Below are 576,716 nucleotides of genomic sequence, written 5' to 3' on the forward strand. Positions count from 1 at the left end.
TTATCATATTTCAGTTGAAAGTTGTTTCTTTCTCAAATATGAATTTTTTACTGTACAATAAGAAGAATAAAATGAACACCAAGACACTTCAGGGGCAAACTATGTTATTATTCCTCTGGATATCACATTAAAAACAAGGATGAGAGTGAGAACTTAGTGTCATATGGGCTCTGAGGGAGTCTGGGTAACCACTGATCAGTTTCTAGATACTGCTGTATTGTCAGTACAATATAAGGGCAATATAAGTTTAGATTGGACCAGTGCACCTCTAGATTTTTTTCATACTTTCTTACATATTATATGATGAAAAACACGAAGTAGCGAACTAACATGTGTGCCCTAAACAGCATAAGGAAGCTATGGATCATGAATCATCCATGTCAAAGGGGAAAGAAGTTACCTTTATTGAAATTAGTATGTTTCTGGCAATTGTTGTTAATATATGAGAACACTGGTCTCTCGAACATGCTGTGCGATTTTCATCCAGACATTATGAGCCCTAACACCTTTCTATGTATTGTAAGAAAGTTTCATATAAACATAAATGATGATTCATTAGCCAGAAAAAGTCAAACTGGCTATCATCCACAGCACAAGGTGCCAATATGTGATCTCAGAACATCACTATAGATGAAGGCACGTGAAAATTTCATGGCCACATGTTTTTTAAGCAATACTTTCCACAAAAGCCATTAAAAAAAGCATAAAGCTGTATATGTTTTCAGAGTCAGACACAGTGATTTTTGTAAATCCATTGCTCATGAGGGTATCTGAAAAGGGCTAAACTGTGTGTTCAGATGGATTTCACACAAATCTCCTGTCCTAGCTTCAGAACTGGAAGCTGCCAAAATTGGTTTTTTGGAGACTACAATAAAATCCAGGATAGGATTACCTCCGCACAATACAAAATCTCAAATTTCAGCAATATGAACAGTGAATGTCTTAACAGGGTGCTGGGAGGACAAACAAAATATACTCCTGATAACAGTGTGTTATACACTTGAGAGGATCACCTTTATTGATAAGAGTCATGAGAAGTCAACACCAGTCTATGTTGCAGACTCCAAAGAAAAGTCTTATGGTGTGTTTGAACATCAGACTATGAAGTGATGAGCTAAATTGGCTTTCTAGTTAATTCTGATAGAGATGGTAAACTCCACACCATACAACAAAGTAACAGGAAAACGCCTAACTACTTGCCAGTAGATTTCTCAAACTACATCTTTTCAGACTATTGACGGGAAACAATATTCTAGAATGCAGGAACAGTGTATAGTGTGCTTTGAAAGAGGCAAGTAAATGACTGGAAAAATAGGTATAATAATACAAGCTACTAGAGTTGTGAGTGCAAAGTCACATTTTGGGAATTACAGTTCTTCAACACATAACACAAAAATTTTCATAAAAGTTACCCAAATATGATTACTGTACATAAGACAAGCTGCATAGTTCAATTCTAAAATATTTTTGTGTAATAAAATTGTGTTCGTTTGTGGAAAATTCTCATGTGCCCCCCTAATCATTTTTTTTTCCCCCAAAATAATGTTATAGAAAGTTCCTTATGAGAATACATATTAATTCAAGTGCAAAGTATTACACACCAGTTAAAATGAAAAAGTATAATCTTTCAATAATGTATATATATGCTACTATTATGCCAAAAACTGCCCCAAGAATCACTACAGCTTAAAATATGGTAAAACCAGTCAGGTTTCTCATCATAGGCTTATGAGTTACAGCTTGGGACTGAAATGGTTATATAGCGTAAATGTAGTATATGAATACTCCTATCTCTGACAGTGCATGCCAAAAGCTTAGACCAAATGATGATTGGGTGGGAAGAGACATGTAGAGTGCATTGGAAGTATTCAGCAGTGGGTGCAAGTGCCACACTGGAGGTATAGTTTCCAAGCCTCACAGAGCCACAATCAATACGTTTATGATCATAAAAATCATTGGACACATCATACCAGTTCAATTCTGAAAAATAGGTGCAAATGAACCACCCATGACTGTGCAAAGGAAAACGAAAGAAAATCTATATAAAGGTACTCGTGCTGGGATTAGGAAAAATGTCCATTTGCTACAATAAATATTTGTGCACCACAGATGCAGCTAAATTAAATCCAGTAACTACATGCAGAAGCTTAAGTATGATGGTGTTCAGTTCCAACATCAATGGTAAGAGTGCTGGTGCTGGTCTTAACAAAATGTTTATCATCATCCTTAATAAGCAATAGGAATTGCATCAAATTCAGAAGTCTGCTCTAAAGAAAGTAATTTGTTTGGTTAGGTTCATTGGAAGAATTCAGTATTGATGTATCCTGTCTAAGACAGAAGTAACATGCTCATCTGTCATTTGACTAATATTTAAATATTAATTAAGATTGTGGGGTACCCAAATGTGTTATGTGAAAGGAGAAGTTCTTTATTTCCCATTTATCATGAAAGGCTGCTGGCAGAATTTCACTAGCCAGTATTTGAAACAAAAATTATTCTGCTTCTTGTATGACATCACTACTCACCAAATAGAAAAGACAATGAGCAGAAGATAACTATACAGTAAATATTCACTTTTATAGAAATAAGACCAATGAAAACTTGAAAATAACTGGGGAAATAATCAGTCTTGAGATTTGTAGTACTATCCCCATGACCTCTTTTCTAGTGTTTAACCCATTGTAGGGGGTCCACTGTTTTCATTATTTGTGCATATTTCATTTTTTGGCTGGATGCCCTTCCTGTCACCACAGTCATCAGTCAACTTAAAAAAGGGTTGGGGGATCGTGTGCACCATCTGCCTGTGAATCACGTTGAAACTTTTGTTCTTTGTGTTATTGAATTTTTAATAGTTTCTCTGAGGTACATGGAAAACTACCTTAAAAAAACACTCACAAGGAAACATCATCAACTTGACATATTTTTGGGAGGGGGGGGGGGGGGAGCACACTTGCAAGATATCAGTCCCAGTCTTGTGCAAAAATTTGGGCTGTAATTCTGTTAGTAAACAGTTATGACCCTTTTAAACAAGCACATGCACCGGTTGGTACTCACTTTACCCCACTGCAGTTGCTAAATGCCAGAGCATGAAGCACTATACAGTATAGTGAGTAACATGCTTTGTTCACTGCGCATAGTTTCTAAACTGTAGCTGGTTTCAGAGCTCTTTGCTTTTATGTTGCAATTCATAAGTGCAGTGTAAAGAATGAAATGAACGAGTATGTCCTTAAGAAGTAGTGCAGGCCATTTAATTATAAGCATCACTGTTGTGCATTTTTTTTAAATTATTATTTTAAGGCTGACACTGTTAAAGTGAAGTACATTTGCAGGGGATGTGCTATTCTTCAACATGATTGGCTGGATTAAATTGTATATCAAAAATCATTAATTTCATTTCATAATAATCTGTTCACTTTGATTTTGAAATGTGTGTATAGTTGTAGAATATTATTATGACACTACTGTTAGAATAATATTAAATGCATATTTGCGTGAGGTTGGCATTACATACTCATATTAGTTAAGTATTTTTCTCATCTAATAACATGTTTTTGAATGAGATATCAAATTCATTGGGCAGATAAGTCCACCTCTCTCACATCCAATGTAACTGCGAATAGGAAGGCTCTGGTTGTCATTCTGCTGCGTTGTACAGCACTTTGTGCTCAGGGAATACATCTGCAGTGGAGCCAGGCAAGTGATATACAACAAATGGACTTTAAGTTTGAAAGCTGTACATTCAGAAGATTATAACTGCATACTATCAGAATTGTGGCCCAGATTTCACAGATTATTGTTTTCTGGGGCTGATATCTTGTAAGTGTACTTGTTTTCTCCTTAAAAAATGAGGCCGAACTAGTGACATTTCCTTGTCTGGCTGGCTAGTGTATCAGACCAATGGTTATTAATACGCCATATGGATTCAGTCTGAGTTTGGCTCATTTTGTTGTCTCACAAGCTAACACACTGTTTGTTATGCTGTACAAACAGGTCATTACTGTGCATGGGAATAATTTGACTTAATGCACAATGTTGAAATAAAGGTGGACTGAAAAACTGTATGTTCCTAATTGATAGAGCCTCTTCAGATTACATATTTGCAACAATACTCAGTACCATGATATTTGGTTGTTGTGGCAATAAAACATGAAGAATAGGCAGTGCCTCAGGCAGCAAGTGAAAATAGCTTCTGTACTGCACAGCATAACTTTGCTGTACCATTACACACACAGTGAGAGAAATCAAGATCCATAAAGCCATTTTTGACTCATGGCCTATTCTTGTATTCATAACTGAGGACAATAAGTGAGGGACTAGAGCACACACAGTGACGTTCAGCCTATCATTCTTCCATGCTGTGAATTATATTGGTCCAGGTACTGCTGCCCATCGCACACGTAGCAGTAGCCTACATAATTTGATATAGAAGCATCTTTGCTCTACTGGAGACTAAGAAATCGAATTGTTTTAATAATGTTCATGGAAGGTAAAAACTGAAACCTCTGAAGAGCTGTAGAGAGCCCACATTGCTGTCCTGGTGAATAAAAGTTACCATTCTCACGCAAAAAAATTGTAACTGTAAAATACTGACAACAGCGATGTTTATGTATTAATATATTTTAATGTCTTTATTGATACATGTAGTACCAAAAAAAAATATTACTGATGCTGGCATGAAATTTCTGTTGTACATCAGTGCACGAAACTATCCATTGAGAACCCCCAACTGCTATTGAGTTCATTATATAATCAGTCTGAACAATCTGGTAATGATGATGCAGAGATTTTAAGAACCTGTTTTCTCTGTAGCAGAAGTTTATCATTTCTACGTTTCTGGATCAATAAAGCATTCCAAGCAATTGAAAAAGGGTGAAAGTCATTCCAAGTGTCACAAAGGATTATAATGTAGATGTGAATACCTGCAGACCCGTATTCCCGATGGCAGTCTGTTGTATAATTAAGAAACATGTTTTATGCCAGTGTATTATGACCTTTTGGAGACTGAAAATCTCCTCTATAGAAATCCATATGGGTTCTGCAAATGATTACCTTGTGAAACTCAGCTCATTCTATTTGTCCACGAGATCCACGAGTCAGTAGATAGCGACACTCAGGTTTATTGTCATCCAGAAGGCATTTGATGCAGTTCCCCAGAGTCACTTGATGAACAAAATACCAGCTTACATAATATTCACTTTGTGAGTGGACTGAGAGCTTCTGAGCAGATAGTATTCACCATATCATTCATAACGGAAAGAAATCATCCATTGCACAAATAGTTTTGTGTGTTGTCCAAAAGAGTTTTAAAGCACTTTTACTATGCACATTGTATCTAACTGACCAGCTGGATACTGTTGGAAGCTCCACAAGATTGTTCACTGATTATACTGTTCTACAAAGAGAAGTCACACAAACAGAAAATCGGAGCAAAATGCAGGATCACTTGCAGAGGATCAACGCTTTGTGCAGTGACTGGCAGTTGACCCTGAACATAAACAAATGTAAAATATGTAGAAGTATGGGCCTAGAGCAATTTCAGTTGGAATTAACATATAAAACTAGCTTAGGAAAAGCAACTTGGCTGATTGTTGGACATTTCTCATCATTATGGGAGCCTTCCAGATAAGATTAATAGTGAAGATAGAGAACATCCATAGATTTGCAGTGAATTTCATCACAAGTTTGTTTGTTCAGTGTGATAGTGTCACAGACACTTGTCGAACTCCGGAGGTAGACCCTACGCAGTGTTTTGTGCTTTGTAGAGAGGTTTATTTTTAAAATTCTGAAAGTGTACATTCCAAGAAGTCAGGCAGTGTATCACTTCCTTCCACACACCTTTCACAAAATAACCATGATGGTAAAATCAGAGAAATATGAGCTTATGTGGAAGCCACCGACAGACATTCTTCCTGTACAGTATTTGCAAATTGAAAGCAAAAGGGGACTTTATAGTGGCACATTATATATATTTTAAATTCTAAGCCATTTCCAGAGGCAGATGTGGACTCTGACCACAATTTATTGGTTATGAACTGCAGATTAAAAGTGAAGAAATTGCAAAGAGGTAGGAAATTAAGGATATGGGACCTGGATAAATTGAAAGAACCACAGGTATTTAAAGTTTTAGAGTGAGCATAGGCAATGGTTGACCAGAACAGGGGAGAGGAATAGAGTAGAAGATTAATGGGTACCTTTAAGAGGGAAAATAGTGAAAGCAGCAGAGGATGAAATAGGTAAAAGGACAAGACCTAGTAGAAATCCTTGCATAGCAGAGGAGATACTGAATTTAATTGATGAAAGGTGAAAATATAAAAATGCAGCAAATGAAGCTGGCAAAAGGGAACACAAATGTCTAAAAAATGAGACTGTAGAGGGATACCAACAGTTGAATACAGAAAGAGATTCAGAAGGATGTAGATTGCAGTAGTTATTCAAAGATGATGTGGTTGACACAGGATAATGAAGCATCAAACCAGTCTTCAGACTAAAGATGCCACTGTCGATAACAACAACAACAACAACAACAACAACAACACCATATGTGCCCTAATGTGGCATGCAAAAGAGATGCAGATGCATTTAGCAACAATATATCACCACTTCTACATTACTACAAATACAGATGATGAAAATTCTTATGATAAACTTATTAAGGTCAGCTATCTTAGGTTAGGGATCACTGCAGTTCTGTGGTGGAAAATGAATTGGATGCTCTTCATAAGTACCTCTGGACTGATGTTAGTCATCCATTTCATTGTTAATGTCCTACTATGATCCTCTACCACCACATCAAATGTAGTGTAAATTAAATAACAACAGTTTTTAAATCTCCCTAGAGAGTGCAGTAAGCAATCAATTTTTATTCCACAAATATCTACAAGAAAGTACTCTTACCAGCATTTTAATGATATGAATGTATGATAAATTATATTTTCATCATTGGTGCTGTGTCATCAGATCTGTGGTCTCAGATGCATTAATAAATGAAGAAACACTGCCTGGATCACAATTTGTTTTAGTGACATGTGTGGATAAAAATCCTAAGTCAAGATCGCAAAAAATCCCTTATTAATAACTGCTTTTAGCTCATTGCCAAGCCATCTACAGATCTAAAATACAGAAAATTGCATGTAAGAGTTAAACAATAGCAAAATACATTTAATATTTAAACTTCCATTATATGACACATACCAATAAAAAGTATTACTTAATTCAGTGTGTATCAGCCACCAAGCATTACACATCATGACAGTCTGTTGAGCTGAATCACTCCTGTTGTCATGTACCTACTGAAAAGTAATAGATCGTGACAAAAATAAAAGATATACAAAAGTATATTTGGCAGATGGTATAAAGTTATGATCTTACCAGAAGTAGACAGTCATCACGATTATGTAATTTACAATTTCAGCCGTGTGTGTGTGTGTGTGTGTGTGTACTGATGGTATTGGCACACTTGTGATTTACTACAAGATGACTGACAGGAGAAACAGTTTATATGTGAACGTAAATAAGGCATGTCACTCGCAACATCAGCTAATCAGCTACAGGAACAAGGAAGTACCTGTATTACGGCTGTCAGAGAAGCAGCCACTATACAGCATCATAGCTACACGAAAACAGTGCCAAATGGCGCTACTAACCAATGAATCTGTATAAAGGCATGACACTATAAAAAAATAAATAATTTTAACGTAACAAACTTTCTACTAGATCTAAAAACAAAGATGATGTGACTTACCATACGAAAGCGCTGGCAGGTCGATAGAACTACAAACAGACACATACATACACACAAAATTCCCTCTCCTTCCCTCTTTCCTGACGAGGCAACAGTTTGTTGCGAAAACATGAATTTTGTGTGTATGTATGTGTCTGTTTGTGTTTCTATCGACCTGCCAGCGCTTTCGTATGGTAAGTCACATCATCTTTGTTTTTAAATATATTTTTCCCACGTGGAATGTTTCCCTCTATTATATTGACTTCTACTAGATCTGTTATATATCAGACACACATAATTGTACATAATTCCTAGCATCTGGTATAATACAAATCTAGTACAAAATTCTTTACATTACATATCCTTATTTTATTACACTTAGAGTGTGCATGTCAGGATTAAGTGATAACTAGTCCTAATCACTAGAATGATTGTTAAAGAAACAATCTCTGGAAACATAAGGCTAAAACTGAAATGAAGGCATTTCACCCAGGAAAAGAAACCACTGTAATGGATTATTGAATAATGTTTTTAATCATGAGTTCATGGCACTGTAAATGTAAATGATATGTCCACCTTATTTTTAGATATTCTAGTACTCCATCTGGAAGTACCCTTCCCTTTATGTACAGGAAATATTGTGGGGAGAACTGTAAGTAGATGGATCACTAAAAGAATTAGTCTCATACCATAAAAATCGAACACTACCTGAAATATATAAGCAAAAGCAACCTCTGATGGATGAGCAAACATATTAGCAAACTTAATTACGCAAGCTAAAATTATGCCATTCCTTATACGATTTAGGGGAGTAGTTGTACACTCATCAAAAAAAGTTTTGCATCGCCTCGGTTCCGAGAGTTCTGGAACCTGTACACAAAACTGGAAGAGAGACCAACATAAACATCATTTCACTCTTTTTATTGCTCATGAAAACCACACATTGCATGTTGTACTACCATACAGCGAGAACTTCACAGGTAGTGGTCCATATTGCTGTACACAACGATACCTCTACTACCCAGTAGCACGTCCTCTCGCATTGATGCATGCCTGTATTCGTCGTGGCATACTATCCACAAGTTCATCAAGCCACTGTTGGTCCCGACTGTCCCACTCCTCAACGGCGATTCAGTGTAGATCCCTCAGTGTGTTTGGTAGGTCACGTCATCCATAAACAGCCCTTCTCAATGTATCCCAGGCATGTTCAATAAGGTTCATGTCTGGAGAATATGCTGACCACTGTAGTCGAGCGATGTCGTTATCCTGAAGGAAGTTATTCACAAGATGTTCACAATGGGGGAGTGAATTGTCATCCATGAAGACGAATGCCTCGCCAGTATGCTGCCAATATGATTGCACTATTGGTCGGAGGATGCCATTCACGTCATACAACTGTTACTGCGCCTTCCATGACCACCAGCGGCGTACGTTGGCTCCACATAATGCCACCCCAAAACAGCAGGGAACCTCAATCTTGCTGCACTCGCTGGACAATGTGTCTAAGGCCTCCAAACACGTCTCCAACTATTGTCTGGTTGAAGGCATATGTGACACTCATCAGTGAAGAGAATGTAATGCCAATCCTAAGCGGTCCATTCGGCATGTCGTTGGGCCCATCGGTACTGCCCTGCATGGTGTCATGGTTGCAAAGATGGACCTCACCATGGACGTTGGGAGTGAAGTTGCACATCCTGCAGCCTATTGTGCAGTCTGAGTCATAACACGACGTCCTGTGGCTGCACAAAAAGCATTATTCAACATGGTGGCGTTGCTGTCAGGGTTCTTCTGAGCCACAATCCATAGGTAGTGGTCATCCACTGTAGTAGTAGCCCATGGGCGGCCTGAGCGAGGCACGTCATCGACAGTTCCTATCTCTCTGTAACTCCTCCATGTCCGAACAACATCGCTTTGGTTCACTCTGAGATGCCTGAACCCTTTCCTTGTTGAGAGCCCTTCCTGGCACAAAGTAACAATGCGGACACAATCGAACCGCGGTATTGTCTGTCTAGGTATGGTTGAACTACAGACAATACGAGCCTTATACCCCCTTCCTGGTGGAATGACTGGAACTGATCGGCTGTCGGACCCCCTCTCTCTAATAGGTGCTGCTCATGCATGATTGTTTACATCTTTGGGTGGGTTTAGCGATATCTCTGAACAGTCAAAGGGACTGTGTCTGTGATACAATATCCACAGTCAACATCTATCTTCAGGAGTTCTGGGAACCAGGATGATGCAAAACTTTTTTTGATGTGTGTACAATACCTAAATCTGGATGGCCAAACATGGATTACAACTGTTGTCTTCCTGAATATGAGTCGAATGTCTTAACGCTCCACCATCTCACTTGGTTTAGTCCAACGGAAACAACAAACTTTTTCAGTAGTAACTTTACCAGAACTGTTGATGATATGAAACAATATATAAAAAAAGTAACAAATTAGAAACAAAACCCAAACTTTTACACATGCAGTGTGTATTATTGTCAATCTAACCCAAGAGGAAAGAGTTATACACTCAGCAGGAAATGATGGTATGTTTAGAACAATCACGAAATGTTTCCAAAAATTATTTGTACCACTATACACATGTGCGTACTCACTCCAATCCAATATTTTTTTCCACTTCAAAAGTGATGAAAACATCTAAAATCATACATATTCACAAAGCAGGAGGTAATCAGAATGAGATTTTCACTCTGCAGTGAAGTGTGCGGTGATATGAAAGTTCCTGACAGATTAAAACTGTGTGCCGGACCGAGACTCCAACTTGGGACCTTTGCCTTTCGCGGACAAGTGCTCTACCAACTGAGCTACCCAAGCACGGCTCACGACCTGTCCTCACAGCTTCAATTCTGCCAGTACCTCACGAACTTTGGAAGGTAGGAGGACGAGGTACTGGCAGAATTGATGCTGTGAGGACGGGTCGTGAGTCCTGGTTTCCTTCTCTAATCCGATGGGACTGATGCCCTCACTGTTTGGTTCTCTCCCCAGACCAACGAACCAGGATATAAAACTCGAGGTCAAAATCATTGCACATGACAAGTTATCAAAATGTATTAGCAAAAATAATATACTCACTAACAGCATGGTTCAAGAAGCCTTAAATCAAAGAGAGGCTACTATACAGTCTGAAACTCAAAGCAAATACTAAGTATATTCCTAGATTTTTTTTAAAAAAAGAAGCTTGTTTGATCACCCCATTCTCCTTGAGAAATTTTAAAACAACTTCATATGGTTTTATCAATGGAAGGGGTTCAGTCATTTCTAAGCAACTGAAAGACAAAGAACTATCAAGCAGCAAAACTAAATCTTTGACTGTTTATAAAATAGACACCAGTCACCTGTGGCATTCCACAAGGGTCTATACCAAACACCTTTAACTTTGTGGTGCACAATACAGTACTATTTGTCAATGAGACGACAGTTATTTTAATAAAATGAAAAATTAAACTGTTAAGAAATAATCAACACTCCCCACAATCAGTCTTTCTTTTTCATAGTCTCCTTCGGCTTAGGGTTCTTTGCGACTTTTCTGTAGTCCTGTTTCCTAAACCTCCCAAATCCTTTTTCTTCATCCCTGTTCCTTCCCTTTCAACCCTTCTGCCGAGAGGTGGAGCCCCTGGCTCTGAAAGCATGCACACATCCTAAACTTTCATAGTGAGTAGATTTTTTATCTATCCAGTTACATTATATTTTTAAAAATGATTATTTTTGTTAATATGTTAGCTGATGTAGTATCACTGTTCATTACGAAACACATATTTAGCACTGGTAACACCAAAAACTGTTCCAGCATCCACAGTCGCTGTACAAAATGCCCAGATAACTCATGTTATTCTTACAAACACTGACAGATGTAGAAATTGAGTGTTTCCCGTGGAGATAAAGATATGCGATAAAATACCAATACAAAATCTATGACAGATGTAAAAACTTAACACATAGAAGTGTGGATATAACCAAAGCACCACTCCTATTCGACAAGTGAAAAGGACGATAAGCAATATTTTGTTTTAATTCATGAATTAGAGTAAGCAATTGATGAGTACTGTGTAGAAGTACATGTACATGTCTTACTTCGTAATCAGTAACTTAGGACGTTCAGTAGTAAAAAAATACAATACTATCACGGGTATCACATGTATGATACAGAGTATGCCTATTGTGGTTTTTTTGTTGTAGCTGGTCCACAGGTATGTGGGGAATGATAGGTGACTGGGGAGGCAAGGAGTGGGAGATCTATTTCTGGACAGTGTGGGGAGGATAATTTCAGTCTGCAGGGGCCTCAGCTAGACCCTACGGATATTTGGAGAGGGACTGCCTGTCACAGCAGAGATAATGATCATGGATGGCTAGGTTGTATTGAAGGGACTTCTCAGTGTGCAATGAGTGTCAGCTATCAAAATGAGAGCTATTGTTGCTGGTTGGTTGGTTTGATGTTAATGGAAGTACTAAATGAGCCATCTGTGAGGTGGAGGTCAAGACTGAGGAAGGTAGCTTCTTGGGCTGAGGACCAGATGACACTAATAGGGAATGAAAGATTGTGGATAGGGGCAAGATTTTGTTGCTTAGACAATCATTGCAGACACTACAACAGTGGGTAAGCTCTCAGGAATTGTATTCACTAAACTGTCAGATGATAATGTAAATTCAATGAAACACACAGTATAATAGATAATCACCTTCCTCCATCATGTATTTTAACTTTGATTAGTTATGGCATCTAGCAAGTGTGCTAAAGTACCTTTATATGAATGTTTATTCATTCTGTGAATATTAAAGTATTTAGTACTGAATTGCCAACTGTGGTTCAGCATATCAAATTACTCATTCACAAAGCAACTTAAAAAAATTTGACAGATCCAAAACATTGTACTAACTTGTTTCGGTGTATTAAGTCCACAACTGAATTTTTCTAATAAAGGCATGAATGTGCACACAACTTTGTTACATTATATCTGCAGATTAGTTTAGTGTTCTACTACTCACTGCTCATGGGATACAGTTTTAAGGAAATGATTTGAGTACGTCACTGAGGATACCAGGATGCATTCCCTGCAGCACTATGGAACCAAAATTTCTGTATGATTACTGCAAGATATAATAATATTATAATGATTACGATAACATTTGACCATCTCCAAGCTGAATGGTTAGCATCACTGCCTTCAGTGCAGTAGGTCCTGGGTTCGATACCCAGTGCCTCCTCGTTCCGAGGTAATGTGGCTTGGTACTGGGTCCATTAACCCACTGTGAGGCTAAATGAGGAGCAGCTTGATAAAAGCAGCATCAACATCAGGATTCATCTGCTGGCAATAATGGCTGGAGGAATTGACAGCATGCTGATCACGTCTCACCATCATACATCGCTCCTTGTATTGCCTTGTAGGCCAGCTAGAACAGGCCTGTGGTTGGTATGTTTATATTATGATAATACTTGCAGCAACAAAAGTATCCTATGACAAATGTCAGAATTAATCAGAATATGATGCATTTTTACAAAGAAAACAAAGTCTCAATCATATTTTTAAAGTTTACTTCAAATGTATGAAGGAACAAAATGTGTGTACATTAAGCAGAAAATACGAAACTTTCATAACATGAAGGTATGTAATAACAGTATTTCTTTTATTCACTTTCACTCCTACATCACAGACAAGAAAATGTTACCAGATGCTTAACCACCACACCAGCACCTATGGCATACCTCAACAGAGGGCTTTATAATTTTTGTTCTGACTGTGAAAAATTTAAATAAACAATGAGCACTGTGCAAATTATTACTACAGTTATTCCTCTGTTATGTGCCACAGGTGTTTCTCTACTTACAAATCAGTCTGCACTGTACTGGTAACATGATCAGCCACCATTTTTCCAATACCTACAAAAATTAAAATGCATATACACTCTTAATTTTAAGTCTGATATTTACAACTTTCTTCCATTAAAAATTTTTGACAGGTACAGTACTCCAACAGTGTCAACTGCAAAAACACACAAACACACACACACACACACACACACACACACACACACACACACACAGAGAGAGAGAGAGAGAGAGAGAGAGAGAGAGAGAGAGAGAGAGAGAGAGGGGGGGGGGGGGTTACAACTAAGTTTACTGCAAAGTGAACTCTGATCTGCAGTAGAAAGAAAAGAAAATTGTATTACACAATATCCTTAACAACAGGTAATTAGTAATAATTTAAAATATAGTCAATAGAATTCAAACAACATTATATACATATGGCAGGAGCACAGTTTCTTTAAAAAAATGTAAATACATTTTGAATTAAAATTATTGAAATGCAACAACAAAATTACAAAGTTTTGTTTTCTTTTTCATATTTATAAATTTTACTTCATCAGTGTAACATAAAGTACTGGTAATGCCCCTCCTACCTTAATTTACTAGGTACTGTCAACATACATGCCAACAATTCAAAATACTCTGATGTAATTAAATTTCTGGTAATCTAATGCTCATGACTCATTGTGTAACATATATGTTGGGGGGAGAAGGAGTCAGTTTACATAACTGTCAAAAATAATTACCATTCATATTAAAACCACAGCAATTTTCATGTAAACATAAAAAACACTGCAGTCCACATTTGTATAAAATTGAGATTCCAATAAAATTTTAAGGCTAACATGAACAGTATACGAATAAAAAATCTTCTGAATAAATGGTAATGTCAAACATGAGATAAGATGGCAACTATCTTGTCTGTCTCAGACACACAGTTGCAAACTATTTGTAATTATGGTATTGTGATTTAAATAGTGTTTGCAACAAAGCACAAAATCAAAGAGGAAAAATAAAATGAAAATTATAAAAAGGACGTTTTATAATATAAAATTCCACTGAGAATAAGGTTATTGGAGAATGATCTGAAGTTCAGAATGGATAGGAACTGGGACGGAAATGAAAATCCTGTACCTTAAGTACTTTGCTACTTAAATCACAGGAGGATCATAATACCATAAAACAGAAAACTGTAAGCTCAACAGTGGCACAGAAGGTTTTCTGAGCCACTATTGCCAATGAAACATTTCCAGTGATGTGTCGATAATGGTTAGTGTGTGACAGTGTCCTCCTTGAAGTCTTCATTGTGATGACAGCCTTATCACAAGGTCTAGGATAAGTTGGAAGGTGACAAAATGATTGAATGTTGGCAAAGTCAATGAATGTGAATAAGAAATGATAGTTGTGATACCAGTTTGTCCTGTAGTGTTGCATAAAGCCTAAGTTCACTTCATATTTAACACATTTTTCGTTATAAATAACAAAAATTGCAAGGCACATACAGAAAAGCTGTATTCTATAACACACACATCTCTGATGACTCAGTTGGTGGGTTGTTATGTGCATATCTCACATGCCAACTATGAAAAATGCCACAGAACAATTATTCAACAGTTATTCAAATTGGAATGTATGTCCAAAGTTCAATAAGACATATAAATTCTTGCTTCTAAGCTTGAAATATCACACTGCTATAGTACAAGTTTCTTGTGCATAAAATCGTTGGATGTAAGTATGTATGTAGCAGTTGCCGCATATCCACGCATTTCATAATGATTGTAAAGGTCAAATTTAATATATCTTTTTAATGTGCAGGTCCCTGTCACGGGAAAGATGACAAAGCGTGTTTTAAAACATCTTTTTCTTTACTGCTGTGTAACGTTCCATATATACATCATATCCTTCTAGTTCCATAAAGTTTTTCATATCAAACAGATTTCCTTCTACAGCAATCATTGATATATTGGACTCGGTCAGAATTGCTTTAGGTATACTATTTAATTGTAGGCAGTTCTCCTGGAGTCTCAAAGTTTTAAGACGTGGGCACTTTGCGATGGATTCTGACACTTCTGAAATCTGATTTTGATTCAGATTAAGTTCAAGCACTTGTAGGTCTTGCACTTCGTCTGGTATTCGCATGATTCTGTTCTTGGATAAATCAAGCATAACCAACTGTTTCAATTTGCAAAATACCACTGGGAAGTCCCTAATCCGATTTTCACTGAGATAAACTTCTTTTAAATGAGAAAGCTGCGCTATTGACGCCGGTATACGAGTTAGTTTGTTTGTACTCAAAGACAAACATTCAAGCTTCGAAAGGTCTCCAATTTCATCAGGTATAGACTTCAGCACATTCTGGTTAAAATTTAAACGCTTTAAAGCTTTAAAAGCGCTAATTTCGGATGGTATACTTGTAAACACATTTCCAGCCAGATCTAGTACTCGAAGGTGAGGCTCCAACTGCTTAAATCCTGCTGGAAAATCACCCAATCCATCAGAAATCTTCAATACACCAGTCTTTTTTGCAGTTTCGTAATGCTGTTTCAACCCAGAATTTCCCATATTGACGTGCTACAGCAAATACTAAAAAACTCGGAAAACTAAACACACTGAGGCTATTTTTGACACTTTGTAGGTGTTTAAAATTCACGATTTACATCACATATCTGTCGCCTCGTTACGCCTCCCTACGTCAGTTGCGCCTAGAAATACGTGCCTGTTATTTCATAATATCGACATTTGGCATCGCAAATCTATCGATATGTTGCTGCTGGGCCTGGCTTCATTCATTTGTTTTTTTGTTTTTATTTTGTTTTTGCAAGAAGTTGCCACTTCGTGGCGCCACATTTGTTAGGATGCAAAATGGCGGTGGACGGAGTAGTTAATTGTTGTAATGTGTTGACGTTTGAATAAATATGCGAAAAGGGATGATCTTGGAATGTATCAACAACACCGAAACATCTTAAGAATTCGGGAAGAGCAGCTGCAATGTCCGCTACACCAAAATCAGAAAAAAATATGTCAGGTATGTGTCATGTATATATGTCCGTAAATTTGATGTCGTATACGTCTTTTTTTTATTTTTTGAAAATATACAGATCCACGAATTAGCTTTTTCAAATTCGCGTAATTATCTTCCGTGCGAGACGAGTATGTGTTCCCCGTAGCCCTTCTCAATGTCTGTGAGTACATTGCCAGAACGTCAAATTAGCTTTAGTGTTGCATTCACCGAAGTACGAGTGAAGTGGGGAAATGGACTTCGAAGGGGATACAACCCGTCGGCTTTGGACAATGACGTCACAAGTCGCCAGATAGCAGTTTACCATTTTCGCGTTTGCTGTTATGTTTCAGTTTCGTTTTTTTACTGATTGCTTAATAAAGTGGATCTGTTTATTCTATCTCGTGAGATTTTTTTTTTAAAAAAGCCAAAAAACACTTATCAGCCACTGAAGGGAGCTACAACACTAAGAAGAATCGCTTCTCGATTGGCGACTTGCGACGTCAATGTCCAAAGCCGACGGGTTGTATCCCCTGCTACACTAGTCCCCTTCGAAGAAAATGAGTTCTCACAATTCGACTACATGACCTGCTGCTAGTTGTATAACTTCTGGTTTCTCTGAAGTCATTGTGAAAGTAAGAACCTATTCTGTCAGATCTTTTGATGTTTTTTTGTTTTATGCCTAGCCATTTGCTGAACCACATTTATACCCCATACGTATTACGTTAGTTATCCGTCTATAGCAAGTTGATGTATCTGTTAATTTGTTCGTCAGAAAATGTTCTCATTTATGCAGATATGCAGGGTGTCACAGGAGGGATGTTGACTATTCTGGAATATGACAGGAACGACCATTCGAAGCAAACAAGTCTAATAAACATTTACTCTGGAATGCATACCTTAAGAGATATTAGTACTTGTTCATCATACTACTGTGAAACACGCATCTTCTACTGAACATAGCTCTTAAGGTATGCATTCTAGAGCCCTTGTTTACTAGACTCATTTTTGTTTTGAATGATTGTTCCTGTCATGTCCCTGAATATTGACCATTACTCCTGGGACACACACTATTAAATGTCGTACAGGGGAAATAGCATTAATAATTTATGACAGTTCGTTACCGGAAATCTTAGCCCTAATATTTATTTAACCATCGAACTTTTGTAAATTATGCAGACAAGTCACTTTCTAAATCTACTCAATTTCTACAGTTTTCTGAATCAATATGGGCTTCGCAAAACATTCTGAAGGTAATAGTTCGTGTATTTCTTTTTCATGCATCAGTTTCTTAAAGCAGTATTCAACTGTTAAAGTTAATGTTGAAGGTGTTCCCATTTAACACCCATTATCACCAGTACCACAGCATTTTCCTCATTATATTTGAATAGATGGTGCCCTGTAATGATACAGTATTTTCATTTCTACTTTCAGTGAATTATTTATAATGCCTAACTTGTTTTGTGTCTTGTGGATCAGTTTTCTAGAAAAGAACGGTTGTCCAACTTTCACGGGCTATTTCTCTGTATTCCACATCTCTAAAAATTTATGAATAACATTTATTTCTCATCCTCAATAGGCTTATATGAATCAAATAGGAATATAGCGATTGGTTTTTGCACCAATTTCATTCTTACTGTGTAATTGTCAGTATAGTACTATATGAATTTGGATTGTATAGGAAAAGTGCATAGCAACATATAAACATGTTATTTTTATGCCCTGTCATATTAGTTCATGTCTGGAGTTTATGTAGGAGTACTGGGTTCCAAAGTCTGTTCTGACTGTTCAGATTTACGTATTCTCCGTTATCCTAAATAACTAAATGCAAGTAGTAGGGCTACTTCTCTCCAAGCCTCAGCTAATTTCCTTTATCATCCTTTTCATGTTTACCTGGGACCCTTGACCATTGGTCCCAACATCGTGTTAAACCAATTTTCCATCTTTTGTTCCTTAGTAATCATCATGTAGCTTAATTAAAAATGTGACATTCAATCATTTGAACCTAAGAATTTAAGAGTATTCAGCATATAGTTGTCTTTTGCAGAGCATCTGTTGCCTTTATCCAGTAAGCTGATGTGAATGCTATACACTGCCAATGTACATAGAGATCAGGTGTGATTAAAGCTCATGGTGATGCCCCATTTTATCTTGCTGTTGCAACTTAATGATCGTGATTGATAATTGCAACTGATAGGTTCAGTGTTTAAAGTTTCTTACCTCATCGTTTGTATGGTATGGTGTTCTCATGATTGATTGGCACAGTCATTGTACTAGTTCTTTTAATTTCTATTATGAAAACTAATGCAGTTTTGCTGTATGAGATCCCAAAGCTTTCGCTTTTCCATTATTCATTTAACTTTTAAATTGCTAAAATAGTTTAGTCTATGATCAGACAATTTTATGACTTTTATTATATTCCATTGGTATCACACTAAAATCTTGGGGGCGGTACATAAAGAATGGAAAGAGTAAAATAACCACTCTCTGTTTAATGGAGATGATGAGCTGTAGATGGGTGCATAAACAAGAACTGAAACATGAGAACTCATCTTCTTGACTTGTGCTGTTCTTGAGAGCACATATGCACACACAGCTACATTGCCATGATGCTAAGGTGTATCTGCAGTAAACCTGGCCACATTATATGGATATTGTTGGTGTGTGCGCGTGTGCGCATGCCCTCAAGAAGACTGGAAATTTGTAACCTGAGCTACTACCTCGTGGTTAATATTTATGTGCCTGAATATATCTCAACACCTCGATTATACAGTGCATGATAATGTTAACCCATTTGAAAATCAGTTGTTCAGTTAACTGAAGTTAGCAATGCAGTTTTTTTTCCTTCTAGACCATCTTTTTTTTACATAAGATCTGCCAGAATGGCTCTGTAATGCTGCTGTATAGGAAACAACATGAAGGCACTTATTGCACTACATAAGTGTGAGAAACATGTTTTACAGCCAGATGAATCTGTACTCTTCTTGTTGTGATTGTCAAATTTTGGTGTGATGTAGACTATGAGAGAGAGGCTTCTGTTCCTGAAAGATCTGCCCAGGCTGATTGTGGGTCTTCACATATGTGAAATGTTTTGATGTGGCATGCATTGTGTATGCTGATTATAGTACACAAGTCACTTGCTTTCACTGACTTCAGGCTGTTGGGCTAAAGTGCACTTATGTCATCCACAGCTCTTGCATTGTATGCTAATGTCGGCAATTCATTGACATTTTTCATAGCCAGCAAGACTCACTGAATGTAATGATTTCTTTTGGCAGAAAATACAAATTGATTACATTTGTTTTTGATATGGAGAGCACCAGAATAACATTTACTGATCGGGTTATTAATAATTTTGATGTTAATTACTAATTTTTGTATTTCTTAGATGACTGGAAAGCAGCTTACTTATGTTGGCAAATTGACCTGCAGTAAAGCTTGAGGCCTTGGTTAGGTTGAATTGACAATTTAGTTGAAAATTGGTGAAGCCAATAAATGTGAATGGAACAAAACTAGGTGTGCTGACTGACTAACCTCTACCATAGCCCAAGACATAGGAGAGGGTGGAATGTGATAATTTGCCTTGTGAATTGATGAAGCCAACAAGTCTCAACATTAAAATATGATTGCCATAATTGGTTTGTGTGTAGAGTAGCCTGAGATATCCATTCGTCATTGCAATAACCTACTGGTATGATTTTTTTTTTTCTAATTTTGCAAAATATTTTGGCAGAATGGGTGAATTCTAACATAATACAACAGTATACCAGCTAACTTCTTTTATGGACCATGTTGTTGTTGTTGTTGTTGTTGTTGTTGTGGTTGTGGTCTTCAGTCCTGAGACTGGTTTGATGCAGCTCTCCATGCTACTCTATCCTGTGCAAGCTTCATCATCTCCCAGTACCTACTGCAGCCTACATCCTTCTGAATCTGCTTAGTGTATTCATCTCTTGGTCTCCCTCTATGATTTTTACCCTCCACGCTGCCCTCCAATGCTAAATTTGTGATCCCTTGATGCCTCAAAACATGTCCTTCCAACCGATCCCTTCTTCTAGTCAAGTTGTGCCACAAACTTCTCTTCTCCCCAATCCTATTCAATACCTCCTCATTAGTTACATGATCTACCCACCTTATCTTCAGCATTCTTCTGTAGCACCACATTTCGAAAGCTTCTATTCTCTTCTTGTCCAAACTGGTTATCGTCCATGTTTCACTTCCATACTTGGCTACACTCCATACAAATACTTTCAGAAACGACTTTCTGACACTTAAATCTATACTCGATGTTAACAAATTTCTCTTCTTCAGAAACGATTTCCTTGCCATTGCCGGTCTACATTTTATATCCTCTCTACTTCGGCCATCATCAGTTATTTTACTCCCTAAATAGCAAAACTCCTTTACTGCTTTAAGTGTTTCATTTCCTAATCTAATCCCCTCAACATCACCCGATTTAATTTGACTACATTCCATTATCCTCATTTTGCTTTTGTTGATGTTCATCTTATATCCTCCTTTCAAGACACTGTCCATTCTGTTCAACTGCTTTTCCAAGTCCTTTGCTGTCTCTGACAGAATTACAATGTCATCGGCGAACCTCAAAGTTTTTACTTCTTCTCCATGAATTTTAATACCTACTCCGAATTTTTCTTTTGTTTCCTTTACTGCTTGCTCAATATACAGATTGAATAACATCGGGGAGAGGCTACAACCCTGTCTCACTCCTTTCCCAACCACTGCTTCTTTTTCATGCCCCTCGACTCTTATAAGTGCCATCTGGTTTCTGTACAAATTGTAAATAGCCTTTGGCTCCCTGTATTTTACTCCTGCCACCTTCAGAATTTGGAAGGGAGTATTCCAATCAACATCGTCAAAAGCTTTCTCTAAGTCTACAAATGCTAGAAATGTAGGTTTGCCTTTCCTTAATCTTTCTTCTAAGATAAGTCGTAGGGTCAGTATTCCCTCATGTGTTCCAACATTTCTACGGAATCCAAATTGATCTTCCCCGAGGTTGGCTTCTATCAGTTTTTCCATCCATCTGTAAAGAATTTGCGTTAGTATTTTGCAGCTGTGACTTATTAAACTGATAGTTCGGTAATTTTCACATCTGTCAACACCTGCTTTCTTTGGGATTGGAATTATTATATTCTTCTTGAAGTCTGAGGGTATTTCGCCTGTCTCATACATCTTGCTCACCAGATGGTAGAGTTTTGTCAGGACTGGCTCTCCCAAGGCTGTCAGTAGTTCTAATGGAATGTTGTCTACTCCGGGGGCCTTGTTTCAACTCAGGTCTTTCAGTGCTCTGTCAAACTCTTCACGCAGTATCATATCTCCCATTTCATCTTCAACTACATCCTCTTCCATTTCCATCATATTGTCCTCAAGTACATCGCCCTTGTATAGACCCTCTATGTACTCCTTCCACCCTTCTGCTTTCCCTTCTTTGCTTAGAACTGAGTTTCCATCTGAGCTCTTGATATTCATGCAAGTGGTTCTCCTTTCTCCAAAGGTCTCTTTCATTTTCCTGTAGGCAGTATCTATCTTACCCCTAGTGAGATAAGCCTCTACCTCCTTACATTTGTCCTCTAGCCATCCCTGCGTAGCCATTTTGCACTTCCTGTCGATCTCATTTTTGAGATGTTTGTATTCCTTTTTGCCTGCTTCATTTACTGCATTTTTGTATTTTCTCCTTTCATCAATTACATTCAGTATCTCTTCTGTTACCCAATGGTTCCTACCAGCCCTCATCTTTTTACCTATTTGATCCTCTGCTGCCTTCACTATTTCATCCCTCAAAGCTACCGATTCTTCTTCTACTGTATTTCTTTCCTCCATTCCTGTCAATTGTTCCCTTATGCTCTCCCCGAAACTCTGTACAATCTCTGGTTCTTTCAGTTTATCCATAGGAAATTATAAATTAGCGTTCTAATTGACTGCCAACAACAGACTCATGATTCATCATATTCTATTTCTGTCATTCAGCATGTGAGTTATTACCAATTTCGGCATGTGACGTAATAGCCAAGGACATCATAAGTGCATTTTTAACATTTTACATGTTGAGTATTAGGAACTCCTTATGTATTTTTTAATCACTTTGTAGGCATCAGGTGCCTAAACTTTGTTTAGTGAGATTTTTGAAAACATTCTGCTATGGTGACTATGAACGCCTAATAGAAATTCAAGTTAGTATGAAGTGTTCTTTAGGAATGTGTTCATATCAGTGTAGCCTTTTAGAAATATTAGTAAACTGAGCTTGTGCCTGCACTTTCTAAGCACTCACTGTTGATGAAATGGTGAGCTCTAAACTTACTTCTTTCTATAATTTTCATATCGTGCATTGGCATAATGTACTTTGCTCCATGTGGGATACACTTGAATTATTGAATTAGCTATATCTATCTAGTGGCACATAAAATCTCCTTTTGCACTAATGATAGTGGTGATAATTGTGGCATTGAGATACTGAAAGTGTTTGGGAACCATTCTGATCCATGACTCTGCAGCCACCACCCACAACTCATAAAGATCGGTTGAAGCTGGATCCAAGGTCCATCTCAATCATAGGATGGTCAAGTGTTCTGGGATGGGATTGGTATACATGTGTGGGGAGGGGGTGGGGGAGTGTTTATAGGCAGCTGGTGTGGTGCAGGTGAATGACCGAACAGTGGCTTTCCCCTGTTGACCGAACAGTGGCTTTCCTCTGTCATTCATAAATAGCAGGCATGTAGGGCCCTGTTTCATGTATACATCCCCACACTAGAGTTCCTCCACCATCTATTTCACTCTGTTCGCCCATTGGTTGCATTTCTTGTGTGATTTTCCACATGCTAATACACAGCCATTTGGATATAACAACATGTTCTGTGACTAATCAGTCTAGGCAACCGTTTTTCATACTTAAAGTGTCCAGTGGCTGTTTTCATGCTCCAGTGCTAATCACTGTGCTCTGTGTCATATGGTGAGCAGAGTTACACGTAGGACAGTCTCATGCTTCGGGGACCCATGATTTTACCACTATAGCATATGCTGATACCTTGCGTCTTTTCTGTCCTGCACTTGACACTTATATTGGCAGCCAGTAATAGGTTTGATGACTTCCCAGTCATGTGACATGCCAAATCTTCCAAACTTTAGTGTTATCACACTACAGTATTATATACTATTGTGCCCACAACAAACTGTGTAACGAAACTAAGAACATTATTTTGTAAATCATCTGTAGAAGCAATTAAATATTAATGGTGCTGTTACTCACTCCTGAAAGGGTCGATCCAAATGAAGTGGTCCAATAAAAATTAAGTTGATTGCATAACCATTTTTAAATATTTTAATTTTTTATATGTGATTACCCTATAATTGAGAAGTTCAAAACAGTTTTTTAAAAAATTTTACCTTTCACCTTTACTGAATGGCAGCCATTTTCGTTTATAAGCACATGACGAGGTTTCAGTTTAGAGGTATTAACAAAAAATATGAATATCTCTGCACTGGGTTAAGTTATAACATTTCAGTTGGAATGATTGTTTTTAGAAAAGTGTCCTCTACAACATTGTCTATTACACAAAATACCCTAAATTCAAAAATAATCAGTCAAAATGCCCTCCAAAGCTTGGTATCCAAATTTTCAAAAATTTTTAGGCCCTAAAATAACAAACAAGGAGTGATTTATGAGAGTCTATTTTTTTCCTAAAGTTCGATATCATACACTACAAGCCTCATATAGAGCAAGAACACTTACAAATGTTTCCTTAATTTTTTATGGATTTTTGAAATTTGAAAATTTTCATTTTTTGTAAAGTTTGGGCTTAGTTATCTCAGGTGGGACAGAATATAAAAATATGATTTTAGCATAGTTTGTACACTTATATGATAGCAACATATTGTAAAATTTTCAACATTGATATCTGTCTGTTAACAAAGATATGAATTTCACATTACTCTGCAACTGATCTTATGGCTGTTGCGTATTCATGTGTGATATTGGTGGGATGCAATCAATTATTATTGAAGTAAGATACTGAATTATATACAAAAAGTGGAAAGATCACTGAAATTAACATTTATATTATTTTGACATACTTAACTTTCTGCCATGCCAAGGAATTTGTGGAAATGCCTTGTTCCTCTTATTGCTATACAGTTTTCAAATCTGGTTTGAAGTGTTGTTTTCGTATGTAGAACCACTTCTTCTTTCTTAATCAGAAAATAGGTAATGCCTTTAATATTATCCTTGCAAAAGACATACATGTCCTGTACTGTGAGAATTTGGTCTGTGGTTGGTCTTTGTAGGCTGGCTTCACTTACTTCACGTTTTGTTGTACCTCCTACTCCATCACATGCATTTTTACCACGGCTAGATGCAAAAAAGTGCCATTTATTTATTTATTTATTATCTTTTTTGCGTATAGTCACCAACTGCTGGCTTTTGCAAACATCACAGCATTTTTATACAATTTTTGTACAAACAGTAGGAATTTGCAATTCACATGTACAAGAAGCCATTTACAGGTGATGCGCGTGGCAATATATGGTACAGTACTTCATAATGCAACATACAGTCACATAGTATAGGTATTTGAATTTACAGCATGTTGTTACAAAAATAATATATATTACAGTCACCTCAGAATAGTACATTATATAGATAGAAGAGTTAGGCCTACATTTAAGAATAGCTACATTTTAATATCAGTATTCAGTCAGTGAGTACAAACATTTGAGAGTTAAGAATGACTTTAATTCCGTTTTGAATACTTTACCTTTGTGGTATCTTATAGCACTGGACAGTTTGTTAAACCATATCTGGCCATTAATCCAAGGACTATGATCTTAGAGAAAGCTTTTGACAACGTTAACTGGAATACTCTCTTTCAAATTCTGAAGGTGGCAGGGGTAAAATACAGGGAGCGAAAGGCTATTTACAATTTGTACAGAAACCAGATGGCAGTTATAAGAGTCGAGGGGCATGAAAGGGAAGCAGTGGTTGGGAAAGGAGTGAGACAGGGTTGTAGCCTTTCCCCGATGTTATTCAATCTGTATATTGAGCAAGCAGTAAAGGAAACAAAACAAAAATTCGGAGTAGGTATTAAAATTCATGGAGAAGAAGTAAAAACTTTGAGGTTCGCCGATGACATTGTAATTCTGTCAGAGACAGCAAAGGACTTGGAAGAGCAGTTGAACGGAATGGACAGTGTCTTGAAAGGAGGATATAAGATGAACATCAACAAAAGCAAAACGAGGATAATGGAATGTAGTCAAATTAAATCGGGTGATGCTGAGGGGATTAGATTAGGAAATGAAACACTTAAAGCAGTAAATTAAAGCAGTAAAGGAGTTTTGCTATTTAGGGAGTAAAATAACTGATGATGGTCGAAGTAGAGAGGATATAAAATGTAGACTGGCAATGGCAAGGAAATCGTTTCTGAAGAAGAGAAATTTGTTAACATCGAGTATAGATTTAAGTGTCAGGAAGTCATTTCTGAAAGTATTTGTGTGAAGTGTAGCCATGTATGGAAGTGAAACATGGACGATAAATAGTTTGGACAAGAAGAGAATAGAAGCTTTCGAAATGTGGTGTTACAGAAGAATGCTGAAGATAAGGTGGGTAGATCATGTAACTAATGAGGAGGTATTGAATAGGATTGGGGAGAAGAGAAGTTTGTGGCACAACTTGACTAGAAGAAGGGATCGGTTGGTAGGACATGTTTTGAGGCATCAAGGGATCACAAATTTAGCATTGGAGGGCAGCGTGGAGGGTAAAAATCGTAGAGGGAGACCAAGAGATGAATACACTAAGCAGATTCAGAAAGATGTAGGTTGCAGTAGGTACTGGGAGATGATGAAGCTTGCACAGGATAGAGTAGCATGGAGAGCTGCATCAAACCAGTCTCAGGACTGAAGACCACAACAACAACAACATGATCTGTTGTCTTTAGTTTAGCTCTGTTTCTGAAGAAGCAATCACTTTGTATTGTCTTATGGGTATGCACAGCAGAGCACTTAGTTTCATTATTTTTATGGTCCACAAAGAATGCCATTAATTTGTACAGATGCAAGAAATATACTGTTAGATATTTATGTTGTACAAAGGTTTCCCTACATGAATCTCTGTGTACTAGTCGATGCATAGTCCTGATTGCTCTTTTCTGCAGTGTTAGGATTCTGTTCATGTGTGTATCAGCAGCACATCCCCATACCTATATTCCAAAATTAATGTATGCAAATATTGTCCCATTATAAGCTGTTTTTAATGTTTGTTCAGAGGCTAATTTTGATAGTTTGCTAATTAAGTGCAGTGAAATGCTGATTTTATTGCATACAAAATTGATATGGTCTACCCATCTAAGATTTTCGTCTAGGTATGTCCCCAAAAATTTACATTTGTCAGTGTCTACTTTTTTTACGCCACTTATGTTATCAATACAGGTTTAGTATGAATTACCCAGTTTAAATAGTAATAGCTGGGATTTGATAATATTGACTTTTAGAACTTGATCATGGAAGCAAGTAGTTATTTGACTTAAGCCATCAGTTGCAGGCAATGTCAAGTCATTAGTTTGTTTGCAAAAGAACAAAAGTGAGGTATCATCTGCATAACTTACTAATGGGGAGTACTTTGTTTGCAAAAGAACAAAAGTGAGGTATCATCTGCATAACTTACTAATTGGGAGTACAGAGGTGCCTCTAAATCATTAATGTAGACCAGTAAAAGGAAAGGGCCCAAGACAGAGCCCTGAGGTACACCTTGTTTTACTGTTTCATAGCTGGATTGGAAATGTTTGATCTGATCATTAATTTCATAACTCAGCTTTGTACACTGCTTACGATTGGTTAGATAAGTGATCAATAGTTGTATAGATGTGGCATGTATATTGTAAGTTTCCATTTAGTAAGTAGTAGCTCATGGTTCACTGGGTCAAATGCTTTAGTAAGGTCTAGAAGTATCCCTGCTGTCTGCATTCCCTCATCCAGGGCATCATACACCTTGTGGAGAAATTCAGTAATTGCCGTAATGGTACTGTGATGCTTTCTGAAGCCATGCTGTGTTTCTGCTGGTAAATTATTCTTTGTGAAATAATCAATAAGTTGTGTCAACAAAACAATTTGAAATATTTTACAAAAAATTGGTATTGGGGGTATGGGCCTGAAGTTTGTTAGCTCTTCTTTCGATTCTTTTTATGCACAGGTTTAACTATACTTTTCTTCAATAAATTTGGAAATGTGTTCTCCCTGATACTACTGTTGATCATATGGATAATTATTCCAACTAATTCCTTATTGCATTTTTTTAATTATAATACTACTCAGTCCATCCCAGCAAGATGAGGTCTTATTCTTTAAGTTATTCATCCTTTTTCCTATTCCCTCCACACTCCCTTCCTTAAATTCAAAAGTAGTTTCCTGCCTAGGGTAAGGCTTAACCATCCGAGTCAGAAGTGCGTTATTAACCGGATATTCATTAAATATATTGCAGATTTTATCAGGATCATTAATATGGTTTCCTTCATGTTGGATTCTGTCAATTTGAGCATCTAACTTAAGGGTGGCTTTGCGATATCTATTTATTATATTTCATGAAGTCTTCCCTATATTTGTTGACTGAGCCAGCTATTTCCTTATCTAGGTCTGTTTTCTTAAATTTGAGAGCTGTTCCTGAAATTGTGTTTTAGCTTGATTCTACTTTAAATATTTGCAATTTAGTTGACTTATGTAGCACACTTAGATCCTTGATATTTAGCCTGAGTTTAATCATGTAAGCTGGAAGAGTCAGCCTGGTGTTTTTTACATTTTGGCCTTGAGTTACTACTTAATTAATTTCTTTCACTGGGAAGCAAAAATTATGATATTGTAAAACAATATTGTAAAATTTGGCCCATTTCTATTCGGACCAATTTTGCTGAAGAACTAGTTGCCATTCCTCAGATGATAGTTTACTTTTGAAAGCATTACTGTTTTTCTCTTTAAGCATTCTTTTATGTTTTACGACCTGAGTCTTTTCTTGGACGCTTGTGTATTCAGCCTCCAACCCAAAGTCTACTTTGTGGTTGCACAGATTTGAAAAATTCTATATGTTTTATACTGATGACTACTTCCATCTGCAAAGTATATCAGCTTCTCAACTATGGGAAAATTTTCTTTTATGTAATTTATTACATACTTTTGAAACATATGTACAGCCAAAGTGTTGTGCTCCAAGTATTCACTTAGAAAAATTGAAGAACTGCAAACTTCATCTTTCTCATTTTTAAAGTAGAGAATAAATGGATTACTGTTGCCTGGTCATTGACCCAGTGGTACCCTTGTATTGCATCCCGAATCACAAATGTAAAATTTTCTGCAAAATCAGCTAGCACTATGCATTCAGTTTCATGAAGTTGTGCTTTTTTGTCCTTTAAAAACTTACTTTGGATTTCAGAAACATAGTGCTGACTTTTGAGTTTTTGTAAGTTATCAATTAAAGATTCCAAGTACTCTTCTTGAGATTTAATCACTGTTATCATTTCTGCCCTATCAGTTGTGACCCACTGTTTGTAGGTAGTACTGTCTGACATTTCCTCACCATATTCGTGAAACAATTCAATAACAGTTTCCTTACCAGGTCATTTATTACACAAACTCATCATGCAGTCATAACTGTTAGTGTCACAGACCATTAAATCTAGTAACTCTTTGTAGTTAAGATCACTGAGTTTTGCACCCGCAATCATCAATTTGACGTTTTGATGATATAAACAAACACATACAGAGTGTGTCCCTGAGGATCCAACCAAAATACACCACTTGGGGCGGACGTCACAAAATTTTGACCTTCCAATTTTGCATTCAGAATGATAATTTTTGAAAACTACATAAAGTTCATTTTAATTTGACAGCTCTAGTCGTTTCTGCTTTGCTACTTTAACTCCATTTATAACAACTCTTTTGCTATCTTTGCAACCTGAGCACAGTCTACTGCTTTCATCATCTTCAAAAAACTGCTGGATCTTTTTAATTGTTTCTTCACTTATACCTACACCTTTTTTCTTTCTAAAACTGGAAGAATGCCTTGCTCTTTCACTAATTTTCGAGTTAGTTTAACCAAATGATGAGAAACAATGAATTGATGAATTATTTTTTCTCTTGACCATGAGTCAGGGAGCAAACTTAAACTTTTAACTTTTTCCTCTTTAGATGTCACTGAACATTTAATTTCTAATTTCTCTATTAATCTCAAATATTCAGTGTCAGATGATGCTGGTGGTAGGTTTTCTTCTTCTTTAGAAATAATGTTGGTATCTGTATTATTAAAGCATGATTCATGATTCCAAGTCTTTTCTAATTTTGTCTGAAATTTGTTGTACTTTATTCTCAATAGCTGCTTTTCTTTTTCTGCTACTTAAATTTATTATTTTCGAATCAGGAGATATGTCTAACTTAGCACAAGCAAAATCCAATATGCTAACAGGTTCCTCATTAGGAATATAAAGGTCATTAACAAGGTTACATGGTTCTGCTTCTGGATTCACAACAATTATTTTTGAGTAACAATTTGGGCACAGGAAATTTCCAGGAATCACATTACTTATCACTTGGGAAGCTGTTTCACTCTCATAAACAAGAACAAATGTTCAAGTTTTATTTCCCTCAAATCTTTAGTAATAGGACTTTTATGAACTTTAAGTGGATCACAGCACTTTCTTCCAAAAATTTGGTTTTACTTCATAATATATTTCTTATCATGATATTCACACAGCGATGTTACAGAACAACTTACTCGAAATTTAGACAAAGTTTGTCTAACTTAATCAAAGTCATTGACATTTTTCAAGTTTTTTTAAACTGAACCTTAAACTGTTTTGTAACACACTTCACTTGCTATCTGTCCAACAGAGCACTGTTCATCAATGTTATTGCATTCCAGTTTTACAAATTACACACAGAACAAAGCACATAACACATTCTACACTCTTGATGAAGTATGTACATCCATTCTAACAGAATTTCAGAACAGACTGACTACAACAATGCCACGCCCAGCAATAATACACTTCTACAATACCACACCCAGCAATAATGTACTTCTTTATTGACAATAAACCTTAACGTAAATGAGCATTTTTATTACCATAGAACAAAAGCGAAAGCCCCTATTGTTTAATATTGCATTATTAAAAACAAATAAACTAAATGAATATTGGGCAATAGTGTTAACTAAATATATGTCACAATTAACTTTTATCACAATGAAACAATAACCCATTTAAATAGGCAACAGCCATAAGATCAGTTGTAGAGTAATGTGAATTATTTCCTCATTTTCAAAAATTCATATCTTTGTTCAGTCAGATATCAATGTTGAGTTTTACAGTACATTGCTATCATATTGGTGTACAAACTGTGCAAAAATCATATTTTTATATTCTGTCCCACCTGAGATAACTAAACCCAAACTTTACAAAAAATGAAAATTTTTCAAATTTCAAAAATTCATAAAAAATTAAGGAAACATTTGTAAGTGTTCTTTCTCTACATGAGGCTAGTAGTGTATGATATCTAACTATAGGAAAAAGATAGACTCTCATAAATCACTCCTTGTTTGTTATTTTAGGGCCTAAAAAGTGGATTTTTGAAAATTTGGATACCAAACTGGAGGGCATTTTGACTGATTATTTTTGAATTTTGGGTAATTTGTGTAATAGACAATGTTGTTGAGGACACTTTTCTAAAAACGATCATGTCAATTGCAATGCTGTAACTTAACCCAGTGCAGAGATATTCAAATTTTTGCTAATGTCTCCAGGCTGAAAAATCATCATTTGCGTACAAATAAAAATGGCCACCATCCAGTAAAGGTTTCAGATAAATTATTTTAAAATACTGTTTTGAACTTCTCAGATGTAGGGCAATCACATATAAAAAAATTAAAATATTTAAAAATGGTCAAGCAACCTTCCTGGACCACTTCATATGGATTGACCCGAAAACAAATTTCACAATTAGCCAGGGCCTGAACAGCTAAATTTCCTGTAATCAGAGTCATGTCCTACTGATGAGTTATTTGATTTCCACTACAGTTGTGTTAGACTAGTAATAAATGTAGTCCACAAGTATGCTACAAGTTGCATGATAAATAAAAACACCATATATGATCAGGAAATGTATCCAACATTCTCTCTTTCCGCAACTGGCAATTTTCTGAAGGTGAACATGTCTTCCAGCACCAGGCCTTTAGTCACTACCAAAGGATGAGTCCATCACACTAGATTGCGTTACTGACCTCTACTAAGGAGAAGGGTGAAAATTTGTGACCTTAATCATACAGATGAAAACCACTACTGTAATATCTGCTGTGTTACCTTTACATGTAGTGTTATTTAATTCTATGTTCAACAACATTGATATTTGTAGTAAGTATTCAGTCTCAAATATTAGTTAGGCCTATGCTGATTTGAGAAATCAACTGATCAGGTAACCTATATAAATTGTGATGGGAATGTTGTGTCTAAACAACCTGTGGCTTTGAACTTCAAAATCATTCTCGCCACAGCTGCATTTGTCAGCGGACCTTTACCCGTTCGAATCCCCTTCCTATGGTGATAGGATCGTAATGCTGAACTAGCACATTCCCCATTCTGATAATACAGCTTCACTAAAAGCGCCTTTTCAGGTAACGTCAACATGTTGTGACTGCTGGCGCATCTGATTCTCTCTCTCATTACAGCTCCTTTTATACACAATTGTCATGTGCAGTCACTGACGTTTTGCTGTCCAGCGCCATCTGTTAGACATTTTGTGAACTTAGTAATTTTATTTTTTATTTTTTGTTTGTTTGTTTGTTCTAATAAAACCCCATGTCATTCCAAGCATGTGTGTCAATTTTTACCCCTCTATCTACATTATTCCGTGGTTTATTAAGTTTTAAAATTTATACTGACTTTTTGATGACCCAGTACATGTTATGCAGGCATTTGTTCAGCTTTCTTGAATTTTCAGCTTTCACCCCTTTACAGTGCGATCTGTCAAGGGACACTAGACAGAAAAATCATTCGAACTTGAATAACACTTCCTTAACTATTGTAGTTAAAGATGTCCACACTTCTGCAGATGCCAGTCTTTACCAGCCTCCAACAGAAATGAAAAAATTGAGGGATAAAAATTGTGATAATTATTTGCATATACTACTCCTATCATTATCTCATTTTTATTTTTAATTGTCTAATTTATTTACCCTACATTCTGTCAACTGTGTAGTGACACATTCTGTGACTGAGAAGCTTTGACTCCCATTGTCCCACTGAATCTGGATGAGGGGGGTGGTGGAGGTGTGATCTGAATGTGTGTATCTCCAAGTGTTCAGCTGCCATGGTACATTTATTTAGAATAACTGTGTAATTGTTAATAAAAGACTGAAGTAGATAATTAAAAGACATAATGAATTATATATTTAATTTCCTAGTCATATGTGAACTGTTAAATATGATTATGATGTCTTACTTTGTATATTCAACGACTACAGACCAGATCTGTTAGTAGCTGCTGGTACCAATAGTTTTTCAGGACTTTTGCTGTAAAGTGGACACCACTTGCTGTTACCAACTACAAGTACCATACTTTTTCTCACATGGCTATGTTGTTTTTCTAAAGTAATATTTACACTAGCAACAATGCAGTCAGATTCAGTTTACCAGTTGATTATGCTGAAGGCATTACTGTGTTGAATGTACATACATCACTGGTATATATTGTTATGTAGGAAAAGAGGAGATGAGATATCCAATAATAATTTAAAAATACATTTATTGAACAGTGAAAAGTTTGGTTCTTATCGATTCATATCCAGTACAAGTTGGAATTCAGTATGAAAAGTTCAGATGTTTATTTATAAATAATAAAAGTGGAATTCAGTATGAAAAGTTCAGATGTTTATTTATAAATAATAAAAGAAATGTTTCATGTTTTCTGAACTGAATATGTAGAACGATTAAGCAATGAATGTAGAAAGATCAGGGAGAGCCAGTAATATAGGTCGTGCCTGCACTGTAATTAATTTCTTAAAATATAAAAACTAATGTACATTGTCACAAAAGAGCTACTTATGTTGCTGTTTTATTTGTGTTTACAGGTTTTTTCTCAACTTAGTTTGTCAGGAGATTGGTGGTGCCTCTTTTTATTATTTTTTAAAATATTTAGGAAGGAATTTTGCACTTTGTATGATTAATGATGATAAATAGAGAAAGGTTATGATGTGAAGATGAGAAGTATTGAATTTACATAATAGTAAGTAAAATTACCTGTGAATTTATGTGAAGTTCAAATAACTGATTAACCAGCACAGTGGTTTGTTTTAAAGGAAAACTCATTAACATTTTAAGGAGTGTGCTATACAGTGAAATTTTCAAGTCGTTGCACAGGCAGATTAATCTGTGTGTTATTAAAACATCAGCTTAACAGATGGCTGATGAAAGCAGTGCTCTAACTAACTGCATTCTAATATAGTCTAAGGACTAATGCCACACCCCATATCTGTTCTAAGTTAGGGACTTATACACGTTATAAACGTATTATTAACGGTGTTGATGACAAGGTTATATGCATAACCATTAAAATTCTAGGGTAATATATGTGCTGTATTGAGACAGTGCTAGTGGTGTAATATGCTATTTTTTGATGATTGTGGGGGGGGGGGGGGGGAGAATGAAGAGTTGCATTGAAGTAAGAGGCAATAGACATGCAGAGGAAACAGAGGGGAGAAAGATACAGATTCTGTAGGTGCAGTGGGAGCTGATATACTTCTCCAGCCTCCACAATTAAAGTAATGAGTATGGGCGAGGTAAGATGTTACCCGGAGGGGGGGGGGGGGGGGGCGGGCAGCAAGGGAATAGGGTGTTAATAAGGACAGTGATCTGGAGTGGCTAAAGGCAGATGGTGACAAGAAAACGGTGTGAGAATAGATTTAGCAGCTGTCAATGTAGGCAGACTTGGACTGTGCGATTAATGAAAGGAAGACTGTTAAGGCAGCATGAGAATTACGAAGCTCCCTCCCTCCCTCCTTCCCTCCACCCACCCACACACACACACACACACACACACACACACACACACACACACACACACACACACACACACACACCGAGAGAGATTGTAAGTGTGTAGTGGTGTATGTCACGAGACATTCTGTGTGCTATCAGTTTGATGAATCTATATTTGGTTGTTGATAAAATATGAAAATTAGACCCCAATTCCCAGTAATCCATAAGTGTAAACACTGTTTAAAAGGGAGAGTACATTGCTGATACCATTAAGTGTTTTTAAACCAAATAGACAGTGAAATGGAAAGAAATTTATCGAATTTTCTGAATGCAAATGTGTGTTTATTATGTGAATTATGTTTTCGAACAAACCCTCATTGCTTCCGTTCGTATTACTCTCATGAGAATTTGAATAACAGGCACATACCATACCCTACCATGGCATCACGTCTCCTCTCAATAATCGTAACATGCTGTGGCGCGTACTCTCCAAAATACCAATAGCATAGTGAATCATTTTGATCTGTGAACCTCTCATTTGTGGCTCACAAATCGTGTAAATTGGTTGCAGCTGGCTTTGTGGCATAGGTAGGATTCCTCATATCCAATGTGTTTGTCTAACCATTCTGACACAATTAGGGTGCGATGAGTCATGTTGAAGATACAGGTCGCCATTGGGGTGCTATAGGTGATGAAACTGATGTACGTAATCAAACAGTAAGATCTTTTTGTATAGTTAACACGCGATATACGATTTTAGAGATATCAGCGTCCCCAGTTCATCGCGTGTAAACATCGCCCGCAGTATACCTCAAGTACCTGCCTGTCAGTGAGTGTGATGTGTTGCTCATCGTGGTTTTCAATGCTCTCGTCAATGTAGCATTGCTCATCAGTCTGAGTAACCATTCCGCCTGTGTCCATTGGCAGTGTCCCTGTGATGTGTAGTTAGGTGACAAGTGAACCACCGCCACCTTTGATACCGGTTTGCCAGAAACCCATATATTTTCTGAAAACTTATGTCACAAGTAGAAAACCCATGAAATCTTAGGTGTAGACAGAGAATCATGTAGGAGGTATAGGACCCACAAAGTATCAGTAAACTGTTGGAAACATGACACCAAAAGTCATTAAAATGCTCGGTTCTTGTGTGTATATGGACTAATAATATGATAAGAAGTTGGAAATCTCAATATAAATGAAGAAACAAATCATTAAATAAACAGTGATATGGGCAGAAAGTTCACAATGGGCACATTTTACAAAAGCGATAGCCTCTCGTTTTGCACACCCATCATTTATCAATAAATCGAAGCACTGGTCCATTGGCGCAATCCACATTCCGGGTTCACCTCTCAAGTATCTGTTCTTACAAAAAGCTTATTTAATCAAATTCTTGAAACGAGGAGTGCTGAACTGATATAGGGGAAAATGACTGCGGGGCCAGAAAACTATTGCAATTGCAAATGTGCTTCTGTGTCCGTTATGTCTCGAACAAAAGATTTGTAGTGTCTGAAAAAATAAATGATAGAAGCTGGATCTTTCCCGTACATCCTTCAATTACCAGTTCTTTTTGTAGTACTTTACCACCAGGTGCATCGGAAGCAGACAATGCATGATATTTGTTATAACACTATGCATCCACTAAAAGCAGAATTTTCTTCCTGTCATCAGGCATTCTTGGCCAAAATACGTCACGATAGAACCGTTTGAGATCTGCTTTCAACATGTTCACTGTTTTTCCAGCATATGATCCTATATGTGGAGGATCTGCCGACTTTGACTGCGGGCTCGGATACAAGCACATACGTTTGCCGCAGTATCTCACCTTTCATTGAAATCATGGCCATAATCCTTAAACTGTACTGTGCTGCAGAGATTGATCCAGCGACAGTGCGCAACTACAGTGTGAACAACTGTTGTTATTCTGGTTCACAGAGTTCGATGGCCATGTAAGTTTTTGTCAAATCTGCTCTTGTCAGCATTGAAGACATGTATTGGAGTTAAGTTTTCTGTAACGATGTGGTTGTGAATCTTCACAACAAAATCGTCACACACCTGTGACAAATTTGCATCCTTATCCTGCCAATTCCTTTCGACTGTGAGAGTATTGCTCTGTCAACAGTGCTGTTCCGCTTCTTGAAGCGATGTACCCTGGAAACAGAAGTGTTGAAATCAATTGTATTTTGCGGACCCATTGCTACCTTTCATTTCGTGGCTCACAGTCTCAATGTCCAGTCGTGAATAATTACTCCTCCTGTTCCCTTCTCTTTTAATTTCTGCAGGACAGCCTGATTGATTGTTGGATCATTGGAGTATTCATTTTTACTCAAAGTGTACAGAATGTTCTTAATTTTGTGGAACTGATTCATTACTGACACTGAGACAGATGTTTTGTCCGGATGGGTGTGAGCCCTTACCTACCTTGGCTTCGTGCAGTGGCCCGTGTTCACCTTGGCCTTCATTCGCTTCCTAAGGGCACTACTCCAGCCTCTCTCTGTTGCCTTCAGGTTCACAACCTTTGCATGGAACTTCGTGATAGTACCTTTGTGTACACTGACGGCTCTCGGACTGACCGTGATGTCGGGTGTGCCTTCGTCATTGACGCCTACATTCTTCGGTATCAGCTTCCGGCACACTGCTCACAACAGTCATTACAGGAGAGCTCTTCACCCTGTATCGGGCCACGCAGTACACCCGGCAACACAGGCTTATCAATTGTGTCATCAGCTCAGACTCTCTCAGCGCCCTTCAAAGCCTCTGTGTGCTGTACACTGTCCATCCCTTAGTGCAGAAGGTCCAGGAAAGCTGTCACTTGCTCACTCTTGATGGAGCCACTGTGATGTTTCTGTGGGTTCCTGGTCACATCAGCCTGACAGGAAACAAGGCTGCTGCCAAGACTGCAGTCCTCGTACCTCAGCCCGTTAGTTCTTACATTCCCTCTGACAATCCCTGTGTTGCCATTTGTCAACAGGTGGTGTCAGTTTGACATCACCACTGGTCATCCCTTCATGGTAACAAGCTCCGGCTTATTAAATCTCTCCCAGCAGCTTGGACGACCTCCTCTCAGCGCTCTCACTGCAATGAGGTCATTTTAACTAAGTTGCGTATTGGGCACTGCCTTTTTAGCCATCACCATTTTTTAAGTGGTGCTCCCCAATCACTTTGTGCACATTGCACCCAAATTTTAACTGTCCGCCATTTACTGATGAAATGCCCCTTTTTTTTTTAAAACCGTTTACATTCCGGTGTGTGTTTGCCGTCTTATTTATCGGCCGTTTTAGCGAACGACACGTGGGCTGCTGACCGCGTTTTACTTTTTTATCTGTTGTTGCAATATGACGAAGGCCATTTAATTTTTAGTTCTGGACCTCCTTTTCTCTATGGTGTATTTTATAGACCTTTCTCCACCTCCCTGTTTTTTAGCTGTCTTATCTTCCTTTGATTGGGATTGACATGTACTCATTTTTATCTCCTCTCTTTGTCTTCGTGTTTTACAGTTTTGAAATAGGTGCGTATGATCCTAGTTATTTTTCTGGTTGGGGGGGAACAGATGTTTCATTCGAGGTCTGCCTGTCGTAGGATCTGTGGCGGGTGGGTGATGATAAGTTCCTATGGGACCAAACTGCTGAAGTCATCGGTCCCTAGGCTTACACACTACTTAATGTACTTAATGTAACTTTAACTTACGCTAAGGACAACACACGCACACCCATCCGTGTCCGTGGGAGGACTCGAACCTCTGATGTGGGGAGCCATGGCAAGGGGCCTCCGACTGGGCAGCTGCCCCATGCAGCAGTATCTGTGGCCCAGTACATTAAAGTGTGCTGAATGTAAGCAGTCCAAGCCTCTTTTGCCATATCTGCTGGACCATCACACTTTTGCCGTTTGGCTGAAACCACATACTCTGATGCCGATGAGCTCGACATAGAGGGAGGCAACTGTTGCGACAAGCGTTGCTGTTCCGTATAGACATCATCATCTCCCAAGTCATTTCCTTGTTCCATACTTCTCCATTGCCTCCAGCAAATCCTATGTCTGGTTATCTTCCACAATCTCCATATCATTTTTCAGAGAGTAGTTGTTTGTTTTATCATCTCCGATTCCTGGATATTCAGAGACCAATTACTTGTTCCAAATCGGGAGACTGAGGCAGCCGTGACGACTTTCGGATCCATCTGCAATGTAAGATGGAGACCTACCATACGTTAGTACTTAACAACTACTTATGAGGACTGCCCAGAAAGTAATGCACAGAATTTTTTTTCTCAACCACAAACAATGCTACGAATGGGAAACATTACGTATGTATTATTTGAAGCCTCCTGAGTGAGCGTGCCAAGTTTCCGTCATGTCCGACACAGCATAGCTGGAGGACAGTTTCAGAATGGCGTCTGTAGATGATGGACGTTATGAGCTACGTGCCGTCATTGAATTTCTCATTGCAGAGAAAGAAACAGTCGGGGTGTCGATAGAATTACAGTCAGTCACTGGTCACAGAGGGTGAGGTCATCAGAAGGCAGTTCGGCAGAGCTCCACGATTTGCAGCGGCTGGGGAGACCGTCCATGGCTGTCAGCATGTGGCATGTTGCAGCAAGCTGAAATAGTCATTCGCCATTAAAAGATGCCATAAGCACTGGCTCCGCCACCAGGACAGGGATTGGCACTGTCAGTGCTTACACGCCCTCATTTCGTGCTGGAGGAAGGCCATAGAACAGGATGGAGAACACGTGGAAAAATAGGGTGTTTAGATAAAACACCATTCTTGCGTGTGTGTAATTCTTGTTATGTTCAATAGAGAATTGTTGAAGAAAAAAATGTGGTTCATTACTTTCTGGGCAACCCTCGTACAGGAACGTACAAGAAACAAAGACATCGTGATGGAAGTATGTCAAGATGTACAAACTTCACTGATACTTTGTGGGTCCTATAGTTCCTAAACGCTTGACCCTAAGATTTCATAGTTTTTTTTCTGCTGTCATAAGCTTTCATAAAATATATGGGTTTCTACGAAGTGATATCACAGGAGAGAAGGTCTACTTGTGAGGTACATGTGTAGAGCTGTGGCCTCACTCCACATCGAGGACGTGGTTCTGGTTGGTGTGGTTGTCCAACTGTCCAATGTTACAACTCCCCATAATAGACATTGAGGTCTGTCATCAACACATTGTTCCCCACGCACTTGGCTCTGGGAGTGATGGTTTTCAGCAAACTGAGATACTCATGTGTACACCCTGAACGTGGTGCCATGTGGACAACCTTGGAGATGGAATGCCCCGTGCATCACATATCCACGATTTGGCTGCGATGAAGTGCATTGATTTCATGCTGTGCATCTTGTACATCCTGCACTTATCTGTCTGCATGCAGTCTGACCAGGTACCAGTCACGTGAAATGGCCAAATATTCTATTCGTTGTGACGACAGGACCATGGCATCTGTAATATAATAATTGTTACTGAGTTTGTATGCGGCTGATGGGGAGGACAGTACGCAGAATGACTGATCGGACTCGACAAGCAACTGCTCCTAAAGCATGTATGGCACGATTTATGGTTATACCTAGTGCGTTACTGTACTCCGTTATTGATTTCCATGCCCAGAAACAACAGGAATGGCACGCAGAGAGAAAGTGATCAAAACAAAAGTTACGAGACTGCTGGTTGCTATTTTGGTGATGCCAAGACTTGACAGTGTCAATAGAAGTATGATGGCTGCCCAACTTCAGATTCGTATATAGTGAAAATTCCAATTTTTTTACTTTTTATAATATACATTGCATTCCCCTCTCTTGTCAGACTATACGACAGTTTGAGAAATGCAAGGTTATAAATCATTGCAAAGTCTTTAGTATTTTCTTTTAAATACACTGATATACGTTCTTCACCTTTTTACTATTTCGTTATGATGTTCCAATATCCACAGTTAATGACAATTCTTTTGTCTGCCCTGTGGGCTTAAATTTTACTGCAGAGCTGTGTTAGGGGTTCGTTTTAAAATACTGTTGCTTGAACACCTGTCGTACGTTTCGTGGATTGATATATTAAACTGCTTTATAGCCATCGTGTTGCTGCTGTGATTAGCTATATAAAACATTGTTTCGACACAGTATGTAACTATTGTTACATTTTTATACTCATGTTTTGAATGTTCAGAAAATTGAATTGTTTTTGGTATATTCTTTTCCCACAGACTTGTTTTTGAAAATTACATTAGTCTCCTTTCAGAATTTGTCCCTGCCAGATTTCCATTTGTCGTTTCGACATAAAACGTACAAATATCAGAACTTGCTAAAACCTTTCAAATGAATAGACTGATGGGCGAAAACATTATGACCAACTGCTTAATAGCTTGTTTGTCCACCTTTGGAACGAAATACATCACTGATACTGCAGTATCCGACAGTTTGTTGGTATGTTTGTGAAGGTATGTGTCATTATATGTTTATGCACAGGTCATATAATGCACGTTAATAATGGACCACTGATTTGCGTACATGATAATAGCGCCCGATAGTGACCCAGATTGTTTCCATAGTATTTACATCAGGCGAATTTGGTTGCCCAGGCATTAACTTGAGTTCACTACAGGGCTCCTCAAATAACTGTAGCACAGTTCTGGCTCCGAGACATGGACAATTATGTGATTCCCATTGGGGAAGACATCGAGCATGAAGGATGCACGTGTTTCACAGCTGTCAGAATGTTTTCGATTACCACCACAGGTCCTATGCAAGCACAGGAGAATGTCTCTAGTGTAGCAAAAATACGATTCACCTGAAGAGCCGACGTGTTCCCATTGATTGGCGGTTGAATCCGAAACACTTGTGCGTGCACCAGCATTGTGCTATTTTGGCAGAGAACCCTGAGGCTCACAGTTCTTTCGTGGGTTCGTGCGTGGTGCCCATTAGGCCCCACACTAATGCAGCCCATTCTTCCTTCACAGGCTGCATTTCCTTCCCTATGTCTCTCTCTCTCCCATCCTCACTCCTTCCCCACTGCCCCCTCCTTCCCATCTCTCTGTGTTATTACTTCTGTCGGCATGACTATCCACCTGATTTCCTGCATTCCTTGCAGTTTCGTTCCCCTTAACTTTTCTTTCTCATCCTTTGTTTTTGGTCTCACTTTGTTGTTTTACCTCAGTTTCTAAATATTCTCTCCATAGTGCAAATCATTTGGGGAAGAACTTCCACCCTATTGTCTACAGTGTGGATTCCTCTCCCCTCTTCCTTCCTCGCTGTAGCCCCCATATTCCCCACTAGGTCACCAGCGTGTGTAGCCAGTCCACGTGGTGGGACTATTATGTACCCATCAGTCTGATCCCCCTGACAACACAGGGATCACACTTCTGATACCTGAGCTGTTGCCTCCCATGTATGCCTAGGAGGAGTTGTTTGTCATTCTGGAGCATTGGAACTCCTGGCAATGGCTGCGTAGGCAAGTGGACCTTGCTGTGGTTGGGTGGTGTCCATGGTGAGAGCCACTGATTGGAGTGGATGGTATCAGGATAGATTCTTTGCATATGAAATGTACCAACCTCCAAAAGCCTGGCTGCTGTTCTACAGCTGTCTCTTCAGTTGTTACAGATTTCATTGGATGCTGCTGCTTATGGCCTCTGGCCTTCCCTTCCCTGGCTATACCGTTGTAGGATGGCCAGGCTTGCTGGGTTGGGGGTGAAACACTTTCCCTTGTACTATGAATGACAGGGACACATTCACCACCAAAAAGCCATTATTTTGTGTGGAAAATATAGGAGACAAATGTGGCGAAGTGGAATCTTGTAGTAAGGTGTGGTCAGGTTCCCTGCTGATCAAAACTACTTTTGCCACCCAGTCTGCAGCCCTTCGTGTTTGTGATCATCTTGGCAACCTCCTGGTATCCATTACACCTGACCAGTCTTTGAATATGGTTCACAGAGTAATATTTTATCAGGACCTCATCCTTCAAACTGATGAGGAACTCAGGGCCAGTCTGGAACAACAGGGCATTAATTTTGTTCAGTGTGTGCAGAAGGATCGTAAGGACAATTGCACGGTCACTGGAGCCATTGTTCTGGCATTTGAGGGAGATATCCTCTCAGAGAAGGTCAAGGCTGTATGTTATCATTGTGACATGAAGCTTTACATTGCGACACACATGAGGTGCTTCCAGTGCTTGCCTCTGTGTGGTGAATGTGGACACCCACTCCACGATGGTAGCAGCCAGTATTCTGCCAACAGTGTGTGTTAAATTATCGTGACCGTAACTTTCCACACTCACCAGATTGCTGGCTTATAAGAAAGAAACGAAGGTACAGGAGTATAAGTCTCTTGACCATTTATCTTACACTGAGGCTCATCAGAAATATGACCAACTTCACCTTATTACTTTTACTTTTGACTCTGTTACATCTTTTCCTCCTCCTCCCCCTCCTCCCCCTCCCTCTTCCTTACCACAGTTCCATCCCCCTTTCCTCTACCCCTACCCTGTGTTTCCCAAGCCCTCCGCTCCAGGTGCCATCCCCTCCCCGGCCGAAGTGTCCCCCTTCTTTGGTGCCTGCTGGTGAAGGGGCTCCCTCCTGGGAACACCGCCCCCCCTCCCCCCTCTCTCCGGGGTCTATCATGCCAGAGGCCTAGAGGCCTGCTACCACAACTCGGCCATGAGATACACAGCCTGTGCACTCCAGGATTGCCTGCTCTCTTCCGGTTCTGGATCTTACAAAAGCATGCTCTCTCTCTCTCTCTCTCTCTCTCTCTCTCTCTCTCTCTCTCTCTCTCTCTCTCTCTCTCTCTCTGTGCCCTGCACTCCTCACCCTAGAAAAGAGAAGAAGAAGAAGAGATGTAAGTCCCAGTGCAAGGGAGCCCCCCCCCCTCCCCCAGTGTCCCTGGATTTGCCATCTTCCCCATTGCGACCTTAGTCTGACCTCTTATTTACGGATGTCACCCCATCATTTGTGATGGATGATAACCTGGTGGCATGATTGGTTCCAGCCTGGTCGCCTTCCATTTGGATGCCTAATCCATGCTTATTCAATGGAACTGTAATGGATATTACTGTCCCCTCACAGAGTTGCAATCCCTTCTTGCCTTTTACTCAGCAGCTTGTGTCATTCTCCAAGAATATCATTTTACTGATGCTTACTCACCGACCCTTCATGGGTTCTGTGCTTTCTGTCGGAACCAGGTCGGCCCTTTGGTGTTTGCACATTGGTCCACACAGATATTGTTAGTACATGGACCCCACTTTGTATCATATTGGAAGCAGTTGCCGTCCATGTCCACTTGCACGCTGCAGTCACAATTTGCAATCTCTATCTCCCTCCTGACAGGCCATCTACATTTACTGACCTAACTGCCCTCCTCCAACAACTCTCCCCTCCCTCCCTTCCTCCTCCTACTCCTCCTCCGGGATTTTAATGCCCATCCCTTTTTGGGTCAGTGCTTTCTCATCTAGTCGGGAGCTTCTCATCTACCAATTTCTTGCAGACCACGACCTGTGCCTTCTTAATGATCGTTCTCCTACTCATCTTAGTGCCACATGTGGCACTTTCTCTGCCATTGATCTTTCACTCTCTCCCCCTCCTTGTCTTCCTTCCTTACACTGGTCGCCACACAATGTCCTCTGTGATAGTGACCGGTTTCCGTTGATTCTCTTGTTCTCTTCTGACCTCCTGATGACCCGGTTGCCCCGTAGGACTTGCCATCATGCTGATTGGCCTCTATATACCTCCCAGGTCATGTTTAAATCTTCTTTGTCACCTTATATTGATGAAGTCGTTTGTGATCTGTCAAATAGGGTAATCCACACTGATGACATTTCTGTTCCCCACTTGACAAGCCCTATTTGCTATCGGTCAGTACTGTGCTGGAGCACGGCCATTGGAACCGCTATCAGTGATCGTTGTCGTGCCTTGGAACATCTTAAGCAGCACCCATCCTCTGCCAGCCTTATTAACTTTAAACATCTTCGCACCAAAGCATGTTACTTAATCAACAGAGCAAGTTGGCATCTTTTGGTCTCCTCTCTAGGTTCTTCTGTCCGTTTGTCATGAGTGTGGGCTTTGCTTTGTACCCTCCAAGGTTGGCAACGGCAGTCTTCCATTCTGGGCCTTGCACTTCCAGGTGACCTTTGTACAGATCCATCAATTCTTGTGAACACCTCACAATCCATTTTGCAATGGCATCAGCATCACCTCCTATCCAGCTGCCTTCCTCCTTGGGAAACAGAGGGCTGAAGCTTCTCGCTTACGTGTTAACCCTTGTTAGATGGAGTTCTACAATAAACCTTTCACTGTATGGGAGCATTTTCTGGCCCTCTCTTCTTCCCATGATGCATCTCCTGGCTCTGATTCCATCCATAAGCAATTGCGTCAACACCTCAGTCCTCCATGATGACAATATCTCCTCCAGGTGTTTAACCGTATTTGGCTCCGAGGCATTTCCCCCCTCAGTGGAGAGACTGTCTTGTGGATCCTGTCCTTAAGCCTGGCCAGGATCCACCGCCTTGATAGTAACCAGCAAATCAACCTGACCAGTGTCCCCTGCAAGTTGGTAGAATGGTGGCTTATCAGCTCAACTGGCTCCTTGAATCTTGGGACCTGTTATCTCCTTACCAGTGCGGCATTTGGGAGGTATGATCTCCAATCAATCATGTGCTTCAATTGGAAACCACGGAAACCACAGTTTGGCAGGCCTTTTCTCAGTACCATCGTCTTGTCGCTGTTTTCCTTGATCTTTGTAATGCCTACAACACATCTTGGCGCCATTACATCCTCCTTATGCTCCATGAGTGGGAGGGGGGGGGGGGTTGTCTTTGGGGCTGCCTCCTGATTTTTATTCGCCAGTTTCTGTACCAATGGTTCTTCAGGGTCCATGGCGGCACTGTTCTCAGCTCTCTGTGGACCCACAAGCTTGACATTCCACGGGGCTCCATATTAACTGTCTTTCTCATCTCTGTTAATGGACTTGGGCCTCTGCCGGACCTGAGGTCACCCCTGCTCTATATGTGGATGATTTCTGGTCACTGTACTACAGTCCATCCTGGTCCAGATCTCTACCTGGAAGTCCAGTACCTGACTGTGGTCCCCTAGTTCCGTTTCTGGGGTCATCTTTTTGACAACAGGCTTACTTGGCTGCCCCCATATCTGTCACTGAAGGTTGAAGGTTGGCTGTTTCGATAAGCTCAGTGTCCTTTGCTTCCTTGCCCACACCTTATGGGGTACAGATCGTTCAACCCTTCCCTACTTGTAGCTGACATTAGTTCTGTCTCCTGTAGACTATGGTTGTCAAGTTTATGTATCAGCTGCCCCTTCGACGCTGCTGCTCTTGTACCCGGTTCACTGTCGTGGTATCTGCCTAGCCACCAGTGCATTTCGAACTAGCCCTGTCGATAGTCTTCTGGTTGATACTGGGATCCCTCCCCTATAGATTCTGGGGTCCCAGCTCCTGGTTTCGTATGCCATCACTACCTGCACTTTCCCTGCTCACCCCTCCTATTCTGTTCTCTTTGCATCTTCGGGCCATCGCATGTCTGCTGCCATCCTTGGGTGGCTCGCTTCTCTCCACTGTGACTTCCATCTGCCCTCCTTGCCCTCTTCCCCACATTCTCTCCAGATCATGCCCCTGCCCCCCCCCCCCCCCACACACACACACACACACCGGTTAGTTCCTCGGCCCTGGATTCAGATGGATATCTTCTTGGGCCTGAAAGCCTCCATTGCTCCAGTGGTGCTCTGTTGTTTGTTCCGAACACTCTTACAGGAGTTTGAGGATACCAGTCCTTTTACACTAATGACTCTAAATCTGCTGAACATGTGGGACATGACTTCACATTTTCTGTTACCACGGAACACCATCTGTTGCGTGCCACATGGGAGGGGGGGGGGGGGGTGAGGGAGGGGGGCGGCCACCTACTCCCATTTCTTCATGTCCCCTCAAGGGGCAGATTTGCAGCTTTACATCAAATCCCTTTTTGCACACCTCAGTGAGCCCCCCCTCCCTTTTGTAGATGTGTAGCTGGAATTTGAGTCTCTCGGTTAATGTAGGCATTGATTATGGAGGCATTGACGTCGCCACCACACCGGCTGGGTTCACCCTATCTGGTGACCTTTGGTCTGGTGTGTAGTGCAGTTTTATTTCCCCTTTTCTTGTGTCTTCTTCCCCTGGTGTTATCCCCATTGTATCGTGATAATGGTACTGTGTAGGTGTCAGGACATGTTCGTGACACTGCTGGTACCGCAGGCGCATAGTGTTTTTGGGGCATCCTAGCTCTCCTGGTTTCCACCCACCCTCTCCTGATTTTCCCTCTTTGTTTACCCATTGCCCCTTCCCCTTCACGTGGCTGTGCTGTTTGTGTTGTTCCTCCCTTGATTTGTACCATCGAGATCACAGGAACAATGACTTCACTGTTTGGTCCCCCTCCACCCTTCCACCCTCCAATCAACCGACCGTCCACTTTTTGGCAGCGATGCCACAGATTACCATCTATCCTACTTTACAGAGCAAACAAGACTCCGAATACCACATCTGTCTATCCTACTTTATAGAGCAAACGAGCCTCCGAATACCACGTTATGTGAAGAGTCGTGGACGTCCAACCGTTTAGCGCCTAGTGATAGTTTCACTGGCCATCTACCTCTTTCCGTAGATGATAACGACAGTAGCATGTGAACATTCAACTAGCTTCGCCGTTTTCGAGAGACTCTTTCACAGGCTGTGCGTTATAATAATCTATGCTTTGTCAGAGTCTCTTATCTCAATGCATTTTCCCATTTGCAGCCCATATCTTAACTAGGGTGATATCCTGTCCGCGTGTGGTCCGATTAAATAATTTCGTTACTGCGTCACGTGCCTGGAACGCCACCAGGCAGCATCTAGCGTCGCGATGGGCTGTGGTATAATGTTTTGGCATATCGGTGTAGCAAGATTCTTCTTATAGGGACATCACGGCTAATGTTTTCCTCATTTTAATCGATACCAAAACTGTGTTGGCACTCCTGTAATAAAATTATCAACGGGACATAATATCAACAATACTAGATTGTTTGAAGCAGAAGCACGAGAGAGTCACTGTCCAAAGCGTTTGTGCTTTTATTATATTAAATGTATTTTTAATTTATGTTTTGACTTCATACAATGATAAGGGCGCATCATAGAATAGCATTACAGAAATATCACTGCGGGTGTCTCTAGGGACAATTTATTGCACCAATATGAACAAAGTATGTTTTAAGTTTTGATACTTTTATGGTGAATTTACAGTCAAAAATAAAATACACGTAAATCACCGTGTTTTACGTGTATTTTATTTTTGACTGTAAATTCACCATAAAAGTGTTAAAACCTATTATCTTTATATACATCCTTTAAATAATTTTTTATGTTACTGTATTCATCTTTTATTTGATCACAATTTGTTTCCATAAAAGTTATCAATATTTAAAAATCTGCTACATATATTTTACCTACAGTATTTTCATCATATTTTGGTTCTTACGTAAATGAAGGATACATCTAAGTCCACACTAGCGACATATGTCAACTGTACAGGCAAACATATTTGTGATAGCTACTGCACTTCAGTATGTTTTGTACAGTAATGCGAGTTGCAAAATGACTGTGTGGACGATGTGGCCTATTTTACACCATATTTTAGTTCATGACAATGCTTTGCTGAGTGTATTTATATGTTTTGACAGTGCCATTACGGCTTTATCACATTAGGACATGGTTTAGAACAGGTACGCTTTATCTTATTTTATCTGTACATTCCCAGTTTGTATCGGAGTATATTGCGATAGGAAATACTGTATTGTTTTGAAAGACAGACTGCCCACTAGCTGTATATTTTTTATATTGTAGATCTGAAGATGGTCTTTACTGACTGAAACCGGTTATCGTCGAAAGACTTAATATTGTGATCAAAGACTGGAATAAAAAACATTTGGCTGGTACAAAATGTACATGATCAAAAGAACATTGTGCATGAGGGAGTGCAGTTCTTAAGACATTGACTTATTCAGGAGGATGAGAGGTTGCTCTTACTGGCCATCCTTATTTAGGTTTTCTGTTGTTTTCCTAAATCATTTCATGCAAATGCCTCGATGGTTCCTTTAGCAAAGCCACAGCTGACCACCTGTCCTATCTTCATAAAAATACTCATAATATGCGTATATGTATACTGGAGCTATTTTCACTGTGTTATAATGAGAGATCCTGTATAATTTCGAGACAATCCATTAATGAATGAATAAATAAATAAATAAATAAATAAATGACCATAAGTGTGCATGCTTGTATTGTTATGTTTGAATTGTTGATGGCGATGAGATAGATGGGAGAGGGTTACACCCATTGCCAGCAGTCAGCCTGAACCTATTGAATAGCACCACCGAGGTGGTGTCCAAGCATAACATTCTCATCTGACGGCTCACCATCAACAGTGTCACATGCCACCACTGTGTGAGACATTATGGGGAGCTTCGCCCTTCGCAGGTAATGGGAATTGTATGCTGCCACCTCTCCTCCACTTGTCAGCCAAACGCTGTAATGAATATTTATTCCACCTCAACAATTTGAACTGGCTACTTCCAAGACAAGACACACTGCACAAATGTGCATAAGGGAAATTCTCTACAGACACGGGCATCAGCATTTGAGGATCAGTCTCAAAATAGCCCTATAGGATTACCATCTACCGTTTCCAGTAACACATCTAACGCTATTGATGTTGACGCTCCATTCCATGAAACAAATTGGTATTGTTTATCAGGGAATTGATAGAGGACACACAGGGGAACCTCCGTCCCCTCCCCTTGGCCCCCTCCCTTCCCTTCCCGTCCTATCCTCCCACGACCAATCAGATTGAAACACCCCCTCGCTTCTTCATCTTTTATAACTGGGACACTTGACTGGATTAGGTTCACTCTGGAGCTGTGCAGCATAGGTAGAGGACCGAGCTATCTCTCTGTGTTAGTAACAAGTTAATGTTACGTGATTTTCTTCATATCTATGATGTCGTAGCAAATTCTATGAACACTACCGATTTACAGCCAAAGGTACTGTACATATAAGAAATACCACACCACAATAGGTAAACCCCCTACTAAGTCACCACCACATTACTAGGTTGTGTGACATCATGATAACATTCCAATGGTTCCAACAAAAGATACTGTGTATGTTGCATAACACTACAAAATATGCATCGAGAGAGTAGGGTATTGATTCTAAATTTGATATTTGTGAGTTAATAGATGTTTGCAAAATGTTAACATGTCCATACATCTACACGAATTGTGTGTCCATCACCTGGCTGCGGTTAGCCTGGTAGGAACACCTAGCAGAAATACCACAGCTTGATATATAAACTATTGCAAAGACATCCCTACAGTAATAGGGTGTGTTAAAACGAGTTCATTATCATATTGATGGAAATAATGATGTCACAGAAAAATTCTGATGCTTCGAACCCACGATACCGCATGTGTGTTGCACTGCAAAAAAAATACACAGCTAGAGAGAGAGAGACAGCTGACCAGTATCTGCAACCACCCCATTCACTGACACCTACACAATCAACAGCGGAAATCTGTGGACTCCTAAGCAGTTAAGTGTGACAAACATTTGAAGTACCAAGCACTCCCCTCCCCCCCTTTCCTCTAGACCAGTCAGAATGAAGCTTTCAGAAGTACCGATTATGCGTGGACGGTGTTAGACTAGGTCAGCCAGAGCTCTCAAGTGGAACGAAGACACACAACACTTTATAAACGACTGCTCACTTATGGGAGAATGTGTGACTTGCTAGAACACACGTAAAAAACTCGAGGAGGAGCGTCACCAATGCTACCGTGACTATCCTTTTGGTAAGTTCGACGTGGGCAGAACTTACACACTTCACCACCCATACACAGGAACCGTACTGGGCATATGGGGAAAAATGTAGTCACAGAGTACAATCCTGCAAGAACACTGACTGTGGCCAAGATCTTCCAGGGCTCCGAGGCAGAATAAAAAGACGCGTAACTCGTGCAACATTAGTGTGCGACGTCACTGTAAGACTCGTAAATAGATACAGAGTATATATACCTAACGTTGCCACTCAAATGAGAATGAGCAGTGGTCTCAGTGCAGCAGAAAAAGTGAAATATTTCTACTTACCCAGTTGTCAGCTCATTGAGGTTACGACACCTCTGCCGCTGCACGATAAAATGCAGTCATAGAGAGCAATAGCGTTCGAGAGCTGTCTGTCGAGAACCGTCTGAAAAAAATTACGACGAGATGTCGCGCACCTCTGTCGATGCTGCCCGTGCTACCGTCCGCAGCAGTCGCGGGTACTGCCATCGGCATAGTGAGCCTGCAGCCAGCCCTGGGAATACTGACCAGACTGTGACCGTCCCACACCTCTCCGTATATGCGGCCGCTAGTCCCAGGGAAGAGCCGCCGCAGATACGGGCCGACGGCAACTGCGGGAAAACTGAATCGTCGACGTGTGTGGCCGTGTAGTTAACGGCCCAAAATTCCTTTCAGTGACTCACAGTACGAGCAACTATTTTCGTCAATTACTTGCACAGCCATTTAAGACATCCGCCAGGTAGTGGAGTCCACACATTTAGAGTCGCTTGCAATACGAAGATGACCTTAAGAAACGTTCTAAAATTATTTTTACTTCACGGTGCACGTACGTCATCGAACGCGACTGTGAACTGCTGGAATTACCCGCACAGTCTTATTAACAGAAATGCATTATTTACTAACAAAAATGCCCCTAAATGTACTCGATACAAAAATACCGGGCGTGAAGTGTCGGGCGATAAGATTTTACCACAAATACACCTCTCTCCTGGGTCTTACGTCATTATAACTCCGACAGTGCCCCATCTACGACATTGACATTAATCGTGAAGCGTAACTCGGCTAATTACTGAGTCAAGTTTAGAGCCCGATGGGGCCGTATTACAAAATATTCTGTTTTTCTTCGTTCTCCTCCCAAGGTGGTAAATGTGGCAACACATTTAGAAAATGTCCGTAATTCCTGCGTGTGGTGTTTTCCTTTTATAAAAGTCTGCTGGGTATTATGCTTAAGGTCATACATTTAAGATAGAATGTGCAATAATTATATTCCACATCTCATAATACAACCTGGTATACTTCTCAGACTGATAAATCCCATAACGTAGTTTTACAATGTTGCTGACCACAAAAATGGCTCTGAGCACTATGGGACTCAACTGCTGAGGTCATAAGTCCCCTAGAACTTAGAACTACTTAAACCTAACTAACCTAAGGACATCACACAAATCCATGCCTGAGGCAGGATTCGAACCTGCGACCGTAGCGGTCGCGCAGTTCCAGACTGTAGAGCCTAGAATCGCTCGGCCACTCTGGCCGGCTTGCTGACCACACTTCGTGGCAGTGAACCTTTTGTTGCCTGCTGATATGCTGGAACACACTCCTCTTATTAAGTAAAAGTGTTCTCTCCAAACCAATAAAGTAATGATCTTCACTGTCAGGTTCGATCAACACTCGCGAAAACACTATTGGGAACTGAAATTCGTAGCTAATGTAAGATAAGAGAAATTAGGGCTCGTACAGAATGAAGCTTTTCTCTGTCTCTAGCTCTGTTTTTGTGAGTGGCGCAAGCTACTATACGGGATGTGTGTGTGTTTTCTAAAAATGTTTAGAAAGAGACGTGATCACGTGGTGCTCTGTTTCTGCCAGCCGTAACTGTGAGTGCACAATAAAGCAAATTCCCACTCTTTTTCTGTAGGAAGTGACAGGATAGGGAAAATCACCCGGCAGCATAACACCCACTAGATGATCTATGAAACTGCTGTGATTATTGCTGTTTTGTTTAATCAGTTTCCACACTAAAACTGTAGGCATACAGTGCACAGTTTTCGAAACTATTATATGTTCGTCTGGAACTGCGCGACCGCTACGGCCGCAGGTTCGAATCCTGCCTCGGGCATGCAAGTGTGTGATATCCTTAGGTTAGTTAGGTTTAAGTAGTTCTAAGTTCTAGGGGACTGTTGACCTCAGAAGTTAAGTCCCATAGTGCTAAGAGCCATTTGAACCATTTTTCAGAATACATTATTTTATACGAGGACGAGTTTGTTAATCGATGTTCAGGTTAAATAATTAAAATTATGGACATACAGGGAATAGTTTTATAACCAGTTATCGGTCCTGATTAACCGAAATGTACACACGTCCTCACGAGTCAACAATATTTACTTAAATTCTCTAGACGATGCTGGTTTAGATCCCACGTCAGCCTGCCTTAGTATTTGTGTAGGACAAACACTGAAAGGCGTGTTAACATGGAAATACGACTACCAGCGGCAATCTTTTTTTTAAATTAATAATGATTATCCACTCTAGTGACAGAACTACCAGTCCCATGATATTCTAGTCATACATTCTAAATGTTATTGGACTTGCAATCCAATTACATTATTTTGTGTGTGTGTGTGTGTGTGTGTGTGTGTGTGTGTGTGTGTGTGTGTGTGTGTGTGTGTGTTGTTCTTTTTTGTTCTTAGCATAAGTTCGTTTAAGTTAAAGTAATGTGTAAGTCGAGGGACCGATGACCTCCGCAGTTTGGTCCCTTAGAAATTCACATACACTAGACAGACAAACAGTGATTACAATTTCAGAAAAATTGGATGATTTCTTCAAGAACAAGAGCTTCACAAATTGAGCAAGCCAGTAACGCGTTGGTCCACCTCTGGCGCTAATGCAAGCAGTTATTCGGCTTGGCGTTCATTGATAGACTTGTTGGATGTCCATCTGAGGTATATCGTGCCAAATTCTGTCACATTTTCGCGTTAGATCGTCAAAATCCCGAGATGGTAGAGGGCCCTAACCATAATGCTCCAAACATTCTCAATAGAGGAGAGATCCGGCGACCGTGGTGACCAAAGCAGGGTTTGCCAAGCACGAAGACAAGCAGTAGAAACTCTCGCCGTTTGCGGGCGGTCATTATCACACTGAAATGTAATCCCAGATTGGCTTGCCGTGAAAGGCAACAAAACGGTCGTAGAATATCGTCGACGTACCGGTGTGCTGTAACGGTGCCGTGGGGGTCCTGCTGTGAAAAGAAGTAGCACCCCTGACCACCAGTCTGGTTGTCTGGCCGTATTGCGGCGGCAGTCATTTGGTATCCCACCTTATCGGGGCATCTCTAGGTATGTCTTCACTAGTCATCGGGACTCAGTTCGAAGTGGGACTCATCAGTGAAGACAAGTCTACTCCAGTCAACGAGATTCCAGGCCCAAGACGTGTTTGGAGACGCATCTGACAGCAGTGGAATACCAACCCGACTGTAGTCCGCCATACTGCCCAACCACCAGGAGTGATGGTCCGGGGTGCCATTTCTTTTCATAGCAGGACCCCTTTGGTTGTCATCCGCGGCACCTTTACAGCATAGCGGTACGTCGACGATATTTTAGTCCCCTCCATGGTCAGCCATCCTGGGCTTACGTTTTAGTAAGATAATGCCCGCTAGCATATGGCATAAAGCCAGAAAGGTCACCGGATTTCACCCCAATTGAGAATGCTTGGTGCATTACGAGCAAGGCAATCCAACCATCTTTGGATTTTGACGATCTAACGCGCGTATTGGACATAACTTGGCACTGTATCTCTTAGGACATCCAACAACCCTATCAGTCAATGCCAAGCTAAGTAACTGATTGTATAAGGGCTAGAGGTGGACCAGCACAGTACTGACTTGCTGGAATTTCAGCCATTTGTTTTTCTGTACATGTACATCACATCTACCGATTCTCTTGCCATTCAGATAATTCTGTGGTGGTGTGTCTGTTGTTGTTGTTGTTTTCGTTTTTAGAGTGTGTTACGGAGATGTTTCGCGAACTCAAATGGGAATACATGGAGAGAAGGTGACAGTAAATATGGGCAAGCAAATAAGAACTATACGTCTTTCGAGGGCCTGACTGTCTTGCTGTCAGAGATATAGAACAAAGTGTACCTTCCTGATACGTAAAGGAGGCAATGTGTGTTGAGAAGACTTAGATTATTACCTATTAAAGTTTTCGTAAATTTAGTCCTAATGTCGTTGTGCAGTTTCGTCTACTGGGGTGTAAGACTAACTTATATGTTGTTGCTCAAGTGATCATGATGTCTTTCCTGGTTATATCTCCAAAAATTAGAATACATAGGTGTTATTTTTTAGCTGGATGTGTACATGTTGCGGCGTTCTATGGTTTCAATAGATTATTCGGTAATGGTAGGATGCAATACCATACTTCGGTATTCTACTTTTAAAAAAAATCAGTGATGGCATATAACGGTTTATAACACTGTGTACTGTATGCCTATAGTTTTAACATGGAAGTCGGTAACACAAAACAGCGTAGACGATCTAACGATGGGTTACTGTGCTGAGTAACTGAAATGATTTTGCTTTCCTTGTTACTTCCTACAAAACCAAGACCGACAAACATGCTTTATTATGCGCTCACTGTTATGGGTGGCCAAAACAGAGCCTTCCCAGATGTGTTGCGCTTGGGTTTTTTAATTAATATCTTTCCGAAATCTAGGTCCTTATAAGAGGATTTCGTGATCATGACGTCTTTATTCTAATTTTTTTAGAACACACACACATTCACACATTACTTGTGGTACTATGTGCTGCTCACAAACACGGAGCTAGAAACAGAAAAAGCTTCCACCTGTACGAGCCCAAATTTTCTCTTATCTTACATTGGCTGCAAACGTCGGTTCTCAAAAGTGTTTACGAGAGTGGTGATTGAACCTACCTATGAAAAGACCAGCATTGCATTATTAGTTGTGAGAGAACTCTTCTACTTAGTAACGGTTGATGTCCTAAAGCAACAATAGGTCCAGTGCTACCAAGTGGGGCCAGCAGCCTTATAAAACCACATTACGTGATTTTCTCGTCAGTCTGAGACTCATACCAGATTGTATTAATAGATGTGCGATATAATTATCGCGGACCCTGATCCCTAAACAAATTAGTCTGCAGAATACTATAAAAGGAAAACATCACATGCAAGGATTATGGGCATTTTCCAAATGAGTTGTCGCATTTACCACCTTCCAAGAGAACGAAAAAAAGTGTTATGCTATTTACAGCCTTCTCCTCTCGCCTGCATCAGACTCGAAACTTGAGTCCGATATTAGCTGATTTATGCTTCGTGATCAATGACAGTGTCGTAGAAGGGGTGTTTTACTGATAACGTATTTTTGTTAACCATACTGTATGTGTGAATCCAGCAGCTCGCAGACTTGTTCAACAACATACATGCGCCGTGTAACAGAAGTAATTTTACAACATTTCCTAAGGTTGTATACATGCGTTCAGAGAACCAGCTAGCTACTCTAAATGCAGGGGCAACGCTATCTGTCGGCTGTCTTAAAGGACTGCGCGAGTTATCTGACCAAAGCAGTTGCTTGTGTTACGAGCCGTTGAAAGGACTTCTAGATCATTAACTAGACCGACACACAGGTCGATAATTGCCACCATTTATCAGTTTGCGTAGGACGTTTTCCCGCGGTTGCCGTCAGCCAGTGTCTGTACTGGGCTAGCGGCCCCACATTCGGAGAGATGTTGGATGCTCGCGTTCTGGCCTGTATTCGCTGCTGGCTGCAGGCTCACAGTGCACTGTGGAGTGTGGCGTCACTTGCGTTAACAGAGACGCGCACCATCGAGTTTTCGACACACAGGTCGTGATTGCTGCGGCTCTCTACGACTCCATTTTATCGCATAGCGGCAGAGGTGTCAGGACTTGGTAAGTAGAAATAGGTGTTTTTAATACTGTTGCCATCGCTCGGCCTCATTTGGGTAGCGGGGACGTGTGTATATAATCCGTATCAGTTTACGAATCTTGTAGTAACATTACACACTAATACTGCGAGAGTTGCATGTTTCGTTATTTTTGGTGAAGATCTTATTGCTGTACTAAATTTCTGAAATTTATTCACAATGCGGAATCTTTCCGACATTAACCGCGTTAGATACGAAGATACTACCTACTGGTGACACATTAAAATTTGTGCCAGGTCGGGACTCGATCTCGGATTTCCCGCTTACCGCGAGTGGGTCTTGGAGCATGATTCCAGGAGTAACCCAAACTTCCACATGTCATATTTTTTATTCTGCATTGCAGCTCTGTCGGATCTCGGCCAGTCAGTGTTCTTGCAGGATTGTATTTTGATGCTAAATTTTTCCCGATATGCCCAGTATGATTCACTTGTAGGGATGGTGAATACAGAAGTTGCAAGAGTCCTGCCCACGTTTGAAGGAAACTCCAAATTAACTTTATCAGTGGGATGGTCACAGAAAGACTGGTGCCTCTCCTACTCGAATTTTTTACGTGCATTCTAGCAGTGTCACACACTCTGATAATTTTTCAATCATTTATATCGTATTACATGCCTTCATTCCACCTGGAAGCTCTCAATAATCGAAACTGACACCACCCATGCATAATAGCAAGTGATGAAAGCTTCATTCTGATTGGTCCCGGGAGAAAGGGGGAGGGGAGGGAATAGGGTAGGGTAGAGTAGAGTAGAGTAGAGTAGAGTAGAGTAGAGTAGAGTAGAGTAGAGTAGAGTAGAGTAGAGTAGAGTAGAGTAGAGTAGAGTAGAGTAGAGTAGAGTAGAGTAGAGTAGAGTAGAGTAGAGTAGAGTAGAGTAGAGTGGAATGGAGCGGAGCGCTTGGCGCTTAAAGTGTTAGGCCGTGTCCTACGTGAGCGGATTTACTTAAGAAAACGAAGCGAAAAGGAATGCTCTGCATGAAATTTACAAATGGAGGAATCTCTCTGGAGAATTTCATAAGTATCGTCAACTACGAAGATCGCCAGACAAGTTCTTAGAGTACACGTGAATGAGCAGAGGAGCATTCGACTATTTCATCAATAAATTAAATACCAATGTTTTTTTACATGATCAAGAACTTTTAACAGCCAATAAATGCGGATGAATGACTATTACATGACTGACTACGCTAAATACAAACACAAGCACAAAGAATGCTATGCCTGGACAATAGGTAGCTGTGGTGTAGGGGTAACATAGTTCGTAATTGCGTGCGAGGGTAGGGTCCGGGGTTCGATTCCCGGCAATTCTTATATTTTTACTGACTCAATTAAGATTCTGTATGCTAAGTTTTATGTATACTGTTTACGCTGCATCGCTAAGTATATTTTTAAGGTCTTGCCAAAGAACTTGATCTTCACACCTATCTCAATATATCACACACATTTAATTCGTAATAAATTACAATGAACCATGAAATTTTACAGATATTTCATGTTGCGAACGTAATTCATCAGCAGTCACTGTTAAGGCCAAGCGTTTCAATTACTCTAAATAGTCTGTCGTAAAGTAAATGGCTCGGCTCTGAGCACTATGGGACTCAACTGCTGTGGTCATCAGTCCCCTAGAACTTAGAACTACTTAAACCTAACTAACCTAAGGACATCACACACACCCATGCCCGAGGCAGGATTCGAACCTGCGACCGTAGCAGCAGCGCGGCTCCGGACTGGAGCGCGTAGAACCGCACAGCCACCGCGGCCGGCCTGTAAAAGTAAAGCTTATAAAATTTTTGAAAAGAAAGTCAAACGTTTTGTGTAATGATTTGTCTAACAGTATGAAATAAAAAATATTAGGGAAACGTTGGGTGCACCTCATTTTCTGTTCATGATTTCGAGAATCATTCAGAGGCACGTAGGACGTTTGTCTGATCTATTTATTTCTTTTACACAAGTAATTTCATCAAATATATGAGTGATTTCTTCCATTTTTTAAATTTCAAGTTCCATTCCGAAAGCATGATCTTACTGACTCCTCGTTTGCCTTCCTGACGTACTTGATTAGAAGGCCTTCCTTACGTTCTTGATTCGAAGAGAGCCTTTTTGACATTTAAATACCGCACCAATGTATCTTTTTATGTGCAAAATAGCTAGGTCTTGAACAGATGACATTTTTGACACTTCATTTAAAGGAGCTTTTCGTGAAATATTTCAATTTTTCCTCGGCTTATTAATTAAGTTTTCGTTCATTACCCTGATTACTTTCAAGCAGTTAAATATTTTCATGCCAAACTAGACCTCATGCTGGTCACTTTGATACCCCGTTTACCTGTTTCTCTCCCTTTTTTTGCCTATGAAAATTTGGACAAAACCTCATGTGTAAGTTATAGGAAGTCTTGTTTTCGCTCTGCTCACGCGTTTACTAAAACGTATCGAGTGTTAATCATGATAAAATAGTTCTTTCTGCGTGCTGTCATTTCCAAAAATCGTCGTTTCGATATCTTGAATCTGTTATGAGATAAGACGATTTTTACGACCACTTGATTCCCGAAGAGCAGGAAAGGTTCGGACGCGACGCGAGCGACCCGTCCGCGGATACAACAACCAATATCTGAAGAATGAAAAGAGATATCATTTCGGTCTCAACTTTAAATACAATTTAGATATATTGGTTACATTTCATACGCAATAATGTATGGCCTTAAATGAACTGTACGGAATGTCTACACAGTGTGATTTTACCTCTGCAAATACTTAAAAATTTCGTGCACCCGTGTACTTAATTTCGTGCAGCACAGTAACTATGACGAAAATAAATTCTGACCTTTATCATTTAAGGATATCAAGCTATAGGTTGCGAAGAATCAAATTTTTTCACCGAATAGTTTAATAAAATCGGATGTTGAGTAATTCATAGCTGCCGTCGTCCCCTCCACTGCTTTGTCAAGAAGACACGTGGCTGTCGCTCTGTGTCGCACGTGCTGCAGCGACAAGATTCAAACACGTTTGAATTCAAACGTCGCCAGCTGCAGCGGGAGACAGGCAGTGACACAGATGTCGCTCACGTAGGACACGGCCTTAGCAGTGCTTACCTGCAAAGACGTCCACAGATTTCCGTTGTGACCGTGCAGGTGTTAGCGAGTTTACGACTGGTTTACTGTGGCAGGATGTCAGATTTTGTGACAGTGCATTTTGCGCCAAACATCAGGCAGTCGCGTCAGAGATGAATAAACATACATATTGTTTAAATAACGCAAATTTCTCTACCATCCATGGGAGGATCGTGTGCTGTAATGTTGGACAGCAGCTGCTCGAGGAGTTCCGTACCCTACCGGCACTTCACTTGACTCGTTCCAACTACGTTATATGGCGAATGCAGAGTCGGAGTTCCTCGTAATGTAGATGTGTATTTGTTGCAGTCTTTGGCTGACCTTCGGCCGGTACTGATACAGCTGCCGTGTCTTTTGTGCAAGCAGCCAGGTCGGAAACGATTACACTGATTACAGTGCAACGTTCTAGGATAGGGTGTCCATTTCATTTTCATTGAAAAAGGGGACATTTAAAATAAATTAGAGAAAAACCTGGGACAATGAAGAAAAAAAACGGGACATAAATATTGTATTGACTAAATTTAATACACATACAAGTTTACCTTTACAACGTGCACTCAGATGATCCCGAATCACTTTTTACAATTATTCTGCCACACTATCACTGTACTTTTCACTTTTATGTACTTTATCAAGAAGTGCATTTTCGTTTGAAATTGTATCATAAAAATCAGTACACGATACACCATTAAAGTGTGTTTTGACAATGAGCTAGGTCCTCACTGTTTCAACTTTCATTCTGTTTTTTCATCTGACCACAAAGAGTTCACTAACGAAAACACACGTTCCACAGCAACATTTGACCCAGGAATTGCCAGACAAATCTCCACCAAATGAATCATGTTTTTACTTTAGAAATAAGCAAATATTTTACACCAAGTTACACTAACACTTTCTTTGTCTCCTTCACTTTTTATGAAGTTCTCTGCACAAGAAAATTCATCGAACAGTTCGTCTTCATCAGCAGGAAAATTTGATACAATACTTTTAACAAAAACACAAAAGTCCTGAATATCCTTCCACTGTAGCTGCTCCTTTTCAGTATTAACCCAGTCAAATGCTTTAAAAGGTGTGAGAAATGGTAAACACCATTCTTAATATACTCAATGCAAGAGTTATTGAAGATGTCAGGATAAGTATGAAATTGTTCTACAGTAATTTTACCCTCTTCTTCCAGCTTTCTTAGAGTCTCATGTACAACAGATGTGAAAAATCTTTCAGATTTTCAACATTGTAATATGCCCATTAATTTGTTTATTTCTTGATAAATTTCCACTATTGTGATTTCTTGTTTCTCAATATATTTAATTGCTGTGGAGAAAGGTTTTAGTTGGCTAACAAGAAAATGTAGAAGAACAATAGACACTGGGTTATCAAACAATTGTTTCAGGATAACAGGTCACTTATCAAGGGAAATGAAATATGATTTAAAAGCAGGAAATATCTCTACAATTCTTTTCAATGCTGGTAGCAGAGATAGCCACATTGTCTTGCTGTGACCAAGTACAGTTTTGTATTCAGTTTCAGTAAACTTACAGAATGACTTCAGAGATTCAACCCATACTGTGTATATATGTGGAAATGCTGGTAGATTTTGTTTACAATTAATTGGCAGTCGATGGCTAGGCAATCTGAGCCAGTTTGTAAGGAATTGTGCACCACATGTGCTGGACAGCCAACACCTACTATATTATTCATTGTGTTCTGTTGCAGTTTATAGAACAAATGGTTTTTTCCTTTCCTCTGCTTACCACCAAAATTGGTGTTAGTGTTGTCTGCAGAAACTGCAATCACCTTTCCCTCAAGATCATATTTCTTTAAAACCTCCAGCACATAATTCAGAAGAAAATCTGAAGTTTCTCCAGCTAAATTAACCCAAATCGAGCACTTTCACCGTGATGCCATTTTCAGGGTGAAAATACCTGATAAGGAGAGGAACCAACTTCAGATCCAAATGATTCGATGTATCAATCATTACAAAAATGAATCGAGCACTTTTCAGTTCATTTAAAACCTGCTGAGCTGCATACGGTGCAATAACATTTGAAATGATTGAATTACATTTTGTGTGTCCACATGTGAATTTAGGATTGAAAAGTTTTTTAACAACTGCTGTAGTACTGTCCATTGATTTAAAGCTATGGTTATGCATTGCGCTGTGGTATGCAAACGCAGCTTCTTGTGCAGCCAACTGCCTATCCATTTCTGTTACTGATTGTAAGTTTACATAGTAGTCACGCATTTATTTGCTCTTTTCGTTTGATCACTCATGCAATGTTTCTTCGTCTTAATGTGATTCACGATGTCAGACCGTCCACCATGACCAATAGCAAATTTTGGTCTGCACAACGTACATTCTATAGTTTGCCCACTACCAGTGATAAAAGGAAACTCGCTTTTTATATTGCTGTTAAAATTACACTTTCGTTCAGGGTGACCTTGAATATAAGTCGGCCAAATGTGTAACTTGACACCCTTGACATCATGTGTGTAACCTGATACCCTTATCATCTTATCGGTGACCTTGAGATAAGATCGTTATTTCGCACCATACGCCTGTTTCTATCCTACTTAACTGGAAACTGGTATAAGCATGCGTATGCAAATACAGAGAAATATGTAAACAGGCAGAATACTGCGCTGTGAGGTCGGCAACGCCTATATTAGACAACAGGTGTCTGGCGCAGTTGTTAGATAGGTTACTGCTGCTACAATGGCAGGTTGTAAAGATTTAAGTGAGTTTGAACGTGGTGTTATAGTCGGCGCACGAGCGACGGGACACAGCGTCTCCGATGTAGAGATGAAGTGGGGATTTTCCCCGTACGACTATTTCTCGAATGTGCCGTGAATATCAAGAATCCGGTAAAATATCAAATCTCCGATATCGCTGCGGCCGGAAAAAGATTCTGCAAGAACGGGATCAACAACGACTGAAGAGAATCGTTCAACGTGACGGAAGTGTAACCCTTCCTCAAATTGTTGTAGATTTCAATGCTGGGCCATCAACGAGTGTCAGCGTGCGAACCATTCAACGAAACATCATCGATGTGGGCTTGACTCAAAGACGTCTATAACCTCTCTCTGAAATCGTACAAAAGCGTGGCGCTCTGCGACGTCACTCGACGACGCTTCAAACAGCAAGGTGTCTACATATGCGAGAAAAGGCAAGAGCTCAGAAGTTGATGTACTGTGTAAGGTGGGTCAATGATGTCACATTGGCACCAGATGTCACCACAGTTCTGCCCAGCGCCGCCGTCGACGTGCCACACCATGAGCAGGTCGTCACACCCCCTCTTACCCACACTTCATCCTCTCTTTTGATGCCTCTGCGATGGAGGTCAGCACCGCGACGCTCAGCGTTGAAACCTCGCAGCTTTCTTGTATTTCAGACACACCGCCGCTCAGGATCGACACGAAAAGGCCTCCGCAGCTACATAGTGGTTAGTGCTGTTATCTCTGGATGACAGGGTCCCGGTTTCGATTTCCGGCCGGGTTCGGGATTTTCTTTGCCCGGGTACTGGATGTTTGTGTCGTCCTCATCATTCGTGAAAGTGGATCGATTGGACTGTGTACAGGTTGAGAATTTGTACGGGCGCTGATGACCGCGCATTTGAGTGCCGCACAAACCAGTCATCATCATCGAGGGTGATATACAATTCGCGGTCGAAAACGACAGTTCGCGCAGTACGGTGAGCAACAGGAAGACGTCCTTCACAACCTTTGACACATTAGTGGCGCACTCAGCGTTACAACATTGTAGTTGTAGTGTCGGAAGTCCCATGCGGCTTTTCGCGGATGATGCTGTAGTATACAGAGAAGTTGCAGCATTAGAAAATTGTAGCGAAATGCAGGACGATCTGCAGCGGATAGGCACTTGGTGCAGGGAGTGGCAACTGACCCTTAACGTAGAGAAATGTAATGTATTGCGAATACATAGAGAGAAGGATCCTTTATTGTATGATTATATGATAGCGGAACAAACACTGATAGCAGTTACTTCTGTAAAATATCTGGGAGTATGCGTGCGGAACAATTTGAAGTGGAACGATCATATAAAATTAATTGTTGGTAAGGCGGGTACCAGGTTGAGATTCATTGGGAGAGTCCTTAGAAAATGTAGTCCATCAACAAAGGAGGTGTCTTACAAAACACTCGTTCGACCTATACTTGAGTATTGCTCATCAGTGTGGGATCCCTACCAGATCGGGTTGACGGAGGAGATAGAGAAGATCCAAAGAAGAGCGGCGCGTTTCGTCACAGGGTTATTTGGTAACCGTGATAGCGTTACGGAGATGTTTAACAAACTCAAGTGGCAGACTCTGCAAGAGAGGCGCTCTGCATCGCGGTGTAGCTTGCTCGCCAGGTTTCGAGAGGGTGCGTTTCTGGATGAGGTATCGAATATATTGCTTCCCCCTACTTATACCTCCCGAGGAGATCACGAATGTAAAATTAGAGAGATTAGAGCGCGCACGGAGGCTTTCAGACAGTCGTTCTTCCCGCGAACCATACGCGACTGGAACAGGAAAGGGAGGTAATGACAGTGGCACGTAAAGTGCCCTCCGCCACACACCGTTGGGTGGCTTGCGGAGTATAAATGTAGATGTAAACGTAGGGCTGCATCCCCATCTGTTCAAAACGACATTTGAACGTGATCCGAAGCAGCCGAGGGTACTTACGCTTTTTCAGCGCTCCAATTTGTGCTCTCCTGTGGAGTGATCTCGGGGAGGTGCGACATTGACACATGCGTGAATTAAAAGTCAAAGGATACCTCTAGGACCTTACAGCTCAGTAGAGCTGTCGGTGGCACCGGCCCACATTATTGAAAATTGTAAAGATGTGCCTTTACAGACAAAACCCGCTACGTAGTGATAGACGCTTGGTGACCGGCCACACATATGACACTTACCGACTCCGGATGGCCTACTATCATAGACAAAAGCAGTAGTGTAGCGGCGAAAATGCGACAGTGTAGCTTGTCAGCCTGCAGGCGCCTGGAACTCTCGCCAAGGGTTCCGTTTGTACAGATACTTTTTTAAGGAGCTCAGCAAAGGCGAGTGGTTGGCACCGAGTGGTTTTCCGAAATCGGCGGGCCTTAAAGCAACCTTGCCGTTTCGTTCACGCATGTGTCAGTGTCACAGGCACGGGTGAGACGGCAGAGCAATACTGTAAGTGTAAAAAAAGAATTCTAATTTTTTGTTTGTTTGTTTGTGCCTGTAGTATATAAGGTTTTTCTTCTTCTATGACAAATCTGCAATAGACCTTTTTGTAGTAGTAGACGAGATGTATTGGAGGCACCATATCGATTCTGACGAGGATGAGATACCTGAATGGGTCAGGGAAATGGCTCTAGATGAAGAGTAGCGAAGGCAGCGTGACCTGGCCCATTGGATTATCACGCCACAGGAAGACTCAAAATGGCAGCGCTGAAAAAGCTTAAGCACGTTTTGCTGCATCGACTCACGTTCTAACTTCGTCGAGTGGTTTTGAACGGTCCCAAGTGGTTCCGACCTGTACACGAGAGGTTGCGCAGCGCTCCTATCGGGTGCGATCTCGTTCGATGGGGATGTCCTCAGAGGAGGCCTGAAATGTCCGAGGGTGTCAGCAGTGTCAAGGATTGTCCAGAACGTTATCCTGTTACTGCACTGCGAACTGTCGTTTTCGACTTTGAAATGTGTGGGAATCGACGCCCTGGGTAAAGGGGTGGTTTCATGGACGCCGTTTATGCCATCCCCTGAGGCCTATTTGTGCCGATTGTGAGCGGGGGTGCGCCTGGAATGTTTTCCTCGCTCACTGATAAGAAAACCGCGCGATTTCAAGCTGTGCTTCGCAGTTCTGAGCTCCATCGCTGACGCGTCAAAAGAAGTGGTGAAATGTGTCTAAGAGGGGGTGTAGTGTGACACGGTAGTGTGTCACGTCCCCAATGGCATTGGGCAGAACTAAGGTGAAATTTGGTACCAATGTGACATCATTAATCCGCCTTGCACGTTAGCTGTGGCCACCTTTCCCGTGTGTCGATCTTGTTTGAAGATCGATGATCCCGAAGGTGACGTCGCAGGGCACCACACTTTTACTCCATCAGAGGAAGGTTGTAGACGCTTTGGAGCCAAATTTGAATCTTAAGCATCGCAATGGTGAGAATTACAGTGTTTAGAAAAAGTGATCCTTTAATTCTGTTGCGCAGTGTATTTCCACTAGAACCCTCCAAATCATCTGTGCTGGGAATATAGATCTAAAATAGGCATTGTTCCCTTTCAAAAATGTACACTGGTACTAAGAGACACATTTTGCGTCACTGTTGCAATAACAAAATTGTTTTAATTTGTGAACCTCTGTATGTACCGTCATGCACATACGTAATATAATAAAGGCACAGAAGCAAAGTATAAAGACCCAGAGTTGTTACATATTGGGAAGTCCGTCGAACGTGCCGCATCCTTTGTGAGCGAGAGAATATTGAACAGAAACCGCGCGCAGAAAATGTGTTTACGCTTTGGGATAGGAAGGAATGTGTTATTCATGTGACGCCCCGAGCAGACAACCAATCGGCACAATGAGAGGCCACATCAACTTACTGTGTATTATGAATTACCTAGAAGAAAGCCCGCATCTCTTGGTCGTGCGGTAGCGTTCTCGCTTCCCACGCCCGGGTTCCCGGGTTCGATTCCCGGCGGGGTCAGGGATTTTCTCTGCCTCGTGATGGCTGGGTGTTGTGTGCTGTCCTTAGGTTAGTTAGGTTTAAGTAGTTCTAAGTTCTAGGGGACTGATGACCATAGATGTTAAGTCCCATAGTGCTCAGAGCCAGCCACCTAGAAGAAAACGCTCTATTAACACAGTCAACATGGGTTTAGAAAACATCGTTCCTAGATACACAACTAGCTCTTTATTCACATAAAGTGTTGAGTGCTATTGACAAGGGATTTCAGATCGATTCCGTATTTCTGGATTTCCGGAGGGCTTTTGATTCTGTACCACAAGCGCTCGTAGTGAAATTGCGTGCTTATGGAAGATCGTCTCAGTTATGTGACTGGATTTGTCATTTACTGTCAGAGCGCTCACAGTTCGTAGTAATTGATGGAAAGTCATCGAGCAAAACAGAAGTGATTTCTGACGTTCCCCAAGGTAGTGTTATAGGCCCTTTGCTGTTCCTTATCTATATAAACGATTTGGGAGACAATCTGAGCAGCCGTCTTCGGTTGTTTGCAGATGACGCTGTCGTTTATCGACTAATAAAGTCATCAGAAGATAAAAACAAACTGAAAAACAATTTAGAAAAGATATCTGAATGGTGCGAAAAGTGGCAGTTGACCCTAAATAACGAAAAGTGTGAGTCATCCACATGAGTGCTAAAAGCAATCCGTTAAACTTCGGTTACACAATAAATCAGTCCAATCTGAAGGCCGTAAATCTAAATACCTAGGAATTACAATAACGAACATTTTAAATTGGAAAGAACGCATGGAAAATGTTGTGGCAAACCAAAGACTGCGTTTTATGGGCAGAATACTTAATAGATGTAACAGATCTACTAAAGAGACTACGTGCACTGCGCTTGTCCGTCTTCTTTTGGAGTACTGCTGCACGGTGTGGGGTCCTTACCAGATAGGATTAACGGAGTACCTCGAGAAAGTTCAAGGAAGAGCAGCACGTTTTATATTGTCGCGAAATAGGGGAGAGAGTGTCACGGACGTGATACAGGATTGGGATGGACACCGTTAAAACATAGGCGTTTTTCGTTGCGGCGGAACCTGCTCACGAAATTTGTCATCAACTTCCTCCGAATGCGAAAATATTTTGTTGACGCCGACCTACATAGGGAGGAACGATCATCGTAATAAAATAAGGGTATCAGAGCTCGTACGGAAAGATATAGGTGTTCATTGTTTTCGCGCGTTATACGATATTGGAATGATAGAGAATTGTGAAGGTGGTTCGATGAACACTCTGCCAACCACTTAAATGTGATTTACAGAGTATCGATGTAGATGTAGACTGTCGCAGATACTAACGCCAAGTTGGAGACCTTCCCTAAGAGTGATTTTGGAAGAATTGTGGAGCATCAAGGATACTGTTAGCGTAATCGTTCACAGATATTTAACTAAGCATAATATTTGTTCGCACTTTGAATTACGGTTCTCTAATTGAATAATGAACAGAAAGCAACAGGAATAAAACTTTGCGCATATTTCATTGGCACATGTGACAGAAATCCGTCAGGCTGTCGTAGGGATGGGAAAAACCGACCGGTTAAAACCGATACCGGTGTTTTATTTTTGAATAACCGGTATTTTTCGGTATTTGGTCACGGTTACAAATGGTTCAAATGGCTCTGAGCACTATGCGACTTAACTTCTGAGGTCATCAGTCGTCTAGAACTTAGAACTAATTAAACCTAAGGACATCACACACATCCATGCCCGAGGCAGGATTCGAACCTGCGACCGTAGCGGTCACGCGGTTCCAGACTGAAGCGCCTTTAACCGCACGGCCACACCGGCCGGCGGTCACGGTTACAACAGGTGTTTTTTTTGTTGTTAATAACAATAAAAAACTGAATATCAATTGGCCATAACAGCGGTGTTAAAGTTTTTCGTTCTTAAAGATACCTTTTTAAAAAAGCAATAATTTTTATTCGTAAAATTTGCATTGGTTTGAAATATTGCGTTATTATAGAAAACGGAAAAAACAGTGCCGTCAGAAACGTGCACAAAACATAAGAATTGGTACAGCATTGATGAGATAATAATGTTCCTGTTACCGTGTGTGGCGCGGCTGTAGGTACGCGTACGCGTGCGCGTGTACATGCAGTGTGCAAGAATTGGCACCCACCTGGTCCATACGGTAGTCTGTCGCTGTCGTCGCCAGACATCCGTTGTATTTCAGAATGGCAAGAAACAAAGTGACGTACAAATGAAGTAGAATGCTTCATTTAGTTTAAAAGGTGAAACATTTGTGTGCCATTTCTATGAACTAGTAAGAGGATGGAAACTATGGTAACAGTGATAAATTAAAAATTTAACAACAGTTATTTCATACCTACAATAGCAATAGAAAGTGGCTGATCTGCTGCCTGTGTCTACGTAATATGCTTTTATCTGCTCTTCAAAACAGACAAATTAGTACGAAAATTACAGTTCTTCACTCTCAGTTTTCACCCTTTAGCACTGACTCTTCGTAATGCCCAAATGATGCTATCATGCCCGATGATGATGATGATTGGTTTGTGGGGCGCTCAACTGCGCAGTCATCAGCGCCCGTACAAAGTCCCAATTTTTACACAGTCCAATCTAGGAACTGTCACGGATGATGATGATGATGATGATAGCACAAACACCCAGTCTCAGGCAGAGATAATCTACAACCCGGGACCCTGTAATCCAGAGGCACTAGACCACGAGCTGCGGACGTATCATTCCCGATTACAACCTGATTTTTGAGTAGAATTTCAAAAAAATTGCTATCAGTAGAAGAATACAAGTAATTTTTTATAGTAGTCAATCACTTACGCCTTTCCAGATAAGCAGCGAATGGCGGACGGACTAAGTTTTCCTTTATTTGCCTACTAAATTTAATATTTCGATTGTGCAAATCTTGAAACTGAGTCAACATTTTTCAGTATTTGTTCGATTTCTACTTTTATTACAAGAAATAAAAAGAATGAAAAACCGAAAATCGGTAATTCCAGAAACCGGTTATTTTCAGCGGTTTTAACAGTGAGGTTATACTGTCATGACGAAAAAAAAAAATAGAAGCGAAAACCGGTTGTTTCAGCGATAACCGTCAACCCTACATTGTCGCCCTTGTGGATGAGACTTTGTGCTAACATTTGAACAAGAAGTGGACTAGGTAACCATCTCGGTCGTAGTGCACAGCTTTCTGCGGTGTACAGGAGCTTTCAAATAGACTCAACTGATTTCACAAGACTATCATCTATTGTACATGAATGCAGATAGAATCTTGGGGTAAACTTTAACGTGGGCATTGGGCTACAAAGTTTGTATCTTTGAAAGAAACATCCAGTTTCACAATCATACACAGGTGGAATCTTCCACAGCCACATCCCCCCCCCCCCCCCTCCCAAGAAAAAAAATAACATGCCCGCCCAGTGATTAGGCGACCTTGGAGGCCAGTCATGCAACGAAAGATTTGTGACCCCCTTACGGCCGATGCATCGTTGAGTCAGCTCATTGTTGAGAAATGCTATTGAATGCACCAATGCGGTGTCGCCCCGACCTTTTGAAAATTGAAGTTTTTGGCAAGTTCTCGTTAATTGTGGGAAAAGCTGTATGTCTAACATATTTGGAACGGGATTCCTGCAACCATTTTCTCCGCAAAACGGATCAGACAATAAATATTTTCTCGGAAAACAACATCTGAGGTCAGAAGTGGTCAAGGAAGTCTGTCTCTCGTGCTCAGCTCTGTTGTATGGTTGCTGTGTTTTTCATGTTCTTAAGTTGTGCCGGTTCACTTTTCCGCTTGAATTAAGTGTAGCCTCATCGCAGGACACGAACGAAAATTGGTAACTTGCATACAAACGCCCAGAATGAATTCACAAAACTCTATACATTGTTGTATATTGTCGCACAAGAAGCTGAATAGCACAGTCACCGTGGTGTAGTGGTTATGATACTAGACTGTTACATTGGGGGTCGTGAGTTCGAAACTCACCTGAACTGTAAAATTTTAATTTCTATATTCAGTTCTAGCACGTTCTAGAAGTATCCACAAATGTCAAGAATCACTGTACTGGAATGTTCTGTAATTCTACATATACCGCACGTGCTCTGGCCAGAGACAGTTCGCTCCGCGCTCTTGTATGTGGAAGTGCTGAATAAACCTTCGATAAGTGAAGTTAGTGTTCGTCATTCGTCTAATTACACCTTCTTCTACGTGACATTATTCTGGTGGAGACGCTGGGTATTGGAACTTGTGACAGCGCACCGACACAGTGGCTCCCGTCAGGCCACGACAGAGCCGCCGTTTACGGGCGAGAAACCCGAGTTCGAGCCATATTCAACAGATCGCAATCTATCGGAGACAGAAGAAGAAGAAGAAGAAGAAGAAGAAGACGTTACCACGACAGCAACTGTGTGCCACCACATGAGACATCCATCTGGGTTCTCTGGTGACGATGGCCAAGATCCAACCAAGTGGCTGAAGGTATATTAGCGTATAGCCAATTTTAACAAATGGGATGACACCGTGTATTTGGCTAACGTATATTTAATACTTGGAGCGCACTGCTAAGCAATGGTAAGAGAACAACGAGGAGAAGTTCACAAGCTGGCGGAACTGCGCAAGTATTTCCGCGACACACAACGACAGAAGTGCATGGCTGAAGATAAATTAAAGTGCAGGGCACAGCGTCCAGGAGAAACTACAGCATCCTACATTCAAGACGTCTTGGAGCTGTGTAAAATAGTAGATCCTAGAACGACGGAGGAAGATAAGGTTGCACATCTCATGAAGGGTGTTCCTGAGGACATGTATCAATCTCTACTCCTGAAGGTTTCGACAGCAAACGACTACATAAAATGGTGCCAGTATATCGAGACAATGCATCAAAAAAGAATTACACGCAAGAAGTTTGAACGGCTTCTGAACGTCGTATCGATGTGTGTGATGGAGGAAGGAACTGATTTCACAAGTGTTCTTCGTCAGATATTGAGAGAGGACGTTCAGAAGGCACTTGGATTGCACGACGAGCAAAAACCCGAGACGCTTCAAGAGGTCATAAGGAAGGAAGTGGAACAGACAAGGAACCCAGTCTCTCGTCCTTCATTTCCTTTAAAACGGTGAAGAAGTCGAGACCCAGGCGAAGTTACATTCCTACAATGCCGCATGAGGAACCTGTTTGAGCACCAAGGGAGACTGACGTCTGGAGGACCCAGGATAACCGACCTGTATGTTTCCACTGCGGACGACTGGAACATGTGCGGTATTGTCGAGAAAGGCGGTGGATATTTGATGACACCCGCGCCAGAAGACAGCAGACCGATATTAGCCGACGCAAACTCCGGGACGACGCTCGGCAGTTTGCTCGACTCCGCACGCTGCAGGCTCAAGGAAACGATCGTCGAAGGTGTGACGCGAGCCACCGCCCTGTTGTCTACCAGCCTGGTGACCTCGTCTGGATCTTCACTCCTGTTCGGAAGGTTGGTTATTTTAGAAGCTCCTCAGGCGCTTCTTTGGACCTTATAAGGTTCAGTTGTCTGATGTTACTTATGACGTTGAAGATTTCGACCCTGACAGAAGACTACCAAAGATCAAAGATACGGTCCACGTCCTTCGAATGAAACCCTATAAGTATCCTGAAACGCAGGATAAATTGGAAGCTCCAACGACAGGCAACAAGCGGAAAGGTGACGAAGAGCGTAGCGGCAAAGGAAGTTCTAAGAAGATCACCGCCGGGGCGAACATCAGTCATCGGTGTATGCAGAACCGATGACTCGTTCCCGGACTAGGAGGATATAACACTGAGACGCTGTCCTCTTAAAGAGGGAGCAATGTCGCAGAAGAAGCTGAGTAGCACAGTCACCGTGGTGTAACGGTTATTTGTAGACTGTTGCATGGAGGGTCATGACTTCAAAACTCACCCGAGCTGTAAAATTTTAATTTCTGTATTCGGTTCGAGTACATTCTAGAAGTATCCACGAATGTCAAGAATCATTGTACTGGAATGTTCTGTAACTATATATACCGTATGTGTTCTGGCCGGGCCGGCGGGTGTGGCCGTGCGGTTCTAGGCGCTTCAGTCTGGAACCGCGTGACCGCTACGGTCGCAGGTTCGAATCCTGCCTCGGGCATGGATGTGTGTGATGTCGTTAGGTTAGTTAGGTTTAAGTAGTTCTAAGTCCTAGGGGACTGATGACCACAGCTGTTAAGTCCCATAGTGCTCAGAGCATTTGAATTTTGTTCTGGCCGGAGGCAGTTCGCTCCGCGCTCTTGTATGTGGAAATGCTGAATAAACCTTCGATAAGTGAAGTTAGGGTTTGTCATTCATCTAATTACACCTTCTTCTATGTGACATTGTTAACATTATGATGTGCTTGTAACAACTGTGGTTTGAAGCACAAGTGTCGCTGCGCAGACGCTAGATATCACACAGGATGAGTGGCTACGTTTTAGTTTGTTTGTTGCGGTTATTATCTGCTTTTCTACATTGGTGTTTTTTCACAACAGAGGAGCATGCAGGTGAGGATAGATGTTGTTGTTGTTGTGGTCTTCAGTCCTGAGACTGGTTTGATGCAGCTCTCCATGCTACTCTATCCTGTGCAAGCTTCTTCATCTCCCAGTACCTACTGCAACCTACATCCTTCTGAATCTGCTTAGTGTATTCATCTCTTGGTCTCCCTCTACGATTTTTACCCTCCACGCTGCCCTCCAATACTAAATTGGTGATCCCTTGATGCCTCAGAACATGTCCTACCAACCGATCCCTTCTTCTGGTCAAGTTGTGCCACAAACTTCTCTTCTCCCCAATCCTATTCAATACTTCCTCATTAGTTATGTGATCTACCCATCTAATCTTCAGCATTCTTCTGTAGCACCACATTTCGAAAGCTTCTATTCTCTTCTTGTCCAAACTATTTATCGTCCATGTTTCACTTCCATACATGGCTACACTCCATACGAATACTTTCAGAAATGACTTCCTGATACTTAAATCTATACTGGATGTTAACAAATTTCTCTTCTTCAGAAACGCTTTCCTTGCCATTGCCAGTCTACATTTTATATCCTCTCTACTTCGACCATCATCAGTTATTTTGCTCCCCAAATAGCAAAACTCCTTTACTACTTTAAGTGCCTCATTTCCTAATCTAATTCCCTCAGCATCACCCGACTTAATTAGACTACATTCCATTATCCTTGTTTTGCTTTTGTTGATGTTCATCTTATATCCTCCTTTCAAGACACTGTCCATTCCATTCAACTGCTCTTCCAAGTCCTTTGCTGTCTCTGACAGAATTACAATGTCATCGGCGAACCTCAAAGTTTTTATTTCTTCTCCATGAATTTTAATACCCGCTCTTTGCTTCTATTTGGAAGGATGTCATATTGCCGTTGTCTCCTCTTCTGAGACAAGCTGTTGTGAACGGTCCACGTTATCGTGGATACTGGTACTGGGACGAAGCTGACACGCGAGCTGGCCCCACACATTTTCTAGGACAGGTCTGGGACATCGCCGGCCACAGGAGTAACTCAGCATCACGCAGACGGTTCATAGACGTACGTGCCGTGTGTGAACGAGCATTATTCTGTTCAAAAATGGCACCACCATATTGTCGCACGTGAGGACGCACGTTGTCCATTACCTACCGATGTGCCTTCATAGTTCACTCAATCACTACGAGCCTTCACCTGAAGTCATACGTGATGCATTCCCTCGTCTCGATGCGAGGAGTAACACCGCGCTGCCTTTCCAAAACACTGGCAGGATGGGCCGTACCGCAGGTCATCTAGTATAGTGCAGAACCGCTGAACGCAATGCGACGTCATTCATCAGTAGGCCACGCTTTTCGACCACTCCATACGAATCGTTAGCGTTGCGGTGCTAACGGCAGCCAACGCACGGGGCTAAGGTAATTCCCTAATCTGACTTGCGCTAAGGTAATTCCCTAATCTGACTTGCGCTAGTCTCCGACTAATGGTATGGGATGACACAGAATTCTGCAGGGAGCCCATTACTCGCTCTCGGATAGCAGACGCAGATGCGAGGGGGTTTGTGGTCGGTGCAGAATACGACGATGCTCCCTTGTGGGGGAAAGCTCGCCTGCCCTCGCGTCTTTATGCAGTTCAACATGAGGCCACTGACATTTCAGAATGCCCCAAAAGTCTACATATTGCACTATTCGATCAGCCGGCTAAATGGAGACCCAAATTGAGATCCCGCACGAGCACGCGGCAGTCGCGTGTCGTTCAGTGATCACTCAACGTCTGCCTCTGTTCACGCTCTTTATGTACCCTACCAGACCTGCTAACAACTCTTAACAGTAAGGCACTCTGGTTGCCTTTCTAGCTGTCACAGAGAATTGCAACTCTTCTCATTTAAATACCCGCGGATGTTGTGTACGAAGTTACATTGAGATCCAAACGTGTCTTGTGGCTGCTTAACTTTTTTTGTCAGGCATCGTTTTTTCTCCTATCAAATCGTGGGCTGTCTGGAAAGTACAGATCAACAGGTGGACGGAACTCGTGCAATAAAGTGATACGCAACAGCTCGAGGCAGTGAGGCTGGCAGCCGTCCGCGGTGCCAAAAATCCCCGAAATAAACATGCGCGCATCGGCTTCGCGGGCCGTGGCCAGTCGGCAGTCCGGCACCGACTGCCACCTTGCGCTGCCGCAGACGTCCGGTCGTCACTCCGACCGAACGTTTCCAGTTCTGTGCCCGCGATTCGTTTGCTCGCTCTCGCCAAACACCTCTTCCGTATTTGCACTGGCGTGACTCTCTCGCAGTAGCCGCTGTGGGTGGTCTCAGTGTCGGTTGGCTAAACGTGGGTGTGTCGTAGTTCGGCGTTGCAAAAGATAGTACTGCCGGGTACGCTGAGAGATGCCGCAGTACGACGAAAGTTTCCTCCTCGTGTCTGAGCGGCCGTCGGGCACCAGGAGCTACCGCGTCTGCCGGAAACACGAACCCACAGGTACAGGTGCCGCTTGCCTGGAAACTGTTTCCTTTTTGTCTTTATTATAGCTTGCATTCGTATCTGAGGAGATTTGTGTCGAGCCAAAATCGTCTGTGGAAAAATTAACACTGCCTTCGCTGAAGTGCCTCATTTAGCCTTTGGTCTGAAGGCGGAAGAAAAATAGAGATAGATCTGCATACTACTGCTGTGTTTGAAAAGTGTTGAAGCCTTTCTTTGATCAGGAGACTTGGCTTTTACGTTACTTTGGACACTCATCCTCGTGATTGATAAATATGACTCAGCACATCTCGAAAGACTACATCGTTACTAGGGGACGGATTCTGTTTGATTGGATGCGCCTTATTACCTGTACGTTTACGCACGCTGTCAGTACTTTATCCTTTAATGGTGAACGAGGTAAATGAGTAACGTGTTCATGCCAAAACGCCAGACACTGGCTTCCATTCTGTGCGCGAAGAATGTGTCAGCAGTAAGTTGGTTAAACCGGCGTTCCACGTGTTGCCGGAAGCAATGTTGAAGACGTTTCGTAATATCGTATTACTTTTGACATCCGTGTGTTTCCTGCCGAGGTGGGTTACCAGTGGTAAAAAATTGAACGCGAATTCGGTAGGACGACGGTTCAAATTCACGTCCGCCCATCGATCTTTAGGTTTTCCGTGGTTTCCCTAAATTTCATAAAATGTATGGCTCCTTCGAAATGTATACGGCCGATTTCCTTCCCCATCCTTTTCTAACCCGAGACTGTGCTGTGTATGAAATGACCACGACGTCCAGCAGACGTTCAACAATAAACATCTTTTTAACGTGTTTGTTCTGCCTCCTACAGATTTTACCGGTAATGAGAAATCCTGCCATTTAAGCCTCAATCCGTACTTCTTTGTTACTGAACTTCATGTTTGACAGTTTTTGTGAGAGCAATATGTATATATTCATTTAGCTGAGTAAAATAATAGCCTTTCTCAAACATGTTCCTTATTAAAATAACGTCAGGAATCCACACTATTTATGATTCAGTCACGTCGTCTATTTTGTACGACACGCTTAATATCTATTGCTTAAAATAGTACACAACGTAAAAAATCACTATATAAATGCGTCGCCCATTCAGTAGTCGAAATTCAAAGTCAATTCCATAATTAGTTCAGAGCCTCAGCTTAAAGCTTGCTGGGGAATGCCCATTTCGATACAGTGTACTTGCGTATTTCTTAAGTATTGCGTGTATATCTGTTTCGTGATGATGGCTGTGACGAATTTTTCGTGCAATTCACTGTTTGTGTTACTGTGGATAAGTATGAAATGAAAGGAAGCGGTAGTGTGAAACCCCGTGTTGACGCCCAATGATACAGGAACCATCGCTATAACAGTAGCTGTGTGGGGAAAGTACCAGAGCTCCAAGCGCCAATAAAAAGTATTGATGCTCAAATCGTTATAGAGACTGAAAGGAGGCTAAAGCCAGAGATAAGTTCAGTCGACATTTTTGCGAAGAACCTAACGGTGTTCCGAAAGGATAGGCTAAACACAATTGGCGGTGCGTGTTTATTGCAGTTAGAAGTAGTTTATCTTCTCGCGAAATTGAAGTAGATAGTTCATGTGGGTTAGTATGGGCAGAGGTCATTCATGGCAACCGGAATAAAATAATAATGTAATAATGGGATCCTCTCACCGACCTCCTAATTCAGATGATACAAGTGCTCAAAAGGTTCAAAGAAAACTTGAGTTTAATTTCAAACATGTACCCTACTCATACAATTATAGTTGGTGGTGACTTTAATTTACCCCCGATATGTTGGAGAAAATATATCTTTAATTCCGGAGGTACGCATGAAACATCATCCCAAATTGTGATAAACGCATTCTCTGAAAATTGTTTCGAGCAGTTACTCCATGAACCAGCACGAATAGTAAACGGTTGTGAAAACAGACTTGACCTCTTAGCAACAAGTAATCCTGAGCTAATAACGAGCATCAAAACGGATACAAGGATTAGTGAACACAGTAGTGTCTTAGCGAGACTGAATATTGTAACCCCCAAATCCTCCAAAAATAAACGAAAAACATACCTATTCAGAAGAGAGAAAAATTCGCTTGACGCCTTCCTGAGAGGCAATCTTCACTCCTTCCAAATTAACAATGTAAGTGTAGACCAGATGTGGCTTGAACTCAAAGAAATAGTATTGACAGCAGTTTAGAGATTTATACCAAATAAATTAACAGGCGACAGAGCTGATCCCCCTTGGTACACACTGTTGCAGAAATTTAAACGAACTCAAAAATTCCAAAGATTGACGATCTTTTACAGAAGCTTGAAATTCAGTCCAGACATCAATGCGAGATGCTTATAATAGTTTCCGCAACGAAACTTTATCTCGAAACCTGGCAGAAAATCCAGAGAGATTCTGGTCGTATGTAAAGTATGCTACGGGCAAGAGACAGTTAATGCCTTCTCTGCGCGATAGCAATGAAAGTACTATCGTTGTCAGTGCTCCGAAAGTAGAGTTACTAAACACAGCCTTTCGAAATTCCTTCACCAAAGAACACGAAGTAAATATTACAGAATTCGAATCCATAACAGCTACCGACATGAGTAACTTAGAAGCAGATATCTTCGGAGTAGTGAAGCATCTTAAATCACTTTATAAAAACAAGTCTTCTGGTCCAGTCTGTATACCAGTAGGTTCCTTTCAGAGTATGCTGATGCAATAGCTCCATACTTAACAATCATATACAATCGCTCGCTCGAGAAAAGATCAATACCCAAGGACTGGAAAGTTACGTAGATCACACCCGTATTTAAGAAAGGTAATAGGAGTAATCCATTACATTACAGGCCCATATCATTAACGTCGACATGCAACGCGATTTTGGAACATACATTGTGTTTGAACATCATGAATTACCTCGGCGAGAACCGTCTATTGACACAGTCAACACCGATTTAGAAAATATTCTTGGGAAACACAACTAGGTCTTTACACACACGAAGTCTTGAGTGCTGTTGAAAAGGGGTGTCAAATTGATTCTGTATTTCTAGATTTCCAAAAGGCTTTTGACACTGTGCCACACAAACGGATTGTAGTGAAAATGTGTGCTTATGGAATATCGTCTCAGTTATGTGACTGGATTTGTCATTTACTGTCAGAGCGCTCACAGTTCGTAGTAATTGATGGAAAGTCATCCAGTAAAACAGAAGTGATTTCTGGCGTTCCCCAAGGTAGTGTTATAGGCCCTTTGCTGTTCCTTATCTATATAAACGATTTCGGAGACAATCTGAGCAGCCGTCTTCGGTTGTTTGCAGATGACGCTGTCGTTTATCGACTAATAAAGTCATCAGAAGATAAAAACAAACTGAAAAACGATTTAGAAAAGATATCTGAATGGTGCGAAAAGTGGCAGTTGACCCTAAATAACGAAAAGTGTGAGTCATCCACATGAGTGCTAAAAGCAATCCGTTAAACTTCGGTTACACAATAAATCGGTCCAATCTGAAGGCCGTAAATCTAAATACCTAGGAATTACAATAACGAACATTTTAAATTGGAAAGAACGCATGGAAAATGTTGTGGCAAACCAAAGACTGCGTTTTATGGGCAGAATACTTAATAGATGTAACAGATCTACTAAAGAGACTACGTGCACTGCGCTTGTCCGTCTTCTTTTGGAGTACTGCTGCACGGTGTGGGGTCCTTACCAGATAGGATTAACGGAGTACCTCGAGAAAGTTCAAGGAAGAGCAGCACGTTTTATATTGTCGCGAAATAGGGGAGAGAGTGTCACGGACGTGATACAGGATTGGGATGGACACCGTTAAAACATAGGCGTTTTTCGTTGCGGCGGAACCTGCTCACGAAATTTGTCACGAACTTCCTCCGAATGCGAAAATATTTTGTTGACGCCGACCTACATAGGGAGGAACGATCATCGTAATAAAATAAACCAGAGCTCACACGAAAGATATATACGTGATCGTTTTCTCCGCGCGCTGTTCGAGAGTGGAATAATAGCGAATTATTATGAAGGTACTTTGATGAATCCTCTGCCAGGCACTTAAGTGTGATTTGTAGAGTATCCGTGTAGATGTAGATGAATCTATTGATCTCGAATAACAACAGGAGGACTGTCAGGCTTAACAGCAGAGAGACCACCCAACAGTGTCACATGCGTACACCCTGCGAGAATGTGGACAAGTTTAAGAGTTAACAGTGAACCCTTGTCAACGTTAGGCGATCAACAAATTCTTTACTTCTCAAAGGCCAAATACTGTTGCCGTACATTTCTTCCACGATACGGATTCGAATCGGATGTCTGCGGGTATATCACCAAGGTGCTAGAGAACTCTTTTAGAGTGGCCTCCTTATAATATTTCTGTATATGTAAAGCCGTAAAGCCCTTTTTTTTTCGAAGAATGTTTGTGCTTTCCTAGTTCTCTCTCCCCTCTCCCCTCTCTCGACGTAACTTAATTGATGCTAAAAACTGAGACAGTGGTTGTGAAGTAGTTTTCTGTAGGCAAAATTCGATTTTTAGTGTCATCTTTTCAGAAGCTTTACTCATGAAAATATTCACGACAGTCATTGGTAAGTTTATCATTGGTTTCGTAGTGGCGATGACAATAGGCCAAATATGAGTTAGCTATCCGAAAGTGCAACGTGATGGCAGTGCTCTCAACCTTACAAGCGAAATATTTACATCTCTACTGTTCGTGTGAACAGTGTGCTTGAGAGAGATTAAAGGGAAAAGTCAGTTTATATGCTGTCGAGGCGGAATTCCCGATTTGCAGATTACAGAGACCTTAACTGTGTTCGTGTAAACCTGTTTGTTTTCTGAGACGCCAGCAAGTCACTCTATATCAAGAGATGTGGCCTGACATCAAAGAGAGTACTCCTTGACTCAAGATTTTTCGTTGATAGGCGAAGACTTTTATCGCACGGTTTGATTTCATTATGTGAATAGCTCAGTCAAGCTTTACATATGAGGGATGGGGAGATTGTGTGTAAGACATATTACTTGGCCCTGTCGTACTTGGAAGTAGTAAAGATCGTAAAGATTGACACAACAATAAATCAAGTAGAAATTCCTAACTGAAACGTTTTAGATGTTACTGACTGTAATGTGGAAAAGGGCGACACTGGAGTGTGACTGTGGTGCTCAAAACATTATCGCCTGAGTACACGACATTTGGTCTTATAACTTCGCGACTGCAGCATAACATTAAGCAACTATTAACTTTTCAGAAGCGGAGTATAACTAAAGAAACTAAATACTCTTGCAGAAATAACGTCTACAGAGTTTCGGATAACTTCGACAGATGACGACAGTGTAGTGTTACTGAGTCTTGTTTGGGCAAACATTGTGCGAATAGCAACTTCCGTTTGTTGACTTAAAATTCCATTCGCGCAAATCCACTGACCGAAAAACAAAATCACAACATCAAGGAGAAGTTGTGCGACATGGCGTGTTTCTATATCCGAAAGATTACGTCTACTCAACTTTCGCGCCAGTCGCATAAGAGTGGCGGTAGTAGCGCCACTATGAGTATGCAAATCAGGTTTGATTTTAGTACACTCTGTAACGGTAGTGAGCGTTAGTTAACTTTGGGATTCGACGTGATGTGTTGATGTTAGTCATGCCTTTAAGGCGACAAAGACGCCATTATCAACACCTCACTGCGTTTGAACGGGGTCGTGTAAAAGGGCTACGAGAAGTTGGATGTTCCATCTGCGATACTACCGAAAGACTTGGCAGGAATGTAACCACTGTACATAATTGCTGGCAGCGGTGGTCACGAGAATGTACAGTAGCAAGAAGGCCAGCCTGCGCACGGCCGCGTGGCACTACCTTGAGGGAAGAGCATCGTGTTCGGCGTACGGCTCTGGCGCAGCGTACTGGCAATTTGAGCAGCAGATGGCACAACGAACTGTTACACATCAGTTTATTTAAGGACAGCTCCGAGCCAGAAGACTTGTAACGTGCATTCTACTGTCCCCAAACTACCGCCATTTGCGACTTCAGTGGTTTCAAGTGAGATCTCATTGGAGTGCAGAGTGGAGGTATGTTGTGTTTCCTGATAAAAGTCGGTTTTGCCTCTGTGACAGTGATGGCCACGTGTTGGTTAGGAGGAGTCTAGTTGAGAGCGTTCAACCAACCTGTCTGCGTGCTACACGCACTGGATCTACACCTGGAGTATAGTCTGAGGTTGCGATTTCGTATGACAGCAGGAGCACTCTCTAAGTTATCCCTCGCACCTGCCTGCAAATTTGTACAAAAATCTGGTGATTCGACCTGTTGTGCTGCCATTCATGAACAGCATTCCGAGTGGTGGTTTCCAACAGGATAACGCTTGCTCACATACCGCTGTTGTTACCCAACTTGTTGTGCAGTGTGTCTACATGTTTCGTTTGCCTGCTCGATCTGTCTCCAATCGAGCACAGATGGGATGTCATCGGACGACAACATCCTGGTCATCCACAAACTACATTAACTTTCCCTTAACTGACCGACCAATTGCAACATCTATGGAACCCCATCCCACAAACTGACATCCGGCATCTGTAGAACACAATACATGCTCGACTGCATGCTTACATTCAACATTCTGGCGGTTACACCGGTTATTAATGTACAAGCATTTGAAATTTGCAATGGCTTATCTCGCACCTACATTAACCTGTGATCTTGCAATATTAATCACTTAAATGTGTTACTTAGACTGATGTATCCCCAAAATGTCATTACTCTACATTAATCATTTTTTTGTGTTGTAATTTTTTTCCGTCGGTGTATATGACCAGTGCTTGAGGCGTGCTCTCGGGGCTCACGAGGAGGGGAGTCGAAGGGAAGCCAGCCGTGATTGGACCACCAGTTGGCGATTTGGGTTGCGGGGGTACTTACCTATACTCAGTGACAAGGGAAAAGAAGGGACGTGCGAATAGACATGAGAAGCGCACGAATTTAGAAATACAAACTGGAAATTATAGAAAAGTGAAATCTAGGTGCCATTCAAATTTGTGTTATAAATATGCTCCATTTTCTTTGTAAGTAACTCTCACAACATTGTGTTCCAAAATGTAAATTGTTGTATGTTATTGTGATCCGTGTGGGGTGTGTAGACTGTAGATGTGTACCGACTAAAATCAGTGGTTGCAGAGCTTGGTGACTTGCCCAGTTCCTTGTTGTTAGAGCGATAACCCGTAGTGAAGGACCCTAAGTGAACACAGTAAGGAATTCTGAGAGCACTACATCTCGTTCTTGGGAATGTATACCTCTCTATTCCATGTGTGGACTACCCTTCATAGTCTACTGGGCCACCAATGATCCTTCGTGATGTTACACCTGCTGATTCATCGATTCTTACCAAACACCTTACGACCCTCTCTGCGACTACATAGTCGTTCTCACCTTACCCAGCTACCTTTCGAAGAAACACAAGTTTATGACATCGCCTCTCCTTTCCCACCTGTCACGCTGAATCATATAATGAACCTTTCACTGACTGGAAACTATTCAGGATCGTAACTATTCACACGATATGGTCCCAGGCCCTGATCTGATACATAATTAGATGATCCAACAAAAGAATGATACTCGGAGACTCATCTACTAAGGGTTTTCGACCGCATTTGGGTAGAGGTTTTCCTTTGCAATGGTATGAAGATACCAGGTGCGAGGGATAACTACGAGAATGCTCCTGCTGTCATACGAAATCGCACTCCCAGACCATACTCCAGGTGTAGATCCAGTGTGTCTAACACGCAGACAGGTTGGTTGCAGGCTGTCAGCTGGCCTCCTCCTAACCAACACATGGCCAATTTGAAAACCCAACGTCCATTGACAGCTACGACAGATAAGGCTCACGAAAGTGCTCAACAAACTAGTGGAAAGGGTTTCCAGGAGGAATGATCGACAACCAAGCATCTGGTAAGGTTGGGAACAGCAATCCGGTAGGCTTCTCCTATATGGAAACACCTCTTAGCAGTCTTTTTTTTACCGATGTTAGGCATATGACACTGCTTGACGCCACCAGATCTTATTTATCCTCCATGACGTTGGCTTTCAGGGCTCCCTTACAATTTTTATTCGTTATTTTTTATCCCACTAGTTGTTTTGGGTTAGAGTTGGCACATCACTCAGCCCAGCACAGGTCCAAGATAGTGGTGTCCTGCATGGCGCTATACTGAGTGTCACAGTCTTCCTTATCACCATCAATGGGCTATCACTGGTCTACCCTACGCTGTTCCAAGGCGCCATCTGAAGGACGTCCGCTTGGACGCTTTCCCATGGCTTCCAATTTTCTCCCTCGAAAACACGATTAATACATTTCTGTCGCCGTACCGCGGCCCTTGCTGCCCCAGACTCTACTTAGGTACCCAGCACTTGGGCGTTGTTGCACAGTCTCGACTTTTGGGACTTCTCTTTGATAAAAAGCTGACATGGCTGCTCCCATATTCGTCAGCTAAAGATTAGCTGCATGTATAAGCTTAACGTCAACTCTCTGTCTCCTTGCCACACCTCTTGGGCTGCGGATCGCGCCACTCTCCATATTTACCAGACCCTGGTCTTGTCCTGATTGGACTATGGTTGCCAGGTTTGTGGCTCAGCGGCACTCTCAGGTTTGAAATTGTTGAAGCCAGTCCATCATAGTGGAGTAAGACTGGCTACTGGTACCTACCGGATTATTCCTGTGGACAGTCTCTGTACCGCAGGGGTGACCTTCCCTCGGCAGTCCTGACGGTACCAACTCTTGCTCACTGATGCGTTACCCACTGCTTGCTCTACTTTACCTCCTTTGCCAGCTGCCTTATTCGTCCCGTTTTTACCCAGTTGTAATTGCTTTTAGATGCAATTAATGCCTTTTTCCGCCACTCGATATTTTCCGATGAATAGTAGGTGCTGTTCTCCTGTTTCACTTTTTGACTATCACGGATAGCTGATGGGTCGGTTGTCGAAGGAACGGAACCCGTTGCACGAAGAGCCCTAAGGGACACTCGCTTGTCTCTACTCACCAAAGCACCCACCCTCCCACCCACCTACTGACCTGATTATTTCTGTCGCCCTGTATTGTCGGTCCAACTGATATCCATTACGTTTCTAGCCTTCTCAGTTTTACTATTACGAATCTCCCGGCTAGAAGGCATTATTTACTCTTACCCTTAATCGAATTGCCGGAGGTCATATGCATGGGGTTTGTGTCGCCCTGAGAGACCCCTCGTCTTGTATGACTTACGTACTGCCCCGATTCATATACGAGGGCATGCTGAACAGTAATGCCTCCGAATTTCTTACGCGAAAACTCTCAAAGCTTTTTAAATAAAACAAACGTTATTAACATTCTACATTTTTATTCTTCATGTCTAAGTATTTGCTACCTTCTGCCGCAAGAGGGCACGGAATGGCGGTGTGTAACATAATTATGTCGGTGCGTGAGGAACAGCCGTGCTGTAATCGAGTTTCGAATTCAAAGAATTCTTCCACGCATGGAGCACCCTCTTTTTGAGCATGACAATGCCAGACCACACACGAGCGCTGCGACATCTGCAACAATCCCACTCCTCAATGAGATTTTCACTCTGCAGCGGAGTGTGCGCTGATATGAAACTTTCTGGCAGATTAAAACTGTGTGCCGGACCGAGTTCGAATCTCACAGTTTTAATCTGCCAGGAAGTTTCTATCCCACTCCTGTCATTCACTGTCATCGATCATCCGCCATACTCTTCCGACTTGGCCTCATCCAATTTTCATTTATTTCCAAAAATTAAAGAACATGTGCAAGCAGAGATGTGGTCTTGGCTCTTCAACAAAGTCAAACAATCTATAGTGGCGGTATCAACAATCTGGTCTCTCGTTGGGAGACGTGTGTTCGTCGCCATGCTGAGAAATAAGTATGTAGACACGAAGAATAAAGGTACAGAAAGGTAATAACGTTTGTTTGATTTAAAAAGCTTTCAGAGCTTTCAAGTACAAACTTCGGAGGCATTACTTTTCAGCACGCCCTCGTACTTCTCTTTAAATTATTTCTTTCCTGTCGCAACAATATTGCTTTCAAGACATCGATTTCATCACTCCTGTATACTTTTGTAATTTGGCCAAATATCTAGCTGACGTTACTAACTCCAGATGAACTCTCCCTCTTGACCGAAGGTCTGATGACCTGCTGTTAAGTCCCTTAAATCTATGATCTGCTCATAATTCCCTTAACCAATCGCCGGCCGCGGTGGTCTAGTGGTTCTAGGCGCGCAGTCCGGAACCGCGGGACTGCTACGGTCGCAGGTTCGAATCCTGCCTCGGGCATGGATGTGTGTGATGTCCTGAGGTTAGTTAGGTTTAAGTAGTTCTAAGTTCTAGGGGACTGATGACCACAGAAGTTAAGTCACATAGCGCTCAAGAGCCATTTGAACCTTAACCAATCAACCAAACCCACAACTTCGGTATAGCGTAAGCTGATTTGCTTGCTGTGGCTGCTTCTGACTAGAAATGTTAAACAGTAAGGAGAAAAAAGAGGGAGAAAAACAGGAAGGGTTTCTGTTGTTTGTTGAATGGAGATATCAGGCGTGATGTCGCGGAGACTTCGCTCGGAAGACTGTCCAAAATATTGTTGTGGCGTTCAAGCTTAGGTTCTTTTCAGGTCAATGTTCAATCGCGTTAATTTTTGGTCCGGAACAAAGGTTACTACAACACTTTCATTTCCTTCTTCTTGTGCACTATTGCCATGGATATCCAGGCTAATCGAACTTTTCCCCAGCTTCTTTAGTTGAAATTGGTGCTTCCTTAAGTCCTTCCTTAGAAAGTTGTGATTGATGACCCGTGATTCTTATCTATGTTTTTTTAAACGACGAAATTGTATAAATGAACTTTGACGTAAAGTTTGGCAGTGGGTATGTGAAATAAAAGCGAAAATGAATTACATTAAATGACGCTGGAAACTAGTTATATGAGTATCTCCGTCGTGAAAATTAGGACGAAGGAACATTGGCTCACAGCGCATATGATAGTAGGGTACGCGTATCGTCGATAGATAACAGCGTAAGATACGTCAACAACCAGCTAGATACTTGTAATGTGCTAGCTGCTGAATTGGCCGTGAGCAAAACAAAAAATTTTACGACTGTACCTAGTTTCGTAAGGTTTGATTGAGTTTTTGTAGAAATATCACAATTATAATCTTGTAAGAGAGAGATTTTGCGTTGTTTTACTGTCATAGCTACGTGCAGCAACGAAAACACTGATTGTAGTTGTAGCAGATGTGACATTACGTGAAAAACAGTCTGACGTGGTGGAAATGTGCCTAGATGGAACGCAACGTGGTGCGTGGTTTCTTGGATTTTCCTAGTTCTCACTGTATTCATTTTCTGCTGTGTACAAGTGAAACCTGTGAAGTGTGTTTACTGTATGTCGTCGAAAATGAGAAAAGCTGTTTAATCTAAGACTGGGTAGAGAAATAGAAATCTCGTACAGCAAAAAACTGTGTCGTGTAGATGTAATGATTTCGGAAAACAAATGCTATCATATAGGAATTTTCCTGAACTAAATTGTTACTCGATATTTGGTAATATATTCTCCTCCGTTGGCGCAGCTCTTATAACTCGTACTTTTAGAGTCATTTTTATTGTACAAAACAATTAATCGAATGTATTTATTTATGGAAGAAATAAGTTAACAGTACTTCTTTTAATAATGGTGAATGGTTTTAATGCAAATGGTACTAAATAGTCAACCATGTTGCAACTTTCAGAACCGAATGTGCCCTTTCCTTTTCCAGAACCTTTGCTGGCAGCCGGGGCGCACCTCAAGCTTTCCGGTGCTGGATAATTTTGTAATGTCGCTGTGTACTCACTATGCTGTTCCTTGTTTACTTTTGCACATAGGTAGTTTGGACGCAAATTCAGTGGCGGTTCATGCGGCTGCACTAATAGGGCACTCCCTATTGTTAGCAGATTCGCTTGATGGACGGCACGCTTCGCACCAAGACACGTCTTCAAGGTCTCCTGTAGCGCCGCACCTGTTCGATAATTATGCTTCAGCACGTAGCATATACTGTTCGGAGTCTAACATGCGCACGGATTTTTTTTAATACTTACAGTATTTCTAAAGATTTACGTTTGAAAATTATACTGAGGTGGCAAGAGTCATGGGACGTACGTACACAAATGGTGGTAGTATCGCATATACAAGGCATAAAAGGGCAGTACACTGGCGGGACAGTCATTTGTACTCTGGTGATTCATGTGAAAAGATTTCTGACGTGATTATGGACGCGTGACTGGAATTAACAGATTTTGAACGCGGAATGGCAGTTGGAGCTAGACGCATGGGACATTCCATTTCGGAAATCGGGAATTTAGTACATCGAGATCCACAGTGTCAAGAGTGTGCCGTCGGTACCAAATTTCAGGCTCACCACGGACAACGCAGTGACCGACGGCCGTCACTTAACGACCGAGAGCAGTGGCGTTTGCGTAGTTGCCAGCGCTAACAGACAAGCAGCAATGCGTGAAATAACCACAGAAATCAGTGTGGGACGGACGATGATCGTATTAGTTGGAGAGCGCGGCGACCGACGCGAGTGCCTTTGCTAACAGAACGTTCCGCGTGCAGCGCCCCTCCTGGGCTCGTGACCATGGGCCCTAGGCGACTGGAAAACCGTGCCATCATCAGCTAAGTCTCCATTTCGGTTGGTAAGAGCTCATAGTAGGGTTCGAGTGTGGCGCAGACATGTACCCAAGTTGTCAACAAGGCACTGTGCAAGCTGATGGTGGCTCCATGATGATGTGTATTGTTTTTAAATGGAATGGCCTGGGTCCGCTGGCCCAACTGAACCGATCATTGACTGAAAATAGTTACGTTCCGCTTCTTGGAGACCATTTGCAACTGTTCATGGATTTCATGTTCCCATGACAATTTGCCATGTCACCAGGCCACAATCGGAGCGTGTGAACGAATAATGCTGTATGGCACTTTTCGCAGTTTTTAGGAAATTGACAAAACCTGTTAATTCCAGAGAATTATTGCAAAATAATAATGTAATAACAGATATGTATTGTTTGTTCCTACAGACCGTTAAAAATGCTTGCTTGTTCTTTTTAATATTGCTCTAAGCATAGTTTTTTTGAAAATTAGTATTAAAAAGGAGAAACGCGTATAACAACAGATATACGCCACTCCGTATTCTGCAGTAATGATAATGTTGCCTAGAATCAAAAAGTTACAATTAAGATAATTGTAACAAAGTACTAATTAATATTTATTATAAACTGGTTATTTTGGTCTTAAAAAGGTAATAGAACCTGAGTTTGCTATTAGATGAGACACAAATCTGGTACATTAAACTCAGTTGTAACACTGCAAGTTTTCGTAAAAATGCCTTTGCTTTGGTTCATATATTTCGTCATGTACAATAGATCGCTATTCTTCTCCTTATAAAGTATCACTGCCCTGTTGTAGAGCAATCGAAAACCGGAAGGCAACGGGAAATTTTTACTTCCATGTTCACAACCATGTTTCACAATACAATGTTGTTTCCATGGACGAAGCACGTTGTCATTACGACACACGCTGATGCCTTGAGGATTGTCACTACATAGCTTCAACCAGAGCACACCAGTAATTTTCAAAACACGTGGCATTTTGGAATCATCTCCTGAATGGTCAGTTTTGAAGGATTGACAAAGCCCTCAGCAATGACATGCTTCCAAGACACTTTATTTCTTTTCTCGGTCATTGCGAAGTTCCTGTCACAAGGTAGGAAACTATGACTCGAACATAAAAACTTGTATGTATTTCTGTGAAGTATTTGCTGCTGACGAGATAGAAATAAATCTCTAAAACTCTCTAGTTATTGTTCTGCCCGACACAACGGTCTGACCATACAGTTTGCGTTCCATACAGTGATGAATACAGCCACTTTCCTCCGGGGGGGGGGGGGGGATATATAGCTTGACGGGGCGGGGGTGGGGGCAAGGGGGAGAGGACAAAGTTATAGGCTTAAAATTTAAGTGATGCGTTCTAAAGACGTAGCAGCGCTATTAATATTTAAAAAATTTCATGAATAGCTAATATACACTCCTGGAAATGGAAAAAAGAACACATTGACAACGGTGTGTCAGACCCACCATACTTGCTCCGGACACTGCGAGAGGGCTGTACAAGCAATGATCACACGCACGGCACAGCGGACACACCAGGGACCGCGGTGTTGGCCGTCGAATGGCGCTAGCTGCGCAGCATTTGTGCACCGCCGCCGTCAGTGTCAGCCAGTTTGCCGTGGCATACGGAGCTCCATCGCAGTCTTTAACGCTGGTAGCATGCCGCGACAGCGTGGACGTGAACCGTATGTGCAGTTGACGGACTTTGAGCGAGGGCGTATAGTGGGCATGCGGGAGGCCGGGTGGACGTACCGCCGAATTGCTCAACACGTGGGGCGTGAGGTCTCCACAGTACATCGATGTTGTCGCCAGTGGTCGGCGGAAGGTGCACGTGCCCGTCGACCTGGGACCGGACCGCAGCGACGCACGGATGCACGCCAAGACCGTAGGATCCTACGCAGTGCCGTAGGGGACCGCACCGCCACTTCCCAGCAAATTAAGGACAGTGTTGCTCCTGGGGTATCGGCGAGGACCATTCGCAACCGTCTCCATGAAGCTGGGCTATGGTCCCGCACACCGTTAGGCCGTCTTCCGCTCACACCCCAACATCGTGTAGCCCGCCTCCAGTGGTGTCGCGACAGGCGTGAATGGAGGGACGAATGGAGACGTGTCGTCTTCAGCGATGAGAGTCGCTTCTGCCTTGGTGCCAATGATGGTCGTATGCGTGTTTGGCGCCGTGCAGGTGAGCGCCACAATCAGGACTGCATACGACCGAGGCACACAGGGCCAACACCCGGCATTATGGTGTGGGGAGCGATCTCCTACACTGGCCGTACACCACTGGTGATCGTCGAGGGGGCACTGAATAGTGCACGGTACATCCAAACCGTCATCGAACCCATCGTTCTACCATTCCTAGACCGGCAAGGGAACTTGCTGTTCCAACAGGACAATGCACGTCCGCATGTATCCCGTGCCACCCAACGTGCTCTAGAAGGTGTAAGTCAACTACCCTGGCCAGCAAGATCTCCGGATCCGTCTCCCATTGAGCATGTTTGGGACTGGATGAAGCGTCGTCTCACGCGGTCTGCACGTCCAGCACGAACGCTGGTCCAACTGAGGCGCCAGGTGGAAATGGCATGGCAAGCCATTCCACAGGACTACATCCAGCATCTCTACGATCGTCTCCATGGGAGAATAGCAGCCTGCATTGCTGCGAAAGGTGGATATACACTGTACTAGTGCCGACATTGTGCATGCTCTGTTGCCTGTGTCTATGTGCCTGTGGGTCTGTCAGTGTGATCATGTGATGTATCCGACCCCAGGAATGCGTCAATAAAGTTTCCCCTTCCTGGGACAATGAATTCACGGTGTTCTTATTTCAATTTCCAGGAGTGTATAATTAAATAATACGTAGGTTAAGCACTAAGCTGTTAGGCTAAGCCTAAGTTAATTATATTAAATAATAAAATAATTTTATTGCATGCAAAAAAACTCACATTTACATCAAACTAATACGTCGAGGCTTTTTTACAGCATATCTCTTGAAGACGTCATCAATAAAACTTTGTTGACTCGTCGTCCCCTTCAGTTGAAATCTTCACACAAGCTTGGAGCGTTTCCTGACCCATCCTATTCCTTACTCTTGTCATCACCATGTTCATTGCACTAAATGACCTTTCCACACTGCAAGTCGAAACGGGATTGCACAGTACACATTCAGCGAGTGTCTGTAGTGCTTCATAGCCGATGTCGGCTCTCAGAATGAAAGAAGCAACATCAGAAGTAGTACCGTCTGATTTATTACTAACAACGTACCTAAAACAATGCACGTCTGCAATAACAGCGTCGACGTTTGTAAGTCCCAAAATCAAGCACAGTTCTTTAAAATCATTATCACTAAACTCTAGAAATTTTTTAAAACTTTCAAAATATGCACTTAGTTCAATCACTTTTATTGCCTTCTCATCAAACCGTTGCTCAATTTCATCAATCATATTTTTAACAAATTTCCTTGCGCTTTCCAAAGCTTGAATCTGCTCCTCTACGTTCGTTAATAGCACACCTTTAACTTCTGTTGCGTCCACCTGCAGTTTTTTAATGTTATTAAGAGTTTCATTTTCTGCACTGTGTCCATCGCAGTCACAAAGACAGTCGATGTGTCTTAAATGTTCGAGTTCCAGAAACAAGTAGAGGGATTTGCGAAATTTCAAGTGATTGTCTCTGCAAAACTTTACATAAGTTTGCGACTGCATTTAACGTATCGTCTAAAATCACTAAACCTACAATGAAATTGGAATTCATCATTTCTAACAAGATTCCTCCAACTAAACTTGTTAAATCCGCGCCGCCCTTGTGTATATGTTCACATGCCATTATAATGGACTTGTAGGTTAGGAAAATAGCATGAACTGTGCGATAGGTTCTTAACCATCGGATGTCAACAGCTTCGGGTATTTTTAAAAAAGGTTGCTCCAAAGCACACTGAATTTCATGCAAAACATTTTCTCGTTTGGAAGAACCATGAAAAAGTTTGTAAATGTCTTTAACAACATGTAATGTGCGTTTTATAATGGGATGTTTATTCCTAGAGTTGGTGCCAGCAATTGACAAAACATGTGCTCTACAGTGAATGTATGGCTCTGACAACCGAGCGCGGACTCCTGATATAGAACCACTAAAATTAGCAGCACCGTCGAAAGAACAAGATGATAATCTGTCGTAAGAAAGTTTTATATTCTTCAGGCCTAGTTCAGTATCAGTTACTGTAAATATGGATTCAGCTGAAGGGCTTTTCAACTCAACGAGACATAAAAACCTTTCCTTCACTTCAAACGATGGAGACGGTGCAAGATATCGAACTACTAAAGACAGTTCACTTTGGTAGGAAACATTTGTAGATTCGTCTGCCATTAATGAAAAATATTTGTCATGGAGAAGTGTTTCATCTTGAAAGTCTAAAGACTCTCCCAAACAAGTCAACAATTCTGACGCAATACATTTACTAAGATATGTGGACCTTTCGCTCTGAAATTTTAACCACTTTTCAAGATTAATGTCGCTTTTCAGTACTACCTTACGAATTAGAGGTTCATATTTTGTTGTGTGGGGTATTTCTTCCCTAGTAAGGAAATACAGACTTCGAATTAACGATGACAATGCTTGGCGGTTTAAAGCTTTTTCGTTTACATTTTGTTTAAATATCTGTGTATGAATTGGAGCGTTTAATCCCTGTAATCTAGAATTTTTTCAAGTGCAACGGCACTTGCCTGTTTTTCTGCGTTGGCGTGCTTTTCTAGTTTTCCCATGCTTCTGGTAGCTTTTCTAAATTTAGTGAAAGGTACAGAAATGAACACTCCTCCTGTTTTCTGTAGAGCTTCGATATCGTTTTTTAAATGCATTTCACACAGTTTGCAGAAAGCCCCACCCTGCTCGTGATCAAAGTACAACCAATTGTACTTACACTCCCATTTTTGCTGATACTTAATCTCTCGTTCAATACTTTGTTTAGAATTGCAATTTGCGGATGGGCCAGAAATAGCACATTTATCGTTTGAAAACTGTGGAAGGGAAACTGAAGATTTGTTACACCTACACAATGCATCGTCACAATCACTAGCACTTCTTTCAGTAGACTCACACTCGTCTCTGTCTTTTGCAGTACACTGTCTTTTGTTAGAAAAGAAAGAAATTAAAGTTTGTTGTTTCGACATTGAATTTCGACACTAACATTTCTTTTTATGTTTTAAACTGACGAAGACTGCACGTAGTACACTACACAATCACATCACACTTCCATAGTAACCTGTCGGCTGACTGTTTCAACAATGCACTGAGTTTTTATACAACAATGAAAGCTTAGATTATACTCGTAGAGCAGCGTTGCCAAACGTTCCATTCATGGTGGAATGTACCGCTTCTTTAGGCAAAAATTGTGTATCCCCATTGACACTGCGAAAATCATTTTCAAGTGTACACAAACATTTGGTTTGAGCTTTGGACTCATCGATTAGGAAAAATCTATATGGTTATTAAATCTTGGAAATATTCCCAGTAATGCAATAAAAAAATTAAAACGATCATTTATAATGTCATATGCTACTTCCAATTCCGTAGCAATACCCGGGGACGTGTTTTGCGACATCAGGTTTATTCTAAGGGCAAATAAAGTATAGATACGAGTGGCGGATAAGAATAAAGTTCGCAGCGAGGGTGGGCTGCGTAGCTAAGGGATTAGCTTACACGTTAGACCGATTGGAGGTGCTGTGCGGGAAGACATGAGAGAGGAAAGACTGACTTATTCCAAAATCGGCGTTGCCAACACACCTTGCAAGCTTAGCTTTACCGCACACTTATGCTAAAGCAACTGGTAATTTGTTGGTGTTGGCAATAATAATAATATAATAATAACAATAATATAATAATAATAATAATAATAATAATAATAATAATAAAAACAGAACAATCGACGCTAAGTGTTCCAAACCGAACCGACAAGTAACGAAACCAAACTATAGGGACCCAGCCGCCACCTATTGTGTTACACATTCATTTTGCTTGTAAAAACTGCATGTCATCACGACTTCTCTATAGCTGACTCCAAACTTCGTTAGGAACAGCAGCTGACGTAGTTTAATTTTGTCACAAGGGTACAAGTTAACAGACCAGGTGATAATTTTTATGTTCCACCACAACTATAGATACGAATTTCTCGGGGGGGGGGGGGGGGGGGGGAACGACTTTCCCCCCCAGGCCACCCCCAGAATTCATCACTGGTTCCATACCGTCTTAAAGCGTCACAAATTTAAGCAGACAGGAAACTATTTTGGCTGAACCTCTCCTTGCGACGTATTCATCCCACAAATTTTCTGTGTTGTTTCCAGTACCAACAACATGAACCGTGAAATTATGCGACATCCGCTGTCTGGCAGAATACCGCGGAATGCGTCAACGTAGGACATAGTAAAATCTGTTGTAGGTCAACACACATATGTACATTGTTGCTCCTTTTAGCCATTTTCGTATCGTATTTTAGCACTTTGTTTGCTTGGTCTGCTTCTGCAATACGCAACTGAGTCTCAAGTTCGATGTTGTGCATTTCTATTCCGTCTGAAGCTGCGGTCATAAACAATCGATACATTCTGCAGGGGCTGAGATCGGGGTACAGACTTCCTTTTGAGGATTTATTCCTGCTGTGATGGTTCAAATGTCTCTAAGCACAATGGGACCTAACATTTGAGGTCCTCCGTCCCCTAGACTTAGAACTACTTACCTAACTAACCTAAAGACACCACAGACATCCATGCCCGAGGCAGGATTCGAACCTGCGACCGTAGCAGCGGCGCGGTTCCAGACGGAAGTGCCTAGAACCGCTCTGTCATAGCGGCCGGCCTGCTGTAATGGCTCATCTGCTCCGGGAAACTCGAAATGTGTTCCATAATCAGAGCCCTGTCGTCATTTGATACGACATGTGGCCTATTAAAATGTTTTCCTCGACCCTCTTTAGGAGTGGTCATTCCACCTTTCAGTTAACTTTGAAGAGTCTGTATTCGTTGCTGAGTAATGCAGAATATCTCGAGCAATGTTTTTTGACACACGCCGTTTGAGTGGACTTCGTATTTGGAAGTAGCTTGTTTCCGTGATGTGTCGTCCGTCTTACCTTCCTTTTGTCTGGCTGGCATGCCTGTTTCCATGGAGTATATCAAGTAAAGGGACTGCTCATAGTGCACCAAGGCATGATATTCTTCGTACAGCTTCTAACTTAATTTTCATGTTGATGTTCTTGCATTTCTGCATTGCATACATGGTCCAGAATCATGCAGTCAATATTACTGCCTAATATTCAACTAAATTTTTCATATTTCACATTCTCTTTTAATAGTATAGCATAGCTCAGAGTGTGTATTATATTTTTTCGTTGATGATAACAACGGAACTGTAGTTAATTCGATTGATGTTACATGTTTTTACTGTAATGTTTCCAGAAGATGCACATAACGTATGTCGTTAGAGCCATTTACTCCCACAGGGCAAATACGTCGCTATACAGATCACATATGCTGCTGTATAGACATTACAACCTTTTGCAAAACCGGTACAGCGCCGTTCCACTCACCTACATTGAAGCCACAGAAACTACCTTTCCTTTTCGTGACGTACTTCCCAATCCAGCAGCTCGAAATATTTTCCTCTTAATATTCTGCCAAATACCGAAGTTAATTTTCCTTTTCCAAGAATTATTTGCACGTTTGAAAGCACTTGCGGTAAGCGTCAACTTGCTACACTCCGCCATTCTGATAACATACAGCATTGTTCGGGCAGAGGCGCGGAAACTGCCTCTCCCCCCCTCACCGTGTAGTGCTGCACTCGGACGGTAAACAGGTCAACTACACTCCTGGAAATTGAAATAAGAACACCGTGAATTCATTGTCCCAGGAAGGGGAAACTTTATTGACACATTCCTGGGGTCAGATACATCACATGATCACACTGACAGAACCACAGGCACATAGACACAGGCAACAGAGCATGCACAATGTCGGCACTAGTACAGTGTATATCCACCTTTCGCAGCAATGCAGGCTGCTATTCTCCCATGGAGACGATCGTAGAGATGCTGGATGTAGTCCTGTGGAACGGCTTGCCATGCCATTTCCACCTGGCGCCTCAGTTGGACCAGCGTTCGTGCTGGACGTGCAGACCGCGTGAGACGACGCTTCATCCAGTCCCAAACATGCTCAATGGGGGACAGATCCGGAGATCTTGCTGGCCAGGGTATTGACTTACACCTTCTAGAGCACGTTGGGTGGCACGGGATACATGCGGACGTGCATTGTCCTGTTGGAACAGCAAGTTCCCTTGCCGGTCTAGGAATGGTAGAACGATGGGTTCGATGACGGTTTGGATGTACCGTGCACTATTCAGTGTCCCCTCGACGATCACCAGTGGTGTACGACCAGTGTAGGAGATCGCTCCCCACACCATGATGCCGGGTGTTGGCCCTGTGTGCCTCGGTCGTATGCAGTCCTGATTGTGGCGCTCACCTGCACGGCGCCAAACACGCATACGACCATCATTGGCACCAAGGCAGAAGCGACTCTCATCGCTGAAGACGACACGTCTCCATTCGTCCCTCCATTCACGCCTGTCGCGACACCACTGGAGGCGGGCTGCACGATGTTGGGGCGTGAGCGGAAGACGGCCTAACGGTGTGCGGGACCGTAGCCCAGCTTCATGGAGACGGTTGCGAATGGTCCTCGCCGATACCCCAGGAGCAACACTGTCCTTAATTTGCTGGGAAGTGGCGGTGCGGTCCCCTACGGCACTGCGTAGGATCCTACGGTCTTGGCGTGCATCCGTGCGTCGCTGCGGTCCGGTCCCAGGTCGACGGGCACGTGCACCTTCCGCCGACCACTGGCGACAACATCGATGTACTGTGGAGACCTCACGCCCCACGTGTTGAGCAATTCGGCGGTACGTCCACCCGGCCTCCCGCATGCCCACTATACGCCCTCGCTCAAAGTCCGTCAACTGCACATACGGTTCACGTCCACGCTGTCGCGGCATGCTACCAGCGTTAAAGACTGCGATGGAGCTCCGTATGCCACGGCAAACTGGCTGACACTGACGGCGGCGGTGCACAAGTGCTGCGCAGCTAGCGCCATTCGACGGCCAACACCGCGGTTCCTGGTGTGTCCGCTGTGCCGTGCGTGTGATCATTGCTTGTACAGCCCTCTCGCAGTGTCCGGAGCAAGTATGGCGGGTCTGACACACCGGTGTCAATGTGTTCTTTTTTCCATTTCCAGGAGTGTATTACAGCGGGCGATGCATACTGCAGTATACAATGTTGTTATTCCACGCGATTCTACAAAATGTGCCATACTGCGTTATTCGCGCGCACGGTTCAGTTGTTCGCGATTGGTTTGAAGAACATTCTGGAGAGTTCGAGTCCACCCAGACAGCGGATAATATGCAGTTGAGGAGTGAATTAACATCTAGAAGTGAGCAGGAAACCACATCGGATTAGTTGTTGTTGCCTAGGATGCCGCAGCAGGAGATTGATCCAGCTGCCATGAGTTTGATTATTCCGTTTTCTGGCAAGACACCTGAGGATGTGCGTTTGTTTGTGGAGGTCATGGATACTTCAGCTGTGATGAATGGTTGGTCTGATGAACAGTTGTTATATGTAGCCAAGATTAGATTAACGGGTTAAACGAAGACATATGTAAGGTATTCTGAGGCCTTAAGGAAGGCAGGACAGTTTAAGCAGTTGAAGGAGGGGCTTTTACAAAGGTACAAGAAACAGAATAGCGCTCGGTACTTTAGGGAGAGATTGAGTACAATGATGAAGAGACATGGGGAGACGGTAGAGAAATTTGCGGACAGAATAAGAGAAATTAACGAGTATACTTAAGAGTTGGGTCAGAGCGATGAGGCGAATGGTATTCTGTTGCAGGAGGCCGAGCAAAGGGCACTCGATAGATTTTTGAGTGGGTTACCGCCGCATATGTCGCGGAAAGTGCGTGAAGGGACTCTGAAAGATTTGTATTCGGCCATTCAGCTGGCAGTCCAATGTGAGGAGATAGACATGGCTACGGGGGTACGTGACAGACAAACAGTTTTTACACCGGGTATAAAATGTTATTAATGTGGTCGTACGGGACATGTGCAGAGGCAGTGTACCTATCACCGAGGAATAGATGAAGAGGTGGAAATCAGAAGCGTGGAGGATGGAGAAGTGGAGTTAGTAGGGGTGGACAATCATTAAACGGCACTGGGCTTCAGACCCACCTAAGTGAGCTCCCGTTTAATTTCAGTGCTACGAATACGTATGAAGAGGTGGAATGTTCAATGGTAGGATCCATAGGAACTAAAAAGTTTAAAATTTTGTCGGACACAGGGGCGCAAGTGTCAGTAGCTACTAAGAGTTTAATGGGACGAAGGAAGTTAGACCCACCACATTATAGGTTGCGTGGAGTGTGGGATAAGGTCACACCTTGGGGGTCAGTGACAATTGGCTTTCGCATAGGGAAAGTCCGATTTGATGCATGCATGGAGGTAGAACCATGGGTAAGCGAGGGCTACGACACGATCCTAGGAGTAGATTTCTTTCCTCAACATCGTGCCAAAATTGACCTTGGACAACAAACTGTGGAACTTGGTGGAATGTTATTTCAGACAGGGGAAACTGTTGTCGATGCAGAGCAGTCGCGAGGGGCGTTCAACGTAATGAACAAACAAATTAAACTGTGTACATTAGCATTAAGGTTTAATTCGTATGAGTGTGTGTGTGGTGGCACCGGGAAGTCGCTTAGGGTAAGTGTGGAGTCAAATCTACCTGTGGGTACAGTATGTGTCGTTGAACCATTGGAGGATAATGAAGTTTTGGGTCCATTGGGTTATTTTGTGAAACGTAATATTGTACGCGTAGAGGAGGGGACCGACGGGCGTGTAGATCCCGTGAACGTGGATAATTTTAGCGCTGTAGACGTGAATTTGAGGAAAGGAGTTTTAGTAGCAAATTTGGATGTGCCAGGTGACGAAGACTGGTGTTCGAGAGGTAGGCGAAGCAATCAACCACTAACTGCTGATAGAACTGCATTGCGTGACAAAATTAAGCACTTGAAAGGAGGAGAAAGAGAGCATATGGAAGAATTATTGTGAGAATTTAAGGATTTGTTTCTTCCGCAAGGGCCGTTGCCAGCAACTCCATTAGTTCAACATAGGATACCAACAGGGACTGAAGAACCTGTTTACCGTAAACCATACAGAATACCGAGGTATTTCCAGCCGATTGTGGAGGATTTCATTGATCAGTGGCTTGCGTACGGTATTAGAGAGCATAGTAATAGTTGCTGGAGAGTGGGCATTGTCGTTGTGCCTAAAAAATCTATGGATGGAACTAAGAAATATAGCTTCTGTTGTGACTACCAATACCTCAATCAGTAACGGACGCATACCACATTCCAAACATATCGGAGACTTTGGATCACTTAGGACAGTGCCAGTACTTTTCTACGATGGATTTGACAAGTGGTTATCATCAGTTTGCGGTAGCTCCAGAGGGTCGTCCAAAAACTTCCTTCTCTACTCCTGGAGGTCATTACCAGTACATCAGAATGCCATTCACTTTAAAAAACGCTCCAGCAACGTTTCAGAGGTTGCTAGACAGTGTCTTGAGGGATTTGAAACCATGGCAGTGTCTGGTCTATTCGGATGACATTATAGTGTTTTCAGGTAGTTTGGAGCAACATAGACAGCGGTTAAGGGAAGTCTTTGAGGTTAAGAGCAGCTCGTTTGACGTTGAGCCTGGAGAAGTGTCATTTTGCATTAGAGTAAGTAAAATATTTGGGTCATATTATTGTGAGCCTGCTAGGGACAGCAGTTATTTTGTAGACGGAAGGTCTACGGTATGTCCATTCAGGATGATAAGCACCAATCCGTACATCTGCACGGTGCAGTTATTTTTAGCCAGGAGGGAAGAAATAGACTGTCCAAGGGACATCGTGGAGTCAAAATTGAACTTGCAGCGGGTCGGGATGCATTGGATCTTCTCCACTTCCGAGAATTTTGTAGTAGTAGCAAGTTGTTTTGAGCGGGGAGTATTTGCAGAAGCGAAACGTATAGAGCTCGAGGAGAGCGGAATTTTAATCAATGGAACTGCGTGTATTATAATAAGATCAACCTTCCACCTGCAAGCGTGAATTTCAGGAATCACGCAATTGAATGTTACACAGCTGTACTGGCCAGAAGCAACTTTAGAGTTTTTTACAAGGCAGAATCTGACCTTGTTAAATCAAACTCTTGAGTCAGGTCTGTTGAGATCCGTAAAACAGTTCGTTTTAAAGCAAGAGGGCCACATATCAGCCGAACAGCTTGTGCAACATGTCGCTCAGAGTAGGGAAAGGCAACGGCAAATAACGATCATTTTGAGCACCTCTGTGCCGAGAGTCTTCACAGCCTTAGCTTTGTTATGTGTTGTTTTCGTGTTTTAAGGGGCAGTAGACCACGTTTAAGTTTTCTAGAAGTAAGGAAATATTTCATAGGTGCCGACCCAAACATGTTAAGAGTTAATTAAAGGTCGTCCCTAGGACAGGGTCTTTTTGAAGGGAGAATAATGTAGCAGCACCACAGTTTAAGATAGGGAAGTTAGATTCGGTGCAACATTTCTGAGCGCACAAGTTACAGCCACGTGCGGGTATGTTGACAGTAAGTTGTGCTGGCCAGTGGTTGCGAAGTAGAATGGAGGCCACAGGGCCGTCGAACCACTGAAAAGAGTAAATGCAGTGGTTTGCATGGCACAAGTTACAGGCAGTAGGGGCCCACTGCCGCAACGTAGGTGTTGTGAGTATGTGACTCGGGGTGGCACATTAGCAAAACAGAGGCACACAGCCGCGTATAAATAGGTGCCGGTTTTCTAACAAGGCATTCAAGTGTGGCGGCTCTCCTGGACTGCGGGGTGTGTCACACCAGCAGCTACACACAGCAGCAGATGGGGCGCCAGCATTCCAGTCCCCAGCGGTGGCTCGTTCGACCCACTGAGGCCGACGCGGGGCCCATAGCCAGCCAGCGACGGGCCACTCCACCGCTTGCTATCGCAGGCAGTCGTCTTGGCTCCCAACACGCACCAGAGACATCCAGGGCAAGGGTAGCAGATTCAGCTGTCGGATCTCAGGCACATGTTGCCCGCAATCTGAACCACTACGGCGAAGAAGCGTGCAGCGGGCCGCCTGTCGCTCCCGGCGAGCAATGCTGAGGCGGCAGGGCCGAAGACAGCCGAGTCGACTTTCAGCGCATCCTGACGTCACGGCTGTACAAGGCCGACATACAGCAGTGCGTGCATTGGTCGCTGAGGCAGCCATTCCGCGCCAAGCCGTTTTGCAGACAGGGAAGTGGTGTCCTCAGCATTGCGGGACCCGGTGACGCAGACCGAGAGGAGCGCAGCACTGTAGTTGGAAACGATAAATCATTTGGAAAGGTCAGACGAGTTTTAATATGGTGCCTTCTACCGCTTCCCACTACATTTGGTGTTGCTGTTACATTCGGTGTCAGAAGTTGCCTCTACAATAGCCACCCTGGTGACTAACACATTTCTCCCAACGAGAGACTAGTTGACAGGCCACAACCTCGCCTCTGATTGCTCCGCTTCACTGCAATCGAAGTGTTCTTTATGTTTTGGGAATTGGATGAAAAATGGATTGGGCTAAGTCGGCAGCGTACGGAGGATGATAGGTGACTGTGAATCTAGATGTTGCAGCGCTCGTGTGTGGTCTGTCATTTTGATGCGGAAGGAGAGGGTGCTCCATGTGTGGACGAATTCTTCTAATCAAAACTCGATGTACAGCAGGCTGTTTCTCACGCACCGACATAGTTAATGTCACACGCCGCCATGTTACACGCTACAATTTGGAGCCCTCTAGCAGCAGCAGAGGCCGCAAATATATAGATGTGATGAATAAAGATGTAGACTGTTAAGAACGTTTGTTTTATTTAAAAATCTTTAAGAATTTTCAGAAAAAAATTCGGACGTTTGTCTTATTTAAAAATCTTGAAGAATTTAAAAAAAAAATTCGGAGGAAATACTTTTGAGCACGTCATCATATATTTTGAGTGGCATGAGAGTGAAATTGGCACGATATCCTGGGTTTCTGGTTGTTGGTTATTTCAGTTGCCCTTTGTATTTCGATAATCATTGTCGCTACAATTGTTTCACGCTCACTGATAACAGTTTCTGTGTGGTCATCCTGAAAGAGGTCAGGTCTGTTGCTGTTAGATCCAATATTCATTTCCATCACGAGTAGGCTTCTGAACAATCTGTTCTAGGTATGCATGTACTAACATTTCACATGTCATCTTGTTCGCTCACCACGTGCAAGACCTAATTTTCCCCAACTGATTTTTGGATGATTAAAGTCTCTACTGATGACTGTATGGTTGGGAAACTTAGCTATGGTCAACTTAGGTTTTCCTCTAAAGTTTTCTGTTACTTCTGGGAGTGAGTCTATTGGTTAGTAGATGTACCCGATCTTAAGCTTATGCCTACATTTGATACTGAGTGTTGCCCGGACAGTCTCATAGTTTCAGGTTCTGTCTCTATGGATCTGAATTTCTTGTCATTAGCAACACACTACCTCCACTTACTGTTTGCGTGTCCTTTCGACTTACACTTAAATTTATCGCAAAAATCTCACTGTTACCAATTTCGGGATTTAACCATCTTTCTGTACATATTATGTGAGCTCCACTGCATTTTAGGAACGCTTTAACATCTAAATGCAGTATGATGAGTGGTTTCTGTACAACCGTATATAATGTGATATTGACTACGAGATGTCAAGAGAGGCGAACCCGCCAGTATAAAAGGAGACAGGCAGTATTGTGTTGTCAGAAGAGAAGCAATAACAGCAGATTGGGTCAGTCAGGACAGTTTAGTGACTTAGAACGTGGACTAGCCATTGGCTCTCACGTAACAAGTGCTTCAGGGACATTTCAACCCTTCTAAAGCTGCCCAAGACGACTGTTGGTGATTCGATTGTGAAATGGAAACACGAAGAAACAACCACAGGTAAACCAAGCCCAGGCAGTCCTCATGTACTGGTTGTAAAAAAAAAAAAAAATCTTGAAATGTACGTAAGGGATCACTCGTGAGCTCTAAAGTACAGGGTGATCAAAAAGTCAGTATAAATTTGAAAACTGAATAAATCACGGAATAATGTAGATAGAGAGGTACAAATTGACACACATGCTTGGAATGACATGGTGTTTTATTAGAACCAAAAAAATACAAAGGTTCAAAAAATGTCAGATGGCGCTTCATCTCATCAGAATAGCAATAATTTCCATAACAAAGTAAGACAAAGAAAAGATGATGTTCTTTACAGGAAATGCTCAATATGACCACCGTCATTCCTCAACAATAGCTGTAGTCGAGGAATAATGTTGTGAACAGCACTGTAAAGCATGTCCGCAGTTATGGCGAGGCATTGGCGTCGGATGTTGTCTTTTAGCATCCCTAGAGATGTCGGTCAATCACGATACACTTGCGACTTCAGGTAACCCCAAAGCCAATAATCGCACGGACTGAGGCCTGGGGACCTGGGAGGCCAAGCATGACGAAAGTGACGGCTGAGCACACGATCATCACCAAACGACGCACGCAAGAGATCTTTCACACGTCTAGCAATATGGGGTGGTTCTAATAAAATCCCATGTCATTCCAAGCATGTGTGTCAATTTTTACCTCTCTATCTACATTATTCCGTGGTTTATTAAGTTTTAAAATTTATACTGACTTTTTGATCACCCGGTATTATCAGCAGTACAGGCCTCTCAAATTTTTGATATCGGTCTTACATTGGTTTAAAAAATTTAAAGTTGTGGTAGCTAGTGCTTCCCCTTTGTGACTTTCTACAGGAATTCATGTAAGCAAACGTTCTGCTACTACTCCATATGACGTAATATATCTCAGTACTACAGTCAGCTGATCAAAATCATATATGTCTGGTGTCGAATCGACGCTTATTGGCTGCAATAATTTCATTAACAATGAATTTTAAAACCTTATTTCCCTATATATATATATCGCAAATCGTCGAAGACAAATATGATTGTTTTCCCGTGCCTACATTACCATATTTGGCTAAATATGAACTAAGGTAGGGGTCGTACTCCATAATTAACTCTAAAGTATCCAAATAGTTGCCATTATGTTGAGAACCAAGAATTTCATTATTACGGCGTGATGATAAAAAAACGTAATCACTGGGACCGCTCTTAGTAAAACTTTCGTCCAGTTTTCTCTTTCTTGGTTGACTGTAATCACCAATGCGGTGTTGATCCATCCGTGAATACGTCGTTTGCTAATCAGGGTCTGCACACACTCTTGTTGCGTTGCATTATTGTCGGGCAACTGTATTCGGTGCGACGCATATTCCAATCAGAAAATCCAGTTGAAATTGTGATTGACTTTGAGCTCCACCAAGAACAACACAAGGGAAACAGTACACTTTTCCACGAAACGGAGAATACATGTGCCACTCTCTTTTAATTTTACGACCACCTACATGTTTCCGAAAAAACATAGGTTGAGGAAGAAACCTCTTGCTATCCTCGTATTTTCAGCTTGAAGCAGAAAAACGGCACCCATTGTTCACATTCCTTAGGATCTCTAGTACACAAAAAACCTTGTCTTTCGTTCGTAGTATTACTGTAATTCTGGTTCTGTTCTCCTAGGTGTGGTAACTGGACTTAGGTCTCGCCCTGCACTAGAGATGGGCAAAACTGTTCTTTTCAGAGATCGGATCAGAACTGTTCACTCCCTGAAATGAACTAGGTCTTTTTCATGACTCACCACTCATTCACAATAGAAAATAAATGGAAGGCACATTGCCCTTTAAACTTGGTGTATTCCAGTACTATACCTGTATTTTGATCTTATTTGATCCTATTTTGAAGTAACACAGATAATGAGTAAGAATTTTGTATTGTTTATTGAAATTTCCACGATATGACAAAGTTTTTGACTATCGATTTATTTTGCACTATCATGGTTTTTTGGGTGATCGGAAAATGTTGTAACTTGAGATTTACATTAACAATGTATTTGGCTATAATGTATTAAAATTTCATTAACCTCTTACAAATACATCCCAAGCCATACATTTTTAAAGTGAACGTTTCCTTCTGAAGATGCCCAAAATCGCAAAATCCGTACTACAATTAGAAAAAAAATATAAATTTGACTGTAAGACCAAAGTGCTGCATATAGCCTTACGCAGAATAAAACAAGGAAAATATTGGTTTATCACATTTTGCGATACGTTTATTGGTTCGCTCGTAATTAAAGTGTAAATTCGAGTGTCCATAATAAAAAATCCTATAGTAAGAGGAGTCGTCAGGAACCTCATCTGATCAGTTTAAACAAATAAAAATAAAATAAAAACAAATGATGTATACATAACATAATTATGTAATATACATATCGGTATTAGTACGAAGAACAATATCCAGTATAGACGAACTCCGATGCAGAGGCGCTGAGTAAAGCTGGTCGAGCCGCGAGCTGTACTGCTGCGTGAGCTAAGACCGCAGAGACCAGAGTGACACCTGAGTTGCTTTGCTCAACGCTCTGGCTAGAGTCGAGAACGGTGGGGTGAGCGTTGAGCGGGCGAGTCCCGTTGGCGGGGGGAGCGAGGGCGGGGGGAGCGGTGAACGGCCACCAGTCACCCGCTCCGAGACAAATCGTCCGTTCTCTTGCGAGCAGGTTGTTGCAAGTAGTTCTTATGTTCTCCGCTAGGGGGCTCTGTCCTGTTGCTCGCATCAACTGCCCAGAGGGCAGGACGTGCGACTGAAACGATCGCCGACGGAGTGCGATGCTAAGGTAAGGTACGCCAGACACTGCACGCGGCAGAGGAAGCACAGAGGCGGCACGGCATATGTGAAACACAAAATCCAATGGGGCACTGCATAATGCAGGCAGCCAAGGCAGAAGCAGGGCAGAGGCCGGCTCCGGCTGTGTTGTGTGGCGTGCAGTGTGCTCTGACCAGCAGAGGCCCCGCTGACCTGCTCCGACTCTCTCTCTCTCTCTCTCTCTCTCTCTCTCTCTCTCTCTCTCTCTGCTGTGTGAAACTTTGGAGCTACCGTTCTTTTTTTCTGAATCACTGATTGTTCACTCCTTTGAAAGATTCAACTCTATGAATCAGTTCAGGAGCGGATCCCCCATCTCTACCCTGCACCCACTAAAGTAGGTGTTTATTGATCATGGCCGGTATGCTCAGAACACTCTCCAGTGGGTCCACTGGGTTGAAAAGGGTTTCGTGTCCTCCTTGATAATTATTGCTCATCATGCTTATTTTGTTTCCCTGCGAACCACTCTGGAGTTTTTTCTTTACGAGTACTTCTGACATTTCTTACTGAGAGAAAAGTAAATAAACGTGTGAGAATGCGGACCTGTAATTTGGCAATAACATTTGACAAGTAAGCACTTATTTATTTAACTAAAATTAACTGAACCTAAATACGTGTCTGTCCTCTATATTTTTATCAGTACAACATTTATAATTTTTCTGCGTTGCTATTAGGCGAACGGAGAGAAAATGAAGAACGGTGCGGTGCGAGATGATATAATAACAATTTCTGTAATATCTACAAAAGAAAAACTTCGGCACTTCACACTCGTCAAATTTTGTAATATTAGATGAAATAAGTGTGTAAAATAAAGTCTCGTAATCAAACTTACGTGGTATCGTAGATGTAACTTCAGTTTACTACACTCGTCGTCTCGCCGATTTTCTCGAAGCTCTTGCAGTCTTTATAAAAAATCTAGCTCTCTTATTCAAATTGGTAAGTTTTGAAACACAGACCATAATCAAACTTTTTAAATTTAATTCACGGTCACAAAACTCGCGAATTGCAATTACAGAACAAAATGGAAATTAAACAGTTGAAAATGTTTCGAAACTTTTGCGTATAATACAACGTACATATTTAACGAAACTTGGACTCCCCCAATGCTCTTTGTCATGCGAACGAGTACTGCCAATTTTATGAAAGCGAAGTGTCCATAGAATAAATTAATACATGTACCAATAAACGTGCATTGACATGCAGAACTTTTGAAGCGCGTGATTGACATTAAAGTCGCCGCGATAAAATATATTATTCTGTAATAATATGAAATGCGTTTCGAAATGTACTGAAATATAAAAAATGTACTGTAATATAAAAAATAATGCAATGATATTGTCATTGCGGGTTTGTTACATATAAATTTACAGATTTAATTTTTATTCGAAGAAACATTTTAAAATTTTCTTTTGCTCTGGGCACGGGGCCCATAGGCGATTCGGGCCCCTAGACAGTTGCCTACGCTGCCTAATGGAGAATCTGGCCCTGCTCAAGCGACGTCGTTGAAGATAATTTGCTTTATTTTTAAACAAGTGGGAAATTGTAACTGGTTATTCACTGTAAGTGATATTCAGTCACGTGTCAGAAGAAGTAAAGACTTTCATGAAAATCGTCGTCATAGTATGTACTGATAACCCCAGGTTCACAAAGGAAAAGTGATTCGCACTGACAGATGTTAATGAAAGTATTTGAAGATGACCACAACGCATTTAGTCGACAGTACATTATGATATTGAGGAACGACGTAATAGTTTGCCTCTACACATTTCTCTGCTGGTTTGTTTACAAAATAGCTAATTTAATCCGAAACTAAAGTAAAAAAAATTGTCATATACAACTGAAGTGACTAAAACATGCTATTTTTCAGCCGTAAACATAGTCGTTACTCTTTATTTTTAAGCATACCTATATCAGCTTCGCCGGATATAGAAAATTTAGAAACTCGATTTTGGTGTCTGGAACGTACCGAGCAATTTCAAATATCACAATGCAAGGTCGCTACGATGGACAGCTGTAGATATTCCTGGACACGAATGTCTAAAGCCGATGTGCAATACTCTTGTGCGGTACCTATTTCTAAATTGCATTGTATTTGTCTTGAAATGGCGGAACGGGTGGCCTAGATTCAGTGGGCAGCTTGCACAAGGACAGGGACAGCTGTTCGCCCCGCAGTGGGTTAACATAATCTGTTGCCAGCCCTGGTTGGCGTAGTTCCAAGTGAATCGCGCCAGCGGCGCCCCGCTCACGTCATTCTGGACTCGCGTGACAGCAGCGCCCAACTCATTCCGTCTCGCCGTGGACCTCATCTACTTCTGTAACTTTTTCTTAGTTGTTGGTAAGTCGCACATAGGATATCTTTTTTTCAGGCCAACTCAAGATTCTGATTACACGCAGCATGCTGTAGTTTTGAGCCTTCACGTTTACCGGGCGAAGTAACTTTGCGATATTGGTAGTACCGATTGCCGATTCGGATTGAAGCTGCATTCGACACTGATCGTCTACCTGGTATAGCGGCCTTATCTCCTGGAAGTTGCCGAACGATTCCACCCTCACTCAGCGTGAACATACGTTCGTGCAAAGGCGGATTGTCGTGGTGTGCACTAACAGACAAACATGTCACTCCGTCTGCAGGCAGGCTTCTTGTCATCCTCGGTTTGTATACTCCCGCCAGAAGGGCATTCATGCTTTCTGCTGAACGTTTTTCCGAAAGAAAAGTTAAATTTGTGAGACGAAAATTTCATTTTTTTAATGAACTTCTCACGAGTTTAAGAACAAAGGCAGCATTTCGTGAGATGAAATAGCCGGTTATGCTCTCCTAGGTGTTCACTATGTTTCCTGTTACGATCAGTACCAATTTTTTCCCAGTCTCTGTTCAGCTTGGTAATTGTCACGCAGTGAGAGTACTTTTTGCTTCTCATACCTCGCTCTGGGCTACATGTTTGGATGTAACTGACGAATTGCGTTGTACGCCTGAGGTTCCTTGGACTTGTTTAGAATATTTATCTTCTTGATATGATATTCTTTTCCATTCGAAGTTTTTCACGTTTAGCTAGTATCTTCATACGATTGTAGTGTCTAATTCTTCAACGCTAGCCTCGAACAGTTTCTGAATGTGTACAACATTTTACTTGCATTGGTATATTTGATCACAAGGACTGATATCATCTGCAAACACTGTAGCTCCAGACATACTGTTAATTCTGGACCAAAACTATCATTTTTATATAACTTTCTAACATAACAGTACGAAACTACTCTCTCTCTCTCTCTCTCTCTCTCTCTCTCTCTCTCTCTCTCTCTCTCTCTCTTTTTTTTTTTTTTTACAGTAGTTCACTTTTATGCTGTTATCGATTCCTACCTCAGACTAAGATTACCCTCAGCACTATTGTAGAGAAAACAGTTGAGGATAACCCTAGCATGGGGTCGAAACCGGACGAAAAAATTTATGAAAATTCGTGAATTGTTATAAAAAGTAGTAAGTGCAGAACATGTTAATCCTAATGTACATCATACTTCTCTTTATAAAGGAAGTTTTTTTATTAACCTGTTACAAATTCAAGCCGAAGCTCTCACAAGAAGAGGATCACGGTGGGACAAAGATTCCAAATGATAAACGAGTGAAAGGAAGTAAAAAAAGAGAGAAAATAAGAAGTTAAGTGTGATTAAAAAGACTCGGGAAAGGCTTAGAAATGAAACAGATTATATTTAAACCAAGTAAATGATTTAAAGTAGCGATCGTAGTCGTTTCGACAAAGTAGATGCACCCGAAGGTATTCGAACAGACAACCTTCAGCATACCAGTCAAATAACTTAACCGCTACGCTGCGGCGCCGCTATGAACTTATTGACAATATCAAGACTCTAGTCAGTCAAAAAATACTTTACAATTTAGTTTTGCCGATTACTTGAACACGAGGGTCCACCTAGATGAATGGTTGAAGGGTGTGATACCTGGAAACCTAACCTACACCTCGGTATATATGGTTTCAAAAAGACAATCCCACCACTAGGGACCTCTCCTTGTCAGTTTTTCTCGCTAATAAAGTGTTCGATTATTGGTTTTCTAATATTATATCCAGCCTCGTGCTGTTTATTCCTGACATTATGCAGCGTAAAATAACGGTGTTCTGTAGCGGACTTTAGTTACACGCTGTCCAGTCACGTTTATGTGATCTGTCAAAAGCCTGAATAACCATCTCTTGCAGCGCGGGCCGCTGCGAGACGTGCAAGAAGGTACCGACAGGAATTTGGAATCTTGCCGACTCCAGGGCCGTGGCGAGCTGCGCTAGGTTTCTCGGTTCATGTTCTATGCCGCTAACAGCCCGATGCCCAATCGAGGTGCCGCGCGGAATAGCCGTGCGGTCTAGGCGCCTTGTCACGGTTCGCGCGGCTGCCCCATCGGAGATTCGAGTCCTCCCCCGTGCATGGGTGTGTCTGTTGTCCTTAGTGTACGTTATTTTAAGTTAGATTAAGTAGTATGTAAGCTTAGGGAAAAGTGACCTCAGCAGTTTGGCCTCATAGGACCTTACCACAAATTTCCAAATTCACAATCGAGGTGGTCCCACAGATTCTCGATTGGGTTTGAATCCGGGGAGTTTGGTTAGCAGGGGCTCATACTGGTGTACCTCGAGCCACGCAAGTACACTGCGAGCTGTATCACACGTTGCATTGTCTTGCTGGTAGAGGCCATCGTGCTGAGGAAAAACAAACTGCATGTAGGGGTGGACGTGGTCCCCAAGGATAAATGCACACTTATGTTAATCCACTGGGCCTTCCAGAATGGTGAGGTCACCCAGTGAATGCCACGAAAACATTTCCCCAGCCATAACACTCCCACCTCCGTCCTGTCCTCCTGCGGGTCTGGGGGTTAGAATAGGCCCGAGGTATTCCTGCCTGTTGTAAGAGGTGATTAAAATGAGTCTCTCACTTTTCGGCCCTATGAGTTCAGATCCCATTCTATGGTTTGACGTGCCACTTTCAAAATTCTACAGAAGTGTGGGCCATATGGGGAAGGACACCTTACGTGGTGCACAAGTTATCCATAGTGCCCTTAGATTCAATCTCCTAAATCTCTTGTCACAGCTTTGCATCTCCATCTGACATTCAACTATTTGGGCGTGGACACTTTCCGGGATATGTCATCTTCTTCCATTGTCTCCTGTCCTCTTTCACCCCCGTGACAATATTGGATTTCTCTGCACCCAATATCCAGCACGGTAGCCAGTTTGTTGTGGTGGTGCCATCATGTACCCATTTGGTGGTAGCCCCCTGACAACACAGGGATCGCACTGCTGATGCCTGAGCTGAGCTGTGAACTCCCCACGTATGCCAAGGACTAGATGCCTGTCTTCCTGGGGCATCAGGTCTCCAGGCAACGGCCATCGTGCCAGTTGGCCTTTGCTGTGAATGGGTGGCGCCCGTGGGCAGAGCTCCTGATTGGAGTGGGTGGCATCAGGGCGGATGATCTGCAATGAAGCGGACTAAGCCATCTCTTGCTGGTGACCGTATAGCACCATCAGTCTCTAAGAAGAGCCGGATCGAATACAATTCCGACAGGTATGACCCTAAATCGTTTCCCTCCCTCACTACACCAGGAACATAAGGCTACAGGATGGAGAGCGTCATATTCGCCTCGGTTTTTAGTCTGTAGCATAACTGATAGGGACTCCTTTCTATCTACGACGCCTCAGTTTTTCGTTGAATACTTTGAGGATAAGTTTGGAGAATTGACACCGTTGTCCAAGATGCGAAACGGCGCAGTCTTGATTTAGACAGCACCTAATCCAGAGCGTTACGCGTCTGTGACAAGCTGGGTGGTATTCCTGATTCCGTCACTCCCCATAAAAGCATCAACATGGTCCAGGGCATCATTTCCCATCGCGATCTCCACTTGCAGTCTGAAGACGAACTCCGCGCCAATTTAGAATGGCAGGGTGCTCATTTCACCCGGTGCTTCTACAGGGGACCCGAAGACAACAGGGTTGCTACTGGTGCCTTCATCTTGGCCTTTGAGTGTGATTCATTGCCTGACAAGGTCAAGGTGATGGTTCACCGCTGTGACTTTAAACCATACGTCCCATCCCCTATGTAGTGCTTTAAGTGCTGGAAGTTCGGGCACATGTTCCCATTGCACTTCAAGCGCCACATGTCAAGACTGCGGACGTCCTCTGCGCCACCTCCCATTTGCATCAACTGTGGAGATCACCAGTCCCCCTGCTCGCCAGCCTGCCCAGTACTCCAAAAGGAGCGGAAAGACCCTGGACCAGTTGACTTATACAGAAGCTGAATGTAAATTTGCAAGATTGCACCTCATTCAATTGACGTTGACATATGCCGCAACTACGTCACTGTCTCCGTCCCAAGTGCCACTGGTTCCTCACTCTGTGCCACGAACAGTGGGTCCTTTGGTCCACCAGAATACATCCATCCCCTTGGTGTTTGGGGGCAAATCTTCCTCCATTGCTCCCAAAGCACCTACTTTGAGAGCAAGGCCCTCCCAAACGCAGGAAGGAACCAAAAGCTGCTGGACAAAGAGCTTCACGGTCTTCCTCCGTGCCTGAAGCTTCTTCAGAGAAATCTTCCCAGCAAGCCCCTAAGGAGAAGTGAGAGAGCAAGCAAACTTAGAAGTAGTCTGCTAGGAAACAGAACCCCCTGGTGGCCCCAACACCACCACTCCCTATCAATTCTGCAGCTGAGGATGTGCTGAAGATCTCAGTGTCCCCTGGAGACCTAGATCTCCCTGATGCGCATCCACCATAGAAATGGCTACAAATACTCAATTGGTGACAGCAGATAACCCTGAGGCATAACCCACCGCCTTGCGCTCTTCATGTCTTACCAGCCTCACGATAACGTCATCCTCCAGTGGAATTGCAGCGAATTTTTCCACCAGCTGGCTGAGCTATGGCAACTCTTGAGATTTACTCCAGCTTTCCACATTGCCATTCAGGAAACTTGGTTCCCGGAAATGTGGACGCCTGCCCTCCACGGCTATAGAGAATATTACAAGAACCATAGTGACTATGATAGAATCTCAAGGTGGAGTTTGTGTCAATGTCCTGAATTCGGTATGCAGTGAACCTGTGCCCCTTCAAACCCCCTTGAAGCTGTGGCTGTCAGGATAAGGACGACACCAGAAATAACTGTCTGCAACGTATAATATCTTCCTCCAGATGGTGCAGTACCTCTGAACGCATTGACTGCACTGATTGATCAACTCCCTAAACCTTTCCTACTTTTGGGTGATATTAACGCTCGTAACCACTTGTGTCGTGGCACCGTGCTTACTGGCTGAGGTAGAGATGCCGAAAATTTACTGTCACAACTTGCCCTCTGCATCTTGAATACAGGTGCCCCCACACATTTCAGTGTGGCGCATGATCTCTCGGTCTGCAGTCCTGACCTTCTCCCACCTGTCCACTGGAGAGCATATGACGACCTTTGTGGTAGTGACCACTTCCCCGTTTTCCCGTCACTGCCCCGGCGTCAGGCCCACGGATGCCTGCCCAGATGGGCTTTAATCAAGGCAGACTGGGAAGACTACGCCTCTGCTGTCGCCGCTGAATCTCCCCCACATGGTAACATCGATGTGGTGGTTGAGCAGGTAACTACAACGATCGTTTCTGCGGCGGAAACCGCGATCCTTCGTTCTCTATGGTACCCCTGGCGAAAGACAGTCCTTTGGCGGTCGCCGGAAGTCACTGAGGCAATTCTTTGGCGGTCGCCGGAAGTCGCTGAGGCAATTAAGGAGCGTCGGCGAGCTCTACAGCGGCATAAGTGACACCCTTTCCTGGAGCACCTCATAGCCTTTAAACGGCTCCGTGCCCCCGTTCGCCAGCTTATCAAACGACGGAAACAAAGAGTGTTGGGAGAGATACATCTCGACCATTGAGTGCCACACGTCACCTTCCCAAGTCTGGGCAAAGATCAAACGAGTTTTTGGGTACCAAACCCCAACAGGTGTTCCTGGTGTTAACATAAGTGGCGTATTATCTACCGACGCAAACGCAATTGCCGAGCACTTTGATCGGATGCACAGTCAGATGATTAACCATCTCTCGTCTGACTACAAGCGACATCTCCTCGTGATCTTCAGCCAGATCTGGTGCGATGGCTTCTTTCCATCGCACTGGCGGGAGAGCACCATCATACCAGTGTTCAAACTCGGCAAAAACCCTCTTGATGTGGATAACTATCGACCCATCAGCCTCACCAAAGTTCTTTGCAAGCTGCTGGAATATACGGTGTGTCGGCAGTTGGGTTGGGTCCTGGAGATATGTGGCCTACTGGAGCCATGCGAGGGCGGTTTCCGCGTGGGTTGCTCTACCACTGATAATCTTGTGTCCCTCGAGTCTGCCATCCGAATATCCTTTACCAGACGCCAACACCTTGTTGCCGCCTTTTTTGATTTACGAAACCCCTAAGATACCACCTGACCACATCATATTCTTGCCACATTATATAAGTGGAGTGTCAGTGGCCTGCTCCCGATTTCTATCCAGAATTTCCTGTCGCTCCGTATTTCCGTTTGTGCCTCCCATAGTTCCCCCCATATCCAGGAGAATGGGGTGCCACAGGGCTCTGTATTGAGTATATCTATTTTTAGTGGCCATTAACGATCTAGCAGCACCTGTAGGGCCGTCTGTGTCACCCTGTCTGTATGCAGACGACTTCTGAATTTCGTACTGCTCCACCAGTACTGGTGTTGCTGAGCGGCGCCTACAGGGAGCCATCCACAAGGCGCAGTCATGGGCTCTAGCCCACGGCTTCCAATTTTCGGCCGCAAAGTCGTGTGTTATGCACTTCTGTCGGCCTCGTACCGTACATCCTGAACCGGAACTTTACCTTCATGACTATCTGCTCACTGTAGTGGAGACATATCGATTCTTAGGACTTGGTTTCGATGCCCGATTGACTTCGCTTCCTCACCTTCGTCAGCTTAAGCGGAAGCGCTGGCAGCACCTCAGTGCCCTCCGCTGCCTGAACAACACCAACTGGGGCGCAGATCGCTCTACGCTGCTGCAGCTCTACTGAGCACTTGTTCAATCCTGCCTTGACTATGGGAGTCTGGCTTATGGTTCGGCGGCGCCCTCAGCGTTGCATTTACTCGACCCAATGCAGCACTGTGGCGTTTGACTAGCGACGGGAGCCTTTAGGACGAGTCCAGTTACCAGCGTCCTGGCGGAGGCTGGAGTCCCTCCATTGCTGGTCAGGCGTGCACAACTGCTCGCCAGTTATGTTGCCCACGTTCGTAGTTCTCCTTCGCATCCGAATTATCGTCTCGTTTTCCCACCCACGGCGGTTCATGTCCCGCATCAGCGGCCCAGGTCAGGGCTTACAATTGCAGTTCGCGTCCGATCCCTTCTACCTGAACTGGAGTCCTTGTCTTTGCAACCTATACTCGAGGTCCATTCGCTTATACCTTCCTGGTGTACACCTAGGTCGCAGCTTCGCCTGGACCTTACACATGGTCACAGGAATCAGTTCACCCGTGGCGCTCTGCTGTCATTTCCTCTCGATTCTGGACATGTACCGAGACCATGAAGTGGTTTACACCGACAGCTCGAAGGCTGATGGTCACGTCGGCTTCGCGAATGTCCATGGAGGACATATTGAACAGCATTCCTGGCCCGATAACTGCACTGTTTTCACTGCAGAACTGGTGGCTATATCTCGTGCTCTTGAGCACATCCCCTTTATGCCCTGGGGAGTCGTTTCTTGTGTGTACTGACTCCTTGAGCAGCCTACATGTTATCGAACAGTGTTAAGGGTAGCGACCATCCAGGAGTCCATCTATGCCCTGGAACGGTCCGGTCGTTTAGTGGTGTTTGTGTGGACACCAGGACACGTCGAAATCCCAGGCAACGAACTTGCTGACAGGCTGGCCAAACAGGCTACACGGAAACCGCTTATGGAGATCGGCATTCCAATAACTGACCTGCGTTCGTTTTTATGCCACCAGGTTTTTCGGCTTTGGGAGACGGAATGGCATAGTGTCAGCACCCACAACAAACTGCGTGCCATTAAGGAGACTGCGAATGTGTGGCAGTCCTCCATTCGAGCCTGTCGCAGGGATTCTGTAGTTCTCTTGCCGGCTCCGCGTGGGCGATCCGCGGCTACCTCCTTCGCCGTGAAGACCCGCCTCTGTGTCGCTGCGGCTCCCGGTTGACAGTGGCCCATATTCTGGTGCACTGTCGCACTTTGACTGCCCTGCGACGAAATCTTCGGTTACCGGACTCGTTGCCGCCAGTTTTATATGGCAACTCCTCATTGGCTGATTTACGTTTTATTCGTGAGGTTGGGTTTTATCGTTTGATCTAAGTTTTAGCGTATGTCCTTTGTCCCTGTGTGTCCTCCACCCTAGTGCTCTTACGGTAGAGGTTTTAATGCGTTGCAGAGTGGCTGGCTTTTCCGTTTTATTGATTGGCGACTCCATAGATTGCTGTGTGCACAACGACCATATACGTGAAATTAGAAGGAACATCAGCGTTGGCCGTAATTTTGGTGGTTTATTGACAGCAAAATCGATTTTCCATCGCATAATGAGCATCTTCAATGCTGTAATATACAAATTAAAACTTATAGGCACTGGTGTCCAGCTATTATCAGTAACCAAAGCTATGAAACGATCACAATAACTCCGATTTATTCTCATGGTCAGCCAGCCATGGTAATCTGTTTTGTCGTTTTAATCTCCTCTACCTGTTTTTTGCGTTTCTGTGATTATATTCTCCCCTTTTGTCCATTTAAGTGTTTGTTGCCATTCCGTCGTTCTTGTGGTTTTTCGTTTCCGTTTTGTGTTGTCAGTCTTGCTTGTTTTTTTTTCTCACCCTTGTGGCATTGTTTTATTCGGATTCGGAACGAGGGACCGATGACCTAGCAGTTTGGTGCCTTCTCCCCCCACCCTTTTAAACCTACCAACCAACCTCCGTCCTTCTCGACCCTTCCGATGAGTGTCCCAGGGTTTTGCTTTCAGGGGTCCACCTGTCCGAGGGAGCATAAAACGAGATTCAACTGAAAATGCCTCTTGTCACCAGTCAGTGGACTTCCGGGTGCGGTATTGGTGTACAATTCCCAGTCGTCTTGGCAGAAGGCCAGCAGTCAGCATTGGTGCGTGAACCAGGTGCCTGCTGCGGAGATCCATAGCAGCAACGTTTGCTGAACGGTCGTTGAGGAGACACTGTTGGTAGCCCCTTGGTTCACCTGGGCGGTCAGTTGCTCGTCTGTTTGTCCGTGCACATCCCCGCAGCCATCGTTCACCCCTGCCATCTATGTGGCCCGTGCTGCACCAGTTACTTCAGCGCCGGTTTTGCCATTCACGGTATGCTTTAACCACGGTTACATACGAACAGTTTAAAGACTTAGCCTTATCGGGAATGCTTCCAACCTTTTGCAGAAAGCCAATGATCATGCCCTTTAGGACGTCAGACAGTTATCTCCGTTTCCGCATTACGATAACGACTGTACTGTTTTCCGCGTCCGCCAACACGTTTTATATGCCCTCCACTGCTAGTGCTGCCACCTGCCGTGTCTGAGTGGTTATCGCATATTGGCGTCGAACACAGGCAGTGGTCACATTAATGTGACTAGTCCGTGTAATTTGTTGTGGACCTGATGGCTTTTTCCTTATCACAAGAGGTTCGTGTTTTGCACTTGGTTCGTCGTCCTCCGAGATGTTCTTATGTGTCTTTATATTACTGTGACATGAAATCGTGCTACCTTACCTGACGTCCAATCTCCCCGTGAGAACGATCATTCTGCAGTAAATAACTTACTTCATGTGGAAAATACGCTACTTTACAAATATTACCTAAACAACGTGATTTAAACCCCAGTTGCTGCGATGCTTGGGGACATAAGGCAGATTTATTAACCTTGAATGAACGTATTTCTTGAAGCAGTGTTTTATTAAGAAAAAGTAATATACAGAAACAACAAATCACGTGTATTTTATTGATGTGTTGAAGTTTCTTTTAAACAAGTGTTCAAAGCAGACATACCGGTTGAGGACAAACGGATTATGTCCATGTTCTTCACCAATTTTCTCTCCTGACTTCAATCCCTGCGATTTCTTCTTGTGGGGATATATCAAATGTAATTTTTATGTTCCACCACGGCTTATCAACTTGTGTGAATAATCGCAACGTTTGTGAGAGACTGCGACGTATCTGGAAGAGATTCTCATATCGCTTGGAAGTGGGTCGTGCTGCAGCTACTGGCCAAACTTGACAGGTGCGGGCATCGGTAAAATACGTTTGACAGTGTAGCATTAGGTCTTACTGTCTGTAGTAAAACGTAGCTTGACAGTGCAGTTCATGTGGTCAGGAAACTACAAACCGACGACAGGACGTGTTTCATGCGAAAGATTAGCACGTACCGACATGAACGTCACAGGCGCTACCGGTCTTAGTAACACGCGTCAGTGACATCCGTTCTGTGTCATAGTACCGAAGTCTCCAATGACCCTCTGTGATTCAGAAGAAAGTGGAGGAACCTGCAACCGCAGATTAGGTTGTGACAGCGTCATGACACACACACACACACACACACACACACACACACACACACACACACACACACACACACACACACACAACTTTTCTATCATCGGCAGCCTCTTTTGTTACCCACCGAATGCCGATGCAGTACTGTGAGAAAGTGTGACCCTGTTCCTTAATCTCGACTTGTACCGCGTTCAACACCTTTGTGAAAAGTTGCAGTTTCCCCGCCATATTACGCAATTCTTTCGTTGTCAAGTTCGGAAGAAACAATTTGTCAGTGAATCAGTTACGTGCAGAACACTGTTTACAAAATAAAATTTGACGAGTACAATATTCTGACAGTTTTTTAAATAGTTGTCCAAAAATTGCTTCTTGTTCACTCAAAACTTTCTACTGTCGAAGAGGAATAATTTTCTGATTTCGTCATAATGCTTCGAAAACTTGTGTATCTCGTTCTAGGCACCTCTGTTACAGTTTTTTCTGCTGCTGCAGATGATTGCGAATTCATGAACTTATTGAATGCTGAACAGAGACTTCTGTTGATCGATATATACCCGAAATGCTGTTTAAAAACTCATTATTAACACACGTCAGCACGTAACAAAATTCCAATTACAGAATATAACAAACACGGTATTCCAACGCCGTCAAATCCATCTGAACAGGTGCGCACCCGAAACCAAAACAACGGTTTTTTGCCAACGGCCCCCCTTCTACCGTGTGCTGACAACTTCCGGACGTTCCCCGTTATCTATCGGCTCTGCAATACCTTGGAAGGGTGTGATGTCGTATAAAGGGTATTGAAAAAAAATATTCTACATTTTGAGAGGCGGTAATATGGAACAAAAAAGGCAAAAATGTCCAGTAGACATAGACTCTAAAAAAGCATTTCTTAAGAGCTATTTGCAACTGATCATCTTCTGTACTGTGAAACACTTCTCTTCTACACCAAACTCTCCGCTTTCCATCTTTTGAGAAGAGTCAGTCAGGATAAAAAAAGTTAAATATGTTCGTAAACATGAGCTCTAAAAATGCATACCATAAGAGGTATGAACACTTGTTCATCTTCCCTGCTGTGAAACTCTCTTCTGCAGAACAAGTGCCCAAAGCTCTAAGGTATGCATTTCAGAGCCCCTGTTTTCTTGAAACTTTTTTCTTGTTTTGGCCCATACAACCCCGTTTCAAAATATCGAACGCAAAGAGTTTGCGCTCGAAAAGATGTTTTTCACAGTGATGAAGATGAACAGTTACTCATAGCTCTTAAGGTATGCATTTTAAAGCCCATGTCTACTGGACACTTTTTCTGGTTTTTGGGTCCGTACTACACCTCTCAAAAACGTGAATACTTTTTTTAACACGCCGTATAGGCGCAGATCCGGCGGCCGTAATGCATGTCGGGAAGCTGTCTACGGCAGGCTATGAACAGTTCCATCCACAGTTTTATCGGCCAAGCTGTGAAATTAATACATTGCTCTGAGCTGTATTAGTAATCATAAAAGTTCCTTTTTTAAATTACATTTTGTAGTCTCGTGTCATAGCAACTTAATCTCTTCTGTACCGGATCAGCAATTGTTTCCTCCCTGTAATCAGAATCCATCCTTTTTGCAAACACAAGCGATAAAGGAGATTGCGATATTCCTACGAGGCTTTTTTAAGCAAGCGTTGTGTGAACCGATAGCAGAGTATCAAATTGTATGCCTACCTGGACTGCTCCGCACAGTCCGGAAAGTTACTGCAGTACCCTGGATGAGAGAAGAAAAGCCAGAGCACATGAATCTTAGCTGGGGGCAGCGACTATCCAATTATTGAATTCCTAACGTGATGGCAAATGTCATGATTCTGGAAATCAAATCAAGAGCCATCTACTGCATCAGATATTTATTTACTTTTTACAAAATAAACGACGGTTTTGTTCTCAAAGAGTGATTGAGGTATTCACCTAATGAAATGAAATGTGTGTGAATCTGGAATGGAGAGACCACAAGGGGTTTTGAACTCCACTCCCCTGTCCACTGTCTTGTTTGCACATCTAACTTGGACAAATCGACAGCATCCAGCATTGAGTGCGGCAGATCACATACAGATCTGAAGCCACATCCACACAAAACGCGCGGCACGGAACAGCGCAAAACGACGCAGACCAAGACAGGACTGCGCGCAATGGAGCACAGTGTTGGCAGGTTCACAACTATGTTCCAGCGTGCACGCGTCAGTAAAGATGGAAAACAAGAAACGCCGTCCAAACAGAGGTCGCACGAATGCACCGGCACGGTACGATGTGGCGTTCTCTGTAATGACGCAGCTGCGATATCCCTGTGTTTCAGCTGTCAGTTCTGCGTTATTTATATGTAAGCACATCGAGATTTTTTTTCGGTAGTTGCCGAACTACTGCAGATATTTTATATTAGAATAGTTATCTCGAAACGAAATAAAACCTCTCATTTTACTGCGTTTCTGTAGTTGGCAGGTAGCACTACTGTGTTAAAATGGTTGTGTGGGCTACCGCCGTCGGTTGTTGAATCCTAAAAGAGCACATTCCATAAAACAATGCCAGGGTGTGGAATAATGATTCGAAACAACGAGAACGCTGATTCGTCGTCTTGGGGTCGGTAAGCGAAGACTATAGAGAATGTGAGACCTCGTCTGGAACTAACACTTTCGAACCGTTGCGACGCCTTGACCCAAATGCTTAAGAGAAACCTCTTCGCGATTAAATGCCCAGGGGTTTGTCTGGACAGGATGCCTACCTGGAAATTATAGAAGCATGACACGATCATGAAGTTAGGAGACAGATTTTAGGCAAGTGAGACAACTTGTTACACGTCCGCACGCAGCGTGGTGAAGGCGGGATGGCTTCTCTGGGCTGTGACCTTCTTGCTCCCCAGATCTGTCCCTCCATTTTTTCCTTCTTGTGTGGGGTGCCGACAGATAGAGTATACATGTAACGGAGCCTCACACAGTTGGAAAAAATGAAGCAGACTTCGAGCGGGAGATCGCCGCGAAAGCTGTTCAGATGCAGATCAATACTTCTCGTAACGTGGATCGCCTTGTGCCTGTGGATAGGTGCCACCAGTTTCAGCATCAATGCGATGCATTACGTACAGACGTTCAATTTTTTATATTTTTTTCGCTCCAAAATCTCAATTTTTTGCGCGTTTTTTCTCGATTGAGTCCTTTCCCGAAAGCGCCATCCCGTGTCATAAAACCCGTGTAGTATGAATTTTCGTGCATAATAAACTGCTATATTTTTTTCACATTCTAATGTCACGTGGTAACTGTATATATTTACTGTTGTTAAGCATAGAAACAGTCCACAAACCACGTGTGTTTCGGGGTGGCCGAGCGGTTCTAGGCGCTACAGTCTGGAACCGGGCGACCGCTACGGTCGCAGGTTCGAATCCTGCCTCGGGCATGGATGTGTGTGATGTCCTTAGGTTAGTTAGGTTTAAGTAGTTCTAAGTTCTAAGGGACTGATGACCTCAGATATTAAGTCCCATAGTGCTCAGAGCCATTTGAACCACGTGTTTCCAATTTTTAAGTGAATTCACTTAAACAAATTAAGATCACTTTGTTTTCTGAATTCACTCGACTACTAATGACAAATTTCTCAAATAAATTGCAGTAATAAACACACCGATACAAGTGTGTTCTAGTACATTTTCCGATAAATATATTCCATTCGTAATGAAACCTTTCGTTTATTCTTTTCTATTTTCAGATATCCTTCCGTTCCAATGCTAACTGGGCAATACTGCTATTAATAACTAAGGGGGACTGTGGAATCTTAGTCTAAACTGTCCTACAGTTAACTAATACCAGGTTCATACTGCCTCCCTTGGTCGTGCGTTCTTGAGGAATACTACACAGAAGTGCTTATCACTCTTGCAGCGTTTTTTCTCTAATGAAAGAGTAATGCACCACAGGTAGTCTACTACTCTAATAGCCTTTTATTTCGCGCGAAACGGACCTGAGTTGGCTGTTTACTATGACTGATCCTGGGAATGACGCTACGAATTTAGAGCTGTATGTTCACTCTGTGAGCGAGGCTCTTTGTTTTCATTCCTTCAACGATGTGTTACACCGTTTGAACTGTTCAGTGTTTCAGTTTCATTGCAGGCTTTAAATGACTATGCAGTTAGCAACTGAATCCCTCATCAGCTCTTTATAAAAATGTAGTGACTGTCAACGTGAAGCTTTGCTTGAACATCGGTGAGATGTACGGCACTTTATCCTATTTGAAATGCTATGCCCTTGTCTTTATTGGCCTGTCATCTTGTTAAGTCTCCAGCCAACAGGTTATGAGTGGGGGGAGGGTGGTAGTTTTAGGATTGGGGGGGATGGACGGGAGAGAGTGAATGGCCTGTGCAGGCAATGTTAAAAAAAGATTGTTTCTAACCCATTATTTCTGACAGTGTTAAGGTAGATGGTTGAAACCCCTCCGTAGTACACAGCCAAGATACTGACCCGCCTGCGGTAATATGTAGGATGTAAAAATTATATTAATTTTTAAAACTATATTTGTTTTCCTCGTTTTTTGGTAAGTTGTAGTTTGTTACAATGGAGCTACGACAAATATATTCATTATTATATATCCACATCGTCATAATAACGTTATGGGCATATCTTGAAGAAGTGAAACGTTTAGCTGATACTGTGTTCTAGAAAACTAGTCTTTTATCACAAAACATGAAGTATTCCAAAATATGCAATTTTAAAAAATGAACAAAAATATAGTTACAACTGCCAGAAACAGCTAAAATATGCCAACACCATAGTAGTAATTACTGTCGTCTGTGACGTCCAGATTTATTTTTCTTCTGCTATTTAAGGATCTTACGTCCAGGGTGTTAGTCTCGGTTGTAGCTCTACTCGGGCTGTTCGCTGATTGTGCCTATTCTGAAGTGATATTGCTATATTCCAGCCAACCTTCAGAAATTTTATTCTTAATTTATTTACATCAGTAAGCGTGAGGACTGCTTCATTTACTTCAATTTTGAGTGTCTGATATCCAGAAATTACTTTTTTGGAAGTCGTGACCAAATAAGATTGTTGAAGGGGTCATTGAATATCGAGTTTTCCTTGTCAGACATTTTTCAACAACGCTAGCTTTGTCAAATCTGAAACTGTTTTTGCTATCTCCAAAACTGCATCTGACTGTTTTTGTGAGTGAGTGAACTGTGTGTTCCTTCTTTCTGCTTTCTTGTGCTTATACTCATCTGCGGAATATAAGCTTGTGAGGATGATGCTCATCGGCAGAGCATTGCAAAATTTAGGTGCCCATATAACTCTTCTCATTGAATCCAGGTTATTTCTTATGTTTAAGATAACTTGGTCATATTTTTGATACAGTGAAGATGGAATTAGTTTCCATTATCGAAAAATAAATGTTAGGGAATATACAACGCCGTAGTAAATAACAGGACGTTGAAATACCACTCTCTTTCACTCATAGTCTGCAAACACACTCGTGAAAAAAAAGGTGAAATGTTGCCAACAAATTTTACATAAAGGCTCCGCTAATCCTCAGCCTTCTAACCTAAAACATATAATACATCAGATAAAATTTTTAAGTGAACAAATGTCGTTCCATCAAAAAATAAAACTGTGCAGCTTATTTTTAAAAAAAGGTTAAACTTACTTGCAATCTACCAAAGCAAGTTAGATATAAGTCAAATTAAAAAACTAATTCCAAATTTTAATTTACCTAAAAAATGGAATTTTTATCCATAATATCATTTAAACACCCGTTAATTTATAAATCGAACCGCGATGGAGCTAGGTTTTCATGCTTGCAGCACTTTTAAGCGGAGGCGAAAGATACGGTAAAATGCGTGGGAAAAGAAACTAGAGTAGGCCTGGTACCGAATCACGACCGTTTGTAGTCGGGCATTTGTACACTGTATCTCAAACCGCACCAGTTACGCATATGAAGTGGACGGTTGAAACGATGTTTGGCAGGATAACAGCATTCTGCAGTTCCTTCTCTAATGATGTCATTTCAACGTAAAATTTCCTTTCATTATGTATAATCGGACAGATTGTAAGTATTATCCAGGGCAAGTAAATCTTGGGCGTCCCTTCATTTGATGTATGAGAAATCTATGAACCCTCTTGTCTTGTGAGCAGAAAGACAGCGGGGTTTTAGAAAAAGGACGTTTTAATGAACGGTACCCGTGACAGAAACGGGAGTACGTTCCGTATAAAAACTCGTTTCAAATTTTCTTGCGTTGTAAGGAGGTAAAGTATACTTTGCTTCAGTAGCCTGCTCTGCATGAGCTGCTTGTTTCCGTCAAATTGTGGTTATGACAGTTTAGCTGTTATTTAGTTTATAATCTGAAAAGCTTTTTATCATCCACAAAATTCATGTGCACGTTATTACCGAAAATGAAACTGTAATACTTAATTCACCATAAATTAGTTTTGTTAATTGAGCGCATCAGTTATTTTGCTGCTGTATATGTGTTCCCTCTGGGACTCCATATTCGTGCTAGATTCTCATCTGTGAAACATCAAGCATTCATTATTTTCAGATCTCACGTCCGCCGTTAATGGTCTGTCGACTTCCTGCTCGACGGATTTTCTAGTATTGGAGGACACGATTATTGCAACACGAAATCCTGACTTAGTTGATGGGAGCTGTCACAGAGGTTCATTATTTGGCGGAAACTAGAATCAGACTTTCCATCCGATCAACTGCAGTCGCTGCATGATACCGTGCGATTCATTAAAGAACTCTTATCGGTTTTCACCCTAGAGCTTTCTTTGGTAGAAAGATAAATAAACGGCTACGTCGATACTACCCCATCCCACTGATGCAGTTGCACGCAGGCACCAGCCTGCTTGCAGTGATACATCGCACCTTAAATTCTAAAAGGACGAAAGTTGTATTGGCACGGCTCGTGTTAGAATGATATCAGTAAGCAGTTCCCAACATGTTCTGTTTGCTGGCGTTCCAAAAGCTGCAGCTGCATTTGCCATCTTGGGTACGCCAAAAGATTCCGGTACTGCAGTAGCAGGCGACGTTTGACACGTTTGCCTCCCCCCGCCCCTCCCCCTTTCCCAACACCAAACTTCCTACCCATTTTTTTCTTGGTTGAAATACAGGGTAATTCCCCTACTAAACGGAATATTTTTACTAATTCTCGGTAAATACTGAAGGAAGTACCTTTTTTCCATTGAAATTAAACATTCGTTGGGTGAGGTTGTAATCCATTGTGCAGGAGACAACTGCACTCGTCATTTGGTATGAAACTTAGGAAAGTCGGGTTTACGGTGATGAAAGGGGAGAGGTGAGGATGCTGTTACCTTCACTGAGGTGAAAAAAATCGTGGGATACCTCCTAATATTGGTCGGATCTCCTTTTGCCTGGCTTAGTGCGGCAACTCGACGTGCCATGGAATCAACAAAGTCGTTGGACGTACCCTTCAGAAATATTGAGCCATGCTACCTCTACAGCCGTCCATAATTGCGAAAGTGTTGCCGATGCATGATGTTGTGTACGAACTGATCTGTCGATTATGTCCCATAAATGTTCTCGATTATGTCCCATAAAAGTTCGACGCGATTCAGATCTGGGTGGCCAAATTATTCGCTCGAACTGTCCAGAATGTTCTTCAAACAATAGCAAACAATTGTGGTGTGGTGACATGGCGCCTTGTCATAGAAACATGAAGTTCGTTCATGTCTGCGAATGGTCTCCAAATAACCGAAAATAACCATTTCCAGTCAGTAATCAGTTCAGTTGGACCAGAGGACCCAGTCCATTCCATGAAAACACAGCCCACACCATTATGGAGCGACCACTAGCTTGCATAGTGCCTTGTAGACAACTTTGGTCAATTGCTTCGTGGGGCTTGCGCCACACTTGAATCTCACCGTCAGCTCTCGCCAACTGAAATCGGGACTCATCTGACCAGGCCATGGTTTTCCAGTCGTTTAGGGTCCAACCGATATGGTTAACGAGCCTAGGAGAAGTGGTGCAGGTGAACGTCGAGCTGTTAGCAAAGGCACTAGCATCGGCCGTCTGCCATCGTGGCCCATTAACACCAAATTTCACCACATTGTCCTAACGGATACATTCGTTGTATGACCCACACTGATTTCTGTGGTTATTTCACACACTGTTGCTTGGCCGTTGGCAATGACAACTCAACGTAATTGCCAGTGAACTTGGTCTTAAGTGGAGGCCATCGACCATTGCGTTCAGATAGTGCATGAAATTCGGTATTCTCGGCACACTCTTGACACTTCGGGTCTCCTAATATGGAATTCCCTAACGATTTCCGAAGCTGAGCGTCCAATGCGTCTAGCTCCAATTACCATTCCACGTTCAGAGTCTGTTAATTCCCGTCGTGCGGCCATAATCACGTCGGAAACCTTTTCACACGAATCACTTGAGTACAACTGACAGCTCCCGCAATGCACAGCCGTTCATACTTGTATACGCGATACTACCGCCATCTCTATATCTGCATATCGCTATCCCATGACTTTTGTCACCTCAGTGTAAATGAATACTGTAACATTTTGTATTCGAATAAATAACATGTGGCATGTATGAGTGGTACCAAGCCTGAAGAAGTTAATTTACAGTCAGCAATCGAAATGTTGCATGAAAATCCTAATGGTAATATATAACCATATAAGAAGGGAGGTAGAAGATGTGCTTAATGAGTAGTTATATCTAGTTAATAAAAGACAAATAATGTCAGTACAGCCTTTGAATGTGTTAATAACACATTTAGGTATTTCGGAAGATGTAAACGCGGATGACTGCTACGGTTTTCGTAATATCTGCCCACAGCCACCTCTCTCTCTCTCTCTCTCTCTCTCTCTCTTTCTTTCTTTCTGTAACATCAATTACATGGTATAGACGCTGAAGTAGGCACTTTATTTCTTTCCTGTATTCTAACACTTTTGCCATTTCAGTAGGTATTAATGTCGCTTACGACTTATTCGACATATTGTGTGTAGTCTCTAAAGATTATGTGTGAAAATCTGTGTATCGGCTTATATAATTTGTGTGATATGTACTTTTGTTTACTGTTATTATTGTTAATGACCTGCGGTCTAATTGTAGTAGTGGAGAAAGTTAATTCATAATAATGATACATGGCATACGTGTTGACATTTATAAAATTATGCGAGTGTGCAAAACTGATGATGTGAAAGCAAAAGTTACTTGTGAAGCAAGAGAAATTACAGTAATTTGACGCGAGCTAGGTGTTTTGCTATATTGTGGATTACATTGAAGTCACAACGTATTGACAAATTATTATAATTAATTGTAACAATATTATTACTTAGTAAAACGAAAGTAATTGTGCTGATATTTTTTTCAAGAGGTTAAAACTTTATTAAGATAACTTGAAGTATGATCGTTTTCATTAACTTCTACACGACCTTTCGAATGTACCAAACATTTGGCAACATTTTATCACTGAAAGCTAAGATATCGATGATACTGACATCCAAGCATTGAAAACGGCATACAAATGCTGCATCACACAATTGAAAGTATAGAGACATACATTTTAAAACTAAACCTGCTGTTGATGCGATCCAGTGTCCTTCATATCACTCAGAATAACTTTAGACCATAAGTTAAACAACAAAATTGCCAGTGCCAGACGTTGCTCGCTTTAGGTAATAAAAGAAGGAAATAAGGCCAGACTTCAAAGTCCCGTAGGATAATTGAAAGCGTAACTTTATCAGTTGTACACGGGTGGGAAAAAAAATCTCTAGTGGCTCAACCAAAAATATATTTTCCAAATTTATTCAAGGAAATTGCGGAAACCAAAATAGTACTGCCAGATAGGATATGAATTCAGTTGTTTCCGAGTAAACATCCATTGTCCTAACTACCACACCACCATCCCGCTCGTTGGGATAGTAGGAGTTGCCTGAGAAAATGATTAAAAACCGAAAATCTTTATGGATCACGAACAGCCAACACCCAAGAATTTTCTCTGGATCATCTCCTAACTATGTTAGATATAACTGGTTCTGACATTATTTCACTCGAACACGAATATAAAACTGAAAGAGTAAGAAGGCACACAGTTGGTGTTGTGGCGTAACAAGCTTGCTACGCCACACTGGGAAGGGAGCCGAAAGAAAGGCACGCGTACACACACGCCGACTGGCGTCAATTCTGGAACAGGATACGTTATCACTGCTATAAAGAAAATACGTAGCTTTGGAATATACTTAACTTTATTCTTTGTGGGTTTACAAAGTTCTTCTTGAGACATTTATCCGATAACTCTCAAACTAGGTAAGGCTAATGGCGCCTTGCTAGGTCGTAGCCATGGACTCAGCAGAAGGCTATTCTAACTGTCTCTCGGCAAATGAGAGGAAGGCTTCGTCCGTATTGTCGCTAGCAATGTCGTCCGTACAACTGGGGCGAGTGCTATCTCGTATCTCGAGACCTGCCTTGTGGTGGCGCTAGGTCTGCGATCACACAGTGGCGACACGCGGGTCTGACATGTACTAAATGGACCGCGGCCGATTTAAGCTACCACCTAGCAAGTGTGGTGTCTGGCGGTAACACCACAGTTAGATCACAAAAATACTGTATATTCCTAGGCTCCATAGAAAGTAAGTAAACCAATTTCTTCACATTAACACCAGCACAAAGAACATTGGGGAGGAGGAAGTTTAGCTTTTACCTCACGGACAAAATCGTAAATGAAGTGTTAAATGAAAAATGAGGTGAACACAGTTGTCGGACAGCAGTATAAATAATCCTTTACCAAGAAATAGAGTATTATCACCTAAAAATACATAATGTTCAACTCGCAAGTAGTAGGTAAACGAACCGGAATCATCGGTCTCAAAAAAATAAAAATAGGGAGCCATTTTGTCTTATATTTACTACAGTGCATTCTGTTGTCAGCTTCTGAATCCAATCTTTGCACCGTCGTCTTCCTGTCGGCCTCGAATCTGCAGAGATTTCCAGGCGTCTCAAAATGAAATTGCATCAAAGTCTAGCTAAAACAACTGGGGCAATACAAGCATATATGGACTACACTGTACAACTTCATTTTGTTCCATGTTTTCCGGTGTTTATTTGTAGGTAACAAAGAAACTTCAGTGCCGTGTATATTATGTTGATAATGAGAAACCATAATTTTCGTATAAATGTACATGGAAAACTGAAATAAAAGACAACTGCCACACCACGTAATTGCTCTAGAATTGAATATAATTGTATTGTGGAAACCAACGAGCAGTTTTTTTTTCACATTTACGCTGCATCAAACGTTAAATTTGGTAGTTAAATAACGGTTACTCGTTCGAGTGGAAAGTTACTAATCACTATAGGCACTATTAAATGGTAATACACGTATCTTGGAGAGATACGATACTGAACTCTAGAAACTTACCTTTAAGGCGTTGTTGGTAGCTGTTCCATTGCCGCCAGCCGGTGTGGCCGAGCGGTTCTAGGCGCTTCAGTCTGGAACCGCGCGACCGCTACGGTCGCAGGTTCGAATCCTGCCTCGGGCATGGATGTGTGTGATGTCCTTAGGTTAGTTAGGTTTAAGCAGTTCTGAGTTCTAGGGGGACTGATGACCTCACATGTTAAGTCCCATAGTGCTCAGAGCCATTTTGTTCTATTGCTACACTTTTAATCCCCTCAAATGACTGTTATATTGGCCAAGTGAGATGGTGTGACGGATGTGGTGTATCCATTGCCGCAAACTATCTATTAATTTACAGCTGTTCTTGCCACACAACAGAGTTCATACTCTCGTGAAACATTCGCAGAGAGCAATAATTCTGAAACAGGATCGTGTTATTGCCTGTCAATCACAATTATTCTCCTGAACTCAAAGAGTAGTTTCGGTGCTGTGTGGTCACGACTACCGGATAATATCAGCTTCTGGTCTGTCGTCGTTTCCTTAGTCGTTAACAGAACTGTTCTGTCCTGAGAGAGGAGGAAAAGGCGATGCGTAATGTATTATTCACCGGTGGCACAGGGAAGCTCACTATTCATAGTCTTTGCAAGAAACTGTGAAATAATGTGTATACTTCGTGCTAGTGCTCTGTACCTTACACATTGGCTAGGCGTACACTACACTAATGCTCACGCCTCGCTGTCGATAACTATTCCTGCACGTCTATGGCGTTTGCTTTTTTCCACCGTCCCAATGTTGCTCCTTTATTTGCCCCTTCAGGTTCTGGTGTAAGGAAAATGTTTGTGTACTTTACTCGTGACTGATTTATTCGTGTACACTCGACACGTTGGCATTCGACTGTTTCCTTGTTCATGTACAGCTTTGATCTCAATCCGTACACAGAACTGTAGGATAACCTATAGGAATGCCCCACAAATACGATCCCGAATTCACGTACGCATTCCAAATTTCTTACAGTAAGCGTCGTTTGTCCTCGTAACAGTTGAAACGTAGAGGGCCTGTCTCGTATCTGCAACGCAGATGATTGTCAGGGCACGAATAGGCGGCGTCACCCACATTTGTCACCGCCTCTAGTTAACGAACGAGGACTATCACTACGTACTGAACGCTATATTACTGTCGCTGGTCTTTAGCAGCGAGCAGTTAAAACGCAAAAAAATGGTTCAAATGGCTCTGAGCACTATGGGACTCAACTGCTGAGGTCATTAGTCCCCTAGAACTTAGAACTAGTTAAACCTAACTAACCTAAGGACATCACACACATCCATGCCCGAGGCAGGATTCGAACCTGCGACCGTAGCGGTCTCGCGGTTCCAGACTGCAGCGCCAGAACCGCGCGGCCACTTCGGCCGGCAGTTAAAACGCAAAATTCCTTGTAACATTTGATTGTAATTTTCACTTCAGAAAAATAACAACGGAAATTGGTGTTAAATATAAATAAAAGATAAAAATGTAAGCAAAGAGCTGCCAGTTACTGTTTAGTTAGCTAGTTGCTGTTTTCTTACGTTGTTTGTATGATGCAGACCCTGGCCTTTTTTTAATTAAAAAAAGTTCGGGAAGTTATTTATGTGAAAAGAGACTGATACTAACACATTTTTACGTTTGAATATTATATTTCTAAGTTATGCCTGACTGTTTCCTTAAAAGAAAAGAACACAACTAAGGCCTTACAGCGGAAGAGCCCACATTTAGAGACCCTGCCTGACCTCAACGAGGTAGTTGTGCCATGGTTTATCAGAATCATAAATACGAACTCGATTTCCAACTTACAATGTTCGTCGAATTATGCTCTGAATTTGTAATTGTACTGTTCTTTGTGGAATATGAAAGATGCCCTTCAGGAGGCAGATAACTCGACTTTCATTTAGTGGGCGTGCTGTCCCTCATGTATTGATGAATTTTTCTGACTTCATTTACTAATATTTTGCGAAAACCTACAGATTATGGAGGGCGTTTTTGATTCTTATAAAAGCTATTGTTATATTGGCTGAAATACCTGTGATATGTTTCATTAATTATTTTACCTCTATGGCTTTACACCATTGTCTTTATGTACTCAGAATAAATGATCAAGCGTCCTTCTAAGTATTGTAATACCCTCAGAAGAAAATACATTGAAACTGATTAAGCATTATAGAACGCCCTGTGTTTTTGTTTTCTTCTTCTTCTTCTTCTTCTTCTTATTTTTTTAAATTCAAATATGCTTTCAGCGAGCAAATAATGCGGAAAATTCTCTGTGACAGTTCTAATGTTGAATTCAGAAAAATAACCAGGCAAAATTTAATATTAAATGTAAATGAAAGGTTAAACTGTAAGCAAAGAGTTAGCAGTCACCAGCAACGAATTAGCATTGTAAATGTTCAGCTATTTGTTGACGACAGTTGTTCAGTAGACCACTGCCGGATTTATGTTTCATAATGGCCAGTTCATCGTTGCAACTATTTTCCGTTTAGAACAGAAGGCAGAAGACACTCGCGTATCGTGCTCATTATTGCAATGCTATGTTGCAGAGAATCGCAATGGTCTAACTGTATCTGATTCATTCGCCCAGCAAGCAGGTGTATTTATCGTAGACTACCTGTCGAAAGCGAGATCAATGTATGATTACGGCATTATCGCGTTGTGAATTTTGTCGTGTTATCACAGTATTTAAAATACACATTTCTTGTTATGGGCGAACGGACATCTCTCTCTCTCTCTCTCTCTCTCTCTCTCTCTCTCTCTCTCTCTCGCAGTTCTCCATACACAAACTGTGTACAGTATAATAGAAATGTGAACCATGAAGATTGTTTGTCATCAGGGATGTATATAGCATTTAAGTTTCCCGAAACGCTTCAGTTCCTTATACATGGCTCTGTCTGTATGTACAGAAAGATGAGCGCAACTACCAACACCCACCCTGTGTGTCAGGAGAAAGTGTGTAACCAGAAATACCGGTAGTAGTGCTATAACTTGATATTGCTGTTATTCGAAGACAACTGGCTTTGTTTTGCACCGTCCTATTACGACTAAAGGTAAAGCAGTCTTCAACCTTCCTCCGACTTTAGAATTTACTTAACCAGCCAGCTGTAGGAGCACCTGCAGTTTAACGTAGACGCCCAATCTTAAAACTTGATATTTTGTATCTCTGCAAGAGGTGAAAGAAGCTGTAAGCCACAGAAAAAAATCTAGGACCGACTCAGAATCGAACGGCGTACCTTTCGGATTTGTCGATTGACACTTACCTACTGCCTTATTTATTATTGCTGACAGATTACTTTAGGTTGTATAACACATTGTAATTGATGAAAGACGTTGTTATTTGTATATATAATGACAAGGCTGTGTACTTTTATATTTTTTAATTTACTGGACCGGTATCGAGCACAGGCTCACCACTTTACTTTAAAGCCTTCATAGAAAATTTTCAGATGCTGTGTTAATTTTACGAGGGGCGTTCGATAAGTAAAATAAATAAATGTCATGTGGCTAGGGCCTCCTGTTGGGTAGACCGTTTGCCTGGTGCAGGTCTTTCGAGTTGACGCCACTTCGGCGACCTGCGCGTCGATGGGGATGAAATGATGATGATTAGGACAACACAACACCCAGTCCCTGAGTGGTGAAAATCTCCGACCCAGCCGGTAATCGAACCCGGGCCCTTAGGATTGACATTCTGTCACGCTGACCACTCAGCTACCGGGGGCGGACACTTCGATAAGTAATGCAATACAATCTCTCGCCCAATTTCGTCTGAACAAATGCGAAATTTGCTGTGGGACATTATGGAATATTCCCACTTTAGCCCCTATAGTTTCATGAACTTCCGATCGGTGGCAGCATTATACATAACCTTCAAAATGACATTTGTAACAGAGGTGCGTTCCAGGCAGCGAGCTATCATTGAGTTTATTTTGGCAGGAAACCAGAGAATCGCAGATATTCATAAGTATTGGGACGAAGTTCGTTCTGGCCCACTCTGCATTGTTGCCAAATGTATCCAAGATGGCGGCGATTATGCCATCCAAGATGCCTGTGTGTAGACTTGGCAACAGTGCATGACATCGTCCAAGACGGCGGATTTTGGCGGAAATTTTGAATTTTGGTGGGAAGATAGATCAATTGGGCTACCTCCAGTAACCTAACCCTCTCCCCTCCCCCAGAAAATGGCGGGAAGTTCAAATTCCATCAGGACATTGCAACACACCTCTACTAACCTAACAAAATGGCAGGAAAGGTCACCTCCACTAACCTAAGTCATCCGAACGCCACCACCACCTCCTCCTAGGGATTCGTGAGAAAAGGGCTCGACCAGTGCTGGAGATAAGTCTTTATTATTTTGCATGCACCAGTCTTTATTTAAACAATTAGATGCAGTACAGCCATCCAAAGTGTTCACCACGAGTTACTGACTCAAACTGACCTAGTATGCAGTACCACCACCAGAGGGCACTGTCGTCTGTTCCGTGACGTAATCCAAGATGGCGGCCATGACGTCAGCTGATGAATCGAGTACCGTTACCCATGATGGTGGGAAACTGTGTGTTCACCAAGAGGTCTGGACCTAGTACACAGTACAGTCACCAGAGGGCACTGCCGTCCATTTCATGACATAATCCAAGATGATGTTGTGAGGTGGGGGAAATGGTGGGAACCAATAGGAACCCTAATCCAGTCACATGCTCTACTTCAGCCAGTAGGATGGTAGTATCTGGTGACATCATTGTAGGAGATATAGGCGTGGCTCAGCAGCTCTGCGACCTCAGTCTTGTCCAGTCAGCAGCAGCAGAAGAAGAAGAATAATGAAGTGTCAACAGCTGTCACACTCCAGCATAGTCATGCAGAACAGGATTAAATGGAAAAGTAGGCATCCCATATCACATCTTTCTCTCTGGTTAGCCATAGTATTATTATCATCATCATTCAATGTTTTAGAATCTTTGTCCATTTGTAATGCTTCCTCGTCTTTGTTCAACAGGGTCGAGTGCCAACATGCCAAGCTCTGCTGTCATGTCTGGACCTGTAGCAATCTTGGCTGCCATCTAGTCGAGACCTGCAGGAACAGCATCCAGCACGTCTGAACCAGTAGCAGCCACGTGGGATCCGGTAGTGCACATAGACCACTTGATGGAGCAGGTCAAGAAGTTGCTGTTCTCTGACCCACTTATCGATTTGTTTGATGACACACAATCTGCCCCCGACAGATCGAATGCTCTCGCTGGCGGTGTTAAACAACAAGATGGAGGTCAGTACTGGTCACCAACATGTGACCCATCCCAGCAGAACATCCCTGTGGTAGTGCAACCACGGAGTACAGATACTGTGGATAAGAAGGCATCGAGTGCACCTATGCTTTTCACCTCCACATACAATTTAACTCCCAGTGGATCAAACGTGTTAACATTGCTACAGAAGCGCATCATGTCTGGGGCTTGCATGCGAGAATGGAGATTGAAAATGTATCCAAATGTTTTAAAGTGCCGATTTCCGAGTTCAACTGGGATGAAATATGTTGTGCAGAGTGCTACATCAGTCAACAGGTGACTACATTTACGACAGTGTATGATGACTGTGCATTATGTGTGAAATCGGTTGACAACTGTGTTTATCTGAGACATGCCTCAGTTATGAAAATATATGATCTGGATACTGCCATACGTCTTGCACTGGAGAGACTGAACCATTGGTTACCTAGCGAAGACTCTGCATACATTAATGTTGTAACCTACCTACGTGTACACAATGTACATGTTGATGATCTGAAGCAGCACCTTTGTTTGCATATGAACGCTGAACCTAAAGAGGAAGAGGTTAAATGTGTGTGTGAAAAACCTGAGTACTGTGAGTCACCTATTGGCTTCAGTGAGATAAGCGCCGAATTTTTTGCATGTCAAAAAGCTTTATTTGGTAAATACTGTACAAGTGCAAAGAATAAGATACGTACAGATTGTAATCATATTCCTGAAATACTAAACCCTATATATGATATTTGAATAAATAAATAATTTATGTATATATAATCTCAGGCTGTGTTTGTTTTATTTCATACCTCTCTCATTATAGTCAAAGTATTACAATTATTAATTTTTTTCAATGCTAAATGAGTTATTGAGATGATGATTGATCAAGTTACTCTTCATGGGTAAAATATATAGCTGTTTTCTCCATGTAGTCAATACAGCTCACTCAGTTAAGTGATGGAACTATAGTGGCTACACATACTATTGTTATCCTTTACAATGTATTTTCTCTATATGTCAACTACTTGTCTGTACCTGGTGTAGTTAGTATCACGACAGGGTTGGTGCAACATCCTCATCGCAAGGAATTTGTTTTGGTGACCGGTCCTGTGAAGATGCAAAAGAAGACCTGAAGAAGGACAAGAAGAATGGAATTCTCCTTCCTGACAATATACGAGCAATTATTGTAGGTCAATCCAATTGTGGGAAGACTAATGTCCTCATGATTCTGCTAACACATGGAGTCCGATTTGAACATGTTTGTGTATTCTCAAAAACACTGTTTCAACCCAAGTACCAGCTATTGCAGGAGACACGTTACCAGACTCTTTTGAGAATGGTAAATGTGTTAAATGAGTCAGTTAATGAAGTCGGTAAGAAAGTATGCGACTCAACTGAAAAGATCAAGGCTGTTCAGGGGAAAATAGATGTAGAGTTCCTTGCTGTTGAGAAGGGGAGCAGGTACCTAGTAAGAGGAAGAAGAAAATGACCATGTATATAAAGCCTCACACTGTGAAGATGTGTGATTAGTATACACCGAGATGATGACGGAGCAGAAAGTGATTCAAGCACGGAAAGCAGTTCATGGGAAACTAAGGTTGCTGAGGTTAGGGCATATGGATCATGTTGGGTACGCATCGTATAACTGTAACTGATGACACAATACAGATTGGTGATTGACGGTTTGAGAGAACACCTGGCTTAATGAATGTTATTTTCCTAAGACCTACCAAAAAACCTATAAATTATTCAGTTAATGATAGGGAAACGTACCGTGAAATACTGCACATGACTGGTGAACACAAGATCACGAAAAGCCTGAGCAACAATAAATATAAAACCAACACCTGAAGGCGAAAACAACAACAACAACATCAGCAGCAGCAGCGGTGATGGTATTGACATTGAGCGTAAAGCAGTAAAGAATCGAATCCCGCTATATATGTTATTATGACCCCAACGAGCTAATAGTTCGACTATGGCTGCTCATGGCATCAGCTGCTGCAGGTAATACAGCTCATTCGAATGAGATTTTTTCATTAATCTCGGAGCTTAGAGAGATAGGTATCATCGAATAAGTATGGAGACAGTAGTTCGAGAACTGCATAAACCAGCATGCAAAACATACCCTCGTAGGCATGTTATGATTAAAGGATTGGATGACTTGTGGCAAGTTGGTATTATAGATATGTGCGAATATTCACATGAGAATAATGAATTCAAATATATTTTAATGGTTATTGATACATACTCAAAATTTGCCTGGGCATTACTTGTCAAAACAAAAACAGGTAGAAGTGTCACCAATGTTTTTGAGCATTTGCTAAAGACAGGGACAAATCGATGCCCAGACAATCTCCAAATCGATCACGGTGGGGAGTTCTACAATAGGTATTTCAAGACCGTGATGCAACGGTTCAGAATACATCACTACTCAATAGTCACTCACCTGAAGGCAAGTATCATGGAGAGTCTGAACAGAACAATAAAAGGTCGAATGTGAATGCGTTTTAACCTTTGCAACTTATACAGTTGGACAGATATCCTTCCAGAAATAACTGCTCAGTATAATCGAACCAAACATTCCAAAATAAAAATGAGACCAATCAATGTTTGTGATAATGTACTCACAGATACGGTGTACTATCGCATTAAGATGCTCGATCTGCGCAAGTAGAAATTTAATGTAGGTCATTCGGTGCGTATCTCAAAACACAAGACAGCATTTGAGAAATCATACCTACCAAACTGGTCAACTGAGATAGTTACAGTTTCAAAGGTGCAACGAACGAATCCTAGAACTTATATTTTGAAGGATAGTAAAGGTGAAGAAATTGCAGACTGCTTCTACACCAAGGAGTTGCAGAAAAGCTCAGAACTGGATATTTTTCTCGTGGAGAGTGTCTTAAGATGTCGGGGAAATAAAGTACTAGTCAAATGGCTTGGTTTTCCTGCTACACAAAACAGCTGGATTGATGCCGACAATTTGCTATATAGTGGGCATGCATAGTCCACAACCACCGCAGTAGCATAACATGCGTGCTGGGAGATGCATTAGAGGAAGTGGTGGTATTCTAGGCAAACTGCCAGTGGAATTCCATATCCCTGGGTACTACTACTGTGGACCTGGGACAAAGCTTCAGAAACGCTTGGCATGATGTGATAAGGGGGTTCATCTGCTCAACGGAGCGTGTATGAAACACGACATTGTATACGCTGCAAATAAAGATATATCAAGTCGTCACATTGCAAATAGGATTTTCGCTGAAAAGGCTGAGGCGATACGGAGAAGAAAGGATATTGGTGTAAATCAATGCACTGCAGCATTTGCAGTTGAGAAAACCATGCGTGGAAAAATTAAGTTGGGTTTAGGAGTGAGGAATTTCAAGTGAGTTATGGACGCTGCACGTTGTGCACTAAACAAGAAGAGGAAGGACAAGTGCGGGACGCAGAGCTGTTTGAAGAACTGTATCCTGACAGTGATGTATGCAGCTAAGAACGCACTGAAGCAGAAAGATGCAGGAAGAAGAAGAAGATGATGATTGGTTAAAGCACCTTGAGTTCTACCAATACCGAAGAATTTAGTGGGTTTTTTTTTCCATTTCTCATCCCAGCCCTCTCGGCAGTAGGTTCCCTCGCTGGTGGTGCTGCAGCTATTGCTCGAATGGTCAAGAATGCGCAAAACTCCCATGGACAGTTAGAAGAGACAAGAAGACATAACCGCATGATGGAAGTCGCAGCCATTGGAAAAGGCCTATACTTGAAACTGTACAGGAAAGGGCTTGGTCTATTCATGCATAAAAAAGCCCATTAGCGGTTCTACCAGAACGACCCCTCACAAATACAGATCTTCTTAAGATTGTTAGAGACTAATTAAAGATACCAAGATTTCATGGTGTGTTTATATGGGATACATTACCGAAGACTGTGGAAAAGTGGTCGATGTGGTATTGTGAATTTACATGTTGCTGTAAATTTTACTAGTCAGGTCTGACTGTGGACATACTCCCCGTCAGCACAATCTGTGTTGAGTGTAACATTGCAACAAACTCCTATCTCAACGATGGTCTGATTTGCACTATTTACGGATTCTTCCCCTCAGCTGCAATGGGGTATAAGATTGTTGAGACCCCTGCCAATGCAATATACCTTCCAGTGACAGCTCAAACATTGGACTATTTGGAGCTGCATATTGTGGACCAGAATAATCAACTCATTGAATTTAGTGGTGAGGAAATCACTGTACGATTACATCTAATGCAGGATGGGCGTATGGTATAAAACAAGTACACACAATCCACAGCATGCCACTTCGCTACTGAACAGCAAAGTGATAAGACATGTGAACTACAAGTTTCATAAATCAGTTGGCCTGAAGCCACGCAATGACGTCCTCACTCAATATAACATCTCCAGTAGAGTATGATGAGAGAATTATACATCAGGAAGACTTCTCTCATAAACCCTATGTTTCAACCACATTTAACAAGAACGATGAAATCAGAATTGTCATCCAGCACCAAGAGGTACTCACGCTTCAATGTTAGAGTTTAATTTATCTAGAGGGGTCATTCAAGAAAACCGATGGCAGTGATACAGTGAGATCCAAATTTTCCATATTTTAGAAAATGCAGGATGGTTCATAGACGATCCAGAGGATAAAACAGTTGCAGAGTACAAGCGATTTACTGCCTGTATGCCTCTAGAAATGCTTATGGGGTACTTTTGAGGATATGAGACAAATTATCATGAACGCTAAAAAGGAACTCATTCTGGTACGGAGAGGCGACAGACAATAACTCGTACATTCAAGGAGCTCAAGAGGAGAATACGATCACAATCAGCAAGATAATATGGAAAATGCCTCACATCCATGTATCAGACAAGGAGCGTTTGAAACTTTTAAAAGTCCTGAATTCAGGTACATTTCTGTCACTGACATTTCGCTCGTGGGAGGTTTTCGAGTACCCAGTGTATTCGACTGCGAGCAGACAGACATGGGCTATTAAAACCTCCTCCCATCTAGAGACACCTAGATTCATCATACTTGCGTTTCAGACTGATAGAAGAGGTAATATAGCAAATGATTCCACCATGTCCGACAACTGCAAGTTAACTAATGCCAAAGTCTACCTTAATTCAGAATTCTGCCCATATGACAATCTACAACTGCAGTGGAATCAAAATGTATACAGTCTAGCGTATGGCATGTATGCAAGGTTTCGCGCCTCTTACTATGAAATTGCCAAAGGAGAGGGAGGATGGTGTTTACTTAGTCCATGTACGTTGAAGAAGCTTTCACCGATCATCGAAAGAGACTGCTCGAAACAGAATGAGATAATTAAGTCAGGACCTATAGATGTGCAAATTGAATTTGAATCATCGACAAATTTCCCAGAACACACTGCTGCGTATGCTCTAGTTCTACATGACCATGTGATCAACTACTGCCCACTCAGTGGTGTTGTGCAGTGGGCTGTATAAATGAATAGGTACTGCACCATACCTAGAGCATTACATGATCAATTCTCAAGATGTGAACATCATTGCGGAAGCTCAGGATTTCTATGACAGAGAGCGTAGACAGTTCATGTTTAAAGATTTTGCGTTTGTTGTGTACACACAAGATGCTGGAATAATAGAGACATTCTCAGCAAACATTGTGTCACCAAGGTCTTTCAAGTATGTGAGGTGTTCTAAGACATGGAAGAGTGCAAAGTGGTTAACACATTTCTGCCATGGAATTCACTGTGATCATCCTGGCATATCCTATAAAGATATGGTGTCTGTGCTTAAACTATTCGATCATACGGATAGCATCATCTACGTGAAGGGGAAGGAGAGGATCTCATGAATGCGTTGAATCTTTAAATTTTTCATCTATTCAAGACCTGGAATTCAACAGGTGTCCTCTCCATTGACTCAGTAACAAGTATAAAAAAGTGTTGCTGTATCTGCTTATGAAAATGTAAAATTACTTTTAAGTTGGATGAGAAATAAATGAATTTTTTTTCCTAACAATGCTTGTATACTTTTTTTTTTTTAGACCTATGTCCTTAGCATGTAAGTTTAATCGTGATACTATACCTGCTTCCATCTGTACCTGCATATCACTGGAACTGTCTGACCCACTAATCACAGCCTTACATGCTGTCAACTGGGGAGTAGCACTACCTGTGCTATTAATAGGTATGCTTTCACATTCCTCTCCCATCGCCTCCAGTGAATTCTCTGTAAATGTGTGTGTGTGTGTGTGTGTTAAAGGCGCTACGTCTTCTAGGCATGCATGTGGTATGCAGATGTGACTGCCGAGTGTTCACAGATATATTTCAGCAAAAAAAGTGATTATTTTTTTAAATAACAACAGTGACGTAGGGTAACGAATTTTTTTCCTTTATGCAGTTCAATTCTCGAGATTGCAATTTAGTTCATGATATATATATATATATATATATATATATATATGGTTCTTGAGATACAGTTCAGTTCAATGTAGATACTTTTGACTTACTACTACAATCCAGTACATGTTGGAGATTCCCTGAAGGGAATGTTTTTTTCTGTTATAGAGCCATACATGAAACTAAAGCAGAGGTATAGACTAACTTCTGTGCTAAATACTATTGCTAATGAAATTCCATCCAAACAGACTATATTGAACTGAGCTCCTCTGTGAATTAAAGTTCTCCTACTTAACTAGATGGCTCTACATTTTTTTAAGTAGACATTTTCCGTGAAATAATTGAGTGGCTCCAACTTAATGAGACAAGTTACACTATATATATATATATATATATATATATATATTGTGTGTGTGTGTGTGTGTGTGTGTGTGTGTGTGTGTGTGTGTGTGTGTGTGTGTGTGTTTGAAATATACATTTATCATTGAAATACTTTAATAACAACATTTAATTGGATGGCCCCAAATTGACTGAGCAGCTCAAAAAAAATTTTTTAATTGGGTGGCTGTAGACATTTTCCACCACAGACAGCTGAAATACTTTAATAATAACAATTGGGTGGCACTAAACATCCAAACAGCTGTACTAAAAAAAGATATGATATGGATGGAATTCAAACTACTACATTGTGCGTTATATAAAGTCGCAATAATCTTTTTTGTTTTGCAGCACGTGGTGGTTATATATATACACTCCTGGAAATGGAAAAAAGAACACATTGACACCGGTGTGTCAGACCCACCATACTTGCTCCGGACACTGCGAGAGGGCTGTACAAGCAATGATCACACGCACGGCACAGCGGACACACCAGGAACCGCGGTGTTGGCCGTCGAATGGCGCTAGCTGCGCAGCATTTGTGCACCGCCGCCGTCAGTGTCAGCCAGTTTCCCGTGGCATACGGAGCTCCATCGCAGTCTTTAACACTGGTAGCATGCCGCGACAGCGTGGACGTGAACCGTATGTGCAGTTGACGGACTTTGAGCGAGGGCGTATAGTGGGCATGCGGGAGGCCGGGTGGACGTACCGCCGAATTGCTCAACACGTGGGGCGTGAGGTCTCCACAGTACATCGATGTTGTCGCCAGTGGTCGGCGGAAGGTGCACGTGCCCGTCGACCTGGGACCGGACCGCAGCGACGCACGGATGCACGCCAAGACCGTAGGTCCTACGCAGTGCCGTAGGGGACCGCACCGCCACTTCCCAGCAAATTAGGGACACTGTTGCTCCTGGGGTATCGGCGAGGACCATTCGCAACCGTCTCCATGAAGCTGGGCTACGGTCCCGCACACCGTTAGGCCGTCTTCCGCTCACGCCCCAACATCGTGCAGCCCGCCTCCAGTGGTGTCGCGACAGGCGTGAATGGAGGGACGAATGGAGACGTGTCGTCTTCAGCGATGAGAGTCGCTTCTGCCTTGGTGCCAATGATGTTCGTATGCGTGTTTGGCGCCGTGCAGGTGAGCGCCACAATCAGGACTGCATACGACCGAGGCACACAGGGCCAACACCCGGCATCATGGTGTGGGGAGCGATCTCCTACACTGGCCGTACACCACTGGTGATCGTCGAGGGGACACTGAATAGTGCACGGTACATCCAAACCGTCATCGAACCCATCGTTCTACCATTCCTAGACCGGCAAGGGAACTTGCTGTTCCAACAGGACAATGCACGTCCGCATGTATTCCGTGCCACCCAACGTGCTCTAGAAGGTGTAAGTCAACTACCCTGGCCAGCAAGATCTCCGGATCTGTCCCCCATTGAGCATGTTTGGGACTGGATGAAGCGTCGTCCCACGCGGTCTGCACGTCCAGCACGAACGCTGGTCCAACTGAGGCGCCAGGTGGAAATGGCATGGCAAGCCGTTCCACAGGACTACATCCAGCATCTCTACGATCGTCTCCATGGGAGAATAGCAGCCTGCATTGCTGCGAAAGGTGGATATACACTGTACTAGTGCCGACATTGTGCATGCTCTGTTGCCTGTGTCTATGTGCCTGTGGTTCTGTCAGTGTGATCATGTGATGTATCTGACCCCAGGAATGTGTCAATAAAGTTTCCCCTTCCTGGGACAATGAATTCACGGTGTTCTTATTTCAATTTCCAGGAGTGTATATGGAAATAATTTTTGTGTTTATGTATTTCATGATATTAGAAGTAGATGTATTTACACATTCATACATATTTTACACACACACACACACATAACCACACACATTCATACATATTTTTACACTGCCACATACGCACACACACTCACTCCACACATAACACATGCAACACTATGATAAAAGAGCCATACTATTTGATACATAAACCCACACCACCCCATTCAAACAATCATTCTCTTTCTACCTCTCAATCAAGAGTCCCCCACCCCCTACCTTCGCTTCAAGTAAATATTGTGAGTATGGGAGGGTTTCCATCCCATCCTCACAAATGACTCTTTTATTTTAATGACAAGACAGTCCAAATTTAGATTGCAGAACAGTGTGCACTTTGTGACCTCGCGATCAAATACTAGTTTGCCGACCATACAGGCACTGCAAATAGTCTTCCACTGTAAGAGCGCGAGATGCCGCACGTCTGACACCCTTTGCCCGCCCCGGGGTGGCCCTGTCTATTGTACAATATGCATACATTTTGGACGTCAATCTCACAAACTCTACAACGGCAAACCATTCACCTCGTCTTTCATGAAACCGATAACCTTCTTGTTCTTAGGAACAATACCGTAAGGATTATCAGCCTCATAACTCTTTACCTTGCACCTAATTACTTCATATGGATCGCAGTTCTTGATCCAGTAGATAAGGCTGTCTGTATCCATATAAAGCAACTTTGGTTCTACAAAATGATGTATCGCAAACTCGTAGTGGAAGCGGTACATGTAGAATTCGGAGGTATCCAGTATGCACATACCCAAATAAATAGGCTTCATAAACTCTACTGCAGTCTTCGACATCTCCACAGCAACAAAGTTTTCATTGAAGATGGTGGCACGCTTAAACTTTGGCCTGGCGATACAGGATAACACCCTTCCCATGTGGTTCTAATCAAAATATCGCGTTCATTTCTTACATTCTGCATAGTTTTCCCGAAAATGGAATTGTTCATTAATTTATAAAAATCTGTTTCAAAATCATTACTAGCGATTGCACTTTCTTCGGTATTTAGTTCAATATACTCCTTCAACCAGGGGGATTGTTTGAACGAGATAGCTGTGGTGATTCTATCAAGCTTCATCGCTAAGCTCAGGCACTACTGGAGATTACGATAATGAATAATATACCTCTGATTATCTCCAACAGTAGCCAACAGTTTAGGGATGGTACTGCCTCGCAGAATTTGTTGCTTTGGACATAACGGCAAGTCGCTTGTCTCTCCATGCAAATTATTAGGATATGTGATGTATGCCTCAAGCACATACCCTACATCAGAATTGGCTGCAAGACGCATAATTTTTCCTCCTAATTTCTTGAATTCGTCTTCGGGCACCCATCGAAACCCACCAACTGACAGTGGCTGCATCATGGTGTGTCCATATAAGTTGTTCACATCTAAGTACATAATGTAACTCGAATCAAGGGATGTCTTAAACCTGACATCCATCCGTGGGTTATTTGCCTTGGCATGCCTGTGAACACGTTGACAAAGTCCCCCATGGATCCCACACTCAAAAAATAGAAGCATTGCAACATCGCTCAAAATTTCGAGGCTGCACCCCGTTTTTTTGAGCATGGCATCCCAGGACAACCCAGGTGCTATGTAATAAAAGGTGCAGTCTAGAGAGTACGTGGCCATACATACCCACCGGAACTTTTTGAAAACATCTGCAAGCAAATGCACGTCTGTGTCCATGTTTAGTCTTCCATATTCTCCCAAATTGGGGATGTTCAGTTCCTGCCAGACATTCACGGCATGCTCATAATCTGCTGTAGTTACAGCATCGCCTGTGAGAGTACTGGTAAATGCAGATATGTCGGGAATCCTGATTTCGTCGAGTTTTACCATGCAATCAACATACTCATATGAGAAAACTCCTTTCCTAGTCGCAAGTTGGAACTTTTCCTCATCAGGAAGTGCAGATTGAGTGATATGCATATCATTCTGAGGTAGAGTTTCATTGAGTTTCTGGAATGAAATCTGCATGAAGCATAAAGAATGGGGGAAGGGAAGTGTAATTTTTGGCGTCATTCGTTTTCAGGCAGAACACTGATCTTATCATTCTTCATACCGAAATTAGCCAAGTGCTCAACGAGAAAATGAGCGTCATACCCACTCAAATTATGAAACAAGACAGGTATGTTCTGTGGTAACTTATACTTCAAATTTCATGTGTTATGAGCTGCACCGCAGGACTTTCCCATAAGATGGCAATGATCTCTATGGGGAGTTTCCGCTTTTCTATCTTAACAGCAGCCCACAAATATGACAACTGCCTTTTCATACAATTCATCATCTTCCTTTGGTTTGCTCATTGGAATGTTGGCGCTGTAGAGCTTATCAACTTCCCATGAAAGTTTTTGAAGCTCAGTGAGGAGCCAAACCGCAGGATTATCCCCAACATATGACTCGTAGCAGTTAAGTTTAGAATCATCTCCACATACAACTTGGAATGCTGCCACATAAGGTAGTTCTTTTTGTGTGAAGGTTGTATGTGAGGCTAAGGGGTTCCTTCCCAGCGAGTAATAGGAGCTAGCAGGCATTCAAAGTTGGCGTACACTTGAAAAGGACATCGCTGCTGGTGGTGAGCATTCTTAAACTTATGAATTTGTTGTCAGCAGTAGGCATAATAACACGTGCAGGGTCCTCGGAATCACAGTCTAATAGATGCTTGGCTAATAACTTGTCTGATGAAAAATAATTCAGAAACCTTAAACAAATATGTCTTACACGATCATTAGTTGATAGTTAGGAGGAAAGTAGTCGAGACATGTCTTTGATCCAAACATAGTGATAGTTATTACCTTCAGAGAAGAGCAGCAAGTTTACATGCTGATTACTCTCACCAGCAAATTTTGAGAAATGGAGGGATGCGACAGCAGTTCTGGCACCATCAGCTCTGCCAACCCCAGTCACCTATCAGAGCCAGAAGACTACACCTGCTCCCCTTGATTGTGGGCACCATCAGCTCCACCAAACCCAGTCACCTCTCAGAGCCAGAAGACTGCACCTGCCCCCTTGCTGGTGGGGGGCACTGGCCTCCCTGATGCTTCCGCACCACCTACTTCGGGGGCAACACCCCCCTAACCATCGGGGATGCCCGTCCCACTTCTAAGCCAGAAAAGCTTAAGTCTTCTTTGGCTTCTCTCGCTGGAAAGGGGTCCCTTGGGTCACTCCCTTCCCAGGTTTCTGCTAGTGGGGAAGAAGACACCTGCCAGTGACTGAAGAGCTCAAAAGCAGCTGGTCATAGGGCTTCACGCTCATCCTCAGTCCTGGAGACTGAGCCAGTGTAGTCCTTCCAACCTGGGAACCCGAGAAGCAGGAAGAGAAATCCGAAAAGAAGACCCCTAAAACCAAGGAAATTGCGGTGACACCCACACCACTGCTACCTACAATCTCTGCATCTGAGGATGGGGTGGATATTCTGGCGTCCGCTGAGGACCTAGACCTCGCCAGATCCTCAGACACGTTAGATACAGACTGCTCAGGCAATAAGTCGGTGGCAGGAGGTCCCTGTGAGGTGTAAACTGCCTCATTGAATGTTCCATGCCTTCCCAGTCTCACAACGACGTCATCCTCCAGAGGAGTTGCGGCGGTTTTTCCCACCGCCTGGCTGAGCTAAAGGCAACTCTTGAGCTTTACAACTGCAATCTGTATTGCCATCCAGAAAACCTGGTTCCCAGCAATGCGGACCCCTGTCCTCTGCAGCTGTAAGGGATATTACAGGAACCATAGCGAGTATAATCGAGTGTCAGGTGGAATTTGCGTTTAGGTCCTAATCTCACTCCATAGTGGACCTGTGCCCCTCAAATCCCTCTTGAAGCTGTGGCTGTCAGAATAAGGACGATGCAGGAAATAACTGTCAGCAATGTATATTTTCCTCCAGATGGAGCAGTATGCCTGAATGTATTAGCTGCGCTGATTGATCAACTCCCTAAACCTTTCCACCTTACGGGAGATTTTAATGCCCATAACCCCTTGTGGGGTGATACCATGCTTACTGGCCGAGATGGAGATGTCGATACTTCACTGTCTCAGTTCGACCTCTGCACTTAAACGCTGGGGCTGCCACACATTTGAGTGTGACTCATGGTAGTTACTCGGCCATTGATTTATCAATTTGCAGCTCAGGACTTCTCCCATCTAAGCCACTGGAGAGCACATGACGATCTTTATGGTAGTGACCACTTCCTCGTCTTCCTGTCACAGCCCCAGCATCAGGCCCACGGGCGCCTGCCCAGATGGGCTTTAAACAAGGCAGACTGGGATGCTTTCATCTCTGCTGTCACTGCTGAATCTCTCCCACACGGTAACATCGATGTGATGGTTGAGCAGGTGACTACAACAATTGTTTCTGCGCAGAAAACACGATCCCAAGCTGTTTAGGGAGCCCGTGACGTAAGGCAGTCCCTTGGTGGTCGCCGGAAGTTGATGAAGGAATTAAGGAGCGTCGGCGAGCTCTACAGTGGCATAAGCGGCACCCTCCCCTGGAGTACCTAATAGCCTTTAAACGGCTCCGTGCCCATGTTCACTACCTTATCAAACGACGGAAGCAGGAGTGTTGGGAGAGATACATCTCGACCATTGGGTGCCATACGTCACTTTCCCAAGTCTGGGCAAAGATCAAACGTTTTTTCAGGTACCAGGCCCAACAGGTGTGTCCAGTGCTACCATAAATAACGTGCTATCTACCGAAGCAAACGCGATTGCTGAGCACTTTGCTCGAGCCTCTGCGTCGGAGAATTACCCCCCAGCCTATCGCACTCTCAAACAGCGGCTGGAAGGGAACGTCCTCTGATTCACTACACGCCGCAGTGAATCCCATAACCTCCCAATTACAGAGTGGGTGCTGCTCAGTGCCCTTGCACATTGCCCCAACACAGCTGATCGGATCCACAGCCAGATGATTAAACATCTCTCATCTGACTACAAGCGACATCTTCTCGTCATCTTCAACCGATGGCGTCTTTCCATCGGAATGGCGGGAGAGCACCATCATTCCGGTGCTCAAATCCGGTAAAAACCCTCTTGATGTGGATAGCTATCAGCCCATGAGCCTCACCAACGTTCTTTGTAAGCTGCTGGAACGTATGGTATGTCAGCAGTTGGGTTGGGTCCTGGAGTCTCGTAGCCTGCTGGATTCACGTCAGAGCGGCTTCCGCCAGGTTCGCTCTACCATTGATAATCTTGTGTCCATCGAGTCTGCCAATCGAACAGCCACTTCCAGACGCCAACACCTGGTTGCCGTTATTTTTGACTTATGTAATGCATAGAACACGAACTGGCGACATCATATCCTTGCCACATTGTATGAGTGGGGTCTCCGGGGCCGCTCCCGATTTGTATCCAAAACTTCCTGTCGCTCCATACTTTCCGTGTCCTAGTTGGTGCCTCCCATAGTTCCATCCATATTCAGGAGAACTGAGCCCCGCAGGGCAATGTATTGAGTGTCTCTCTATTTTTAGTGGCCATTAACGGTCTAGCAGCAGCTGTCAGGGCCTCCGTCTCACCTTCTCTGTATGCAGACGACTTCTGCCTTTCGTACTGCTGCTCCAGTACTGATGTTGCTGAGCGGCGCCTACAGGGAGCCATCCACCAGGCGCAGTCATGGGCTCTAGCGCATGGCTTCCAGTTTTCGGCCGTAAAGTCGTGTGTCGTGCACTTCTGTCGGCTCGTTCCGTTCATCCGCAACCAGCACTTTACCTTAATGACGACCCACTCCCTGTAGTGGAGACATATCGTTCCTAGGACTGGTTTTCGGCGCTCGATTGACCTGGCTTCCTCATCTTCGTCAGCTTGAGCAGAAGTGCTGGCAGCACCTCAATGCCCTCTGTTGCCTGAGCAACACCAATTTGGGTGCAGATCGCTCTGCACTGCTGCAGCTCTACAGAGCCCTTGTCCAATCCCAAATTGTCTATTGGAGTGTGGTTTATGGTTCGGCAGCGTGTTCAGCGTGCTTTTACTCGACCCTGTGTACCACTACAGGGTTCGACTAGCGACAGGAGCGAGTCCGGTGACCAGCGTACTGGTGGAGGTTGGGGTCGCTCCATTGCAGATCAGACGTGCACAACTGCTCGCCAGTTACGCAGCACACATTCGTAGTTTGCCTGAGCATCCGAATTACCGTCTCCTTTTCCCGCCCGCGGCAGTCCATTTCCCGCATCGACGGCCCAGGTCGGGGCTAACGATTGCGGTTCGCGTGCAGTCCCTTCTCTCCGAACTGGAGCCCTTCCCTTACCACCCTTACTTTCGGTCCGTTCACGTACGCCTCCAAGGTGTACGCCTCTGCCGCAGCTTCGTCTGGACCTAAGGACTCCATTAACCCTGCAGCTCTCCGCTGTCACTTCCTCTCGGTTCTTGACGTGTTCTGGGGCTCTGAAGTGGTTTACACCGACGGCTCGATGGCTGGTGGTCGCGGTGGCTTTGCCTACGTTCACGGCGGCCATATTGAACAGCATTCCTCACCCGATGGCTGCATTGTGTTCACTGCAGAGCCGGTGGCCATTTCTCGTGCACTTCGGTGTCTCTGTTCATGCCCTGAGGAGTCTTTTCTTTTATTTACTGACTCCTTGAGCAACTTGAAAACGATCGACCAGTGCTATCCTCGTTATCCTTTGGTTGCTTTCATCCAGGAGTCCATCTATGACCTAGGACGGTCCACTCGTTCAGTGGTGTTCTTCTGGACCGCTGGTCACGTCGGAATCCCAGGAAATGAACTTGCTGACAGGCTGGCCAAACAGGCTACACGGAAACCACTTCTGGAGATGGGCATCCCAGCAATTGATCTACGTTCGTTATTACGCCGCAAGGTTTCTCAGCTTTGGGAGACGGAATGGCAAAATCTCAGTACGCACAACAAACTGCGAGCCATTAAGGGGACCACGAATGTGTGGAAGTCCTCGATGAAGGCGTCTCGCAGGGAATCTGTGGTTCTCTGCAGGCTCCGCATTGGCCATGCATGAGCGGCACACGGCTACCTCCTGCGTCGTGAAGACCCCCCTCATTGTCGGTGCGGCGCCCGGTTGACAGTGGCACGTATTCTTCTGCTCTGTCCTTCTTTGGCTCCCCTGCGACTTCATCTTCGGTTGCCAGACTCGTTATCATTGATTTTAGCAGACAACGCCTCATCGGCTGATCTGATTTTACGTTTTATCCGTGAGGGTGGGTTTTATCATTCTATCTGAGTTTTAGCGCATGTCGTTTGTCCCTCTGTGTCCCCCACCCTAGTGCTTTTAGGGTGGAGGTTTTAATGTGTTGCAGGGTGGCTAGCTTTTCCATTTTATTTTCGTGGTCGGCCAGCCACTGTTATCTGCTTCCTTGTTTTACTCTCTTCTAACTGTTTCTTGGATCTCTGTTGTTTTCTTGTCCTTTTGTTCCTTTTAGTGTTCGTTGCTTTTCCTCCGTTCTTGTGGTCTTTCCTTCCTTTCTGTTTTGTGTTATATGTCTCGTGTATTTTATTCTCACAGTTGTGGCATTGTTTAATTATGAAGAAGGGACCGATGACGTCGTAGTTGTCCCTTTCACCTTGTTTTAAACCGACCAACTAACTAAAGTCATGACGACAGTTTTCTGCGACCCTGAAGGGGTTATTCTGTTTGATGTCCTCCCTGAAGATGCAACTGTCAACGAGGATGGGTATTGTGTTATACTGACGAAAGTGAAGAAAGTATTTCAGCGGGTTCGTCGCCACAAAAATGCAAACGAATTTCTCCTCCTCTGTGGTAACACAAGGTCTCTCATAAGTCTGCACATCCGAAAGGAGCTTATAAAACTTGATTGGAATGTTTTTCCTCATCCACCCTACTCCCGGATCTCGCACCTTTTTTGCTCAATGTAGGATGCACTCCGCGGGAAGTAGTAGGTGCATGATGGGAAGGTTATTGACGTAGCAAGACGTTGGCTCCGACGTCGACCAGTACAGTGGTGTCATACAGGCCGTCCCAGTGAATAGAGATTATACTGCAAAGAACGGTTTTCTAGCCGAGAGAGTGGGGAATACTATGGTGTATTGGAATCCTGAATAAAACCAACCTGCTTTCAGAAAAAAGATATGTTGCATTACTTATCAACGGCCCACGTATATACTTTCTAGCACACTGTTATATGATTATTAATGAGGCCAATCGTGTTTTCAAATATCAGTGACATAAATATGGATATATCATTCGCTATAGTCTCAAGCAGCTGTCGTATCACTTATGTCTACTCCCTGTCTAAATTCAGTACATTGATCACATTCTAGCAATGATTTCAGGTGCGGCTATCAGTCCATAGTTCCACCCCTGTATCGTAATCTTGCTAGTTCTACATAAACACACAGTGTTTGACCCATGCCCTCTCAACAAATGTATCATCTATTTGGATGGTTTTACATAATACGGTTGAAGTCTTTCGCGGATTACTGCGGAAAGTCCATGTAACCGCTGTGCTGTCCTCCTCGCGGCTCAGGCACGTTGCCATTCGGTAAGCCTCCATTAATTGTTTCTTGTCAGTGATGTTCTGACATGTAAAGTCTTGTACTTTCTAGATATCGTGCCTTCGTGTCTATGGGAAAAATTCCTGACGAGACCAGTGGTGCTTCGGCAGGCGTTGTACCTTCTACTCGAATTACGCAACTGATATTCTACCTGTTCCCTAATCCATCGATTGATGGCAACATAATTTCTGTGGGGTATCAAATCGGGTATACACTGCTGGAACAAGTGTCGAAAATCTAATAACTTTGAAAGCAGACCTCTTTGGAATAGGCCTACCGTGACTGTGTAGAGTATGGGAAACAAATTCAAATTAGTAATCGAGCACAAAATTTATCAACTACTAAACGTTACGGGATATTAACTCTCGACAGCTAGTTCATATTTGCGTCTGTTCTACTGCTTTTATATGTTTTATCTCTAAGCGCGTAATAGTAAATTATTTTGACTTGTTAGCGATTTAAATTGTACCATTTTCGGTCATAGCAGCTGTGGCATAAGAATTTTAAGTTGTTTGCCAAGAACGTCCTCAGTTCGTAACTTGCGTAGAGTTTGCAATTTTATTCTTTTTAAATTTTGATTAATTCGTAATGAGAATTGTATTAACTAAATTCACACACATCCATGCCCGAGGCATGATTCGAACCTGCGACCGTAGCGGTCGCGCGGTCCCAAACTGTAGCGCCTAGAACCGCTCGGCCACCCTGACCGGCTGTAACATGTGAATATTACATAACAACGTACGTGTTATAGGGCAAACGACTGATTCACTAGAAAGAATTGAATTCACTTCGATGCCTATGTTCAAAATTGATACTATAATGGCGCTTATATGGTACTGACTGTTGTGATAATTTTTCAGATGTTGCTTATAAATAAAATATGTGTTTCCTAAAATCTAATTTCTAAGTAATTGTTAAACGTGAACAGCTTGACATCTGGAAGTGTGTGAGTGAGCCTACTATTTCAATTGACTACTCGTAACAGTAATGACGAATTTCTATTCGTTTCAGCAGTATTTTATACCATCCCAGTGTGCGTGGTTCAGTCGTCTAATTACAAACTTCCGTCGAATAGGCAGACCATGCCGCCAAAATCTGCGTCATTCCGACGACCGTGAAAGTTCATCATCGTGCCATTGCGAGCTTCCGGCCTAGTAAGACTACCGCTAATGAGGCCAGTGTGTTGTTATCGGGCCTCTTAACACGTTGTCCGCGGGACGAAACCTCTACTGCATGTGGCGCTTCTGGTGCTTTGTCCACCGTATTTTGCCATGTAGTGAGGCGGTTACTGCATTTTCCACCATTAGTGGAAGTTGGCTTTGTTTATAGGTCAAAACCCGAATGAATCCTACCCCAGCAGTGTCTTGCCATCTAGCCGGTATGATTTATTTTTCCATAAACCTTGCGCTCCCCAATAATACCACAAATGTTTTCTTTCCGTGTTAAAATTAAGATTTATTCTGGAGTGATTATGATATTGCTGTCTAGACAATGATATAGCAAAAATTTAGGTTGGAGGAGGAAAATGAGTTTTGACTTCGAAGCAGTAGCTTGTTACTCAGATTACGTGTGCATGGGTATTCGCACTTTGAGGCATAGGTTTTGCGGCGAGTAATTCTTGTTCCGAACTCTAAATGCATTTTGTATCGTTGTTCCCATTGGTGGACCTGCAGACGAATACCATAACACTGAAACGGTTTTATGACTTTGAGAATGTTGTTAAATACTGAAGCACAAGCTTTTAGTCATAACCATTGCTTTATTGCGGCTGTAACTAAGCAGCTTATGTCATTTCAAATGTTGCAAATGTTTGTTTTAAGTTCGATAAACATATTTTATGCAGTCACACGGTTGATAATAAATGTCCATATCTTGACGTGATTAAACGTTTTGCAGTCTACAATACGTATGCAGTATTACGCAGTGGAACGGATCGACACTTTGAAAATGGTTCGGATTAGTTCGCTAGAGCTGGTGTAATGAGCGACACCACTGGACACTGAATGACTGGAAAAGAGTGTTTTGGAGTGATGGATCACGCTGTACCCTGTGCCAATCCGATGGAAAGGTCTGACTTTGGCGAATGCCTGAGGAACGTTACCTGCCACCATGTGTAGTATGCAGGAGATGGTGTTACGGTGTGCGGATGTTTTTCGTGGTTAGGGTTTGGTTCCCTTATTGCTCTTAGGAAAACGCAAAATGCAAACAGATATGAACAGTTTGTACACTGCATTGAGCAGACGAACAGTTTGGAGACCATGCTTGTTTTTATCAGCATGACAATCCACCCCCCTCATAAAGAAGCATAATGAGACAATGATTTCTGGACAGTAACATTCCTGAAGTTGACTGGCCTGCCCAGAGTTGCGACCTTAACCCAATGGAGCTCCCTTGGGAGGGGTCAGAACGTCGATTTCGCTTCAGATCTCAGCGTCCAACATCACTACTTTATCTGGTTCTGCTCTTGAGGAAGAATGGTCTACCATTCCTCCACACACATTCAGAGACAACATTGAAAGCGTCCCAAGAAAACTTCAAGCCGTCATAAAGGTGTAGGGTAGACTTACCCCATTATTAATGTACATTGGTAGGTGTCCAGATACTTTTGTCATATAGTGTACATGAGGACTTCACGAGTTTGGGAGAAACCGTAAAAAATAGTAATTTGGCAAAACAAAAGCCACTGTGTTTTACTGCTGTATTTCAGTCGTCCCCAGACTCTCGCCACAAGGACAGGAATCAATACAATAAGATTCACTTGCGAAGGAGCTGATGGATACCATCATCAACAGCGTCAAACAGCTAGGAAAAATGCAAAGCTATCACCAACCTGAAGATTGGATTGAACAGCACAATACTTTGCTAGGCATGATCGTATTCATGGTAGTAAGCCGTTGCCTTCCTCCAACATTTGAACTGGCGTAACCATTTGCGATGAAGAGCCAAAGAAACTGGTACGCCTTACTGGTATCGTGTAAGACCCCGCGAGCACGCATAAGTACCGCAACGCGACGAGGCATGGACTCGACTAAAGTCTGAAGCAGAGCTGGAGCGAACTGACACCATAAATCTTGCAGGGCTGTCCATAAATCTGTTAGAGTACGACGGGGTAGAGATCTCTTCTGAACAGCACGCTGCAAGGCATCCCAGATATGCTCCATAATGTTCATGTCAGGGGAGTTTGGTGGCCAGCGGATGTGTTTAAACTCAGACGAATGCTCATGGAGCCACATTGTGGCAATTCTGGACGTGTGGGGGTGTCGCATTATCCTGCTGGGATTGTCCACGTCCGTCGGAATGCACAATGGACATGAATGGATGGAGGTAATCAGGCAGGATGCTTACGTACATGTCACCTGTCAGAGTCGTATCTAGACGTATCAGCGGTCCCGTATCACTCCAACTGCACACGTCCCACACCATTACAGAGCCTCCACGTGCTCGAACAATCCCCTTCTGACATGTAGGGTCCATGGATTCATGAGGTTGTCTCCATACACGTCCATCCACTCGATACAGTTTGAAACGAGACTCGTCACCAGGCAAGATGTTTCTAATGTCGGTGTTGACGGTCACAGGCGAGGATTTGTGTTGTGCAGTCATCAAGGGTACACGAGTGGGCCTTCGGCTTCGAAAGCCCATAGCGATGATGTTTCGTTGAATGGTTCGCACGCTGACACTTGGTTGAGGGCCCAGCATTTAAATCTGCAGCAGTTTACGGAAGGGTTGCACTTCCGTCACGTTGAACGATTCTCTTCAGTCGTCGTTGGTCTCATTCTTGCAGGATCTTTTTCCGGCCGCAGCGATGTCAGAGACTTGATGTTTTACCGGATTCCTGATATTCACGGTACACTAGTGAAAATGACCACGTCATTGCTACCTCGGAGATGCCGTGTCCCATAGCTCGTGCGCCGACTGTAACAGCACGTTCAAACTCATTTAAATCTTGATAACCTGCCATTTTAGCAGCAGTAACAGGTCTAACAACTGCGCCAGACCCTTGTCGTCTTATATAGGCGTTGCCGACCGAGACGCCGTATTCTGCCCCTCTTTATTTGAATACGCATGCCTATACGAGTTTCTTTGCGCTTCATTGTAGTTTTATTTGGACTCTGAACCACGTTCCAACTTGGCACTTTTTTACATTAGCAGAAATATTCAAAGGTGAAAATAGTAATAAATGATGGAAAAACGTTAGGACTGACGCATATAATGTTCTGCATCTCGGGGGTGTTGGTTACGTGTGCTGAACCAGACAGACGTATCTATCCTGTACATTTCTACTCATGATCTGATGGCCCGCGTATTATTAAAGCAAAAGCATGTATTCCATATAGCCAGCTGTGTTTGAAAGTAGTCAGTGCGGATTCTATCTTGCCTGCAGCATAATTTGAATGACTTGGAATTGAGTCTCTCATTTATTGAGTACAGTTGAGTACAATTGTCGCGGTTTTTCGTTCGCCTTGGGTCATGAATTTCGAACATTACAACGGCTTCAAGCTTTAAAATTTCACAACATTGGAATTTCACGGTTTACGGCCTTTCACGGCATCTGCTGTTGCGTATTTTGCTTTTAATCGAGAGTGTCAGTAGCAAAATAGTTCGTGGAAACCAAATAATTTTGGTATTTTGCTGTATTATAACGAGTATTAATTGCGATTCTATTAGATGTAGACTATCCACGTTTGCGTAAAACACTACCGTCGAATACTGAGTTTTGGCTTTGCAATTTTGTTCGCTTTCCAAGTGCATCTCGCTGTGGAGGAGGCACTGAAGTAGCAAAATAAGCAGAACGACAGCCAGCTCTGAGCAGAGCTTACCACTTCGCGATGTTCCCCGTGACGCCATGAGTATAGAATGCATCACCATGATGGGGAAGGAATCGACGATGGCTTTGTTTAAGAACGCTTCTCGCTCTGCACTTTGAGCGATTTAGGGAAGTGGAGGAAAACATAACAAGCAATCCCATCTTGTTTGCAAGACCGTGTGATGAACCTGCTTCTTTTAATTTGGAAAATAACAGTACACATGACCAATATGATATTTAAATGTACCGGATATTGTAATTGACAGAAATGCTCCAGCGTTGACGTGGGAAGTATATGTATAAATATTAATGTACAGTGAAATGAGGTTATTTTACAATCTCTCGCGACTTGTTAGGCGTGTGGAAATCAAGTTCCCGTGACATCGGCATGAAACGCAAAAACCAAAGCAGAGAGGGCACTATGTAGCTGGAATCTTGTGTTGCTTAACTACAACGTCGTGAAAACATTTATTTTTATTTATTTATTTGCTGTCATGTCTGTGGCTTGCTACCTAGAAGCAAAAGCAAACCGTACAACTGCTGGTACAGTCATGTGAAAGAGGAACAGGAAAGAAAACTCACATTAATTACATAGAGAAATACTAAACGTAATAAATGATTATCAAACAAAATCTGGCACGTTGTATGGACTATCACGTTTCGGTATAAGGCAGCACATGGTGTCCACCAAGAGGCTGTGTTACCCAGAGCTCTTGTAAACTGCTTCCAAAACCTGACGTCGCTCTCAAATCTCCGAAACGAGTAGGGAGCGGCTACCTCTCTCCGTATTAATATATGCGGTGAATATTATTCGCTTATGTTATAAACTACCCTGTTAGACAGTCCCAATGTTGGGGAGACCACAGTGAAATCATCCGGATGAACTGTGGCTCAGGAACGTCGGAGGATACACAGGCAATTGAGTCTCATCGGTCATTGGTATGCGCGTTCCATGGCCAAGCACTGACAAGCAGTTGAGCAGAACTGGCTCTTTACACACTCGTAATACTCATTTCTTCACAAACATCTCACCGCCCCTATCACAGGAAACCATCGCACAATGGTAGAATGAGGTTACTTTGCTGCTCAAATGGCAAAACTCATAACTAGTTTAAGTATCTCATTTCGTAATCTGATTCCCTCAGCATCACTTGATTAATTCGCCTACATTCCATTATCCTCGTTTTGCTTTTGTTGATGTTCATCTTCTTCTTTCAATACACTGCCCATTCCTTTCAACTGTTCTTTCAAGTCTTTTGTTGTCTCTGACATAATTACAATGTCATCGGCAAACCTCAAAGTTTTTGTTTCTTGTCCCTGAACTTTAATTCGTATTCCAAATTTTTCTTTTGTTTCCTTTGCTGCTTGCTCAATATACAGAGTGAATAACGTCGCGGGTTCGCTACAATCCTGACTCACTCCCTTCTCAGCCGCTGCTTCCCTCTCATGCCCCTCGACTCTTGTAACTGCCATCTTCTTTTCTGTACAAATTGTAAATAGCCTTTCGTTGTCTGTATTGTATCCCTATCACCTTTAGAATTTGTAAAAGGGTATTCCAATCAACACTGCCAAAAGCTATAAAGTCTAGCAATACGTAGGTTTGCCTTACCTTAAGCTATCATCTGTGTGAAGTCGTTGTGTCAGTGCTGCCTTACATTTCTCCGGAATCCAAACTGATCTTCCTCGAGGTCGGCTTGTACCAGTTTATCCATTCTTGTGTAAAGAATTCGAGTTAGTATTTGCAACCGTAACTTATTAAACTGATAGTTCGGTAATTTACACTCCTGTCAGCACATGCTTTCTTTGTAATTTGGTACGAGGTACGAAATTAACTAATTAACGCAAAGAAACGAAGCTGTTTCAAGTGAACGTGAATGATTAATGAACTTTGGCAAATATAAAACTAGATTCATCCAGATTCCGCGAAAACAGAAGCCAAAGAACACAGTTATTAAATTATTTACGTTGACAGACGAAAAAGTCTCCTACAGTCAAATGCAGAAGCAGTAAGGAAAGAAACGCTTTCGGTTAGTTTTTTTAGTTGTTGCTTGTTGTACGTATGTGAAAGCTGTACAACTGGTGGCAAAAACTGAGTCCACACAAATAGCAACAATAGTAATTTTGGGAACCTAGTGACAACTTAAAAGCCTTCTTCTTTTTCCTGGCCATTATCTCGATTCTTCATGGGGTCGATATGCTAATCTGGATTTGGCGATGTTTGTGATATAAGGTGGCCGAATGCCCTTCATGAAGGCACCCCTCCCCCTTCGGGACCGAATTTGTGTTCCCTATCTGTCGGCGTCCAGCGTTATCCGATGTGAAAGTGTGCGAATCTTTGCGAACCATGTATCTGAGGCGGGACTTTGGTGCGAGAAGGAGACGTAAACTCTACACAGCTTCTTCCCAACGTAGCGACACTAATGGGCCCGGCAAAGTGTCGAATCCATTTAGAATTAGAATTTCGTTTCAGCTGTCGATTTTAAGTGTTACCACAGTGATTGAGTATGATCATGTATATCTAAAATTAACGTGACATTCGAATATTGAATGTTATTGAAGGCTGTTGTTTTAGCTGTGGAACTGTAAATTTGTTTGAAATAATAGCAGATGAAATAATGCTCGCATTCTGTCTGCATCTAGAATCACACTTCCATTGAGGCATATTTTGTGCAGAACAAATTAAAAAGATCTATGTTGAGGAACATGACCACAGACTAATTTTCAACTTTGTTTGTAATTATCAAAAAATAACTTCAATCCAGCTGCAACGTAGGCTTTTCGTGAGTAAATCGAACAAATGAGCGAATAGGATTCGTTACAGTTGATAATATGAACTGCAGTGGAACAGCGTTTCATTCGCATTAGTAAATTCAGCACACATCATCAGTGAGGTTCTTTTAAAAAAAGGGCCTCACATTACCGAAAATTAGTTTTCGAATTTGCCTTCTACCATATTTAAACAAATGCGGCGCCCATCGCAGACAAAACGTTCTCGTTGTTAATTCTTCTTGTAAAATACACCACACACTTTCTCTAGGTACTCTTAGTGCGTCAACTATGTCATACATCAGTCGCCAAATACATACTTTTGTTATTTTAGTTTTTATTTGGTTTCACCTATAGTTGCAATTTATGACCGCCTTCACGTGAATTATTCTCAGAAGAAAAGTGACGCACGTTTAAACTCAGCCTCCCACTTCTCAAATGTCGGAAATGACAGAGGAGTATTATAACCTCAGAGTGTGAAAGTGTTGCTGTTGCGATGAACTATCGCAAACAAAACAAAAAATTCGCAGCTCAATATCTATTTGAGAAAATACGCGCAACACGACTACTTCGAGAAGCCGTCAAAACAAGACTATGCCGCAGACCAAGATCAGACATGAATGACGTAATAGCGTAACATTTGCCAACATCATAAAAACAGAATAACGCTATCTCTGTGTAAGACGGAGAACGTTTTCGCTTTGCACCACGCGCAGTAGGTGTAAAGACAGTACATCTGCCATAAGTGTAAAGACTGTATATCTGCTACGAAAGCCGCTCATTTAGTGTGTTGGCGACTTTGATTAGATTAAGTCAGATCATATATGTTGTTCGTTCCATAGATCTATAGAGAAGAAATCCTAATGGATGCGGATCGTATTAGAAACCACAATATGCGAGTCATACGTCACTAAAGAATTAATCTTCTGTGATCTAGTATTCATTCCATAGATCCTTAGTGAAGTTGACCTACAGGAGATGGAACGAGTAAAAACATTATTTTTTCAGTTGTAGATATGGCACTTCGTCCAGCGAGAAGAGGTTTGTGTGAAGTTTTACATGTCTATTTAAAGGAAAGAGTGGGTCGTCTCCAACAGACGCCACACAATCGCTTAAAAATGATGTCGCACAAATCATTATTAAGGGCGACCTTCGCATTCATAAGTTAATTGGCGGTCGTTGCATCTAGTGTGTGTGTGTGTGTGTGTGTGTGTGTGTGTGTGTGTCGGCGGCGGGCGGAGGAGGGGAGGGGGAGGGGGGCAGTCGGCTTCTGCTGTACAGGCTTTGTAAGCCGACAGTGAAAGGCGGTATTATTTGACAGAAAGCAGGCAACGCGGTTAGCGTTAAGAGGAGGATAAGAGAAAACACTTCATGAATGGAACTGGGAGATTGAGAAAACAGCTTCCACAATTTTTATTCATGCCTTTAATCGATGATTTAAACTTATTAATAAGTTACCATTTAGTGTAATGAGCATTCATTGTCTCGAACATGGCTTTTTTCAGTATGACCCAGACATTAACGGAAAAGATAAGTAGGAAAGTGCACGCTCAACGTCGCTTACACACAAAATGGTGCTTGCTTACCACACTGCTGTTGCTGCCGCTGCCCCTTTGTATTCCAAGATGCTGGGAATAATTGTGGCCGATGAATGTAACATTCGAATATTTACGAAACTTGGATGTAATTCTCTGTAATTTTCCCGTTAATAAAACGTTTTGGCGTGATTATGTTAGGGATTAAAAGTTCGCCGGTATGTTCATCTGAAATAACGTACTTAAAGTATGAGAAAAGATAACGGTACGCACTGCATATTTCTTAAAAGAACCATTCCAGCATTCGAGTGGAGACACTACAAGGAACCACGACAAACGTAGATCACTGAACCGGACGAATCTTGATATATTTTCTGATATTATTTGGCGTGATAGAGCTCACGACGATAAAATAATCATGCAAGATGACATATTTACAGCATTTTACCATCTCTATCTAGCTTTTCTTACGGGGGATGATAGTGTAACAGAAACACATGAACTTCAGTGCCCCAGGAATATACGTAATAATTAGTGCTATACGTCCTGCTGCTTGTAATAATATACCTACCTTGAACGAGGCGCTACTTCTGCGAAGTCACTCAACAAATGATGCGTTGCAACTTTAAACTGGTGTGCACTAATTCCACTGTATTTCCGTTAAGTATTTCATCATCTCCTATTCCATTTCGTAAGGTTCCTAATTCCGTTCCAATAAACTAAACAGTTCCGCAGTTTTTCGCTATTTAAATTCTTTGTGTATGATCTGCTGAAATTCTCCGTGTAGTTGCGAAAACCGAGTTGTATTTCAGATACTCATAAGCCTGTGTCGACGCGCAATTCAGACCGCGAAAGAAAATGTACGACATACAAGCACTTTTGGCTACTTTTCAGTCATTCACATCAAATCAAAAAGTTTTATGTTGGCGTAGTCTCTAAATTGTGAATAAAGTGTCTTTATATGTTACAGCATCATTTTATTTAAAGCTTCACGAAAATTGATATGCCAGTCCCGAAAGAAGACGGATTGCATATAGTTTCTGAATGAAATTTTTCTTTCGTGAAGTCAATTATAAATTCCATACCATGGGGCGTTCGATCTCTCATCTCTTAATTGCTTATCTAGTACTTGTTACAATTCAGAAATGCACGAACGAAAAATTTCACTGTTGTTAGGAAATTTAACTTCAAAGCGGAAGAAAGCAAGATGGCGACCAAGTAAAGACACTGGACTACTGTTAGGTAGAATCGGGACCCAAACAACAGTCAAATGATCCAGATATGTTTTCCGTAGTTTCCGAAAATCACTTGAGCCTTTTGTTGGGTTGGTTCCGTAAAGAGTACCACGGGCGATTTCCCTCCAGTTTCTAGTACAATCCGAAACTGTGCTCCGTCTCCTATGGCTCAGGAGACAACGGGACACACTCTTAACATTTATTTCTTATAACGCGAAAGTGGCAAGTCCTAAATCCGTCAGGGGGTCGTACTCATGGTTTCTCATGCCTCTGTCCCCCCTTTATTTATTTATTTTTTTATTTTAAATATCACTTCTAGAGACTGCTGATATGGTCTCCTCAGCAAGGCGATTGATACTTATTTCCTCAGCCTTTGTCCTACTGGGATAATGCTCCCCGCCTGATGTCCACCGAACACTTAATGTCTAACAGAGGCAGAAATTCTCCATTTGAACATGGAAGGACGAGTAGTTCTTGAAGAGACATTACGGTGAGAATTACTCGACCGGAGCCCAATTTTAGTTACTGAGCGATCTCCTTAGCAACTAATGATACGTTAAGTTGAACCTCCACCTGCAATCCAAAATAATGTGCTAACTCCTGAACTGAAACAAGATATAATCCCTTAAGTCACTGAACTAGTAAAGCTCGCTTCGATGGCCTCTCCCACTGCGTAAAACGACTTTTGCCATGTTTTTACTCGTTGGAGTGCTTGATCTGCATTGTTTGAAATACATCTCTTCGGCTCTGATTTTCCTCTTTTGTATGTGGAGATGTCGCCAGTTAGTAACATGATCCATGGATCATTTTGCACGATAGATCGTAATGATGTGTAACGAGTCATTTTACATTCACATCGCAAATTAATTTGTATATATGGCTACCTTCTGGACACTTCTAAGTTTTTATCTTTACAAAAAGAAAAAAGACACACACATGTGAGATAGTAGCTCCTACTGTTGTGGGTTGGCAGGAGAGCCAACACCGGTATACTAGAGGAAACCGAAAGGCACGCGTTTAGCTCACGCAGGCTGGCGTGAGGTCTGGAACAGGACAAGGAAATTAGACGTTAGAAAAACGGACGTAGCTGGTGGAATACTTAACTTTAATCCATAAATGATGAGCGTCGCTCTTGACTGTACATGACTCAGTATCAATAGTAACTGGTAATGGCGCCTTGCTAGGTCGTAGCAAATGACGTAGCTGAAGGCTATGCTAACTATCGTCTCGGCAAATGAGAGCGTATTTCGTCAGTGAACCATCGCTAGCAAAGTCGGCTGTACAACGGGGCCGAGTGCTAGGAAGTCTCTCTAGACCTGCCGTGTGGCGGCGCTCGGTCTGCAATCACTGATAGTGGCGACACGCGGGTCCGACGTATACTAACGGACCGCGGCCGATTTAGACTACCACCTAGCAAGTGTGGTGTCTGGCGGTGACACCACACCTACTCACCACCTTTACACATTACAGTAGCAGAAATTATTCCACTGAAAAGGAGAAGCTGTCAAGGAGAAACTTTCTCGGTTTTTTCTATATTATACTTTGCTGTCCGTTGGATATTTTATATCATTGGTTGAGTGACCAAAAATTTTTCGTGCAGCATTGTGCACCCCTTTTTGTGCCGAAGACAGCCTTAGTGTGGAGCAATGAATGTCATTTTTCCCTCTGCTATTGTAATTATGTACATCATTGATCCTTTTGAACCATAGTAGATTATTTACAGCAAACTTCGTGAGGGAGTAAATATACTATGAAGCAGTAGTCAGAATGCTCAACTCCTTAAACAGATGTCTAAAAGATGGTCGTGGGCGAGCACCGTATTTGATTCTTAAAGCGTCTTTTTGCGCAATAAAGACTTTCTTTCTGAAGGACGAGCTAACCCAGAACATTATTCCTTATGGCATTATTGAATGAAAATATGCCAACTTAATGATGTGACTCTCCGCACGAATTACAATGCTTCTATGCGAAAATGTTGCTGAAATAAGTTGTTTTAGTAGTTCCAAAATGTGCTTTCTCCAATGTCAATTCTCATCAGTATGGACACCTAAGAATTTTGGAGTTTTCACCATGTTTATTATTTCCTCACCATGTGTTACACTTATCATAGCCCTATATGTACAAAACTGAATATTTTATTTCTTTCTAAAATTGAAGGTGAGACCATTCGCAGAAAACCAATCACTGATACTTTCAAGAACTTTGTTTACCATTTCTTCTGTTCCTGTATGTCATACATACAGTATGTCATACATACAGTACTACTGTCATGTGCAAAAAGAACTAATTCTGCATGTTGTATATTAGCCGGAAAGTCGTTTACATATATGAGGAACAATATTGGACCTTAGGGGAAACCCATATCTGATTTCTCCTCAGTCAGCATTATGGCCCTGAACTATATTGGTGTATGTGTGGGCCGAGCGGTTCTAAGCGCTACAGTCTGGAACTGCGCGACCGCTACGGTCGCAGGTTCGAGTCCTGCCTCGGGCACGGATGTGTGTCATATCCTTAGGTTGGTTAGGTTTAAGTAGTTCTAAGTTCTAGGGCACTGATGACCTCAGAAGTTAAGTTCCATAGTGCTCAGAGCCATTTGAACCAAACTTTTGTGTATGGGAGGGGAGGGTAAAAATTATAGACGGAGACCAAGAGATGAATGCAGTAAGTAGATTCAGAAGAATATAAGTTGCTGTAGTTATTCGGAGATGAAGAGGCTTGCACAGGATAGAGTAGCATTGATAGCTACATCAAACCAGTCTTCGGACAGCAAATCACAATAACAACGAACTAAGTACAACTTTTTGCATTCTTTCGGCTAAGTATGTCATTATCTGTTGGTTGTCTATACCATCTGCCCCATAAAATTTCAACTTATGTTGGAGAATCTTGTGATTCACACAGTCAAATGTCTTAGATAGGTCGGAAAAATATCAACCGGCGCTATTTTATTATTTAATGCTTATAAAAGCTGGCGAGTGAACATGTAAATGGAAACGATTCCACATGAAATTGCGTGCGCTTACATATTAGTTAGAAGCTCTAATATGCTACAAAAAGATAGTTATTATTTAAAAGTTGCACGACGATACCTAAAGTAGGACACATTCTTGAAGTAGTCTCTTAGTAGTCATTGTGGGGCTAGCTGGAGCCACGAAGGCGTGATGGACTTTTCTTGGACCGTTTTCAGCGTTCGGCAGCGGCTTGATGAGGCTGCAGAGCACGTGCGGCAGCGGAAGGAGTTGACTCGTGTTCAGCAGGGACACTGCTCTGAGCCACAAACACGCTGGAGTCCGTACATATGCTACGGCTTTTTCAATGACACAGTCTATACAGTGAAATAAGCTTATTTTCCGTTTGCCGTACGCGTTTGTAGCTTTCGTTTGGTACAACACTTTTATTCACCCTTCCAGCCTGTTACTAACCCGAAGACTTTAGAGACACGATCCATCGTAGACCTGTGACTAAATAATCTACCAGTTGGTTAAAATTAAAGTGTAGCTACTCGCGGAGATCTAGTGTGGGCTGTAATTAGCGTATGTTAGCGAAACTTAGTACATATACTAATGCGGAACCGATTTATGCTGAAAAAAGATATAGTTACAGTTTTGGCCGCCAGGTGCAAATCTGGCGCTGTGAACAGTTTGCGTGACAGTGTAACATCCACGATGTCATTTGACAAGCCGTAACGTGAGTGTGCACTATGGCTATGGAGAACAGAGCCCGTGTGCTGTTAGTGAAACTAGTTTGTATGAACGGCAGCAGTGAGAGAGTATCGCCGACTGAGGAGAGGTCCGTTGTCATTGACTGGTTTAAAGGAGATGATAATGACATGGGTGAGCCTGGAAGAGGAAGGCGTCCCATCTCGGTGGAAGCTTAACTGACCATGCAGCAGGTGCTGCGGCTAGTGCTAGTGCAAAGTCACGGAAATTGTCCATACCACGGCCAACATTACGGAAGCTTTTGCGGTCTATTTTACACTGGTATCCGTACAAGATGCAGACAGTGCAGCAGTTGAAACCACATGATCCGTAGCAACGTTCTGAATTTGCTCTTGGTTTTTGGCACGTACGAAGTTGAAGTCATGTGATCGCGAAATATTCTGTGGATTGACGAGGCATATTTTACACTGCAGGGTGTGGTGAATACACAGAAGTGCCGAATTTTGGGTACTGTAAAAGCGCGTGTTGTGCACCCAGAGCCACTGCACTTGCCGTATTTGCCTGTGTGGTTTTGATTCACAAGCACATTGATTCTCGGTCCGTTCTTCTTTGAAGAAAATATCCCCAGAGGGCCTGTCAGGTATACCGTGACGTCTGGACCTTGTCGACACTGCTTTGGAAGCGCGCAACTGTGTGGAAACTACTGTTTTCGTGCATGATGGGGAAACACCTTATGTCGCTTGCCGATTCAAAATTCTTCTTAATGCAATGTTTCACGAACGTGCTATCTCCAGAGGTTTTCCAGATGTGTGGCCTGCAAGATCACCTGATCTGAATCCGTGTGACTTTTGGTTCTGGGGGTATCTAACAGAACGCGTTTAGTGGGATATGTTTGGGCTCTACCCGATCTGAGGCCAGTATACTGGAACACGTTGTTCACATTCAACCGGAGTTGCTGCGAGCAACTCTCGATCACGTCGTTTTACGGATGCAGCATCTCGTTGACGTCTCCGGTGCTCAAATTGAACAAATTGGGTAAGCGCCGATTAATAATAAAATCGACATCACGCCTTTCTAACTTGTTTGACCTTTTCTGCCCACGTTTCGTTCGTAACCCATTGCATGTGGAAACATTTCTATAAGTCTTTTTTTGCATTCACAGCGCCAGGTTTGCACCTGGTGGCTGAAATTGAAACTAATATTTTCCGACGTAAATCGGCCCCGTATTAACGCATTAGAATATCTGCCAAGTTTCTCTGCCACACTTGACCTCTGCAAGAAACTGCACTTTAATTACAAGCACCAAGTGCATCAGAGGGTTCAGAGAACCAATTTCAGACTATTTCTCTCGAATAGCACGTGGCAAAAATGAACACCATAATCTTTCCGTGCGAGATATCGTTTCTCCTATTTTATCTCAGCAGTCATTTCTTCGTATGTAGATGGGAATCGACAAAATATTTTCGTATTCAATGGAAAAAGCACGTGATTAAAATTTAGTTAACAGTTATCACCGCAACGGAAAACGCCTTTGCTTTAATGATAGCCGCCCCAACTAGCTTATCATATCAGTGACACTGTCTCCCGTATTTCGCAACAGTACAAGACGAGGTCCCTCTTTGAATTTTTTCAGTGTCGTCCGTCAATTCGATCTGATAAGGATCACATACCGTGCAACAACACTCCAGAGAAGGACGGACAAGTGTCATGTAGGCAGTCTCTTTAGTAGATTTGTTGCGTCTTGTAACTTTTTTGCCAATAAAACGCAGCTTGCTCGATTGTTCAGTTGATTAATGCCAGTCTATAAATCCAGACTAAATTATGGGAATTAAGAGCCGCCTATTATGCAAACACTTGTCCCTTTTAATGCGCAAACATGATTCAGCACCTTTGTACCATCATCTGTTGGGACTTGTATTCAGTTCTATGGAATACTAATATGCAGTAGTCATTAGAACGAAAATAGGACTAAAGGCAGTGTCAACTCTTGTGATTGTTACCTTATTTTGTATAATGTTATGTTGTGTGCGACCTTCATTAATTACTTTATTGTTAAGATTGCCATCTGTGACGAACTGATGTTATTGTGAGTTTGACTGACGACTTAACAGATCTCGTTATCTATAAACGTAATTTTGTCGTGTGATAGATAAATTTAGATCGCAGGCAATGTATAAAGACAAATAACAGCACATACCCAGACTGTCTTTAAAAACCATTCGGAAAAATGTATTTTCTGTATGGGAGTGCAGGCTTTTACAGTGAATTTCATTGATGAGCTCTCGGGTAAATATATATAATATATTTACTTCTAATTGACAGGAGTGGGATTGAAATTTTCGTGTGCTATCATGATGAATGGTTCCTTGAAAGAGGTCGCTGCTTGTTTGCCCTCACGTTGTTATTAAAAGGAGGTAATGTTGTTCCTTCAATATTGTTAGAGTCGGGGCCTTAAATACCAGGGGAAGAAATTTCTTGTTTCGGGAGAAAACGGACATACTCAACCTATGGTAGTATGAGTCATTCTAAAGCGCATACATCATATACTCTCAGCTGCTTCCCAGAAACTCATGGCATTTGCCACGTTGGCCATTCGAAAAGTCTAGTGCTTGGAGACTGTTCCTTTAAAAGAATGTCGAAAACTCACTTGTTAAAAGAGAGACCTTGTGAACATTCCTCTCCACAAATGATACAGGTTCAGCTGTGGAACTTACGGTGTACACATAGTGGTCTCGTTACATGGCCATCAAACTCATTTCTCAATTCTCCAGTTCCCCACTAGATTGTTAGTGCGGTTGATTGATGACCGAAGCCTACAGGCATAGAGCGCAAAGAAGGAAAGAATTACTAGCTAGGTTTTAAAATGCTTGTAAATTAATGTACACCATCAGTATGAACGAACTGCAAAATTCCTGGATGCTCGACATTTCTGAATATGAGATGTTGACGGAAATTGAAGATAAAACACATTATGTTAATCTGTTAGCACCTGCAGCGTTCTCCTGGGAATGGAGACCATCTGTTAACGGAAATCAGTATAAAGGCATCGGTATTTGTAGGAAAATTAACATTGTCGGCTGGAATAACTGTGCACAGTATATATGCAATAGTATGTGAGCCAATATACTAACAAATGCAGTCAGATGGTATCTCATTTGATGTCAGTAATACAGTATAACAAGACATCAACGATTCAGCTGGTAGAAGGTGGAACTCAATATAAATGCACGCGAGGAACGGATGAGGTGGAAAAGCAAACATCTGATCGTGCATAGAAATGGGGCTTTCTAACAGTCAAATCGCCAAGAAGTTGAGCTGTTCAAGTACAGTGATTGGTAATTTCGTTACAGAACGTAAAATGTGGCGTAAGTAGAAAATTATTTGAGGCAACGAATCTTACTTTTGTGCAAAGCAAGGGCCACAAAACCGTTTTTCTTCTCAAGAAGTTGCTGATATGCAGTTGACAGTAACTGCCAGATGTGTAGGACAAATTTTGTCAAATGACAAACAGGTTGCATTCAAGGAACGACTGCAGAAATTTGCTCTAACATCCAAACATAAACAGGCTATGTTGCAGTTTGCTGAAAAACGTATGTCATGGACTTCAGAATGGGATAAAGTGATCTTCAGTGATGAGAAGTAGTTTAATTTAGATGTGCCGGGTGGATATAAATATTATTGGCATGACCTGAGAACAGAGTAGCAGGTAAGAATGAACAGGAATTTTGGTGGTGGAAGCGTTATGATTTGGGAAACCTTATGCGTTAAAGGTAAATCACTACAATGAACTTTAAAGTGTACACAGAAATGCTAGAGTCACAGTTGATTAGAATGCACGAGGACCTCGGGAACGAAAGTCTAATGTTTCAACAAGATAATGCAACTGTGCCTGTTTCTGCTACAACCAAAAAGCGATTCGAAGGTAAAGATATCGATGTCTTAGCATGGCTTCCACGTAGCCCGGATATGAACCCCGTGGGGAAACTTCGGCGAATACTTGCAAGGCACGTTTATCGCAGTGGAAGGCAATTTGAGGCCGTACGCGAGCTGGAAAGTGCGATACGAGAAGAGTGGGCGATAATTTCTCTGCAAGAGCTACGAACCCTAAAAAAAATCAATGCCGAAGAGAATTTTTGAGGTAATTAGGAGGAACTTAGGTTGGACAAGTAACAGTGCAGTATCGCCCAGGAAATGCTTCCGCCTTATTTTGTTACTCGTGTTATAAGAGAAACTGTAATTCCGTCATGAATGTTTATGTCTAATATGTATCCACTATTTTCATAAAAAATTGGATGCATTATGCCGCAGACATTGTACTATTACTGTCGTAGGAACGCCGTCTTTATACTGATTTCCACTACTGCATATGTATTGTTATGCTTTCCCTTGGAGAAAAAATAGTAATATAACCACTTTTACTACATGCCTGTTTCGTCCTAGAGCACTCAATATATTTAGGAAACCCTTGAAAAATTGTAATACGTATTCTTTTTTTTTTATTGTATGTTGCATAAACCACGTTACGGTCTTGAGTAAAAAATGTATTTTTGGAGATAAGTAATCGTCACTATAGAGGTTTATAATTTGATATTTGAGCATTTGACTAAGGAGCTAGAAGTGGATACCGCACCTCGGTGCGCCCATTTCTGACGAGTGTTCACACACAACACGGGCGTGTATTTTGTCAACATTTGTCAGGAGACTTGAAGAAATTTGTCTGGTGGTCCCGTTTTACACGAAGAACATCATTTGTCTTTAACTGATGTGTATATTATCTTCCAGTACCGCATTTGTTAGGAATTATTGATAGAATAATGACGAATCTAGAGAAACAAGAAGAAAGGCTAATGTAATAGAATCACACACATTGAACTAGACATTAGAGGCTGCAGTGACACGGAACGTGTCAAAGGGGCCCGAAGTTTTTGCGCAATGTTGATGTCTTCCTGCGTAGCGAACTTTTTTCCTGTCCAGTAGCGTAGCATTGCGTCACCGTGAGGATTCCGTTCGCCCACACGGACGGCATTTAGCCGGTCGAGTGCGTAAGGGTGGGCAGCATGCTGCTATCGTCAAGTCGCCTGACGTGCTCCCACCGAGTGTCGCGAAGGCGCGGAGGTGGATGTAGGGAAGGGGGGGGGGGGGGATGTCCGGAAGAAGCGCTCGCCCACGCCGCCGCGCCGGAGTCAGTGGCGTCGCAGCGCGCGGATACCGCGTCGAACTTCACGGCTCGCTCCTTCTCTCGCGCGGGTACGGATTCTTCTTGTCTCTGCATGTTTCACTCTATCTGTGCGTCCATCTTCCTAATATATATCTACATTTCGAAAACGATTTTGTTCTCGAATATTCGTAAACGTTACGCGTGGGATGTGTGTGAAGTGTGTACAAGGCGTTGTGTTTCGATACTGCATCATTTTTATTCACGTGTGTTTCGTTACAAGAGTTTCAACTTGTGGCTAGTTATCGTCTGTGGTATATCTGATAAAGCACGTGTGATTTGTCGTTTTTCGTTCCTTTCTGCTTTGATACAATTGTTAAAAATTTGTGGCCTTGTGCGTGTGAACGTGTAAGACTCTTGATCAGTCCCATAAAATCTTTTCTGCAGTCTTCATAAGTCAGAGAGTATAAAAATGCTTTATTTAATTAATTTGCGTAGTTTCCGAAGTAGTTCATTTCCTTTCCAGTAGTCCTAACTCAAAAGGATTAAGAGATTTCTATAATTTTCGCAGAACGTAGGACCACAATAGCTAGAAGATTTTAAAATAATTCAGTAACCGCCTACAAACACGTGGATTTATATACGAGACACTGCAACAGGCCAATATGGTAATGGATGACTTCGCAGTCATAATTTGTATCTAGTGCGCATGAAAGTGGCTTAAAGCCGAAATTTGACTATTGTACTGAGAATAAACCAAGAATTTGACAGCTGCAGCCAGTTACGGTGTCATTTGAAAAAGTTTCAATTCTTTCACAAACGTCAGAAAAAAAGCTCATGTCACTGACTGTTCCTACATTATATTTGAATTGACCGTAAGTAAACTAATACCTATCCTTACAAGGGCAATGGCTCTCTCGCAGTCTTGTCGGTACAGTTCTGTTGTACCACAGACCCTGTAACAGCTAGCGCATATGATAATGGTGTTGGTGCTGCTAAACAGATGACGTCACAGATCCGCACTAACCGAACGATAGCACGTCCTTTAACTAGTTTATCCGTATGTTGATTTGGATATTGAAGGCTCCTCCTGGGATAGGCTCTCACGGCTGAAGCCAGTTGTATAATAGTCTCTTTAAATTTAACTAAACACTGATACATTTAAATGAACTTGACTGACAGAATTAAAATTTCATTGAGCTGTGTGTGATCCCTTTGTACAGAGAATTTCTTATTGTCAAGAGTATGAGGAATCCCGATATAATTCTAATGCATCAGATGTCAGAGATGAGCTGCTGCACCAAAGCAAATATGTTGTAAGCCACCATTGTACTAAACCAAAACATTTTAAGAGCTATTTCTACTTACCGAATATTTCAGCTTCAGCTTACTCGTGTACAGAAATCATGACTTGCCTTACAGTCGGTTGGGAACAACAATTCAAGAGTGCGTAAGTTACGTCCCGTAGACAGATAGTGATCGCCTTTTGCTTCTCGCAAGAGAAACGGAGAAAGCATGTATTACTTTCAGCCCCCCCCCCCCTCCCTCTCCCTCTCTCTCTCTCTCTCTCTCTCTCTCTCTCTCTCTCTCTCTCTCACACACGTTCTTCGAGTAATGTAGCAATAGTAAACTGATGACAACAACAAAAACCCGTATTTGTTTACGGAAGAAAATCCTTCATTGTGTTTAGGAAGACGCGTTGTCTTCCGCTGTCACAGAACATGAGTGGAGACGAGGATGTCAAATGCGTCATTCGTTTCCAGGGACTGAACGAGGTGACACACTGTTAGACACATTGGACTCGTATTCGGAAGGTCGATGTTAAAAGTCTCCGTCCGCCCACCCAGATTTAGGTTTACTGTAGTTTCCCTGAATCCCATAAATAAGGCAAATGTCGGAATGGTTCCAGAGGCAACGGCAGGTTTCCTTCACCTCTGTGTGACTGTTTTCCGTCTCTTATGATCTCGTCGACGAGACCTTAAAAAGTAATCTCTTATGCGGTTTTGAGACGATGCTTTCCGTGAACTAGTGCACTGTATGTTCCTCGTAGTTACATATCACTCTGCATTAAGCAAATAGTTGAGCAGTGGTAGTGCTTCGTGTTTCAGCAAGAATTAGCACGCACTAGAGATTATACAGTTCGTAATATTATATTGACTGACGACAAACGCAGTACGATGTTAAGCAGTTGACTAAAAGCTATTACTCAACGCTTTGCCTTGTGAGAATGTGGGACGTGTCAAATAGATGATGTTTACATGTGTGCCTCTGAACTCTGGATGACGCATAAATATCGCTTGGGTAACTGCAGTGTGTGGTTTTGTTTTCTGCTGTATCTAAAGCTACATCTGTACTCTGCAAGCCATCCTATAGAGTGTGATGGCCGTGCGGTTTGAGGCGCCATGCACGGATTGCACGGCCCCTCCCGCCGGAGGTTCGAGTCCTCCCGCCGGTATGGGTGTGTGTGTGTCGTTCTTACCATAAGTTAGTTTAAGTAGTGTGTAAGTCTACGGGCCGATGATCTCAGCAGTTTGGTCCCTTAGGAATTTACACACATTCCTTTCCATCGTTAATGTGCATACAATTTAGAAGAGAACCATATATCTTCACCAAATGTCTTTCGAATGTCAATTTAATTACTTATCCATGAATAGCAAAGATTTATTTTGGGTAACACGCAGAATGTGTTCGAAAACGTCAGTGTCGCTTTCTAAACCGTGAAGAGGGTGATGAATGCGGATAGGGCCCTGTGTCCACTGCGCAGTTGCCCAGGGGGAGAAATTGTACATCCGAATGTGCTGCTGAGGCGGCGCAAATGTCATGTCTCTGGAGCTCTTTCCCCTTTGTACCGACTAATATGTTCATATCAGAAAGCGATATTATGCTGATGCACAACTGTAGTTAATCTGCACGCCACCAAGTGGGAATGTTTCCGTATCACCTTGGGTGAATTATAGTCTGTTTCGCCGCTATCGCATAATATTAACGATAGACATACGACGAAAGGAAAACGGAAGTGTTTTATTTCGTAGACAAATGGCGTAAACCAGTTTCTTTCGCTTAGATCATCGTGGCGGGACAGTCAATAGAAATAAGTACGTCATTGTCGATGATAAATCGCCAATCACGTTCAATTCACTTTTATATAAAAAAAATCGTGGCACTGGCGCTGGGTTGAACCCCAGAACTTCTAGTTTTAAGGCCTGCCATTCACGAAGTTGTTATAGGACTCTCATACACGCAAACTAATGCACTTTTACGACGGAAACAAACTGGTTTTGAGCCTTGTTGTGAAAGTGCTTTTCATTTCACCGGTAAATGGCTTTCCCAGTCGATCGTCCATTGTGTCTCGATTTCTTTAAAATCGAAATAAACTGATGTTAACTCTATCCCCTTTTATTTCCCAAAAGTAGCAAAATATGTGCAGCTATTTCCCATCGAGAAGCAATGCGACGCAGGTGTGCCTTCGTTGCTAGGGAAACTCTTGGCTTGGTCATCATTTGGTTACAAACCACGTAGTGGTTAATTAAGCCGACGTCATATTGCAGCTGATCCGAGTATTGGACGAAAACAGTACATGGAACAATTATGTCTTTCCTGAAGATAGTCTCACTGAAAAACAATATTCGAGGGGAAAAATTGAACACGGCTGTAACTGCATCATTTACACATTGCAGTGAATAAAGAGGAATAATGTGTAAATATGCGCCGAGAACAGGGATATAATTCAATTACGCCCCCTACGTAATTTTTTCCAATGTGTTGGAAGCGAAACTTCGAGGCAAGAGTGTATTGTAAGATTTTATTTGTTAATCGTAGAAAAATAAAAACTACCTTTTTGTGAAAATTCTTAAATTAATAAGCAATTGCGTGTATATCGAATTTATTGCTCCAGTATCTGATCTAATAGTAAACATTCTCTCATTAAGTGTCAAAACCGATTTGCATTTCTTACTAATTTGTTTTGCAAAAATTATCCAGGTTTGAACAAACCACTTATCTCTCTGGCTATAAACATTCGGTTTGTTATTAATTACTCTAGTTGCCTCGTTTTCTTGTTCATTGAAAGATTTTCCTTGCAACTAACTTTTCTGTGTAAATTTTCCCGGAATTTAAACGTCTATTATCACAAATCATACGTGTATAGTACCAGTCAGTGGTTGTTGATTTTCGCGGGAAAGCAAGCAGAATGTTGGTTTACTAGAAATAAATATTATGAGGGTATTCTGTAGACGGTCTTTATTTTCTGATTGTATCATTTTTTCGGGAGAATTAACTGTCACGCAGCATTACTACTGCACCGATGTAGGGTCTGCCTCTCTGCGTTTGTCCCGAACCAGAGAATTGGAAGGAATGCAAACTTTCTTAGAACCACAACTATTTGACGATTCTATATTAACCTACTGCGCCGTACTAATTGTGGCTGAAGACGGTCGCCCGGAAAAACTTTTCGGACTATTTTCAGTGGTGAATTGCTGTTCCGGGAGTTCGAGCGGTGATCTATCTTCGTGCAAGGCGCATACCTGCAGCATGAGTCGCGTAACACATCGAGACTGGGGTTTGTATTGCTCCCATCCTCTTTCCCACACGCATTTGAGTCTAGCATTTAAATTCCGTAAGCCAAACATCTGCACTTCACTTACATCAGATTGCCGCAGTTTCTACCATAACAGTTCCAGTAATAAACGTAGACATCGAATAAAGACTGATAAATTCGAAGAATCCCTCAGACTTTTGCGGTAGTACCAAAATGATTAAGATCAAAAACATCAAATAAAACAGGTAAATAGAAGAAAGCTTAGTCCGTATACTGTTCGATGCTTTTGTCGAAGGGTAATGAGGGGTTGAATGCTACGAAAGATTACCAGTATTCTTTTTTTTTTTTTTTTAACTGCTCAAAAATCATGTTGTATTCGACGATCATGTAACTATTTGGGCATTACGAATACGTGGCGCTAAAGGGTGAAAGCTAAGGTTGGAGAAATCTATTTCTCGTGTTACGTTGTGCGTTTTCAAGGTCTACAAACAGGTAAAGACCCGAAAAGCAGATCAGCTACTTTCTATTTTCATTATAAAATTTAATTGTTGATTTTTGTTTCATTATTGTTGCCTTAATTTCATTTCTCTAATGTTGCTTCATAGAAACGGTAGACATATAATAAGCTTTTGTGTGAAATTTTTTGCCTTCTTTTTCTTTAATTGTTTCGAGTGAAAACTCAGTTTTGTAGTCCAGTTTGTTTGTTTACTATTTAACATGTATTTGAATACAAATGCTACATTGATGACAAAACTGAAAATTCTCTTTCGAAAAATTCAAATGAACAATTTAGATAGCGGACAAAATCGAACATTTACCTGGAACAATTACTTAAATAGTTAAAATTTCAGTAATGAATTAAGCAACTGAACAATATTTATCATCCAATCTGTTCATAAATATTCATACTTTACTGTGTTGATCTGTAAGCCGGCTCTTGTCATCAGAAGCAATATAAATCAAAGACGGTACTAATCCTTCAGAAACCACAGAACTTCCTTCCGACGATAAATATTTTTGGGCTACAAATGACAAGCCTGGCACATATCTTCTACTCTGCTTCCAGAAAACGAAAAGATCCCTGCGTCTGGGTAGAAAAGGACCGCAGGTACATCATTGTGTGACCAGTGCTCTATTCATTCTTACGTCATATACAAATCACTTGGTATGAGGGACAACGACAGCTGTGACGATATATTTGAATTGATGAAAACCGCAACAGTTACGTCAGAATGATTTATGAAAGACGACTAGTTTCGTGACATTATAGCCACATTTTCAGTTAACGAACAGTTGACCTTTCAATACGGAACGTCCTTAAAACTCCGTAATGCCAGGTAACAAAAGTCCTCGTATCGTTCAGGACGAAATTGTCATCACAAAGTACGCAGCTGTCAAGAATAAAATCAGCAAAGAAAGACGAAGCCCGGACATACGCGAGACGTCTTCTGTGGAAGTGACCAGCTCCACTAGTGCCACATCACTGATGTACTAATGATCACTGATGTACTAATGATGTGGCCGCTGGCTGAGAAGACGCCATATGTGTCTGGGCTACGTTTTTCTCTGCTTGTTTTAATCACGACGGTTGCGTAGTTTGTGATGCCAAATTCGTCCTGAAAGATACAAGAACTTCTGTTTGTATTTTCCCTTACGGAGTTTTAAGGACGTTCCGTATTGGAAGGTCAGCTGTTTGTTAACTGAAAATATGACTATGATTTCGCCGGCCGCGGTGGTCTAGCGGTTCTAGGCGCTCAGTCCGGAACCGCGCGACTGCTACGGTCGCAGGTTCGAATCCTGCATCGGGCATGGATGTTTGTGATTTAGTTAGGTTTAAGTAGTTCTAAGTTCTAGGGACTGATGACCACAGATGTTAAGTCCCATAGTGCTCAGAGCCATTTGAAGAGCACCACAGATATGTTTGCTCTATAATGTGCATGTCTGGGCAGTTTTGTGGCCAGCTGAAGTGTTCAAACTCGGAAGAGTTCCTGGAGCCACACTGTAGCAATTCTGGACGTGTGGGGTGTCGCATTGTCCTGCTGGAATTGCCCAAGTCCGCCGGAATGTGCAATGTACACGAATGGATGTAGAGGCGTTTGCAGATTATAGAAATGTTGTGAAAGTATTCTAGAGAGTTACGAAGAAAACATCGTAATCCTCGTGAAAACTGAGGCATCTAAGGTGGTAGTAAATGGAGCTATATAAAAAACCAAGAAATTTGAAAAAAGAACTTAATTTGTGGATTAAAACACAATTTCGAAATAATTTACTCATTTGATATGAGAGCCAAACTATTAAATGTGTGACAGACATTATGTGCGTAAATGAGTTATGATACGAGAGATTTATAGAGAGAGATTTCTAGCCCTTGCCATGGCTGCAGGTCGTGTTGAGAGACGCTTTCCTCTGCTACAGACGTCACACTTCGTAGTCCAGGGGCGGATGCATAGTGTATTTCGTTCGTAACTGGCACTTCAGTTTTTCTCTTATAGCTTATCTATGTTGTACGGCCACGACCGCAGCTTCTACTACTACTCCGTCCGAACAGTGCACGGAAGGCCCAACTGCCGTGTCATCCACAGCCGATAGGCATCACTGGACCGGCCGCAACTTGCTTACTGTATTATGTTCAATTAGCCATCGATTTTGTATGTTCGTTGAAAGTGCTAGATACGCTCCCCTGTAATACTTCAGCTCCATTGCTTTGTTATCTATCGTAAAGTCGTAGGCGATCTCTCTCTCTGACTCTAGCAAACTACTTGTAATGAAATTTAGTTTCCTACTTTCAGTCTATTAACAATCCTGAATGCAGCTAACTGGTTCTGAGTGATATAAGTGGAACATATTTTTCTCTGTAGACAATAAAATAAGCCAAAGAGTGGTTTGAAAACAACGATGCGTCACTGGGTCTTTGCTGAGCTAGTTTTAGAAGGCTTGCAATTTAGCCTGGAATTAGAATAACGATGCACCTTACCAGATCCTACGCATACAAAGCATTGTCAAAAGGCCAATTCATAATAAAATTCAGGCTCTGTATTTGTGGTTTGAAATCTACCACTGCGCCACTTGCGGCTCACAGACTGATCTCGTCTTGAAAAATGCTATCTCATACCGACCCGTAAGAACTTGCCAGCACATTAGCTTATCAGATCGGCCAGTGCTCTGCGCCTCTATCTCTCAGTTCCTCTTCGCGAAGGCTCCATCCAGCTGTTGTGCCATCTGGATATATCTTATTACATTCGAAATCACGAAGTACAACTCTGTGTAACTTGTCGCTGACCGTATACTGTATAACTCCCTTTGACTGCGTCTAATAAGGACTGTAAAAATATACTGCATTGAAAAGAATTTTATGATTATTCTCCTAAGAAAATGATCGGAAGATGGAAGAAAGGAGACCATCTCTCGTAGTATCGAAGTTGTTTGTAGATTTATGGTCATGGGAAATGTTCCTAATTTATATCAATAATTGCTTCATTGGAGAGACTGTGCCCATGGCTTATACAGTAGGAGATAAGTGTGACATACTTTAGACATCCGTGGTCGTCCTGCAGCTGTTGAGAAATAAGTAGAGTTGGCTGAAAAATAGGTGGAGTTGGCAGACATGGATCATAAGCCACAGTTAACTAGTAGTGGATAAATGTTGTTGTGGTCTTCATTCCGAAGATTGTTTTGATGCTACTCTAATAGATAAAAGCTGGGGCGGTCAAAAATATGGAAAAACTACGAACACAGCACATTACCGTGCCTAATACTGCGCAGGAAATCCGTTGGCATTCGAGACATCTCCTGCATGGTTTTTATGGAATTTATACCATACTTCCTGCAGAATAGCATCACGTTCAGATAACGATGATGCACGTGGATAGGGATCACACACCCTTCTCTTCGAAGCAGACCTCAGAGTCTATGTAATATTGAGCTCTGGTGACTGTGGTGGACAGGGAGATGCGACAATTCATCCTCGTGCTCACAAAACCAGTCCTGGAGGATGCGAGCTGTGTGAACAGGGCCCCGGTCGTCTTGGAACGCAGCATCGTCGGAGGGAAACAAACATAGTATCATGGGACGTACCTGATCAGCCAAAATGGCTACATAATCCCTGGAAGCAATTCTACCTTGTAGAGTAACCCTGTGGCTCGTGGATTACAACAATATGGCAGCCCCAATAATCACCGAACCTCCGCTATGTTTCACTCTTGGGACGAAAACAGTTGGCCGGAAGTTGGAAACAGTGTGGAACAAGATTCATTCAACCAAATGACATTCTTTCATTGCTCCACAGTCCAGGTTTAATGGCGTCGGCACCATGTTTCCATGCTACGCGCATTTGCGTCAGTGATGAGTGGTTTTGGAATTTCAGCTCGCCCTGCATATGGAGGTCCATTCGTGTTGTTTCGGTGCTGACAGAGTTCGCATGGGTGACATCCAGTTATGCTGTGAGTTTTGTAAGCTGTCGTCGTGTTATTTTTCGTAACAATCTTCGTCAATGACAGTCTGTCACGATTACTCAACACACTTTCGTCCGCATTGTGATTTAGCGGATGATTTTTTGCCTTCACTGTGTGCGGTATAAATCTTTGATACGGCGCCTCTTGAAATACCAAACACTTCGGCTACCTCGTTTACGGAAGCTCCCACCATACGGGCACCAACAATTTGCCCACGCTCCAATTCACACGGTTACGACGTAATGCACTTACAACTACACAGAACACTGTTCTGACAACGGCTAACATTTGCAACATATTGAAGACTCGCACAAGTGCCGTTTGTGCACAGATACAACAACGCAACCTGCAGGCTTGGCTAGCATCTGCATTTCTGGCGGTGTTTCCATACTTTTGCCTAACCCTTGTATGTTTTCAGTTTCAAACCTAAAGCCCGTGACACGTCATGTGCGAATGACCGAACATTGGTATAGACCACATAAGGATATTGTATCTGCGATGGGAATTGGTGAGTAGATATGCAAAATTTTAGGAGGATCAGCACGACTTACAGCTAGTTTGCTCGCCAAGTATACGAGGTGTGTGAGATAAGTAATCTCTGCGAGCTATCTGTCGACTCTGTGTTTTTCTACTTTTGTAGGCCGTTGGGTTCATCCCTTTCAGATGCTCAGTTCGACTTTCAGTTCCGTATAGCCATCATGTGGTTTTTGAAAGCGCCATCAGTGAAATTGTGTTTTTGTTTTGTGTTACGAAGATGGAATAGCGGCATTTAGAGCATCTTTATGCACTCAAGTTTTGTGTTAAATTTGGGGCGAGTGTGACCCTTGAAGTTTGGAACAGGCCTATGGGGAACATTCCTCATCAAGAGGACAAGGTTTCCGTTGGCGCAAATCATTTTTAGAAGGCCGAGAACACGTTGGAGATGCCCCTCGTTCAGTGACCCTCAACTACAAAAACCGGCGAGAACGTGGGATGCTCTTTTTGAGATCGGACCGAAGTTTAACAGTGAGGATAATGTGTGACCTGTTAAACACTTTCACCGTACATCAGCATATTACCGAAGATTTTCACGTGCGAAACATTTGTGCGAAATTGGTACCGGAAAACGTCACAGCTGTTTGGAAAGATAATCGAAGAAACGCAGAGGATTGCCAATGACCACGAATGATTCGGTCGTGTGATCACAGATGTTGAACCCTGGATTTTTGAGTAAGATCCTGAGACAAAGTGGCGAAGTGAAGAATGGCACGCTAATACATTTCCTTGACCGAAAAAAACTCGAATGAGCAAATCAAAGATCAAAACATTTCTGATTTGCTTTTTCAACGGCAGGGGTATCGTGCATAAAGACTTTGTCCCACCAGGACAAAGTGTTAACCAAGTGTTTTACAAAGATGTCCTTGAAGGGCTCACGAAAGGGGTGACTGGAGTGAGACTGGACATAGCAGACAAATGGATGCTGCATCATGGCAACGCCTCATGTCACACGGCCACCTCCATCACGGAGTTTCTTAATCTCAAAACATATTCCTGTTGTTCCACAGCCCCACTGATCACCTGATCTGAGTCATTATGACTGTATTTTCCAGAAATTGAAAATTTTCTTAAAAGGCCGTCATTGTGGGACTCTGGAGAGCAGTCGAAAAGATGTGACCGACATGCTAAAGGCCCTACCAGTTGAAGAATTTCAGCGCTCCTACAGGGACTGGAAACGACGAATCCGCCGGTGTATAGCTGACGAAGGGAAATATTTTGAGGGGGCAGTATTACTGTTTGAAAAAAAATAAAAACTTTGGTAGATAAAATGTCTTACATTTCTCTCACACCTCGTATTCACTCATGTGTAACTGAATTAAGAGATAGGCGCTGTGCTGAAGGTAGAGCGCCCCTGTTGCCACGGTTTATATAATAGTTCGTCGTGTCACATGACATGGAAGTTTATAAGATATCTTACTGGCCGTTGACGCGACATTCCAGCATAAAATGAGGTAAAGCGCGCCCGCGCGCCGTCAGCGCTAGATATTCCTTATCTCCGAGGTCTTGCAGGCACTGGGTTCATCGTGGACATCTGTGTCAAGACTCAACCACGGTAGGCAACAATGATTCGATGAAAGAGTTCACCATAGCTTATGACAGATTCCAATAGCGAATAGATAGGTAGCAGTGCAGCAAATCAGCAGCCAGTTCAATAATGGGCAACAATAACCCTTCAGTTTCCACACCATCCAGGAAGTATATCATAGAACTTGATACTTACCGTAGCAACTAGCCGATGATAAATTTCATGCGCGTCTAATGTTGAGCTTCTAAGTTGTGCTTACCAGATTATACAAGTAAGGGTATTTATGCTCTAAATATCCCACTATATTTCGAGAAAAATAGGGTTAATAAACGTGATTTTTAGGTTAAGTCCCAAATGCAACTTCGGACTGTGACCTTAAGCTTTTAAATGAAGATTCATCTTAATAGAACTTTCGATCTATTAGTTTCTTTTGCAATTTTATGCCGAGCTCGATGCTCTGTGACATGTTTTATCTTCTCATAGATTTCTCGGTCACTTGTAATCGCGACCGGTTGACGCAGTGACTTGAACGTATCAGCTGCAAGACTCACCCCAGAAAGGATTGCCACAGTTCGCGTGGTAATTGTGAGAGCGAAACTCCTCCAGGCGGTAGTTCTCCAGTATCACTCAGAGCTGTCGCCACCTCAGTTAATTCTAGATTTTGTCGGCAACATTTAATATCAAGAAAATAAAATCTACAGCTCGTCTTTCTGGCTTTCCGTTCTTATGAAGCCTGTCGTCTTGTTGTTTTCAGTTAACGAAGAATGTTCGTTATAAAGAACGAGAGTTACAAGAAAGAGAAAAAGTGCAAATAAAACTTTGCACGCGCGATTTATTTCCTAGAAGAAATGGACCACAAGGAAAAAATATAAATAAAAAACACAATTTCAACATTAACTGATGAGAAGATTTCTATTTTACATATGCGACAGAAGCAATAACAGTGGAACCAGTATCGTATCATCTTAGCTTGGAGTACCATTTGGACAGAAATATAAGAACTGTAAGTCACATGTGAGCAGCAGATCGTAAGTATAGTCTCCAAAAGTCGCCGTTGAATTGTGTATCCAGTGTGTGAACAACAGAAAAAATAAATGTCACCATTGAACGAAAAAGTGTATGTGGGCATTTGCCCTCGGCTCTGATTTATTCAGGGCAATGTGAAAAATCCACTCTGCGACATTGAACATGATGCCGCAGTTAACACGACGTGGGGGTCGTATTTGAGAGGAAGAAGGAAGGAAGGAAGGAAGGAAGGAGGGAATGAAGGTCAGAGTTTAATGTCAGTAGTTATTCAGTACCAGTTCGGCCCGAGGTAACAATCTTAACACATCCAGTGTCAGGTTACCTACTTGGGCTCCCTCCCCAGGGGACCACGAGGGATTGATCGAAGTCACCCAGGGGAATCCCTACCCTCTCCACACCTTCCCCTCCCCCTCTTCTCCCATCCCATCCCCCATGGACCAGTGAAATTGAAGCACACCATTCTCATTTTCATTTTTTATTACTGGGTCACGTGAGTGGGTGAAATTTGCTCTGGAGCTGGGCAGCGTAGGAAGAGGTTTTAGGTTGTGTCTATTTATTAATAGCAATTTAAGTTACATCACTTGAGGTGTGTTTGTTAATAACAATTTAATACCACATCATTTGAGACACCAGCAGAGACCACACCATGTCAGATACGTAAGTACTCTCAGTCTACCACACTTTTAGGTATTTAGCCATACATTCCAAATTTTTCGTATTTTCCAAGTTTTACACACTTCTCACCCATTTTCGTATTTTTTACTGTATTTCCCACAAATTAACGTATTTTTGGTATTTTTTCGTATTTTATCCAATTACACAAGAATCACTCCACTGTCCCCATCATTGCATGCTTCAAATGACGTAATCTTAAATTGTTATTAACAATTAGACACATCTTACAACCTCTCTGTAAGGACTCGAGTGTCCCAGTTATAAAAGATGCAAAATGGGGATGGGCTACTTCAGTCTCATTGCTCCAGGAGGGATGGGTGGTGAAGGGGAGCAGGGGAGGGGGTGGTGGTTCCCCTGAGGGACCTTGATCAATTCCAAGTGGTTCCCTGGTAGGAGGAGAGTGGAGGCTGGCCTTGCATATAAGGATCTGAAGTACCGGATGTAATAAGATCTTTATCTCGGCCTGAGCTGGTATTGAATAACTACTAACGTTCCGTGGACAGCGCAATCATTAGAGACGGAGCAGCAGCTCGGATTGCGAAAGGATGGCGAAGGAAACTGGCCGTGCCCTTTTCAAAGAAACAGTGGCAGCATTTGCCTGATGCGATTTAGGGAAATAACGTATTTGGGGAGTGGGGTTCAAATCCTCGTCCAGCAACCCTTATTCCTAAGTTTTTCATACTTTCTGTAACCAATTGAGTGAAATCCCAGCATTATTCCTTGAATGAGAGAATAAAAAGAAAACTATCGCCGATTCCCTTGTTGATCGACTGGGCCAGTGTTCCATCTCAGGTGATCCATATCGACCGCATTACCTGCAACCTTCCTTCACATAATCCTGAAAAGTAATTAGGGATCTGTTACATGAACTGGACGCAGAACACTATAAATAGTGACTGTACATGACATTTATTGTTCACTGTAGGCTTAATTTTTTCCACCATCATACCTCGCACTGGTGTACTTCGATCGATCGCCACCGCGCTTTTGCGACGTTGACCGGGAAGGAGGGTCGTGAGCGATGCAAATAAATATCGAAGAATATGTAAGCAGATCATGTGTGTTCAACAAATAGTCTCTTATATGCATGTCAAAAAAAAAGAGAGAGACTGACTATCCACAACTGTATGAAATACCTTGACTTTTTATTCACTGTCTGTGAATTCCCAGACGTCAGCTGTGTTAGGGATAAATGTACTACCCAGAGTCCCTATTGTCCCGGTCCGTCACAAATTTTCACGTGTCACTGTCGGCTTGTAGATCTATGCCTAATAACTAGGGAGCGGATTTTCATGCAAATGCATATTTTTTTCTAATACTCGAGTAACGTGCTCTTATAATATGTTCGGATTACTTCTTTTCTTACGTTCTAGGCAGGATTTTATAGTGCATATAAATGTCTATTTTGTCTGTTTTGTAAGAATAATATTTTCCAAAATAGCTAATTGTGCTGTATATTTTGTGTTGTGGAGGCCTACTTTTATGTATTTATTTATAATTTTCCTTTCTTCTCGATGCGCTGCTAGGAATTAACCTTCTGCGCTTGTTCACGTAGTACGTAGCGTTGGTTTGTGGGATTTCGCTGGTCTGCAGGCAGACTTGCACCAACATGGGTGTTAAGGGATTAGTCGGAACTGTGTTCTTCGGAGCTACGTACAATGTAACACGCAGCAACAGTTCTAACATTATTATTTAATTTGAATACGATTATTTTTAAATGTTTCATTTCATAATATTCCATAACAGTTATATTAATACAACACTAAAGTGACGAATGACTCGTTTTTCGAAGCCTTTCTCAGTTACCTATCTTCAGCTGACTATGTTTTGTCTACAGAAAATTAGTTCATATTTGTAGTTAGTGGTGTCTACTGGCTAACTGCTCGGTGGTGTGTGTTAAGTTCTTCACAATTAAGTACGATGCCAAAGGTGAACACAAGTAATCAGTCTAGATTGCACCAGTATGAGCGGGAGTTCGAAGGAGAGATGATAACGACAGATTGCAAAATATTTTGCCGTGCATGTGAAAAAACATTCGGTAGCAAAAAAACATTTACCAATCGTTCGGCATGTGGACACCAATAAAGACAAAGAGAACGTAAGACGTAAATCCAAGAAAAGTGCTCGCTTCGAGACGTTGTTAGGTGAATGTTCCAACAGTACTTTTTCGCGCTTTTCTTTTGATTTGTGCGAAGCTTTTTTGTCGTCAGATATTCCACTGTGGAAATTAAGTAATCCTGTTCCAAGAAATTTCATTGAGACGTATATAGAGCGTAAAGTGCCAGACAAATCCACTATACGTAAAAATTACGCATAACAAAGCTGCTACCAAACCATTAAAAAAATAAGGATCAGATTCAACATAATTTTGTATGGGTGTCAATCGACGAAACACAAGACTCTGACGGAGCTAGGTGGCTCAGTGATTAGCACACTAGACTCGCATTCGGGAGGACGACGGTTCAATCCCGCGTCCGACCATCCTGATTTAGGTTTTCCGTGATCTCCCTAAATCGCTTCGGGCAAATGTCGGGATGGTTCCTTTGAAAGGACACCGCAGATTCCTTTCCCCATCCTTCCCTAATCCGATGGGACCGATGACCTCGCTGATTGGTCCCGTCCCTCAAATCAATCAACCAACAAGACTCTGAGGGATAGTTTATTACAAATATTGTAACTGGGTCTTTTAACAAAAATTTACGGTTTACGCCTGATCTACTTGCAATAGCGCTGTTCCAAAGGACAAATAGCTCCGCAGTTTCCTCATTTTCTACCGATTTCATGAGTTTACTGTGGTCAAATGCATTCAGTACGAGCGTGAATTGCTGTTTTAACTGATGTAGCAAGTTACGTGATAAAAACTGACTCTGGTCTCAAAGTTACATTTCCCAATATGATACATTTGGATTGTCTTGCTCATTGGTTACATCACGTTGCTGAAATTATTCGTACAAATTTTCATCGTGTTGACAATTTGGTGTTTGTTAAGGCACCTTGTAGAAAACAAGCCTTCAGAGCAGCAGCACCTGACATTTCACTGCCACCAGAACCAATCATAACTCGCTGGGGCACATGGTTGTTTGCAGTGACTTTTACTACACCGAACATTTAGAAGCTGTTAAGAGCATCGTTTCTACATTTGATCCTAAAAGTACAACCTCAATTCAAACTGTCCAAGACGTTCTGAACGCCCCAGAAATAGAAGTTAACGTTGCGTGTACAGGGTGTTTCCGTAAGAGCGTGCAAAAATGTAACGGGACATAGAAAATGCTCCACTGAACAACTTGAAGTAGAGAGAATCTGGGGTCGGAGCAGCTAGCCAAAGAAGATATAGAAGTAAACTTATCTACCGCTTTGTGTAGCATTATGTTTCCCAGCTTATGACCTGGCAACACGAGGACCACTCGCACACCCGATTTTGAAGAGGAGGTGCAGAAACGTGTTGCAGCGGGACCCCTTACAAGTACTCGTATTGCATGCACATACTAGCGTGTGTCGAGTACTCCACGAACGACAATTATACCCATATCACCCACAACGAGTCCTTGCAATGCTTGTGACTGACTGCACCAAGGCTCGCATAGTTTCAGTGGTTGCTCCAACAATGTATTGATCGACCAGATTTCCTCCAAATCGTGCTGTTTACTGACGATGCCTCATTTGATCGTGATGGTATTTCGAACAGCGGGAATAGCAATGCGTGGGATGATGAAAACTCTCACGCTGTAGTAGAGCCATACCATCAAGTACGTTTTTGCTGTGAATATTTGGGCCGGCATTGTAGGCCACAATCTCATTATGCCATATCTTCTACCTGGCCGTCTGAATGGCCACCTGAACTTGAGGTTCGTGCAAAGAGTTCTGCCTGAGTTGTTGGAGAACGTACCCCTGGCTGTTCGCGAGAGGATGTGGATACAACATGACGGTGCACCGCCTCACTTCAGTGTGGATATCCGCAACCATCTCAATGCTGTATTTTCTGGTCGCTGGATTGGGAGGAGAGGTCCTATTCCATGGCCTGCGAGGTCACGTGACCTGAATCCCTTTAATTATTTCTTATGGGAGTATCTAAAGTCACGTTTCTATGGGACCCCAATGGATACGGAGATGGAATTAATTGCCAGAATTGTAGCTGCCTGTGATGTGATTCCGAAACACGCCAGGGATATTTGTCATGGTGCATCAGAATCTTGTTCGTCGGTTTCATGCTTGCATTGAGGTTGATGGCCGTCACTTTCAGCACATTTTGTAAGATACAGTACAAATGGTTCGTTCATTGCGTCAGTGATAGTATTTGTAGTTAACGGTAGATAATGTAAATAAAGTGCACAGTAATGTAATTTTATTCCTATTATCTCCTTAAGCTGACTTCTTCGTCCTCAGGTTCCCTAACTCAAATTGTTCAATGGAGCTTCCTTATGTCCTGTTAAATTTTTACACGCTCTTACGGAAACACCCGGTATGTCTGCTCATTTTTATCAACTCCCGGCGGTAGTTGTTTCTATGCAGACAGGCAGTTCTACTCTTTGTGATTTATTAAGTGTGTTCAAATCTACAGTCTCTAAACTTCATTCTGTCCGTGGAAGAGTTAGTGAAGTAGGGAAGGAGAAAGTTCAGAGCATACTTTTAAAAAATCCCGGATACGGCCAAATTTGTGAAATTGAAGAAATTTTAACCGGTAAGCGCGCTGGATTTCCGAGCAAGACGTCGTTTACAGTGGGGCAAGAATCCACTTTTGTCTACGCACCCTTAAGTTCCCGCAAGGAAGAGAAGTTTCTCCCGATACAAGCACATTAACAGGAGACTGCTTATTGTCCACACCTAAAGCATGTAGTGATTTTGAACTGTAACAGAAGTGGAAATTGTGAATACAGTAGCTTTCCATAAATTAATATAAAATATTAGTTTTGTTGCATGTTTTGCTAACGTAGAGGTAAAGACAACTGCTTGCATAAGGGCCAGAGGTGGACCAACGCGTTATTGACTTGCTGAATTTGTGGAGCTCTTTCTCTTGGCCGGCCGTTGTGGCCGAGCAATTCTAGGCGCTTCAGTCCTGAACCGCGCTGCTGCTACGGTCACAGGTTCGAGTCCTGCCTCGGGCATGGATGTGTGTGATGTCCTTAGGTTAGGTAGGTTTAAGTCTAGGGGAGTGATGACCTCAGATCTTAAGTCCCATAGTGCTTAGAGCCATTTGAACCATCTTTCTCTTGAATAAACCATCCAGTTTTTCTGAAAGTGTAATCAGTATTGTCTGTCTGTACATGTACATCTCATCTACCGGTTTCCGTCCCATTCGGATAATTCCTTCGTGGTGCGTCCTTTTTTTTTTTTTCGTAGAGTGTATTTCGCTTACGACATTGTGCCCGTGTATCTTATCAACTTCAACAGCACACTGAAGGTTTCATTAAGAGCACAGTGACGTAACAAGGGTGGTGAGAAAAACTCAGGCGACGGAGAATAAGAAGCTGGTGAGGTACAGTAGTTATGACGCATACTTTAGGTCAGTGCACGTGTTGTACACGTGATACAGTACAATTTATGTCATATTTTGTGCTGTTTTCTTAAACATTTTGGGCAAATACTTCGCTGGTAGTTGTGTGATGTGATAACCTAGATATTTCGCCTTTGAGTTGTAGAGGCCGTTTAAAAGTGAAATACTGTAATCTACATTTGCTGTTAATCCCTCTCAACGATGTGGTTAAACTCAATGAGGAAAAACTCTTTCTTTCAGGAAGTATTACGATTATAGGGTATTTTCTTCGCTATTATCAAACCAGTCGACCACGTGCTCAAGAGACGGGAGTTGACCATAAGCGACAGATGAATAATTAAGAAGAAAAAACAGAGAACTTTCTGTGCACGACCCTAAAGCGATTAAATATAGATAAGTGTTAGTGCAAATTATTTTCTCTTCTCAGAGCGTACACAGCGCTACCCACTGTCAAAAGAAACTCATCAAATGAATTGCGAATCAAGGTCAAACAGAAAGTCGAAATCAGATTGCACACACAACAAACTAGCTGACAGTCGATAGTAGTTGGTGCAAGAAAGGAACACGTTGCCCACACCGACGACGTCGCGAAGACGAGGTAAAAAAAGGAGAGAGAAATTCTGCCTTCCCATCATGTGCGCTGTCAGTGCAGACTTAGTCGTCCTGCTACAAGTCTGTATACCGAGCACAGGAGAACTTCAAATGAATCGTCAGAAGCTAAAGTAAAAATACGTCTCTTTGAGCCGACTATTACTGTTGGACACATTTTATACCTACGTACTGTTTACTGTTTACATAAAATTTTCTGTCAATGAGTGCTATTACGGTGAACAACAGGTACTTCTATATGTATCAGCATTTATCGAGCACAAACTGAGTTGTTTTCAGTATTCGGAGCACAAATATGTTCTGTTAGAATATATAATGTAACGCAACATCCTCGTCTCACGATAATTATTTCACAATTCTTGGAAGCTAGAAAACTGTACAGCTTTCATATGAAAGAATTTGGGCAAATATTTCACTGGTAGTACAGGAGTTCTTTGTGAAATGTGATAAGCTAGCTACTTCTTCCAGTTAAAAGGGGCAGATGTTATGTATGGACATAACGAGTTTAATTTTGTTTCTCTATCTCTGTTTCACATGCCATATCAAGTTATAGCCTGAATGAAAAATACCTAGATTAAAAAAGTTAAAAAGCGTAAAAGATACAAACATTGTTTTGGAAAGTATCAGCTACCTTCTCTATCAGATGAGAATGCCTTTCACCGGTATCATAAGATGTACATTTGTGGGACGTATTCCAGCATCTAGTACACGAGAACGCAGACTAGAGCTGCCATATATCGAGATAGCGGAATCTGATAAGTAGTACAGGCGGTGTAGAACAATGATTACGTAACGTGTTTGTTGTTGCGCGATAATAAAAAAAATCAGAAATTTAATGGACAGTTTCGTTAAATTACTCTAACACAAATAATAAATGACGGAATGGATTGGAGATACAGCAAAGGGTTGCCGAGTCTAGTAATATGAGTAGTGATGCAGTGTCAAGTATTTTCGAGGAAAGCGTTTTCTTCGGTTTCTTCGATGGAGCCGGCGACTCTTAAGGGGATTCCTCGACAGGGGTTACAATGAACAGAAGCAATAAGTAAACTATCTCACCATTTGGTGCCAGTTACTAACAGAATCAGTATCGACCGAAAACGAAAAATACGAGGAAGAAAATGATAAATTATTAATGAAGATGAAATAGGGAGGAAGATTTGTGCTGAATGTCTCGTTTACGACGAGATCATTACAGGCGGAGAACCATCTCGGACTGGGGAAGAGAATCAGCTGTGCCATTTCAAAGCAACCATTCCGACAGTTGGCTCGAACGATTTACGGAAATCACGGAATCGAAATCCAGTGGCCAGATGAGTCCAGTGCCTTATGAAGATGAACAGATGTACACATATTAAAAAAAAAATTTGCATCACCTCGGTTCCTAGAGTTCCGGAATCTCTATAGAAAATTGGAATAGAGATCAACATAAACGTAATTTCTGCCCTTTTTATTGTCCATGAAAACCACACATTAAATGTTGTACCACCATACAGTGAGACCTTCAGAGTTGGTGGTCCAGATTGCTGTACACACCTGTACCTCTCATACCCAGTAGCACGTCCTCTTGCATTTATGTATACCTGTGTTCGTCGCGGCATACTTTCCACAAGTTCATCAAGGCACTGTTGGTCCAGATTGTCCCATTCCTCAACGGCGATTCGGCTTAGATTCCTCAGAGTGGCTGGCGGGTAACGTCGTCCATAAACAGCCCTTTTCAATCCATCCCAGGCATGTCCTGTAGGGTTCATGTCTGGAGAACTTGCTGGCCACTCTAGTCGAGCGATGTCGTTATCCTGGTCATTCACAAGATGTGCACGATGGGGGCGCGAATTGCCGTGCATGAAGACGAATGCCTCGCCATTATGCTGCCGATATGGTTGCACTATTGGTCAGAGGATGGCATTCACGTATGGTACAGCCGTTACGGTGCCTTCCGTGACCACCAGCGGCGTACGTCGGCCCCCACATAATGCCACCCCGAAACAGCAGGGAACCTCCACTTTGATGCAGTCGCTGGACAATGTGCTTAAGGCGTTCAACGCGACCGGGTTGTCTCCAAACATGTCTCCGACTATTGTCAGGTTGAAGGCATATGCGACACTCATCGGTGAGGAGAACGTGATACCAATCCTGAGCGGTCCATTCGGCATTTTGTTGGGCCCATCTTTACCGCGCTGCATGGTGTCGTGGTTGCAAAGATGGACCGCGCCATGGACGTCGGGAATGAAGTTGCGCATGATGCAGCCTATTACGCATAGCTTGAGTCGTAACACGACGTCCTGTGGCTGCACGAAAAGCATTATTCAACATGGTGTTGTTGCTGTCAGGGTTCCTCCGAGCCACAATCCGTAGGTAGCGGTCATCCATTGCAGTGGTAGCCCGTGGGCAGCCTGAGCGAGGCCCGTCATCGACAGTTCCTGTCTCTCTGTAACTCCTCCATGTTCGAACAACATCGCTTTGGTTTACTCCGAGACGCCTGGACACTTCCCTTATTGAGATCCCTTCCTGGCACAAAGTAACAATGCGGACGCGATCGAACCACAGTATTGACCGTCTAAGCGTGGTTGAACTACAGACAACACGAGCCGTGTACCTCCTTCCTGGTGCAATGACTGGAACTCATCGGCTGTCGGACCCCCTCCTTCTAATAGGTGCTGCTCATGCATGGTTGTTTACATCTTTGGGCGGATTTAGTGACATCTCTGAACAGTCAAAGGGACTGTGTCTGTGATCAGTATCCACAGTCAACGTCTGTCTTCAGGAGTTCTGGGAACAGGGGTGATGCGAAACTTTTTTTTGATGCGTGTATAAGAAAATATTGTGATAATTGTGGATTTCAAATCAAAGTAATTTTTGGTAAATGGAGTAACTTAGTTCTTACGTGGATAATATTTGTACTGTGTTATTTGTAAGCAAAAGAAGGCTCTTGTATGGGTGGGCTCAAGTAAGAAGAAGTAATACACGTGACAAAATGTTTAATTCGACCACGCGAAAAGCTTTGGTCTTAGAGAAACGAGCATCACCTGTCTGAAGGGTCGCATCTTCCCCTAGAAAGACAACCATCATGTATGTGTAAACGTAATTTCCGGAGATGGATTCGTAACCGTTCGGGTCAAGAACTCTTTCTCCGCGGAATAATGGTACTACAGAATGCCCGGAAAACATCCTGCAAATCAAAAACGCTGCATCTATGGCTTTGTGTTCTTACAGCAACGACGTAGAGAGAGTAGTGAGTGTTCTCTGGTATTTCTCTCCAGACGCTTCAATGGCAGTCCGTCCTACGAGCAGAGAACGTGGTTTGTAGAGGACAACTCGTTGTCGATCAGCATCTGCCCAGTTCTAAGGGAATGGAGCAAATTCAAGTCTCTTATCCAGTGGCTGTACACACTGCTTCTCTGCTCCGGAATACCACACGCAACAGGAAGTAATGCAAAGCTGCAGTAGCCGAGAGTCAGTCTGTTGCCCCGTTTGAACGGTGAGCGTCAGTGCACCGTGTTCGATATCGTGCATAGTCGATTGTCACTTCAGACTAGCAATGCCAGTGTAACTCTGCAGTTTATACAACAGAGCTGTCGCTAACCGTACGCTTGACCAGAGTAATAATGGAACAGTCGATTCGTAATATATATATATATATATATATATATATATATATATATATATATATAAAATGTGTGTGTGTTTGTGTGTTTCTTATATCGTACAACCTACCCCCATGAACCATGGACCTTGCCGTTGGTGGGGAGGCTTTCGTGCCTCAGCGATACAGATAGCCGTACCGTAGGTGCAACCACAACGGAGGGGTATCTGTTGAGAGGCCGGACAAACGTGTGGTTCCTGAAGAGGGGCAGCAGCCTTTTCAGTAGTTGCAGCGGCAACAGTCTGGATGATTGACTGATCTGGCCTTGTAACACCAACCAAAACGGCCTTGCTGTGCTGGTACTGCCAACGGCTGAAAGCAACGGGAAACTACAGCCGTAATTTTTCCCGAGGGCATGCAGCTTTACTGTATGGTTAAATGATGATGGCGTCCTCTTGGGTAAAATATTCCGGAGGTAAAACAGTCCCCCATTCGGATCTCCGGGCGGGGACTACTCAAGGGGGCGTAGTTATCAGGAGAAAGAAAACTGGCGTTCTACGGATCGGAGCGTCGAATGTCAGATCCCTTAATCGGGCAGGTAGGTTAGAAAATTTAAAAAGGGAAATGGATTAGTTGAAGTCAGATATAGTGGGAATTAGTGAAGTTCGGTGGCAGGAGGAACAAGACTTTTGGTCAGGTGAATGCAGGGTTATAAATACAAAATCAAATAGGGCTAATGCAGGAGTAGGTTTAATAATGAATAAAAAAATGGGAGTACGGGTAAGCTACTACAAACAGCATAGTGAACGCATTATTGTGGCCAAGATAGACACGAAGCCCACGCCTACTACAGTAGTACAAGTTTATATGCCAACTAGATCTGCAAATGATGAAGAAATTGATGAAATGTATGATGAGATAAAAGAAATTATTCAGGTAGTGAAGGGAGACGAAAATTTAATAGTCATGGGTGACTGGAATTCGAGAGTAGGAAAAGGGAGAGAAGGAAACATAGTGGGTGAATATGTTTTGGGGGAGAGAAATGAAAGAGGAAGCCGTCTGGTAGAATTTTGCACAGAGCATAACTTAATCATAGCTAACACTTGGTTCAAGAATCATAAAAGAAGGTTGTATACATGGAAGAGTCCTGGAGGTACTAGAAGGTATGAGATAGATTATATAACGGTAAGACAGAGATTTAGGAACCAGGTTTTAAATTGTAAGACATTTCCAGGGGCAGATGTGGACTCTGACCACAATCTATTGGTTATCAACTGTAGATTAAAACTGAAGAAACTGCAAAAAGGCGGGAATTTAAGGAGATGGGCTCTGGATAAACTGACTAAACTAGAGGTTGTACAGAGTTTCAGGGAGAGCATAAGGGAATAATTGACAGGAATGGGGGAAAGAAATACAGTAGAAGACGAATGGGTAGCTCTGAGGGATGAAGTAGTGAAGGCAGCAGAGGATCAAGTAGGTAAAAAGACGAGACGAGGGCTAGTAGAAATCCTTGGGTAACAGAAGAAATATCAATGAAATATGAATGAAAGGAGAAAATATAAAAACGCAGTAAATAAAGTAGGCAAAAGGGAATACAAACGTCTCAAAAATGAGATGACAGGAAGTGCAAAATGGCTAAGCGGGGATGGCTAGAGGACAAATGTAAGGATGTAGAGGCTTATCTCACTAGGGGTAAGATAGATACTGCCTACAGGAAAATTAAAGAGACATTTGGAGAAAAGAGAGCCACTTCTATGAATATCAAGAGCTCAGATGGAAACCCAGTTCTAAGCAAAGAAGGGAAAGCAGAAAGGTGGATGGAGTATATAGAGGGTCTATACAAGGGCGATGTACTTGAGGACAATATTATGGAAATGGAAGAGGATGTAGATCAAGATGAAGTGGGAGATATGATACTGCGTGAAGAGTTTGACAGAGCACTGAAAGACCTGAGTCGAAACAAGGCCCCGAGAGTAGACAATATTCCATTGGAACTACTGACGGCCGTGGGAGAGCCAGTCCTGACAAAACTCTACCTTCTGGTGAGCAAGATGTATGAGACAGGCGAATTACCCTCAGACTTCAAGAGGAATATAATAATTCCAATCCCAAAGAAGCAGGTGTTGACAGATGTGAAAATTACCGAACTATCAGTTTAATAAGCCATGGCTGCAAAATACTAACACGAATTCTTTACAGGCGAATGGAAAACTGGTAGAAGCCGACCTCGGCGAAGATCAGTTTGGATTCCGCAGAAATGTTGGAACACGTGAGGCAATACTGACCCTACGACTTATCTTAGAAAACAGATTAAGGAAAGGCAAACCTACATTTCTAGCTGTTGTAGACTTAGAGAAAGCTTTTCACAATGTTGATTGGAATACTCTCTTTCAAATTCTAAAGGTGGCAGGGGTAAAATACAGGGAGCGAAAGGCTATTTACAATTTGTACAGAAACCAGATGGCAGTTATAAGAGTCAAGGGGCGTGAAAGGGAAGCAGCGGTTGGGAAGGGAGTGAGACAGGGTTGTAGCCTGTCCCCGATGTTATTCAATCTGTATATTGAGCAAGCAGTAAAGGAAACAAAAGAAAAATTCGGAGTTGGAATTAAAATCCATGGAGAAGAAACAAAAACTTTTAGGTTCGCTGATGACATTGTAATTCTGTCAGAGACAGCAAAGGACGTGGAAGGGCAGCTGAACGGAATGGACAGTGTCTTGAAAGGAGGATATAAGATGAACATCAACAAAAGCAAAACGAGGATAATGGAATGTAGTCGAATTAAATCTGGTGATGCTGCGGGAATTAGATTAGGAAATGAGACGCTTAAAGTTGTAAATGAGTTTTGCTATTTGGGAAGCAAAATAACTGATGATGGTCGAAGTAGAGAGGATATAAAATATAGACTGGCAATGGCAAGGAAAGCGTTTCTGAAGAAGAGAAATTTGTTAATATCGAGTATAGATTTAAGTGTCAGGAAGTCATTTCTGAAAGTATTTGTATGAAGTGCAGCCATGTATGGAAGTGAAACATGGACGATAAATAGTTTGGACAAGAAGAGAATAGAAGCTTTCGAAATGTGGTGCTACAGAAGAATGCTGAAGATTAGATGGGTAGATCACATAACTAATGAAGAGGTGTTGAATATAATTGGGGAGAAGAGGAGTTTGTGGCACAACTTGACAAGAAGAAGGGACCGGTTGGTAGGACATGTTCTGAAGCATCAAGGGATCACAAATTTAGCATTGGAGGCCAGCGTGGAGGGTAAAAATCGTAGAGGGACACCAAGAGATGAATACACCAAGCAGATTCAGAAGGATGTAGGTTGCAGTAAGTACTGGGAGGTGAAGAAGCTTGCACAGGATAGAGTAGCATGGAGAGCTGTATCAAACCAGTCTCAGGACTGAAGACAACAACAACACATCGTACAAACTAAGAGTCGTAGGATTTCGTATTCCACTGAGAGAGTTGTCCCATTAAACATTTGACTTCGTTCAAATGGCTCTGAGCACTATGGGACTTAACATCTGTGGTCATCAGTCCCCTAGAACTTAGAACTACTTAAAGCTAACTAACCTAAGGACATCACACTTATCCATGCACGAGGCAGGATTCGAACCTGCGACCGTAGCGGTCACGCGGTTCCAGACTGTAGCGCCTAGAACCGCACGGCCACACCGGCCGGCCATTTGACTTCGTATTTCGGACCACGGTTCCTAGTCTGCAATTGATGCATTTGTCCTTCTCAATCAGTCCCAAAGATCTGTGTCGTTCAGTTCGAGATTGTGGGCAGGTCAGTCCATTTCCACGAACTAGTGCCTCAGAGATGTCGCTTGACGACAGGGACCACTGTCGTGCGGACACAGTCAGTCATCGTCCCCGAAATGTTACTCTACTGCACGCAGTACAGATGCTGTAAAATGTGCTCCTATCTTCCACACGAAGCTTTTTCTTAAGCGCAATGACTCGGCCACTCCCTAACCACGAAAAACACCTCCACAACGTAACACAATCTTCTTCGCACTTCATTGTTGGCACTACACACGATGCCAGGTAACGTTCTCCAGACATTCGCCAAACCTAAACCCTTACACAGGAATGCCACGTGATTTATCACTCCAAGTCACTCTTTTTCGAATCATCAGCAGTCCAGTAGCGTCGCAGATGCGTGTGGCTTATGAGATGCTGCTCGATCATTGTATCCCATTCTCTTTTAGTCTGTACGCACAGTCATCACGATATCTGGACTGCTGGTAGCACTTTGGATCTCACGTGTGATTGCTTCTGCTGATTTCGTGCCATTTCTGTACAACCACCCTCCGCAACGTTCGAAGAGGAGGAGGAGATTAGTGTTTAACGTCCCGTCGACAACGAAGTTATTAACGACGGAGCACAAGCTCGGATTAGGGAAGGAAATCGGTCGAGTCGTTTCAAAAGAAACGTCCCGGCATTTTCCTGGAGCGATTTAGGGAAGTGACGGAAAACCTAACTCTGGATGGCCGTCGTCCTCCCGAATGCGAGTCCAGTGTGGTAACTACTGCGCCACCTCGCCCGGTCCGTCAGTACCTGATGTCTGCCTGGTCTCGGTTCAGCTGTCGATATTACTTCTAATTTGCATCGCCAACAGTGGACTTGGGCAGCTTGAAATGTCCTGCTGCTTGCCTGTTATCCAGTGTGTAGACCACGTTCGACGTCACTGAGCTCTCGTGGCCGACCCATTCTGCTGTACTGCTTCTCTACCGGAAGCACAGTACCCCCGTCTACTTTTATACAGGCGGGTTCGCCTCACGTCAGATCTAACATTTAATTCCACATTACATAGTGGTATATTTAGGTAGTAGAATACACACGGGCACTTTAGAAAGGTAAAGAGCATATTCGACGACGATTGGTCTTTGCAGATGGTACGATACATCTGACTCAATAATTATGTAGTATGTCGACGGTACATTCTTCGGTATTATCTTAATACGAAGATACTATTTACTTCGAATTTTTATTCGTTGACTTGGAATTCCTTCACATCGGTTGTTATTACTAGAGACCGGATTTTCGTACTCTAGTAGTCCCTTAAATATGTATGCATTTATGTAACAAAGACTCTAAAAGATGCCCATAAAATATGCGGGTAAACTTTTCGCATAAAAATGATATAGAATCTGAATTGACGTTGTTGTAGCGCAAAAAGGATTTACGTAAATGCCTGCAAATGATAATCTGGGGTGCCATTTCTTTTCATAGCAGCACCCCTTTGGTTGTCATCCGCGGCATCCTTGTAGCACAGTGGTACATCGACGATATTTTACGTGCTGTTTTGATGCCCATCCTGACAAGCCATCCTGGGCTTACATTTCAGCAAGATAATGCCCGCCCTCAAACGGCGAGAGCTTCTGCTGCTCGTCTTCGTGCTTGCACAAAACCTACCTCGGCCAGCAAGGTCGCCAGTCTCTCCCCAATTCGGAACGTTTGGAGCATTACGGACAGGGCCCTCCGACCAGTTCTCCCCCTATGGGTCCGGGGGTTAGAATAGGCCGGAGATATTCCTGCCAGTTGTAAGAGGCGACTATAAGGAGTCTCAAACTTTTCGGCCCTATGAGTTAAGGTCCCATTCTATCGTTTGACCTGTCACTTTCAAAATTCTACAGATGTGTGGGCCATATGGAGAAGGTCGCCTTACATGGTGCATGGGTAATCCGTAGTGCCCTTAGACTCGATCTCCTGAATCTCTTGTCACGGCTTTGTATCTCCACCTGCGATTCAACTATTTGGGCAATGACACTTTTCGGGATATCATCTCCTTCCGTTGTCTCCTGTCCTCTTTCGCCCCCATGACAATGTTGGATTTCTTTGCGCCCAATATCCAGTACGGTAGCCAGTCTGTTGTGGTGGTGCCATCATGTACCTGTTTGGTGGTAGCCCCCCTGACAACACAGGGATTGCACTGCTGATGCGTGAGCTGAGCTGTGAACTCCCCACGTATGCCAAGCACTAGATGCCTGTCTCCCTGGGGCATCAGGACTCCCAGCAACGGCCATCATGCCAGTTGGCCTTTGCTGTGGCTGGGTGGAGCCAGTGGGGAGAGTCCTTGATCGGAGTGGGTGGCATAAGGGCAGATGACCCGCAATAAAGCAGGCTAAGTCATCTCTTGCTAATGACTGTACAGCACCATCAGTCTCTAAGAAGGGCAGGATCGAATACAATTCCGACAGGTATGGCCCTAAATCGTTTCCCTCCCTCACTACATCATGGGAGGAACGTAGTGCTACAGAACAGAGAGCCGTATTCGCCTCAGTTTTTAGTCTGTAGCATAACTGATGGGGACTCCTTTCTACCAACGAGGCCTCAATTTTTCGTTGAACACCTTGAGGATAAGTTTGGAGAAGTGACAGCACTGTCCAAGATGCGAAACGACGCAGTCTTGATTCAGATAGCATCCCCAGCCCAGTCCAGTGCGTTACTCACCTGTGACAAACTGGGTGATATTTCTGTTTCCGTCACTCCCCACAAAAGCCTCAACATGGTCCAGGGCATCATTTTCCTTCGCAATCCCCTCTTGCAGTCTGAAGACGAGCCCAGCGCCAATTTAGAACAGCGGGCTGTTCATTTCATCCGGTGCGTTTACAGGGGACCCAAAGACAACAGGGTTGCTACCAGTGCCTTCATCTTGACCTTTGAGGAAAATTCATTGTTTCAAAAGGTCAAGGTAATGCTTTACCGCTGTGACATTAAACCATACATCCCTCCCCCTGTACAGTGATTTAAGTGCTGGAAGTTTGGGCACGTCTTCCCACTGCACTTCCATCGCCACATGTCGAGACTGCAGACGTCCACTGCACCCAGATTCTCCATGTGCGCCACCTCCCACTTGCATCATCTGTGGAGAGCACCACTCCCCCTGCTCGCCAGACTGTCCAGTAATTCAAAAGGAGCAGAAAATCATGGAGTACAAGACCCTGGACCAATTGACTTACACAGAGGCCAAACTTAAATTTTAAAGATTACACCCCGTTCAGTTGACGTCGACATACGCTGCAGCTACATCACAATCTTTGTCCCAAGTGCCAGTGATTCCTCACGCTGTGCCAGGAACAGTGGGTCCTTTGGGCCACCCAAATACTTCCGCCCCTTTGTGTTAGAGGGCAGATGTTCCTCTGTTGCTCCAAAAACACCTACTTCGGGAGCAAGGCCCTCCCAAACGCAGGAGACATCGGTCCCCTCACCCCTGCTGGTGAAACAACAGCCTCCTCCGGCTCCTCTCGTGTGGAAGGGGTCCCTTGGGGCCCTCTCTCCCAAGGTCTCCACTAATGCTGCAACAGACACTCGCCAGTGGGTCAAGGAGCCAAAAGTTGCGGGACAAAGAGCTTCATGGTCTTCCTCCGTGCCTGAAGCTGCTTTGGAGAAATCATCCCAGCAAGCCCCTAAAGAGAAGCGAGAGAGCAAGCAAAACAGGAAGTCTGGTAAGAAACAGGACCCTCTGGTGACCCCAACACCACCACTCCCTATCAGTTGTGCATCTGAGGATGTGGTGGAGATCTTAGCATTCCCCACAGACTTGGATCTCACTGATGCCTCACCCACCATAGAAGTCGCTACCAATAATTGGTGGAGCAGGTGACCCTGAGGCATAACCTGCCTCCTTCCACGCTTCATGCCATCCCAGCCTCACGAAATGTCATCCTCCAGTGGAATTGCAGCGGATTTTTCCACCACCTGGCTGAGCTACTGCAACTCTTGAGCTTTACACATGCTTTCTGCATTGCCCTTCAGGAAACTTGGTTCCGGGATATGCAGACCCCTACCCTCCACAGCTATATGGGATATTACAAGAACCATAGTGACTATAATAAAGTGTCAGATGGAGTTTATGTCTATGTCCTGATCTCAGTATGCAGTGAACCTGTGCCCCGTCAAACCCCTCTTGAAGCTGCGGCTGTCAGAATAAGGACAACACAGGAAATAACTGTCTGCAACGTATATCTTCCTCCAGATGGTGCAGTACCCCTGAACGCATTGGCTGCACTGATTGATCAACTCCCTAAACCTGTCCTACTCTTGGGACATTTTAACGCTCATAACCCCTTTTGGGGTGGCACCGTGCTTATTGGTCGAGACAGAGATGTGGAAAATTTACTGTCTCAGTTAGACCTCTGCCTCTTAAACACTGGGGCCACCACACATTTGAGTGTGGCTCATGGTAGTTACTCGGCCATTGATTTATCTATTTGCAGCCCAGGACTTCTCCCATCTATCCACTGGAGAGCACATGACGACCGGTGTTGTAGTGACCACATCCCCATCTGCCCCAGTGTCAGGTACACAGACGCCTGCCCAGATGGGCTTTAAACAAGGCAGACTGGGATGCTTTCACCTCTGCTGTCACTGCTGTATCTCCCCCAGACGGGAACATCGATGTGATGGTTGAGCAGGTGACTACAACAATTGTTTTTGTGGCAGAAAACGCGATCCCTCGCTCTTTAGGGTGCCCGAGGCGTAAGGCAGTCCCTTGATGGTCGCCGGAAGTCGCTGAAGGAATTAAGGAGCGTCGGCGAGTTCTATAGCGGCATAAGCGGCACCCTTCCCTGGAGCACCTCATAGCCTTTAAACGGCTCCGTGCCCATGTTCATTACCTTATCAAACGACGGAAGCAGGAGTGTTGGGAGAGATACATTTCGACCATTGGGTGCCATACGTCACTTTTCCAAGTCTGGGCAAAAAGATCAAACGTCTTGTCAGGTACCAGGCCCCAACTGGGGTCCACGGTGGTACCATAAATGGCGTGTTATCTACCGACGCAAACGCGATTGCCGAGCACTTTGCTCGAACCTCTGCGTCGGAGAATTGCCCCCCCCTCCCCCCCCACCCCCACCCCCCCCAGCCTATCGCACTCTCAAACGGCGGCTGGAAGGGAACGTCCTCTGATTCACTACACGCCACAGTGAATCCTATAATGTGCCCTTTACATAGTGGGAGCTCCTCAGTGCCTTTGCACATTGCCCCAACACAGCTCCTGGGCCAGATTGGATCCACAAGCAGATGCTTAAATATCTCTCATCTGACTACCATCGACGTGTCCTCGTCTTCTTCAACCGGATCTGGTGCTATGGCGTCCTTCCGTCGCAATGGCGGGAGAGCGCCATCATTCCAGTGTTCAAACCCGGTAAATCCCGCCTGATGTGGATAGCTGTCGGCCCATCAGCCTCACCAACGTTCTTTGTAAGCTGCTGGAACGTATGGTATGTCGGCGGTGGGGTTGGGTCCTGGAGTCACGTGGCCTACTGGCTCCATGTCAGTGTGGCTTCCGCCAGGGTCACTCTACCACTGATAATCTTGTGTCCCTCGAGTCTGCCATCCGAACAGCCATATCCAGATGCCAACACCTGTTTGCCGTCTTTTTTGACTTACGTAAAGCATTCAAGGCTACCTAGCGACATCATATCCTTGCCACATTGCATGAGTGGGGTCTCCGGGGCCCTCTCCCGATTTTTATCCAAACCTTCCTGTCGCTCCATATTTTCCGTGTCCGAGTTGGTGCCTCCCATAGTTCCATCCATAGCCAGGAGAATGGAGTCCCACAGGGCTCTGTATCAAGTGTGTGTGTACTTTTAGTGGCCATTAATGGTCTAGCAGCAGCTGTCAGGCCCTCTGTCTCACCTATGTATGCAGACGACTTCTGCATTTCGTACTGCTGCTCCAGGACTGATGTTGCTGAGCATCATCTACTGGGAACCATCCACAAGGCGCAGTCATGGGCTCTAGCCCACAGCTTCCAGTTTTCAGCCGCAAAGTCGTGTGTCATGCACTTCTGTCAGCATCGTATCATTCATCCGGACCCAGAACTTTACCTTCATAGCGATCTACTCACTGTAATGGAGACATATCGATTTTTAGGACTGGTTTTCGACGCTCAATTGTTGTGGCTTCCTCATCTTCGTCAGCTTAAGCTGAAGTGCTGGCAGCACCTCAATGCCCTCCATTGCCTGAGCAAAACCAGTTGGGGTGCAGATCGCTCTACGCTGCTGCAGCTCTACAGAGACCTTGTCCAATCCCGAATTGATTGTGGGAGAGTGGTTTATGGTTCGCAGTGCCGTCAGCGTTGCATTTACTCGACCCTGTGTACCACTACAGGGTTCGACTAGCGACAGGAGCTTTTAGGAAGAGTCCGGTGACCAGTGTACTGGTAGAGGTTGGGGTCCCTCCATTGCAAATCAGACGTGCACAACTGCTCCCCAGTTACGAAGCACACATTCGTGGTTCTCCTGAGCATCTGAATTACCGTTCCCATTTCCTGCTCGTGGCAATCCATGCCCCGCATCGGCGGCCAAGGTCGGGGCTAACGATTGCGGTTCGCGTGCGGTCCCTTCTCTCTGAACTGGAGTCCGACCCTTTACCACCTCTACTTGCCGTCCGTTCACGTACGCCTCTAAGGTGTACGCCTCGGCCGCAGCTTCGTCTGGACTTTCCACGTGGCCCTAAGTCTCTGTGCTGTCACTTCCTCTCGATTCATGACGTGTTCCGGGGCTCTGAAGTGGTTTATACCGACGGCTCGATGGCTGATGGTCGCGTTGGCTTTGCCTACGTTAACGGCGGCCATATTGAACAGCATTCCTTACCCAATGAGTGCAGTGTATTCACTGCAAACTTGGTGGTCATTTCTCGTGCACTTCAGTATCTACGTTCATGCTCTGGTGATTTTCTTTTTTATGTACGGACTCTTTGAGGAGCCTGAAAACTACCGACCAGTGCTACCCTCGTCATCCTTTGGTTGCTTTCATCCAGGAGTCTGTCTATGATCTGGAACGGTCCAGTCGTTCAGTGGTGTTCGTCTGGACCTCTGGTCACGTCGGAATCCCAGGAAAAGAACTTGCTGACAGGCTGGCCAAACTGGCTACACGGAAACCACTTCTGGATATGGGCATCCCCGCAACTGACCTGCGTTCGTTTTTACGCCGCAAGGTTTTTCAGCTTTGAGAGACGGAATGGTGAAATCTCAGTACGCACAACAAACTGAGCCATTAAGGGGACCAAGAATGTGTGAAAGTCCTCGATCAGGGCTTCTCGCAGGGACTCCGAGGTTCTCTGCCGGCTCCGCATTTGCCACGCTTGGGCGATCCACGGCTACCCCCTTCGCCGCGAAGATCCGCCTCGGTGTCGATGCGCGCCCGGTTGACAGTGGCTGATATTCTGGTGCACTGTCCCACGTTGACTGCCCTGCGACGAAATCTTCGGTTACCGGACTCGTTGCCGCTAATTTTATATGGCTACTCTTCATTGGCTGATTTAGTTTTACGTTTTATTCGTGAGGGCGCGTTTTATCATTTGATCCAAGTTTTAGTGTATGTCCTCTGTCCCTGTGTGTCCTCCACCATAGTGTTTTTAGGGTAGAGGTTTTAGTGTGCTGTAGAGTGGCTGGCTTCTCCATTTTATTCTCAGCCATGTTAATCTGTTTTGTCGTTTTAATCTCTTCTACCTGTTTCTTGCGTTCCTGTGGTTTTCTTCTCCTCTTTTGTCCATTTAGGCGTTCGTTGCTCTTCCGTCGTTCTTGTGGTTTTCCTTTCTCTCCGTTTTGTGTTGTCTGTCTGCTGGCCGGTGTGGCCGTGCGGTTCTGGCGCTTCAGTCTGGAACCACGTGACCGCTACGGTCGCAGGTTCGAATCCTACCTCGGGCATGGATGTGTGTGATGTCTTTAGGTTCGTTAGGTTTAAGTAGTTCTAAATTCTAGGGGACTGATGACCACAAATGTTACGTCCCATAGTGCTCAGAGCCATTTTGTTGTCTGTCTCTCGTGTTTTATTCTCACCCTTGTGACATTGTTTTATTCGGAACAAGGGACCGATGACTTAGCAGCGTGGTCCCTTCCTCCCTCTTTCAAGCCAACCAACCAACCCCCAACCAATTCGGGGTTTTGACGATCTGACGCGCCAATTAGCACGTTATCCCTCAGGAGGACATCTGACATCTCTACCAGTCAATGCTAAGCCGAATAACTGCTCCTGGTTGCCGGGCCGTATGGGGAGGGGGTGACAGTCAGGTTGTTATTCCACCACTGTCGGGGCGTCTCCAGACATGCCTCCGGCCAGGAATCTAATAGCCTTCAGTTATGATCCCGCTTCGAACTGGGCCGGATGACCAGCGAATACGTGTGTGGAGACGGCCCGGACACTGGTGGGATACCAACCCCACTGTCGCCCGAAAATCAGGAGTGATGATCTGCTGTGCCATTTCTGCTCTTAGCAGGACCCTTTGCTTGTCATCCGTGGTACCCTTATAGCACAGCGATACGTCGACTATTTTCTAGGGCCCGTTTTGTTACCCTTCGTGGCAAGCCGTTGTGGGCGTAAATTTGACCAAGATTGTGCCCGCCCTCTCACGGCAAGAGTTCCTATTGCTTGTCTTTGTGCTTGCCAAACCCAACCTCGTCCACAAAAGTCGCTGGCTCTCTCTCCAATTGAGAATGTTTGGAGCATTATGTGCGGAGTCGTGCAACCAGCTCGCGATTTCGACGATCTAACACGTCTATTGCACATAATTTGGCACGATATCCGTCAGGAGGACAGCCAACAACTGTATTAATCAGTGCCCGCGTTATTGACTTGCTCAGTTTGTGAACCTCTTTCTCTTGAATCAATCGTCCAATTTTTCTGAAATTGGCTAGGGGTTGCACAGGAAGTATCGAAGAAAATGATGACAGCGTGGAGAGCTGCAGCAAACCAGTCTTCGGACTGTAGACGACGACGACGACGACGACGACGACGACGACGACGACGACGACGCAAGACCAGTGTTATCGTATTCGGAAGGATCTGATTTGAAATCCCTATTCAGCCTCTCCGATATAGGTTTTCCTTGAAATGACAACGCTGCTGACGTTAAACCAAAACCTGCCTTTTATGTAAGGTATTGCTGGATAAGGTATGCCGGCACCTACCTCCTACCTTTATTTGATGCTGGTGGTTGCTGTGCAGATTGTGATTTGTCAGATGTGTTACAGTATAGTGTTGATTGCTATATCGTATGGTTGAGAAATATAGCGTTGTCTATATCGTGTCCGGAAACCACGAACGGAGCCGCCAAGCTATATCCGACAGGACTTTATGACAAGTTTTGTAAACTAACTTTGCACCTTGGGAGCATAATCTGACGATGAGAAACGTAAGTCATAATTTGCTATCTGTTTGCCGTTTGGATTTCGGTTATTGGAATCTCTTCAACCACAAAAATATTTGCCCTCTGCCTCTGTCTATGCCTCGCTATCTGTGACGGGAGCGAATAATTTACTTTCGTATGCTAGAGACACGGAAGTAATCGCCTGCAGTATAATTCCCGGTCACAAGATAGGAAACCGTGCCACCTGACTTTGCTCTCTAGTTTTATAAAATTCGTCATAAAGCAATACTTGTTACTATAGTGCCCATCAGATTCGCTTTCGGGAACCACAATGTTCAGATCCTCGTTCAGCCACCCTGTTCCAGATTTCCTGAGGACAAGTTCCTATCACTATCCGTGTCACATTAAATTAGTGCTCCTGTATATTTTCGTAGCAACTGGGTGTATTTTTAGGAAATACCTTAGGTGCTGTAAACCACAAATCTGTACCATTGTCAATACATCTTCTAAACCTGAGCACGATCTTCTTTATTCCAATGTCATGCAGTTGTACTGGCGGCTCTCTGAATATAATTCTCGTACGTAGAAATCGTAGCGCCCATATGTGTTACTTTATTTTTGTAAACAAAGAGATATCACATTATGTGAAACTGGCATTGTGCCGTGGATGCTCCGAAACTTCCCTAGTGGACTGAAACACTTCTCGCGTCTCACGTTGTTTGTGGCCGGGCTTTGCTGCACAGTAAACAAACTTCCCCTGGCAGCAGTCCCGGCAGTTTGTTTTGAATAACCCAATGAACTTTTTGTAACATCTCCCAGTAGGCATCGGCATTAATAGTGAATCCTCGAGCTAAAAATTCGCCGAGATATCGTCTCTTGGTGTCCCAAAAAATGTTACTCTTCAGCCTGAAGTTGGTTATGATTTTATTTGTTTAGTCTGTGGAGCGCCATTTCATTAAGAGTCGTGTATTGTCAAGTTTCATTTCGTGCCAAAAAACAAACCAGTAAGTGTTGTCCTGCAACCAAACAGGGAGGCCTTGTACTTAAGGCTGTGTGCTCGTATACGGTAAATCTTTAAATTTTACATCGAAATCAGCGAATTTCATCTCAAAATCGGCTTGTATAGAAGATTTCAAGAGAGAAGTGCTCAGATTGAAAGGGGTAGTTGCATTGGTCTCCATGATATGTGTCTGTAAGAGTAGTATAGACATCTGATGTTTCCTTAGGGTTTCTAAGTCATTTCAGACGAATACAGATGTGCTTCCTTAAACAAGGGTGTTTGTGTGGCAAGTCTTTTGCTGACCAAAGTTGCAAACGCTCACGATAGCAAGGGTCTGCTATTACAGCTTACACTGCTCTCGGCATAACTGTTAAGGACTACCGGTAGGTCAAATTTGCTATAGCGTATTATTTTAGGTTTCCGGAGATATCTGACACCATAGATTTAAACACAACTCCCGTAAATTACGTATGTAGAGCTGACATCCAATAGCGTCCCAGATGGATTCAAATCAGATGAATTCCATGGCTAAGACATCACGTAAGTGCTCCTCAAACCACTCTAGGACGATTTGAGCCTTATGCCACAGTTAATTATAAGGGTACTTGTGTGGAGAAAATGGACTTGTAATCTGTACTACTGTTAAGACAGGCCGTTGTTTAGCATTGTTATCAAAAATTTCGAAAAGTTCTTGATTGATTTACTTCGAATATGTATACGATGCTCGAATTAACGTTTGGACGGACATGGGATATATATTTTAGCGTATATTGTATGAGGGTCATTCGGAAAGTAAAGGAAGTTTTTTCCTAGAGAAATTTTTGTTTGGTATAATTAAACGAAGCATACGATTTGATACACAAGTTACTTTTCTATGTAGTCACTGTTCAAATTTAGGCACTTATCGTACCGTTTTACCAGCTTTTTTATGTCTTCTGCATACTCAATTGCCGCCAGGTTGTTAAACCACTGATTAACGGCTTCTTTAAGTTCATCAGCACTTCCGTAGCATTGTCCACTAGAAAAATCTTTCAGTTTGGGGAATAAAATCGCCTGGGGCTTAATCCGAACTGTATGGGGGACGTTGAAACATTTCCCACTGAGACCGCTGAAGCGAGTCCTGTGTCACTCCCGCTGCATGCGGACGTACAGTCTTAGACATAAAAACTGACCGCCGGCCGGCCGCCACAGAGACTAAGTCCGAGTCGTTCACTTTTGGTGCCCAATAAAACTGACCGCCCCTGACAACTCCAAGTCCGGCCATCTGCACAATCTGGCAACACTGTAAGATGCGGAAGTGTTACGAGGAAGTGTTGTCTACTTCCGAGTTGATATGGCTGGAGTGAGCCCGTGGTCTTGCGGTAATCGTTGCGCATTCTAAACTTACAGGCGCATGTTCGCGTCCAACTGTGTTTTTTTTTTTTTTTTTTTTTTTTTTAACCACATTTCGGTCTAAAGTTATGAGTCTGATTGAACATCGAAGACAATTCGCTTAACATTCTACCCACCCGCAATAACAAGTATTCCAGAAACAATTCCGCAGGACAGCTCGTGGCTGCGTCGCGATCAGAACAGCTTACGCTTGAGCGTTTCCTCGCGCTGCACCGGCTACCGGCCACCGGCCACCGGCCAGACGCCACCCGCCGCCTGAAATCCGGCGCCGCCCATGTGAAGACGGCGCCACGCTGTCAGTGTATGTATCAATGCCATTTTCGCATTTGAAGTTCTAGTTATCATCTTGCAGCTAAGCATTGGATTTTGCATACTTGAAAATCATGAACTGCAGTTAAGCATTGTAAAATTGAGTCGCAAGTGGAAAAAGGTGTAACATCTGCAACACAACGTTTACTTTTGGTATAACAGAGGGGTGAATGTAGAGGAGGCAGCTAGAAAGATTTGAACTGTGCGTGGAGCGAGTGCTTTTGGGAAAAATACGCCAGAAAAAGATATTCTTGTTTCAACAAAGATCTATGTGGCATGAATGATTTCCACATTAAGGAAATCTCGACTACTGATATATGTGACATTTTACCATCATGCGACATTTGCATTCAACAGGCAAAGTTCAGAAGTCTGGTGTAGGAGTACTGCATGCTCTAATTCGAAACAACAAAAATCAACGGAGTGACTATTATTGAACGTCATCAGGTCGCTCATTGAACATTCCTTTGCAGTACTGTTACTGGTGACGTGTTATGATGCCTTTATCGTTAACTTCCTAAGAAGAAATGAAAGGCTGAGCCCCACCAAAAGACGTAGACTAGAGCAAAGAGTAGTGTGAACATAATATTTTACATTTGATAGCTCCATAAGTGTGTTTTGGACTACGAATTCTGCCCCAAGGGGTGTGTGCAACACAGCTGGAATTTGTTGTCAACAACTGAGACACCTTTCGGTCGCAGTGTAAGAAAGTCGAGCAACAAAACTACATCATCTGTGCTACTGCATGATAACTCACTCTGTTGATCTGAGAAACAAAACTATCCAGGAGATTGATAGGAAAGTCGTCTCTCAGGCACTTGTATTGATAGGGAAGTCCTCTCTCCAGCACTTGTCCCTCTCGTCATATATTCGTAAAATATTACCTTTAGCGCTCTTGATCGTTCAACCGTCAATGCAATTCATTTCTAGACGAAAATACTCTTAAAACTACTATGGTTTAATGACATCGTTAAAAGAAGTAGGTTTCTATGGGCGTAGAATTTGTAAACAACTGTTGCATTGTCAGATTGTTGTAGATATCGTGAAAGAAAATTCAGCTGCTGATTAATTTCTCTTTGATGATTACTGTTGCGTTTAGTAAACTAATGGAAAATGCAAATAAAATATTCACTTTACTAAGAGAAATTATGTTCAGCTTACTACAGAAACATCATGACGGCAGTCTATCCTAATAAAGCATTAAGTTCCAAAATGGTTCAAAGGTCTCTGAGCACTATGGGACTTAACTGCTGAGGTCATCAGTCCCCTAGAACTTAGAACTAGTTAAACCTAACTAACCTAAAGACATCACACACATCCATGCCCGAGGCAGGATTCGAACCTGCAACCGTAGTGGTCGCGTGGTTCCAGACTGTAGCGAAGCATTAAGTGTCTGTAAGAGGATTGATCGCATTTTAACACGAATTAGTAGGATATTACCAACTTTTGACTTCGAAAAGATCTGTATTTACTTCATTTCCTGTATCATTCGCAAGTATTATGAAAATGTGGCATTTCGTAGACAAAATTATGTATTCACAACAACAAAAAATATGTCCGCAGAAAACAAAAGTGGCATTATGAAATTGGCAGTACCGTAAGATTTTCACTCTGACAGTAAGGGTTACTGAAAGTACCAAGACGAATTTTGCTCGAGCGCTGTCTTACGATTCCCTTATTGAGTTTGTATCTGCCTGCTTGTAGCTCTACTACAAAAGAATAAAAAATCTGGCTTTCAGCGAGTCTAGAAAGGCGAACGACAGCATCTTGCACCTGGTAGCCAAACATGTTACCTGAGAAATGGTATGTTCCTATAGTGGGAAGACATCCTTTTGTGGTTAAATTGTTGGCAAATATCAGTCAGACGTGTGCCGTTGGTTTAAGCGTTTCGATGTGATGAATTTCTACCAATGATTTTTCTACAGGTTTTTTCTGTTCCAAATAGAGTGTTGAAGTCTCCCTTTAGTATTTTCCCGTAATCTTGGTGAATATTGCTCATAGTATTTTCGAGTGTGTTCCAGAATTTTTCGACATTTTTGGTGTTTTTCTTATTTTAGATGTTGGTGGGGACATGTGCATTGATGAGTGTTTATTTTTTACTGGGGCTCTGATGAGCATAGTCATAAGTCGATTGTTGACGGGTGTGATTTCTTTGGCAGAACTGATGATAGATCTGTGTTCGAGAAATGCCATGGCCAAGATTGGTACGCCTTTCGCGACCATTTGTTGCATTTTGCTCTTGAAGATGCAATGGTTTCCGTAATGCGAGGTTTCATTGTCAGTTAGTCGTGATTCTTGAAGAGCAATGATGAGAATTTTTTGTCGGTCGATTTATTATGTGAGACTATTTAGTTTTCGTATAGATGTTTTGTTATAAAAAAAAAGTTCTTATGTGTGTGAAATCTTATGGGACTTAACTGCTAAGGTCATCAGTCCCTAAGCTTACACACTACGTAACCTAAATTATCCTAAGGACAAACACACACACACACACACACACACACACACACACACATGCCCGAGGGAGGACTCGAACCTCCGCCGGGACCAGCCGAACAATCCATGACTGCTGCGCCTTAGACCGCGCGGCCTGTAGTTCTCAAATGCATGTTATCTGCTTGTACGGAAATTTACAAGAGGTCTTCAATATTCTCTGCCGTGCTAACCTGGCCTCCCCAGAATCCGAAACTGCAAATGTCGCCTGTCGACAGTTTGCACAGTTCATGTTTGCTTGTGTTTCATTGGTTTGGCCTGGGTAATACCAGGACCGGACAGGACCAGAGGGTGTTGAAGCCTTTGGAAGCAAATATTTTCAGCCGAGCTCATTGAGCTAACAGATGGTAACCAGAGTACCGGTGGTTTTCACTCAGGCGTGCGTCGATTTTGAGTTCAGCGGATTGAGTAGTCGTTGAGGATTGTGTTGGTATTTGGTTCACCCCAAGTATTTGATTTCCTCGGTACCACCCGTATGGGGGAGGGTTTCCCCAATCGGCCCCATGGGATTATTATTATTATTATTATTATTATTATTATTGTCATTATGTCATCAGCAAATCCGTTATGGTGCATCTTCCCACCACTGAAATAGATGTGCATTGTTCGACTCAGTATTTCCATCACATAAATATGGGTTATAATTACGTTACATTGCTGCTAGTAGACATATTTCTCACTTTTTCTTGGGCAGTTGCTACCTGTTACTCCATCATAGGAATTTATGTGCGCAGCATTGTTGCAATACAGACGTTCAAATTATCCGATTTCTGTAATTTCGATACCAGATCGTTCTAATCGGATTCAGTCAGTCAGGCTTAATGTGGATATCCGAATACGACTCTCATCATTTGATAGACTGGGTAAACCACATTCTTAATCGGACGGTTTAATCTAGATCACTTATTTATGACAGGGCCTGAATTCTTAAACACTGTGGAAAATAATAATACAATGTGCTTATTACTAATATGTTATTTAAACATAAATATATGAACGAAAGAGATAACAGTTTATTTACAGGAGCAGAGCCCCATCCATCATAGCAGAGCAGTGCGAGATTGGTTTCAGGGCCAAGAGAGGATAAAGCTGTTGCCGTTTGTTCCACGATCACCTTACATCAACCAGATAGAGAATATGTGGGCAGAGGTAACAAGGTCATTGCCATGTGGACCTACAAATGCAAGCGACCTTTGGACGAATATAGAAAACGTATGGTGGGAAGTAAACCATCACGCTACACTGTCGACGACTTAATGAAATCAATGCCCCTACGCCTTCGAGAAATCTTACGTAACGATCGTGGGTGGGTTGGTTACTAAAAGTATACTCGTCCACAAAACCCATGTGGACATCCCGGCGGGGTCAGGGATTTTCTCTGCCTCGTGATGACTGGCTGTAGTGTGATGTCCTTAGGTTAGTTAGGTTTAAGTAGTTCTAAGTTCTAGGGGACTGATGACCATAGATGTTAAGTCCCATAGTGCTCAGAGCCATTTGAACCATTTGAGCCCCATGTGGACAATTATCTGATAGTCGGTCAAGCTTTGCTTTGTCGCAGCTGTTTAGATACAAGTCCATTTACTTTCAGCCTCCTCCTTACAATTCTTGCAATGCAAGGTAATTGAAAAATCTCATCCACTCGACGCCAACTGAGGAATTGACTGGTGCATGTGTTGTTCAACACACAGTAGTTGTCACCCTCACTGGAATCAATGACTGTTAGTGTGTGTGTGTGTGTGTGTGTGTGTGTTTTCGTGTTCACGCACCATCTGAATCAATACTATTAACATTAGAGAGACAACCAACAATAAATATTGCATCACATATGACTGTAAAGTATTTTAATGCGATGGGGAGATACAAACTGAATTTTTACCCAACCCACGACCTGCATATTACGTTACGTTAAGTAAGATGTATTAACTCCATAGTATCGTTAGCAGAGACAGTGCGCTCTTGTTGTCGAGGCTCGCGACAAGTGCAGCGATTAGCAGTGCCCAATGCCGCCGCGATTTGTTTATGTTGGCTGACCGTGGACACTGCAGCAGACGCTTCCCCATAAACAGAAAGAAATCACCTTGGCTCTGACTGCAGTGAGCGAATATCACTGCCTGCGTGCTCTTATAGTAACCAACGTGAGACTCTACTCACAGGTACCATGGAGCAATTGCAACGGGTATCATGTCATTAGTCATCAGAATATTAACCAGTGATGAAATGTCCACTCTATTTGAATCCCAAGAAAATAGGAACCTTCTCACAAAGGAATGTGTGGTTATATCAAAATTTATCCAACATACAAAAACTAATTGCAGGGCTTTCATGTATGCAGTAGTAGCACACAAGGAAATATTATGTCTTGGAAGCGTATATTTCATTTCCTCTTCTCATAGTAACGCCCTTGTTTTAGTATGAAGTGAGAAAAAAACACGAAAAACTAAAGTTCCTGAGAAGCATATCAGTCATTTCCTCTTCTCATATCATAACTTTTGTTTTAGTATGAAGTAAAAAAATAAACAGTTTTAAGTTGTGAAGCATAATATGACACCTTAGTAAGTCTATGTATGACACCAGATTCTTATCGTAGGCGCTATCGGAAACGCAAAAAGCAGGGAGCTGTCCATTCTTTTGTCCAACAGTCTGTCTCCTTTCATGCATTACTCCCGCTAGGAGATTCTTATTTAAGGAGTTGTGGGCATCAAGTTCTTCAGCAGAACAAGCCTTATGTTATTGTGCTAATTACGGTATGGAAAAAATACAACAAAGACGATTTCCTATAAAGTAGTGGGGTTATTTGCAAATGTCTGTATTCAGCAATGACTGCCAGCTGCCACAACACTTCACAGAATCCATGCGGCAGGCAACGCAATTGTGCGTGCACTTCATACTAGAACAGCTCGGCCACCTCGGCCGGGATACTTGTATACTGACCATTCGTTATTTGACTAAATATTAACTACAATCTGATTCGCATATATATGACATGGCTTAGCGCCGGCACAAAGCAGTGACTTAAGGGTTGGATGCCGTTGAAGTCCCGTTACACTGATGGCAAGACAAATGTTCGCAAATCACCTGTATTGCCTCAAAAAACAATTGCATCTTAAATATCGAAGGACCAACGTCCACACTGTCAGAGCGCGTTGAAATACAGCTAAGACGCAGATTAATGTGTGACCGACTGGGCTTCGAACCTGGACCTCCTGCTTACTAGACAGACATGCTGATCACTGCACTATTTTTTTTATTTTTTTATTTTATTTTATTTATTTATTTATTTATTTTTGAAGTTTGAGAAGACTTTTAGCACCAGGTAGGCGGAGGCAGAGAGGGCAGGGGTCGAAGATCCGAGGCCTGGCCTCAATGGCTCCCCCATACCTGTCACTGAGCAGCTGCATTATTCCCATGTATTCCATGTTTGCACCCATATATACCTTTAAATTGTGGAAAAAGTTGAAGTAGTAATTAAGGTAAAATAAATTACAGATTGCCGCCTCCAATGGCGTGCGTTCCTTGTAGAACATAACTTATAACAGTGAAAAGGGTGACGGAAACTACATAACAAACATTCATTCAGAAATATATTCACAATTTAAGTTAATATGCTCTTAACCACAATCCGAGTTGGAGTCTCTCTTCAGTTACAGCTAACCAGTGCGCACCTATTGCACTATTGTAAGAACCGAGACGCAGTATTTTGGATTTAAAATTTTGTAAATTCGTTGTCAGAACTTATGAGACCAAGCTGCTTAGGTCATCGGTCCCTAAGCTTACACACTACTTAATCTAACCTAAACTAACTTACGCTGTGGACAACACACACACCCATGTCGGAGGGAGGACTCGAACCTCCAACGGTGGGCACTGTCGGGACGCAGCAGCCAACCTCTTTTCAGCACCTATCTACACACGCTCCTCGTCAGACGCGAATTCGCATCTTTGCCGCATACCACATGCGCGGTTCTTTCGAGCATGTCCGAAAGGAAAGACACTACGAATCCGGGTTCGAACCTGGTCAGGCACAAATTTTCATCTGATGCCGTTGTTCTATTTTAATGCGCATGACAGCCTGGACATCTGTCCTTCAATCTGTAATTGATTAACAAGGCTGTCTATTTCGATTCGTAGTGTCTGTTCTTTCGGAAATGTCCGAAAGAACACACACACACACACACACACACACACACACACACACACACACACACATTTTTATCTTAAGTGCTATTCGGAAAATGGTTGGCAACTCAGTGATAGTGCCGGACTGGAGCTGCATCAAACTTCTCATTTCACTAGATATAGTTGTAATTTTCTGAACAATTCCTGTTTAATAAGTGACAGCGACTGTGTCTCTCATCGTTTACTTTGTAGTAAACCTGCTTCTCTCTGCCCTAGCCTATACTATAGCAATGAGTGAGTGCTCACATTCTTGATACCTTATTGGACGTGCTACTGCAACTGTAGCCAAAGATTCAAATCCCTCTGGAAAAGTATGTTTCAAGTCAGATGGTTTTGCTCCTCCCGTACTGTCATTGAAAACGATCACAACGAAATTAAGTATAGGTATCCTATGAAACCCTTGAGTTCATACTGTGGTGCTGTGAAGATGAAAAAAGTAGTTTTTCACAATTATCAGATGACAGATGGAATTTGTCAGATTCCGCTAATTATGATTGCATTATTAACTGTTGATTCACAGGCGCTTTTCTGCCGCTTATTGTAACTGTTATTTGAATGTTAGAGCTGGAAGAATAGAAACATCAAATTTTCGCCATATGAAATGTTCGAATTCACCCTAAGTCTTCACGTTTCGAACACAGGCAGAATATCCGTCAGGAAATCTGACAACAATAAGCCAGGCCATGTCTGCCTTCTGGTGGACGTGCCAATGACAGTGATCTCAGTAATAATATTGTACAGCAAATATACATTGCCAACTCAACCACTGGAGAAGTTCCAAAACTGTGAATCGCGTCTGGTGAATACGCTTTCAAGGTTTCTGTCCGATTAAGTCAGTAAAACACAAATAATTTCCGTAGTTATTAATTTATAACATTTAGTTTGCATTCAGTGCATCGATGTATTACAAGTAATTGCACTCTAGCCCCTAAACCTAGTTACAGAAATGCGAATAAGACTCATTGACATATAATGAGGATCTTGCCACCCCCAACTTTGAAACGAAGCTATAGTCACTTCCGAGGTCACTCACAGAACATATCAGCTGGTATCCTTCCTGGCAGTATAACTGAAACTTGGTAACAGCGCAGAATATGTTTGGCAACTCTGCGACCGACGAGTTACTTCCTTGATGGCACAGAACTCTCCTGCTAAATTCACTTGATATTATCGTGTCATTTCAATTTAATACTGAGTGATTTTCGCTTGAGACGTGACATAAGGATATCAGTTAATCCTTTTGAGTCCACGAAAGTCGTTCCACATGAGAAATACAACTACTGTCGCCTCTTATGTTGCGGTTTATCTGCCATAGCGCTTACTGGGTCAATAAGTAAGTGGAAGACGCCGCACCTATTCGCTAGCTCGTAGGTAACGTGCATGCCTGTCAGGTGCATGCAGCCTCTGTTCGCCTTTCGAGCCTCACCGAAAGCCAGATTTTTAATTGTTTTGTAGCAGAGCTACAAGCAGGCAGATACAAATTCAATGAGAGAATCGTAAGACAACGCTCTAGCAAAATTCGTCTTGCTTCTTTTAATAACCCTTAGTGTTAAAGCGAAAACCTTGAGGTACTGCTAAATTCATAATGCCACGTTTTTGTTTTCTGCAGACATATTTTTTGTTGTTGTGAATACATAATTTTATCTATGAACTGCCACATTTTCATAATACTTGCGAAGCAAATCATGTGAAGTAACACTTCAACAACTTGTTGGGAAGGTGGAAAAAGCACTACCCTTTCTGGATGCTCTCTGTCTCTTCCTGGATGTCTAGTAATACGACCTTCAAGTAAATGGTTAGAGGTGAAGAACCTAGTGGTGAATGAACTCATAGATGAGCTGAATGTGGGAGACTACTCTTGAAAAGAATAAGTGGACGATCTATTCATAGTAAGACTTAGAAAATTTGCTACTACTGTTAAACCTATGTGCACTGAACATTGTGAGAAGTATTTAAAGACGAGCCCCACGAAAATTGGTGTAGTATTATTTATGGGGAAGCATGTCCAGCACACATACTGAAAAATTATGTTTCTTGATGAAACTTTAGAGAGGGTTGTAGTGTATCTAGAGGTAGCCCTGGATGGAAAACTATTATGAACACCTCACATAAAGAATATGTTCCATTGCGAAAGATAATCTTATAAGCACTAGAAGCTGCTGTAGAGTAAACTGGGGTCTAAACCCAGTACGTATTGGATATACAACCCTACAAAACGACCAATGATAATTTATTGGCCTATAATATGAACAAAGTCGAACAGAAGGTGGCTGCTAGGGAGTCTGGCAAAGTGCAGAGACTGGCCTGCTTTCACAAACAGATGGAATTATCAGGACATCCACTCTTGGAATGGATATTATGCTAGACATGCCCGCCTTACACCTGTGGCTTAAAATGGAGGCAGCGGCAGGGACATAAAGGCTAAAAATTGGAATAAACTGGATATAGTTAGAATATACGGAATCCCAAATCAGTAAGGCGATGGCTGGGGACATGCCGACTAACTACACAATAACTTCTAGCTGTTTCAGTAAACTTTGCCATGTAACAGTTGGAAGCAGGGAGCAGTGGAAAAACGAACCACAACACCGTGCAGGAGACATAATATAGTGGTTTACTGACAGGTCGAAAACAAATGAAAGTACTAGGTCTGGGTTACTGCCTAGAATCTCTTTAGTGAAGATGGCCACTTTTTTTTCTGTCAACATGTGCACGGAGGAAAATTAGAGTAGACCCTACAAAAATCGTAGCATCTACTTTTATTCAGACAGCCAAGCAGCTCTGAAATATGTATCAGCCCCTGCAACTAGATCGAAGGCCGTTGCAGCATGCCATGAAGCATTTTCTTTCGAACATGTCCGAAAGAACAGACACCACACATATATCCATATACAGGGTGTTTCAGGAGGAATAGTACATATTTTAGCAGGTGGTAGCACAGACGAAAAAAATTCCATATAAATGAATCCACTTTTTATTGGGTACAGAAATACAGCTGTTAGTACGTAACGCTAACAAACTCAAAGCAAAGGCAAATGAGGACATTCAAAGTTGATTTTCAAAAATTCACCAACCAACTTCAATGCACATTTGACTTCTCTTGATAACACCACGTGTAGCCTTACTGAGGTCGTCTTTGCGTTCTTTTATGAGGGCTGCACTATTCATAACCCGAACGATCAAATCGGCTCTTGGGTTTACTTTTTATTTGTAGACTTCGCCTTTAACCATCCCCGCAGGCAAAAATCCAAAGAGATAAGGTCCGAGGACCTTGAAGGCCAAGAAAAGTGCCCATATGTAATGATTCACCTTCCGGGAAATGTTAGGTTTGGATAATGTGTCACCTGACTACTAGAATGTGCAGGAGCCCCGTGATGCTGGAGGAACATACGCATTCTTGTAGCCAAATGAACCTGCGTCTCGGTTCTTACAATAGTGCAACAGGTGTGCACTGATTGGATGTAACTGAAGAGAGACTCCAACTCGGCTTGAGGTTAAGGGCGAATCCCAAGCGCATGGCCACGAACAATTGGGAGCGGAAACTTAATGTCATCGGAACCTTGTTGAAGGACCATGACATGCGATTGTTAGACCGACTGCAGAAAGTTCACTTTATAAATACATACATACTTAGCAAAATATATCATGTCGCAGCAGTCTTACCGATACTGCAGGTCACTGCACATAAAATATTAGCTGTAGCCTCTTGGTATGTGTGGAAACAAAATATCTTCAAAGTATCCCTCCACACGGCGACTTTGCAGAGGCAAAATGGAGGACTTGGAATTAAAGACGTGCTTTTAAACTAATACACGCCACTAAGACAGGCATCACGAAACTTCTGTTCCTCTCGTTAGATCCTGGGGATAGGAACGCTCCTGTTAATGTAGAATGCCAGTCTAGATTACTTCCGAAAGCACAACGGCGATTGGAGCTGTATAAGACTTCCACCAGCACAAACGAACACTAGAACCGTCTATGATTATATTACCACATATCGTCTTCACAAACCAATTCCGGTAAACGAACCTACAAAAAACTATAGGAACGTGTCGAAAAATATCAACAATAAAATTCTACCTACTAGAGTCAGTGCCGTATGGTGTGACGTTGTAAACAAAACCATACCCTCAGCGGAACGATTATGGAAAATCAAATTGAGACCATCTCCATACTGCGACAAATTTCGGCTTGTAGAAACTATAGCGCACATCTTCTTATGTGAAAATAGAATCAGAATTTGGAACTGGACTAGGAAGACATTAGCACTATCAACAGAACCGCAGAAAGTCATATACCGATAACTGAAGCTTTACAACCCGACTGGAAATGTTACCCGTCCGCAAAGAATAACAGTTATTCGTGGCTTCTGGGACAGTTTGTGTTTTACGTCGTGACAAACAAAACTTACAAGAGTACATGTTTTATATTGCAGAAGAACATTTTATGCTGAAGAAGAATAACAAATATAAGGAATGGTTTCAAATTTTTTTATCTATTGCTTTATGTGGACTACGAAGAGGTGAACAGTTTTTTTGATTAGAAGCAGAATACTGTCCTTTCACATTATTTTATTCCTGGAATATTCTTTTACGTTGGTTCTAAAATCAGAACTCTTCTAATTTGGCAAAACCCCTCCGGCTCCGAAATTTGTTTCATTTGTGGAAAAATATATGGCCTCCTTACAGACCTCATATGCATCCAGTGCAAAATAACTTAAATTGTGAATATATTTCTGAATGAATGTTTGTTATGTATTTTTCCGTCACCCTTTTCACTGTTATAAGTTATGTTCTGCAACGAACGCATGCCATTGGAGGCGGCAATCTGTAATTTATTTTATCTTAATTAGTACTTCAATTTTTTTCCACAATTTAAAGATATACATGGGTGCAAACATGGAATACATGGGAATAATGCAGCTGCTCAGTGACAGGTATGGGGGAGCCATTGAGGCCAGGCCTCGGATCTTCAACCCCTGCCCTCTTTGCCTCCGCCTACATGGTGCTGAAAGTCTCCTCAAACTTTAAAAAAAATAATAGTGCAGTGATCAGCATGTCTGTGTAGTAAGCAGGAGGTCCAGGTTCGAAGCCCAGTCGGTCACAAATATTCATCTTCGTCTTAACTGTATTTCAACGCACTGTGACAGTGTGGACGTCGGTCCTTCGATATTTAAGATGCAATTGTTTTTTGAGGTAATACAGGTGATTTGCGAACATTTGTCTTGCCATCAGTGTAACGGGACTTCAACGGCATCCAACCCTTAGTCATTGCTTTGTGCCGGCGCTAAGCCATGTCATATATATGCGAATCAGATTGTAGTTAATATTTAGTCAAATAACGAATGGTCAGTATACAAGTATGCCGGCCGGGGTGGACGAGCTATTCTAGGCGCTACAGACTGGAACCGCGCGACCGCTACGGACGCAGGGTCGAATCCTGTCTCGGGCATGGATGTGTCTGATGTCATTAGGTTAGTTAGGTTTAAGTAGTTCCAAGTTCTAGTGGACTGATGACCTCAGAAGTTAAGTCCCATAGTGCTCAGAGCCATTTGAACCATTTATGAAGTATACAAGTATTTACGAACAGTAGAAGCAGAATTGCAGCGAACTAATCCCTTAACCAAGTGCAACACAGAATACCTGTGTTATGAGTCATTCCAGCTGCACAGCTGAGGGTAATATTTGTTAAGCAATTCATTGCAGAATTAATGTAATACCCGCACGATTAACTCTGTAGTCATACTGTATCATTAGCAGGCGGCGAATGGAGTACTACGTTCGTTAAATCGGATTACTCAAGCTGAGGCCAAATAAAGGGAAGCGACGACGCCACAACACTATCTTTACTTAAGTAGCTAGTCAGCGCTAAATTATGTGTGCCACCATTAACGTTACTGTAAGCAGTTTGACAGCATAACACCACCACAACTACTGACAACCTGAGCCATATCATCACGCAGTTGTAACTCGCAGTGATTACAAGTTGTTGATGTTTGTCAAGAATAGCGGAAAGCGCCTCTGAAGTCCCATTTGCATTACGCCGAGGACGGAGAGAATCATAAATTACAGTAATAGGTCACCCAGCGAAGAGAAGAGTCCACGTATTGTCTCAAGTTCTTCCAGTTTGATATTAATGCAGTTCCCGATAGTTACACGCTAACAGGTTCTTTTGGCTATCGGAATACTCATATGGGAATTACAAAAGTGTAATTGCTAGAACGCTCAACTACCTTAATAACACCTCATTCTGGATTGAATACGACTTGGAAAGCGACGTTAATTAAACGTTTCCATCCATCTCCTGACGTCTTACTGAATGAAGTCTGAAGTGCACGCACAGTATTGTTGCCTGCCGCATGGATTCTGTGAAGTGTTATGGCATCTGGCAGTCATTGCTGAATACAGACGTTTGCAAATATCCCCACTACTTTAGGGGAAATCGTCTCTGTTGCATTTTTTCCATACCGTAATTAGCACAATAACATAAGGCTTGTTCTGCTGAAGAACTTGATGCCCACAACTCCTTAAATAAGAATCTCCTAGCGGGAGTAATGCATGAAAGGAGACAGACTGTTGGACAAAAGAATGGACAGCTCCCTGCTTTTTGCGTTTCCGATAGCGCCTACGATAAGAATCTGGTGTCATACATAGACTTACTAAGGTGTCATATTATGCTTCACAACTTAAAACTGTTTATTTTTTTACTTCATACTAAAACAAAAGTTATGATATGAGAAGAGGAAATGACTGATATGCTTCTCAGGAACTTTAGTTTTTCGTGTTTTTTTCTCACTTCATACTAAAACAAGGGCGTTACTATGAGAAGAGGAAATGAAATATACGCTTCCAAGACATAATATTTCCTTGTGTGCTACTACCGCATACATGAAAGCCCTGCAATTAGTTTTTGTATGTTGGATAAATTTTGATATAACCACACATTCCTTTGTGAGAAGGTTCCTATTTTCTTGGGATTCAAATAGAGTGGACATTTCATCACTGGTTAATATTCTGATGACTAATGACATGATACCCGTTGCAATTGCTCCATGGTACCTGTGAGTAGAGTCTCACGTTGGTTACTATAAGAGCACGCAGGCAGTGATATTCGCTCACTGCAGTCAGAGCCAAGGTGATTTCTTTCTGTTTATGGGGAAGCGTCTGCTGCAGTGTCCACGGTCAGCCAACATAAACAAATCGCGGCGGCATTGGGCACTGCTAATCGCTGCACTTGTCGCGAGCCTCGACAACAAGAGCGCACTGTCTCTGCTAACGATACTATGGAGTTAATACATCTTACTTAACGTAACGTAATATGCAGGTCGTGGGTTGGGTAAAAATTCAGTTTGTATCTCCCCATCGCATTAAAATACTTTACAGTCATATGTGATGCAATATTTATTGTTGGTTGTCTCTCTAATGTTAATAGTATTGATTCAGATGGTGCGTGAACACGAAAACACACACACACACACACACACACACACACTAACAGTCATTGATTCCAGTGAGGGTGACAACTACTGTGTGTTGAACAACACATGCACCAGTCAATTCCTCAGTTGGCGTCGAGTGGATGAGATTTTTCAATTACCTTGCATTGCAAGAATTGTAAGGAGGAGGCTGAAAGTAAATGGACTTGTATCTAAACAGCTGCGACAAAGCAAAGCTTGACCGACTATCAGATAATTGTCCACATGGGGCTCAAATGGTTCAAATGGCTCTGAGCACTATGGGACTTAACATCTATGGTCATCAGTCCCCTAGAACTTAGAACTACTTAAACCTAACTAACCTAAGGACATCACACTACAGCCAGTCATCACGAGGCAGAGAAAATCCCTGACCCCGCCGGGATGTCCACATGGGTTTTGTGGACGAGTATACTTTTAGTAACCAACCCACCCACGATCGTTACGTAAGATTTCTCGAAGGCGTAGGGGCATTGATTTCATTAAGTCGTCGACAGTGTAGCGTGATGGTTTACTTCCCACCATACGTTTTCTATATTCGTCCAAAGGTCGCTTGCATTTGTAGGTCCACATGGCAATGACCTTGTTACCTCTGCCCACATATTCTCTATCTGGTTGATGTAAGGTGATCGTGGAACAAACGGCAACAGCTTTATCCTCTCTTGGCCCTGAAACCAATCTCGCACTGCTCTGCTATGATGGATGGGGCTCTGCTCCTGTAAATAAACTGTTATCTCTTTCGTTCATATATTTATGTTTAAATAACATATTAGTAATAAGCACATTGTATTATTATTTTCCACAGTGTTTAAGAATTCAGGCCCTGTCATAAATAAGTGATCTAGATTAAACCGTCCGATTAAGAATGTGGTTTACCCAGTCTATCAAATGATGAGAGTCGTATTCGGATATCCACATTAAGCCTGACTGACTGAATCCGATTAGAACGATCTGGTATCGAAATTACAGAAATCGGATAATTTGAACGTCTGTATTGCAACAATGCTGCGCACATAAATTCCTATGTTGGAGTAACAGGTAGCAACTGCCCAAGAAAAAGTGAGAAATATGTCTACTAGCAGCAATGTAACGTAATTATAACCCATATTTATGTGATGGAAATACTGAGTCGAACAATGCACATCTATTTCAGTGGTGGGAAGATGCACCATAACGGATTTGCTGATGACATAATGACAATAATAATAATAATAATAATAATAATAATAATCCCATGGGGCCGATTGGGGAAACCCTCCCCCATACGGGTGGTACCGAGGAAATCAAATACTTGGGGTGAACCAAATACCAACACAATCCTCAACGACTACTCAATCCGTTGAACTCAAAATCGACGCCCGCCTGAGTGAAAACCACCGGTACTCTGGTTACCATCTGTTAGCTCAATGAGCTCGGCTGAAAATATTTGCTTCCAAAGGCTTCAACACCCTCTGGTCCTGTCCGGTCCTGGTATTACCCAGGCCAAACCAATGAAACACAAGCAAACATGAACTGTGCAAACTGTCGACAGGCGACATTTGCAGTTTCGGATTCTGGGGAGGCCAGGTTAGCACGGCAGAGAATATTGAAGACCTCTTGTAAATTTCCGTACAAGCAGATAACATGCATTTGAGAACTACAGGCCGCGCGGTCTAAGGCGCAGCAGTCATGGATTGTTCGGCTGGTCCCGGCGGAGGTTCGAGTCCTCCCTCGGGCATGGGTGTGTGTGTGTGTGTGTGTGTGTGTGTGTGTGTGTGTGTGTGTGTGTGTGTGTTTGTCCTTAGGATAATTTAGGTTACGTAGTGTGTAAGCTTAGGGACTGATGACCTTAGCAGTTAAGTCCCATAAGATTTCACACACATAAGAACTTTTTTTTTATAACAAAACATCTATACGAAAACTAAATAGTCTCACATAATAAATCGACCGACAAAAAATTCTCATCATTGCTCTTCAAGAATCACGACTAACTGACAGTGAAACCTCGCATTACGGAAACCATTGCATCTTCAAGAGCAAAATGCAACAAATGGTCGCGAAAGGCGTACCAATCTTGGCCATGGCATTTCTCGAACACAGATCTATCATCAGTTCTGCCAAAGAAATCACACCCGTCAACAATCGACTTATGACTATGCTCATCAGAGCCCCAGTAAAAAATAAACACCCATCAATGCACATGTCCCCACCAACATCTAAAATAAGAAAAACACCAAAAATGTCGAAAAATTCTGGAACACACTCGAAAATACTATGAGCAAAATTCACCAAGATTACGGGAAAATACTAAAGGGAGACTTCAACACTCTATTTGGAACAGAAAAAACCTGCAGAAAAATCATTGGTAGAAATTCATCACATCGAAACGCTTAAACCAACGGCACACGTCTGACTGATATTTGCCAACAATTCAACCACAAAAGGATGTCTTCCCACTATAGGAAAATACCATTTCTCAGGTAACATGTTTGGCTACCAGGTGCAAGATGCTGTCGTTCGCCTTTCTAGACTCGCTGAAAGCCAGATTTTTTATTCTTTTGTAGTAGAGCTACAAGCAGGCAGATACAAACTCAATAAGGGAATCGTAAGACAGCGCTCGAGCAAAATTCGTCTTGGTACTTTCAGTAACCCTTACTGTCAGAGCGAAAATCTAACGGTACTGCCAATTTCATAATGCCACTTTTGTTTTCTGCGGACATATTTTTTGTTGTTGTGAATACATAATTTTGTCTACGAAATGCCACATTTTCATAATACTTGCGAATGATACAGGAAATGAAGTAAATACAGATCTTTTCGAAGTCAAAAGTTGGTAATATCCTACTAATTCGTGTTAAAATGCGATCAATCCCCTTACAGACACTTAATGCTTCGCTACAGTCTGGAACCACGCGACCACTACGGTTGCAGGTTCGAATCCTGCCTCGGGCATGGATGTGCGTGATGTCTTTAGGTTAGTTAGGTTTAACTAGTTCTAAGTTCTAGGGGACTGATGACCTCAGAAGTTAAGTCCCATAGTGCTCAGAGACCTTTGAACCATTTTGGAACTTAATGCTTTATTAGGATAGACTGCCGTCGTGATGTTTCTGTAGTAAGCTGAACTTAATTTCTCTTAGTAAAGTGAATATTTTATTTGCATTTTCCATTAGTTTACTAAACGCAACAGTAATCATCAAAGAGAAATTAATCAGCAGCTGAATTTTCTTTCACGATATCTACAACAATCTGACAATGCAACAGTTGTTTACAAATTCTACGCCCATAGAAACCTACTTCTTTTAACGATGTCATTAAACCATAGTAGTTTTAAGAGTATTTTCGTCTAGAAATGAATTGCATTGACGGTTGAACGATCAAGAGCGCTAAAGGTAATATTTTACGAATATATGACGAGAGGGACAAGTGCTGGAGAGAGGACTTCCCTATCAATACAAGTGCCTGAGAGACGACTTTCCTATCAATCTCCTGGATAGTTTTGTTTCTCAGATCAACAGAGTGAGTTATCATGCAGTAGCACAGATGATGTAGTTTTGTTGCTCGACTTTCTTACACTGCGACCGAAAGGTGTCTCAGTTGTTGACAACAAATTCCAGCTGTGTTGCACACACCCCTTGGGGCAGAATTCGTAGTCCAAAACACACTTATGGAGCTATCAAATGTAAAATATTATGTTCACACTACTCTTTGCTCTAGTCTACGTCTTTTGGTGGGGCTCAGCCTTTCATTTCTTCTTAGGAAGTTAACGATAAAGGCATCATAACACGTCACCAGTAACAGTACTGCAAAGGAATGTTCAATGAGCGACCTGATGACGTTCAATAATAGTCACTCCGTTGATTTTTGTTGTTTCGAATTAGAGCATGCAGTACTCCTACACCAGACTTCTGAACTTTGCCTGTTGAATGCAAATGTCGCATGATGGTAAAATGTCACATATATCAGTAGTCGAGATTTCCTTAATGTGGAAAACCATTCATGCCACAACGATCTTTGTTGAAACAAGAATATCTTTTTCTGGCGTATTTTTCCCAAAAGCACTCGCTCCACGCACAGTTCAAATCTTTCTAGCTGCCTCCTCTACATTCACCCCTCTGTTATACCAAAAGTAAACGTTGTGTTGCAGATGTTACACCTTTTTCCACTTGCGACTCAATTTTACAATGCTTAACTGCAGTTCATGATTTTCAAGTATGCAAAATCCAATGCTTAGCTGCAAGATGATAACTAGAACTTCAAATGCGAAAATGGCATTGATACATACACTGACAGCGTGGCGCCGTCTTCACATGGGCGGCGCCGGATTTCAGGCGGCAGGTGGCGTCTGGCCGGTGGCCGGTAGCCGGTGCAGCGCGAGGAAACGCTCAAGCGTAAGCTGTTCTGATCGCGACGCAGCCACGAGCTGTCCTGCGGAATTGTTTCTGCAATACTTGTTATTGCGGGTGGGTAGAATGCTAAGCGAATTGTCTTCGATGTTCAATCAGACTCATAACTTTAGACCGAAATGTGGTTAAAAAAAAAAAAAAAAAAAAAAAAACACAGTTGGACGCGAACATGCGCCTGTAAGTTTAGAATGCGCAACGATTACCGCAAGACCACGGGCTCACTCCAGCCATATCAACTCGGAAGTAGACAACACTTCCTCGTAACACTTCCGCATCTTACAGTGTTGCCAGATTGTGCAGATGGCCGGACTTGGAGTTGTCAGGGGCGGTCAGTTTTATTGGCCACCAAAAGTGAACGACTCGGACTTAGTCTCTGTGGCGGCCGGCCGGCGGTCAGTTTTTATGTCTAAGACTGTACGTCCGCATGCAGCGGGAGTGACACAGGACTCGCTTCAGCGGTCTCAGTGGGAAATGTTTCAACGTCCCCCATACAGTTCGGATTAAGCCCCAGGCGATTTTATTCCCAAACTGATAGATTTTTCTAGTGGACAATGCTACGGAAGTGCTGATGAACTTAAAGAAGCCGTTAATCAGTGGTTTAACAACCTGGCGGCAACTGAGTATGCAGAAGACATAAAAAAGCTGGTAAAACGGTACGATAAGTGCCTAAATTTGAACAGTGACTACATAGAAAAGTAACTTGTGTATCAAATCGTATGCTTCGTTTAATTATACCAAACAAAAATTTCTCTAGGAAAAAACTTCCTTTACTTTCCGAATGACCCTCATACAATATACGTTAAAATATATATCCCATGTCCGTCCAAACGTTAATTCGAGCATCGTATACATATTCGAAGTAAATCGATCAAGAACTTTTCGAAATTTTTGATAACAATGCTAAACAACGGCCTGTCTTAACAGTAGTACAGATTACAAGTCCATTTTCTCCACCCAAGTACCCTTATAATTAACTGTGGCATAAGGCTCAAATCGTCCTAGAGTGGTTTGAGGAGCACTTACGTGATGTCTTAGCCATGGAATTCATCTGATCTGAATCCATCTGGGACGCTATTGGATGTCAGCTCTACATATGTAATTTACGGGAGTTGTGTTTAAATCTATGGTGTCAGATATCTCCGGAAACCTAAAATAATACGCTATAGCAAATTTGACCTACCGGTAGTCCTTAACAGTTATGCCGAGAGCAGTGTAAGCTGTAATAGCAGACCCTTGCTATCGTGAGCGTTTGCAACTTTGGTCAGCAAAAGACTTACCACACAAACACCCTTGTTTAAGGAAGCACATCTGTATTCGTCTGAAATGACTTAGAAACCCTAAGGAAACATCAGGTGTCTATAATACTCTTACAGATGCATATCATGGAGACCAATGCAACTACCCCTTTCAATCTGAGCACTTCTCTCTTGAAATCTTCTATACAAGCCGATTTTGAGATGAAATTCGCTGATTTCGATGTAAAATTTAAAGATTTACCGTATACGAGCACACAGCCTTAAGTACAAGGCCTCCCTGTTTGGTTGCAGGACAACACTTACTGGTTTGTTTTTTGGCACGAAATGAAACTTGACAATACACGACTCTTAATGAAATGGCGCTCCACAGACTAAACAAATAAAATCATAACCAACTTCAGGCTGAAGAGTAACATTTTTTGGGACACCGAGAGACGATATCTCGGCGAATTTTTAGCTCGAGGATTCACTATTAATGCCGATGCCTACTGGGAGATGTTACAAAAAGTTCATTGTGTTATTCAAAACAAACTGCCGGGACTGCTGCCAGGGGAAGTTTGTTTACTGTGCAGGAAAGCCCGGCCACAAACAACGTGAGACGCGAGAAGTGTTTCAGTCTGCACAGCAACCACCAGCATCAAATAAAGGTAGGAGGTAGGTGCCGGCATACCTTATCCAGCAATACCTTACATAAAAGGCAGGTTTTGGTTTAACGTCAGCAGCGTTGTCATTTCAAGGAAAACCTATATCGGAAAGGCCGAATAGGGATTTCAAATCAGATCCTTCCGAATACGATAAAACTGGTCTTGCGTCGTCGCCGTCGTCGTCGTCGTCGTCGTCGTCTACAGTCCGAAGACTGGTTTGCTGCAGCTCTCCACGCTGTCATCATTTTCTTCGATACTTCCTGTGCAACCCCTAGCCAATTTCAGAAAAATTGGACGATTGATTCAAGAGAAAGAGGTTCACAAACTGAGCAAGTCAATAACGCGGGCACTGATTAATACAGTTGTTGGCTGTCCTCCTGACGGATATCGTGCCAAATTATGTGCAATAGACGTGTTAGATCGTCGAAATCGCGAGCTGGTTGCACGACTCCTCACATAATGCTCCAAACATTCTCACTTGGAGAGAGGGCTGTTCAGGAATCAAGCCAATGTGACCAAGCCATTCGGGTACATGCTACTGACGTCTCACGGATCTGGATATGTCAGATATCCGAATCTGCAGCCAAAGATGGAACATATTGGCCCCTTGGCATATTCAGAGGACCATAGTGATTTTAAGCATCTCGCTGTACAAGAAAACTTGTACTTCAGATTACATTTTTACAGCTCTGTTTTCTTCAATTTTAAATAAGTACCGTGGTTTTATCGTTAAATATGCAGATAGCTCCCAACAAGAGAATGCATTCAGTTGTACACCTTCTGCTATACTTTACAAATTATGCTTCAAGAAGAAGAAGGAAAAAAAAACACACTACGAAGGAATTATCCGAATGGGACGGAAATAAATGTGATGTACATTTACAGACAGACATATAACAATTTCAGAAAAAATTGGATGAATTATTCCAGAAAAAGAGCTTCATAAATTGAGCAAGTCACTGATGCGTTGGTCCACTTCTGGCCCTTATGCAAGCAGTTACTCGGCTCGGCATTGATTGATAGAGTCGTTAGAAGTTCACCTTACGTATATCGTGACAAAGTCTATCCATTGGGCGCGTTTGATCGTCAAAAGTGCGAGCTGGTTGGAGGGCCCCGTCCATAATGCTCCAAACTTTCTCAGTTGTGGAGAGATCAGGCGACCTTGGCGGCCAAGGCAGGGTTTGTGCAAGCAGGAAGGCACGCAGTAGAAACTATCGCCGTGTGCTGGCGGGCATTGTCTTGCTGCATGGCTTGTCATTATGGGGAACAGAACGGGGCGTAGAATATCGTCGACGTACCGCTGTGTTGTAAGCGTGCCGCAGCTAACAACGTGCTATGAAAAGAAACGGTACCCCAGACCGTCACTCTTGGTTGTCAGGCCGTATTGGGAGTGAAATTTAGGTTGCTGTGCGGGGCGTCTCCAGACACGTCTTCGCTAGTTATCGAGACTCAGTTCGGAGCAGGACTCGTCAATGAAGATAGTATACTCCAGTCAGTGAGATTCCTGGCCGAACACGTGTCCTGAGACTCCCAGGGTAGTGGTGGAATACCAACCTGACTGTCGCCCGGAATAAAGCCCGACAACTAAGAGTGATGGTCTGGGGTGCCATTGTTTTTCATAGCAGGACCCCTTAGTTTGTCATCCACATCACCCTTACAACACAGCGGTATGTCGACGATATTCTACTCCTCCTCTTGTTGCCCTTCATGGCAAGCCATGCTGGGCTTACATTTCACCAAGATAATGTCTGCTTCTACACGGCGAGAGTTTCTAATGCTTGTCTTTGTGCTTGCTAAACCGTACCGTAGCCATCAAGGTGGCCGGATCTCTCCCCAACTGAGAACGTATGGAGAATTATGGGCAGGGCTCTCCAACGAGCCTCACTTCATCATGATTCATGAAAGTGGCGAGATTGGACTGAACAAAGGTCGGGAATTTGTACGGGCGCTGATAACCGCACAGTTGAGCGCCCCACAAACCAAACATCATCATCATCATCTCCAGCAAGCTAGTGGTTTTGACGATCTACCACGCCAATCGGACAGAATCTCGCACGATATCCCTCAGGAGGACATCCGACAATGCTATCAATCACTGCCAAACCGAATAACTGCTTGTATAAGGGCCACATGTCGAGCAATGCATTATTGACGTGCTCAATTTGTGAAGCTCTGTCTCGTGAAGAAATCATCCAATTTTTCTGAAATTGTAATCATTCGTTTTTCTGTACATGTAAATCACATCTCCCGATTTCCGTCCCATTTGGATAATTCCTTCTTGATGCGTCGTTCTTTTTTTAGTTTTCCCCTATAATGTACGATCAGAGTTGTAAGGCGCTATTACGACGTTGGAATGTGCTCAGAGGCGTGATAGTTCAACTTTGTCGACTTTTCTGACTCGCTCAGTGAGCTACAAGCGGTCGACAGCCTGTATCCATGAGATCAGTTGATTCAAATCAGCCACACTTCACCGCGGATCCAGTACTGAGGCAAGGAGGTCGTCTATTGATGGGTACGTGGACACGTCGGGATACAGGGAAATCCCACAGCCAAAGAAATGGATAGGAATGGTGATGTACGTCGATGTGCCGTCCCCTTGAACGCCATCATGTCATTGTGTGACTGAAGAATCCTGCGTCAGTTAGAAACCGAATCGTTGCAAGTGGCCAACAACGAACTGAGGTCACTCCTATTGACCCTGAGGCTTGGCGGATTTCACGTCAAATCACACCGCTGAAACGAAGTGCTGTTCACCAGACTGCGGTTAAGACGTTGGTCACTAACACGTGGTTACGTCCTCCGGTGGGATGATGCACCACTCTGCGAAGTGTGTCGTGTGTCTCTTTCGGCTCAGCGTGTTTTGGCTACGAGTGTTTTATTTGCTGATAGTAGGGCAACCCTCAGTTTGGTTGGAGATCTGCCCACCATCCTCGCTCACGGTGACACCGGTTGCCTTATCTGTATTTTTATCCCATAGAAGCACCACAGAGCTTTACTCGTCTGACTTCTGGCGTGGCTGAATGATGATTGAAAATAGTTTCTGTTGATTATCTAAATAATTGTTTGTATGTACGATTGCGCGTCTGTAATCTGTTATTCCCTAAATTAGCTGGTTGACGTGGAGATTGGTCTCTTATCGGAAACATTGGGATGTGCCTAACTGATGAATAAGATGGTGGGTCGAAGTGGAAGCTTTCTCGCATAGAACTTTTGACTTCCTTTACTCCTGCGATGGTGCGGAGAATTCTATTTTGAAGCGTCTGAAATTTATGCATATGTGTGTCTGCAGCCACTGGCCATGCTTCAGACCCTATAGCATTGCATGAAGGATCACAGCCCTGTGTAGTCAGAGCTTTGTGTCTGCAGTAAGTCCACGACGCTTGAGGAGCAGGCAAAGTATCTTGTAAGCAGTGCAACCTCTACTTTGAGACCTATTAATTTGTTCGGCAAAATTTAAGTGTCCATCCAACTGAAGGTCGAGATAGATCGCCTAATCGCTCCACTCTAGTTCTCTGCCGGCCACATAGATATGCTTGTTAGGGAGGGGAGGGGGGGGGGGTGTTTCAGCTTGTTCGTGAACATTACGGCTACAAATACCTCTGGGCTTATCTTGGTCTTCCAGATGCTGCACCACCTGACGATTTCGTGCTGCTGCTTTTATAGACCGCCGTATCATCAGCATATAGCGCTATTTCACCGCCTGACACCAGCGTAACACGGGTTTTGAAATTTTGTGAACTGTCGTGCCTCATTCCTGAAGTGCTGGTCAGGGGAGGTCAGCGTGCTATGAATGGATAGCTTACTCAGGCAGTTTCGCATTTTTATTAATCTATTTTCATTGTAATATTTCTGTGCTTAATGATGGCGGTTTCTTATAAATTATATGTGGACTTTCGTGCGTTAGAAGGGACTTTGCCTGAATGGCATGCCGCAACTTCGTAAGGGCGCTGATGGCCATGCTGTTTAGCGCCGCACACCAACTTCATATTGTTGAAGCATTTTAGAGCGTATTCTAAGCCCCAACATTATGGTTTGTCAGGGAGAAAGGAGTCTTCCCTCGAAGGATCAGCGCTTGTGCAGGAAAAATCTCTCGTGTGAAAACAAATCGCTTTATTCATACGTATACGAAATCTTGCAAGTAGCGGATGCAGGTGAATGAGTAATTTTTTCTAGTAAAAAGTACGGTGAGGTGACAAAACTCACGGAATAGCGATATGCACATATACAGATGGTGGTAGTATCGCGCACACAAGGTATAAAAAGGCAATGCATTGGCGGAGCTGTCATTTGTACTCAAGGTGAAAAGGTTTCCGACGTGGTTATGGCCGCACGACGGGAGTTAACAGACCTTGAACGTGGAATGGCAGTTGGAACTAGACGCGTGAAAGATTAAATTTCTGAAATCGTTAGGGAATTCAATATTATGATATCCACAGTGTCAAGAGTATACCGAGAATACCAAATTTCATTCATTACCTCTCACCATGTACGACGCACTGGCCAACGGCCTTCACTTAACGAATGAAAGCAGTGGCGTTTGCATAGAGTTGCTAGTGCTAACAGAGAAGCATCGCTGCGTGAAATGATCGCAGAAATCGATGTCTGACTTACGACAAACGTATCCGTTAGGAGTGTGCAGCGAAATTTGACGTTATTGGGCTTCTGCAGCTCACAACGACGTGAGTGCATTTGCTGTTGCACGACATCGCCTAAAGCGCCTCTCTTAGGCTCGTTATCATATGGATTAGACACTATACAAATGGAACACCGTGGCCTGGTCAGATGAGTCCCGATTTCAGTTGGTAAGATCTGATCGTGGGGTTCGAGCGTGGCGCAGACACTCATGAAGCCATGGACTCAAATTGTAAAAAAGGCACGGTGCAAGCTGTCGGTGCCTCCATAACGGTGTGAGTTGGGTTTACATGGAATCGACTGTCTCCTCTGGTCCAACTGAACTGATCGTAGACTGGAAATGGTTGTCTTCGGTTTCTTGTAGACCATTTGTTCCCAAACAACTATGGAATTTTTATGAATGACAATGCTCTATGTCACCGGGCCACAATAATTTGCGACTGATTTGATGAACATTCTGGGCAGTTCGAGCGATTGATTTGGCCACCCACATCGCCTGACGTGAATGCCATCGAACATTTGTGGGACGTTGTCGAGAGGTCAGTTCGTGCACAAAATACTGCACCGGCAACACTTTCGCCATTATGGACTGCTAAAGGTGAAGACAACAAAAAGTGATAGATAAAATCTAAGAAGTAACTTCGGATTGAGCCCTACTCCTTTGCATTGGCATGGTGACATCTACTGAGTCACCGAGCAACAGACTTTTCCAGGCTTTGCAGAACGTGATTGTTGCTGTATTACTTCCGCATTTCTATAGGACGAGGTGGCGCTGTTGTGCATCATTTAATCTCTTGTCTTGTCGTCGAGCTACTCTGACCGTCGGTGACCTTCTATCGACAGAACATAAACATCTCTTCCCACCCCCCACCCCTCGCCATCCCACCCCTCCCCCTCGCTATCTCGCCCCCCCCCCCCCAAAAAAAGAAAGTTGCGCATATCGAAGAAATATTTGACATGTGTTCTGAATTCTAAAATGAAGTAGCCAATAAGAACTTCGTTCTGTAGACTGTTTCCGACAGGACTGCTGATGCAAGAGAGTGACACCTGTGACAGCTGCAGAACAGTGACTTAGAGTGCTGCAGTTTTCTGTTGCAAACCGAAAGCAATCGTAATGGCTGGGAGGGCAACATGTATCACCTTTTACACGTCACACGGTCAGGAAATCAGGAGGAGGGCAAAGATAGGTAGTAGTTCATGTTGCTGCGAATCGCAGTTTCCCAGGAGTGATGCTAAAGACAGACCGACATGCGCGTGAGCACTCGGACAAAAAAAGAAAGTGAGACACATTAAACAGCAGACACGGTAACTGGCGTTGTCCGGCTTATATCTGTAAGTACCGTTTTTTTTTTAAACAAAATTCTTTATTCTTCAAACTACATGATACATGTTAACCGACCACCTAATAAATTAGTGGGTCCTAATATATATACACTACCGGCCATTAAAATTGCTACACCACGAAGATGACGTGCTACAGACGCGAAATTTAACCGACAGGAAAAAGATGCTGTGATATGCAAATGATTAGCTTTTCAGAGCATTCACACAAGGTTGGCGCCGGTGGCGACACCTACAACGTGCTGACATGAGGAAAGTTTCCAACCGATTTCTCATACTCAAACAGCAGTTGACCGGTGTTACCTGGTGAAACGTTGTTGTGATGCCTCGTGTAAGAAGGAGAAATGCGTACCATCACGTTTCCGACTTTGATAAAGGTCGAATTGTAGCCTATCGCGGTTGCGGTTTATCGTATCGCGACATTGCTGCTCGCATTGGTCGAGATCCAATGACTGTTAGCAGAATATGGAATCGGTGGCTTCAGGAGGATAATACGGAACGCCGTGCTGGATGCCAACGGCCTCGTATCACTAGCAGTCGAGATGACGGGCATCTTTTCCGCATGGCTGTCATGGATCGTGCAGCCACGTCTCGATCCCCGAGTCAACAGATGGGGACGTTTGCAAGACAACAACCATGTACACGAACAGTTCGATGACGTTTGCAGCAGCATGGACTATCAGCTCGGAGACCATGGCTGCAGTTACCCTTGACGCTGCATCACAGACAGGAGCGCCTGCGATGGTGTACTCAACGACGAACCTGTGTGCACGAATGGCAAAACGTCATTTTTTCGGATGAATCCAGGTTCTGTTTACAGCATCATGATGGTCGCATCCGTGTTTGGCGACATCGCAGTGAACGCACATTGGAAGCGTGTATTCGTCATCGCCATACTGGCGTATCGCCCGGCGTGATGGTATGGGCTGCCATTGGTTACACGTCTCGGTCACCTCTTGTTCGCATTGACGGCACTTTGAACAGTGGACGTTGCATTTCAGATGTGTCACGACCCGTGGCTCTACCCTTCATTCGATCCCTGCGAAACCCTACATTTCAGCAGGATAATGCACGACCGCATGTGGTCCTGTACGGGGCTTTCTGGATACAAAAAATGCTTGACTGCTGCCCTGACCAGCACATTCTCCATATCTCTCACCAACTGAAAATGTCTGGTCAATGGTGGCCAAGCAGCTGGCTCGTCAGAATACGCCAGTCACTACTCCTGATGAACTGTGGTATCGTGTTGAAGCTGCATGGGCAGCTGTACCTGTAGACGCCATCCAAGCTCTGTTTGACGCAATGACCAGGCGCATCAAGGCCGTCATTACGGCCAGAGGTGGTTGTTCTGGGTACTGATTTTTCAGGATCTATGCACCCAAATTGCGTGAAAATGTAATCACATGTCAGTTGTAGTATGATATATTTGTCCAATGAATACCCGTTTATCATCTGCATTTCTTCTTGGTGTAGCAATTTTAATGGCCAGTAGTGTACTTATTTATAATTAGTAACTAGGAAAACTTGTTGTTTCTATTTTCACTATGGGCATTTCTAAGTTCTACTGGTGTCTTATTCTACATATTTCTTTTATTGCTACATTCTGTATGTACTACTTTGGTAACTACTCTACTCTACCTGCAGCGTTACAGGTGTGCCAGCGTGCTATAAACCTACGTTTTGGCCGTGCCCCCCGAGCTAATCTCAGTGGGCATGCCCCTGGCACCGCGCTGGTCCAGTCCTATGCTAATGGGGTTATTCTAACCTTATTCCTGCTGTCATGTTCTTGATCAGTTTAAATGTGCACCCTGCCCCTAGTCCGAGACGTGGCGGATCCCTGCCGTGAAGCGCCTGGCCATGTCCACGCCGCGGCGGAACACAATACGTGTACGGAGTCTAAATCGGGTTTAGTCTATTGTTGAATGTTCCTTAAGAAATCTTTTAAAACTTTGCTCGATATTTCATTGGCAAGTTTGTTTAGGGTTTGAAAATGGTCCTCTTGCCTGAGCAGGTGGTACGTGTCGTGACTTGGTTGTTGTAGCCTTAATTGTGCCGCTATATCGTCGAAGAGGTGGCACTCGTGCACCACGTGCTCTGGGGTGCCCTGTACGGCCCCACAGTCACACGTTGGTGTAGCCCGCTTTCCAAACCGGCATACGTATACTGGGTAGGGTCCATGTCCGGTAAGGAAGTGCAGAAGTCCTCTTGATTGTTTGAAGTATTTGAACTGTAATCGCTCCATAATATTGGGCAGCAGTTAGTGCGTTCTACGACCCGTCTCGTGGTTATCCCACTGTTCCTGTCAAAGTTCCTCCCCCCTACGTTTAATTTCAGATTTATTCCCTGCGTGAGTACGCATTAGTTTGACTATTTTATCCCTCTTCTCCTTTTTTACCCAGTACTACGACGCCTGTTCTCTGATTTTTATATCGAGAGGACAGAGTCCCATTAGCACTAATAATGCACTAATAATGCTCTATTTCCATGGTGAACTGGATGTTGTTATGAATGGAGTTGAGGTGATGTAGAAACTCCATTAATTTATCTTCTCCATGAGGCCACACTATGAAAGTGTCATCCACATACCGCCAAAAAACTGTTGGCTTCAGGGCAGCTGATTCAAGCGCTCTCTCTTCAAAATCCTCCATAAAAAGGTTGGTCACCAAAGGAGACAGGGGACTACCCATGGCGACACCGTCAGTCTGTTCAAAATATTCTTGATTAAACATAAAATAAGTTGAGGAAAGAGCGTGCCTGAACAAAGCAGTGACATCATCAGGAAACATGTTACCAATCAGTGTCAAAGAATCTGCAAGAGGAACTTTTGTAAAAAGTGAGACCACATCAAAACTTACTAGAAGGTCTACGCTGCTAAGACGAAGAGCCCCCAGTCTACTGATAAAATCAGCTGAGTTTCGTATGTGATGTGAGCACTTACCTACGAAAGGTATTTCTACTGGACATTCATTGGAGTATGAGAAAACAATGGTTTTGTCCACAGCAACGTCTTTCTGGGACTCCATTATTAAAGAATCCGTAGAAATACGACTGGTGGAAAATCTGTTAAACCGTGACAGCGGCTACCAGCTGGACAGTGCATGGAATCCCATCATCTCCACGATTTGCTCAAATCGAAGACGACAGAGTGCGTCGACGGCCGTGGCAAACAGCAACGCAGAGGGCGACTGAGTTCCGCTATTCCACCAGCGAGGGCGCTGCCGGCGGGCAGTGTGGTTCAACTATCAAGTTTTCGACGCATGCGCAGAATAGTTACAGTACGCTATATACTGCGGAACGGAGGACGTTTTCGCCAGTCTGCGATGGCTCACCTGAAGATGACTGGCAGGTGCCCAGTTGAAATATCGTGCGAAGTATTGGACGACGACCGGCTGCAAGCCCGAAATTTGTTTGAACGGATCACATCTTGTATCCTTGTGATATACTGTTGAGACAAAAGTAATGTAGAGAAATCGCTCTTCAAGTCTGTACCAATATTGTTTAGTATCCGGAAGATGTGAGCATCCCAGTGAAGTAGTGACATTATCAAGTACGTAAGTACGATTTCGATCGATGACTGGCCTTACCCGAACCTCGGTAGAATTGGAATGTGCTCTCCAGAGGTCAATGGAAGTGGTTAACGCGATTATTAACAGCGCGCCGTGACGTTAAAAGTCTTTAATTTTGTTCGTATTAATCATATTTATTATTAGACTTCGAATTTAACCTTCTTTGCTCCGTTGGTATATTGAAAGTCGTAGAAGATATGATCGTGAAACGTTTTTTGAGTAGTGTGTTTCTGATTTCGTTGTTTTTCATCCGTACGCAACACCTGAATTACTTTTCTTTTTTAATCCGAGCTCTGATTTCCTTCTATTCCATTGTTGATAACGGTACATACTAGGGAAAACTGAAAAACTATTTGCGGACTTTTAAGATGCTATGATTGATAGCTCGAGCTACTGAGGTGGAACTTGACGCTGAGCTATTCGAATCGAACCCTTCTGGTGGAAAAAAATTGTCACTATCATGTGATCGACAAGGGGAGAGTAGGTGGTGCCGCGCAGTTGCTGACGATCAGACCGTTCCGCAAATTCGTAGATTGAATTCCAAACGTCTGTTACAGCGTCTCATGAAATGAGGACACGTGACACTGTTGATGGTGGTCAGGCTCTCGGATGGGAAATGTAAGTTCGGCGATTCATTTGGTACTATTCGAGATGAACAGACAGTTTGCTGGCATGATTTCACTCACTCATTTCCTTTCATTCCATGTTCATACATAACAATACACACACAGCGCTATGCTGCTCAGTTATCCACTCGATTAGATTCGCTCCTCACCTTTATACCAGGCCTTAGGAAGGCAACGGCAAACCATCTCCAAAAGTATCTTGCCCGGAATAGCAATGCTAGATTGACATATTGTTTGCAACGCTTGTTGCATTGAGTTCTAAAATTCTCCCAGTGGGAAGTTATTAAAGAATAGCTCCATCAGTTTTGACAAGTAAGGGGTAGAAGGGCAAGTACTATGCTCTTAAATACAGCGGCGTGAAATGACAGGTGACACAAAGCTGTTCAAATACGGTATGGTTTTTGGCAGGTTTACTAAGTCGACAAGACGTGCTAATGTACGTTCTCAAGTTTTGCATGTCGTCTTCTATTGTTATTTACGTTTAGAAGGTTTGTTTTATACATGAATCAGTATTTCATCCGAAAGCAACAACTGTCAACATGTAACATGACTACTTAATTAAAACTTTACTACATCGTTTGAGTAGTATCACAAATGTGCGCAGATGCAGATGTATTGAAAAAATGCCTGGAATTTGCAGCTTTATTGCAAGATTGAAATTATAAACATAAGTAAACAGCTTTTGAATTCAAATTGAGTTAAACCGTGTAAGTTTCCCGCCCGTCCGTTCACTAGATAGCATTACCAGTACTCGGTTATTAGCTCTGCGGCGGATTTGGTCACCATTTTCGGCCGAAGTTTGTGAGTGGAGAGAAGTTGACCGTGCTGCAAAAAGCGCCTTTTGTTTCGAGTCATGCGGAATTGAAGTTAGCTGTAGCAGCGCAATGGAAATAGCGAACTACATCCAGGAGAAAAGGTTCCAGATTATTGAATCGACAAATGACAGAATTAAAACAGGGATCATAGCACACGCCATCTACAGGGCAACCAAGCACTGTAAATATATTACGAAAATCGTTTGCAGTGATAAAAATACCGGTCTTTGCCACCTAAAACGTCGAAGCATAGCGGGATTGAGAATTTTTCGGTAGGGAGGACGTAGAAAGTTACCTGGAATGGAGAGTCATTGACAGATGTAGAAGTCTCTTCGGGTGTGCCCCAGGAAAGTGTCTTGGGACCTTTTCTGTTCAAGTTGTATATGAATGATCTTGTGGATAATATTAATAGTAACTTCCCAATTGACATAGATGATGGATTTATCTGTAATGAAGTACTGGCTAGAAGAAGCTGCACAAATGTTCACTCAGATCTTGATAAGATTTTCAGGTGGTGAAAAGATTGTCGTGCAAGCTTTGTCTCGCTCCACCGGCGGATGGAACACGAGGTAAAATGATACTCGTTATTTTCGGAGGTTGTTTTAAGGTTACTAGTTCTCTAGTACGTGGGTTGTGGTCACAATAGTGTAAGTTGTGAATGCAGTGTGACGACGACGCTGGTGATGGTGGTAGCAGGGGAACGTGAGAAACGCGTTTAGGGGAGGGGGGTCGCCAGATGCGTCGCTGGAAATAACTGTCAGCGCCACAGCTGCTGTGCTTTGTCTTTGCTTACCTCGCGTGGCGCAGTTCGTCTGATGGCCCGCGACTGAAGGACGAGCTCCGTGGCCCAGAGAAGAGGAAGCTCAGTCAGCAGTTCTCGTAAATATGAACAGTTAGCAGGCCAGATAAGCTACGTACAAGCTGGTGAGCTGTCTGGCGGTAGACAGCCTTATTTCTGACCTTGTCATCGTGAATCAGGCTTTCCGTGGTTTCCTGCAGCACGTCAGACGGTCACCGAGCGAGGTGGCGCAGTGGTTAGCACACCGGACTCGCATTCGGGAGGACGACGGTTCAATCCCGCGTCCGGCCATCCTGATTTAGGTTTTCCGTCATTTCCCTAAATCGCTTCTGGCAAATGCCGGGATGGTTCCTTTGAAAGGGCACGGCCGGCTTCCTTCCCCCATCCTTCCCTAATCCGAGGGACGGATGACCTCGCTGTTTGGTCTCCTCCTCCACCACATCAACCCCAACTTGTGTGCGCTCGTACCTTTTTTTGGTTGGGGTCATAACACCCATTCTCTGCTTCTCCGCATCATCTTTGGGTCATAACAATACTCCTGTGTTTCATCCGCCGTGATGATGAGTTGCCACCAAGCATCGTCCTCGGCCCCTGTGCTAATTGTTGTTTCTGTTTTGATACTAGAATGTGCACTTGCTCCTCCCAGCAATTCAGCATTTTCTCAGCGTGACGTGAGTGGAAACATGTTCTACGAGATATTGCTGAATCCCCATAAGGCGTAGACTCTTTCTGAGATCGTCGAAGGTTATCTTCAAGAGAACACAGAACTTTATTGCATAACGCTGCTCACGAAAATCAGCAATAACGATGTTTAGAGCCCATTATGGAACACATTCACTCTCACAGGCTGCCAACACACAACTGATACCGACAGAAATACTGCTGTGAAATTTGCAGTGACTAGCGATTATTGTACGTACTTCAACGGCTCACGGAAAGTTGTCGCAAGCAGGGACTTAACCGTGGGGGGGGGGGGGGGGAATAATAATAGTTCAGTGCCTGTCTTTACTGAACATCCCTCGTACAATTACGATGTCAGCAGGTCGTCGTCTTGTGGTTCGCGTCTTGTCGATCGCGGGTTCGCTCGGAGCTTGGTGTGCGTGTGTCGTCGTCGTCGTCGTCGTCTTTTCATCATCGTCGACGCACAAGTCGCAGAAGTGACGTCAATGAGAAGGCTTGCTGCACCAGGCGGCCGAACTTCCCGTAACGGGACTCCCAAGCAAATATGCCATAACCACATTTCATTTTTTACAATTACGTTGTGTTGTAAGTGTGACTGATTGTTTCAAGTGATATTGCTGCCATTTTTGAGTGCGCGAGTCCCGGGTGGGCCTACGCTGTTTCAGACAAAACACAGAAGCTGCAAGTGCTGAAGAAACGAAGCCTGGAAGGTCAGGCGGCTGCTAACGGATTAAGATCATTCATTTCCAAGTCGTCATCATTTCACCTTATCACAACCGAGCTATCGTTATTTCCCTAATCGTCAGTCACTAATCAATTACCATCATGCTGTATCGATCAATGACTGGATAGTTAACTTCATGCCTTGGCGTGGAGTATTAAAATAAATACCAACTGGCAATAGCCGTTTGAGGTTTATGAAGATGTGCAAAACTAGTGACGCGGAAACTGCAAGGGTGACTTTCGTTCCCTAGGAAGGTTGGTTGTTTTTGGGGAAGGAGACCAGACAGCGTGGTCATCTGTCTCATCGGATTAGGGAAGGATGGGGAAGGAAGTCGGCCGTGCCCTTTCAGAGGAACCATCCCGGCATTTGCCTGGAGTGATTTAGGGAAATCACGGAAAACCTAAATCAGCATGGCCGGACGCGGGATTGAACCGTCGTCCTCCCGAATGCGAGTCCAGTGTCCCTAGGAAGGGATCACTCAGTTGACCGGCAACTACATTTCATTACTGACGGAAATAAAATCGCAACACCAAGAAGGAGCTGCGTGACATAAATGAAAGTTGGTAGGCGTGTTTCTACATCTGAAAGATGATTCCCTGTAGCGTGCATTCCACTGACCCCAAACCACCGCCATTTGCGACTTCAGTGGTGTCAAGTGAGAGTTCATTGGAGGGCACAGAGGAAGTCTGATTTGTTTTCTGATGAAATTTGGTTCGGCCTCGGTGCCAATGATGACCGTGTGTTGTTTAGGATCATGTTAGTTGAGGGCCTGCAACCAACCTGTCGGTGTGCTAGACACACTGGACCCACACCTGGAGTTGTGATCTGGGGTGCGATTTCGTGTGACAGCAGGACCACTCTCGAGGTTATCCCACGCTCCCGGACTGCAAATTTGTATGTCAGTCTGATGATTCAAACTTTTGTGCTGTCATTCATCAAGCGAATTGCAGGGAGTATTTTCCAACAGGATAAAGATCGCCCACATACTGCTGTTGTAACCTAACAAGGTCTGCAGAGTGTCGACATGTTGCCTTCACCTGCTCGATTACTAGATCTGTCTCAAATCGAGCACATGTGGGACATCATCGGATGACAACTCCAGCGTCATGCGTCATCCACAAACTGCATTAACCGTCCTTGTATTGACTGACCAAGTTTAACAGGCATGGCACTCCATCCCACAAACTGACATCCGGAACCTGTGCAAAACAATGCATGCACGTTTGCATGCTTGCATTCAACATTCTGGCAGTTACACCCGTTATTAATGTACCGGAATTTGACATTTGCAATGGCTTATCTCGGGCTTACATTAACCTGTGATCTTGCAATGTTAATCTCTTTAATATGTTACCTGGAGAAATGTATTCCCAAAATTTCATTATTCTATACTAATTATTTTTTGGTGTTGCGACTTTTTTCAGTCAGTGTATTTTGTAAGTAATGCCTGGAATTTGTTGCCATATAACATTTTTTTCATTATGATAGCTGTACTTTGTTCACAAGTAATATAATCCCGAATATTCTGCCTATAGGAATGTGAATTTAGTTTTGCATGTTCCGTCGTATAAAGGATGTTCCAAAAATACGTTTACAAACTTGGGGGACGGATACCGTCCACCTAAACAAGAAAAAGTTCACATAAACATATGTCCGAATATCCGTCATTTTCGAATTATTAATGAATATTGACGTTCAACGGCTTTCCAGGTTCGGCACAACTACTTCACTGTTCTGTGCATCCTTTTGACGCATTGTATCCTAGATGACGTTGTGTTGCCAGGGAGTCTTGTTTACATTCGTCATTCGTCTGATTCCAACGTGTCCATTGTGCACGTGTATTTAGTAGCGAGTTAACTGAAAGTGCTTCCTTCAAACATAGGAGAATATTCATTTCGTGAACAGGCAACATGATTATTTATGTACGGCGCGGGAATGGCAAGGCTATGTTCGCAGTGGCATCGGCAACGGTCGTCAGACACTGTCACCAGACGTCGTCCGGTAACATCGGCCGGCAGCGTGGTCTCCTTCGTCAGTTTTTGTTAGGGTCAAGGTGGTTAGGTTAGAATCTATTTTATGTATGAAGTGGGTTGGATTTTAACCTCTTAGGGTCTTGGGGTGGGGTGGATACCACAACGCCTCTGTACTTGGATACGATTGCTGCACAGCGGCTTCTGCTATTAAGGAGACGCCGAATGCATGTGAGTGCGCCTTCCTGTCTCGTAAAGAACGTGGCTAGTACTGTACACTCTGTCCTCAGTTATCGAAATAGCCAGACAAGTTTTACGAATATATGAGATGACGGGAAGAACATTCTGTCACATACTCGAGATAATTCGTGGTGACCGAGAAGCACCGCGCGGGATTAGCCGAGCGGTCTTAGGCGCTGCAGTCATGGACTGTGCGGCTTTTCCCGGCGGAGGTTCGAGTCCTCCCTCGGGCATGGGTGTGTCTGTTTGTCCTTAGGATAATTTAGGTTAAGTAATGTGTAAGCTTAGGGACTGATGACCTTAGCACTTAAGTCCCACAAGATTTCACACATATTTTGACTGAGAAGCAAGTTATAAACACACTGTTTCGCCGTATTTATTTTACGTTTTGTAGACGTACGTCAGTTAATCTTCAACAGTTGTCATTTAGCACACGAGTCCAAGACAAGCGTCAAGTGTAGCATAAGACAATCTGAAAGCCTGAATCACTTAAAAGTGGAAATACAAGGTGTACAACTTTGCTTCCGCCGTTTTTCCCCAACATTTGAGGCTTTAATGAAACAAGTTGGTTACACATGTATCATTTAAAGTATTTTCCATCGCTGTCCACTACTTTCTCCCATCTTTCGGGCAGTGTACGAATCACGCGTCAAAAAAATTGTTCATCTTTTGAAGCGATCCACGAATCGATCCAATTTGTGACTTCTTCATGTGGCCATGCGCCATTGATCTAAACAAGTGATAGTCAGAGGGAGCAATGTCTGGAGAATACGGCGGGTGGGGTAGGACTTCCCATTTTAACGTTTTCAAGTACGTTTTGACCTCTTTTGGAACGTGGGGTCGAGCGGTTGTCGTGCTGCAAAATCACTTTATCCTGCCTCTCGCTGTATTGCAGCCGTTTGTCTTTTAATGCTCTGCTCAAACGCATTAAATGCGTTCGATAACGAGCACCTTTAATTGTTTCACTTGGTTTTAACACCTCATAGTACACGACGCCGAGCTGGTCCCACCAAATGCAGAGCATGATCTTGGAGCCGTGAATATTCGGTTTGGCCGTCAACGTGGAAGCATGGCCGGGATATCCCTATGATTTTTTGCGTTAAGGGTTATCGTAATGAACCCATTTTTCGTCCCCGGTCACAATGCGATGCAGAAATCCCTTCCGCTTTTGCCTCTGAAGCAACTGTTCACAAACGCCGTTCAACGTATCTTGGTTTCAGCTCACACGGGACCTAAGTTCCTTCTTTCTGATTCATACCCATAGCCTTGAGACATTTTGGAATGGCTTGCTGTTTTATTCCCGTGCAATTCTTTTTGAGTTTGACGCGAGTCTTCACTCGCAATGTCTCCAATTCTGCATCTTCGAAAACATTCTCTCTTCCACCACTACGCCTGTCTACGACGTTAAAGTCACCGTTCTTGAAGCATTGAAACCACGCACGACACGTTCTTTCACTAATAGCGTCCTTGCCATACATACATGAGAGCATTCGATGAGACTCAGCCGCTGTTTTCTTCATATTGAAACAAAACAGTAACACCTCCCGCAAATGACGAGAATTAGGCTCGTAAACTGACATTTTCAATCAAGAACAACTTCATGATGCAGACACAAATAGACTAATGTTTGAATGAGGTTATGTTAACCGAGCTCCAAGCTAACTGCCTGACGTCTGCGATCTGTTTCTTTCGACCCCTACTTACCGTTGTCGCCACCTATCTGCAAGCGGCGGGAGCAAAGTTGTACACCTCGTACATACCGTACACCACATTTGCAAACCACTTCATATTACAAGAATAACTACCCTATTGGCATAAAAAGCCAGTAAGCAGTAATCGTAATTTGTAGATAACTAATGACACCGTTCCACAAAAAAATCCAGTACAATAGCTATAAGCATATAAGACACACCATCCTTTCCACTTGAACAAATTATTTTTTGATGTTATAATCTATGTCTACAAGTTCAAATAAAGATTTTGCCTATTTGAGGTTTCGAATGAAGTTGTGATTTCAGTCCATAGATTCCGAACTGTAACCCGATTATGATATTTTCATCCTCAGGATGCCAGAAACTCATTCTTTGTTGGACTAAACTTATCAGTTTCTCACGCTCCATATTTCGTGTGCGAGAACGTCGGTCGATTTGACCGAAGAAAACAAACTGATTTGAATTTCACGGATTGTTCCGAAGCCTGCACTTTCGGGAAATAAGATCCGTTATAGTGTGTCCGCTCACATATTGGCGCAATAATTTGAAAAGATCGGCCGTCGGCGGAATCCACCTATATCGGAGCCACTACGACCGCAGCCTAACGGACACGAGGCTACGCGGCTGTATCAGACCGAAGACACCTGATTCATCTAACCTTTGGCACTGTTTATCGTCGATTTGCCGAGGCACACCCGTAGCACCACAGACTATTGATGAGGAAGACCACGTGTTGCTCGTACACCGGACTAGGGAGAGCGCGTTCGACAGCTCCGAAGTTCAGCATTGAGGATACTTCACGAGCAGCTCGTGTATCCCTATCATCATCAACGTGTACAAAACCTTATGCGTGCCGATCGCCCATTACGGGAGAACTTTTGCCGATGGTTTGTTGCACAAACTGCCAGTCCGTTATTTGTCTACTCAGTTTTGTTTACGGAGGAGGCAACGTTTGTTAAGAGATGGAATAACAAATTTCCACAACCGACACATACGGACCGATTGCAGTCCTCAAGCCACAGTACAGGGTAGACGTGAGCATCCGTGTGAGCTGGAATCGTAGGTGACTGTCTGGTAGGGCCATACTTTCACCCAGTATTTCCTACAGGGCCTGTCTACACGAACTTTATTCAGAAAACCCTCCAAAACATACTGAAAGGTGTGATCTGCAAATAAGAAGAAACATGTGGTTTATGCACTATGGAGCTCCAGTACATTTCAGTCTCAGTGCTCGACGTGCGTTGGCCAGTATTTACCGTGACATATGGACCATTTCGTGAACTGCACATTCTGCATATCTCAGCCCTTCGAATTATTGTCTCTGGTGGCACCTTAAAGGAATGGGCTTAGGGTGTCAGCCCATCCAGACGCGTAATCTCTTCATTGACGTGTCGTGGAAACCTGTGAAACCATTAAAACCTGACAGGGAGGATTTGACAGGGTGCGACACTCCGTGATTCGACGAGTGCGTGTATGTTTAGAAGCAATATTTCGAGCATTTATTACAGGTTTATGTGTTGATGGGCTCCAGTCACCTAAATTGTAAACTATCATTTTATGTTTAACATCCATTTATGACATAACACTCAATTCTTTTAATGCTGGCTAGAATGCACAGTGCACGTGCCTGTAGAAAAAACGCCACAATGTTGCTCAAGACTATATTCGTACATTGAAAATAAACTGGTGCACGAAACTTAAAGACGAAAGTAACTTTCGGATGATGTCACTACCGACTAACCTAGCTCGAAGGAACTGGGACCGTACATAACAACAACTGCTACAGTATAGTAAGAAGATAACTGAAAGAAATACACAATGAGACTAACAGAAATTACACTCTTACTGAAAGAAGGTAATTAAACTGAAGTCATCACAATTCGTGATGGTGCCCGTACACTACAAAAAAGGGGGACACGGTTCTTAACAGTGCATTGGCCCTGTGCTTCATTATTGTAGGTGACAGTGTGTGATTCCATTGAACAGTACATGTTCAGGAGCTCATGGAATGAGAGCACATTCGAAGAATGGACTGGCCTGCCTGTTCAAATGCCATCGAGCACGTTTGGGGAGCAGCACATCCACATGCACCGATCACGATCCGCCAGTTGTCGAATGCACTGTTGGTGGAATGGACCGCTCTGTAACGAGAACTCCTTATCGACCTTGTGGGCAGCGTAGGAGCATGTTGCAGAACGTGCATTGCCCTCCGTGATGAGCGCACACCCTATTAATAACCGTGTCCCACCTTTTGTAATGCACAGAGGACTGTAATGAATCGTGATGACTTTAGTGTAATTATTGTCTTTGGATAAGTGTCATTTCTGTTTGTCTCATCGTGTATTTTTTTCATTTACCTGCCGTACCATACTTAAGCAGTTCTGTCTACGTACGGTCAGAGTTTCTTCGAGCTACGTTACTCGCTATTGACATGTCGTGCAAAAGTTATTTTTGTCTGTCAGTTTTGCACATCCTCTGTGTCCTCAGTGGCTCAGATGGATAGAGCGTCTGCCATGTACGCAGGAGATCCCAGGTTCGAGTCCAGGTGGAGGTGCACATTTTCAACTGTCCCCGTTGACGTATATCTGGGATAATGGAATACCCGCAATTTGTCACTGAACATGATGTGATGACACTGACTGGCAGTCTCTGTTTTCCAGTCACAGCACCATTCCAGATACAGCTGTTTGTATTGTGGTATTATCGGCAGCATACACGAGGGATAGTAACTGCCTATTCCAGCAGTTGTTCATCTCTGACCAATGGTACAGAATGTTGCAGGGAGTTCATTACTTGTTACACAATATTGTGACCCTCCTTTGTGGTTGTCAGATGTGGTCAACCAGAACCCTGACGAAGAGTGTGCCTGCCCTCACGTTCCCGTGCAATCCACCTTCAGGCCACTGTGTCATATAAATGCTCTACACATCTGGATGTTGCACAATTTGACCAGCTGACTAAATGGAGACCCACAATGAAGCCTCTTTCAGACTCTTGTCAGCTGTTGATAACATGGCCTCACACGATTCTGTGGCAGCTCTGTGTCCTTCACAGTGATCACGCAACATCAGATGCTGTTTACGCTCATTATATACACTCTCAGGCCTTGCAACAACTCTAATGCGATGTGGTGTCCATTATACCTGCCACATAGAAATGCAGCTTTAATTGTGTACGTAGTTATATTTAAGACGTCCCACTGTGTCCCTCACTTCTTTTGTCAGGCAGTGTACATCTTTATAATCAAGATTTCAGTTTTGTAAAGTACTTCTTATTTATTTTATGACTTTAATTCTCCCTGTGTGAATAATTTCTAAACAACATTGCAATTTTTTGCAGAAGCAGACAGCAACAGCAGCAAACCCCGTGGGGGTAAGCTGGCACGTCGAGCACGTTCATTCAAGGAAGACTTCCTGGAAATCTTGTCACAGATGCGTTCCCCAGGCAGTGGTGGTGGGAGTGGTGGGGCTGGATCTGGATCTCAACGTTCTGGATCACCACATTCACCTAAGTCAAGATCATCCCATAAAACTGCAACTGCAACACCTAGTGTTGACCTGGTAGATTCTAGTGACAAGAACCCTGCTCGAGACCTCGATCTTCATGTTAGACAGGTTAGAAGCACATCCAGTTATGTGAGCCAAATACATTTGATTAACTGTGAAGTATGTCTGAAAAAGGCAGTACATGAAACAACTTCAGCCTTTTTATAACAGAAATTAGTAAAAATTAGAGATTACCTTTTCCAGTAGTATGTGGTATTTATGCAGTCTGTGCTTAATAACAGAAATACTTTGTACGGTTCATTAAGACAAACTGATAGCTATTGACATTGTTGTTGCAAGGGGATTACATTGGCTGTGTGAGCTTACAAAAGCAGCTCTTTCCCCAGGCCATATGGTGCCAAGGTTCTTTTGGGTATATACATGAAGATGGTATCTGTTCTTTCAGACATGTCCGAAAGAACAGATACCATCGGTGACCGTGCAGCTCGTTAGAACGAAATTACAATTAAATCAATACAATGAAATGAATACCCTTAGCTGCATACAGGCGTTGATATACGTCAACGGGGACAGTTGAAAATGTGCATCCCCACCTGGACTCGAACCTGGGATCTCCTGCGTACATGGCAGACGCTGTATCCATCTGAGCCACTGAGGACACAGAGGATCGTGCAACTCCAGGGAATTATCTCTGGCACACCTCCCGTGAGACCCACATTCCCAACTTATTGTCCCGCACTATATTCGTAGTGCCCCTGCTCATAACACTCATTACTCATGGCTTTACCTATTCCCGTAAGAGTTCAGGCATTGTTTGTCCATTCGCACAGTAGAATGTCCGAAAGAACAGATACCATGTTCATATATATAGTTAAGGCTCACCAACCATTTGACCATCTTCTGTGCGAATGCACAAACAGTGCTCGAACTCTTACGGGAATTGGTAAAGCCGCGAGTAGTGAGTGTAATCGGCAGGGGCACTATGAATATAGTTCAGGACAATAAGTTGGGAATGTGGGTCTCATGGGAGGCGTGCCAGGCATAAGTCCCTGCAGTCTCATTATCCTCTGTGTCCTTGGTGGTTCAGATGGATAGAGCGTCTGTATGTAAACAGGAAATCCCGGGTTCGAGTCCTGGTCGGGGCATAGATTTTCAACTGTCCCCATTGATGTATATCAATGCTTGTATGCAGCTAAGGGTATTAATTTCATTATATTGATTTAATTGTAATTTCATGTTTTGAGTATGCTGCAGAAGTTTTACTGGGAAGGCCCTACATGATCTCCATACATTCACCATGCGATTTCCATATTTTTGGGTCCCTGAAGCAAGAGATTTATGGTAGTCGATTTGCTTCGGACAAAGAGGTGCACACCTGGGTACAGTCGTGGTTCCGTAGGCGAACATTTACCCATATAGACATTGACCGTCTTGTCTTACAGTCAGATAAATGTATTAACAGTTCTGCTGATTACGTTTGAAATAATAAACAGTTTATAATCCAATGGGCCCGCAGTGCTGAAAATATATCTTAGAGACTTAGTTGACTTAAATCCTTTGGCCCCCTTATGGGGATATAGGGCATCCAGGAGAACTCACCATCCATCTCTGTCTTTGGCCATTTTCCTAAATTTTGCCCAAGTCTTGCCAACTCTTCTTGAGCTTCCCCCTCCATCATCCTCTTCCGTGTACTTCTAGGCCTGCCTCTATTCCTTGTTCCTTGGGGATTCCATTCCGATGCCTTCTGTTTGATTACTCCATCTGGCTTCCTCATTGTGTGCCTCAGCCATCTCCACTTTCTCTCGCATATCTGTTTTTCTATAGGTGTCTGGTTTGTTTTTCTCCAGAGATCCTCATTACTTATTTTTTCTGGTCCCCAGATGTTCATTCTGCAATAGATGCCCCGAGATGTTTATTTATGAAACTGTATAACTGTGATGTTATCCTTTTATTTGCTTTCCAACTTCGTAACTGCCATACAGAACAACAGCTTTCACATTTTAGTTTTGTATGTGATGTTTCTGTTTCTCCATATTGAATACAGTTGTACGAAGGCAGCATATGCCTTCTTTATGTGGCTTTTCACATCTTTTCCCCAGCTCCACCGTCTTCTGTCACCACACTACCCAGATACAGGAACAAATTGATGATCTCCACTTGCTGCTCCCCTCCAAGCAGCAGCACTTCGGTGTTCCCAGAATTTATTCTCATTTTCTCTGTTTTTCCTATATTTATTTTGAGCCCAGCAATCTCTGCTTCTTTTTTCAGTAAATTTAATTTAGCTTTCATATCTGTCAGCCTTTTAGCTACTAAAACTATGTCATCTGTGAAATCCAAATCCTCCAGATGTTCGTGGATCTCCCATTGGGTTCCTCATCTCCTGCCCTATGTGACTCGTCTCATAACCGAGTCAAGGAGAAGTAAGAAGAGCATTGGTGACAAAATACAACACTGGTGGACTCCGGTCGTTACCTCTATTGGATCTGTGAGATTTCCATTGTGGAGCACACAACATTTGTAGACAACATACAGATCTCTGATGATATTTAGAATCTTCTGTGCTATACCATACTTCTGCAACACATGCCACAGCACTTGATGTATCACAGAATCGAAGGCCTTTTCTAAATCAATGACTGCCAGGTACGTGGTTGCGTGGACTTCTTTGCTTTGCGCTAATATGATCGTAAGAGTACTAATAAGGTAAACACAACTACGTTTTGCACAAAAACTGGTCTGTTTTTTACCAATCGATTTTCAACTGAGTCTTTAATCCTATTTAAAATAATTCCGGTGAGGACCTTACCAGGCACTGACAGCAATGTATTTCCATTCCTTTTGGGGATTTGTCTTTTAGACAAATATGCTTCAGTGGGGTGTGGAGCATATTAACAGTACTTTCAATAAGTTGTCTAGACCTGGAGCCTTTGCCTTTTTTAGGCTTCTCAAAGCACTCCTAATTTCAACCATTGTGGGACACTGCAGATTTGGTTGTCTTTGCAATTCGACAGCTCTTTGAAATGTGATTCCTATCTCTGTACTTGTGTCTGATGGTTTGTAATTGTCACCCCATCCTTATTCTAAACTGGTCCTTCACGTCTAAAGTTGTTCTATGAGAGACATTTGGTGATATTATCAGCTCCTTTATATTTCCCTGTCTTTCTGCCTCTTTTGCTACGTGTACCTGCTCATTGATCCATTTCCATTTATCTCGCCTCATCCTCATTTTGACTCCTTTGTTTGCCTCCGTTTATTCTTTATGCACTTTGATGTTCTATGCCCTTGTATTACAAAAATTTAACTTTTGTTGTAGTTCTTTTTTGCAGCTAATTTCATTCCACATTTCATTAGCGATCCATTCATTCCTTTTATGTGTCTTAAATTCTAATATGTTCTTTCCAACATCTAAATGACTGTCTTTGTTTTTGCCAACCTATTTCAATTCCTTTCTGTATAAAGTTTTTGTCAAAGAGGACTTTTGTAGTTCAGGGGCAGATCATTTTTTGCTATTGGTCGTTTAACCTTACCACATCTATTTTCTTGCTCCTGTGATTGAGTTTGGTTCTACTTGCCAGTATCTTCAATCTGAACTCATCCAAAACTAAGTGGTGGTCACTTCCAACATTCGCCCCTCTCTTGTTTCTGACAATCAACAGAGAGTGTCAAAACTTATGGCTTACAGCTATGTGATATGTTTGAGTTTCAGTAACATGATCTGACAAGAACCACATTATCTTATGGCAGTTGTGATGTGGAAACAGTGTGCCTTCAGTGACTAAAGTCATGCTCAGTGCTCATATCTATCAGCAGTTCACCATTTGCATTTCTATTGCCAGTGCTGTTAACACTCATGATGTGTTCACACCCTTCATTTTATGAACCAACTTTTGTGTTCAAGTCTTCCATTAAAATTTTTATGTCTCTACAATTAGTTCGTCCAAGGGTTCCATTTAGCTCTGTATAAAATGTATCTCTTAATTCTCCTTCAGTCATGTCAGTATGTGCATAGCATTGAATTACTGTGATATTTTGCACATTTGTTCTAGAGAATGCAGTTATTATCTTTTCTGATACTAATTTCCTCGCCAGTAACCTTCTTTTGCAGTTTTTAGATAGTACGAGCCCTACACGATTCCTGTGCATTGTATCTTCACCCGTGTGTCCCACATACAGCAGCACTCCACCATTTTGTGATTGAACTTCCCCAGATTCTGGCTGCTCCAGTCTACAGTTCTCCATCTATTTTTCAACCTGACTTAACCTTCCTGCCTCTCTCTGTGTTCTTACATTCCAAAATCCAATAAGGGTTTTCCTTTTCAGGCCTAAGGTCATATCCTTAAGATCCATCTGGCTATTTCTCCTTTTAGTTTCTGTGATTTGAATTGTTTGTGGTGTGGGTTATCAGCCCACAGCCTCCTTCCCCCCGCCCCCCACCGAATAAGTGAAGTAATCTCAAGTGAGAATGTGAGAATCCCATGAAGACTATCATCAAAGAGAAGGCAAAGAATTCGTGTTTTTCTCTTTCTGAAGGTCTGTGTTGTGTAAGATTTGCCACTTGTTGAAGATGCAAAATCAAATTGATCTTCAGGCCTCCATAAAAAAATTCAGCAATTACTGAGACCAGTTACATATCTGTCAGGTCTCAGAGCACCTGGATTCAATGAGATACCTTGAGAGTGTGGCCAGTCTTACATCGGGCAAACAGTGCACTCTGTAGAAAAATGCAGGAAGGAACAAGAGAGGTTTTATCACACTATCCTGAAAAATCTGCTTTAGCTGAGTATGCTCTAGAAAACAGCCACTGAATAAAATTTGAGGATACCTCGGTAGTGGTTCGCACTACTTGCTTCTTGGACAGTGCAATTAAAGAACCCATTGACATAAAAATCACTGCCAACACTCTTAATAGAGATGACAGCCTACAGCTCAGCATGGGATTCAGCAATCGTGTGACTGAAGCTGAAGCTGGCACATTGAATGCGGAGTCACCATATGTCCATATTGTTGATTCCACAAGCATCAGTGACATCATAGACAGCAGCTACAGTGTATGGCTCGATGCACAAGAGCAGTTCATTATTGCAAGCTCACAGAATCAGTTTCTTATGCATTATAGCAGTACTGCAGGAGTAAAGCTGCAAATTCTCCACAAGGATGCAGTAAGAGAATTATGCTTGCCAGCCACTGCTACTTTGCAGCGATGTCAACAATCATTGTGTGGGAGTGTTTTCTTGGTTCACAAAAAGAATTTGACATGGTGCCCCAATGCAGACTGTCAACAAAGGTACATACATATGGAATAGGTTCCCAGATATGTGAGTGGCTTAAAGAGTTCTTAAGTAATAGAACTCAGTGTGTTGTCCTTGGATGCCGAGTGTTCATCAGAGACAAAGGGTATCATCAGGAGTACCCCAGGGAAGTGTGATAGGACAACTATTATCTTCTGTATAGATAAATTAATTGGTGGAAAGGGTGGGCAGCAATTTGCAGTTGTTTGCTGATGATGCTGTAGTGTACAGGAAGTTGTCAAAGTTTAGCGACTGTAGGAGGACACAAGATGACTTAGACAAAAGTTGTAGTCGGTGTCATGAATGGCAGCTAGCTCCAAATGTAGGTAAATGTAAGTTAATGCAATGAATGGGAAAAACAAATCTGTAAAGTTCAAATACGGTATTAGTAGTGTCCTGCTTGACACAGTAATGGCCTTTAAATACTTGGGTGTAACATTAAAGAGCAGTATGAAGTGGAATGAGCCTGTAAGGATTGTGGTAGGGAAGGTGAATGGTCAACTTTGATTTTTTGGGAGAATTTTGGGAAAGTGTGGCTCATCTATAAAAGAGGCCACATATAGGACGTTATTGTGACCTATTTCTGATACTGCTTGAGTGTTTGGGATGCACACCAGGTTGGATTGAAAAAAAGACATCAAATCAATTCAGCACAGGCTGCTAGATATGTTACCGGCAGGTTCGAACAACATATAAGTATTACGGAGGTGTTTCAGGAACTCAAATGGGAATCCCTGGAGAGAAGACAATGTTCTTTCTGGGGAACACTGTTGAGAAAATATAGAGAACTGGCATTTGAAACTGACTGCGGGACAATTCTACACCAGCCAACATATGTTTTGCATAAGGATCACAAAGATAAGGTATGAGAAATTAGGGCTCGTATGGAGGTGTATGGACAGTCATTTTTTCCTCACTCTTTTTGTGAGTGGAACAAGAAAGAAAATGACTAGTAGTGGTACAGGGTACCCCCCACCATGCTCCGTATGGTGGCTTGCGGAGTATGTTGTCCAGTGCACACGTTTTCAACCCTAGCAATAGCTGATGTCAACCTACCATGAATGCAACTGGCTTGGATGTGGAATTATTATTAAAGAAGTGAAGAAACAGTGTGAAATATGAAACACGTATCACAAGTAGTATCATTATAAGATTAAGAAGAAAGCCAGATGACTTCAAATTTGTGATATTTTCATCTTCTCTTAACCCTTACAGACCCTCTGGCTACAATTGTGTACATTAATGTTTGCTGTGTATTAGCTGCAACAGAAATATTTTTGCTCAATGGAAACCTCATGTACACTTTTGTGAGTGGTCAATCATTTCAACATGCACAACTGCTGCCACCTGTTGGTCATAACTATAAAAATATCAACAAGTGAATGTAGCAGTACACACCAACTTGCGGTCCCCAGAATACACAGAAGTGCTTGGTTAGTTATATCCCACTGTGTAACTGAATGTGATTATTATTATTGTTATTTTGCATCGTAATTGTTGAATGATCAGTTTATTTATTACAGCAATGAATATTTCAAAACTAATCATTTCAGTCCATAAAAAGTAGTGAAATTTTGAAAACGGGCACATATATGTGTATTAACCTTGCATCTAAAATCATTAAAAAATCACTTAAGAACATTGGAGCATAAAGAAAAATTTTCCTTCCTTCACAAAAAACAGGTCTAAAAGGGTTGAGTATATAAACATAATACAAACGCTCCCCTCCACAGGCATGAACATACAAGTGAGATGTTGTGTTTCTTAATGTATTGATAAACAAAAGAAGGAAACCCTGCCTCCTTTCTACTGCCTAAGTGCACACTGAATGTCTTCCAATCTTATAAAACTGTGCAATTATCAATGTGATGTCGCCTTGTGTTTACTGAAATGATTTCTGACACTTCGAATGTGTGGCTGTTTCTCCCTTATGTGTATTGAGCTTATAAGGGTGTACCAGCAGCAGTCCACCAGCAGTCATTCTATTCGTCAGTGGCCAAGGAATACTTTCTCAAAAGTTAATGGCAATTTAATCACTTGACATGGCTGGAAGCCCGAGAACATTTTATTCTACATGGATTTAGTTTTAATTTTTATAAATATGTTTGTTAGAGTGTGTAAAGCTCCAAAGAAAACATAAAATGAATCCAAGCTACTCACAACTTCTAATATTTCTAAATATTCACACTATGTGTTTTTACGAGGTCTGTTCAAAACATTCAGGAACATTCGTAATTTTGTGCCAGTGGTGTGTTGAAGTGAAATGTGGTTGGCATCCCTGCACATACTAATGTTTAATTTGTAACAGCCAGAAGTTTCAGTGTTGTATGTCCATTAGTTATTGTTCAGTGCTGTATTGAATAGAACATTGTGTCACACAGTTAGCAAATTTCGAGATGGCAGAATTAGGGGAGCAATGCCTATGCATTAAATTTTGCGGAAACTCAAGAAGACCTTTACAGAGACGCACCAAATGATGCAGGAAGCCTACGGTGATGAGTGTTTAAGCTGTGTTAATTGTTACAGATGGTTCACACAGTTAAAAAATGGCTGTATGGAAGTCAAAGATGAGAACAAAATTGTGCATGCCAATCGAAGAGTGACTGTCCGAGAGATTGCAGAAGAATGTAATATTTCAAACAATTTAAAACAGGATGGAATGTAACAATACCAGAGAAGGAAAGTTGCCACTCACCTTATAACATAGATGCTGAGTCGATAAAAAGTTTCACACAATCATAGCTTTTGGCCATTAAGGCCTTTGTCAGCAGTAGATACACACACGCAGACACACACTCACACAAACGCAACTTGCACACACGTCTGCAGTCTCAGAGAGCTGAAACTACACTGCGAGCAGCAGCACCAGTGTATGATGGGAGTGGCGGCTGGGTGGGTGAGGAGGAGGCTGGGGCAGGTAGGGGGAGGGATAGTATGGTTGGAGTGGCGGACAGTGAAGTGTTGCAGTTTAGATGGAGGGCAGGAGAGAAGGTGCGGAGGGGGGAGGGGGGTAAGTAGTGGAAAGGAGAGAAATAAAAATAAAAAGAAATTAAAAGACTGTGTGTGGTGGTGAAATGACGGCTGTGTAGTGCTGGAATGGGAACAGGGAGGGGGGCTGGATGGGTGAGGACAGTGACTATCGATGGTTGAGGCCAGGAGGGCTACGGGAACGTAGGATATATTGCAGGGAAAGTTCCCACCTGTGCAATTCAGAAAAGCTGGTGTTGGTGGGAAGGATCCATAGGGCACATGCTGTGAAGCAGTCATTGAGATGAGGGGTATCATGTTTTGCAGCGTGTTCAGCAACAGGGTGGTCCACTTGTATTTTGGCCACAGTTTGTCGGTGGCCGTTCATGCGCACAGACAACTTGTTGGTTGTCATGCTTACATAGAATGCAGCACAGTGGTTGCAGCTTAGCTTGTAAATCACATGACTGGTTTCACAGGTAGCCCTGCCTTTCATGGGATAGATGATGATAGTGACCGGACTGGAGTAGGTGATGGTAAGCGGATGTATGGGACAGGTCTTGCATCTAGGTGTATTACAGGGGTATCAGCCATGAGGTAAGGGATTGGGAGCAGGGGTTGTGTAAGGATGGATCAGTATATTGTGTAGGTTCGGTGGACGGTGGAATACCAGGTGGACGGTGGAATACCATGGTAGGAGGGGTGGGAAGGTTAGTGGGTAGGACATTTCTCATTTCAGGGCATGATGAGAGGTAATCGAAACCCTGGCGGAGAATGTAATTTGGTTGCTCCAGTCCTGGATGGTACTGAGTTAAGAGGGGAAGCTCCTTTGTGGCAGAACTGTGGGACTTTGGGAAGTGGTGGGAGACTGGAAAGATAAGACACGGGAGATTTGTTTTTGTACAAGGATGGGAGGTTAATTACAGTCAGTGAAGGCTTCAGTGAGACCCTCGTTATATTTAGAGGAGGACTGCTCGTCACTGCAGATGCGACGACCATGGGTGGCTAGGCTGTATGGAAGGGACTTCTTGGTATGGAATGGGTGGCAGCTGTTGAAGTGGAGGTATTGCTGGTGTTCAGTAGGTTTGATATGGACGGAGGTACTGATGTAGCCATCTCTGAGGTGGAGGTCAAGATGTACATATACACATTCCTCCAGAACCTCAACAACTTCTCCCCCATTTGCTTCACCTGGTCATACCCAACCTAACAAGCCACCTTCCTAGATGTTGACCTCCACCTCAGAGATGGCTACATCAGTACCTCCGTCCATATCAAACCTGCTAACCACCAGCAGTACCTCCACTTCGACAGCTGCCACCCATTCCATACCAAGGAGTCCATTCCGTACAGCCTAGCCACCCGTGGTCGTTGCATCTGCAGTGATGAGCAGTCCTCTAAATGTTCCGAGGGTTTCACTGAAGCCTTCACTGACCGTAATTATCTTCCCATCCTTGTACAAAAACAAATCTCCCGTGCCTTATCTTTCCAGTCTCCCACCACCTCCCAAAGTCCCACAGTCTGGCCACGGAGGAGCTTCCCCTTGTAACTCAGTACCATCCGGGACTGGAGCAAGTGAACTACATTCTCCGCCAGGGTTTCGATTACCTCTCGTTGTGCCCTGAAATGAGGAATGTCCTACCCACTATCCTTCCCACCCATCCTACCGTGGTATTCCGCCATCCACCGAACCTACGCAATATACTTGTCCATCCTTACACAACCCCTGCTCCCAATCTCTTACCTCACGGCTCATACCCCTGTAGTAGACCTAGATGCAAGACCTGTCCCATACATCCTCCTACCACCACCTACTCCAGTCCGGTCACTAACGTCACCTATCCCACCAAAGGCAGGGCTACCTGTGAAACCAGTCATGTGATTTACAAGCTAAGCTGCAACCACTGTGCTGCATTCTATGTAGGCATGACAACCAACAAGCTGTATGTCCGCATGAATGGCCACCGACAAATTGTGGCAAAAAAACAATTGGACCACCCTGTTGCTGAACACGCTGCAAAACATGATACCCCTCGTCTCAATGACTGCTTCACAGCATGTGCCATATGGATCCTTCCTACCAACACCAGCTCTTCTGAATTGCACAGGTGGGAACTTTCCCTGCAATACATCCTACGTTCCCGTAATCCTCCTGGCCTCAACCTTCGGTAGTCACTGTCCTCAACCATCCAGGCCCCTCCCTGTTCCCATTCCAGCACTACACAGCCGTCATTTCACCACCACACCCAGTCTTTTAATTTATTTTTATTTTTATTTCTCTTCTTTCCACTACTTACCCCCTCCCCCCTTTGCACCTTCTCTCCTGCCCTCCGTCTAAAATGCAACACTTCACTGTCCACCACTCCTACCATACTATCCCTCCCCCTCCCCGCCCCAGCCTCCTTCTTACCCCCACCCAGTCGCCACTCCCATCATGCCCCATCATGCACTGGTCCTGCTGCTTGCAGTGTAGTTGCAGCTTTTGTGTGTGTGTGTGTGTGTGTGTGTGTGTGTGTGTGTGTTTGTGTGTGTGTGTGTGTGTGTGTGTGTGTCTCTGGTAATGTAACATTTCAGTTAGGATCATGTTACGAAATTCTAACACAGCATCTTGGAATGCATCATGTTGCCACCATGTTCGTCCCATAGTGCATGAGTCAAGATCAGAATGACCTTTGCCTCACAACCTGTGAAGAGCTTTTTCATCACGCAAATGAGAACAAGATGTTCCTTAAGAGAATCATAACTCGTAATGAGGTGTGGGTCTACAGTTATGAATTTGAAACCAAGGTTCAATCTTCACAATAGGTCGGGAAAAGTTCTCCAAGAAAGAAAACGAAAAAAAAAAAAAGCTTGTTAAGTCAGGCCAAATGCTGATAGTTTTCTTTGACTTTGAAGGATTACTTTATCATGAATTCGTGCCACAGGGACAAACTGTTAATCGATAGTATTATCAGACATTTTGCAATTCCTGAGAGAAAATATGAGAAGGAAATGGCCTGAAACGCGGCAAGACAATTCATGGGTTTTTCATCATGATAATACACATGCACATTCTGCGCTGTTGGTGCGTGACTATTGCACAAAAAATGAAATCACTGTGCTGGCTCATCCTCTGTACTCACTGGGTGTGGCCCCTGTGAATGTGTTTTATATTTCCAAAGTTGAAAACCCCTTCGAAAGAACAATAGACAAAATAAAATAAAATTCATAGATGGTGCTTCACGTGTTGCAGCAAGAGGCGTACCAAGACTGCTTCCAGATACCATGCACAATAAGTAAAAGCTAAGCATAGAAAAATTTTGTGGACGAAGTTCCAGAAATTTTTGAACAGACCTCGCATTTGATAAGACACTACTTTTCAGAGTCTCTTTAACAGAATCTGGTTTTATGTGCATTAATATTGTTTGTAACTTGTAGTGAATGTTTTAATATCTGTATTCAAATACCAGTTTCCTTTATTTATATTTAAGGTTCAGTATGCTTTGAAACATTTTCGTGATGTTGTTGGCAAAAACAAGCTTGAAGTTCTGCCGGGAAATGGGACTGTGGTATTAGAGACTGTAACAACCATCCATAGTATGCTCAAAATGTACGTCCTCAATGAACAAAGGTATGTATATCTGTTGTTTGTTTTGCGTTCTCACATAATCTGTCATGATATATGGATTTACACTTAAGACTGACTGAACAACTTTTGCAGTTCAGCTTTGGTTTCTGCAACAAACCAAGTATATCAAAGTCTTGCCAAACTCATTAAACTCTGTGATGATGTTCTGCTACAAGGAGAGAAAGCTTTAAATAAAGAAAATGTGAATGAAGTTATCCATCTTGTTGAAGAAGCAGTCCAGGTAATTCCAAAACAATGTTCCTGCACTGTGCCATCTCAATATATCATTTCTCCCCCTTAATCTAACATATATTTTTGCTTTTTGAAGCTCAGTAGTTTGTATACTCATACAGATAAACTATCAGCTTTTCACCTGATAAACATTTCGTAGTTAAGTAAATGAAATTTTTTGTAGATTAGGCAATGAAGATTAGTTCATATATGCTTGGTGACAAGCAAACATTACAATATTTGTTGTTACACATTTGAGTTTTTAACAAGTCCTGATGCCGACTGCTTGATTACTGACAAAACTGCATGCTGTGTTGTCTCCAAATGCATTTCATAATACTAATGTGGAAATTATTAGAGGCAACGTAAGAGGGAAGTTAATGATAATTTCTTTAAATATTTTTGTTCCAGTACCTTTAGCTTACATTATCAGAACATAATAAAAACGAAAAAAACCATTTTCCATCCCGGAAAGCATAATAATTTCATGGAAAATTTTGGAGTGTGTTGGAATTTAATTGTGCAATTGAACAAGTAAAGATTTTTAAGTATCAGAATGTCTCTTCTGTCCCATTTGCTAAGCCATTTCAATGCTTTAAAGACAGCAATCCCTTGTTTATGCATCCCAAAAACTACTATATCACCTGTAGAAAATGAGTAATAAAGTTTCTTATGTTTGTATATGACAGTAGATAAAAATGTGAACACAAACATTTTAGCTTCTTTGCACTGTATGGCACACATCTTAAGTATAAACATAATACATTCCAGCAATATTATATTTGCAATACTTTCACTATTTTTAATTGGCCCCTCCAATTTGTAATTACATTTCCTCATCATTTCAGCACTTGGTAACACTAGCCCAGGATCAGATAGCCCATAGAGAAAGCAGTACAAAAGCTACAACTAATCATGTAACTCATCGTGGGCCTCTGCTGGATCGAGCATCAAATTATGGTTTGGGAGGAACTGACTTTCCACAGCGTAGCTCATTGCCTGATATTCCTCTTACTCCAAGAGAGCGACAGATATTAGAGCAGACATCTACTTCTGTCACAGACAGGCATGGAATAAGTTCTGTACCACATTCACAGAGCTCAGAGTCCATATTGAATGATACTAGTCCACCACCAAAACCACCTCTGCCAACAAGGTAGTGTGACTTTTCCTCTGCCATTTATATATATAAACTGTTTATGCAATTAACTGATGTATTCTTGAGTGTCCAATTTTTAAATATAATTTTTATGCTTTCCACCCATTTTACACATGCATGTGCTTATGTATCACAGATGTAGATAAGATACACCGTTTTCCTGGTAATGTGTTTTATTCTTAGCACATGACATAGGTGTTTCAGACTAAAAAACTGGATTCTGTGGCCTATGTCAATTAGAAACAAGCAAATTCAGCAAATTTCATTATTTACGCCTTAGAAAATAGTTGGTTCTCAAAGTAATTCTGTGTCATGTGCTGACGGTGCATGACCACTGTATTTGAAATAACGCTAATTGTTATAATACAAAGTCTTTTGTAGCAGTTTTAGACAGAATTTTTATTTACAAATTCATCTTTAGATGGAAAATGTATCAGTTTGTAACTCATGACATTAGTATGTGTACATAAGGGCTTAGGGGAAACAAATAACTACACAAAATTAAATCCTACTTGAAGCCTCAAATTCTTGAAATTATTGTTGCAGTTTCTGAAAAATCCCAGCATTACATGTTTGTTCTAAAAATGATATTTTTGAATCTACCAAAACTGCTGTCAGTAGTTTTTATATTTCCACAACTAGTTCCAATCTTTGATCACTGCCACATGTGGTGTCCACATTTCAAGTAAAGCAGATATGTGAAATGTAAAATTTAATATGTATACATATTACTGAGATTACTAATAAAGCTGCACATTGTCATTTTGCTTCTTAACTTACTTAAATGCACAACTCTGTACAAACACATTAGAAGAGCACAGGAAAAGAATGTGCTTTGTCCACATTATTAAATTGTCCAGCAGAGCAGTTTTAAAGTTTGGAACTGAAATTCATGGATACTGATTCACAAAATCAATGAATACAAAAGTCGTAATGGAAGGACATGTTATAGACATTAAATTTAATATAAATTGATTCCTTAAAAATTTAAATTGTGATTTTATTGGCATAATATTTAAAGTAATGTCATGCATTTCAAGGAAAAATTGTGCATAGCTGAATGCACGATATTGCTAGTAAAATTGTATTTTTTGTTAAACACTATGTGTCAGATTATTTTGTAATGAAAACAATGTTTGAAACAATAAAGATACTTCTAGATAAGCAGGTTCTCTATGCCGTTTTAACTTCATGTGATAAAGTGGTAAAAAGAATAAAATACACTCCTGGAAATGGAAAAAAGAACACATTGACACCGGTGTGTCAGACCCACCATACTTGCTCCGGACACTGCGAGAGGGCTGTACAAGCAATGATCACACACACGGCACAGCGGACACACCAGGAACCGCGGTGTTGGCCGTCGAATGGCGCTAGCTGCGCAGCATTTGTGCACCGCCGCTGTCAGTGTCAGCCAGTTTGCCGTGGCATACGGAGCTCCATCGCAGTCTTTAACACTGGTAGCATGCCGCGACAGCGTGGACGTGAACCGTATGTGCAGTTGACGGACTTTGAGTGAGGGCGTATAGTGGGCATGCGGGAGGCCGGGTGGACGTACCGCCGAATTGCTCAACACGTGGGGCGTGAGGTCTCCACAGTACATCAATGTTGTCACCAGTGGTCGGCGGAAGGTGCACGTGCCCGTCGACCTGGGACCGGACCGCAGCGACGCACGGATGCACGCCAAGACCGTAGAATCCTACGCAGTGCCGTAGGGGACCGCACCGCCACTTCCCAGCAAATTAGGGACACTGTTGCTCCTGGGGTATCGGCGAGGACCATTCGCAACCGTCTCCATGAAGCTGGGCTACGGTCCTGCACACCGTTAGGCCGTCTTCCGCTCACGCCCCAACATCGTGCAGCCCGCCTCCAGTGGTGTCGCGACAGGCGTGAATGGAGGGACGAATGGAGACGTGTCGTCTTCAGCGATGAGAGTCGCTTCTGCCTTGGTGCCAATGATGGTCGTATGCGTGTTTGGCGCCGTGCAGGTGAGCGCCACAATCAGGACTGCATACGACCGAGGCACACAGGGCCAACACCCGGCATCATGGTGTGGGGAGCGATCTCCTACACTGGCCGTACACCACTGGTGATCGTTGAGGGGACACTGAATAGTGCACGGTACATCCAAACCGTCATCGAACCCATCGTTCTACCATTCCTAGACCGGCAAGGGAACTTGCTGTTCCAACAGGACAATGCACATCCGCATGTATCCCGTGCCACCCAACGTGCTCTAGAAGGTGTAAGTCAACTACCCTGGCCAGCAAGATCTCCAGATCTGTCCCCCATTGAGCATGTTTGGGACTGGATGAAGCGTCGTCTCACGCGGTCTGCACGTCCAGCACGAACGCTGGTCCAACTGAGGCGCCAGGTGGAAATGGCATGGCAAGCTGTTCCACAGGACTACATCCAGCATCTCTACGATCGTCTCCATGGGAGAATAGCAGCCTGCATTGCTGCGAAAGGTGGATATACACTGTACTAGTGCCGACATTGTGAATGCTCTGTTGCCTGTGTCTATGTGCCTGTGGTTCTGTCAGTGTGATCATGTGATGTATCTGACCCCAGGAATGTGTCAATAAAGTTTCCCCTTCCTGGGACAATGAATTCACGGTGTTCTTATTTCAATTTCCAGGAGTGTATATCATTTTGTTCCAACATTGACTTGTCAGCCTAGTGTAAAACATTTATGTAAATCACTCTAGCTTCTTGCCTATTATAATTATTGTTATTATTACATAAAATTTTAAAAATATTTTTATATTTTACCTATGTAAGCAGGGATGGATATTCTCCAGAGTGTTGCTCTTGAAGTCACAGTGAAACTGTCACCACCGATAAAATCCAAGCTCCATTGTAAATTAATCAGTGTTGACTGAGGTAGTGACTTTTTTTGTGATGACTACCTCTCTAATGGACCATGTTGGCAAATGACATTTCCTCAAATATTTATTCTTCAGAAATTACTCCCAATTTTGTATCACCACAACATCAAGAGGCATAGCTTTACATCAAACTTAACCATGATTCACACCCAACCCATTGTTAGAACTTCTCTAACAATGGAAGTTACATTCAAAGTCTCTAAAAGCTTCAGTTTACTCACAAGATAGTTAACGTACCTTTATAGACTGTAATTCTTGTTCTGCTCTGAGCATGAATCACAAAAGCTTAAAGATGTTTGACTTTCTTGTGCAGTAATTGTGCACAAAGTGATTTAAAAGAAAACAACTTCACTGCTCCCTTTTCTTCCTGTAACTTTAGTGTAAGTGTAGAATATTGAAGTTGCATTTGAAAGCTGATGGATATTGAAAGAGTGGGCAGACAACTGCCATCTGTAATAGACATCATTAGTACTTATGTTTTGTAGCAAACTTTTTTTTTGTAGTCCGTGCAGATTGCTTTTGTTTCATTAGACTTTTGGCTTTTCAAACAAGAAGTGCTCTTTCTGGAATAAAATGTTTGTGCTTTGACTTTGTGTACTTTCTGGTCAGTGGTGATCTTATTGATTTCTTTCAAGACTTGTTTCTTCATGTCATCGATATAACATTGCATTCAGCACCTTCATCTCAGCAGTGTAATTACTGCAGGTTGAGTATGTATCATTCCTTTAATACCCAAAAGCTATATTGAATTTAGTGTTGAATACTCTTATATGCATTTCATATGGAATGTTAAAATTCAAGTATTTTTCCTGGATCAATTCATGCAGTTTTTCTACCAAAAGTTCCCCTGGGAGATACAAATTTTTAGTCTTTATCTATGTTGTAATGTCTTGATCTACCCTTAAATAAATGAATATGATCATAAACAGCCATTCCTACTTCTTCCTTAATTTTCCATGGCCTACTTCCATGCTTACCCATTCCAGCACGAAGTGTCTTGCCCAGTTTCAAAAGTTTCAGAACTGTCATTAATCACCACCTAGTTATTCCAGGTACTGCCCAGAAGGCTTTTCTTTTTATAGGAATGTGCAGTGTCCTCACCTTTCACTCTTACTCTGTTGCTGAAATTACACTCTGAGGTGTGCTTCATCTTCATTCTTCCGTGATCACCTTTTATGAAATGGAAGTAGTGTTATGAGACCTTTCAGATATAATAATTGTTCATGTCAGTCTAATATATCACCAAATTTTCATGTAATATTTGATCTTTCTTCAGCACTTACTACCTCAAAACAAATCAACCTACAGTTGCAGTCTTCTCCTAGTTCATGCGACTGAATCTTTAATGTCTTCATGACTGTATTCATTCACCTTCATAATTGCCTTTCCCTAACACTATTAGAATCTGAAGGTCTCTGTCTTCCATCCTCAGATGGAGTACTCATCATTCAATATAAATAATAATCCTACTCGCAAAACAATCAATTTTTGACAAGCTAATGTAATTGGATAGATAAAAAAATCTACTCACCAAGTGGTGGCAGAATACACACATAAAAGATGGTTATAACTAGGCAAGCTTCTTCAGGCAGAAGGGTTGAAGGGGAAGGAAGGGGGATGAGGAAAAGTATTAGAGAGGTCTAGGAAAAGGGGTACATTTCAGGAAAGTCACCCAGAACCTTGGGTCAGGAGAGACTTTCCAGACAGGATAATAAGGAAAGAATTTCCAGACAGGATTATAAGGAAAGACTTATTGTTGAGGACTGCACCGGATGCAATTTGAAAACCTGAGAGCGTAAAAGTGGAAGACAGGGTAATATGCAAGACAGAGATCATTGTTTAAACATTTTACATGCGTTAATAAGAATGAAAACCTAAATGCATTTTATGTAACAGAGGTGGGAGGGGGATGGTGAAAAATGGACATGTAAGAAAATGAAACATGTAGAAAACTAAAATGGAATGAAGAAAGGAGTAGTTACTGTGAAGAAATACTGAGATGGAAGAAATTAACGCCAGGTGGGTGGTGAGAACCAAGGACCTGTTGGCAACTATCAAAATGTAAGTACTGTTGTTTGTTCGTAGGTTTAATGTGGACTGACATGTATAGCTGGCCTTTGGTGAGGATGAAATCAACATCAAGGAAAGTGGCACATGATTTGGAATAGAAACATGTGAAATTTAATTGGGAGAAGGTATTCAGAGATTCCAAGAATATTAACAGGTCAGTCTCACCCCAGATGGTAAAGATGCCATCAATGTATCTAAACCGAACCAGGGGCTGAAGATTTTTGGATCCCCAGAAAGCCCCCTCCAAGCGACCAATGAAAAGATTGGCATAGGAAGGATCCATCCTGGCTCCCATGGCCAAAACCCCTGATTTGTTTGTGTGTCTGCCTCTCAAAGATGAAGTAGTTGTCAGTAAGCACAAAGTTGATTAAGGCGAGTAGGAAAAATGTCATAGATTTGGAATTATGTGGGCAGCAACTGAGGAAATGTTCAGCAGCAGACAGACCATGCACGTGGGGGACGTTAGTATAGAGGGAGATGGCATCAATGGTGACAAGCAAGGGGTGTGGTTGGAGTGTCAGGGGCATGGATTTCAGATGATGTTCACATAGGAGGGAAGTCTTTGTACTACAGGTTGCAAATGCTGATCAACCAAGGCAGATATATGTTCGGTTGGTGCCCTGTCTTCCAGCTTTAAGCCCTCAGGTTTTCAAATCTCGTCCAGTACAGTCCCCAATGATAAGTCTTTTCTTCGCATCACATCCGATAAGTCTCCCCTGACCAGTGGTTCTGGGTAACTTTATCGAAATCTACCCCTTTTCCTAGACCTCTCCAGTCCTTTTCCTTCACGCCTCTTCCTTCCCCTTCAATCCTTCTGCCTGAAGGAGGAGCCACTGGCTCCGAAAGCTTGCCTGCTATAACCTTCTCTTATGTGTGTGTTCTGCAACTGTTTGGTGAGTAGATTTCTTATCCATCCAGTTACATAATATAAATAATAAACTATTTAAACTGAAATGAATAATTTAAACTCCTCATTACCAAACAGAAAGTCTCAAACTGAAGCAGCGATTTTTGCTAGTACCAACAATGCACAATGAAGAAAAAGTTGCTGTTTCTTGCTCCAACATGTTTACCAACCCACAAGGAATCTAATACTTTATATACAACATCAGACAGAGCACACTTATTCCCTGTAGCAAGAGGCATTAGCACGTTCTTTCCCTGCATGCATAATTTGAAATAGGTTACGGAACATAGACTATTCATATTCTCACACTAGTCTGTTAACAGTATTGAACAACACGGAATCCTACATACCATAGTATACATACCTCATTTTTGGAAAAGAAGTAGACAGAGCACATTCTTTTCATGTACTCTTCATTTGTAAGTAACATAAATGTTTATGGGACTTTCAGACTGAAATACTGACTCAATAGGTAAATGAAGTTTGCTTGTGATACATGCTCCATCTCAAAATACAGGTCACTTTGCTAATGCACACAACTTGGAGGTAGCCATTTCCTATCCTGTGATGGAAGAGATTTCCATTGCCAGCATTTGGGTGGCAAAGGTGGTGGTGATCCATGTGTTGGATGATGACCTTAAGTTTGGCTATCTCATTGGTGCTATTTGGGTGTAGTGGCACTGAGTTTCACTATCTCGCCACAGGTCTTCTCATTACCATTAACAAAAATGTGATAATATACACTCCTTCAGGAGAGGGTTACCCTTAAGACAATTGATACACAAGTCACCAAAGTGGTGGTGCCAATTAAAAAAAGGCTTGCATCAGGTGAAGGGCAATGCAAGTTCTTTCTTTGTATTCACTGATGGATTCTGGTATACAGTGGGTAATGCAAATGGTACATTTTTATTAATGCCCCACAGCAGCACTCATGAAAATCAGAATTTGTTGCCAATGTCAAACAATCTACAATGTATTGTATGTTTGCAGATTGTACCCATGTCTGTCTGGTATTACACCATTTTAAGTAAGATAATGTGTGATTCTCAGCCTGGTGTGAGCCTTCCAGTTTGATGATCTTTAATGGTTTGTGTGTCAGTTCACTACTTATTTTCAAGCTGCGTCTCATTTGGACTCGAGAGAACAAGTGGATCCTATCTGTACATGTCTGTCATGGAAAAGTTTGAGGTGTTCACTAGAAATCAAACACAGGATGTCAGTGTCAGTGGCTAACAATACTAAACACTAGGTCACACTGGCAGTCAGTATATACACATTTTCAATGATTTTTTAAACAATTTCATTGGATATATTAGATTACAGATTCAAATTTGTCAAGGACTGTCCACTATGATACAGTATGACATAATTTTTAGTGCATATATTTTTTGCTCTGATTGTTAATATATACTTGGACATCCTCTGATTGTGATTTTACACTAAAATTAAGGTGTTCTCTGGAACGGCGACTTAACTGAAATCCTAAACAATAAATAATTCTTACATACTACACTATCATGTCATATAGTCTGAAACCACAATATTTCTCTCATATTTGACTGAAATTTAGGCTGTGCACAAGAGTTTGAAATGAATAAAAACCTATTTAGTACATTTGATGATCTGTATCTTGATTCAGTGTATTTCAACTAAGTCATCGTTCCAGAGAACACCTCAATTGGCTTTACATTAAAGCATAATCACAGGTCAAAATCAAATGCTTAGATTCATCTGTGGTTCATTGACAGAATTATAGATTATTGTAGAGACTAGAGCTTTATAAAGATTGATTGTAATATAAATCCTACACTGAATTCACTGGGATACTAACTGCTTTGCCATGCGGAGTGGCTGCGCAGTTTGAGGCGCCGTGTCACGGAGGTTCGAGTCCTCCCTTGAGTGTGGGTGTGTGTGTTGTTCTTAGCATAAGTTAGTTTAAGTAGTGTTTAAGTCTAGGGGCCGACAACAGCAGTTTGGTCCCTTAGGAATTTGCACACATTTCAACATTTTGAACTAACTGCTTTACATGTCATGGCACATGATGGGCCACTGGCAGTTCTGTACCTGATACTGTCCACCTCTCTGCACAATAGTACACACACACTAGTTGGGTACTTCTCTTTTATTATCTCACATTCCGGAATATAGGTAACACTTTTATGTTTAATTCCAAAATTCAGTTGGTATTGTGTTTATACCACAGAACTTGATATTCTGTACTAGGATACTTGTTTATTTATTTTTACCACATCAATTTTATTTTTCTATTTGTTGTTCCTATTTGAAATGTCAACCTTTATGGGTACTAGGACGGGAGCATATTATACATGATAATGTCATGTGAATGCCTATGTCATTGTACAGAATTATGCATGTCAATGCCTTTAGATGATATATTGTTTTACTGATAACTTGAGTAAAATATATTTTTGTAGGAAATTATGTTCAGCTGCATGTTATGCCAACAAGGGGTCAACTTTGTTCTTGGGAACAGTTTGGGTGTGGTGGCCATTCAACCATGTGGACAGCTGATGGGTAGTCACACCAACTTGTAAAGCTGTGCAGTGTTTGAAGCAGAGTTGGTATATGCATGGCTGATTTGACAGGTGGCCCGATTTGACAGGTGGCCCAGCATCTGATGAGATAGGATAAGTCTGTGACAGGACTGGAGTGGGAAGTGCTGGGTGGGTGGATGGGACAGGTCTCGCACCTTGGCCTTCCACAGGGATATGATCCCTGTGACATTGAGTTGGGAGTGGGAGTGACATATGGATGGACTACGATGTTGTGAATGCTTGGTGAGCAAGAGACCACCACTTTAGGATGGGTGGGAAGGATCTTGGGTAGGATGTCCCTCATTTCAGGGATCGTGATAGATAATCAAGGGCCTGGCAAAGGATATGATACATTTGTCGCAGTCGTGGATGGTAATTTGTGATGAAGGGGGCACTTCTTTGTAGCCCATTGTAAGGTTAGTGAGAGGATTGGAGGTGTCTGTCTGGTTCAGGTTTATTGATGATATCTTACTGATGTTTTGATATCTCAATGATGTGGTGATATCTTAATGATGTGGACTCAGGGTCTCCTCATTCTGTCACAACAGTGACACATTCTCTCCCATGTGTTTCACCTTATTCTGCTACGCAATGTGTCATCTTTCTGCACTTTGATCTCCACACATCTGTCCACATTAAACCCCCTAACCACCAGCATTACCTGTGTTTTGGCAGCTGCCATTCCTCCCACCCCAAAAAAATCTTTCCTATGCAGCCTGGCCAGCTGTGGACTATGTATCACTGATGGTAACTCCCTTGCCCTGTATCCTGAATGTCTTGTGAAGGCCTTCACAAACAGGCACTACATGCCAAACCCTAGTCCACGAACACATTTCCTGTGTCATGTCCTCAAAAAGTCTTAACCTCCCAACAACCCCAAGAATCAACTGTAAATGAGCTGCCCCTTTGTCACCTAATATCACCCTAGACTGGAACAACTGAACCACTAGCTTTGTCAGGGCTTTGGTCATCTAACATCATGCCCTGAAATCACAGACATACTATCCAAAATCCTTTCCACCACTCCTAAAATGGTTTTCAATTGCTCACCCAACCTACTAAACATTCTAATCCATCCATATGCCACTCCTGCTCCCAACACCATACCACAGGGATTTTACCCTTACTGAAAACTAAGAAAGCAAGACCTGCCCAACCCACTAAGCCAGTATTTCTTAATCCAGTTCTGTCACAGGCTTATCCTACTCCATCAGAGGCTAGGCCAACTGTCAAAGCAGCTATGTCATATACCACCTCTGCTTCAAACACAGCACAGCTTTTTATGTCTGTATGACTAACTATCAACTGTCAACCAAGTTGAATGGCCACCACCAAATTGTTGCAAAGAACAGAGTTGACCACCCAGTAGCACAACATGCAGCCAATCATAACATGCTCAGTTTCAATGGCTACTTAACAACTTGGACCATCTAAATCCTTTCCTCCAGCACCAGCAAGTGGGAGTTATTCTTGCAACATGTCCTCTGTAATTGTTCTGACCACAATCTCTGGTAAACCACTGTCCACACATGCTCCACCCAACAGTTTCCTCTCTCTTCATTTTGCCACCCTCTCTCAATTCATGTTCTCACATCACCTTCAGTGTGTGCTGCTCCCCACCGGCTCCAACAACCATGCATCACATGCCTAGCCTGTGATTTTGCCACTCTTCCCTCCTGTATTCATAGCCAGCAAACTGCTCTCTCTCTCTCTCTCTCTTTTTCTCTCTCTCTCCCCCTCTCCCTCCCTCCATCCCTCTCTCCCCCTTCTCCCCCTTCTCCCTCTCTCCCCCTTCTCCCCCTCTCCCTCTCCCTCCCTCCATCCCTCTCTCCCTCCCTCCATACCTCTCTCCCCCCTTCTCCCTCTCTCCCCCCTTCTCCCTCTCTCCCCCCTTCTCCCTCTCTCCCCCCTTCTCCCTCTCTCCCCCCTTCTCCCTCTCTCCCCCCTTCTCCCTCTCTCCCCCCTTCTCCCTCTCTCCCCCCTTCTTCCTCTCTTCCCCCTTCTCCCTCCCCCCCTTATCACTCTCCCCCCCTTATCCCTCTCCCCCCCCTTATCCCTCTCCCCCCCCCTTATCCCTCTCCCCCCCTTATCCCTCTCCCCCCCTTATCCCTCTCCCCCCTTATCCCTCTCCCCCCTTATCCGTCTCCCCCCTTATCCCCCTCTCCCCCCTTATCCCCCTCTCCCCCCTTATCCCCCTCTCCCCCCTTATCCCCCTCTCCCCCCTTATCCAACTCTCCCCCCTTCTCCCCCTCCCTCCCCCTCCCTCTCCCCCCTTCTCCCCCTCCCTCCCCCTCCCTCTCCCCCTTCTCCCCCTCCCTCCCCCTCCCTCTCCCCCCTTCTCCCCCTCCCTCCCTCTCCCCCTTCCCCCCCTCCCTCCCCCTCCCTCTCCCCCCTTCTCCCCCTCCCTCCCTCTCCCCCTTCCCCTATCTCTTCCTCTCCCCCCTCTACTTGCCTTACCAGACACAACTGCCACCCCAACCTAGTCCACCTGCCACAAAGCAACACTAAAATTTTAGGTCCAGTTGGCACCATATCGCGATGTTGGGGTATGGAAGGGGGGACGGCGTTGCAAGAAAGCATGGCTGTCGATGACTCAATGTTTCTATGTTTCTATTTTATGTGACATTCAGTACTGCTTCATTGTGATCAGTGGTTGAAGCCAGTTGTGGAAAAATAAAAACATTAGCAGCAGCTCTTACAGATATAAAAATTTCATTTTTTGCAATGCATGAATTTCCAAAGACAATACTGGATCTTAAAATGAATTTTTCCACAGGAGTTACCATATATCAGAAGGCAGTGAGGAACCACCACCACTCCCACCAAAACGTCGGCAGCGCTCAACACGACCAACACAACAGCAGCAACAGCAGTTGCAACAGCAGCAGCGTGATGTTGAAAGTTCAAGCCTTGAAGGCATTGGTGGACATCTCGGTACCAGTCTAGAGAGGCTCAGTTTACGTAGTCGTTCCCCAGAGGATACCTCCTCCTTACTTAGTGCATCAGCTGGTAGTTTGGATTCTGTTCTCAACCATTCACGGGATGAAGAAGAGTTACAAGCTCTTTCAGGACCTGCTGATGAATCACTCCATTCTATTGATGGTTCTCTAGTACCAGGTAGGTCTAGACACAGTTAATAGCTTTATTTTATCAAATTTTCTCAAGTTTTTATTGCTGAGGACCTAATTATAGTATCCAGAATTTCCTTACAATGAAGCCCTAAATTAGCAGTTTAACAGTGTCTGGAGTGTACCCTATATCATTTATGCTTGTCAGAAGAGTGAAAGGTAAAGAGCTGAAATTCGCATACACAAAGAAACATCAAATCCAACACTAAAAGGATTGTTGTTATCTTGTTCCGGAACCGACAACGAAGAGGACACTTTTATGAGATGGAAAAAGAATCTAGTGCAGAGATTTGAGTTCACTGCTTTCCAGGTTTGTCACCATATGGTGTAACTCCTCCATATCTGCTCACCTCTCTCCCCCTCCCCCTCCCTCCCCATTCCCCCTCTCCCCCCTGTTCCCCCTCTCTCCCTCTCCCCCTTCCCTCCCTCTCCCTCCCCCCTCACTCTCTCCCCTCGCTCTCCCTTCCCCCTCCCTCTCTCCCCTCGCTCTCCCTTCCCCCTCCCTCTCTCCCCTCCCTCTCACCCTCTCCCCTCCCTAACCCCCATGCCTACTTACTCTTTTATTTTTTCTATTATTATTATTCAGGAGCACCTTTTGCTGAAGCTAGTAAGGAAGGCTAGGGTGTAGCTGCCTGAGAGGTACTTTCACAAACCGCTTGTAGCAAATTTTAGTTGGATAGGTTTGCCAATTTTGCAGCCTTCTACTATTGATCTTATGTTTCTAAAGAAAAGTAGTCGTCCTGATCTTTTCCATTCCTTTGACAAAGACTGATTTTTGGTGAGAGGAAGAAAGAATTGATGTTACGAAGTGGTAGTCAGCATGGAGTATAGACAACATTTCACTGAATACAGCTTAATTTTGAATTAATTTATTACACGAACCCATCGCAGTTTTACTTTCTATTTGAATTTGATCATCAGGTACAAAAATGTACAGATAATACACAGATTGTCACTCCTGCACAACAACAACAACAACAACAACAACTACTACTACTACTACTACTACTACTACTACTACTACCACCACCACCACCAACACCACCACCACCACCACTAGATGAATATCCTCCATGTGGTCCTAATATGTAAAATGTGATGTCCATATATGTGAGCACTTAAATATGTATCAAGAACATGGGATATAATGACAGTATCCTGAAAAGTAAAGATATTTGTTTTTGTAGTACCATGTTCTAATAAAGATAGTAAATAAAGATTCACAATGATTTGGTCCATGCTTATATGTTAATACTGCTGCAGGGTAGTAATCTCAACTTAATTGAGAACAATTGAAGAACTGCAATAGATAGTTTGGAGTAGAAGCAGCACAAGTTTGGTGTAGAAGCAGCACAAGACAAAGGAGGCACTGAATCTTATTTGAAAAGCAAACCTGAATCTATAACACTGTGCAAAAGTGTTTCAGAAGTCATCAAAAGAGACAAACTGATTCAAATGACTTTCCAGCTAGACAACATGTATTACACATGAGACATTTATGTACATTTCATCCTCTGTGAATATCTGTACTTTCTGTAGGCCTGAAAATTTTGAGAGCTATAACCTCTTATATATCATGTAGATTGGCCAATCTGCTGATTGTAATACTAAGTAACTACTTACATTAACAGGGGGGCAACAGCTGCAAAATTACTGTAAAATACACTTTTGAGAACAGTACTTTATTAGCATGTTTCTGATTTCACAGAAGAATCTCAGGAAGCCATTTAGTCTGTGAAAGAGCATAACAATAAAATTCAACAATATTTGAAAGATAGTGGAACATGATCACGAAAACAACTGGGTCTGGCAGCTTCACACATTAAAGCTAAAGCTGTCATTGATCTGAAGGTTGGTTTGAACACCACAGTGCTTTACTAGGTATGGTCCTATTGGGAGTATTATGCCAATGTCTTCTTTCAACCTTTAAACTTACTTACCAGCCTGTTAAGGGGGAATTTAGAGTTTAACGTGAACTCTGAACCACAGTGCAGCTCGGCATTTTTCACATTGACAAATATTGCCAGAGGCAAAATAAGTGGCAGATTAAAAATCTTCAGGCTGGCTGGGGGTAGAACTAGAGACTTTCAGATTCCTTATTCTGGCACTTTACCACTGAGTCAAATCATCACACATTATGTTAGCAAGAAAAGGAAAGAGAACTTCCAATATGTACAGAAGTGCGCAGAGAATATCGCCCTCCCCTCCCCTCCCCTCCTCAGTTGCATTCTGAGAATCATTTATAAAACTAAATCAGAAAGAAAGAGGCAATCCTCAATTACAACACCACATTAAGTACATATGTAGTGGCATATACTTAATGAAATCATGAACCTAATTGTTTCACCATTTACATCTATTTGTCACCTTCTTTCTTGATTGAAAATAATTTAGAAATTTAAAGTAAATGTTTGTGTTTGTGTATGTGTAATGGCCAACAAATGAAGTTCTGTTGTGATCTACCAATGTTAGGTGGAGAGAATGATATAGCAAACTCAGTTACATGAAGATTATCTGGAATCATATATTTCCACTGAACACAACGAAAGGAGGGATGCCAATGTTATAAGAAAGGAACAAATGGGAGCTGACAAGTAGAAAAAATCTAATAGAATTAAAGGTGCACAGATTATGGAAATCAGAAGTACAGTGAAATTGTATGGTAATGGGTCTGATTATGAAACATCTGCTAAGATTGTATAAATATTGTTCACTCTTCAGGTAGTCATTTGTTAAATCAGCGCATTTTACAGTGTGTTTGTTCCTTAAAAAAAAGAAAGAGAAAACATTTGCATAAGATGGAGAAGTTGTCACAATGAAACTAGTGTTTAAGGATGTAGCTACTGTCCTTAGCAGTATCTTCTTCATCTAGAAAGATATTAGTTGTGGTTTGATGACACTGTGATTTTATGAAATAGGATCACACCAGCTGTGGGATAGGAAAATTATTGTTCAAAATTTCATCAACAGCAACGTTATTAGATAAGAAGCAGAAGCTCATATGCAGAATGATGGGTGAGGAATCTGCTATGCCCTAATCAGAGAAACCATATAAAATTGTCCAGTGAAACTGCTGAGAGGTCTAACGCATGTGCTTACTGCCAGTAAACTGCTTTTGTTGAGAACACTGATGAATGTGTTACTGTACACTTTACTAGTTCACGTTGGGTTAAAAGAAACATGCACATTGTACTGCACTGAGTACTACATGACATAGTGTACAAAGAACATAACATGATACACGAGACCTGACACAGCAACAGGTACACACTGGCAAGTAGGCAAACAATCAAGTGGGGATGTACTCAGACTGAACAAAGACAGTTTTACATAAAAGCAAAGCCATATAAAGATCATGGCCCATATGAATCCACAGAGATTTGTTTGAATACTTTTGACTGGACTCGAAAGAAACCGCAAATAACCAGAATCGCAGGTATAGCTGAGGCATCGAGCGGTCAGTTGGCACATAAATGAGGCTGATGATGAGTCAGGACCACATTTGCTAGCAAAAAGCTAACTCTCCGGGTCAAGCTGCAGTCCAACACACAGTTATAATCTGCCAGCAAATTTCAAATCAGCATGTACTCTGCTTCAGCGTGAAAGATCTATTCTCAAGACTGAAAAAGATGCTAAGCTTTCATAGGATCTACATATGGTCCATGGTGGAGGTGTGGTCTGCCACTACTAATCATTTCCTTTGGTGTTCCACTTCGAAGCAGATCCTCCGTATGAGCCCTAATTTCTCAATACCATATCTTCATGAATTTAGGTTGCCAGTGGTAGAATTGTTCTCGAGACAGTTTCAGATGCTGATTCTCTAAATTTTATAAATAGTGTTCCTCTAAAAGAATGTTGCCTCCCATCCAGGGATTCGCATTTGAGTTCCCGAAGTATCTCTGTAATAGTTGTGCATCGGTGGAACCTATTGGTAACAAATCTAGCAGCCCACCTCTGAATTGCTTTGATATCTTCCTTTCATCCAACCTGGTAAGGATCCCAAACACTCAGCAGTACTCAAGAATGGGTCACACCAGTGTTGTGTATGCAGTCTCCTTTACAAATGAACCAGACTTACCTAAAATTCTCCCAATGAACCGAAGTCAACCATTCGACTTCCCTTTCACAGTCCTTATGTGCTTGCTCCGTTTCATATGTCTTTGCAATGTTAAGCCTAGATATTTAATTGACATTGTCAAGCAGCACACTACTATGCTATATTTCAACATTGTGGGATTGTTTTTCATATTCATCTGTGTTAACTAACATATTTCTACATTTAGAGCTAGCTGCCATTCGTCACACCACTTAGAAATTTTGTGTAAGTCATGTTGTATCGTCCTAAAGTCATTATGTGTTGACACCTTCCTGTACACCACAGCATCATCAGCAAATAGCTGCAGATTGCTGCTTACTATGTCCGTCAGATCATTTATGTACATAGAGAACAAGAGTGGTCCTGTCACACTTCCCTGGGGCACTCATGACGATATCTTTGTCTCTGATGACACTCACTGTCAGAGCCAATGTACTAGGTTCTATTACTTAAGAACTCTTCAAGCCACTCACTTATCTGAAAAGCTATTCTGTATGCCCATATCTTTGTTGACAACCTGCAGTGGAGCACTGTCTCAAATGCTTTTCGGAAATCGAGGAATGTCAGGTCTGCCTGTCGCCCTTCATCCTAGATTTGCGCAATATAAAGTAAGAAGAGGGCAAGCTCAGTTTCTCATGCATATTTGTGTACAGAAGCTTTTGCATCTCAAGGAAACTGATTATACTCTTAACTGTGAATATGTCCAAGAATTCTGGAGAAAACCAGTGTTAAGGATATTGGTCTGTAATTTTGCAGGTCCATTCTTTTACCCTTCTTATAGAGAAGAGTTACCTGCACTTTTTTCCAGTCACTTGGGACTTTGCACTGGATGAAACATTGCTGAAAAAATCAAGCTAAGTAAGCAGGCAATGCCATAGAGCACTCTTTGTAAAAGGAAATTGGAATTCTATCCAGACCTAGTGACTTATTTATTTTTAATTCTTTCAGTTGCTTCTTTATGTCAAAGATGCCTATTACCATGTCCTCCATATTGGGGTCGGTGAGATGGTCAAATGGCAGTATGTTTGTATGATCCTCCTGTGTGAACGATGTCTTAGACATGAAATGTAAAACTTCTGCTTTCCTTTTGCAATCTTCTACTGCCACACCAGACTGTTTGAAAAATGACTGGATAGAACCCTTCAACCTGTTGAGCAGTTTTTACAAAGGACAAAAATTTTGTTGGGGTCTCAGCAAGATCTTTCACCAAGGTACGAGGATGGAAGTAGTTTTATGTTTCGTGCATCAGTCTTTTTACAGATGCACGATCTCTACCATCTTTTACATGCCATCATTTGCTCATTCTCTTTTGAACCAAAAGTGCAACACTCTTTGTTGCCTCAGTATTTTCTGAATTGGATTATTAAACATGGTAGGTCTCTCCTGTCCTTAATCCACTTGCTCGGCACATACTTCCCCAAAGCACAATATACAGTCCTTTTAAACTTTGGTTATAATTCCTCTGCTTCCGTAATCCGTGAACTAAATAATGTCAGCTCATTTTCGAAGTGAAATGCTAACAACTGCTTATCAGCTCTTTCTAGCAAAAATACTTTCCTAGTCTACTTGATTGATTTATTAACTTTAGTGACTGTCTTCACTCTGATAACATCACTCTGATAACATCACGACTACTAATCCCTGTTTCTGTATTGATACCACCAGAAAGGTTAGCGGTGTTTGTTGTTAGAAGGTTAGAAATACAGGGTGATTCAAAAAGAATACCACAACTTTAGGAATTTAAAACTTTGCAACGACAAAAGGCAAAGCTAAGCACTATCTGTCGGCGAATTAAGGGAGCTATAAAGTTTCATTTAGTTGTACATTTGTTCGCTTGAGGCACTGTTGACTAGGCGTCAGCGTCAGTTGATGCTAAGATGGTGACCGCTCAACAGAAAGCTTTTTGTGTTATTGAGTACGGCAGAAGTGAATCGACGACAGTTGTTCAGCGTGCATTTCGAACGAAGTATGGTGTTAAACCTCCTGATAGGTGGCACTTATCTGCCCGTAACTACCTGAACGTCAAGTACCCGAGGCGATGGATTGGCCGCCAGGCAGCCCGTGACAGAGCACTTCATCACTGGCCTCCTAGAAGCCCCGATCTTACCCCCTGCGATTTTTTCTTATGGGGGTATGTTAAGGATATGGTGTTTCGGCCACCTCTCCCAGCCACCATTGATGATTTGAAACGAGAAATAACAGCAGCTATCCAAACTGTTACGCCTGATATGCTACAGAGAGTGTGGAACGAGTTGGAGTATCGGGTTGATATTGCTCGTGTGTCTGGAGGGGGCTGTATTGAACATCTCTGAACTTGTTTTTGAGTGAAAAAAAAAACCTTTTTAAATACTCTTTGTAATGATGTATAACAGAAGGTTATATTATGTTTCTTTCATTAAATACACATTTTTAAAGTTGTGGTATTCTTTTTGAATCACCCTGTATTTCTGCAGCATATGGGCTGTCAAACTAACTGCTGAAGAAAGTATTCAGAAAAAGGGTTCAAACGAACTTCACAGGACCAACCGTCTGTCCATACCCCTGCATGAATCCATAGACTCCCAGTCTATTCTGCATAGGTTAAAGTCAGCTCCAACTAATATTGCGTAATCTGGGTGTTTTCATGCTACTGAGCAGAGATTTCCTTTCAGTGACTCTAAAACAGTCAGAAGAATTGGGTGGCTGGTAAAACGTCCACAATTAACATAATTTCACCTAGAACTGTTATAGTTGACCATGTAACTTCACTGTCTAACACAAGCGACAGGTGTCATTGCTACTGATATGAACCACACCTTGCAGACAACTGTACCTTGCACACAGGATAGCTGTAGGCATGGTTGCCTCCACATCTTGGATGAGGCACCCGGGCAGATGTACCGAGTGAACATTGGATTTTTTTCTGGTCCTGAAAGCAATTTCTGTAAGGGGCTCCATAATACACCTATCATTGGAGCTCCCAGTAACTAGCAAACCCCTCCCCCTGTGTGTGCCTGCCCTGAACCTGCTGAAGGAGGGCCACTTGTCCACGCATAGGGAGAATGACTTATTGTTAGGTGCAGCTTGGCCCAAAACAAGAATAACCAGTAGCATTTCTGGGTAGCAAGAGCAATAGGATTGCTTCGGAAATAGCGTGGCATGCATCTGCCATTTGAATGATGTGACATTCCTTGCTTGCTATGTGTGAGATGCCAAATTGGGTTCATCCTATTTGGGTATAGCTTGTGTGATCTATCAGTTTTCCTTTTCAAGACAAACTTTCCCATGACAGCTGAACCATGATTCACCATACAAGAAGCTGTACACAGTTGTGAGATGGTATCTCTAGTGTGGTTCCAGGCTGTCATGGATGAAGATGGTCATCACATAGAGCAATATTTGTAACTCGGAATGTAAATGTGATATGCAATTAACAGATGTTACCCTCTCATGTGGAAATTAAAATGTGTTTCTTTCAATAGTTTATTCATTATTTCTCTTCTGCACGTCCATACAAATGTTTCCACAAAGTTTGTCGTATGATCATTCGTTTTTTATAGGTGTCCTCTTAAGTAGCAAAAGTTTAATTATAACCCCACTCTACATCAACATAACATTCATCCAGATTTGAGAAGATATTATTTCCCTCTCAAAATTATCTTACTAACATTCAGAAGTGGGGCATGCAAAAACCATAGAAAACAATTTGGAAGACAGTATTACAATTTTAGCTATGTCCTAGTGACCATCATGCCAGTATTTTGCTTCTTTGTCTGTTTTACTGCTACTACTACTACTGCTGCTGCTGCTGCTGCTGCTGCTGCTGCTATTATTGGCAAGTTGTATAGCTAATATCTTATATTTGCAAATGAAATTTGAATACATAAAGGATATTATTTTCCTACTCTAAATATAAGGCAATTTTTTGTCAGAAGATAGCTGCCCTTGCTATATTTACAAAAAGCCAGAAAGCTTATGATTTATTTTGAAACACAGACAAAAAACCATCTCTGAGATGTACAAGTCTGTTAATGCTGGTAAATTAGACATCCAAGAGAGGATGGAATACAAGGAAAATAGGAATGCAATATCTTCCTAAGAGAAAAATGAAAAAATCTGAACAAGTATGTCAGTATGAGAACTACAGTGACAATTAGATGGAGATGCAAATTCACCAGTTGTGGAGGATTAAAATCTTCGCTTTTCTTCAAAATGCTGTATTTGTTCCCTTTCAACAGCCTAATATTCACAGGTTGCCATCTGTGGTCTTAGGTTTTTTTTAATTTTTAATTTTCTTGTGTGTGTGTGTGTGTGTGTGTGTGTGTGTGTGTGTGTGTGTGTGTGTGTGTGTGTCCTTCTCTGCAGAAAAATACTGTTACATATATACTGTTCAAATGACTTTATTCTTTGTGTGTAAGTAGCTCTCTGCTTTTACTGCTCATTCTAGACGTAAGTTACCTCTCAGGCAAATGAGCTATATTTCTTCCACTAATTGCAGTAGTTGTTGTTGTTTTAGGCTTGTTTTGTTTGATTTTAGGTATATTTATCTGAGATATAGGGAGAGTGTTGTTATGTTTCATCACATTTCAACAGTCTATTTTTTAATTTTTTTATATCCATTTGGCTGTAGATATAAAATAATATTTTTTCCAGTACACTTTTTAAACCATTAGCTAATACAAACGACATACTTGTTGCATTACAGGCTCAACTGTGTTAATGAATGGCAGCTCGTCTTCTAGTTATTACGAAGTGTCATCCACTGTGACAACTGATCAAATACAATCTGTGATAGGAAGTGATAAAAGTCCTTCCCTGTTGACCCCTCATTCTGACTTGCTCAAGTCCCCATTGTTCTCTACGGATATGCCTGGAATAATGCCTGGTACAGTTATTGGTAGGTACATCGTTACGTGCGTTTTTTGGTGTGGAAGGGAACTTTGTGTTGCAAACTTAGTGTAAAGTAAAATGTCCTGGTTAGGATACTGGCTGTGGCATCTTCATTTTCTTGGTAAAAGCACAATTCTTTCAGAATATGACAATGTTTACAACCTTCTTATAAACCACTGCTAAAAGTCCCTCTTGAGCATTTTGCTATACTAATTGTGAATGCTTGCAAGCTATTCAGTATTTGCAATTATGATATTTTATTGTTCTTGTAATATAATGCTCCTTTATTGCAGGATTTGATTCATCAGTTAACAAGCTCGATTATTCAGCATCTGAATCAGGCTTTGCTTCTATGCATTCTGTGCGAAATTCGTGCCAAAGCTACACTGCATCGTCAGTATCTTCACAGCAGTTCAGCTCATCTGTGTCACGTTCATCTCAGCAAAGTACTATTTCCTGTGAATCAACCAGCAGCAGGACATGGCAGGTGACAACCTACAAATTTATTAACTCTTTGTGCACGTGAGTAGATTCTCAAACAAAATACTTAGTGAGGTGAGCAAGTGTACATTGTGTGTTCCTTGGGAACAGAACTGAGGGCACTTGTATGTTAAGGTCCATTTAAAGGTACAACAGTGGTTAAAAATGGGACAAAAGTTTCTTTGAATGTTGAAATTAAACTGAATTAAGTTAAAGTAGTAGTTAAAAATTGTGAGTAAACAAGAAAAATGTGTACCTAGCAACCACCAAAAGTATAACTCATCATCATAATCATACCATCATCTTTATCATGTTGTACAGTTTACAGTTCCTGGCTATGGCAGCTTAGTACACAAGCCTCTCCATCTTTCCCTGTTCTCCCTCTCCACTCTGTCCCACTCTTCTCCCCTCTTCTTCACATATTCCTTCACTCCAATGATCTATGTGTCATTCAGCATTGTCCTACATCTCTTGTCCCCTGTTGTCCAAGGGTCTGTCTTGGTATCCTGCCAACTCCCATTCTTTTAACATGCCCATACCATCTTAATCTCACTGTTTCTTTGCTCTCATGCATGGGCTTCTGTTTCACTCTTTCTCTCACCACCTCTATCCATTCTAGTAAGTCCTATTCTGTGTCTTTGACATTTCATCTCACAGGCCTGTACCCTGCTCACCATGCCTTTTCTTCATTATCCATATTGCTGATGCATACGAGTATTGGAGCATAATACACTCGGTATAACATGTACTTGCTTGTTGGTGATGTCCCTGTCCCAATCCAGTCTTATTGTACTCTGAAGGAATCCCTTGCTTCCCCTTTCTCCCACTGTCTTCTGTTGTTCACTGCAGGTAATTGGGACTTCTCACTTTCATTAGTACTTACCCTCTTAATACGTACATCCATTGCTAGTCCCCTCTTATTCCTCGTTGTCATCATCACTTCACTCTTCCTTGCATTAAATTTCAATCCATACTGTCCCACCACTCCCCCTCAAACATTTAGCCTTTCTTGTAACTATCCTTCTCCTCCATTTCCCTACTACATTGCTTTCATATTTTCATCTCCTATCAGCATTGCTACTCCTGTCAGTATTTCGTCTGTAATGGTAATGAATACTAGAGTGAGAAGGACATTGTACTTCACATTACTTTATTGTGCACTAGCAGTTCCAAGCATGACTAATTCTCAAAAGTATGTATAGCAACAGATGTGAATACACTGTCCTTGCGTTGGTATAGATGCACTAGAGAATAGGCCATGCCTGAAACTATTCATGCACAATAAAGTAAAGTAATCTGAAATACAGCCTGGTGGAACAATGACCTCCTTCAAATTTGTTGAGGCTGTGGTGCTCACCCAGAAGAAAATGGAAAAAAATAAAGGGGGCAGTGCACTCCCATACTTCAACAAAACTGTAACTGCTAGTGTAAAATTATAAGAACAGAAGATGACAAATGAAAAAAAATCTTAGGTGTACTGATTTTCCTTTCTCATGCCTTGCCTTTATACCCAGTGAAGAAACATGTTATTCCAAATGATATGTTGTTGTTGTTATGGTCTTCAGTCCAGAGACTGGTTTGATGCAGCTCTCCATGCTACTGTATCCTGTACAAGCTTCTTCATCTCCCAGTACCTATTGCAACCTATATCCTTCTGAATCTGTTTAGTGTATTCATCTCTTGGTCTCCCTCTACAATTTTTACCCTCCATGCTGCCCTCCAATACCAAATTGGTGATCCCTTGATGCCTCAGAATATGCCCTACCAACCGATCCCTTCTTCTAGTCAAGTTGTGCCACAAATATCTCTTCTCTCCAATTCTATTCAATACTTCCTCATTAGTTATGTGATCTACCCATCCAAATGGTATACAATAACCATATTTTGCAATTTCCAGGACTAAATAGTGCTTCAGTATCAGTAACTGGTAACTGTGTGTACTTTCCTGATGAGTCATTACAGTTGTTGGGTATTTTATATTTACTTTATATTCAGAATTTATGCATCACCAAAGTGAACTAATAATCTTACAGAGTTTTTCAAAATCAGTCTTGGGAGAAGGCAGTGTGGGTGGCAAAGGAGGGAAAGGGGGGGATAAATGGTTACCATATGTATAGCTTTCAATTCACATTCCCCTAACTAGTGACAAATGCCAAGCAGGTCAGAGTTCAGCTGGACTTGACTGGTTCCAGCTATGATGAAGCTAGGGTTCACAAATTAGGTTCCAGTTATAACCACCTGCCTTTTATTGCCACAAGATTGACTCATAAATTCACAATTTGAACAGAGTGTATAAAAATGGAATTTAATACATTACTTAGAAACAAATAAAGCAGAAAACCCCATCATAAAGACCTTCAATTTAAAATAAACAATCTGCCAAAGAGACAAAGGAATGTTAAGAGAAATCCTTCATTAACATGTAGTCCTTAACACATTTACTGTTTCCCATTTGTGTGTGATTTGTGAAGGCATGTAATGTCATGTCTGAATGGATCATATAGATTTTAAGTTGTTAGCTTGATCAAAATTGTTCTTGTTTTTACAAAAAATTAACTGCAGCAATTCATTTGGCCTGTTGTGTACCTACCAAATCCAATAATCAAAAAGATCTCTGGAGAGTGCACCTGGGTAGGCACTATCAAAACTAAATGTTTCTTTCTGCAACAGGCCATGAACGTGACAAAATGTATTTGTTGTTTTTTGAATTAATGTAAAGTAGTTGTACCAAGTACTGAAAGACTAATTTACTTATTTGCATGTTTTGTTATAAAGAGGGAACAAGAACTAAGAAATAAAAATAAAAAAGGATGGTCTAAAATTTATTGAAAAACTTCCAATGATTAACCAGGGCTTATCACCGATTGTTTTGCAGTAAGGAACATTTGATCTCTGGAGACTTCTTACAGGGTAATTTAATCAGTTTGTTATCCCAGTTACCTTTGTGATTGTGTTTCATCAAGAATACCTGCACTCCAGTGCAAATACATGTAATATGGAAAGTGTGTCATATCAAACTTCAACTGCATTCTGCTCAACCCTTCTTGGAAGTTTAGTTTCTGATGGTGTTTGTTGTATGTAACAAGAGGGTGGACAAACCATAAACAAACCTAATGCCATCAAATTTATATCATTCAAAATTAATTAACTTTTCCATTGGCCAACAAATATTTTTATTCGGAGTTTGAAGAAAGGATAAGGACGTGTCTGAAACAAATTTCATGCCAACAGTTGCATTTCAGAATTGGTCCTCAAGTGGTCTTTGCCAAGAGCTTTCTCGAGCAGCCCAAACATGTGGCAGTACCATGGTGCCAAGTCTGGGCTGTAGGAGACATAATGCATGATATTTGTTGGATTGTTATGGTGTGAGGTCTGAGGTCTGGCATTGTCGTGGAGGAGAAAGTTGCTTCCGATCAGGGTACTGTGGCTTTTTCATTAGTAGGTTGTTCAAACTTAGTGAAAAAGAATTCAGTGGGGCAGCATTTATGACCCAATGTTCCTGCAGGAAACTAACCAGCAGAATGTCTTTGCAGTCCCATGGCCAAGGGCACCGATATGTACATGGACACGACTGTGACCTTACCAGCAGATAACAGTGTCCCCTCGCTACACCTCCTCCCCTCCGTGCTGGCTTTCTTCAGTTCAGGGGTGTAATGATGAACCCAAGTGTCATTGCATACTACTACTTGTGCCATGAAAGCATCACCATCTTCCTCATATCATACTGAAGTCTCATAAACTGCAGTTATTGCAACTTTCTGTCATTTCCTGGAGATACCAACTCATCCTCACTGATGGACTGAATACAAATGAGCAGTGTTCTACCATCTAGTCTACCACTACTAGTTTTTAAAAATATATCCATAATCCTAAATGAAAAATCTTTTACACTACTGTGTCAACAATCCTTACTCATATAGTCACTGCTTTACTGAAGATCTGAAGTTGAGCTAGAAAACTCTTTTGAAAATTTTAGATAAACAACAGTTGCATTCATATAATCAAAAACAAGTACATGCCACAGCCTTTCTATATCAATTGACTTTATTCAGATTGATTTTTACAATAATGTGCAGTAAAATACAATTTTCCTGTTCTACTGCTCATTGTGCTCATAGCGTTCGTTAACCTACATGTGCCGCCAGGGTCATGTGAAGTCATGAGCACCTTAGTGTGTCTAGGGGGCAGGGACTGTGACTTAACTATGAAGATAGCAATGATGGGGGGGGGAAAAAAAGAATAATAGAAAACTTAGTCAAAAGGTGAGCTACATGCTGATAGGGTGAATGACTGTTAAAGAAAGTATGAAGGCTCCCCTGTGTTGACTTTTTTATTGCCTAGTTACTCAGAAAAATGAAGTAGGTTTCCTAATCATCAAATGAAAACTTCCAAAGAGGATGGTTGTATTGCCTGGAGGCAATAACGTGTTGTGGGTGAAGGAACAAGAGACTGTGATTTATTGGTGGAACACTTAGAAACAGGACTACTACAGAGAGTGTTTAGACTACACTTGTCTGCCCTCTTCTGGAGTATTGGTGTGCAGTGTGGGATTTGCATCAGATAGGATCGATGGAGGACATCGACAAAATTCAAAGAATGGCAGCTCGTTTTGTACTATCGCGAAATAGGGGAGAGAGTGCGGTGGATATGATACACGAATTGGGGTGTCAGTCATTAATACAAAGGCATTTTTCGTTGCAGTAGGATCTTCTCATAACATTTCAATCACAAACTTTGTCCTCAAAGTGTGAAAATAGTTTGTTGGCACCCATCTACATAGGGAGGAATGACAATCATAATAAAATAACGAAATCAGTGCTCTCACATAAACATTTTAAGTATTTCTGTTTGAGAACAGAATGGTACAGAAAGAGCTTGAAGGTGGTTCGATGAGCCCTCTGCTAGGCACTTAATTGTGAATTGCAGAGTAATCGTGTAGATGTAGAGATGAATTCCATGAAAGGGACTTCAGATATCCCACCAAGGACATCAGTTCACAAACAAATGATGAATTATGGCTGCATCAAAAACCTGGTAATACTCTCATAGATGCAGGGATAGTGTGGGCTCTTGTAGTGTCCTGCATGAAATAACTATGTATTTTCATCAGTTGTTAGTTCTTTGAGGAAAGACTGCAGTGTATTATTCACATACCAGTAAGGACTTACAGTAAAATAATTTACGATTCCCCAACTGCACTCCACTCTTGTTCTTACAGTCGTGATCAAATTTGATGTGGCTGCCATGGGTGTAAACTTTTTGCCATTTTCAGTAAACAATGTGTTACCCAAGGTGCACCAAGAAAAATACGGAGCTTCCTCAGCCATGTCAGAATCAGTCACTGCATGACCAAATGTATGTTACATAATTGGGGAATGACTGATGAAGACCAGAGCAATTGCGAACAGTGGTACAAAATATAATGGAAAATATTTTGCATGATTGCCCAAAAAGAAAATTAATGGGTACCTGGAAAGACTTTGCTGGCACAACACCTGCTGCAGTCAACTGCCTGGAGTTTTGGATATCCAGCTACAATGAGAAACGACTGTCTCAACACCCTTTAGCTACTATCTTTTCCCCAGCTTTACACTCACCAGATGTAGCACTGATATCGAGCAACAGTATCTGGATTGTTGAGTTGATGCACTACCATTTCAGCTAGAGTTTGTGCACAGATCTGCGAGCAGGTGATACTTACACACTGGTCTGAAGTGCTAAATGGCGCAACAATTTTCTAGGGCTTCTTTCCAAGTCCATTTCAAACTCCTTTTAGTTTATTCTCAGTTAAAACTGATACTTCACATACTACATTTCTGAGAAACAGGTCATAACTTCTTGTGGTGACTGCAGCATGTTTCTGAGGGTACTGGTTCCTGTGCAAGGCTGGAGACTGTACGTGGAACACCCTGTGTGTTGTTCATAGTGAAGAGCCCTCCCTGTTCTTCATTTGTTGAGTGAAGCAAAGTCTTAGTACCCCAAATTGACATGCGCTCTTCCCTGTCTGGAGATTTAATTTTGAGCAGGGGTATTTAAAACCTGCCCAATAATTGATATTGTTTTGGGATTGGTGGGCCACCTCTTCCTTTCCAGTGGTAACTCTCCATGTTACTTTGTGTGTTCAAATGGCTCTGAGCACTATGGGACTTAACATCTGTGGTCATCAGTCCCCTAGAACTTAGAACTACTTAAACCTAACTAACCTAAGGACATCACACACATCCACGCCCGAGGCAGGATTCGAACCTGCGACCGTAACGGTCACGCGGTTCCAGACTGAAGCGCCTAGAGCCGCACGGCCACACCGGCCGGCTACTGTGTGTGTCTAGCATATTTTTTGTCACAAAGTGATCAGCACTCTGTACAACTGTTAATCACTAAAAGAAAGAACTGTTTATGTTTAAAAAAATTTTCTTTTTAAAATTCAGTTTTGTTCGCACCACGTGTGCTACAAGAACATAGGTGACCGGTTTCGGTCATATCACATAACCATCATCAGAGCCAGGCCATCCTTCGAAGATGGTAGGTGGAGCACACTTGTGGCCACCTGTTGACATGACAGCAGCTGAGAAGAGTGCGCCACCTACCACCTTCGAAGGGTGCCATGGGTCTGATGATGGTCATGTGATATGATCGAAACTGGTCACCTATGTTCTTGTAGCACACGTGGTGTGATCAAGACTGAATTTTAAATAGAATTTTTTTTTTAATTTTTTGATCGCTGTTCCAAAAATGTTTATTAAAATTGTTCAAAGTATTCATGTTGTTTGTTTAGTTCAAGATCATTTGAGACATGCATAAAATAAAACCATATCACACTTTGTTCAGGCCCAGTTATAGTCTTCCTCATAGAGATATGTAAACTATCTTCTGTCTAATACACAAAGAGCAGAATTAGTTTGTGTTGTGGATGATACTAGCATTGTAATCAGTCGAAGCATACATACAGTGACAGAATAAATGGTAAAAAAAAAAATCTTAAACGTATCAACTGGTTTTCTGGAAATGCTCTCTCTCTCTCTCTCTCTCTCTCTCTCTCTCTCTCTCTCTCTGTGTGTCAATTCTGTACATGTAGAGGTGCCACACCAGTGAGAAATAGTAAATAGGGTTCAAACTTAGAAACTTTTGTGTGTCCAATGCAAATTTTGTAACTCTTAAAACAACTTAGTTGGGGAGACAAAAATCAGTAAGTTGACATATTTTCATTCAATAATGTCACATGTAAGGACCTGAAAAAAATCACAGTTCACAATTTGCGAAAAATGGAATATTCAAATTCTGCCTCAAAATGCAAAAACATGAAATTACCTAATAAATGATATTTCACAGGGAACTGTATCCAGATGAGCTATTTTATCAGAGATGGTTTGAAATAGCTCTATTTTCTGCGTGTAAATACTGAAAATTGTACTTAGTTTTCAGTTGCTGGTATTGCAAATCATCTAGAGAAACCAAATTTGTAAATATAATGTGTGTTAGACCCTGTTTTCAAAATTACAAGTGAGCTCAATGCTTTGGTGTCAAGCCAGTGGTAGGCAGTTGAATGGTCCATTTAAGATATGTACCACATAGTGCAATATAGCACTCAACCTTGGGACCCACAATCTTAGGCCAAAGAAACCCATACTTTCGTCTGTTAGCTATAGTTGAAATGTTAATATGGCATAGACACTTTAATGTGGCAATTTTAGGATATAGGTGTTTTGAACTGTGTTTGTGTCAAATACTGGTAGAGATGAGCTTCAACAACCTCGTTTATGACACTGCCAACATTGACAAGCATATGTGCAGTAGCCGTTACCGAATGCTTTGTGTTCTGTGTTGCTCTTTCCTTCCTTTACTTATTTTGAAAGCAATGAGGAAACATGGGGTTCATTTGCGACCATAAAACACAAAAAGTGGTCAACAATCCCTATGAGTACATATCAAGTTATGCTTTCCTGGAAACAGAGAATAGAGGTTCAGAATGAAATTTTCACTTTGCAACGGAGTGTGCACTGATATGAAACTTCCTGGCAGATTAAAACTGTGTGCCGGACCAAGACTCGAACTCGGGACCTTTGCCTTTTGCGGGCAAGTGCTCTACCAACTGAGCTACCCAAGCACAACTCGTGCCCCATCCTCACAGCTTTAATTCTGCCAGTACCTCGTCTCCTACCTTCCAAACTTCGCAGAAGCTCTCCTGCATACCTTGCAGAACTAGCACTCCTGGAAGAAAGGACTGGCGGAATTAAAGCTGTGAGGACGGGGTGTGAGTCGTGTTTGGGTAACTCAGTTGGTAGAGCACTTACCCGCGAAAGTCAAAGGTCCCGAGTTCGAGTCTCGGTCCAGCACACAGTTTTAATCTGATGGGAAGTTTCATATGAGCGCACACTCCACTGCAGAGTGAAAATTACATTCTGGAAACATCCTGGCTAAGCCATGTCTCCGCAATATCCTTTCTTCCTGGAGTGCTAGATCTGCAAGGTATGCAGGAGAACTTCTGCGAAGTTTCGAAGGTAGGAGACAAGGTACTCGTGGAATTAAAGCTGTGAGGACGGGGTGTGAGTCATGCTTGGGTAGCTCAGTTGGTAGAGCACTTGCCCGCGAAAGGCAAAGGTCCCAAGTTTGATTCTCAATCCGGCACACAGTTTTAATCTGCCAGGAAGTTTCAGAGAATAGAGGTGTAGACTGAATGCCCTCACAGAATGCATTTCCCTGCATCACTCGTCTTCTCTGTGGTGGTCAAAATTCTAGTTTGTGTGCACTTGTGGCTGCCGGCCAGTTTATAGTGTCCTCCGCCTGCACTATAGTATGGCCTGAAAGTCTCTCTCTAACATGCTAATAGAGTTATTTTCATTTCTTCTTCTACAGTAAGTATCGTCTAGTATGACAGACCACAAAAGCTTGTAATCAATACTCTACAGGTTTTGTAATTATTAAATTGGGCAGGAAAAGAAAAATAGTGTCAAGAAACACATTAAATCAGAGACAGGAAAATGGTGCTGCTTCTCAACATAAACAATCATTTGTTGAACGCTTAAATAGAGTCAAAAGAAGAAAACAAGCAAAGACCATTTTGGAAGAATGCTGTTGAAGTTCTTGCAAAAGTAAACATTCCAGTCAAAAAACTCACAAGTCACCAATTTTTTGAACAGTCACTTTCGACACTATAAGGCTTCGTCTTCACACAGATAGCATAACAACCTTTTAAATTTGTACTTATAATTGTTTGTAAACAAAATTAATTTGATGTGACTTTTAGAAAAAAAAATACTAATTTTGCTAAAAATAGGTGCTATATTTTCAGGTTCTTATTCATATGGAATAATGTTGTGGGATAACTCGTCTTTTCGAAAGAAAGTTTTCATTTCTCAAATATGTGCTGTAAGAATAACATGTGTTGCTTACCCACAGCAATCTTGGATGTAAGTCGTCTGTTCAAAGAGTTAGCAATTCTGACTAGTGTTTCACAGTACATTTCTTCCCTCATGAAGTGTGTTGTAAATAATACAGTGCAGTTCAAAAGGAACAGTGATCTAAATAATTACAGTGCTAGAAAAAAAATGACATTGCATATTCCACTCCACATAAAGGTTGTCTAACACAAAAAGCTGTGCACAATACTGCAACCACTATTTTGGATCACTTGCCCAGTGATATAAAATGTCTTTATACAGCAAAGTCAAATTTGAAAACAAACAAAAAATTCTTCGTGGCAACACCACCTGTTCTGTAGAAGAATTTGTATTATTGTAATGTGTAAAACTGATTAACGGTTGTATATTTTAATAATAATAATAATAATAATAATAATAATAAACCCCGTGGAGGCCCGGGAAAAGAATCGGCCTCCGGTATGTTCTGCCAGTCGTAAAAGGCGACGAAAAGAACAAACCACTAATAGGGCTAACCCCCCTTTTAGTGTGATTAGTTGGTTCAGGACAGAACTAAAGAAGCCTCGGACAAGCGCCGTCATGGTCGGGGACGACGCTTGAACCCTATGCCCGCCCACAATGGTAACGACACTGCTAGCCAACTGGAAAATGATTTAAATCCAAATAGAGGTGTTTTGCAGGATATGCTTCCTGCAACCACCCTAGAAGGAAAACAAAGACAGAGGATGAGATGGTCAGATGAAGTTAATCGACACCTCATGTTCTGTTATTACCAAGCAACAAACCTAGGAACCAACACAACTGGATACAGATCACAAGTATACACAACATTTATTACCAGATACCCAGAATTAAAATTTTTAACAGAACAACGATTAGCTGATCAGATCCGTGTAATAATAAAAAATAACAAGATACCCCAGTCAGAATTAGAAAACATCAAACAACAAGTACAACAAATACTGGAACAAAATAATGTGCAATCAGAAGAAGAAGAAAATACAGTAATGGACTCAAACATCCCAGAGCAAACAAACAAAGAACAACATGCACCAATTAAACAATCAGAGGAAAACGAAATCTTAAGACAGCCACCAGAACAAGCACAAATAGAACACGAAGTGACACAGATGTTAGATATACAAGAAAAATTTCAGCTAACATATATAGAATACAAAGACACAAATACAGACATTAGACCATTCTTGCGTAGACCACCAAATAACCCACAAGTCGAAACAACAATAAAAACTATCAACACAATCATACACAACAAAATAAATGAAAACACAACTATGGAAGAGTTACAACTACTGGTTTATATAGGAGCACTCACTACACTAAATATACACACTAGGCAGAGATCAGAACCAACCAACACACAGAAGAAACCCACAAAACCAGCATGGCAACACAGGCTACAGATCAAAATAGAAAAACTGAGAAAAGACATCGGACAGCTAACACAATTTATAAGAAATGAAATCTCGGAAAAAAAATGAAAAAAGTTAGGTAAAGTCTCACAACAAGAAGCGACAGAGCAATTAGACGAAAAGAAGCAGAAATTACAAGCATTAGCCAAACGACTCAGAAGATACAAAAAAAGTGAAAATAGAAGGAAACAAAACCAAACATTCAACACAAACCAAAAGAAATTTTACCAGACAATAGATAACACACACATTAAAATAAACAATCCACCAAACATAACAGACATGGAACACTTCTGGAGCAACATATGGTCAAACCCGGTACAACATAACAGGCATGCACGGTGGATACAAGCAGAAACAGACACATACAAGATGATACCACAAATGCCTGAAGTGATAATTTTGCAACATGAAGTCACCCAAGCAATTAATTCTACTCACAATTGGAAAGCCCCTGGAAATGATAAAATAGCAAATTTCTGGTTAAAGAAGTTCACCTCAACACATTCACATCTAACTAAATTATTTAACAGTTACATTGCAGACCCATACACATTCCCTGATACACTTACACACGGAATAACATATCTGAAACCTAAAGATCAAGCAGACACAGCGAACCCAGCTAAATATCGCCCCATAACATGCCTACCAACAATATACAAAATATTAACTTCAGTCATTAAACAGAAATTAATGACACATACAACACAGAACAAAATTATAAATGAAGAACAAAAAGGCTGTTGCAAAGGAGCACGAGGATGTAAAGAGCAACTGATAATAGATGCAGAGGTGACATATCAAGCTAAAACTAAACAAAGGTCGCTACACTACGCATACATTGATTACCAAAAAGCTTTTGATAGTGTACCCCACTCATGGTTACTACAAATATTGGAAATATACAAAGTAGATCCTAAATTGATACAGTTCCTAAACATAGTAATGAAAAATTGGAAAACCACACTTAATATCCAAACAAATTCAAATAATATCACATCACAGCCAATACAGATTAAGTGTGGAATATACCAAGGAGACTCATTAAGTCCTTTCTGGTTCTGCCTTGCTCTGAACCCACTATCCAACATGCTAAATAATACAAATTATGGATACAATATTACTGGAACATACCCACACAAAATCACACATTTGCTATACATGGATGATCTAAAACTACTGGCAGCAACAAATCAACAACTCAACCAATTACTAAAGATAACAGAAGGATTCAGCAATGATATAAGTATGGCTTTTGGAACAGACAAATGTAAGAAAAATAGCATAGTCAAGGGAAAACATACTAAACAAGAAGATTACATATTGGATAACCACAGCGACTGCATAGAAGCGATGGAAAAAACGGATGCCTATAAATATCTAGGATACAGGCAAAAAATAGGAATAGATAATACAAATATCAAAGAAGAACTAAAAGAAAAATATAGACAAAGACTAACAAAAATACTGAAAACAGAATTGACAGCAAGAAACAAGACAAAAGCTATAAATACCTATGCCATACCAATATTGACCTACTCATTTGGAGTAGTGAAATGGAGTAACACAGACCTAGAAGCACTCAATACACTTACACGATCACAATGCCACAAATATAGAATACATCACATACATTCAGCAACAGAAAGATTCACATTAAGCAGAAAGGAAGGAGGAAGGGGATTTATCGACATAAAAAACCTACATTATGGACAGGTAGACAATTTAAGAAAATTCTTTCTAGAACGAGCAGAAACTAGCAAAATACACAAGGCAATCACTCATATAAATACATCGGCTACACCACTGCAATTTCATAACCACTTCTACAACCCTTTAGATCACATAACATCAACAGACATGAAGAAAGTAAATTGGAAAAAGAAAACACTACATGGCAAGCACCCGTATCATCTAACACAGCCACACATCGATCAAGACGCATCCAACACATGGCTAAGAAAAGGCAATATATACAGTGAGACAGAAGGATTCATGATTGCAATACAGGATCAAACAATAAACACCAGGTATTACAGCAAGCATATTATTAAAGATCCCAATACCACAACGGATAAATGCAGACTTTGTAAACAACAAATAGAAACAGTAGATCACATCACAAGCGGATGTACAATACTAGCAAATACAGAATACCCCAGAAGACATGACAATGTCGCAAAAATAATACATCAACAGCTTGCCTTACAACATAAACTTTTAAAACAACACGTTCCTACATACAAGTATACACCACAAAATGTACTGGAGAATGATGAATACAAATTATACTGGAACAGAACCATTATAACAGATAAAACAACGCCACATAACAAACCTGACATCATACTCACCAATAAAAAGAAGAAATTAACACAACTAATCGAAATATCTATACCCAATACAACAAATATACAAAAGAAAACAGGAGAAAAAATTGAAAAATACATCCAACTGGCTGAGGAAGTCAAAGACATGTGGCATCAGGATAAAGTTGACATCATACCAATTATACTATCAATATAATGGAAGGAAACATTCCACGTGGGAAAAATTATATATAAAAACAAAGATGAGGTGACTTACCGAACAAAAGCGCTGGCAGGTCGATAGACACACAAACAAACACAAACATACACACAAAATTCAAGCTTTCGCAACAAACTGTTGCCTCATCAGGAAAGAGGGAAGGAGAGGGGAAGACGAAAGGAAGTGGGTTTTAAGGGAAAGGGTAAGGAGTCATTCCAATCCCGGGAGCGGAAAGACTTACCTTAGGGGGAAAAAAGGACAGGTATACACTCGTACACACGCACATATCCATCCATATGTGCGTGTGTACGAGTGTATACCTGTCCTTTTTTCCCCCTAAGGTAAGTCTTTCCGCTCCCGGGATTGGAATGACTCCTTACCCTTTCCCTTAAAACCCACTTCCTTTCGTCTTCCCCTCTCCTTCCCTCTTTCCTGATGAGGCAACAGTTTGTTGCGAAAGCTTGAATTTTGTGTGTATGTTTGTGTTTGTTTGTGTGTCTATCGACCTGCCAGCGCTTTTGTTCGGTAAGTCACCTCATCTTTGTTTTTATATACAATTATACTATCAACTACAGGAGTCATACCACACAATATCCACCAGTACATCAATGCAATACAGCTACATCCAGACATATATATACAGCTACAGAAATCCGTAATTATTGATACATGTTCAATTACCCGAAAGTTCCTAAATGCAATATAACACATACCGTACAGTTAAAAAGGAAGTGACGCTTGATCAAGGTCCGTGTCACTCCATTTTTAACCGGACTTAACGTCTGAGAAAGTGAAGGAAATAATAATAATAAACCCACCTTGTAAATGGTCATCATATAGCCATATTTACAAATTTATTATTCATTTAAATGTAAAATGACTTGTTTCACATCATTACAATTTATTGGGCAAATGGTCCATGGAAAATGAAACTAACAAACAGACTGAGGGTGGAACCAAACACTATCCTGTCTGCTGATAAAGTCTGTAGTTACTTTTAATTTGGTAGAATTCAAAAATTAGTGAATAAAAACTACATATTTTATTCACACTTTCTATATTTTCAGAGGGGGGGGGGGGGGGGGGGGGAGGGAGTGCTGAACTGTCTCATATGCGCACTTTTTCACTGTTGTTGAATGTAGAAACACTATGTGCTTCACTGTCAAATCATACAAAATACGTATGTAATGACAACAATCAAAGAAATAAGTGTATTAACATGACACGAGAGAGACCCATGCACCTTCAAATCTCTCTTCATTTATGGAGCTATTGGTTACTGGAATTAAGAGTTTTCACAGGCAGATGGAGTTATGAGGGTTTACATTACATATCGTCGATGTATGGTACAGTCATTTCAGATTTCGATTTCTGTGTTGTCATGAATTCAAAGAGTAATTTTAAGTTTCTAACTGCAGGTACACCAGTCAAGCACAAAAACAGAAACAAGCTTCTCAAACACAAGTGTAGTATCAGGTGAAGGAAGTAGTCCTTCCCCACCAGCACTGCCACAGAAGACCCGTCAGTCGACACGGAGGCGTGATCGGCAGCTGTCACAATATGATAATGTGCCAGGGGGAGGGGAAACTGTCAGCACAGAAGTAGAACGACCTGCTGTGGCAGGCTGCCCTGTCCATGCTGCACAGCAGTCCAGCTGCTGTAGTCCAGATGGGAAACCTCCACCTCTGCCATTAAAGAAGAGACACAGTAAGTACATAGTAGTTGGTGATGTGGTTACAGCTAGTATGTGTTTAATCTGAGCACATGTTGTGTTTTATCTGGCTACTCATAATGCTTCTGTGTGCCATCGGACAAAATCGTTATTAGTAATTTTGGGGTTAATGTAGTAGTAACATATGAAATCTGTCGGCCGAAGAAATTTTACCAACTTTCCTTCAGAGCCATTCAGTTTCACATTTTTCATTATGTTTCATTGCTATAATATTCTCATAAAATGCCTAAAGATATGGTCATTGATAATCATATTTCTTGTACTGTGCAAACCGTACAAATAATCACCAGTAGACAATAAAGGGCGTTTGTGAATTCTCTGTCCTTTGTGTTCTTTTAATGGTACTTGTTTCATACAAATGTAGTTGCTGGTATTACGGTAGTTATAACTATTTACCCCCTTTTTTTGATCTTGGCAACGCCCTCAGTTTTCCTCAGGGCAGTGAACTAAATTAAATATGTTTGTTTCTCAGTGTTCCAATCAGTGGCATACTCTGGTAAGTTTTGTGCGGGTATGTGCTTTTAGATATTGTAATATTTTCATTTGTGATTGATTGTATCACCATCCTGTTATGTTTATGTTGAAGTTTAGTTATTCTTAAGTTACACATTAAAGAGCAACTGTCATTTATTTTGTATGGATAGCACGTAGAAATATTATCAGTGTTCATTACTTTGTACATGTGTTTTGTTTCTTATATGTGGTGGTGTGTTTATAGTTAAGGGAATAAGAGTTTTCTGAAAAGTAAGATAATATTTATCCTCTTAATGCTGTTCAGCTGAAACAGTGCCAAACATCAGTCATGTTTTCATGTCATATCTCTCTTGTGTTCTCTGGTATTAAAATAATAATTTGATTTTTGGGTAGTGCAAACAGCAATTACACTAGACTTCAGCTGTAAAAATGTAGTCTAATAAACATACAGTACTGAATTTTTGTTCTATCATTTGTGTAAAGAACATACCTTTGTATAGTTTTCTCCTGAGACCATATTCAAGTGGGATTTTCTGTGTTTGACGCATTAGAAGAGGAATACACAAATTTATGTTTTGTATAATATAGATGCTTTACAGTGATTATATTTTGTACCATGGAATCACATATGGAGTATTCTTAATCAAATGTCCCTCCACTTTGTCATCTCTGCTTCATTACTGCCCCCACTGAGAAGATGCCATTTTGTTCCACTTGCATTTTTATCTATCTTTTCTCTGAAGTTGAATTTCTTGACACAAAACCTAGAGGAAAATGTATCGGAGTCCATTTATAATTTTGAAAAAGATGGACTCTTTTTTGCTATTAGGTTCCCTTTCCTAATACAATAAGGCACATCACTTTTTTGCGGAATGACAAAATAATAACCTTGCCTGCTGGTATATGTCTTGTTACATTGTTAGTGAAAAATTCTGCATAAACAGCTCCAGTCAAGAGACTGGGGCAATGGCTGTGTGTCTGTGAATATTAATTTTTCTTCATTGTTGACTAAATATGTTAACTTACTTTTCAGAAAAACTTCATTAACACAGAGCTTGTAACATCCACTGTGAACTGGTGGTTATCAGGAAATTTTTTGTGTTGTTAATTTGTTTGAATGTAGAGTTTTTAAAATTCTTTCAGAGAAACAAATTTTTGTTGTTATAGTTTAAATTGAGTTGTTTTTCCACTTGTACCTCCAGGCTTTTCACAAGTAGTGCTTTTGGCTGCAATTTTAAGTTATTGTTTGTCATATTCTGTCACTGTAAATGTACATACTTACCACTCGGTAAGGGTATTCACCAATAGCTTTTTGGTTTTTTAATAAGAGCTTCTTTGCATGAAATAATTTATATTCCGAAAAATAGAAAATGAGATAAATTACAAAACATTTTGATCTAACTATGAATATGGACTAGCAAGTTTAGATTGATTAGTGGAAATACATTGTTCAACTGCACTTGCTATGCGTCTGTCTGTGGACTCTGGATCAATAGCTATCTTGTACTAGTGAAATAGTTTATAGTGATGAGAGAGAGGAGAACTATAAATGTGAAGAGACTAGTTCTGTAATATGCTGCTCAGTTGTTCAGTAACATAATTTTATGTTGGTGGTGGTTACTATTAATCTACAGTTTATGCCGTGCAGCTGCTAAAATACCATTCTAACGAATATACACTCATGAGTAATTGAATTAGTTGTGTTGAGGTGAGAGGGCTCCTATTACTGCAACGAAAGAAATAGTTGCACCTGTCACATGATATTTACGTCATTAGATCGTGTGCTGACCGCTGTGCAGGATGGTCAGTGTGGGAAATCCACACACTTGACTGTGACCATATTGGTGGCACCTGACACATTAGACTCTCCATATGCGAGTTCAAGTAAGCAGCGTAATTTTCTCGTGCCGCTGTGTCGAGGATGCATTGTGAGAATCCAGGATGACGACAACGATGATAACTGATACCTCCTGGACCCACCACATTGCTGTCCTGCATAGAAGCCAGTGCCTGCCCCATATGAGCTTCTCTGTTCTACATCTACATCCACATGGACATTCCGAAAATCACATTTAAGTGCCGGGCAGAGGTTTCATCGTACCACCTTCACAGTTCTCTGTTATTCCAATCTCGCAGAGTGCGTGGAAAGAACGAACGCCTATATATTTCCATACGAGCTCTGATTTCCCTTATTTTATTGTGGTGATCATTTTTCATTATGAAGGTCAGTGTGAACGAAATATTTCCGCATTTGGAGGAGAAAGTTGGTGATTAGAATTTTGTGAAAAGATTCCATCACAACGAAAAATACCTTTGTTTTAATGATGTCCAGCCCAAATTTTGTATCCTTTCAGTGACACTCTCTCCCATATTTTGCGATAGTACAAAACATGCTGCTCTTCTTTGAACTTTTTTGATGTACTCCCTCAATCGTATCTGGTAAGGATCTCATGCCGCGCAACAGTTTTCTAAAAGAGGACATACAAACATAGTGTAGGCAGTCTCCTTAGTAAATCTGTTACATTTTCTAAGTGTCCTGCCAATAAAACAGTCTTTGGTTAGCCTTCCCCACAACATTTTCTTTGTGTTCCTTCCAATTTAAGTTGTTCATAATTGTAATTCCTAAGTATTTAGTTGAATTTACAGCCTTGAGATTTGACTGATTTATCGTGTAACTGACATTTAACAGATTCCTTTTAGTACTCATGTGGATGACATCACACTTTTCATTATTTAGGATCAACTGCCAATTTTCGCACCATTCAGATATCTTTTCTAAATCATTTTGCAATTTGTTTTGATCTCCTGATGACTTTATTAGTCAATGAATGACAGCTTCATCTACAAACAACCTAAGACGGCTGCTCAGATTGTCTCCCAAATGGTTTATATAGATAAGGAAGAGCAAAGGGCCTACAACATTACCTTGGGGAATGCCTGAAATCACTTCTGTTTTACTCGATGACTTTCCGTCAGTTACTACGAACTGTGACCTCTCTGACAGAAAATCACAAATCCAGTCACATAACTGAGACGATATTCCATAAGCACGCAATTTCACTACAAGCTGCTTGTGTGGTACAGTGTCAGAAGCATGATTATGGTACAAAGATTAGTATGGCCACAGAAACGTTGACACTGAGTGCTCATAGCCTGGAGAAACCGCATTTAGATTGATGAATCACAGTACGTGTTAGTATTGCCAAGGGCAAAGTATATGTAAATCATAAACAATATAAGGTAATGCATCTAACTCACCAGGAGGCCACAGTTCATGCAATTTGTGGACATGAATTCACTGAAAAAAAAAAAGTTAGTCACCCCTAGGAAAATAGTTACAAACATCATTTACTATCGTATAATTCTGCCCATGGTCTTGATAACTGTCTGGATTCAGTTAGGAAATGAGTCCACAAGGTTGTGCAGATATGTCATATCCAGGTTAAACTATTTGCTGAGAATTTGATCTCTTAATTCCATCAAATTGCAAAGATCCTGATGTTAGTGTTTTACCCACTATTCCATCATGTCCCCCTGATGTTCTATGGGGTTCAAGTCAGGTGCTTTTGCAGGGCACGCATAATGTGATAGTGTGGGTGAGTGCTCAGAAAAACAGTAACATATTCTTATAACCCATTGAATTTTGCTGTCGTCCCTTAATGTACCTGTGTGGGCAGTGGCCTCTTGTGAGATACCCAAGTCCAAATGTTCATTGTGTATAATTACCGTAGCAGTGTTTTGCTAACAGGGTGAGATGGGTCTTCATTCACTGCCTGCAGCATTTCCTATTGGTTTTGGAAGCCACTTTGACTCACAAGCCATGAAACTCATCTCCGGTCCCTCCCAGTCAGAATCTTTTTCTGACCACAATTCTGATGTCATGTTTTGTGCCCACATGTGTTACACCACTGCTTGTAGACATGCTGAATAGTCTGCTGTGAAACACAAACAAATCCATCAACGTCGCACACCATATGGCCGTGGGCACAGCAAAACACGATCGCCACTTTTAGCCTCTGTCACATCCTTACATTTAACCATGTTTACATACAATGTCTGCCTGCAACATAAATGTCTTGCTTATTACTACTGCATTATGCTCACATAGAGGCAGTGCATGTGAGGTTGAGCCTGTAACTCAATAACTGTGCCATCTGTAAAAGCTTAATGAGTCATCTCTGCTTGCGTACTGGGGTTACTAATAGTTTTGTCAAGCAAGCTGATTATTGTGAGGGCGAAGTACATGTGAGTTGAAAAATGGCTCTTGATATATCTGCCATCATCTGCCACTGGCAAACAATGTAGGAGTCTACTGCCCAGTCATGTACATCACCTTGCAGGTGACTTGTACCTTCAGCAAAACAAAGCACCATCCCATCATCTGTGAATTGTGTCGAAATGATTTGTGGGGAGATCCAAAGGACATTAGAGTACTTTTGGAATCTCCTTCCAGATCACCTGATCTCAACCCCATTGAGCATATAGGGGTGCCATTGAGCGTCATCTTTATGCCTTGTACCCAGCCCCACCCGTTCAGCACGAGTTACAGGCAGCAGTTGAGCTTTATGGATCAGGATGGCTCCCCAGCTCTTTCTGTCTCTTGTGGAGTCTGGGTCACAATGCTTTCAACATGGGTAAGAAGAGTGCTAGACACTAGTAAGTGGGTGTGTCTAATTCAATTTCTCATGAGTTTACTGTTAATACAGCTAACTGGTCTTTCCTGCAGAAGGTGTGTTTTCAGTCACTCTTCTCTCTTCCTCTTAATGCATTTATGTGTCATTGGGTTCTTTTATTTTGTTCTGCTGAAGTACTATTCTGATTGATGTTATACTTTACAGCAAATCCGCTCCAATACAAGTGTAATGCCTGATAATGCCTGTAAATGTTATTCAGTTTCAGTTTAAGTTCTTTCTAATTTCCATGTTAAACTCTCCAAATTTTTCTGACAAGGATATGTAAACTTTTCTGAATACAGTAAACTTGTTATATTAACAAGTTAGCCACATCTTCATTTCCTTCGATATACAGTGTGGACAGAAATAGTCTGAAAAGTTTTAATGGTGTTGCATGGTACGTTTCACGGAGAAATAATTTTAAGAGAGAAATTCGATATGCTGTGCTGTTTCCTATTTAATTAGCATTGAAATTAGCAAATCAGGCCATTGCTTGCACAAATTTAAGTGGCGCACCAGATACACTGTCACTTAATGTGTTCTTTGTTTTGTTTCTTAAAACTGAACAACAGAGCAAGTCGGAGATTGGATATGGGATGGTAGTAAGGATTGAATACAAGCCAAAGGCAGAGCAGTTTCTTGCACTGTCATTTACTCTGGGAGAACAACTGGTATCAATTGTATCTGGCAGGCCACTTGAATTTGCATGCACAATGCCCTGATTGGCTAACTTCAATACTAATTAACTCTGAAACAGTGCAATGTATCAAATTTTTTCCTTAACAATTATTTCTCGGCATACCCTACTCTGCAATGCTTTTACAAGCTTTTCTGACTGTTTCTGATCACCTTGTCTATAGAAAATGATTTGAATTCACATCCAGACTGACTGGCTTGTCTGTCATTGCTTTGTCTCAATGTTTAAATAAGTTCAGAAAAAATTTGGCCCATACAAATTATTGATTCTGTTGTTGTTTCTATGAATGTGTATTTACTAAATAATGTATTTGACAGGTCCTGCATCTGCTGTTCCTTTTTGCAACATTATATTACAATTCAAAGTGGACACTCCAGGTGCTTCAAACTCTACTGAGAGAAAAATACAGGGGTTGGACAAACATTTGGAAACACCAAAACCACAATAATTACCATGCCTAACATTATGTAGAAAAACTGTTGGCTTTCAGCCATCTCAGAATGGATAAATAAAGGTCCTGTACAGTTTTCCTGTGAAATACTGGCAAGTTCAGGTGGAAATTATGGGGGTGGATAGCAGTCACACTTCCCTCTTTCCTATACAGACTATGAAGGCACAGTAATGTTGATATCTGGTGACCGTTGTGGCTAGGGGAGATGTGACACTTCATTCGTATGCTTACAGAATGAGTCCTGGATGATCTGAACTGCATGAACAGGGTCGTCTTGAAACACAGCATCACCACTGGGGAACAAACATGTACCATGGGATGGACTTGATCGACCAAAATGGTCATGTAATCCTTGACAGTAATGCGACCTTGCAGAGTAACCATGTGGCCAATGGGATAGCATTATATGGCAGTCCAAATCATCACTGAACTTCCACCCTGTTTCATTCTTGGTGTGTAAACTTGGCCAGAAGTTGAAAGCAGTGTGAAACAAGAACCATCTGACCAAGTGCCATTCTTCCATTGCCCCATAGTCCATATTTTACAGCTTCAGCACCATGTTTTCTTGTTATGGACATTTGCATCTCTGAAGAGTGGTTTTGGAATTCCAGCTGGCCTTGCAGTTCCCTACATATGGAGCTCCCTTCATGTTATTTTGGTGCTGCCAGAGTTCATGAGGGTGACATACAGTTCTGCAGTGAGTTTCGCAGATGACGTCCTCTTATTTTTCATTACAAGCCTCTTCAATGACAGTTCATCATGATCACTCAGCAGAAACATTTGTCCCCATTGTGACTTAGTGGCAGATGTTTTTCTGCTTCCTGTGTATGAGGTATAAATCTTTGGTATGGTGCCTCTTGAAACACCAAACACTTCAGCTTCCGTGGTAATAGAAGCACTCACCATATGAGCACTGATAATTTGCCCATGTTTTAATTCACTTAGCTCTGACATAATGTACTCACAACTACACAGAACATGTTTCTGGCCACAACTAACACTTGCAGTGTATTGAGAACATTGCACAGGTGCCATTCATGGTCAGATACAGCAGCACAACGTTCAGGCCTGGCTAGCATCTACATTTATGTTCAAGCTCACATTTCTCGCATGTTTCTATATTTTGTCCAGCCCTTGTACATGGTTTGCAGGGGTGCTGATGTATCTCGGTAGATGACATCACCTGCATAATGAGGAATATTTGAAATAAAATTGCAACATCCATTGCTGTGTACACTGTAGAAAAAGAATGAACAATAATAAGATAAAATATCAAGAAATTCTTTGAAGGATGTTGGAAGGTATCTAGACAGCGGCGTTAGTGAAAGAAGAGTGCACAATTGAATAAGTGCATTTAAAAATAGATATACACCAGTCACTGATAAGCCTTTCTCTAATTGTCACAGCACAACCGTTTCTGATGAGAATGACCAGATTCATGAGAAACAGTGTATTTATTTGTAAATTTTGGCCTGTGACCTGATGCCATTCTCGGATCCGTTTATATCATTGTTAAGGAGGTGCATAGCGTGTGCTTAAAATACCCAGTGTGAAATAAAAGCTGGTGCAAATGCAGTCTGCCACATCCTTTACCGAGTGAGGTGGCAGAGTGGCTAGCACACCTGACTCGCATTCGGGAGGACGACGGTTCAATCCCGCGTCCAGCCATCCTGATTTAGGTTTTCCGTGATTTCCCTAAATTGCTGTAGGCAAATGCCGGGATGGTTCATTTGAAAGGGCACGGCCGACTTCCTTCCCCGTCCTTCCCAAATCCGATGAGACCGATGACCTCGCTGTCTGGTCTTCTCCCCAAAACAACCCCAACCCCACATCCTTCAAAAGTCTGTTGTAACACTGAAATAGACAGCTACCTGGTACACATGATTGCAAGAGACAAAAGGTGACTGCATTATTAATTGCTAGAATGCATAAAGCGGATTTCAGGATGGCAGCACATGCTTCATCCAGCTGAGTAAAAGCTCATCCCTCTCCTCTGCTGGTCAGATCCTCTCTTCTGAGATGAGTGGACTGATTTTGTAGCACCACAGGGTGTTCGGTAAGTTACTCCCAATTTTTGAATTACTGTCGCTTAATTATCAGTTATGTGACAACAGCTAAATACCGTCATTACAAACAAAAGACCTCAAGTTGTCCCCCCCACCCCCCCCCCCCCCCCCACACCTGAGCCCCACATTAGCGACACATCTATTTAATTAGTTCGATAAGCTAGTAACTCTTCATCTAACATGTTGTGTGGAACATTTGTGAGCCAAATATTAGTGTTGCTTGCAGTTTATTCAAAGTCTTCTGTTTTTTCAGAATAAATCGTGCACTTTGCAGTGGAATGTGGGCTGTTTTGAAACTTCCTGGCAGATTAAAACTTTGTGTCAGACTGGGACTCAAACCCAGAACCTTGCCTTTTGCAGATAATGGCCTTATCAGTTGAGGAGGTGTTCATGCGATTCATGACCTGCCTTCACAGCTTCAGACAATGTTTGGCACATACTTCTAATCTTCCAGATAGTTTCTTTGGTTTTTGTCAGTGTACTTCTTCCATTGTTCATCCACAATGAAAACAACTGATCTGCGAGCCAGTCATTTGTGTGGGCTGAAGTGTCTGGACTAGGCCTTGATAAGCAAGAACTGGCTGCCAGTAGACAAGGAAAAAGAAAACATCTATTGTAAACAGCATAAAATATCACAATGCTCTGTGGGTTGCAAGTAATTAAGTCACCAGAAAAAGACACAACACTTGTTAGCACAATAAACTGTCCATTGCCCGCTTGCGAGTGATCTGTGAAAGGTTTATATTAGTTGTGTGTGACAAACCAAGTTCACTGAACATAACACAGGCAAAAATCTGTGTCAGAAAGAGGACCACTCTTTTTAATCACTGTCCTGTAACACTAATATGGTAAGAAGCTGGTGAATTCCAAAGTCCTAGCACCAGAGCTCTGTTAGACCAAAGTCAAAGAGTTGCTTCATGATGGAAGGCTTTCAGCTTGAGGTTAGCTCCTAAGCTGGCAGTCTCCAGATTGGAGTGTTGGTATTGACTACCAGGTGCTGCCCATAAGACATCTTTAATATGGTGCCTGTAGAAGTGTAAGTAGTGGTATATTTGTGAACATGTGATAGGCAAAGCAAATAGGTCTGTCCTGGCTGTAACTCCTAACAGCAGTGTGGCTGTCATCTGTCGAGAAGTAAGCGCCTCCAGTCACAGTAGCGGAGTCTATAGTTGCCCTTGACAACATGCCGTTGATGCTGTTGTTGTCCAGAACAATTATTATTTTGATTCGTGCTGCCATGATCCCTATTATGATTCATGCTGCCATAGTCCCTATGAGCTCATTTTCCAGCTACCTGTGGTGCTGTCTTGTCTTGCTGGTGAGCTATGTGACCCAACATAGCATCCCCCGCCCCCTCCTCCTCTGGAGAAGAGACAGTTGATTATCTTATTGCCACAGAGGCAAGAGTCATTGTTGTCGTCACAAAAGGAAACGGTGATCTGGAGCCTTCAGTGTCATGGCTATGGGAACATGGATAGTGGCAGCAGTCCATGACATTTTGTTGGGCAAGCTGGTGCCAGATTGTCCAGTGGGTATCTGTTTCAGGGGCGGTTGATGCAGCAGCTGAAGGAGCTCGCATTGGGACGCAGGAGAAGTTGCTAAGTCAATGCACATTGAGCCTTGTGAGGGCATCGTTGATCTAGGTGTTTTGCAGGATTGTGACTGGTCTGGCAGCTTTACCTTGACCATAGCTCTGCTGAGGAAGTGGGTGATGTTTTCTGGAACCCATCAGTGCTTATCCTGTAGAACGTCGTCACCCACGTGTCATCGTGGATCATATAGTGCTGACAATGAGGCCTTTGGGAAAGGGGTCTCTGGAGTGAAGGCTTCATAATCGATAACTAGGAGCACTGTGGTCAGTCATGCAATCTCTCTTCTGGTCTCACCCCATCCTGTGGACTAGACAGTAAGATCCCAGAAAAAATGTAAGCACATTGTCAGTACTGTGGTTCTGTTGCAATTTCACCATCTGTGTCTTGAAAGTCCTGATGGATTGTTTTGTCCAGCCATTTGATGCTGGATGAAACTGGGCTGCATGAACCGGTTGGATATCATTCTCTTCACAAAACTGGCAGAATTCCATAGATGTAAATTGAGGTTCATGTCAGTCACCATGGTTTCAGATAGGCCTTCAATGAGGAAGCTGCAAGACAGCATTTGGGCAGTCTTGGCATTTGTTATGGGTGCATTTGCAAAACATAAGAAAATTTCTTCACAGCATCCACCAGTATGAGCCGAGATGAACCCAGAAATGGTCTGCAAAGTCAAGATGAGGTCTGGACTACTGTGTCATTGCCAGAGGCGAAGGGAAATGTTTGCACACTGGGGCTGCTTGATTGCACTGGCATAGCTGACAAGTCACAAGCATGTATCAATGCCTTTCCAAAATACGTGCTTGTGAGCCATCCATTTGGTGATTATTGTTCCCCAGTGACCTTGTTATAGCAAGTTTAACACACAGTGTTACGAAACATTAGGGATGATAACTCTAGCTTTTCCATTTTCATTGTCGAGGAGAAGTACCCCATTTAACATGAAGAGTTTGTGACAATGATGCCAGTAAATGTGCACTTCTTCATGTTACAGGAGATTTTTATCAGTCAGCCACCCATGTTGCACAAACGTCACGATGTTTTGCAATTGTCTTTGCATTGATTGGAAATTACGCGATGACAGTATCCGACTCGAGGTCTGTGTGAAAACATACGTCTGGTGCTACATCGAATCATGGATCTAGCCCCACTGGGACACTATGAAGTGTGTTGGCATTCACATGCTGCATCATTGAATGATGTGGAATATTATAAGTGTATACAGATAATAACAAGACCAAACATTGAAGGCATCTCACTGTTTCAGCAGTGACTAGGCTGAAGGCTTCTCATTGGCACGTACAAATGGAGGAAAGATGAGGGATGGGAGAACTGACCTATCCCTCTCAGCTGCTAGTTTCGCTGCTACCCAGTACAAAGTCATTCGATATATATTGCAACACCATCCTACAAAACAACTAATTCACATAGCATATGATGATATTTAGAAGTTTGGGAGGGCTTTTTTTTTTTTTCCTTCCTTTTGCGTGATCATCCTTGCTGTTTAGCATTCTTCTCTACTTCTGCTGGGAATGTACTGAAACCCACAGGAAGCTGGGCTACCATGACCAGAGCTTCAGTTCAGTTTCTCGGTAATACCTTCCCATCTTCTCAAAGAAAACCCTCTTGAGTTTATGTGACATTGCATCTTCTGAAGGTTGCATAGTGTGCTTTCATGGAAGGTTGTTTTCAAGCACTATGCAAGCAAGTACAGCCATTTCCAGAGATTCGAAACAATGTCCTTGAAAATTACACGGGACATATTTGGACTATAAGGTGGTGTGGAACTATCTGGATTGTTATTGTTGTTGTGGTCTTCAGTCCAGAGACTGGTTTGATGCAGCTCTCCATGCTAATCTATCCTGTGCAAGGTTCTTCATCTCCCAGTAACTACTGCAACCTACATCCTTCTGAATCTGTTTAGTGTATTCATCTCTTGGTCTCCCTCTGCGATTTTTACTCTCCACACTGCCCTCCAATACGAAATTGGTGATCCCTTGATGCCTCAGAATATGCCCTACCGACCGATCCCTTCTTCTAGTCAAGTTGTGCCACAAACTCCTCTTCTCCCAATTCTATTCAATACCTCCTCGTTAGTTATGTGATGTACGCATCTAATCTTCAGCATTCTTCTGTAACACCACATTTCGAAAGCTTCTATTGTCTTCTTGTCTAAAGTATTTATCGTCCACGTTTCACTTCCATACATGGCTACACTCCATACAAATACTTTTAGAAAAGACTTCCTGACACTTAAATCTATACTCAATGTTAACAAATTTCTCTTCTTCGGAAACGCTTTCCTTGCCATTGCCAGTCTACATTTTATATCCTCTCTACTTCGACCATCATCAGTTATTTTGCTTCCCAAATAGCAAAACTCATTTACTAGTTTAAGCGTCTCATTTCCTAATCTAATTCCCGCAGCATCACCCGATTTAATTCGACTACATTCCAATATTCTCATTTTGATTTTGTTGATGTTCATCTTACATCCTCCTGTCAAGACACGGTCCATTCCGTTCAACTGCTCTTCCATGTCCTTTGCTGTCTCTGACAGAATTACAATGTCATCAGCGAACCTAAAAGTTTTTGTTTCTTCTTCATGGATTTTAATTCCAACTCCGAATTTTTCTTTTGTTTCCTTTACTGCTTGCTCAATATACAGATTGAATAACATCGGGGACAGGCTACAACCCTGTCTCACTCCCTTCCCAACCGCTGCTTCCCTTTCACGCCCCTCGACTCTTATAACTGCCATCTGGTTTCTGTACAAATTGTAAATAGCCTTTCGCTCCCTGTATTTTACCCCTGCCACCTTCAGAATTTGAAAGAGAGTATTCCAGTCAACATTGTCAAAAGCTTTCTCTAAGTCTACAAATGCTAGAAATGTAGGATTGCCTTTCCAGTCAACATTGTCAAAAGCTTTCTCTAAGTCTACAAATGCTAGAAACGTAGGTTTGCCTTTCCGTAATCTATTTTCTAAGATAAGTCATAGGGTCAGTATTGCTTCACGTGTTCCAACATTTCTACGGAATCCAAACTGATCTTCCCCGAGGTCGGCTTCTACCAGTTTTTCCTTTCGTCTGTAAAGAATTCATGTTAGTATTTTGCAGCCATGGCTTATTAAACTGATAGTTCGGTAATTTTCACATCTTCAACACCTGTTTTCTTTGGCATTGGAATTATTATATTCTTCTTGAAGTCTGAGGGTATTTCGCCTGTCTCATACATCTTGCTCACTAGATGGTATAGTTTTGTTAGGCCTGGCTCTGCCAAGGCTGTCAGTAGTTCTAATGGAATGTTGTCTACTCCTGGGGCCGTGTTTCTACTTAGGTCTTTCAGCGTTCTGTCAAACTCTTCATGCAGTATCATATCTCCTATTTCATCTTCATCTACATTCTCTTCCATTTCTATAATATTGTCCTCAAGAACCTCACCCTTGTATAGACCCTCTAAATACTCCATCCACCTTTCTGCTTTCCCTTCTTTGCTTAGAACTGGGTTTCCATCTGAGCTCTTGATATTCATAAAAGTGGATCTCTTTTCTCCAAAGGTCTCTTTAATTTTCCTGTAGGCAGTGTCTATCTTACCCCTAGTGATATGTGCCTCTACATCCTTACAATTGTCCTCTAGCTATCCCTGCTTAGCCATTTTGCACTTCCTGTCGATCTCATTTTTGAGACGTTTGTTTTCCTTTTTGCCTGCTTCATTTACTGCATTTTTATATTTTCTCCTTTCATCAATTAAATTCAATATCTCTTCTATTAGCCCTCGTCTTTTTACCTACTTGATCCTCTGCTACCTTCACTATTTCATCTCTCAAAGTTACCCATTCTTCTTCTAATGTATTTCTTTCTCCCGTTCTTGTCAATCGTTCCCTAATGCTCTTCCTGAAGCTCTCTACAACCTCTGGTTCTTTCAGTTTATCTAGGTCCTACCTCCTCAAATTCCCACCTTTTTGCAGTTTCTTCAGTTTTAATCTACAGTTCGTAACCAATAGATTGTGGTCAGAGTCCACATCTGCCCCTGGAAAGTCTTACAATTTAAAATCTGGTTCCTGAATCTCTGTCTTGCCATTATATAATCTATCTGATACCTTCTAGTATCTCCAGGGTTCCTCCATGTATACAACCTTCTTTCATGATTCTTGAACCAAGTGTTAGGTATGATCAAGTTATGCTCTGTGCAAAATTAAAATTCTACCAGGCGGCTTCCTCTTTCATTTCATCCCCCCAATCCATATTCACCTACTACATTTCCTTGTCTCCCTTTTCCTACTATCAAATTCCAGTCACCCATGACTATTAAATTTTCGCCTCCCTTCACTATGTGAATAATTTCTTTTATCTCATCATACATTTCATCAATATCTTCGTCATCTGCAGAGCTGGTTGCCATATAAACTTGTACTACTGTGGTAAGCATTGGCTTCGTATCTATCTTGGCCACCATAATGCGTTCACTATGCTGCTTGTAGTAGCTTACCTGCATTCCTATTTTTTTTTACTCATTATTAAAGCTACTCCTGCATATCCCCTATTTGATTTTGTATTTATAACCCTGTATTCACCTGACCAGAAGTCTTGTTCCTCCTGCCACCAAACTTCACTAATTCCCACTGTATCTTACTTTAACCTATCCATTTCGCTTTTTAAATTTTTTAACCTACCTGCCCGATTACGGGATCTGACATTACACTCTCCGATCCTTAGAACGTCAGTTTTCTTTCTCCTGATAACAATGTCCTCCTGAGTAGTCCCCGCCCAGAGATCTGAATGGGGGACTGTTTTACCTCCGGAATATTTTACCCAAGAAGACGCCATCATCATTTAACCATACAGTAAAGAAAAATTACGGCTGTAGTTTCCCCTTGCTTTCAGCCATTCGCAGTATCAGCACAGCAAGGCTGTTTTGGTTAGTGTTACAAGGCCAGATCAGTCCATCATCCAGACTGCTGCCCCTGCAACTACTGAAAAGGCTGCTGCCCCTGCAACTACTGAAAAGGCTGCTGCCGCTCTTCAGGAACCAGACGTTTGTCTGGTTTCTCAACAGATACCCCTGCATTGTGGTTGCACCTATGGTACGGCTATCTGTATCGCTGAGGCACGCATGCCTCCCCACCAACGGCAAGGTCCATGGTTCATGGGGGAGAGAGGGGGGGGGGGGCTATCTGGTTTGAGAACTGTTAAAGAAATGGTTAGTTTCATCATTCTGCAAGGAACTAACAAAAAGCCATCACTATAATTGGAGACAAATGCCTAGATTTCAAATACTGTCAATAAAACCAATGCTTCACACAAAGATCCATATTGAAATCATTAAAAGGTCATCATATAAAAATACTCCCATTTAATCTCAGTGGCTAACGAAGACACGACTGTGCACGGTACGAAAACAGAGGCCGTCAAACCTCTTCCAGTAGTCATTGAGGAATCTTATAACAGTGAAAAAGATTGTGTACTGCTAGTACATGTGCGGCAATAGCTCAGAACCCAGTGATTCTCTAAACTTTCACAGCAGTTTTTATAGTTGTAGGTAACTGAACTTCTTATAGTTGCAGTGTTTATTCTAAATATTGATTGCATCATAATTGTTTCGCATTTGTAAATGTTCTATTTCTTTAAAAATCTAATGCAATAATTGAAACTCGGTTGTTCGGTAAGCATGAAGTGTGAATGCTATAATGTCTCAATGTAAGTGACTTAATAGAGGAATAGATTAGAGGAAGAGGTACAAAGCAACATAATTAGCTATAGACAATTTTTGTTAATAGCTCATAGTATATGTTTAGCACTTGGCTCTAATTTAGAGATATTTTTTTTTTTTTTTTTTTTTTTTTTTTTATTTTGTAATTAACTCCTTAACTAAACAGTTCTGTTAAGCTAATTCCAATTTCATACTATAGGTAGCTCATATGTGAATGGCTTTCCACATGGGAAAAGATGTTTGTTGTTGTGGACTATTAAAGTGTGATTTACTTCAAACCTACTTAGTATTTTAACTGAAATGGAATAATTTCTTGTTACTTTTACACTGTAATGAATTTTTGTATGTGAATCTAGTCAGATGATGATCAGGAAAATTACATGTTGAACATGTGTACAATTGTCTGTTGTTGCTTCTTAATTTTGAAAATTTCGTTTCCATTAACCAAGTATACAAGTCTAATACAATTCATGAGAAGAAATGAAGTATGTAAAAAAAATTGGATTTTGTAATGTATTATATTTTTTCATGATAGGCATTTTGCTGTTTAATCAATACGTGCTTTACTTTTCGTATATCCAGAGAAACAACTTGACAGTGTTTATGTGATGACCACATACTCTGAGGATAACCAAAGCATTAGTATATCCCTCTTTGTCTCTGTGTATCAAAAATTCATTTACAGACTGACTTGTTTTAAAACACAAACGTTTTGTTGAGTGCATAAAATATGTATCTGAGTAAATGTCCCATGTGTATGGGACAGTCAAATTAAAATGAGACAGATGGGAAAAAGAGTGGGTAAACTGCATTATTCTTGATATTTGATTTATAAGCATAAGATTGTGGTGCAAGGCATGATTCTCTGCCTAACATTTCATCTTCCTCTGTTGGAGACATCATCAGAGGCTGTAATGACTCAGAAAGCTGTTACTGACACAAACAAGCTCAGCAAGCCAAACTGTTCATCATACTTTCTCCAACAGTGGAAGACAAAACGTGTCTTAGCCCCATAAATAAAATACCGGCACTAATATCGCCTGCTGCATTTTCGCTATTCATGCAGTAAAACTGTAGCATGAAGCATGACATTTTAATTTATTACTTCCTTACCACTAAGTGTATTCTTGACACATTTTGCAGAGTGTGTTCACATATGTCATGGAATGTACCAGTAAAATTATATCATTGTACGACACACAGTACAGAAGATAGAACATCATAAACATTGAGCTGTGTGATAATGAAACTGCAGGGCAAAATCTGCTAGACATTCAGTTAAAATATGTGTACAAATACGTGTGAAATACATTTGACATGTGCGTATGCAGGTAAAGACGTGGGTAAATAGCTCTTCCTAAATCCCTGGAACCATTTCAAACAAATTTGGTAGACAGATTAGCTATGATCTGGAAAGAAATGTTGTGGGGTGAGAACTGCGAGCCTCCTTTTGCGATGGGGGTGATAACATGGAGAGAGAAGGGGGAGGAGAAGATGGACAAATAAAAGATTGGAATAAATATGTATCTGGGCAACACCAGGTACTCTGCTATCTCTACGTATATGCAGAGAACGACGTCTTAGAACATTGTTTAGAGACAATTATGATCTATCCTGTGCTAATTGTGTTGCAGATAGTCATGATATTATTTAATCCTTTTTCTGCCACAGTTTATAATTCACCACTCAGTCACGTGAAAATGTGTTCCGTGAAGTAAATGAGTGAGTTGTGCGTAACATGAGTTCTGTCAATTTTCCCCTTCATCTCCAAATTTGGTTGCTTTTTTCTGATATCGTGTGATTTGCTAGGCCACAAGTGGCTCATGCTGCAGGACTTCCAAGACATATCCTTTTGTGATGGTGCATGCATGTGGATAGTGAGTTTTAGTGTTAACATCTTTTTACAAATTACTGTTTAACCGCAGGTACACTGTGGTCCATTTAAGTTCTTTCTCCTTTTCAGTCACTGAAATTACATTTGTAATTTTCAGTTGGTTCCTGCGAGTTTGTTAAATAATTTTTTGATAAAAAGATAAAAACTATTTATGGAAACATCTAATTTTGGCAACTCAGATGTCATCAAATTCTTAACTACAACAGGTTATAGCGAAGGAATAATATTTCTGATAACATTACATCTTTATCCTCATATAGTGGGCACTCAGAATGGTAGCATATTTCATCATACAATAAATCACTTAGTGAGTAATATTGTTTCCCTTTAATCAATGTATTTTTAAGCACAGATACAAATTCTACTTTCCTCAATGCACTGTATTTTTTCAGTGTACTTCAGCTTGTTTTAAGTTGTACAAAATGTTATGTTTACTTCATCAACTTATACAACAAATTACAGAATACCCTTGAATGCTTCCCCTGCTTCACTAAAACTAACTTTCGTTGCTCTATTTTCAGTTAATCATCACAACAGTGCTATTAAAACAGTGTGTAGTAACTTTTATAACATGAAGATTTCTGTCGCTCTTTCATTTTGTGCGTGGCAGTTTCTTCTTTCCTTGTAAGCTGAATCTCTTTGAGCTTGTTAATTTAAACCAAAATCAGGTAAATAAATGCACAGTACTGTATTGTCAGACGATTATTTGTTATTTCATAGGCATTTCCCAACTTTTGTTTTCTGAAGAAAAATATTGATGATCATTCTGAAAATCCAGTTTTGAAATTTGTAAGATTGCCTTTGCTTATGTTGTCTCACAGCAGCTACATTAGTTTGAGTTCAGTTTTTCTGTCATGTGATTCAGATGTTTCATTAATTTTTTTTGTTTTTTTTGTTTTTGGCTGCAAAAATTGTGATATTAAATTGTACTAATTCCATATCATGACTGGCCCATAGTAGCTTACTGTGAATTTTACTGTTTTTAGTTGCTATACAGTCAGTTTCTACCATTCCACATTAATTTGATTGATTAGTGTCATTTATCAGAAAGGTAAGTTCTTCACAATCTAGATTGGAACATACAGAGACGACTACTGCCACCACCACCACCACCACCACCACCACCACCACCACCACTACTACTTCTTTTTAATCTTGCATTTCTAATTTAATACAAATGGTATGTTACTTCACTATTGTAATAGAAATGCACTATGAAAACACTCTAACTGTCTAGTTATATGATTGGATCATTAAGCCTCGTCTCATTACTTATTCTTATATTTTGAATATGTTTCTGCTTTTGTAGTGAAAAATGTAATAATATTGAGCATCTTAATGCTTTATGCAGCATAATTATGTTTCTTATAATTTTTTATTTGTGAAGTTTTTTTTCTATGAACAAAGTATATTCATTCATCCTAAATTTATTTCAGTAATGGCATACATGGAAATGTTTGGGAACTGCACACATGGCAGCACAAGCGAATTCATGAGGCATTCTGTACATACATACAATCTCCTCCAAGCTGAGTGGCAGCAGCAGGAGCTCTCCCTATCATCTACACAATCCTGCTCATTCTCTCTTGTCTCAACAAGTCAGATATTTCCAAATGCAACAACATTTGGTACAATTGACAGGTAAGCTGATAAAGTCTTTTACACAAGTGCATTTTTAAATCTTTGCCTACATAATCTTCCTTGCCTAATTCAGCTTTAAATAAATCATAGCTATGAATTTTAGCAAGGGTGAGCCACTTATCTCTTTACTTCCAATAATTAAAAATAATTGCACAGTGACCAAGACGTTAGCGTGATATTGGGGAGAAATGTTTCAAATTCCCATCCAGCCACATTGATTTAAATTTTTCATTGTTGTCCAAAATTGCTTCTGACATATACCAGGTTTGTTCCTTCAACTAGGCTGACTGCCTGTCACAACCTGCCTGATGTTGCTGGCCGTTCATAATTATCTCAGCTACAAAAATATATTAAACTCTAACATTCCTCTTTTTCTGTAGAGTATTAAAATTGTGCAAAGTTTACAGCTGGAGCGTCCTAAAAATAATTGTGCGAGTTCATCATGTGACAAACTCGTTTTAGCCAGAAGGTCTTGGAGATTATTTGGCTGCCTCTGCAGGATACCAAATGATGCAAAAACATGTGCTACTTTCATTGATGTAAGTGCAGCACATGATACAGTTAGGAAACATGGGCTGCTTTGTAAATTATTATGATTTGTTCCATGCAGACGAACAAGAAAACTAACGTACAATGTGTTACCTGAACGAACATTAACTATAACTACAGGAAAAAACACTAACTGTCCAAAAGTTTTGAATAATGGCTTGCTGCAGGCATCTGTCCTCACTCCTCTGTTAAGAAATCCCTGATCTAGACATCTTAAGCTAGTACTTCTATCAATGGGGGTGACAACCTAACTCAAATAAAACAAAAGTTGCATGTTTTCATGTGTCCAATAGATTGGCACACAGAGCCCGTGATGTTTGTTTTGAGGAAGACAAACTACGTCATAACATGCATCCAAAATATCTTGGGATCGCATTAGACAGAACACTTTCTTTTAAGGAGTACTTGTCGTGAACATGTACTCAAATGCAGAAATAAGACCCATCATGAGCTCTGTGGCATTAGTTGGGGATTGTCAGTAGACACTCTTTGAGTATCGGAACTCAGATTAGTATACTCAACAGCAGAGTGCCATGCATCTGTCTTGCTTCATAGTCCATATCTGAAAAAGATAGGTGTACCACTTACCAAATTCAAGTGTGTTGTTAATGGGTCAGTACAATCTACCCCCACATACTGGTTACCTTTCAGTCATATTCCATCTCCTAATGTCAGACTGAAGAATTTGCTTCTACATTAACATTGGAAGATTGTTGATAACCCGGGCCTTCCAATATTGAATGATGTATTCCTTGTGGAGGAAAGAACATTACAATAAAGACATGCCACTCTTATCGCAGCCAGGATTCTTGTTGAAAATGTCTCCAGAGCGATCAGTGGCTGGAAAAGTTGCTGGAAACAAAACTGTCCTCCACAATTTCTAAAACTGCACTGCAGCCAAGAGGAGCCCCCTAGGTATGACCAGCCATGGGAAATTTGGACTACTCTGAATCACATCCAAATGGGCCATGGAAGGTGCACAAACACTGTCCACAAGGGGGCAAATCATCATCACAATTTTGTGACTGGTGCAGAATGACAAACAGTTATCATGTCATATTAACATCTCCTGCATGTCTATACAAGCGTCCTTTTGAAAGTGTCTTGACATTCACAAGTGGAGTGATATGAAAGATCTTGATATTCTCCTGTAGCTGTTGTCATTTATGTTATATTATGCGGGAGAGCTTTGTTGAAGTGTTGATATGCAGTAGTTTTCTAATCTTTGTACATGTATAGCTATTCTTGTAATTCAAAAGCTCTTAATAAATGCAATGAGATAAATTAAGTAATTAAAATTGTGTAAGCTGCATGCAGTAAATATGTGGAAGAGATTATATTTTCTGAACATAAGTAAACAACAAATACACATTTGTTTCCAAATATTCTTCTGTGGCACATTCCTCATTCTGTCTGAACCTTAACAGTTTGATTTATCTGCAGAGCATATCATCTTACTACATGTCGCCCTATAGTTCCCTGGTGGCTCCATGAAAACATCTCTCTCCATAGTGAAGTAACATCATCTCCACTTCAATAGCTGCTACTCCCTCAAATGGAACAATATAATTGCATTGAGGTTTTTTTGTACGTGTTAGCAGAGTATATGCTGTGATGAACATTTTGTCCTTGTAAAATTCTGTGCCCAACCAGGTCGCACACACAGTTTGCTTTTCTTTAGTGTCATTTACTTCTGTACATAGCTTCCAAGCTTCACAAAAAGTTGCACAAACGCAAGGATTGTTCATGTGGATCTCATTGGTGTGCTAGTTCAACAGCACAGCGGGAGAACATCTATGGAGCTTAGAAGGTATAAGCAGAAACCAGTGACAAGTTCAAATTTTGAGATGATCTGTGAGGTACACTTGTGTTAAATGGTTGGTGGCACACTGCTAACAAAAGTCAGGGAATTCATGGGCAAGTCGCTTTTGGAATCACAAATGTTAATCACATTGTCAGTCAGGGCTTTGACTAACTTTTGTGTGACTCAAAAATCATTGCAACTGTTCCCAAGGTATTGGGCCATCCCCTGTTGCTTCCAGTTTCATGTTCCTTTGGTCATATCCTCCTACAATCTGTTCTATCATGGCCTCCTTTAACTAGCATACTAGAATGTTCAGTTTGGCAATGCTGTACTCTCTGCTTTTTGTTGGCTGTTTGCTTGCATACAGAAGACTGATCTCTATGAGTATTTGTCGTATCTATATTGAAATGGTGTGATGTGTGCCTTATTTCAGTAGATTTAATTATAGCTTCGCTACATTTGTCTCTATTTATTGAAATATTCCTTCAGTTTATATTTTAGTGAGTTTACCGTATTTACTCGAATCTAAGCCGCACTTTTTTTCCGGTTTTTGTAATCCAAAAGACCGCCTGCGGCTTAGAATCGAGTGCAAAGCAAGCGGAAGTTCTGAAAAATGTTGATAGGTGCCGCCACAACTGACTTTTGCCGTCGAATATATGTAGCGCTACACAGGCATCCTTTGTAGGCACAAAGATAAATACTGGCGCCAAAACCTCTGCGTCAGTAAATAAAATAAAATAAAAAATTGGAAGACGAGTTTTTTTTCTCCGCCCGAGTTTCGACCACTGCTTTTTCATACATTATCCAACGAAGTAAATACAAATTCCGTATTGTTCATCTTCGAATTTCAATGTACTACGAAAATCCGACTGGTAATACTGGGATTTTTGTCAATGTGGGCAACTCTACGTTCTGAATTTTTTTCTTCCTGTGAGAAGAGATGGTTGCTAATAGGAACCTGATGAAATGTGAATCACATGCAGTATTCTCTTCACCATAAGAATAATACGAATATAAACATTTTGCCATGTATTATTTCGTGTTTGCTTCTATCTCATTTAAATCCTGTCTGCCAAATAAACTACGAAACTAGAGTGAGACAACAGCAAACGCGGAAGAATATACGTATCGTGTCATGTTTATATTCGTATTACTCTTGTGCCTAATAGTGATACAGTCAGAAATGAAGCACGGCAACAGACTAGATTTTTAAATCTAAGATGACTAATTTCTGTGCAGAATTTGATGTACTAAAGAAGCGGCCGCAAAGAGTTTCAAACGGAGAAAAATTTTCGACAAACTCTCGTTCAGAACATGTTCTATCACACGCAGTCTATTATTTGGTTCTTGTTGATCATTATCAAAGAAAGCAGCAGTGTAAGTAACAACAAATATCAGTCTCTTGCCATTGTTTCGCTAATGAGACGATTCCTCTCTTTTTTTAATTGTAGGCGGCGGTAGCGCGCACAAAAGCAAGCCATGCCGCGAGCAGCGACAGGCCGTAAACACGCACTATCAGAATGCGACAAACAATGCATGACACAGTATAGTAATGCATTTTCAGCTTAGAGTGACTGACGTAAACACCTATAACATAGAAAACGGCACTTATCAGATCAAAGCAAAATAAGCAATCGATTCAAACCAGACGAAGCACGTGAAAAAGGAAGAGTATCCGTATAAATACGGACGCAGCGCCTGACGCATAGCAATGGCTACCTGGTAAAGCTTAACTGCTAAGCTTTCGACTCGAACCAAACTACTGTAGCTGTTTCGTCATTCATTCGACCTAAATTGTGTCTCATATTACAATGGACCAACTTTGTTTCGATTTGGAGGTGCGGCCTAAAACTTTTCTCTCCCCTTGAATTTCGAGTCTCAAATTTCAGGTGCGGCTTAGATTTGGGAATTTTTTTTTTTTTTTCCTTTATTTCGAGTCAAATTTTTCAGGTGCGGCTTAGATTCGAGTGTGGCTTAGATTCGAGTAAATACGGTAAATACGTTTTAATATTTTTACATGTTAGACTGATGACTGGTTTCAACACACACTCGCCCACCATCCCACACACATAAATGGAACTTAATTAATGCTGGCTAGCCACGGCATAGTATAGGACAGTCAAAACATGAATAAAAAGTGTTTTAGAAAACCCATGCCTCCCTCTTTCTACAAAATATTCCTTCCAATCCCACATTTTTGCCTAATGTTTGCATATCTATAATTACTTCTACACCAAATCAGAAACTAATATTCGTTCACAGCTGTGCACCAATTTTTTGTCCATTCCAGTTTACATCACACAATTGTCTGCTATCAATCTTGTAGAATTTTGTGTTACTATGTTACTTACCAGGGTAATCAATAGAAGACCTAGTATGTGAAAGTAGAGTGCCAAGTCAGTCTTGAACTTAAAAAACATGGATATTCCTACTGGATCAATTTAAATATAGATTTCAGCTTTTGAAATTAAATTTGCTGTTTTGTGTTATTTGTCAAGAAGCTATGAGAAAAAGTAGTGACAAGGTTGCAGTTTCCAGTACTTACGCATTTACACACACCGGCAATACTTATTGTTTCTAAGATGTGTACTTCACATATTGCCTGTTCTGGTATTTCAAAAATGTCATCTTTGTTTTTCTTGGACTTTGGGATGTAGCTTTACCTTTACCAATTTACACTCAAAAATGAGGAGCCTGTTACATCATGACTGCATAGATTTCAGCTCTTGAAATTACATTTGCTGTTTTCTGTCATTTGTCAAGAAGCTATGAGAAAAAGAATAGAAATTGTATCCTAGCAGTATAAAAATCTGCCAGACTAAAGATTTGTTTGTTATGTAAGCCTACCTTTAAAAGCACTAAGTGATTGCCCCTAAACTAATAATCTGTGAGGAGCAAAGACGAAACAACTGATCATTGCCAAAATGAGCAAGGAGATCTTGGATCCATAAATTCAGTATATGTCATTCAATTTCACATTTTTCACAATGAATACTTGTTTGTAAATTGTAAGACACCCATAAAGCCCTTGAATGGAAAAACATCATGTGTCTGCAGTACAGTTCGCATCTGGCAAAACGCAATACATAACTATCAGTAATAGTACTGGTGATATGAGACATAGGAAATAAGGTATTTTGGTGTCAGTAGTATCAACTTTGTGGCCGGACTGTAACTTGGTGTTCACAATAGACCTAGACTAAGTTATTTTCTTAACGGTAGAAGCGTTATGGTAGACAAGTATTAAAATGTTCAAAAGGCTACATTCATTATTTTATTTTAGTACTTATAGTACTGTATGATACCAAAAACATTGTAGAGGGTGGGGCAAATACAAGTGGTCTGGAGAACAGAGTTCCAGGGTACAAAAAATGGAGCAAAGGAAAGAAAATACTGTACTAACCTGACTACAGCAGATGTTGACAGTGACCATCATTCATCTCTTGAAACTTTTTGGACCCTGGTCAGTAACTTCCTGAAGGCAGACCAAAGCTGGACTGCTGGAATTGCTGCAGTGTCATCCAAAATTTCCTGCTGCAGTTCTTTAAGACCATGAGGGTTGTTGCAATACATCTTAGACTTCAGGGCTCATTCCACAAAGTAATTACACATTATAGATCAGATGACTTGAGTGGCCAGCTAGGGCCACAACCAGACTAACTGCTAACAGCTTTATCAGGCATGAAGGTTGCGTAAATATGCTCCAAGGTTCAGCTGGCTGTATGGGCAGTTGCTCCATCCTGTTGGAAGTAACTGTAGGTCTTTTCTTCTTCTGTTAATGCTCTCACAAATGGTTTCAAAAGTTGGCAATTTAATGTGCTGAAGGCAGCATCTGATGAAAGAAGATGGGGACCAATAATGCAGCAGGCAGACACTAAACACCAAACCCCAACCTTCTGATCATACAACTGTGTTTTGTGGAAGTTATGCGGATTCTCCACTGCCCAGAATCTGTGATTCTGTGCGTTGACATAACCACTCAGGTGAAACCAGGCTTCATCAGACATAAAGAACAGGTCCATGTCCAGTCCATTCACTGTTATCTCACTAAACAGCCACTCACAAAACTGGAGGCACTGAGGAGCATCTGCTGGCTTTAATGCATGAACAACAGTCACTCCAGTCCCTGGGCCAGTTGTGCTTATGCAGCCCTGTACACCACACGAGTGTGGTAAGCTTTCTCTTACTTCCAAAGTTTTCATGCCTGCAACTGTCATTTCTTAATATTGTGCAATTTGAGATAAGAGTATTGGCAAAAGTATTGTAACATTATGTTGATTGCACTGAAAGATGGGGTATGGCAAATAAGACATTGTTCTTTTGTAAAGCTTCTTTCACTATTTTAAGTTCGCGATAGATGCTGAGATACTTTCTTTATTATTTTACTTTAAAAATGTGTGTTCAGAATGTGGGCTAATCAAAATGTGGCATCCTTTAAAGAAACATTTCCCCAACTCAAATGTGTCTTCTGATGGAAACACTTAAACCACCTCTGTTAAGGTCATTGAAATACACTCCTGGAAATGGAAAAAAGAACACATGGACACCGGTGTGTCAGACCCACCATACTTGCTCCGGACACTGCGAGAGGGCTGTACAAGCAATGATCACACGCACGGCACAGCGGACACACCAGGAACCGCGGTGTTGGCCGTCGAATGGCGCTAGCTGCGCAGCATTTGTGCACCGCCGCCGTCAGTGTCAGCCAGTTTGCCGTGGCATACGGAGCTCCATCGCAGTCTTTAACACTGGTAGCATGCCGCGACAGCGTGGACGTGAACCGTATGTGCAGTTGACGGACTTTGAGCGAGGGCGTATAGTGGGCATGCGGGAGGCCGGGTGGACGTACCGCCGAATTGCTCAACACGTGGGGCGTGAGGTCTCCACAGTACATCGATGTTGTCGCCAGTGGTCGGCGGGAGGTGCACGTGCCCGTCGACCTGGGACCGGACCGCAGCGACGCACGGATGCACGCCAAGACCGTAGGATCCTACGCAGTACCGTAGGGGACCGCACCGCCACTTCCCAGCAAATTAGGGACACTGTTGCTCCTGGGGTATCGGCGAGGACCATTCGCAACCGTCTCCATGAAGCTGGGCTACGGTCCCGCACACCGTTAGGCCGTCTTCCGCTCACGCCCCAACATCGTGCAGCCTGCCTCCAGTGGTGTCGCGACAGGCGTGAATGGAGGGACGTGTCGTCTTCAGCGATGAGAGTCGCTTCTGCCTTGGTGCCAATGATGGTCGTATGCGTGTTTGGCGCCGTGCAGGTGAGCGCCACAATCAGGACTGCATACAACCAAGGCACACAGGGCCAACACCCGGCATCATGGTGTGGGGAGCGATCTCCTACACTGGCCGTACACCACTGGTGATCGTCGAGGGGACACTGAATAGTGCACGATACATCCAAACCGTCATCGAACCCATCGTTCTACCATTCCTAGACCATCAAGGGAACATGCTGTTCCAACAGGACAATCCACGTCCGCATGTATCCCGTGCCACCCAACATGCTCTAGAACGTGTAAGTCAACTACCCTGGCCAGCAAGATCTCCGGATCTGTCCCCCATTGAGCATGTTTGGGACTGGATGAAGCGTCGTCTCACGCGGTCTGCACGTCCAGCACGAACGCTGGTCCAACTGAGGCGCCAGGTGGAAATGGCATGGCAAGCCGTTCCACAGGACTACATCCAGCATCTCTATGATCGTCTCCATGGGAGAATAGCAGCCTGCATTGCTGTGAAAGGTGGATATACACTGTACTAGTGCCGACATTGTGCATGCTCTGTTGCCTGTGTCTATGTGCCTGTGGTTCTGTCAGTGTGATCATGTGATGTATCTGACCCCAGGAATGTGTCAATAAAGTTTCCCCTTCCTGGGACAATGAATTCACGGTGTTCTTATTTCAATTTCCAGGAGTGTAGATGTTGGTAGTTGTACAACTAGCAGTCCACAAGAAAACTACTACAATCAACATGTTTGAGGGCCTTACATGTAACATAACTGATTACAGAAATAAGAAATGAGGACAGACATATCTACATCAAAACCTGTTGTATAATTTTGAGTTGCAATGGATCCCAAGAAAACATTTCTCTAAGGACACATCATCAATAGATTCCCTCATGTTTAGGAATTCTAATGAGATGACATGAAACTTCACTCTGCTGTATTTTGCAGAATGAAGTATTAAATGATTTTTTATCCTAATTTTTGTTTCAGATTCCAAATTCTTCTCTACTGAAACTTTGTAATTCCCACCTGACAGCTATCAGTATGAACTGAAATGCTATAGGAAGGCCAAAATTCAAGTTAGAAGTGGTTTATACAACCCATCTGTACCTCATTCTATAAAATATTCCCTCCAATCCCACATTTTCACTCAGTGCTTTCTTATGTGTAACAGTAATGCAGAAACTAATACTTGTTAACAGCTGTGCACCAATTTTTGTCTTTTCCCACTCACTTCGCATAATTCACTGCTATTAATCTCAAATAACTGAAGCATTACAGCACTACTCACTGAGGCTATCAGTAAATAACCTGGTACATGAAATTCGAATGCTGAGAGAGTCTTGAAAAAGCCGCACATTCCTACTGGAAATGACACCTCAGTAGTTACAATGTGACAGTTTACATTACTTGTTATGTATTTATACACATTAGCACTGCTCATTCTTTCCAAGAAAAATATTTCAAAAATTGCATGTTGTGGTAGTCAAAAACTTGTTTGTTGTACATGGATAGTAAGTTTTCAAATTGCGTGTTAGAACATATGGTACCTTCAGTTCAGTTAAGGAGCATGCAGTTATTTCTTTAATGGTTTTAGCTACATGATGCATTGCCAAAAATGTGTCCTTAACACTCACATTGTCCCACACCAGTTTAATAAATTGTTAATATCTTTGAAATGTTCATCATTTGCTGATTCAGATAGCAATTCCGACAGGTTCCTCTTTAACGTTACTTTCATTGGACTGTGAATTTTAACTATTTTCCATCATTTGCGAGTTATTTCAGAGGAGAGAGAGCCTTTTTATGAAAAATATTATCCTTTAAACTAACTTTATGTCTCTGCATATCACTGGAATTATCATATGATTAATCTGTAGTGCAGTTTTAAATAACAAATTTCTTTTAATTTTGTACAGGTATCTGATAACAGAAAATTTTGTCTGTACATTTTCTACTGGATTATCAGAGCTAGGTAAAGCAAGTATTTTGTCAACATCTTTCAGATTCAATCAGTTGTTTCTAACGCATTTGTACAAAATCAAAAAAACCGAAAGTATGTGAACTGCAAGGTGTATTAAAGTAACTGATAGTTAATTGTTCAATATAACAAACATATTCCTGTTCAAGCAATACTTTGAAACCATAGCTTGAAATGAATATCAGTAATTTCAAAGTAAGCTCCAATAACTCTGAACCTGTAAGATTCCTCGCTGTAAATAAACTGACAGTTTCTTTCAAATGGTCAGTTGCAGATGAAATCAAGAAAAATCAGCAGTACAAGCAGGCTGATTTTCAGAAAAACTCATTATAGTGCCATTATGACATGAAAGTGTCTCATGAATGTAAGTTTCATTTATCTGAACAACATCATGCTTCTTTCTTCCTCACTTAATCTGTAGCAAGCTAATTGCAAATAATTCATGATTTCACTTGAAACATTAGAAGACAGATGGAGCTTTCCTGACATACTTCACATGTGTTCGAAATGTGGCAAAACTGAAATGTCATGTCCAAAAACATCATAGCTTGAGGATGACTGTTCATACAAAAGGAATGCAAAGGAAATTGTTTTGCAAGTGTAACATCTCTTCGTTTTGAAGAGAAGCACTATTTGTTAAAGCACAAAAAGCAGATGCTTATTTAATTTATCTTCTTTTTTCCAGTGCTCACAATTTTCATGCAGAATATCATTAGTAATTTCCTGATCATGCCATTGTAATAGGGGGTCACTTCAACTTGCCAGGTATTGATTGGGAGTGTTATGCCATCAAAACTGGTGCCAGAGACAGGGAATCGTGTGGCATTGTTCTGGATGTCTTGTCTGAAAATTACCTTGAGCAGACAGTTAGAGAACCAACTCGTGAGGGTAACGTCTTAGACCTTCTGGCAACAAACAGACCTGAACTTATCGAATCAGTTAACATAGAGGAAAGTATCAGCGATCGTACGACTGTGACAGCATCTATGATGATGGGTCCTACAAGGAATGTTAAGTAAGCTAGGTAGATATATTTGCTCAGCAAGGGTGACAGGATACAAATTTCAGGATATCTCAGCAGTCAGCATCAAATATTTGGTGATGAGGACAAAGATGTAGAGAACAAATGAAAAAATTCAAAGTCGTCGTTCAATATGCCCTAGACAAGTATGTTCCGAGTAAGGTTAGAAAAGTGCTACGTAAACAAAGAGCACTTCATCTCAGATTCAAGAGAAGTAAAGACAAACAAAAGCTGAACGAAGTGAAAATGAGCATAAGGAGAGCAAAGAAAGAAGCGTTCAGTGATTTCGAAAGTAAGACGTTGTCAACCGACCTGAGTAAAGACCCTAAGACAGGGTATATACGACCCGGGACGACCGGGAGATCTGGGAAAAACCCGTGAATTTTTTCATCCGGGACAAAACCGGGAAAAACACAGGAATTTTTTTAGAATTCCAGGAATTTTTCGTTGTTTTAGTTTTCAGTTAAATTTTTGTAATTTTGACTGGTAAGAATTGATACTCTAACAGAAGATATTACTGTATCCTGCTATTGCAGAATAATACTGCAACAAGAAAATGTGAACGAGAAAAAAAAACAAAGGAAAATGAAACATAAATTGTAAAGGAAATGTGCCATATACAACAACAAAACACAGTGCTCATACAAGCATTTGCCAACAGCAAAATGTGTCAAAGGCTTTAGGAAGACTATGCAATGTTTCATAATAACAAATTGCCTCCGATGAGCGTGTCATCACAACTGTTTACATTAAATTCATTGTAGCAGTTACGAGCAGGCTCATGTGCATGCGCAGTTGAGTGATGTATGAGTAGTACCTTCTCCTGTTTCTAGCTACAGAAATGTGGCTGTTGGCTGAGTAAGCAGTCACAGCAAGGAGCTTGATGCAACCGGGAAAAAATGTTACTGCCGCGCACAAGCTACCAGTTTCACGCATGCGCACCAGGCCCAGATCTATGATGGAGTGGGCGTAAGTTAGTTTAAGTTAGATTAAGTAGTGTGTAAGCCTAGGGAACGATGACATGAGCAGTTTGGTCCCATAGTAAAAAAAGAATCATAAGTTGATTTTTGAATGCGTGTATAGTGCATGTGATGTCTCTGCCAGGGGAATCCTCGTCGCATCTAGAAATAAACTTTCCTGCAGGCAAAAGGGGACCGGGCTATACAAGCGGAGCGGAGTAAAGCCGAACGAGTGGACACCAATCGCTGTCTGATTATGTTGTTGATTGGGTTTGCGAATGATCTGCATTGCTATAATTACTAGGTAAATCCATAGATTCAGACTACCAGAGTGGAAATAAACGACTAAAAGGAGTAACAGGTAAGAAAGATTATGTATTATTTTCTTGGTGTATCCAGGAAAATGAAATTTTGTGAGAAAATTCTTGACCAGATGGCTATACTAGTAAGGGCCAGTTGTACAGTCCCCATCTAGCAGCTGCTTAAGTTCTATTGTGGAAGTAGCGTGGAAAATGGTTTGTACAAAGATGACAACGCCTAACCGGAGAATAATCAGGGGTAACTAAACTGGTGATTCTGGCAGGGTTAGTGAAGTTAACCAGCGAATAAGTTTTGACAAAGGCAGGAATAATTCCAGAATTAGTCATGACAAGACTTTGTTAGAATGAGGAAGGAGAAGGAATGGGGACATCACACAAATTAAGGAAGAATATAACGAGTCCAAATTTATATAAAAATCTTGTACTACTTCTTTTCGATCTCATGCTTGAGAAACTGGAGCATATGAATGAAACGTGAAACTATTTCCTGACATAAAGCTTTTTGCTAGTAGTAGGCCTAATAGGCATTTTATGTTGATCTTTGTGAATTATATTCTGTAGTGTTATAAAAATAACCATTTGTGCCAAGACAGTCTCGTTTATTTGGTGTGTGTTACAATTTCTGCGGTGTTAGAAAGGCCTATTTTGCTTTATCTAGCAGATAGTGACAAAAAAGGTGTAATCAAATCGAGAAACAACACCAGTCTTGGGAACTATTTGTATTAACAGTTTACGCAGTATTAGACAATGATATTTTGATTTTTCATGTAGCAAAACGTTCAATGAACTTTTGTTGGGGTAATAGATTCGTTCGCAGAAAGGAAAGAACGCTATGTAAAGCTGTAGCAAGATTAGAGAGAAAACAATGCTAGGAGCTAAGGATTGAAGAAATGTGTACTGTATTGCTTGTCTCTTGTCTTTACTGGTTTTATGTAGCCTATATTTAATTTTATGTCACCCAAATCAGAAACTTATTAGCTAACAGGCAATAAAGAGTGCAAATTTTCTGAAGAATTCTTGTTCTCCCGATTACAAATAATTCCGTCCAGTATTAATTGCGAGTTTTTTTAAAAAAGAGGGGCAGGATGTCAAACCAAGTGACTAGGAGCAGGAGAGGCACCACCGGACATTTTAATTTCCTCTGTCCTGAATATAGTTTGATGGCATCCAGTACAAAATATACACATTTCACACATTCATTCTGAACCATTGTAATCGAGATTATGGTGCGCTTTTGTAAGCCCGTCATAGCTCATGCCACGTGATCCCGCCAGCCGATGACAGCGGATATACAGACCACAGGACACATGATGTAGTCAGCTAATAGCAATATCACTGTTAAGTAGCGTGGATACACAAACAGGAAAAGTTAATGTGTTAGATTTATATACATAGTGTTGCTACAAGAAAAGCAAAGCTTTCACATATAATATTGGTCTTTAAGGTTAATAAGCTGCAAGAGAAGCTAAGCTTTCACATATAATGTTGATATTTTTTGCGCATGTTACACTTTAAGATATACCACACAAATGTGCCAGTAAAATTTTTAGCAGAGTCCAGTGACTTGTCCTTAAGTTTTCCACAAATAAATTAGCTACCGCAGAGAAGAGAGAACTTCCCATAGCTCTACATCAATTTGCTCATAATAACGACATGAATGTCTGATCTTCTGGGCTCGTCATCAAATGCTCTGTGATTTAAGAAATTCATCGTACATTCTCACACATAGGTCAAATTGCGTAAAAGGAAATTTACTTTCAAAGCAACACTTTTCAAACCACCATTCGCAATATTTTCCCTCGACCTGTTAGAAATAGGTTTGTTTCAGTAGTCGTCAGAGAGTGCCAGATAACGGGCACCACCGACCTTTAGCAGCTTCTATGATGCAGGGAGCCCGTATGTTCGTACGTGTAAAACATTAAAAGATCTTACATTATGTCATAAAAGAAAAAAGACAATAGAGGATACTCCAAGAACATAGGAATTTCATGAACAATAATAAAATGGCACATTTAAAGTGCATAATTATAGAGCACATTCGTATGACCAGATTTCCAATGAAGTAGGCCTCGGCCTAATATTGAGCTTTTCAGTGTGGGTTTCGGGACTTAAATTTTCTTGGAGTACCAGTACTGTATTGACTCATTTTTGATTCTTTATGATGGCACAATGCCATACATGCTAGAAGATGAAAATGTGCACTTGAAATGCAGTGAGCAATTGAAATTACTCAATAGTGTGGAATTAAACACTTTGTTTCAAACACATTGACTGCCTCAGCGTAAAAGATTTTTAAAAACCAAATTTCTTTAGCAAACCGACAAAAATAACTTCACTATTCTACAAGGTGGTTAGTGCATGGCTGTCAGAAAAGTGGAAATAAAATAAAATCTGAAGCTAATAACGTATATTAGCCTTCCTTAATTCTGTGAATGTATTTTAACTCACTTGATAGCTCCCGGCCACAGAAATCCATTTTATTTTCATTTGACGTGAGAGCAGTAAACGAAGAGGAAACAGCAAAATCACTAAATGTAAACACGGGTCACTTGGAGACTACACACTTCCCCACTATAACTCAGACTGCTCTGCGCACCAGCCCCAGATCTACGATATTCCCGAACCAGGGCAATACTAAGGTAGCGACGTCCCCGCCCCTTCCCCCCCTCCCTCAAGCGTTTGAGATACAACGTCAAAAATTTAAAAAATAGAGTTTCCAAAAATATGTTCAATTTGTAGTGCAGATCTTTCTGAAGAGTCTGATACATAAAACTTATATGTTCTAGGAAATGTAAGACATGTCATTTGGTCTTAAGTGTGCCAGAGTGCAGTGCCACCCCTCTTCACACAGCAGTCTTCTATCACACGTCACTGTATTTCACTTCCACTCCCCAGTCAAAAAACATGCGGTGTTTGGTGGAATTCGAATTTATACTTTTGTAATACGAAAATATGCAGTGTACTTGTTGCTGCACATCAAAAATCTTTCCAAAAAGCATTTTCTTCCCTGAGTTTTGTTTTCTAAAGTGCTGGGAAATTCTACGCCCGTGTATAAAAACATAATTATTCAAAGGATTGATAAGTTTTACAGTTCCGAGGGAAAATATAATGTCACTTAATAACACGGAAAAAGTGTGTTTTCATCCGGGAGAAAGTGTATTTTTAACTGGGAAATCCGGGAAAAATCCAGGAATTATTTTTCCTTGTCCACGTATACACCCTGTAAGAGATTTTGATCATATGTAAAATCAGTAAGTGGGCCAAAATCATCTGTTCATTCTCTCAGCAACCACACCGTCACAGAAACGGAAGATAACAGAGAGAAGGCCAAAATACTGAATTCGGTCTTCCAAAATTGTTTCACCGCGGAAGATCATAACACTGTCCTTTCTTTCACTCGTTTTGCGAACATTGAAATGGCAGATAATGAGATAACCGATCGTGAAATTGAAAAGCTGCTACAATCACATAGTAGTGGAAAGGCTTCAGGACCAGATGAGATACCTATAAGATTCTATGAAGATTATGCGAAAGAACTTGCTCTCCGTCTAACAGTAATTTATTGTAGATTGCTTGAGCAACGAATGGTACCTAAGGACTGAAAAAAAGTGCAGGTTGTTCCCATTTTTAAGAAAGGCTCTAAGACAGATCCATACAATTATAGACCTATATCATTGGTGTCAATCTGTTGTACAATTATGGAACATATTTTATGCTCAAGAATTATGACATTATTGGAAAGTGAACAGCTCCTCTATAAAAATCAACATGGATTCCACAAACAGAGATCGTGTGAAACTCAGCTCGCTCTGTTGCTCCATGAGATACACAGCACAGTGGACAATGGTGCTGAGGCTGATGCCATGTTCCTTGATTTCAGTAAGGCATTTGACACCATCCCACATTGCCATTTACTGAAAAAAATATGAGCTTATGGGGTATCAGAGCAGAATTGCGATTGGATTCAAGACTTTCTTGCAGATAGAACTCAATACGCCACTCTTAACGGAACTAAATCGACAGATGTAAAGGTAATATCCGAAGTATCACAGGGAAGTGTGATAGGGCCGTTGCTGTTCACAGTATATATAAATAATCTAGTAGAAAGAGTCTTATGCTCTTTTAGGCTATTCGCAGATGATGCAGTTGTTTATACCAAAGTAGCAATGTCGGAAGGTGGTAAGAATTTGCAGACCAACCTGCAGAGAATTGATGAATGGTTCAGACTCTGGCAGTTGACACTGAACGTAAATAAATGTAACATATTGCTCATAAATAGGAAAAGAAATCCACTACTGTACAGCTACAGTATTGATGACAAACAGCTGGAAACAGCTTCTGCCATAAAATATCTACATGTAACTATCCAGAGCGACTTTAAGTGGAATGACCATATAAAAACATAGTGGGAAAAGCAGATACAAGACTCAGATTCATCGGAAGAATCTTAAGGAAATGTAACTCATCCACAAAAGAAGTGGCTTATAAGGTACTTGTTCACCCGATTCTTGAGTATTGTTCATCTATCTGGGATCACTATCAGGTAAGACTGTTAGAGGAGATAGAGAAGACCCAACGAAGAGTGGTGCATTTCATCACGGATCATTTAGCTGGCGAGAGAGCGTTATGGAGATGCTAAACAAACTCTACTGGCAGACAATACAAGCAAAACGTTGTGCGTCACAGAGAGATTTACTATTGAAATTTCAGGACAGCACTTTCCAGGACAGCACTTTCCAGGAGGAGTCAGACAACATATTACTTCCCCCCACATACATCTCACATATTGACCACGAGGAGAAAATTCAAGAAATTAGAGCCAATACAGAGGCTTACCGACATTCTTCCCACGCAGTATTCACGAGTGGAACAGGGTTGGAGGGATCAGATAGTGCTACCGAAAGTACCCTCTGCCACACACAATTAGGTGGCATGCGGAGTATGATTTAGATGTAGATGTATGAAAATGCCATCATTTCTAATCCAGATATTGAAGTAATAGTATCAAAACTTTCTGTCTCAGCATCGCTAATTAATAAGCCCTGTAACTGGAACTGTCTCTGCAGTTTCTCACCTGGAAGTATCCATGATGGCTGTGATGTACTAACAATTTGATTCTTAATCCAAACTTGAACTTTTAAATCCTTTTACGTCATAACACTAACAATAACTTTAGGTATAACTTCATACTGTTAAACATAGAAGATATTAAAAAACATTTTTTTACACACAGTTTCCACTTGAAACTAATCACTTTTCTGATGTATCTTACTCAAAAAGTCTTGAAATTATTTAACTGAATCCTTTTCCAACCACAGGTTCTGTTTTTCTTCCAATATTTTAATTTGTATCTCTCTTCTCAAATAAAGATCAACACAAAATGAAGTAATGGATTGATTAAAATGTTGTGGTAAATCTGGTAATATTCTTGGCACTGCTCAGGGCTTCAATAGGTACCCATTCTTAGCAAATTCATGAATATTTCCTCCCCAGTTGCAAGAAACATCTACATTACTTAAAGCTCTTCAAACTGTTTGATGCAGGTAGCTTAATATTTTGAAGGGTTCCATTCTTTTCTTGGAATAGCTATTGCTTTGTTCTCATCAGTTGAAAATAAGAATACAGTCACAAAGCCAGTTTCCATTATGTAGCCTCATAATAGCTGAAACATACAAAGAAACAGCATTTTGAAATCTTCAGCAAATGAAAATTATAATATAATACCATCATACTGTGAAGTCCAAGTTTGTGAATTTTTCTTCACCCTGTACAGTACCTATACACTGCTACCCTTTAAAACTACAACACCTTCAGTATTACTTTAAAGCCACAGGCATGTAAAATAAAAGAATTCTGTTAGCACATATGAATTACTAACATAGAAAATTAAGTTATATTTGAACTCACCATTTTGCTGTCTCAAGTACTTTACAAGTTGATTTCAATAAGAGCTTACATTTCATTGTTTTTAGAGACTTATTACAATTATCCTGTTTATAGGAGAAATATATCATCACTAGGAGTTATTCTGTGAAAGGTAACATCTCACTGATGTGAAACATGAGCAGTAACCCACAACAAGTAAACCAGCATGTGCTTTAACATGATCATTCAAACAGTGTTGGCGCACTGAAACCATTTCAGCCTGATCTATAGGAGGCCATGGTTCTATGCAATCATCCCCTGCCTCCATTTCCAGTCATTTTACCAGCATATCCTACTCAATTAGAAACACAGCTGCTTGTGAAATCAGTCTTGTGAGATATTACATATCGTCTGCAATCCATGGGCAGCATTTTTGGTGTGCCTGACCCCAGTCCTACTGTACACTTGTTTAAATGACCACAGCCTTATTGAGATGAAAGTCAAACATGACCACCCTGTTGCAGAGCACTCAGTGTTGGCTCACAACTGATGCCTTGACATTTCTAACAATTATTTTATCATAGGGAAAGGATAACAGTCATGTAATAACATAGACTATTACAGAGGGTTTAACAATTGACATCATCATCTATCTCTTTCCACTCTCTTGCCTTCCTCACAACAAAATAAATCACTAGGTTAACAGAGTGATTTATATGTATTTATTAATAACATTATTAACCCTTATCCTGCCATTGTTTTATCATCACCCACATGATTAATGAAGTACCTGTCCTTGTGAACCATATTTGAAATGCGACATATTTTGAATCTTCTATCATTTTACTCTTGACATGTCACCAAGAGAGGCCCTAGGAGCTCTGTCATCAATATTATGCATTTTTTTCTATTTTATGTTTACATTGTTTCTTATGAGAGTTATTTTGTAGCATAGAGTTTGCAACTTCGTCACCTGTGAAAGCACAACTGGCAAGTCTGCCCCCTGCTCTGCCTCCTAAACGAAGTCGAACAGCAAGTGTGAAATCAGCAGCAACGCCACCTCCTGTTTCACCGACATTACCTGGCACCTCTCCAGAGCTACATCGTAAGGTGGATGATTGGATTGCCCCATCGTAAGTGAGACATTGTGCTATGTTCATTGATGCTATCTATTTTTGTAATATTCAGAATGAAATGCAGACAGTGATATTTGTTATAAGGGATCATTATGAATCAGTATGGTGGTTTTCTGTTATGTCAAAGATATTATTATTTAAACCTACACTGTTGTTGCTGATAATGTCATGGGACTTAAAGAAATTTGAAGCAGGGCATGGCATACAAATGGAATAGTCGTGAAATGTGAGATAGGCACTGGATGATAAGATACCTCATCAGCATGCCAGTGATAGTATGAAGTGCTTCACATAAAGGGTTTGTGTCATGTTAGTGAAGCAGTAAAAGTGTTTCACCATCAGCACATTTTGCTAGTGTGGGCTTTGCTGTGCACTAAAGCCATCTAGTCCTTTGTGCAGTATATCTTTTGCACTAAGGCAATCATACCTCTTGCTACAATGGACTCATCAATTGAGATCATGTTATGCAAATCACCCAAACATTCTCTTTTCCATTCTGTTTGACATCATTTGTGACTACAGTGGTGGACAGTACATGTAAGGTACTGCAAAAGTAAAAATAACTTCCCGCAGTACTTTATTTAGCATCAAAACAGACAAATGCTCATTGTGGTGGTGTGGGTACCACTTTCTATCGTTAGTAATCTTGGCTGCTCCTATTGTGAATACTTTCTGTAGCATCTAGTACGCCAGGAAAGTTGTAGAATCGAAATTGTTTCCCTTTCTTCAGTACTTGCAGGGAGCCATATTCCAACAGAACAATACTTGTCCACATGTGACAAAGTATACTCAAGATACTACAAAGATAAATACCACATCCCAAAATACACACTCCTGTATAATAGCATGTCGATTTATGTCAGAGCACCATTGAGAAATGGAATAATCTCTGTGGCTGTGATTCCTGAATAATCCTAAAGCATATGTTATATTTCGTATGTTAAAGTACCTGAAGCAGTAGCCTTCAGTCAACATATTCATCTAAGTGTATTTCAACAATACAGTGATCCTACACAGTGCGAGAAATGTTCAAGATTTCCTTTCAGTGTAACAGACAGCAATTTCTTCTATAATCTGTACGTTCATCAAATGTGTCACCCATTGAATGTGTCTAGAACTTCATTGATTGGTGACTTCCCCACAGCTCAACCTGTAAGCAGTCCAGTTCAAATTTACACTGGGTAATTAACTATCTAGACTGCCATTCCTTAACAGTACATGCAGGGCATGTTGGTGAATATTTAGGTACTAATTTTGGACTGTGTAATTTATTTTATTGTTCTGTATGTTTCCTTTCAGTACAATAGGTATTGCAGCTATTAAATGTATCATTTTTGGGTGATTCCTTCAGGGCATTGCAGTTTTTGGCAGAAATGTATTCATCGTATGGCAGTTCAGACCTCATTTAAATGCCTCCTTTACCAATACTTTCCTTACTAATTTTTATGTTTCACTCTTACTGCAAGCTATAGATGTTTCTGTGAATGTAGTACATGCAGGTAGCTTAGTGACAGAATTTGTGTGCACTTCATATACAGCACTCCTAGATTTGTGTGTTGAGGCCAGTGAGGTTTTACAGAGAGGTACAAGCAGCAGGAAGCACACTGCTCAGAGTTATGTTTGATTTTCATGTTTGTCTAGCTTCTCATTAATGCCTTTAAAATATAATAAGCTTTTATATTATTAAGTATTTACTACTACTTGTTGCTCTACTCAAAAAATCTGCAGTCTGTGTGTGATGACAGTGTGATGGAAGCCTTCCAATATCACTCCACTTTATCAGTTTGCATATAGTGTCAGTGCTTCTTTATTCAAGCAGCTTCTCATTTGGGATCACAAGGCTTAATGGATCATGTTTAGTCCCTTGATGACACTAAAACCCAAAATAGCAGGAGTGTCCAGCAGATCAGAATAGATACAAAATCAGAGTAACACATCACCAGTTTGTCAAAAAGTTTACAGTTTTAGATAGAGAAGTGGTTACTGTTTGAGAAAATACCCTTGTTTTGTACTCACATGATCACTTATATCACTAAAAATTTGATGAATGTTACTCACTTCATCATAATGCCTTATTTCTTGTTATGCTTTCTTCTCCAGTGACCCAGAATCTAATCTGTTATAACTTCAAGTTGAACAAATATATTTCAAGGACGACACAATACATGTAAGTCACAGATCAAGTAAACAAAGTAAGACGTGTGCACACTTTAACAGTCAAATCAGAACTGAGTCCGAGTCTAGCGGCCGCTGACTGGCTGGCAGCTCAGGTGGCGCTGCTGCTGCATGGCTGGCAGACAGTGCCGCATGTAGAGGATGCGCGTAACTGTGCGGCGGCACTTTGAAAGATCGACGAGTCACGCCATAATCTAACTGGACAGCACTTGCATTTGAGTGAAGATGTTACATGGCATTGCAGCCACAATGAAACATGAGCAAGAAGCTATTCCATAAGTAACTTTTAAACTGAGATTGAGTAGACCATTAGGACATAAAGATACTATGGTAGGATATGAATGTCTAATATTGAGCCTCTAAAGTATTTAGTTGATAATGTCAATGCTTTTGCTGGACATTTTGGGTAAGTTGCTTTTGCTGGACATTTTGGGTAAGTAATGATGTACCACCATGCTTTTCAGTTAAATTAGCTGTCAGGTTTGTTGTGACTGTTTTTGGGGACTTAAAGAAATTTGAAGTCAAAATTAATTCAAATGGTGAATTGAAACTGCTTAAAAAGCATAATTCCTCTCTCCTTTACAGAATAATATAGGCAGATTGTAATTAAGCAGTTTATCCAACACACAGGTTAAATATCTATACGCAGATATAGGTGACTGATAACAGTATGAATAAATAAGGTTTGGATCTATTCCAGAAATACACCTCCAGAGACTGGAAAACAGCAGTAACAGAAGAAATAAAGACAAATCCAAACTATGAGAATATTGATTTACATAAGATGAAGGTGTAGGAAATACCCTTCCAACAGTCTAGCTTCCATGCTAGAGTCCAGATCCAATGAGGTAAAATAAGCTGTGTAGCCTCAGATGAGCCTTGCACCATAAGAGCTGTGGTAAAGGCAGAGGCCCAGTTTTTTTTGGATTGGTTGTTCAATTATCTCTCTGGCTAATCAGATTTAAGTTTTCCATGTTTTCTGTAGATGATTTCAGACAAATGTGAGGATAGACCCATTGATAATGCCACAGCTGCTTCCTTTTTCTTTCGTCTGTAAACTGATTTAATGCTCCATGTTCAGTTACTGGTGAGACATTAAACCCCAAACTTCCTTTCTTCTTTAAATCATTCAGTACCCTCTCACTAAGAGCCAATTGGCTCAGCATACATGAATTTACAAAAATAGGAGAAAATATCAACCTTGAGTATGTGAAGCTGCTTGCTATTCCTTGTACAGCTGAAAACATGGCAGTTGGCTTGATGCCATTGATATTTGTTGCAAACATAGGTCTAGGCATGGCATTACCATATGGGGGCCATAGTTTCTAATTTTCAACAGGTCATTTTGTAGGCTGATGACAAGTATTTCCTTGTGATGTGCATTGGGTTTTCTGTGCGGGCTAGTCTGATTGTGCCTGCTGTAAAACACACTGCTTGGTGATCACTTTCAATCCTTCTTGATGTTCGCTGTTGTCTGGAAACTCCAAGATTACAAAGCAAAGTAACATACCCATGCATGTGCCAGAGGCTATTGAAACATGGTTTAGTTAACATTTTGAGCTATATAATTTCATTATGAACCCAGTTGAGCATTTGTGGCTAGTGATGGAGAAATATGTCCATTTAAGAATTATGAGAAGCTGTGGACAGTTATTGAAAGAGGAGAGCTAGGTATTTATTTAGAGTTGCCTGTACTGTTGTTCACTAGACACCACATGGAGCTGTTAGGTATAGTAAAGCTATGTAGCATTTTTTATGTCAGTTTAATAAACGCAAATATATAAAAAAACTGGCCCTGTATAAATTTTCATCACAATTTTCTGAATTAAGAGAACATAAGAAAATATTCAAATTAGCAACACAATGCAGTAAGAGATGTAGCTATTACTTATGAACTCATACTGAGTCTATTCTTCTTCTTCAGATTTTGTTTTCAGAGCTTTTCCGAATAAATAACATGCCAGTTTTGGGTACAGAGAAATATAGAGTTTGATATTTGTAAGGGTACTTAATTGTCAACACAAAGTAAGTTTTTCATAGATTAGTTTAGGAGAAGATAAGGTTGTATGTTAAATATGAATTTAATACCTCTTTACATGTCCATATGTGCTTTATTATTATATTATTATTATTATTATTATTATTATTATTATTTATAGACAAGATGATGAAACAAGATGGAAACATGAAGGCAAAACTGGTGGAACAGTTTCATCTGTCTCAAAAATGAGTGATGTTACCCAAGACAGAGAAACTGAACCAAGTCCCTTGGATGAGTTAGATATTACTCAGCACCTCGTGTTTAAAAAACCAGATGAGGATGGTCCAGACATTAGGGGTGGCCATCCTGATGCTCTTATAATTCATGCAACCAAAGCAAACAAGAATGGTATGTTCTTACATTAAATGTTTATTTGAAAGAGAACAGATTTCCCATTGAGTTATTAAGTTCACAATATGATAATGAAATCTGTATTATGGAAAACAGTAAACTCATTAATTATGGTAGCAACTATAGTACCTTAGCAATCTTGTTTGTGTGATATGAGAGAGTGTAAACAACCCTCTTTCAGATATTCTTCATGAAGCATTGTGTTTGTTATAAATGTTGCATGTGTTTTGAGCATAAGTATTTGTTGAAGGAGAGTGAAAGTGTAAGTTATGCATGATTTTTGTTTACTTTTTCTCTGTTTTTCCTACTCATATTCAGCTTTGTAATTCACCTCATTTTTAATTTCTGTGTGCCATAATTAAGGAAATTACTGCTAATTGTGCTGACAGAATAATTCTATGCATATGTTATTTTGCATATCAATAGAGATATATCTCTTATCCTTAAGTTAGCTCAATATTTATGCATTTGATATTCGTAATTTCTTCATATTATCATTAAATAGTCCTGTGAATAAAGAATATCACTCACCTCACAAGAGATAAAAAACAAACTGAATATTACTATATAATTTTCAGATATACATGATTTCAGCGTGTGACCCCCTCCCCCTTCCCCCCCTCCCCAAAACACACACACACACACACACACACACACACACACACACACACACACACACACAAACTCTTGCTCTCTCTCTCTCTCTCTCTCTCTCTCTACTAAAATGCTAAAACAGCCTGAAATTTATTACTACATGTTGCTGCCCATGATATAAATAGATATATAATTATGACATGGAATATATTTACTATTATCTGGAAGTGGAGGAAGCTGTCTTGTGCAGTGCTTGTTTTGTGACTGTATACACTGGTACCCCACACTGATACCTCCCATGAAATAAAATCAGAACCGCAGATTTTCAGACAAATGGCACAATAGAACTTTTGCTGCAATTCATACAAAACCATTGTATTTGAACTTTAAAATGCTCATTAAAGCATAACACAAAGTTTTAGGAAGTACGAATTCCAAAAACATCCCCCTAAAGGTCACAGCACAAGAACCTATGTTTTAACAAATCAAGCACTGATCTTCTTGGAATAATTTATAGTTCTGATTCCTCTTGCATAAGGAAGAACTGTACCTGAGCGTGGTTAGTTTTACAAATGTATTTACATATTATTTACATATAAATAAATGTGTGTGTGTGTGTGTGTGTGTGTGTGTGTGTGTGTGTGCGCAGGGGAGAGAGAGAGAGAGAGAGAGAGAGAGAGAGAGAGAGAGTGTGTGTGTGTGTGTGTGTGTGTGTGTGTGTGTGTGTCTCACATGCAGTCCCACGTGTTTGTGTTAGAGCAAACAAAAATACTTAGTATTCCTTTTTATTCATGCTTCATTTTATCCAGAGGAGAATGAAACAGGTACGTACACAAATTTCATTTCTCTCATCCTGAGGGAAAATGTGAAGTGTGTGGTTATCTTTGTTGATGAAATTATTACTGTTAAATCTTTGAGAGTAACTGAATTGTGGTCTAGTTCTAAGGCAGCTGTTCAAGCACTATCAGATCTAATTTGTGATGGGATCTCTGAATTCCAACTGTTATAAATGATGGAAGGGTCTTCATCATCATCTCCACCTGTGGTCATAAATTTTTGTTGGTCCAGTGAATTCAGGCATTAAAAACAATGCCCTGGGATGTGAAAGTCAGACCAGGCAGCTACCAGCAGGAAAATGTATTTTACGTTTGAAGTGACCTGATAAGGGCTCACTAAGCAAGAACAGACTCTCAGGTAGAAATACAGGTTGTCTGTCAAAAAAGTCATAATGGACATTATCTCTGGTGTTTGGGCAGATATTTGTAATTTTGCTTTTCTAATGTCTGGATGGGCAATGTTTCATGTAATGCCTAGTGCCAACAGAAACCACCAGTTTGTTTCATGTTACAAACAAAATTATTGTTGAAGCAGAATTTTATATACTCATTCCATAGAGAAGACCCAAATTAGTCTAGTGCAATACTTGGTTTATCAATATGTATTAACAAGGACAGTAAAACAGGAAGAATAACCTATACTCCAGCTGCTCAGTGGCAGCAGTCAGTGGAGGCCACGGCAGCATGTGAGATGCTGCTGGATTACTGGTTATTCTTCATGTTTTAATGCTCCTGTTAATACAGTCTGATAATCCAAAACAGGAAATAAGTCAGGAATCAGTTGCAACTAGATCTGTACTGTATTTCAGATCTAGATTTCAGCTAGAGAATAGCTATTGTCAGTGCATATGAAGTGAATCGTGTAGACTCGAAATGCTTACAACTGCACGTGTTATTACACCACCACCTTGGTGTTATGACCAGACAAAAGTACAGTTGTCTGTCCATAAATTTGGTTTCTTTGTTTGTTCAGTGAGGTGGAACATTAAACTAGAACTAATGAAATACAGTAAAGCTTCATTTATACATTTTTCACTTATACGTTTTTCTCACCTACACTTTTTTTTCTTCATGTCCCAGCGAAATAGCCACAGTGTGCACAAGTTGTGATGCAGTGTTTCAGAGTGGGTTGCTGGGAAGTGGGCCAATATTAGACTATAATAAAATTTGATAGTGTAATAAGGAACTTTCTCAAAGTTCGGCATTGGTAAAATTTTCCTTGATCAAATCTAGTGACTTGCCTTAGATTTGATCAAAGGAAGCATTCGTCTTATGTTTTCTGCATGAAGAAATCAACTGCTTGGAGTGCTAGTATCGCTGCAGCTGTCTGACACTCAATGTTTATCAGTATGACTCCCAAATTTACGTGGCGCATCATATATATAACTAAATTGATAGAAATATTTGAGGGAGATGAAGTACTGTGTAGCTTATGACATCCCGAATACGAAAACAGAATAAAAAGTTAGAACTATAAAAAAAATTGCAGATGCTGTTAGCCATGAAGTACGGCCAGGATATACCCCCAGGAATATAAAGGAGAAAATGTACAACTTCTTTGGAAATAAAAATTTTTCATGACTGCAGTACGTATTAAATTTATTTGCCTTCACATAATCCTCCTTCAGTGCCTTATAAATAGCTTCAAACAATTCTGGTATTATTTTCATCAATGTGCACTGCAGCATTAGAGCACTATACTAGTACTGTAAGCTAGAGTAGTAGAAATGATAGTATTGTGGTAATTCTGTCTTTTGCAGATGAAGCATTTCTGAGGAAAGTGTTCAACTTCATAATATGAGGAGCCACTTTCTTGAGCACATATTGAAATTTACTCTCGTCTGTTCCCAAAGGGATTTTCATGTGACTTTACGTCCTCGACGTGCAGCTCCCATTGCAAATTTTGTTGTATATCTTTCGCGTCTCGCTGTGAAGTCCACGGTTCCGCTCAATTATGTTTCCTTTCCTTCTGCTTCTCTTGCAAATGCAATGACAATGCAGTTGCAGTGCACGCAACTGCAGACCAGGTATAATTATACTTACGGTATCGGTGGCGTGTTGATGTTGGCAGTGAGCATTCATTGCTGGGAATTCATTTCACCATGAAGTAAAAAATTAAATCTGTTCTTGCTCTATGGTTGACAGATTCTTGTACGTACCCATGTCCGCTCAGTAAATTAGTTTTACTCATAAAATGAAAGTTCATAACAAAACATTTGCATTACATGAAGATGGTGTTGCCAATGCCAGAACACTACACTGTTGATGCTGTAAGTAAAACTGAACTGCAGATAATAGTATTAAGTTGTCATTGACCATTATCAAGGAACTTTGATGAAATATTTGATGACAATGTAATACCCCCTTTTGTACCACATCAAATATCATTGTCAAAGAAAATTTGATAGTGTAATACCAGTCTAAGCTCCATCTATTAACATGGCATCATTTTGCCAACTAGAAAATCACTTTGTTGTGAGCATGCGAATCCAACTAACACTTAATTTTTAATGTGACAGACTTGAGATTGTTTTATAGATTGACAGATACGCAACAACAGTATAAACTGCAATAATAGAGTTGTCACAAAAACCAGATGTTATGCAGAGATGGTACAGGTTGGTAGTAGGTGTAGCACTCATTTGTTTTCTTGAAATTACACAACTTCTGCCGAACTAGGGCACAACTGGACAAGAAGTGTTATATGTCACTCAGGAATCCCGAAGCACATCACACCTCGTACTATATTTCTAATAATTTTATGAACTGGTAACATGAGTGGAAGAAAAAAGCTACAAATTTTGAGAACTGTGAAGGAAAACAGTAATCAAAAGCGAGTGGGTATTGCCAAGGAATTAGGAATTTCTGTATCTACTGTAAATTCTATAGTAGCAAAGGCAAAGGAAATTGAAGATAGTGCACATGTGTTCGGAATTTCTACTAGTAAGCGGACACACATTCAGGGTGGGAAATGTGAAGATGTGGAAGATTGTTTGTTGCAGTAGTTCAGGAAACATAGAGCAGAAGGCATTCCTATTAGCTGCCCAATGCTTTGTTAAAAAGCAAATGAATTTGCAATTCGACTCGGTGTGGAAAATTTCAGTGCTTCATCAGGTTGGCTGCACAAATTTAAGGTAAGACATGGCATCAGCTGTCAGAATGTATATGGCAAAAGCAAAAGTGTCGATCCCAAGACAGTGAGAGATTGGAAGGAAACCTGTTTGAAAGAACTGATATCCCAATATGCTCCTAAAACATTTTCAATGCTGATGAGACGGGCTTGTTTTACAATGTAATGCCTGACCACACAATGGCATACAAAGGTGAGAACTGCCATGGAGTATACAACGTGTAACAGTATTGTTGTGTGCTAACACTGATGGGAGTGAGAAGCTCCCCCCACTTATGATCAGGAAATTTGCCAAGCCCCATTGTTTTAAGAACATTGTCACGTTTTCCACAAAATACACTAGTAACAAGAAATTGTGGATGGCAGGAAGATTTTATTGTTCGTAGACAGAAATGTGACTGTGGAATTCTTTCCAGCGAATTGCATGAGTGAGCTCCAGCCACTTGGCCTTGCAGTAATACATAATTTCAAGTTTATTTATCGCAAAATGCTCATTCGACATGCCGTCATGTGTGTAAACATTGAAAAAAAGGAAGAAATGAAAATAAACATTTTACAGGTAAGATTTTTACTTGCTATTTATTTCATGTTGTGCTACCGGAGCCAAAGAGCACTTTGAGAAGTTATTAATGAATTTGTATCTTCTGATAGACAATGCAGTACATTGCAGCCTCATGCCACAGAGTTTCAAACGATACCATTTGGGAGTTTCCGAAAAGCTGGATTTGGAAATGAAGTCCACGATCGTGGTGGAAATGATCATACTGATGATATTTCACCTAATGATGAAGAATGGAATCAAATTCGAGAGCAGCCATCATTTGAGGATTATGTGAACATTGATGAAAACCTCGTCACTACAGAACCTGTGACTATTGCTGAGATAGTTCGATGTGCATTGCGAGGCCTGGACGAGGAAGAAACTGACGATGAGGATGATACAGAAGAGCCTCAGCATTCCTCCGTGTCATTTCACGATGCAGTAAATGCATTAGAAATAATTAAACAATTTGTGACGTGTCACAGAGTTATCCTGTTTTGGGAGTACAGTGTATGTTATTGGCGCGTCAGTGATAAAACGAGCATAAAGATAGTATGGTGCTATATTTCATATATACGTTTTTCACTCATACTTTTTTTTCTGTAGTCCGTTGAAAAATGTATAAACGAAGTTTTACTGTATTAGTTCACTTTGTTACACAAATAAATAAAACCTTTACTTAACTTTGATACAGATCTTTGCCACAGGAGTACTGGATAATTTACAATCTCATGGACTAGCAAAGCATCACATGATGCATGGATTAAGAAACTTTTCTCTTGCAGTACAGTGTTCCACATTTAAATGAACAAGTCCATTTGATACTAAACTACCATGTTAGTCCTACACTATGATGTCGATTCCTTTAGATGATGTCATGAACTGGAGCACAGCTCTTGCTAACTTGACACTATATTGACATCAGCATGAGGGCACTGCTGTGCTATGCCTGTGGTATCAATTCACATTGCCAACTTTGATGCGGCAAAGTAAGCTCCTTACAATACCACATGTAGTATGTACGTAGTTTAATTCAAATTCCCACACAAGTTTTTCAAGCTATGTAACATGCAGTTGTAAGCCTTTTTGATTCTACATGACTCACTTCAAATGTCTTGATGATAGCTATTAGACAGCTGAGATCCAGATCTACAATAAAGTACAGATCGAGTTGCCACTGACTGCTGACTTCCTGCCTGTTTTGGATTACATCGTAGCCATGGAGAACAATGATTCTAATGGAATCCAGCCAGATGACATATCAATAAAGAAAATATTGCACTAGACTAATTTGGGACCGCTCTACTGAATGGACGTGTAAAATTCCACTGAAAAATAATTTATTTATTTTTTATGAAATGGAAAATAAACTGATGTTTTTTGTTGACACTAGGTGTTGTATGAAACATGTGTTTGGGCTGTACCCTATCTGCTAATTGCAAAAACAAAACTGCAAATATCTGCTGAACTACCAGAGAAAATTCCCCTGGTGACCCTTAAGAGACACACTTGGTGTAATAATGGCATTATTTGGTATTACATAAGAGGTACTTCTGATAAAACCACAAGTTTTGTAGTTATTCATTCACAGAGACACAACAAGACTTCTTGGTTCAGTCGAAACTGGAAATCTCCTTATGTCTTCGTAATCAATGACAAGTCTGAAATAGAAGTTCATATGAAACACTATCACTTAATTTGCTTTGGGGGAGGGTCTGCCTTGAGCAAAACACAGTTTTAATTAAATCTCCCCCCCCCCCCCCCAACATGTTTTTATGAAGTTTCAGCATCATCAGTGGGTGTTTTGTCATCTTCTTGTTACAACATGCTGAGCATTTGCTGGATTTTGTGGAATTTAATGCAGTTGTTTTGTTTCACAGTTTATCATTTTTGCTGGTTTCCCCATTATCTTCACTGTGAAGGCCTGCACTTTTCATGTCACTGTTCACAGACATTAAATTACACAATATCCAGGAAATCCACAGGATGTGGTAGCAAGAAGATAACAAAAAATCCACAGATGATGCTGAAACTTCAGTGAAATATGTCTGGGAAATAAAGACAGTGTTTCGCTCAAGGTGGACACCTCTCCAAAAACAAATCTGTCTGTAAGCAAACATGGACAGAGGAGCATCAACATCAGGATGACAGTCACTTGAGTGTAGCAGTATAAATCCTATGTCCTGATGGACCACAATTTGGATAGCAGTCCGGAAATCACACTGACCAAAATGTTTAAGTAACAGTGGATATCACATCCTGGCGTCTGAGGCCTGAGAGACAAATTTCTGTGACTGTGTCTCATTGTACAAGGGTTGGAACTTTAATAGTGGCAACTATTTGTTTTCAATTTACACAAAACAGATACATGTTTTAGTCCTTCAAAGTAGTCACCAGCACAGTGTGTAACCAACTGGCAGTGACGTGGAAGTTGTAATATATCCTTAGCAGCACCAGTTGTGTGTCTATTGCCTGACAAATCTCTGTAACAATTCTGAAGCAAATGCTTCCCTCCTTCATCTTAGGAATCAAGTTGGAGTCACAAAGGGTTAAGTCTGGGGAGTTTGGTGGATGGTACATCACTTTGCAGCCCCAATGATTGAACAAATCAGTCACAACTTGCACCGTATGCACCTAAGCATTGCCCTGCAAATTTATGCATGGGTCCTGCAGAAAGTACTGCCTCTTCTTTCTGTAAGCTTTTATTCTTTGAACACAAACTGTGATCAGTATGATTTGTCCAATATGTGCATTGACTCTCTGCAACAAGATTGAAGACTGTCACCTCTCTTATCAGTTACTTGAAGTTTTTTAGTGGTCATACCACATGATTTCTTCCGTTTTTTGTTGTTTACCTACACTTTAACTCCACTGTCAGACTGGCAAAAAAGTAATGTCAATAGAATACCACAAAAAAGTAAATAATGTTGTATCAGTACCAAAAATTGTTGTGAGTGTAGATACTGTGGGTTATTTTCTCATAAAATATGATCTAGATTTGTCACATTTTTCTGTCACACAAATCTGATGATACAGGAAGGGCTCAGGGAGTAATGCTCGCCACACCTACGGCATGGATAAGCCATGCATGCCTCCAGAGTTGTGCCAAATAATCAGTACCTCAGGGTGGTTGAGTTAAGGTTTAGTGAACCCAGGTTTTCGGGGCAGGAGGCTGACGAGTGCTGCCATTCCTCTGTGCCTGCTTCAGCATCCACTGTGTGGTGTAATGGTGGTATACTGTGTATCACAGGGAACAGGGATCTTGACTTGACAGCACATATTTTGTCAAAGGAACAAAGCTCTGTAAAAAATAACCTCAATCTCAAGGTTTGCTACAAGCCAGTGAGGTGGATGGCTGTTGAGACAAAACAACTTATGGGAACCCTGCCACACCACAGCTGTGTAAGGCTTACCGGGGCAAGTGGGGCTCTTCTGAATGGACTTCTATACACCTAGGTCCTTTTGGTAACACCATGGTAAATTCAACAGATAGAAACCCTCCTAATGTGATTGGTGTACCATCTGGTAGCAATAACATCTACACAACAAAAAGGACTTTAGATATTCCACTGTGAACTTTAGCTCTAAAATAATACCGGTGAGTAGATATCCCCACGAGAATTTCAGCTCTAAAATAATATCAATGAGTAACAAGACACTTAAAGTGTCTCAGAATTTGTTTTTGGTTATTGAAAGACACTAGAGAAGGTTTGTTAAAGTTTCGCCATTCGATATATGTAAAGGGTTATAGTCACGTGTGTTAGTATGTCACTTTTGGGATTCAGTCAGGTGCACCGGCCCCGGATCAAATCTGCCCAGCGAATTGATGATGAGGGCCAGTGTACTACCAGCCTGAATATGATTTTTAGGCAGTTTCCCACATCCGACTAGGTGAACACTGGGCTGGTATCAAAAGTCCTGCCTCAGTTACACGATTCATAAACATTTAGAACACATTCGCACTCTTTCACGTGACTAACACTACACACAGACAGTTGGGGTACACGTATTCTCTCCTCAGGAGTAATGAGGTGGCAACAGGATGCATCCATGCCTAAGTATTCAGGACAGGTGAAAAGACAGCTTGTTCCCTGTTAGAGTGAAGAGTACCACCCTAAAAGCAGAGACAGCTGTGCAACACTGCAAAAGTTCAAGTGGAGACCTTCACATAAGAACCTAAAATCTTTCAGGTCATGAAAGAAAAACATTGTCATATTATAAAAGAGCAAGAAGGGATCATGCTACGCAATCCAGAACTCCATAAATCGTTCCACTAAGTAGTCAGTTATATGGGAGGCCATCAGGAGAACCCAAACAAAGGAGTAAGGTGCACAATTTTTGTTGTAGTGGAAAATGATATTCTCCAGACCAACAATGGAAACATTGCCCAAACTGCGGCAAAACATTTCGCTCACATAATCACTATTTCTAGACAAAATCCAGCTTTCCATCAACATTGAGCTGTTGCTGTGAGAGGGGTGACGTTGACTTCAATTCCGCCAACTTGGATGTTAACAACCTCTTTATCTCAATGTGGGATTCAGCTTTGTCTCTGGCATGCGGCACACCACCATGTTCCAACAGCATCCATTACAGCATGCTGTAGCACCTCAGTGGAATCACTAAAAGAGTCCACCTCGATGTGTTGTGTTTTATTTTTGAAACAGGACAATTCACCACATTGTGGGAGGAAACAGTTTTAATTCCCCTCCTCAAACTTGGGAAGGATCATACAGGCTTGATTACCTATTATAGTTTTATCCTCACCAGCCGCGTGGAAAAGACCTCGGAGCACACAATCGACCACTGCCTTGTCTGTGTCTTAGAATCCAGGCATCTTGTCAGTATGGATTCAAGAGATATAACTCTAATATTGAAAAGCTGGCTCTTTAAGAGGTGGCAGTACAACAGGCTGCCCTGTACAAACTCCACCTAATGAGTATCTTTATCGATGTCAAGGTGATCTACAGTTCTACATGGAGTCATAATATACCCTTCACCAGCTTGACACATTGGGCATTTTGAGGACATTTTCCAATTTTACTGTGGCCATTCCTGTCACTATGTTATTTCAGATGGAGAGTTAGGTATGTCCTATAAGCCTGTTTTCTATAAGAGAATGGTTTACCTCAAGGTAGTCTTAAGTGTGACCCTTTAGCTATTAATGGTATTGCAACCATGAAAAGGAGCCCCATACAGGGTGATTATAATTAAAGTTCCAGTTTCAAAATGCTGCTGTACAAAGGGAATCACTACTCAGAATGATGTCAAATTTGGATGGGATATCATCGAAGAAGGAGAAAAGTTATGGAAACAAAAAAAATTAAACAATAACTTTTTCACTAGATTTCACTGTAAGCAGCAGAATATGCTAAATAAAAGCTGTGGGATACATGACTGTTCCTCAGTTTGCATCTGAGACACTCGGCATGGGTGTCTCAAAGCAGCATTGCACACTGCTGGTAAAGCTCTTTTACAAGAACGATGACTTTGCGCTAATAACTGTGCAGAAGTTCTGGACACTCACGGTTATGAAAAAAGGCATTAGTCTGATGTCTGCTAAGGGTCTGGAGAAAATGATTACAAAATTCAAAAAGACAGGTTCTTTTGAAGTGCAATGTGGCAGAGGGAGGAAAACACTTGGCCTGATGTCAGTAGACGACTTGGCCACAGCATTGCAGAGGAGTCAAGCGGTGGTGTGCAAATATGCAGTGCATGGGGAATTTCTTGAACTTTGGACATACCTGTGAGCATGGCACATACAATTCTGTGTTACATTCTGCATTGCTATCCGTAAAAAAATTACCGATGTTCTGGAGTTGCTTAATGCTGACTTGCCAATAAGACACCTGTTTACTCAAGAATTTCTTGCTCACATGGAAGTGAACAATGAATGGCTGTGGAACATTCTGTGGACAGATGAAGTCCATTTCCATCTCCAAGGACATATTAATATGTGGAATTGCAGAATATGAGCAATGGAAAATCCACTCGCATGTCAACTGGTACCACTACATTTTCCAAAGGTAACTGTGTGGTGTGGGTTGACAGCACCGTATATTGTAGGCCATATTTTTTCGAAGGGATGTGTCCTGCAGGTCCTGTTACCTGTACTGTCACTGGAAAACACTATTAGTGTCTCTTGTGTACCAGATTCATTTCAACCCGTCAGCAGCAGGTCTGTGTGAGTAGTAGGGTCATTTTTATGCAAGATGGCACTCCTCTCCACATTGTACAGCCAGGGAAGGAGCTGCTACAGAGGCATTTTGGAAATGTTAGAATTATCAGCTGACACTGCCCCACGGCCTAGGTGTCCAGATTATCAACTTAATCTGCTTGACTTCTGACTGTGGGTTATCTGAAAGAAACTGTGTTCTGATTGCAAATATAGCTGAAAGGAAGGCAAAGCATTGTTCATCACACTCTGAATGTGGCTCCTGAGACAGTCTGATCAGTTGTGGAACTTGCCATTTCTTGATTTCATCTTTTGGCAGAAAACAGTGGACAGCATATGAACATGTCTTGTTCCAGTCTCACAACAGTTAAAAACACATTTCATTGCTTTTTATGCAGTTTTTGGCCTTGGGACAATTTAAAACCAGTCTGATGTGGTAAGACCTTGCTGTGGTGAATGGGCTTACTTAACTAATAATGTCACAACTGTTGATTGCCACACTTATATGGTCATCCACATTGATCAGTATAGTTGATTTAATGTGCAACTCACACCGTAGCAGTCGTACTGCAATTATGAATTGTAGCTGAACCCATTTACATTGTGACATTTACATCACCTTCTAGTGGAAAGATTTTTTTTTCTCCAACAAGTAATGTTTCTCCCTTCTTCAATAATGTTCTATTCAAATTTGATGTCATTCTGTGCTGCAGTTCTTTTTTAAAACATTTTGATTCTGAAACTTTAATTATAATCACCCTGCACAATGTTACTTATTTGTCAAACATTTTTCAATTTTCTGCTGTTCTCCAGACTTCCAGCAATCAACAGCACTTGTATCTAGCTGTTAAAAGACTGGAGAAATGGGCAGACAAACAGGGTATGAATTTTATACTGAAGAGGCTGTGTGTGGTTTTCCACCATTCAAATTACGTTTTTGATCATCCAGATATTAAAATTAGGAACATCTGAGGGATCTGAAAGCATGGTCTCTCAAAGTGTTTTAAAATGTATAAGCCACAAGACATAGGGCGCAGGCAGACCATATCTGCTGCAATTTTATAGAGTATTTGTACAATCACAGCTCAGTAACGGTTGTACAGAACCATCTTACTTGAATATTATTAATGCAGTTCACCGTGTGGATATCAGGCTGGTCACGGGAGCGTGTATGAATTGCAATATCTAATAGTGTGATAGTTGTTTGAGATCTCGTCCCAACCACAGTTACCTGTGTACCATTCAATTAGTATGCCACACATGAAAGCAGCATTTTAATAACCATATGTAAGCAATGACCCCATTTGGGATTCTTGCATAGAGCTACCTTTTACAAATTAATGGGGCAGATATTGATGCTTGGCACCAAGGTTGTAGTAAATTACCACCATGGTCCTTTAAGAAGCCCAGAGTTATTTTAGACTTGAATAATTTTAAAAAAGATATCATATCTAGTATTGTGTTCAGAGCTACCACCATTTTATTCCAGTGTATACTGTTGGGTCTAAGCAGGAAGGGCCCTTTTGGCTGTTCATTCATTTTCCCTCACCGTGTCTTCAGAATTTTTCTTTCGAATGAATGTACAGTCTACACTCTACAACTGTATGCTATTCTGAAGGCAATGGAACAGATGAAGTGTGACAGAGAAGTTTATCATCTATTCCAATTTCCTCAGTGCCTTCCACATGGTTTCACTGGTGAACCAAGTAGAGAAAATGTTGCAGATTATGTAGTACAACTTTATCGATCTAGCTGACCAAGGAATGTAAACAGCATTCTACGGGGTACGAAGTCATGTCAGAATCCTGGGAAATGAGGAAGATGACAATGCAACTTAGCAAGCTTGTCAGGGACTCATTAGAAAACAAAAATGTACTTGTCTCCCTGTGGACCATTTCCTTGCAGAAAACCAGAGGTCGTAAATTGTTGGGAGGAAGAGTGGCTGTGACAAAAAGTAAGTTGCTGTGTGTGAAATCAACTTTCCCGTCATGATGATCCTCCATTCTGTCTTGGTGATTGGGTGAAATGACATTGACCTGTTTTATGTAGGTTTCTCTCCTCTGACCTATGGCTTTTTACTCTGATGAGAGGGCCCACCAGTTTGTGGAGCCTGTGGAGATGTTATTTCAGTATGTCACATTTTAACTGAATGTGTTGTATATTTTCAATAGATGACAGTAGTAAATTTTAAGTGGTCCTCTGCCCTCTATTTTACCACCACATTACCCACTTACTCAGTAGCTTGCTGTTGCACTGTTTGTATTTAGTTAACTAGTGAAAGACATTTAATATTATTAAGTCTTTGGGCATTCCATTTTGTGCCATTATAACTGCATAAAATATATCAAGTTGTTCTGAAGACTTGTTTTCCATATTTAAGGTTGCATGCTCTTATTTAATGGCGTTACAGATGTAAAGAAAATGATATTTTTGTGAGGCTGAGAAAAAAATAGCAATAGTGAGATAACAGGATTAATAAACAATGTGTTCTTCATGTTGTTAAAAAATTTAGCTACTGCAGCAACATCTGAAACATACCCCTTATACCAGTAGTTACCAAAAGTATATTTAAACATCACTTGAAAGTTGAGAATTCCACTATTAATGGTTTCTTTGAATCATAATCTTTTGGCCGAAGCACAGGACTAAACTGCATACATATAGTGGAATTATTAGTATATAATAATCACTCAGTCACATTGTAATTAACAATTTTCTTTTTGAGATAGATATGGCTGATACTATAAATCTACTCTGTTTTTAATTTCACAGATTTCTTGTACCAAGAAGCATTCTTGACCACATATCGAACGTTCCTTTCACCACTGGAGCTGGTTTGCAAGTTGTGTCATAGGCACCAGCGGTTTAGTTGTTCCTCAGACTTGACCAAACAGCGAGCAGCTCGTGAAGCTTTCTCACTTCTAGTCAGAGTTGTCAGTGACTTGACGTAAGTTTCTGATATTATAGCACATTTATTTACTTAGTTTGTCTTACTGCAAAAAATAAGTGTTGAATCTGTTGAATGCAAATACAAATTTGTGTAAAAATTTTATTATGTGTCATTGAATATTCATAAGTAAAAACAAAATAATGAATGACAAAAATAGAATGTAGAAATGGGGTGGTGGGGGGGGGGGGGAGAAGGAAAATAAAGAAAATAATTTATCTATAAAACAGTGCAGTAACTCAAACAGCTGTTCAAGGACCTGTGCCATTCCAGTGTAGAGAGTGCAGCACCTGTAACGGGTCAGTGTGTGCTTGCACTCACCTTAGAAACTACAGAGTTGTGAAATATATTAGCTTTTATTTGTATAGCTTAGTGTTGTAGCTAGCATATTCAGTGTAACTTCGTTACAGTGCTACTTTTTAAGTTCAATCATGGCAGGATTTGTGTCGGCTTAGAGATGCCTGCGAGATCATTCTTTACAAATGGTGTTATTTGTCATAATATGTGACCACGATGGCCCTCAGAATTATACTAACCATCTGAGTATAAATGATTCAAAAAATGAATGAGGTCAGACTTCTCACCACATTTAAACACAGTTATATTAGTGGGATGAGTGCATGAGAAATTCCACTTCTGAAGTGATGAAAGCCTCAGACCTTTCACAACCCGTCACGTCCACAGCTTGTGGTCTAGTGACTAGTGTTGCTGCCTCTCGATCATGGGGTCCCGGGTTCGATTTCCGGCCAGGTTGGGGGTTTTCTCTGCCTGTGGACTGGATGTTTGTGTTGTCCTCATCATTTAATCATCATAATTTGTGACATTGTCTAGATTGGATTGCGTAGAAATTGGACTGTGTACGAATTGAGACTTTGTACAGGTGCTGATGACCCCGCAGTTGTGCGCCCCACAAAACCAAAAAAACAACCCATCATATCTGGTATCAAAGCTGAGTATCTTGTTTCACTCACTTCTCCATTTCAGATCTGTCTTTTCAACAGAGCTCACTGTTTCCATATACTGTCAAGATGATACGGCAAATATTTTATAGATAGTGAGAGTGCAATCCTGGCTGCACAGCCATGTGACTGAAGTCCAGGAGACCTGAGATTATGTCAGAGGGGATGTGCATGTTTTGTACCCTGCTTCTGACAGTCTCCTTGAGCTATGGGAGGTTATTGAGTCGTCATGGATCAAAATAGTTCCCAAATGCTTCCCAGAGATACTTTCCATTATAAGTAAACTGTTATGATCAGGGCAGAAGAAATGACTACATTACCACAGTATGTGATGCCATTCTGTATGGTGCTTTTTTTCACTTGTGGTTTCATAAATGACATGAAATGAAATGTGTGTGTGGTATTTTTGGCCAGAAATCCCATTTTGAGGGGCTTGGTCGCCCAGTGCAAGCCTCTTTATTTGATGCCACTTTGTTGACTTGCGCATTGGTGGTGATGAAATGGTGATGAGGACAATACACACACACCCAGTCCCGAGTGGAGAAAATCCCCGACCCAGCTGGGAATCAAACCTGGGACCCCGTGAACGAGAGTCAGCAGTGCTAACCATGAGACCACAATCTGCTGATATTTTGTAACTGATACTTTCATTAAATTAGGTAGTTTCAGAAGCAAACATGAAATCAACACTGACATCCCACAGCGATGAACGAGGGGGATGAAAGATTGGAGAAACTTTTCTGTATGAAACATTTTTTGTTGTCCATTGTTGCAGATTAGTTTGTAAATGTGCATCACTGATGAAAATTTAGATGAACTATTGTGAAATTGTAATTTCTTTTTTAATATATCTGAACTTTTTTATATACTTTAATAACACATAATTCTGAGTATGAGATCAATGTAATATATGTTTCCTTCTCAGAATTTCAGACCTTGATGATGTGGTGCTGAAAACTCTTATGGATTTTGTTTATCAGCTACTTTGTAGTGGGGATCTCACAATGGCGAAAGCTCTTCGCGTTAAGATCCTAGAAAAATACAATGCCAAGAAACTGCAAAGCAGTGCTAGTACCTTACTGTCTTCACTCAATGTGTATACAAGGTAATATAATAATGTGTGGCATATGACCTGTGTCAGTTTTGTTACATTTTTCACAGAGATGTTAGATTTTAATCAGCTGTTAAGTTACTGTTATTACATCAGTACAACACTAATATTCACATTCGCTTCACTTTTAAATGTGTGTAATATTTAGGTAGAGTAAAATGCTATACTATCATCCAGAAATGGTTTGAAATTCATCTTTTATAATCATAACTACTGGGAACCATTAGTAACAAATGTCTACAGTTTTCAGAGTAATATGAAATAATTTGTTTCAGGCGCTATTATATGTGGCATTTTTTTTATTTGATGCTGGGTGCATGTTTCACCATATGCATTATGAGACATACCTTACCAAGTAGTCTAATTTCAGAAAAAGTTCCCATGTGACCATCCTGGATTTTGCTGAAATTTTTTGTGAACATTGATGCGTGTTCCCAGTAAACATTGGTATAGTTTTAGTTTTGCCTTTATAATACTTTCAGCAAAGAAACAGAAATTTGTTTGACCCCGTAGTGCAGCTTTTAACAGTGCAACCATGAGTTTTCGACAAATTTGAGGCATATTATCTCTAGCAATATTTTGTATAAAGAAACAAAACTAGGTGACCTTGTACAAAGTTTTGGGCTGTCTTCAGTGGAATAACAAAAAAAGTGTTTTGTAAGCAGTTTTCATATGTATGATTTGAAGCAAAGTCAGCCGAAAAATGGACACTAGAAAAAGTGTGAAGTTTAGCTTTTTATATGTTAGGAAGTAATAGCAGCATAAACCTGAAACTTGCAAGTAATAATTTATCAATACAAGGTTTTAGAATCAGAAATTTCAGTCTTCTACTGCTTTCCAGTCATTATTCTACTGGCACTCAAATTAAATCTGACATCTTTTACTATTCATCTGATGGAATTACATTTTACTTGAGACATATTGAGTCTCAGCTTTATCTTCAATGAGGACAGAAGCTGAAGAAATGAATTAAAATTTGTGCCAATGCCATCACTTGAATAAACCTAGCAAGCAGGAGACCCAGGTTCGAGTCCTGGCCTTGTGGCACAAATTTTTATTCAGTTCTTCAGCTTTTATCCTTATCTTTTACAATGTTCTACGATTGTTTAGTACTCTCTAAGAAAGGTAATGTCAAAAGTCATGATGACTAGGAACTGAGATTGAGTCTGAAGAACACGAAAAATTTCAAAAAAGGGAAATTTTTTGCCATGAGTTGTTATGACATATTTCAGGCTGGTTTTCCACTGAAATAACTGCAGAATCGAACAGGTTATAAACTTGAAATTTAACTGTGTGTTACCAAGGCACTGGAGATTATGGTAGTAAAATTGTTGGACAAAAGCTACAATACACATTGTATATAAACTGCATTCAAGTTTTACATTGTCACATTGTGTAAGTATTGGTGAAGTTCAAGCAGTCTGCCTAACATTTTTTGGAAAGGATTCATGTATTAGAGAATTTTTAGTATGTCTTTTTATTGTGAAATGTGCTAGTTTAATTCCAGTGTAAAGTATAGCATATTTTGTGTTCACATAGTTTGCAGTTTATGCAGAACATAAGTGAGTTGATGAAAATTTTTTAATGTGTTTCTATGGCCGTTGGTGGCTTAACCACTGCTACTTTCTTTTAAACGGGAAAAAAGCAGCATCCCCATAGGGACCACACTGGAAGCTGTGCAGCGGCATCCATAGGGTGGTTTCTTTACCCCAGATTGCCAAGGGCCTGATAAGGGTTTCTTTATACAAGATCTCAAGCCTGATGATGCATTTATCTGTCAGAGGCAAAGTTTGGTCTCTTTTATGATCCTAAGCTTGTGTTTACTTTAAGCTACGTGAATTTTTTACAGGTTTCATTAATTTGCTGTAGAATGTTGTGAGGAAAACTATACTGCCAGCCAGATTGTGCTGGTTTAAATGCAATGATGCGTTGTTCTGGAAGCCAGCACTTATCACTCCTTCATGGCCAGTAACATGAATTTACTGAGACATGTGAAGCTAACAATTTGTGCGTTGTCTGCAACATGATGCAATGATTGTGCATGATTTATGAAAGAGCTGATTGAATATGTAAAAATACAGTTTTGTCATGTATCCCACATTCATTATTTTTTGCCATTTTGTGAAACAATAATTCAGGTCGTCCGAGTTTCAAATGATGCATCGTCTTTTCCGGCCAAAATTAGAGACAGTAGTGAAGGAGATATATTAACATCAGACCTCCAATCAGGACAGTATGCTACATGCTTTTATGGAAAAATTAATTTTATTGGCCAGCAAGGAGTGACAAGTGCTGGCCTCCAGAACAGTGTATCATTGCATTATTGTACCACCATCTGGCTAGCAAATTAATGAAACACGTAAAAAATTCAAGTATCTTGAAGTGTAAACATCAGCTTAGAATCATAAAAGAGACCTCTTCCAACTTTGGGTGCTTACAGAGAAATCTATCATGAAGCCTGAGGTCTTATGTGGAGAAACCATTAACAGGTCCTTGGAAACCTGGGATAAAGAAAACCACCTGTAGCTGCTGTTGTACAGCTACCAGTGTGGTGGTCCCTATGGCGATGGGGATGATGGGTTTCTCACTTAAAAACCAGCAGTGGTTAAGCCACCAGGGACCATAAAAACACTTTTATACAAATTTTTCATCAGTTCAGTAATGTTCCACATACACTGCAAGCTATGAGAAAACAAAATATACTATACTTTAAACTGGAATTAAACTAGCATGTCAATAGTATTGTACAGTAAAAAGACATACTAAAAATTCTCTAATAAATGAACAATGAACCCTTTCCAAATAAAAGAGTCACCAAAATTTCACAATGTGTATTGTAGCTGTTGTCCAACAGTTCTACTACCATGATCATCAGTACCTTGGTAATGCACAGTTAAATGTTGAATTTTATAACCAGTTTAATTCTATAGTTATTACAGCAGAAAAACAAGCTGAAATATGCCATGATAAGTCATAGCAAAAGGCACCCTCTTTTTTGAAATTTTTTGTGTTGTTCATAATCAGTGTCACTTCTTAATGCATCAGGACCTTTGATATTACTTTCCTCAGAAAATACTAAACAATTATAGAACATAGTAAAAGGTGTCTAATTTGAGTACCAGCATGTTAAGCGTGTATTTTCAATGCACCTCCATTTTGTTGTGTTTTAGGGCCTTATATGCTTACTTTGCAAAATCAAATTTAGTTTTGAAGACACTTTAAAACATGATCTTTCAAATGAAAATGGTTTAAAAGAGTTAGCAGCAAACTTTTTTTAAAGTTTGGGGGCCAAATGCCTTGCTGCAGTGGTAACACCGGTTCCTGTTAGATCACCAAAGTTAAGCACTGTCGGGCTGGGCTAGCACTTGGATGGGTGACCATCCAGTCTTCCGAGTGCTGTTGGCAAGTGGGGTGCACTCTGCCCTGTGAGACAAACTGAGGAGCTACTTGATTGAGAAGTAGTGGCTCCAGTCTCGTAAACTGACATACGGCCAGGAGAGTGGTGTGCTGACCACATGCCCCTCCATATCCGCATCCAGTGACGCCTGTGGACTGAGGATGACATGGCGGCCGGTCAGTCCTGTCGGGCCTTCCAAGGCCTGTCCGGACAGAGTTTAGTTAGTTTAGTTTAATCTGTTTTGGGCCGTTTTACAAAATTTGTCAGCTTTGCCTTCAATTTGTAAGGTGTTGGAAAGCAGTAGCAGAATAAAATTGTATATTTGAGGACCTTGTATTGGTAAGTTACTACATGCAAAGTTTCATGTTCATCACACAATTACTTCCAGAGGTACAGAAAACTAAACATAACATTGTTTTCAAGTGTCTATTTTTTTCAGCCGATTTTGCTTCAAATGACCTGTATGAAAATAGCTCATAAGATCTTTTTAAAAATTATTTCACTTAAGAAGATGTGAAAAGTTGTACTAGATGGTCTAGTTTTGTTTCATTCAAGAAGATATTGCAGAGATGTGATGTCTCAATGTTGCCGAAAACTCAGATGCTTTGTTGAAAGCTGCACTATGTAGTCAAAGAAATTACTATAGCTCTGTAAGTATAGAATTGGTAATCGTTAAACTTTACCAGTGTTTATTGGGAACATAAGTGAATGTTCACATAAAATTTTATCATAATCCATGGTGGTCATGCAGGAACCTCTAGACCACTTGGCATGGAATGGCACTTAAGTATTGCTTCTCTACTTTCAAACAACGTTCTTTCGCTATTTTTCTTCTATTTATTCCTATTTAGAGTCTCTGAGCATCCTTATAACATTCTAAAGTGACGAAAGCAACTGGGTAAAGCTTTCGTGCCTCTGAATTCATTGTTTTGCTCCAGACTGACTTCACAAGATTCCAGAATACCTGAGTGCTACTGAAAAACAGTTCAAATTTTATGTGGTCACCAATTCAGCTAGATAGAGTTCACCTCACCAAAAAATTTCAAATAGGATCAAAGTCTTCCATACGCCATCCAAAAAACTGATTTCATATGCATGTTCCACTTTCTAATGTTACGTGTAGATATTGTAGTCAGTGTGACAATTCATAGAGAGAGAGAGACTACACCACAACTTTTCGCAGATGCAACACCTGTCTTATTCATCCCCATACCACTTCATGTTCTGCAGCTGTCACCATTTGTCAAATTGGGATGAAGCTATTTATGAAACTACGTATGGCAACTGTGAGGTACTAGACGTCACTCTCATCACCTTCACTGACATAATTATAGACTGACTTTGTGCATGTGGAATTATCATTTTCAAATAGTTCCTGGAGCTAAACAGAACCATCCTATTGCTGGAGATGATAAATGAATGTAATTTGGAGCAAGCCATTCAATTTTATACCACTTTAGTTACATTTTCTTAAATTTTCCTCTGTATTTACACCTCACAGTGTCAAGCTGCATTGACATTGGTAATCATTTGAATCCATTATTACAATATAAAGATTTCAGAACTAATTTCACCAGGCATTTCATCTGGATTGTTCTGCTTGAAAGAGCTTCTTTGAATGTTGTAGACACAAACTCTTGCTGCAGTTTGTCTTTAATTTTGTATTACATATGACTGAAGGCTTCAACATCAAGCAGTGTATAACCATCTTCTCTCTTATTTGAGTAACTTGAAATGTCACTGATTTTAGATTAATTTACCCATCTGCATTCCTGTGAATTCAGAACGCTGTATATACTTGGAAAACTTGAAGTTCATATTTCTCTGTCTTGCTTCTTCATTCAAATGTATTTTGTTCTTGTTTATTATGTTGGTTGAGCTGTCGGTAGGCACACAAATAAAAAATTGAACATTGTTACTCAAGATTCAGTTGACTTCTTTCATATTTCTGCACACATTACCCCACATATTACTTAGACTGGTTAATATTAAATAAGTAAGGGCAGTTTCAATATTCATTTGTCACGGTACTTTTCTGTTTTTGAATATGTGCTTGTTTTCCATTCCAGACAAGCCACTCTGCTGGATTTTAAATCTGAACAAATTGCTGAACAGATGACACTGTTAGATTCTAATTTATTTATGAAAATTGAAATACCTGAAGTCCTAATATGGGCACAAGAACAAAATGAAGAACGCAGCCCTAACTTGACTAAATTCACAGAACACTTCAATAAAATGTCTTATTGGTAAGTATAATTAATTCACATTGTAGCATTCCATCACTCCAGGGTGAGAGGGAACGGTGCCTGAAAGTCCTCATTCTTGTGCAAGGGGCTTGACATCTACAATGAGCAGCAGCAAAATGAATTTAATAAACATGACTAAAAGAAAGCGCAAGAGTGTTACACATGTACAGAAGTAAACATAAACGTAGGAGCTGCAGATCCAAAGCAATATGTTGACCTTGTCCATGGGAGTACTATGACTTGAATCGTACTGTATCCATATTAAATAAATTCACCCCCACCTCCCTCCCTCCCTCCCTCCCTCCCTCCCTCCCTCCCTCCCTCTCTCTCCCTCCCTCCCTCTCTCCCTCCCTCCCTCCCTCCCTCTCTCTCTCTCTCTCTCTCTCTCTCTCTCTCTCTCTCTCTCTCTCTCTCTCTCTCCCTCCCTCCCTCTCTCTCTCTCTCTCTGTCTGATATAGAGGGTAGTATGCGTCATTTGTCGTACCGTGATGTTTGAACCTGTGCAATTCATTCTGGTATGACAATGTTGCATATGTGCAGTCATTAGATAACATAAGATTGTAAGAGTAATTGATAGGCACTGAACCACAGAATGTGACCATATTAAAGAATAATTGTCAACTTGTTCGCTGACCCTAATGGTACATACAACTATGTCCGCAGTGTCAGCTCACCACTCAAGTGCTGTGGCAGGTGTAATCGTATCTGGGGCAACTGGTGCAGTCTGCTGTGGATTATGCAGGTACACAGATACCGTTTCGTTGACTTATATTGTCCTGAAATAAAAAGTGCTTCAGATTGCAATGGACACATGTTCCAGGCAACAAAATGTAGCCTTTTTAGGTATGGTAAGGAACATGGCAGGATTACTTGGAACATCCACTGATCCACTTGCTTGTTCAACAAAGTCCTCAAGCAGCCATTGTTGATGCTAAATGGTTTCATATACAAACCGTATCGAGGGAGGCATTGCGGTGATATATCCTAGCTCTCATTTGTTTATTGCCGTGGTATTTAGAGTTTCTGGCAGGAGCACAAAGTGGTGAATTTCCAAAGTCAGAAATTGTGCACAATAGTCTCTGTGTGCTTTACTCTTGAAAATAAATGTTTACAAACATGTGTGCTTCCAAACAAAGATGATTTACGTGATGTATGACTGTGCAGCAAGGGATATTTGTCCCGTGGTAGGTATGATTTGAATAAGTCCAACGAAGATAAAAGATCAAATTTTTCTTTTAGTTGGATGTCAGACTGCAACTCTACACATTTCATCTGAAAATATTTTGGCTACTTATCTGTATTTTTTTGTGAAAGGGGAAATCAGTTTTCAAATTCTTCCACCAAATCAAAAAGTATGCTTACATATTTTATTCGCTCTTTAGGATTAACTTTGGCTAATGTATTGAAGAAAAAAAAAAAAAAAGTTTGCGTTTACTTGTGCTTGTCATAATTTCATTTTCATCTGGAATGCGTTTATTGCTTATGTACACTCATGTCATCCAAAATCATTGATAATAAAAGCCCACAAACTCGCATTCTTCCATACATTGCTTAACAGATTAATAAATTTACAACTAGGAGATGAATCAATTCAGAAGGAAATAAAAATCTTAGAATACGTTATCCAGCAAAACAACGTTGACCCCAAAATTGTAACACAATTATACTACAATAAAACACAACCAGACGAAAAAGAAGAGAAAAAATTCATAACCACAACTTATCTAGGAAACATCTCGAACAAAATTAACAAATTACTCAATGAAACCTATATTGCCTTTGCATATCAAAACACATAAAGCCTCAAGCACAAAATCCACAAAGGCAGATTGAAAATTCCCATACACAACAAACCCGGAATTTACAAAATTTCGTGTAACACGTGCCACAAATTCTACATAGGTCATACCATTAGAACATTCAAAATTAGAGGTAAAGAGCATACCAGAGGAAATGAAAAGAACCCATGCACTTTTTTTCAACATCTACAAATAGAAAAACATGACGTACAATCTATAAACAAAGCATTAGAAATCCTCCATATTACGCAGAATGGGACATTGATGAACATCCTTGAGGAAACAGAGATATATTCACATGAATACAGCAACCCTATGAATTAACTGAATGAACAAACTGACCTAAAGCACAAAAAATACATAGAAAACTTTATTCACGGTATACATCGAGGTAACGAGTAAAGTAATAAATTGGAGATGTTAAATATCGCATATCCATAATAACAGCAATAACAGTACAAAAGTATAATACAAAGACATAACACCAGCATAAATTATAGACAATAACAAAATTATTATGAAAAAATAAAAATATAAAATGAAAATCTCTAATAATACAAGAATAAATTCCAGATAAAAACATAATTGGAACCAAACCTATAAAAATAATAGAAAAAACTGAGTTTCCACTCATCAGTTATTTATAATGGTAACTATGCAAGCAGGTAATATTGCTAATCCACTGTCACCCAAACTGTCAGAAAAACAGCATACATGGAAACCAACCAAAATCAGATACACATCTCCGGTGTACATGTAAGGAAAAAGTAGTATTTCTAAAAAAGACGGGACATGACAGCAACATGTAAGGTAAAAACACCTAATGATGTATAATACATTTTCTGATCATAGCTACAGACCATTGTATTAAGACCATTGCTTGCTTACTTATTTACAGAGCACCTGATGATGGCAATACGCCAGATGGGCTCATCGTGAATGATTTATAAAATATAAAATAAAACCAATTTACAGAGCAATGTAGCTGGCTAATATTTGTAATAATCATGTCATTAAAAGACATATTTTACTGTGGTCCCCAAAGAAGAAAAGGTAATATCAATGTAATCAAACAATGTTCAGACTGAAATATCAACAACATTATGAAAACAATCAAGTGCTACTCACCATAAATATGGCATGTTTAGTTGCAGACAGGCAAAGTGAAAAGACATTACACATTGAGTTTTCAGCCAAAGCTTTCATCATTTCTGAAAAAAAAAAGAAACAAAGAAAGAAACACACACAAACATTCACACATGTTAGCACACCTGGCACACACATGACTACTATCTCCGGCCAGTTAAGTTCAACATGATTCAGAAAAGACGGTATTGAAGGTGATGATCCAGATGGCATGGGCTGTGAAGCAGCAGTTAAAGCCATTCTGCATGTTGTATTTTGGAGCATGTTTACCACTGGGTGGTCAACTTTTCTGTTAGTCTCAGTTGACCATTCGTTCAGGTGGTCCGCTGGTTGGTAATCACACCCACGTAAAAGGCTTTGCATAAGCTACATCAGAACTGGTATGTGGCTGAACTGCTTTTGCAGGCTGTTATGTGTCCCGATATGGTAAAATACACCTGTGATGGGACTGGAAAAGTATGTGCTGCTGGGTTGGTGCATAGGCCTGGTACTGCATCTGTGTCTTCCACAGTGATATGACCCATATGGTGAGGGATTCGGAATATGTTGGGCATAAGGATTGATCAGGATATTTTGTAGATTGCATGGGCAGTGGAATACCACTTTGTAAGAGGTAGAAAGGATGTTGCTCATTTCAGGACACAATGAAAGGTGGTCAAAGCTCTGATTAGGGATTTTGTTAAATACTTTTAACCATGGGCGATTTTCTGATTTTGCATTATAAAATCACAGTGCATTTTTATTCAATAATTAGAATAGTCATAAGGATAGTATTAAAGGAATGTAACAAGAGAAATGAGTTTTAATTGATATTTATCTTACATAATGCGGGAAACGTGAAAATCATGTTCAATGTTATAAACACAGAAGAAACTTATTGAAAACTTTTCCGAGTGTGGTAAAGCTTGAAGTAAGGTTCCCTACATAAGCCCACATCGCCTTCTCTGCACCAGGTTCTTGGTTTTTTTACCATATTTTTTTCCCATTAGCATCTCTTTTTGGAAACAGCATGCAGCACACCTACACGGATCGTTTTTTACTGGATTCTGAAGTATGTGGGATATGAAGTGCCTTTCTTCGAGTCTTGTTATACATGGATCTCCTTGTCTGCATTTACGTATTTATCGAAAATTACTTCCATCTAAATTCAAAAAAGTTTTCTTAATTTTTGAATTTATTTTTAATATAATAATTGTACTGAATGGAGACTGATCAAAAAGATGCCGAGTGTTTCTGTTGTCTGTTTCTGTACTTGGCCAGCAAAGTCGCCGGATCTCTCCCCAGTTGAGAATGTTGAGAGCATTATGGGCAGGGCACTCCAACCAGCATGGGATTGTGATGATCTAACGTGCCAACTGGACAGAACTTGGCAGGATATCCAACAACTTTATCAGTACCAAGACAAATAGTTGCTTGCATAAGGGCCAGAAGTGGACCAATCTGTTATTGACTTGCTCAATTTGTGAAGCTTTTTCTCTGGAATAAATATCCAATTTTTCTGAAACTGTAATTATTTGTTTGTACATGTACATCACATCTACTGATTTCCATCCCATTCAGATAATTTCTTTGCAGTGCTTCTTTTTTTCCTCCCTCCTTCTGCTGTTTCTGTGTGTTCTCCTAATAAGAAAGTTCCTGATCAGCTCTGTCAATACCACCAATTGTATCGTTATCAGTTAAGGTGTCCTTATTTCGTCACTCCTTTTTGTTTGTATTATACGCAATGATGGGTTATGTTTAGTGCTCGAGATTGTTTTTTGTCTTGCCATTTTAGGATGATGGGAAACCTCTGATTTCCCCTATTTAAGGTCTATGGCTGTAAAAATGGTTGGTCAATCTTTCTATTCACTCAAAGAGCTCTGTAGGTATGTGTTCTTCATTGTTGCAAATAATTGGTAAGTTCAGGTGATGTGTAAAAATTGTCAGTTGTTACACATTGGCCTTTGTCTAATAGAGAATCCATTAGATGTAAAACAGTTTTGCTAGACACGGGGCATTCCTCACACTTATCCAAGTATGGCGTACTTTTGCCTACGTAAAGTAAAAAGTTCTGTATTTAATAAAGATGTGATTCCCACAGGACAAACAATTTTATAACAAAGCAAGATCGTATACTGTTTCCAGCCAAGTCTTCCTGTGAATAATAATAAACTTACATAACTTTGGATGTGGATGGATATTTTGGTTGCAAGTGGAATTACCCAAAAAGTGCCAGTATTTACTAATTAATCTGTATCTTTTTTGTGGCATGACTTTCAAAATAATTGGAACACAATTTGTTTCATTTTTGGATCAGTACCATTCTTTTTAGGTAAATTGAGTATACTTGGTAGTAACAAAATATCTATGAGAACCTTCATTTCATCTTTACTGACATCCATCCACTTCTTTGAGCTACAATTCATATTTTTGGAGAATTTGGGGATTTCCTGGTATGTCTACGTAGTAGTTTCAGTTACTATAATACAAATCAGCATATTGTCAGAAATATTTCAAAATACTCAAGTGGTGCAGCATTTGTATCTAAATTTCTTTTAATCCTAAGGTTGAAGTAAAAGGGAAAACTGGTGGTGCAGGAGAAAAATTACTTACATGAATTTCATTCCATACATGACAGCTTGCAAATCCATAATCTTCGTTAGGTTCTTTACTGCTGTCCCTGAAGCTTTCCTCAGAACTGCCATTGTTACTTCCAAAATCTATAGCATCTTCACTGGTTTCATTATATACAGTATCATCAGCCTTGTCACTAGAATTCATAGAGTATTGTGACATTCTAAGAACATAAGCTCACTGTCAATGCTGCTGCTGCACAACTGAATGTAAATTGTTATGATCTTTTTTATTGTTGACATTCTGCAGGTTCTGAGTGATAATTGGAGGAATAATTTTGACACAACTACATTATTCTATTGCCATGAGTGGTTTCAGACAATCACATCCATAATATGTTTGACACAATTTGCAGAGTAAATATGCTTTGTCTGACGAGATGAGTGGTTGTACTTTAGTAGGAAATCATGTTTAAGATTTCTCTTGCTGCTTTGATGTAAATTTCATAATATTGCTATAAATTCTTAGCAACAATTTGTTGCTTACAACTATGTGATGAACATCATCATCAGATTAATAGTAAAAAATTGGTACAGGGCTACAGATAATACATAGTGCATAGTACTGGGTTGGTGCATAAGTTCGTAGTGTTTTTCCATAGGTTTAAGAAACACAATAGATACATACTACAGAGACTTTAGTCATTAGTCTTATATTCTCCTTCACAATTTACAACAGTCTACCAACAGGTAACTTTTCGATTCTGGAACACTGATTTTGAGGCGAAGCCACGTTCGAAGCACATTTTCATCCAGAAAGGAAGTGCCTTGAAAGTTGTTGGATAGATATTGGAAGAGGTGATCATCTGAAAGCACAAGTTCAGGTGAGTACAGTGGGTGTGGAATGAATTCCCATCCCAAATCCTGTATAGTGTTTTTTGTCAGTCCAGCAGAATACTGGTCGACATTATCACAGAGTAGCATCACTTCACGCAATCTACCTAGTTGTTGTTCTTGTATTGTGTCTGCAAGACATCTCAGTTTTTGACAATAAATGTCAGCAGTGATGGTTACATTCGGGAAGCAACTCGTAGAACATCACACCGTCACCATTTCACCAGATGCATAACGTTTTCTTTTGTTGCATTGTTTGGGCTCATCCATTCCTTTCTTTTCCTTATGGGAGCTGGAAGACACCATTTCTCATCACCAGTAATGCTACAGGAAGTTGATGGTCTTTGATTTTCATGAGCCAGTTGATGATGTGCAACCAGAGGTGCATGCATGCCCATCCACTGATTTTTGTAATTTTGGCTTAGAGCAAGCTGTACCCATAAACCCGAATTTTGAACCTTCCCCATTGCAAGCAAATGTTGTACATTGGTGGAATGATCACAGTTCATCACATCTGCCAGTTCTGGAGTACACTGACGTGGATCATTGTGGAGTAATGCATTTAAACCATCTTCATCAAACCTCGAAGGTCTTCCTGAATGTGGAGAATCACTAATGTCAAAATGATCCTCCTCAAAATGAGAAAACAATTTTCTTGTCATTCTCAGTCCAGTGGCATTATCCCCATAGACAGCAGAAATGTTTCTGGCTGCCTCCGTTGCTGTTACCCCCCCTATTGGACTCGAACAGAAGAATATATTAGAAATGTTCTGATTTCTTCACTTGGCACACTATTTTCTAGCGTCTATAGCTCCACTCACTATCTCCAAATGACAATGTATAAACTCAGATAACAATAGTGAACTACAAATAAAAAATTACAATTGACAAATAAACCCATAGCAACCAGAATACCAACATGCAAAACAAAAATGCTGCGAACTTTTGCACCAACCTGATAGTAGTTAACTGACCACCAAGAAAAAACAGGAAATAAATAAAGGTACAGTGTGAAAATGCACCAAGGTTAAGGAGAACATGTCATACATAGGTATGGAGTCAAATATCGTGTCCATAAGACAGTGCAAAACTGAATCAATACAACACCTGCACCATTCAGGAAGACAACTAGGCCACCAGGTGGCAGCAGTACTGGTGAGCATTAATACTTACGATATAAATAAAATTATTATAGTCCCAGCAAGATGAAGATATGACCTGGAGGTAAATGCAAAAGATTGACAACATGTGCATACCATCAAGCAGCGGAAATATATTTTTAATTTTTTATTCTTATTTTTTTATATTTTCGTGGTGTAGACTTCATCAGCAACACTGGTCAATAGTATAAAATGACATCACTGAATGATGGGAATTATGCTGCACAATATCAATGACATAAAGTGAACATACAAACATAAATATGCCAGGGATCATCCAGATGAGGGAAGCTGAGTCTGGGGAGAGGGCAGGGGAGTGGGCTATGTGATCTGTTGGGAAGGAAGTTGACAAATTACAGACGTAAATAAAATAATAAAATTTGTAGGTAGAACTGCAGGAATATGATGATATATCTATGCACAGAAATTAACCCCGTAGGATAAAAACCATTGGGTTAAATAATCTCATTTAAATAGTTCCACATAGATTCATAGACAACACTGATCATTACTTTAAACTAACAACCTTATAGTACAACATACAATAGCAGTGACACAAAGTGAATACAGTTGTCTACGTCACGCAATTGTATATGTCGTCGTTGTATGCTGTACTATAAGGTTGTCAGTTCACGTTAATGACAAGTGTTTCCTATGAAACCTATGTCAAATTATTCCTATGTAATTTTGTAACCCAGTGGTCTTTATCCTATGGGATTACTTTTTGTACATTAAGGTATGGTCATGTTTCTACAATTCTACCATATGTCTGTTTATATTTGTTTGATTTCCATCAGTCCATTGTTATTGTATGCTGTACCATAATATTACTAGTTTACATTAATGACCAGTGTTGCAACCCATGATCCACACTCTATTTGTAACTATTGTATGCTCTTGATTATTGTATCCTGTAATTCTGTCCACCATAATATTGTTAGTTTACATTAATGACCAGTGTTGCCTATGAAAGCTATGTTGAAATATTTCTATGTAATTATTTAACCCAGTGGTCTGTATCCTACTCTGTATATGAAAAAAATAATCGTGTTTTGCAATTCTACCTACATATGTCATTATTTTATTTATATGTGCCATTTGTCAATTTCCTCCCTGGCAGATCCTGCTGCCCCTAACCCCCCTCCGGTCTCTCCAGCCTCAGCTTCCTGCACCTGGATGGTCCCTGGCAGATTTACGATCATATGTTCACTTTATGTCATTGTGATGTACTGGAATTCCTGCTATTCAGTGACAGCATTCTACACTAATGACCAGTGTTGCTTATGAAGCCTATGTTGTAAAAGTACATATAAAAAAGTAAAAAAAAATGTGAATGTATTTCCTATGCTTCATGCAGTGTACAGGCAGTTAATGTGTGTATATCTATTTTAATCTTAAGTGCTTTGTAGTAGAGAGCTTATTCATTATACTGGCTCATAGACTGGCCTTCCCCACCTTTACCTGGCAGTCTCCTATTGGCACCCCTTCCCTACAACTTGATATTTGATTTTGTGTTTAAGGTAGTTGTTATTTTATGATTTTTGATTTGATGTACATTTGTTCCATAATTATTCACAACCTCCAGGTTGTCTCTCTGTCTTTATGGGATTATAATAATTTTATTTATGTCATAAGTATTAATGCTCACCAGTACTGCTACCTGGTGGCCTAGTTGTCTTCCTGATGGTGCAGGCACTGTGTTGATTCAGTTTTGCATTGATTGTCTTATGGAGGAGATATTTGACTCCTTATACACTACTGGCTATTAAAATTGCTACACCACGAAGATGACGTGCTACAGAAGCGAAATTTAACCAACAGGAATAAGATTCTATGATATGCAAATGACTAGCTTTTCAGAGGATTCACATAAGGTTGGCGCCGGTGGCGACACCTACAAGTTGCTGACATGAGGAAAGTTTCCAACCGATTTCTCATACACAAACAGCAGTTGATCGGCGTTGCCTGGTGAAACGTTGTTGTGATGCCTCGTGTATGGAGGAGAAATGTGTACCATCATGTTTCTGACTTTGATAAAGGTCGTATTGTAGCCTTTCGTGATTGCGGTTTATCGTACCGCAACATTGCTGCTCGCGTTGGTCGAGATCCAATGACTGTTAGCAGAATATGGAATCACTGGGTTCAGGAGGGTAATACGGAATGCCATGCTGGATCCCAACGGCCTCGTCTCACTAGCAGTCAAGATGACAGGCATCTTATCCGCGTGGTTGTAACGGATCGTGCAGCCACGTCTCGATCCCTGATTCAGCAGATGGGGATGTTTGCAAGATAACAACCATCTACATGAACAGTTCGACGATGTTTGCAGCAGCATGGACTATCAACTTCGGAGACCATGGCTGCGGTTACCCTTGACGCTACATCACAGACAGGAGCACCTGCGATGGTGTACTCAACGACGAACCTGGGTGCACTAATGGTGAAACGTCATTTTTTCGGATGAATCCAGGTTCTGTTTACAGCATCATGATGGTCGCATCTGTGTTTGGCGGCATTGCGGTGAACACATATTGGAAGCGTGTATTCGTCATTGCCATACTGGCGTATCACCCGGCATGATGGTATGGGCTGCCATTGGTTACACATCGTGGTCACCTCGTGTTCGCATTGATGGCATGTTGAACAGTGGATATTACATTTCAGATGTATTACGACCCATGGCTCTACCCTTCATTCGATCCCTGCGAAACCCTACATTTCAGCAGGATAATGCACGACCGCATGTTGCAGGTCCTGTACGGGCCTTTGTGGATACAGAAAATGTTTGACTGCTGCCCTGGCCAGTACATTCTCCAGATCTCTCACCAATTCAAAACATCTGGTCAATGGTGACAGAGCAACTGGCTCGTCACAATACGCCAGTCACTATTCTTGATGAACTGTGGTATCGTGTTGAAGCTCCATGGGCAGCTGTACCTGTACACGCCGTCCAAGCTCTGTTTGACTCAATGCCCAAGCATATCAAGGCCGTTATTACGGCCAGAGGTGGTTGTTCTGGGTACTGATTTCTCAGGATCTATGCACCCAAATTGCATGAAAATGTAATCACATGTCAGTTCTAGTATAATATATTTGTCCAATGAATACCCGTTTATAATCTGCATTTCTTCTTGGTGTAGCAATTTTAGTGGCCAGCAGTGTATATGTATGACGTTTTCTTCTTAACCTAAGTATGTTTTCACATTGTACTTTGATTCATTTCCTTTTTGTTCTTAGTAGTCAGTTAACTACTATTATGCACTGTGTATTAGTTGTGGCTCTTTACGAATTTTTTCAGATTAATCTTATGATATGTGCACTCTCAACTGAAATGACAAATGACCACCAAAACAGGTGTAAAATTGGTAGTGTCCTCAAAATCTTTAGAAAACTATTCTTATAATTCTTGTAACACCACAGTGAATTCTTCAAAATTCGTGGTTTCTTAAACGTCAGTGAGCTTAGGATAGTGGACAGTATTATTATTATTATTATTAATATTATTATACAGAAGTTGTCCCTTCCACAATGCCATTTTCTTTTTAAATGTGTCCCCATGAAATTAGAAATAAATTGTTTCTCACTATGCAGTGTGATAGTGTGGGCAGTGTGCAGTAAAGTCCACTTAAAATGCTTTGTCTGCAGTCCATTCCAGACATTTTAATTTTTGATCCTGCTTTTCTTTTTTTGAGAAATTCGACAATAGTGAGTCTTAATTCAAAAAATCCTTCCTGTTACACCCCATGACTTAATCAACATATTTCACAGCAATCTGTAATGTCTCCATACTTCTTCATTCAGTCCAAAAAAAAAAACCTGTTGCCAACTGACGGTATAATAATACCCACAATGTTAGAAAATTTACTATTTGTACCACTAATTTTATCATATGTTCCATGTCTACAAATTCAGCACAAAGTGATTCTTGATGTAGAAAACGATAAATCCCATACAAATTGTATATAGTTGTGTAATTTTTTGCCCTTTCATTGTCGGTTAAATGTTTAATTCTTTCTCCACAATGTTGTAACACTGCTCCATAGCAAATATGTTGCATGCATCAGTTATGTGAATGCACAATAGATTTTGAGAATTCTCATCCTTGTCTTCTGTGATGCTCATTAATTTTTCAGGGCAAGTGATGATAGATCACTAGACTCCCTTCTTCTGTGCAAGTATCCATGGATCTGTAAACTTCATTTGTACCAGGAACAAATAGTCAGATATAAACAGTGCTGACACCACAATTCTGCCATGCTGAAGAAAGTTGTGCCAATCAAAAAATGCCACACCAAATGCTATGAGAAATGGTATCACATCGCACTGCTAAATGATGTATTGTGCAATTCCTACAAGCACCAAACAAAGCTGAGACATACTGAGTTGTCCCAAGACAGACCATACCTCGGACCACACAGCACTGTCCAAACATGCAGTATTGCACAGATTTGTTTGTATATCTTTCACTGAAGGAAAAGTAGTTAATGACAAAGGTGTAATTGGTTAGATGTGTAAGGAATTAGGTTGTGTGGCTGGAGTCGGCAGGATGTTGAAAAAAGCAGTGCTTGATGGAGGCATTCCTTGATAGGAGATTTTGATGTATGGGGATGTGGTATAGCAGTGACAGACAGTGATCCAGGTGGTAATAGAACGAGAGTGGTTGAGATGTGATGAAGGAAGTATATGATATATGATGTTAAGCTGGGTGCAATGGGGTGGACTTATTGGTTTTCCATTGGAGTGTAAAACCAACTGTTTTATCTATCCCTCCTGTAAACGCATCTCCCATCACATTCCCTTGTTGCCACTCCCTCCTGATATTACCTTCCTCTCAGTTGGACTGCAGCAGTGGGACAATGTAACTGTGTGTGTGTGTGTGTGTGTGTGTGTGTGTGTGTGTGGTTTTTAATGTTACCTCTGAGGAAGGACACTGTTCAGAAGCTCAGAAGTGGTTTCAACTTGTTTGTACCTATCAGCCGTTCAGCAACTCAGCTACATGGTGAGTTGTTCAATTAATTCCTTTCATTATTAGTAGTGCTGCTTAGACTTGAGCATAATATAATGTTGAACAGTATAAACCTGTTACAAAGATTTTGAAATAATCCTAACTTTGAAATTGCCTGAATTCCTGCTAAAAAGTAAATGTGAATCATACTCAGATTAAATAATCAAATGAAATAGAGAGAAAATAAAAATACAGGAAAGCAGCCTTGAGTATGCTTTTAAGTATTAATTATTTAAATAAATTGCTAGACATGTTTGCAGTAGTGCACTTGCCTAAATTATTTTTCCAATAAAGCTTCTCAGTAATATGATGTAGGTACATGTAAGACTAAATAATCAAAGTACGAGATGCTAACACACACACACACACACACACACACACACACACACGCTCTCTCTCTCTCTCTCTCTCTCTCTCTCTCTCTCTCTCTCTCTCTTTTCCGTCTCTCTCTCTCTTTTCCCTCTCAGTAAAGACATCGGTACTGCATATTCTTTATTCAACCAAAGCCAAAGCAACAATGAATGCGTGATGAAGCTCGTTAAAGTGCAAATAGTTCATATACATTGTGTGAATTTTTTGAAACTTGACAACAACATATGTCAGTTTCACTTTAAGACACGTAAATGTACATTCCTTGAAACATATATTTTTGAAATATGTATTTGGCACCTTTTTGGTCTGTTTGTACCTATTAATACTTCTTGAGGGTGCTTATCTAAGAACACACAGCAAATTTTGGAGTTAAATACAAGAATCAGTTTAATATCTTAATTGTTCATGATTACTACATGTTAAGTGTAGATAATAGACATTAATTTAAAAAATAAAACAGTAACTAAATGATTTTTGTGTTAGAGAATGGTTACATGCATAATAGCCAACACTTCTCAATTTCAGGGCAAGATCAAGAATCCTGGAGCAAAGTGAAGCAAAAGACAGAGAACGCTATGTTGTAAAATTTATAAAAATCATGAAGCATCTAAGAAAAATAAATAACTTCAATTCTTATCTGGCACTATTGTCAGCTCTAGACTCTGCACCAATTCGTCGGTTAGAATGGCAGAAGCATATCACTGAAGGCCTTAAGGAATACTGTGCACTTATTGATAGTTCATCCAGCTTCCGTGCATATAGGCAGGCACTTGGTGACACACAACCTCCCTGTATTCCATACATGTGAGTATTGTAATCTTTCCTTAATTACTTTTCTCTGTTTAACTTCCTAGTTGACATAAAAATTCCTTTTATGTTTCATTCCAAATTTAACTTAAGTGATAGTTGTGAAAGTTAAGAGCCTCAAGGTCATTACCTCACTTACATTATCATCATCCCCATCATCATCATCATCATCATCATCATCATCAGTAGCAGTCATTTGATGCCTAGTGATGGACAAAGGCCACCTCTAGTGTATTACAGTCTTCAGCTGTATGTATCCACATTGCTCCAGTCAAAATTGTCTATTCACCTTCTGTTAGAGGGTCACATTGATCTTTTCTGATCTCTTATAAACCAGCAAAAAACTTTCTTGCTTTATCTATCTCCAATTTGCCTGGCTACATGACCAACCCATTGCCATTTCATTTTCTTTACATGTAATGTCTTCCTCTCCATTGAGTTCTGTGATGCATTTGTTTTTCCCATGCCTCTGCAAGTAATTCCTAACAAGCATCTCTCCTTTGTTCATAGAGCACCCCTCAGTTTTTCAATGGTTTTTACCATTAAAAGTCACCTGCTTACAATATTTGAAATGTGTAATAATATCAGATCATCATCATCATCATCATTTCCTTGAGGCCTTAGTCTCGCGGCAATGCGGGGTCGGCCTGGTTACTATTGATTTGGTAGTGTTAGTTCCAGAGGGTGGCCGGATGCCCTTCCTGCCGCCACCCCGAACCCCCCCCCCCCCCCCCCCCCCCCCTCCCGGGATGGAAGATGTGTACCCTAGGTGTCTGCATCTAGTGTAAGTCCTGGAATAGCGTGAATTTGTTTCAAATGTCTGCGAGTCATGTAACTGAGGCAGAACGTGGGGACCAGCCTGGTATTCACCTAGAGGGATGTGGAAAACCACATCCAGGCGGGCCAGCATACCAGCTCTCATTGTTAATCCACTGGGCGGATTCGATCCGGGGCCGGCGTGCCTACCCGAGTCCAGGAAGTCGTGCATTAGCGCTCTTGGCTACCCTGGCATGTCTGTAATAATTTCAGATATCAATAAAAATTCCAAAAGTAATGTCACAACAAATTTCCAATCTCAGGGTTTACAGATTCGTGTGATGGGTGTTTTATCATGAAAATGGAGAGGTGTTTTATGGTAAAAAAATAGGATACTGTAGCAGAATGAATTTATTTTACCCGTATAGTGGGAAAAGTCATCACCGATAAATTTGCATTGTATAGGACATCGTAGAAACTTCCAGAGACAAAATAGCTAAGGTAATGGTAAAATTACTTTTGCTAACATGTGGGCCATCAAATATTTATTGTGTCACCTGGAAACATGATTTATGTGTGAGAGAGCCCATATATGACATGGTGCTAGAACTCTCATACTGTTGGCTAGGAAACATGTTCAGATAGCTTACATTTAGAGGGTAGTGAAATCTGCACCGCCAGAAAATATTATATTGATACCTTTGGGAATAATCAACTACTTTCAGTTGCAAAATCCACATTTTGGTGGTGATGCTCATTGTTCACTACAATTTTTAAATGAAAAACCATTTGCAATGACATAATTTTCATTTGTTTGGTTGAGTCATGCCTCAGTTTGACTGACATTACTATGTTTCTGAAAAATAAATCAGTATCTTCACCTGACATCTGGTTAAAGTTCTTAATAGTATTTGCTCTTTTGATACAGATAACTTCCAAAAGTTCTAAAATTTATCATTTCACTTCTGCCTTTTAGTAGTTGATAGGAGAAAATCAACAGTTGTATCTTCATTCTCTGTCAAAGGAAGGTCCACTGTGATAGTTTCATCATCTGCATGTTAATGAGTGCTGACATCGGAATGCTGAAAGTGCGATATACTTCTGCGAAGTAGCTTCTGATGAAGTTAACTACAATTTTATGATTATGAATCAAAAGTAAGGGTTGAAACAATAGTGAACAATGATTCTTTCTTTCTTCTGGCCCAGTCTTCCAAGAAATGTTAATATATCAGCCAGTGGCCATTTCTTACATTGACTTGAAGTAGAATAGGTATGTTTAACATTCTTCCATCTTCTGTTAAAATCTTCACCTGCAGTGTGTCAGTATTATTAGCAAATCATTACATTGCATCTTAGTCTAAATTAAACAGTGCAGTTATGTATAACTTTCAATCCCCAAATGCATCTCGGTCTTACTTTCTGAATTTTAATTTTATATTGTTTTGCTTTTAGGTTTATGGTAACAGGAGAGTCATTTAGATCATAAGCTTTTGCATTTAGAATATCACGCAGTTATGTCAACGGAATAGTACAAAGTATACTGTCAGTTCTTATAAGGAAATTAGTACATCTGTTTGTGCAGCTATCCTTACCTGATGATTTGAGGACGAAGTCTGTAGAATTTGAACAGCAATATTTCCTATAATTACAAACATTTTTAATAAAATTATAAACAGCCGACCAGTTGCAATGGATAAAGAAATTTTTTACCTAGGTTTCGACAAATATAAATTTGTCTTCTTCAGAAGGTAACCTAAGGGCAATGAACATCACAGCTTATGTTAGAAAAAAGAATAAATTTTAAGACAAATTAGACAACTCTTGCATTACAGAAGTATGATAACGACGACTGGTACTTACAATTTTACGTTAGTAAGGACTAATGTACCATCGCTGTTTTTACAATTGTTGGCATAGATCCATGTGTCAAAAATAAAATATAGCCCTAGAATTAAGGTTTGCCATGTTAATAAAAAGTAGCTCATGGATCTTGCAGAGCTTACAAATGACTGAGTGTAATCGGCGAGCGTAGTTACTCTGAAAACAGGGCAGGTGGCGCTCGTGCCGAGAAACGTGTGCCAATTGGCGTACAAAGGCAACGTGTAAATTATCAGTATTAATAACATCCTTAGGTAGAGTAACACTAAAAAAAAGGAAGGAAATTAACACTCCCGTTATAACAGTATGGGAGTATTGGTACAAATACTGTAGCTATACATCAAAAAAGGCAGGTGGCGCTTACACCGAGAAACTTACGCCCAGTGGCATATACAGTCAAAATATATAAAAAATTACATTACTATATTAGTGAAGCTCACAAACGGTACACGTGTCAGAAATTTAAAATTGACAATAATGGCTCATGTCAAGAAAGAATTACAAACACTGGTACACAATCCTGTTAATACACATTCACAGGAAAAACAAAATTTTAGAGCCAGACAAAATCACATAAGGGCCGATGTAGTAGCAAACATACATCATGACAACACCACCATTACATAAGGGGTAGTGAGCTTAAAGCACTGAAGGTGCATCACAGCTTCCTAAGGAAATAAACCACTAAGGTTACCAGCATTAATGTTATACCGTAAACAGTACAGGATTAAAGCCTTCGAAATATTGTCCACAAGTAAGGTTTAGTTGGTTGTTCAGTATATTACCATCCTTGAGCTCAAGAAGTTTGAAAATTTGTAACTCTTCCCTCATATCTAATCTACGCCCTTTGTCTTCTCTGTGTAGGATAACAGTGTCTTCTAAATGTTTTGGCGTATGACTGGCTATCAGGAGGTGTTCAGCAAAAGCAGAATTGTGTATATTCGCTCCTTTTTTACCTAATAGGTGTTCTTTATATCTTGTTTTCACAGCTCTGCCTGTTTGACCAATATAATATGAAGGACAGTCATTACAGGTTAGTTTGTAAACCCCTGAATTGGAAAACCGATCGCCGGTGATCTCTACTGAATGTACAAGATTTCCCTTTAAACTGTTATCTGTAGAGGAGGAGACATTACAGTTATATTTTTTCATTAGAAGACATTTTATCCTATATGATATATTGCCCAAGAAAGGAATAGAAATAAGTTTTTTAGCTTCTTTTGCTATCAGTGGGGAGGTTGTTGCTCAAAGTCGAACAGTTTAGGGAAGTTTTCTTACTGAACATGCAATCAATCATATTCTGATTGTACCCATTATTAACCAAAATCGCTTTGATGACATTCAATTCTTTCTGTTGATCGGCATGTGATAAAGGAGTAGTTACCATATGGTGAATGGCAGAATGAAAAAACGACAGTTTATGAGCTTTTGGACGAGTTGAGTCAGCAGAGATGACATTATCTGAATATGTTTCCTTACGGAAAATGTTGAAATTGAAGGAACTATTATGTATAGAAATTGTTAAATCAAGAAAGTGAAGTTCACCTTTTCCATTCTGAAGTTCTTTTGTGAAGGAAATTTTTTCATGTAAACCATTGAAAGTACTGAAAAGAAGCTCTAACTCATGATCAGTACCGTCAAAAGCAATGATAATGTCGTCAACATAACATGCATAATAACGGATTTTGTGGCGTAATTCTGAACTTGAATTGAAGAACGTTAGTTCCAGAGTATTGATGAAAACATCTGCCAAAATACCAGTGAGGAGACTACCCATTGCTAAACCATCTGGTTGTATATACATTTTCCCACTGAACGTGAATTAATTGTATTTCAAAACAACTTTAAAGAAACTAATCAGTTCTGCAATCTGAATTTCACTTAGTTTTTTATGTTTTAGTAGATTCTTATTTACAAGGGCTATGGTTACATCGACAGGGACATTTGCATAAAGAGTGACGATGTCAAAGGAAACCAGTCTAGTGTCAGGCGTACATCTTACATTTTGAATATTGCCGATCAATTCCTTGCTGTTTTTCACCGAAAAAATATTTTCGATTATGAAAGCATCTTCAATTTTAAAATGGAGGCACCTAGCGAGTGTGTGATGTGGGCTACCTATTCCATTCACTACAGGGCGAATCGGGTGATTTTGTTTGTGCAATTTAAACTGACTTTTGAGCACGGGTGGTTTCAGGTTCATATGTATAAGCCATTTCTTTTGGAAATTATTGAACAAGCTGACAGAACTAGCTAAAGTATGCCAGATTTCTTTTTGCAATTCCGCGGTTGGATCTATGGTAACCTCAGCGATGTCATTGTCCTCAAAAAACTTTACCGTCTTTTCACTATATTCATTTTTATAAGCCACGACAGCAGTTAGTGACAAATGCGTCGTGTTCTCTCAGTTTGCGATTAATGTTTTTTACTATTCTATATTCACCCAACTGAACATTAGAATGTAGTTTAATTTCTTTGTCTATTATGTTATTACATTTGTAGGCACATTTGACTTGCTCGGATTTCTCTAATTTAAGGGATTCCAAACTGATTTTAAGATCTACAATAAGATTACAGATAACTGGATCTTTATCGAGTTGAGAAGGCAAATTATATTTAAGGCCTTTACATAACAAGTCATTCTCAGCCTGCGTAAAAGTAATATTAGTTTTATTCAGTATTCTTTCGTAAAACTGATGTTTGACACTATTGTCTGCTATATTAACATTTTTACTTGTGGCCCTATTACTAAACTTTAACAACTTTCTTTCATGTCTGGCCCTAATTTCTTCTTTGCGATTAAAAAGCCATTCATCAATACTATTCCACAGGTGGTCAATTTGGAAATGAAAGAGATCTTTAAAGGCTTTTGTTAAAAATACGTGTATACAGTAAGCTTCACTGTTAAGATCATCTTTTTTCTTACTGTGCTGTCAGAAATGACTAAATGTACCAATTTCTTTTTAACATTTCTTTTTAAAATTGTAAGTACCAGTAGTTGTTGTCATACTTCTGTAATGCAAGAGTTGTCTAATTTGTCTTAAAATTTATTCTTGGCTTATAAGTTTCATACTTTTCTAACGTAAGCTATGATGTTCATTGCCCTTAGGTTACCTTCTGAAGAAGAGAAATTTATATTTGTCAAAACCTAGGTAAAGAATTTATTTATCCATTGCAACTGGTCGGCTGTTTAAATTTTGTTACATGAAACCGTTGCTGTTGTGCAGCTATGTTTAAAATATTGAAACTTTTTTAATCAATTGTGTTACTTGTTATCGTTGATGTTGACTATGAGTTAATGTTCACTGATGTTGGCTCGTCCTATGGAAAGGAAATTGACATTGGAATTTCTGACAGGAGTAATATAGGAGGATGTTTCAGGAGTGACACTATGTTTTCACTTCCTTGCAAACTGACCTCTTCTGACATTTTCCAACATGTTCTTGTGAGAGATGATGCATCTCAATTGAGTGCAAACCTACTCTCAGCCTGCTGCAGGTGTCAACAACAAGAAAGCAATCTTTAAATACTGTCCCTGCTGAGTTTGTAGTGTGTCTGAAAGTGCCACTTGAGCCACGTATTTTGCATTTTTTTTATATGTTGATTTATAAAGCTGATACAACACAGGTTTTAGTCATTGTAACTTGTCTGCACAACCTACTTGGGGATGCTTTCCTGGAGAGCAGCAACAAACCACATGACGACTCAGAGGAAACTGAGCCACCACCATCTATCTATCTTACACCACTTCCTAGGGGTAGCAGTTGTGACAATATGAGCTTCCCTGTGCAGGTTTCACATGTGAACTATTTAAACAGCCTCAACTCAAATCGCTTGATACGGGCAAGTCTTTAGGTCCAGATTGTATACCGATTAGGTTCCTTTCAGATTACACTGATACAATAGCTCCCTACTTAGCAATCATATACAACTGCTCACTCACTGATAGATCTGTACCTACAGATTGGAAAATTGTGCAGGTCGCACCAGTGTTTAAGAAGGGTAGTAGGAGTAATCCATCGAACTAAAGACCTATATCGTTGACGTCGGTTTGCAGTAGGGTTTTGAAGCATATACTGTATTCAAATATTATGAATCACCTCGAAGGGAATGATCTATTGATACATAATCAGCATGGTTTCAGAAAACATCGTTCTTGTGCAACGCAGCTAGCTCTTTATTCGCACGAAGTAATGGCCGCTATCGACAGGGGATCTCAGGTTGATTCCGTATTTCTAGATTTCCGGAAAGCTTTTGACACCGTTCCTCACAAGCAACTTCTAATCAAGCTGCGGGCCTATGGGGTATTGTCTCAGTTGTGCGACTGGATTCGTGATTTCCTGTCAGGAAGGTCGCAGTTCATAGTAATAGACGGCAAATCATCGAGTAAAACCGAAATGATATCAGGTGTTCCCCAGGGAAGCATCCTGGGACCTCTGCTGTTCCTGATCTATATGAATGACCTGGGTGACAATCTGAGCAGTTCTCTTAGGTTGTTCACAGATGATGCTGTAATTTACCGTCTAGTAAGGTCATCCGAAGACCAGAATCAGTTGCAAAGCGATTTAGAAAAGATTGCTGTATGGTGTGGCAGGTGGCAGTTGACGCTAAATAATGAAAAGTGTGAGGTGATCCACATGAGTTCCAAAAGAAATCCATTGGAATTTGATTACTCGATAAATAGTACAATTCTCAAGGCTGTCAATTCAACTAAGTACCTGGGTGTTAAAATTACGAACAACTTCAGTTCGAAAGACCACATAGGTAATATTATGGGGAAGGCAAGACAAAGGTTGCGTTTCATTGGCAGGACTCTTAGACGATGCAACAAGTCCACTAAAGAGACAGCTTACACTACACTCTTTCGTCCTCTGTTAGAATATTGTTGCGCGGTGTGGGATCCTTACCAGGTGGGATTGACGGAGGACATCGAAAGGGTGCAAAAAAGGGCAGCTTGTTTTGTATTATCACATAATAGGGGAGAGAGTGTGGCAGATATGATACACGAGTTGGGATGGAAGTCATTAAAGCAAAGATGTTTTTCGTTGCGGCAAGATCTATTTACGAAATTTCAGTCACCAACTTTCTCTTCCGAATGCAAAAATATTTTGTTGCGCCCAACCTACATAGGTAGGAATGATCATCAAAATAAAATAAGAGAAATCAGAGCTCGAACAGAAAGGTTTAGGTGTTCAATTTTCCCGCGCGCTGATCGGGATTGGAATGGTAGAGAGATAGTATGAGTGTGGTACAATGAACCCTCTGCCAAGCACTTAAATGTGAATTGCTGAGTAGTCATGTAGATGTAGATGTAGTACACGTTCATAATAAATCACTCATGTAGAGTGAAACAGTATTGTTCTTACCTGATCTATGGATAAATCCTCCAATTACCTTCCGAGCACTGTGTTCCACATTCTGACACAGACACTGGCTACATGAGAGATACATTTACCCGGTCAACAGAAATATGTCACTTGAGAACTCATGTGTAGTTGGCTATACTGTGATTGTGATGTTGCATTAGCTTCCACAACACACACTCACAGCTGGTAGCTCCAAAGCGTGTTTTGTAAATGTAGGCTACAGTCAGCATGTATGTAAGCCATCATGTAATAATATATACCTAAGTATAACAAATATCAAACTTGGAAAATCCAGCATGCTACTCACCATAGTTTTGACAAGAAGAGAATAGAAGCTTTCGAAATGTGGTGCTACAGAAGAATGGTGAAGATTAGATGGGTAGATCACATAACTAATGAGGAGGTATTGAATAGAATTGGGGAGAAGAGGAGTTTGTAGCACAACTTGACAAAAAGAAGGGACCAGTTGGCAGGACATGTTCGGACACATCAAGGGATCACAGATTTATCATTGGAGGGCAGCGTGGAGGGTAAAAATCATAGAGGGAGACCAAGAGATGAATACACTAAGCAGATTCAGAAGGCTGTAGGTTGCAGTAGGTACTGGGAGATGAAGAAGCTTGCACAGGATAGGGTAGCATGGAGAGCTGCATCAAACCAGTCTCAGGACTGAAGACCACAACAACAACAACAACTCACCATATAGCGGAGATGCTGAGTCGCAATAGGCACAATAAAAAGATTCACACAATTAAAGCTCGGCCATTTAGGCCTTTGTCAGCAGTAGACCCACATACCCACACACTCACATAAATGCAACTTGCACACATAAGTATAACAAAGAATTTGTTTTTGACAACGGAGAAAACAACTACAGAGAAAAAGTTTCTAATAGTATATGAAACCATGAAATAAACAACCACCAAAGTTAATGACAGTAGTTGTGTGAAGTCATTCCAAATTATCATAATAGCTGCATATAAAATTTGGTATAATAATGTAACTTAAGCATAACAAAGATTTTGCTATCCACAGTCATAGTGTAGTGGCACCACCGTTTAGGATAGGGAAAGTTAGTTTTGTGCAATATTCAGAGCATGAGTTACAGCCAGGTGCGGGCCAGATTGCAATAAGTTATGCATACCAGCAGTTGCGAAGGCAAATAGAGGCCACAGGGGCATAGAACTGCCAGAGAGGGCACACACACAGCAGTTTGCATGGCGCAAGTCGCAAGCAGAAGGGGCCCACTGGCCAGCCTAGCGTGTTATGCATATGTGGCTCGGAGTGGCACGTTAATGAAACAGAGGTGCACAGCCGAGTATAAATAGGTGTCGTTTTCTAACAAGATTCATTGAAGTGTGACAGCTATCCAGGACGGTGAGCCGTGTCACACCGCCGGGCTACACGCAACAACAGATGGGTCGACAAGTGTCCTAGTCCATGGTGGGTCATTGGTTTGACCCTCTGAGGCCAACGTAGGGTCCGCAGCCAGCCAGGGCAGGCCACTCTTCGGCTTGCTACCGCAGGCATTCGTCTTGGCTCCCGACATGCGCCAGAGACTGCCAAGGCGAGAGCCACAGACTCGGACGCTGGATCGCAGGTGGATGTTGCTGGCGCGTTCTGAGCTACGCCAGCGATGAAGAAGTGACAGAGGGGCCAGCCTACAGCTCCTGGCGGAGCAGCGGGCCTCACACTGAGCAGTCTTGAGTCGGTTGCTGGCACAGCCATCGTGACGTAATTGGAACTTTGCTGCTGGCGAACAAGACCGGCATGACACCGCATTGCATTGCACAGGCCACTGGGGTGCTTCCTCAGCATTGCGGGGCCATGTGACACAGACTGAGGTGAACAAAGCACTGTAGTGGAAGCAAATAAATCATTTGGAAAGTTCTGGCCTGAGTTTTAATACGGCACCTCCTGGCACCCACCCACTACACATGGTGTCTTCCCGTTACATTTGGTCATCCTGATACATTTGGTGTCTTCACGCCACATTTGGCATCTGATACCACTACAATAGAAAGAAATAAAGAAACAGGTACATATTCTGTTGTAGAGTGAAAGAATTAATTCAACACATTTATACTCACCAATTTATGATGTCAGTTGCACATTTCCATCAAGTTCTTCATCATCCAAATCAGTGCCACAACCATTATCATTATCATCATCATCATCATCATCATCATCATCAAGAGAAATCATTAGCTATTTACTCTTATTTATAGTACCATCTGTAGTCTTTGCTTCTCTTATAAACTTACCAACATGGTCCACTTTCTTTCTCTCCCCCTGCGGGTCCGGGGGTTACAATAGGCTTCAGGTATTCCTGCCTGTCATAAGAGGTGACTAAAAGGAGTCCCTCCCCCTCAAGGTGGTAGTTAGCGCCTGCATCGGGAGGCGGACGGTTCCACGACCTATATTTGCGGTCATTTTGGTTTTTTCACTTCTTCTGGTTTCTTCCTTCCTTTGGCTGGTTCCTTTCTTTGTTCTTCTCCATCTCACTGTCTTACTTACTGTTTCCCTTGCCTCCTTCTCCTTGACTTCTTCTCCTTGCCTTCTTCTCCCTGCCTTCTTCTCCTTGCCTTCTTATCCTTGCCTTCTCTGGTCTCCGCCTCGCCGTTTGAGACAGTTTGTCCTTTCTCTCCCTCTCTCCCTTCTTTTTCCTCTTCCTCCTTCCTCCCTGTGCGTGCCTGAAGGCTGACCCACGCGTTCACACGCGTAGCCGGTGACGGGGTAATGCATAATTCCCTGCTGTGGGTAGACAAGTAATGCACGCACGTACCCCCTGGTAAAGGCCAGGCCCAGGGAGGGGTGATTGCCTGAGCTGACACCTTCTGACCATGCCTATTGCTCCCTCTGTTCGTTTCTCGGGAGGTGTGATCTGAGGTGTAAACATTCACCTAAGGCGGGAGTGCCCTCTGAGAGGGTCCCCACAAGGAAGGAGCGCGCCATTGGAGACACTGGCAATCATGGGGGATTCCTCCGCAGTGAATTTCTCTTCTTCTTCTCTCTCGACTTCTGCCCAAAAACAGAAACTTGACCAGCCACCAGTGACAAAAGTACTACCGCCTGCCCCACAGTTCCTCGTAGTTTCTCGATCTGAGGACGGAAAGGATTTTTCCTCTGTCAACCCTTTCGTTATCCAGAAGGGCGTAGATGCCATAGCTGGATCTGTCAAGTCTTGTACCAGGTTGCGTAACGGTATCTTGTTACTAGAAACTGAGAGCGCCTTTCAGGCACAAAAACTGCTTCGGGCCACACTCCTGTGCACGTTCCCTGTCCGGATGGAGGCTCACCGCACTTTGAATTCGTCTCGTGGTGTGGTATATACTAGATCACTCAACGGATTGACTGACGAGGAGATTCAGTCTTTCCTCGCTGAGCAGGGCGTGACGGCTGTCCATAGGGTCATGAAAAAGGTCAACAATGACCTTGTACCGACCCGGACACTTTTCTTGACCTTTGATAGTGTTCAGCTGCCGTCGCATATCAAAGCGGGCTACGAGGTTATTTCTGTTCGCCCCTATGTCCCGACACCTACGCGCTGCTACCAGTGTCAGCGTTTTAATCACACTCGCCAGTCTTGTTCCAATGCGGCTAAATGTGTCACTTGTGGCAGGGATGCCCATGAGGGTGACTGTCCACCTCCGTCTCCTCGTTGTGTGAACTGTCAGGGTGACCATGCAGCGTCCTCCCGCGACTGTCCCATCTACAAGGAAAAACGCTGTATACAGGAAATTCGGGTCATAGAGAAAGTGTCCACCTTGGCTGCTCGCAAGCTATTTGCTAGTAGGAAGCCCACGCTGCTCCCAGTGGGGAAATACAGTACTGTCCTCGCCTCTCCTCGGACTACCAGGGAGGTGGCGACGCAGACATGCGATCTGACCTTCAGCACTATGGTCGTCCGTTCGGCCAGTGCTAAGATCGCCCGGTTGACGTCTCCTCTTCCTCCCGTCACCCCTCAGACACAAGCACCTTCATCAGCTTCTGCCAAGACGAAGACCCAGAAGTCAGATGCACGGGCCTTCAAGAAAGAACCGTCCCGTGCAGACTTCCTATGTACCTCGAACTCACAGCCATCGACCAGTACTTCCACTAAACGACCTTCCAAGAAAGCTCATAGAAAGCACAGTTCTCCTTCTCCGCCACGGCGCATTTCTTCTCCTGCGCCACCCAGCGGTTGCCGCCCCAGGCCGTCATCCATTTCGCCTGGCCGCACCGCTGGTAGCCGAACATCTGGCCGTTCACCGGCGGAGGAAGCTCCCCCTCCCGGCCATCTTAACAAGATGGCCGATGAACATATAGAACCAATGGACGATGACTGTCCGCCTACTGATAGCGGCAGCAGTGCTTGCTCGAAGCCAGGCCCTCAGCGGCCTTCGAGGTGACCCCTTCTTGCATCTTCTTTTTCTTTTTCTTCTCACGATGGCACTTATTCACTGGAATATTCACAGCATTCGCTCCAACCGAGAGGACTTAAAGTTGCTGCTCTGCTTGCACCATCCGCTCGTCATAGCCCTCCAGGAAACGAAGCTACGCCCATGCGATCAATCCGAATTACTCTCCCCACTTTTACATTTTCCATTTGTACCGTTTACACTCCATCGTCGTCTGCCGTTACCAGGGCAGACATGATGCAAATTATTGCTCAGCTACCTGCACCATTTTTGTTAACTGGAGACTTCAGTGCCCACCATCCCCTTTGGGGCTCTCCAGCATCCTGCCCGAGGGGCTCCCTGTTAGCAGACCTTTTCAACCAGCTCAATCTTGTCTGCCACAATACTGGCACCCCTACTTTTCTTTCGGACACATCTCGCACCTATTCCCATTTAGACCTCTCTATATGTACTACCCAACTTGCACGCCGGTTTGAGCGGTATGCACTTTCTGATATATATTCCAGGGACCACTTCCCGTGTGTTATCCATCTCCTGCATCATACCCCCTCTCCGTGCTCAACTAGTTGGAACATCTCCAAAGCAGACTGGTTGCTCTTCTCTTCCAGGGCGACCTTTCAGGATCAAACCTTCACAAGCTGCGATAGTCAGGTCGCACATCTCACGGAAGTCATTCTCACTGCTGCTGAATATTCCATCCCTCACACTACTTCTTCTCCATGTCGCGTACCCATCCCCTGGTGGACCACAGCATGTAGAGACGCTTTACGGGCTCGTCGACGTGCTTTACGCACCTTTAAACGCCACCCTACGGTGGCGAATTGAATCAATTATAAACGATTACGTGCGCAGTGTCGTCGTATTATTAAAGAAAGCAAGAAAGTCAGCTGGGCTGCTTTCACAAGCACCTTCAACAGTTTTACTCCTTCTTCTGTTGTCTGGGGCAGCCTGCGCCGGCTATCTGGCACTAAGGTCCACTCACCAGTTTCTGGCTTGACGGTCACGAATGACGTCCTTGTGGCCCCTGAGGATGTCTCCAATGCCTTCGGCCACTTTTTCGCAGAGGTTTTGAGCTCCGCTCATTACCACCCTACCTTCCTCCCCCGAAAACAGGCAGAGGAGGCTAGGCCACCTAACTTCCGTTCCTCGAATCGTGAAAGTTATAATGCCCCATTCACCATGCGGGAACTCGAAAATGCACTTGCCCGGTCACGGTCCTCCGCTCCAGGGCCTGATTCTATTCATATTCAGATGCTGAAGTACCTTCTCCTGCGGGTAAAGGTTTCCTTCTTCGTACTTATAATCGCATCTGGATTGAGGGACATGTTCCCGCATGCTGGCGCGAGTCTATTGTTGTACTGATTCTTAAGCCGGGGAAGGACAAGCACTTGCCTTCCAGTTATCGACCCATCTCGCTTACCAGATGTGTCTGTAAGGTGATGGAGCGAATGGTTACCTCTCGTTTGGTTTGGCTGCTCGAATTTCCACACCTACTTACCATTGTACAATGTGGATTTCGTAGGCGCCGCTCTGCTGTTGACCATCTGGTTACCTTATCGACCTTCATTATGAATAACTTCTTGCGGAAGCGCCCGACCGCGGCTGTGTTCTTTGATTTGGAGAAGGCTTACGACACCTGTTGGAGGGTGGGCATTCTCCGCACCATGCATACATAGGGCCTTCGTGGTCGCCTCCCTCTTTTTATTTGTTCCTTTTTAATGGATCTACAGTTCAGGGTACGTGTGGGTTCTGTCCTGTCAGACACCTTTCGCCAGGAGAATGGGGTGCCACAGGGCTCAGTTTTGAGCGTAGCTCTCTTCGCCATAGTGATCAATCCAATAATGGATTGCCTCCCAGCTGATATGTCAGGCTCCCTTTTCGTGGACGATTTTACCATCTATTGCAGTGCGCAGCGTACATGTTTCCTGGAGTGCTGTCTTAAGCGTTCTCTTGACCGTCTTTACTCCTGGAGTGTCGCCAGTGGCTTCCATTTTTCTGCCGAGAAGATGGTCTGTATTAACTTCTGGTGCTACAAAGAGTTTCTCCCACTGTCCTTACGACTCGGTCCTGTTGCTCTCCCATTCATGGAGACAACAAAATTTTTAGGTCTTACATTTGACAGGAAACTTAGCTGGTCTCCACGTGTGTCATATTTGGCTGCCCATTGTACCCATTCTTTAAGTGTCCTCCGTGTTCTCAGTGGTATGTCGTGGGGAGCGTATCGAACCATCCTACTTCGCCTATATCGGTCAATCGTCCGCTCCAAGCTGGATTATGGGAGCTTCGTATACTCCTCTGCACGGCCGTCCATCTTACGCCGCCTCAACTCCATACAACATCAGAATTTACGTCTTGCGATCGGAGCGTTTTATAGTAGTCCCGTCGAGAGTCTTCATGCTGAAGCTGGTGAATTGCCACTCACTTACCGGTGCGATATACTGCTTTGTCGGTATGCCTGTCGGCTACTGTCAATGCCCGACCACCCGTCTTATCGTTCCTTTTTTTATGACTCTCTCGACCGTCAATACGGGTTGTATGTCTCTGCCCTGCTACCCCCTGGAGTTCACTTTCGTCGCCTCCTTCAACACCTTGATTTTTCACTCCCTGCAACCTTTAGAGTGCGCGAGAGCCACACGCCACCTTGGCTCCAAGCTCAGGTTTGCGTTCACCTTGACCTCAGCTCGCTCCCAAAGGAGTTTACCCTTGGTTCAGTATACCACTCCCGTTTTGTCGAACTTCGTTCAAAGTTCATTAATATGACCTTCATTTATACAGATGGCTCTAAGACCAATGACGGTGTCGGGTGTTCTTTTATTGTCGGGACACAAAGTTTCAAATACCGGCTCCATGGCCATTGTTCAGTCTTCACAGCCGAGCTCTCTGCCCTCTACCAGGCTGTTCTTTACATCTGCCGCCACCGACATTCTGCTTATGTCATCTGCTCCGATTCCCTGAGGGCCATCCAGAGCCTCAGTGATCTGTATCCGTTTCACCCTTTTGTGCACCGGATCCAACGCTCTCTTCGGCAGTTGGTGGACGACGGTTCTCCGGTTAGCTTTATGTGGGTTCCTGGCCATGTCGGTATCCCTGGGAACGAAGCAGCAGATGCCGTGGCCACGGCTGCGGTCCTCCAGCCTCGGACAGCTTCTTGTTGTGTCCCTTCATCAGATTGTAGCAGGGTCATTTGTCGGCGCATTTTATTGCTGTGGCATGCCGATTGGGCTCCACTTACGGACAACAAGCTTCGGGCCTTGAAACCTCTTCCCGCGGCTTGGACGTCCTCCTCACGCCCTTCTTGGTGGGAGGAGGTCGTTTTGGCCCGGTTACGAATTGGACACTGCCGGTTCAGCCATCACCATCTGCTGACGGCTGCGCCAGTGCTGTTCTGCCCATGTGGGCAGTTGCTGACGGTCTATCACATTTTAACGTCCTGTCCGGATTTTAATACACTGCGTCTTGATTTTGGCCTGCAATGTACTCTGGATGCTATTTTAGCGGATGACCCAGGAGCAGCTGCTCGCGTTCTTTGTTTTATCAACTTGACAAACCTGCCTAAGGACATTTGATTATGCTGTTTTTTTGTTTTGATCCTCTGCCTGTCCATGTCTTTTATAGTATTGCCCCTTTTAGTTGCTGTTTTAACCTTGTGCCTCGCAGTGCATTTCTAACTTAGTCTGGGCACTAATGACCATTGTAGTTGTGCGCCCTAAAAAAAAAACTTTCTTTCTCCTTGTGGTGGTTTGTACAATAGTAAGATGTTTATGCAACAGCCTTTCCACTTCTGTTATAGTAAAAGACTTGTTATTATTTCGAATGTAAGTCTTGACATCACTCCAAACCAATTCACCTGGGTTGAAATGGCAGTGATAAAGCAATAGGTGTCACAGGTTTTTCTATGTTATTTCACAAGGGAATATAACAGCATCTACGTCATACTCATGCTGCAGCAATGTGTATCACTGGCAACCACTGCGTCATAGATTCTTCGCAGTCACGAGTTGTTTGAGTTTTGTCTAATAGCACTAAATGGTAAGCTGCATTACCCATTACAAATATAGTAAGAAAAGTAAACTGTAGCAACAAATTTGTAAACCACTGCAGAAATTATTGGCAGTTCATATCCTCATGGTTGTCACAGGTTTTTCTCGATCTAAAAATTTAAAGAGTCCACAGTGCTCAAAATCATTTGAAGAACTTGCGTGAGCTGCAATTAATCTGACTCCTCTTCCTGTTGGCTGATGGCTGCTGCTATTTGGAGTATCACCTGTCAAGCATTCGTCAACTGCTTCTCTAGCATTGACTCAGGTTGCATCTAACCATATAATTGAATGCATATACTTTCCTGTAATTAATTGTAAGAAGATACTACGAGCCCCAAGAACATGATCTTTTTTGAGCAACAGTTTTTGTCCGTCTAAGTTCTTAAAGCAGAAACTCATACTTCTTAACACCATTTTAAGTGATGTGCCTCAAACCCCCCCCCCCCTCCACACACACACACACACACATACACACACACACACACACACAAAGAAAAAGTTCACATTCTTTTAAAGAAATTGACAACTCACTACTGTGGAGTATTCTTTCCTACTACAGTATCTGTAAATGTGCCAACAAACTGCCTCTGTTTGGAATAAATCAAGATCTGTAACTGAATGAGGATTGTTGTTCTCTTTACAGGATTACTTAAAAATACTCTGTTCTCTCCAAAAGGGCTTTGTTCCACATCGTTTACTTCAGTATCTTACAAGTTTTGAAGTAGCTCTGCTTTCCTCCAATTTGACCGAGTCCTAGAGCTTTCGAACTACACTCTAAAACTTTATCAGGAGAAATTGATGGATGCCCACGAACAGAAACAAATTCTTTTTCTTGCTTGTAAAACGCGTGCATATGTTGTTGTGATTTAAAACCCGACTGTATGACAGCACTCCGTGAAGCGACAGATTGTCGCTCGGTAAATGATGTCATTTTGGTGAGACTTTTTTAATAAACAAAAACTGTAGTCAAAGTGGTAAAACAACACAACTATATAGAAGCAGGTGGTCGCACACCAACATACTACGTTTTGATAGATGGCGGTAATGTGGAATGTCAATGTCGTAAGCAGAAACCTTGTAGGAATGTCAAAACTGGGTTTTGTCGCTGTGCTGAAATTAGTTCAGAATATGCAGCACCTCACATTCCTCGTTTGTTTGTGAGTCGTACTGCCAACTTCGAGGCACTTGTGGAGTGACTTTGAAGTGATACGTTTCAGCGACCTGGGTAAAGGCATTTGGACACCTTTTCCATTAGTTTTTCATCATATACAACTGTATGTAAATGACACTTTCGTATCAGACATTGTCAGTAACTGATTCAGAGTACTGTGAGCTGTGGCTGTGGCTGGAATGGTCACTGAGCAGTGTAGCTGCATGGCTGATGCAGCCCACTGGCCACCGCAAAAGCTGCTGAGGAACTGCATCTGATGCTTTCCAATGAGGCAGGGACATCAGTCATATACTGTGCCAAACGATTCCAATTGCTGATACAACCGGAGCCCTCTCTCCCCAGAATTGCTTGCTATGTCTAATTAAGTTACTTATTATTTTATTTCAGGTAATTTAAGCAGTAGGGAACTGCCTCAATAGCCGTATAGTTAACATTGCTTTCTTTGGTACAGAGGGATCTGGGTTTGATTTCTGGTACCATCAAACCTTTTTTTCTTTTTATCCCATACTCGTGAATAGGGGTCGACTAGAGGTTTGTGAACTTCACCACTTATTGCCTGAACCGCCCGTTTCTGAGCCAAAAATGTCCTTTTAGAATGGGAAGAGTTACCCCAAAATATTATACCGTATGACATAAGCGAATGAAAATAAGCAAAGTAGACTAATTTTCGTGTCGAACAATCACTCACCTCAGATACCGTTCAAATAGTAAAAATGGCGGTATTAAGTCTTTGAATGAGATCCTGAGTGTGGGCTTTTGACGACAGCTTACTATCTGTCTGAACACCTAGAAATCTGAACTGTTCAGTTTCACTAATCATATGCCCATTCTGTGAAATTAAAATGTCAGGTTTTGTTGAATTGTGTGTTACAAACTGTAAAAACTGAGTCTTACTGTGATTTAGCATTAGTTTATTTTCTACAAGCCGTGAACTTATGTCGTGAACTGCACTATTTGAACCAGGGCCAATGTTGCACACAACATCCAATACTACCAAGCTAGTATCATTAGCAAACAGAAATATTTTAAAGTTATCAGTATCAGTAGGAAAAGGGAGAGAAGGAAACATAGTAGGTGAATATGGATTGGGGGGAAGGAATGAGAGAGGAAGCCGCCTTGTAGAATTTTGCATAGAGCATAACTTAATCATAGCTAACACTTGGTTCAAGAATCATAAAAGAAGGTTGTATACCTGGAAGAATCCTGGAGATACTAAAAGGTATCAGATAGATTATATAATGGTAAGACAGAGATTTAGGAACCAGGTTTTAAATTGTAAGACATTTCCTGGGGCAGATGTGGATTCTGACCACAATCTATTGCTTATGAACTGCAGATTGAAACTGAAGAAACTGCAAAAAGGTGGGAATTTAAGGAGATGGGACCTGGATAAACTGAAAGAACCAGAGGTTGTACAGAGTTTCAGGGAGAGCATAAGGGAACAATTGACAGGAATGGGGGAAAGAAATACAGTAGAAGAAGAATGGGTAGCTCTGAGGGATGAAGTAGTGAAGGCAGCAGACGATCAAGTAGGTAAAAAGACGAGGGCTACTAGAAATCCTTGGGTAACAGAAGAAATATTGAATTTAATTGATGAAAGGAGAAAATATAAAAACGCAGTAAATGAAGCAGGCAAAAAGGAATACAAACGTCTCAAAAATGATATCGACAGGAAGTGCAAAATGGGTAAGCAGGGATGGCTAGAGGACAAATGTAAGGATGTAGAGGCCTGTCTCACTAGGGGTAAGATAGATACTGCCTACAGGAAAATTAAAGAGACCTTTGGAGAAAAGAGAACCACTTGTATGAATATCAAGAGCTCAGATGGCAACCCAGTTCTAAGCAAAGAAGGGAAGGCAGAAAGGTGGAAGGAGTATATAGAGGGTTTATACAAGGGCGATGTACTTGAGGACAATATTATGGAAATGGAAGAGGATGTAGATGAAGACAAAATGGGAGATATGATACTGCGTGAAGAGTTTGACAGAGCACTGAAAGACCTGAGTCGAAACAAGGCCCCGGGAGTAGACAACATTCCATTAGAACTACTGATGTCCTCGGGAGAGCCAGTCATGACTAAACTCTACCATCTGGTGAGCACGATGTATGAGACAGGCGAAATACCCTCAGACTTCAAGAAGAATATAATAATTCCAATCCCAAAGAAAGCAGGTGTTGACAGATGTGAAAATTACCGAACTATCAGTTTAATAAGTCACAGCTGCAAAATACTAACGCGAATTCTTTACAGACGAATGGAAAAACTGGTAGAAGCCGACCTCGGGGAAGATCAGTTTGGATTCCGTAGAAATGTTGGAACACATGAGCCAATACTGACCTTACGACTTATCTTAGAAGAAAGATTAAGAAAAGGCAAACCTACGTTTCTAGCATTTGTAGACTTAGAGAAAGCTTTTGACAATGTTGACTGGAATACTCTCTTTCAAATTCTGAAGGTGGCAGGTGTAAAATACAGGGAGCGAAAGGCTATTTACAATTTGTACAGAAACCAGATGGCAGTTATAAGAGTCGAGGGGCATGAAAGGGAAGCAGTGGTTGGGAAAGGAGTGAGACAGGGTTGTAGCCTTTCCCCGATGTTATTCAATCTGTATATTGAGCAAGCAGTAAAGGAAACAAAAGAAAAATTCGGAGTAGGTATTAAAATTCATGGAGAAGAAGTAAAAACTTTGAGGTTCACCAATGACATTGTAATTCTGTCAGAGACAGCAAAGGACTTGGAAGAGCAGTTGAACGGAATGGACAGTGTCTTGAAAGGAGGATATAAGATGAACATCAACAAAAGCAAAACGAGGATAATGGAATGTAGTCAAATTAAGTGCCGGCCGACGTGGCCGTGCGGTTAAAGGCGCTGCAGTCTGGAACCGCAAGACCGCTACGGTCGCAGGTTCGAATCCTGCCTCGGGCATGGATGTTTGTGATGTCCTTAGGTTAGTTAGGTTTAACTAGTTCTAAGTTCTAGGGGACTGATGACCTCAGCAGTTGAGTCCCATAGTGCTCAGAGCCATTTTCAAATTAAGTCGGGTGATGCTGAGGGAATTAGATTAGGAAATGAGACACTTAAAGTAGTAAAGGAGTTTTGCTATTTAGGGAGTAAAATAACCGATGATGGTCGAAGCAGAGAGGATATAAAATGTAGACTGGCAATGGCAAGGAAAGCGTTTCTCAAGAAGAGAAAATTTTTAACATCGAGTATAGATTTAAGTGTCAGGAAGTCGTTTCTGAAAGTATTTGTATGGAGTGTAGCCATGTATGGAAGTGAAACATGGACGATAACTAGTTTGGACAAGAAGAGAATAGAAGCTTTCGAAATGTGGTGCTACAGAAGAATGCTAAAGATAAGGTGGGTAGATCACGTAACTAATGAGGAGGTATTGAGTAGGATTGGGGAGAAGAGGAGTTTGTGGCACAACTTGACTAGAAGAAGGGATCGGTTGGTAGGACATGTTTTGAGGCATCGAGGGATCACAAATTTAGCATTGGAGGGCACCATGGAGGGTAAAAATCGTAGAGCAAGACCAAGAGATGAATAAACTAAGCAGATTCAGAAGGATGTAGGTTGCAGTAGGTACTGGGAGATGAAGAAGCTTGCACAGGATAGAGTAGCATGGAGATCTGCATCAAACCAGTCTCAGGACTGAAGACCACAACAACAACAACATCAGTAATACTAGAGGACATATCATTTACATAAATAAGTAACAGGAGTGGCTCCAACACTGATCCCTGGGGCACCCCCCACTTGACTGTTCCCCACATCAACGCCATTATCAAGATTGTGAATAATGACGTTTTGCTGTCTGTCGCTAAAGTAAGAGGTGAACCAGTTGTGAGCTGCTCCCCACATTCCGTAGCGGTCAAACTTGTGGAGCAATATTTTGTGATCGACACAATCAAATACCTTAGTTAAATCAAAAAATATGCCAAGCGTTCGAAACCTTTTGTTCAACCCATCCAATACCTCACAGAGAAAAGAGTATATAGCATTTTCAGTTGTTAAATGACTTCTAAAGGTGAACTGTACATTTGATAGCAAATCATGTGATATAAAATGACCAATTATCCTTACATACACTGCCTTTTCAATAACTTTTGCAAACACTGATGGCATAGAAATAGGTCTAAAATTATCTACATTATCCCTTTCTCCCTTTTTATAAAGTGGCTTTACTACTGAGTACTTTAATCGTTCAGGAAACTGACCATTCCTAAAGGAAAAGTTAGAAATACTATATTTACTCGAATCTAAGCTGCACCTGAAAAAATGAGACATGAAATAAACGGGAAAAAAAATCCCGAATCTAAGCCACACCTTAAATTTGAGACTCGAAATTCAAGTGGAGATTAAAGTTTTAGACCGCACGTCCAAATCGAAACAAAGTTGGTCCATTGTAACATGAGACACAATTTAGGTCGAATAGATGAAGATACAGCTACAGTAGTTTGGTTCGAGTCGTAAGCTTAGCAGTTAAGCTTTACCAGGTAGCCATTGCTATACACCAGGCGCTCCATTCGTTTTTATACACGTACCCTTCCTTTTCCATGTGTTTCATCTGGTTTGAATCGATTGCTTATATTGATTTGATCTGATAAGTACCATTCTCTTTGTTATACGTGTTTACGTCACTCTAGGCTGAAAATGCATTATTGTACTGTGTCATGCATTGTTTGTCACATTCTCATAATGAGTGGGGCACGACCTGTCGCCACTCGCGGCATAGCTTGCTTTTGTGCGTGCTACCACTGCCTACAATTAAAAAAGAGAGAAGAACTGTCTCTTTACTGAAACAATGGCAAGAGACTGCTATTTGTTGTTACTTACACTGCTGCTTTCTTTGATAATGATCAACAAGAACCAAATAACTGCACGTGATGGTGTTCTGAACAAGAGTTTAGCGAAAATTTTTCTCCGTTTGAAAATCTTTGCAGCCGCATCTTCAGTACATTCTGCACAGAAATTAGAGTCATCGTAGATTAAAAAATGTTGTCAGTTGCCGTGCTTCATTTGCTGACTGTATCACTATTCAGCATAAGAATAATATGAATATAAACATGACATGATATGTATATTCTACCGCATTTCCTGTTGTCTCATCTCGCGTCCGTCGTAATTTAATATATATATTATTATTGTTATTATTATTTTTTGATTGTTGCCGACTTACGTGGTGGGCCTTAATAAAAATGATATTTAAGTTGAACAATGTAATAAACCTTTCATATTTATTTCCTCGGCTAGTCAGTTCACTTTAAAGCAAAAGATCTTTAGTTATTAATTAAAATTGCGGCCCACACACGCGCGAGAGTATTTTTCTTACCTCCGTTAAGAATTGTATTGTAGTCAGAGTCCTAGCTCTGGGTCTCGGCTATGGTACTGAAAATAAGAATCTTAAAGCTAAGTATTTCTGCAACGTCGGGCGGCTGTGGAGAAAAATTAATATTATGCTAATAGCGGGCGAGTTTTCAGCTTCCGCTAATTTTTCATAAGTTAATATCGCCACGTAATGGCGTCGTTGGCTGCATCGGCCGCTGCGATTGTTGAGCTGTAAATTACTTGAATGCAATTTAATTCAAGGAAGGCGGACATGAAATCGGGATCACCTCTTACAAATTAAAAGTGCACAATAATATTAAATCAGTATATTATATGCTTAACTCATACAAATATGCTTACATTCGTCAGCACACGCAAGATGTCCCTCTAGACACATTCAAGACAAAAGAAGAAGTGAAGTCGACTAAAAAAATTAACAAAAGAGCGTATCTTGTCGTCTCTTTAGATCATTCTGTCATAAATTATTTCTTTGCAATCTAAACCTACACAGAGAAATTATTATTTTACGGCTACATGATAAAAAATTTGGCACTGGGGACGCTATATTGCCCCCCGAAATGTTTGTGTCATAAAAAATGTTCGTGTTTTTTGACACAAATATTTCCACTTTCATGTCCACAGTGTCCACACGCAGATTTTTCTTTCACAGTTTACATATGTCACATCGTATGTTGTAATTACTGAGGTGCGTTGCACACAAAGTGTAATACAGATGAAGTTCAAGGTATACAACCACAAGTTAGTCCGGAATATTTGAAGTCCCAGGGGTGTCAACTGTTCGCTCCCCATTTGGCGCGGCCGTAGGGAAACCTGGGGAAAACCTCGGCGGGGCGACAGACGAACTGCTTTGGTCACTTTCACTTAATTGTTTCTGGAATGTCATTGGAGTACAGGATGTGCATACAAATATTTTTGTTGCACTATGCAAAAAATGAGGTCATTAAAACATTTGATTGCGGTGTCGTTGATGATCTACGCCGCGACGTTTGGCTCGCGACGGCGTCGGTTGGTGTGTTCGGTGCTCGGCGTTCGCGGCGGCTGCGGAGAGGTCAACGCCCGCTCGACGCCAGCGTGTGTCTCGCCGTCGTGGAACGTCAGAATCAGCTGATCGGCTGCACCGTTGGCGATGCGCTTCTGTCTCGGCCGGGCGTGGCGGAGTGGGATGATATCCGCCCCCCGCTCTTGTTGGCAGGAGTCAGCTCTGCTACGCATCTCCGACGTAGTACATGAAACACACACACAACCAACGTAATATTTGTTTCCCGCTGCAGATGGTTACGCTAGTGGGAAAGGAGCATGTTGTTGTTAAGTTTTCGCCAGTTTCCGAGTGTCAAGCTAGCACTGTCTTGCAGAAAACATGACATGGACCTTCTCCCGTGAATGCAGTTTTGATGCAATACTGTTTCCATTACACGTCAGTTTTTGTCTTGATAAAATTATTTATGTTTTCGCCGCACTCGCAGGCACTGCTGAGTGTCCCAATACGAGCTTAGCACAAACATTCGCCGTTTCTGCGGTCGCTGTTTTGCAACAGTCCACGCATCGCATTCCAATCTCGCATTATTGTGCTCACTGAAACTACAGTCTGTCCCAAAAATATTGACTGTGGGTTCACTTCACGTTAACAGTTCACATTTATAAGCAAATTCACAGTTTTTCGTGCGTAATATTGGCGTTTGGCGTCCTCACCGCTGTTGAACGTTCAATACTAGCACTTCACTGTCCATATCACAGTTTCACCTTCACAGTATTTCACACTGTTTAAAGTAACTGTTTCGATTAGTACATAAACACTAATGTATTTCATTCAGTCTGAACTGGATTTTGGCTTGTGCTGGATTTTACCAGTCTCTCGCACTACTTGTCTCTTTTCCTTTTCCACTTAGAGTCGTACTTGCCTTCAGATTTGTTGACTATACAATTGTATTTCCGTCTCATCTGAGGTCAGTCCCCATGTCATGTCTGCCCACTCATTGCGTACTTGCCCTCCAGAGCCAGGCTCGACTTTACAAAACCTTGCCTCTCGCATTATTGTACACATTTTATAATCTAGGCCTAGCGTGCAAGTTCCTAGATTAATGTTAGATTTGTGACTTTTGTTTGCACTACAAATTCGTGCAAATCTCTGCCTTAGCAGATGGCAATATATTTTAACAGTGCTTAGCGGTAGTCGCGTTTACTGATTTGCTTTGTACCTTGTCCATAACACATGAGGTACCTTGGGTGATGTACACCCTGCACTCATGTTGTTTAGTAAATTATGATTGACCATATTTCAAGATCGGTATAAACATAAATACATGAAACGACATATACACTATAATATTGAATTTCATAAGTTGCATTACTACTACAGTTCAAAAATATTCATGACACACTAATGAAAAATTCTTTCATCATTACATGCTATTGAATTTTTTTTTAAATATTTTTAAAGCATTTTTCAACATGAAATTTTTAACATATTCTTAAACCTACGTTCATTTTTTTCTTCAAAATGCAATTGCTTAAAAATACTATTATTCCTTAACATCTACAAAATTGAATCGCACTAATCTTGTGTGCCTCATTGTCTTTAAATATTACACTAAAATCGGAACATTTACACACAGAAAAAATACACTATAAACTTAACCTACTACACACAAATGTAAACGTTGCTCTACTGAGCGAACTTCTTTAAGTCTTTGTAAGTATTTTTTTCTTATTTCCTTGGTAACTGCCTCCTTATTTGACCACAGAATGGTGTAGTTTGTGTGACAGAAAGTATCGTGAGGTACCACTTCGATGTTATAGGTGTAGCCCTCGATAACACCGGGTTTTTCCGAAAGCACATTCTCATAATCTGTAAGTAGCTGAGTCAATTCGTTTTGTTGTGCTTCAGTCAAATGTTCTGACTCCCTAACTTTCATGGCTATCAGTTTCCTTTTTTCCTCTTTGTCTTCAGTAATAAAATCTTTAAAATATACTTGTCTTGTACTTAAGTCAGAATATAAATTCCTTACCTGTATTCCTTCGAATCTCGTTTGAAAGCTCCGGCAATATTTACCGTGCACTTCCCGTGTCCTCAACAATGGCAAAACTACACGTCTATCCTCATTCATAAGGCTTACTTCCCCGCACAAGAGGTCGATTTTTGCGTCCCTCTGGCGTAAAAATTCCATCCCCAGGATGCAAGCAACACCTAATCCCCTAACTACTAGGAACGAGCTTTTCATTGCTTCATTTCCTACCGTAAACTCGACTTGCACCTGGTGCTTTATGATATGAGATTTTGCACCTATTGTACCTGTTACACGACAATTCTTCACTGGCAATACTGGTATTCTATTATTTTGACTCAAGTACTTGTAAAAATTTGCACTCATGACATTGGTTGACGCACCGGTATCGACTATTATCTGTATTGGTGCTCCATACATATCTGCTTGCAATATAGCCTGCACAACACTTTTGTCGGTTCGGTTACATTTCTGCGGTATGTCTACAAGTTCCTTTTCTATTTTTGTTCCTTCATTGTATCTCAGCATACAAAGTTTATGGCTGTCATCCGTGAATGTGCCCTCACTACACCATCCTGCAGCCAACAACGGAGAACGTATTGTGGCTGTCTTTAGTTTAACGGATGAGCATTAGTGGGTTGACAGTTGTCTGTCACTTCCACTAACCTCACATTGTGGTTCTGGTTGTTGTTGTTGCTACTGTTGGGTTGGCCGCCCTGCCTCCCCGATGGTGTATTTTGATATTGTGTATAGCTCTGGTTTTGTGGTGGTCGGTTGTAACTCCCTGACATGTTCTGTGACGGACCTGGGTTGGTGTTCCATTGTGGCGCTGTGTTTTGTTGCCACTGTGGTGTCGGTTCGTTACGACCACGCCACTGGTTTCGGTTGTTCCGCCATTGCGGATTGCCGTTACCATTATATCCATTACTCATGCGTCCATCATGATGTCTCTTTCGATTTTGACGATTATAACCGTTGCTGTTATAACCATTGCCATTGTTTGTGCCTCGATTCTGTTGCCGGTGCTCTTGCCTATTCCCGTTACCATTTGGTACTAAGTTACTACCGTTACTGTGGCTGCTATTGTAATCGGCTTTGTGTTGATTATAGCCTGCATGGTTCCACTTGTTTTCGGTTTTCATATCTTCGATCAATAGGTCAACAGAATCCACTATTTCCATGAATTGTTCTATATCGTATTCCGGCACATTGATGAAATATCTTTTAATTTCACTGGGCAACTTCATTTTTATTAATCTGATTATGTCACGATCGGACATTGGCTCGTCCCAGTACCTGGTTTTGTTTATATACTTTTCGAAATATTTGCGTAACGTTCCCATCTTAGGATTGTACATTTCTGGACTGTACAACTCCTTTCGTAGTCTTTCTTGGACGCTATCGGACCAGAATTTTTGTAAGAATGCACCTTCAAACTGTTGCATCGTTAGACATTTTTCGGACACGTCGGTGGCCCACAGTGCCGCGTCACCTTGAATAAAGGAGACCACGAACTGTATTCTTTGTCTTTCCGTCCATGTCCTGGGAAACACATTCCTGAAGCTCTTAATAAATACAACAGGGTGGACATTTCGTTTTTCGCTATTGAAGGGTTGGAATGTCCTGTGTTTTATTACATTGTCCTCTTTTTTGCACATCTGATTGCTACATTCTGGGACATTCATCACTTCGTGATGTGCGCTGCACGGTATCGCGTGTTGTTCGTGCTCATAATTCGCATTAGGTTGCGGTTGCGCACTCGCACCCTGCCTACCGTCAGCGTTATTACAGTAATCAGTACGCGGAGTCGGATTCATGATCTGTCCGCCACTGTTTACATTGCTTTCCAACGCAGACAGTCTCCGCGCGACCTCCTGTTGCCAATTTGGCAACTCCGCAGTCACACGGGATTTGATCTGTGTTAATTCGGCACGTAGTGCGGCAGCGCTAGCGTCAATATTTACACTCGCGGCCGCAGTCGCTTGTTCTACAGCTGTTTTTACATCGCTTTCAATCTTTGCAGATATCTCGCGATCCTTTACTTCTAGCCATTCATTTAATTCTTTTTCTACTTTTTGAGCTTGCGCTTCCAAATATGCGTCAATACTTTTCCGTGCATCTATCTCCACATTATCCACGCGGTTGGTTAAAGTCTGGACATTGTCTTCAAGCCTAGCCTGCGACATTTGTAATGTTTGCATCTCTCCGGCTAAGCTTTGCACAAGATCGGGGATCTCTTTGCAAGTGTCCCGCATCTCGGCAAGTTCGCTTTGGATACTATCTAGCTTTGCTTCACTGCGCTGCTCTTGCTCAATGAGCTTTTGCGTTAATTTTTTCTCCTGCTCATGCAGCATCTGAGCCAGTTTTTCGTCTCTTTCCCTATCTCTTTCTTCTAACCTGCGCAGAAATTCAGCAAAAGGGTCTGCAATCGGTGAGCATACTGGTGCCCCGCTTAATCTAGCACTCGATTGGCCCCCCTGCCCAGGCAGTGGAGTTGTTACTCTATTCCCATTCTGCCGTGGAGCGTCATTCACCGACCACAGATCCTCGCCCCCCACTCCGGAAATTATGTTATCCGAGGCGGTGGCTTGGGATTCGTTTACGTATTGCAAATGATCCTCACTTTCCATATTAACAGAATTTTGTTCTTCTGGTACGGATGCTTTAGGTTGTCCTATCTTACCCATACTAAATTCACTTTAAGCCACTGACAAATCTTTAACACTGATACACACACGATTAATTATCCCCTCCAAAAATAAACATTAAATACACAAAACGAATAATTATCCCCTCCAAAAATAAACACACAAATACACAAAACACCGAAGGTATCTCATGTGCACATGGGTTCGATATTCCGCACAGAGCTACACAGGATGCTTGCACAATAGGCCTTACCTTACTTATTTTTCTTTCTCGCAATCCTTTTTCTTTTCTACACTTTTTCCTCTCCAGATCTCCTCAGGGTGTGGTTTTGTTGTTGTACATGTAAAAGAATTCATACAAGCATTAATATTTTACAACAATTAGACACATACATAATTACATTCATTACAATAGAATCATATTAATCGGGCCCCAAAGTTGCGGCGCCAATCTCACGTCCGTCGGCCGTCGTAATTTAATGTATATATTATTATTGTTATTATTATTTTTTGATTGTTGCCGACTTACGTGGTGGGCCTTAATAAAAATGATATTTAAGTTGAACAATGTAATAAACTTTTCATATTTATTTCCTCGGCTAGTCAGTTCACTTTAAAGCAAAAGATCTTTAGTTATTAATTAAAATTGCGGCCCACACATGCGCGAGAGTATTTTTCTTACCTCCGTTAAGAATTGTATTGTAGTCAGAGTCCTAGCTCTGGGTCTCGGCTATGGTACTGAAAATAAGAATCTTAAAGCTAAGTATTTCTGCAACGTCGGGCGGCTGTGGAGAAAAATTAATATTATGCTAATAGCGGGCGAGTTTTCAGCTTCCGCTAATTTTTCATAAGTTAATATCGCCACGTAATGGCATCGTTGGCTGCATCGGCCGCTGCGATTGTTGAGCTGTAAATTACTTGAATGCAGGTTAATTCAAGGAAGGCGGACATGAAATCGGGATCACCTCTTACAAATTAAAAGTGCACAATAATATTAAATCAGTATATTATATGCTTAACTCATACAAATATGCTTACATTCGTCAGCACACGCAAGATGTCCCTCTAGACACATTCAAGACAAAAGAAGAAGTGAAGTCGACTAAAAAATTAACAAAAGAGCGTATCTTGTCGTCTCTTTAGATCATTCTGTCATAAATTATTTCTTTGCAATCTAAACCTACACAGAGAAATTATTATTTTACAGCTACATGATAAAAAATTTGGCACTGGGGACGCTATACTCACTCTAGTTTCGTAGTTCATTAGGCAGACAGGATTTAAATGAGATAACAGCAAACACGAAAGAATATATGGCATAATGTTTACATTCGTCTTCTACCTTGTTTTTAATTTATTTACTGATGCAGAGGTTTTGGTGCCAGTATTTATCTTTGTGCCTGCAAAGCATGCGTGTGTAGCACTACATATATTCGATTGCAGAAGTTAGTTGTGGCAGCACCTACCAACATTTTTCAGAACTTCCGCTTACCAGTCTATTTTTAAAACTGCATTAAGAGAAAGTCTTAATTTTTTTTAAATTTATTTTCTAATTTTTGTTACCTGCCTACAAGATCCCACCAATGGAAATGACTGCAGGCTGTGATTCCTTGCACCTTAACCTACATCGCTGTATAAATTTTTTCAAAAAGGCAACCCCAGTGTTGGGAACCTCTCTTTGTAAGGCCTAATCTGTGAGTGATGGTTATGTTTGAATTTAAGGAAGAAATTGAAAGTTATAGGTATGAAAATTAAACATTTTTCAACTTGCCTTCAGATAGTAACCCATACAGTTTTGCCTGTGATGTGTATTGCTGAGGCTTCATTCACGCGGCATCAGTTACCCAATTCCAGTTTTATTCTTCACCTAATATCTGTGATATACCAAGAGTCTTATGATTACTCAACAATTTTCGTTCTTTACAGTGGCCTAGTTCTTCAGGATCTGACATTTGTTCACATTGGCAACAATGATTACCTGCCTGAGGGTGCAATTAATTTCTCAAAACGATGGCAGCAGTTTCATATTGTGGAAAATATGAAGAGATTCAAGAAAGGGTATGTATCAATAACTCATGCACAGGCTCCACAAGCTTTCTGTTAATGTATTTGATTTATACAGCACTTAATTATAATTAATATTAATTTTTAGTGCACTAGTTTGAGGACGCGTTTGCCATCATTGTGCTGTAAAGCCAGTTGATTTATTTTTATCTGGTTTTTACAGACTTTTTAATTCAGTTATGTCACAAAGTAGCTGAAATTACAGATTTTGAATGTTTTGTGTATGATCTGACAGTATAACATTAAAAACATTTCTTTCAGAACTTACTCCTTCAAGAAGCATGATCGAATTATTGCTTTCTTCAACAATTTTGATGAATTTCTATGTGAAGAAGCAATGTGGCAGATCTCAGAGTCAATTAAACCACGAGGGGGGAAGAAGCCCCAGTCGTGAATTCACATTAGTATAACTACATCACAGCTCACATCGTGTCCGACATGAAGCAATTTTGATTAAACAGCTGTTCTGAAGGTCATAAAAATGCTTTATGTATTTTGTCGTCTTGTTAAATAATATTTTTGTATGCAATTTTATAATTTTATCGCTGATGTACAAGTACTTGTGATAGTATACTTATTTATTTATTTTTGTAAGATGGCAGATGTGAGTGAAATAATTATCTCAGGCAGCTAATTTCAGTTTTCCTCCACCTTTGTTGTTGAAGCATGTAATGATTTACATTTGAGGGGGACCAACTTTCACATTCAGTAAAAAATCATTAATGGGAATTTTTCATTCAATCAGTTGTAAATTTATTATTATTTGCATTGTCCTTAAAATTGTATTCTGTGATGCTCCAGTGCTTGCAGCTCTAACTGTGCCAGACCTGAAGGCAAAATTGTGTGTCTGGTAACTAGAAGAATTTTGTAATGTAATCTTAGTCTGTATCTAGCAATAATGAGACTTATTCTGCTTTTGTAGATTTATTGTATTTGTTTTCCTTTGTTGGACCCACAGAAAAAAAACTCGAGAAGCTTAGTGGCAGCTTATGAGTCAAATTCCAGTATACCTTATTCGAAGATGCGAGTGTTATAACATCTTCACTTTCTCATCTCATTTTTAATATCTGAAATTAATTATGCTGAGAACAAGGTGTTCTCATATTGAAAACACTAAGTATTGTTTGCACTGGAAGTTTAACAGTACACCTATGGTCACACTGATCAAGCAAATATTACGGAACAGAACCAAAAGCTTCCTGAAGAATTAATTCAAAGCTTTCTCCAGTATCATGTACCTTGTAGGAAATTGGGAAGTTTTGTTGGTGCAATAGATTCATTTTATCTTCTGTGTCCTGGTTAGAGGTGAGTGGTTGGGCAGCTGTTGTAGTAATCAGTTCAAGAATGTAGCATCCATACTCAGTAACGAAAATGTAAATTTTTTTCTCACTTACTAAATGGAATATGTAGCAGTTTATTTCCAAAGAAAAAAGTATCTGATCTATTCAGTAGCTTTTTTACATATTATTTGTATTCATAATGCCCATTTGAGTTAGGCATCTGCTCGGCATGTATTTTGTGTGACTGCTCTGGGCATCATAAATTTGTTAAAACGGTCAGCAAGAACAGTAAATACGAGCAGATCACGTTCTCCTTTGTTGCAGCTGTTTATGGGAATAGTTGTCACAGTACAGTCCCTTTACAAGGATATTTTAAAAATTATTGTCATCTTAATAGTATTAAGCTTTTACAGAGTTGCTTTTCATCCCCATTAAGAGTGTGTGTTTCAGCCTGGTTGTCATATTGTTAATTGTGTGCCTTTGACTTCAGTACCAAACACTTAAAAAAGGAGTTTTCAAATTTTAATGAGTTACAACCATTCACACAGGTAGAAACTACTTTATTACACATACCATGTAACATAAACATTCAGAGTTTTGAATTGCTGTTGCTAACTGATTTCTCTGTCCTGTGATGGAAAATGTATGAGGAAGCAAAAGTAGAAAGAACACACCATTTGATAACTTGTAGACAATTGGTCATTTGGTGGTAAATCTCTCGTCTCAGTGCGGTGGATAACAGCTGGGTGCTTTCAAAAGGACATGGCCGATATCCTTTTCAACCTTTCGTAACCTGAGCTTATTCACCATCTCTAATGACCTTGCTGTCGATAGGACATTAAACTCCAATCTCCCTTCTTTCTTTTTTGCCAGGTATCAGATTTCATAATTTGCAAGGAAATTGAATGTGATCTACTGATCTTTTTTCTCATGTGTTATTTACATGGAATGCAGATAATTACAAAAATGTTTTAGAGTTACCACCATAAAATAGGTGTCTTTGTGACTTCCAGAAAATCAATACTTGTATAATGGTGCTTTCAACGTACATTTTATTGTGTGAGTGTTTTTAATACTCTTAATAATATCTCTGATTAAACAGCAATGATTTGATATCATGAGACCAGCTGGACCTTCATTAAATCGCAAATGAATCCTTATTCTGGTGTCATGAACATATGGTCACTTCATGTGATCATTCAAACATTCATAGTAGTGTATTTAATTTTTCTGTGGGTTTTCTTTATATAACATGTTACATTTTTTCTCCTTTCATCAGTATGAAATGTCTGTGCTGTTATGTCCACACAGTGTCCGTGCAGCTTTAATTCGTCAGAACTGAAGATTCTGAAGCTTTACACATTTTACTGTTAACCATATTGTATTGAAGAGATGTGTCATCTCAGTATTTCACACGTGGTGTGTCAATATGAATGTGTGCTAAGTGCCATTATGAACTCTTAATGGTTTGTATATTGTTGCATCTGATGTCAGTTTGAACTGTTCAGTGCTCGTATATATTTCACTTGTTTTTCCGCTGTAGTCATATCTGAGAGTTGGTTTCAGGCTTATGCTGACACCTTACTTATTGTAAATTTTGAGTAAGTTCACACACAAACACTTTTTTGCCTTTGATATGGTGAGAGAATTGTGTGTTATCTTTTGGGCCACAATTTGTTGTTCTACATTTGAGACTGAAGAAAGACTATAGTTTTTCAGTGTATATTGCTATAAAGGTAATAATCTTAATAATCTAACATTTGTAAGTCATTGTGAGGTTGTCACACGTGACAGAAATTTGTAGAAATATTCAGGAGAGGGAAGGAGGCAGAGGAGTTAAAAATAATATGTTGTTTTTCTAAGATGTTGTGTTTGAACTGACATAATTTATTTTCCTTTGCTTAAAGATGTTCTATACTTTTTTATTAGTATGTAGCACTGTCATATTTTTATAGTTATTTTGTCGAACATTTACTGTCACTGTACTCTTCTGAAATACACTGAGATTTTTTATTTTTTAACTTTTTATACTGCTGATAGTATTTGGTATATTTCACGGATTTTTTTTTTTACTCATTTTGGAAAGTAAATAGCAGAAATGACGGAATATTTTGTGACTACAACTATTATACTAGCTACTTTAGAAGGTTTGATTTATCCTTCTGTGAAACACTAAACTGGAGCCATTGGTAAAATTTGTATTTCCAGTTATGTAGCATTAACAGCCTTGTTATGTGTTTACTTCATTTCGTATTTAATTTGCCTAAGTGGAACATTACAGTCCAGTACACTAATAAGTATCATGGTTTTACTTATTTCATACTGTTTGTGTCAGTAAGCTGTTTTGAGTGTTTATAAAAAAAAATGAAGGTTGCATTTGACAGTACAGAAACAAATTACTCAATAAGAATCCTTTGTATGTGTAATAACTTTGAGTTCAAAAGCACTACTAGCATCACCCTCATCCATGATGCACTACAACTTCAGTCTTTAGGTAATATATAAAGAAATGCAACCTGGTTTAGTCAAGAAAATTTATGCAAAACAAAGATATGAGTGGTTGTTTTAATTTAGTGTAAATAATACATTTTCTTTGGCCATTGTTGGACCTTGTGTTTCTACATGTCACAGTATGTGAATGATGAATGCATGTATTTTATATCTTTTGAGGAAAGTGCCATATATATTGCATTTCTCATTATTATTATTATTATTATCATCATTAATACTAATATTAATAGTATTATTATCATTATTTGATTTTTATTTGTTTTTTATTAGCTGCATGTTGTTGCCTCAGTAATAATGATATGCACATTCATTTTTATTTATAGTTGATTTTTTTCTTTGAAGCTAGTCATTATGTGTCTTTTTTTTTCCTTTTGTGTTGTTGAATAAATGTTTAAAAATAACAGAACAACAAAAATTGTGTGTTGTTTTTTCCTAATGCAACTGATGAGAGCAGCAAATAAAGTATGTAAGAAAATATTTGAGCTTTAGAAACACAGAACATACGATATTTATGATTAAGGTTAGCAAAACTCATTGTTCATATATTGTAGCAAATAATCTTTTCATATTGTTTATGGTCAATACTTCATTCTTGCGTAAACTGTTACAGTGGAGCTTGCTCCTTGCTTATATTTCTTCCTTTCTCTTTCTTTTGTTGTTCCTGTGTTCTACTATATATTGGTGAACTTACCAGTACAGAACTGGAATACAATGAAGTTAATATTAGAGATCTACAGTGTTAGTGTTGAAAACTTGAGTGGCTTGCATTAGTTTTGGATACATTTGTTAGCACTACGTTATCACGATTAAAGAAATGAAATAGTCTGTAGCATTTATTTTTTGCTGAAATTGCAGCTCTCACTTCTGAAAATCTGCTGGACTGTAGCCTGTGATGATAGATTGAAACAGTAGTGGAGAAAACAGACAAAAATCAGTGAACATTTTAAGTTTCCCGTACCATTTTCATGGTTATATGAGGACACTCACCTTATTGGTGATCTATCTAGCTATTTAAAATCTGTACTATCCTTGATAGACTGTTTGCTTTATTTAAAGCTGCTCAGATGCATAAATCTGTCATTTGGGCCTGAAAATGTGATTGGTTCTTTGTCGAATATAACTAATGGCTGTTGCAGGTATCTAGTTGTTTATTATGGATGTTTTTGATGTAGTCTTCTATTATTGTCTAAACTGAAGCAAAATTACTTTTCTCATTCCATATTCAGTGTATCATTTCATCTGTTAGTAGTTTATTGTCTCATATATCTCTCTACATTTTCAATTAGTCTGCAACCTGAAAAGTCTCATATAGTCAACTAATATGAAAAGTGCATGACTCCATCAGGAAAATTGTTAACAAAATGGAAAAGGTTAAAAGTTGTTGAATAGTGTTGTAATTCATGTTTTAGCTTCTCGAAATACAATTTAGTACATCTTGTAGAACAGATCTCTTCCAAGATTAAAAAACTGAGTCTTCAGCTACTTTTATGAATTGTGTTGTTTCCTCTGTTCGTTATATTTATATTTATCGCACAGTGCCTTTTCACTCACATAGAAATCATAGTAATCTGTGGCTTAATTCAAAAGAAGGTGCTAATCAGTATTTCTGTATTGATTTCTGTTAATGTAATTTATAAGTGTTGCATATCATTGTGTCATAATTCTTTAGGTGAACATATCTGAAAGAAAACGTTTCCTTTACCTTTATGCATTGAGTGTTTGTAGCGCTGTATGCTAAAGAATATCCCATTACCAGGAAATATGCATCAAATTCAAAACATATATAAGCCTTCACACTCAAATGCTATCAGAATTTTATGAAATCAGTCATCTTATCATGAATATGTTTTTGATCATATATTTATCAAAGATTCGTTTATACAGAAGATTGATGACTCCCTACATCCAACAGTATTTTAAAAAATTACTATCAAATATTGATAGAAAAAAATTATCAGAGGTTTGCTAATTAGTGCACAAAAAATACATGAACCAGATGTCAGCTTTCAGAACGAAAGGTTTCGTCATCTGGTGAGAGAGGGTTCACGGCTTATACTCCTATCCCCCTTGACAGAGGGTACTGAGTCACATTTGTACTTAATCTCAAATAGACTCATGTCTCATGTTCTGAAACCCTTTCTACCTGTTGCCAAGTAAAGAAAATTACAATTCTGAAAGTTACTTTTTGTTTCATGTTTTGTTTGTGTGTGTCTTTGCATCTACAGATCAGATTAAATTTGTTTCATGATTGTAGTTGTGATTTAGAGATCATTGTACTTGTAGAAGATAATTAACAAGAACTGTGGTATTTAGTACGGTGTAGCCAACATGTAAATTGTGATTTATCATCTCTGTCCTGTGGTGTTTTTAATCATATGGTGCTCAGTCATAATCAGCCAAGGTTGTGTATGAAGTTATCATTCACAATTGTTACAGGAAGAAGACTTTTATAAAATAGGCGAGCATTATACAGAATGGGAAATCTTGATTTATCTGGATGCATAGATTAAAATGAACAGTTTTATAGCCTTATTCCTTATTTACCTTTGGCACCAATTCTGTTAACATCTAAAAGCTTGTATACATTTTGGCTCCAGATATGATATACTTACTAAACTGTGAATATGAGTTGGAGTCCCACAATTTGTGAAGAATTTATCTTAGTGTTAAACTCATTCCTTCCATTTACAAGTGTTTGTCCATAACTAATGCCATTGTGAAATATTTTTTATGCAAAAATTCTACTAAACTCTGTAAAAATGGAGCAATTTATACTAATTAATTTGTGCTTATGCTCTTAATCATATTTTTGTAGTAATATACACTACATTGGCACTACATCACTCAGTACTAACAAGTATGCAAGTAATCATGAACACCTAGTGAGACACTTTGAATGTATTGAATAAACACAAATTAAGATTGTATTAACAACTAATGGTGGGATAATTCTATTGTAAGCAGTGTGGGAAAAGACATGTATAGTCTTTGATTTTGATTTTCTAATTTCTTTTTTGATCCTTCATTTTTTTCCCATGTAGAAATAATATATTAGTGCTGCAACAACTGTGGATTAAACAACATGTTGCACAATTTTGTCTAGTCACAATAAAAATCTCTAGTCTGCTAGATTCCAGACATGTGGGAAGATATAATTATTGTAACCACCATGTTTATTATTCATTTATTCTGAGAGAAAACTGTGTTTGGAAGAGCAGTGCTCCTAAGCACCACATAAAATTGTAACATTTACACATTGCTGTTGTATTTGCAACAGTGTATTATAACCAAAGTAGCTTGATAATTTGGTACAATTGTGGGAAAAAATCACTGAAGGAAAATTATTGTTAGAATATGATAGTTCATTACTTGAAATACAGATAAACCACAAAACAATGAATTTTGTAACCTGACTAGAATACAAATGCCAAACTTTTAATAATCACATATTCCTTCATGAAATATTGAACATAAAATGGAAAACACATATGTTGTCTCCCCTAAGTTCCAAATATTGCATTGTCAATGTGAAACACCTTCCTATTTCCTAGGTGCAGCTCTTGAAAGTAAAAGAAATTTTTTTTTAAACTTCTATCTTTGTTTTTTTTTTTTTCTATCTTTGTTTTTTTTTTTTTCATCTTCGTTTTGAATAATTTATACATAATTCAGCATTGTAATTATCAACAACATTCCGCTCTCAGCTTTAGTATCCACGCCTTGGCTGACTGTGTCACTTGTGTCCAAGGATATTAGAAATCATGTATATGGGGAAAGGGTGCCACACATCTTAATAATTAAAAATAAAAAGTGAAATATCTCTCTATGAGGGTACAATTTCACATTTTTATCTTAATTATTGACACATTGGTTATTTTTTGTTAATGTGGCATTAACTGTTTCAGTTTGACTTTACGCAACAAGCATTTAAATAATATGAGAGTTTTGTCCTCGTATTCTTGAATAAGCTATATACAAACCTATAAACTATCAATTTTATATTGGTAACAATTGTTATCACTTACCTGTGTGATGTGATGAAAATTTGTATGTGCCCCCATTTTTTTCCTGTGCAATATCCACATGGATAAGCAGCAGCTAACAGAAGAATGCAGTTGCAATATCTGCTCATTGAGAAATAGAATGTAATTTCCACACATCATATTAGGATTTACTAACTCACAGGCACAAAAGTTTTGTTGTAGGTCTTCGTTGTAAATTCAGATGGCGTAACATTTTTTTCCAGGCTCAGCTCAATATTTTTCCCATAAGGCACAATAGTAGTACTATTGTTTGGTCTATCAAATGAAAATCTTCATTTGTTTTAAAGGGTTGAAATGTTTCAACTTATAAAAACTGTAATTCTTTCAAGAAGCAGATATATTAAATTATAGTTAGTATTGGAGGAAGCTTCACAGAATATTTTCTCCATAAATTCTAAGACATGTTCTAAAATCGGGCGTATAGTGTGTTAATTCTGATTTCTGTACTTGCTACTTTTCTTTGAGGAAGTAATTTAGATCACTGGATGCAAAGTAACTTTGATGTTTTGCTGGGAATGAAATTTCCATGATGTTTAGTATATTAATTATGAATGGTAGATGTGGAAAACTGAAACATTTTCTTTGGATACCAGAATGCCTTGTTTTGAAATTTACAAGTACATATGAAAGAAAGCTTTAATGTATTTTGTGATGTAGAGCATTAAGTTAATTTACTTAATGTCAACATTGCTTGTATTAGAATCCTGTGCAGAGTAAATAATAAGTTCTTCCTCGGTAGTGTTCTGTATACTCTTGTCAGGAATCATGCACAATAAGTCAATGCAACGAACCAGATCTTTTATGGAAATTCAAATTATTTAATATATGACAAAGGCAGAAACAGATATAGTATGTTTTTATGCAGGTGCTATTATCTTCTTATTATTTAAATATTATGTAACGCATTTCTCATTGTGATGTCTCAGCATTTTAAAATGTTGGTACATCGATGTACTGAGATACCTAATATGTCACTGGCCTAATGAATTATGAGAATTGTGCAATAACTTCTATTTTTCTTACAGATTTATGAATTACATTTTTTAATACTTGTATGGAAAATTCTTATACATAAAGGTTTCACTAATTTCATACTCCACCAGTAATTTTGTTTCACTGTGGAAATGGTATGTAGTCTCCTATTCATGAGATGTTTTAATACCAATGCAGAAATTTGTTTTCAGCATGAGTAACAAAGGAATTTCATAATAATAATGAAGATATATTTATAAATATAAGTAGAATTCCTTAAACTAGGTTACAATACCTTGAAATAAAACCATAAATAATGCAACTTACAATAATAACTTCCTGTGTATTTGTGATGTCCATTTGTAAACTTTCTTCGTTTTACACATTGTCATATCATAATTAAGTAGATAGGTAGAAATAATGTGTCATGTAACACATTATAAGTAGAGTATATGTGCATCACCTGATGTGTATTCTTTGTTGTACAATTGCAGTAATGATAGTTCTGTGCATATGTTGGTGTGAAGATTCAATCATATCATCAAAGTGTGATAAGTGTGGTTGACACTCAGTTTTCTGATGTCAGTGTACTGAAGTGGGGTTGTGTGAAATGTGATAGCTTGTTCCATTGAATACTTGAATATTTTGAGGAACAATTTTCAACCATTGATAAATTTTAAAGAAATCATATTTTAACTATGTGTACAAATTAATGCAGCTTACATTTTATTTATTGCTCTTCTTTATAGAAAATGTTTTTCAAAGTTTTTGGTTTGAACATTTTTATCAATTTTATTTGTTAAGTGCACACAACCCTGTGTTTAACAAGTATGGTTTACCCTTCTCCAAAGTAAATTCAGAGGTGTTTGTACCTGTGTTGATATTTTGCCATTTAGTTTTAAGATTTATCTTTCCTTAGCATTAAGAGCAGAAAATAATTATTTTCCTTTTAATTTATTGAAGAACAACTGTGTTTGAGAGTTTTTAATGTTGTGAACAAAATATATATTCATATGTGATGTGAGATGTAAACCATTAAGCATGTAGCTCATTTTAATACAATATTATTAGTATGTGTGTGCATGTTTATAATAATCTGTTTTCCACTCTTCCTTTTCACCCTAAATCAATTATTAGTGTTCTATTATGGATGTGAATTACAAAATCTTATTAATAGATGAATAAATTCCTTTTCTCTTTTTTATTTCCTCTTTCTAAAACCACAATAGAACTTCATGAACTTAAGAACATGTAACTTATTACCCTACAATTAAAGACAAAAAATAGCAACGCTTTTTATATTTTAATTGTGTATATTTCATTTAGTCATTATGAGTGATTCATTATTGTGTAAAGGCCTAATTTTCTGAAAAGTCATGTATGTTAATATTTGCTGTAAATTATATTACTAAAAGATAAGAACTACTTGTTATTTATGATGATTGTTGTTGACAGTGGGTTAACAAAACTTGGTGGTACACTGTCAGTGGCAATTAACTGTAGGTCATGTGTCATAATGAACTCTGAATCCTGACTGTGGAAACAATAGTAGTAAATGTACAATGTAGGCACCAATGTAAGTTACATTCCCCTTGTGAGCAGCTTTTTCTCATTTTTTATGAACATCTTGAATGTAATTGGTGCTCTTTCAACTTCTTACACTCTGTAGAAGTATCATTAATATTTTGTTAATAATTAAAATTTTATGAAAGTTAAATTATTTTTGCTTATTAGCAGGTATAATTTGCTGCATCATTATCTGATTTTATATTGTATAATACTGTGTAAAATATTTTTGTAATTATACTGTCGTTATGTAGCTTTCTGTTATGAATTTTTTGTACTCTGTGATGGAAATGCTAAATACAATTTATGAGTTACTTGTGCTGTAATGTTATTTAAAATTTCAGTTTTGTCCCCTTTCTTGGCACATTCTTAATTTTTTTAAAGTTTATGCTTAATTAACTGATCAGCTACATATTTGATACTCGGTATCAGGATGTCCTATATGCCTTTATAAAACCAATGACTTAGAAGAGTTATACAGACATTTGACTGCGTCACTGTAAATAGATGAACTGCCATTTGGAAAAGAAGTCTTTCATTGATGAAATCTTCTTGGGACATCAGCCAAGTGACAGTGTTGTCTCGTAGCAATGTTTCTGTGAGTTTCCCACTCGTCATGGGAACAAAGCCAGGTTGGAGATTTCCTCTGCCCAGGCACTGGGTGTTTGTGTTGTCATCATCGTTTCATCATCCTTCATGGCAGTGGCTCGATTGGACTGTGACAAAAATTGGACTGTGTAAAATTGGGACTTCTTACAGGTGCCGATGACTGCACAGTTGAGCGCCCCAAAAACCGAACATCATCATCAGCATTATATAAATAACTAAACAAAATAGATATTATGTCTTTTCTTAATTTGATAATATTGAAGTGTGTACAATCAGTTCCTTCCAATCATAAAAAATTACATTTAGGGCTTGCAGAAAAGTATAAATACCACACAATTTCAAATAAAATACCACAGTTTCCTATTCTTCCACACAAATTGGAGAAAAAGATTTATTTAAAACACAGTCTAAAATTTTTACGAACATTATAGAAATGACAAGAAGTAGATTCTCTGAAACTTAGTTCCTAGGGAAGATAACAAGTATTTCAATACTGTTGCATATATTGTTGTTCCTTGCAATTTGCTAGTAATATAATAAGTCAGCTTTCAAACCCATGGTGCTAAAATACAGTGGCATAAGCACCTTCAGTACCAAGCACTAAGAAAAATGCAACACACATAGAAAATATTAATAAATATTTATTCCAACAAAGGCAGTTATTTGTTCATATTGAGGATTAACATAAGATATATACAGGGTCTTTAATTATGAGTGGCCGGCCGAAGTGGCTGTGCTGTTATAGTCGCTGCAGGCTGGAACCGCGAGACCGCTACGGACGCATGTTCGAATCCTGCCTCGGGCATGGATGTGTGTGATGTCCTTAGGTTAGTTAGGTTTAACTAGTTCTAAGTTCTAGGGGACAAATGACCTCAGCAGTTGAGTCCCATAGTGCTCAGAGCCATTGGAACCATTTTAATTATGAGTGATATTTTCTAAAATTGTAATGTCTAGTGTATAATCTTTTTTGGGTGACAAAGTTTCAGCAGGATTTCACTCTACGTGAAGCTGACAAAGTAAAGTAAAAACTGAGGACAATTATCACAGCAGTAGCTGTCAGTATTGAGAAAGAGCCAAATGTTTCAGTTTCAAGACAATCTGAACTGTTGTGGTTATCTGAGAAAACTTCACGAATCTTCCAAAAGGATTTGGGCCTACATCCCTACAAAGTTATATTGACTCAGTGATCGACAATCTGAGCCAGCGTGGGTGTCAGCATGTTCAAAGCAGTGGTTGACATTTGAATGATCTTTGTTCAGAACATAAAATCAAAATCTAAGCTTCAAAGTAAAGCACAATTTTCTCTGACATGTTGAGTGGTAATTTTTTTCCTGTTTTATGAAGTATCACTCATACCAAACGAGAAAGCACTGGTAGATAGACACAATTAAAAAAAAAAAACACACAAACACACACACAAATTTCAAGCTTTCGCAACCCACGGTTGCTTCATCACGAAAGAGGGAAGGAGAGGGAAAGACAAAAGGATGTGGGTTTTAAGGGAGAGGGTAAGGGGTCATTCCAATCCCAGGAGCAGAAAGACTTACCTTAGGGGGAAAAAGGGACAGGTATACACTCGCACGCCCCCCCCCCCCCCCCCACACACACACACATATACACCCATCCATCCGCACATATACAGACACAAGCAGAAACATCGTATATTAACAGGTAATAAAAAATAATGGAAGGGAGAAAGGTAACAACTCATCATATAGCTGAGGTGGTGAGTCATTGATAGACATATAAAGAAGACTGAGAATTTTGTTGAGGTTTCAGACAAATCCTCCTCCAGAGATAATCCACTTACAACTGCCCACTACATTTTCCCACTGACTACGCTGCAATAGCACAATTTAGTTGCTGAGACAATGTTACTGAGCAAGTGTATGTGGATTCTGTTAGCTCTGAAGGATTCATCCAAAGTTCAGAAACATTCTCAACCTCGTGTAGGTACCTATTGGCAACTCAACTATACATCAGGTTCCTACATTTACTGCTTCCATTATTTGTATTTCACCAGAGACTTTTTGCCACCATTGTCCTCAATACGAAGAAACTTCAGACAAATATGTATAACGCTGTCTAATGTTTTACTTCCTGTCAGTCATATCAACTTACGCAAATACTGACTGACATGTAAACAGCAAGTCCAATGAGAATGGTCATCATTTACTACATCTAGAGACAGATTAAATTATGTATACTGCTTTTTTTATTTATTTTTTGTTTATTTATTTTTGCCTGGAAAGACCTTCGACTCCTCTGTGTAGTGTACACAATAAAGAAATTTATCAACAGGTTGCCCGATTGGGATTTAACCAAGATATTTGATTTTTATAGGCAGTAAATCTCTTTAAGAGCAGAGCCTTCTGAACATACCTCACAGCTTCATTCCAGGTTTGGAGATTTAGGAGAGAAACACATGCAAAGCGGTGGCCAAGCGGTTCTAGGTGCTACAGTCTGGAACCGCACGACCGCTACAGTCACAGGTTCGAATCCTGCCTCGGGCATGGATGTGTGTGATGTCCTTAGGTTAGTTAGGTTTGAGTAGTTCTAGGGGACTGATGACCTCAGAAGTTAAGTCCCATAGTGCTCAGAGCCAATGAACCATTGACATGCAAATTGAGATTCTTAATCAGGCCATGAAATGTGGTTCAATGGCTTGACTGATAGCATTACCCACAAACAGAAAGATAAAATTTCGATTCCCCTTATGAAACATGATGTTAGGCAATCTGCATTAGGGGTATATTAATTTTTATCTATGTTTAAGAATCCAGGTACTGCTATTATTTGTAAAGTAATACACAGTTTGATCAGAAGCACTGATCAGTGCAATAAAAGCTGAACTAGTATGAAGAAATCCCTAACAGGAATGCTTTCATCAATCATGGTTAAATTATTTTCATTTTTTCCTGCATTCTGTCTTGTTTCTAGGTGCTTCCTTCAATTTACTGTTACTGTAACTCCTCGTTAGTCAGTTTTAGTTGCCTCAATGTTTGTAGCTCGTTTTCACATCAGCACTTTGCATCACTCTTCAGTTCATGTTCAACTGATGTACCTCTATCTTGGGCTCACTGTGCTCATTTTCCAGTACTTTATAATATCAGTTCCTGTATCAACACAAAAATGTTTGAGCGGGGGAAGGAGGAGGACGTTTTTGCTATAACACTTCAATGTCAATTAACTTGTTGTTCACAGCTGAAAGCAGAACATTTTCCAATGAGTTTCTGCATATGGTCTAATATTCCTTTGTACTAGCAACAATGTCACAATATATTTAATGTTACCTATTGTTGTCTCAATGCTGTTATTAAAAGCAGAAATTATACAATGTTCATTAAATGAATCATGAACTTTAATTGAAGCTGTTAATGATCACTCAGTACATCATGACTCTTCTAATTGAATAACTTGTGCGTACAAAGAACAAATTACAACTCTCATTGGAGTTCAATATGTTTTAGTGTCTCACACAGAAATATGATCTGCTTTTTAAAGTCATTTGCTTATTGTAAACATTTCACAACTGCCTTCCTCAAAATAGATCACAAAAAATTTGCTGTTTGAACAGCTGATTGTCCACTGCTGATATTAAAAGCAGAAATTACACAATGTTCATTAAATGAACCATGAACTTTAAATTAAGCTCTGTTAATGATCACTCAGTACATCATGACTCTTCTAACATTATAGCTTGAAAATGAAGAAATTTGAGAAGACAGTAAATCCATTCCATATTTCAAAGACTGTAACACCTGCACATGGAATGCCACTTAATATTTGTAGCACTGTGTGCCACATGCTGCACAGTTCCTGGGAGATTATTTCTTCATCATAAATCTACTGTACAGGGTTGTCATATTAGAGTATCCTACCATAAGAAAATCATTAATTCATTAACTTAAAAGCAAAGAAAATGACACGCTTAGACTTACATAAAGAAGTATAGAAGGTCAAATCTAAAACATACAGTCAGAATAATGGGGACAAGTCTCATCATAAAGTGCTGACTGGTTGTTTGCAAACTGCAGTTACTGAAAAGTATAACCTTGGGCACAGTACTGGGAGTACTGAGAGCAGGATGAACTGATTCTTCAGAGGCAGATTTATAACAAAATACAGGACAATGCCACCATGTTCTGAATTTCTATTCTCCACTCAATGAAGCCTAACATCATATTACAGTAGTTACATTTTGTTCTTTCTAGATTTTTTTGGCATGAAGAGTGTAGTCTAAGAAGTGAATCACAGAAGACATACTAACTGGAATAGTTATCTAACAGCACAGGACTAAAAATGATGTATCACCAGCATAGATGGCAAAGATCATCATTAAAAAGTACAGAGGACACCCCACTGTCATCTGATGGTCTAATGTTTTATGGAGAGAGAGAAAAAAAATTACCTTGTACTATCTGACTTCTGCCTTCGATTGTCTCACCCCTTCCCCAAAAAATAGTCATTTTGTGTGTGTGTGCTGTTTCTATGAAAAGAAGCTTTGGTCTTAAAAATATGAGAAACAGCATGAACTCATTCATGGTACTTTTGGCTGTGCTGGTATTTTTGCAAGGAGTGTGCTTGTGTGAGAAGACAAATTATAATAAATCTGCAGTTGCCAGTTCTACCACAGGTGTCGTATTCCATTGCTACCACATGCATTCTTATGGGTGAACACATCTTTCATAAAACACCTATCAGCTAGTTGTTAAATGTGCAAGCAAAAAAAGAAAAAAAGAGCATGAACTATGTTAAAAAGATTGTTTGTGCACAGCTTGCATAGCTGGTAGGGGAAATGAATTGGGAAAATATAGGTGTCTAATTTACAACATGTAGATGAACAAGTACACACACTCATCCTCATGCATAGCAATTAAACTGCACAATTATTTCCACGGATTAAAGAGTCATATACACATCTTAGTAAAATGTTTACAAAAAATGAAATGTACAAAAGTTTCTATAAACACCTAAAAAGTAATCTGTAAATTTATAGTAATCATGAACCAAGTTTACAATCATTGCATATTACACCTATATTTTTAGTGTTGCAAAAATAAGAATTCAAAATCCAGCAACCCCAAACTTCGAAGACACAGTTTCAATTATGCGTGCATTATTACATTCACAGCCATACAAATGTACCTTGCTTCGAGTCATGATTACATGCTTAGCAGATACCTATTGCTTATCATTGTTTTCTTTTTGTAATTGTTTAAATGTGGTTCATACACTTCACTTTCTTAGTCTTCAATAGGTCTCTAAACACAGAGCATTTGATCTGCTGTCCTGCTTTGCTGGATATTACTCACATAAAAAAATAATTCACAGAGACATTTATTCACAACCCTCAAATAATAAAGTATGTTTGTCAACTAAAGATATCAATGCAATAGACAAAACTTATCACACAAGTTGCTGGTTATTACATAAAACTGCTTACATGGTGCTTTTATTATATGAAATTGCCTGAGATGAACTTCATGAAAAAGATGATCAATATGTACAACTACTCAAATAATTACTGATTCAACTGTCACAACATCCATCAAGCTATTCATATTGGCTATTGAATAAAATACAGAATAACAGATTAACCAAAAGCATACTAAATGAAAATAAAAATAAATAAGATAGAAATAACACTAATTTTCCCTGAAATTTGATCCTGCATCAACAATAATTGAAAATACTAATCTCATCACAAGTACTTCGCGGAAGTGAATGTGAATCTGCAGCAACCAGTAGAACATATACTGATCAATAGCATTTGGCAGTAAAAAAGTCCATAAGGAAGCAATGAGAGAACATATAAAGTTACTGTGTTGAAAATTAGAGTCACATATGCTATAACCACTCACAACTATTTTATCTATTCTGTAGCATACTTAACACAAAATCCTTGAGGTTGAGAGAGCTGGTTCCTTTTTACCTTATAGCACGATGCAGTATCGCCTTTTAAATGTTTTATGAGGATCACAAATCTGAAATGCAAGCAGTTACAAAAGTTGGACAGTAGAAAAAAGAACTATTACACAATCATTGCCAGATTATCTCAAAATGTAAACATTTTGTCTTCATTAAAATAAGTTTATATCAAAGTTTTGCTTGTTAAGTTCTGAAGACATTTAGAACAATTTTATGATAGCTTGCATGCCAGAATAATGAAAAGATTACATTTTTTGAGAGGAATACTATGTATTAGCACATCCACAGGGATAAATAGAGGTATTCCTACTTCAGTCATCCACAGAAATGGAGGAAGTGCGGCAGTTATTTTATTCAAAACATGGCAAATGCATAGATCTTCTTCATTCAGGCACAAATACTTAATTCAACAGTAATTTTAAAGAAACATTACTGTCGTTCCCTTCTTTGTTGAGAATCACTAATAATAATAATAATAGACAGTGAAACAACTACTGACTAACAAACCCTAAATACTGACTATGAACTGGAATGTCATAAATACAGAGTCTGGTAGAGAAGGGCTATAATGAAAGATGGGAAATAACCATGCCATCAGAACCAGTAAAAATGTGGAAAAAGCTGCAGAGTGTGCAATTCTACAGAAGATATCACAGTATGTGAACTTACATAAGAAGAATATTTCATTATCTCAAAAGATGTGAGTACAAAAATGAGTAACTTAGATATTGAACATGTTATGTCAGATACTTGGTATCACCAATGTTCCATCTGAATCTGAACAATGCTATGGAACTGACAATGATAACACATACAAGTCTTCAGATCAGAAACTCTTACAGTTTCTAATATCACCTAACCTGCTTCTGAATCACTAGTGTCAGATGAGTTACTAGGAAGACTTGAAGTGCTTGAGTCTGTGTCTAAACTACTTGAATTGGAGGCTGAAACATATGCTGGTCCACCTGCACCATTAACTGATCTTCTTTCATCTGAAACACAAATTTATTTTTAAAAATGACAACAGGCTTTTACCTTAATGAAGCATTAGTATGACCAAGGAAGGAAGCAAAAGAGGAGTAGATGGAAAGGATTATTATATCATTGATCTCTTTGTAAATCAAAAGAGAATGTGAACATGAACCAGGAGGAATAAGTAACTAAGCAAATTACAGAATATAAACTGAAACTTCTGAGAGATTGCTGTAATTATATCTGATGATCAACATTCATCAGCAACTGAATTAAACTGCTCTGCTGGGGACAGGAAAGGGGGAGGGGGGTGGGTCCCTTCTTTACACATTTTTCCAACCAAAAACTCCATTATTGTTAAAAACTGAAGTTTGATTTACTGAACTGGCATGCAATACAGATTGAATTGCTGTGTTAACATTATTAGCATCGATTTTCGATGTATGCATTGAAGAATTTTCTATGAGGCATTCAGCTCCATAATGACACAACTTTAGAATGGAAAGATACTGCAACAGTTTCCTTTTTAAACAGCACTAGATATGTACATTTCATTTATTTAACCTTACTAGATTAATTCTCTCCCAATAAATTCACTTCAAAAAGCAATAGACTAAATCTCTCTCCAAACAACTAACTCAATTCTTTTTTGAATTAATATTACCATGTTACAATCTACTAATGGAATAGACAATACAAATGCATTCAGAGATGAATGATCAACATCAAGGCATAATTCCTTCAACAGATTTCTGTCAAACGAAAAGGGTATAAAAGGAAACAAAACAACATGTGCCTATGAGCAAACTATGTGGTTGCAGTATGATATATCTTACCAGATTGACTAGGTACTGGCTTTTGTACACTGTAATATTATGACAGTATATTCACTGTACATATACCAAAGCATAATGGCGATAAGGTCAAGCGATAAACACTTCCTAAATAAAGATGTACACAAACACGGTACAAGAGGAAATGAAAATTACTACATGACAAACAGAAATCTAAAACTGTCTATGACAGTGTGGTAATTTAATTAAAGAAATGAATGCAGTTGCAACAGTCTTAAATGAGCACTTTCTAACAGCTTCTGAGAAAACTGGGGGGTTCAGGCAATGAGGCTATGGACCTTCTGAAAGGATCTGGTCTGTGCAAAATTAATCAAATGCTCATAGCCCCAGTTACAGTCAGTGAAGTGAAAAAGATCATCACTAAAATGCAAACCAAAATGTCATCTGGCTTTGATAATATCTCCACTAAGGTGCTTAAACATTGTCATAATGCCATTTGTGTAATACTTTGCCATATATTTAGTGAATCCCTTCGACACGGTATTGTCCCTGATAGAATGAAGTATGCCGATGTGAAACCATTGTTCAAGAAGGGGGAAAAAATTGATGCTTCTAACTACCGCCCTATATCCCTTTTAACATGCTTCTCCAAAATTCTCGAGAAACTGATGCATAGGAGAATTGTAGAACGCCTGAATTTCCACAAGGCTCTTAGTCAATGCCAATTTGGTTTCCAATCAGGCCTGTCAACTGAAGATGCCATATTCTCCTTTACTAATAATGTTCTAGAAGCACTGAACAATAAATTGGCTTCAGTTGGTATTTTTTGTGACTAAACCAAAGCCTTTGACTGTGTGAGCCATGAAATCCTCCTTTCAAAAGCAGCCTATTATGGTTTAACTGACACAGTGGGAATGTGGGTCAGATCATACCTGACTGACAGAAAGCAGAGGGTATTGCTGAATCATGAAGATGGCTCAATAGCTTCATCTGGCTGGAAAACAGTTAGTGTAGGCGTGCCGCAAGGTTTGGTGCTTGGCTCTTTGCTCTTTCTTATTTTTATTAATGACCTTCCTCACTGTTCTAAGGCTACCATCAAATTTACTCTTTTTGCAGATGATACATCCCTTGTAATTGAAAAAACACCTGAAAATGATATTGCATCATCTGCCAACTTGGTGTTCCATGACCTCCATAAGTGGTTCAGATGCAACAGCCTAACTTTAAATCTAAAAAAAAAAAAACATTTTATACATTTTGGTGGGTCTCACAAAGTTCAGGACGACATAAGTCTACACTGTAATGATCAAGATATACACTCCTGGAAATTGAAATAAGAACACCGTAAATTCATTGTCCCAGGAAGGGGAAACTTTATTGACACATTCCTGGGGTCAGATACATCACATGATCACACTGACAGAACCACAGGCACATAGACACAGGCAACAGAGCATGCACAATGTCGGCACTAGTACAGTGTATATCCACCTTTCGCAGCAATGCAGGCTGCTATTCTCCCATGAAGACGATCGTAGAGATGCTGGATGTAGTCCTGTGGAACGGCTTGCCATGCCATTTCCACCTGGCGCCTCAGCTGGACCAGCGTTCGTCCTGGACTTGCAGACCGCGTGAGACGACGCTTCATCCAGTCCCAAACATGCTCAATGGGGGACAGATCCGGAGATCTTGCTGGCCAGGGTAGTTGACTTACACCTTCTAGAGCACGTTGGGTGGCACGGGATACATGCGGACGTGCATTGTCCTGTTGGAACAGCAAGTTCCCTTGCCGGTCTAGGAATGGTAGAACGATGGGTTCGATGACGGTTTGGATGTACCGTGCACTATTCAGTGTCCCCTCGACGATCACGAGTGGTGTACGGCCAGTGTAGGAGATCGCTCCCCACACCATGATGCCGGGTGTTGGCCCTGTGTGCCTCGGTCGTATGCAGTCCTGATTGTGGCGCTCACCTGCACGGCGCCAAACACGCATACGACCATCATTGGCACCAAGGCAGAAGCGACTCTCATCGCTGAAGACGACACGTCTCCATTCGTCCCTCCATTCACGCCTGTCGCGACACCACTGGAGGCGGGCTCCACGATGTTGGGGCGTGAGCGGAAGACGGCCTAACGGTGTGCGGGACCGTAGCCCAGCTTCATGGAGACGGTTGCGAATGGTCCTCGCCGATACCCCAGGAGCAACAGTGTCCCTAATTTGCTGGGAAGTGGCGGTGCGGTCCCCTACGGCACTGCGTAGGATCCTACGGTCTTGGCGTGCATCCGTGCGTCGCTGCGGTCCGGTCCCAGGTCGACGGGCACGTGCACCTTCCGCCGACCACTGGCGACAACATCGATGTACTGTGGAGACCTCACGCCCCACGTGTTGAACAATTCGGCGGTACGTCCACCCGGCCTCCCGCATGCCCACTATGCGCCCTCGCTCAAAGTCCGTCAACTGCACATACGGTTCACGTCCACGCTGTCGCGGCATGCTACCAGTGTTAAAGACTGCGATGGAGCTCCGTATGCCACGGCAAACTGGCTGACACTGACGGCGGCGGTGCACAAATGCTGCGCAGCTAGCGCCATTCGACGGCCAACACCACGGTTCCTGATGTATCCGCTGTGCCGTGCGTGTGATCATTGCTTGTACAGCCCTCTCGCAGTGTCCGGAGCAAGTATGGTGGGTCTGACACACCGGTGTCAATGTGTTCTTTTTTCCATTTCCAGGAGTGTACATCAAGTTCATTCGACAAAATTTTTAGGCCTCCACATTGACAATAAATTAAATTGGTCTTGCCATGTTTTGGACTTGAGAAAAAGACTTAGTTCAGCAACTTATACTCTACGTATTATAGCAACAACTGCTAATAGTGATGCTGTTAAGGCTGTTTATTTTGGCTATTTCCATTCATTGTTATCCTATGGCTTCATATTCTGGGGTAACCAACTAATGGTAAATAAAGTATTTGTAACTCAGAAAAGAGCAATTCGAATTATAAGTGGAGTTAACAGGAATCATTCATGCAGAAATCTTTTTAAAACACACAAAATATTAACAACGAGCTCACAGTATATCTTATCCCTTATGTGCTTTTCAGCTAAGAACCTACACACATACAAAACCAATACTTCGTATCATGACTATCACACAAGAACAAAACATGACTTTCATGTTGACAGAAAAAACTTGAGTCTGATACAAAAGGGAGTATACTACTCAGGCATAAAGGTGTTTAATGCACTCCCGTCTGACATAAAAAAATCTTACCAGTGAAATGCCAAAATTTAAGAGTAAATTGAAGGAATATCTTCTGGAAAAAGCATTTTACTCTCTTAATTAATTCTTTAATGTAACATTGTAACTTAGATGTAATACTTTACTTCTAATATTTGCTATTGCCACTTTGTAACTTAATACATCTTACACCAGTATGGGAATTCGTGTTCAGGCAATTGGCACTATCAAATTCCTGCTAATGTATAGTTTGTAATATGGAAAATTGTAATTTATTATTTTATCGTTTTATACCTCTGTTTTACCACAGAAAATGCTTAAGCCTGTAACTATTAACATACTTTGTTTCTTATACACCAATTGCAATTTACATTTGTTAGCATATACAAGTAGGCTACTGTGTTAATTTATATTGTGATTCGTTCCATATCCATGCAATTCTTTTGTATACCAGATCTATGGAACATGAATAAATAAATAAATAAAATAAATACTGCTCCTGAAGAAGCAGGCAAAAGGCTTTTTAATAAACTCCCCAGAATAATTAAAAAAGAAACAGACCTAAAATGTTTTAAAAATCATTTGAAACTATATCTTACAGAGAAATGTATATACAGTTTAATTGAATACTAAGATGGTGTTTAAATACATTATATCATTACTGAAATGTACCTTTAAAAATTATCATTTCTGTATGTTGTTTGGATTTGTGTGTATATATAATGTGAAACATGTAATACCTTTGTATGCTTATAGACTATTTCTGTTTAATTATTTGTTTTATTTATATATAATGAAATCAAGTTTGATGTTAATAGCCTACTGTATGACACACCCAATACTCTCAGCTGGCTTTTCAGCTGGAGTCCATGGGCAAAGAATAAATAAATAAATGTCTTTTAAGCAGGATGGGCAAAAGTGTGATGTCACAACATTTTACATTTATTGGCCCATACCAAAATCAGCATTAAAATATGTGGAAAACAACAGGAGCAAGATGTATATGCAGACAAGGGAGGGGGGGAAAATCCCAGGTTTCCCAGTTAAAAATACACTTTTTACCAGGTGAAAATACACTTTCCCTCGGAGCTCCAATCCTTTGAATGGTAACGATTTTAAACACCAGCATAGAACTTCACGGCACTTTAGGAAACAAAATGCAGCAAAAAACGTGTTTTGGAAAGATCTTTGATGTGCGGCAACACGTATACTGCCCATTTTTGTTACGATTTATACCAAATACTGTATGGTAGCTTCCAAAGCACTGAAACTGAGTTTTCACTGTGTGACATGCTATTTCCAACCAATATAGCTCATGTCACATGATCTCACCAGTCAATGACAGAAAATATTCAGTGCACAGGACACATGATTTAGTCAGCCAATAGTAACCTCACTGCTAAGTAGTGCCGACACACAAATGGTATAAGTTAATGGTTTTAATTAATATACAAATTTCTTTGTGTGTGTGTGTGTGTGTGTGTGTGTGTGTGTGTGTGTGTGTGTGTGTGTGTGCGGGCGCGCGCGCGCGCAATTAGGCAGGATCCTAAGAGAACAGCTACAATTGTAGCATCTGAATATTTATTACAAGCCCGATTATAAATCTTACTTCTTCATTTCTGTGCATTGAACATTTTGTGGGTTACCTGGCTGAATACAAGTTTCGTTGAGCACTTTGAATTTTAAGTATTCCTTTTGCCCTTGTTACTGAATGATTTGTAATTTGTGAAATAAATGTGAAAAACTAACTTTGAAGCTTGATCTTTTTAAGTGTGTGTTACCCTTTAAGATATATCAAATGCAAATGTGTCAGTGAAATTTTGAATATTGCTCAATGGCATATATGACTGGTGCTCTGGACCCAGAATTTTGTCAGGTGGCTGGTCCTCAAAGTGTTAAATTTGGAATGAGAGTGATGGGTTCTGTAATTTAAGACATTCATCACACATTCTCACACCTATATAGGAGCCCTGATGGGAACTTAAATGATTTCTGTCGTCAACTAGAAGCAGCTTTAAATACTATAAAAAAAACTTCAACAAAACAGTGATCATATGTGGAGATTTTAATATTGATTTTCAAGAAATCTCAAAAGACCAGCAAAGCTTAATGGCCCTACTGGAAACATATAACATAAAAGCCACCATAGATTCTCCTACAACAGTTACACCAACAACTAGCTCAACAATTGATCAAATATTAATAAATACAAATGTAAATCACAATTTCTGTGCCAGAAATTGTAATACTGGCTTCAGTGATCACTATGCACAGTTTATTGCTTTACACACCCCAAGTGAAACAAATGAGAAAGAGGAACTTGTAAAAGAAACAAGAAAATTCACTAACAAACAAATAAATGTTTTTATACAGAGACTAAGTGAAGAAACGTGCTATGAAGTGTATACTTGTGAAGATACTAACAAAAAGTTTGAAAAATTCATGGAAAATTTCATGTCATACTTTGAAGCTGCATTTTCATTAAAAAACAAAAATGTCAACCTAACTTCAAAAAGAACAAATGGATTACAACAGGTATTAGAATCTCTTGTGCAGAGAAAAGAAGATTACACAATATAGCAAAGACACAGAACATGCCTCATGAATTTCATTTTTACCTGAAGAATTACAAGAGGATCCTCAAAAATGTTGTAAAGAAAGCTAAAACAGTGGCAAATGACTAATACATGGAAAATTCAAAAAACAAATCTAAAGCTATATGGGAAGTTATAAAAAATCAAACAACAAATGAAACTAAACAATATAAAAATATAAACTTATGCTATGAAGGATAAATGATTTACTGCCCAACAAAAATTGCAGGGACCTTGAACAAATATTTTGCAAATTTAAGTGAACAGTTGGTGAGTGGACTGGAAGAACACAACAAAATACCTCCATCATTCAATAGCATGAGAAATGTGTCTACATCATTGTTCCTTTCACCCACAAATACTGAAGAAATTTTATCAGTTATAAAAACCTTGAAAACAGGGTACTCATGTGGAATCAATGGAATACCAGATGTAATTATTAAAAAATGCTGTCTTGCCTTAGCTGAACCCTTGAAACACTTGTGCAACAGCTCACTGGCATCAAGAACCTTCCCTTCATGCTTAAAAACAGCAAAACTGAAACCACTGCTGAAAAAAGGAAATTCAGAATGTGTTTCAAATTATAGACCTGCTGCCTGTATTTTCAAAAATTTTAGAATTTTTTTTTTATAGGAGATTATCTGATTTCCAAAATAAAAATAAAATTCTCTCTCCCTCACAGCATGGCTTTAGGAAAGGCTATTCAACTGAAAATGCAATATTTCAATTTCTCAATGAAATCTATACTAAACTGGATGCAAGTGAGTTTGTGACGGGCATATGTCTTGATTTATCCAAAGCTTTTGATGTCATTGACCATAATGCCCTACTGCAGAAGCTTGACCAATTAGGAATTATAGGTATATCCAATTAGTGGCTCAGGACATACATTATGTGGCTGCAAACAGGTGGTTGAAGTGAAGTATACTGACCATAACAAAATCAGCTACTACTATTCACGATATGAAAATGTGAAATATGGTGTCTCTCAAGGATCAGTATTAGGACCCATTCTGTTTCTCCTCTATGTCAATGAGAGGAGATAGAGAAGATCCAAAGAAGAGCGGTGCGTTTCGTCACAGGGTTATTTGGTAAGTGTGATGGCGTTACGGATATGTTCAGCAAACTCAAGTGGCAGACTCTGCAAGAGAGGCGCTCTGCATCGCAGTGCAGCTTGCTGTCCAGGTTTCGAGAGGGTGCGTTTCTAGACGAGGTATCGAATATATTGCTTCCCCCTACTTATGCCTCCCGAGGAGATCATGAATGTAAAATTAGAGAGATTCAAGCGCGCACGGAGGATTTCTGGCAGTCATTCTTCCAACGAACCATACGCGACTGGAACAGGAAAGGGAGGTAATGACAGTGGCATGTAAAGTGCCCTCCGCCACACACCGTTGGGTGGCTTGCGGAGTATAAATGTAGGTGTAGATATAGATCTTATGTACAACAAGTATTGCCAAACTGCCCTCCAATTTGCAGATGATACAAGCTTCCTTGTTAGTAGTAAAACAGAAGAAAAACTAAAGACTCTGCTATCCAAACAATGAAGAGTGTAGAACAGTGGTTCAGCTATAACAAGCTAATTACAAACAAAGAAAAGACAGTAGCACTGAACTTCTCTAATCTAAAAGGAAGACACCACCCAAACATACAAATAGAACTTAGGGACTGAGTTCTTAAAAGTGCTGACAGCACAAAATTTCTGGGACTCTGGCTCCAGAACAATGCAAAATGGGAGGTACACATTGAATATTTACAAAGAAAACTAAGCAAAACCTGCTATATGATAAGGATCTTAAAAACTTGTTGCAGCAAAGCCAGCCTGTTAAACATATACTACTCCTATGTGCATTCTGTAATTAAATATGGCATGATCTTCTGGGGCAATGCAAAAACAAATATTAAACTTTTCAGGATGCAAAATAGAATATTAAGAATTATTGAAGGGGTAAACAATATAAAATCATGCAGACCCGTATTCAAAAAACTGTCAGTTCTTCCTCTTCCTTGCATTTTTATCTACGAAATATCAGTTTTCATCAAACAATGTGTTGATAGACACCCAGATATCTTATTAAAAAATGAAGATATACATGCATACAATACAAGGCAAAAATCTGACCTTATATGAAACAGGTGAGAACATCATTGTGCCAAAAAGGCACACTACATACATAGATAAAGATTTACAATAATCTGCCTAACCATATTAAATCAGTAAGTAAACTCAGTAGTTGTAAGGCTGAACTAAAGGCATACTTAATTGATGATTGCTTTTACAGTCTGACAGAGTACCTAGAAACCAAACAACAAAAATAAAGATGCGTTATGAATATTCTACTATGTTGCCTCTAATGTTTGTTGTATGTATGATTATTTGCTAAATTGCTTCAATATCTAGTCCTTAGGAACGCAATACAAACTGTATTTTATCTTGTAAAGACCTAACCATGTCCAATATCCTTGTATATATTCTATACATGTAGGATTTGAAGGACTAAATAAATATATAAATAAATAAATAAATAAACCTAAAATAATTCATCTTGCGTAAAAGGAAATTTACTTTGAAAGTAATGCTTCTCAGATCACCATTCACAATATTTCCTCACGACCTGTTAGAAATGTAAATAGTTGTGACATCATGTTCACCTCAAGCAGTTGGTTTTACAAAGTACTGCAATGTCTTTGTCCTCAAGCCTCCGACACATTTTGCTGTCGGCAGACACTTGCATATATATGCACTGTGTTTTATTCTAAACATCATATTTTCTTTGGACCTAAAGTTTTATTATGGTGTTATTCTCCGATTTATGTTGTATTACTGGAGTATTATTCTGCAGTAATGGACTAAATGAAAATTCTTTGTTAGTTTATCAGTTCGTGAATTACCAAAGATTCACTTGAAATTAAAACAATTAAAAATTCATGGAACGCTAAAAAATTTTTTGGGTTTTCCAAGATAAAACAGTTCCTGCATTTTCCCACATTTTTCTGGGGTGTATACACCATGTCGAGGCAATGCAACAGGCCAAGTGAGTATTTTAGTGTGGGAGGTATTTACATGAGTTGAAATGGAGTCTGCCATCAAATCTCACTGGTGTACAATGCAGAAAGTTTCTGCAGTCACTTGCATCTGAGTATTCACCTACAGCAGTCCAAGGGTGATCCGTAATTTTGATATGACAATACAAAACATCTGAATTGTGTCAGAATTGTTTTAGGAACACTTCACAAACATGAGGCACCTTGTGTGTGGTACATTCTACATGTAGGTGTGTGTAATCCTAAGTGCACACAAAACAGATAACAGCAGATTAATGTACATCAATCCAGATTCAAGAATTACTTAAGTAGCGCAAAGCTTTGCATGCCAGTACTGGCAAATGTTCACTGCAGTTACCTTTTCTCACATGCTTCTATGCTGAGCGTAACTGACCAGACATCTGCTGCAATCTTTTCTTCGGTTCTAGTTGCTTTTCAACCATTTGCTCATCTTTAGATTTTCCAGAAAGCTTTTTGTCTGAGAAAAAAAAAAACAGGAAAATAAATTAACCAATTCATATAAAAATCTTGAAAATCCGAAACTTTCTAAAAAGATTACTTACAACTAAATGGGACACATCATCAACCTATGCTGAGATATTTAATTTCTAGAAATATGGCATGATTATTCACTTGAAATATGGAACGATGTGTGTTTAAGAGAAGATAATGCAAAAGGTGCAGCTTGAACATGTTTCATATGCCTCATTTTTCTAGATTAAGATACCCTAACTTATGGAATTAATGCTGTTACTCAGTCGATTGTATTCTATCTGCCAACACATACAGGGGACAGACAAAAAAAATATGGAAACGCATGCTTGAACATAAATGCAGAGGTCGAACCAAGCCTGCAGGTTGCACTGTTTTGGCTGACCGAGAATGGTACCTGTGCAATGTCCTCAATATGTTGAAAGTGTCAGTCGTAGTCAGAACAGTGTTCTGTGTAGTAGTTGGTGCATGATGCCTCAGCTCAGAGCGTTAGAACATGGGTAAATTTTTGATGCTTTTAAGGTGGCTGCTTCTGTAAGCAAAGTAGCTGAAGTGTTTGGTGTTTCAGGAGGCACTGTATTGAAGATTTATGCTGCATAGAGGAAAAGCAGAAAAAGTATGTGTTGAGTGATCATGAAGGACCGTCACTGAAGAGGATTGTGAAAGTCCCTGCCAGCAGCAAAACAATGAAGCTTCACAGGATGGAATTGCAGGACCTGGAATGGAATTCCAAACCCACACATCAGTGATGAAGATGTGGCACTGAAGCAATAATACCTGTACTATGGATCAATAGAAGAAAGTAATTTGGTTGGACAAGTCTTGTTTCACACTGTTTGCAACTTTTGGCAGATTTATGTCCCAAGAGTGAAATATGGTGGGAATTTGGTGGTGATTTGGCCAGTCATATCATGGTATCTCATGGGCCCCATTACTTTGGAAGGTCATATTACTGCCACTGACCATTGTCGATGATCAGGTCCATCCCATGATACAGTGTTACTACCCCATTGGTGATGTGTTCCAAGACGACAGTGCCCCTGTTCACACAGCTCGTACCATCCAGGACTGATTGTGTGAGCAAGAGGATTAATTGTTACACACCCCCTCCCCTCGAGTCACCAAATCTGAATGTTATAGAGATCTTTGAGATCTGCTTTGGAGAGAAGGCTATGTGACTGTTATCCACCTCTGTACCATTATCTGAACTTGTCACTATTTGCAGGAAGAGTGGTATAAGATATCCGTGAAAAACATACTAGACCTGTATTCATCTATTCTGAGATGGCTGGAAGCCGTTTTCAATACAAACAGTTCTCCTTCACTTTACTAGGCATGGTATGTGTTGTATTTTGGTATTTTCAGATCTTGGTCCACACCCTGTATTTCACATGCCACACAAAGTGTGATTGCTTAATGTTATCCTTCGAAAACTAACATATAAAATGGACAAGATTAACCCTAGAATTGACCAAATGCATGTGGCAAAACAAATGTAGTATACTCCTCGTCACAGTCATCACAAAATGCTCACAAGTGTTTAAAGTTTTCATTAAGTAGAATGGAGGGAGATGACTAAAATTAAAAAAAGTAATGCCTTCAGAGATACAATTATTTTGTTCACTTTATATCAATTAATGACTCATGAAACACACTGTTATAAAACTTACTGAATAACTAAAATGTTTTGCCTGAGTGAGACTTTAATCTTGACTCTTCCATTGATGGGCAATGCTATAATGATGTGACATCACAGGGGCACAACTATGATCCAGCTTCATTGATTCAGCCTGTCCAGTACCACATACATTGCTCAGTTGGTAACTGCACTGCCCACAAAAGACAAGGGTCCAAGGGTCTCAGTCAAGCACATACTTTTAATCTGACATGAATTTTCATACATGATAAAAAAAGTTTCTGTAGCCAAGATCACATAAATACTTCATTACTCATTACACAGAAGGTTCTATTTCATATATGAAGCAAGTCAAACACAAAATTACATGAACAGTTCTCCAACGTGACAGTGTGTCAATAAGAGAAGTTGTGAAATTGTGAACACTTATAAATGGGTCTGCCATAAAAGGATATGCCATTCAGTATGCACCAACACTCTGTAGTATGATAAAATATCATTTTTCTTTAAATGATAATATGTTTTGTGAAATTATTTATCTAAAAAGGAGAAATAACCTAGAGAAACATTTGCTGCACTTTTGAACATTGATCAAAATCATGTGCAGCAGTGGAGATGCTCATACATTATTGCCATAAGTAGACCACTGACAAGGTAACATTCACATGTCTAAATAAACAATTTTGATCAAACTTAGTGGATGTGTTGAGGGGGAGAGGCAAAATAATGCAATACTTTTTCTTTTTTTTTAATGCCTGATTCCACTCTTCTTTTAAGGAAAAAACACACCTGTAAAGGTAATTTTGCATGTTATGTTTAGAGGGATAATTTGAAATTCTGCAAAATACCCTAACAGAATTTATTAATTTTGGAAAAAGGAAACTTTTGTTACAATATAAATTAAAGAAGCTTTCAACTCACATACATCCATACGTAATAAAGCTACTTCCTGAAATACTATTTTTGGACAGTAAAATGAATGAAATTTCTTCATATAATATACACCATGGAGAACACAATATAAAACAAAATTCAGCAGTATTTCAAATTGTCATGGGTGATCCTCTAAATATCCTGATTTACATCATGCATATTTGAGTACATTCGTAAGTCTTTGTGAAGATAGTTTATTATGTGCTACTAACTGCAGTATGATTATATTGTTTCTCAAGTGGAGATTGACATCATCATCATTCAAAAGAACTATAGTCCGACACGCAAACAATGGTGCTTTGTGCAGGTCAAGCCATGGATGGGGAAAGCTTTGTTGTCAGTTCCAAGTGACAGTTACAGTACATGCATACACAAGCTTTATGCTTGATGAAAGCACATATCCTGTAAATCATATCTCACACCTATGCACACAGAATTTATCACTTACTGCCATCAAAGCTTGCAACAAATGGAAAAAAATCACTAAATAACTCGCTATGGTCACATTTAATGCTCTCACTTGCTAAAAGATTCACAGCAGAGCACTCAAAACACTACTGAACGCTCGTTGGCTGTTGGGGAATGCATGACTTAGGTGCACAGAACATTTCTAAGCTTGACCGCTATAATTCACGATTTTATTTATTTAATTGTGTCAAAAACACACACTATAGCTTACAAGTTATACAGAATGTACCAAAACACGGTATTATAAGCATTACAATTACAATTAAATGTGGTGTGACCAGTATGCAACAACTTTACACACTTCCTCGGTGGCATCGATACATTCTGTGGTGTGCATGATGTTGGGCATAGGCTGCAGACAACAAGATGACTCACTGTCTGTTCTTCACCACACTGACATGCTGTGGAGTCGCATGCAAATCCCCACTTTTTCAAGTTGGTCTTCGTTCTTCCAACTCCAGAATGCAGGCTGTTGAGGGTCTTCCATATTGACCAGTTTTCTTCACGACCTGACGAGAGGCTTTCGGTCGGGATCATCCACCCTGCAAAGTAGCTTGATCTGGAATGCCACGAGTTGACTCTGAAGTTTGAAGATGGTTCAGTGAGGCTTTCAGCTGAATGGAGAAAGCTTTTCCTTGACTTGACCCTCGGTACTGCTGGCTGATACCCGTGTAGTGTGTGGGTCTTGAGATTCAGTGCCTTAGACTTTTCCAGTCTAGATGCACATTCACGATGGATATCTGGAGGTGAGATGCCCACTAGACAATAAACTTTATCGAGTGGTGTAGATCTCAGACATCCCCTAATGAATCTGCAGGTTTCATTCGAGGTGATATCCACTTGTTTAGCACGATTAGATCTGCACCAGACAGGGCAAGCATATTCTGCAGCTGAATAACAAAGAGCTACAGCAGAAGTTCTTAAGATGCGAGGATGCGTCCCCCAGCTGTTACCCGATAATTTCTGGAGAATGTTGTTCCTCGCAGATACCTTTCGTTTGGTGTTGGAGTGATGTATTCTGTAGATAAGTGCTCGATCAAGAATTACTCCAAGACATTTGGGAGTGAAGCAGTGTTCTAATTGCTTACCTTCCCAGAACACCTTCAATTTCTTTACTGCATGTCTATTTCTAAGAAGGAATGCGCAAATCCGTGTTTTTGCTGGATCTGGCTTCAGCCAGTTGTCTTGGTAATAGCCACTTAGAATTTCTAGAGCACAGGAGAGCTTCTCTTCAACATGTTCAAAAGATGTTCCTTGAACTGCTAGAGCGACAACATCAGCATAAATAAATCTCTTTGTCCCTTGCGGGCAGGGCTGATCATTGGTGTAGATGTTAAAAAGTAGATCTGCAAATGTTCTCTCAAAATTCTTCCAACATGTCCCACAGCTACTCCTCTACTGTCAAACCCTTCGGGATCACCAGATGAAGTAGTTTCTTGTCCTCAGGTACAATGCTCCAAATAATTTTCTCACATAGACCACCTGCCTTTTCATACTTTTTAAAGAAACTAATGGTGAGCTTCTACTGAGAAGCTCTTTTTAAATCCCCAAATGTCTTTGTGACAGCATCAAAATCTGGCAAATAAATGTCTGATCAGGTCAAAAGATATCTGAAACAGGTTTTCTTTCCCAGCAAGGGAGAAAAATCTGTATTATTGTTAAATTCTTGTGGGTGGTCAACGTAAAAGAACTGTTTAAAGCATCGTACAAAAGACAAGAGACTAGTTCTTCTAGTAAACCCAAAAGGGCTTGACAACAGAGGTACAGCCATGGGACATATACAGCATTTGATGTTGGAATCTACACAACCTCCAAGTTTCATTGGGATCGTTTATTTACTCTTGCGAATGTTCCCTTGTCAGTGGTCTTCTTACATCATTAATGTCTGAGCATCTTTGTTGCTGTACACGATTTCAAGCAATATTCAAAGAAGCATTGAATTTTTCTGAAGCCTATTTTATTTCTTCCTTTTAGAAAAATCGTATCACAAAACATTTGACTGTTTTTTTCCAATTTTTTATTTTACAATTTTGTCCAGATATCATGAAATATAATGTATTTAAATATCAGTTGGTACTCTATCATTAATAAGAGCACACAGATGGAGAGAAAGGAAAGAAGATTCAATTTATGTTGTGATTTGACTTTTTTTTATACTGCACTTACATAGTTAGCAGCTGCTATTTGAGAAATATTTCAGTTTTTCCTCAAACCACTAATTAATTTTCTATTAAGTAGCCTGACCACATATATGCAATTAAATCCTGCAAGAGTAGACTCAAGCTGGTCAATTTGATACCCCACTTTTCCATTTCCCACTCTTCATTTCATTTTGCTATGAAAATTCACAATTCTCTATTATTCCAATCTCTTATAGCGCACAGAAAGAACAAACATCTATATTTTTCTGTACGAGCTCTGATTTCCCTTTTTTATCTTGCTGATAGTTTCTCCCTATGTAGGTCGGTGTCAACAAAATATTCAAGTATTGGGAGGAGGAAGCTGGTGATTGGAATTTCATGAGAAGATTCTGTCGCAACGAAACACGCCTTTCTTTGATGATGTCCAGCCCAAAACCTGTACCATTTCAGTGACACTCTCCCATATTTCGCAATAATACAAAATGTGCTGCTATTCTTTGAACTTTTTCGATGTACTCCGTCAGTCCTATCTGGTAAGGATCCCACACCATGCAGCAGTATTCTAAAAGAGGACGGACAGTCGTAGTGTAGGCAGTCACCTTAGTAGAGCTGTCACATTTTCTAAGTGTCCTGCCAATAAAACGCAGTGTTTGGTTACTCTTCCCCAGAACATGTGTTCCTACCAATTTAAGTTATTCACAATTGTAATTCCTTGGTATTTAGTTGAATTTACAGCCTTTAGATTTGACTAATTTATCGTGCAAACGAAGTTTAATGAATTCCTTTTACCACTCATTTGACCACAACTTCCTAATAGTCCACGCCATATTTTCTCTCTGTCCACCCTGGCCTGCACGATCATCCTGGTTTGGTTTTTAATTTGCCGTTGCTCAACTACACTACTTTTCTGTGTAGCTCTGAACTGCAAAGATTGTGAAACTTCCCAGCATCTGTGTGGCAGCTGTTTTGTTTCATTTTGTGGCCACTACAGTGCAACAGATCATTTCAAACTTCGATAAGAAGATAGAGGTATGTATCTCTGACGTAATAACAATATATTTTCATAAATTATTAGCTGAAGACAATCCCTGCATAATTTTAGACTGGGAATGTTTCATTTAATATAGCTATATAAGGTGTCTAAACAGATGCATGAAGTGCTAGTTGGATGTTATACATATTTATATTTTGAGAATCATGATCATGTTAGAGACTCCTTGAACAAACTACCATCTAGCGTATTTTTTCAGCATTTTTACCTGATCTCTAGGTTATAATGTGTGGGAATTGAACTAGTATAGCAACCATCATGCTACCCCACTGACGTCATCCAAGATAGCGGCCATGACGTCAGCTGATGACGCAAGTACCAAGATGGCGGCTTTTGGTGGGAAAGTGCCAAGCACCCCTGGTGGGAATTTCGAATTTTGGAGGGAATTTTGCTCTAAGAGCTTACTCCTGCAGCTAAGGGGAGTTAGTATGGTGTTGCCTGCACTAGAGGCTGCTCATGGTATCATTCAGTTCGAATATAATTTGTTTATATTTTTTAAATTACCTTCAATTTGTATAAATTTGTTTAAATTTCCTAAATTTGTCGAAATTTCTTAAAACTTATTATCTACCTTCAGTAGTAGTGGCTTAGTTCTGTTTTACCACTACAAGAGGCTGAGATATGGTGTGCTTGTTGAGTTGTCCGTGTTCAATTAGCGACATGTTAGTGCCAGACACGCACTCATTCAGCCGAGGAGTGCACCCACAGCTCACTGCATGAAGAATGGAAGCGAGCATTAATGCTTTAACATATGAAGAGAAAGAATACGGTCCTGCAAATAAATGCTTTGCATTAAAGATGCATTACACAACGCATGGAAACATCTGTCTCTGCTGGAATTGTCTGTCATTTCTAAAACCTACGTATAAGCTCCCAGCACACACGAGAGAACTACCTCCGATCCATCAGACCAAAGAACAGACCTAGTTCCCGAGTTCACGGCTAGAGGACGCCGTGATAGGTTATGTGATTGTGCAGTTCCGTATATAGGAGCACAGCATCATGATTACATCAAGTGATTTTCTCAGCTGCATGTGAGCCCCAGCCTCCTCATCGTCCCCACTCCCCCCCACCGGTGGGCTGGAGGGGGATATGGCAGGAAAAGGAATCAGCCTGGACTGCTGGAGACAGGAAGGAGTGCACTTATTTATTTTTGCAACAGTTTATTTAGCGATGGTTTCACGTAGTTTATTAATTACGCTGAAACAAAACACGCACCCTGACGTGCTTCAGATCACAATATACAGTTTACAGATCTGGACACAACACGTAAATAATTCAGTACACTGATATACAGAGACGCAGACAACTCGTAAATAACCGAAATAATCCAGCACACTGCATACAGACGTGCAAACTACTCGTAGATCACCGAAATAAGACATGCAGACACTCTGACAACACCTAAACACTAAAAAATAATGCAGTGCACAAACACTCAGTGCGCACAAAAAATGCAGCGTATCAGCAACTCGAACCCTGATTCTACTGCGTGCAAAGGCTAAGTGCATCTCCTAACAGATGGAAACTGACCAGATGCGGGAGAGGAAGGTTAGCTTAGTGCATTTTATATATTTTGGTCGGGGAAATGACTCAAATATCGATCCTAATTACGTAATTCATTAACAAAGATCGGTCCTAAATACACAATTATATGCATAGCACTACACAAGGACGGCTGAAAATAGCAATACAGCTCAAAAACTAACGATACCATACAAATGGTGTTGTCCTGCTGGGAAAAAATTTCGCAATAGCACTCGAAACGGACGCAAATATCGATCCTAATTACCTAATTAATCACGAAGATCGGGTCTAATTACAGAACTACACGCATAGCGTTGCACAAGGATGGCATAAAAGCGCAATACACTGCATAAACTGACTATACCACACAACTGGAGTTATCTTGCTGAGAAAAAAATTTCGCAGTACCACTCGATACCTGCCGCATAAACACTCAAACTCCATCTTACACCTACAAGCGGGGGGACAAGAAGTCAGGGGTGTAAGGTGCAATCTTTATTCTTGTCGGAAATATGTTCAACTGACTAATTGCTGGTGTTGGACAGAGTGGAATTTAAAAAAGTGTATTACCTGCAAGCATATAGCTTCTATCACTGTTTGACGTAACAGTTCATTACACACACCTACTAAAAATCACCCAATAGCCCAGCTAACCAAAGCCAATATACGCTACCACAGCTGATGTGAAAAATGTGTCACAGTTATAATTACGCTTCGAATATTGAACGGGTCATAATGCATCACATGTATTGGGGAAAATCGTTATCTTAAAGACTGCAATTGAACATGCATTCTCATCCATGTACAATTACAAACTATGGGATGGAGCTACTCCACCGACAGCCTCGCGGCTCGTGGTAGCTGCCACATGCCTCAATACGATCGCACTTTGCCAACACAAAAACAGGTATAGTTAACTTGGAGATAAAAAGGTGGCTTTCCCCAAATGCAACTTGGTCGTCTAAAGTAAAGTGGCGGAGCTGTCCCTAATGGCTTGGAGGCACCGCTGTCACAGACTAGACAGGTCCTCAACGCCTCTCGTTCTGGAGTGGAAAACACTTTTGTTTAACGTCATGTAGGATGCCTCAGCAGGGACCAGATGTGAGCCACAGTATGGTAGAGAAATCACCTGCTGTTCTGTGAGGCATTATTTAACATCAACTCAACTTATATAATAAAACAACTATTAAAGAAACATTTGCGACCATAGTAAATGTCCTCTTTCCATTAAAATAGACAAAGTCAGGTTCATTTAGTTTTATGAGCAAAATCGGTATAGTTTGTTTACGTTCGACTGATAAACTTATCACGTCTGCGAAGACATTTACTTGGAAACTCGAAAAAGAAAATAGAGGAAACCAATATCCCCACTCGTGAATACCGATGTCAGTCCTTATAATTTACAGAGTCAAATAAGGGTTTTCTCATATCTAGAGAAGCAGAAAATGTATCTTCCACCTGAAACTTCCTGGCAGATTAAAACTGTGTGCCCGACCGAGATTCGAACTCGGGACCTTTGCCTTTCGCGTGCAAGTGCTCTGCCAACTGAGCTACCGAAGCACGACTCACGGCCGGTACTCACAGCTTTACTTCTGCCAGTACCTCGTCTCCTACCTTCCAAACTTTACAGAAGCTCTCCTGCGAACCTTGCAGAACTAGCACTCCCGAAAGAAAGGATATAGCGGAGACATGGCTTAGCCACAGCCTGGGGGATGTTTCCAGAATGAGATTTTCACTCTGCAGCGGAGTGTGCCCTGATATGAAACTTCCTGGCAGATTAAAACTGTGTGCCCGACCGAGATTCGAACTCGGGACCTTTGCCTTTCGCGGGCAAGTGCTCTGCCAACTGAGCTACCGAAGCTCAGTGGCAGAGCACTTGCCCGCGAAAGGCAAAGGTCCCGAGTTCGAATCTCGGTCGGGCACACAGTTTTAATCTGCCAGGAAGTTTCATATCAGCGCACACTCCGCTGCAGAGTGAAAATCTCATTCTATCTTCCACCTGTTAGATGCACATACCACAATCGATCTTCTCTCAACTAAATAAGGACGTGAAATGCAAAGAAACGGCCAGCTGCGGTGGTCTGGCGGTTCTAGGCGCTCAGTCCGGAACCGCGCGACTGCTACAGTCGCAGGTTCAAATCCTGCCTCGGGCATGGATGTGTGTGATGTCCTTAGGTTAGTTAGGTTTAAGTAGTTCTAAGTTCTAGGGGACTGATGACCACAGATGTTAAGTCCCATAGTGCTCAGAGCCATTTGAACCATTTGCAAAGAAGCAGTCAACAGAACAATTTAAGTGGGCGGGAGTAATGGCCCAGCGCAAACACACGTCCATATTGAATCTTCTCAAATTTCCACTTGATCACGAAAGCTGTCCAACACATACTAAGTATTAGTTCGCTATTCGGCTGTCTACAGGACTACACGGTTAAGACAACTACATTCCGGCATTGCAACAGCCCTCACCATTCAGACGGCACCTGCCATTAGTGGGAAACGTGAATCATTCCCACCACACGCCACGCATAGACAGAATCATCCTACGAAATCTCTCATGTATATATAATCTTTACACTTACAATTAAGATTTGCGATTGCAGTTTCAGTTGAATAACATTCGAGAATGAGCGCAGTATCGGAAATACACCCTCCTGACGGCTCTGGAATTAGAAATATCTGTACCATTCTTATTATTTGACATACTCTTACATTTTATATCGCAGCATTCCACGTCAAATCCATTCCTTCCTTATGATTGAACATACACATCTCCTTTGAACATGTCGGAACACAAACACATACTTTATAAACCAGATCCTCATGGCAAACCCATCACACATCCCCTACTACTAAGTATAATACTACGTCAATAACTGTTTGCTGACGATACGAAATAATACTGACCAAAAATCAACGATTGGCCGGCATGTGTAAAGAGTTTTTCTTGCAAGTGGTACCACTGTGTCTTAGAAACAGAGGCATAAACGTCTTACAAACCGTCAGATGTTAAAAAAACACAACCCTACTACCATTACAAGCGGTCTTGGTTCTACAGGTGCATACAAGTAGCCATGTTAAAAGCTATACTGGTCTTATAAATCGAGGTACGACATTACCTCTGAAGGAGGTGGTTTTTTGTCCAGACAAATACTGTGACATTAAATATAGACGGCGATCGCTGGAGTATATAGTATCGGACCAACAGTGCGGTGCATTTCGCCGACGGTGCAACCTCGCAATAAATTTACCCAATTTAGAAAGTGATCGGGCTAAGGAACATGGTATGAAACCAGTATTTGCAACTCCTTCACGCCGCCACCGCTAGATATTTCTCCAGTATTTGTAATGCATTCTGTCTCGATGCCATGTCAGAGGTTCAGTGATATATCGACTGGGCTATAGGCGATGGTTGATTGAGAATGATCACAAACAGTAGATGGTGTGCTGATTGAGGTCGTAAGAAATGTACACCACCTTTTCAGATCATTAGTGCTACACTATTCGCTAGAAATGCTGGCTAGGATTTGGAATCGAGTCCCCGCGTTGGATCCTATTGAGAAGTCCTTTAATGATTACAGCCACTAGTGAATCATATTTCTGGCACTCTCATATCTCGAAACAAGTCCCCTTTCTCGAACCTATCTGCTACAGTAAAATTCCAACCTTGCTTTATGTAGCCCTATGTATCTTGCAACTGCTACCATTCCTGCAGCTTCACGCATGTGATCGTTCCAATGTAAGTCGGAACTGATCAGGAGTCGGAGAAAAGTATATCTACGACCTTCTGCAACCCATGTAGAAACAGGCTAAGCTGCATTACTGCGACAGGACTGTATTTTGACTGTTCGATGGACACCGGAACTGGGAGAGGGACGAGGAATTTTGCTACTGCACTGTGCTGAGTCTCCAAACTACATGCTGTACTACAGACCCTCGTCCCTCAGGGTCCATTCACATCTATCACCCCCCACATGCTATATTCGTTATTCTCTACCATCCAACAGACAAAAATTACGAACTATAAAAGCTCCACTAACTTCATCCAATACCGAACTCGATAAGTTTTTTATCGCATCTCTCTCCTCCCATATATCAAAAACAAATACCACATGCATGTCGACATCGAGCACATGTGACAATCCTATTAAATATACGGGGATTGATCAACTGCACAGACCACTTTCAAGTTTCATCACCTGTACTGTAGGAGCATGATTGTATTCTGCCGACTATATTGTAAGTCGCAAAACACATTCCCTGTGATCCTGTCTCGTTGCTTGAAACATTCTTTTTTTCTGCTGTAACACACTTTGTACACTGCCATTCATTTTGTTTTTCTGCCACAACTTCGAGGTCTCTGCCATTAACATGTTCTGATCCATGGCCTCTCACAGAAATCTAGACGTTGTATGGTGTAAAATCGTGTTGTTACTGCTGCTACCATAACACATCACACACGCTGGATGATTTTAAATAAAAGTCAGTTACAACATACGGAAACGTTGTGGGGAGTTTCCAAACTACAGTCTGAAGGTGACTGACGATCTCTAGATTCAAACTCATCTGTCACAGTGACGGAATAGCTGATGGCTCTGTGTTCCGTTTTGACTGATTTCTCGTATTGCAGTCACGTGCGGGATCACAAAACTCTTTCTCCAACTCAAACAAGCATTGTCAATCATTATGTAGTAACCATGAGCGTGCCAGTGGACGGATGGGATGGAAAAAACATCGTCGATGTACTGAAATAATAACCATCACAGTTGATAGTGTGAACAGTTTTAGCAATTTTACAATAATTTCAACACCGACCAATCACACAACAGCATGTTTCCCAATTTCAGGTAATCACACTGGACTCGCATTCGGAAGGACAATGGTTCAGACCCAGCGTCCGGACATCCTGATTTAGGTTTTCCGTGATTTCCCTAAATCGCTTGAGGCAAATGCTGTGGTGGTTACTTCTAAAGGTCACGGCTGATTTCCTTCCCTAATCAGAGTTTGTGCTCCGTCTCTAATGATATCGTTGTTGGCAAGACGTTGAACACTAATCTCCTCCTCCTGATTTCATTATCTACATCTACATCTACATATATATTCCGCTAGCCACTAAGCGGTGTGTGATGGAGGGCACAATTCGCAACAAAGTCATATCTCCCCCTCTGTTCCACTCGCGGATCGTGTGAGGGAATAACGACTGTTTGAACGCCTCAGTACGAGCTCTAATTTCCCGTATCTTTGAATGGTGATCATTGCCTGATTTGAAAGTTGGTGGTAATAATATATGCTCTATATACTTGAAGATCGATTTCGGAATTTAGTGAGTAGCCCCTTCGGTTAGGCGCACCATCTATCTGCGTGTCCCACATCAAACTTTCTATGAGATCTGTAACGCTCTCACGAAAGCTAAATGGACCAGTCACGAATCTTGCCGCTCTTCTTTGGACCTTCTCAATCTCCTGAATCAGACCCAACTGGTAAGGGTCCCACACAGACGAACAATATTCTAAGATTGGATGAACTAACGTACTGTAAACTATTTCCTTTGTTGAAGGACTGCATCGCTTCAGGATTCTACCAATAAACTGCTGTCTAGAGTTTGCCTTACCTGTTACTTGTGTAATCTGATCATTCCATTTGAGATCATTTCTAATAGTCATACCCAGATTCTTGACAGATGTTACCGCTTCCAAAGACTGGACATTTATTTTGTACTAGTATATTAATGGGGATTTTCGCCTTGTTATTCGCAGTAGGTTACACTTACTAATATAGAGAGATAACTGCCAGTCATTACACCACGCATTTATTTTCTACAAATCCTCATTGATTTGTTCACAACTTTCAAGTGATACTGCTTTCCTGTAGACTACAGCATCATCGGCAAACAGTCTAATGCTGCTGTCAATACCATCAACCAGATCGTTTATGTAAATCGTAAAAAACAGTGGACCTATTACGCTGCACTGGGGCACACTTGATGTTACTCTTGTTTCTGTTAAAGTCGCCCTACGCAGGACGACATACTGCTCCCCGACTGTTAGAAAACTTTCTATCCAACCGCATATGTCATTGGATAGACTGTAAGCGCGCACTTTTTGGAGCAAGCGACAGTGCGGAACTTAGTTAAACATGATTCTACAACAAACCGATGTCAGTGAAATTGGCGGGAAATTACGTACATCCGATTTTCTAGCCTTTTTATAGATTGCTATGACCTGGGCCTTCTTCCAGTCCCATGGAACTTTCTGCTGTTCCAATGATCTCTGATAGATGATGGATAACAACGTTACTGTATTTGCAGCATAGTCAACATATAGTCTTACGGGGACACTGTCTGGGCCAGATGCCTTCCTGGTGTCTAAGGATCTTAACTGTTTTACAATCCCAGATACACTAAGCACTATATCAGCCATCCTTCTGTTTGTTCGATAATTGAAAGGGGGAATGGTGCTGCAGTCCTCTACCATAAACGACTTTTTGAAAGCTAGGTTTAGAATTTCGGCCTTCTGTTTATCATCATCAGTTACATTACCCGCACTGTCCGCAAGAGAAGGTATTGAGTTATTTGTAGCATTCATAGATTTTACGTATGACCAAAATTTTTTGCTATTATTTTTAGAATCTGTAGATAAAATATTGCTTTCAAATTCGTTAAAAGAATCTCTCATTGTCCTTCTGATAGCTGCTTTCATTTTGCATAATTTCTGTTTGTCAGCGGGGCAGTGACAATGTTACAACGACTGTGCAAAATTCTCTTCTTTCTCAGGAACTTCCTAATATATTTGTTGTACCAAGGTGGATCCTTTCCCTCCACTATATTTTTGCTAGACACATACTACTCTAGCACATGGTGGACAATACCTTTAAATTCCGACCAAAGATGCTCAATATCTTTGTGTCCTGCAATGAATGCTTGGAGCTGACTATGAAGATATTCATTAATGACACTTTTATTGGCTTTCCCAAAAAAGAAATTTCTACGATGTTTCTTTGGTTTTTTTATTTTATTATTTTTTTCTTTTTTTTGCGTCTTCCACTGACATAGAAGCCACAGCGACATTATGGTCGCTAATACCTTGTTCTAGATTAACTTCCTCAAAAAGATCAGGTCTGTTTGTCGCCAAGATATCTAATATGTTCCCATCTCGAGTTGGTTTTCTAACCAATTGCTCAAGGTTGTATGTTGACAGCGCTCCTAGAATAACTTCACACGAATCTTTGCTTCTGCCCCCTGTAAGAAACAATCCCTTCTCCACTTTGCGAGTATCACTGCGTATGTAGATAGATGACTGTGCAGTACGTCCATTCATTGTTAATTCTCGAACACATACATCATCAAAGTAGCCTATACCAGACAGCACTCTACATATTTCTAACACCTCGAGCATAGTGCTTAATTTACGATCTCTCTCTATGCTGATGGGAGTCACAGAGCGTTCTCGCAATCTTATGATAAAATTAGAGACTGAAAGCTCCCTCACAATGTCACTGACCTATCCGCCCTGCGTTACCGTTACCAATTTAATCTGGAACCAACCAGAAGTAGACCACCAAATTCCACGTCTTGCGACTGAATGGAGCTTGCCGAGAGGAATGAATGGAGCTTTATCGAGATGCGCTCATGTCGAGGTTAGCACTCCTTATCGATGTGTAGTAACAGATTTGAAACTGTGGTAATGTAATAGCGAACGGTTAAGAAGAACAAGAAATGGGTGATTTTTAAGCATGATGGAGCTCTACACAGATGGAGTTCGAAGCATTTTTACGTAAATCAAACAGGCTATCAATTTTAAAGTATTGTTCTAGAGTCTAGGGTCAGTACTTGGAAGGTATTGGTAAGAGAGAACATAAATGTAATAGCGAACGGTTAAGAAGAACAAGAAATGGGTGATTTTTAAGCATGATGGAGCTCTACACAGATGGAGTTCGAAGCATTTTTACGTAAATCAACCAGGCTATCAATTTTAAAGTATTGTTCTAGAGTCTAGGGTCAGTACTTGGAAGGTATTGGTAAGAGAGAACATAAACACATGCACTCCTAAGGCTACAAAGTACCGCACTTAAAACAGGCTATAATGTTACATTGCTTGAGTTTCCGATCTATCAATCATATGGAATGCAGCGCTGTTAATATTTCAATGTAAGAAAATATATTTCAAATGCATAGCATACATCCTTCTTCCCAGTTACTCTACGGTAAATTACGTTATCGAACCGTGAAACGAAGAAACTACTTCTTTAAAACATCGTCTCTGTGTAATACGAGCACAATATAGCTTTCCAGAGATGTATAGCGTCCACTGTTCACATGCGATCACGGTTCAGAAATTATACTATGCCCGCATCAGTCCCATATTAAATGATCGTTAGTAACAGAGGATACCTCTTACAAGGAAACAGATAAACGCATAGCAGTAGTGTCCGACTTGTGAAAGTACAAGTCATTCCTCCACTAACTCTGTAAACAGCACATCCATCAGGCAAATGTATGCACAGGGACTGCAGTGCCACACAAAAACCTATCGCTAACTTAGAATCATCTTAGTTGTGAAGATAAAGTCTCGATTTTACACCCAAGATGCGACAGGGGGATGGAGTACATCGCATAAATCATAGTTCGTTTAGAGGAATGTGTCACATTTCATCACACATGAGATGGAAGTCCTCTGATGACTGACAGGTTTGCCATTAACGATCGCAAGTGGACAGTGCTCTAAATCACATACAGAACACGTGGTTGTATGAGAGTCGAACGCAGGCTGCGTCACGCGACTAATGCATCCTGACAGAACAGTGAAAAAATTGACCTGCAGCAACTTCTCCCTCTCTAGAATGCATCATCAGACTACCGTAAAATCGTACCTCGTTACAGCTCCATCTCAGCCGATTACCCCATCCACTCTCTGTTATCCTTTAACGCAGATGCATCTAAGTTTATAGGTGGATGGTTCTCTATCTTCTTGAAAAGTCCCAAATACAGTTGTCAACTTGCGTGTGTCACTGGTACTTCAACAGACATACAGTATAATGCTGACTCAACAGAAAAAAAGTGACTGCTTCTCTCGTTCCCTTCGGTTCCATGTCGACCTTTTCTTGGATTCCTCTTGCTGTCACATACAAAAAACAGAGCAAATGCTCTCCAAATGTGGAATATGTTGGGTGGAAGTGACTGGATACAATGGAGTACAGTGCTACACTACGCATCCCAATCAGTGCATTTGAGTTAGGTGTCTGCAGCTGTACTACATTTACAAGCAATTTTAGAACGAGAGGTTATGTTATGATCGCATGAATAGAACTGACATAAAATCAATAGAATTGCGAAAAATAACAGAACACCTATAAATTGAGTGAATACACACCAAAATGCGGGGAAATTGAGGAAGTACTTGGATATCTTATGGTTGCACAGAACAATTTCTACATGGGCGCGAGTATTCGACAGCAAGACGAATCCAAGAAAATGTCCACACGGAAGTGAAGGGGACCAGGAAGCAATCATTTTTTCCATCAAGGCTGCATTATACTGTATGTCTATTGAGGTGCCAGTGATACACGTGAGTTACTATTGTATTTGACAGTTTTCAGGAAGGATAACAGAGAGTGGACTTGCTGATTGATGTAGATGGTGCTGCAACGAGGTATGATTTAATGGTAGACTAATGATGCGCTCTAGAGAGGGAGAAGTTGCTGCAGGTCAATTTTCTCGTTGTTCTGTCAGGATGCATTAGTCGCATGACATAGCCTGCATTCGACTTGTATACAACCACGTGTTCTGTGTGTGATTTAGAGCACTGTCTACTTGCGATCGTTAATGGCAAACCTGCGGGTCATCAGAGGACTTGCATCTCATGTGCGATGAAATGTGACACATTCCTCTAAACGAACTATGATTGATGTGATGTACTCCATCCCCCTGTCTCATCTTGGGTGTAAAATCGAGACTTCAGCTACGTAACTAAGTTAGCAATAAGTGTTTGTGAGGCACTGCAATCCCCGTGTATACACCTTCTTGACAGATGTGCTGTTTACAGAGTTAGTGGGGGTATGACTTGTAATTTCATATGTCGGACACTGCTGCTATACGTTTGTCTGCTTCCTTGTAAGACGTATTCTCCATTAATAATGATCATTTTATATAGGGCTGATGCGGGCATAGTATAATTTCTGAACCGTGATTTGATGTGAATAGTGGACGCTATACATGTCTGGAAAGCTATATTGTGCTCGTATCACACAGAGTCGATGTTTTAAGCAAGTAGTTTCTTCATTTCACAGTTCGATAACATAATTTGCTGTAGAGAAACTGAGAAGAAAGATGTATGTCATGCACTTGAAATACATTTTCTTACATGGAGTATTAACAGCGCTGCATTCCATGTAACTGATAGGTCAGAAACACAAGTGATCTAGCAATATAGTCTGTTTTAAGTGTGGTAAGTTGTAGCCTTAGGAGTGCATGTGTTTATGTTCTCTCTTACCAATACCTTCCAAGTACTGATCCTAAACTCTAGAACAATACTTTAAAATTGATATCATGGTTTATTTATGTAAAAATGCTTCGAACTCCATCTGTCTAGAGCTCCATCAAGCATAAAAATCACCTGTTTCTTCTTCTTAACCATTTGCTATTACATCACAACACTGTCAAACCTGTTAGTACACATCAGTAAGGAGTGCTAACCACCTCGACATGGATGCATCTCGAGAAATTTTGTGCACTTGGATGCGCGAGGACTCGACAAGCTCCATTCACTCACAAGACGTGGTATTCAGTGGTCTGTATTTGGTCGGTTGCAGATTAAATCGGTAACGGTGCTACACGGGGGGGGGGGGGGGGGGGTTGGTCTATGACAGTGTGAGGGGGTCTTTCACTCTCTAATTTTATCCTAAGACTGCGAGAATGCTCTGTGACTCCCATTAGCATAGAGATATATCGTAAATTATGCACTATGCTCGAGGTGTTAGAAATATGTAGAGTGCTGTCTGGTATACTTTGATGATGTATGTGTTCGAGAATTAACAATGAATGGATGTACTGCACAGTAACATATCTACATTCACAATGATACTCGCAAAGTAGAGAAGCTTTGATATGAAATTGGGAAACATGCCTTCTCATGATTGGTCGGTGTTGACATTACTGTAAAATAGCAAAAATTGTTCACATTATCAACTGTGATGGTTATCATTTCAGTACATCGACGGTGTGTTTTCCATCCCACCCATCCACTAGCACGCTAAAGGTTAGCACATAATGATTGATTGACAATGCTTGTTTGAGTTGGAGAAGGAGTTTTGTGGAGTGGTAACACCTACTGGAGATGGCTAGCACTGAAACAGTGACCATGTACATGACTGCAATATGAGAAATCAGTCGAAACAGAACACAGATCCATCAGCTATTCCATCACTGTGACAGATGAGTTTAAATGTAGAGCTCGTCAATCACCTTCAGACGTTTGGAAACTCTCCGCAACGTGGCAAAACTCCTCTTATTTCCGTATGTTGTAACTGACTTTTATTTAAAATCATCCAGCGTGTGTGATGTGTTATGGTAGCAGCAGTAACAACACGATTTTACACCATACAACGTCTAGATTTCTGTGAGAGGCCATGGATCAGAACATGTTAATGGCAGAGACCTCGAAGTTGTGGCAGAAAAACAAAATGAATGGCAGTGTACAAAGTGTGTTACAGCAGAAAAAAAGAATGTTTCAAGCAACGAGACAGGATCACAGGGAATGTGTCTTGCGACTTACAATATAGTCGGCAGAATACAATCATGCTCCTACAGTACAGGTGATGAAACTTGAAAGTGGTCTGTGCAGTTGATCAATCCCCGTATATTTAATAGGATTGTCACATGTGCTCGATGTCGACATGCATGTGGTATTTGTTTTTGATATATGGGAGGAGAGAGATGCGATAAAAAACTTATCGAGTTCGGTATTGGATAAAGTTAGTGGAGCTTTTATAGTTCGTAATTTTTGTCTGTTGGATGGTAGAGAATAACGAATATAGCATGTGGGGGGTGATAGATGTGAATGGACCCTGAGGGACGAGGGTCTGTAGTACAGCATGTAGTTTGGAGACTCAGCACAGTGCAGTAGCAAAATTCCTCGTCCCTCTCCCAGTTCCGGTGTCCATCGAACAGTCAAAATACAGTCCTGTCGCAGTAATGCAGCTTAGCCTGTTTCTACATGGGTTGCAGAAGGTCGTAGATATACTTTTCTCCGACTCCTGATCAGTTCCGACTTACATTGGAACGATCACATGCGTGAAGCTGCAGGAATGGTAGCAGTTGCAAGATACATAGGGCTACATAAAGCAAGGTTGGAATTTTACTGTAGCAGATAGGTTCGAGAAAGGGGACTTGTTTCGAGATATGAGAGTGCCAGAAATATGATTCACTAGTGGCTGTAATCATTAAAGGACTTCTCAATAGGATCCAACGCGGGGACTCGATTCCAAATCCTAGCCAGCATTTCTAGCGAATAGTGTAGCACTAATGATCTGAAAAGGTGGTGTACATTTCTTACGACCTCAATCAGCACACCATCTACTGTTTGTGATCATTCTCAATCAACCATCGCCTATAGCCCAGTCGATATATCACTGAACCTCTGACATGGCATCGAGACAGAATGCATTACAAATACTGGAGAAATATCTAGCGGTGGCGGCGTGAAGGAGTTGCAAATACTGGTTTCATACCATGTTCCTTAGCCCGATCACTTTCTAAATTGGGTAAATTTATTGCGAGGTTGCACCGTCGGCGAAATGCACCGCACTGTTGGTCCGATACTATATACTCCAGCGATCGCCGTCTATATTTAATGTCACAGTATTTGTCTGGACAAAAAACCACCTCCTTCAGAGGTAATGTCGTACCTCGATTTATAAGACCAGTATAGCTTTTAACATGGCTACTTGTATGCACCTGTAGAACCAAGACCGCTTGTAATGGTAGTAGGGTTGTGTTTTTTTAACATCTGACGGTTTGTAAGACGTTTATGCCTCTGTTTCTAAGACACAGTGGTACCACTTGCAAGAAAAACTCTTTACACATGCCGGCCAATCGTTGATTTTTGGTCAGTATTATTTCGTATCGTCAGCAAACAGTTATTGACGTAGTATTATACTTAGTAGTAGGGGATGTGTGATGGGTTTGCCATGAGGATCTGGTTTATAAAGTATGTGTTTGTGTTCCGACATGTTCAAAGGAGATGTGTATGTTCAATCATAAGGAAGGTATGGATTTGACATGGAATATTGTGATATCAAAGGTAAGAGTATGTCAAATAATAAGAATGGTACAGATATTTCTAATTCCAGAGCTGTCAGGAGGGTGTATTTCCGATACTTCGCTCATTTTCGAATGTCATTCAACTGAAACTGCAATCGTAACATTTAATTGTAGGTATAGCGATGAAAGAAATGTGAGAGATTTCGTAGGGGGATTCTGTCTATTTGTGGCCTGTGGCGGGAATGATTCACGTTTCCCACTAATGGCAGGTGCTCTCTGAATGGTGATGGCTGTTGAAGTGCAGGAATGTAGTTGACTTAATCGTGTAGTCCGGTAGATGGCCAAATAGCGAACTAATACTTAGTATGTGTTGGACAGCTTTCGTGATCAAGTGGAAATTTGAGAAGATTCAATATGGACGCTTGTTTGCGCTGGGCCATTACTCCCGCCCACTTAAATTGTTCTGTTGACCGCTTCTTCGCATTTTACGTCTTTATTTAGTTGAGAGAAGATCGATTATGTGCATCTAGCAGGTTTAAGACACAAAATATGTATGTGTGAAACCTTATGGGATTTAACTGCTTAAGTCATCGGTCCCTAAGCTTACACACTACTTAACCTAAATTATCCATGGACACACACCACACACACACACACACGTGCCTGATGGAGGACTCGAACCTTCGTCAGGACCAGCCGCACAGTCCATGACTGCAACGATTCATACCGCTCGGCTAATCCCGTGTGGCTGGAAGCCACATTTGCTGCTTCTCTAGATATGAGAAAATACTTATTCGACTTTGTAAATTATAAGGATAATTTGGAATCTGCTACATCACTGACATTTGTATACGCGAGTGGAGATACTGGTTTCTTCTGTTTTCTTTTTCGATTTTCCATGTAGATGTCTTTTCAGATATGACAAGTTTCTCAGTCGAACAAAAGAAAACTATACCAGTTTTGCTCATAACACTAAATCAAACTGGACTTTAGTCTATTTTCATGGAAAGAGAACATTTATTACGGTCACAATTTTTTTTTAATAGTTGCTTGATTATGTTAGTCGAGTTGATGTTACATAATCCCTCGGAGAACAGTGGGTGAGTTCTGTATGATACTGTGGCTTTCATCTGGTCCCTGCTGTGGCGTCCTACATGACATTAAACAAAAGTGTTTTCCACTCCAGAACGAGAGGCGTTGAGGACCTGTCTAGTCTGTGACAGTGGTGCCTGCTAGCCATTAGAGACAGCTCCGCCACCATACTTTAGATGACCAAGATGTATTTGGGGAAAGCCACCATTTTATCTCCAAGTTAACTATACCTGCTTTTGTGATGACGAAGCGCAATCATATTGAGGCATGTGGCAGCTACCACAAGGCGCGAGGCTGTCGGTGGAGTAGCTCCATCCCATAGTTTGTAATTGTACATGGAGGACAATGCATGTTCAATTGCAGTCTTTAGGATAACGATTTTCCCCAATACATGTGATGCATTATGACCCGTTCAGCATGACTGCTGTTTTTTTTTCGCGCAATTTCGAAGCATAATTATAACTGCGACACATTTTTCCCATCAGCTGTGATAGCATGTATTGGCTTTGGTTAGCTGGGCTATTGGGTGATTTTTAGTAGTTGTTTGTAATGAACTGTTACGTCGAACAGTGATAGAAGCTATATGCTTGAAGGTAATACACTTTTTTAAACTCCTCTTTGTCCAACACCAGCATCTAGTCAGTTAAACGTATTTCCCACCAAAAAGAAGAAAGATTGCACCTTACACCACAGACTTTTTGCTTCCTAGCTTGTAAGTGTAAGGTGGAGTGAGTGTTTATGTCGCAGGTTTCGAGTGGTATTGCGAAATTTTTTTCTCAGCAAGATAACTCCAGTTGTGTGGTATAGTCTGTTTATGCATTGTATTACGCTTTTTTGCCATCCTTGTGTAACACTAGCGTTTATTTCTGTAATTAGACCCGATCTTCGTAATTAATTAGGTAATTAGGATCGATATTTGAGTCAGTTTCCCAACCAAAATAAATAAAGTACACTAAGCTAACCTTCCTCCCCGCATCTGGACAGTTTCCATCTGTTAGGGGGGGGGGGGGGTGGACGTAAGCTTTCCATCAAGTAGAACCTGGGTTCGAGTCGCTGATACGTTGCGTTTTTTGGGTGCACTGAGTGTTTGTGCACTGTATTAATTTCGGGTGTTTAAGCATTGTGAGTGTGTTTGCATGCATTATTTCGGTGATCTGCGAGTAGTTTGCATGTCTGTATCCTGTGTGCTGGATTATTTCGGTGATTTACGAGTTGTCTGCGTCTCTGTACATCAGTTTTTTTTTTGTGGTTTTAGGGCGCACAACTTCAATGGTCATTAGCGCCCTGACTACGTTAAGAATGCACCGCTAGGCACAAGTTTAAAACAACAACTAAAAGGGAAAACACGATGAAAGACAGACTGACAGGCATAGGATTAAAAAACAGCATCATCAAATGTCCTTAGAGAGGTTTGTCAAATTGATAAAACGAAGAACGCGAGCAGCTGCTCGTGGGTCATCCGCTAAAATGGCATCTAGAGTACATGGCAGGTTAAGATCAAGACGCAGTGTGTTAAAATCCGGACAGGACATTAAAATGTGGCGGACCGTCAGCAATTGCCCACATGGGCAGAACGGCGCCGGCGCAGCCGTCAGCAGATGGCGATGGCTGAACCGGCAGTGTCCAATGCGTAACCGGGCCAAAACGACCTCCTCCCGCCGAGAAGGGCGGGAGGAGGACGTCCAAGACGCGGGAAGAGGTTTCAAGGCCCGAAGCTTGTTGTCGGTAAGTGCAGCCCAATCGGCATGCCACAGCCATAAAATGCGCCGACAAATGACCCTGCTACAATCCGACGAAGGGACACAAGAAGAAGCTGTCTGAGGCTGGAGGACCGCAGCCTTGGCCGCGGCATCTGCAGCTTCGTTCCCAGGGATACCGACATGGCCAGGGACCCACATAAAGCTAACCGGAGAACCGACGTCCACCAGCTGCTGAAGAGAGCGTTGGATCTGGTGCACGAAAGGGTGAACCGGATACGGATCACTGAGGCTCTGGATGGCGCTCAGGGAATCGGAGCAGATGACATAAGCAGAATGTCGGTGGCGGCAGATGTAAAGAACAGCCTGGTAGAGGGCAAAGAGCTCAGTTGTGAAGACCGAACAATGGCCATGGAGCCGGTATTTGAAACTTTGTGCCCCGACAATAAAAGAACACCCGACCCCGTCATTGGTCTTTGAGCTATCTGTATAAATGAAGGTCATATTGATGAACTTCGAACGAAGTTCAACAAAACGGGAGTGGTAGACCGAACCGGGGTAACCTCTTTTGGGAGCGAGCTGAGGTCAAGGTGAACGCGGACCTGAGCCTGGAGCCAAGGTGGTGTGTGGTTATCGCCCACTCGAAAGGTTGCAGGGAGTGAAAAATTAAGGTGTTGAAGGAGGCGACGAAAGCGAACTCCAGGGGGTAGCAGGGCAGGGACATACAACCCGTATTGACGGTCGAGAGACTCGTCAAAAAAGGAACGATAAGACGGGTGGTCGGGCATTGACAGTAGCCGACAGGCATACCGACAAAGCAGTATATCACGCCGGTAGGTGAGTGGCAATTCGCCAGCGTCAGCATGAAGACTCTCTACGGGACTAGTATAAAACGCTCCGATCGCAAGTCGTAAACCCCGATGTTGTATGGAGTTGAGGCGGCGTAAGATGGATGGCCGTGCAGAGGAGTATATGAAGCTCCCATAATCCAGCTTGGAGCGGACGATCGACCGATATAGGCGAAGTAGGACGGTTCGATACGATCCCCACGACATACCACTGAGAACACAGAGGACACTTAGAGAATGGGTACAACGGGCAGCCAAATATGACATGTGGAGACCAGCTAAGTTTCCTGTCAAATGTAAGACCTAAAAATTTTGTTGTCTCCACGATTGGGAGAGCAACGGGACCGAGTCGTAAGGACGGTGGGAGAAACTCTTTGTAGCGCCAGAAGTTAATACAGACCGTCTTCTCGGCAGAAAAACGGAAGCCATTGGCGACACTCCAGGAGTAAAGATGGTCAAGAGAACGCTGAAGACAGCGCTCCAGGACACGTGTACACTGCGCGCTGCAATAGATGGTAAAATCGTCCACGAAAAGGGAGCCTGATACATCAGCTGGGAGGCAATCCATTATTGGATTGATCGCGATGGCGAAGAGAGCGACGCTCAAAACTGAGCCCTGTGGCACCCCATTCTCCTGGCGAAAGGTGTCTGACAGGAGAGAACCCACACGTACCCTGAACTGTCGATTCATTAAAAAGGTATGAATAAAAAGAGGGAGGCGACCGCGAAGGCCCCATGTATGCATGGTGTGGAGAATGCCCGCCCTCCAACAGGTGTCGTAAGCCTTCTCCAAATCAAAGAACACAGCCGCGGTCGGGCGCTTCCGCAAGAAGTTATTCATAATGAAGGTCGACAAGGTAACCAGATGGTCAACAGCAGAGCGGCGCCTACGAAATCCACATTGTACATTGGTAAGTAGGCGTCGAGACTCGAGCAGCCAAACCAATCGAGAGGTAACCATTCGCTCCATCACTTTACAGACACAGCTGGTAAGCGATATGGGTCAATAACTGGAAGGCAAGTGCTTGTCCTTCCCCGGCTTAAGAATCAGTACAACAATAGACTCGCGCCAGCATGCGGGAACATGTCCCTCAGTCCAGATGCGATTGTAAGTACGAAGAAGAAAACCTTTACCCACAGGAGAAAGGTTCTTCAGCATGTGAATATGAATAGAATCAGGCCCTGGAGCGGAGGACCGTGATCGGCCAAGTGCGTTTTCAAGTTCCCGCATGGTGAATGGGGCATTATAACTTTCACGATTCGAGGAACGGAAGTTAGGTGGCCTAGCCTCCTCTGCCTGTTTGCGGGGGAGGAAGGCAGGGTGGTAATGAGCGGAGCTCGAAACCTAGGCGAAAAAGCGGCCGAAGGCATTAGAGACATCCTCAGGGGCCACAAGGACGTCATTCGCGACCGTCAAGCCAGAAACTGGTGAGTGGACCTTAGTGCCAAATAGCCGGCGCAGGCTACCCCAGAAAACAGAAGGAGTAAAACTGTTGAAGGTGCTTGTGAAAGCAGCCCAGATGACTTTCTTGCTTTCTTTAATAATACGACGACACTGTGCACGTAATCGTTTATAATTGATACAATTCGCCACTATAGGGTGGCGTTTAAAGGTGCGTAAAGCACGTCGACGAGCACGTAAAGCGTCTCTACATGCTGCGGTCCACCAGGGGACCTGTACGCGACGTGGAGAAGAAGTAGGGTGAGGGATGGAATATTCAGCAGCAGCGAGAATGACTTCCGTGAGGTGTGCGACCTGACGATCGCAGCTTGTGAAGGTTTGATCCTGAAAGGTCGCCCGGGAAGAGAAGAGCCCCCAGTCTGCTTTGGAGATGGTCCAACTAGATGAGCACGGAGAGGGGGTATGCTGCAGGAGATGGATAACACACGGGAAGTGGTCGCTCGAATATGCATCAGAAAGTGCATACCACTCAAACCGGCGTGCAAGTTGGGGAGTACATATAGAGAGGTCTAAATGGGAATAGGTGTGAGATGTGTCCGAAAGAAAAGTAGGGGCGCCAGTATTGAGGCAGACAAGATTGAGCTGGTTGAAAAGGTTTGCTAACAGGGAGCCCCTCGGGCAGGATGCTGGAGAGCCCCAAAGGGGATGGTGGGCATTGAAGTCTCCAGTTAACAAAAATGGTGCAGGTAGCTGAGCAATAAGTTGCATCATGTCTGCCCTGGTAACGGCAGATGACGATGGAGTGTAAACGGTACAAATGGAAAATGTAAAAGTGGGGAGAGTAATGCGGATGGCAACTGCCTGCAGGCCGGTGTGCAACGTGATGGGATCGTAGTAAATATCATCCCGGACCAGCAACATAATCCCTCCATGAGCCGGGATACCTACCACAGGGGGTAGGTCAAAACGCACAGAGGTGTAGTGTGCCAAGGCAATTTGATCGCATGGGCGTAGCTTCGTTTCCTGGAGGGCTACGACGAGCGGACGGTGCAAGCGGAGCAGCAACTTCAAGTCCTCTCGGTTGGAGCGAATGCTGCGAATATTCCAGTGAATAAGTGCCATCGTAAGAAGAAAAAGAAGATGAAAGCAGGGGTCACCTCGAAGGCCGCTGAGGGCCTGGCTTCGAGCGAGCACTGCCGCCGCTATCAGTAGGCGGACAGTCATCGTCCATTGGGTCTATAGGTTCATCGGCCATCTTGGGAAGATGGCTGGGAGGGGGAGCTTCCTCCGCCGCTGAACGGCCAGATGTTCGGCTACCAGCGGTGCGGCCAGGCGAAACGGATGACGGCCTGGGGCGGCAACCGCTGGGTGGCGCAGGAGAAGAAATGCGCCATGGCGGAGAAGGAGAACTGTGCTTCCTATGAGCCTTCTTGGAAGGACGTTTGGTGGAAGTACCGGTCGAAGGCTGGGAGGTCGAGGTACGTAGGAAGTCTGCACGGGATGGTTCCTTCTTGAAGGCCCGTGCATCTGACTTCTGGGTCTTCGTCTTAGCAGAAGCTGATGAAGGGGCTGGTGTCTGTGGGGTGATGGGAGGAAGAGGAGACGTCGACCGCGCGATATTAGCACTGGCCGAACGGACGACCGTGGTGCTGAAGGTCAGATCGCATGTCTGGGTTGCCACCTCCCTGGTAGTCCGAGGAGAGGCGAGGACAGTACTGTATTTCCCCGCTGGGAGCAGCGTGGGCTTCCTACTAGCCAATAGCTTGCGAGCAGCCGAGGTGGACGCTTTCTCTTTGACCCGAATTTCTTGGATACAGCGTTCTTCCTTATAGACAGGACAATCGCGGGAGGATGCGGCATGGTCACCCTGACAGTTCACACAACGAGGAGATGGAGGTGGACAGTCACCCTCACGGGCATCCCTGCCACATGTGACACATTTAGCCGCATTGGAACAAGACTGTCGAGTGTGATTGAAACGCTGACACTGGTAGCAGCATGTAGGTGTCGGGACATAGGGGCGAACAGAAATAACCTCGTAGCCTGCCTTGATGCGCGATGGCAGCTTAACACTATCGAAGGTCAAGAAAAGTGTCCGGGTCGGTACTAGGTCATTGTTGACCTTTTTCATGACCCTATGGACAGCCGTCACGCCCTGCTCAGCGAGGAAAGATTGAATCTCCTTGTCAGTCAATCTGTCGAGGGAGCTAGTATAGATTACACCACGATACGAATTCAAAGTTCGGTGAGCCTCCACCCGGACAGGGAACGAGTACAGGAGTGTGGCCCAAAGCAGTTTTTGTGCCTGAAAGGCACTCTCAGTTTCTAGTAATAAGGTACCGTTACGCAACCTGGTACAAGATTTGACAGATCCGGCTATGGCATCTACGCCCTTCTGGATAACGAAAGGGTTGACAGAGGAAAAATCCTTTCCGTCCTCAGATCGAGAAACGACGAGGAACTGTGGGGCAGGCGGTAGTACTTTTGTCACTGGTGGCTGGTCATGTTTCCGTTTTTGGGCAGAAGTCGAGAGAGATGGAGTGAAATCCATTGCGGAGGAATCCCCCATGATTGCCAGCGTCTCCGATGGCGGGCTCCTTCCTTGTGGGGACCCTCTCAGAGGGCACTCCCGCTTTAGGTGAATGTTTACACCTCAGGTCACACCTCCCGAGAAACAGACGGAGGGACCAATCGGCATGGTCAGAAGGTATCAGCTCAGGCAATCACCCCTCCCTGGGCCTGGCCTGTACCAGGGGGTACGTGCGTGCCTTACATGTCTACCCAGGGCGGGGAATTACGCGTTACCCCGTCACTGGCTACGCGTGCGAACGCGTGGGTCGGCCTTCAGGCACGCACAGGGAGGAAGGAAGAAGAGGAAAAAAGAAGAGAGAGAGGGAGAGAGAGGACAGACTGTCTCAAACGCCGAGGCGGAGACCAGAGAAGGCAATGAGTAGAAGGCAATGAGAAGAAGGCAATGAGAAGAAGGCAATGAGAAGAAGGCAATGAGAAGAAGGCAATGAGAAGAAGGCAATGAGAAGAAGGCAATGAGAAGGCAATGAGAAGAAGGCAAGGAGAAGAAGGCAAGGAGAAGAAGGCAAGGAGAAGAAGGCAAGGAGAAGAAGGCTAGAAGAAGAAGGCTAGGAGAAGGCAAGGAGAAGAAGGCAATGAGAAGGCAAGGAGAAGAAGGCAATGAGAAGGCAAGGAGAAGAAGACAGGGGAAAGAGTAAGGAAGACAGTGAGGTGGAGAAGAGCAAAGAAAGGAACCAACAAAGAAAGGAAGAAACGAGAAGTGAAAAAGCAAAATGACCGCAAATAGAGGTCGTGGAACCGTCCGTCTCCGGACGCAGGCGCTAACGACCCCCTTGAGGGGGTGGGAGTCCTTTTAGTCGCCTCTTACGACAGGCAGGAATACCTCGGGCCTATTCTAATCCCTGGACCAGCAGGGGGATCTGTACATCAGTGTACTGAATTATTTACGTGTTGTGTCCAGGTCTGTTAACTGTATATAGTGATTTGAAGCACGTCAGGGTGAGTGTTATGTTTCAGCATAATAAATAAACTAATTGAAACCGTCGCCAAATAAATTGTTGCAAAAATAAACAATGTACACTCCTTCTTCTCTCCAGCAGCCCAGAACAGGCTGATTCTTTTTCCCATTACTTTTCCCCTCCAGACTGCCAGGAGGAGGCTGGAGCACACGTGCAGCTGAGAAAAGCACGTGATATAATCATGATGCTGTGCTCCTATATACTGAACTGCACGATCACATGACGTATCGCAGCGTCCTCTAGCAGTGAACCCGCGAACTACGTCTGTTCTTTGGTCGGGTGGATCGGAGGCAGTTGTCTCTTGTTTTGTGGGAGCTTATATGAAGGTTACCGATTATTACCGAACTATCAGCTTAATAAGTCACAGCTGCAAAATACTAACACGAATTCTTTACAGACGAATGGAAAAACTAGTAGAAGCCAACCTCGGGGAAGATCAGTTTGGATTCCGTAGAAACACTGGAACACGTGAGGCAATACTGACCTTACGACTTATCTTAGAAGAAAGATTAAGGAAAGGCAAACCTACGTTTCTAGCATTTGTAGACTTAGAGAAAGCTTTTGACAATGTTGACTGGTATACTCTCTTTAAAATTCTAAAGGTGGCAGGGGTAAAATACAGGGAGCGAAAGGCTATTTACAATTTATACAGAAACCAGATGGCAGTTATAAGAGTCGAGGGACATGAAAGGGAAGCAGTGGTTGGGAAGGGAGTAAGACAGGGTTGTAGCCTCTCCCCGATGTTGTTCAATCTGTATATTGAGCAAGCAGTAAAGGAAACAAAAGAAAAATTCGGAGTAGGTATTAAAATTCATGGAGAAGAAATAAAAACTTTGAGGTTCGCCGATGACATTGTAATTCTGTCAGAGACAGCAAAGGACTTGGAAGAGCAGTTGAATGGAATGGACAGTGTCTTGAAAGGAGGATATAAGATGAACATCAACAAAAGCAAAACAAGGATAATGGAATGTAGTCTAATTAAGTCGGGTGATGCTGAGGGAATTAGATTAGGAAATGAGGCACTTAAAGTAGTAAAGGAGTTTTGCTATTTGGGGAGCAAAATAACTGATGATGGTCGAAGTAGAGAGGATATAAAATGTAGGCTGGCAATGGCAAGAAAAGCGTTTCTGAAGAAGAGAAATTTGTTAACATCCAGTATTGATTTAAGTGTCAGGAAGTCATTTCTGAAAGTATTCGTATGGAGTGTAGCCATGTATGGAAGTGAAACATGGACGATAAATAGTTTGGACAAGAAGAGAATAGAAGCTTTCGAAATGTGGTGCTACAGAAGAATGCTGAAGATTAGGTGGGTAGATCACATAACTAATGAGGAAGTATTGAATAGGATTGGGGAGAAGAGAAGTTTGTGGCACAACTTGACCAGAAGAAGGGATCGGTTGGTAGGACATGTTCTGAGGGATCAAGGGATCACCAAGTTAGTATTGGAGGGCAGCGTGGAGGGTAAAAATCGTAGAGGGAGACCAAGAGATGAATACACTAAGCAGATTCAGAAGGATGTAGGTTGCAGTAGGTACTGGGAGATGAAAAAGCTTGCACAGGATAGAGTAGCATGGAGAGCTGCATCAAACCAGTCTCAGGACTGAAGACCACAACAACAACAACATATGAAGGTTTTAGAAATGACAGACAATTCCAGCAGAGAGATGTTTCCATGCATTGTGTAATGCATCTTTAATGCAAAGCATTTATTTGCAGGACCGTATTCTTCCTCTTCATATGTTCAAGCATTAATGCTCGCTTCCATTCTTCATGCAGTGAGCTGTGGGTGCACTCCTCGGCTGAATGAGTGCGTGTCTGACACCAACATGTCGCTAATTGAACACTGACAACTCAACAAGCACACCATATCTCAGCCTCTTGTGGTGGTAACACCGAACTAAGCCGCTACTGCTGTTGGTAGATAATAAATTTAAAGAAATTTCAACAAATTTAAAAAAAATAAACAAATTTATACAAATTTAAAGTAATTTAAACACATTGTGTTCGAACTGAATAATATCATGAACAGCTTCTAGTGGGGGCACCACCATACTAACTCCCCTCAGCTGTAGGAGTAAGGTCTTAGAGCAAAATTCCCTCCAAAATTCGAAACTCTCGCCCGTTTTCGAAGAGGATGACGTGCCAGGACCCCATGGTGAACACACTTGACGGTGGTACTGACTAATTATTTAAATTAAGACTGAAAATAAAAACTTGTTCAGCAGAGGCCAAGTCCTCTTTGTGCCAGTTCTCAGGAAAAGGTTGCGGTTGGGTGACTTAGGTTAATGGAGGTAGCACAAGCGCCCTTTTTTTCCGCCATTTTCTTAGGTTAGTAGAGGTAGCCCAATTCACCTATCTTCCCTCCAAAATTTGAAAGCCCGCCTTTTGGGATGTGAAACTTTCCCGCTAATAGCCGCCATCTTGTATAACGGTACTCACAACATCAGCTGACTTCATGGCTGCCATCTATGATGACTTCAATCGCGTCATCAGCTGGCATCACGTACACACGCAATCAGTTGACGTCACGGCCGCCATGTTGGGTGACGTCATTGGACTAGCACAAAGGTTGCTATACTACTAATTGGTACATTTCTGAGAAAAGTTAAAATAAATTTCTCTAAGGGTGGAAAGGGCTATGAGTCAATAACAGAGCAGGCAGGCAAATACATGGTGCATATAAACCGAAAAATATACCTGGTCCACAGGTTGTTACTTCAATTTTAGACCTACTGAATCCTGTGTGCTGTGTGCTTTGTCTTAACAGCAAATATTGCTCAAAGCATTCTGTGTTCGCTGCAGTCACTGCAATATGATCCTTTCTGTTTCCCAGCAAATTATTGGATGCACTACACACACACACACACACACACACACACACACACACACACACACACAATTTCAGTATTGAGGATTAAAGGTGGAAAATGGGGTTGTTGATCACTAACATGGATATCTTGGAGGAGGAGGAGGAGGAGGAGGAGGAGGAGGAGGAGGAAGCGTGGGACACGAGGGATTTCGGCCACAGACAGTCACCAAGCACCATTGAAACTGCATTACAAGGCACGTGTTGAACCTACTCTGGAATGCAACAGATGGAAGAGTTACTGTTTGACTCTAGGGATTTGTTTTTTCCCCAAAAAGGCCACTGCCAGCAACACTTATTACACAACATCAAATACTGAATCACTGGTTTACACGCAAACATACAGAATATTGCTGTACTTACAGCTGATTCTGGAGGAATTCATCAATCAGCAGCTGAAAGATGGGGACCATGGAGGAAATTAATAGCCCATGGAGGCGTGGGGTTGGGGTTGGGTGTGGGGAGTGGGCGTTGGGGGCAGAATTTCATCATGCCCAAAATATCAATGGATGGATCAAGAAAATATAATTCTTGTTGCAATTATCGACACTTGAAAGCCAAGACTATTATGGAAACCTACCCTTTGTCGAATATTATGAAACCTCGAGACTATTTTGGCCAGTGCAAGTATTTTTTGATGATAGATGATGAACTTTAAGAGTGGTTACCTTCATTTCAGAACTTGCTGCAGAGGACCAGCCAAAAACAGCATTTTATTCAGTGTTTGGACATTATCAATTCTGAAGGATACCTTCCAACTTGAAAAACGCACCCCTGATTTTTGTTTTTGTTTTGGTTTTAGGGCGCAAAACTGCTATGGTCATTAGCGCCCGGTCTGTGACTTAGGAAACGGTAAAAAACGAAAATGGAAAGCAGCAGCAATGGGAACGAAACTCAAAAAATTTGGAAACTAAAAGGAAAAGAAAAGCTTAAAAATCCACTAGAGAAAGGGGTTAGTTGTCCCCAAAAAGAGCTTCAAATGACTGACGTCATCTCACTGGCACTAATAAATTCGAGAACGCGATCGGCCGAGCGCGTGTCATCTTCTAAAATGGAAGATATATAAGGCGACAGTTGTAGACGGGCGAATAACGGAGTAAAATAGGGGCACTCAATTAAAAGGTGTCTTACCGTCCACAGCTGAGAGCAGTGGGGACAGAGTGGGGTAGGATCGCCGCTTAAAAGATGTCGATGGCTAAAAAGACAGTGCCCTATCTGGAGTCTAGTTAAAATTACCTCCTCCCGACGACGCGTTCGGGAGGAAGAGGTCCAAGCACAGGGAAGAGCTTTCACGTCCCGCAATTTATTATGGGTAAGTGTCGACCAATGTGTGCGCCATAAAAGAACAACACGACGACATAAAACGCTCCGTAGATGGGCGAAGGGAATCGATCGAATAGCTGGCCGAAGAAGAGAGACTGCAGCCTTGGCCGCAATATCAGCCGCCTCATTTCCACAGAGACCAACGTGTCCTGGGAGCCAGAGGAACGCCACAGAGACGCCCCCCAAATGGAGCAAGCGCAGGCAGTCCTGAATCCGGTGGACCAGAGGGTGGACAGGGTAGAGAGCTTGGAGACTGAGGAGAGAGGTGAGAGAATCTGAGCAGATAACATACTGTATCCGCTGATGGCGGCAGATGTATTGAACAGCCTGGAGAACAGCGTAAAGCTCTGCAGTATGGTCGGGAAGCCGAAATCGATTGGGGGTGTCGCCAACAATATAGGCACTCCCTACACCTAATGATGTTTTCGAGCCATCAGTGTAAATAAATGTGGCTTCCTTCATTTGTGCACACAGAGCAGCAAATGCCCAACGATAAACAAGTGAAGGGGTATCATCCTTGGGAAATTGACAAAGGTCACGGAGCAGGCAGATCCGGGGACTGAGCCAAGGCGGTGCTGTACCCCAAGTTGTCAAGAAGGTTTTAGGAAAGCGGAAGGAAAGAGAATGGAGCGGACTCCCGGTGGTAGTAGGGAAGAAGGGCGGCCTGCATACCCTACATCCAAGGAGGCGTCGAAAAAAATGTCATGGGCTGGATTAGCAGGCATGGAAGACAGATGGCTAGCATAAAGACTCAGAAGGAGAGCTCGCCGATTGGACAGCGGAGGTTCAGCAGTCTCAGCATAAAGGCTTTCCACAGGGCTGGTGTAAAAAGCTCCAGACACTAAACGTAATCCACGGTGGTGGATAGAGTCGAGACGCCGAAGAATAGACGGCCGAGCAGAGGAGTAAACTATGCTTCCATAGTCCAATTTCGAGTGCACTAAGGCACGATAGAGGCAGAGAAGGATCACTCGGTCCGATCCCCAGGAGGTACCATTTAGGACACGGATGGTGTTGAGGGATCGCCGACAGCGAGCCAAAAGATAGGAAACGTGGGAGGACCAGCACAGTTTTCTGTCAAACATAAGACCCAAGTATTTAGCGACGTCCGAAAACGGAAGGTTGACAGGTCCTAGATATAAGGAGGGTGGAAGAAACTCCTTACGTCGCCAAAAATTAACACAAACGGTCTTACTGGGAGAAAAATGGAAGCCGGTTTCGATGCTCCAAGAGTGGAGGCGATCGAGACATCCTTGAAGACGTCGTTCAAGAAGGCTGGTCCGTTGAGAGCTGTAGAAGATCGCAAAATCGTCCACAGAGAGGGAGCCCGAGATATCTGGAAGGAGACAATCCATAATCGGATTTATGGCAATGGCAAACAGTACAACACTCAGCACGGATCCCTGGGGTACCCTGTTTTCTTGGGAGAAAGTACGGGAGAGAGTGGTGTTCATCCGCACTCTAAATGTGCGCTCTGCCATAAATTCGTGAAGAAAAAGGGGCAGCCGACCTCGAAAGCCCCAAGAGAACAGTGTGCGGAGGATGCCTGTCCTCCAACAGGTATTGTATGCTCTCTCCAGATCAAAAAATATTGCTACTGTTTGGCGTTTCCGGAGAAAATTGTTCATGATATAAGTGGAGAGAGCAAGAAGATGGTCAACTGCAGAACGATGCTTTCGGAAACCGCATTGGGCAGGTAAGACTGCGGGACTCCAGCCACCAAGCTAAACGGCAATTCACCATATGCTCCAAAACCTTACATACACTACTCGTGAGAGAAATGGGGCGATAGCTAGAGGGGAGATGTTTGTCCTTTCCAGGTCTCGGTACAGGAACGACGATAGCTTCCCGCCATCGTCTGGGAAAAGTACTGTCGGTCCAAATTCGATTATAAAGGCGAAGGAGGTAAAGCAGACTATGGTATGATAAATGCAGCAACATTTGGATGTGGATACCATCCGGTCCTGGGGCGGAGGAGCGAGAAGAAGAGAGTGCATGTTGGAGTTCCCGCATGGAGAAAACAGTATTGTAGCTTTCGCGATTTTGAGAGGAGAATGCAAGAGGTCGCACTTCCGCTGCACGTTTCTTCGGGAGAAACGCTGGCGGGTAATTTTTTTTGTGCTTTTAGGGTGCACAACTTCAATGGTCATTAGCGCCCTGACTACGTTAGGAATGCACCGTGAGGCACAAGTTTAAAACAGCAACTAAAAGGGAAAACACGATAAAAGATGGATTGACAGGGATAGGATTAAAAAAACAGCATAATCAAATGTCCTTAGACAGGTTTGTCAAGTTGATAAAACGAAGAACGCGAGCAGCTGCTCCTGGGTCATCCGCTAAAATGGCATCTAGAGTACATGGCAGGCCAAGATCAAGACGCAGTGTATTAAAATCCGGACAGGACGTTAAAATGTGACGGACCGTCAGCAATTGCCCACATGGGCATAACGGCGCCGGCGCAGCCGTCAGCAGATGGCGATGGCTGAACCGGCAGTGTCCAATTCGTAACCGGGCCAAAAGCGACCTCCTCTCGCCGAGAAGGGCGGGAGGAGGACGTCCAAGCCGCGGGAAGAGGTTTCAAGGCCCGAAGCTTGTTGTCCGTAAGTGCAGCCCAATCGGCGTGCCACAGTGATAAAATGCGCCGACAAATGACCCTGCTACCATCTGATGAAGGGACACAACAAGAAGCTGTCCGAGGCTGGAGGGCCGCAGCCTTGGCCGCGGCATCTGCAGCTTCGTTCCCAGGGATACCGACATGGCCAGGAATCCACATAAAGCTAACCGGAGAACCGTCGTCCACCAGCTGCTGAAGATTGCGTCGGATCCGGTGCACGAAAGGGTGAACCAGATACGGATTACTGAGGCTCTGGATGGCCCTCAGGGAATCGGAGCAGATGACATAAGCAGAATGTCGGTGGCGGCAGATGTAAAGAACAGCCTGGTAGAGGGCAAAGAGCTCAGCTGTGAAGACCGAACAATGGCCATGGAGCCGGTATTTGAAACTTTGTGTCCCGACAATAAAAGAACACCCGACACCATCATTGGTCTTAGAGCCATCTGTATAAATGAAGGTCATATTAATGAACTTCGAACGAAGTTCGACAAAACGGTTGGTTGGTTGTTTGAGGTTTAAGGGACCAAACAGCAAGGTCATCAGTCCCTTGTTTCAAATATGCTCCATTCCGCTAATGGGACATCTCAGGAGAGTCAGAACAATAAATCGAAAAAAGGTAAAAACGTAAAAGGGCAGTCATGTTGTCATTGGTAAAAACAAAATGAGGGAAGTCGGCAAGAGAACAAACCCAACACTATGCTGAAGCAGCATAGGCAAGACCACCTATGACTTAAAAGGTGCAACCGCTAGAATGTAGAAATACGTATGGGAAAAGGAGACTAACCAATCCTTAAAAAAAAAAAGGGTAAAAACAGAGTAAAAGGGGAAGAAAAGAGGTTCTCGGTCAGGGAGATGAATCGGGAATCTCCAAACACGGCTTACTGTGGGAGACACCTAAACACTCACCGCCCTGCCCCAACACCAGAGAGAGATTAAAAACCTTAAAACTGAGAATAAAAACCACTTTCCTGGAGGAAACCAAGAACCAGAGAGACCATCCAGGTATCGTCAGCCAAAATCAAATGTAAAATGTGGGGGAGTCTAATTAGCACACAGAGCCAAAAGAAGGGGGCATTCAACCAAAATGTGGGCTACTGACTGGAAGGCTCCACAACCACATAGTGGGGGTGGCTCATCACGCAAAAGAAAACCATGGGTCAGCCTGGTACAGCCAATGTGGAGACAACACAGTGTGGTCGAGTCCTTTCGGGAGAGGCGAAAGGAAGAACGCCACGGGCCTGGTGTCACCTTAATCGCACGAAGTTTAGTAGACAGGGGAGTAGCCTTCCAAGAATTGGCCCATGACTGTGCGAAGTGGGATTTGATGTGAAGCCGTAAATCCGCTGCAGGAGGGGTTACAGAAAATGGGGGGTAAGTAACTGCTCCCCCAGCCAAACCATCAGCGATCTCATTACCCGGGATACCCACATGGCCAGGGACCCAAAGGAAGTCAATGGAACAAGCAGCACGGTGAATATCAGCGAGATGGTCATGGATGGCAGAGACCAAGGGATGGCGCGAAAAACACCGGTTAATGGCAAGAAGGTCACTCATCTAGTCCGTACATAACAAAACGCGGTTGTGTTGGGACTGTTTAATAAAGGTGAGGGCCTGGGAAATTGCCATCAATTCCGCAGTAAACACCCCACATGTAGGTGGCAGCAGATGACTTTCCATTCCAACAGAGGACGTGAAGGCATACCCAACATGATCAGCAGATTTAGAACCATCAGTGTAAAAAACAACAGAATCCCGAAACTCCCATAAAATTTGGCGGAAAAATGAACGGAAAGAATGGAATCTTTCGGACCTTGGCGGAGATCCATCCAAATTCGAGGCCAAGGAACTAACCAAGGAGGGGTGGAGGGGAGGGAGCGAGGAAGACAGGACAAAGAAGGAAGCTGAAAATCACGGCAAAGAGACGCAAGGCGGAGCCCAACCGGTAAACCCGCCCGAGGGCGGTAGTCGGGTGGGCAATGTCCATGGTCTGGGAACAGGATAGAATAGGAAGGATGAGTGAGAGAGGAACGGATAGTGAGTGCATAAGACACCAGAAGCTGGGACCGCCGAACAGAAAGGGGGGGGGGGATCCCAGCTTCAACCAGGAGACTATCAACAGGGCTAGTAGGAAAGGCACCGGTGGCCAAACGGATACCACGATGGTGGACTGGATCCAGCATGTGCAGTGTGGAAGGAGCAGCTGAACCATAAACTTGACAACCATAGTCCAAGCGAGACAGAACTAGAGCGCGATAAAGACGGAGGAGGAGGGAACAGTCCGCACCCCTAGAGGAGTGGGCAAGGAAGCGAAGGACATTGAGTTTACGGAAACATCCTACCTTCAGAAGTCTGATATGGGGCAGCCAAGTGAGCTTGTTGTCGAAAAGAAGACCCAGGAAACGAAACTGTGGGACCACATGCAACCGTTGTGCAGCGAGATAGAGCTCTGGATCAGAGTGGATCGTAGTACGGCGACAGAAGTGGACCACCCGCGATTTTAAAGTAGGGAATTGAAACCCGTGTGAGAGGGTCCACGCAGAGGCACGCCGTATAGCTACCTGGAGCTGCCGTTCTGCAGATGCCATCGAGGAGGAACTAACCCAAATGCAGAAATCATCCACATACAGGGCAGGGCGACCAAGGGACCGACAGAGGCCACAAGTCCATCGATAGCAATGAGGAAAAGAAGGACACTCAAGACAGAACCCTGTGGGATGCCCGTCTCCTGGGTCCGTGGAGAACTAAAAGCAGTACCAACTCGAACTCTGAATGACCGATGGATCAGGAACTGGCGGATAAAAATCGGGAGTGGGCCCTGAAGACCCCACTGATGAAGGGTAAGTAAGATGTGATTGCGCCAGGCCGTGTCGTAGGCCTTGCGAAGGTCAAAAAACACTGCAACCAAATGGCGGCGCTGGGAAAAAGCCTGCCGCACTGCGGATTCCAAGCGAAGTAAATGATCGATTGGAGACCGTCCCTCTCGAAAGCCACACTGGTAAGGGGACAATAGATCCCGAGATTCGAGGACCCAATTGAGCCGACGGGCTACCATCCGTTCAAGTAACTTACAAACGACATTGGTCAAACTAATTGGCTGATAGCTGTCAACAGATAGGGGGTTCTTACCAGGCTTAAGGACAGTAACCACAATGCTATCCCTCCACTGAGAAGGGAAGTCATCCTGGAGCCAGATACGGTTAAACACCCGAAGAAGATGTTGCCATTGTGGAGCACTGAGATGTTGAAGCAGTTGGTTATGAATGGAATCTGGGCCAGGGGCCGTATCATGAGAAGAAGATAGAGCAGAAAGAAATTTCCATTCAGTAAAAGGTTCGTTGTAAGAGTCTGACTCACAAGGGGTGAAACATAAGGTGAAAGCTTCAGCCCGCTGTTTTTGATGAAGGAAAGCAGTTGGATAGGAGGCTGACGCTGATGCCACTGCAAAATGGGTCGCAAGATGTTCTGCAAGAACTAATGGGTCTGTACAAATGCCATCTGGGAGGTGAAGGCCTGGGAGGGTGGACTGCCGATGGCAACCTTGGAGAGAGCGAAGTGTAGCCTATACTTGTGACAGAGGGACAGTAGAACAAAGGGAAGAAACGAATCGTTCCCAACATATCCGCTTGCTCTGTTTGATGAAATAACGGGATTTAGCGCGAAGGCGTTTAAAGGTAGTAAGGCTGGCTACGGATGGGTGCCTCTTAAAGTGTTGCAAACCTCGACGGCGATCACGGATGGCAATGGCAATGGCCGTACTCCACCATGGGACTTGCCGGCGACGAAATGGTCCAGATGAGCGCGGGACAGCAAGGCTAGCAGCGCGAACAATCGCGTCAGACACGTCACGTAGGACGTCATCAATACAACCCGACAAAGAGGGAGAAAACACGACCTGTGCAGTGTATAGAGGCCAATCGGCGCGTTGGAAAGACCAACGAGGTAACCTGTCCATCGGGGAGCGGGAAGGGAGCGTGATAATCAACGGGAAATGGTCACTATCACAAAGGTCGTCGTGTGGCGACCAGTGTAATGAAGGGAGGAGAGAGGGGGAAGAAAGAGAAAGATCAATGGCAGAAAAGGTACCATGACTGGCACTGAAATGAGTAGGGGAGCCATCATTAAGAAGGCACAGGTCGTGGTCTGCAATAAATTGGTCTATAAGAAGACCTCGTCTAGATGGAAGGGCACTACCCCACAAGGGATGATGAGCATTAAAATCCCCAAGGAGGAGGAAGGGAGGAGGAAGTTGCTGAAGAAGGGCAGTTAAGGCAGCAGGTGTAAGAGTCCTGTCAGGAGGGAGATAAAGATTGCAAACTGTGACTGCAGAGTCTAAGTGGACCCTAACAGCAACTGCTTCCAATGTAGTTTGAAGAGGAATCCACGTGCTAGCAATGTCTGTACAGACCAACGTAAAAACGCCACCAGAAGCCCACAGGGGTCCGACCCGATTTCGACAGAAAACACGGAGGGTCAGTGAGTGAGCATCAGCAAAATGAGATTCCTGGAGAACCACACAAGCTGCAGAGTAGGACGAAAGAAGGGATTTCAATTCCAGAAGGTGACGATAGTATCCATTACAATTCCATTGATTCCATTGGAGAACCACAGAACGATGGTTTAAATGGGGCTGAACACGCTAAATCCAGTCATACCACCGGGTCGCCACCCGTCACCGACAAGGAGGGGGCGACATCCATGAACGACAGGTCAGAATCCGGTTGTGAAGTCGGGGAAGGGACCTCCGGTGACACCAGACGCTCTTTGTCCCGGGACTTATGTTTCTTCTTCTTTTCAGGCTGAGATCGAGGAGGGCTGTGTGGCATAAAGGAACCAGCTGCAGCAAGATCAGGAACAGAAAGAGACCGGGGACCTGGGGACCGACAGACCGCGGCTCTCGCGGTGGTCGTGCGGCAGCAGACCTTTGGCCTGGAAGGTGCCGGGAAGGGGCATCCCGGGAGAGGCGCCCTTGACCGGCAGACGCCGAAGGAGTGGGACACTTCTCCGTCTGGGGAGGGGGAGCAGCGCCCATAGGAGAAGGTGTGGGAGCCGCAGGGGAGGGGGGGGGGGGGGAGGAGAGGGGTCTGGGATGGGGGTAAGGAAGGGGGAGGAAGGGGTGTAGATGTAACCAAGGCGTAACTAGATGTCATGGACACAGGGTGAAGTCGTGTATATTTCTTACGGGCCTCTGTGTAGGTTAAACGATCGAGGAACTTATACTCCTGTATCTTTTTTTCCTTCGTATATACTGGGCAATCTGGTGAACGTGGAGAATGACTACCATGACAATTTACACATACAGGAGGGGGAACACAGGGACTCCCCTCATGGAGTGGATGTCCACAGTCACCACAGAGAGGGGCGTGGGAACAGTGGGAAGACATGTGGCCAAAACGCAAGTGCTTAAAACACCTCATAGGAGGTGGGATGTACAGCTTCACATCACAGCGATAGACCATAATCTTAACTTTCCCAGGGAGGGTACCTCCTTCAAAGACCAGGATAAAGGCACCAATATCAATACGATTGTCTTTAGGACCCTTCTGAACACGCTGAACAAAGTGAACAACCCGCCATCCGAGATTGTCCCGAAGTTCCTCATCAGTTTGAAGGATGAGGTCCCTGTGAAAAATCACACCTTATACCATATTTAGAGACTGGTGGGGGGGGGTAATGGACACAGGAATTGTGCCAAGATGGGTACAGGCACGAAGGGCTGCAGATTGGGCAGCTGAAGCAGTTTTATCAGCAATGAACCCGACCGCATCTTGCTCAGGGAGTCCACTTCGCCAAACTTGTCTTCAATGTGTTCCACAAAGAATAAAGGTTTGGTATTGGTGAAAGTATCTCCATCAGTCCTGGTACAAACTAGATAATGGGGGAAAGGTTTTGCCCCTAGTCGACGGGCCTGACCCTCTTCCCAGGGGGTAGCCATGGAAGGGAAGGCCAAAGGGGCAAGAGAAGCAGCACTTGAGGAATCAGTTCCACGCAGAGAGATGGCCGCAGAAGAACGGCCAGAGTTCTGGACCCGTATGCGTGTCATTTGCATAGCGTCCACCCTGATACCACCCACTCCGATCAGGGGCTCTCCTCACGGGTGCCACCCAGCCACAGCAAGGGCCGTCTGGCACGGCAGCCATTGCCAGGAGTTCCGATGCTCCAGGATGATGAGCAACCACTCCAAGGCATGCATGAGGAGGTCACAGCTCAGGTATCATAAGTGTGATCCCTGTGTGTTCAGGGGGCTCAACCAAAAGGGAACATAGCGACCCCACCACACGGGCTGGCTACCGTGCTGGCAATGCACCCTAGTATCAGACAACGACGTGAAAGAAAAAGTGGAATGTACTAGGAGGGCGCACGTCGGAGACACTAGGTAAGGTGCTCTTCCCCAAATGGCCCACACTATGGAGGAGAAGTTTTGTAATGGAGGTCAAACCCCAGAGGGGGACCAAGGAATGCCAAAAGGAGGAGATGATTATGCAACAAAGCCGAATTGGAAAACCAACAGAACCAGGAGGATAGTGGGGGCCAACATAAGCAAGGACACCAAAAGAGGGAGAGGAGAGAGCGAGGGGAAAGGAGCAAGGAGGGGAAAGGAGGGGAAGGGAAAGGAAATGCAGCCCTGGAGAGAAAGAAGGCTGCAATGGCTCGGGGCCCCGTGCTCGCCATGCACGTATCCACAAAAGAGTTGTGGACCCTCTGGGGGGTCGATAAAACGGGAGTGGTATACCGAACCGGAGGCGAGCTGAGGTCAAGGTGAACGCGAACCTGAGCCTGGAGCCAAGGTGGCGTGTGGCTCTCACCCACTCTAAAGGTTGCAGGGAGTGAAAAATCAAGGTGTTGAAGGAGGCGACGAAAGCGAACTCCAGGGGGTAGCAGGGCAGAGCCATACAACCCGTATTGACGGTCGAGAGAGTCGTCAAAAAAGGAACGATAAGACGGATGGTCGGGCATTGACAGTAGCCGACAGGCATACCGACAAAGCAGTATATCGCGCCGGTAGGTGAGTGGCAATTCACCGGCTTCTGCATAAAGACTCTCGACGGGACTAGTATAAAACGCTCCGATCGCAAGACGTAAACCCCGATGTTGTATGGATTTGAGGCGGCGTAAGATGGATGGCCGTGCAGAGGAGTATACGAAGCTCCCATAATCCAGCTTGGAGCGGACGATCGACCGATATAGGCGAAGTAGGATGGTTCGATACGATCCCCACGACATACCACTGAGAACACAGAGGACACTTAGAGAATGGGTACAACGGGCAGCCAAATATGACATGTGGAGACCAGCTAAGTTTCCTGTCAAATGTAAGACCAAAAATTTTGTTGTCTCCACGAATGGGAGAGCAACGGGACCGAGTCGTAAGGACGGTGGGAGAAACACTTTGTAGCACCGGAAGTTAATACAGACCATCTTCTCGGCAGAAAAACGGAAGTCATTGGCGACACTCCAGGAGTAAAGACGGTCAAGAGAACGCTGAAGACAGCGCTCCAGGAAACATGTACGCTGCGCGCTGCAATAGATGGTAAAATCGTCCACAAAAAGGCAGCCTGATACATCAGCTAGGAGGCAATCCATTATTGGATTGATCGCTATGGCGAAGAGAGCGACGCTCAAAACTGAGCCCTGTGGCACCCCATTCTCCTGGCGAAAGGTGTCTGACAGGACAGAACCCACACGTACCCTGAACTGTAGATCCATTAAAAAGGAACGAATAAAAAGAGGGAGGCGACTGCGAAGGCCCCATGTATGCATGGTGCGGAGAATGCCCGCCCTCCAACAGGTGTCGTAAGCCTTCTCCAAATCAAAGAACACAGCCGCGGTCGGGCGCTTCCGCAAGAAGTTTATTCATAATGAAGGTCGACAAGGTAACCAGATGGTCAACAGCAGAGCGGCGCCTACGAAATCCACATTGTACAATGGTAAGTAGGCGTGGAAATTCGAGCAGCCAAACCAAACGAGAGGTAACCATTCGCTCCATCACCTTACAGACACAGCTGGTAAGCGATATGGGTCAATAACTGGACGGCAAGTGCTTGTCCTTCCCCGGCTTAGGAATCGGTACAACAATAGACTCGCGCCAGCATGCGGGAACATGTCCCTCAATCCAGATGCGATTATAAGCACGAAGAAGGAAACCTGTACCCGCAGGAGAAAGGTTCTTCAGCATGTGAATATGAATAGAATCAGGCCCTGGAGCGGAGGACCGTGACCGGGCAAGTGCATTCTCGAGTTCCCGCATGGTGAATGGGGCATTATAACTTTCACGATTCGAGGAACGGAAGTTAGGTGGCCTAGCCTCCTCTGCCTGTTTTCGGGGGAGGAAGGTAGGGTGGTAATGAGCGGAGCTCAAAACCTCGGCGAAAAAGTGGCCGAAGGCATTGGAGACATCCTCAGGGGCCACAAGGACGTCATTCGCGACCGTCAAGCCAAAAACTGGTGAGTGGACCTTAGTGCCAGATAGCCGGCGCAGGCTGCCCCAGACAACAGAAGAAGGAGTAAAACTGTTGAAGGTGCTTGTGAAAGCAGCCCAGCTGGCTTTCTTGCTTTCTTTAATAATACGACGACGCAGCGCACGTAATTGTTTAAAATTGATACAATTCGCCACCGTAGGGTGGCGTTTAAAGGTGCGTAAAGCACGTCGACGAGCACGTAAAGCGTGTCTACATGCTGCGGTCCACCAGGGGACCGGTACGCGACGTGGAGAAGAAGTAGTGTCAGGGATGGAATATTCAGCAGCAGTGAGAATGACTTCCGTGAGATGTGCGACCTGACTATCGCAGCTTGTGAAGGTTTGATCCTGAAAGGTCGCCCGGGAAGAGAAGAGCCCCCAGTCTGCTTTGGAGATGTTCCAACTAGTTGAGCATGGAGAGGGGGTATGATGCAGGAGACGGATAACACACGAGAAGTGGTCGCTCGAATATGCATCAGAAAGTGCATACCACTCAAACCGGCGTGCAAGTTGGGTAGTACATATAGAGAGGTCTAAATGGGAATAGGTGTGACATGTGTCCAGAAGAAAAGTAGGGGTGCCAGTATTGAGGCAGACAAGATTGAGCTGGTTGAAAAGGTCTGCTAACAGGGAGCCCTGCGGGGAGGATGCTGGAGAGCCCCGAAGGGGATGGTGGGCATTGAAGTCTCCAGTTAACAAAAATGGTGCAGGTAGCTGAGCAATAATTTGCATCATGTCTGCCCTGGTAACGGCAGACGACGATGGAGTGTAAACGGTACAAATGGAAAATGTAAAAGTGGGGATAGTAGGGCAACTGCCTGCAGGCCGGTGAATGTTTACACCTCAGGTCACACCTCCCGAGAAACAGACTGAGGGACCAATCGGCATGGTCAGAAGGTATCAGCTCAGGCCATCACCCCTCCCTGGGCCTGGCCTTTGCCAGGGGGTACGCGCGTGCCTTACATGTCTACCCAGGGCGGGGAATTACGCGTTACCCCGTCACCGGCTACGCGTGCGAACGCGTGGGTCGGCCTTCAGGCGCGCACAGGGAGGAAGGAAGAAGAGGAAAAAGAAGAGAGAGGGAGAGAGGACAGGCTGTCTCAAACGCCGAGGCGGAGAGTAGAGAAGGCAAGGAGAAGAAGGCAAGGAGAAGAAGGCAAGAGTAAGGAAGACAGTGAGATGGAGAAGAACAAAGAAAGTAACCAACCAAAGGAAGGAAGAAACGAGAAGAAGAGAAAAACCAAAATAACCGCAAATATAGGTCGTGGAACCGTCCGTCTCCGGACGCATGCGCTAACTACCCCTTTGAGGGGGAGGGACTTCTTTTAGTCGCCTGTTACGACAGGCAGGAATACCTCGTGCCTATTGAAACCCCCGGACCCGCAGGGGGGGGGGGGGGTAATTTGAAGAGCTCGAAATCTCAGCAAAGTGTTTACCCAAGGAGTTAGAAATTGCGACGGGGTCCACTAATGTATCATGTGCAACAGTGAGTCCAGAGACCGAGGAGAAACCGTCGAATCCGACTCCAATCTTCCGAGGAGGGAGTGAAGGTGTTAAATGAGCTAGTAAAGAATTTCCAGCTTTCCTTCTTGCTATCGCGGATGACGCGATGGCATCGCGATTGGAACTGCTTATAGCGGATACAGTTGTCCAAAGTAGGATGGTGGCGGAAAACGCGAAGAGCACGTCGCCGCTCACGTATTGCGTCACGGCGTGCCGCGTTCCACCAAGGAACTGGGGGGTGCCGGGGCAATTCGGAGGTGCGTGGTATTGAACCTTCCGCAGCTGTAAGAATAACGTTTGTAATATGTGTGACCTTATCGTCGACGCTAGGAAAGTGACGGTCATCGAATGTCGCTAGAGACGAAAAAAGTGTCCAATCGGCTTGGGCAAACTTCCAGCGTCGCGGGCGCATATATGGCTGTTGAGGCTTCAGTCTAAGGACACATGGAAAGTGGTCACTCGAGTGTGTATCATCAAGGGAGAAGCATTCGAAGCGCCGAGCTAGCGGAACAGTACCGACCGAAAGGTCGAAATGAGAGAAATTTGTCGTGGAGGCAGACAAAAATGTAGGGTCCCCAGTGTTGAGGCAAACTAGATCCGCTTGGTGGAAGACGTCTAGCAATAGTGAGCCACGCGTACAAGGATGTGGAGATCCCCTAAGTGGGTGGTGGGCATTGAAGTCCCCAACCAGCAAATAGGAGGGTGAAAGCTGACCAAGAAGATGAAGGAGACCAGGGCTCCTTCACGGGACCAAGCCCGCGTGCTGCAGGCCATTCTTCTTCCGCACCTGCTTTAGGTGCCGCGCTAGCACGAACAGCGCATGTTAGCGTAAAGTAGGGACCACCCACTTCAATAGGGAACAAGAGACACTTCTCTCGCCTATCGAGAAAAGCAAAATTGTCGTTTCCCCCTTCCCACCCAATAAATAATCCTAAGTGCGAGATGGCGGACGCTACTAGCACTTCCCCTGCTGTCACCCGCAGCAAGACTGCAACACGCGAGGCGCGAGGATCGACTGCACCCGCCGAAATTCGCGCCCCGCCCGCTACCGAAGGCAAGGGAGCGGCTGGCGACGCTCGACAGCTTGGCGCGAAAGCGCAAAAGCAGCTCGAGTCGGCTAATCACCGAACTTTTCAGGGCAGACGTCTCTCCCACCAAAACAACTACACTCAACATCACTTTACACTCACCTGTCACTGGACAGTCATGTACCATTCTCCCACCGACGCCGCAGCCTCAAGAGATCGAGGCAGCGGCGGCGGATGTGGACACAGAACACCACTACACAGAGGCCTGGCAGGTGGAGGGCCCAAAACGCAGACCCAAAAAAGCACCAGCACAAACAAGCGAGCAACCAAACTCGCTAGGCAACCGAAAGGCGCTGTTGCCTACACCTACTAGCTCATCTCAGGCTAGCAACATTAACACAAAACAAAACGCAAAAACAGCTGTGGCGAACAACAACAAAGCACACAAAGCCACAGTGGTGCCCACACAATACGAGACTGGTTTCCCCCCAGTCGTTATACAAAACTATGGGAACCTTAGTGCCCTTAATACTGCATTCCCGGAAAGGCACATAAACAGTACATTACACGCAAAGTACTCGGGGGATAGGGCCTCACTGTACGTTGCCACAGGCAACGAATATAAAGATCTTCTGACCTTCCTCAAAGATCGGAACATCGAACATTACACGTGCAGAACGCTGGACGAGAGAACCCAGCAGTACGTGATCAAGGGAGTGGATCCCAGTACCCCCAACGAGACAGTACATGCGGCCCTTTGTTATCTGGGATTCGACTGTAAAAGTGCCTCCCGGATGACAGGGTTTCCGTAAACACGCACCGTTACCACACTACATGGTTGAGTTAGCCGACACGGCTGATTCCCGCGCCATCCTGCAGATAAAGAGCTTTCTGCGGATGGACGTACGTGTAGAACTTTACGAACCACCCAACGTCCCCCAACAATGCAACAACTGCCAGCGGTTCGGCCACTCGGCCCTCCGCTGCGGCCTGGCAACTCGCTGCCGTGGATGCGCTGGCAATCACAGATCCAACACTTGCACACAAACACAGCCAAACCAGCGACGCTGTGCCAACTGCGGTGGGCTCCATGCGGCAAACTTCAGACAGGCGCTAAAGCGAAAACAAGACAAAAGCAGGGTACAGTACGACATACCACGCCCAAGGCCAGCGCCGAACCCAGTAAGGAACGGCGTAACGTTTGCCACGGTTGCACGCCCTGGCGGAACGGCACAGGCTGCGGAACCTCAGCGCCCTACACACACACGTGAAACAACCGCTGCAACAGCCACACAACAGCCACAGGCAACACCTTAAACCCAACAAGCATCGGTACCAACACCTATGCCCCCAAACAACACGACCCCACTCCCGGAAATCACGTGCTGCGAAGAAACGCACCATATACAGGAAAACACACCCACACAAGAACCCCCCGAACCCCAAGCCCAGAGGAGGAATAGACGTACACGCAAACACAGGGCGGGGAACACGAAATCACCACAACAGGCCACACAGCAACAACAGAACAGCAACACACAGGAAAACAGTCAACAAGACACCAAGACTAATTCACAGTACCATCCCCCTCACCACAGAAGTAACACAGGCGCCACAACCTCTGTCACAAAGGACAAATGCCGCTCCTAACAACACACCAATACCCGCACAAGCGGCCGCTAACTCCACAACAACACCTCAGGCTGCCACACCCAACACCAACACACCACCTGGGGGAATACTGGAAACCGTTCAAATTCTTCAGGGTGCTGACGGCCGTCACTACACTCATCACCCAGCTCATTAGCGCCGAACCCGGGCAATACTGGGCTGTCATACACACTGCCATCACAACACTCTTTCACACTCTTACATGAATCATAAGCCACACCCGGCCCATAACGCAGACCCGCATATACTATCACAGATCCTGTTCTGGAATGCAGACTCGATCCACAACAAAAGGGCAAAATTTGCCGCGTTCATGGAGCGCAAGGGAATCCTTGTCGTGCTACTGAGCGAGACTAAAACCGCACGAACAATTAAACTTTCCTGGCTATTGTGTCTATCGTACCGACCGACCGGGCGACGCCGTGGCAGGTGGAACTGCAATCGTCATACACAAAGACATTGAGCACACGAACATAGAGCTCCCTGAACTGGAAAAAATCGAGGCTACGGCCGTCAGAATCAAGTTCAAGGGAGCCTACACCACACTGATATCGGTATACAACAGCCCTGTAGGCATCTCAACACGCGATATCAGCACATTACTCAACATTTCACCGCGAGTAAAAGTCGCTGGAGATCTGAACGCAAAACACCCAGAATGGAATTCACGCATACGAAATCCCAACAGCAAAAAACTGTACGAACATTCGCTAGGCAGAAACTACATTATACTAGCGCCGACTGAACCGACGCACATTCCCTATCAGAGGGGACACAGGCCAAACGTGATAGACATGGCCCTCATCAAGGGCATTACATCGACACTCAACGTTGCCGTTGAAAACGATCTGCCCTCAAACCACCAACCTGTAATACTATACATTGAGGAAACACTGCAGCACACGGAACAACGCAAGATGTTGGACTACGGGCGTGCGAATTGGACATTGTTCAAGCAAACGCTTGATAGCCACATCCCACCTATACACGAAATTAACGAAACAGCACAAATTGACGAGGCAGTAGAAACCCTTACTAACGCCGTCCAGGACGCAATGGCAGGCACCATACCTGATCGCACCTCACAGCAACGCAGTGCGGCCCTGCTCCTGGAAATCCTGGACCTATCCTCAATGAGGAATCGCCTCAGGAGACAATGGCAGCGCACCAGGCGTCCGTACTTCAAACGGCACATTAACAGACTACAGGGCATCATACACGATAAAATACAAACACACAGAACACAACAGTGGAACCAAAAACTCGAAGGGCTGGACACCACACGACCTGGCGTGTGGCAACTAGCCCGACACTTCACCAGGGAGAAAATATACACCCCAACGCTTCAAGGGCCTGACGGAACTGCATACTCAGCGGAAGAGAAAGCAGAACTAATGGCCCGAACACTCGCAGCGTCATTCACACCGAACCTGGTACCATCAGATCCAGTGTTCACACTTGCTACTGACCAAGAGGTTACACGCATTCTAGCCCAACCATCGCGCGACGACATTCGACATGCTAGCACAGCCGAAGTCTCCTGGGCTATAATGCATTCCGCTGCTAGGAAAGCCCCTGGTCACGATGGCATTCAAAACCGTGTCCTCCAGGAGTTCACGGATAAAGCAACTGAGTACCTAACACACATAACGAATGCCATACTAAAACACCAACACTTCCCCGCCTTTTGGAAGACGACCAAGGTCCTGATGTTCAGGAAGCTGGGGAAAGACCACAGCTTCCCACAAAATTACCGACCCATCAGCCTTCTGAGCTCGCTCAGTAAGATTGTTGAGAAGGTGATTCTCAAACACATCACTAGGCACTGCATAACAAATGACATCCTGAGACCGGAGCAATTCGGCTTCAGGAATCACCACTCCACAACACAACTCCTACGGGTCGTTGAACATATAACACGTGGCTTCAACATAAACAAAGCTACAGGGGCAGTGTTCCTGGACATCGAAAAGGCTTTCGACCGTCTATGGCCCAACGGCCTCATCCGCAAACTCAGCGACGCGGGATTCCCCGACGGGCTGCTGCGTCTAATACACTCATACCTCACAGACAGGAGTTTCAACACTAACGTGCAGGGAAAACAATCAAAACGACACGGTATACACGCGGGAGTACCCCAGGGAAGCATCATAGGGCCCCTACTGTTTAACCTCTACACAAACGATCTCCCAACCTCACACAACACAATGATGGCAATCTACGCGGATGACACAACCATCCTTGCGGAAGATTGGAAACCATCAAACATTACATCACGCCTACAGACTGCACTCAGAGCGGCTGAGCCTTGGTTGGACAAATGGCGTGTTAGAGTAAACGTCGACAAGTGCGAAGCCGCTCTTTTCACTAGAAGACCGAAGCAACTGCGCAAACATCGCTACTGCAGACCAATAACTCTACATGCACGTCCAATACGTTTCCGTGAGAAAGTCAAATACCTCGGTGTCTGGCTGGACCGGAAATTACTCTGGGGGGACCACATACAACACATGACCAACCGAGCTAGCGCGAGGCTCAAACAGCTCTATCCTATGCTCAACAGGCGTAGCACACTGAACAGAAGGGTGTCGAGGTCCATGTACATGACACTTATCCGACCCCTGATGACATACGCAGCTCCTGTCTGGGGATACGCTGCGCCTACACGCCTGGGCCGTCTGCAGCTCATACAAAACAAAGTACTCAAAATCATAAGCAATGCTCCACGATACACACGCATCGCGGACCTTCACCGGGAATACCGACTTGAGACTCTCATGGAGGTAATCCACAAACTCACCACAAGACTATACAGAAACTCCAGACATTCGCAGAACCCGTTCATTCTGAATCTGGGGAACTACGACCACAACCATAGATGGAAACATAAAAGACCAAAAGACATACTTGTAAGGACATAACATCTATGGCCAAGCATACGCAAACATAACAGCACAGGCGAGCCCCTGTTAATCAGACGCCATTACTGGATATCCAGCTGAAATACAGTGTCGAATAACTGGCACCACACAGGGACGCCATACCATACACTGCATGCAAACAAGCTCCACACATCCCCCACACAGTGAGATGATCTATGGCCGATCTCCCACTACTGTATAACGATCTTGATTGTTCAAGGAATGTAGCAGCTGCAGCAACTGGGACACATCGCCATCGCTTGTCACGGTAATGATGCATGATACCTATACTAACAAATCCAACCTTGCATGAGCTATTGCAGCTAGTAAGCCACTACTGCTCTTACTACCCATCCCACTGTCGCAGAGGTTTTTTTCCCACGGCACGAGCCATGGCACTTTTTTCCCTCTGCTCTTCAAATCGCTACCCTCACTCGCGTTTCGTCCAGTATCTATCACCTGATGGACCGTGTTAATGCGTAGCCTTACCCAGACGCACGGACAACATCACAGCCCAGCATCCTGTGATCCACTTACTAGATAACTAACATGTTTACGGAGGTGACAGTAGAACTTTTGGTTTGGTCACCACGTTGGTGCAGGCGTGGAGGGGCCCCATCTCCTTAAAGCTCGTGCCATTGGTGAGGACGATGGAATGTATACAGTACAAAGAGAAAAGGTATATCCAGAAAGGGAAAGACAGACAGCGACAGCTTGGAAGGAAGTGTTTAAGGAGATTGGGTGATAATGGAGAGTATCATTGAGAAGAATCATGAGTTCTCAATGTGCTAGAGTGCCTTCAACAGAGGGGAGATCAAATCGGACGGACTGAAAATGGGGGAGAACAAAGCGGTCATGGGGACGCAGCTTTGTTTCCTGAAGACAGAAGATGACCGGCGACTAGGATCGGAAGAGGATCGACAATTCATCCAGATTGGCTCGAGGCCGCGGATATTCCAGTGGATAATGGACATAGGGTGAACAGAAAATGGAGGAATGTGACCAAGGTTGCCGTCAACTTAGCGACTGCTCAGAGCTTGCGACCGACAGCATGGAATGGCATTCAGCCGAAGGCAGAAGATCCTGATCCATAGGTTGTTCAGGAGCAGCTCCTGCCGCCAGCGATCGGCCGGTTGATCGGCTGCCAGCAGTGCGCCTCGGCGACACAGAAGACGGCCGAGGGCGATTACCACCAGGTGGTGCTGTACATGAGACATGCCTTGGCGGTGAAGGAGAGGAACTGGGTTTCTTATTAGCCTTCTTGGAAACATGATGTTTAGATGAAGGAGGAACCGATGGTTGTGAAGTTGGGGTACATAAAAAAATCTTCACGAGTATGCTCTTTTTTCGAAGTCTTCGTGTCTGACTTTTGGGCTCGAGATTTAGCAGAACCCGATGAAGGGTGAGCCGTAGAGTGGGCAGGCGAAAGTGGTGAGGTTGAATGGGCGATCTTTGCGCTGGCCGATCTGACGACCGTGGCACAAAAGGTAAGGTCACAAGTCTGCGTGGCCGACTCCTTTGTTGGCCGAGGAGAGGCAAGGACAATGCTGTATTTTCCTGTCTGAGGCACGGTGGGCTGTCGACTGGCGAATAATTTTCGAGCAGCAAAGGTCGACACCTTTTCCTTCACTCTGACTTCCTGAATGAGGTTTTCGTCTTTAAAAGTGGGGCAATCTCGAGAGGAAGCAGCGTGGTCACCCATACAGTTGATGCAACGAGGGGATGGAGGTGGACAAGCACCCTCATGGGCATCCTTGCCACACGTAACACATTTGGCCGGATTGGAACAGGACTGGCTGGTGTGATTGAATCGCTGACACCAATAGCAACACGTAGGGTTTGGGATGTAAGGGCGAACGGAAGTTATCTCATAGCCTGCTTTGATTTTCGATGGGAGTTGAACTTTGTCAAATGTCAAGACAGTACAGTTTGGAATGATGTTCCTGTCAACCCTTTTAATGACTCTATGAACTGCCATTACGCCCTGGTCAGACAGGTAGTGTTGAATTTCCTCGTCAGAGAATCCGTCGAGGGAGCGTGTATAAACGACCCCACGTGACGAATTTAAAGTACAGTGCGGTTCCATCCAGACAGGGAAGGTGTGTAGCAGTGAAGTACGCAGCAATTTTTGTGCCTGGAGGGCACTGACTGTTTCTAACAAGGTGCCATTTCGTAATCTGGAACAAGATTTTACAGGACCTGCAATTGCGTCGACACCTTTCTGAATAATGAAAGGGTTGACCGTGGAGAAGTCGTGACCTTCGTCAGACCGAGAAACAACAAGGAACTGTGGCAACGATGGAAGAACTGTCTGTGGCTGAGACTCATTGAACTTACACTTGTGAGCTGACATAGTAGACGATGAGGAAACCATTGCAAAAGTATCCCCAATGATTACCGGCGTCTCCGATGGCGCGCTCCTTCCTTGTGGGGCCCCTCTCTGAGGGCACTCCCACCTTAGGTGATTGTTCACACCTCAGGTCACACCTCCGGACAAACGTACGGAGCGACCAATCGGTACTTTCGGAAGGTATCAGCTCGGGTAATCACCCCTCCCTGGGCCTGGCCGTTACCAGGGGGTACGTACGTGTCCTACCTGTCTACCTGGGGCGGGGAATTACGCGTTACCACGTCACCGGCTACGCATGGAAATGCGTGGGTCGGCCTTCAGACATGCACAGGGAGGAAAAAAGAGAAAGGGAAAGGAAAGAAGAGATATCTCAAACGCCGCAGCTGAGAAAAGGGCAAAGAGAAGAGGTAAGCAAAAGAGAAGGACAAAGGAAGGATGAAGACTTGCAAGCAGAGAAAGCAAAGAATTTGTTACAGTTTCGAGCGTCCGTCTCCGGACGTAGTCACAAAACATACTCCCAGAGGGGGAGAAAGTGAAGGAAAGAGGCGGAGGTGAGGGGAAGGGGGCGAAGAGGGGGGATCGGGAAGGATGCGGAAAGGGAAAGTATGCAGCCCGGAAAGAGGCCACATTAGCTCAGGGTCCCATGCTCGCTACGCACGTATCAACAAAAGAGTTGTGCACCCCCTGGGGGGGCACCCCTGTTGTTTCAGAAGTTGTTGGAGGGAGTTCTCAGAGGGATGAAACCACATCAATGCATGGTATATATTTATGATAGAATCGTCTTTTGGAGTTATATGGATCAGCACACATGAGATGTACATGCGAAGTATTCTTGAGACTGAGGGCTGTGAATTTAATGCTGAGTAGAGAGAAGTGTAATTTTGTGTTACAGAAGGTGAAATACCTTGGTCAGATAATTAGCAAGGATGGGGTTAGGTCAGACAAGATTAATTAAATCTGTACTTGAATTTTCTGTACATGAATAAGTGAATGAACTGCATTCAATTCTTGGTGTTGTAAATTATTATAGAAGGTTTGTTAAAGGATTTGTAGGTACTGTCAGACCACTAACATAATTACTGACGGGAGGTTCAAAATTTATTTGGTCAAAGGATTGTTAGCGTGATTTTGAGGCACTGAAAGAAGCTTTGATGTCAAGTCCAATCTTAAGCGTTTCCAAATTTCAATAAGGAATTCATTCTGTCATGTGATGCACCCAACCACTGTGTTGTGTGTTGTTTCAAGGAGCTGGTGGCATATAACATATGATGGCCTACGCATCAAGCTAAATGAACTCAGAAAAGAAGAATTACTCCGTGACAGAAAAGGAAATTTTGAGCCTTAACTATGGAATCATCTAGTTTAAGTGTTATTGCTATGGGAAAAGGTTTCAAGTGGTACTGAATCATGCAGTGTTCAAATGTTTGATGGAATTACACAATGGGTAGTACAACTGAATTTGATTTTTTGGTGGTCATACTTAAACCCAGAAAGAAACATGGAAAAAAAATAGCTTGAGTGGGAAAATAGCAGTGTAACAAATAGGAGGCAATGAGCATAAGGAATGGCAGGCAGCACAGAAGACATAACAAATGTATGCAGTTTCATGAACAATCACACTTACTTTACTTTTTCGCGTCCGGAAACTACAATTTGTTTGCCCAGTATTGGGCAATGTACAATGCTTCTTCTTTAGCCAGCCATAGATCGTCGAGGGTGCATCTGTGCGGGCAGGCTGGGCATTGTAGGAGATGTTCCATGTCCTTTCGAGTGCCGCAGTCGCATTTGTCGTCATTTTCGTCCAACAAACCCCATTTGATCAGATTAGATTTCACAGGAGCCACCCCAGTTCTGATGCGGTTAAGCATTCTCCAGGTTTTCCAATCACCAGAAACGCCGCTTGGTGGGTCCTCTCTTAGTGGATAGTAGATGGGGGGCTCATCTAAGGCGCAACTTAGGAAACGGCGTCTGGATTTGAGTCTGCTGGGGCCACACTCTAGGCCAAATATTGAGTGACGAGCATCAAAGGTTTGTTTTAGCTTCTCGGTATGTTCATGGGCTTCCCTACGTGAGTTAGGGATTGTGAAACCTGCGGCCCTGTAAAGATTTTCTATGGGGGTAGGTTTCATGCAGCCTGTCACTATCCTGCATGTTTCATTCAAGCTAATATCTACCTTTTTTTGCGTGGGCGGATCTGCACCATACCGGGCAGACATATTCGGCAGTTGAGAAGCACAAAGCTTGGGCTGAAGTTCTGACCACGGTAGGTTTGGCACCCCATTTGCTGTTGGACAGCTTTCTTATTAGGGAATTTCGTGCTTCTACTTTGCGTGTTTTTCGCAGTGATATTTGTATGTCAATGTTCTGTCCAGCACGACGCCAAGGTAGGTGGGAGTATCTGTGTGTTCTAGTAATGTCCCATCCCAGGTAACATTGAGCCTGTACTTTGCCTGCCTCGAGTTCGGATGGAATGCACTCACTTGAGTTTTGGAGGGGTTGGGATTTAGAGAATTCTTTTTGTAGTAGGTTGACATTATAGAAAGGGCGGTTTCTAGTTTCTCCTCGATGGCTTCAAACCTGTTGCCTTGAACTGTTATTGCCAGGTCGTCTGCATATACAAAAGTTTTGGTTTTGTCTGGAGTTGGTTGGTCATTTGTATATATGTTGAATAGGATTGGCGCCAACACGCTCCCTTGCGCGAGCCCATTTTTCTGATTCCGCCATCGACTTTTTTTCCCCTCAAGCATTACGAAGAACTGTCTATTTTGGAGCAGGGATTCGATTATCTTGTCTAGGTGGTAGTCTTTCAGGGTCTCATAGATTTTATGCAGTAGTGTCCGGTGATGTACTGTATCATAGGCGGAACTTAGGTCGACTAGTGCCAGCCCGGTGATTAGTTTATTCTCAAACCCATCCTCGATATGTTCCGTCAATGCTAGAATTTGACTGGTACAGGACTTTCCAGGTCTAGAACCTGCTTGGTGTGGAATTAGCTTCGAGTCAACGATCTTCTCTATTCTGTTGAGGATCAATCTTTCATAGAGCTTAAACAGATGGCAGAGAAGGGTTATGGGTCGATAGCTCTTCGGAGACTCTGGGTCCTTCCCAGGTTTAAGGAGGGCCACCACTTTTGACTTCCTCCACAGTTTCGGGATTTGAAAGGTTTCACGGCACACGTTAAAAAGTCCAAGTATCCAGTCCCTGGCGCCAAGGCCGAAGTTTTTAATCTGTTCCACGCAAATATCATCAAACCCAGCGGCTTTCCCATTCTTAATGGCATTTATGCCATTGTTCAACTCTCTCATGCTAAATGGTTTCTGGAAGTTGGTGTTTTCCGTTGGCAGTAGGCATGTGATTTTAGTTTTCTGACGTTTGGAGTTGAACTTGCCGTTTAGAAGGAGTTGGTTGGCCACCTGGTTTGGAGTTACGTTGGCCGGGGCCTTGCTTAGCCTTGGGTCACCATCCAGTTTCTTAATCAGGTTCCAGGCTATTTTGCTACTGTGGGACATATCCATTCTTTCTAGGATTGCTATCCACTTCTTCTCACGTTCCTCGCTGAGGGCTGACATTAAAGCTGTGCCACAGGTGATGGTTTCGTCGCTGAATGGGTCTTCCGCGAACAATACTTGATACTTCTCCAGGATGTCCTTTGAGGCAATTGGGAGCCCTGGGATATAGTGTTGTCTGCAAACCCTAGGAATATATTGTCTAGATACCTTTCGCAGAGTCACAACAAGGTAAGGTAATTATTTGGTGTTGGGGCCAGACTGGCTAATTCCTCATCCAGTGCTTGGGAATATTCTGACCACCTAGCCTTTTTAAAGTTGAATCTCCTATGGAAAGGTATTTTGGTTGTTTTGATTGTTGAGTAGACTTGGATTCCAATAGATCGATGTTGTGTCTTTGGGATTGCATCATATACTCTTTTGCAGCAAGTGTCGTAGATGTTCCGGCTGACGAAGCAAATATCGGGATTGTAGCCTCGCTTCCAAATTTTGCTGTTGAAGGAGCAGGGGAGCTTGGGGTCGTGGAGAAGTGAGAGGTTATTTGCCTCAGCCCATTGTTCTAGCAGCTGACCATTGGCGTCTGTCTCATCGTAGCCCCAGGTGGTGCTGTGGCTGTTAAAGTCGCCCACAACGAAGTGTGTCCTTTGGTTGTTGAAGCTTTCTGGCGTTGAAGTGTGTGAACAATCACAGTCTTCTGTACATGGCTGAGGTATTCACTGGCCTCATGTGTACTGTTGCTCTGCACTGCTGACTAGAGCAGCGTCCACTGGACAGTAGCTCGTGACTCATCTGCTGTATCAACTGTTTCCACACTTCACCAGGCTAGCTTGCCTCGCAACATATATATATATATATATATATATATATATATATATATATATATATATATATATATATGAATGCGAGGAATTTAAAGTACGATGCGGTTCCACCCGGACAGGGACGGTGTGGAGAAGTGATGTATGCAGCAATTTTTGTGCCTGGAGGGCACTGACTGTTTCTAACAACAAGGTGCCATTTCGTAATCTGGAACAAGACTTTACAGGACCTGCAATTGCGTCGACACCTTTCTGAATAATGAAAGGGTTGACCGTGGAGAAGTCGTGACCTTCATCAGACCGAGAAACAACAAGGAACTGTGGCAAAGATGGAAGAACTGTCTGTGGCTGAGACTCAGTGAACTTACGCTTGTGAGCAGACATAGTGGAAGGTGAGGAAACCATTGCGGAAGAATCCCCCATGATTACCATCGTCTCCGATGGCGCGCTCCTCCCTTGTGGGAGCCATCTCTGAGGGCACTAGCGCCTTAGGTGATTGTTCGCACCTCAGGTCACAACTCCCGACAAACGTATGGAGGGACCAATCGCCACTTTCGGAAGGTATCAGCTCGGGTAATCACCTCTCCCTGGGCCTGGCCGTTACCAGGGGGTACGTACGTGTCCTACCTGTCTACCCGGGGTGGGGAATTACGCGTTACCCCATCACCGGCTACGCACGAAAATGCGTGGGTCGGCCTTCAGACATGCACAGGGAGGAAGAAAGACAAAGGGAAAAACAAAGAAAGGGAAAGGAAAGAAGAGAGGTCTCAAACGCCCCAGCGGGCAAAAGGGTAAAGAGAAGAGGTAAGGAAAAGAGAAGGACAAAGGAAGGATGAAGACATACAAGCAGAGAAGGCGAAGAATGCGTTAAATTTACGAGCGTCCGTCTCCGGACGTAGGCACAAACCATACTCCCACAGGGGGAGAAGGGGAAGGAAAGAGCCAGAGGTGAGGGGAGGGTAGGGGGGGCGAAGACGGGGGATAGGGAAGGAGGCGGAAAAGGAAGGTATGCAGCCCGGAAAGGAAGGAGGGCCACATTAGCTCGGGGTCCCATGCTCGCTACGCACGTATCCACAAAAGAGTTGTGGACCCCTTGGGGAGGGTACTCCGTTTTGTGAAGACTGGCGAGGACCAGTCCGGAGAAGGTGCAGCAGAGTCCTAGGTCGGCGCCCATGGAGGAGCTCTGTGGGGCTACGTTCTCCCATTCGTGTGGTCCGGTATGCCGTCAGGAAAAACGGCAATGCTTCCTCCGCAGGAAATTCGTGCACATACTTTTTCATCTGCGTCTTAAATGTGTGCACCATGCGCTCAGCTTCCCCATTCGATTGTGGATGGAAGGGGGGAGAGCAAACGTGCCGAATACGGAAGTGCCTACAAAAATCCTGGAAGGTCTGCGAAATAAACTGCGGTCCATTGTCCGAGACCAGGGTGATTGGCAGACCTTCCACAGAAAAGGTTTTTGCTAGTGCCTGGATTGCAACTTCTGAAGTGGTTGAGGAGCAGCGAACCACATATGGGAATCGGAAATAAGCATCAATGACAATGAGCCAAAAGCCATTGAGAAATGGGCCCGCAAAATCGATGTGAACACGTTCCCATGCTTGGGTTGCTGGCGGCCACGAAGAGAACGCTGCCCTGGGAGATGCCTGTTGGCTCGCACTCTGGGAACAGGCGGCCACCAAGTGCTCAATTTCTCTGTCAATACCGGGCCAGTACACATGTCTGCGAGCCAAGGTTTTAGTATGGGAAACACCCCAGTGCCCCGCATGTAATAACGTGAGGACCTCCCTTCGTAAACTTGCAGGAACAACCACGCGAGGAGCTGTATCATCGGTAGCCAGAAGGAGAACTCCTTCCAAGACCGAGAGGCGGTCTTGTAGAATAAAATAATTACGAAGAGGGTCCGAGGCCCGGCCTGGAGGGCGGGATGACCACCCCTGCTGAACGAGGTGAACTACTTGCTGGAGAACCGGGTTAGCTGCCGTTTCCCTGGCGACTCGAGAACTAGTGATCGGGAAGCCATCAACCGCTTTGCGGGACGCCACATCCAAAGGAAAAGACATAATCTCCTCTCGATCAAACGCAGGATCCGGACCCACTGGAAGACGGCAAAGAGCGTCGGCTTTGGCATGCTGTCCGGTAGGGCGAAAATGAATGTCATGATGGTACTTAGAGAGGAGCAAGGCCCAGTGCTGTAGTCTGTGGGCCGCCCTATTCGGAATCAGAGGCGGGGCTAAATAACGATATTAACAGCTTATGGTCAGTGATTAACTGATACTTCATGCCATACAAGAAAGGGTGAAACTTGGTAACAGCGTAGACAATGGCCAAAGCCTCTTTTTCCACCTGGGAGTAATGGGCCTGCACGGGACTAAGAGTTTTGGATGCAAACGCCACTGGTTGCTCGGAACCATCTGCGTTGCGATGGGCCAGGACCGCCCCCACCCCATACGGCGAAGCATCTGTAGCCAGGACCAACGGCTTATGGGGGTCAAAAGTAGCCAAACAAGGCGCTGACGTGAGGAGGCACTTCAACAAGGTGAACACTCGCTCGCATGCAGGCGACCAATCAGAAGGAACACCCTTGTGCAGAAGGCAGTACAGGTGGCGGGCTATGGTGGAAGCCCTGAGAATGAACTGGTGGTAATAGGCCATCTTGCCTAAAAAAGCTTGTAACTCTTTCAGCGAAGCGGGCCGAGGAAAGTCGACGATACCTCGGACCAAACTTCCTAGTGGCTGGATGCCGTGCCGAGAGATGGTGTAGCCCACATACTCAATAGACGGTTGGAAGAAGTTTGACTTATGCAGGTTGCAACGCAAGCCCACAGACCTGAATTTGAGAAACAGGGTGCGAAGGTTGTGCAAGTGTTCCTTCGTGCTGCGGCCTGTGACAATTATGTCATCCAGGTAATTAATACAATGAGGGAAGTGTCGACGTGACGTGCTCAAGATAACGCTGGAATATCGCCGGGGCACTGGATATTCCGAAGGCCAACCGCTGGTATTGGTAAAGGCCAAACGGGGTGTTGACGACCGCCAGCCGTTTGGAGTCCTCATCAAGTATCTGATAAGCCTCCGAAAGATCGATTTTCGAAAAATATTGGCCTCCCGCCACGGCGGAAAACAATTCATCAGCACGAGGCAAAGGATAGGTGTCCACCACCAATTGGGAATTAATGGTGGCCTTGAAAACGCCACAAAGACGTAATTTTCCCGAGCGTTTCCTGACAATAACGAGGGGCGAAGCCCACTCACTAGAAGATATGGGAAGAACGACCCCTAGGGCTGTCAGCCGGTCTAGCTCTTCCTTTACCTGAGGGCGGAGAGCCAATGGGATCTGCCGCGCGCGTAGAAAACGCGGGCGAGCCGACGCCTTCAACGTCAAGTGAGCTTCAAAATCTGAAACATGCCCCAGGCCCTCAAAGATATCTGGAAAGTCTGAGATCAAAGATTCCAATGATTGATAGGGAACGTCTTCAGAGACCAACTGTATGGTGTCAGCGATAGAAAAACCGAAAGCTTGAAAGGCATCCAGGCCAAAAAGGTTGGCGGAGCTCGCATCACTGACAACAATAAAAGTAATAGGCCGAGTGACTGATTTGTAAGTCACGTCGGTAGTGAATTGATTCAGTAGGGGAATGAACTGTTTGCCATAACCGCGTAGACGCCGGTAAACTGGCGCCAACGGGGGCGATCCAACGGAATAAGTTTGTGCATTCAACAACGAAACTGCCGCGCCCATATCTACTTGTACACTCCTGGAAATGGAAAAAAGAACACATTGACACCGGTGTGTCAGACCCACCATACTTGCTCCGGACACTGCGAGAGGGCTGTACAAGCAATGATCACATGCACGGCACAGCGGACACACCAGGAACCGCGGTGTTGGCCGTCGAATGGCGCTAGCTGCGCAGCATTTGTGCACCGCCGCCGTCAGTGTCAGCCAGTTTGCCGTGGCATACGGAGCTCCATCGCAGTCTTTAACACTGGTAGCATGCCGCGACAGCGTGGACGTGAACCGCATGTGCAGTTGACGGACTTTGAGCGAGGGTGTATAGTGGGCATGCGGGTGGCCGGGTGGACGTACCGCCGAATTGCTCAACACGTGGGGCGTGAGGTCTCCACAGTACATCGATGTTGTCGCCAGTGGTCGGCGGAAGGTGCACGTGCCCGTCGACCTGGGACCGGACCGCAGCGACGCACGGATGCACGCCAAGACCGTAGGATCCTACGCAGTGCCGTAGGGGACCGCACCGCCACTTCCCAGCAAATTAGGGACACTGTTGCTCCTGGGGTATCGGCGAGGACCATTCGCAACCGTCTCCATGAAGCTGGGGTACAGTCCCGCACACCGTTAGGCCGTCTTCCGCTCACGCCCCAACATCGTGCAGCCCGCCTCCAGTGGTGTCGCGACAGGCGTGAATGGAGGGACGAATGGAGACGTGTCGTCTTCAGCGATGAGAGTCGCTTCTGCCTTGGTGCCAATGATGGTCGTATGCGTGTTTGGCGCCGTGCAGGTGAGCGCCACAATCAGGACTGCATACGACCGAGGCACACAGGGCCAACACCCGGCATCATGGTGTGGGGAGCGATCTCCTACACTGGCCGTACACCACTGGTGATCGTCGAGGTGACACTGAATAGTGCACGGTACATCCAAACCGTCATTGAACCCATCGTTCTACCATTCCTAGACCGGCAAGGGAACTTGCTGTTCCAACAGGACAATGCACGTCCGCATGTATCCCGTGCCACCCAACGTGCTCTAGAAGGTGTAAGTCAACTACCCTGGCCAGCAAGATCTCCGGATCTGTCCCCCATTGAGCATGTTTGGGACTGGATGAAGCGTCGTCTGACGTGGTCTGCACGTCCAGCACGAACGCTGGTCCAACTGAGGCGTCAGGTGGAAATGGCATGGCAAGCCGTTCCACAGGACTACATCCAGCATCTCTACGATCGTCTCCATGGGAGAATAGCAGCCTGCATTGCTGCGAAAGGTGGATATACACTGTACTAGTACCGACATTGTGCATGCTCTGTTGCCTGTGTCTATGTGCCTGTGGTTCTGTCAGTGTGATCAAGTGATGTATCTGACCCCAGGAATGTGTCAATAAAGTTTCCCCTTCCTGGGACAATGAATTCACGGTGTTCTTATTTCAATTTCCAGGAGTGTAGTTGTAAACGGCGCGACCAAACAGACACCTCGATAAAGAGTTTGCGTGCCGATGCGTCGGGAGCCTGGCCCGATGAAACTTCCTGAATGTCAACGTCCATGTCCTCTGTACCTGCTTCCTTCGATTCTTTTGCGGCTGAGCGGCAAACTTTAGCAATGTGGCCTTTTTTATTACATTTGCGACAAACGGCCCAACGCTGGGGGCACTCTGACCCATCGTGATGTATAATAGCACGACGCACAGGATGGCAACAGGGGCCGGCGGCCGGAACTCTGTTTACGCGCCGTGCGGGAGCGGCCGTAACGGCCGGATTGTACCGCTCGCACGTCGTCCACCCCTGACAGTGGACGCGGCCGCGCCGCCCTGAGCCGCCGCGACGTCGCACCACGCTTCCAGCTGTTGACCGGAGGCGTGAGAGACTTCATACGATTGAGCAATGGACAGGACTGCCTCGAGGGAAGGGTCTTCTAACTGCAGGGCCCGTTGCCGGACCTCCCTATCAGGGGCCGAACGAACAATGACGTCGCGCACCATAACGTGGGCATACGACTCTCGCGACTGTCCCGTGACAAAATGACACTTGCGACTAAGACCGTGCAGGGTAGCGGCCCACGCCCGGTAAGACTGATGGGGCTGTTTCTTGCATTGATAGAACTCGACCCTAGCCGCCACAACATGCGTGCGGCGGCGATAATATGAAGACAGCAATGAACACAATGCGTCAAAAGACAAGGACGAGGGTTCCTGCAACGGCGCTAGCTGCCGCAAAACTTGATACAGCGAGGGAGATATCCAAGACGAGAAAAGAGCACGACATACCTCCGCATCGGCAACATGAAACGCCTGGAAATGCTGCCGAAGGCGATGTTCATACGCGTCCCAATCCTCCGCTGTCTCGACATACGGGGGAAAGGGAGGAGGGAACGGCGCCGGAGCAGACGGCGTGGAGAGCAACGCCGGAAGCCATGAGCTCCGTCTGCTGCTCAACCAAAACCCGCACTAAATCCTTCATGCCGCGGAGAAGCTGCGAAACCGGAACAACGACGCAACACGCGAAAGAACTACCCTACTCGTCGCCAATTGTGTAGTAACACCGTTCACGTTTACGTAGCACTTCACTTAGCGTAGACCGGGACTGAGTCCTAGGCAGGCCCGATGTTAACTGACTGGGCACGGCCCGTGCTGTCTGAGTTGTTGTTGTTGTTGTTGTTGTCATGCCGGCAGAGGTCGCGTCCGAATTCTCGCGTGCCCTCTGGTGGACGGGACTCTACTTGCGGCAACTACCGTCTGTGACGCGCCGTGCCGATGTGCGCCTCCCGCGATCTTTCTGGTGGCTACTGCACCAATTGCATGTAAATATGCTCAACGGTGGAATAAAACATTAGTATATATATATTTATATATAAAGAAAAACATGAATTTCAAATCAGTTGTGATACAACGTGCAGACATGTCTTGTGCGTGCTGATTTTTCACCAAATGCTTTGCAATTTAACAGAATGCACAAATCAGTAACTAATACAAGAAATTCAATTGAACACAAATAAATGTAAATCACAACATGGTGTACTGCACTCTTTGATGACAATCTGCTTCTTAGTGTTCCTGTACAGCAGTTGTAGTGCCCAACTGGGAAAGGCCACTTCCCCCACCAAAGGAGCTGCTCACTCTTCAGGTTATAGATGGACTATAGCTAATGAGGGATCACAAGAACTGGGGTGGCACAACACTAGTCAGTATGTTGGCTGTAGTACAACTGTTGTGCAGTCACCTGCAAATGTCAAGTCTCCAAATTTTCTCGACAATGTTTTTCAATGTGTTGATTTTTCACCAGATGTCTCATTTTCAAAACTACCCATTTGGATACAGAGTTGAAGTAACACCACAAGAATGTGCGCCACATAATGAACCTTTCAGAGATTTCAAAACCTTGCCATTCATGAGGACACATAGCCGTATAAAGTCCTTAAATAAAATGGGATCCATCACATTATTTTCAGGGCAGGTAAAGTGACAAATGATCAGCTTGTGTGAGGCCTTCTCATTAGGCTTATCGAAACAAATGCTAAATTACTGGTGCTGGAAAAACTCTAGGGGATTGCCTTAGTAAATAATTGATAGTAAAACATAGACAAAATGAATACTTAAGTAATTGGCAACCCATCGCAGTGACACACACGGTGGCAAAACCGAGATAGAAGCAAAAGTACAAAATACTATCTTCCTTACACAAAACTCCCTTATTCTCCAGTTATATATTTCGTAGCAAAATAAGTATCAGTGTTCTTTACTATTCTCTTTATGCTCTTGTTTGTATCTCGATACTGATTGACATGTCTTTGGTATGTCTACCTACATGAATGCTGTTGTTAGGTTGTGCCAATGTTATTAGTAATACTGTATAATAGTGCAGTGTCGACTTAATACTTCGTCTAGCAATGTTTTAGTTTAAAATGGTTTTACGTCTCCTTCAGTTTTCAGATCGATAATTGCCATTACCCTCCTTGATATTATTAAACATTAACCTCTTTTGTACGATATCTCCTGCTTTAATTTGTTCTCCTTGTCTCGCAACTACGTAATGTTGGTTGTTGGAAGCCACCTAACCAATTGTGCTGAGTTATAATTGTTGTTCCTTTTGTTGACTCTCTCACCTTCCTGCTCCCTAATACCCATTGATGACGGTTCGACGATACCGGTTGCCTCTTGATGACTTCAACATAACTTACCTATCGGCGTTTATGTTTTTGAATAAAATTAGGGTCCATTTGTCATGTGTAGAGTGCATAGGAATTACACAAAATATTCGTTGTATAGTGGTTAAGAATTCTATGTGGAGAATGAGTGGTGCTCGAGGCGCTAAGATGCAGCAGGCGTCGCACTCGCAAGATTGCAGAGTGCTGGATGTAACCGGTGCGGGAGCAGCACTGGCATACCCGGCTCAGGGCTCCGTCCAACTGGCAGGGCGTCCACTGCCCAACAGCTCCAGAATGATTCTCTGCGAAAGGCGGCTTTATAGTACTAACGGTGACTGCCAATGTAACTCGTATACCTAATGTCGTAGATAGAGGCATAGATGACTTCTCAAGTAACTCTTTGCAGGTCATGGGTTCGATGCTAGTAGGAACTGTCTCTTTCCCAACTGAAATATCTGGTAGTTCTATTATTTTACTTTGACTATTACTCTGTTGAAAGTGACTTGCACAGTGTTCAATTGGAGCTTTTATCTCTCCCTTCTTTACAACTCCTGATTAGTATGTACATGAAACACTCTCAATGATACTACTGCAACAGATTAAAGATTAACTTCAGTAGTAGTAGTTTTAGTGAAGGTAAAAATGGTCTCATGTGAGGTGTAGATGTTTCGTGTACTTCTTGCTTTTGCTAACTTTTATCGTTGTATACTGCACTAGGTGACTAGGCTTAGACGCTTCAGGAATGTAGGGGTGTGTGCTTTCTTAGCAGTCGTTTCTCTCGCCTGTGGCTCCATACAAAACAGATGGCCGGGGGGGGGGGGGCGGTGGTGAAGAGCAGAAAAGGGTCTCTGTATGTGGAGGCATGGTAGCTTTCCGAGTTAAATTCCTCTGAGTGGTTACTACATTTCTTCCACGCTTACCTTATGTTGTTCACAACATTTACTCCTGGAGGGCCTTCTTTTCAAGGGATTCAGACAACTCAGTCGTTAGAATTCATGGAACTGTCACAATTCATCTACTCCCTTAGACACTCTGCTCTTCTGAAATGCGTGTAATTGATACGTTTTATATTTCTGCACGAACTGTGATGACGACTTGACTCTCTTAAATGTCGTTTACTTGAAACTTGGGGCTAATAACTTCTGAAAGACTGTGGGGTATGCAGTTAGGACTGTTATTCTGGATCGGTATTAACTCGGTTTTTACTCTACTACACTTTATTTTACGACGGCATTCCAAACTCGATCCTTTCGGCTGACGTATTTCCCACACGGCAATCACTTTACAGAATAAATATCACGGCAAGGGCTTCCTCGACGCCATATAGATCTGTTTATTAGCGGCGGGAGTGGCAATACGACATAGTTGGAGACCGATTTGAGACCCCGACGTCTATTTTGATGGATTATGCGGTATTTACAAAAAAACTTTTTTTTCCATATTGAAAATTCAAATAAGTGACACAAATAGATTTATAGCCCAGAGTAAAACTAGTAGAATCTGTAAGGCAATATTAGGCTGGTGAGTTTATTTTTTATAACTATCTTCTTCGGGTCTGTCGGTTACATTGCAACCGTACGGTAGAAGGTGCGGAAGCATAGCACGGTGGCTTACTCCACCGTGGCACAGGGAGGGTACCGTGTCACAAGGCAGCGGGGAGGGGCGCAACCCTAAGTGCAGGGCAAGGCTTCCAGCTCCTAAACAAACTGTGTGCGTCTATCTTGCCTGGCATTAACCGAGCGACTTACTCTTTTGCATTTGGTATACAGGAACAGGTAGTATCACGAAAATCTACCTTTTTGTCTCTCCAGCGGCATATTAAGAAACAATATAATAGCACTTATGAACGGCTCCTTTTACTTTTAAAGTAACATATTTGATGTTTAACTTGAATGTATGTATTCTTGTTAATTGAAGACACCGCCTCTCTAGGCTTATGTTCGAATTGTTTTTTCCCTTTTTAACATTGTTATTATGGGTGTCTGAGCTCTTAGCATAAATATACGCGTGTATCCTAAACTGTAAGTAGAGGGCGGCAGGTTGTCACTGATCTCTTGCTAATGGCAGTTACGAATACGTGCTACTAACGTGCTTTTATGGGAAAGCTTTAACAGCTGTTCCTGTTCACCATTCACTAAATCAACATGCAAAGTATCGTTCCATTTGACATATAAAAGATTGATTCTTACTCTGTGTGTTCTACTGACAACGACAACTTTTTCCCTTAATTCCATTACTAATGATTGCTTAAAACTCCAACCCCTTCCCATTAACATACGACATCCTAACTTCTATTACAAATGGTTGCTAATACTTACGAATACTTACAAATAACATGCACAACTTAAATGAATACACTGCAATGATGGCGGTCTTCGGTCAGTTAATTCTTTTGCTTCACTAAAGACTTTTCGAATTAAATACGTGGCATGCTGGACGTAGTCCCTGGATCGTAATCCGTAAGGGTGTTTTCACCTTAGAGCATATGTAGGTCGTGCTATAGGTGGTTGCACTACTTTCTTTCTTATCTTCTTGGCTGGGGCTACTTGTGTAGCAGGCTCTGCTTCACTGTTAAGCAGAGGTGGCTCGGAACCCTTATACAACTTTAACCTGTGAAAATGAACGATCACTGTCTGTTCTGCTAACTGAATTACGGCATTTACCGGCGAAGTAAGACGCACGATGGGGTATGGACCTTCATACATAGGAGTAAACTTCCTCATTCTTCCCTTCTTAGCTACTGGATTGCGCAACATCACTAAATCTTCTACCTTGTACTCGGGCATTATTGCTCTCTCATTATTCCTTTTTAACTGCTGAGCCGTAGCTTTTGCATTGTTTCCTCTTACTTTCTTCCAAATAGCTTTTAAATGTCGTACTAAACCTTTCACGTCTGTGGATCTAATCCCTGGAGGCAATTACTCAATCTCAAAAGGTGAATTCGTGGGTTGGCCATATACTGCCTCATAGGGGGAGTATCCAGTGGCCTCATGGACACGGCTATTATATGCTGACATCATGTATTGGACGTACCTGTCCCAATCAGAATGATTTTTGACATAATAAGAAAGCACACGTGTAACTGTGCGGTGGACTTGCTCTAAGCATCCATTAGCCTTAGGGTGAAATGGGGTCATTCTCCACTTTTTGATTCGCAATAGCCGACAAACTTTTGTAAATAATGCTGATATAAAGTTCATACCTCGATCTGTAAGTACAGCTTCAGGACTACCATTTGGTAACACCAAGTGAGTGACAAATCCTCGAGCTACAGTTTCTCCTGACATGTCTGGTACGGGGACAAGAATTAGGAATCTGGAAAAATGATCTATAACTGACAATATGTATCTGTTATTCTGTGGACTCAAAGGGAAAGGACTGACAATATCTGCTGCTACCAGTGGCGCTCGTGACCAAAGAAGATGGCGGTGCACTTTGCTCACGAAGGAAAACATCAACAAAAGAGAGAAATTCAGTACACTGCTCATGTAACGCCTGATATAAACAAACCGCTCGCTTGTGTCACTCCTGCATCTACTCATAATAAGACCAAAAGGTGTACACGGAAAAAAGTATTACTTTTGCAGAATAAAAGGAATTAAAATCAACTGCAGCTCTATGTACTCAAAAAGTGGTAGGCATGTCTTACTAACCTTTTTCAGCAGGACTGATGTTAATGCCATTCGATTTTATCTCTGAATTTTGGATGTGGTGGTGATCTCTTGTACAGGAACTCTATTCTTCTTTCCTTCATATTTGCAAATCTTTCAATCACTCATTGATTGAAGTTTGCAATTCCTAAAACGAGGTCTCGTTCAATAGAGAGCATCGCTAGTGCTGATAGTCTTTCTTGGTCCATAGTATTCCGCAAGAAGGTTTTGATGCGTTTCAGCGTGGGAAAACAACGTTCTGCTTCTGACGTGGGCATTGTAATTGTAATTAACACTTTCAGGAACTTCACAGATTCGCTCAGTGTATCACAAAGATTGTTATCTGTTATGTAATCCAGCTCAAAGCTCCACACATGCTTTTGAACACCTCTCTTCCATAAATAACAGAGAGTTCTGTTCGAAGTTTCTTTGCTTCCAAAAAACAGTAGCATTCAATAGCAGCTCTGAAAGAAGTTTCTGGAAATCTGGAAGAGTAAGTAGCGAATTTCTCTGGTAGAAGGAGAGAGGCTGCAACTAGGTGTCCAGTCAACTTGACTCTTTCTTTTGCCTCCCGCAGTAGATTACACACCGCTGCGCCATCTTAAGTTCTCCCTCTTTTATGGTACTCGTGTAAACCTGTTGAATTTTCACTCACTCCTTCCCTAATGCTCGCAATTTCACACTCAAAAGCTGTCAGCTGATTTTTTAGCTGGTCATACACAATATCCACATGGATCATGATTTTATGAAAAAATGAAAGCCAAAAAATGAACTTTTCATCCTTCAAAATAGTTACTAAGCCACAGGCTTGCAGGATGGTATTCTTATTACACAGTTTTCCCCTCTGGCTCATATTATTCATGCACGTGACAATAGCTTCCCTATATTCGAAAACGGTATTGACGCTCCTTGACTGAAAATTCCAACGAAAAGACACTGAATGAGGCCTTCGTGCTATTTCGTCGAGAACTGCTGTTCTTTGAGGAGATGCTGAAAAGAAGCTGCAAATGTCAGCTGATTTTTTAGCTGGTCATACACAATATCCACAGTTACACGTGTGCTTTCTTATTATGTCAAAAATCATTCTGATTGGGGCACGTACGTCCAATACATGATGTCAGCATATAATAGCCGTGTCCATGAGGCCACTGGATACTCCCCCTATGAGGCAGTATAGCATTGGGGAACTTTTCCTTAACAAGAGCTTGCACCCCACGTGACGAACCACTCATGACTGCTGCACCATCATACGTAAGCGCTATTAACTTATGTGGACAATTCCGCAAATGATTATTTGCTATTAGCTTATGTGGACAATTCCGCAAATGATTATTTATCTGTTTGATGATGGACGTTGCCAAAGACCGGGCATCATGCTTTTCAGGTGCTATGAAGTCCCAAAATCTTTCACCTGGTTTTCCGTTAACGATGTACCTATATTCTATAACCATCTGGAAAACACAGGCTACGTCACTGCTTTCGTCAGCTATTACGGCCAAAAACTCAGCACCCTTAATTTCCTTTCTAATTTCCTTTTGGCAGACTTGAAGCATGCACTGGAGGAGTTCATTCTAGATTGTTTTTGAGGTTCCTTTGAAAACTTTAGCTTTCTCTAAATGCAATTTTAATACAGAGTCTAATTCTACACTAAAATTAATCAAGGAACGAAAAACACCAGGACTGGAAGATGATTCAGTCTCATCATATCCTCTAAGGACAAGTTCCAACGCACCACAGAAACGAAAACAGTTAATAATTAGATTCAATATATACCTAATATCGGCAACTTTTTGGTTGTGTAATGCCACTGACCATCTGTACCCACTGTCTAATTGGGTAGCTATATTTACATTGCCTAGACTTGCCATATTCACTGTGGTGTCACCGCCAGGCACCACACTTGCTAGGTGGTAGCCTTTAAATCGGCCGCGGTCCGTTAGTATACGTCGGACCTGCGTGTCGCCACTATCAGTGAATTGCAAACCGAGCGCCGCCACACGGCAGGTCTAGTCTAGAGAGACTCCCTAGCACTCGCCGCAGTTGTACAGCCGACTTTGCTAGCGATGGTTCACTGACTACAGACGCTCTCCTTTGCAGAGACGACAGTTTAGTATAGCCTTCAGCTACGTCATTTGCTACGACCTAGCAAGGCGCCATATTCAGTTACTATAATCTGAACAGGTAATATTGTGAATCATGTACCGTCAAGAGGGACATTCATCATAAATGGATTAAAGTATCAACTAGCTACGTCCGCTTTCTGAATTCTCATTCTTTGTCATGTTCCAGACCTCACGTCAGTATAGTCCTTCCCTCCTCACGCCAGTCTGCGTGAGCTAAACGCGTGCATTTCGGCCTCCAATATTAACACGGTGTTGGCTCTTCAGCCAACACAACATTCACAACGTTATTTACATGGACTGAAGAATGTTCGTGTTTTCTAATTTTGACATGGAGGTATTGAATGTCACAGACTCCGTGTTTAGACGATGAAAGATCTCCTCCAAATAATAAACAAGGAAAACAAAGTAAGGCATTTTTCATGTCGCAACGACACATCCATTCATTCATGCTTGTTGTACAATTCAGAGTTAAATTTCCTATTGAATTGGCGACTTTTCGTTTTAACAGTCTGCGAAATTGTTAAAGCATGAGTCGGCCTACCTAGCCTCTCGATTTCTAATTTTTCTTCAAATTTCCGTGAATTAAGGGTTCAGAGAGCAATGAAATTACCTGATTCATTATTTCACGTATTCACTTGTCACTTGAGCCTCAAAATCCGCAGTCACAGTGCAACCCGCTGTCACCGTCGGCACATTCCGTCCAACTCCACTGCGTTCGGCGCTTGGAGCCCGGGCGTTTCAAAAGAGATAAACGGCGCGCTACTTCTCCACTGGTATAGAACGCTCAGAAGGAAGGACACAAAATTATTCCTTGGGGGGTAGCGCAAACCTGCAAACCTATACAGGAGCCGCCCCTGGCTGCTACTAAGGCCAAGGGGCAAGTGGATTCTGGCACTTGTTGTAAAGGTACCTTTGTTCGAGGCAGCAATGACCTAACGCAGGGCAAACAATTTGGTATATACTTTTGCACTCTAGCCGTCTGCCTTCCTATACTCATAGGTATTTCAAAACCTCTGTGTTTTCTTTCTGTTCGACAAATACTTCCTTAATATGAGCTTGTTGACGATCTAACACATCATTCTGGGTGAGTGGATCCACCAGAATGTCTGTCTTCGGGTGCCTCCGATTCTTGACATCTATCCAAAGAATTTTTCCACTTCCGCCTTTTATCCTTACAGGGTTGATGGTTCTTATCGCCCACATTCGCGGTTTTATGGGAGAGTGAACGGCGCCTTTCACAGCTTCCTCGCTTCTGCACAGTTAGAGTTCGATGTTTCACTATCCCCTGATAACGGTGCAGGAAGTCATTCCCTAATTGGATGTCGAAATCGTGTTTGTTTAGCCTCACTACTTCCATCTCCTGACTAGCTATTCTCATCTATTTGTAGGTTCACCACACACGTACCTGCAGGCACAATTGTTTCTTCTTCAAGACCACTAATATGAAATCGGGGTGGCTGCAGCACCGTTCGATAATTTTTATCTACAAATAACACACTAACTTGTGCAGCAGTATCAATTAGAATCTGAACTAATTTGTTCCCGAATATGCGACTTACACTAATATGTTCCACCTCTTTACTCTCTCCCGTCCTCACCGGGTGTATTATTGTAGTCGGGAGCGAGGGTGGGTAGCCGAACCTGCCCCCTGCTCATTTACCTCGTTTGACCTCGCGTTGCGGCGGTGACCGCGCATCTGATAAGAAAATAGCGACTTTGTTGGACAAACATTATTGAAGATGGCCTACAGTCTGTCAAATAGTGCAGAGAGGTGCGCGACAGCGCATTGCTGTGTGGTTAGGTCTCCCACAACGCTGACATATTACTTCCCTTGCAGATACTGGTAATGGCTCGGCAGACGCAGTGCGGCAGTGCAGAAGTGCAGTATATCTTTGCGTACTACTGCCAAATGAACAGCATCAAACAGATGCGGGGGAGGCTGCTTTAACTTCTCTACGAATTCGGGGTTCAATACCGCGAATAAACACATCAATAACATGAGCTTCTGCTTCGGAGTGCAAAGTACTATTTTCACTGGCGTTTTCGCCGAGCTTGTAGGTACAAGATACGGCTCATATGCGATCTGCAAAAGCATCAAAATCCTCGTTAGGCTTGTGCCTAAGAGTTGATAAATGATCTCAGTAATATCCAATACCTATGGTGTTGGAATAACGCGTAATTAATCCGCGGACCAAAACTTCAACGTCACGCGTATTACGCAATTCGTCCACTGTCTCTACGAACATTCTTGCTTCCCCTGTCAACTTCAATCTGGCTACATTGACCAATAGATAATTTGGCCAGGCACAAGTACGATCCACATCACGAACATTCTGTACGAACATAACCACATTTTCATGGGACTTTCCAGAAAAGATGGAAATGAAAGAAGCCACGCGAAAATTGCTTACACTTGCCACGTTAGCTGAGGTTGTGGCAGTCGTATTAGTGACAAAATTAGTATTAGCTGTAACGGGTTGTACAGTTGTGGAGCTAGCTACAGGTACAGAAGTTCGCACGCTGGCTTCCAGTGTCCGTTTCAAGACGCAGTTTTGCTCGATTAACTCTCGATTTTGTACGAACAATTGGTTCATTCTAGCATCGATAGCGTCGAATGGGTCTTGCGAGGCAGCTGCCTCTCCGGGAGTATCCCGTTCCGTTGCTCAAGTTCCTATCGGCACGTTTACAAAATCAGAGGTCTCTAGTGACCACGAAATGAATGTTACAAAAAAAAAAGAGGGGCCAAAAAATAACCTAGTCCAGCGGTGGACGGGCCGCGATGTTAAGGTTTGAGACTGAGACTTACGTCGAAGTTGAGTCGGCGCGACGTGCTGGCGTGGTGAAGTGGCGGATGGCAGGTTCGTCGGTGGCTTCCACAGATGCAGGCTGGCCCGCCACTCGGCTACAAGCGGCGGCGGACTCGAGCGGCTGTGTGTTTCTACTGAAACAGCCATGTCCTGTGCGATGCAAACGTGGCTGCCGGCTGGCGCATTCTATACGTGTGAAATGCTCGGTGCTAAAATCGTACCCCCCACCCCCGACGGCGAACCGCTCGTTGTCCGTAGAAAAGTGCTAATGATGATACGGCACGGGGCTACTGGCAAGATACCCTCGCTGGAAGAATTTACATTAGCTACAAAGTTGCTATGGGAACGAATCCCAATTCTGACACCAGTTTGTGCGGAAACGGCTCTGTTAGGAGCGGCTGAGGCGGTGGGTGAATATGTTGAAAGAAACTGTTCTGACACCTTGTCTCGAGATGAGGCCATTTATTGGCAGAAAAGCCGACAGATGTGAATCCAAATGGGCAACACGAGTCAGGACTGGGAAGGCGAGGATGAGCCGAGACGAAGTGGTGGGCGAAACATAGTTCGCAGCAAACGTAGGCAAAGTTAAAGTGGTGGTTGCCATTCGGACAATTCCGAATGGCGTGGCAGCTACAGATACAAAGTCCTGAGCGCTGCAGCACCGGGGAGAGATGATGATGTTCACAGCCACGGGGCGCGCGGCAGAGAGAGTTTTCGGCCGACTGGCGGCAGGCTATCTCCGGCACGGACACGCCATTTCCTCTGCCCTGATTGGCCAGGAGGCGAGAAAACCGTGGGAGTGGCACGGAAAGTTCTGAAGCACGGCCTGGTCATCTTCGCCTGAGCTCAGCACACGAGGGAGGCGCGCGATCGAGATTGCCCACCTCGGTGCTGCCAGACCGCGGGACGCAAAATTACGGGCAGATGAAGCTACCGGCTAATGCTTGACCGTAACAAGAAAATGAAATAAACCTTTTGAAAGAAAATAAAGATGGAATCCCCTAATATCTGCCTCAACCTTACAGTATGTCTGTACAGTCCTCCTGTGTGAATGATTTCTTAAAGGGGAAATTTACAATTTCGGCTTTCCTTTTGATATCTTCTATCACCACATCAAACTAGTTGACAAGTGAATGACTACTTAGTGAATGACTGCTTAGTGAATGACTGCTTAGTGATTTTACATAGAACCAGAATTATCTTGAGTTCTTCTCAATATCTTTTGCTAAGGTGAGATGGTGGAAATTGTATATTCTGTGAACTGATTTTTGTAAACACAAAAATTTCTATGAGCTTTTCCCTGTCATCACTTCTGTGTTCTTTTTTAAACCGAGAGTGCAACAATCTCTGCTTTCTCAGCATTTTCTGAATATTATTATTAAACCACTGTGGGTCTTTTACGTCCTCAATCCACTTAGTACACGGTTCTACAGACCATTATTTACAATCAATTTAAACTTTGCCCGTAATTTTTTAACACCCGTTATATTCAAACTAAATTATGTCTATTCACTATCTCAGTAAGATGCTAAAAACTGCATATCTGCTCTTTCCAAAATAAATACACTCCTAATCTTCTTGATGAGTCTATTAACTTAATAACCACCGTCACTATGATGACAAGATGATCATTAATCACGGTCTCTACACTGAAACTGTTGATAAGGTAACGCCTCTTTGCAGTTACGAGGTCTAAAATATTTCCATTATGTGTGGGTTGTCAAACTAGCTTCTGAAGACTGTCTTTCCACATAACTTGCAATGAATCAACAGACATGGCAGCCTGTACTTGGGATGTTATAAAGTGGCTTCTAATTAATACTGCATGTTCATAGTTTTTCCAAGCTACTAAGTGTAGACATAAATAGAATAAATCTGCAACTGTTATGATGGTATTCAATGTCTGGCAAAAATATCTCATTAGCTCACTTTTAACATTTTGTAACTTTCCTTAGATGCCTTACAAAGTTTGATCTGAACTTCATGATGTAGTATTGCCTTCATTTTGAAGAATGGCCAGTCAGTAATAAGCATTTTCATGAATTCTGATGTACCTTGGAGATGGAGGTATGAAAAGACCGAAACAAGCTATTTCTGAAGTTTGGACTACTCACCATACCTTAAAAGTTCATTTTCTTAATTATTCCTACTGTACGTGTCAAGCAGTTGTCACTTCTGATTTCTTAAATCACTCTATTTAGGATACAAGTTCTCCTCTAAAAAACTGTCGCTGTGATGATTATCTTATTTTAATACATATAACAAATGATATTAAGTAGAATATGAGTTTTACAATGATTCCACCATTGTTGAAGCATCTGTACAAGATATGAGAAGCAGAAAATGGAAAAGACCTACAAAATATACAACTTAAACAACACATGACACAAAACAACGAGATCTGAATTGCTTCTCTTAAGGTGTGAAGTTGGTATATATAGTGATAGCCAACAAAGACATTCTTCAGTTTTGATCTGAGCACCCCTACAAAATTAGGATAAAAACAGTTCTCTAACTACAAAACAATAATAATAATAATAATAATAAATTAGTATTATTATGCCGAATTTAAAATAGTGAGAAAATTATATAAATGTTTGATACTCTTGAAATGAATGAAATAGCAACTGTTTAGCACATATGGTACACAGCAACTGTTTTAATGACAGAGTGGTATTACGTGAGACACTATTCATGGTGTGAAGTGATGAACAGTACACATAAATCAAAATCTTTCAAAAAGCAAGGAAAAACAAATGTCAGGAAAGCAAAATTGGTTAGTATGGTTGTGGGAGAACAATACAAGTTAAAAACACATGCATAGATAAGATAGCATTGGAATTGCCTAGCCACACATTCGTAATCATGAATGCATTTAAAAGCATTTGTAACAATCCTTAATTGAATAACAGACACAGAATTCATCTAGCTCCAGTATAGACAAAATAGCAAAACAAATTATTTCAAAAGGAGCCCAATATGATGAAGCTCGCTTCAAAGTCTTTAAATAAAATATGAAACTGTGTCAGAAAACTTAAATTATAAGGAGACAGATTAGGTGGCCAGCACTTACTTTCAGGTGGCCAACTTCCAGTAAAGATGTCAGACACATTGTAAGCAGAAACCGCTATTCATAGCTTTTGGAGACGTTAGTTTCTTCATTGGGAAGAAACTAAGGCAAAAACAGTTACGAAAGCTAGAGAAAGTTTTTTCTACTTCTCAATGTAAGGATATTGCATCCTGAAAGTAAGTACTGGCCAGTACACTTGCAATTTTACCAGACAAAATACGAAGCAATTACAAATTAAGATTATTCCCGAAAAAGGAAAAACAAAATTGATTCATGTGGTGTATTGAATAGTAACAAAAATAAATAAATTAAATTTTTTATCATGAGGAGTAGATTTATGACAGTTTATGATTACAAGAAATAACACTAAGGCTTCTACGGCTAGCCAGATGAAGGTGACAACAATTCAATATTTATAAGTCAACAGAAAACCACTGCAGCTGGGGATGGGGATAGGAACCTTAGGACTAATTTTCAGTAACTGGGTTATCATTAGTATTAATTACTGACAAAATGAATGTGACTGTTTGAGAAGACAATTAATATAGTAAAAATCATTCCTACCTGTTTTTTTCTGTCCTGTATCTACAGCTGTCTATTCTTTACTGCTGTCCTGTGTTTTACATCACATTTTTCTCTTTATTGCTGTCTGTGTCTTTCTCTACATTTACCTTCACACTTTACTTATATGCGCTTATCACCATCCCTGACCAATATGGCCACAATGGACTTTTGTAGCACCATTTGGCAGAGCTTGTGGCCACTTTGACTGCAGCGCACATTACCCATCTACTGGCTCTACTGCTGGATTCCAGTTCGACATTATTTTAATAGCTGATGACCTCATGCTGTCTCTATATACATCCATCCTTCTTCCACACATTGTTATCGTTATTTTATATGATATGAAAGAGGCCCTTTTTTCTCACACACGCGATTATCACTACCGCATTTTCATTTTGTACACACTCAAATTGTTTTCCATTTTTGTCTAGCCCCACCCCCTCCCCCCTTCTCCATTGTGTACTGCCCAACAAAATTTTCCTCTGTCAGTTCACATCTCTAGCTGTCTGTCACCGTCCCTCACTCCTACCTAAGCACCTCCTACCTAAGCACACCTGTTTACCTTACAGAAATTCATTACTTCCAACATGGGACTCACCCCCATTCCTAAGTCCCTTCACAAGAACACAAACCTATTGACGGAGGAGAAAACAGCCATCTACCACCTTCAGAAAGAGACAGATTGAATCATCTTCCCTGCATACGGAGGTTCCATCACCACTATAATGAACTGCTGTGATTACTGGACATAAAGCACCTTCCAACTCTCAACACTCTTCCATATACCATACCCTCAAATCCCTAGGCCTATCCCAGAATGTCACCTCTGAAGCCATCTCCCTCCATGCCCCATCTACCTAACATCAGAAAAATAACAATACTGGATGCCCCACTGTAGCTGGTTACTGTGCTCCCACGGAAGGAATCGAAGCTCTTGTTGAACAACAGCTCCAGCTCATTACTCACATCCTACTCTCCCATATCAATTACAGGGACCTCTTCCTTCAATATCTCTCAAGCATCCACAGCCCATTACAACCTGGATTCCTTCTCGTCATTGCTGATGTCACCTCCCTATACATCAACATCCCACATGTCCACGGCCTTGCCACTATTTAACGCTATGTGACCCAACATCCTACCCACAACAAACCCAACATTTCATTCATTATGCACTTGATAAACTACATTCTTGAACAAAACTACTACTACTTGGAGGAGAAGATATATAAACAAATGCACATCATGACAATGGGCACCTGCAGGGCATCCTCATATATGTCCAGGGGCAACCTAGAAAAGTCCTGTTCAGAGGGCAGCTAGGTGAGGACAAGTGCTCAATCTCGTTTGCCACCAGGGAAGTGATCACTCACATTAAACGGGGCAATCAGATGTTATGTAGTGCAGGAAAATGCTAAATGCACAGTCTTCAGAGTAATGACCACTTGTTAGTTTCATCGTAGATGAAAGACACAAGCATATATACTTACGACACAGTGCTTGAAGTTGGGAGTAGTATTTTTTAAATCAATGAAAAGCAGCATGATGGTTGGGTTAGAAATGTCAAAGTAAAGGTCAGAAACATCAACACCAATTTACATGTTAGTAAAGATGCCTATGTTTTTTTGTAAGTGATTGTGTCTTCAGATGCTTTGTGAACTTCAAAACTCTGAATACAACAAAAAAATTCAATTTACAATGGCATTACAATGCCACCCATGCAAAAGATTATGCACACCTAGCAGAGAAGTTACAAGCGAGAAGCAGAGGAGGACAAATGCTGAAAACATGCATGTGTAATTTGCGCAAGTTGCCATATCGCTTTCTAGATTGCCAAAACAGTGTGCAGTTTCACTGAAGGAGGATTTATAAAAGACTCGTTTAGTAACTGCACCTACCTGCCTGGATAACTGAGTGCATTAAAGTGCTCCATTTCATAGCTCAGAAAGGCAAATACAACTCACGGATAAATGATGACAGCTACTGGGCTGAGCAGCCTGGATGTGGTTTTTAGACAGTTTCCCCACAACCACCCTGCAAATACTTAGATAGGGTTCTCACATTTAGGAACTTGCGATGTGCCCTAGATGTACACAGATGGGGTGCGCAAGATTCGTTTCCACGGGGAGTGATGACATCACACTAACGTTACCAAAACTGTTACATAACAATGCTAACCACACATACAAACAGGAAATGGCAAAAGGAAATGCAGGTGTTTAGTATCTGCAGCTAAAGATATAGCTCCTGGGAGACTTTACGAGTTAGAGAAACAGCCGATAACATTTCAGATATGGTAATGGTTATTGAATAAAATTTATTGCACTGTTCTTTGGTGCTGGTTGAGTGCACAGACATTTCTGATACTGATAGGTGACAATTTACATTCACAGAGTAGACAATAGCCTCACTGCCACAAATCAACTACCAGACTTTATTCCAATGAAAGACACTACATCAAGGACAAATATTTGTACCTGTGTGCAAGTGCATTTACAGTATGAGTCTGCAATGGGAGAATGTCACATCTGTGGTTACAGATGGCACAATGGTTATCGCTAGCCAAATTATCTGTTTCCATGCATGGTTGCAAAATATTTGTTTCCTAGTATTTTTACTACAAATGATGTAATTGTTACTGTTTCACATGAGGTTCTCCACCACGAGTGTGATGATTGCGGTGACCTGTGCAACGAAGTTCTACCAGTCATCCATTCATTCATAACCAGTTTAAAGCCTTTTTCGTAGGCCTTGAAAGCAGTTACAACAACGTACCATATCACAGAAAATGGTGATGGATGAGTCATGGTAAAGTCCTTGAGTGATTTTTTTAAGCTTTGTATGAAAAACATATATTTATAGACATGAGTGGTATGCCTACTGCAGACTTAAACATCGAACAGTAGGTAGAACATTTTGTCTTCTTCTGTGACATTACGCACCATTTGAAAGTTCCAAATTTAGCTTTGCAGTGTAAAAACATATTAATTTCAGAGGTGTATAACTGTAATCTGGGATTTAAGTCGAAACCCTCCTTGTGGAATAGATAGCTCGTGTACACTTCTCATTTCTCCAAAGCTGTCATCCTCAACAATGAGATCATAGCAGAATTTTGAATGGTATGAAAATACAGTACAACTTTTCTTTTCTGATCCCAGATTTAATGTTTTCCTAATGCTTACTACATTTTTTATTGCTCAATTATGTATTTTTTCATGCTTAGTAAGACGTGTTTCGAGAGTTTATTCTCATTGCCATGTGAAATATTTTGATATGAATTTTTTGTGGTGTTTTACAAACCAATAATGTGAGTAATAGTTTGCATATGTGTGGTTTTCTATATAACTAAGGAGCCACAGTACTTGATTAGATTAGATTAGTACTTGTTCCATAGATCATGAATACGACACTTTGTAATGATGTGGAACGTGTCAGGTTAATAAAAGGTGTCTATACAAGATATAACATTACGCAAAATATTACATGACATTTAATATTTTTAATTTTTTGTGGGGGTTGGGGAAATTACCCACTTACTACATCCAAAAATTCATCTAATGAGTAGAAGGAGTTGCCATTAAGAAATTCTTTTAATTTCCTTTTAAATGCTATATGGCTATCTGTCAGACTTTTGATGCTATTAGGTAAGTGACCAAAGACTTTTGTGGCAGTATAATTCACCCCCTTCTGAGCCAAAGTAAGATTTAACCTTGAGTAGTGAAGATCACCCTTTCTCCTAGTGTTGTACACTACTATTACTTTTGAATTCATTCGTATTGTTAATAAGAAATTTCATAAGTGAATATATATATATTGTGAGTCTACAGTGAAGATCTCTAGCTCTTTAAATAAGTGTCTGCAGGATGATCTTGGATGAGCTCCAGCAATTATTCTGATTACACGCTTTTGTGCAATGAACACTCTTTTACTCAATGATGAGTTACCCCAGAATATGATGTCATATGAAAGCAGAGAATGAAAATAGTCATGGTAAGCTAATTTACTCAGATGTATATCGGCAAAATTTACAATTACCCTAATAGTATAAGTAGCTGAACTCAAATGTTTCAGCAGATCTTCAGTGTGTTTTTTCCAGTTCAACCCCTCATCAATGCATACACATAGAAATTTTGAATATTCTACCTTAACTACTGATTTCTGATCGAAGTCTATATTTATTAATGATGTCATTCCATTTACTGTGTGGAACTGAATATACTGTGTTTTGTCGAAGTTTAATGAGGGCCCATTTGCAGAGAACCACTTAATGATTTTCTGAAAAAAATCGTTTACAATTTCACCAGTTAATTCTTGTCTGTCTGATGTGATAGCTATACTTGTATCATCGGCAAAAAGTACCAGCTTTATGTCTCCATGAATATAGAATGGCAAGTCATTAATATATATTAAGAACAGCAGAGGACCCAAGACCGAACCTTGCAGCACCCCATTCTTGATTGTTCCCCAGTTTGGGAAATCACCAGATTTTTGCATATTATGTGAACTGTTTATTTCAACTTTCTGCACTCTTCCAGTTAGGTATGATTTAAACCATTTGAGCACTGTTCCATTCATACCACAATACTTGAGCTTATCTAGAAGTATTCCATGATTTACACAAACAAAAGCCTTTGATAGATCACAAAAAATCCCAACAGATGACTTCCGGTTACTCAGAGCATTTAATATTTCATTAATGAAAGTATATATAGCATTTTCTGTTGAAAAACCCTTCTGGAAACCAAACTGACAGTTTGTTAAAACTTTATTTTTACAAAGGTGTGAAGCTACTCTACAATACATTACTTTTTCAAGAATTTTGGATAAGTCAGTCAGAAGAGAGATTGGGCAGTAGTTGTTGACATCAGACGTATCCCCTTTTTTATGCAGTGGTTTAACAATGGCATACTTTAGTCTATCTGGGAAAATACCCTGCTTCAGAGAGCTATTACATATGTGGCTAAGAATCCCACTTATTTCTTGGGAACAAGCTTTTATTATCCTGCTGGAAATTCCATCAATTCCATGTGAGCTTTTATTCTTGAGAGTTTATCATCTTCCTAATTTCAGAAGGAGAGGTGGGTGGCATTTCAGTTGTATCAAATGGTGTGGGTAAGGCCTCTTCCGTTAACTGCCTCGCTTCTTCAAATAAACATTTAGATCCTATTTTCTCTACAACATTTAAAAAATGATTATTCAAAATGTTTTTGACTTCCGGCTTGTTGTTTATCAAGTTTCCATTTGCTTTGATGGTGATGCCGTCATCCTGTACTCTTGGTTGTCCTGTCTCCCTTGTAATAATATTCCAAATTGTTTTGTTTTTGTTATCAGAGGTATTAATCTCAGACATGATGCACATGCTTCTGGATTTTTAATAACCTTTCTTAATGTAGCACAGTAGTTTTTATAATATTTGGCTGTTTCTGGGTCATTACTCTTTCTTGTTGTTAGATACAGTTCCCTTTTGTGGTTATAAGATATTATTATTTCTTTAGTAAGCCAAGGTTTTTTGCATGGTTTCTTATAATTAGATTTAACTACTTTCTTGGGGAAACAGTTTTCAAATTCTCTTACAAGTGTATCATGAAATAAGTTATATTTTAAATTAGCATCGGGTTCCTCATACACCTCATCCCAGTCTAACTGCTGAAGATTTTCTCTGAAATTTCTAATTGTTGAGTCATTAATTGAACGCACAACTTTGGAGGTTAGTTTTGAATTACTGAATGGAGCTAGGTCATATACTGTAACTAGCTGAGCATTATGATCAGAAAGCCCATTCTCAACAGGACAAGAATTTATGTTTTTAAACCCTTGGTCTAAAAAAGTGTTATCTATCAATGTGCTGCTGTCGTTTTCTACCTGAGTAGGAAAATTAATGACAGATGTTAAATTGAAAGAACCGAACAAGACTTCCAGGACATTCTTCCTATTCCACTCTTTCAGTGAATCAACATTGAAGTCCCCACAAATAATAATTTGCTTTCCCCTGTCTGATAGATAGCGCAACAAGGCATCCAAGTTTCCAGGAATAAATGAAAGTTTCCTGAAGGGGACGTATATACTCTTACAATTATAAAAGAGCCCTCCTTCAGTTTGACTTGAGAGGCACATGCTTCTATATGTTGCTCTAGAGAAAACTTTTTTGTATCTAAGCTTTCTACACAGTGATAACTTTTGACATATATAGCAACTCCTCCTCTCACCTTATTTTCTCTACTCATATGTGCAGCTAGTTTATAACCACTGATATTTACCTGTTCCATATCAGACACAATGTGATGCTCAGACAGGCATTGTATATGTATTACATTATCAGATTCAATGTCATCGAAGCAAACCAGGAGCTCATCTACTTTATTCTTCAATCCTGGAATATTTTGGTGAAAAATGGTAACATTATTGTTTACTTTACTTTTGTGAGAATCTGCTTTTTTCTTTAATCCACCAATATTTAGGTTAAATATGGTAACATTATTATTTACTTTCCTGTTGTGAGAATTTTGTGAGTTTTGGACCTCTTTAGCACCTGCCTGCCTGAGCTTCTCATTGGACACTGATATTAGTCTAATAAAAAGGTACATCCATGAGTACTATAGTCCCCCCTTACGGATTTCGCTAACAACCCTGCCAGTTTACCCTTCCCTTTCCTATTCAGGTGTAGGCCATGCCTTGTGAAATTCCCCCCTATCAATAGCGTCGACAGAAACCAGTCCAATGTCTGACAGAGTGGCCGCCCTACGCAACTGATCCAACTCCATATTTACCCTCCTGACAGAGCGATTCAACTGGGGTTGATCATGCCGCACAAAAGCAGGCACCAGCCCAACATCGGTATGGGTCGTTGCCTCAAAGAGACAACTACAGTGCAAGAGATGCAGAACAACACATACGCAAACACCACAAAAAAAATTGTGTAAATATTTGCACTTGACAACGAGAGAAAATCCTGAAAAATCGTGGTAAGCATGAAAAAATACGTAACTAGTGCAGTGCTCATTATTTAAATAATGAGTGACAGCTGTAGGCTGCAGTCAAACGTTCCTATTTCCTAGACAGTTAACAATCCTAGTTACATGAGCAGTATCAGTCAGATAATAAACCTTTATTAGATAATAAACAAGTCCTGAGAAGAATTCTGATATCTATTCTGTATATATATCATACAAAACACAAAGGGTGACTCTGCATGTAACATTTATCGCTTAGAACATTATTTCCCACATTTTACATTTTCCCACATTTTACACCTTTTTTTTAAAGTCCCTTATAAAGTTTAAAAGCAGGGTTTCACTGTATACTTACTGATCTTATTTGCAAATTTGAGAGTTATTTCCAGAATTTTCAGAAGTTAAATAAAAAGTCGCTTACAAAGTGGAAACTTAAATACAGTGCTAGACCTAGAGTTTAATAGACAATTGTGTCATAAATTTCACTACAAAATTAGTCTTGTAGACACCTCTAAAACAATATTCATTACACACCAGTTTAAATAGAGATTCTGAACTCCCACTATTGTAAAAAAACTTTATGGACCCCTTGTGGGGGAATGGTGCACCAATAAAATTTTTAACTTTTAAAAAAGTGTTATAAGAATTTTCATAAACATGAATCTCCACAACTTTACAATTTTGCAGTTTCAAGAATGTTGCTGTTTGGCTCTATATATGTGTGTGAGGAACTTTCTTCCACAATTAAGTAACAAAATCCATGCACAGAACCTTGCTGACACACTTCAACTTAAAAGCTTGTCTTCAAATTAGCAGTGCTGAGAAACTGACATCAGACATTGACACTTTAGTAAAAAGCAAAAATAGGTAATATTCGTTGATATCATGTGTTTTATGTTTAATGTGTGAATAAAATGATCACAAAATACGAGTACAAGATGATGACAATTTTAACTTTTTACATTCATCACAAGGTGGCATCAATTTTAAGCAATATCATTTTTGCCCTTAGTTGCCCTACATTTGTCATTCAGCTGGCATATTAAAAGAAATATACATTTTATTTCATTGTCATTTCTCGTCAATATAACAGGCTCAGAAGATAAAATTTTCACAAAATGCTTTCATGAGCCACTGTGAACCAATACATCTCCATAGAACATGACATTAGCAGCAGCTGAATTAGAATTGTTGACAATAGTTTCTCTTGGGAAGCCACCTTGTTTGATTCCTTCTCCCTCAAGTAATTTCCATGAGCTGCCTGTTGGTCACTCTTAAGGCATGAATGTGAGCCACCTCACATGTGGTGAACATGTTTGTTTTAGAGGATGTTTACCTCCACCTCTCCAATGCCTCCACTCAAACCAATGTTCATATCAAGCACACTAATTACCAGTCTATTCGAAGCACACTAACCACCAACAGTTCCTGTATTTTGATAGATGCCATCTTTTCCATTCCAAAGTGTCTCTTTCATATAGTCTGGCACGAGTGTCCAATGCATCTGTAGTGATGAGCAATGTCTTGCAGAGTATACTGAATGTCTTACCAAGGTCTCCATAGATAGGCATCAATCCCTGAAACTCTTCTACAAACAGATTTCCTATGCTGTATTTACATACGCCCTAATCTTCTGAACACCCTAAGGAACAAGCCATTTCATCCATACTGAAACTCACTTAGTCATACCTTTGGTCAGGACTTCGATTACATACCATTGTACCCAGAAATGAGGATCAGTCTATCACAATCCTTCCCACACTGCTACTCTGCCACCCATTCAAACCATGTCAATCCTAGTCTATCCTCTTGCCACTCCTAGTCCTAACCCCTCACCACATGGGCAAGGACTGGAAAACTAAGAATCTATTTTTGTTGCAATTCACATCTTTTGATTTGACACACAAATGTAAAAGTTTGTCATGCTACATGAGTGAATACAAACAAAGCCTTAGTTGTTTGAACCTGACTGTTCAAAAAAGTGCCAATTTGGAACACAGTAACTGAAATGTTTGTTTCTACAAAAACTTCCAGCACCTTTTTCTTCTGAAATTGCCTACTTTTTCTTTCTGCATTTAAGCTTTCAAAAATGGTTCTTCAGTTGAAAAGTAGCAGCATTTTCTGGCGAGTGAACTGAATGTGCTGCTGATTTAAGGTATTTCTGGATATTATATGTCTTTTCCTACCCAATTTGACGATTACAAAATCCGCACAGTATTAATTTCGACCTTTTGAGGCCATTCACAGCCATGCAATCCATGTTTCATATGTTTATTTATTAGCCATTCAGCATGTTTACCACGCAATTGGCTTCATCAAAATACATTTTCCATATCTCATAAAGGTATAGTTGTTAAAAATTTTTGCATTATACATCATGCATACATATACATACATCCTTTTATTAGTTAGTAATTTGTACATTTTACTCACATCATCATTTTACATATACATATAAATACACAAATTTTTTACTAATTAGACAATTGCTGCAATAACCATTATACAGTTTATGGTCAAGAATTAATTATATAGTTTTACACATTTAGTTATTGATACTTACATTATTTCATTGTTTATACATTCCTTTCAAATTACTTCCAAGATTTTTTTCAATTGAGGAATATGCTTTATTTTTTAGCCATGTGTCTAATACCTCCTTAAATTTAAAGTGGGTGAGGGTTTTGACGGATTGTGGCAGTTTATTATATAACTTTAGACTTAGGTGTTTGTGACTGTTGTGTGTCAGTGACAGCCTAGAATAAGGTATATCAAGCATGCAGTTGTTTCGAGTGCTGTGCAAATGTAAATTCATTCTCTGTATAAATTGTTGTATATTTTCTTTTACGTATATTAAGCAGTTATACATACAGAGACTTGGGAGTGTCGTTACATTTCATATACTGAAGGCCACCTTACAGCTTTCTCTTGGACTCAATCCATGTAAACATCTAATTGCTTTTTTTTTACCATTTGAATACACAGTTTGTGCCTGGTGAATTACCCCATAACAGAATCCCATATTGTAGCTGTGACAGATAGAATGCATAGTAGCAAAGCATCAATAAACTTTTACTGACAGAACATCTTAGTTTATACAGCAGGAATATTAAGTGTGCAAGTTTGCCTGTCAGATAACTTATATGGTCATCCCACGAGAGCCTTTGGTCTATTTTTAGTCCCAGTAGTTTGACACTGTGATTCTCTGCTCTCCATACCTTCAGATTAAAATAAATTTCCTCTGTTTTTGTGTTCATTAGCAATACACCACACCCTATATTTTTCGAAAAGTGATTATTTTTGTTTACCACGTATTGCAAATTCTCAACTATGGAGATCATGGTCATATCAATCAGCATATAAAACATTTTTACAGGCTATATAGTTTGAGAAGTCATTAACATAGATAGAACTGACATGGCCATTAGTGTAGAACTGAAAGTATGGTAACTCTTTTTTTAACATTAGGGAAAGAATTTTGTTACAGTCAAAAAAGTTACACATTTTGTTTCCCAATCGTTGTTGTCCAGAATGTGGGCACTATAGGCTATTGTGACAGATGGCCACGAGCATATAAAAACTAGAATTTTGACCACCAGAGGGGTGAGGAGCAGTTGGGGGGAAACAAGCCCCACCACCCTTTCGCAGGGCAACAGCCCACAGTGGAACAGGCACATTGTCACCGGGTTGTCGACATCTTGTGGTGTCATTAGTATAGTTTTCGAAATCCATGAGGGGCCATGATTAGTCACTTCACTTATTACAAAATAAAGAAAGAAAACAACTACCAATACAAAACACAAAGCATTTAGGGATGGCTATGGCGCAACTGCTTATTGAGGTTAGCAGCATGTTGCTAAGCAAAACGTGTTCTATTTCGGTCATTGTTTCACGACCTGTGCCTCCTGAATACACTCACTGACATAAGCTACTCTAAACTATTTTCATATAATATTTGTCTTTGCAACACGTCCCTCGATCTTGTAATACTCCTCGTCACCATCTCATTTAGCTCCGGTTTGCTCCTGTCCATCTCCACCTGTTGTCCACGACACGCACTTCATTGATCCTGCACTCTCGTCCTTCTGTCCGCTCTTCTATTTCTGCCTCTCAATCCATTCCTTGTCATTGTCATCTGCACACAACTCTCCCTGCCTGCAATCCAGTGAGCTTTTACCATTTACATTATTTTTATATGGTAATACTGTACATGTCAAATACAGTGGGAACATTTTTGGATTGGACTTTTTTTTTTCTATCAGCATGATTATGCTCCTGTCCACACTGTAACAACCACAGCATCATAGTTCAAAGGAAATCAAGCAGGTCTGCTGAACTGTCCAGCTCAAGGCCTCCACATTAACCGCTTCTACAGTTCTGCAGTGAATTGAAGTGTCAAAAATGTGTCACATCAATTAATGTATAAACTTGGTAGTAACTATTTACACAATTTCGAAAAATATCAACGCAACAAATTTCGTCTTCTGTGTGTTAAGTCTGCCCTTCAGATTCTACAAACTACCAACAGCAAAGCTTCTGTCTTTGGAACCTCTGTGCATTCAGCCATCCTAAACCATAAGAAAACTGGTAGAATTTTTTATCACATTTTTAATTTACCTTACTGATTCGTTTCATTATTCAGATCAGAAGATTTAAATGCATAAGTATAATACTTTGTATCTCAGAAGGCTATTTTGTGTAATACAGTTCCATTTTCTACATATTACTGTGGATATACAAGTAATTTAGCTAGGCGAGTGGATTCATTTAAATAGCCTGGAGGAAGTTTGCTTCTACTATGCTTTAATGAAATTTCTTTAAATTCTTGAATACATGTTTTCGTTGCCGAAATAGGAATGAGATACGATAAGGTACTTGGAGAAAACATCTTACCTGGCAACTTATTCATATTAAGACACAGCTGTCATTTCTCATCATATGACATTGGTTTGGCATTTTCTCCATCCTCTGAGTCAAAAAACAAGTTTGGTGGTGGCATACCGCAACTTCCTTTCTTCTTGCTTCCAGACTTGTTTGCTGCTATGATTTTTTTTCTTTTTTTTCTGTACAAAATAGTTACCCGCTGAAGGTCTCGTAACTTCTTCGCCTGCAGAAAATGGCGGACAATGCACCCACACTGGCAGCAGCAGCAGCAGTTTGGCAAGTAAATTCTGTGCGAGTCAGTAAAAATGCTCCATTCACAAGACATCCTTTGTGTGGGGCATAGGAGCCTACAGACTGGTTTGAACAAGATGGGAGAAAGATATCTATGGAAAGTTCTGTGACATTGGAGACTAACATGATGTCTTCTTTGTTTGAGTGTTCAGAGACATGTACAAGCAGAACGTCGGCCTCTGGCTGGATGCTGTTCCTCATGTGCCATTGTGGCTTTAAAGCACCTCCAGACCAGCAACTGTAGGACACCGAAAATTCCAGCCATTTTTCTCATCTGTGGGACAGTGCTTCGAATTCTGTTTGTCTAATTGTTCTGATTTTCCTGTCTGTACTTGGATGCCAGTATGTGCTTCACGAAGTGAGGAAAATAACATCCCTGACCCTAGCACCAGCAAATATAAAACTAAGCCCATCCACCATTTCAGAAAAGTGATGAACACCAAGTAGAACTTAGAAATCGTTCTCTCTCTCTTTCTCTCTGCCAATGCCTTCAAACAAGCAGCTAAAACTCGAAAAGTGGTGAGCATTCTGTTTTTAGAGAAACAGAGATATTTGTTTCGACCTCCAGATATAATCGATTTGCCGTATAAAATCAAATATTGCAGCTGGTCTCGGTTTCGGGATCTGTTTCCCACAAAAGTCTGTGAAGTATCTCTGGGAGGTTTCACAAGTGTGCTGCGAACTTTTTGGAGTCTGTGTTTGAGTGTGGTGGTATACATCACATAACTGAAGCAAACTACTGTGCATTGGTCTTTTTGAAAGTGCATTTGGAGACATATTCAGTTGGATTTAGTATCTCCTAATGTAGCTCATGCTTGAGGACAAGGGTATTTCCCACAAAGCACGCAAAGTGTCTCAGGGACAGTTTCGCAAGTGTGTCACGATCTTTGTTGAGCCTTGTGTTCAAGTGTGATGGTGATGGTATCCCTCGGAATAAAACATGTAATCTCATATCATCTCCAAAGCTGTCTCCCCCCCCCCTCTCCCCTCTCTCTCTCTCTCTCTCTCTCTCTCTCTCTCTCTCTCTCTCTCTCCCCCTCCCTCTCCCTCTCTCTCCCTCCCTCTCTTTGTGCAGTGGTGCATTTAGTCCATGTGTCATCTTCAAGTTACATATAAACACTTACTTTCCATGTTAGAGCTCATTTTATTACTTCTCTTCAAATCACATTAATCATGGAATGGAAACACACAGCAACAGAACGTACCAGCGTGACTTCAAACACTTTGTTACAGGAAGTGTTCAAAATGTCCTCCGTTAGCGAGGATACATGCATCCACCCTCCGTCGCATGGAATCCCTGATGCGCTGATGCAGTCTTGGAGAATGGCGTATTGTATCACAGCCGTCCACAATACAAGGACGAAGAGTCTCTACATTTAGTACCGGGGTTGTATAGACAAGAGCTTTCAAAAGCCCCCATAAATGAAAGTCAAGAGGGTTGAGGTCAGGAGAGCGTGGAGGCCATGGAATTGGTCCGCCTCTACAAATCCATCGGTCACCAAATCTGTTGTTGAGAAGCGTACGAACACTTCGACTGAAATGTGCAGGAGCTCCATCGTTCATGAACCACATGTTGTGTCGCACTTGTAAAGGCACATGTTATAGCAGCACAGGTAGAGTATCCCGTATGAAATCATGATAATGTGCTCCATTGAGCGTATGTGGATGAACATGGGACCCAGTCAAGACATCACCAACAATGCCTGCCCAAACGTTCACAGAAAATCTGTGTTGATGGCGTGATTGCACAATTGCGTGCGGATTCTCGTCAGCCCACACATGTTGATTGTGAAAATTTACAATTTGATCACGCTGGGATGAAGCCTCATCCGTAAAGAGAACATTTGCACTGAAATGAGGATTGACACATTGTTGGATGAACCATTCGCAGAAGTGTACCCTTGGAGGCCAATCAGCTGCTGATAGTGCCTGCACACGCTGTACATGGTACGGAAACAACTGGTTCTCCCGTAGCACTCTCCATACTGTGACGTGGTCAACGTTACCTTCTACAGCAGCAACTTCTCTGACGCTGACATTAGGGTTATCGTCAACTGCACGAAGAATTGCCTCGTCCATAGCAGGTGTCCTCGTCGTTCTAGGTCTTCCCCAGTCGCGAGTCATGGGCTGGAATGTTCCGTGCTCCCTAAGACGCCGATCAATTGCTTCGAACGTCTTCCTGTCGGGACACCTTTGTTCTGGAAATCTGTCTCGATACAAACGTACCGCGCCACGGCTATTGCCCTGTGCTAATCCATACATCAAATGGGCAACTGCCAACTCCGCATTTGTAAACATTGCACTGACTGCAAAACCACGTTCGTGATGAACACTAACCTGTTGATGTTACGTACTGATGTGCTGGATGCTAGTACTGTAGAGCAGTGAGTCGCATGTCAACACAAGCACCGAAGTCAATATTACCTTCCTTCAATTGGGCCAACTGGCGGTGAATCGAGGAAGTACAGTACATACTGACGAAACTAAAATGAGCTCTAACATGGAAATGAAGCATTTCCGGACACATGTGCACATAACATCTTTTCTTTATTTGTGTGTGAGGAATGATTCCTGAAAGTTTGGCTGTACTTTTTTGTAACACCCTGTATAACAATTTTCTGCAACGCCAGATGTAATAACTCCTGAAGCAGTTAGTGTTCAATGCCAAAGGGTATCCGTGCATCAGGGATGGGAAGGAAGAGAGGGATGGCTGCTGGTATTTTTAATGCCACAGCAAGTGCTTAAACGCAGCCCCGCAGCTACCACGTGACTGTGCCGTGAGTTGGCATGGAGACTCTTGTGGTAGGGAGGCCGGCATGTGCCTCTCTTCCAGTGAAGCCTCTTGCCTCTTGCCCTTCGGAAGACTCACTGGACTTTTATCGAATGATCTACAGTTACAGCATACAGATTTATCATTATGAGTTGTGAAGCCTAGCTTAGCTCATATTCATTATTTCATGAAGTGTACTCATATTCACCAAGTATCAATGCTTTCGACACAGTCCTCACATCCATGATTACAGCTAATATACTCCTCCTCCTCCAGCACAGACATCTCATCCAAGGAACACAATAAACAATTACGTCCGTCCTCCCACTCTAGCAACTAGATATGGACTGAGTCCTTTTTCCACCATTTTTCCTCAAATTGCCATCTTGGATTACGTTACAGCAGCCTGAGAGGGGGGAGTGATGACAGCACCCTCTGGTGGTGGTGCTGTGAACTAGGTCAGTTGGACTCTGGAACTCATGGTGAACACACTGGATGGAGCTGCTGTTTGTGACAACTCAAATTGTTTAAATAAACAGTGCATACAAAATAAAGACTTATGTCTGTGCTATGCAGCAGTCCAGCACAGACTGAGTTCTTTTCCCATCAATTTCCAGATGGGGGAGGGGAGGGGAGCAACGCATACAAAATAAAGTCTTACGTCCATTCTATCTGGCAGCTCAGCACTGACTGAGTCCTTTTCTGGTCAACTTCCAGATGGGGGATAGGAGAGGAGGGGAGGGGAGGGGACGAATGCATACAAAATAAAGACTTACATCTATCCTAACTGGAACTCAGCACAGGTTGTGTCCTTTTCCCACCAGTTTCCAGATGGGGGAGGGGAGGGGTTGTGTGGGGAGGGGGTAGGAGAGGAGGGGGAGGGAAGGGTGTTAGGTTGGTGGAGGTAGCCCAGCTTACCTATTTTCCCGCCAAAATTTGAACTTCATGCCACGATGTCACTACGACATTACCACATCTATTGCTGCCATCTTGAATAAATTTGACAACAATGTAGAGTAGGGCCATGCTGACTTTGCCTTACTTCTGAGATCATATACCTGCATCAACATGATACAGAGTAGATTTTACTGGGTTTTCAAAACGAAGGTAGAAGAAATAACAGAAGAAGTATTGCTTGAAATTGATACCAGCCGGAATTCTTTCCATGATGAAGATTTTGTTACGCATATTGTAAGGAGATGTATACGATTTGTGCCTGTGTGATCTGTAACTGCCATAGATCTCATACCCAGCGGCAAAGACGTTAAGAGGTACAGCAGTGGAGTACAGGTTCGAGCCGATCAAGATCGGACCACTCCTTAACTTCAGGAAACAGGTCAGACAGTTCTTACAGATCATGCAGATCATGGAGTCCCAAAAACGATCTGTTTTCAGAGAATTTAAAATCAATGTTTAGTGGAAGAAGTTGCAGGAGAGTTAAAAGGGAAGTGAAGACAGAAGCAATTCGAAAATAATGATGGGCCAACTGCAGAGGAATTCTGGCAAAGAAAAAGAATACACAGTTTTCTTATTTCAGACGGAATTTTGATATCACGGCCATTCAGTCTTTTGTGCGTGGTTGCAAGTACACAGGAGGTAGTAATGTTTAAAGAACGACTTGCTCAAGTATCCGACCTATTATGAAAAAAGGTGTGATGTCGATTTTGTTATTGCTATTTTCCGTGACACAGCTAAGCCACAAAAAAAAAAAAAAAAAACAGTTCTGACGAAGTGAGGATTATAAATCTCTCTTCCATAACAACTGGCTGACAAATGTTGTTATAGACTGTTGTGCAGGAATTATTTTTCAGGGCCATGAGAAAGATTTCTACATTGGCTCTCAGATAACTGACAGCATTTGGAAAGGGAGAAATGTAGAAATCATACTATATATCGGAACTACCTGATCATTTTGAAAAGATTTTCATTGCAGTAGGACCTACATGGAAATGGCAATCACTAGTGCCTCTTTGCAGTCAACTTGAGGCTAATAGAAGAAATGTATTTGGAGTCCTTGCGACAGCAGAATAGAAAAGAAGAAGACTGCCTGTCAATGATCAGACACTTTTGTGGGTTGTGGAATTACTTGTCTGTGTTCGATAAATTGACCTGCAGGGACTTTAAGTTGGTTTAAGTGGAACACTCATGCAGAAGGATGGCTGGAGCTGCGGATTATTTGTCATTAGTTATTTGAATAACACGGTTGTAGGAAAGTCACTCGCCTAAGGCGTAAATCCTTCTGGTGCAAGAACGTTTTGGCAACTGAAGGTGTTAGAGATGTCTCTAAATGTTCATGGTATTGTCTTTACTGTGCTTTAGGAGCAAATGATCACCAATGTGTGAAATTCCGAAAACGCTGACTATTAGTACATGCCAAATGCCGTGAACGTTTTCGCAGTCTAAACGCTGCAGAAAATTTTCAATTCAATTGTAAAGTGCGCAACGCCACACCTCTTTCTGAGTGAAAATGTGTTTCATCATCTGACTGCAAGTTGAGCGGTTTATGTGGCTGCTTGCCAACCCACCACTTATCAAAAACGATAATGCATTGAGCTGCGTATATCATAAGTGATGTGGAAATTGCAGCAATTCTGTTATTGTTACTACTTTTAGAACTTCTCTTTCAAACAGAATGGATGCATTATCAATAAGGGCTTCCGCAAGTGCGTTCCTACAATCTGTGCTGGCGTATGCCTTTGCCAGCACACCGGTCGGCACTAAACATGCCCCCAGGCAATGCGTGGCTATAGGTTGCCGCTGCCGACCAAGCTGTCTGAATTTCTCAGTCTCAGTACCTCAGCACGTCGCGTCGGGTCTCAGTTTGCATTGCACCAGCTGGCTGTGAGGGAACATTAGTCATTGTATATAGCTATGATATGGACACTGACAAGATTCAAGAATTGGTACTTGTTATTTGATAGCTGCTAACGACAGAACTTCAGACTGGACATCGTTGAAGTTAAGTACCCAATTGGTTCCTGTAATTAAGTGTATTTTAATCACGTGTGCATTTTGTGTTGTAGTGAGAGGAAACCAACCACTTACCTATTGTACCACCCTCTCCTCATCCAGCTAGGAACCAAAAAACTTAAGAGGGCACAGCCACCACACTATCTGCGTAATGAAATGAAATGTGCACATGTCTATGGCTTCCTTTCGGGTAGTCCAGTCGTCAGGTGCAAGTCTTTTATATTGACGCCATTAGAGCGACTCGTGTGTTGATGACGGTGATGATGATGAACGTAATGCGACATACAGTCGCCGAGTGGAGAGTCTCTGACCCAGCTGGGAATCAAACGTGGGCGTTTTGCATACCATTCTGCAGTGATGACGACTCAATACGGAGGTGGACATCAGCATAATTAAGTGATCGGATGAAATCTAGTACAGTATCCAGTACATGACATTGGAAATATTTTGAATACTGCCGTTGCTTACACTGGGTTCTCATAGTAAATCTGGCAAACTGATACTCGCCGACGTCTAAGCACCTTATTAATCGAGTTGTGATCAGTTGGGGATTTAGGTCATGGAACAGCAAAAATTATGAGTCCATCCACCCGCCACCACCTCATCCTCACACAAACAAGTATAACATTACTTGGCAACTATATTTCTAAATAAATTAAAAATATGCACTATTAATGTTTTACCTCCATTAAAATTTGAATTTCATATCTGTATAATATTTTTCTTCTCAGTATTTGTCCCACGTGAGAACAGGGTTCACATGTTTGCATATCTTCCACTCAATAATGTCTTATGAAATATTTATCTGGAGTAACTCACCACTTAGAAAGAAAGTACTAATTGCACAGAAGCGAGCAATAGGTCCTGTTCATTCACGGACACCATGTAGGTACCTTTTCAAGGATCTAGGCATTTTAACTGTGTTGTCACAATGCATGCAGTATATTCACTAATGAAATTCGTCCTAAAGAATCCATAATAACTTAAGAAGAACAAACTCAAACAGCTTTGCAAAGGCTCTCCAAATGTATTAAAGGGAAAATTACCTTTATCACCCATTATTAAATCTGTAAGTGGCTCAGAAAGCAGTTCAATATGTCACAACACAAATCATAGATCAATCGGCCAGTAACATAAAATGTCTAACAGATAGCAAAGCAAATTTGAAATTTAACCTAAAATCGTTTCTCTTTGACAATTCCTTCTATTTCATGGAATTTCTTCTGAAAAACTAGTATCTTAAAAAATCATTTCGATAAAATCCCTTGTTATCCCTGGGCAGATATAGCACAATATCTGGTGGAGTTTCCAACACCCGCCAGTTCGTAACAATTTCAAATGAAACTATGTGCTTCCAAAGAACTTTTTAAGTCTCAAACGTCTATGATGTACAGTGAAGAGCCAAACTAACTGGTATATGTACCTAATATCGTGTAGGGCCCTGCGTGAGAACGCAGAAGCGCCGCAACACGACGTAGCATAGACTCAACTAATGTCTGAAGTAATGCTGGAGGGAATTGACACCATGAATCCTGTCCATAAATCCGTAGGAGTACAAAGGGTGGATATATCTTGTGAACAGCACATTGCAAGGCATCCAAGATATGCGCAATAATGTTTGTGTCTGAGGAATTTTGCCGGCCGCTGTGACCGAGCGGTTCTAGGCGCTTCAGTCTGGAACCGCGCTGCTGCTACGGTCGTAGGTTCGAATCCTGCCTCAGGCATGGATGTGTGTTATGTCCTTAGGTTAGTTAGGTTTAAGTAGTTCTAAGTCTAGGGGACTAATGACCTCAGATGTTAAGTCCCATAGTGCTTAGAGCCATTTGAATCATTTGTCTGCGGAGTTTGACGACCAGCGGAAGTGGTTAATCTCAGAAGAGTCTTCCTGGACCCTCTCTGTAACAATTCTCGACGTGTAAAGTGTCGCATTGCCCTGCTGAAATTGCACTGGAATGCACAGTGGACATGAATGGATATAGGTGATCAGACAGGATGCTTAAGTACATATCAAATGTCAGAGACGTATCTAGATGTATCAAGGGTCCCATATCACTCCAACTGCACGCGCCCCACACCATTAAAGAGCTCCACAAGCTTGAACAGTCCTTGCTGACATGCAGAGTCCATGAATTCATGAGGTTGTCCCCATAACCGTACACATCCATCCACTCGATACAATTTTAAACGAGATATGTCCGACCATGCAACATGTATCGAGTTATCAACAGTCCAATGTCGGTGTTGGCGGGCCTAGGTGAGGCGTAAAGCTTTGTGTCGTGCAGTCATGAAGAGTATATGAGTTGGCCTTCAGCTCCGAAAGCCGTATCGATGATGTTTCATTGAATGGTTCAAACACTGACACTTTTTGGTGGCCTAGCATTGAAATCTGCAGCAATTTGCTGAAGGGTTGCACTTTTGTCACGTTGAACGATTCTCTGCAGTCTTCATTGGTCCCATTCTTACAGAATCTTTTTCCAGCTGCCGCAATGTTGGAGACCTGATGTTATCCCCAATCCATCGCTACCTCGGAGATTCTGTGTCCTATCGCCACATTGAAACTCACTTAAATCTTGATCTGACATTGTAGCAGCAGTAACTGATCTAACAATAGCGCCAGACACTTGTTGTCTCATACAGGCGTTGCCAAGCACAGCGCCATATTCTGCCAGCTTACATTTCTCTGTATTTGAATACGCATGCCTATACCAGCTTCTTTGGCGCTTCACTGTATATATGTAGACTCAAGTGACGAATGAAAATTTATACCAAGGTCGAGATACAAAACTGGGTCTCCCGCTCACCAGGCAGATGCGCTAACCGCCCTTCCACAGTGATGTGCACAACCGGACAGATTACCCTAGCAAGCCTTTTTCCTCAATTCAGATTCGCATTCACGCCTGAGTCCACTTGGTATTCCCCCTAAACTCAAAGAGCATTGCAGAGGCTCTCCAACTATGTTAGAACAGCACCTCAGCACCGAATGAAACTGGGGATCCTGCCTGAAACATAGGCCTAGGTGCCTTAATCAAATGAAACTGTATGGTTCCAGACACCTTTTCAAGTCTTGATCATGTATGATTTAGACTTCCTTTCTTTCGCTTGCGCCATTGCCCACAATGTTGGCAGGGTTGGAGTTGTTACAATTGGATTTGGCATGGTTAGTTTTGAAGGGGTGGCTGAATTCCCTTCCTGCCACCTCCCCAAACCCCCTGGGACGGAATCAGTGTATTCCAAATGTCTGTATCTAGTGTAAATCATGAAAGAGTGTGACCATGTTTCAAATGTCTGCGAGTCATGAAATTGAGACGGAACGTGGGGACCAGCCCAGTGCCGGCCGGGGTGACCGAGCGGTTCTAGGCGCTACAGTCTGGAACCGCTCGATTGCTGCGGTCGCAGGTTCGGATCCTGCCTCGGGCATGGATGTGTGTGATGTCATTAGGTTAGTTAGGTTTAAGTAGTTCTAAGTTCTAGGGGACTGATGACCTCAGAAGTTAAGTCCCATAGTGCTCAGAGCCATTTGAACTAGCCCAGTATTCACCTAGGGGGATGTGAAAAACCGCATAAAAACCAGATCCAGGCTGGCCGGCGCACCGGCCCTCGTCGTTAATCCACCGGGCGGATTCGATCTGGGGCTGGCGCACCTACCTAAGTCCAGGAAGCAGCGCATTAGCACTCTCGGCTAACCTGGAGGCTCTCTATGATGTACACTCATGTTGAGAAAAAACAGAACTCTTGAACGACTAGAGATAGGTCATTCATATTCACATGGTATGTACAGTCATGTTCAAAAGTAACCGAACGACCTGAATTGCATTTCACCTTATTCGCATGCAACCCACATAATGCAGTTGTCTAGCATGTCCTCTAATCGCTCCTCGGTACAGTCGTTTGACTATTGAAAATGGTTCCAACAAGTCCCCACTACAAACACTGCTCTGTATCGCAATAACTCAAGATGTAAAGTAATATCACGATACTACAAATATCAGGGAACACCTTATCACAGATAAGATTGTCCCTAAGGCTTGTAAGCTCACATTTATTACAATAAATGACATACCTGACATTTTACCACTCTCATTATTACGTCAGATAGGTAACGCACGTAGTAAGTTCGTCGTATTCATGATTTCCTCTTCAAAGTAACATACCGAACTTATTATTTAACACAAAATGACATTAAAAATTTAAGTTATTCACGAGCAGCTAGTTGAGAATATGTATGAACTTCAAATGGCACGACGAACCGTCTCATTCAGCATATGGATTCAAACCCAGGTCATGCAGACTAAGCAAAGATTTAGTGGCTGACGGAAACTAACACTCATTCCTGACTAGGTATATAGAGAGTGATATACCTCGACTTTAGACAGTACCAGTTAGCAAATATCAACTTTAAATTACATAATGTAAACATTTTTAACGGATGCGAATTCCTACCCAACATCTACTGTCCCTGCTAACGAACTAGGAGAGATGTTAAATATTGCTTCAACACAAGTGACTTACTTGAAATGCTGTGATGTAAAACTTTGTGTTGGACAGGGATTCGAACCCAGAACCTAATCAGATTGTTATCGAAGCTCAATCAACTGTGATATATCGGATTTTCTCGGCAGTAGCTAGCTGTTTTAACTGAAATGACGAGACGAAACATTAATTTTTTCCTTCCCAGTACTCCAACCTAGCACCTATTGCTGTTATATTCTAGAGAAAAAGAACGTTAAATATGGATTTTGTTACACCAGTAGCGACATGTGAGCATGTTTGAACTAGAAATAATATGACGAAGAGTTCAGTGCTGACTGAGAATCGAACCCCACACATATCGTTGTTGACTACACACAAAGACACGTGAGGTACCGAATTTTTCTCCACCAGCAGCTCGGAATAACATCCTTGAACTTACAGTGATCTCGCAAATAGTTCTGTGTCTCACTGGGAGTCAAAAACGTCAGATATAGTTAGTGTTGACAACGAATGAAAATACATTAAAAATCAAAATTATTATCCACCAGGAGATAGGTGTTCTCATGCTAGAGCTTGATAATAAATTATGAAAACTTTCGTGCCGGGCCAGGATTCGAACCCATTCATGCGCGCTATGTGGAGATGTTGAGGAATCTGCAGTTTTGAACAAACAACAAATTGGAGTCGAGTTGTATTGTCACGAAGGGATCAAATTCCGCATTAAGGACGGTCAGAGTTATTCCCAGTTCAAAACCAATTTTATCGACATACAGAAGCTCAAATAAAAGATGGAATAAGTGTCCTGTGACCCTACATAGCGCCGGCCACGGTGGACGTGCGGTTCTATGCGCTGCAGTTCGGAACCGCAGGACTGCTACGGTCGTAGGTTCGAATCCTGCCTCGGGCATGGATGTGTGTGATGTCCTTAGGTTTAGTTAGGTTTAAGTAGTTCTAAGTTCCAGGGGACTGATGACCTAAGATGTTAAGTCTCATAGTGCTCAGAGCCATTTGATCCCTACATAGCGTTTGTTTCGTCACTAGAAATAAATAACTAGTATAAGAAAGGTTACTGGTGATATAGTTTCCACATGTCGCCACTCCTGACTTTATTGTGGTTCAACCTAACGTCTACTTGGTAGAGAAGGAATATCATGTTTAGTGTGAATTTCAGACCACAATGCCATTACATGTTCTTCACTTGGCATAGCCAGAAGACAATAGAATCTGTCTCTCCCTATCAAAAATCATCGGCAGAAGTTGGAATCGAACCCAGACCATAAGTATATGAACCTATCATCAATCCAACAGACCACCAGATCCTCTGCTCTGCGACTCATTTTTCTATTGTAACGCCATTGCGCCACACTGGATGAGAATTCTGACACACAGGCTCCCTGTAGTGGTTTGCAGCATGTTCAGTACATTCATTTACTTGGTTGACCGAATCGCCATGAACTAGCTGCCTCGGCTACCCAGTGCATGCATTCGACTCTATTTTGTAATCACCGAAATAAAATCACATAACTGCCACCTACACAGAACAGCCAACAGTGTAGGATGCAGAAATTTAAATAGGAAGTGTTCCTTTCCACTTGAGCTCCTCTATTGCGCTATCTTTTTGTTGAAAACGTCGTACAGTGCAAAAGAAAAGCTGTAACTGTCTGTCTCTCAGAAGTCTAGATCGGGCCATATGCATTATCTCACAGCACTGCGGAATGCGGAAGTTCTGGGGGAATTGTTGTTGAACTCGGCAGCTGCTGTAGCTACGTGTCAGCTAGTAGCAGTCTCGCCGCGTCAGCTGTGCTGTGCGGACGTGTGCTGAGTTTCGTGCGCCGCGGTCTGCTGTGCTTCGGCATGGTAAGCCGCAGGGCTTCTTGCATCGTTGCAGAATCTCTATGCTTATTCAAATTTTAAATATGATTCCGTGAAGGCCCACTTGAAGAGATAAGATACTTCGAAATTCTCGTTTGATCGTAATCATGCCCGACCTAAACTGCACGAAATCGGAGATTGGTTGGAATACGAAGTGAAACTCGATTCAGAGGATGTCATTGGAATGCATTTTTCGATAGTGAGCAGCGTTGTATTGTGAAATTGAGGAATGCTAACTTATGCGACAAAACAGAGTCTTGCAGAGGAATTACAAAGTTTAAACATTGTGATAGAAACGTAGGTGAAGTCATCATAACACATGCAGGGTTTGGAATATAAACGATCAGGATATTCGAACTGCCATTCGAAATTGTCCCATTAATAACGGATCCTCGACTGCACATAATTTTGGGTGGAGATTTTAACTGCGTATTGCTCCCAGAAGATAAAGTCTCAAACTTTAACTTTTGTGAGGAGCTGTTATTGTTAACTAACGGACTAGATATGGTAGATACTTGGTGCCATCTTTGCCCGCACACCCGAGGATACATGTACACATCCAGTACTTTCGCAAGCATACTAGACAGGCTGCATGTAACGTAAGGCTTTACCCATAATGTAATTGACTGTGAAATTTGGCCTCTTAACTTCTCGGACCACTGCGCATTTTATATAACCGCACAGCACACTATACAAAAAAATTCCTGGGAAGGGGCGTATGGCAGCTAAACGTGTCACTTCTGGAGGACGCAGAACTGAAACAGGAGATCCATGATACATGGCAGCGATGCCTTCGGACGCAATCCAGATATCCAACACGCATCATGTGGTGGCTACAGTCTGCGAAACCGCAGATAAAAAAATGCATCGCACGATATGGTCGCATGAAAGCGTACTGGCGAAAACGCACCTTGGAGTATCACTTTCTTTTCCTTCGTGAACTATATGATGACCCGATGGGATTAGAAGCAAACAGCTCTAGAATAAAACGCACTAAAACAAGAATAACAACGTTGGTATGACAGTCGCTAGAGGGGAAAAAAGTTCGATCGCGTCCTCTGATTGAACTGACGCAGGAGAATAAGTTCGTATATCACGTGATACGGGAAGCCAAGAGAGGTAAACAAAAGTTACTCTATACCCTCAGTGATGAACAGGGGAACGATCAACAAGTCACAGTAAAAAATTACGTGGTGCAACATTATACAGATTTTTACGTCGAGTCGGCGACTGATTCGACTGCAAGTGAGCCGCTTTTATCCTACATTCAACCCACTGTCCACCCGACTGACAACGCCGGTCTTGTAGCCAACATAACTGAGGAAGAAGTATTTACCATAATCAAAGACTCGCCTACAAAGAAATCGGCTGGTTTAGATGGCCTACCCATAGAATTTTATGCTTGTTTTTGGCACATCATAGTACCAGAATTCACCAAAATATGCAATGAATTATTGGGAGACGTGCAGATGCCATCTCAGTTTACGGAAGGACTGATTGTCCTGATCCCCAAAAAAACCACGTAGCAGTACGCTGAAGGATTTTCGACCACTAACTCTGCTCCATTCCGACAAAATCTTCACCCGACTCATAAATTGTAGAATGAAGACGATACTGCCGAAAGTACTTGGCCCTTATCAAATGAGTGCTGCCCCAGGGAGCTCTAAGTCGTATGCATTATGTGAATATAGGGATATTATATATTTGTCATGGTTATGTAAATGCAATGTTGGTCTCATGTTTTTAGACTTCGATAAGGCTTTTGACTGCATCAACCATCAATTTCTATTAACTGTAATGCAACGGATGGGATTCAGTGCTCATTTTATTCAGATCATACGCAAATGCGTTGTCGGAACTTCCTCTCGAATCAAAATTAATGGTCAGCTCGGTTCACCAATCCCGATCAAGCAGTAAGTTATAAAAGGCTGCCCCCTTTCTATGACACTACACACAATCGCCGTCGAAACGTTACTGTTAAACCTGCTTCACAGGTTACAAGGTCTACAGGTGTTGGGTACAATAACCGTGTGTCACGCTTATGCTGATGATATCAGTGAAATAGTTAACACGCACTAAGAAGATGAAGTCGTTCAACAAATAATCCACGCTTACGCCACTTCTACCGGAGCCAGACTCAATGAACACAAATCGAAAATTTTACCTATCGGACCCTATATGGAGAACATTCAAATAACATGGGTACAAAGGACAGAGAAGACGAACCACTTAGGTATGATTTTAATGTCCAACCCAAGAGAGATGACAGTAGCCAACTGGGACCATAAACTAAATATATTAAGGGCTACTCTCCGTGAACACAAAACTAGAACACTCAATCGCATACAGAGAGCTCTCTTGATTAACAGCTATGGCCTAAGCAAAACATATCACATCTAGCAGTGTTACCGGTACCCAAGGAAACAGCGCAAAAGCTTTTAGCTGCAGCGACGATGAGACACAGAAATTGCAATGGAATTGAATACAACATGCAACATGCCGACTTCTCTCGAGGGTAGTAATGCTTCCAGCCGTCTGTGCTTGGCATCTTCCGTAGGAGTCCGGTAGCAGTTTCCGACGCACGACTGCAGGTTTACAGTAACGTTTGCACCTTCACATGTAAGATGAAAAACAGAAATTGCATCAGGATTGAATACAACAGGCACTATGCCGACTTCTGTCCAGGGGAGTAACGCTTCAAGCCATCTGGGACTTGCATATTTCCTGCTAGTCCAGAAGCATTTTCCGAAGCACCACTGCAGGTTTACTGTAGCCTTTGGACCTTCACATTGACGATTAACCACAAAAATCGCATCGGGATAGAATACAAGAGGCACCATGCCGACTTCTGTTCAGGGGAGTAACACTTCAAGCCGTCAGTGCTTAAAATCATACCTTCGAGTCCGGTAGCAGTTTCCGATCCATCACTGCGGGTTTACTGTAAACTTTGGACCTTCAGAGTGACGATGAAACACAGAAATTGCTTCGGGATTGAATACAACATGCACCATGCTGACTTCTGTCCAGGAGACTACCGCTTCAAGCCATCTGTGCTTGGCATCTTTTCTGGAAGTCCAGTAGCAGATCCCGATGTACCACTGCATGTTTACTGTTACATTTGGACCTTCACACTGACTATGAAACACAGAAATTGCATCTGGATTGAATACAAAAGGCACCATGCCGGCATTCGTCCAGAGGAGAACACTTCAAGGCGTCTTGGCTTGGCATCTTTCCTGGGAGTCCAGTTGCAGTTTCCGATGCACCACTGCTGGTTTACTGTAAACTTTCGACATTCACAGTAACGATAAAACACAGAAATTGCATCGGGATTGATTACAACATGCACCATGCCGACATCTGTCCAGGAGACTAACGCTTCAAGCCATCTATGCTTGGCATCTTTTCTGGGAGTCCACTAGCAGTTTCCGATGCACCACTGCATGTTTACTGTAACATTTGGACCTTCACATTGACTATGAAACACAGATACTGCATCGGGATTGAATACAAAAGGCACCATGCAGCCTTCTGTCCAGGGGAGCAACGCTCAAGCCATGTGTGATTAGCATCTTTCCTGGGAGCGCCGTTACAGATACTGATGCACCACTGCAGGTTTACTGTAACCTTTGGACGTTCACATTGACGATGAAACACAGTAATTGCATCGGGATTGAATACAACAGGCACCATGCAGCCATCTGTCCAGAGGAGTAACGCTATATCCGTGTGTGATTAGCATCATTCCTAGGAGTCCCGTAGCAGTTACTGATGCACCACTGAAGAATTACTGTAACCTTTGGACCTTCACATAGACTATGAAACACAAAAATTGCAATGGGATTGAATACAACAGGCACCATGCAGACTTCTTCCCGGTTAGTAACGCTTTAAGCAGTTTGTGATTAGCATCTTTCCTAGAGTCCAGTAGGAGTTACCGATGCACTACTGCAGATTTACTGTAACCTTTGGACGTTCACACTGACGATGAAACACAGTAATTGCATCGGGATTGAATTCAACACGCACGACGCAGCCTTCTGTCCAGGAGAGTAACGCTCAAGCCGTGTGTGATTAGCATCCTTATTGGGAGTCCCGTAGCAGGTACCGATGCACCACTGCAAGTTTATGTAACCTTTGGACCGTCACATATTCGATGAAACACAGAAATTGCAATGGGATTGAATACAACAGGCACCATGCATTCTGCTTTCCGGTTAGTAACGCTTTAAGCAATTTGTGATTAGCATCTTTCCTAGAGTCCAGTAGCAGCTACCGATGCACTACTGCAGATTTAATGTAACCTTTGGACGTTCACATTGACGATGAAACACAGTAATTGCATCGGGATTGAATACAACAGGCACGATGCAGCCTTCTGTCCAGGGGAGCAACGCTCAAACCGTGTGTGATTAGCATCCCTATTGGGAGTCCCGTAGCAGGTACCGATGCACCACTACAAGTTTAATGTAACCTTTGGACCTTAACATATTCGATGAAACACAGAAATTGCAATGGGATTGAATACAACAGGCACCATGCATTCTTCTTTCCGGTTAGTAACGCTTTAAGCAGTTTGTGATTAGCATCTTTCCTACAGTCCAGTAGGATTTACCGATGCACTACTGCAGATTTACTGTAACCTTTGGACGTTCACATTCACGATGAAACACAATAATTGCATCGGGATTGAATACAACAGGCACGATGCAGCCTTCTGTCCAGGGGAGTAACGCTCAAGCCATGTGTGATTAGCATCTTTACGGGGCGTCCCGTAACAGCTACCGATGCACCACTGAAGTTTTACTGTAACCTTTGGAGCTTCACATATTCAATGAAACACAGAAATTGCAATTTGATTGAATACATGAGGCACCATGCAGAGTCCTCCCCGGTTAGCAACTCTTCAAGCAGTGTGTGATTAGCATCTTCCCTGGAGTCAAGTAGCAGTTACCGATGCACTGCTGCAGGTTAACTGTAACATTTGGACGTTCACAATGACGATGAAACACAGTAATTGCATCGGGATTGAATACAACAGGCACCATGAAGCCTTCTGTATAGGGGAGCAACGCTCATGCCATGTGTAATTAGCATCTTTCCTGGGAGCCGCGTAGCAGTTACTGATGCACCACTGCAGGTTTACTGTAACCTTCGGACCTTCACATAGACGAAGAAACACAGTAATTGCATCGGGATTGAATACAACAGGCACGATGCAGCCTTCTGTCCAGGGGAGTAACGCTCAAGCCGTGTGTGATTAGCATCCTTATTGGGTGCCCCGTAGCAGGTACCGATGCACCACTGCAAGTTTAATGTAACCTTTGGACCTTCACATATTCGATGAAACACCGAAATTACAATGGAATTGAATACAACAGGCACCATGCATTCTTCTTTCCGGTTAGTAACGCTTTAAGCAGTTTGTGATTAGCATCTTTCCTAGAGTCCAGTAGGAGTTACCGATGCACCACTGCAAGTTTAATGTAACCTTTGGACCTTCACATATTCGATGAAACACAGAAATTGCAATGGCATTGAATACAACAGGCTCCATTCAGACTTCCCCCCGGTTAGTAACGCTTAAAGCAGTGTGTGATTAGCATCTTTCCTGGAGACAAGTAGCAGTTACCGATGCACTCCTGCAGGTTAACTGTAACCTTTGGACGTTCACATTGACGATGAAACACAGTAATTGCATCGGGATTGAATACAATAGGCAACATGCAGCCTTCTGTCCAGGGGAGCAACGCTCAAGCCATGTGTGATTAGCATCTTTACGGGGCGTCCCGTAACAGCTACCGATGCACCACTGAAGGTTTACTGTAACCTTTGGAGCTTCACATATTCAATGAAACACAGAAATTGCAATTTGATTGAATACATGAGGCACCATGCAGAGTCCTCCCCGGTTAGCAACGCTTCAAGCAGCGTGTGATTAGCATCTTCCCTGGAGTCAAGTAGCAGTTACCGATGCACTGCTGCAGGTTAACTGTAACATTTGGACGTTCACAATGACGATGAAACACAGTAATTGCATCGGGATTGAATACAACAGGCACCATGCAGCCTTCTGTATAGGGGAGCAACGCTCATGCCATGTGTAATTAGCATCTTTCCTGGGAGCCGCATAGCAGTTATTGATGCACAACTGCAGGTTTACTGTAACTTTTGGACCTTCACATAGACGATGAAACACAGTAATTGCATCGGAATTGAATACAACAGGCACGATGCAGCCTTCTGTCCAGGGGAGCAACGCTCAAGCCGTGAGTGATTAGCATCCTTATTGGGTGTCCCGTAGCAGGTACCGGTGCACCACTGCAAGTTTAATGTAACTTTTGGACCTTCACATATTCGATGAAACACAGAAATTGCAATGGGATTGAATACAACAGGCACCATGCATTCTTCTTTCCGGTTAGTAACGCTTTAAGCAGTTTGTGATAAGCATCTTTCCTAGAGTCCAGTAGGAGTTACCGATGCACTACTGCAGTTTTACTGTAACCTTTGGACGTTCACATTGACGATGAAACACAGTAATTGCATCGGGATTGAATACAACAGGCACGATGTTGCCTTCTGTCCAGGGGAGTAACGCTCAAGCCGTGTGTGATTAGCATCCTTATTGGGAGTCCAGTAGCAGTAACCGATGCACCACTGCAAGTTTAATGTAATCTTTGGACCTTCACATATTCGATGAAACACAGAAATTGCAATGGGATTGAATACAATAGGCGCCAATCAGACTTCTCCCCGGTTAGTAACGCTTAAAGCAGTGTGTGATTAGCATCTTTGCTGGAGGCAAGTAGCGGTTACCAATGCACTGCTGCAGGTTAACTGTAACATTCGGACGTTCACAACGAATATGAAACACAGTAATTGCATCGGGATTGAATACAACAGGCACCATGCTGCCTTCTGTCCAGGGGAGTAACGCTCAAACCGTGTGTGATTAGCATCTCACCTGGGAGTCCCGTAGCAGTTACCGATGCACCACTTCTGGTTTACTGTAACCTTTGGACCTTCACATATTCGATGAAGCACAGAAATTGCAATGGGATTGAATACAACAGGCACCATGGCGACTTTTGTTTCTGGCAGTAACGCTTGCAGCTGTTTCTGCTTTTAGCCACTCCTGGAAGTCGAGTAGCAGTTTCCGATGCACCACTGCAGGTTTAATGTAACCCTTCGACCTTCACATAGACGATGAAACACAGATATTGCCAAAGGATTGAATAAAACGGGCTCAACGCAGACTTTTCCCGGTTATTACCGCTTAAAGCAGTGTGTTATTAGCGTCTTTCCTGGAATACAGGAGCAGTTACCGATGCACTACTGTAGGTTTACTGTAACCTTTGGTCGTTAACGTTGACGATGAAACACAGTAATTGCATCGGGATTGAACACAACAGGCACCATGCAGTCTTCACCCCGGTTAGTAACGCTTCAAGCAGTTTGTGATTAGCATCTTTCCTGGAGTCCAGTAGCAGATACCGATGCACCACTGCAGGTATACTGTAACCTTTGGACCTTCACATAGACGACGAAACACAGATATTGCAATGGGACTGAGTACAACAGGCACCATACAGACTTCTTCCCGGTTAAATGTGATTTGAGACTTTCTCGGCGTATTCCATTCGTGAAATCTTCTCGGGTGATCAGCCGAGTAAAGGCGAGAAGACGACGCCTTTACTCGGCTGATCACCCGAGAAGATTTCTTCCCGGTTAGTAACGCTTCAAGCAGTGTGTGATTAGCATCTCTCCTGGAGTCAAGTAGCAGATACCGATGCACTGCTGCAGGGTAACTGTAACATTTGGACGTTCACAATGACGATGAAACACAGATATTGCAATGGGATTGAATACAACAGTCACCATGCAGCCTTCTGTCCAGGTTAGTAACGCTATAGCCGTGTGTGATAAGCATCTTTCCTGGGAGTCCCGTAGCAGTTACCGATGCACCACTGCAGGTTATCGGTAACCTTTGGACCTTCACATAGACGAGGAAGCTCAGAAATTGCAATGGGATTGAATACAACAGGCACCATGCAGTCTTCTCCCCGATTAGTAACGCTGAAAGCAGTGTGTGATTAGCGTCCTTCCTGGAGTCCATGAGCAGTTACCGATTCACTACTGCAGGTTTACTGTAACCTTTGGACGTTCACAATGACGACGAAACACGGTAATTGCGTCGGGATTGAACACAACAGGCACTATGCAGACTTCTCCCCGGTTAGTAACGCTTAAAGCAATGTGTGATTAGCATCTTTCCTGGAGTCAAGTAGTAGTTACCGATGCACAGCTGCAGATAACTGTAACATTTGGACGTTCACAATGACGATGAAACACAGTAATTGTATCGGGATTGAACACAACAGGCACCATGCAGCCTTCTGTCCAGGGGAGTAACCCTCAAGCCGTGTGTGATTAGCATCTTTCCTGGGAGTCCCGTAGCAGTTACCGATGCACCACTGCAGATTTACTGTAACCTTTGTACCTTCACATATTCGATGAAACACAGACTTAGCAATGGGATTGAATACAACAGGCATAATGCAGTCTTCTCCCCGGTTGGTAACGCTTAAAGCAGTACGTGATTAGCACCTTTCCTATAGTCCAGTAGCGTTTACCGATGCACTACTGCAGGTTTACAGTGACCTTTGGACGTTCACATTGACGATGAAACACAGTAGTTGCTTCGGGATTGAATACAACAGGCACCATGCAGCGTTCTGTCCAGGGGAGTAACGCTCAAGCCATATGTGATTATCATCTTTCTTAAGAGTCCCTTAGAAGTTACTGATGCACCACTGCAGGTTTACTGTAACCTATGGACCTTTACATATTCGATGAAATACAGAATTTGCAATGGGACTAAATACAACAGGCACAATGCAGACTTCTCCCCGGTTAGTAACGCTAAAAGCAGTGTGTGATTAGCGTCTTTCCTGGAGTCCAGGAGTAGTTGCCGATGCAATACTGCGGGTTTACTGTAACGTTTGGACGTTCACAATGACGACGAAACACAGTAATTGCGTCGGGACTGAACACAACAGGCACCATGCAGCCTTCTGTTCAGGGGAGTAACGCTATGGCCGTGTGTGATTAGCATCTTTCCTGGGAGTCCCGTAGCAGTTACCGATGCACCACTGCAGTTTATAGGTAATCTTTGGACCTTCACAATGACGAGGAAACTCAGATATTGCAATGGGATTGAATGCTACAGGCACCATGCAGTCTTCTCCCCGGTTAGTAACGCTTAAAGAAGTTTGTGATTAGCGTCACTCCTGGAGTCCAGGTGCAGTTACCGATGCACTTCTGCAGGTTTACTGTAACCTTTGGACGTTCACGATGACGACGAAACACAGTAATTGCGTCGGGATTGAACACAACAGGCACCGTGCAGGCTTCTGTCCATGGGAGTAACGCTACGGCCGTGTGTGATTAGCATCCTTCCTGGGAGTCCCGCAGCAGTTACCGATGCGCCGCTACAGGTTTACTGTAACCTTTGCACCTTCACATAGACGATGAAACGCAGATATTGCAATGGGATTGAATACAACAGGCACCATGCAGACTCCTCCCCGTTTAGTAACGCTTAAAGCTATGTGTGATTAGCATCTTTCCTGGAGTCCAGTAGCAGTTACCGATGCACTACTGCAACTTTACTGTAAACTTTGGACCTTCACATAGACGATGAAACACAGATATTGCAATGGGATTGAGTACAACAGGCACCATACAGACTTCTTCCCGGTTAGTAACGCTTCAAGCAGTGTGTGATTAGCATCTCTCCTGGAGTCAAGTATCAGATACCGATGCACTGCTGCAGGTTAACTGTAACATTTGGACGTTCGCAATGACGATGAAACACAGATATTGCAATGGGATTGAATACAACAGGCACCATGCACCCTTCTGGCCAGGGTAGTAACGCTATAGCCGTGTGTGATAAGCATCTTTCCTGGGAGTCCCGTAGCAGTTACCGGTGCACCACTGCAGGTTATCGGTAACCTTTGGACCTTCACATAGACGAGGAAGCTCAGAAATTGCAATGGGATTGAATACAACAGGCACCATGCAGTCTTCTCCCCGATTAGTAACGCTTAAAGCAGTTTGTCATTAGCGTCTTTCCTGGAGTCCATGAGCAGTTACCGATGCACTACTGCAGGTTTACTGTAACCTTTGGACGTACACAATGACGACGAAACACAGTTATTGCGTCGGGATTGAACACAACAGGCACTATGCAGCCTTCTATCCAGGGGAGTAACGCTATGGCCATGTGTGATTAGCATCTTTCCTAGGAGTCCCGTAGCAGTTACCGATGCACCACTACAGGTTTACTGTAACCTTTGGACCTTCACATTGACGATGAAACACAGATATTGCAATGGGATTGAATACAACAGGCACCATGCAGTCTTTTCCCTTTTTAGTAACGCTTAAGGCAATGCGTGATTAGAACCTTTCCTGGAGTCCTGTAGCAGGTATCGATGCACTACTGCAACTTTACTGTAACCTTTGGGCCTTCACATAGACGATCAAACACAGAATTTGCAATGGGATTGAATACAACAGGCACAATGCAGACTTTTCCCGGTTAGTAACGCTTAAAGCTATGTGTTATTAGCCTCTTTCCTGGAATCCCGGAGCAGTTACCGATGCACTACTGTAGGTTTAGTGTATCCTTTGGACGTTCACATTGACGATGAAACACAGTAATAGCATCGGGATTGAACACAACAGGCACCATGGAGCCTTATGTCCAGGGGAGAAACGCTGTAGCCGTGTGTGATTAGAATTTTTCCTGGGAGTCCCGTAGCAGATACTTCAAAAAATGGTTCAAATGCCTCTGAGCACTATGGGACTTAACATCTATGGTCATCAGTCCCATAGAACTTAGAACTACTTAAACCTAACTAACCGATGGACAGCACACACCACCCAGCCATCACGAGGCAGAGAAATTCCCTGACCCCGCCGGGAATCGAACACGGGAATCCGGGTGTAGGAAGCGAGAACGCTACCGCACGACCCCGAGATGCGGGCGTAGCAGATACTGATGCACCACTGCACGTTTACTGTAACCTTTGGACTTTCACATAGACGATGAAACACTGATATTGCAATGGGATTGAATACAACAGGCACCATACAGACTTCTCGCCGGTTAGTAACGCAAAAACAGTGTGTGACTAGCATCTTTCCTGGAGTCCAAGAGCAGTTACCGATGCACTACTGCAGGTTTACTGTAACCTTTGGGCGTTCACACTGACGACAAAACACAGTAACTGCGTCGGGAATGAACACAACAGGCACCATGCAGCCTTGTGTCCGGGGGAGTAACGCTATGGCTGTGTGAGATTAGCATCTTTCCTGTGAGTCCCGTAGCTGTTACCGATGCACCACTACAGGTTTACTGTAATCTTTGGACCTTCACATAGACGATGAAACACAGATATTTCAATGGGATTGAATGCAACAGGCACCATGCAGACTTCTTCCCGGTTAGTAACGCTTAAAGCTATGTGTGATTAGCATCTTTCCTGGAAACCTGTAGCAGTTACCGATGCACTACTGCAGGTTTACTGTAACCTTTGGACGTTCACATTGACGATGAAAGACAGTAATTGCATCGGGATTGAATACAACAGGCACCATGCAGCCTTCTGTCCAGAGGAGTAACGCTATATCCGTGTGTGATTTGCATCTTTCCTTGGAGTCCCGTAACTGGTACCGATGTACTACTGTAGGTTTACTGTAACCTTTGGACGTTCACGTTGTCGATGAAACACAGTAATTGCATCGGGATTGAACACAACAGACACCATGCAGCCTTCTGTCCAGGGGTGTAACGCTATAGCCGTGTGTGATTAGCATCTTTCCTGGGAGTCCCGTAGCAATTACCGATGCGCCACTACAGGATTACTGTAACCTTTGGACCTTCACATAGTCGATAAAACACGGAAATTGCAATGGGATTGAATACAACAGCCACCATGCAGACTTGTCCCCGGTTAGTAACGCTTAAAGCAGTGTGTTATTAGCATCTTTCCTCGAGTCCAGTAACAGCTACCGATGCACTACTGCAGGTTTACTGTAACCTTTGGACGTTCACATTGACATGAAACATAGTAGTTGCATCGGAATTTAATACAACAGGCACCATGCAGCCTTCTCTCCAGGGGAGCAACGCTGAAGCCATATGTGATTAGCATCTTTCCTGGGAGCCCCGTAGCACTTACTAATGCTCCACTGCAGGTTTACTGTAACCTTTGGACCTTCAAATAGACGATGAAACACAGATATTGCAATGGGATTCAATACAACTGGCACCATGCAGACTTCTCCCCAGTTAGTAACGCTTAAAGCAATGTGTGATTAGCATCTTTCCTGGAGTCCAGTAGCAGTTACCGATGCACAACTGCAGGTTTACTGTAATCTTTGGACGTTCACATTGACGAAGAAACACAGTACTTGCATCGGGATTGAATACAACAGGAACCATGCAGCCGTCTGTTCAGAGGAGTAACGCTATATCCGTGCGTGATTAGCGTCGTTCCTGGGAGTCCCGTAGCAGGTACCGATGCACCACTGCAGGTTTACTGTAACCTTTGGACCTTTACGTATTCGATAAAACACAGAATTTGCAATGGGATTGAATGCAACAGGCTCACCGCAGACTTTTCCCGGTTAGTAACGATTAAAGCATAGTGTTATTATTGTATTTCGTGGAATCCAGGAGCAGTTACCGATGCACTACTGCAACTTTACTGTAAACTTTGGACCCTCACATAGACGATGAAACACAGATATTGCAATGGGATTGAGTTCAACAGGTATCATACAGACTTCTTCCCGGTTAGTAACGCTTCAAGCAGTGTGTGATTAGCATCTCTCCTGGAGTCAAGTAGCAGATACCGATGCACTGCTGCAGGTTAACTGTAACACTTGGACGTTCACAATGACGATGAAACACAGATATTGCAATGGGATTGAATACAACAGGCACCATGCAGCCTTCTGTCCAGGGTAGGAACGCTATAGCCGTGTGTGATAAGCATCTTTCCTGGGAGTCCCGTAGCAGTTACCGATGCACCACTGCAGGTTATCGGTAACCTTTGGACCTTCACATAGACGAGGAAGCTCAGAAATTGCAATGGGATTGAATACAAAAGGCACCATGCAGTCTTCTCCCCCGATTAGTAACGCTTAAAGCAGTTTGTGATTAGCATCTTTCCTGGAGGCCATGAGCAGTTACCGATGCACTACTGCAGGTTTACTGTAACCTTTGGACGTTCACAATGACGACGAAACACAGTTATTGCGTCGGGATTGAACACAACAGGCACTATGCAGCCTTCTATCCAGGGGAGTAACGCTATGGCCATGTGTGATTAGCATCTTTCCTGGGAGTCCCGTAGCAGTTACCGATGCACCACTACAGGTTTACCGTAACCTTAGGACATTCACATAGACGATGAAACACAGATATTGCAATGGGATTGAATACAACAGGCACCATGCAGACTTCTCCCCTGTTAGTAACGCTTCAAGCAGAGTGTGATTAGCATCTTTCCTGGAGTCAAGTAGCAGTTACCGATGCACTGCTGCAGGTTAACTGTAATATTTGGACGTTCACAATGACGATGAAACACAGTAATTGCATCGGGATTGAATACAACAGGCACATGGCTGCCTTCTGTCCAGGGGAGTAACGCTCAAGCCGTGTGTGGTTAGCATCACTCCTGCGAGTCCCGTAGTAGTTACCGATGCACCACTGCAGGTTTACTGTAACCTTTGGATCTTCACATATTCGATGAAACACAGAAATTGCAATGGAATTGAATACAACAGGCACCATGCAGACTTCTCGCCGGTTAGTAACGCTTCAAGCCATGTGTGATTAGCATCATTCCTGGAGTCAAGTAGCAGTTTCCGATGCACTACTGCAGGTTTACTGTAACCTTTGGACGTTCACATTGACGATGAAAGACAGTAATTGCATCGGGATTGAATACAACAGGTACCATGCAGCCATCTGTCCAGAGGAGTAACGCGATATCCGTGTGTGATTAGCATCTTTCCTGGGAGTCCCGTAACTGGTACCGATGCACCACTGTAGGTTTACTGTAACCTTTGGACGTTCACGTTGTCGATGAAACACAGTAATTGCATCGGGACTGAACACAACAGACACCATGCAGCCTTCTGTCCAGGGGAGTAACGCTATAGTCGTGTGTGATTAGCATCTTTCCTGGGAGTCCCGTAGCAGTTACCGATGCACCACTGCAGGTTTACTGTAACCTTTGGACCTTTACGTATTGGATGAAACACAGAATTTGCAATGGGATTGAATACAACAGGCACCATGCAGATGTCTCCCTGGTTAGTAACGTTTAAAGCAGTGTGTGATTGGCATCTTTCCTGGAGTCCAGCAGCAGTTACCGATGCGCTACTGCAGGTTTACAGTAACCTTTGGACGTTCACATTGACGATGGAACACAGTAATTGTATCGGGTTGAATACAACAGGCACCATGCAGCCTTCTGTCTGAGGAAGTAACGCTTAAGCCATGTGTGATTAGCATCTTTCGTGGGAGCCCCGTAGCAGTTAACGATGCACCACTGCAGATGTACTGTAACTTTTGGACCTTCACGTAGACGATGAAGCACACATATTGCAATGGGATTGAATACAACAGGCACCATGCAGACTTCTCCCCGGTTAGTAACACTTAAAGCAATGTGTGATTAGCGTCTTTCCTGGATTCCAGTAGCAGTTACCGATGCACTACTGCACGTTTACTAAAACCTTTGGACGTTCACATTCACGATGAAACACAGTAATTGCATCGGGCTTGAATACAACAGGCACCATGCATCCTTGTGTCGAGGGGAGTAACACTCATGCCGTGTGTGATTAGCGTTCCTCCTGGGAGTCCCGTGGCAGTTACCGATGCACCACTGCAGGTTTACTGTAACCTTTGAACCTTCATATAGACGACGAAACACAGAAATTGCAATGGGATTGAATACAACAGGCACCATGCAGACTTCTCCCCGGTTAGTAACGCTTCAAGCAGTGCCTGATTAGCATCTTTCCTGGAGTCCAGTAGCAGTTACCGATGCACTACTGAAGGTTTACTGTAACCTTTGGACGTTCGCATTGACATTGAAACACAGTAACGGCATCGGGATTGAATACTACATGCACCATGCAGCCTTGTGTCAAGGGGAGAAACGCTCAAGCCGTGTGTGATTAACATCTTTCGTGGGATTCACGTAGCAGTTACCGATGCACCACTTCAGGTTTACTATAACCTTTGGATGTTCACATATTCGATGGAGCACAGAAATTGCAATGGGATTGAATACAACAGGCACCATGTCGACTTTTGTTTCTGGCAGTAACACTTGCAGCTTTCTCTGGTTTTTGCCTTTTCTGGAAGTCGAGTAGCAGTTTCCGATGCACCACTGCAGGTTTAATGTAACCCTTCGACCTTCACATAGACGATGAAACACAGATATTGCAATGGGATTGAATACAACAGGCACCATGCAGACTTCACCCCAGTTAGTAACGCTTAAAGCAATGTGTGATTAGCATCTTTCCTGGAGTCCAGTAGCAGTTACCGATGCACTACTGCAGGTTTACTGAAACCTTTGGACCTTCACATTCCCGATGAAACACAGTAATTGCATCGGGCTTGAATACAACAGGCACCATGCAGCCTTCTGTCCAGGAGAGTAACGCTCAAGCCGTGTGTGATCAGCATCTTTCCTGGGAGTCCCGTAGGAGTTACTGATGCATCACTGCAGGTTTATTGTAACCTTTGGACCTTCACATAGACGATGAAACACAGAAATTGCAATGGGATTGAATACAACTGGCACCATTTAGACTTCTCCCCGGTTAGTAGCACTTCAAGCAGTGTGTGATTAGCATCTTTCTTGGAGACCAGTAGCAGTACCGATGCACCACTGCATGTTTACTTTTACCTTTGGACCTTAACATATTCGATGAAACACAGAAATTGCAATGGGTTTGAATACAACAGGCACCATGCAGACTTCTCCCCGGTTAGTAACGCTTCTAGCAGTGGGTGATTACCATCGTTCCTGGAGTCCAATAGCAGTTACCGATGCACTACTGCAAGTTTGCTGTAACGTTAGGACCTTCATATAGGCAATGAAACACAGAAATTGCTTCTGGTTTGAATACAAAAGGCACCATGCCGAATTTTGGACGGGGAGTAGCGCTTGAAGCTGTGTCTGCTTTTACCCTATCCAGGAAGTCCAGTAGCAGTTTCCGATGAACCACTGCAGGTTTAATGTAACCCTTGGACCTTTACATATTCGATGAAACACAGAAATTGCAATGGGATTGAATACAACAGGCCCCATGCAGATTTCTACCCAGGGGAGTAACGCTTCAAGCCGTGTGTGATTAGCATATTTCCTGGAGTCCAGTAGCAGTTACCGATGCATCACTGCAGGTTTATGGTAACCTTTGGAAATTCACAGTGACGATGAAACACAGTAATTGCAACGGTATTGAACACAACAGGTACCATGCAGATTTCTACCCAGGTGAGTAACGCTTCAAGCCGTGTGTGTTTAGCATCTTTCCTGGATTCCAATATCAGTTACCGATGCACTCCTGCAGGTTTACTGTAACCTTTGGACGTTCACACTGACGATGAAACACAGTAATTGCAACGGTATTGAATACAACAGGCACCATGCAGATTTCTACCCAGGGGAGTAACGCTTCAAGCCGTGTGTGATTAGCATCTTTCCTGGAGTCCAGTAGCAGTTTACGATGCACCACTGCAGGTTTATAGTGACCTTTGGACCTTCACAGTGACGATGAAACACAGTTTGTTTATGGGAATACGCTTGAAGCTGTCTGTACTTGTAACCTTTCCTGGACGTGCAGTAGAAGGTTCAGATGCACTACTGCACGTTTATTTCAACCTTTGTATTTGACATTGACGATGAAACAGTGAAATAGCTTCGGGATTGTATACAACAGGTTCCATGCTGTCATCTGTCGAGGGGAGTATTGCTTCAAGGTGTCTGTGCTTAGAACCATTCCTTTGAGTCCAGTAGGAATTTCCGATGCACCACTGCAGGTTTATTGTAAGCTTTGGATCCTCACATTGATAATGAAACACTGAAATTTAATCGGAATTAAATACAACAGGTACCATGCCGACTTCTATCCAGGAGACTAACGCTTCAAGCTGTTTCTGCTTTGCTCATTTATTTGGAGTCCAGTACCAGTTTCCGTTGCACCATTGCAGGAGTACTGTAACCTTTTGACCTTCACATTGACGATGAAACACAGAAATTGCATTGAGATTTAATTCAACAGGCAACATGCCGAATTGTGTCCAGGGGAGTAACGCTTCAAGGCGTCTGTGCATGGCATCTTTTCTGGAGTCCAGTAGCAGTTTCCGATGCACCGCTGGAGGTTTGCACGTAATCTTTGGACCTTAACATTGACAATGAAATAGAGAAATTGCATCCGGAGTGAATACAAGAGGCACCATGCAGTCTTCTTTCCGGGTGATTAACGCTTGAAGCCATGTGGGCTTAGCAACTTTCCTTGGAGTTTAGTAGCAGTTACCGATGCGCCACTACAGGTTATTGTAACCTTTTGATCTTCACATTGACGATGAAACACAGAAATTGCATCGGGATTGAATACAACAGGCACCATGCCGACTACTGTCCACGAAAATATCGCTTCAAGCTATTTGTGCTTGGCACCTTTATTGGGATTCCAGTACAAATTACGATGCGACACAGCAGGTTTGCTTTAACATTTTGAAGTTCACATTGACGATGAAACACAGAAATTGCATCGGGATTAAATACAACCGGCACCATGCCGCCGTGTGTGAAGGGGAGTAACGCTTCAAGGCGTTTGTGCTTGGCACCTTTACTGGGAATCAAGTACGAGTTTCCGATGCACTGCTGCTGATTTACTGTAACCTTTGGACCTTCACATAGACGATGAAACATAGATATTGCTTCTGGTTTGAATACAACAGGCACCATGCCGACTTTTGTTTCGGGGAGTAACGCTTAAAGCTGCCTCTGCTTTTAGCCTTTCTTGGATGTCGAGTAGCAGTTTCCGATGCACCACTGCAGGTTTAATGTAACCCTTGGACCTTCACATATTCGATGAAACACAGAAATTGCAATGGGATTGAATACAACAGGCACCATGCAGACTTCTACCCAGGGGTGTAGCGCGCACTACTGCAGGTTTACTGTAACCTTTGGACGTTCACATTGACGATGAAACACAGTAATTGCAACAGTATTGAATACAACAGGCACCATGCAGACGTCTACCCAGGGGAGTGACGCTTCAAGCCGTGTGTGATTAGCATGTTTCCTGGAGTCCAGGAGCAGTTACCGATGCACCACTGCAGGTTTACTGTAACATTTCGATCTTCACATTTAGGATGAAACACCGAAATTACAGGGGATTGAATACAACAGGCACCATGCCGACTTCTGTCCACGAAAATAATGCTTCAGGCCATTTGTACTTGGCATCTTTTCTGGGATTCCAGTACAAATTACGATGCAACATACAAGTTTTACTGTAACCTTTTGAAGTTCACATTGACGATGAAACACAGAAATTGCATCGGGACTGAATACAACAGGCACCATTCCGACTTCTGTTTAGGGGAGTTACGCTTTAAGCTGCCTGTGCTTGGAACATTTCCTGGCAGTCCAGCAGCGGTTTCCGATGCACCACTGCAGGTTTACTGTAACCTTTGGATCTTCACATTGACGATGAAACACTGAAGTTGCATCGGGATTGAATACAACTGGCACCATTCCGACTTTTGTTTATGGGAGTAACGCTTTAAGCTGTCTGTGCTTGGAACATTTCCTGGCAGTCCAGCAGCGGTTTCCGATGCACCACTGCAGGTTTACTGTAACCTTTAGACCCTCTCTGTGGTGTCACCGCCAAACACCACATTTTCTAGGTGGTAGCCTTTAAATCGGCCGCGGTCCGTTAGTATACGTCGGACCCGCGTTTCGCCACTATCAGTGATTGCAGACCGAGCGCCGCCACACGGCGGGTCTTGAGAGACCTCCTAGCTCTCACCCCAGTTGTACAGCCGACTTTGCTAGCGATGGTTCACTGACAAAATACGCTCTCATTTGCCGAGACGATAGTTAGCATAGCCTTCAGCTACGTCATTTGCTACGGCCTAGCAAGACGCCATTACCAGTTACTATTGATGCTGTAAAACATGTACCTTCAAGAGCGATGTTCACCAATTATGGATTAAAGTTAAGTATTCCAGCAGCTACGTACGTTTTTTGTTAGTCTCATTTCCTTGACCTGTTCCAGACCTCACGCCAGCCTGCGTGAGCTAAAACGCGTGCCTTTCGGCTTCCACTCATAGTGGGTTGGCTGTCTTGCCAATCCACAACACTCTCGTTGACGATGAAACACAGAAATTGCATCGGGAGTGAATACAACAGGCACTATGCAGACCTGGGTCAGTTTTGATAAAAACGGCATCCTCCGCCCAGTCCCGCAGGTTACTTGCTTGTGACAAGTTGGGGGATGTTAACGTTACCATCACTCCACATAAGAGTTTAAATACGGTCCAGGGCATTATTTTAAATTGGGACCTACTTTTGCAGTCTGATGACGAGCTGCGCGCCAACTTAGATCGTAGAGGTGTTCATTTCGTCCGGCGCGTTCATCGGGTTCCGAGGGACAATCAGGTTGCTGCCGGTGCCTTCATCTTTGCCTTCGAGGGTGATACATTACCGGAGAAGGTCAAGGTGATGGTCTACCATTGTGACGTCAAGCCCTATATCCCTCCCCCGATGCGGTGCTTTAAGTGCTGGAAGTTTGGCCATATGTCTTCCCGCTGTACTTCCAGCCTCACATTTCGAGATTGCGGACGCCCATCTCATCCCGATACTCCATGTTCCCCGCCTCCCATCTGCGTCAACTGTGGAGAACCTCATTCACCTTGCTCGCCAGACTGCAGGATCTCACAGAAAGAACGAAAAATCATGGAATATAAGACCCTGGACCGACTGACCTATACTGAGGCCAAGCGGAAATATGAACTACTACATCCGGTACGAATGACTTCCTCCTATGCAGCTGGAACGACAACCATGTTAGCCACATCAGTTCAGCATATTCTAGCCCAATCACAGAGCCATACAACTCCACATGCCCCCTTGCCCATGGGGCCCCTGTTGCTCCTGCGCCACCTACCTCAGGAGCAACATCCCCCCACACATCGGGGACATCCGTCTCCGCTTCTAAACCGGAGAAGTGTCCAACTTCTTCCGATTCTCATGCTCGCAAGGGGTCCCCTGGGTCCCTCCCTACCCAGGTTTCCACAAGCGGGAAGGCTGATGACCGACAGTGGCGTAAGTGCCCACAATTAGCTGGTCATAGGGCTTCGCGATCCTCCTCCGTCCCGGAGACTGAATCGGTGAAGCCTTCCCAGCCAGTGAAACCCAAGGAGCAGCGTGAGAAACACAAGAAGAAGAGCTCTAAGCCTAAGGAACTCGAGGTGGCACCTACCCCACCGCAACCTTCCAGCTCGTCGTCTGAGGACGAGGTGGAGATTCTGGCGTCCGCTGAGGACCTCGATCTCGCCGGTCCCTCAGACACCATGGATAGCACTGGCACAGGTGCTCAATCGGAGGCAGCAGGTGACCCAGCGGCGTAATCTGCCTTCCAAGTCCCGTCACGCCTTTCTCAGACATGGACAATACCATCCTCCAGTGGAACTGCAGCGGTTTCTTCCACCATCTAGCTGAGCTCCGACAACTTATCAGCCTTCACCCTTTCTTCTGCATTGCTCTTCAGGAAACTTGGTTTCCAGCAATGCGAACCCCCGCCCTCCGTGGCTATTGGGGTTATTATAAGAACTGGGCAGCTTATGAAAGGGTGTCTGGTGGCGTCTGCATCTATGTCCTTCACTCTCTTCACAGCGAGTCTGTCCCTCTACAAACACCTTTAGAGGCTGTCGCTGTTCGGGTGTGGACGCCACAGGCTGTTACTGTTTGCAGTTTGTATCTTCCACAGGACGGTGATGTCCCACAGCATGTCCTGGCTGCGCTGATCGCCCAGTTGCCGCCACCTTTGTTGTTACTGGGCGGCTTCAACGCCCATAACCCTCTGTGGGATGGATCAGTGCCAACAGGTCGAGGTGCTATCGTTGAGAATGTATTGGCACAGCTCGACCTCTCCCTTTTAAACGATGGTGCCTTCATACATTTCAGTGTGGTGCATGGCAGATATTCCGCCATTGACCTTTCGATCTGCAGCCCTAGCCTTTTACCTTCTGTCCAATGGAGTGTGCATGACGACCTGTGTGGTAGTGACCACTTTCCGATCTTTCTGTCACTGCCACAGCGTCACTCTTCTGGGCGCCCTAGCAGATGGGCTATGAATAAGGCTGACTGGGACTTGTTCTCCTCCACTGCCGCTATTGACCCCGTTTCTCATGAAGCCATTGATACGGTGGTTCACTCAGTCACCACCAGCATCGTTACTGCCGCTGAATCTGCCATTCCCCGTTCTTCTGGGTCCCCTCGGCGGAGGACTGTGCCTTTGTGGTCGCCTGACATCGCTGCAGCGATTAAAGATCGCCGGCGGGCGCTCCAGCGTCACAAGCGACATCCCCCCATAGAACACCTCATCACCTTCAAACGGCTGCGTGTGCGAGCCCGGCGCCTTATCCGCCAACGCAAGCAGGAGTGGTGGGAGCGGTATGTTTCCACCATTGGCCTCCATGTCACTCCATCGCAGGTCTGGGCCAAGATTCGACGCCTATATGGCTATCGGACCCCTGTCAGCGTCTCTGCACTCTAACTGAATGGAGCAGTTTGTACTGACTCCGACGTCATTGCCAACTGCTTGGCAGGGCATTTTGCTCTGAGTTCCGCTTCTTCGAATTACCCACTGGCCTTCCGCTCCATTAAACAGCGGATGGAACGTCGGAGCCTTTCATTTCGCATCCACAATCCAGAATCCTACAATGTTCCATTCAGTGAGTGAGTATTTCACAGTGCCCTCACCGCTTGCCCTGATACAAGTCCTGGGCCAGATCGCATCCACTGTCAGATGCTGAAACACCTTTCAGTGGACTGCCAGCGACGCCTCCTCGACCTTTACAACCGTCTCCGGGTCGAAGGTGAGTTTCCGTCGCAATGGCGGGAAAGTATTGTTATCCCCATTCTGAAACCTGGCAAGAACCCTTTGGAGGTGGACAGCTACCGTCCCATTAGCCTCACAACGTTCTTTGCAAGTTGCTTAAACGGATGGTGAGCCGGCGGTTGAATTGGGTACTGGAGTCTCGGGGCCTTCTGGCTCCGTCTCAAGGTGAGTTCCGTAAAGGCCGCTCCGCCGCCGACAATCTGGTGAGCCTGGAGTCAGCCATCCGTACTGCCTTTGCCCGCCGTCAGCACCTGGTCGCTGTCTTTTTCGACATGCGGAAGGCGTACGACACTACGTGGCGCCATCACATCCTCTCTACACTTCATGATTGGGGTCTTCGGGGTCTGCTGCCGATTTTCATACGCAATTTTCTGGCGCATCGTTCCTTCCGCGTGCAAGTCGCGGCCTCTCATAGTTCCTCCCGAGTTCAGGAGAACGAGGTGCCACAGGGATCTGTTTAAGTGTCTGCCTGTTTTTAATAGCAATTAACGGGCTCGCTGCGGCGGTGGGAACGTCTGTCTCGGCGTCCTTGTATGGTGACGACTTCTGCCTTTACTATAGCTCTAATGGCATTGCAGCTGCTGAACGTCAGCTGCAGGGCGCTATCCGCAAGGCGCAGTCTTGGGCTATAGCGCATGGCTTGCAGTTTTCGGCTGCCAAGACCTGCGTTATGCATTTCTGCCGGCGACGCACTGTTCATCCGGAGCCGCGGCTTTACCTTGACGGCGAACTTCTTGCTGTGGTGGAGTCACATAGGTTTCTGGGTGTGATTTTTGATGCCCGGTTGACTTGGCTGCCTCATATTCGGCAGCTTAAACAGATGTGTTGGCGGCATCTAAATGCTCTGCGATGCTTGAGGCACACCAGGTGGGGCGCCGACCGACCTACCCTCTTACGGCTCTACCAGGCGTTAATCCAGTCCCGTCTGGATTATGGGAGTCTGGCTTATGGCTCAGCATCCCCATCTGCGTTGCGTGTGCTCGACCCAATACTACACAGCGGGATACGTCTTGCCACTGGTGCCTTCCGGACCAGCCCTGTGGACAGCATACTTGTGGAGGCAGGTATCCCTCCACTGCGGTTAAGGCGCCAACATTTACTGGCCGCTTATGCTGCCCATGTTTGTAGCTTCCCCGGGCATCCAAATTATCGTCTCCTGTTCCCGCAGTTAGTCGTCCATCTCCCAGAACGTCGGCCCCGATCGGGTTGTACGATTGCGGTCCGCGTCCGAGAGCTTCTCTCCAGGCTTGGGGTTTTCCCTGTTCCACCTCCTAACCGGGCCGTCTGCGTACACCCCCGTGGTGTGTGCCCCGCCCTTGCCTTCTGCTCGACTTGGCACAGGGCCCAAAGAACTCAGTCCCTCCGGAGGCCTTCCGCCGCCGCTTTTACTCCATCCTCGCCACGTATCAGGGCTCTGGCTCTGTTTACACTGCTGGTCGTGTTGGTTTTGTTCTAGGGGACCATTCCGAACAACGATCATTGCCGGTTGGCTGCAGCGTTTTCACTGCTGAGCTGGTCGCCATTTTTCGTGCCCTAGAGTATATCCGCTCCTGCTCAGGTTAGTCCTTCGTTATCTGTAGCGAATCCCTGAGCAGTTTACGAGCTATCGACCAGTGTTTCCCTCGCTCTCGTCTTGTGATGGCTGTCCAGGAGTCCCTGCATACTCATGCCCGTTGCGGCCGATCTGTGGTCTTTATGTGGACCCCTGGCCATGTTGGGATACCTGGCAATGAAAATGTTGACCGTCTGGCGAAATAAGCCACCAGTAAACCATCTCTGGAGATTGGCCTCCCGGCGACTGATTTGCGGGCAATCTTACGCCGCAAAATTTTCGATTTATGGGACACAGAATGGCGCAACCTGCCCGTGCCAAACAAGCTCCATCAAGGAGACGACAACTGTGTGGCGGTCATCCATGCGGGTCCCTCGCAAGGAGTCTGTTGTCATCTGCCGGCTCCGCATTGGGCACACTTGGCTGACGCACGGCCACTTATTGCGCCGTGAGGACCCACCTCTGTGTCGCCGCGGCTCCGTTTTGTCTGTGGTCCACATTATGTTGGAGTGTCGCCTTTTAGCTGTGCTCAGGCAGACGTTTGCGCTGACTGACACGCTCCCTGCCCTTTTAACAGATGAATCTGCCATAGTTTTGCGTTTTATTCGGGCAGGGGCTTTTTATCATTTAATCTGAGTGTTTATGTTTTTTTGTGTAGATTTCGGCCTTTGGCCTACGATTTTAGTCTGATTTTTTAATGTGTTTCTCGGTGGTTGGCTTTTACTTTTTTGTTTCTATGGTCGGCCAACCACCGTCACACTCTGTGTGATTTTAGTTCGTCTTGTCTGGTCTTTGTCTAAGTTTCTCTTGTTCTGTGTCGCCTGTCTCTTTTCCATTATCCGTTTTTATTTATTGTGAGTGTTTTTTCTTTTAAGTCTTCCAACAAGGGACTGACGACCGTAGCAGTTTGGTCAATTCAATCCCCCAAAACCTACCAACCAATCCAGGGGAGTAACGCTTCAAACCGTGTGTGCTTAGCATCTTTCCTGGAGTCCAGTAGCAGTTCCTGATACACCACCGCAGCTTTATTGTAACCTTTGGACGTTCACATTGACGATGAAACACAGAAATTGTATCGGAATTGAATACAACAGGTACAATGCCGACTTCTGTTTAGGGGAGTAACGCTTGAAGCTGTCTGTACTTGGAACCTTTCCTGGCAGTCCATTAGAAGTTTCTGATGCAACACTGCAGGCTTACTTTAACCTTTGTATTTCACATTGACGATGAAACAGTGAAATTGCATCGGGATTGAATACAACAAGCACCATGTAAACTCCTGTCAAACGGAGTATTCCCTCAAGGTGTCTGTAATTGGAACCATTCCTGGAAGTCCAGTAGCAGTTTCCGATGCACTGCTGCAGGTATATTGTAACTTTTGGACCTTCACATTGACGATGGAACACAGAAATTGCATCGGGATTGAACACAACAGACACTATGCAGACTGCACTCCAGGGGAGTGACGCTTCAAGACGTGTGTGCTTAGCAACTTACCTTGGAGTCAAGTAACTGTTACCGATTCAAAACTGCAGATTTCCTGTAACCTTTGGATCTTCACATTGACAATGAAACACTGAAATTGAATCGGCGTTTAACAGAACAGGCAACATGCCGACTTCAGTCCAGGAGACTAACGCTTCAAACCGTTTGTGCTTGACACCTTTACTGGGAGTCCAGTAGCGGGATTCCGATGCACCACTGAAGGTTTATTGTAACCTTTGGACATTCACATTAACAATGAAACACAGAAATTACATCGGGATTGAATACAACAGGCACAATGCCGATTTCGGTTTGGGGGAGTAACGCTGGAAGCTGTCTGTACTTGGAACCTTTCCTGGAAGTCCAGTAGCAGTTTCCCATGCACGACTGCAGGTTTGCTGTAACTTTCGGACATTGACATTGACTATGAAATACTGAAATTTCATTGGTATTGAATACAACAGCCACTATGCCGACTTATGTCCAGGGGAGCAACGCTTCAGGACTTCTGTGCTTGGCACATTTCCCGGGAGACAAGTAGCTGTTTACGATGCACCACTGCACATTTTATGTTACCTTTGGTCCTTCACATTGGCGATGAAACACAGATATTGCATCGGGATTGAATACAACAGGCACAATGCCGACTTATGTCCACGGGAGTAACGCTTCAAGATTTCTGGGTTTGGTACCGCTCCTGGGAGACAGGTAGCCGTTTCCGATACACCACTACAGGTTTAATATAACCTTTGGATTTTCACATTGGCGATGCAACACAAAAATTGCATCCGGATTGGATACAAAAGGCAGAATGCTGACTTATGTCCAGGGGAGTAACGCTTCCAGACGTCTGTGCTTGGCACATTTCCTGGGAGAAAAGTAGATGTTTCAGATGCACCACTGCAGGTTTTATGTTACCTTTGGACATTCACATTGACAATAAAACACAGAAATTGAATCGGGAGTGAATACAACAGGCACAATGCCGACTTATGTCGAGGTGAGTAACGGTTCAAGCCGTCTATGCTTGGCACCCTTCCAGGTAGTCCAGTAGTACTTTCCAGTGCACCACCGCTAGTTTAATGTAATCTTTGGACCTTCACATTGGCAATGAAACACAGAAATTGCATCCGGATTCAATAGAACAGGCACAATGCCTACTTATGTACAGGGGAGTAACGCTTTCTGACTTCTGTGCAGGGCACCTTTTTGAGGGAGACAAGTAGCTGTTTCCGATGCACCATTTCAGGATTTATGTCACCTTTGGACCTTCACAATGGCGATGAAACACAGAAATTGCATCGGGAGAGAATACAGCAGGCACAATGTCGACTTATGTCCAGGAGAGTAACGCTTCTAGACTTCTGTGATTGGCACCTATCCTGGGAGAGAAGTAGCCGTTTCCGATGCACCACTGGCGGTTTTATGTTACCTTTGCAGCCTCACATTTGCGATGAAACACAGAAATTGCATCGGGATTGAACACAACAGGAACAATGCGCACTTATTTCCGGGGGAGTAACACTTCTAGCCGTCTGTGCTTGGCATCTATCCTGGCAGTCCAGTAGCACATTTCCATGTTCCACTGCAGGTTTACTGTAACCTTATGACCTTCAAAATGGCGATGAAACACAGAACTTGCATCGGGATTGAATAGATCAGGCACAATTCCGACTTATGTCCAGGGGAGTAACGCTTGAAGACTTCTGTGCTTGGCACCTTTCCTCGGGGTCAGGTAGCCATTTCCGATGCACCACTAGAGATTAAATGTAACCTTTGGACTTTCACATTGGCGATGAAACACAGAAATGGCATCGGGATTTAATACAAGAGGCACAATGGCGACTTATGTCCAGGGGAGTAATGCTTTAAGACTTCTGGGCTTGGCACCGTTCCTGGGATACAGGTAGCAGTTTCCGATACACCACTGCAGGTTTAATATAACCTTTGGATCTTCACATTGGCAATGAAACATAGAAATTGCATCCGTATTGGATACAACAGGTAGAATGCCGACTTATGTCCAGGGGAGTAACGCTTCCAGACTTCTGTGCATGGCACCTTTCCTGGGATACAAGTAGCTGTTTATGATGCACCAATGCAGGTTTTATGTTACCTTTGGACCATCACATTGGCGATGAAACACAGAAATTGCATCGGGATTGGATACAACAGGCACAATGCCGACTTATGTACAAGTGAATATCGTCTCCTGACTTCTGTGCTGGGCACCGTTTAAGGGAGACAAGTAGCTGTTTATGATGCACCACCGCAGGTTTTATGTTACCTTTAGACCTTCACATTGGCGATGAACACAGAAATTGCATCGGTATTGGATACAACAGGCACAATGCCGACTTATGTACAAGTGAATACCGCTTCCTGACTTCTGTGCTGGGCACCTTTTAAGGGAGACAAGTAGCTGTTTCCGATGCAGCCCTGCAGGTTTTATGTCACCTTTGGACCATCACATTGGCAATAAAACAAAGAAATTGCATCGGGAGTCAATACAACAGGCACATTGCCGACTTATGTCGAGGTGAGTAACGGTTCACGCCGTCTGTGCTTGGAACCTTTCCAGGGTGACAAGTAGCTGTCTCCGATGCACCACTGCCGGTTTTATGTTGCCTTTGGACCTTCACATTGGGATGAAACACAGTAATTGCATCGCGATAGAATACAACAGGCACAATGCCGACTTATGTACAGGGGAGTAACGCTTCCTGACTTCTGTGCTGGGCACCTTTTCAGGGAGACTTGTAGCCGTTTCCGATGCACCACTGCAGTTTTTATGTTACCTTTAGACCTTCACATTGGCGATGATACAGAGAAGTTGCATCGGGATTGAATACGACAGCCAAAATGCCGACTTATATCCAGGGGAGGAACGCTTCCAGACTTTTGTGCTTGGCACCTTTCCTGCGAGACAAGTAGCTGTTTCCGATGCACCACTGCAGGTTTTATGTTGCCTTTCGACCTTCACTTTGGCGATGAAACACAGAAATTGCATCGGGATTGAATACAACAGGCAAAATGCCGACATATGTCGAGAGGAGTAACGCTTCAAGCCGTCAATGCTTGGCACATTTCGAGGGAGTCCAGTAACACTTTCCAATGCACCACCGCAAGTTTAATGTAATCTTTGGACCTTCAAATTGGCGATGAAACACAGAAATTGCATCGGAATTGAATACAACAGACACAATGCCGACTTATGTTCAGGGGAGAAACGCTTGAAGACTTCTGTGCTGGGCACCTTTCCTCGGGGTCAGGTACCCATTTCCGATGCACCACTGGAGATTAAATATAACCTTTGGACCTTCACATTGGCGATGATACAAGGAAATTGCATCGGGATTGAATACGACAGGCACAATGCCGACTTACACTCCTGGAAATGGAAAAAAGAACACATTGACACCGGTGTGTCAGACCCACCATACTTGCTCCGGACACTGCGAGAGGGCTGTACAACCAATGATCACACGCACGGCACAGCAGACACACCAGGAACCCCGGTGTTGGCCGTCGAATGGCGCTAGCTGCGCAGCATTTGCGCGTCGCCGCCGTCAGTGTCAGCCAGTTTGCCGTGGCATACGGAGCTCCATCGCAGTCTTTAACACTGGTAGCATGCCGCGACAGCGTGGACGTGAACCGTATGTGCAGTTGACGGACTTCGAGCGAAGGCGTATAGTGGGCATGCGGGAGGCCGGGTGGACGTACCGCCGAATTGCTCAACACGTGGGGCGTGAGGTCTCCACAGTACATCGATGTTGCCGCCAGTGGTCGGCGGAAGGTGCACGTGCCCGTCGACCTGGGACCGGACCGCAGCGACGCACGGATGCACGCCAAGACCGTAGGATCCTACGCAGTGCCGTAGGGGACCGCACCGCCACTTCCCAGCAAATTAGGGACACTGTTGCTCCTGGGGTATCGGCGAGGACCATTCGCAACCGTCTCCATGAAGCTGGGCTACGGTCCCGCACACCGTTAGGCCGTCTTCCGCTCACGCCCCAACATCGTGCAGCCAGCCTCCAGTGGTGTCGCGACAGGCGTGAATAGAGGGACGAATGGAGACGTGTCGTCTTCAGCGATGAGAGTCGCTTCTGCCTTGGTGCCAATGATGGTCGTATGCGTGTTTGGCGCCGTGCAGGTGAGCGCCACAATCAGGACTGCATACGACCGAGGCACACAGGGCCAACACCCGGCATCATGGTGTGGGGAGCGATCTCCTACACTGGCCGTACACCACTGGTGATCGTCGAGGGGACACTGAATAGTGCATGGTACATCCAAACCGTCATCGAACCCATCGTTCTACCATTCCTAGACCGGCAAGGGAACTTGCTGTTCCAACAGGACAATGCACGTCCCCATGTATCCCGTGCCACCCAACGTGCTCTAGAAGGTGTAAGTCAACTACCCTGGCCAGCAAGATCTCCGGATCTGTCCCCCATTGAGCATGTTTGGGACTGGATGAAGCGTCGTCTCACGCGGTCTGCACGTCCAGCACGAACGCTGGTCCAACTGAGGCGCCAGGTGGAAATGGCATGGCAAGCCGTTCCAAAGGACTACATCCAGCATCTCTACGATCGTCTCCATGGGAGAATAGCAGCCTGCATTGCTGTGAAAGGTGGATATACACTGTACTAGTGCCGACATTGTGCATGCTCTGTTGCCTGTGTCTATGTGCCTGTGGTTCTGTCAGTGTGATCATGTGATGTATCTGACCCCAGGAATGTGTCAATAAAGTTTCCTCTTCCCGGGACAATGAATTCACGGTGTTCTTATTTCAATTTCCAGGAGTGTATATCCAGGGGAGTTTCGCTTCAAGCCTTCTGTTCTTGGCAACAAGCACAATGCCGACTTATGTCCAGGGGAGTAACGCTTCAAGCCCTCTGTAATTGGCACGTATCCTGGGAGACAAGTAGCAGTTTCCGATGCAGCACTGCAGGTTTAATGTAACCTTTGGACCTTCAAATTCGCGAAGAAGCACAGAAATTGCATCGGGATTGAACAGAACAAGAACCATCCCGACTTATGTCCAGGGGAGTAACGCTTCAAGCCTTCTGTATTTGGCACCTTTACTGGGAGACAAGTAGATGTTTCCGATGCACCACTGCAGGTTTTATGTTAAATTTTGGACCTTCACATTGGCGATGAAACACAGAAATTGCATCGGGATTAAATACAAAATGCAGAATGCCGACTTATGTCCACGTGAGTAACGCTTCCAGACGTTTCTGCTTGGCACATTTCCTGGGAGACAGTAGCCGTTTCCGATGCACCAATGCAGGTTTAATGTAACCTTTGTACCTTCACATTGCCGATGAAACATAGAAATTGCATCGAGATTGAAAACAACAAGCACAATGCAGACTTATGTCCAGGAGAGTTACGCTTCAAGCCTTCTGTACTTGGCACCTATCCTTGGAGACAAGTAGCTGTTTCCGATGCACCACTGCAGGTTTACTGTAATCTTTGGACCTTCACATTGGCGATCAAATACAGAAATTGCATCGGGATTGAATACAACAGGCACAATGCCGACGTATGTCGAGGGGAGTAACGCTTCAGACGTCTCTGCTTGGCACCTATCCAGGGATTCCAGTAGCACTTACCAATGCACCACAGCAGGATTAATGTAATCTTTGGACCTCCACATTTGCAATGAAACACAGAAATTCATCGGGATTGAATACAACAGGTTTAATGTATCCTTTGGACCTTCACATTGGCGATGAAAAACAGAAATTGCATCGGGATTGAATACAACAGGCAGAATGCCGACTTATGTCCAGGGGAGTAACGCCTCCATTTTTCTGTGCTTCGCACCTTTCCTGGGAGACAAGTAGCTGTTTCCGATGCACCACTGTGGTTTAATGTAACCTTTGGACCTTCACATTGGCGATGAAAGTCAGAAATTGCATCGGCATTGAATACAATAGGCACAATGCCGACCTATGGCGAGGGGAGTAACGCATCAAGCCGTCTGTGCTTGGCACATTTCTAACGAGTCCAGTAGCACTCTCCAATGCACCACCGTAGGTTTAATGTAATCTTTGGACCTTCACATTGGCGATGAACACAAAAATTGCATCGGGATTGAATACAACAGGGAAAATGCTTACTTATGTCCAGGGGAGTAACGCTTCAAGACTTCTGTGGTAGGCATCTTTCGTGGGAGACATGTAGCCGTTTCCAATGCACCACTGTAGGTTTACTGTAACCTTTGGACGGTGAAACACATAAATTGCATAGGAATTGCATACAACAGGAAAAATGCCGACTTGTGTCTAGGGGTTTAACGCTTGAAGGCTTCTGTGCTTGGCAACTTTACTGGGAGAGAAATAGCCGTTTTCGATGCACCACTGCAGGTTAACTGTAACATTTGGACCTTCAAATTGGCGCTGAAACACAGAAATTGCATCGGGATTGAATACAACTGGCATAATGCCCACTTACGTCCAGGGGAGTAACGCTTCAAGCCTTCTGTATTTGGCACCTTTCCTGGGAGACTAGTAGCTGTTTCCGATGCACCACTCTCGTTTTATGTTACCTTTGGACCTTCACATTGGTGATGAAACACAGAAATTGCATCGGGATTGAATACGACAGGCAATATGCCGACTTATGTCGAGGGGAGTAACGTTCCAAGCCTTCTGTGATTGGCACCTTTCCTGGAGACAGGTAGCCGTTTCCGATGCACCACTGCAGGTTTAATGTTACCTTTGAACCTTCACATTAGCGTTGAAACACAGAAATTGCACCCGGATTGGATACAAAAGGAAGAATGCAGAATTATGCCCAGGGGAATAACGCTTCCAGACTTCTGTGCTTGGCACCTTTCCTGGGAAACAAGTAGTTTTTTCAGATGCACCACTGCCGGTTTTATGTTGCCTTTGGACCTTCACATTGGCAATGAGACACATAAATTGCATCGGTATTGAATACAACAGGCACAATGCCGACTTACGTCGAAAGGTGTAACGCTTCAAGCCGTCTGTGCTTGACACCTTTCCTGGGAGACAAGTAGCCGCTTCCGATGCACCACTGCAGGTTTACTGTAACCTTTGGACCTTCACATTGGCGATGATAGTCAGAAATTGCATCGGCATTGAACACAACAGGCACAATGCCGACCTATGTCGAGGGCAGTAACGCTTCACGCCGTCTGTGCTTGGCACGTTTCTAAAGAGTCCAGTAGCACTCTCCAATGCACCACTGCAGGCTTTATGTTCCCTTTGGTCCTCCACATTGGCGATGAAACACAGAAATTGTACCGGGATTGAATACAACAGGCACAATGCCGATTCATGTCCAGGGGAGTAACGCTTCAAACCTTCTGTGCTTGGCACCTTTCCTGGGAGAAGGTAGCCGTTTCTGATGCACCACTGCAGGTTTAAAGGCGGCCTTGGACCTTCAAATTAGTGATGAAACACAGAAATTCCATCGGGATTGAATCCAACAGGCACAATGCCGACTTATGTTCAGCGGAGTAACGCTTCAAGACCTCTGCGTTCGGCACCTGTCCTGGAACATAGGTAGCCGTTTCTGATGCACCACTGCAGGTTTACTGTAATCTTTGGACATTCACATAGGCGATGAAACACAGAAATTACATCGGAATGGAATTGAACAGTCACAAAGCCGAATTATGTCCCGTTTAGTAAAGGGTGAAGCCTTCTGTGCTTGGCACCTTTCCTGGGAGACAAGTAGCCGCTTCCGATGCACCACTGCAGGTTTACTGTCACCTTTGGACCTTCACATTGGCGATGAAACACAGAAATTGCATCGGGAGTGAATAAAACAGTCACAATTTCGTCTTATGCATAGGGGAGTAACGCTTCAAGCCTTCTGTGTTTTGCACTTTTCCGGGGAGACAAGTAGATATTTCCGATGCACCACTGCAGGTTTAATGTAACCTTTGGACCTTCAAATTGGGGAGGAAACACAGACATTGCATCGGGATTCATTACAACAGGCACAATTCCGACTTATGTCCAAGGGAGTAACGCCTCAAGCTTTCTGTGCTTGACACCTTTCCTGGGAGAGAAGTAGCTGTTTCCGATGCACCACTGCAGGTTTAGTGTAACGTTTGGACCTTCACATTGGCGATGAAACACAGACATTGCTTCGGGATTGAATTCAACAGGCACATTGCGGACTTATGTCCAGGGGAGTAACGCTTCAGGCCTTCTGTAATTGGCACCTATCCTGGTAGACAACTAGCCGTTTCCGATGCACAACTGCAGGTTTTATGTTACATTTGGATCTTCAAATTGGCGATGAAGCACAGAAATTGAATCGGGATTGAATAGAACAGGCACAATCAAGACATATGTTCAAGGGAGTAACGCTAATAGCCTTCTGTACCTGGCACCTAACCTAAGAGACAAGTAACCGTTTCCGATGCACCACAGCAGGTTTAATGAAACCTTTGGACCTTCAAATTGGCGATGAAACACGTAAATTGCATCGTGATTGAACACAAAAGGTAAAATGCCGACTTATGACAGGGGAGTAACGCTTCAAGTCTTCTGTGCTTGGCACCTATCCTGGGAGACAAGTAGCTGTTTCCGATCCACAACTGCAGGTTTAATGTAACCTTTGGACCTTCCCATTGGCGATGAAACACGTAAATTGCATCGGGATTGAATGCAATAGGCTCAATGCCGACTTATATCCAGGGGAGTAAAGCTTCAAGCCTTCTGTGCTTGGCACCTATCCTGGCAGACAAGTAGCTGATTCCGATGCACCACTGCAGGTTTAACGTAACCTTTGGACCATCAAATTGGCGATGAAACACAGAAATTGCTTCGGGATTGAATGCAACTGGCGCAATGCCGAGTTATGTCCAGCGGAGTAATGCTTCAAGCCTTCTGTATTTGGCACCTATCCTGGGTGACCAGTAGCTGTTTCCGATGCACCACTGCAGGTTTTATGTTATTTTTGGACTTACACGTTGGCGATGAAACACAGAAATTGCATCGGGATTGAATACAAAGGGCACTATGCCGACTTATGTCCAGGGGAGTAACGCTTCAAGCTTTCTGTGCTTAGCACCTTTCCTGGGAGGTAAGTAGCTGTTTCCGATGCACCACTGCAGGATTTATGTTACCTTTGGACCTTCAGATTGGCGATGAAACACAGATATTGCATCGAGATTGAATACATCAGGCACAATACCGCCATATGTTCAGGGGAGTAACGCTTCAAGACTTCTGTGCTTGGCACCTCTCCTGGGGGACAAGCAGCTGTTTCCGAAGCACCAATGCCGGTTTATAGTTCCCTTTGGACCCTAAATTTGGCGATGAAACACAGAAATTGCATCGGGATTGAATACTACAGGCAGAATGCCGACTTATGTCCAGGGGAGTATCGCTTCAAGCCTTCTGTGCTTCGCACCTTTCCTGGGAGACAAGCAGCTGTTTCCGATGCACCACTGCAGGATTTATGTTACCTTTGGACCTTCACATTGGCGATGAAAGAAAGATATTGCATCGGGATTGAATACTACAGGCAGAATGCCGACTTATGTCCAGGGGAGTAACGCTTCAAGCCGTCTGTGCCTGGCACTTTTCCTGGGAGACAAGTAGCTTTTTCCGATAGACCACTGCAGAATTCATTTTACCTTTGGACCTTCACATTTGCGATGAAACACAGAAATTGCATCGGGATTGAATAAGACAGGCAGAATGGTGACTGATGTAAAGGGGAGTAACGCTTCCTGAATTCTGTGGTTGGCACTTTTCATGGGAGACACGTAGCTGTTTCCGATGCACCCCTGGAAGTTTGATGTAACCTTTGGACCTTCACATTGGCGATGAATCAAAGAAATTGCATCGGGATTCAATACAACAGGCAGAATGCCAAGTTATGTACAGGGGAGTAACGCTTCAAGCCTTCTGTGCCACGCACCTTTCCTAGGAGACAAGTAGCGGTTTCCGATGCACCACTGCAGGTTTCATAATAATTTTGACCTTCACATTGCCGATGAGACACAGAGATTGCATCGGGATTGAATACAACAGGCACAATGACGACCAATTTCCAGGGGAGCAACGCTTCTATACTTCTGTGCTTGGCACCTTTCCTGGGAGACAAGTAGCCGTTTCGGATGCACCACTGCAGGTTTAATGTGACCTTTGGACCTTCAAATTGGCGATGAAACACAGAAATTGCAACGGGATTCAATACAACAGCCACAATGCCGACTTATTTCCAGGGGAGTAACGCTTCAAGCCTTCTGTGCTTGGCACCTTTTCTGGGAGACATGTAGCTGTTTCTGATGCACCACTGCAGGTTTTTTGTTACATTTGGCCCTTCACATTGGCGATGAAACACAGAAATTGCATCGGAATTGAATATAAGAGGCTAAATGCCGATTTATGTAAAGAGCAGTAACGCTTCGAGCCCTCTGTGCTTGGCACGTTTCCTGGGAGACAAGTAGCTGTTTTCGATGTAGCACTGCAGGTTTTATGTTACCTCTGGACCTTGACATTGGCGATGAAACTGAGAAATTGCATCGGAATTGAATACAACAGGTACAATGCCGACTTATGTTCAGAGGAGTAACGCTTCAAGCCTTCTGTAATTGGCACCTACCCTGCACCACTGCAGGTTTAATGTGACCTTTGGACCTTCAAATTAGCGATGAAACACAGAAATTGCATCGGAATTGAACACAACAGCCACAATGCCGACTTATGTTCAGAGGAGTAACTCTTCAAGCCTTCTGTAATCGGCACCTATCCTGGGAGACAAGTAGCCGATTTCGATGCACACTGCAAGTTTAATGTGACCTTTGGACCTTCAAATTAGCGATAAAACACAGAAATTGCAACGGGATTGAATACAACAGGCACAATGCCGACTTACGTCCAGGGGAGTGACGTTTTCAAACTCCTGTGCTCGGCACCTATCCTGGGAGACATGTGGCTGTTTCCGATGCACCAATGCAGGTGTAATGTAACCTTTGGACCTTCAAATTGGCGATGAAACACAGAAATTGCATCGGGATTCAATACAACAGGCACAAAGCCGACTTATGTCCAGGGGAGTAACGCTTCAAGCCTTCTGTACTTGGGACATATCCTGGGAGAAAAGCAGCCGTTTCCGATGCTCCACTGCAGGTTTAAGGAGCCTTTGGACCTTGAAATTGGCGATGAAACACAGAAATTGCATCGCGATTGAAGACAACAGGCACAATGGCGACTTATGTCCAGAGGAGTAACGCTTCAAGTCTTCAGTTTTTAGCACGTTTCCTGGCAGACGAGCAGCTTTTTCCGATGTACCACTGCAGGTTTTGTGTTACCTTTGGACCTTCACAAATGCGATGAAACACAGCAATTGCATCGGGATTGAATACAACACGCACAATACCGACATATGTCCAGGAGAGTAACAATTCCAGACGTTTCTGCTTGGCACCTCTCCTGCGAGGCTAGTAGCCGTTTCCAATGCACCATTGCAAGTTTTATGTTGTTGTTGTTGTGGTCTTCAGTCCTGAGACTGGTTTGATGCAGCTCTCCATGCTACTCTATCCTGTGCAAGCTTTTTCATCTCCCAGTACCTACTGCAACCTACATCCTTCTGAATCTGCTTAGTGTATTCATCTCTTGGTCTCCCTCTACGATTTTTACCCTCCACGCTGCCCTCCAATACTAAATTGGTGATCCCTTGATGGTTCAGAACATGTCATACCAACCGATCCCTTCTTCTGGTCAAGCTATGCCACAAACGTCTCTTCTCCCCAATTCTATTCAATACTTCCTCATTAGTTATGTGATCTACCCATCTAATCTTCAGCATTCTTCTGCAGCACCACATTTCGAAAGCTTCTATTCTCTTCTTGTCCAAACTATTTATCGTCCATGTTTCACTTCCATACATGGCTACACTCCATACGAATACTTTCAGAAATGACTT

General features: G+C 42.2%; 2 protein-coding genes across 3 annotated transcripts; one reads left to right on the forward strand and one right to left on the reverse strand.

Annotated features, from left to right (window-relative positions):
* Positions 1–13,332: 13,332 nt before the first annotated feature.
* On the reverse strand, positions 13,333–16,279 carry LOC126471425 (leucine-rich repeat-containing protein 57). The gene has a single exon (XM_050099568.1). The coding sequence runs from the start codon at positions 16,094–16,096 to the stop codon at positions 15,383–15,385; it is 714 nt and encodes a 237-aa protein (XP_049955525.1). The 5' UTR covers positions 16,097–16,279; the 3' UTR covers positions 13,333–15,382.
* A 104-nt stretch (positions 16,280–16,383) lies between these two features.
* Positions 16,384–412,496, forward strand: LOC126471426 (guanine nucleotide-releasing factor 2). 2 transcript variants are annotated; one of them, XM_050099570.1, is made up of 18 exons: positions 16,384–16,559; positions 250,044–250,318; positions 261,936–262,075; positions 262,166–262,313; positions 263,152–263,459; positions 274,659–274,999; positions 283,791–283,982; positions 284,269–284,462; positions 299,216–299,504; positions 318,522–318,726; positions 337,411–337,593; positions 341,931–342,160; positions 356,212–356,386; positions 358,271–358,450; positions 363,923–364,102; positions 377,556–377,834; positions 408,378–408,509; positions 408,777–412,495. In XM_050099570.1, exons 1-18 carry the CDS (start codon positions 16,523–16,525, stop codon positions 408,907–408,909), a joined length of 3,621 nt encoding a protein of 1,206 aa, XP_049955527.1. In that variant the 5' UTR covers positions 16,384–16,522; the 3' UTR covers positions 408,910–412,495. The 2 variants fall into 2 exon arrangements, with proteins under 2 accessions (XP_049955527.1, XP_049955526.1); XM_050099569.1 differs by lacking the exon at positions 16,384–16,559 and adding an exon at positions 74,751–75,065 and having other exon boundaries at positions 408,777–412,496.
* The last annotated feature ends 164,220 nt before the right edge of the window (positions 412,497–576,716 follow it).

The sequence above is a fragment of the Schistocerca serialis genome, chromosome 3 (genome assembly GCF_023864345.2).
Source record: "Schistocerca serialis cubense isolate TAMUIC-IGC-003099 chromosome 3, iqSchSeri2.2, whole genome shotgun sequence".
NCBI lineage: Eukaryota > Metazoa > Arthropoda > Insecta > Orthoptera > Acrididae > Schistocerca > Schistocerca serialis.

Coding starts and splice junctions, on each gene's coding strand:
- LOC126471425 (XM_050099568.1), bottom strand. CDS start 16,096: ATGGGAAATTCTGGGTTGAAACAGCATTACGAAACTGCAAAAAAGACT.
- LOC126471426 (XM_050099569.1), top strand. CDS start 74,975: ATGCCGCAGTACGACGAAAGTTTCCTCCTCGTGTCTGAGCGGCCGTCG. Junction 283,983..284,268: donor AATGCCTGGTACAGTTATTG/GTAGGTACATCG, acceptor CCTTTATTGCAG/GATTTGATTCATCAGTTAAC. Junction 358,451..363,922: donor TCACTCAATGTGTATACAAG/GTAATATAATAA, acceptor TTTCCATTCCAG/ACAAGCCACTCTGCTGGATT.